At 41.2% G+C, this 557,522-nt stretch overlaps 12 protein-coding genes and 1 long non-coding RNA gene across 42 annotated transcripts in view; 8 read left to right on the top strand and 5 right to left on the bottom strand.

The window, feature by feature from the left end:
- Positions 1-79,465, bottom strand: part of kank4 (KN motif and ankyrin repeat domains 4) — a 90,935-nt gene extending 11,470 nt beyond the window's left edge. Inside the window, exons 1-8 of one of the 2 annotated variants that reach the window (XM_061034392.1) lie at positions 78,725-79,465; positions 15,707-15,779; positions 11,518-15,147; positions 7,197-7,290; positions 3,279-3,563; positions 1,845-1,929; positions 603-822; positions 288-430 (exon numbers count right to left, since the gene is read on the bottom strand). In XM_061034392.1, the coding sequence (XP_060890375.1) occupies positions 288-430; positions 603-822; positions 1,845-1,929; positions 3,279-3,563; positions 7,197-7,290; positions 11,518-15,147; positions 15,707-15,725 (4,476 nt within the window). In that variant the 5' untranslated portion in view covers positions 15,726-15,779; positions 78,725-79,465. Of the gene's footprint in view, positions 1-287; positions 431-602; positions 823-1,844; positions 1,930-3,278; positions 3,564-7,196; positions 7,291-11,517; positions 15,148-15,706; positions 15,780-29,325; positions 29,520-78,724 lie in introns of those variants that run through there. The other variant, XM_061034390.1, reaches the window with a different exon arrangement.
- Positions 79,466-85,156: 5,691 nt separating this feature from the next.
- Positions 85,157-92,803, top strand: usp1 (ubiquitin specific peptidase 1). 3 transcript variants are annotated; one of them, XM_061034381.1, is made up of 9 exons: positions 85,157-85,293; positions 85,696-85,882; positions 87,597-87,741; positions 88,069-88,170; positions 88,389-88,555; positions 88,849-89,576; positions 89,899-90,057; positions 90,857-91,058; positions 91,269-92,803. In XM_061034381.1, the coding sequence occupies exons 1-9, from the start codon at positions 85,281-85,283 to the stop codon at positions 92,065-92,067; spliced, it is 2,502 nt and encodes an 833-aa protein (XP_060890364.1). In that variant the 5' UTR covers positions 85,157-85,280; the 3' UTR covers positions 92,068-92,803. The 3 variants fall into 3 exon arrangements, with proteins under 3 accessions (XP_060890364.1, XP_060890363.1, XP_060890365.1); XM_061034380.1 differs by having other exon boundaries at positions 88,386-88,555; XM_061034382.1 differs by having other exon boundaries at positions 85,161-85,293; positions 85,618-85,882; positions 88,386-88,555.
- Positions 92,804-93,521: 718 nt separating this feature from the next.
- On the bottom strand, positions 93,522-143,189 carry dock7 (dedicator of cytokinesis 7). Of its 21 annotated transcripts, XM_061034365.1 has the most exons (53): positions 143,032-143,189; positions 138,712-138,811; positions 136,652-136,827; positions 135,605-135,673; positions 135,324-135,453; positions 134,949-135,161; positions 134,578-134,663; positions 134,406-134,472; positions 133,793-133,942; positions 132,747-132,827; positions 132,330-132,492; positions 131,659-131,801; positions 131,422-131,515; positions 131,039-131,201; positions 120,518-120,635; positions 120,261-120,331; positions 118,479-118,617; positions 118,237-118,338; positions 117,873-117,959; positions 116,878-117,109; positions 115,687-115,851; positions 115,464-115,484; positions 114,940-115,109; positions 113,826-113,918; positions 112,199-112,288; positions 110,902-110,997; positions 110,624-110,764; positions 110,254-110,367; positions 109,961-110,128; positions 109,582-109,721; positions 109,075-109,244; positions 108,505-108,683; positions 108,188-108,370; positions 106,869-107,028; positions 106,449-106,545; positions 105,586-105,603; positions 104,084-104,180; positions 103,831-103,965; positions 103,581-103,733; positions 102,833-102,991; positions 102,607-102,707; positions 102,310-102,502; positions 102,075-102,218; positions 101,247-101,378; positions 100,168-100,182; positions 96,958-97,083; positions 96,752-96,841; positions 96,388-96,624; positions 95,819-95,962; positions 95,622-95,728; positions 95,376-95,543; positions 95,247-95,266; positions 93,522-94,360 (listed from the first exon to the last, which is right to left on the bottom strand). In XM_061034365.1, the coding sequence occupies exons 1-52, from the start codon at positions 143,067-143,069 to the stop codon at positions 95,251-95,253; spliced, it is 6,444 nt and encodes a 2,147-aa protein (XP_060890348.1). In that variant the 5' UTR covers positions 143,070-143,189; the 3' UTR covers positions 93,522-94,360; positions 95,247-95,250. The 21 variants fall into 21 exon arrangements, with proteins under 21 accessions (XP_060890348.1, XP_060890340.1, XP_060890347.1 ...); XM_061034357.1 differs by lacking the exon at positions 95,247-95,266 and having other exon boundaries at positions 143,032-143,188; XM_061034364.1 differs by lacking the exon at positions 95,247-95,266 and having other exon boundaries at positions 106,869-107,004; positions 143,032-143,188.
- angptl3 (angiopoietin-like 3) lies at positions 125,408-129,500 on the top strand. Its single transcript, XM_061034356.1, has 7 exons — positions 125,408-126,070; positions 126,236-126,346; positions 126,538-126,649; positions 126,776-126,889; positions 127,195-127,290; positions 127,886-128,158; positions 128,248-129,500. Exons 1-7 carry the CDS (start codon positions 125,540-125,542, stop codon positions 128,430-128,432), a joined length of 1,422 nt encoding a protein of 473 aa, XP_060890339.1. The 5' UTR covers positions 125,408-125,539; the 3' UTR covers positions 128,433-129,500.
- Positions 143,190-145,390: 2,201 nt separating the features above from the next.
- Positions 145,391-156,617, top strand: atg4c (autophagy related 4C, cysteine peptidase). 2 transcript variants are annotated; one of them, XM_061034354.1, is made up of 10 exons: positions 145,393-145,785; positions 146,271-146,354; positions 146,763-146,993; positions 150,194-150,521; positions 151,475-151,545; positions 152,944-153,113; positions 153,281-153,359; positions 154,146-154,222; positions 154,709-154,828; positions 155,313-156,617. In XM_061034354.1, the coding sequence occupies exons 1-10, from the start codon at positions 145,710-145,712 to the stop codon at positions 155,478-155,480; spliced, it is 1,404 nt and encodes a 467-aa protein (XP_060890337.1). In that variant the 5' UTR covers positions 145,393-145,709; the 3' UTR covers positions 155,481-156,617. The 2 variants fall into 2 exon arrangements, with proteins under 2 accessions (XP_060890338.1, XP_060890337.1); XM_061034355.1 differs by lacking the exon at positions 146,271-146,354 and having other exon boundaries at positions 145,391-145,785.
- An 89,682-nt stretch (positions 156,618-246,299) lies between these two features.
- pgm1 (phosphoglucomutase 1) lies at positions 246,300-385,855 on the top strand. Of its 2 annotated transcripts, XM_061034353.1 has the most exons (12): positions 246,300-246,314; positions 376,156-376,434; positions 378,807-378,969; positions 379,376-379,519; positions 379,812-379,937; positions 380,087-380,277; positions 381,915-382,069; positions 382,203-382,318; positions 382,412-382,547; positions 382,938-383,121; positions 383,450-383,584; positions 385,423-385,855. In XM_061034353.1, exons 2-12 carry the CDS (start codon positions 376,189-376,191, stop codon positions 385,510-385,512), a joined length of 1,686 nt encoding a protein of 561 aa, XP_060890336.1. In that variant the 5' UTR covers positions 246,300-246,314; positions 376,156-376,188; the 3' UTR covers positions 385,513-385,855. The 2 variants fall into 2 exon arrangements, with proteins under 2 accessions (XP_060890336.1, XP_060890334.1); XM_061034351.1 differs by lacking the exon at positions 246,300-246,314 and having other exon boundaries at positions 376,125-376,434.
- LOC132969673 (uncharacterized) lies at positions 300,748-304,729 on the bottom strand. The gene is made up of 2 exons (XR_009671757.1): positions 304,449-304,729; positions 300,748-302,275 (listed from the first exon to the last, which is right to left on the bottom strand). It is a non-coding gene; the product is annotated as an uncharacterized LOC132969673 (long non-coding RNA).
- On the top strand, positions 307,121-309,265 carry foxd3 (forkhead box D3). Its single transcript, XM_061034350.1, has one exon. The coding sequence runs from the start codon at positions 307,629-307,631 to the stop codon at positions 308,814-308,816; it is 1,188 nt and encodes a 395-aa protein (XP_060890333.1). The 5' UTR covers positions 307,121-307,628; the 3' UTR covers positions 308,817-309,265.
- Positions 317,133-345,488, top strand: alg6 (ALG6 alpha-1,3-glucosyltransferase). Its single transcript, XM_061034349.1, has 14 exons — positions 317,133-317,312; positions 317,557-317,641; positions 318,818-318,907; positions 319,134-319,222; positions 319,477-319,559; positions 320,593-320,657; positions 321,139-321,324; positions 324,171-324,306; positions 329,974-330,059; positions 331,758-331,842; positions 332,385-332,455; positions 333,634-333,702; positions 339,428-339,620; positions 344,246-345,488. The coding sequence occupies exons 1-14, from the start codon at positions 317,231-317,233 to the stop codon at positions 344,441-344,443; spliced, it is 1,518 nt and encodes a 505-aa protein (XP_060890332.1). The 5' UTR covers positions 317,133-317,230; the 3' UTR covers positions 344,444-345,488.
- Positions 358,197-373,150, top strand: efcab7 (EF-hand calcium binding domain 7). The gene is made up of 13 exons (XM_061034348.1): positions 358,197-358,529; positions 359,852-360,063; positions 360,401-360,487; positions 360,842-361,067; positions 363,595-363,716; positions 367,635-367,776; positions 368,723-368,832; positions 368,935-369,098; positions 369,931-370,064; positions 370,181-370,329; positions 371,075-371,284; positions 371,918-372,025; positions 372,578-373,150. The coding sequence occupies exons 1-13, from the start codon at positions 358,400-358,402 to the stop codon at positions 372,656-372,658; spliced, it is 1,875 nt and encodes a 624-aa protein (XP_060890331.1). The 5' UTR covers positions 358,197-358,399; the 3' UTR covers positions 372,659-373,150.
- An 8,723-nt stretch (positions 385,856-394,578) lies between the features above and the next one.
- Positions 394,579-537,068, top strand: ror1 (receptor tyrosine kinase-like orphan receptor 1). Its single transcript, XM_061034347.1, has 12 exons — positions 394,579-395,053; positions 492,634-492,693; positions 500,080-500,367; positions 500,629-500,662; positions 522,030-522,157; positions 524,301-524,618; positions 525,716-525,961; positions 526,182-526,396; positions 529,563-529,742; positions 530,622-530,849; positions 531,016-531,380; positions 532,984-537,068. The coding sequence occupies exons 1-12, from the start codon at positions 394,948-394,950 to the stop codon at positions 533,681-533,683; spliced, it is 2,868 nt and encodes a 955-aa protein (XP_060890330.1). The 5' UTR covers positions 394,579-394,947; the 3' UTR covers positions 533,684-537,068.
- Positions 536,902-550,090, bottom strand: hps3 (HPS3 biogenesis of lysosomal organelles complex 2 subunit 1). 5 transcript variants are annotated; one of them, XM_061034342.1, is made up of 25 exons: positions 549,970-550,090; positions 547,750-547,928; positions 547,577-547,648; positions 546,785-546,878; positions 546,552-546,625; positions 546,213-546,425; positions 545,747-545,816; positions 545,391-545,479; positions 544,873-544,981; positions 544,419-544,572; positions 544,247-544,329; positions 543,705-543,879; positions 543,427-543,508; positions 542,925-543,082; positions 542,642-542,743; positions 541,026-541,134; positions 540,079-540,335; positions 539,816-539,993; positions 539,505-539,738; positions 538,967-539,164; positions 538,655-538,858; positions 538,267-538,371; positions 537,743-537,949; positions 537,436-537,523; positions 536,902-537,272 (listed from the first exon to the last, which is right to left on the bottom strand). In XM_061034342.1, the coding sequence occupies exons 2-25, from the start codon at positions 547,798-547,800 to the stop codon at positions 537,145-537,147; spliced, it is 3,234 nt and encodes a 1,077-aa protein (XP_060890325.1). In that variant the 5' UTR covers positions 547,801-547,928; positions 549,970-550,090; the 3' UTR covers positions 536,902-537,144. The 5 variants fall into 5 exon arrangements, with proteins under 5 accessions (XP_060890325.1, XP_060890328.1, XP_060890327.1 ...); XM_061034345.1 differs by having other exon boundaries at positions 539,816-539,987; XM_061034344.1 differs by having other exon boundaries at positions 545,747-545,813.
- Positions 550,091-551,419: 1,329 nt separating this feature from the next.
- On the bottom strand, positions 551,420-554,350 carry dnajc19 (DnaJ (Hsp40) homolog, subfamily C, member 19). Its single transcript, XM_061034341.1, has 6 exons — positions 554,211-554,350; positions 553,862-553,913; positions 553,073-553,146; positions 552,892-552,971; positions 552,030-552,100; positions 551,420-551,550 (listed from the first exon to the last, which is right to left on the bottom strand). Exons 1-6 carry the CDS (start codon positions 554,211-554,213, stop codon positions 551,480-551,482), a joined length of 351 nt encoding a protein of 116 aa, XP_060890324.1. The 5' UTR covers positions 554,214-554,350; the 3' UTR covers positions 551,420-551,479.
- Between the last annotated feature and the right edge of the window lie 3,172 nt (positions 554,351-557,522).

Genomic DNA, 557,522 nt, shown 5'->3' with positions numbered 1-557,522 from the left:
AGGCTACATCCTCTTCTTTTCTTCAGTCGTGTAACTTTCTATTTGTACATTATGTTTGGATTGGACTATAGATGGCTGTCAAGAATAAATAGCTGATGTCATGAAATAAACTGACCCACTTGTAAAACATCTCTACCATGCCCTAATTTCCCTAGAGAAACTACAGTATATAAAATATGCCTGATAACGTCCTTCACAACAACACGTATGCATCATTATACAACACATCAAATCATTCAGTAAATTCAGTGAAATTTACTCTGAGTTTCAGTGTATTTGTAAATTACCTGTCTGGAGCATGCATTGATGTCACCCAGTTTCAACAGCTGCTGTACCACCTCCAGATCATCGGGGCTCTCAGCGGCCGTCAGAGCAGCGAGCATCACCGGAGTGTAGCCTGCCTTGTTCACATTATCGGTTTCACATAGTCCTGAACAAACAAACAAACACAATGTTCTACTGAGCCAAGGACAGCGTTTGTGCAATTCATGCAGGGATATCTGCCTCCTTTACTTAGCCACCTTCCTTAGTTACAACTTGTGTTCAATATTTATGCACGTCCTCTCCTGCGTTCTGTGCTGTTGCGTGTGTTTGATTCTCACCGGTGTCGAGCAGAAGTTTGACCACGGGGAAGTTTGAGTGTGAAACGCTGTAGTGGAGGGCCATATTCCCATTGCCGTCCGTCAAGTTAACCACATACGGCAGGAGAGTAGGTGTGGTCAAGCCCACTTGACGCAGGTATAATCTGACTGTATCCGCCTGCGAGTCTTTCTGGCTGGAGACCTTGAACCACTCCTGGTAGAGCACCACTAAAACCTGACGCTACAGAGAGAGAAAGGAGAGGAGAGGAGGGTATAAATAAGCGAGGCAGCCATGGGCGGAATTTTTTTATTGTCCCCTGAACTTCGTTTTTTACAGTTTGGCCTGTTTAGCAGCTTGCATTTTCAGCCTGATGAATGGCACTGTGATCCACGTTATTGTACTTATGGAAGTCGAAGGGCTCCAACATAACATCGACAACAACTCTTGAGCTTAATCCTGAAACAAAACATGTTGTCATTTTTGTTTCAAACTATGAATTTATAAAGTGAATAAAGGGCATCGTTCTGCCACTAGAAGGTACTGAATACACAAGACTGTAGATGACACAGCATGGTGGGCTGATTGACAGTAAACAATATTAAAAGGATGGATCAGATTTTTCAAAAGAAGGTTGTTTCAGGTTCTTATTTACAGTCTGTATGTACAGTCTGCTGAACATATAGGAATAGAGTCATTGTATGGTTAAGAAATAAGAGCCCCAAAACAAAGGGCTGTCTGACAGTAAGGTCAAGAAACCAAATTTTCCCAACGGCATACAATGATTTATTTTCAATTGACTTTAAATATTTCTTTCTGGCTCTGCAATAGCTTAGCGGTTAGGTTGCGCGCCCCTTGTACACAGGTTGTAGTCCTCATCGCAGCGGCCATGGGTTGATATCTGACTTCGTCCCTTTGCTGCATGTCATCCCCCCTCTACTCTCTCCTCCCAACATTTCCTGTCTCTCTTCAGCCGTCCTATCTAATAAAGGCCCTACATTTTTTTTTTTTTTTTTTTTAAAAAGATGTTTTCCTTCGACCGTCCATTGCTGTACCATAGCTTCTGTGCCTGTACCTTTGCGTGCTTCTATAAACAGGTACTACTGCAGTTGAAACATTGACTATTGATAGGTTCCTTACACAAAGCCCACTTTAAAGAATCTGAACTACTTAACCTTTTGCACTCAAATCCTCTTTGATAAATTACAAGAAACCATTTTTTGACAGCTGTGAAGAGTTGAAACGACATCAAAAGAAATTCTTACCATTTCCTTGTCTGGGGATGAAACCTCTTCCATGCGGTCTTTGACATAAACACAGGCGTCTAAGAAACCTTTGTCAACTTTCTCCCTGGAAAGAAAGAACACATCACGCAGTAAGAAGCAGACCCAATTCTGGATATCTTTTTTCGTTTGAGCCAAGAATATCTGAACAGAAAAGAGAGTATCTGGGAAGTAAGGAATATCCAAATTGAACCCAGAACACTTCACATCTGCTCTTTTCAACGTTTTCTTTGCTGCTTTGTTCGAGTTTTATCGTGCAAAATAGCATGAAGTCCGCCTCACATATGGTCAAGAGACGGCTACTTTACTTCTTGTTTAAGTTTTGTCTGGGGTGAAAAACAAAAGATAAAAGATGCCTGGCGGGCCTCTGCAGAATACACACGCATCAGTCAGCGGTCTGACACATTGATGGCACATGCAAACCTCGATGGTAACAGTTTACCCTGATTCACTGCCCAATAATATTCACAGAGCGCTCATCTATCATGCATAGTCATACTGCAGCCCTCCAGCAGCAATAAGTCTGAGTGGATCACACTGTACTCCAGACATAACACACAAAACATGTACAAGCACACACACACACACACACACACAGGGATGATCAGGCAGGTGCTGAGTGATGGGTTAATATGAGTCCTGCCTCCTCTAAGAGAGACCCATCCTCTGTCTGGGCCCCCGGAGCCCCAGAGCTCCGTCCACACAGGTGACACAGAAATGTGATCGGTCAGTGACACTGATGACACCGCTGCCTCTTTTTTTTTTGCTTTTTGTCCCAAACATCGAACACTTCAGGGGATCGAAATGCATCCATGTGTTTGTCTGAGACCTCGAATAGATTGAGAGCAGCTTACACTGAGGTGTGTAGAAGCAAGCTGTGTGTGAAGCTCTCGCTGTACATTAAAGTATGTGTGTGTGGAAACAAACGTGCTTTAAGTGCTTGTGTATGTGACAGAGGCTTACAGGGTTTGACCGCCGCTCGGAGTCTGTGCAAGGTATTAAGAGGTGAGCAAGGTTGTACAAAAGTGTACGCAGGTATGAGTGGGGTTTAATTTGATGTGTGTGTGTGTGTGTGTGTGTGTGTGTGTGTAAGGCCCACTGTATATTAAAGTGTCATTCAGCACCTGTCTAAGAAAGAATGCAGGCTCAAGCCGATCACAAAACAAAGACCCCACTTGTGCTTTCTTGACATCACAAGAAGCCCGGTTCACATTCTTCTTTTCTCTTTATAAATTGAGCTAAAGGACTAAAGTCAAAAACATTTCAATACCGATTATACAATTTCTTATCGGGGATCCAGGTTTGTCATTGGACCTGTTTTGTTATATAGACTTTAGATCTTGAGGAGCACTGGGTTTGGGTTTGCAGTAGAAATCTAAAGATTATTAATAGATGAAGCTTCACTGTCTCTCTCACCTCTCGGCTGGGTCATCCAGGAGCTCCTGGCTCACATCTGGATCCAGCAGGCCTCTTTCACTCTCTTTCTCCACAGCCGCCGCCGTCGCAGCACCTCCTCCCACGGCTGCGACCTCTGCACCCGTCTGCTGGGTCTCTGCTCCCTCCTCAGGCTTCTCCGCCTGCTGAGGCTCCGTCTCCTTTTCCTTCTTTTCCTCGGGCTCTGAGCTGTCTTCCTCCTCCACCTCCACCTCCACCTTTGACTTCTCATCTCCACTGGACTCTTCGCTGGATGTCGTCTCATAGCTGGAGGAGGACACAAACGAGGAGACATGTGCAAAAATGGGGGGCGCTGTTAGCCTAGTTGTTAATGCCTGGCCCCATGCACGGAGGTTATAGTCCTCCAAGCGGGCAGCCCAGGTTTGAATCCAAGCTGTGGCTCCTTTCCCACACGTCATTCCTCACTCTCTCTTTCCCTGATTTCTGACTCTATCCACTGTCCTGTCTCTACAATAAAGGCATAAAAAAAAACAAAATAAACCTTAAAAAAATAAAACAGACATCTACAGCATTTTAAATAAATAGTTAATGCATTCCCAAGCATGTCTCCAAAGGACCAATACAGCTTAATCACATACTGTATCAACATAAATGCCAAGTATTAATCCTTAATATGATTTGATTTACGATGATTATTGAAGTAAAAATGTATTTTACACTTAAAAGAATGAAGATAGCTGGCACTAAATGTTGCTATATGTATTTCTGTTAAGGTCAAAAAGTTAAAAACCAAGATTGAGTCAACATAGTCTAACTTTCATTTAACTGCATTTAACTTGCAGAGGACTGCATAACTTTCTTGTACAATCAAACATGCAGGTGCATAGAATAGTTCAGGGAGGTTTGGATGACAGATAAAAATGAGAACGAGATCAATCAAAGACTGAAAACCTGAAATTATTCGACAAAACAGAAGTTGACAAAGATTCTCTTTGGTGACATAATCTGAACTATCTCGATGTCTTGAATCACTACACATGATACTACATGTTATATTGTGATAATATCACATTATCATCCCCACCCCTTGTGATGAATGACGAAAGGTGACAGACTTAAGTTAAAAGTACAAAAAGAAACGATTTCCCATCTCTAAAGGAGTCCTTGAAATGAAACAGCACAGGCAACATTTGGTCACTGATCAATGTAACCTGTTTCTTCCCTAAAAGTAAGCAAACAGAAAATCATACAAAACACAGAAGAAGCCACATCAGTGAAACACCAGCAGCTCAAAACTGACGTGAAAGCAGTAAAGTCAACATAGGCCAATGATTCATAAACACCAGCAGGTCATTCCTCTTTAGACCTGAAAACGATTTTTGTCTGATAGGAACCCTGGCCCATACATCCAAAACATCCAAAACATCCAAAACATCCAAAACATCCAAAACATCCAAAACATCCTTCACATAGTTCCACAACCACATAAAAATCCATAGGTGTGTTTGCATACTCCCATATGGCGCCTTGGATAAAAGCCAACCTTGTTCAGTGAGGAAAGGCTGAAGGTATATTTAGAGCTGTGGAGGTGTGTGTGTGTGTGTGTGTGTGTGTGTGTGTGTGTGTGTGTGTGTTTGTGATCATTGGGGTGTATAATGAAGGAACCTCTGTGAGGCCAATGCTCAGATAAAGCTCGTATTGAATGCCACCGATTCATGCTTATTCGTAGACACACATACTGAGACACCACACCACGAGAGGCATTCAGGGGCCACAGCATTCCCCGGATTCCAGAGGAGCTCAAGGGAGACCAAAGATAGGTTAGAGCATCCACAAAGAGAAGAAGAACAAACAGCAGCCCACTTCCTGGTGTGGGCAGATGCCTGAAGATAGCCAGAGAAAATATTGTCCCACATGTTTGTCTCGATGGAATCGTTATTATTGATTTATCGTTTCAGGGTTTTACTAAAAAAAAAAAAAGAAAATCCAGAAAAACAAACGAGATGTTGTCCTTTGTTTACAACGTATTAAATGAATGCCTTAAACTCTTTTGTGTTTGAAGGAGAGATGCTTATAATACCACTGATAATTCATCGTTTTGGTCAGGGGGAATGGCTGTCAGGCTTTGTTTTTGGATCATTCAAAAAAAAAAGGGAGGAAGGAATAGACCTCGCCTCAGCTCTGACAAAACATAGTAGAGTTAAAGGGTCAAAAAACAGTAAGGCTCAGGAATGTAAGAACAGGAACATATCTCCCTATAGGAACTCACGTTTCCTTGTTATGTAGGAGGTAAAGCCCCCGAAGTATTGTGGAGATGAACGGGTAATATTAGAAGGATTTCATGGGTGGTAAAACAAAAAATGTCATTGACTGATGAGAGGCCAACGTTTCAAACATTACTCATTTCTCATTTGATATGCATTTTGGTTATCTTTTGGGATTTCACACATAACATGACTGAGCACGCTTTAGGAGATCATAGATAGCTTTGAGAGCTGATTGCTGTCAAGTCGTGTGTGCACATCGAGGGTAATTACTATGTTTATGTGAAAGTGTGTGGAGCTACACTACTACAAAAAATGACAAAGCTGTTCAATGTCGACACGTACCGATCTGGAGGACGAACGTCTGCGTGCATTCGCTTCCCATCTGGAGGAATAATCTGCTCCTGACAAGGGTTAACAATTTTTATTCGGGGACTACAGTTTTGTTGTTGCTTTTACAAATGAGCGAAGGTTTAGGATTCCTCGTGTAGTACTTATGTTTAGAGGTAGGGCTTTTCTATTCTTAGGTTGATAGATAACTCTATTTCCAAAATCGACTTTGTGACACAAAGCAAAACAGTTTGTTTGAAAAGCAGTAGGATGTAGTTTCCACTTATTTTACTTATCTCCTTGCTGTTTTTTTAACCATGACAAAAATAAGTTCCCAGGGTCAATATTAGAGAAAAAAAACGAATACATAAATAAGTGGATGATTCAAAAAGCGATCACAATCTTTCCTTTTCTCTAAACCTTTTCAAAATGTTTCTTTTGGTTCGGTTTCTTTTAACAGAATCGTGTTTGTGAGGGTTGGCATACAGGGGATTTGTTGCAGTGAAATGTAACAAACACCTGTATGGCTGTGTGTGTGTGTGTGTGTGTGTGTGTGGCTGTGTGTGTGTGTGTGTGTGTGTTTGTTTGTACACAGGTGATTCATGTAATAAGTGTAACATCAGACATATTAGGGGACCAGTCTCCAAGATCTCCCTACCTTAAGAAGCACTTTTGTTCTTTCCAAACACAACCATCTGCTAACTTAAAATTAATTAGCTCCGACAAGCACGACGATACACACACACACACGCACACACACACACACACACACGCACGCACACACACACACAAACTGCTCCCAGTAGTAAATGCTGGCATAAGCACACTTGCACAAAGCACTGAAGTATCATCAATACTGACGAAATATGCACACACATCACATCCTGCTGCCGCACATATTCATATACGCACACACATTCACACCCTCTGTAGCAGCGCGCCGGGGTCAAATTCAGGGCAGTGTGTCTTCCAGCGAGCCCGAGATGACTAACAGCTTGAGGCAGATGTGTGAGACACAGCTGGACTGGAGTTCACAGTCGCTGCGGTCAAACTGGGATGAACAATGCGAGAGCTGCATCAGTCAGTGTGAAACGAGTTATAGTGTTTACGGCGTCATTAACAAACGCAGACAGCTAAGATAATAAGACGATGATACTGGTGTGACGCTGTGAGCCTCAAACATTATCCCCCCTTCCAGTACATCTCATTGCTAATTGATTTCTTTAGGTACTTGTGTTGGATTTACGAGGAGGGGGGATATTACTGCACACCAATGCACTGCAGACATGCATTCAAAATGATTTATCATGTAGAAATAGGACGCTGATTAAAAAAGAGATCTTACCCTCCGTTCACCCCGACAAACTTCAAGTTTTTCTTGGCTCCCTTGTTCCCCTGCTTGTCAGCGACACCGTTTTTCTTCATAATAGATTTGAGTCCTGGAGAAAAAGGGGAGCGAGAAGGGGAGAGATGGGGGGGATGACACAGTTAGGATGGGAAAATCTCACTTGACCTTTGTAGAGTGTGTTGTTTTTTTTGTGTGGATACATTTAGCCAGAAGTTTTATGTTCTGTGTTAATGCTCACATGTTCCTATATCTAAACATAAGAGCACTTAAGATCTGTCAATCCACTTGTTATGAGTTTACACAAACACTGACTTCAAAACTGCTTTCTTTAGGTTAGGGAGCCATGAGTGAGGAACACTGAGCTTTTAGAGCACTAGTCAGTTCCAGATGCATGATTTGACACTTCATGCAGCCTTATTGTACTTGCTGTCTTTGAGTGAACAACTACAATGAGAATCTTAGAAGAAATATGCCCCAGGAATCACTGAAGCCTTCCATGTGCATGAAAACTACATAAAAACATATGTGGTCTTTGCATTTCCCAAATTCACTGTAAACCAAAATGAACACCATGAAGTTATTTTGGACCACATGTTCAAGCTCCAGGAGCGCCCCAAAGACTATTTTGTAACAAAGCTTGTGAGACTTTTGGAAAAGTACGTCTTCCCTGATACATCAAGTACAAAACATAATAATGGACACAACATAAAGGAATAAAGTTTTTGTATTTTATTTCATGAAAAGCAAACAGAACGTTTGGAAAACAAGCCACTGAGGTTTTGGTGCTGTGAGATGGGCAGAGCATGTGAACCAAACAGAAGGTCTTGCCTAAACAGACTCAGCCTAATTGTCTACAGTTGCTGGCAGCCAGTTGAAATCACCAGAAGTCCCCAGAGAAATCACCAAATTAAAAACAGGAAACAACACTGATATAACGTCCCCCAGTATAAAAGAAGTAGACAAAGCCAAATCTGACCTCACCGAGTAGTCCTCTGTTTAAAAACCTCGAGTGTGCATTTTAGAAAACAACATGTTTATCTTTTGGATTTAGAATTGACCATGTTTTGATCACAGGGTTGTGTATGCATTGCTACATTTGTTAACCTCAGACAGCCCTGCTCTAAAGATATATCCTGATTTATTATCGATTCAACGCTTAAATGAGCCATAAATTTTTTTTTTTAATGACAAGCTTGACAAGTAAAGAAGACTTGAAAATAAAAACTGAGAGGATAAACAAATTAGGAAAATGTTTACTGAGGTAATAAATCAACTGGGGAAACGGTTATTCTCTCATAGAGAACAGTGACCACCTAATTTGTTGCTGGCTCTGGTTCGGGAATGAAATCTCCCCATCCAAATCCTCCATTGACATTTTAGAAAATCCTACAATGGAGAGATTGAAGCCTGTAACCGAGTCAACCAGCGACCCTCTTTAGACGCGACTATAAAACATTTGATGTGGTGCAAAAAAAATGGATTGGAAAACTGAGAAAAAGGCAAAGGTATACACAAGGCTGTACATACTTTTTTTGAGGAGTTAGTGAGACCACAGATCATAATGGTTTGCACACGTTGGCTGTATTCCCTTGTGCAAGTGTAAACAGTATGTCTGTCTGCTTGTTCATGTGTGTGATTGCATGTGGACATTTTTTAGCGCAGTTGATATCGAAGAGCTTCTGGACGCAATTACAAGCAAGTACAGCTCATCAAATAATGTCCAATCCCTGTGTTGGCAGCATACAATTAAGCTTAGGGCCCCATATGTGTACTTAATACAAAGGCAACTATAAAACAAATGTGCATGAACAGTGCCAAGAAAATGACCTGTCTTAACAGTAGTGTCTGACAATTAAGTGTCCCTAGACGACCATCTGATCATGTAGGACAATAAAGAACTCAAAATCTGTTCTAATTGAATTGATCCACTGATGTAATTACTTCTACCTTAGCATTAGGACCACCCAGAGGTTTTCCATGGCGATACACACAGGTCAGGATTAAAGGCCTTGATGACAATATACAACCTTGACATTGTCAGGCCTTCTTATGTATATAACTGCCCTATAATTGATTCTGCATGGGGTTCTTTTGCTGACTCCCCTTGGCTCTAGGCCCAGCATTGCTGTCTTAGTTGTGCCTGACAGCAGACATGGTGCAGAGGCTCTGTAATGTTTTATGCAAGGACATGATGTGGCTTTGAGCCAAAAAACACGGGCAGAAAAGATCTCTGCGACCACCAAGCTTTGAGATCTCGTACCTCTCAGGAGATGGCAACGTGGAAAAAAGGGGAGGTTTAGAACGTATTCGGCATTTTAATAGAGCCTCTTGCTATCGTCTAATAAATAAAACAGAGTGTCTCTTACATGGTGAGGGAAGTTTGAATTACACCGCTGAGATATTTCACTCATCCTTGAAATTCTCTGAGGCTCAAGTTGATTCTCTGATGAATGGGATGAGAGAGAGTTTTTTAAAGTTGCACAGCTAAAAACGCCGGAGAAATTTGAGGTTAAAGGAGTCAGGGGCGTAAAAAAAGCAGAAACTAAACCTACAGACCCGAGAGAACACGTATATCTTGTCGCAGACAGACGTATAAAACACTTCAAATCAGTGCGTAATCCTGAACACTGAACTTCAAATGAACTCTGCAAATAAAATGTGTGTGATAGCGGAGCAGCGATTCTGTACTTCAGCTCCTGGGCCAGAAACAGAAGAGCTAGACATCAAGGGAGGGAAGCAAGGCATCGTCTGTTTGATGTCTGTTAGCGTGAGTGTACGAGGGTCTTTGCTTGGGTTACTGATTACTGTAGGTTTGTGCTTTTAGGTTTATCCCTGTGTGAGTGTGTGTGTGTGTTTCACTATGCTGTGTGAATAAAGATTACCATTATCTTTCAGGTCCTTTTAACAATGTTTAGTAACTAGTGTTTGTTTCAGGTTGTGTATGACTACCAGAAGTTATTGAAGTGCAGTATTTCATAGCATGGAGTAGTATTAAATATGCACATTTCCATCCAAATCTGTTGACCTTACCTTTTGTTACAGTGATTTAAAGTAGAATAAATAAAGAGGAGAGCTTCTGATTTTAGTTTATTCATTTGCAAAAGCTGTTTATGTGTTATAAACTATGGAGGAACCAGCTCTGAAACACTATCCACATTCAGATTGTGCCGATTGAGTAGTCATTTCCTCCGCAAATTAGCAAAGCTTCAGGAGACGATGCCACAGCAGGGAAGTCTGACAGAAATAAAAATAGGGAAATAGACCTGACAGGGATAACATCATCATTAATTAGAAGGAGAGAGGTTGACATTTCCCTTTCAACTAGACCACTGACAGTAATTTGGGGGTTTGTATTAGGTAGACTGAATTCTAAATCCCTCTTAGTCATTAGACTTCAGGAAAACGTTCCTTGAGGAGTAAGAGGTGATGTGTTTCACAAGAAAGAAACAAATCCTTTTTCTTTTTTTCTTTTTTTTTTAACTTTCTACTTAAACTGCAGCGTCAAACTGACATCTAGTCGTGAAGACAGAGGTCCATGTTGTTGTGTTTCGCTGCATCATGTCCTTCTGACAAACATCAATTTAAAAAAAACTTTAAGTTGGGATAAAAATGAGAGTAATAATAATAAGCTTTGCAATTAGCATTGAAACCTTTCGTCTCCAGAAGAAGACACGAGGGAGCTCGGAATCAGAAGAAATATTCTAAAAAGCAGTCAAGCCATATGCCCTTCAAACTAACCCTCACCTCACGCTAATCCGCCATTACACACAAAGATCCTTGTGTTGATATGGTACTACTGACAGAATCCTAAACCGACTGCACATCAGTAGAGTAGAGCACTTTTAAATAATGGATTTGCACTAGTAGTAGAGTAGAATCTCTGGGGCAGAGCAGCTTGCTGTAGAAACATCACTTTTTTGTAAAAATTGATAGTAACAGTGAGTGCCTGGCATCAACTGAAAAGTATGCTGGTGTGCGTCTGCTTTGAACAACTTCAAACAAAGCTCTATAAAAGTGACACCACATATATCTATCAAACCATTCTGGTGATGGTCGGCGTGCTTCTGTCGGCTTTCTTGATCAACGTAGAGAAGTAATAGAAAGTAACATTAATCACAAGACTACTGATGTACAGATGTACAGAAAGGACATAGAGTTAGAGTGTCATGGGTATTATAGTAAATAGGATACTTTCAATGAATATTAGGAGTATGAGTTAAGATCTCTAAGTCTCGGTCACAAATTGTTTAGAAGGTAACAGATGCACACATTTGTGTACGGTATAAACCACAGGGTCCTAAATGAACCACATGCCTACCTTGTTCTTGCTGTTTGCTGGCAGCAGAGGCTTTCTGGCCCGGTGAATAGAAGGCAGAGAGGACACTGAGTGAGCTGACCAGCTGACTTTGAATAGAGCTCATTTTGGAAGGACCAGGCTTCCCTGCTGGTTTCCCTGTTGATGCCGCAGGGGCCGCTTTCCCTGCAGGCTTGGCTGTTGCTCCTTTCCCCGCCTCTGCTCTTTTCCCTGCCGTCTGTTTCTGTGCGATGGGGCTCTCCTGCTGGCCGGCCGTCTGTTGAGTCGCAGAGCTGCTCCCCAGCTGCGCCCATTGCTCCCCCAGGAGGCCCGTTAACCGGGTTACGACTTGGCCCAAAGCCGCGGGCGATGTCGGCGACTCGCTGGAACCTCTGCGGGGCGCGTCGGCAGAGTCTTTACGCGCAGCCTGGGCTTCACTTGAACCGCGCCGCTGGGCTGTTTCACCCGAGCCTCTGCGGGCTTGCTGCGCATCGACAGAGTTCTTGCGCGAGGCTTGGGCTTCACTTGAACCACGGCGCAGGACCGTGTCACTGGAACCTCTGCGGGGTGCCTGGGACTCGCCAGAGTTTCGACGTGAGGCTTTAACCTCTCCTGAACCGCGGCGCTGTGCTGTTTCACTGGAGCCTCTGCGTAGAACTTGTGTCTCGCTGGCGGCTTTGCTCGGGGTTTGCGCCTCACTGGAACTTCTACGAGAACCCTGAGACTTAGGTTGGGCGTCACTTGATGCTTGGCGAATCGGGTGGGTCTGGGCGTCTCCCGATACACGACAAGGAGGTTGTGACACACTTGATCCCTTCTGCAGGGATTTAAGCTCTTTGGAGTCTCGTCGAGTTGCAGTGGTTTGAGGTTGGGACTGTGTTTGGATTGATTTCGGACGAATTTGGACTTCACTGGAGCCTTGCGACGGACTCTTAGTCTCAGCCTGAGGTTGTGATGGAGATAGTTTCTCCCCGGGGGGCGTCTTTGCTACGGTTTGCTCTTCGACCTGAGACAAAGACGGGGCTTGTTTCACCTGTGGATCGGAGACCTGTGTTGGGGATGGAGCCTCCTGCTCAGTTGGACCCTGCACCTGGGGCTGTGGTTTCGTCTGGGACTGAGAAATCTGGGCTTCACTGGAGCCCCTACGAGGCCGCACAGGGGCTGCCTGAGGTTGAGGAGGTAGGGGCTGAATCTGCTCCTCTGAGGACTTTCTGCCCCGCTGTGGTCGCACAGGAGCTGCTGCCTTTTCTCCTTCCACAACCACCCTGTCAGTGACCGCCGTTTCTTTGATGACAGCATGCACAATCTCAGCATCTACTAATTGTTTCTTTTCTACTGACACTAGAGCTATCTGTGGTGTTTCTACAGTATCTTTTGCTCCCATCCTCAGGGCTATAACTTCTATTCCTTCTGAGTCATTTGCAACCATAACCTTTTCAATCTTTGATTCTGTACTTTCTTCTGTTGCAACAGACTGACGGGCATGGCCTTTATCCTGGCCTGCATCATCTGGAACTACAGTTTGGTCAACTTTGCTTTCTATAACTGCAACTGAACTTTCCGCGACAACTTGTACTTCCAAACTTTCCTTTTCTCCTCTGTCGCTTTGAATCACCTCCAAAGCTTCTGTATCTTCCACTCTGTCACTGACCGCAGTGCCTTCGTCTTCCAGCCTTTCATTGCCTGCATTTTCGCTCACTTCACTCTCCGCTTCTGCACCTGTGCCTGGATTGTTATGCGGACGTCTGTCAGTCTCTGTTCCGGTCTGCTGGTCCGTCCTCTGCGCTACCTCTGTCTCTGTCACCCTGTCCACAGTGTCCACTCTCTCTGTCTCCGTCCCTCGGTCTACGCTGCTGGCCCTTGGTCTATAGGGATGGTCTGTCATTGTCTCTCCTTCTGTCTCTGTGACTTGGTTTACTCTTTCTGCTACGGGAGTCTCAGTCATCTGATCCTGGGTGGGGATCCTCTCAGTTACTGTGCCCCGTTCTATGCTGTTGGCTCTCGGTCTTGGGGGACTCAAAACAGTTAATTCAGCCTCGACCTCTGTTACCTGCTCTTGAGTCTGAATTGCAATAGTCTCTGTTCCTTGATCTGTACTTCCTGTCCTGAGCCTTGGTACAATCACTTCAATACAGATTCTATCTGTATCCGTCCCTTGATCTACTCTACCCAGTGATTCTGTCTCTGTCTCTTGGTTGGCAACATCCACTTTCTCTGTCACCGTCCCTGCATCGATACTCTCTCTTCTAGGTCTGTTTTCTAAATCCGGAGTACAGATCTCCACCCTCATTCCTTCACTCAGTTGTATAATCCTTTCCTCTTTCACTTTGTTTTCCTCTAGTTGTTGTTTTAAACGACTATTAGTTCTCTCCAGTTCTTGGCTAGCCTGACTTAGCTTAGCCTCAAGTATCATTAGCTTCTCCTCCAGGTTTTGTGTACTCTCTGAGTCCTGAGCTGCATTACTGTCTTGAATACCGCTCGTCTCTGCGTCTTTTATAGCTACTGTAAGCGATTTTAATTCCTGTCCTGCAGTGTCCTGTGATAGCTTCTGCACGGCATGATTCAGTGGACGCTCTGTTGTCTCTTTTAGTTTGTCTGACTTGTCTGAAGGCTGGGTTTGTTTCTCAGATTCTTGCTCTGACAAGGGACTCCTAACAGGCTCCTGATATGTCCTCTCTTTGTGTAACGCTTCACCTTTTCCTGACACACCTTGATTTACATTCCCTGTCACTGAGGTTTCTAAACCTCCAGTTGGCCGAGTCGTCAGAACTAAGTTGAGGCCTTCTGAAGGCCTGTGTACTTGTGGCTTAGTGTGTGTCCTAGAATCAGAACTTGGTAATATTGTGGATGACGATGTGGAAACCTGGGCTCGGGCCTGGGCTTGGAGCTGGAGCAGAAGCTTCTCCCTCTCCTCCCTCAGAGAGCAGATCTGAGCCTTCAGTTCTGGGATGGTTTTGACCTGCTCTTCCAGCTCTCTGACTCGCTTCAGTGCCACAGTGATCTGCTGGTGAAGCCCTGTCCGGTCCTGGGGAACACACCTTCTTTCTGTAATGTCAGGTGAAGCGCGGAACACGTTCTCAGATGAGCCACCCTCAGGTGTCCCCACTATACGGTCGGGACTGCTGGAATCGGACCCTTTCCGCTGCTGTAGGGTAATCGGCATGCTCGATGCTCGTAGAAGGTTTGGTCGGTTTTGTATGCCCACATTTTTCTCTTCAATATCCCGACCCCCACCTCCTACCTCTTCTCTTGGCTTAGCTGGAACATAGCCACTTCCTTGACTGGGTGACACTCTGCTGCTCTGGCCCGAAGTCCCCCCTTCACTAGCCCTGAAGTCAAAGATCTGTTGGACTTCTGTCACACGTGATTTAGGCCTGGGCCCCAAGGTGGATGTCCCAGACCATGCTGTGTCCTTTGGGACAGGCCGGACCCCATGCCCAGGAAGGCTAAAATTTCTGGGCAGAGTGCTGAATTTGGGTGGGCCTTTAATCCTGCGCTGAATGTGCACTCTCTTGATGGTATTCCCTTTCTCAATATCGTCAACATACTTGAGGAAGTCAAGATCCAGGTGGAAGCCATAGGGAGTTTCCACTGAGTAGGGCAGCTGCTTCCTCTGAACCCCACTCTCACTGGCCTTGGTCTGAAAGCCGTTGGCTGAAAGGAATTAACAGGAAACCAGTCAATTAATAAATGCATCACCTAGTATTACAAATAAACACATGAATAATTAATACATTTAAAAACTAAACTTCGTAAACATTTGCAGGCTCCGTTTTCTCTTTCAAGATGAGCGTAGCCAGATTGCTGATTATCATCAGAAATCCCTTTTCACCCACTTGTACAGAGAGGCTGTATGTGCTCCACACATGGCGCTTCATTATGTAAAACCATATCACTCACTGGGAAGTAATTATCATGCAGTGTCTCTGCCAAAACAATCCAATCAGCATGAAAAATGCTGCTCATACTGTGTCAACTTATGAGACAGGCGCGGTTATCACCTGAAGGAAATCAATTGTTGTTGCTTTTGGCCACATGCAGGAAGAGAGGGTTACATTTAAAACTCTGTATGTCTGATACTGTACTGGAGAAATTAAAAATGACTTTATATGACTCAGAAATGTTCCAACTGAACGAAGGAAATCTGATTCTTTGTATAACAAACTGGAGGATAGGGGGTTGTTGGTTTAAACGCAGACTTATTGCCACTCACCACTTTTCTTGTCCATCATAGGAAGCGGAGTTCTCAGTCATCGACTTTGTTTGCTACAGTGGGAGCTGGCAGCCTGTATAAAACAGAAATGAAAGAGCCGCGTGAGAAAACTGAAATATTAACCATCATGTCTGCTCAACAGAACTGTTTTCGACATTCTGCTATGTCGAGACTTTGCAGGAGATTGACGGATCTGTGAAATCACATGAAAGAAGGGGGAAAAAAACAGCCTCTGGTCCCTGTGAGTAAGAAATAGTGCAGCTTGAGATATAAAATGCTTGTTCTCTGAGCCTAGTACAACAGTATAAATATAAGCCTCCCTGAGATAAGATATTCAATCAGTTGGGTAAAGCGTGTAAAGTGCGATATAGTGTCGGCAAAGGTACCTGGAAAATTGCTTATAATTATGCTAACATATTTCAAATCTGTCCCAAGCAATTCTAAATAGTAATTTGAACAGTTTTCAAATCAAACCAAACATGATGTGCAGGAACTTATTAAAGGCAAATGGTAATGGGGAATGGAATTGAGCTTGTAAAGTGATTTTCTAGTCGTCTGACAACTCAAAGGGCTTTTACACTGCAGGTCACACCTACACATTCACACACTGATGACAGAGGCTGCTGTGTAAAGTGACCATCAGCTAACTAATCCCATTCATAAACATTAATACGCCGTCGAGGAAGCTGTGGGAGCAATTCAGGGTTAAGTTTCTTGCCCAAGGAAACATCGGACATGCTTGCTGCAGAAGCTGGGGATCGAACCCCCCAACCTACCGAGACACAATCAACTCTACCAGTAGAGCCACAGCCACCCCTCTAGGCACAACACAACACAGCACATCATTTAAAGCAAATAGTCAAGTATACAAAGGGAGGTGTTGTCCTTATTGTATTGCTGAGATGGGAAAAGGCATTTCGTTTTATGGCAAATATAACCTGAAGGTCAATATGTAGTTAATTATTGTGCAGGCTCAGCTTCTCCACCGAGGACAGAAAATTAAGTTAAGTAACTTCAAGCAACACCAAAAGCAAAAGCACAATGAGAGGAAAGGCGGTGCCATTTCGTCCATTAGCTTAATTACTTTTGTCCAGCTGAGCCAAACCTTAAGAAGCCGTTTAGAGTCAACACAACCCCGGACAGCACCTTCCATTTGGTACCACTTCATCATTTGTTCCAGTTGTTGAAGCCAAGAAACAAGAGCCACTTTTCCATTTGTTTTACAGTAAGCCAACTAAAGACTAAAGGTAAGTGGGATGGAAAACAATTCAGCAAAACTTTTAAAGGCTTATATAAAGCTTCCTAATAAAAACGTCCAATAATAAAAACCCAGGCTGGTCGCAAAGGTTTGAGCGAGCTGCACCCTTCAAATCCACATTCAATGAACACTTCAGCCCTTGCAGCCAAATATCAACTTTAAAGCAATATGACAAATAAGCAGACATTTTCATGCAATTTCCATGCAAATGTGTGTCACTGGAGAACATCTGCAATGTAGAAGACACAGCACGCAAGGGCCTGAAGCTCTGAATAATAAGAATTGGAGTTCAACCTCCCACATGTGATGCCATTTCAGAGGTCTTATTTAGCATTTTTGTTATTTGGTGATCTACCAAAGCAGATGCAGTGTATGTATTGGAACAAATATCAAAGATGGATGGGGGGGGGGGAGATATTTTTATACTATGCCTAAATATTCAGGAAGACGAGGTGGATTATTAAACAGAATCCATTTTGATTATGCAAGACCACCCTTTGAATCTGAGTCCGTCGGGATATTTTCTCTGTGATTGTTAAATGTTGTTTTAGTGATTTTTAAATCTCTATTTTGATGTCTCTCTTTCCCTTTGTCATGACACTTTTGATGTCTTATGTGAAGAACTTTGAATTGCCTTGTTGCTGAAATGTGCTGTATAAATAAACTTGCCGTAATTGCCTCATAAATGCACTCACATAATGTATGTTATTATGTCTCCAGGCCACAAGTCTCAAATGATATTATGTTTTAATGCAGTCTCAGTAAAGCTACCTGCAGTCCTTCAAGATCAAAGTATTCCAGTGCACCCCAGGATTGCTCAGATAGACTATAAAGTTGAATGCATATAAAACAATGGAGCATGCGTTTTTTCGCCTAGTGGCTTCCTCGGGTTCGCTCTCCACTTGATTAGCGTCAGCTGTGGGTTTACAAGTGAACTCAACCCGAGGAAGCCTCTCTGTGTAACGAGTTGTTTGCTCCAATGTTTTATATGCATTCAACTTGAAAGTCTATCTGAACAATCCCTGGTGTGTGCTGGATTCTTCTGATCTTGAAAAGCTGTCTGTTCCTGCTCTAGCTGCACCCCGCATGAGTAGCACAGTTGTGCACCCATCTCCTCAAAAGTTACCTGCTAGTCTATTTCATGTTTGCATGGTGATCCCTCTCTCATATGCCATTTTTCCTGTTTGATACCATTTTTACACTCAAAGAAGACAAAGGTCTCGTGGGAATAAGGAAGTCTCCAAGGAGGCAGTTTTTTCCCATTTGAAATGTCTGCTTTGAAGTTTCAAAGAATTGCATCTTCCTTTAAGAAGTTTGTAACACGGATATATAAAAGGCCAACACATTGCAAATCTCAACAAACCACACTAACCCTTTTTTCAGTAGAAATGTACTCAATATTAAAGTTTCTAATCAAAATTTCAACCTTCCTTGCACAGGCTGAATTTCTGAAAGTCACCATCAGTGAATTGGATGTGAAACTTCTGTAAACTGATTATAGTAAAATTGTTATAGCAAAATGGATGTGTGTGTGCTTTTACAAAAACAGTGCTTATATAGTTTTGAGTGTGTGTATACAGTTGTCCACAGGATAATCTGTGTGTGTGCGGTGCTGAGTGGCGACATATTGCAAGGCAAGCATTACATGAGCTGGCATTGTAATCAATCAAAAATGACAGCCAGGCCACACGGGGACGTAAAAACAGGCATTGTGACAAGCTGTGTTTGCCTGCTGTACTGTCTTCATAGATTGAGCCTCAATAATGAAAGGATCGGTGACCGGGAGCATTGTTGTCTCTGTTCCAGACGGACAGATATAAATACACACAAAAACAGCAAAAAGAGATAGGGACACACACACACACCCTGCTACTGACTGACAGCCTCTGCACATGATCTGACACCTCTGTGCGTGCTACCATGGCAACCACTCTTCAAATCCACTGCTTCTGCACATCCCGGGAGTGAGGAGAGCACAGGCATTTTCCTGACTCCTCCCTGACGCTATGCGCGACTACGAACGGCTCGCTGTCCTTAAGGCCTAATTAGACGATTGGGGAGCAGAAGGATGCCGCCTGTAATTGGGAAGAACAGGCGGGCAGGCAACAAAACCCTCCCTAATTAGATCATTACTGAAATGGAGAGAAGCTGGAGAAAGTGGAGACGAGGTGGAAACGTAAGGGGTCAAAAACAGGAGGGGACGATCGATGAAAAGTGGATGTAGGGTACGAGACAATATGAGGGGAAGGAAGTTTAAGTTTAGCAGTGGAAATAAATGAAATTACAGAGAGGGGCAGGAGTGACAGAAAAGATACCGCGTAAATAAGTTTCAGTGAAGCAATCAGTGACTTTGCAGAACTACTCTGAAATTCCCTCATGAGAAAGAGACGACCTGACCTTCCCCACAGTGCACTTGTAAGGATTTTTCTTTTTACATTTTCTCTTTTAATTAAAGACGCTCTTAATCCTCGCGCTGCTAACGAGGGCCCCACAGTAATAAAAAAAGAATCATGTTGAACTCTGCGAGCTTCGGCACAGTAATATCAACGATTAGCATAAATAATGAGTCTACAAACATTATTGCAGCTTGAAAACTTGTAGATTTTCTAGGTGGGGTAATGGATTAAATTGGTAGCCCTTGATGATACTGTCGATGCAGGATCCACGCTGGATTACAGTAATAACAACTATGAGCCCACAGCTCAATATAGCTACGCTAATCCAGCTTGATATAATTTGCTACAGGCTGCACAAGGCTAAAAGGAAGTCACGGCTCTGTGACCAAAACCATGTTTGCTTGTTGTCAGCTCTAATTTAGTCACTCTCTTTGTTTCTGTTTGTTTATGTGTGCGAGCTTAATTTGCTTGCAGTGCGGAGGTTTCCACGATGCCTGCTTTGAGTCACTGTGTTTGAACAGGAAACCAACTCCATGTCTCACACGTGCACATAAGCCTTTAAAGGACACACAGCTGTCTGTCAACACCAGTGCAATAAGCGTGGCAGCTGGGCAGGAGGCGACGACATCAGTAATGCGGAGCACGGAAGACTAAATAATGGAGGTACGTTAAATAAGCTTGTGCTGACAGGCGGGTGGTTACATATGTCATCAGGAGGAAAAACCTCGACTTAAGGAGCAGAGTTCTTTTCTGTTTTGGAGCAACCGTGCTTTACTCTGTATGGTGACATCTCAAAAAACACATACAGGGGGCTGGTGGTGCAGTGGTTAGTGCGCGCGCCCCATGCATGGAGGCTATAGTCCTCCAAGCGGGCGGCTTAGGTTCGAATCCCACCTGTGGCTCCCTTCCCCCACTCTGTCTCCCTTATTTTCCGACTCTATCCACTGTCCTATCTCTCTATTCAAGTCACAAAAAGCCCAAAAATAAATCTTCAAAAAAAAAAAAACCTGCTATTTTAAACCTTAAAAAGCATCTTCAGAAGCGACATGAAGCAGCAGTAGCTCAGTCGGTAGGGACCTAACTTGGGAACCGGAGTGTTGGTGGTTCAAGTTCCACTTCAGAACAAATGTGGAAATTGGGACTGGTTGCTGGAAAGGTGTCATTTCACTCCCCAGGTGCCCTTGAGTAAGCCACTGAACCCCCAATCGGTGGATATCTCCATAAATGCGTGTCCATAGGGTCTTATTTTTTATGGGCCTCTGGGTGTGTGTAGCAAGTTTGAATACTGACTGATTGAAAACATTAGTGAATAAGTGAAATTTATAGTCTTTCTTCTTCACTAGGGGAACAGCCTGTTCCCACCTCAAAGTTTCCAAATATGGCAGCTTTATCAGCAGCCAAACACCGGGCACTGTGGGTAACCCTCCAGTGTCATTTTTGGACGGGGAATGTTTTTTGATTTGCATGTGAGTCAAACTGTCAATATATACATTTTGATTTGACAATTTTAGATAGATTTGCCTCTTAAGTAAGTCAGGTATTTCACCTTAGTTTCATTATGTACATAGGTTATGTTGGAGAAGGTGCATTAGTGTTTTAATGTATTTAAATGTCATCATGATCATTGACTATAAGATGGACAGCACAGCAGCTCCCTGAAAGTGAAGCCGAAACACTTGGAGCTCCCCCAACTGATTGGCTGCAGTATAGGTTTTAAATCCATATTAAGGGACGGGACGGGACGGGACGGGGGGCAAATTATTAATTTAAAATTTAACTTCAAATTCTTTCCCCCTTAAACCAGCTTTGTGTCGTGACAGTGTTCACCATGCTTTTTTTTTTTCAAGTACTCTTTTTTTCCAAAGTTTTTTTCATGAGCTATTTGAGGCTTTAAAAAAATGTGTAAAGTGTCATGATTGAATAAAGCTCCTGTGGTGCTGTGTACTACCAGAGGGATCTTTGTTTGGAGAGAGAAAGGGTTCCAAAAACAGAAAGTAGTGATGCAAAAATTAAGGTAACGGTGATCGCTTCACTTTTCTAATTTCAACCCATTCAGAGGATCACACGTACACACAATGAGAACAGAGATGTACAGAAAAATGACTGCCGAGCAAACATACCAAGATGGAGGAAAAAAACATTAATTGAATGTCATGGGTCACTACATTGGAGTGCCTGTGTAGCAGAGATCGAATTAGTCTGTTAATATGACACAGAGCAGGCTTAGATAGGAGGCAGGCCGACAGGAAATACGATTGGAGAGTGCGAGCAGGGGACAGGAGGTGGGCGAGAGAAAGTGGGTGGAGAAAGTGAAAAGGTCTCAGAGATGGGAGTGGCAGCTGTACACACTCATATCTCAGATATGCAGAGAAGCTTTGCCGTTATTTCCCCCCTCCCCTCTCTTCAAGCCCTCCTTCTGTCACTTTCTGTCTTTTACTCGAGCTCATGAAAAGAAAAGAAAAAAACGCTCGAAAAGGATTAGCATTTCTTGCACACACACACACTAGAGTACCGAGCTGTGCTCCGGCTGCAGCTGCAACTCTAACCGTGAATCTTCATTGGCTATGTGAAAGCAGGAGAGGATGCAAAACAGGCAGGACAGCAACAATAACAAAGATCCTAAGTCCTTATCACAGCCCAGACATGGGACCAGCTATCTCTGTTTACCGCTCTACCATGAGAATGAGGGCAGGACTGTCCAGCTTAATATGCCAACCCTCAGCCTGCTGCGATAGGCGCAACCACTTTCAAGCAGGAGCACAGGTGCAGACAAGCACAGGGACGGATAAATAAACCTGCTTACGACTGAATTCTGCAGTCAAATGTCTACTGCTGCAGAATCTTGAAGAAATGTCAACAACCTTTGCAACCCAAACAGGTGTCTAATTGTAAAACATTCAAACATGTAAAGCCATTTGAAGACGTGTTAAAAATGGAAAGTTACAGATTTAAAAGAAAATCCAGCACTTTAAAATCAACTTCAAACATTGCATCACCTATACAGTACGTTGATTTGTTTGGTTGCCTCAGCAGGAAAATGTATTCAATCAGATTGCAGGATTTAAAAGCTTTCTCTAAGCGGGCTTACCTCACTCGAATAAGAAGAAGTAAGCCAATCTGGACCACAACAGATGTTGTAGCTGTGAAGAAATAAACCGCTACCTTGACCCTGCTACAGTCCAATGGATGATTTTATGATGTTACAGTAATTGGATTTGCTATTTTGTTATTTGGGTCATTTGGTGAAAATGTGACTGCAGTGAAATGGGGGGAAAAGATGATTTATGGGTAATTTAAACCAATCAGCACAACAATTTGGATGCCACACTTTGATACTTTTTAATACCACATGTATTAAAATGATACAATCTGTTATTTTAATGATCCCTAGTACTGAAAAATACCAAAGCTTTATTATTTTTTTTTTTTACAGACCTTCAAAGGCAAAGTAGTCAAAAATGTAGTCAAAAGCTGCTGCGAGAGAAAGAGAGAGCACTGCACAAATACATTGGCAACATTTCAGTACTGAATGTGTTTATGCAATAAGGACAGTGTGCGAGAATTGCTTGCAATGTTTGTTGACCAAAAACAGTAAATGACCAGTTATTGGTTGCCAAGGACTTTTTTTTTTGCCGTGGTTTTGTAACATGTGCTGATGTTGTTTGAGTTTTACTGAAGTTTAAAAGTCTGGCAACGGGACAACCTTCCACAACTCAAAGATCTGTCAGTTTCATGCATTTAAAATGAGACATTGTGACTGTGGGAAGTGGAAATAACACAATATTATCAGTACAGATTCATGAATGATTCATAAAATGCCTAGTTTGTCAATTCAGTACTGCTGCATGATTACTCAGTCTTGTGTCACCAATTAACTTTCATGGCTTATGTTAGCTAAAGTCGGCAAACCTTGGTGGCTGAGTTGTTTTGCATACTTTAATTAAAAAATGCCAAACAAAGGTAGTATAACACAATGCAGTCGTACTTCCGCCATTATTTAACATAAGCCTTGCCTTAAAAAAATAATGCAAATGACATTATATTACAAGTGTTGTGAGTACATTTCTGTTTGTTATCTGTGTCTCATTACAGAGATATTCCCTGTGGTGCAAGTGTGATTGAGGGAGCAGCTGATGCTAGAATTAGTTCAGTCAAGTGAGTTGCAGGTCTGCATGACACTTCTGCATAATCACTCATCACTCCAGCAGCTCCGAGATGCTCCAAAGCGGCGAGCCGAGAAAATTGGGGGACATTCACGACAAGGCCCACTGGGAACTGGAACGTTTCTGATAGCCGATCGAATAAAGGCTGCTGGAAGAGTGAGAGTAGGAGACATTTATCTGAGTCTGTGCGTGCTCTGCAGGAACCGATCAATCCCTCTGCTCTATCAGAGCTATTTGAGAACCGTCTGGTCTATCCAACTCCGGTCTAAGATTATCCCTGTCTATGAATAGTACGTCTCAAAAATACTGTTCTACCAACGACACGTCTACTGGACTGCTTTTAATCTTCCTCACTTCACTTCAGTCTGGTAGAATATAGATCACGCTGGCTCCTTTTTCACTCCTAATCCAGTATGATCTAGACTCGTCCAGTATGACAATGTCAGTATTCACAAGGGAGGGGGGGGGACGGATTGTTCCCTCTGTGCTAAACAACATCTGGCTCTCAAACCCAGAGAGAAAGAGAGAGAGGGAACTGCTGCCTGCTGGCTTCATTAAACAGAGGCAAAATCAGTCTAAAGCGCTGAAGTGAGGAAACTACTGTTTAATTATTGCCCAGAACAAGCAGCCTTTTTCTCTGTCGGAAACTACAATTGAAGATTACGGGTTGCACTGGATACTTTATAAAGAGCTGAACTCTGAGAGAGGAGTGAATTTTAATGTAACTTTAATGAGCAGATGTTGTCTTAAAAAGGACAAAAGAGAAAATCTGGACAAAAAGAGGCTTAGAAGCTCGTTACCTCCAGTTTTTTTTGGCTGGTTATCAGTTTGTTGTAAAGCCCCCAAAAGAGACACACAAAAAAAAAACAGACCATCTGTTTCATTAAAAAAAATTTATCACTGTTTAGCTTCAGCTTACTTTAAACTATACATTCTGTTTTTGACTGCTAAATGGAATTTCTGTCCAAGCTCAGAGCAAACAATAGAGACTCATGCTTGTGAAAAAAAACACACACACACACAAAGAAACCAAAAAGGCACAAAGGATGGATTTAAAGTCCCTTCTTCCATTGTTCAGCTGTGAGTTTCCTTTGCCTCCGCATGAGGAAATTAGTTGTAAGAAGATCAAACTCCACAGAGACGAAGGACTCCGCTAACATTCAGAAAGAAGAGTTGAACAGGATGCACATGGACGGTGACCTCCAGCGTGTCTTTCGGTGGCTCAGCTTGGAAAGATCTGCTCATGCAGCGGCCAAATATTAGTGTTGTGTCTGGAAGAAAAATGGAGTGTGTCATCCTTGTATGCCTGATTCTCCAATTTCCTGTGTTTTTGGAGGAGGAAGTTCAGGAACACCCATAACTTCCAGGAGTTTTTCTGATGACACTTTAAGACTAATAACATTTCACAGTATTCAAAGGGAATGCCAATTTTTATTTGACCTCATGTTCAGGGTGGGACGCTCAAATGCTTTTATAATGTCCTACCGTTGTCGTCCACATATGTAGACAATCTAAGCGGTGACCTCCAGAATTAAAAAATGAAGCCAAATGCGGAAGTGAAAAACTCTGCAGTTCCTCGGGTGTCCACTTGAGCCCGGCTGCAAAAGCCAAGGCATCCCCACTTGGTCCTTTATAAAAATGACTATACTTAGAGCAGGAATGAGCATGTTTACAGCCTGGTTCAATAACAGTTCTGGTTTCAATAGATAGATTGTGTAGAGGTATAGAGGCTGTACTCCTACAAGCGGGTGGCCCAGGTTCAAATCCGACCTGTGGCTCCTTTCCCGCATGTCGTTCCACACTCTCTCAACCTGATTTCTGACTCTACCCCACTGTCCTGTTTCTAGAATAAAGGCAGAAAAAGCCCAAAAATAAACCTTTGAAAAAAAAGAAATGAAAAAAAGAAAGGTACGTCGTTGACGACAAGAGTCTGTTGCCTTCAGGGAACTAATTAGCTAAATGCTTCCATTTAATGACATATGTGAGTTGTTTCCTCTCACACTGCCACAGAAACACTAAATAATGTGAACATTATTATGATTACTGAAGCCAAAAAATAATACTTAAGTTACTTTAAAGAGCCCATATTCTGCCCTTTTTGGGGTTCGTATATTTAATCTATGTTCCTACTTTTGTACGTTCACAATAGCTAAAGTTCTAAAAAAGTGTCTGTTTTCATGTACTGCTCCTCCTTGCTCCCTCTCCGCTCTGAGTCCGTCAGCTGCACTCTGTTGAGCCCCCACTGTTAGACCCCACGTGGGCCAAGTCTGCTCTGATTGGTCTACCGATCCGCTCTGTCGTTATTGGTCAGTTGCTCAGCACGCGTCTCGGAAATTTCATCATGAGCTGCAGGGCTTGCCACAACGAGCCAATGGACTTAGATCAGTGACCTCACACTGACAATGACGTCACACTGGCAACATTTTTTCGAGGGGGTCTAGAACCGAGCGTTACATGCAGCTAATGCTACAGCTAACAGGAGGACGTAGGAGAAGCCGCGTTTCTGCGGACTTTGAATTTTTGCAAATAGATGTGCCTAAACATGCACAGGACACATGGAAAACACACTAAAGAGCATATAAAACCAGAAAAAGCACAATATGGGACCTTTAAATAAGCACTGAATCAGAAAGTAACTCAGTTATTAAAGTAACTACTGTACAGTATCTGTAGCTATTTTTCAGTAACTTGCCCATCACTGGTAAGTTCATTTATTGGTTGATGCATCGGGTGTGTTAACCAAACATTTTACACTTAAGTCATAAGACCTCCGTACCCAGTGACAGCATCATGATAGAGATGTTTCAGCATGTCTTAACTAACTTTGAGACCATTTCAATTCGACTGTTTTGGAGAGTGTTTTGGTTTGTAGAAAAAGCTGTTGGATGGCTGTCAAAAAAAAAAAACCGATGCAATTTGAACTCTATCTGCATTACTGTGAAGAGACCACAACCTAACCAACCCTGTCCTGCTGCTGTTTCGTCTGTGAGAGGACAGATAAACCCTTTCACCGTGCCCTCCCCGAAACTGTTCTGTTATCAGTCTATTGCTCGATCTTTTCATCCCTCCGCACACAGCGTGAAAGCGTCTTCCTTTTACAGTCTCCTCTCCTCACATCCTGTAGTGGTACTCCAGCACGAGGAACAGCTGCCTGCTTTCATTAGCGATAAAGGAAGTGACACGCCATCTATTATTCATTGGACCACACAGTCAAGCTCCTTCTAGCATGAGCTTTGTTAGCATCCTGGCTACTTCCGCTCATGGAAGTTAATGAGGACGAGCAAGCAACTGCCACCGCTAATTAGCACGCGGGCTATCTTACTAGTCCTGTGTCAACGGTAGCAGATGTTACAAGGCGTTGCAAAGGATGGTGGGGAGAGATAAAAAATGAGCAGGGACAGTTGGAGATGGGAGGAAGAGTACGGTAAGGGCAGGAGCGTGGAGGGATAGGAAAGAATGTAGGTCACTGAAAGTGGAAAAAGCAGCCTTTTCCGCTCGCATGTCGTCAAAAACAGCAGCCTGGTCATCGGCCATACTCTTCATCAAACGCAGCGCCACGACCCCCAAACACAAATCACTTCAGCTGTACTCATATGTCACCTCAGCTGTATGATAACACCTCACATTATCATACTGAATGTAAAAACACAAACAAGGCAACAGGAAGACAGCAACCATGGCGTCACTTTTCAGACCATTCAACTCCACTGAACATGTTTACTGGTTCGTCGTCTTGCTTGATCGTAGCTCGTAGCTCGTTCCCATGGAGCGTCTCTGCGTCTGTCTTCCTGTTCTTGTCCTGTTTAGGGCAGGGTGAGTGGTTCCAAGTAACCGTGGCAGTGGTCATCTGAGATGAGCTTTCTCTGCCATCCTGCGGTAGATGTGGAATATCGCCTGCGGCTGTGAACACCGGCTGGAGCGTGATAAGAGACACGGGGGAAGCAGGGACGCATTTGATTGATACTCTCCATCCGGACCTCACGGCAGTGATAGGTCGGAGTTCATACAGGATTACAGCAGCTAGAGATGAAAAGCTCTTTATTTAGTCCTTTTTCACGCCATACGATTTACTGATTGCTGTCGGGTTGTAAAGACCGTTTAATGGAATATTACAAAATAGTGCCCAGAAGTTTCAAAATACAAGCCTTCATTTGTTGACTTACATTAGTCAGCCAATTTGACACCGGCAACCATGATTATTTCTCTTACCTAACCAAGTCGTTTTCTGGTTAAATATAACCGAAACTGCCACCGTTTCACAGCACTAACCACTTCTTTATGATCGTCGCGCATCCAAAAGAAAACTTGTTTTGCAACAGATTTGTGTTGGAAATCCAATCAGATAATAAGATAGCTTGACTGCTACTATTTAAAGAGTCTAACTAGGCATTGCATATGTATCATCACTAACTTGACCTCATTGCCCTGCATGTGCAAAACTGACACAAGACTGGTGCCTAGATCGTGATATTTAGAAATTAGGGCCACTAACCAAGCTGCCAAGCTGTCATATTTGACAATTTTGGACTAGAACGTGTTTGAAAAAAGAAAGAGAAAGTGAAATCAGAGATGGCAGGAATGATAGAAAAAAGAAAAAAGGAAGGAGAGATAGATCAGGGGCAGGTGTGTTGTACCTTGCTGCAGAGATGTAGATTAGTTACACTTGCTCACAGTGCCATGTCACATTACATCCCCATCCACTCGCTCTGATAGGTAAAAACAACTCACACACACAAACCCCATACAGCAACATACAGAAAACATGTACAATATAAGCACGTTTTAGTTCAGTAACATGGATTATAAATACATCTCTCCTTCCCCCTGCTCATCATTTAACACTTTCCACTCACACAGCCGATCTGAAGGGAACACAGACACACTCACATGCGATCACAAAATCCAACCACAGTCCAACAAACATGGTATTTGTGAATGCAATCATGCATAAACATGCATGTGATCACACATAATTCCCCCCACAAAGTCACACGTATCCTGGTTATAAAGAGCCCGCCTGGCACCAACAGAGTGTGAAGACAAGACAGGCGGGCGATGGCAGTGCGGCTCGGTCTGCAGAGCAGGCGCAACGACTCCGGGAGAAGAAAAAAAAATCAACACTTATGAATTCACACTCTATTGATTTGAACATGATGACAGCCCTGCAGCTCGGCTTCCGCTTGCACACACACACACACAGAAAAACACACACATGCACAAATCGGACATGTGGCAAGTACATTCAAATACTGCCTGTAGGAAAATAAAACAGCTGGCTAATTTCCACATTGAGTGGCTCAATACTCATTTCAGTGTGTTGCATGTGTGTCTATGTGTGTGATGGGTTGAATGCATGCGTGTGTGACTCCTGATTGTCGGCAAGCTCACTTATTCTCCCTCATTATTTCAGCTGTGTGAGGAGTGTAACATTCTGGTGGAGGGGGGGGGGGGCTCACACACAAATTCATCCGAACACATAAACACACTTTTTCTGTCTGTTGTTCACACATTTTCTCACACATCCCAGGGAAGAAAAAAAAACATGTGACCCATGTTCTACCCGGCAAGAAATAGAGCAGGAAAAGGAGTGAGAAAAGAGAAGGTGGGGTGCAGCAGAGTGAAGAGGAGAAGATGGAGCAATTTGAGGTAAACAAAATGAGATTGTGAAAGATGAAAACATGGGAATAAAAGAGAGCAAATTGTTCACAGTTGCAGAAATGAAAAAAAAAACAATAAGCAAACAGAAACAGGAGGATGAGTCAGAAAAAAAAAGGTGAATTCTCATAGCTGGTTGCCTCTCACCTTCCATGCAGCTCCTTTCACCTCCTGTCCTTCCTGTTTCTGTTTCTGTGAGTGCTGCAGACCCTGTCTCTCTTCTAACCTCAGCACAGAAATGACAGAGAGCGAGAGAAAAAAAAGGAGGGAGGAAGGGTGGGAAAGGGGTGGAGGTGTTGGCAGAGGTGGTCCTGATGGGTGGAGGAAGCAGAAGAGAAGAAGAAACACCCTTAAAACTTGAATGCTGAACACAAAGGCATCTTCAAACACTGCCGCTCTGCATGTGATGATAGTGTCACAACTTTAAATATATTTCGATGTTGGCAGGACTTCACAGTACCAAAGATTCTCATCTTCAAAAGGATACCATGCCAAAAAAGTCTTGACTTATTTTAACAGCCTGCTTGTGCTGGTAGAAAAAAAGCCACCGAACATTAACCACCCTATTTAAATACCATTAATTAGAAGGATTTCCCTCAAAAATGACGCGGAAAGCAGGAAGAAGCATGAATTTCAAACTCATGGAAAACATTTGTTAACTTCCTGCAGGTTAGGGTGGAAGTGTAGGTGTAAACCTTTGTTCATAACTCTTTACACTACTCTCTGTAATAAAGCTCGACCACCACTGCTCTCTCTCTTTTTCTTTTCCTTTAGTATTTTGGATTTGACTCTGACTCCAGAAGATCTGTTTTTTTTTTTTCAAGGTTAGGTACTTTTCAGTACTAATAAATGTCTGATTGCTATTTCTACAAACTAGTCCGTATAAAACATGGACGTTGTCTCAGTGATCACGCCCATTGGTTTCTTAAGAGGCATTATGAAGCCCAACGATGTGAACAGCCATATTGGAAATGTCACTCCACCTGACTTTTGATCAATGTAGTAGAAACCGGCAAAGAGGCGGGCCTTGAGCCTCCTGGCAAACAGCTACAATGTGCCCACCTGTCAGTCAATTTAACCACGGCCCCTAATTATGCGAATCAATGACTGACTCCATGGGACACTCGAGGAACTGCAGTTCGGTACTGGACTCATTTTTTAACACCCGAGGTTTCTCTTGCTTGAAACACTGAAATGAAAGAATCTAAATATTGATATTTTTCACAAACTTATACAAGAACTCTATCTGCATTATTACAAATGATTGATATAACTCACAACACATACTTTCCTTAAGATAGTTTTCCTTAAGGTGCAAATGATCATGAGCAAAACGTGAGGAAAGACACTAATGTGTTTCGTTTGTGTTGATGTTAACTTTTCATGTAGCTCTGTGTTCGTTCATGCATTAACTGCTGTGTGCATGCATGTGTGTTTGTGTGCTAAAAGAGTGTTTGAGTTTCCTGCCTGCGGGCACAAGACCTCCCCTAAAGTGAACTTCTAAGCACCAGGCTGATTATTACTACAGGACTTGAAGCCAACCCATGCTGTGCTGCCATGGGGCCACATGAGGCCTTCTTTGACCAGGTCCAAACTGGATCAAAAATGCTTTTTTAGAGACATCAGACTGAGGCTTTCCTCAGGGATCATCTCTGGGAAATTTAACGAGTAACCCACGTAGATAGTTCTATCCTTCTCAATAACAGAAAGCAGTCTAATGAGTAAACCTTGGCTAGTCTGGCTGGCTCTGTAGTGTAAATGAGGTAAATAATTAACTGCCTTTAAATAGGCTAACTGCCCGGGCTAATGGCTCCTATCTCTTATCTCACTCCTGCACCAATCCCTCAGACCACCAAGGCTAAATTCCCCTCTTAGCGAGCGTGTGGAAAACATTTCAAGAGCAAACATTCAGCCTCACACAGCTCAGCCTGCAGAGTCTGTAAAATACAGCCTCCACATGACGTGCCATGTGAGTGCACAGATATACAGAGTGCATGAAATATTCATATAGATATATGTGGCAGAGCTGTAGCAGTGCCAGGGCTCTAAATCAAACAAGTCCCCATGATTACTTGAGACCAAAGGGTTCACACTCATTACGGGGGAAAATAAAGTTGACAACTCACATTGCTCAAAGCCCGACTGATAATTTACACTTTAATTGTTTCATAAATCACTTTGTTTGTAATGAATAAATAAGTTATAAAGATGCAGAACATGTGAGGAGGTTTGTGAGTGCGATTATAAAAACTGTTCTGCCATCCACAGGAAGCCATGAAAACATACAGCACGGCACACAGAATATGGAAACGTTGCTTTGTACAGTATGTGGATAAATGAAACAGCTGAATCCAATACACATTATTATTCTGACAATTGTGACGAATATGGCCTCTCTGATATTATCTAGAAGCATACTAAATGGACTCTCATTAAGAGCTGCCACAAGTTATCAAATCAGGGAAATCACTGATTCCTCGATCATGAGAAAACTATTTTAAATCCCTCTAAGTCTTTACAGTCATTTTCAAGCAGAAAGTTTACAATTTGCAGGTTTCAGCTTCTTGAATGTAAAGATCATTCATGAAATTAAATGAAGGATTTCTTTTTTTTTTTGACAGTTGATTCGACAGAAGAAGCGATTTGAAGAGTTCACTTTTGGTTCTGGGATACTGTCGTAGGCTTTTATCACAGACGAAGGGTGCATTCACCCCTACGCCGTTCGGTCCGTTTGAAAAGGAACTCTGGTGTCGGATAGTTTGTTTGGCTCGGTTGTTATTGTGGGGCACATATCACGGAAAGTATCGTGGGTTTCCCTGCAATACCCGACCCTAGTCGACAGTTTAATCAATAGAAAAAAATATTAAATTAAAAACACTTGTTGCAGCAATACTTGCACCAAAAGTGCTGAAGGTCAGACATAGCGTTTTGTATCTGTTTATGCTAAGTTAAGGCTTTGATAGACAAATCTTAGGACGTTCATGGTTTGTATTTCAAAGCTGATAAAAGAAGAATCAAATGTATTTCCTCAGAGTGTTGACTCACAAGGAGAATCTTTGTCAAACACAAACTCAGACGATCTTCTGTGGTTAATTCCTAGCCTCCCCTCACCCTATATGTCCAACACACTGCATAAAATCAGCTCCCATCCTTTCATCTAGAGCAGCGGACTGAAAGAGGGTGTAATTCGGCCTCGAGGGTTAAGCTTCCCATGTTGCCGATCACATGAACCGTCTCCTGTCAGGAGGGATCAGATCCCACCTCGGGACCCTTAGGTCTTCTAGAGTCTCACTCCTCTCTCGTCTTTTCTCTTTGTGTCGAGGGTAGACATCGCTGTCCATCTCGCTTCTTCTGCTCTTCGAAGAAATTCAAATCCGATGTGATAATGGTGTGTGCTCTGAGACAAACTAGGGCTGGGACCGAGGCTGTCCCTTTAATTTCAGTGTATCCCTCGTAGCGTCTTTTTTTGGGAACAAAATAAAATGGCAGATTGGGCCGAGTGAATGCAGGGTATTAAGTCTGATCTTCTCAATACTGTTGAAGGGATTCCCATGCCCACATGACCCTGAGGCCCATATCAAAGCTTCTACGGGAGTATCCCAAGGCAATGCCAAAACCAGGCAGTAAGGCATCCAATTATTTTGCCTTATCTTCAACTAACAACAGAAGAGAAAAAGCGTGTAGAGCTTTCTAAACTGTTATCTTGAAGGCCAGGTGAAACACACTCAACGAGCTCTATAGCAGCGTACAGGTGGCAGGAGGACTGATTAAAAAGAGGATTCAGCTTCACAGGAAGAAGGAGACTTTGCCTCGAGTTTTATGCCAACCTTTTAGACCAAGGTCTGTGAGGGAAGCTAAAGGGGCAGGGCGCCTTGTGGCTGGGCTTGTTGTTCTCATTAGACCAGGTCAGCTCGGCCTGAAGAAAAACACAACGTTCTGTCACAAAAGTTCTTCCAAAAACAACAACAACAACAACAGAAATACCCTGAATCTGTGTGCAACGATGGAAGAACCATGCCCCGCTCTGAGTTGTATCACTCCAAAGGTGTACGTGCATGTAATGTAAACAAGTTTCAACTAGTAAACAGACAAATAACTACCACACAACTCTGACCTTGAAGATCTTTACGCTCCACGACTGAAATAGAACTATAGTAGGGCTTTCACACTTGCAGAAATCTCCTGACATTTTCCGCTCAGACTTCCCCCCCCGGAGCCAGACCCCTAGTATTTTTTCCGCAGCAAGTCCGAGTGGGCTGATGTGAGAACGCCGCAGGATATTCTCTGGAGAATTCACCTCGAGCCAATGGGAGGAGGAGGTACGTTTCTATACTGTTCCTGCTGCACGGTGCATAGAGTGTCTGCACGCGACCACTACGATCTCCATGCATGTAATTAAACGGCTGCATTATGTTTCCTGTTCTCCAGTATGTTGTTCTCCGCTCTTTAGCTGATGTTGTCATTCCGTTAGACGACACATAGCATTGATATAAAGGCAAATATTCTCATTATAGCGTCTTATAGCGGACTCTGTTACTTCGACCGCTACTACTGTGTTGTTTTTTTACTTCATGTCTTACCTCAGGAGAACCCCCCCACCCGCCCCCCCTCCTGTTTGACAGGGATAGTCTCCCACTGTGAGGAGCATATGTGAACAGCCAGGTCGGGAGAATCTCTGGAGTTGTCCTCTTGAGAAGTAATCTAGATATTTTCAGGAGTGTACAGTATATGTGAAAACAGCTGAATTCTTGCAGGCAAACATTCCTGCGTAGGACACAAGTGATAAAATGTACTGTTGCATATCAGCACAGTGTCCCTGCTCCAGCGCGGTTGAACACACACAGTTAAAATGTTAAAATAACAACAGGCGTTATTATGCAGAGTCTGGCACCCCAGGAGTTTTCAGATGTGTGTGTGAATGTGTCTGGCTGTGTGTAAGTGTGAATGCCTAAAAGTGTTTTAACTGCACAGCTCATAAACATACAGCTCAGCACAACAGCTTGGAGTCATACACAGAGTGTTTTTATTATAACTGTGGGAGTTACAAAAACACGCCTCATGGAAGTTTGCAATGCCAAATCTTTTGATTTCACATGCACATTGTTTGAATGATCGCAGTTTAGGGAATAGCAATTAATCACGATGTCCGTTATGCACTCCTGCTTCTCATATGAACTGCCTGCTATGATTGCAAAGATAGTTTTTTTTTAAGCTGTTGTTGTAGTTCTGGTCAAGTGGTGGCTAGAGAGTGGTGCCAAGTCTGTTAACCGTGCATCTACAAGTATGGGTGTGCATGAGTTTGAGTGGGATTAGGTGCAAAAAAAAAACAGAAACTGCTTTTAGTAGCAAAGCTTACTGTTCTTGGATAACAGCATATTCAACGACTTGAAGCCTTCTGTAAGAAAAATAAACCTTCTCAATATATTGTTCTCGCCTAACTGTGAAACAAATTTCCCCTCGGGGACAATAAAGTTGAAAGTTGAATGCCAGAAAAACCCAATTTCAAAAATGAATGAAAAGTGTCTGATGTCAAATGGGTACAAAAAAAACCTCTCGTCGAATACCTTAAAAGGGTGCTTCGATTTGCCGAATCGCGGGGTTGTGTGTTCACATTGAATACAGTAAGTGGGATCTTTCCAGGAAAAATCAGGGGAGTTTTTGTTTTAGAAACTCAAGAAACACGTGCAGTCTGATAAGGAAATCAGGAATCCAATAATAACTCAAAGTCCGGGTCATTTCTTAGTAAACTGTCTCTATGAAATACCAGTAAAATGTAATCATTCATAATCAAAGCCAACCTTTGCTTGGAGATATAAACTGTAACATTTCAGTTTTAATCCTTTCTGGCAATACATCAATGCTTTTCAGCTGCCATTCTTTTCATATTTTTACAGTACATCCCATTCTTCAAGCAAAACTCTGTAAATACTCTGAGTGGAGATTTCTTTCCAAGACTCACAATATTTTGCAAATATGTCGGCTCACCGCATCCGTCAAACTGATTCAGATTTATCCTGGAATATTTCTCCAGTGTTTAAAAAGTATGTTGTGTGTGTATGCATTATTAAAGCCATGCATCATTGTTGGATACACACACACACACACACACAAGTCTCAACTCATCTCTTCTTGGATGCAGAAAAAACTCCATCTGAAGACCATATATAGCCCGGTCTAACCTTGCACCAAAGACAGAGAAATCATTGGCCATCACATGTAACAAAAAGAACGTGAGCTCCATTTTTGCTTTGATTTCATTGATCGTTTTTTTTATTCCTTTGGGGAGGATGTATATATCCACGCATGGGTGTCAACTTGTAGCAAATGTTGCCTTCATATTCTCCTCTGATGAATATTAAACCGGTCATCAACCCTGAAACACATCCTCTTTTGGGTCAAATCTTCAGTTTTGTGTGGAGGCTTGTCAACAGGCAAGGCAGGCAACTGCTTGGGGCCCCAGACCAGTAGGGGGCCCAACCGAGGACTGACACACTTTAAACCATATGTAGCTCAGAATGCCCAAACAATGACAGTAGAAAACCTCCCTAAGGGGGCCCCATCTGACAGTACTTAATGTTTTCCGCAGCTAAGGGTTCCAATATTCCTGTGAAGACTTAAATGTGTCACTTAAAGTTGCCGTTGGTGTCTGATTATCCTATAACATAAAGGCGATAAATTCTAGTTGGAGGGGCCTCCAGTGAATTTTGCTTATTGCCCAAACAAACTATAGAATCCTCACTGTAAGACGGATATGCAGTGACACAGCATGGCACTATCATGTGCAGCTTATGGAAATTAAAATCTCTAAGAAAACAGTCAAGAAAGAAATAAAGAACACCTTTGTTGCAAGATTAGAAACTCTCATGCCATTATGACATTTATATAGAATACTAAAAAGCTGCATGTATGGTACGTTATATATATATGTTTGTGTGTGTGTGTGTGTGTGTGTGTGTGTGTGTGTGTGTGTGTGTGTGTGTGTGTGTGTGTGTGTGTGTGTGTGTGTGACATCCTGAGGAAGGCCAGTCACTGATAAGACCTTGAGGCAAGGAAAAGTCTGTTTATACGTTATGAAACGGACGCCCACTGAACTGACCACAGCACACACCTCACTGCTCAAGTGGAAACGAGCTGAACTGTGGTGAGCGCTCGATGTGCAAATGTGTGTGAGTAACGAAGAGATGAGGAGGAAGGGAGAGAGAGCCAAACAGTCTACAACAGTAAACAAAGTGGACAGCTGATTGAAATCTATACCATACAGCCTTTTTTCTTGTATGTTTGCTAAATTCTAAGAGCATACAAAACCAATTTGTGCTGCATTGCATTGTCTGTCTTTAGTCAAGCATTTCTAAACATTCAGCTCTTTGTCTTCATGTATGTAGGAATATGCAAACAAGGGGAGCGCCCCCCCCGCCCCCCTTTCTTGGTTTGCAAGTAAAGCAGCTCGGACAAACAAAAAGAAAACAGAAGGTATAGACTGAATCGAGACAGAGATGCACCATTCCACTTTCAGCCACGTTCCTCATCCTGACTTGCTGCTTCTGCATTCTGACTTTTCCAGATGCTTCCCTTTGTGCTTCACTCCTTCCTATTTCTCTGGTTTGCCCTGTCATTTCAGATTCTCCTCGGAGTCACAGTCAAGACATTGCAACCCGAAAAAAACCACGACACTGTGTCTTTCGTTGACACAGAGTGGCTTGTTTTGAGGGGAAAGCATCTGTACTGTGGCTTATGCAGTGTGCAGAAGAACAGCTTTTGCTGCTACTGCAAAATGTAAATAGTAGCTAAGCTTAAACTGTTGCATTTTACATCTAGGCACTTGAAGAATTTAGCTTTTTGGATCTAATTTGCAGCTCTAAATTCACTGCAGACTTATCTGTAAGTTAGCATTATAGCTTATTCTTACTTCCATTCTTTTTTTTAACTTTTTCATTTGGGTCAATAAACCATAAAACAACTAAATCAATATGTATTCGTTGTCCATTCAGTGCACTGGGTGTCGATTAAAATGTGCTTCAGCTGTCAGGAATGTAATCTCGGGTATACTTGCGTTTGCACGTCTCAATCAGGTGTGAAACTATGTATTCGATTCCCGAGCACTACATGATCAGGTTTCATTGATTTTTGAGGAGGCACACTCGGCAGCGGCCCTTGGCAGCAGTGGAACTCCAGCATTCGCATCTTATTGACCGTCTCACTTCCTAAATGAGATTTGCTTTTATTTATCACCAATATGTCACTCCGACTATCTTATCTCAATAGCAAGTCTTTTTTTTAAGGTTGTGATCTGGTTTGGAGGACTGAGATGAACTGCAGAGGGGAATAAAAAAAGAGAGAATGCACAGGCCTGAGAAGAAATAATTTGAGGACAGGCAGAGATAGAGGAACTGAAACAAACACAGGGAGAGTTTTATCATTAAGTGTGGGGGAAGCATGGCTGAGCAATAACCTGATTGTGGCTTTGGTCTGCTCTCTCCCACAGACAGGCTCTTCCTGCAGGGCTGAACTCTGCTGACCTGTGGGGGCATGCAACTCCACAGACTACAGGCCGGCCTCTAATATCACTACTAATCACTGCAGCCAAACAAACCGCAGCTAGAAATCACCGAGGGAGTAGAGAAAAGTAGAGAGATGCTTTTATTACTCTGTTATTGTATCTATGTTTTACTGTGTTTGTAGCACAGAGTGTCTCATATTTCTCTCTTTGTTGCTTTATCTTGCTGTGTTTATTCCTGCCCATGAATCAACTCTGAAGCCTGTGAAGCTTTAACAATGACCGGAGCAGGCGGCCAATGTGTCTCAGCCTACAGACTATAAGGTGACAGTTGCAATGTATGCATGTAAACCCATGCTATGATATACACAGCTATGCGTGTAAACATGTGCTATGATATACACAGCTATGCGTGTAAACATGTGCTATGATATACACAGCTATGCATGTAAACATGTGCTATGATATACACAGCTATGCGTGTAAACATGTGCTATGATATACACAGCTATGCATGTAAACACGTGCTATGATATACACAGCTATGCATGTAAACACGTGCTATGATATACACAGCTATGTCTGTGAACAGGTGCTATGATATACACAGCTATGCATGTAAACCCATGCTATGATATACACAGCTATGCTTGTAAACACATGCTATGATATACACAGCTATGCGTGTAAACACATGCTATGATATACACAGCTATGCTTGTAAACACATGCTATGATATACACAGCTATGCATGTAAACATGTGTATACGATATACACAGCTATGCGTGTAAACATGTGTATATGATATACACAGCTATGCGTGTGAACACATGTATATGATATACACAGCTATGCGTGTGAACACATGTATATGATATACACAGCTATGCTTGTAAACACATGTTATGATATACAGGCATCAATGGGAAGCAGTGGCTGTAGTAGACATCTAAACAGTCTTGCTACAGACTTAATTCGAACATGACATTTCTATACTTCAGAACACAAAGAAAACAAAGCTATAATGACCAATTAAAGCAACTATTATGTAGGAATTCAGTTTGGTACGCTTCATCGCCCACTGAAGGTCTCTAAATGTAACCGCACTGTCGTAAAGCCCACATAGTGATGTGAAACCTCTTAACGATCCTACAAAATGTTCCTTAGACACCTATTCAAGCACACCCCAAGGACGTTGAATGCTGTTCTTGAACCGACTACATGCACAAATAAGATCTCTTTCGAAATCTTCCATTCTGCAGTTTCAGAACGTGTTGAAATTCCCACAAAAAAAAATCAATAAAACTAACGTACTACTGTTGAAATAAGACAGGCGTTCATGACAAATCGCAATCTGTTTAGCGTTAGAAACACTCATCCAGCTTTTGGGATTGATTGACGCAGCATATCCATGTTGAATTCACTGGTACATAAGGGGTATACTTGGCATTGGCCAATACTCAAGTGTAGGTTTTTGGAATTGATATAAGAAAGGCAATGGTGGAATTTGGACAACTCTTACCAAAAGAAGGCTGAATATAAAAGCAGATTTTGTTTCTATATTTAAATCATCACGTCTTGATATGCACAGAAAAAGAGTTTTTGGAAAGGTAGGGAATCAATCTTATAACATGGTTCACAAAAGTGGTTGGCAGCAGTGTTTAAGCCTAAAGCCTCAAACTATAGGAATAAACCGCAAATTTTAGAAATAAGGAAATTCGACGATGGATAAAAATGGAAGAATGACACACAAAAAATCCCCAAAAAAGGTGGCAAATCCAAAGCTGCTGCATTATGGATTGTTGTAGAGGATAGATGTTATTTCTGCTTTGGCATTTTTCAGCCTGTCGCACCTCCTACGGTGCCTTTTGTACCGCATTGGGAGGATAAAGAAGTTCCACAAACAAAGTTAGGCTCAGTTTGGTCATGTTTCCTTCTGATTGTCTTTACATTTTTCCAGCTATCACCTTCAGGTCCGTGTGAGCTCACTTTGTGCCACACTGTGAGGAGAGAGAGGAGAGCAGCATTGACCAGGAGGCTGCCTCGCCTCTCTCACCACAGACAATTTGTTGAGTCTGACGGGAAGCTACACGGGGTCGAGACCTTGTCTGAAGAATTCCCAGGAATCTCTCCTTACGTAAGTGGAACGGGAGGAGTGAGTGATGCATTGTGGGTCAGAGGTGTTTTGATGCTAAAGGGGTTACAAACATATGGTTTGTCTTCATGCTCTTAAGAGGAATATATTTTATTCTACAAGATTTGACAAAGTCGACAACAAAATGTTGAGGGTGGAAACGCCCCACGGGAATCCAGTCTGAGCCTTAATCAGTGAGTAAAGAGGCTTAAAGATGATGAGGACAAACATTATTCCATACTAACATAATACTCATCTCACAGCCTGCAATACTCTGACTCGAGACCACTGTTCACACAAAGCAGAGCCTTTCTTTATCTGCCCTGAGGGAGTCCTTTCTCTGAGTGTAATGTCTTTCTGAGTTAAATAAGGAAAACTGCAAAGATAGCATGGACATAAATCTTTACAATTCAAACAAAAAGCTTCCAATTCAAATAAAAAGCTGCAGCCACATGTTGGGAATGGCTTTGGGGATTTGCATAATTGATGATAACAATAGAAATAATTTCTTTGGGTAAATAAACTGTCTTTTGTGGGAATTTGTGCTTGGTCTGGATCCAGTTATGTGTAAACAAAGATTGTGGACTCAGGCGCTTCACTCCTACTCAGAGGAGAGGAGAGGGAAAATAGAGAGGAGAGATTTCCAGGAACAGGAGACAAAAATCAGAGCAAAGAAAAAAGCGATGTAGAAAAAAAGGAGGCAACGTGTGGTGACTCAGCTGGCTGGGCTCCTACCATGTACTTGGAGATCAAGGGTTCAAGTCTGGCTCTCAGCCCCTTTTTCTTGTGTCACACCCGCTCTCTTATCTCTCCTGACACTCTCCATGGTTCCCTATCTTAAAAAGCCGGCGTGTCAAACTAATCTGGGAGATGTAGTAGAACCAAAGGGAAGAGGTTTATTTATTGGCATAGTAGGGCAACAGCTTCCTACAGCTACGAAGAAGTCAGAACATTTCATGTTCTTCAGCCTCTTCCTCTCTCCACCTGTATTTCTTGCTCTCCTTACTTCGGTTATCTGTCTCGCCACATAAGGGAGCACACTAAATACAGCCAAGCGCCGCAGGCAGAAGGACGCCACTAAGAACATCGGTGGAACACACCGGACAGTCGAGATGAACAATGTCTGCTGGCTTCAGCGTGATAAACGTCGTGACAGAAGATGCTGATTGGCAGTTCTTTATGTGTGGGGATTTTCCAGTGGTGAAAAAAGAGAAAGGGATGAGACTAATGAAAAGAAAGAAAGGTGGACAATAGGAGAATCCAGGAATGTCAAAAAGCTGAAATATAGAGAGAAAAAAAGGACCACCAAAGGCTGTCCTTTGAGGGATTGGAGGCGACCAATATGGAGTTTAATTTGAGAACTTATTACCAATGCTGCGGCACTTCTCCATGTTAACGTGTCCATAAAGTTAGAGAGTTTTAAAGAAAGGTGTGTGATTGTCTCATGACATAGACTGTGTAAAGAATGGACAGTACGAGAGCAGGAGACAAGTGAAGCCGTAAGGTTTCCAGCTTTCCCTGACGACCGGTTGCAGTATAGGTTATAAACCCCGCCTCCTCCATGTTAGCAGATGGGATATGAGGTAAACTTTCAAATTAAAAATACGCGCCAAATACATTTTTTGTCAAACGTAATTTCTGTCATCAGAGTGATTTCATATCATGCTGATTTTTATGTACAAGTGTTAACACTTCTGAAAACTTTAGTGATTCTATGTATGAAAAAAAGAGTTGACGTAACATGTGACATCATGACAGAAAGTTTTATTGACAAATGCTCCTGCAGCAGTCCAAACTGGATTACAAGATTATAGGAGAAATGTAGAGAGAACCCCATTCTCATTTAGTCCTTACAAAAGGAGTATCATCAAATCTTCAAAAGTAATAGCTGAACGGACAATAATGGGAATTCATACGAAATCGGCCACTGTAATACATCACAACACTGTTCAACAAGTGGATACAAAGTGAATAAAAACGCAATTTTACTCATTAATACACACTCGCAGTTAGAAAGATGTCACTTCAATTGTTTCTTATAATGGACATAAGAAAAGAGAGAAAATACATTTACCTCAGCCTCTAACTTTTTGGACCATTGTCACAGAATTTTTGAATTTCTGACGGCAACAATTTCTTTAAATTAGCAAGAGAACTAATGTGGTTTAAATAACTAACAGGCACTATGACTTAGAATCAGTTAGGCTAATTTAGAAGAATCCATACACCGTTTGAATTTGGTTCCACGTGTTAACTAACCCCTACTTACACCAAATGTAGCACACCAAAAGAAGCTATTAAAGGATAGTTGTATGGTCATACAAAGCCCCATTTATGATGCAAGTTCAGGGGGCGGGAATTTAGACCCTTGTCACGTCTTGCCTTCAATGTAAAGGTCACAGAGGCGTGTGATAGTGGGACCAAGTCGTCCCACCGCTGTGCTGGCATCAGAGGTAGAAAGACACATGTCACACTGTCGAGACGGGATCACGATTAAAAGGCGGAGCCGGCACTGAGGAACAGCACTCTGTGTGTATGTGCATGTCCAAAGTGTGTGAGTATCTGGAGCTCACACACTGTTTGTTACACACTGAGCCTCTGGTTCTACATCAACGTCATAACTTAATGTGAAATTCACACATTAGGCACCGATATAAAAATACAAAGACATGACGACAGCAGAGCTCCGTTACAGAGCTGTTGCAGTCTTGAACAGGCTTAAGACTCAAAGGAGGGTTATACACACATCATGTAGGTGCAGTGTGTGGGCTTGTATTCTTTATATTACAAGACGTCCTATGGAATTAATCCTCTTTGGGATGAAGCATGAACACAGGATAACAGAATAGCATTTTTTTTTTTTTTTTTTTCCCGTTTTGCCATTCTGCTAAAAATGCAGCGAGAGCGCACATCACCACTATAGCCGAGCTCTAGAAGTCTGTACAGCACCACAACAGGTTGCCACTTTCTAATGTGGTCATGCCTTTACTGATATGGGAGAGCAAGATGATGGGAAACACGAGTGGGCAGACAATTAGGACACTTTGAGCGAAGAGAGGAGGAGAATCGTGGGAACATCACAAGGAGCTAGAAGAGGAGTGAAAGTGAAGAGAGGCCATAAAACCTCGTACTAAAACTCAACAGGAAGAAGGCAAGATGGGAATGAGGTGATGCTGATTATTACACATGCTTTTAGAACACAGCCTGGGCTCATTTTGACCAAAGGGTTTTGAATTGTCGTCCCCTGATACTGCCAGCAGAGATAAATCAGTAGCCGGAGTGTCATTTTTAAAAAAAAAAAAAATTTCGGAGATGATTCCAACGAGGTTTGCGAACACGATTTGTCTTTGTTTATTTTTAAAGCGGGTGCTGCTTTCCAGGGCTTTTTTTTGTTTTTCTGATCACGTCCCTGAAATCCCTGTAATTAACCAGTTTTTTTAAAGTGCTTTTGATCTTGCGCTGTAAGCATTTTGAGAGGGGGTCCTGTTGTGCGGTCGCTCAAGCCCTGCTGCAAAATGTAGCTACTTGATGTTCATGTTGACAGCGCTGTAGTTTGCTTTTTTTTTTTTTTTGCCCCAGAGACACTGGGGAGCTGCTGAACACCCATCTGTCTGTCTGTCAGCTGCAGAGTGTTAGTGGGTGGATACGGTTTTCTCACACCAGACGCAAACACGTACATGAGACACACAAATAGCACATGGAACTTATAATTACAGCAGCTTAAGGGCATGGAGAGTGTGCACCGATGAGAGAAACACACGTGTGTTCACAGATGTTCATGATCTAGGACATGCTGAACAGCGATGACATAATTTGCAGCCTCCCTATCGTCTCCTTTCACTGAAGCTGAATCCCAAAATCTCATCGACCCCAAATTTATCAAAAGAGTATGTCTTCTGTGTGGGTACCTGCTTCTTTATAGCTAAACCCCCCCCCCCCCCCCCCCCTTCAACTCGCCCCATTCTGTCTCTCACCGTCTGACAGAAGCCATCCATCACAGCAGGAACCACGGGGTGAGCGGGGGAATAAGTATAAGTAATTCCTACTGGAGAAGAAACCAAAGGCTTTATCCATTTTAAAAGACCCACAGTAGAAGAAAGGTATCGAGAAGGTGTCTAGACACCTCCCAGCACTCCCAGTTTTTCTGCTGTCAAGGCAAATATCTCACAGCAGCCAGAAGTGTTTGAGACGGGGATTTGACGTTTGTGTGGCCATGACAATGCTTGCGCTATCTCTGCCATGGAGGCTTGATATGCATACAAAAACTACAAGGTTCAAAGATAAATATGATTCTCATCCATAGTGGGTATAAGAAATGGACAACAAGACATACTAGGTTGCGAACTCCTTATTGAAGCTTTGAATTTGACGTTTCAGTCCTCAACATAGTTTTGTATATAGTCGTGCAGGAAAAAGGAAAAACGGTCTGCACACTGTTCAGCTCCCAATGGGCACATTTATTTAATCAAGGCAATGCTTCGGTCTACAAGATCTTCCACGGCTGTAGATTGAAATGTTGCCCTGTTTCAATAGATGGGCCCATTGGGAGCCGAACAGTGTGCAGACCTTTTTTCCTTTTTTCTGCAGTTAGTACATTTCTTCTTCAGCACCTGGATGTGCACACACTACAGTAGTTTCCTCTTTTTAATGTAATGTAGAAGTGAGCATATTTGGGCGACAGGTTGGGTAAACGTTGTTACATTTCTGAGTTGATACGCCGTCGCCATGGAGAAAGTACACCCTCTTCTATCAGCAAATGTACTCCAAATGAGCCTGGGATGAGATTCTAAATGGGAAACATGGTATTATTTACGAAAACAACATCATGCAGTATTCAAGGAGCCCAAAGATAAGTGGTTGGAAACCCTAAACTCATCATGAAAATATTTACTTAGGTCAGAATTCAGGTGGTAGGGCTTCATTTCCAATCTGGTTTCAGATTGTAATCAGTGGAGTCGCCCCCTTCTGGCCATGCAGATTTAAGGCACTCAGGCATTGGTTCCACTTATGAAACCAGAGGTTATCTCAACTCCTTTTTTAAGGTTTTTGGTTGTTGCAATATGCCACAGTATATATTGTATCTTACACCATCATGTATCTTATGTCTTGTGATAGATGGCCGTACATGTATATGATTCCATATTTGTATTACATGGAAATGATTGCTGTGGGGATATTGAGATATGAAGCAATGAGGCCCATTGGGTTGTGGCCTGCTGGTTTCAGATTTATGGATTGCTCACAATGTAACTTATCACAGAAACAGAAAGTCATGGGCAGTTCAACTTAAACATAAAATAGGTTGGTATTGGTATCAGTTATCGGTTTCTGTAAAGGCTGCTGATCCTCTCAGTCTTACAATAACAAATGGTACATATGACTTTAAATGAAGCAGGCTAGAAAAAGCAAATAGATATTTAACGACAAACGACAAACATCATTTTGAAGTCCTTAATTATTCTTTGACATGACAGTTATATTTCCCTCCCCGAGGCAGATGTATTGTCCCAATTTACTCATCCGTAAACCACCATTTTTTAGCAGGGGGAATAAATAACCCAAGCCAAACCTGAAAACACAGACTATATTCATCATCTGAAAGCCATCCCTAGAAAACAAGGTTATTTGTGGATTTTGGCGTATCACCATCCAGACTGCACAGAGTAGCTTAATTTGTGCTTTCATTTTGAGCCAATTTATTTTCTGTTGCTGACACCTTTTCTAAATCAGTTCCTAATATTTCAAATAAAGCAGTGTCTATCTAAATCGAGTTTGCTTTCCGTACTGCCAGATTTGGAGACATTCATGTGCTGACTAAATCTGGGCCTGAACATTGTCTGTCATATTAAGTCAATTAAGGAGAATAGATGCGTCTCTCTGGGATTTCTTTTAGAAATCGTAAACAGATATCAGACAGGCAATATGTTTTTAGCTTGACATCCAGGTTAGTATTTGATGTAGGTGTAAACAAAACCTCCCTTCAACTTCACACGTGTTCCTCGCTAATGAGCAACAAAAGCTGTTTTAGTCCAGACTCCTTGCCAACTCTGCACCGCCCGGCTGCGGCTTTGAAGTACTACTTCTCCTCACCTCGTTAACCCGCTCCCACTTTTTTAATCAGCGGCCCGCTTCTGCTTTGCTGTAAGCCAAATCGAATATCTGGAAATAAAACATCTCAGTGTGTGTCATGTAGCGTGAAATGTGATAATGTCTGTAGGAGAGCTGGGGTTTTTTTTGGGTTTTTTTTTCAGGGCAAAATTGATTTTCCACTCGGTTGCGGCTGTGTCGTAATCCATCACTTTTGCATCTTGCTGAAGTGCGACGAGCAACGTGTTGGTCAGAGGGTCGTCGCTGCATTACCGAGGTATAGCATTACACGCACCTTGTAGTTTCTGATGTGGGACATTAAGCTTTAGGCGTGCGTAGGAAACTACTCGTATATCCCTCGTAAGTTGTTGTATAAAAGGATGTATTCTGTCATATGCTGATGCAATACCTCAATGCAGGTGATTCAGACTAAGGGTGATGACGGATGTGTAAAATGATTCTGTCATTATTGATGAAAGCCCAGGAGGGAGGCAGGTGTTTGTGAGAGCCAGGAACAATAACTATTAAACTCTGGGCTTCTGCCTGAAAGATTTGAAAGAACACAGACGGATCCGTTTTAGGATGGTTGAAGAAGTTATCAAAAAAAAAATTACAGAACTCAAAGAAATGTTTTTTCTTTCAACCCAAGAATTATATGTGGGTGAAGAATTTTGAGAATTTTATCTACTTATTAATCCCTGAGGGAAACTCTGGTTTTAAACTCTGTTATCGAGGGACATGCTTCTCACACACATGCACAAACAGGACCTTGTGGACGTGCATTAGTGGAGAGATGTCAGAGTGAGGCTGCTACACACTGCGACGCAGGGAGCGCACCAGGGCGGTTGGGAGTGCGGCGCCTAGCTCAGGGGCACCTCGGAAGTGTCTAGGAAGTGGCCTGGCACCTCTCCAGCTACCAGACCAATTTTCCACATCATGGTCCGTATCGGGACTTGATCTGGCGACCCTCCAGTTCCCGACCCGAGTCCCTACGGACTGAGCTGCTGCCGCCCCACTTTCCCACACTTGGTGTACTCACGTGTGAGACAAAAGTCAAAAGTTGCTAACTCAACTAACTCACTCACTAAATAAGTAAAGGAAGCCGAGGAGAGCAAACCTGCCCCAGGAGCTTGTGGTGAATTATTATCCCTGTACCACTGAGAGTGTGCTCACATGCGGTGTGGCAGCTTGGCTCTCCAGAGAACGATTTTTTTTTTTTTTTAAAACTGCAGAGAAAAATCATCGGGACACAACTACCTAACATGATCACCACATACACACAGCATCTCGAGTGACCAATCACACCCAGCTCATCACCTGTTTGAACTCTTGCCCTCAGGCAGAAGATACAGGTCCATCAGAGCAAAAAGCACCGGAATGAAGAACTGGTTTTCCCCCCCCAAGCAATCAGACATCTTAACACTTAACAACCCACCCCCAGCCATCACCCTTCTACCCTTTCCTGCCCCCACCACCACCATATTTAAAAAAAAAGAAAATGCATAGACATACAACAGACAACTGAACTGATCTGATCATACTTTGCACTTACTGTAAGTACAGCATAGTACAGTAGCAGAGAGAACTCCCATGATTCCCCTCCAGCCTCAACGCCACCTTCTGTTATTGTTTTGACTGAGAGCCCCCCTGGCGGTGGAATCTGCATACTGTGCCTTTGATTGAAGCAATTTTTCAAGCAGTGAAAGGAAATTGTTTTAAAATGCCATCATGATGAGGGATGGGTGAACTTTGACAACTGCGACTGGAACAGCAGATGGGACTGAAGTGAAAAGTTAAATCACTCACACTTCAGTCGTGTGCTAACACTGACATATGACACAAGAGTTGTCATCTCTGTAAAACAAAACTAGAGCAGCGAATGAGGAGCGCTAAGCAGATGGTGAGTCTAATTCTGAACTTACTTCAGAGTTTTTAAAGACAGAATAAATGGCACTTAAGAAATGAATAAATTTGTAACTTCTGTTTTGTCTGTATCATACTGCTTTTAACTCATTGAAACGACTCTTAAGTAAAGGATTTCAAAAAAGGACAAAGAAAAAGGCTGAACAGAACTATATTATCAATTATTTTTAGCGGGGTCAACAGCATTGCATATTTATAAACTATTCTGCATCCTTACTGCCAGTCATCTCTGTCACTATTCTTTCACTTCCTTAGCGCCCTTGGATTCACCTTCATCCTGCTTATAAAGCGGTGGAGTTTGTTGACCTCACATTTTCCAGCCTTGCTCTGGGTCTCAGCCCGAGCAGAGGTCTCATCCATCAGGATAAATGAACACACCTGTCTGCAGGGCCTTTAAATGGGTCACACTCCGGGGGGGGGGGGGGGGATGCGAGGATGTGCTTGTGAGCTAATTTCTGCTAAAGAATGAATGAGTCAAAAAAAATTTTTTTAAAAAGACGAAAAAGCACGTTCACATTTTTCTTTTGTGGCACTGGTCAACAGCAGAGGCTGTATAAATAATAGACGTAACATGGGCTTGTGGACATTTTTTAAAGCAAGAGGGTGGTGCTTGAAAGTAGCTTCCAGTTGGCAAATGACAAGCTAACAAGATCACCTAGACCGACACCAAACAACCCAGAAACGTACATGAATGACTCATCATTACAGCTGCCATCTTCTCTGCAAGACAAGCCAACAGACCTCCAGACTTCCCTTGCCCAGGTTTACACACGTAAACGTATTCAATGAACAAATAAGACATGTGGTGAGTGCGAACTATGATATCTGCTGATTAGAGCTCGAGTCTTTATGACCATCCAATCCATTATCTTCCGCTAAACCGAGGGAAAGATCGCGGTGGCAGCTGGCTGAGCAAGTTGCCTCAGACATCCCTCTCCCCAGCGACGTTTTCTAGCCCCTCCTGGGGGATCCCAAGGCGTTCCCAGGCCAGAAGGGATACATAATCCCTCCACGGCTTTCAGGGTCTACCCTGGGGTCTCCTCCCATGTTGGACATGCCTGGAAGACCTCCAAAAGGCAGGCGACCAGAAGGCGTCCAAATCAGATGCCCGAACATCCTCAACTGGCCCCTTTCGATTCTGTTTCTTTCTTTTTTTTAACAGGCTGTACACATTTTTTACTCTGCTATAAAATTGAGCCAAATGAGGATTGACTCACTGTTATTGACAGTCTCTAGTGGCCATTCAAGGCACTGCAATTTTGGCCCTTGTTGTGTCCTGTGTTGGCTTTATTTCTCAGCCCTGAGGTTGCTGCTTGTTCAACAGACACACACCGCACCACAAACACACACACACACACACACACACACACACACACACACACACACACACACACACACACACACACACACACACACACAAAAGACATGAAAAATCTCTTCTGATCCAAAGCTCGCAGGCTCTCTCAACTCACTTACACTGCCGTCCAATACAATAGCATCTTGTCCGTGTCTGGATGTCTCCCTCTGTGCCTCGTGGTCCTTCTCTCTTTGATTTTTTTTTTTTATCATGACTCCTTTTCTCCTCTGCCGTCCTGTTTAAAGTCACTGCCTTTCTCTCTGCTCGCATCACCCACTAAATCCAATAATTGTTGTTTTACTCCTGACTAATTTGATCGCAACAGAGGCTTGCCGCATTACAAATGAAACACGGTGCAGTTCAGCCACTGAGAGGTCCAATTTATTTGTGTCCAGTCCAACTAAGCTTCTGGCCAATTTACCTCCTGCTCACAGCAACAAGAAGAGATGTGGAAAGTATTGATCAGGGCTCTCTTAACACAAGCAAATGAGACAGCTGGTGGAGGTTCACTCGAGCTGAACTACAGTATTAGCATCAAGAAGTTTAGAAGATGTTTGAAGTGCCCTTGAAAAAAATGTCTTCTGCTGTGTTTGTTTGGTGTAAACACGGAAGCTACAAAAGTGGAAAGCGGCTTTTAACGAGCTAAACAAAGCGCCGGAGTTTGTTTGGCTCGATGTATCATTATTAAGTGCATTAATCTGAGCTTAATGCTAATTTAAGGTTCCGTAGAGGTCACAACAGTTCGGCATTAATTCCCCTTAAAACCCATCCGTGATCCCTGAGAAGATCACGCGTGAATTCCACTTTTTTAATGGAGATGAAGACCCGCGTCATTAATTCCAAGGACGGCTTTGATTCTGCTGTAAACCAAAGAGAAAGACACACTGATAGCCGGACTGAGAGAGGAAGGAGGGAGTATTCCCTGAGCAGGGGGGGAGATATCAAGTGAAATCCGTCTTCCACTCCTCTCCTTGCCGCCTCCCGTTCCTTCCTTCAAGGAGAAATAGGAGAGAGAGAGAGAGAGAGAGAGAGAAAAGGAACGGGTTGACAAGGTCACTTTCCGTCTCTCGTGCTCTCCACACACAATCCCCAAACAACGTATAAATGTTTATTCTCAGAGGACGCGTGAAAATATCTTTTCCGCTGATGATGGGAGTCCTGCTTAATTATTCACTGCAGCGGTCTTGTGACTCATCTCTGGGCAGTGGAGGATAGATACCCCATGAGGAAACTCAGGAAGAGCAACGTGGAGCATTTTAAACATCAGTCATGTCAGTATCAAATCAAACGAGACGCCTCAGATAACGAGAGTGAGAGACACGCTGTCTTGATTTATGCCGGGTGACATGTTTGACATCATTAAGATAGAAATGAGGACACTTTCTTGTGTCAGTGTGCAGCATGGTTTTGAGTTGTGTATTTATTCTTACATTGTGTTATGCATTCAATCAGCAGGAAACATCCTCTTTCTCATGTGTAGCCCCTGGCATGTGATTCCAGATGAGTGTTGTATAATGCACTCAGAATAATGACCCAGTTGTCTTTAGTTCAGCTTTACGTTTGTATTGGTTTCTGATGTCTTCATGACGTTATTATTTCAGCCCTGCTAAGAACAGAACCAGCTCTAAATTGATTTACCCTCAGATGGGAAGCTCTGTTTCCGGTTCCAGAACAGCTGATTCAACTGGGGTCAGCTCTGATTATAGGTTCACTGCGCGCACCACAACGATAAAGAGCCAACATTAATGGAGCCCTGATAACTACGATTCACCATGGCAACCGGTGACAAAAAAGAGATCCTCGTACTTTAACGCTCTCGAAATATACATCTTCATGCGGACATACGGCGAATGTGAACAGCTTTTAGTAAGGAAAAAAAAGTAACACTGCTGCAGCAGGAAAAGGAGAGAGAGGTGCAGGAAAAAACAGCTGCTCGCGTCAGCGCGTAATGAAGTCTATTCATTTAATATTCGACCACAGTTATGATAACCTATTGCTAATCAAACCTGGTGGAATGGTTTTAAACCTAAAATATATTTTCACTAAAATGCAATCCAGCTTAAAACAGGTCAAAATGAAATATAATAACAAATTAAGCTCATGGTGGTATTTTAATCATATTTGACATGATAAACAAAGTCAAGCCTATAGGCCTGAACTACATTCAGGGTCTTTTTGAATGTGCATTAGCAATATCCCCAACATAATGGTTTCACACACATATATCCTCTCACTTTTATCCGGTTTAGTTTACTACAGTTTGTCTCCTGAAGTTCTGCTTGTTCCCTGCGGAGTAATGTAGCACCCTCATCTCGAAGCTCCTCGACTAAAAGACGTGGCGGTGTTCGACAAAATAGCTCGTTTTACAGGCTATAAAAGTCGACCTAACACGACGCGGACTGAATGAAGGAATGAGGAAATGAAATGTCGTTTTTCTGGCTCCGAAAGAGGGCGGAGACAGGGGTAAACTCGGGGTTCGTTGAAGAAAACCTGCTCCCGACCAGGTTAGGTTCAAACACTCAGTTGCCATAGTAACTGACTCAGAGCTAAAGTTGCCCTCCCTCTCTGGCACGCCCTTGAGTTACCCCTCTTTCTGAAACCGAAAACCCAGTTTCCCTCAATTCAGGGTTAACAGACTCAGTGTTTGCACTCAACCTGATTACTGAAACGGGCCTCTGTTTGCACACACAACACACATGAATCACCGCCCACTTATTGGATCATCCCATCACAGTGCAAGGTTGAAAAGTCATGCATGCAAAGCTGGTGGCAGATGATGAATGTAAGAACATGTGCACACTTTCCGATCCATTGCAAATCTATTTGTGTGTTTTTTTTTTTTAGAACATATTAATAATGATGAAATAGCTTACGCTGCTGCTGCTGCTGCGGCAGCTTAACGACTTTAATAAATCTCAAAGTGTTCCTCTCACCCTAATTCTTTCTGCGTCTGAGGGAAAAGACAAGAGAGGCCCGACACACACCCGCCCCGCCTCCCTCACCTCAGCCGCACACACACATTCAAGATCAGCCAGTCTCAAACACACAGAGGCAGGGGAGATAGAGAACAGACAGACGGGGAGAAAAGACAGCTCCTCCCGCAACGTTTTGTTTCCAAAGCTTCCCAAATTACCAGCTCCTTGAAATAGTTTTGCACTGCTCTCTGGTGAGATGAAATGGGTGTATTCAGGTTCAAAGTGGGAAAGAATGAAAAGTGATGCCGACACACACACACACACACACACACACACACACACACACACACACACACACACACACACACACACACACACACACACACACACACACACACACACACACACACAGTCTTTGTGTCTCTGTCACAAACACACACATTTTGTTACACTGAGCAAAAAACAATTGCACAAATACACACAGGCTAAAATAGCTTTCTGCTTTGTCACCGTGAGATTTGTCAGATTATTTTGTACTATCATGTGAAACTAAATCACTTCTATGAACACAGTATAATAATAAATCATCTTACGTCTGCAGAATCATAAGAGGGAATCCTGCAATGCTGGCTGTAACAAAACAAAGCAGGAGGTCCTTTGATGCAGCTTCCTGAAAGGATGTTTTGAAGCCTGGAGTTAGATGTGTCGCCAATTGTCATCCTCTCAGTTGTTTGGAGACAAAAATGTACATATGGGTATAGATGAGTTTGAATATATAAACCCAGTATGTCCAAGATGTTTTAACAGACATTTTCCCTTCACTTTCACTTCAGCTGCAGTTTGAGGTTCCCCATGAAGCCTCGTAGCACGTCGGGGCCAGCAGGGTAACTGCAGCTTCTGCTTTGGCTTCTAAATTTCGCTCCGGGTTAGAATAAAAAAGAGCACTAAGAGGGGGTTTTGTAAGACTCTGTTGAAGAATGCTGCAGTCACATTGGGACACGGGCACTGGGTCAGTCAACTGCACATTCATGCACACGACGGGTAGAAAATCGAAATGGGAAGAAAATGGTACGGTATGGCCTGGAGGGAGCTCATTTAAAAACACAGACTTTGTTTGGGCAGCAGAGAGGAGTCTAAAACAAGAGGCTGACCGGCTGAGTAGAGGCAGACACAACGCTTTGAGGCAGTTCAGATGACTGTATGAAAAAAAACAAAAAGATGTAGGAGTTATGTAAGGAGGAACATTTCATGGTTTGCTATCTTTGCATTGACTTCAACAAAGAGCTAAAAAAGACACATTGCTGGATGAATAACAAAAGAGGGGAACAGGTTCATGATGCAGCTGTGATAATCAAAACTCAAAATGAAGATTCTACTTGTGCAAAGAGAGGGCAGTTTTTCTAAATATGAATTTCAGAGTCCTGGCAGCCAAGGAGAAAACTGGAGAAGTCATATTTCTTTCCAAGAAGAGGCAGTTGGTGAACGTACTAAAAAGGGAAAAAAAAAAAAGAACTGGCCATGTCCATGAAAACTTGGCTGTGTTGCGGCATCTCTCTGTACTGGCTCAGAGCGTTTTGTTCATGCAAATGCCTCCTGATTTAAATGTCATTTGCTCAAAGATCTAAACTATTCAAATGAGCAAAAAAAAAAAATCCCTGAGTATAATTCTTGCATGAATTTGACAGGACTTCCAGTTTCCCACAAGTGCAGGAGAAAATGTGAAAGTTGGTTAAGAGAAATTTGTAGAAAACTTGTGGAGTTTCCTGATGTCAGGATAGATTTTGCAGAACATGTATGTTTTTGTCTACAATGTCGACCGCTCAAGATACAAAGTGGGTGCTGCCACAGCCACCACAATGGATTACTGCTATGTTAATGGGCAGTTTATTTTGTTACTTGGGTCTGTATTCATACTTACAGATTGTATGTAATTGTTTTTGGGCTATTTGAAACCTAAAGCCATTTTGGACAAAGTCATGGATACATGGGAAAATAATTGCAATATTTGATTATACATTGCTATCAGGTGTTAATAAAGAACATATAGAATATTGAGGGTCACCAAGACATACTAATGGCTGCCATGGCGTAGTTAGCAACACAAGTTAGCTTAACCTACATGTTTTTGCCGATCCAAGTGAACGACAACATCAGCAATCGATCACTGTATAATCTGGTGTTTAAAATGCACATTGAATTTTTATAATCTAATATACCAGTATAAAATGCTGACACACGCGCTGTCACTACCACTACTGCAGACGCCACCATCACACATTGCATGCGATCTGACACGATTGAAAATGTGCCCCGATGCATTGTGCATCGCAAGCTGTGCTGGGAGACATAGCAACACTGACCAGGATGGCATAGCGCAACTTTTCAACATCTTTTCTGCATCATTAGATCATAGTCATGCATTTAAAGAAAACGTTGGTATGTTGGTCAGTCAAAAAACCTCGTGGAGAGCTGGACTGATTGAAAAGACTAATCAATAAAAGTCAATGAGTGATCAGGGGAGGTGGGCAACGTGACTCATAAGCTGTGGGTGTGTACTTCACAACTTTCCCCCGTAGGTTGAGAGCTCCTAGTAGGAGTGCAAACTTCACAAAGTGAAAACAGATGGTACTAAAAGAGCTACACACCTTCATAGAAACTGCCCGTTGTGGACTTTGCTGAACACAGTGGAAAGTCACATGCAGGAAGACAGTTTCAACCTTTTTTTCTCCCGGGGAGACCCCAACACGGACTGCGTTTTATACACCGGTGCGACTTATTCCGACTTAAATATTATAGACGGGTAACTTGTTGACATTCTCCTCTGAGAGTCGTTGCCCCTGTAAACACACTAAATGTGGTCAGAAGTCTCCTAAATCATACAGGCCAACTAATAACTCCTCAGAAAAATGAGTTAAGATGAAACATTTTACTGATGGAGAAAGTCAAAAGAGCGCAAAAAAACTAAACGGAAGAAATTTAGAAAGACGGGTGGCGACGGAGGCGTTGAGGGAGGAAATTAGTACTGAAGTGGAAAATGAGATGATTAGGTACTATATGTAAAATAATCTTGTTACGTTTAAAAAGATGAAAAACTAAGTGGAGTTAAGAACTTATATTCCAAGTTAAGGGGAGTGTTTTGTGTCAATTCTTTCCACTTTAAGTGAATAATGGCCATAGCAGTTTATGGTGCTTACACTTGAAGATAGAGAAAGAGAGCTTTACTTATTTCCTCGTTCAGTACTCTCCTGCTGAGATGTAACCACAGGAGAGTATTTCTGATGGTTTTCTGTTTGTGAGAGAGCGTACTCTAAGGTCATGAACATATGCTACATGGAAGAGGAACCACAAACAGGAAACTGGCAGAACGATGGATTCTGGGAGCCGGTCACCTCAGTGGGATTCCCCTGCTCTTCAAAGGATCGTAACTGTCTGTGTGTCTCTACCTCTGTGAAATAAAGACATGTTTGTTTCCTGCCTGTTTTATTTTAGCTCCTGGACGGAGTGCAAATGAGCCCCGTCTCTGCTTCATGCATCGGCTCTCTTTTGTTAGCCGTCTGCTCCTCTCTCTGTGAAAACTGTGGCCAAAAACACTGAGACAACTTCATGCTGTTTATCTCTCGCTCCCGTTTGCTGCTGGACTTCTGACCAAGGGGGAGACATGGATTGGCTGTCAACCTGCCAGAGTTGTAAAAGCCACTTTGAACTTACAGCTTTGTAAGCTCGTAAAAAAAAATAAAAAAAATAAGGGGGGGCTTTCACAGAGCCGAGTGCTTCTTCTGGACCTTCACACTTCGTCAAGACGAAGAGAAATAAGTGAAGGAGACAGATGAGTCGGCAAAGACTGAATCTCCAAACAAGAGGGTCTCCAATAAAAAGTTGATAAATGAATAAAAGGATGAAATATCCCCCGTTTCCATTTGAGACAGAAATAGCAAATACCAGCTCACAGTGTGACGACATCAATCAACTTTTAATCAAGCTGCACAGCGAGGAATTAATTGATTATTCATTGAGCTTATAAAATGTCCATCACTGATAAGTGTCTATTACGGCTCCTGATAGCCCAGAGTGAGGTTTTCCAATTATTTTGTTCAACCGTAAATAAAATGGTATTGCATTTGCAGCAGTATGAAATGATGAGAAGTGAGCAAATCTTAAAGATTGAGGAGAAAATGTTAAACATTATGGACATAAAACTTTTCTTCCTGTTTAAATTCTCAATAGATCTCTCTAGTTCTGTGTTTATCTTTAAATAATTCAAATCTTTCTTTTCAATTGCTTACTCACTCAGTATACCAACAGTAACATAAATGGGCTTTGACAAGAGTTTATTCATCTGCGCAGCACTTCCACAGCATCTCTGGCTCCAGTGTTTGTTGCCAGATATGAGCTCAAGTGTCTCAAATTAGGGGGAGCATCCTTCAAAGGACCACAGCTCAGTCTGAACTCTGAAATCAGACATTCTTGTCTACGGAGGATTCCCAGTTATGCCTTACCAACTGTCCCGCCCCCTCCTTGTAGCTAAGTCACCCAGCAACCTCGGCAGCTGCAACAGAACTAGCTAACATAATATAACGTAACACAACGACTAACTAACATAAATAATGTCAGGTAGCTTAAACATTTTGAAGATAATAATGTTGATGTTTTTCTTGATATTTTTTGTTTTTCAGTACTGTTGGTATTTATTCAATTGAGTTGAAACCAGTAACTACATTTACTCTGCCCCTCAAGAGTCCAACATCTCGTTAATTTTGTTGCACAATCTCCGGATATGATTGGCCCCAAAGGATACACCTGACGGATCCTTTAGGGATTGGACCAAACATGGTTACGGCAATATACCGTAATCCTGAATCGTGTTATACAATGATTAAATTGCTGGTTCCAAATATTGCTAGTTTCATTTATAAATGGCTCTTTAAACAGATTTAACTTCCAACTTGCCTCACCGGGTCGCTACTCCATGATTCCTCACAGTGGCGCTTCTGACACGCATGAGGGTAACGTGAACTGAATTGGCCAAAGACAGTGTTGTGTCTAGACAGTAGAAGGGCAGAGCAATGCGAAACATCAATGGATCTATCCATCCTGCAGTTCATCCATCCATATCCCATCACGCTGTCAGGTGTCGAGTCGATTGTAAGCACGGGATGAGACGGATTAGCATACCGCTAGAACCTGCGCTGTATATTTATTAGAATATCACCTTGAGGGAGGTGCCCTTCATATCAAACTATCCGCTTCCTTTTCATGATGCCGATGTGAGAAGCCCATCTGTTATTTACATTCTGCCACACACTGTGACTGCGTGAGTCAAAAAAAAGTTTAATCCGCTCGCCTCTACATCCAAAGCTCTGAGTAACGTTTTCACCACTGTCAGGAGGTGGAGAGAGCAGATGGCGAAAGACATACAGTGCAGATGGTTTAAGATGAACTCTGTCGATGTGTGAGGCCTGAGTGTCTGAACGAGGGACAAAGAGAGAGACGTCAAATGATGCAGAGGAGTAGACAAGAGAACAAATCTGAAAGCACATTATGTGGTAACTAGTACAAATATGCAAGAGACTAACCTCAGCCAGATAGAAAAAAAAAAGATTCAAAGGTCAACTAAAGCCTCATGAGCGTACTTTGTTTCCCTGTGTTTGTAAAAATAATAACATATGGGTACATTATGTCACCAGTACACACGCTGATAAGGCTCCATATGCCACCATGAAAAACACGGTCAAAAGAAGGGCTTTTTTCTCCTTCATGGACGGCGAGATAAGCAGCAGAATTGGGGTCAACCACATATCTGCCGCTTCACTTCGACATATACCAGCAAGCACCATCCATATCTCTGCTCTGTATTATTCCAGAAATTGATTTCCTTTCCTGTCTCTGCCAGGATAAGATGTCACCACTTGAGTTGCTATTATGAAATCTTTGAGCGAAAAAAGAAAGAGAGAAATGTACAGTTTGTGTAGGTGAGATAAAAGCATAGATAAGGGGTGGTAACTACGTGACTAATTCTTTAAAAATGACCTTGAATGTTTGTTGTTTTATCTGCTTTCTTCTACTAATTGCCGGTATGTAAGACTGCTCTTTTGTCTTTGCTCTTCTCTCCCTTCCCACTGTGACACAAGTTTGTCTGTTGCATGTTTCAACTTTTTACATCCTGCTGTAAAAGCCAGAACAAACAAACAGTGGATAGATTCAGAACAGACTGATGCCTTCAGTTATAGGTCGATTACTATGTTCCCAAACCTAAACCCAAACCACAGTCACCTCAAAACACCAACATAAACACATTTTAATCTCCCTCAGACCATGACGAATGCATTGTAGCTGAATTTATCCAGGCCTTGCTGGACGTGCTGTATGAATCTAAAATAAATAGCATTCTTTCTCTTTTAGGCTCTGGGCTATCACACAGAGACTCTGCAGAGCTCAGAGCTTTTTTTTTTCGCCCTCATGATAAAGCCTGAGTAACCACTGATAGGTGACCTCACTTCCTTGCAGTGGGTGCCCCCAATGCACAGTGTTCCCATGAATCACATGTCTGGCAACAAGGCATGGAAAGTTTGACACAATTCTGTGTGTTCAAGGGGGTTAACCATGGACTGTAAAAAAAAAAAAAAAAAAAGAAAGAAGTGGACTTAGCCACTGTTTCAACTTTCCTCTTCAATCGGTTGGGAAATGCCCTTTTGAAGCCGTGAGTGTGGCGACATGGCTGTCCTCGTTTTTTGGCTTTTGGGGCCAAAAGTGACCAACTTTGAAAAAATCTAGGGTGGCCATGCATTGTTACATCTTTATCTCCCGTAGCAACGCTTTGAAGCCTACCCTGCTTAATCGTCTAATTTATTCTTAATGGACTCATTCTTTATGAAATGAACATCATGCTGCAATGAAAAAGACTTGAAAACGCCCCCTGCTGGCCATTCAAAGAAAGCAGGTTTAAGTAAATTCCTCATGAGCTTCATCTTTGACACCAGAGGCTACTGTATATACAATCCTAAAATCCAAAGACACATCCACTTCTAATTTATCATGTTAATAAATATGTCATGCCAAGGTTGCACGTTTTTTTTCTGGCCCAAAATATGATCCAACATGTATGATTATAATAAACCATTGCATTGTACAATTTAATTTCACGGATTAGCAGGTTACTAAGGTTGTCAGGTTTGGTCATGATTTTGATAATGCATGTTTTAAAACGATACCATTTCTGTAACTCTTAACTTTGATAGTATTTTATAGTTATTATATCGACAAGACATTTTCCAATGTAGGGTCCCCTAGGAGTTCTGTTTCTTTTGTCATGGTATCAAACATGCGTTGATATTGCTTTTTTTCACAAGTATACGAGAAAGTTGTTTCATGACGATGTTACTGAACTAGCAAAGCTGAGTTTGAAAACATCTCTCGGGCAACAAAAATTGTAGCGAAGCCAGGAAGTGTATTGTTCTACTAGCGAGGTGTAAGCTCCACACTCTTAAACCTTCCTAATGCATCTTGGATGAACGACAGATGAGCTGACACTGGAGTGTTCATTTTCCATCTTCGCCATGTCTTCTCAGTTCCTCTTGACCTTTTTCTAAGAGGCACCAGTCAAGTGAAGACAAAATAAGAAACAAAATGAGAGACAAGGATGAAGGGAGGACAAAGAGCGTGACTGAAGATGGCTGTTTTTGTTTAGGTTTGCACAACTGACATGTGGGGGCCGCTGTATGAGGGTCCTGGCCACACATGTCACATCAGGAGGCATGATTATCCTCCAGGATTACACTTTAATCAATCTAAAGCACTAGTCCCTGTCTGCCACTGTGTTAATCCCATCAAAGGAGGGCTCTTTCTGCCTGTCAGCTTATCCTCTTCCCCATTCACCGCCATGTTAAACAAGCCACAAAGCTGTATGTCAAGAGTCGTCCGGGCTTCGGCGTGAGGCGTCGGGGCCCTCGCTTAGCAGCGCTGGAGCCAATCCACCAACAATTCATTCAATTTCAAGATGCTGCAGAGAGGATTTTCTCATTGACGACGCAAATTAATAGTGGCAGTGCGTTTTGATTTCAACAGTAATGTGGAGAAAAGTAGCATTAACGTATTTCACCATTATGCGTAGCTGCTGTACTGATAAACTTTGTACATTCAATTCATAAAATGGAGATTTAAGAACAGAAAATATGTATTTTTGGTATTCTTAAAACCTTTAGAATGACTTACTTAAACCCCGGATTTCTTTATGAAGGAAAGTTCATGCACAACTGCCCTCCATCGCTCTCGGTCCCCAATTAAACCTTTCACCAAAACAAAAACAAAAACACATCCTGATGTTTTAGATTTGTTTGTTTGTTTGTGTGCACACAAACATGACTGTGTATTCATGCCCTTCTAACATCTGGTAATATGCATGCAGTCACCTACCCATCCACAAACACACAGTCATGCTTTCTTGGTAACAGACTTATTCTGGTCATTCAAAAATATTAACACACAAACTTAACTCCTGAAATGCTCACACAGCTTTTATATTTACCAATAAAATCCTCCAACAGCTTATGAATTCTCCCATTTTCAGAATTTCCGCAGAGAGTGGAACATGTACGTTTCTCAAAAACACAACGCAGGAAGAAACACTCTAAACAATGTGCGTCTGGTGCAGTAAACACATTCACACACATGCTTGGTATGACGAGCACTGCTAGCGCTGGATTGTTGTGCGTCAGTGATGAAATCTCCACTCCGGCGTCTTTCATCCCCTCTCTCACGGCCCTCGCTCACACACAGCTCTCGTGAATGAATGGAAAGAAAGAGAAAGAGAAAATATTTGAAAAGAGACAGAGAAAGAGAGAGAGAGAGAGAAAGGAAAGGGAGAAGTCACTGGGGGACAGAGGTGTGTGAAAGGGAAGACACATACGTAGCTTGAGCATGAGCATTCAGGGTAAAAATAACCTGAGAGCCGGGGAGAGATTTTTTTTTTTTCTGCAGACCTCTCTCCATCCATCTGTGCTTGCCTGAGTGTGTGTGTGTGTTTATGAACTGTATGTGTGTGCGTGCATGGTATTAAAGCTCAGAGGGAGGATGAAGGAGAGAATCGTGTTTTTTTTCCAGCATCGATAAAGAGGACGGATGAAACAAGTACATACACTGACGACTATAATACAGAAGATATAGGCAGAAAAATAAATCTCCTTAAGGCGCAGGTTGTCTAGAGATCCGACACGTTTCATGATAAACACACAAAACACCACACATCTGCCTGATCCTGCTGACAAATTGGGTTGTTACTCAGGCTAGTTATTGCTCTCTATATTTAACCACAGTTGGCACAGGCGTCCTAACTGGTTTATGACAAATCTGGGGCTCTGGATTTCAGCCAAATTGCTGCATTTCATAAAGCACTTGAAATCGGCTTAGTCAGCGGCGAACAATGCACAGCAGTGGCATCGTGACACAGAAAAACAAAGCGTCAGTGGGTCACTATTGGTTTGTTTTTGTGCCATGATGAAGGCTGGCAGAGCATGTGCTGGCTTTAGCTATCTACTGTGGGACAGCGTGACCACACAGCAGGAGCATAGTGTGATGTTCTCAGGCCCGGTGGCGCTCGCAGGCATTATTTTTAACCGTTTTGTTCAGTTCTGTCCCGACAGGTGGGGCCTGTATTGTTCGCACGCTGACATTTTTGATTAATTGTGGCGCTGCAAAGATGCACAACGGTTAATTTTTTCCAATTTGAGAGGGTTTTGAGAGTTTCCGTTTATTGACACATTGAACCATGGTCTGAAACCATTCGCCCAAATATGTATGTGACTGGACGTGCATGATATTTGGACAATCTACGTGTGTTTAAACTGGTCAATGTAACGATGAGGACGTCAATAATCACAAATTAACTCTGCAAATGAGAGATCCAATGTCTTCCTACTTTTCTATGTGCTTTGTTTTTTTACTCTCCTGAATCCAAAACAATTCAAAACGGTAGAAGTGAAGGTTTTTTTCCAGACACACTATCGTATTTAATCAATTTTCCTTTCTCAGGTATCATGCAAGCTGATCGAGAAATAGCCAGCATACTGAACTGAATGCAACCAAGATTAGCCTGCAGCTAGTTTGGGTTTCATTTGACTGGACAAAGAGTTTGAAAGCTTTGCCCATGTATCCAGGCAAACAATCTAATAGGTCAAATGCTCCCATGGTGAGCGTGACCGTCATGTTTCATTAAGCCAATTAAACCTTAAGATAGTTATTTGATCATAAGTGTGATGGATCACGGAGCAAACACGCAGAGACGTGAATACAGATAGCATCGTGCACTGAGCAGTAACTGTCATTATGAAGCACAACTACAAAGTCCACGGTCATGCTAACGGCTCTGTGAGGCCGTACTGCAGAGCTTTGAGCTAACTTATAATGTCAGCATGCTAATGGAATCACAATAAAATGCTCCCATGCTGACGTTTAGCAGCTTTAACGCTAAGCATCATAATGCAGGGTATTAGCATGCCAACATTTGACTTAATATAAATTTACAAATAAACACAACTGGGGTCGTGGACTAGCTGTTAATTCAGAGGTTATTTGGTGTTATGGATATTTTGAATGACTCTGACTTTGCAGACGCTAAACGCAGAATAAAACATGATCTATTGTAATGGATTCATTTAAATTGTGATGTGGTTGTCGAGAAAAAAGTAGTAAGATCACCCCGAACAAAAAAGCACATTTGTGAATCTCATGGTGGCACCAAAAGACAAGTTAGTGACTCAGAAAAGTGATAAGGATTCATCCTCTGGGGAACCTGATTATTTGTATTAATGCAATATCGATAATTTACAAAAACTTCATGAGGTACCAACCAACATTGCATTCTTGGATGGGCCCCCAAGTGAAGCCAAAATAACCAATTTAATGAGTAAAAATTGAAACAAAAGAAATACCTACAGGATGTATGGACACAGACATACAGCAGACTACGGCAACACAAAAGGTACAAAAGTAATAACAGCTATTGCATTTCATTGCATGCAGTTCTTTGATTCGGTATAAATAAGTTACAGCACACCTGCGTCTCCATTGTAGTTCATTATTGAACATTCCTCTGGGGCTGCAATCAAACTACTTTAGGAACCAGTTATTGATCGTATATTGGTCTCTACATTCTGCACGCTCCTCTTTTCTGTGGTGTTTCTTATGTATGCATAGAGCTCTGTAACTGCAGGATGTCAGCTCACAACTAACCTGAAACATTTATTAGACCTGATGGTTAAAATAATTCACACTGACAGCTGCCCAAGCAGGCTAATTTGAACAGGAAAAGCTTTCCTTGTCCGTTGTAAATGTGCGGTTCTTCCAGAGATTGCAGCGGGGAGAAAAAAGTAATTTGCTCTGAGGCCTGTTGAGCTCAGACGAGAGTTTCATTTGGACACTAATGTTGCTGAGGAAATATGACTTGCCGTGCAAGGAAATCTATTCCAAAGAGTGAGTTTACTGATGCTACTGAAACCCTATTTTAAGATGCCAAATTTATGCAGATCCTGCTCGCTCACTGGCTCCCACCCTCACTGCTTTTTCTTCCCCTTTCTATCTTGGATCTTACTCTCTTCCTCCTTTCAGTCCTCCAACCCTTTGCATCTTATTTGTTGGATGTAAAAAAAGAAGAGCTGCCTCAGAGTTTCAGGAACCCACTGCTGACTGATAGAAATGCCTGATTTGGAGGCTGACATGCAGGCAGAAAGATGGATAGTGAGGGAAAACATGGCCTCTTGAATGCTTTGCTGACATTCTCTCTCACCTTTTCCAAGTCATTTATTCCTTTAATGTCTCTCTAGCAAGCCTCAATACAGCTGACATGGGAAAGGTGAACTGTGTCCCCCTCCTCCCATCTTCCCTCCCTCGTTCAGTCCCTCTCTATCCTTCAAGCACATCCCTTCTTGTTTCTTCTTCCTCATCCTCTACACCTATTCCTCGGCTGCTGCACAGAGTAAACACTCTGCAGGATCAAATGTGTCCAGCAAAATGCAGGAGGATGAAAGGCATGTAGCACTGATTCAAAACCAGGGGCTATCTGTTATCTGATTGGCCGACAAGGAGAGCTGTCTGTGGGTTTTAGTAACCGGGGAGAACAGGGAGATAATGATACCATGTCAGCAACTTCTGGAGCTGCAGGGGCCAAGTGAAAGAAAGGAGTGGATCCTGTGGCTATTGGTGTAGAAGTAAACAGTTCGACCGATTAATCAGCCAGCCAATAATATCGGCCGATATAAACATGTCCAGTGACTATCGGCATCGGCTAATTTTAGCGCGGATATGTGCTCGATTTTACTAGATTTATTCACCAGTCAAATAGCTTTTCATTTGAGTGTCATTGTATATTTTCTATATTCTCTGTCACCAGCAGAGGGCGCTATATGGATTACGACAAGCAACATCACCCTCATGTGAAGTTACTTTCCAGTTGAGGGCGATCTTGTCTTCTTTATGAATCTTTTCCACAAGTGTTTGACAACTGCATCTGAGGGATCAACGCAATAAAATGTGTATATCACAATCTATCTATCTCTACAAATCGAACATAGGTCTAAGTAAGATATCGGCCAATATATCGGTATCTGATATTTTTTCTCTCCTGAAAATCGATATCGGACTCCCATATCGGTAACATTAGTCAAATGTAAAAGATAGTCAAATAAAAAAGCGAAGTTATAAGGTTTAAGGGGCTGTCATGGATTTAAGACTCAGGCTTTTATCAGAAGATTGACTGAGGGATGTAGAAGAAATACAGTACAAACAAAGCTAAGCTAAGAGTCCTTCAGCAGCATTTTGTCAAAGAAACTGACAATATGTTCCCTTACAATAAGATTTATGTACAGAGTGACTACTTCAGACTTAAGAGGATTTGAGCAGAGGTGCTGCTGAATTACTTATGTTTACTGGTTGTTGGCACACAGATTTATTTAAAATTGCAGTCATTTCAACTAGAGATCTTTGAGTGTACCAGTCATGGTGCCTTTTTTTGCCACATTAAAACCCTGTTTCTTAAAAAGTTGGGACAATGTGTGAAATGTACAAGAGTCTGGGTGCTAAACTGGCCCGCCTGCAGAACTGACTTGACGACCAATTGAACGTGTTGGGGGCATTATGAATCACAACAGGAAACCCTGAACTGTTGGACAGCTGACATCCTAAATCAAGCAAGAATAACGTTCCCCTTTCAAAATGGCAGAAACTGGTCTCCACTGTTTCCAGTTACAAAGTGTTGAAATAGAAGTGACGCAACACAGTGGTCTATAAAGATCAGTGTGTCCCGACAGTTTTGAAACCGGTTGCTGAAATCAAATTTCAACGTTTGATTTGATGTCTCTGTGCTATTTTCAATTAAATATGCGGTGTCAATGCTTTATAAAATCCTCACATTCTGTTTGAATTTGCATTTTACACAACGTACCAGCTCTTTCTGGAGATGGGATTTCATTTCGGGAATTTTCATTTCATATGAATAATGTCTTCAAACACAGGGCCCTGATCGACAATCAGAAGAGGTCTCTCTGATGATACAATCCAGCTGATTGGAGCAGTTCGTGGTGGGTGTGCTGGTTCAAGTGCTGCAATCTAGTCTGATTGTGTCACAGTGACACCTGCGCTCCCCCCCTCTCTCTCTCTCCCTTCACTCAGGCCCCTGAATCTCACAGCCTGTCGTTGAAGTAGTTCTTCAAAGGATGCTTTTTGGTTTTCGAGAATACTAAGGGCTGTAAAAGACGCAATGGACTCCACAGTTCTTAAAGTCCCTGCTGGAAGGAGACAGCCTTTAGATGTCCTTTTGATGTAATAATTCCTGAAGTGCACACTTAAAAGGCAGCAGCTTCCAAAAATGATGACACAGCTTTATTTTTGACTCATTGTCTTATTTTCCAAATGTTGTTAATAGTGTCAGGTTTCTTTTCATTTGGAGCTGTATCATTGCCTGCCTCTTACCTATTACCTGCCAGCTGTGTGTGTGTTGGCTGCCAAAGCCTGCTCCGTTTGTTTACCTGATCCCGCCTGCCTGTCACAAATTAAAGTATTGGCCTGCATAAGCTGCTGTTTGACTAACAAACGGATCCTATTACCCATCGTCACTAAATCCCAGCTTTTGAGCAAATATGACGCTGCATTGATCTGAAAGCAAAAGAAAATTAATTATAGTCTGGGTGAAAAAAAACAACCTGTTTTTAAGAGAGTGAATCTTTGTACACTTGCACAGTTTAGAGCCAGGGAATTTTTCAGAATGAAGCACAAACGCCACAGCTGCCTTTCGTATTTCCATCATGAAACCATTATTTTTAGTGTTTCTCGCATCATAAACTAAACGTGACAACGCAGAAAAGATCAGGTTTAGCACTACCTTTCGATGCACAAGAGTTAGAATGATACTGAATCCTCCGCTGTAGAAAAATGAAGCCCCAGAGAAAGTGCAATAAACAACAGTTTTTTGAGTGTCTTTTTGAGGCCCGATGCAAAAATCCTCACAAGTCCCATTAACACCCATTCAAAAATGTCCATTTTAACAGCAGAAATAAACATGTTTACGGCCTGGTTCAAAAAGCGGTTTCAGTCTGAACAGCTCGTGTCTTTATGGGTAAACACTGTGTGGGAGCTGATTTGATAATAGCTCATTAGTTTTGATTCTTTTAAGGCTTATGCATAAAGTTATGTTTAATTAAAGGTGTGGCAGATCTGACTGACAGGTGGGTTCATTGTCGCTGTTTGCTAGGAGGCTTAAGGCCCGCCTCACCTCCACCTCTTTGGCTTTTGCTAGGTTGACTAAAAGTTACACTGAGAAAGCATTTGGTTACCTCCACTGTGGGTTTCAAATCTTGGCTCCAGAAACCAGTGGGTGGCATCATGAGACTATGTCCATGTTTCATACAGTCTATGTAAACAACCTCATAATCTGTCTGGGTGTTTAGTCATAAAATAGGATTCAAAGATAAACAGTCTTATAAAGTCTAGTCTAGATTATCATGGTTTCACAGTCTATGATGCACTTTATGAATTATTGTACCTAAAAGATATAAAACAAAATACATTATTCAGTTGCCAAAACGCATTTTCAAAACATTTTCAGGGCTCCGTATTGTTCATACAAAACTAATTAATTTGATGAAGAAGTGAATATATTATGATTTTTTTTTTTTTGCTTTACCAATTTATTTAAAATCATCCCGAACTTTTAGCAATATAATGCAAATAAATATTTTTATTGATGTGTAAGGAAATGCTTTTGATTTTTTGCCAGATTTGCTTGTTGGGCTTTTTTTCTTTGGTACAGTGTGACGTAAACTTGTCTGGCAGTCGTACTTTTGTTGGACCCACTAAATGAAATATATCTCAGAACACAATGGGAACAGTAATGTCCACATTTGTCACGCATGAAGCAGTAGAGAACAGAAGTGTGTGTCTGGGCCCTGGTGGGAAAACGAGTGTTTTAGCAGCTCCAACAAGACGCTGTGAGAAACAGAAAAGCACAAACACGCATTCACAGGTGGAGCAGCAGACAGGGTTCAGGGCTCATTAAATGCCGGTTAGGCAGCAGCTCCACTGAGGCCAAACACTCCGAGAGTCACACAAGAGACCAACACACACACACTCACACACACACACACACACATTGAGACACGCACACACATCTGAAAGCTCATAACCTGAAAACTCCCAAGCACACATGTGTGTGTGTGTGTGTGTGTGTGTGTGTGTGTGTGTGTGTGTGTGTGTACCAACACTGCATACTTGCACTCTAACACACACATGCACTTACACAGTCATGTGCAGCGGTGAGGCATTCATCTGTTGATCTACATTCCTGAGCTTCATGCAACCCATTAGTGCCAGCTATCTCACCACTATTTCACATGAAAGATGGGAAGAACATCAAACAGGCTTTGCCAGTACACACACACATGCACACACACACACACACACACACACACACACACACACACACACACACACACACACACATACACGCACACCAACCAAACACAATTTTACACTGAAAATATCTTGACTCTGCCCGGTCCCTGTTTCAACTCTCCTTTTCTTGGTCTCTTCTTTGCTTCTTCCACCTTGAATATGTGCACGTCAACCCTCCAAAAAGCAGAGAAGAGAAAACTACCTTTGAAGAAACATGTAGAGTGTGTATCTGTGAGAGCGAGCGGGAGATGAGAGAAGAGATAGAGCGCACCAGAAAACTGATTTTCTCTTTTGCTTTCAGATGGGACTCATGCAACTTTTATGAGAAAAAAATGTGTTTGTCATTGGATAGAGGAAGCGTGAGTTGAGATTGAGAAGGATGTTTGGGAGGTTTTGGAGTTTTTACTCTGCGCTCACGGTGCACAGAGGCCAACTCACAAGAACCACAAGAGGACATTATACTAAAAACGAAGTCAAGACACTGAAAACAACTAAAAATCTGCACAAGAGGAACACTATCCAACCACAAAAAAAACTTTAAATGAATGGTGTCAGAGCCTTTATTCTAGACAGAAAAAGAGAAATTCTACAATTTGAGCAGCTGAGTCAGGTGGCAAAAGATTCATTCACAGAAACACACTCATTGTCATCTCTGCCACTGCTGCTGTCTGTCTTCCTGCAGACAGGAGGTATTATTCTGCTTTTGCAATTTGGCTGTGAAGTGGAGGAGTTCTGCTTTTGGTCAAACAGCTTTTTAACCAACACACCTAAGACATATGTTTTAAGACATCTTTGACATCGGCCTATTGAATGCCAATGAATGCAGCTTTTAAGACGCTCTCATTGGCCTGTCATTTACCAAAAGTAGTCACAGGAATCAATATAGAATAAGGTAATACAAGAGACAACTTAATCATGCTTTGCAGTGAGTAAAAGTAACACACGCTTTCACCAGGAGCCGAAGATGTGTTTGAATGTTTGAGGTTGCATTTTAGGACAGAAGAATGTTCGGCCTTGGAGAACCTGAAAATACCACAGCAAAGTCCAGAAATACAACTTACATGATGAAGGATCATGGAAATTGTTCTGTGTTTATTTTAAGGTTGATCGACAAATCTTAAGATTTTGTTTTCAGTCCTTTATATCTCTATGACTCTGTTACTTTTGCTCATTTTGTGAAAGAGTCTGAACCTTTCAACCATTTGACAAAATTTGAGTATTTAAGTATAAAAAATTATAGCAGCATCCTTTTCATCCTTTTGGTTGAAGATCCAAAAAAGAAACCTATTTATGACACCAACCAGAATTTTGCAAACCCCTGATTTGTTTTGATATAACAGTTAGATCTCTCAGAGTTGCCACTATTGTCCCAGTTCTCTGAACTGTCGCATAGCTGTGGTTAACCCACAGTGGTTCGTCCTCACTTGCGCTGTCAGCGAGAGCAGTTAAGAGGCAATGAAATAGAGGACCACAGTCACTACAGAATCTGTTTGGATCTATGTGGTTTTTTTTTTAATTCAGTCGGCAAACTCACGTGGAACAGACTTATTGTGTGGAAGCAGCAGAGTACGCACTGTGCTGAAGTAAAGGACTAAGCTTTGGCCTTGTCATCATCAGCCTTAAGCATACATTAAGTTCAGCTCATGAAACTCTACGGCAATTCTTCTACTCAGTCCCTGCAGGTGGAGGACTACAACTGGGCTGTAGTCCTTGAAGCAGGGAGGCCCGGGTTCAAATCCGGGCCTGTGGCTCCTTTCCTGCACGTCATTCTCCACTCTCCCCCTCTCTCTCGCCGACTCTAGTCACTGTCCTATCTCTACGATAAAGGCTTGGCAGAAAAAAATAGATGCATGACCAAGTGAAGAATTAGTGTTTCTCTGACAGTCCATGGTCGGACTTTGAGAGCTGTCGATAACATTAACCTTTTAGCTAACTAAAATCTTTATTCCACTTTACAGATCTAGTTAAAAACCACAGAGAGGGCATCTCTATCACAAAGTCGTATAGTTGGCTTGAATGATTTAATATCCGGCTAAGAGACTTTTTTTTTTATCTCAAAGGTAAAACACAAGACAGATGTTGGCAGGGAAAGAGTTAAGAAGAAGAAGAAGAAGAAGAAGAAGAAGAAGGAGGAGAAGAAGAAAAACAACACACCAAGACCTTACGAGAACAACAATCCACTGTATCCACAATTTATATATTTATACCCACATGAGCATCCAAATTATTCAAATATGCACTCAGAAAGCCTAAGGCTATCTTCAGATCACACAGCAGCCTCCCACACACACATACACACACACACACACACACACACATAAACACACATTCAATAAGTCCGCACTTTTTTCACAGGGAGCGGTCACTTCCAATAACACTAAGGCAGGAAGTTTCTCCCTCCTTCAGCCAGCCAATTGAAACGCGGCATTTGACCGCGCAGGTTCCATTTAGGAAGTCACATGTTCCCCCTCTCGCTCTGCGCTCGTCGCTCCTCTCACGACAGCCTCTGTTTTTTCCTGCCTGTCAATGCCAGGAACCCATTTAAGGAGCAGTGGTGGGGATACGACTCAGGGGAACAATGTGGGGATGGACCCGGCCATTGTTCCTCAGCGCTGAGCGGCAGTGCAAGATCTTGTGTTAGATTCTATACCTGAAAACCTGTCCGTATAAATCAAAGCTCTTCTCTGTAGACACTGGGAACTGCATCCTGAACCAAACCCTTTAAGGGCCATATCAACATGTAACCGCACTGACTGCAAAGCACAAATACTGTGTGTCAGGTACTGAAAACAAAGTGGATAAGGAGAAAGTCTGGATGTATATTTATGCTATCACACAATACATTATATACTTGATTAGGCAATTTAATTGGACCAGTGTACCATCACTGGGGGAGCATTGATTTTTTTTCAGAAGTATGTCTGACTCCGCTGAGGTAGTTCTCAATAAGCCCTTTTCAGCTAGCTACTAATGGACCTTCTTCCTGTTGACTTAAAATGTCACATATAAGACAATCGTCAAACAAGTAAGCAATGGACAAACTGTTTTCTTCCCCATCTGTATACATCCAAAAATGCATTTCTGCTGTAGCCAACGCCATGTTGATACCTTCATCTTGTCTTCCTCCCGGCGTTCTTCTCCACATTTATGGTGTTCGACTTTGGGGCAAAGCTCCGGCAACGGGGATTTTTGAACACACAGAACCTCCTGGTCTGGTTGTTCACACATTAAACCTCACAGTGAGAGACCATCTCCCTGTTGGACGAGTCTCCTGAGGCGAGACATGACGTACAAAGAAGGATGCGGAAGTGGCAGACGAAGCAACAGTCCGTCATACAACGCTACCATGACAATATTTGACTATTTTTTAATCAATATTATGTGTTGTTCAACAGAATCACAACGTCAACAAAAGAGCGGAGAAAAACAGAAAATGTAACGCAGCCATTTAATTACCAGCGAGATCGTGCATACAGCCTATGGTTGTGCACCAATCGCAGGGTATAAACATCTCTACTCCCTCCCTCTCGCTCAAGGTGAATTCTGCTGATCATATCCTGCTGCAATCTCATCAGCTCACTCTGACTTCCTGCAGCAGAAAAAATACCAGGGGTCTAGCAGGAGAAACTCCAAATAAAGTCTGAGTGAAAAATGTTGCTGCTTGCGTCCACACATACAACTCACACAGAGGACTTTTCAAGAGTTTTGTGCAAACGTGAACAAGGCTTTTGAAAGAAAGTGACAACCCTTTTGGTGTCCTCCACCCAAACAGAGTCCAAAGAACAAGGGAAGGGAGTGTATTGTTCCTTTGAACTCCATAGTTCCTCTCAGGGATGAACTACAACCCACCTCAGTGACCCCCTGTCCTGCAACTCACCCACTCACGCATACATCATGGAAACTCCTCTAAAAACAAAACACTGTTCTTCAACTTGATAACAATGCAAAAATATGCACAGCATAACCCACTGTGTTTCAAAGACTGGATGTAGAGTTTGTTGCAAGATGTTGTTTATCTCTGAGGTGATGGATGGTTGTCAAGTAACTTTTTTGAAAAAGATCTCAGCGTTATTGTTCTGATCTAAGGTGTCAGTCAACCTGCTGTTTACCAGCCTGATTTTACAAACAAGGAGCAACCTCAAAGGGGCTGAAATTTGAAGACTTAATGCCAAAATCTGCAGTTCCAAAAATGGCCACACGAGGCTGTCAGTCCACCTCAGGTTTAGATTAAAATGCCAGAATATAACATGTATACTACACATTTAGCTGATTTTTTTTTTAGTGTTGAGCTGCATGTGTGCTTGGCAGATTATTTTCTGCCAGCCAGCTAGTATAACTTCTGTGTGCAAAGACGTGCAGGGGTGGTGGTGGCATTCATATTACTCGACTGGTGTGTGACTGGCTTGATTACCATGTACAAAGTGAAGCTGCTTCATGTTCTTTTCCTCTTTTCCGTATAAATACTGTGACTAAGTTCAATCACATGTAGCACTGATATAAAGTGTCAGACTCCTTTTTATGTCATGTTCTGCCTCCTGAGACACCCCCCCCCCCCCCCCCCCCCCCACCCCCCCTCCCATCTGACAGGGAAAAACTGTCCACTGTGAGGGTGCATGTGTGAACATTCAAGTGGGGAAGATTTCCGGTGCCGCCTCAGGAGTGAATGCATGAAAATGGCTTTAGTTATATTGAAACTTCCAGACGTGCATAATTAATGGCTTGGCTGCTTGGAGTGACAGGTGGGCGCCATCAGCTGTCTGCGAGGCATCACCTCAGCTAATTGGAGTCACCGAACGTAACCTTTGGGCTGTGTTTGACATGCCGATGCCTTGGGAGAGAATTTTTTTTTTTTTTTTTTTGACAATTAATAAGGCTTAGCTCATTAACTTGCTGATTAGCCTGCTACAGAATTAGCCTCAAGCATAGACTATAAAAATGACAACGCTCTTTGTTCAAATATGGTCACTTTTGGCCTCCCAAAAAATGCGACATGGTGAAGGCCTTGATGCTTAATTCCTCACAACAACAAAAAAAATACTTGAATAAACCAGTGGGTGATGTTACATACATGGCTTCATCCTCTTTTTGTACTGTCTGTTTTAAAGTCAAGATAAATGCTCTGTTGGGCTGTATGTTCTGCTTTGAAGCTTTGTGATCCAGCACTTGAGGAGGTTTTGATGATCAGTAGAATATTTTTCATCAAAGCCGAAACACAACTTAACCTGCTTGACGTCAGACATCACAGGCCATCAAGACGAGTAGGTTTCCACTTTAAAGATACTGTAGGTAAAGAGAGGAACAGCCCATTGTAGGCAGCTACTTTCCTCTCCTCAAAGCAGAAATGTGCAGTGTAAGGATGACACCAATAATAATCAGTTCAGCTAACTAGACTCACAGGAAATTAGTCTTAACCTACACAGTAGATGTTAAGTTACACCGAGGGCAGAGAAGGTCAGTTGTAGTCTCTTGTGTTAACTGCTCATTTAAATGACACAATGAAACCAATGATTACACACAGGTATGAAAGTCTGCAGAGAGTCTGTGCTTTGTTCAGATCTAAACCAGCTGACATTCCTTTTAAACACAAAATGTGCTTTCAGGGCAGATAAAAGAAATCTGCCTACCTTGGCATCGACTTCAGTTTCTGCTGGCTTCTCTCCAACAATGGGCTGGATCAACATCAGCCACAACAAACTCATGAATTGTCAGCGGCCAAAGTGCTGATGTCTACAAACTCTTGATTTGCTAAGAGGTAAATAAAGCCTCAGCCTTTGTTCTCATACTGTATATTTTATTTGGACCTTTCAGCTTAGTCTTTAAACCTTCAGTGTCCTTTTCTGTGGAACGTGTCAATCACTAAAAAGAAAACGAACACTGACTGAAATAATGTTTTGTGAATGTTTCCACTGGTCGAGGTGTGAAGTAACAAACACATACACTTTGTTCCTGTACTTAAAACTTTGTGTTTGTTTTTTCGTACTTGATAGGTTGCCAGCCTTGTGTGTTGTGTTCGTTATGGACTTATCTTCTCTTAAGTAGCGCTTTCATGTTTATCTGCTTAAGACTTATTTCTTTATTTCTTCTGAATACTTTAATTATCCCCCCTATCTGTACTTTCACCCCTCACATTTCCAAAACCGGCTTGTTATTATATTTTTCATGCATTTAAGGAATTATTTTAAATTGGCATCCTGGCACACAGCCGTATCAACATCGCTCCGATTAAAGCCTGAATGGACTTTTCTTTAGAACACATCAATCCTTGGCACATTGGTTTGTGCATGCCAAGCACAAAAGACATTATACAATTATGACAATGTAATTAACTTTCAAGATGAAACAGATAAGATAGGCGTCTCTGCAACGTACATGAGCAGAAAAAAAACACTTTTAATGACACAGATGAAGGTGAACCAGCTGTAATTGCAGATTAGGAAGGAAATTTCCCATCTGACTGATTTGCAAATTGGAGCAGAGTTGAGTACTTTTATCAAGCTCAATAGTCTCCAAAATATGACCGAAACTTCAACTAGCTGTTAGAAAATGTACCTTCAGAGTTCTACTTTATACTTTAATACTGCGCTTACATTTCAGAGCGTGAACTTCTTCACTCATCCATACTTCTACTTTAGTACAGATCTGTTTAATACCGCCCTACTACCCGAACATCTTCAGAAATTCAGACCCACTTTATTGTGAACTTCTGCAAACTCCTACAGTTTTTTTTTATTTCAAAGTGTTGTCTTGTGTGGGAAGCTGTGGTAAGCAGGACAGATGTGCTGCAGGCACAGGCTGTACACAAACCCCGGGCCTCGGTGTGAACTCACCCTTCTGCTGACACTGATAGGAGAGACACACCTCCAGCTTCACGACGGCAACATGATGAGAAGGCAGAGAGCTGTGAACGCATGGCACAGCTGAGGAATTACTGTGTCAACAGAGAATGAGATTAGTAGTGCTATCCCTGGGCGTTCGCCTAGCTGGTGTGTGCGTGTGTGTGTGTGTGTGTGTGTGTGTGTGTGTGTGTGTGCATGCTGACTCCAGGCTCTCATGTATCAGTGTGTGTTCGCAGTGAGGGTTTTTTGGCGTCTTTGACTGACACAGACAGCGAGTTAAGGGAGTCCCCCTCCCGCCTACAGCACAGCTAAGAAGCCCTAAAGCTCCTTAGCCCGGGCTCTGCCACTTGTACGATAAAAAAGAGAATATTTTTCATGTTAACTAAAAAACACCGTGGAGATAAAACAATAAAAAAAACATTGCGTCGCCCTGCACGGCTCCATCTCACGCAGACATGCACTAAAGAGTCCCTGAAAGCTCACACCTCACAGGCTCTTTCTTTATCTGGCTTTGTTTTGACTTTGTAGTGGATTATTTGGCTCTGCGAGAAACTGAACACCTTTATCCCTTAAAGCAATCAACTTAGCGCACACTTTGTGCACAAACACACTCCGGCTGTGTGGGCCCAACACCGGCACTTACAGGTTCAGAGGAGCCTGAGGAGGAGTCAGCGGACGTGAAAAAAAGTCTGGAGAACACGAACCACATGGGAGCACCGGGCGCTCGGCCAGTCGAGATGGAGCACAGACTGGCAACGACTGGCACCGGCCAACTTCACACACACACACACACACACACACACACATATACATACACACACCAGGCACATAACTGCCCATCTCAGCTAACACTCGGTGGGAAAACAAACCTGCAGCAAAACTGCTCCAGACACACACACATCACAAGGGATCGTGTCATGTGCCATGTGGTTTGTGCGCTGTGTTGTTGCTCAGCCATCTTTAGAATTTTTTTTTTTTTTTTTTTTTTTTAAACTGTTCATCGTGACCATCAGTCAAACTCAGAAACCACGACAAGAGAAAAAAAAAAGCGAGGATGCAAAATGTGTGTCAAAAATATATCATTTTTAAATGTTCAGAGTGAAGCTATGGGTTCTGCATGAGAGCAGCCATCCAAAGATGCTCACTGGAGTGGCTGCAGATTCTGGGTGGGCCCGGTGTGTGTGTGTGTGTGTGTGTGTGTTTGTGTGTGTCTGCCTCTGTGCTTCAATACACTTTCCATCAGATTAAACTGCTAAGCCTTTCCTATACAGTTCTACCTAAGGCTTGGTCCCTAATGGTCTGGTTTCCACTGCAGCACCAAACTGAGCCACTTTACTATTCATGACTTTAAAGGCCCTTTTATATACGGCCGGTACGAGGCGGGACAGTTGTGCTGTTACCCTCCGTTGCCGCTCTGTATAAAAGGCATGGAGACAGAATGGCGGTATTAACAGATGTGAATCGACGTATGTGGAAATATGGCATTAGTGAGGACTAGACAGCCCCGTCTGAATGTGTGTGTGTGTGTGTGTGTGTGTGTGTGTGTGTGTCGCTAGTGATGTTTCTTTTCATGTCCCGCCTCTATTCTTCCCTAATGAAGGCATGCTTAATACATTTCATAGACTGTAGAAAACATGGACGTATAGCATCAGTAATGTCACCCATCGGTTTCTGAAGTGGTATTTTGGTGGACACCATGTTGGAAATGCTATTTTCCACCCAACTTGTGATCATTCTAGACTTCACAGGAAGAGAGTGTATGAACAACCAGGTCAACTCAACGAAGCAGGTGTTTGGTGATAGAAGAACAAAAAGGATGCAGGCAGTGATATGTCAACCGACTTTCAGGGTCATGCTTCCAATAATAGATTTGAAAGGCATGAAATGCAAACATGGCCCATTCTCGCTTATCCTAAGATATTAACATGAAATAAAAGACTCTGAGGTCTTGTATGAGTTTAGAGATTTCTAGGACACAGTGAGGGTTACATAACTGGGTGCAGGTAACCTTTTAAATGTATGTGTGTGTGTGTGTGTGTGTGTGTGTGTGTGTGTGTGTGTGTGTGTGTGGAGCGGAGGGAAAAAAAAGAAGAAGGTTGTTTTGCTAAGATTTCCTGAAAAGTTGACATTTCACAGACACACTGTTTAACAAGATGCGGTACTTTTTGTTAATCACTCACCATGACACCGTTACAGCGAGCGCCACCAGCGTGTGAGCTGGTGTGACTCACCTCTCAGCACCTCTGAGGAAATCACACTGACACACACGTAAACACACACACACACACACACACAGCAGGGGACTGTAATAATGTGGGTCAGTTATATCTCGGAGGACAGTGAGAGTGTGTGTATGTGTGTGTGTGTATGTGTGAACAACAACGTGACCTTTAACCTCAGCATGGATGGTGAGTTCTTAATGCGAATGCAGGATAAATACGCACACACCTCGTGCACACACACACACACACACACACACACACACACACACACACACACACACACACACACACACACACACACACAAACACACAAAATGACACGGTGTAAACATGCCCCCTGTAACAAGAACTCTTTGCCTTTTTAATGTTGTGTGGCTGCGGTTAGCCAACCAACCATGGCCAATGCTCTGTGGCAGGCAAGCAGAGCAGTGACCAAGTCTTAACCGAGAATAAACGCAGGGACAGGGAGGGTGTGCACTAAAGAGAGAGAGAGAGAGCGAGAGAGGAAGGAGGAAAGAAGAGGGAACGCAAGGGAGGCTAAGATGCAGCAGTGAGTGAATGCATGCATATCGCTCAGAAGCAACCATGCATTCACTGCATACATGACCTCTCTAAACAACAAGCCATCGCATGACATTTCTTCATCCACCGTCCAGCACTTTCTGCAGTATGTGTTCATTGCAGCTGTATGCACGAAAACAACTGTTTTCAGACAGCTGTGAGGAGAGGTGAGGATTTTAACTGAAACCTGGCACACGTAAAGATTTGCTCAAGAGAAGGGATCAACAGTTAAGAGACTTTCAAAACAAAAAAAGCAGGGAGAAATGTGAGGATTAAGAGAGAGAGAGAGAGAGATTCACTTTGTCAGTATGTGTTTTTTTTTACGCGTGTGCGTGAAGATGAAAGTGCGCGCCTCGCTTGCGGCATCTGATTACAAAACAGATGCAGGACGATCCCAAAGCTCAGGGCAAAAGCAAAACATCAGCATACAGAGAGAGAGAGAGAGAGAGAGAGAGAGAGAGAGAGAGGAATGAATGAAGCTGGAGTCATAATGTCAGCATGGCTGCAATGTTTATATTATAAAGGGCTGCAACTTTTGTTTATTGGCATTATGGATTTATGTTCCTATCATTTTCACACTTATATATTTTGACATTTTTTAAATATCATAAAGTCTGAAAATGCTCATCACAATCTCCTAGACATCGTCAATTTAATTTATTTCTCCAGCCAGCCACTTAACAAGCAGAGACTTCTTTTCACAGTTTTAAAACGACAAAGAAAAGCAGCACATCTTCACTTTTAAGACGACGCAGCCTGCAGATGATTTAATTTTATGCTTGAAAAACGACTGAAACAATTCATCGATAATTCATCAAAGTAGTTCTAATTCATTAAAGTACTTGAATTCACACAATTAGAGCTCTAAAAAAAAAGGGAAGGTGGGCTGGTTTGGAAATGTACCATTTCAATTCTGAATAATGTCCCAACAACTGTGGATATAAAAAGATAGGGGAAGAGAGCGCAGAATAAAAGTAGAAGAGGAGAGGGTGAACTACATAAACAGCTGACAAAGAAAGAATAAGGGCATGACAGTAAAATAGACATTGAAAAAGTGCAGGCCATATCTATCCTCGTCTTACCTCTGCAGCTGCGTGTGTTATCCTTTGGGACAAAAAGACGTATTGAGAAGAGAAAACTTCAGCAGCACTGCCACAGATCCACACTTTCAGCTCTTTCTAAAATAATACATAAATCACGATCTTTGAGGACGGTAGTCAGTCTACCTGCGTGGGTCTGTGTAAATGTATCCTGGATGGTGCTGAATAGCGGCGAGTGAAAGGAGAGTACTACGCTAGAGGGCAGAGACAGAGCTGGCTGAAACAGGAGAGAGCAGACTGAGTAGGATGGAGGAGCGGCTGCTTCCTAACATCAGAGCGGCTGGGCTGGAAACACCCACCACCTCCTCAGCATGCAGCGAAAAGGAGACGCTCAGATGCTCCAGAGTGAGAGAGAGAGAGAGAGAGAGAGAGAGGGGGAGAGAGAGAGAGAGAGAGAGGGAGAGAGGGAGAGAGAGGGCGAGAGAGAGGGAGAGAGGGAGAGAGAGAGAGAGAGAGGGAGAGAGAGAGAGGGAGAGAGAGAGAGGAAGAGAGGGAGAGAGAGGGAGAGAGAGAGAGAGAGGAAGAGAGGGAGAGGGAGAGAGAGAGAGGAAGAGAGAGAGAGAGAGAGAGAGAGAGAGAGAGAGAGGGAGATGATTCCTACATGCAACCTGGAATCTGATCTCATATGATATATGCACATATGCATGCAGTGTTATGCACACATGCACAGACTCATGAAGGATCTCATTAACCCGCTTCTACAGACACACACACACACACACACACACACATTGGGACCCACACACACACACACACACACACACACACACACACACTGGGACCCACACACACACACACACACACACACACATTGGGACCCACACACACACACTGGGACCCACACACACACACACACACACACACACACACACACACACACACACACACACACACACACACACATGTGTCGAGACTGAACAGAGCCTGTATGAGATGTCTACTGGGGCTTTCAGTGAAAATAAATAAACTAGCTCATGAGAGAGCAAAGCAAAAGCAGCCCTTAATGAGCTGAATTTAACGCTCACTAAATCTTATTAAAGTCGAGGCAGAGAGCTCAAAAAGAGTTTATTAATCCTGTGTTTTTAAACTTATAGTACGGTCTTGAGGTGTAGTGAGAGGTCACAGGATTTTTCTACTTTAGCCTCTTAAAGTCCACCAAAAAAACCTTCAACCAAAACAACCTGAGGTATAAAAATCATCCAAACCGAGGCCTTTCTTGGACGCTCATATGAAGACACTTCTTTTGTTGATCAGTTATTTAAAGTTAAGTAAGTAAAAATGTCAAGTGTGTCAAATGGGGCTAGCTCTCTCTTAAATGTGGCATTAATTGTTGGTCCAAACAATCAAGGGAAACGATGATGTCTTGTCGATAGGGAAGACTGGTACCACTAATCTAATATCTGTTTATAAAGCAAACAGACGCAGCCAGCAGCAGCCGCCTGCTAGCCTAGCCTAGCCTAGCACAAAGACCAGAACAACAGTTTGCCTCCATGGATCAATCAAACATAACACAGTCCTGAAACAAGCGTATAAAGAATAAAGCGTATTTAAGTTTCTACTTTGGCTTTAACAATGTGAGTTAGTCTATGTCCTGGATTTGCTGACCCAAAGTAAAATGCTAGGCTACTATCTAAGAATGCGCCGGTCCTAACCAAGCACTAGGCTCGTCCATCACCATGTGTTGCATCATGGGTCATGTACATAATGCCCTGAACTGCAATTTGTTATTTAAACACTTTGTTTGTAATAAAGAAAAATCTTACAAGACATAACTCTGTTCATTAGCGAGCTTTGCAGATGTTAGCGGGCCGATTATGTTAAAGGGGTCATATTATGCTTTTTCTGGTTTTATATGCTCTTTAGTGTGTTTTCCAAGTGTTCTGTGCATGTTTAGGCACATCTATTTGCAAAAATCCAAAGTCCGCGGAAACGCTGCTTCTCCTACGTCCTCATGTTAGCTGTAGCATTAGCTGTATGTAACGCTCGGTTCTAGCCCCCCTCGATAAAAATTTGCCAGTGTGACGTCTTGTCAGTGTGAGATCACTGCTCTAAGCCCATTGGCTCGTTGTGGCAAGCCCAGCAGCTCATGTTGCACGCCCGTTAACTTCTGTAGCACGCCCACGATATGCCGTAGCCTGCGGTAGCACAGTAGTGCTAAGGTGCTAATGTTTATGCTCCCCGGCACCTCGGAGCCAAAGTGGCTGCATTCCCAATATGGTAAAAGGGGCGTGACATTTCCGAGAACCGTGCTGAGCGACTGACCAATTACGGAAGAGCCGACGGGCCGACCAATCAGATCAGACTTGGCACACGTGGGGGCTCTGAACGTGGGCACTTCAGAGCCTTAGAGAGAGAGTCAGAAGCGAGCCGGTGCATGGAGCGGCAGTACATGAAAACAGACACTTTTTTTAAACTTTAGCTGTTGTGAACATACTTTAGTCGGTACATAGATTAAATATACGAACCCCAAAAAGGGAATAATATGACCTCTTTAAGTTAACTGTTGCTGGTAGCGGTAATTGCCGGTGCTATGTCTGATATTTTCCTTTACTTACACGCAGTAAATAACTTATAGTGAAAAGAAAGCAATTTGCAGACCCAAAAATGTATTGCTTGTGAACGTGTACACTATTACTAGCGTCATTAGTATCCTAGGATAAACAAACCTTCTCAAGCGTACAGAGGTTTGTTGTTGAGAGGTAAACTGAAGTCGACTTCAGGACATGCCTCTCATTCTTGGAGTGCACCTTTGCCTGTCGCTCAACATGCTTTCATTTTTCCCTTCAGTGTCCCCTCCTCAGAGGCAGGAGGGATGGAGAGGGTGTGTGTGTGTGTGTGTGTGTGTGTGTGGGGGGGGGGGGGGGTACTTTGCGTCATGGGTCAAGGCTTCGAGCTGCCACACCACCAACCTCTGCTGCTCCGTGTCCTCCTGGGACAATGCCTGCCTTGATAAAGACCAATTCCAGTGCTCAGTGTATGGAGAATGACCCTCATCATTACTACAGCGGGTTAGGGGTTAAATTCTTGTGATATCAGGCAGTAGGTGGCGACATATGGGATGATGAAAACATCTGGGGATCATTCTTGGTCAGTGTTTGTGTCTTCTTTTTTTTCTCAAGTTAATATTTCCACCAACATCTGATTTCTAAAACATGACCCGCCTCGGAGTCTTTAAAATCTGGTTGCATTTAGTGTGTCATGAAATGTCTAATAAAAAAAAAACAAAGACTTGTGTGGATTTAACAGAGTAGTATGTAGCTCAGGTCATGGATGAAAGGATCTGCCATGTGAGTGAGAGAGAGAGAGAGAGAAAAAAATCCTCCCCTTGAGAAAATGATGTTATCAGGAGGTGATGACGGAGGTGAAACACAGTAATCCCCTTTTACAGTAGTCTACATCTCCTGGCTATGCTTTGGATTGGGATGTGAGAGAGAGAGAGAGAGAGAGAGAGAGAGAGAGAGAAAAAAGCACCTCCCCACCAGTCCTCCTTGTTAAATCTGGATAAATCAACTGCTGGTTATTACATCTCTAATGAAATCTATTCCATCACGGCAATTATGATTGAAGATAATCGCAGCCAGATTCAAACAGTGCTGGTTCAGTCGTTTAGTTAGGACATGTACAGTTAGAGGCAACTCAGAGCTGGAGACTGCAAAGATATAGGCAACACAGCCAGTAAGATAGTGATGGGATAAACATGCTGTAGCTGCATCACAACCACAGCTGGGGGAGGGGGGGGGGGGGGGGGGGGGGGCTTCAGACCCACAGGGAGTCATGTACCTCCAAACTACTCCCATCCATTACTGAATCCTTACTGCAACATCACTTGATCCCCAAGCCAGAGAATAAGTGGATTCTGGAAGCAGTAGGTGATGCTCATCGATACATCTTTGGTGCTGAGCAAGCAGCCACTCTGCAGCAGCAGAGGTTCGTCCTGCATACACACACACACACACACACACACACACACACACACACACACACACACACACACACACACACACACTGTATTGACAAATGCCTACACTAACTGCATGCATGGAGGAAACGTCACACCTGTCAATTCTTATTTTTTTACGCTGCATTCAGTTACTACCATCCTCCCTGGGTGGTTAAAAAAAAAAAAAAAAAGGCACGTCAGCAACAACACTCTGCAGCCCTTTTTTTACAAAAATCAACACACTACAACTGGTCCCACCAATAAGACGCAACACAGATTAAACACGTTACAATCACGGGAAACATTTCAAGACGATTTTGTGTCACCTGATCAAACAGAAACCAGAAATATCTTAAATAGTATCTTACCGTGCAGATCGCGGAGGAGAAGCCTCTGCTGACTGTCAGATGAGGAGATGCTCCAGTGGACGTACGGATGATGCTGGACAGCTCAACCTTCATTTTCACGGACAATGCCGCCCCCTGTTGATCAACGGTGGATACTACTGGTAGCGACCTTTTTAACCAGTTTACTGTGACGAGGTTTCGTGTGTTTATAATAATAATAAATTAAATAAAACAACAAATAAAACGGTCACAATTAAGTTGATTGAACGACATAAATGCAGCTAAACACATCTTAAGGCTATGTATTTTTTTTAGGAAGAGTTTTGCAAAAAGGAATATTTTAAAGTCAGACGAAATACAACCACACATCACTTCCTGTGATCTAAATTCATAAAAATAAAAGGCTAAAACTGAAAAGGTCGCTTAGTTAATATACTAAAAGAACATACAGTAGTTATATTTTGAGGCACTTCAAATGTTCAAGTGTATTCCTATTGTCCAGAACTTCATTGACAATACATTATACATTAGGCCTACATTTATTTGACAACATTAGTATTACAGCTATTCTAAATTAAGTGAAAGTCTATATTCTTATTTTGAGATATTTTGGGGATACATTTGAATATTAGATTATGTTCGGGGTATTTTGATTATTATTGTTTACATTCATATGAGTTATTTCCATTCGTTTATTTTGCTACTTGGGGCATAAGGGTGGAGTCTGCACATGGATGTGTCTATATAGTCAGGTAGCCAGGTGAGACTCTGGTAGGGCACCTAATGGGTTAATGGTTTTTTACCATGAAGCCAGGACGCAATGGCAGGATGACAGGGCAAGAGAGACAGCAGCGTTTGTTGTTTGTTGCCTGCTTGATGTCTCTGGTTAAAATAAACCACCCTAAAACCTTCAAGCATCATCTGGACACTTATTCATATATTCTGCGTAAGATTCGCCCTCTAGGTGACTCAGTGGCTTTATTATGAGTTTGTGTTAAGTTTATAATTTGTTTGGAATTTTTGTTATTTATAGACTATAGATATCACCACTACAATTAGTTACCCCTAGGATTTAGGTTTATGATTAAAAAATGATCTCAATGTAAAAAAAAAAAAAATGAGACATAGTCATTATGTTGTTATCGTTTTTTCTTCAGAATGAGTATTTTTTGGTTTTGTAGTCCTATGTGAATGAACAGAACTTCTGTCCTTGTTTTAAGCTTGACACAAGCCTTCAATAAAGTGATCATTGTGGCATTGAGCAGGTTAAAATAACAGCGTGTGTTGTAAACTCAGATCCAATCTTAACATTGATTGATTGATTACATTTACTTCAGACATATCAAATAAAATCAAACATATCAAAAATACAAAACAAAATGAAAAGCACGAAAATACAATAAACAAAAAAAACAATGTTCAAATTATTTAAAAAGCAAATTACATATATTCAATTGATATGCTTGAAAAGGAGTATAAAACTTATTTAATCCTACCCCTTTTCCACAGCTCAATAATTGATATTTATTAAATTAACTTCCTGTGTTCCTTATAATCTCTCTATATATACAATCTATCTATATACAATTTGCTATACTATATTTATGATACTATATTTGATATTTACAATCCAATGATTTTCCATACACAACTTGATATACTATGATTTTTTTATACTTAGACATAGACTTGTTATGAACAAAGTTATCTATATTTTGAATTACCACAAACTCCATATGAATTACTGCGATATGGTCAAAATATCAGATAAACAATGACAATAATTATCTGTATTTTAATTCATGTTTAGCACAAAATCAGCCTATCTTACTTTGAAGTAGGAATCTTTAGTTTACGGTTGTTAGTTTGACGCCGTTTGCTAATGGACTACAAAAATGGCCTTCAGGACTCGGCCAGAGGGGTCCTGAATAACATAGGTGACTTAATCTTAGCCTGATATTCGGAACGTATTACTTTTGTAGTTGATGCTTTTAAAGACGTCGACGCACTTTTGTAATTTTTGCGTGGATGTTTGAAATATGTTTTGACGTCAGGAGGTGCTAATATTGTGACATTCTTCGCTGAATATTTCGACGTGGTGCTTGTTGTTTCCCCGGCGGTGTAACAGTCGGAAGGTCTTCCAACAGGAAAAAGCGCCAACTTCTGCTGCTGCACCGTGCGAACCGTGCGGATACTCCTAAATGACTCTAGGGCGGGATATCCTGTGAAATACATCAAACTTAAACGTGTGATGACTTCTTTAGGTAAGACTTAACAAAGCTGTGAACATTTGGAGGGTTTATTTTCGGTTAGTGAAGTGTTAGGAAGCGGCGCACTGTCTGGTTTCTCCTCCCACTTCTTCACCGTTTTGACCCACTTTTCTCAATGTTGTCGGTTTAAAGCTGAACAAAAAGCAGTTTTAATGTCGATATTAACACCAAATGCCTACTCGACACTTCTAAAATTTACCTATTCGTGTTGCATTGTAACGCCTGTGTTGTTTTAAACTTAACTGCGTAGTTACTTTCATTCTCGTTGAACTCTTGATGGCGCCGCTGAAACGCAGCTGTCTTCTCCTCCCTCACCAGCGGGGGGCGCTGTTGTTGTTGTTGTTGCTGCATCTTAGCAGAAAAGAAAACCCACCCACCCACCTCCACCTTCCTTAGGGTACCTAAATAAGAAGATGCCAGGCCTGCAGGGTGAACATGTTGTGGCGGCCCACGGCAGCCCCGTCAGGAAGAGTCGACTGTCTCTGAAGTGTCTGCAGAAGAAAGAAACTAAACGGGCTCTGGATTTCTCTGAACCTCCAGCGGAAGATCCCAAAACGGAGGAACCAGAGGAGGCTGAGGCCAGGTGAGTCCAGCTGCCAGGGTCAGGTTCATTTGGGGGTCAAAACACAGCTTTAGAGCCCTTTTATTTATTGAAGAGTGGTGTGGTTGGCTTGTTTGTTTTGGGTCGTTCAGTCACACAACAATCTGCAAAAAAAATCTCACACATGCATCCTTATGTTCTTCAATAATCTTGATATTTCATTTCATATTTGAGTTATTTGCTCATTTCAGTGTATGGTTTCAACTTAATAATAATTTCTCATAATCCTGAAACACTGTTCATGAGCAAACAGGAGCAGGAAGAAGAAAACTTATAATACCTGACCCCCCTTTTTCCTAATAACACAAGATACTGTTTAACAGAATAACATTGCTAACCTGTTGTTTTCTCTTTCTTTCACAAAACAAACAAAAAATCAGATCAACAACAATTAGTTAGATTAACTCAATACATTCATAATTTCCCAGAACCTTTTCTTTATACATTTTCTGCAAATACTGTCTCAATTCTCAATTCCCCCCAGTTAACTTCATCATTCATTTTGTACTGTATATACCACCTGTTTTTGTTTTTGTTTTTATTTTTATTTATCTTATCTATTCTGTTTAATGTGTATTTTTGAGCTTTCTTGTCTGTGCTGCTGTAACGCCCAAATTTCCCCTCTCGGGCTTAATAAAGTATTATCCTAAATTGAATGATAGTCGAGCAGCATTTTAAATGATTATCGAGAGAATTCCCATAATTTAACTCCATTTACTGAAATACACATTTGTTTTAATGCAGAGTGTGCAAATGGACTTTTAAGATTAAATATCAGAATATAGGAAGAATACTCACATGTGTAATGATACATTCACGTAAGCAAGGACAATTAAATCTTGCTCATGAGCATGACAAGGCGTGTTAATCCTTACAAGAGACCACCCAAGCCTTTCTTTTGAACACATAATCCGACTCTAGCTTTATGTTTGAAGAATTCTGGAGTAAAAGAGGTATAAAAAAAAAACTTAAAAGCCAAGTGAAGTTGTAGTACAAGGGAATTTAGTTTTTTAGACATTTTTGATCAGAAACAGCTTTGAACATGAAAACTGTAATTGTTAAGAAGAATAACAGCTCAACCTAAAGTGGAAACAAACTGGGAGGATATAATCTAATAATGTAGCTGTTTAAAAAAAAAAACCTCAGCTTATAAAAATATATTTATTTTGAGAAACATGTGAATAATAGTCTTGTTCATGAGTCAGATTTCATTTTTATCAGGGATGCATCACATCGGTATCAGCCGATATTGGGCAAAGACTGCAACATTAGCCGATGTTTATTTGTTTTGCTAAATCAATTTAACGCTGGCATCTGGTACACCTACCTGCTAATTCAGAGAAGAGGGTTTTTCTAGGGCAGAAGAAGTCACCTTCTGTCAGTCACAAACTGACTGTTTTCATGGTCACACACGAGAGAAAAATGTTGGCATTGTGGGAGTCTGGCACCAAAAGAAGTCATGAAACAAACATTGGTATCAGAATTGGCTAAAAGGTTATTTCAAAAATCGATATCAGGCCAGATTTTTCCCCAATTGGTGAATCTGAGGAGTTTGTTTTATTTGTAATGTTCAACAGAGGACGGTGACTAGTACCCTGTTAATAAACTATTAATGATAAATCATCTTAACTATACGCTCGTGATGATGATGATGAGGTTCATTATTTGACACCATGTTTTCCTTTCTGCTGTTCAGCACCTGTGATCAGGTAGTCCCTGCTCCTCCCCCGTGTCCTAACTCACCCGGCCTCCTCCTGCCCTGCGACAAGAGAGAGAACCTGGTGCCCTTTGTTGGGCTCAACAACCTGGGCAACACCTGCTATTTGAACAGCGTCTTACAGGTGGGCCATGAATCGAGAAGAAACGCGTACACTGAATAATAATCTTTGATGACACCTCTGTAATCAGAGGCTCTGCTTGTGTTTGGATAATAAATAGTTTTCTCCTGTAGAGGAAACAGCACATTATAAAAGTTAGAGCAACTCTTTGTGTAGATTATTGATGTGACAGTAAAGCTTCCTTGTGTGCAGTATTTAAGTCCTACTTAAGATACTGTGCAGTGCATCGACAGGCCATGTGAACACAGAGAAAGCATTTTGAGCTCCTGTTCAGTTTGTTGCCTTTTGCAGATGTCGATGGTAAAATGTGATGTCATAATGCTCCTGTAGGTGCTGTATTACTGCCCAGGTCTCAGGGAAGGCATAAAGAAACTGTACGACCTGTCCAAAAGGAAAGAGAAACTAAAGCAAGAGTCTGATAAAAGTGAAGAGGTGGGTGAAATACAGATCAGATTACATGTTGACGACAGCGTCAAAAACACATTTCAGTCATCAACACTTATTAAAGGTCATACATAAGAGGGGTCCTGTTATTGTATTTAGACCTCCAAAGCAGATATACTACTTTCATGTTTAAGTAAACTGTTTTTTTTTTTTTTTAAATGATGTTTGTTTTTTGTATTTTATCTTTGCAAACATCTTGTCAGCAGGCTGAAGTCGCTGCCGAAGATTCACCAGCTCAGATCGAGCTCCTCGGGAGCTTCAACAGTCTGATAGCATCAGTGGAGCAGCTGCAGTCCAGCTTCCTGCTCAACCCCGAGAGCTTCAACGAGGGAGAACTGGCCACGCCGCCTCGTAAAATACTCCACACACTCAGGTAGTGACACGGCTACTTTGAGTCACAGATGAAGTCAAATAGGTTAGAGAGAAAAGAACAAAGCAAGGTGTGGTCCTAATCCTGTTCTTAAACCACAACATGTTGTTATCCTTCCTGTCTTAGTTTGTTTTGAAACACAGAATGTCTCAAGACGGAATAGAAGAAGATTAGATTGAACTCGTCAAATCCAATCGATGTGTAAAGTTTTAACAACAGAGAAATCATCTAAAGAATAGCGGCATGTTTACAAGCTGAAACAAGAAGTGAACTCATGGAGGCTCTGTGTGTTTCAGGCAGTTGAACCCTATGTACGAAGGCTATCTTCAGCATGACGCCCAGGAGGTGCTGCAGTGCATGCTGGGATACATCCACGAGGCTTGTGACACCATCCGAAAGGAGCAGAAGTTGGAGAGCGAGGTTGAAGATGTGACCGAGGTGAAAGCGGACGGCCTCAGCTCCGAATCCAAAACTGGCCAGGAGGAGGACGGCCAAGTCGGCGGCAAGAGGAAGAGCGACACCGAGGTGGGGAACGCCAAAAAGAAACCGAAATCAGTCAAGTCAAAGAAGTGTGACGCGGAGGGAGCTGGCGTGAGTAGAGACGCGCCGCTCAGACGCTCCAAAAGGAAGTCCTCCAGTGACATCACGCCCGACAGCAACCAAGACAAGAAGAAGGAGGAGGAGGAGGAGACGAAGGATGAAGGGGTAACGAAACCTAACGGGGAGGAGGAGGAGGAGGCCGGAGGGAGTGACGGCGAGGGGAAAGGGGGAAAGAACTCTAAAGAGACGGAGGGCAAAAGAAAGAAGAAGGCTAAGCTCAGCTGGCTGAGGCCGTCCGGGAAACAGCCGAGCATTTTCTCCAAGTTCCGCAGCGTGGGGAAGATCAGCTCCATGAGCGCCAAGTGTCAAATCAAAGCAGAGCAGGAGGACGAGACCGCCGACGACCGGGGTCAGAACGAGAAGAGCAGTGAGGAGAGATCGACAGGAAACACGGCTGACGACAAGAAGACAGTAAAACATGGAGGTAATTTGTTTTTAAGGCGAAAAGCGTGGACTCAGTTAGAAATAGTTTGAGGTGCTCTAAAGCTTGGGATACATGCAATTAATTAAATTGCCATGTAAGCTGTTTTTTCTATATAAATCTAGTCATGTTATTAGTTTTCTGTAATCTGTAAAGACCTTTTAAAGGCCTTCAGATGCTCGTGTATATATAGTAGTGTTTGTCTTCTTTTAAAAACATTTGAAGGGAGAGTCAAAGAATAAGAAATTAAAATGTGGCAGTACTTGAAATGTGACGTCAGAAATGAAACTTGAAGGATACCTCTCTTTGTTTTTGTCGTGTTCAGATGGTCTGGACCTGATGGAGCGCTTGTTCCAGGGTCAGCTGGTCCTGAGGACTCGCTGTCTGGAGTGCGAGAGCTTCACGGAGAGGAGAGAAGACTTCCAGGACATCAGCGTCCCCGTGCTCGACGACCAGCCGAGCAGTCCAGAAGACCTCTCGAAAGGTGAGGAGGACGACGGCGACTCATTGAATAATCTAGATCCAACAAGAGCTCCATCCTCTTCACATGGAAACGTCACTTTAATAAGCTTCTCTTATTTTAATAACTGTAATGATGCCAGACTAAACCTGTTGCCATAAACTACATTCAGAGTCAAACAACAAAGAAGGAATCATTCCAGGATTTAGAAAATGTAACAAAACTTCTAGAGAAAGAAAAAATACTGCGTTGTGATTGGCCCAGCTGTTAACCAGTGGTTCTAATGTTAAAGTGCCAATTCATAACAAATGTTATCTGGAGACACTTAATAAAAAGGAGGTAAAAGACCGTCCTCATCGCTATATTACAAAGACCCGACATTAATCCAACGGCTCACAATGCCTTTGTTGCGTTCCTTGATGTGCGGTGGGTCGGGGGTCTCCCTCACAACAACATGACGACTTCAGTAAGTGAGTTGGAAGAGGGTTTGTTTTTCTACTGAGACATTTCTAGATCTTTTGTATGAAACCAGAACAGGGCGTTAGTGACAAGAAGAAGAAGAAGAATCTAAAATAAAAAAAACTGTTTTGACACCTGGAAGGACTTTGAAATGACCGGGGCTAACAGGCTCCAGAGTGAAATGTAGAACAGTCAAGATAACTAACAAAACTGCTCTAGAAACACACATACAAGTTGTTGTTGTTTTTAAATCAAAGTGTTATCAGTCAATCTGTATTCTTCAGATTAAAACTGCCAGACAAAAATGTCAAGCATGTCAAAGGTAACGTCACCAACTCAAGAAGTGCTCTTCTGTGTCCCTCAGTCTCTCCTGATCCCAAACCAGAGCTGAAGACTCTGAAGTGGGCCATCGGCCAGTTTGCCTCTGTGGAGCGCATCGTGGGAGAGGACAAATACTTCTGTGAGACGTGTCATCATTACACGGAGGCCGAGAGAAGTCTGCTGTTTGATAAAACTCCTGAAGTCATCACCATTCACCTGAAACGATTCTCCGCCAGCAGCTTAGAGTGAGTAGAAGAAATGTCCACACTACACTTTTACCGTCCTGTTTCCTGTCTTCTTACAGCTTTAGAAAAATACATTTGATTAACGACTCCCCCTCCTAAAAAACAGAGTGTCGATAAAATTGTTATTTAATGTAAAATAATCGTTTACCATTTATTTTACTCACAGAGATATCCCAATAAATAACACTTCCTTTTTCCCTTTCCTCCCAGATTGGACCCGTATGCAGGTCTATGTAAAGTGAACACCCCCCTGCAGACCCCCCTGACACTGTCCCTGGAGGAGTGGTGCACGCGTCCATCATCCAAGAAGGGTCAGCGCTATCAGCTGTTTGCTGTTGTCATGCACAGCGGCGTCACCATCAGCAGCGGCCACTACACCGCCTACGTGCGCATGAGTGACCTGAAAGACGTGAAGCTGTGGCTGCAGGACGGAAAAGAAACGGAGGAGAGAGAGGAGGAGCAGCAGAAGGAGAACAAAGAGGGAACACGGGCGAAGGAGGAAGTGCTGGACTACGACGATGGAGAGGTGTCGTTCAGCCTGAACGGAAGGGGACAGAGGGGCGCCAGTTTGGCTAAGGGCAAAACGGGAGGCAAAAAGGTCTCAGAGGGCGGGGTCGGACTCTTGGGGGGTCAGAGGAGCGTGTCCAGTTACGATCTTGGGAACAGCAGCAGCAAACACACAGAGAAAGCAGGCAGTAGTGGGGCAACAGAGGGATCCAAACGGAGGAAGAACATCAACAGCACTGAAGCGGGACTTAAAAAAGAGTCAGAGGCTGCCGGAGGACGAGAGGAAGCAACGACAACCTCCGGCGGTGGAGCGGAGGCCAGCCAGCAGCAGGCTGTGAACAACCTCCTGGAGTACGAGGGCAAGTGGATGCTGTTTGATGACTCTGAGGTGCGTTTGTTCGAGGAGGAGGAGTTCCTGCAAGCGTGCTCTCCTGAGACGTGCTCCTCGTCGACGCCGTACCTGCTGTTCTACAGGAGGATGCCTGAACCTGTGAACACATGAGCCACTGCTGACTCAAGGGGGGGTTCTGCCAGTAGCCAGTTTGGCACCCACACACAGACCAATGTATTATGCAAAACTACTAATGGTGCCAAAAAGACTGCTGCTGCCATGTTAGCACCTGTTGATACCTTCTTATGAACTGAGCTCCTACTTCAGGATTCACCTCAAGAGATGTCCTCGAGCCAGTGTAGGCTCTTTTTTTCTGTTAGCATCGACATTCCTTGGACGCTGGTTTTGAATCTTTTTTCTGTCACTGTCTCTTTAACATATCTTGTTTTTCATGTTTGCTTAGTGAACTCAGTTTGTATGGATCCATTTTTTTTTTTACTAACTGAAAAAAGCACTTTTGGACTTAAAATTTATGAAAACGCAAATGTTGGACAATGTATTATTTTTTTTTTTTCTTTTAGCCGAAGTCTTTTTCTATAATCATTAAATTCAAATTTACATAAAAAGCCAAAGTCAACTGGGATCCAAAAATCTTTCCATTTTGCAAAACATTGAAGAATATGCTTTTGTGAGAATTAAGTTCATTTTTTCCCCCACTACCCACTACAAGCTTCTGCTGACACGCAAACATTAAGTCCACATTTTATGCAGGTAAAAACCTCGTGCCGGACACACACTGGCATGTTTTTGCATGAAACACACTGAGGAAGCAGAGCGGGATTTTGTGGCACAACTTCACAGACTATCAAGGTGTACAAAGAGTAAAAGGCTTGAAGAGGTCAAAACGCTCCAGTAACTCTTGTGGCCTTCGACCCTGATGAACGGCCACAAGCCGAAACGCGTCAGATTAATTTGTTGATGAAGTTGAACTTCATGCTGAAAGAGTTGCTGAAGCGTTTTGACATCTACATGAAACACACTGAAATGTGAAATATGAAACCAGTACCAAGTTCATATGTAAATTATGTTGGTAATGTTGATGGAACGTTTCAGCAGAAAAGTTTCTCCCTCAGGCCGGACATCACACTCTTTAAAAGCCACGTCAGTAATGTCCTTGTAATCGTTCAGATGATTTTTACTTTAAATCAAATGTTACATTCGTTGGTGCTTGTTCAGCAACTTTTTGGGAGTTAACAAGACGTAACTTTGACATGTGAAAAACATACATCTGCCTGGGCCATTTAAAATATGCAGGGACGTTTAGATGGCTCATCTCAGGTTCTACAGCAAAGTGTTGAAGTGCGTTATATTCAGGTTTCACTTTTAGATCTGGGAAGTTTTTCATCCAAGTGCTGACTGATCTGGTTCAGTGTGACAACAGATCCAGTGAGAGTGTCGTCTGTTTTAACAGCTGTTCTATGATTAACGATGGCGGGTTCTTACTATAAGCAATAAAACTTTTTATCCTCACTTGTCCTCCCTGCTGATTCTTGACATGAAGCCGTCCCGCTCAAACACAACATGAAAACTACTTCAAGAAAAAAGCAAGACAATTCCCAACCACGGAACATTAAAATATTTATTTAGTAAAATATTTCAAATAAAACAAAACTACATAAAATAATAAAGGATGTTTAAAGTAGCGAGCTTTGAAACGTCCTTTAACTAAAAAGAATCAATAATAATAATATTAATAATAAAGCATCATGATAAATAATGGTACCATTTTTTGCACGTTTTCCTTTTTTTTTTTCAACGACATAATCTTCAAGTTGTAAAATGCATTGCTACACGGTAATAAAAAAAGTGCACACATGAAATTGAATACAGATTTTTGACACATTATTAAATAGACACCTTGACTTTTAAAACCGTACCTTTTTCTGCAGATATTTGTCAAAGTCTGGCTGGAAATAAAAAATAGAAGAAAACCTTTTTTTTGGCACCTTTTGAAAACAAACGGAGGGATGACGTCATTCTCTGAAATCAGCGGCTCGTTGGTTTGATTCACCCAGATTCTGATGGGTTCAGAAGTCGTGGCTAACATTAGTAGGAGATAATCATAGACCTTGTTTGACAAACAGCCAGCAAAGAAATGATAGTAAATGCCAAGGTATCTGTTTAACCTTTAAGATCCACTTGTTCGTCCCTCTCGCTGTGAAACAGTTTGTAAACTATTTAAGACACTGGAATGACGTACCAAGCTGTAACACTTTAAACCTTCCTTTTTGCACGCTCTCCGAAACACTGACCTCCTCTGAACACACTCCTATGTACACTCAAGAATAAATTAATATTGCAATTTTCTGAAACGTGTTTGTGCTAGTGTGTGCATGTGTGCGCGTGTGTGTGACTTCATCTTCAAATGTCAAGCTTGCGGAGACTCATTCTGCTGAAGGAATCTCTGGAAATAAGAGAGAAAAGATATTTTTAGTGACAAAAACAAAAAGATCATCGGTTTGAATTTCATCAACAAGAAAGTGTTTCTGGGGGGATTAAGTTAAGAAGTTCAACAGCTCTAAAAATGATGTCGACCGGCTTGTAGCCTTTCCATTTTATTTTACGGAATCTGAATTGTTTGATTAGAAGTCAATGAGTATTTTTATCCATATCTCTAAAACACAAAAGCCCTAAAGAACGTCGTACAGAATATGAAGTATTCTGCTGTAGGTCTTCACTCTTCATGAAGGTTGTTTTTGTCTTGAATATAATTCTTTTCACATTGTAAAGGTTCATATTTACTGTATTGCTGTGATTCTTCAATATTCCATTCAAATAACTCTAACCCCTAAATTCCACCAGATGTGTGTTAGGTCCGTCTGGAGCTGATGGGTTTTTACTTTCTTCAGTGTGTGCTTCCACTGGCTCCACTGTGCTGCATCAGATACGCGAGGCTTGAATATTTGCCAGATGCCGGAGCACGATTTACCACAGAAAGGACCGAGTGGGACGGGAAGTCAGACGCCGACGCAACATTAAAACACCCGGTTGATTTTCAGAATGAAACACTTTGTTTTGAAAGTTCAGATTTATGACCATATGTGTGTTTGTTGTTGTGTTTAATAGCACATACATCGTATTATCTGGCAGCCTGTGGGTGTTGACGGAGCCGAGCGGACAGGCCCTGCACACGCATCTGGTGGAAGTTATGGGTCATTTTTGGAATACACCACACCGTCATTATATTTCATATATTCAGTGACGAGTGAGAAATGTAAAAGAAGAATACAAACACAAAACACGGAGACACACAACAGCGTCACAAAATGCGGTCTGAAATCACAAACTACCTTGTCAAGCTGTCCGTTTGCTGCAGCAAAAAAAATAAAAAAATAAGACGGATTTTGTTGACATCCAAACCACATGATCGTACTCTCACACACACACAGACGCACAGACGGCGAGGTTTTCAGTCCTACCTGTGTGAGTTGACCTGCAGCACAGGTTTATAAAGCTGAGGAATCTTTCTGTTGATGAGGGGCTGCAGCGCCTCCTTCAGCCGGTGGTAATTCCTCTCCAGCTCCCTCTGGTACTCCTTCTGGTCCGGACCAATCAGGCTCTTGTTCTTACGCAGGGCATCTTCACACCTTTAGCAGAAAAAAAAAGAATCCATGAGATACCAGCATGCGGACTCTGATAGGTGAATGATCCTGCACAGAGCATACCTCTTTGTGAAGTCCTTGAAGCAGAGCCGTAGCTTATTGTGGTGTCTGTACAGTTTGGGGTCGCTTGGTATCTCAGACAGGAACACCTGAGCCACCTCCAAAGGACCCTGAGACAAACACCACATTTCATTTCACACCATTGCAAAGGAAAAGCGCACACCTTGTTATCACATGTACATGCTGACTTCTGTCTGTACCTGGTTGACAGTCGTGCCCACTGATCCCTGCAGCACCATCTGCAGCATCTTCGCGTCAGCCGGGTCCTGGTGGGTGGCAAAGGCCAGCTCCTGAGTCTTCTTCTGCATGTCTTCTATTGCAACCTCGATGGGCGTGGAGATAATCTGGAGAGTGGTGAACAGACAGGTTCATAACAGCAAGGTAAAAATAAGAGGTGATAGAAGTTTATTCATCCAGAAGGAAATGAGGATTGGTCCTATCAGTAAATCTGTTGAAAGAAAATGTTCTGCCTAATATTTTGATAATCCCAGAATCATTTTTTTTTAAGCAGATGTGTCAGATATTTGCTGGTTCCAGCTTCTCTTATAAAACGATTTCTTTTTGTCTTTGTTTGCTTGAAATTTTTCGACTTCTTTTGGCAAGAGAAACTATTTAAAGAATTCACTTTGTGTAAAAATGAGATGAGGAGTTTCACGACTTTGTAATGATTATCAAAGAGAGTCCTCGGTTACTGGATTATTTATTCAGATAAGTCTTTTAACACTAAATGAATGCAAGTCGGAAGCCCGTTTGTAAACGCTTCACTCACCTCCTCTTTGTGGATGATGTTGATGCGCGTCTTGATGTAAGGGAAGGCGTGGGACGTGGTGAGGATGGTTTTGCGTTTGTACTGCTCGTGCAGGTCCCCGTGTGCTCGCCCGTCCAGGGTGAAGGGAGTGCAGTAGACAAAACGACGCAGATTGTAGTTCTTGTCAAAGTAAGTGATGCGGTCCTTCATTTCGTACGTGTCAAAGTACGGCTCCACGTACGTGATCTGGATGAACGCCTGCAGAAAGACGGAGACTCCTGTTTTGTCTTTGGCTTCATTTTTTTTTTAAACATTTTTCTGTTAAATATGAACTCTGACACTTTTTTTCATCAATAAAGGAATTCACGCTCTCCCCAACACTTACCTTATTTGGGTCCAGTTTGCACTTGTCCACTGGGTTTGAGTCCTTAATGACTTCAACCTGCTCCTCTCCAAATCGCTCGCCGTAGAAACCCTGAGAAGAAAAACAGCAGAAAGTCGTTAATTATAGGAATAAACAAGACATAGAAGTGAGACACAGGTTACATCACGGTGTTACATTAAAGACACGCCTCACGAGGGCTTCATTACCTCTAGCCTGTGGGAGATTTCTGCCAGCTTGGTGATGGCTGGCTCTTTGTACACAAACTCCTGCTCGTCCAAGTCTCCAAACTTTGAACCGTAGATTCCCACTCTGAAGTACGTACCAAACATCCTCTTTCCATCCTGTGAGCAGAGCGGATTGAAAGTAAGACGTGAGGGAGACGAGGAATAAAATGTAGAGAAGACAACTGTGTTACATTTATTTCAACTTTACAGCAGTGAGAATAAAAACGGTTAGATTTCATAAAAAGCAAGTGTTCAAATACCAGACTGGGATAAGAGTGCAAACTCTTTAAGTCTTGTAATGGTGATCACTCTTTGTTCATGCTGTGATCTACTACTGTCAGGTTCACATTTGCGTATAATAACGAATGTCTGAGTGTGGGTTACTGGGGTGGAGAAACTGAGAAAATGTTTTTTCATACAGAAGAACTGACAGATACATATCCAACGCTGAGTTTCATCATCTGTACAGCAATCTGCTGTAACAATAAGTTATTCTGTTCACTGCTTTGCAGTCTACACACATGTAAAGAGGAGTGGTAGCAGCCAAAAGGATGTCAGCAAACCTCCAGATTACCAACCACAGTTTCAACAGATGGTAAACACAGTCCTTCAGTGATAAAGAGGTCATGGTAATAAGCACATGTAAAGCAGTTCCATCTATATCGTAAAGTACAGAGAGGACTGACGTGTTCATAACAGAGGACAAACGATCAACGAGAAACAACAACCTCTTCTAGAGATACTCCTTAAACCAGCCGGCACACTCTCCACATGTCATCAACAAGAATAAAAGATACTGATTCAATGATGTTATTCAGTAAATGAACATTCTCCGTCTGTGTTTAAAGATTAAAGCTACGGGGAAAGTTGCTTCAAAGCCGCCTCAGAAGGCGTGAACAGGCCCCAAGAGTCACGAGCAGAGAAAGAGGACAAAAGAAGCCTCGAGGAAAGAGTCCACAGAACTAAAGTGGACAAAACCACTTCACTGTATGAAACATGGTTGTAGTCTCAGTGACATCACTCATTGGATTCTGAAGATGAGTTTTGAACTGAATGATGGCGGTCACCATATTAGAAAAGCTGACTCTACCAGTCTTTTAGTTAATTTAGAAACATACAAAGTGGTAGAGCTGAGGTCGGACTTTATCCTCCTGGAAAACAGCTGCAATGAGCCCGCCTGTCAGGCAACCCGACCACATTCCTTATGATGAAAATGTATGAAGAATTCTTTAAAGCATCTGAGTTTTTATTTCTTTTGTAAAAAAATGTCATTTTAATTTTGGTACCTAATGGGAATTCTTTGGCTTCTGCAGCCAACCTCAAGTGGACACTTCAGGAACTGCAGGTTTTTTTTTCTAGAAATAACTTCCTCTACCCGACCATCCCGAGATATCTGAGGTAGTATGAGGCTATGTTCGGTCTGCAGGCAAACACACAATTCTTTCTGAACTCTGAAGTGTCTGCACTGTTATTTGCATTGATCAGAAGAGAATGGTGTCCAGACATGCGTTTCCAAAATCAGTGACATATAGGCCTGTATACAGGCTTTACTGCTGCCCTTTGAGATTCAATTACAATCATCTGTGGAAACCTGATACAGTCGATTTTCAAACCACCATGACATGTGACTTAGATCTAGTTTACTCATATTTTATTAGGTTTCTTTTACTGTCCCATCTTTCTAGATTCAGTCTTGATGTAATACAAAAGTGAAAACAACAGATTTAGACTCTCAGTCCGGCCTTAAGACTGAAATAATGACGATCAAATCCATGCCAATGCTTGGATTAACATCCAGTGAGCAATTCAAATGTAAAGTACACATTTAAGATCAGAAAGTGTTCATGAAGAAGTGTTGATGTGTGCATAACTTGAGGGAGGGAGAAGCTGAGGATAAAGTACATACATCAGACCTCTAGTATGACATCATTTAACAAGTCCACTTGGATAGCTGCCAGTTAAAAGCAAATGTTCAAATCCTACTGTAACTCACAATTCAAACAAAAACTTAAGGAGACATTAAAACGGCCCTGAAAACTAAGAAACTTACCACAAGACACAATTAAGTAAAGTGGGAAGGAAGGGTCGGCAACCAGGGAAATCAAAAAGGAGAAAACAGAACAAATTTAATGAGGATTGGATTCCTCCAGAGAACTTCAAAAACAAAACAAACAGCAAAACAATATCTCCATTAATTCAGAAGAAAACATGAAGTCATTGTGGGGGATCCCGACCATGCAATGGCAGACAGTCACAAAGAAAAAAAAAAAAGAAAGTGAGGAATCAGAGCTCCACCACCTCCAGAGGACCAACATGCACTCTCAGTGCATTTCCGAGAAGAAACACGGAGTGCTCAGTCCTTTTCATGCAACAAACCATGAGAACTCAGAGGTTAATACTGTTAACAAAAGAAAAGAATGAATGAAAAATTAAATCAGGGGTCGATTTAGTTTGAACTATTCAAAGAAAGGGTAAGAATAAGAACTGATCAAAATCAAAAGGGATAAATCAAGTAATCCTGAGATTACTGTGAGTTGAACCCTCTAGGTTAAAAACCTGACTGCCTCAGGAATTTGGTTCCAGCTTCGACCCAAAGCAAGTCTGCACCACCTTGAGTTTAAAAAGGCTCATTTAACGTAGTGTGGAAAGAATGGTCAATGGCTAGAGCGGAGAGGCTAACACGAAACCCTTTGCATAAAAAAAGTGCACTGAAATCGAGCCCTGTGGTTGAAGATGAGATGAGGCGATGTGTGACAGTAGACGTGTCAGTCAATGAGTGTGTTCTGACTGACACACCAGCAAGACAGACAGGAGATGAAGACGGGTAGGAAGTGCGGGTTGTGCAGGTGATGCATTCACTGAGACTTTGGTCATTAGTGTCACACACTGTGGCTCCCATGCACAGCCTGCCAACGCTGTCACGTTATAGAAAACAAGCTCCTCTCGCACATGAAGAGGAGGGAGGAGAGAGGGAGACAGTGAGGGTGTTGCTGCTTGTACAACACAGTGACCCCAGCAGGGGGGGCAGACAGTTGACATTGTCTGCAGATGTTAATGGATTGGATGTTTGGAACAAAGCAAAGAGAGCATCTGAATGCCCGCAGCTAGCAAATAAAAAGATGAGAGTATGTAAAACAGCACAAGAGATAAACAAATCAAGCAGGGCCAAGCAGGAACTGTTTAGCCACCTACCTCCCAGCCAGTACTCTGTGTGACAAGAGAATACAGGACAGGTGAACGACATCACACATACAGCCCTCCAAAACACACCCACGGTGTGTGGCAACTGCACACACAGTGATGTTACAGCAAGGACTCTTATCCAGGTTACTATCTTAAGCTGGAGAACAGAGCAACTGACCTCAGACACATAAAAAGACATGTCACTTATTCATGGACTGCATATAAGAAGTGCATGTAGCCTCTTATTTCACAAGTAAAGCATTGGATTAAGTGCCTTAAACATGTAATGTTTGTAATGGCCAGCAGGGGGCGGCTCCAATAGGTGCAACAATAAGTCTAACTCTTTTAAAGTCAGCTTGCACAAATTTCCCCCACGGGGGATCAATAAAGTTTATCTTTATCTTCCTTCTTTAATACCATCTATCAACATCTGGTCCCTTTGAGTAAAAAACTAAGTTGTTTCCATAGGGGGGTGACTAGATTCACTTCTTTTATAGAGTCCATGAAATGGTTTAAGGGTCATCTTTAGTCGCCACTAAAACATTCTGGCTTTGTAAGAGAAGTTGCTCTGACCAGCAGAAAACTGTAACCTTGCCCAAACTGTAACTTGACATCATCAATAGGAGTCACACAACTGGCCTTTAAGAAAAACCACAAACGGAGTCTATTCCCACATCTCATGCATCATCAGTTTCATACTTCACAGATAAAGTCAGGCATGCAATGTATCTGAAAAAGTCTAAATACATAAATACACAAATATTAAAACCAAGCAGAGCTGTGTCTTTGTGAAGGATATGCAACATGACTACATTTCCAGGATTTCCCCAGCTAACTATGTGGCTGTTACTGAGTCAAGACCATATAGAATATAAAGTTGTGTGGAGGAGGGGCTTGACCTAAGTTCTGTCCCTTTTTTTATTATAACATTCTGCAGCCAGACACGTACGCCCTTCATGCTGCAATGACATTTTAAACAATTCAATCTGACTCACATTGACATAAAAGTTCTTATTGATTTTTATTTTCTTCAGTCTCGATAGTAAGGGGAGAATGACGTGTGTGTGTGTGTGTGTGTTTGGGTTTACCTGATGTACAATTTTTCCAAAGGCTTCCTGTAGTTTACCATGAATGGTGGCTAGCTTCTTTGCGTCCCTGCTAGCTTCATGGATTGGGATCAGTACCTTGTACACTTCGTTCACAGCCTCATACATGCCCGCCTAGAGGGAAAAATGAGACAATCAGCTATCCTAAATCCTGACATCTTAATGTATAGCCCTCAGGAAATCAGGCCTGAAATAGTAAAAATGATTCTATATTCCAGATTGGAGTCTCATGAAGTATCTACTTATGTAAAGTTAGAAAACTGAGTTATTAACAAAACAGCTGTTAAGACCATTTTAAAGATTGTCGGGTAAGAAAACATTTTGATTGATCTCCCCTGCTCATTTAGTGAATGTGAAGTCTGCATAGAGCAGCCCTGAACAGTTTGAGTTATAATCAGAGAAGGAAGACGAACACCTGCTATCTATACATGATGACATATTACAATGGGTCACTACATGGGGAAGTTAGTTAATACTTTGCTGTCTATATCACAGGTGGCAATAAGCATAGATATACATTATCAGCTAAGATGACCTTTTAGTTCTCAAGTAAACACTGCAGAGTTATTACACTCTGCATCACATCTCATGAGTGTAACGACTATGCAGTCTTCAGTAGTGCAATATTAATTTAGAAGTAAAACTCTCTGCAGACGTTTAACATCTGCTGCTGAAAATAGACCATCGATTCATTCGTGAGCCGACAAAAAAAAAGTTGGCCCCCTTTTTCCAAAATCGCTAACATCATCATTGGCATTTTTGTCATCTTCCAGTCAGCTTATCGTCTATCTATCCATCTCCAGTGCTCACCATGGAAAAAGAGGCAGCAGCTTGCTCCAGGAGTCCCACGAGGCCGATCTCTGTGAAGTATTTCCCTGAGCAAATGCCTTCTTCATCAGGCGACACTACGTCATCCGATACTGCAGATTCCTCGAGCACGTTGGAGGAAATATTCTGGAGCAAGCATTCATACATACACATTAACAAATACAACCACACATTTTCTAACAATAAAAGACAGACGTGTGTCCACTCCTCTCTGTACCTGGAAAGTGACACAGCCCACAGGCAGGTACTTGCGGTCTTCCAGCATGCTCAGGTATTCTGCTACCAGTGCAGCGCTGTGTACTAGACACTGAGCGGCCTCAGCGTGGTTGTTCCTCTCTGAGTGTTTACCAGCCATATTCTGCAGCCACGTCAGCCGCAGGTCTGGTGACGTCTGGTAACCCTTGGCGATCCTGAAGATGGGAGCGCAAAACAGAGGAGACACGCATGAAAAAAAACAAAAACAACAACAAGATAAATGATGACGGCAGTACAGACACAAAGGATTAGTCTGTACCTGTACATGAGATCTATCAGCATCTCAGGGTCTTCCTGGTGCTCCTTCATCTTGACTGTGTCAGACAGGATCATGTGCAGGTTGAACACAAGGTCCTGGACCTAGCAAAAAATAAAGAGACCACACAGTGTACCACATAAGTAGAAATAATATGTTATCGGTCAGTCAACGGGCTTCTCACACTGTGATGGACAACAACTTAGCAATGTGATGGATAAATCAGTACCTGGTCTGGGAATGTGGTCTCCCTCAACTCCAGGTCTTCCTCCGCGTAGGTGAGGATGGTCTTCAGAGAGCGACGCAGAAACTCCTCGTTGAAATTTTGAGACGTTCCCACCAGCGAAGACAGAGACATGGTGACTTGCATCTTCACTCTTGCGAAGTTCTGTAAGAACCACCACAAACCGATGCAAAGTTAGACTGAAGAATACTTGAAAAGGTGACTGGTTTTACTCATGCCGGAGGGACTGGAGAGAAAGCAAACTTCGGATTTCTTCTCTAGCTTCAAATTAATTTACAAAAAAAACAATATGTGTGAAAGTCTGCCTATACTATTGCAAAGGAAATTAGGCATTAATCAGTTTTTTGTAAAGGCTGGAAAGTGGACTACACTGTTTGGTTATGTAATAAAGTTGGTAAACTAATGTAAAATAATACATTATAAAACCACTACAAGAATATAGTTGATATCAGGAAAACTAGCAATTAATAAGCTTCTCCTAATGACTGGTTAAATAAATTCTATAATAGAAGAGATTAGAGAGAGGCCTGCAAAATAAAAGGCTATACAAACTTATTTTCAATTATCTTTCAATTTAAGGTTATTTCTAGAGACATGTTTGGTACAGGGAATTTTATTTATTTTCATCACTTTAAAAAAGAGTCTCTAACATTTACTAACCCATCCTGCATGAACACATTTTACTACAGAGGGGAGTTTGTTTGTCAACCTTTAGTATTTCAGTTGTACTCACGTTGCCAATCTCAAAGTTTTGCCTCATGAGGAGGTAGAGGGAGGCGCTCGCATGGGCCCTGATGGTGCTGATGCTGCTGCTGCAGCTCCTCAACAATCGCAAACACAGGTCAGCACACTGCTCTGTCTCCTCCTCAAACAGCAGTTCAGGAAACTACAAATGCAGAGAGAAATGCACTCACAGTGACACAATGCAACAAAAGATATCAAGTCTAAAGGAAATTGTAAGGATGATTTTCCAAACCTCTTACCTTTGACACCAGCGCCCTCTGTGTGGCAAAACAATGCTGGAGGTAGAGGGCGCTCTGGTTACAGGCCATGCTATGAAGCAGCACCTTCAGCACCCCACCCAGGATGCTCTCCTTGGACTCAGTCACTGATACCGTCTGCAGAAACATGCAGTTGTTTTAGCAAATAGGGTTATGTTTACTCCGGTATCTTTAAAAAAAGCCGTGCATGTTTCACTCTGCAGTGGTAAATGCAGTATGAAGTTCACTTGCATACCTGCACAACGATCTCCAAAGTATCAAGAATAATTATGTTGGCCTCTGTTGCCAGGTTTCCATCGATAAGTGCTTCATGTTCAAGCTCTGCTCTGGTCCTATCATCAAGAAAAAATACAATAATTACAAAAATGACTTAAAATTGTGATGCTGATGACAAACTTTGGAAGATTGCAAAGACTTCCAGTCGCCACATGCAAGCCATTGGCCACAGTTCAGTACAAAGTAGGAGGAGAAAGAAATGCTTATAAAATAAAAAAAATAAAAGCTGAGTAGAATCTCAGCACATTTTCTTGTTTTCATAAGCTTCTATGGAATATGACACCTCGGTATATAGAAGCAAACAAAATCCGCACACCAAGGAGATCCTGTTTAAATGATTTATTGATAAGTGACATCTGGAGCCAATATGCTCTTCCTCAAACTTAAAACAACCAACAGTTTTGTTTGCTTCTTTATACCTATTCCTTTTTTTTTATCCAGCACCCACTTAGGGAGGTGTGTGTGTTTTGGGATTTTTCATTGTAAGAGAGAGAGAGAGAGAGATAGATAGATATACTTTATTGATCCCAAACTGGGAAATTGTGTACCATTGTAATTCAATACCTTCACAACAAAAACAGCACAAACTTTCAAAAATAGTTAGCATATCTATATTTATATTCACAATGTAAGATGTCTCTCAACCAGCAAGGCATAGACCTCAAATCCACAGAAACAATACATGCTGATAGTCAATACCCAAATCTTCCTTCACCAGAGGGTTAGCAGGTTTGAAGGCAGTGAGTGAGTAATTACATCTGTCTACTGGTGGGACACTATGACAAAATGTTGTACATCTACATAAAATTATACCTTTTATAACCTTTGATTATAAAATTATAATCATACCTAAAATTGTAACTTGTAGGCATGTTAAGCTTTATTAGGACCGCTTTTTGGTCCCTATTATATATACACTTATATTTGCTAATCTAACAGTCAAACAATCTATGCCGAACAAGAGCTATTTCTATAACAGTCTTGTTCTTTTACTGAAGCAGCAACCACAAAGACACACCAATCAGAACCCCAAAACAAGAAGCACACTGGTTAAGAAGCAAAACAGACCCAATGCAACCGTTATCAACCCTGAGACAGACATTGTTACCAGGACAGAGGGGCTGATGGGATTGGGGGGGGCGGGAGGAACCAGCATGAGGGGGTAATTGTTGGTGTATTTGTGTGCATGTGTGAGCTTAAGAAGTCAACATGGAGAGGAAATGAACCATAACATTGCTGAATAAGTGGCTAGATAAGTTAAGAACAACTGAATTAAGTAGCAGATTGAGCAACAGTAAAAGCTAACCTAATCAGGAGAAAATTCAGCAAAAACTAACGTGTCCATTTCTATCCATATTTACTGTCTTAACTGCTCACACACACCTGAATACACTATGAACGAGGAACTAAAGCAGCAGGGAAATTCAAGTGAACACACAGCAAATGTGGACCATACAATACCTGACGGCTTTGTGACTCCTACATCAACACACAGCAACGTGAGAAAACAAACGGAAATTAACAGAAAAACAAAGGCTGGAGCTGAATTGACCAATGAACAGGAAAGAAAATGAAATTTCAAATGAAATCAAGCATAGCTTTGTATGTTTTGTCACCATCTGAATAAAGTGACATAAGATACAAAACTGTTTTAAAGAGTGCATGCAACATAGACGTGAAGTTTCAGGGCAAACATGGGAACGATGAGAACTGAATGGGGTTTGGCCGAGTTTGTGATAGTTCATCATTACTGAAAGGATCAAGCATAGTTGCTGATTATCTGTTTAAAATATGATATTTATACTTTTTTTTTTGCTCACACAGTCATAGCTGTATATAATAAATTAAATAAACTTTCAGATTTAAAAAGTGAAGCCAACACGGTTGAGACTTAAACCTGCATTCTTTAAACGACCAGCAGGGAGAGAGTCCTCTTGTTGGTTTATGACCTCAGGAAACATTTCCCTAAAGACCTTTTTTGTCTATATAATACGTTTCAAGTCTGAATACAGCTTGTTATTCATTTTGTAAATTAAGAACCTAAAAGTAAAACAGTAAAGCATTGTTGTGGCAACCTGTGATTGACAGCTACTTCTACAGTTGTCTTCCTTGTCATTTCAGTATGTTAATTATTGAACAACAAATGATGACTTCTACTTATAACAATGAACAACACGTTGAGATGATGACTGCAATGGGGACGGACATTTTCCTTCACATTGACTGATTACAATGAATGATCTGTGTGTGAGCATCTTTTGGCGTTTTCTATATCATGATGTGAGAGTTTAAGAAGTGAATTCAATGTTTTTAAAAAAACGTACTTGTCCATCTTTTCACTGTTTTGCCTCCAGTGGGTCATGTCCTTCCTCCATCGCAGGTTCTCCTGACTGCCAAAAGCGCTGCCAGATGGACTCCGCTCTAAATTGTGATGAAAGGATTATTTACTTTTTAAATTGGTGGTGAAAGAGGTAGTGTGTACACAGTGAAAACGTGACCTGACTCTGGCCGACTGGCTGACTCTGATCTGCATTATTGTCAAAGGGTCCAGCTCTCTGTGTGCACTCTGTTTGTACATGTGTGGAGTGTGGATGCTGGCGTCAGTCATTCATGTGTTCTGTACTTCACACTTGGAGTTTGACTTTTTAAAGCCTTCCATGGCATCGATTTGTAGTTTTTACCATTGAGTGTTTTACAACGATTTGTTGTCGTGCGTGTCAATGTGCCAAACCACGTTTTCCTACCTAGCTGTCCGCGGCTGCGTCGCACCATTTCCTGTCTGGCTCCGATGCTGCCCAGTATGGCCTCCTCCAGCTTGGCCTTCATGTCTTTGGACTTCTTAAAGGTCAGGCTGTTCATTCGCTCAAACGCCTTCTTCCCCTGCATGGTGAACACAACATGGGCCTTGTATCCATGATGGAGAGGGTGAGCAGACAGACAGGAGAGGAAAGCAAGGAAGTTATTTGAAGCACAGCACTCAGCAAGCAAAGCAGGTTAGTAGTGCAAGGGATATGTGCAAGGACTGAAAAAGCAAACAGATTGCACAGCAGAAAGAGCTTTAAATACACAGCAAGAAATAGATAATTGTCGCATAGAAAGTAGCAAGTTGTCTGCCTTATTTTTATCACCAAATTCAGCAAACGAAGCGAAGGGGCAGCAGTGTAAGGTTGTCACAAATACCAGAATTTGAAACTTCAATACGATACTAGTAAAAATCAAACAGACTGAACCAGCCAGCTGCTGCTCCTCTCAAACAGACTGCAGCTGAAGGACGGATGTGTGGAGCGACTTCTAGTTTAGAAAGCTGACAGCGTTGCCTTTGAATGACCAACAACGTGCTTATCACCTCGTTTAACACAAAATACCAAAGAGCAAACGACCAAACGGTGGATTTCAAAGCAACAATCTCTAACTCTGTCTGTTTCTGTGTGGTAGAATCTGAATTAAAAAAAACTGACTCTGCTCCCACTTAGAGCTCGAATTCAATTTGAGCCCCTTCTTTGTAAATATTGTTCAAACTTTGGCAGTATTGCTTCCTTTTGCTATACCGCAGCAACATAAACAAAAGTCCTAGACTCCCAATATTTGGTATTTATTCTGTTTTTAATGAACAAAAAAGCAGACAAACTCCTGCACACTGTCTAAATCGCATCGGCAACGTTTCAGTAGCAAAACACAGCCAATGTATTTGTGCATAAGAGAAGAGTTCTCTCTGTTCGGCTCACAGAAGCTTTTGGTTTAAATATAACTGAGGATTTGAAGTTTTTATAAAGCTTTGGTACTTTTGATCATTAAAATGAATGGTGATATCAAATATGATCAAAGTATAAAACATTGTGACAACTTTACTCCAGTGAAACATGGGTTAAGAATGAAAGAGGAAAAAGCACAACTTATTGTCTACCAAAGATTTAGAACATTTAGATACAATTTGAACAATGTCAACTTGCTTCTTATTTTTATTACTCTCTGGTAACATTTGTAGTTCCCTGCATATGATGGCCGTTATCGATAATAATCTTTCTGTCTCTTTAGTTAGTGGTGTATTTGCTGTGGATGTTACCTTGTACTCAAAGCAGGAGACACAGAGGTAGAGGAGATCCAGCAGGCGGTTAAGCTGTGACACAGACAGATCTGTGAACCACTTCTGTAACACCAGCTCGTCTGCGTTCTTCAGCACCCACAGCAGACAGATGAGCAGACTACGACTTGACTCGGCCGAGAAGCTACCGTGCTGACGACTCGCCTGGAGAGATTAATGAGGAGGGAAAAAATAACAGCAGGAAAATAATAAATAAAAAAACTACACTGATTGCAAGAAACAACAGCCTCATATTAGTTCAGACTATTGAACTATAACTATCACAAACACCAGCTCACCTGCGAGTTGAGCAAGAAGCTGCTTGGTCGGGACATTGGGGAAGACGTGGAAGTGCCTGCTATTGCCATGGCGACAGTCTGACTGATCAAGCTGTTACCGTCGCCCTCTGCCTCTTCTCCACTGCTGCCAACCGCTGCCCCCTGGGGACCGCCTGGCCGACCCCACTGGTTATGGGACTCTGGTACGCAAACACAGAGACACTATAAAATTCACCTACTAATGGGACTTAGTGGGATAAGGGTAAATAATGTAATCTAAAACATTAAGTTCAATTCTTGTGGGGACACTATAATGAGAAAAAGTGTTTGTTGTAGAGGTAATCAAGACCAATGTTATTCATTTCTAATTTTTTAACATGAGCTTGAGGGAGAGTTGGTAGGCAACATGACTTGCCTACCAACCTGCAATAATTTACTTAGCTCCAGTTATTTGCCACATTATGTCTCGACCTGCCTCATAATGCAAGAGACAAATTGCACAAGTGTCGAGTGCCATCATCAGTTAGTGCCATCATGCAGCTAGCCTCATTCACGACAGATTTAATTTGTGGGAAATCTGATTAGATGTACCTGTGAAATCATGGAGATGTGGTAGTGACTCCATGACGATGCCGATAAGAGGAAGGTAAAGCATGGCGACTCTGGCCTTAACCTCAGGATCAGCGTAGCGCGGGTCAGAGTCATGGCTGGACAGGAGGTTATGGACCACACTCACAACTTTCTTATGTAGGCCGAACATCCTACAGTAAGAAAGAGAACAATTAGAAATGAACAAAGAGATGCTTTATCAAAGTGTGAAAAGCCATGAGGACACATACCAACCGAGTTCTATGCTTTTACAGAAATATATTTTCCAACAGATACAGAGCCTCTAGACTGAACATATGGCTTTCTGACTGAATATATCGCTTTCTTTTCATTACAACACTTTAGAGTTAAACACAGACAATATGACACTCGTACATATAGAACACATGCACTGCCTTGTCATTAACATCCCTAACATCCCTAGATGCCTGGAACTGAACCACAAGTTGTTGTTTTTTATAGGTAAGATTGCATCCAAAGCATACTAACCCCTCATTTTCTGGGTCCAGTATTACAGACAGTTCGGACAGAACCAGTCCAGCCAGAAAGTGTTGCTCTCTGAAAGGGACGGACAGCTCAAACATGTTGGCTATCTTTTGGTCCTGGACATGTGTGGAGAACCCAGAGCTCTGTGGATGAGAGAGAAACAGGACATTTAAATAAATAAGACTATTAATACCGTACCTTATTGATTTTCCTATAAATGAGGCAGAGTAATTTCATGAGGGTTTTATCTTTATCTATATGGTAAGTTAAAGAGGAAACTTTTGATCCAACAAAACTATCACAAAGTGCTTTCATTAGACTTTCTTATGCCCGCTTCTAATTATGTATGCTGGTGTTCTAATCTATCCACTTTTTATCTGACCTGTGAAGTTGCTGAAGATACAGAGGGGGAGGGGGAGGCAGGAGGGGTGAGCAGACTGCAGGGCAGGTTGAGGGTAACGTAGTGTTCGTGGCTGCAAACGATTCTCAAGAAATCAAGCCTCAGAGACTCCAGGGTCGGGTTCTGCAGAGCGTAAAGCTTTGTGGACACCTGAAGACAGAAACCAGTACACATTCATTTGTTTTAAGAAAAGGCTCAGAGTGTGTCAATATGTGATGTAATTAAAAAAAGTTTGAGTTATGCATGAATATGTTCTTAATAAAAAAGGCACTTACCTGTTTCCAGTAAGCCCTGATAAGGGTGAAGACAAAACCTCGGTCCATGACTGACAGCAAATCGTTGAGAAAGAAGGCCAGACTAGTGTTTAGTCTCTCCACCAACTCTAGGTCCTGTTTGGATCAGAAACACATTCTTTAAGACGTTTAGAAAAATGATGTTACAGGACACCCTTGGCAGTCTCAAATATTTACTGCCACTTTACAAAAGTGTAGGCAAAACTGGCATTTACAGTACAATCTTTAAAATCATTTTGTTAATAAACAATTTGTAAATTTAATATATATTTTTCTGAATTCCCTTGAATGGACTTTTTTTTCTTAGATGCCCCTCTACCACTTCCACACACCTCACATGGCCACTACTTACCTTCTGGAAGCGAGACACAATATCACCAGCGATGGTGCTGACCAAGGCTGTGATGTCATCCATGAAGCGTTCTGGGAAACGGTTCTTCCTGGGTGACTCCAAACGATCAGTGAAGTACAGGTGGTGGATAATGCTCTTCACCTGTGGTTAAGAGGTTTGGATGGAACATGAGATATTGTCATGGGACAAGTACCGCAGAGTAAATAATGTTTTTGACTGTATAGTAAAATATATGAATCAAAGAAGTTTTAATTGTAAAAAAATAGTTTGTCTCCTACCATGAGTTCAAAGAAAAACCAGGCTTGTTGTAGAGCGCCCTCCCTGACACTTCCACTGCTTACCACCCACTGGAGGGCCAGCTCCTCGTGGAAGAGCTGAGTAGATCAGGAAAGTACACAGATGAAGACAAAAAAAGAGGAAAGGGAGGGACAAAGTAGGAGAGGCAACAAGGACAAACAGAAAGAATGTGAGGCACCAGAAGAAGCATCAGTGTCCATCTTAAACATTTAAACCTTCCCTGGGTCTACACGCTGTGAACAGACTACGTAAATATAGTTTTAACTGGAAACCAAAGCATATATTTATTCAACTGGATTGTGACATGAAATAAAAGAGAAGCGAAAAGAAAACACGGTTCAGTTGAGCGCTCGGGTCTCTACACTGAAATTAAGTCTAACTTTTTATTTCCTAAACATCTTACCAACAACACTTTGACATACATTACATGTTGAAGAAAAAAAACATATAGCATGATTGAGATTTGTGTGCAGCAACATTTGGCTCTTAATGAGGTAATGACAATTTACCAGTATTATCATGCAAAAGATGTCATCATTAAACTTCCTGATAATGGGACTAATGGTTACATTTTTGGTGATTTTTTTGTTCAATTATTATGATCATTTAATCCTGTTTGTGTATTTTATGTAAAACCAACATCCAACACAGTCCGGCTAACTCTTGTCATGAGTCTGGCAAGCCTCCCTTAATAGTGCTGAATATACAAGATAAAGATTTAGAGTGAAACTAATTGTGATGGCTAAACAATACAAATTACATATTTGTTAATCTCCTGAGATTGTATTTGTGTCTTTAAAAGAAGCATTAATCCTGCTTCTTGAAAATAACATTGACAACTGATTATTAACAATCCAACAAAACTTAACATTGTTGTTTAAAGCTCTGTGGGGAGATAATCTAGTAAAGATACCTTTTTTCATTCTTCAAATTTACATTTAACATAAAGTATCTCTTTATAAAAGTAAAAGTAAACTGACTTGAATGTCGCTCTACACTAAAGACATAAATAAACAAAAAACATGCACTCAATATTTGAGTAAATAGTGCAAAATGAAAGGAGACTTCCCAGACAACAACATTCATGTCACATGTAAATCACTGTGACACATTCAGGAAAACAGGCAGATCAAAGACATTCAGCATTCAACAAGACTCCACAGCCACCAAGTACAACATCAACCAGTCGAGAGGCACACATCCACAGACAAGACAGGTGAGGAGGCGAGTACAGAGCGGGGCGGGGGTTGGCTCCTCCCCCAGTGCAAGTGGCTCTACCTTTTTTGTGGGCAACCGTCCTGTTAAAGTTTGCAAGAAACTGGCGCTCTCAGTGTGCGAAGACATGCGATTGCCACAGCGCTCCATGGCCTATGGGTGGAATGAATGGAACGGTGACAACAAGGTTAGTGGAGGAGCAACGGGAGAAAGGGGGTTGCACCTTTTTCCACAGCACACAGGGAAAATGTGTCTGCTGGGTCTACCACATACATGCACACTTTACAGCTCAGTGATCTGTTGCACACACTTATAACACATGGAAACACAAATAAACAACTAGACACAGGATAGGGCCACAACACTTAAAAATGAACATGGAATCTAAAACAGTCATCTGTGGTTTGATTCCCTTGACGGAGGGGAGCAAAATGGCTAGAGCTCAAGGAAAGAAATTCTTTGAGTTAATGATTCTGAATCCCTCCAGGTGAACTGAATACTTCATAGGTGTAAAATGTAATCAGGAAATAACATTTTTAGTTCTAAAAGAGTTACCAATAAAAGGCAGAGTATGCCTATCATGTTGATCAATTGTTAGTGGATATTGGCACTATTTATTCAATGTTTTAATCTTATTTTGTGTACAATAAGCAAGCAGAAGTGATATAATTTCAGTTTCTTGACATTAATAATAACAGATGTGTAAATGAGAAACAAATATAAACAAAACAAACATGTCTCCATGTCATAAAAACTGAAAATGAGTACAAAAAAAGGACACAACGTCACATGAAGATAGAAAAATAAAGGTGACAGACATACACACACTCACACTCACAGTGATACCATGCTTCAGTGACAAAGTGATTGCTATGTAGGGTTAGTACAGAGTCAGGCAGGGATTCTAGTTGAGAGTGGAGACTATGAGGTTAATGCAGAAAGAGAGAGAGAGTAGCGATAGAAGAAAGAATTTATGAAATGAAAATGAATTCAAAAAGAGTCTAGTCTGAGGATTTCTAACACTACCCTTTTTCTCTTCTACTCCAACAATCCTTACAGTGTGCCTTGGTTTTGGGTTTAGCCACAACAGACCACTATAAACCCAAAACAACAGGCAGAACGACACGGAGAGAAAGAGGAGGCCAACTATGTTCCAGAAATTACAGATAAAAAGAGGGACTGAAATGTGCCGATTAAGTCTACGTGTTGAATCATGCAAGCACCGAGAAAAAGAGAGGTGTTAGATGTGATAAGTGGAAGGGATGACACTTCAGACTCTAGAGTGAGACAGAGGGTCATGGAGGCGGCTGTGACTCCCATGTAAGGGATCATGGGAGGCTTGTGATTTAAAGTTTACCAGAATACTGTAATATTTTGAAGTTTTGGACTTTATGTCTTCAGGGTAGGAATCTCTCTAGTTTGAAAAAAAAACTCAGCAAAAAGTGTTGTAAAAAGTCTGGAAGTAGCTTTATGATTATCTGGATCTATAAATGAAAAATGTGATCATGACTTCAGGACAAAAAAAACTCTCTTATAATACTCATTAGGGAGAAAATGCCCTTCTTAAGGACTTCTGGCAAAGTACAAAAATAAACCAAAACTCCAAATATCCCAGTATCCCTTCAAGGTGAAAAGAGTGAGCTGTTTTAGCAGTGAGGCAAAGTGAAGGACGGGGCATTCATAAAACCACCTGCATGGTTTCTGGAGCAGACCCAGGGCTGGATCCCCAGGGGGCACTCTTACAGCCCATGGTGTGCACCCACGAGTTGGAGCGGTCTAAGCCCTAGGTGTGCCAAGGTCAAAGGACACAAGGCAGGCAGGAAGCAAGGGAGTGAGCGAGCAGCACGGGGGGAGGGAAGGAGGAGGGAAGGAATAATGACAGGTTAAAGAGGTTCAGTGGTCAGGACTGCTGGAAGATGCCAAAGGACCAAAACAAAGGTTAAGTTGTCAGTAAATTAAAAAATCCAAATCATCACCACAGAGGAGCAAAGCACTTAGGTTCTCTCTCTCCCCTTTAGTCTCTGTGTAAGAAACAACCCCCCCCCTCACTCAGAGACAAGAGAAGAAAGGTTTAGTTAAATATAAGAGGCAAAGAGAACATTCATTAAACAAAGGGCTGCATTCACTCACTGCTCAGGTTAAATTAAAAAAGTGGGGAATCATTCAAGGCAAATACATAACACGAAAATAAATAAAATAAAAGATACTCAGAAAACCAGAAGAGACTTAGGCTGTTAATAACGCCTTTAAAAGATGTATGACTATTCAAATAATGTGCTAAAGTATCATCCTGCCATCATCTGCTTTGCTGATGTGACTGTTAACCAGATGTCTCTCTGATGCCTTTCACAACCTGCAAACACTGTGCATTGTGAGGGCGTGCATATGTTTGTGTGGGTGTCAGGTTGCTTTTACACAGGTTACAGAGATAAGATGTCCAGTCTTGTGTTTACGCATTTGCCATACAGTTTGCATGCTGATAAAATAGTCCCCACGGGACACTGAGCACATGGGGGGACCTGCCTATTGTGTGCGTTTAGAGCTATGGATTCAGTTCAATCACCTTACATAAGTGTGTCTCAAATACATCACAGATCAGTCAAGAGCTGCAGCTGTGTTCAACATTTGACTTTACTGACTGTCACTTCTATTTCTGTCTATTGTCCGCATGAGAACCACGTGTAATATTTTGGGTTTGAGCACCTTTTTTTTCTGCCCTAACAGAAAACAAACTGATATCTATCTGAGACTAAAGAAGTCACGGGCTGATGTAAAAATTGAAAGATATTAATTCAAAGCTTTACCTTGCTGCCAATGATGGCGCGGACCTCATCGTCAGGAGAGGTGGGAGTACCAGAGATGTCAGGGTTACTGTTGCTAAGGCTACGGGAGCGATTGAGGTTGAGGCTCGCTGGGCGAACAGCTGAACGAGCCATAGTGGCATAGTGAACCGAACCTCCCAACCCTCCCGGGCCTGGGAAAACAAAGAAAGGAAAGTGGGAGAAAGGTATATGATTGGCTATCTGCTTCTAGGAAGACAATGAAGGTCCACTGACATGATGGTTGCATGTTTACTCTGCGCCCAATGCCCACATGTACATTTGTAATAACCCCACTTCAGACCAAAGAGCCAATGAACCAAGACACGATTCTACAACTTCAATTTGGCAAACATAAAGGGTAATACAGTGTTAAGTACATTTATTCCACGACGATCATAAAAACAAACTTGACGGGAAAATGAGTGGAAAGAAGCATGAAGCATGATATTGTCATTTTGGAGGGAACAACAATTGCTCGCAATGTTAAGATCCACAGTTGTTTGTACCTGTTATGGATGAGTTGGGGTCTGTGTTGAGCAGGCAGAAGAAAAAATAGATGCAGGGAGGGAAAAAAGCAAAAGATAAAAAGAAATAGAAGAGGAAAAATTATGGCCAGTAGGTTTGACAATAGAAACCCAGTGAAGATGAAGGTGGGTTGAATGAAGGTAACTTAAAAGGGAGAAAACAGAAAAGAAGACACAGAATATTTAATATTAACATTCAACATACCTGGGGAAGGCGAGTTGGGGTCTGCGCTGGGCAAGCGGAAGACGTAGTGGATGTAAGATGACAGCAGGCCGTTGCGGCCATGCATGTCTTGGCTGGTGTCCAAGTACTTATGAAGACGGTTCACTATGGATGCCATGACCTCGAAGGATGCCTGGCCCAGGTTGACTAAACACACAAACCCACCAACACACATTGACATGTTTCAATGCAGACATGGAATAAGACATTATTGATTTAAGACATTGTACATTCTACATATTGTGTAGTTGGGTAACGGCTGACCAGCAAAAATATATATATGTACTGTATATATATATTTATACAATTACTGCTGAATTTGAATAATTAGAAGTCTGTTTATGTGAGTGGTTCTCAACATTTTTCTGTCATGTCCCCGCTTGGAGGAATAAACTGTTAGTGACCCCACTGGAAAAAAATGGTAACCAATAAGACCAAGCTAAAATGTATCAAAATGCCATCCAGATTGTTAACACTCATTTCGGTATTAAGCATGTGTGTTCAATAGCATTTATTTACCCTTTCTACATCAACGAATCATATCTACTTCAAATACTTTCATGAAAGTGTAGTAAAGATATTATATTCCAGTTGATTTTTTAACTTAATGAACACAGCAGAGTGGCAACATTTAAATCTTCTTCACATATTTCTCTGAAGACTTGAGGAGATGTTTCAACTTCAACAAATAGGACAGTAAGAGGTGAGGATCTAACCACCGACCTCTTTATCAGTGGACAGCTCGCTCTATCTCCTGAGTCACATCCATCTCCTATAACAAGTGTCCAGCAGCATCTCAGCATTAGTTTGTACACTATTTTATTTGTCTTTGTGCTGATCCTTGCCATTTTTCAGTTTTAGAACATTTATACACACGAATGAAAGATACTATTTCAAACATCAAAAACTGATGTAGGAGGGAAACTCTGAATGGAAACAGTTGCAGTGGTGACAAACCAGAGTTTGAAAATACATACACAGCAAAGGCGGCCAAGTTACTATGACCTCATTTTATTTATTCAATTTTTTTTCATTATCTGTTCCAGCTACATTCTACAGCTTGAGGTGATAAAATGTATGCCTTACTATACTAGAGAGATTAACACCTCCAAGCTGGAGGTTAATCAATATGTGATCTATGGCTTATCAGGTTAGTGCAATAAAATATCTTACCAATCTGCCCGGCAATGACTGGCGGCCGCACAACGAGCAACACCAGCTTGTCAAGCAGAAGGTGAAGAAATCGAACCACTGGCTCCAGCTGGGAAGAGTTTAACGCCGCAATGCTGGACTTGAGCTCGGCCTCCAGGTTGTTCTCCATGATGCGCATATCACCTATCCTGACTGGGAACATGTGCTCGTCCAGGGCGTGAACCAAGGCGAAGAACTTATCCAGATACTGGTCCTGGATAGGGAGAGAGGGGATAATGTAAGATATGTGTTGACATAAGATACACAAGATGAGGAAAACAGGACAAGAAAAAAGGAGAGAGGGATGATCAAGATGGGTGCAGAGAAAAGAGGACAGCAAGAAAAATTGAATTAGCCTAACCCTAAAGGAAAAAAAATCACAACAGTGTTAAAGGTAGAGAAAGTTAAAGTAGAAAAAGCTAGAAGGTAGTCATCAAAAAAGTAAGCTTGGATCTACTCGTCTTAAGTTGGCTCACCAAGTGGAATCCACAAAAACGAAGGCTACTACAAGAACACACCAGAACCCAGCAAGTCTAATCTGCGCCAGGAGCAGTGATTTATGAGCACATTAGTCCCAGTTAGGCTCCTAGGGACCACAGTCAAGCCCTCTACACCCCAACCGACACAGAGATGGAGTAGACTCCAGTAAATTACTGGTGAGGCGAGGTTCACCCACTAATGAACTGATGCTAGGGAGGGTGTACAGTCTAAACCTGAAAACAGCCCGTTTGTCTTCACTGTAACTGATTTTTTAAAGTGTAACCTGTGTTCATGTATAAAAAGGATTCGACAGAAATTGATATAACAACAAAATAGAAAAGCAGGATACAGAGTAAATTGTGCAGCTACATTTTCCCTTCGCTCAGATATAGAGCAATGACATCATCCGTAAAGAGGAGACAGAGTAGGAGGAGGAGAGGTGGTGAAGTTGAATCCCCAAAAGACAGTGAGTAATATGATATACACATTACTGTTACCTGTGTGTGGATGGCTGAAACAGTCACCACTTCCACATTAAATACTCCTCGGTGGTTGTCAACCCACTTCATCCCTGGGAGAGGAACCTAAAGAGACAAACACCCATTTTTTTTAAATCATTTGAATAAAGAACATTTTACAAAGGGTACCAAAAAAAAGCCTGAGTGGACAGCTGAGATTCAACATCATCAAAGGGTGCTCTGAAGTCACTGAAAGACAGTAATAAAAGTCTAAACATTATTGCAACAACATCTGCAAAAATAGAATTTCTTCCCCCTTTCAGTATATGTAACTACATTCATGCTTTTCTTTTTTTTTTTATCATTTAAGTAGTTGATTCATTATTTACAAAATGCATCTTACATCTGGTGAGAGAACGGAGTAGGATTGTGGAGGTTTTTCCAGAGACACAGGCAGACAGAAGTGTCCTGTCCGCAGACGTCCATTCTGCAGCATGGGGATCCACTACAGACAATGAAGACAAGAACAAATCAAGATTCAATTCTGTGTGTTGTTCACACCTATCCCTGCCTGAACCTCCCAACAGAATGAGCGCAAATAACTGTTAGCCTCAACCATCGGATGATCACATGACTGTTTCATACCGTGTATCCCACAGGGGTCTCCAGCGGTGTGTTCTGCTTCTGCTGACAGCTGACGTGGTAAAAGGTGAAGAGAATGTGGTGGTGGTCCGACAGGGATGCAGGCAGCTTGATCTTGACCTCATCATGAAAGTCGGGGGATCTGTTGGAAACAAATCGTAACCGTAAAATACAACTACTCAATAGGTGACAGAATACGCAGGACAACAGATTAGTGTCCTCTCTAAGTAGATACAAATATTTGCTAAGGCTGACATCTCAAGGGCAATACACCTCAACTGTATAGCCTTAATTATATATTCACTATTGATCTCCTGTTGCATGACCAAACTATAAAACCAAAACAAGTTGTAACTCCAGACACTAATGAGTTACAGTTCCATTTTTACCTATGAGAGGTTATTTTTTGTATCGAGGGCCGCAAAGGGTATGACCGCTTTTCTTTCCTGACTTCAGTGGTCAATGCCATCTCAATACTGCTGTGCACATTTTAAAAGACTCATTTATGGAAACTAATATGAATAGTTTTACCTCCTCATGCTGTACGATTCCAGCCAAACAGACTTACACACTAGCTAGCTATAGACTTGGACACAAGAAGCACATTTCCATCACTGTTGTACTATTTATATACAGCATACTTTTCTGCCTGGGTCCATTTATAACTTTGGGACTTGGTCTACAGACGTAGCAGAACCTCATTGTGAAAAAAAAAGTTGTCTAATAGGAAATTACGTAACACATCGTAAATTACTTTGGCTGAATTCTTTAAGTCCCCCAGGAGGAAACTTTATCTGCAGGCCAATGCTCAAAAACAAATAAGTCCCAACTACAGCAGGCCCACCAACAAAAACACCAGGATCACTTTAATGGTGGAAATGAGGAAAAGTGATGAAAAGGGGCCAGCAGTGCCCTCATTTCTCACGGGAACAAATGTTGGACCAGAAAGAAAAACCTCTAGGGTGAAAAGTCCTAGAAGCAACTTTATTTCCAAAAGCAACTACAAGTACAAGGTGAAAGATTTTCCAGATTTCAAAACATTTTTCATGAAATAATTGTTTTCCCTTTCAACTTTCCCTTGTCAGAAGTTTTCCTTTATGTGAGTTTTTTTGAAGAAAAATATTACAGCAATTCTGAGTACAATTCAGACTGTAAAACGTCCATTACTTATAATCATTTCTATTGGTTGGATTAATTCTAGATGCACGACTGTCCTCGACAGAGGTACATCATTCAGGTCGATCATATTAGCCCTGAAAGTTTGACCCCTGGGTGACAAATGACAAACCTCTATATGTCGTAAAGAAAGCCCTAATAGTGGTAATAAAATAAAATATTAGAGACCCCTTAGCTCTTATGTACAGCGGGAAAAAACGTGTACCAAGGGCAGCACCTCACACGGTCCAGAAGGTTGATTCAACCTGTTCTTTAATGGATGCCATCAAAAGAGCTAATGGAAGTGTAAGAGTAAGAGATGTTGCGCTGATGTTAAATGAAAAGGTGAAGATAAGTGGATTTAATTTTAAACTGAGCGAAGTATTTCAAAGTTCCAAAGCTCACAGGTAACGTGATTGCCATCAGAGGTCGTGACATAAATCAGGTTCTAATGATTATAACAGCAGGGATTCATCTTATATTGAAACGCAGGTAACGGTCAAACAATAAAGGATATTTAGAATGGGAGAGTTTTACCAGTGATAAATCACTATCCCTGTCACACATTTCTTACAGTGCTCAGTAAAGAAAATTCCAACCAAAAGATGTCATGAAGACAAAATAACTCACCTGTTATGGTACACCACAGAAGTATAGGCTTCTTTGTAGAAATCAGCACAGCTGGACTTCCCAAATATCACCTGTAGGATGAATAAAACGTTACCCTGAGCAGATTTGGTAGCATTCAAACTGCTGATAACAGCAACTACACCCAACCCCTGTTTTCACTTTTTTCGTTTTATGATAGAGTCATCAGTTGTCAACATAACAACATCAATACACATATTTCTAAAGTGTATTATAGTGTGACACATTTCATGGCATACCGGCATTGCATTGTTTGGATCCTCTCCATTCATGAATTGCACTTTGACTGTGATGTTGCGGGCGGAGCCTTGTCGGTTAGCGAAGTTTAGACTCTGAGGGTTCACATACAGCAGATTCCTAGCAGACGGACACAAGCAGAGAAAAACAGGACACATCATGAGTTATGTTATTTAAATAACTCACACAAACATTAGATCACAAAGAAAAAAAACTTTGCAAACAAAGAATGACATTTTTAAATAGTATGTAAATGATATAATGGACAGTAGCCATAAGAATATTTGTCTCCCAGAAATAACCTTTTATACTGTATGCTACGTCACTCCCAAAGCATGTAGGATATGTTGAATATATAACCCTACATGTTGAACTTTTCAGACTTTAAAAATGCAATGCTCACATATAATGACTTCCGTTAATTAACAGATATCCACATCCATGTTTTGACCTTGTGTTATAAGCTAATATACTTAAGAATGAATAAAAAGGTTAAGTCATGTCAGAGATTGTTCATCTCTTTTTGTTGTATACTGTATTAAAGAAAGTCAAGATAACCTTAACCCGTGACCTCATGCTCTGACATAAACTCAGCGTCTTTGAAAGTGCATGTCCCGTTTTCCTGGCACAGTTACATAAGATTCAACAAACTGATAAATATAAGAGGCCAAGGCCAGAACAGTAGGTACCATCCACCAAAACCACCAAACTAAAGGGGACAGGGCTTTAGCTGTTAGAGTCCCCCCGCAGACTTTGGAACAGCCTGCCAGAAGAGATCAGGCTTGAACTAGAGTCCCTCGATCTACTTCTCTACTTAAGACATTCTTTTACAAAAAGCTTTTACTTTTTATTTTTAATATTTTATTCTATAATCTGCTTTTGTTGTCTGTTGTGATGCACTTTGTTACTTGTATAGCAAAGTGGTACACAAGTAAAGTATTATTATAGTAAATTTGGGTGCAAAACTTGAAAGTAGTACCCTTCAAATTTCAGAAAGAATGGCATCTGTCTATGAATAAAATTGATCAATTACGTTGTTAAGTTAAGTTAGGATAGTTGATGAATGAGGAGGAAGTGAGAGGTTGTTGACATGATGCAAAGGTGGTAACATTTAAGAAAACAATTCTGCATGAGCGAATACAATTTAAAAACCTGTCTCCGAGGTGACGCACAAACTCAACAGCACTTGAGGCTGAGCAGTGGTCATCAAGATTAACCATGACGTTAACTAGCCATTATACATAATAGATAACTTTCTCTTTGAATTCATTTTAATGTTGCCTTTTATTGATTCTGCCCAATGACTAGAAAGCTACAATCTGCTAAGTACTGGTAGTTTTCTTTTAATAACAAACTAAAAGTTGTGGTAAAATGTTGCATCTGTGATCATTATCTTCAGTCAAACTAATAGTGTTAGTTCTGTGCTGTTAAAATACTGGTCAATAGACCATTGGGAGGGGGGAGGGGGGGGGGGGGGGCGCTCACAGGAGGAAGGGCAAAATTAAACCAGGATCAGCTGACAAACCGCAATGACGTAGTCAAGCCTGTGGGGGACGGCCCCATTGAGACCACAGCTGGAATCACAACGGACAAAGAAGCGTGGGAATGTCTCGTCTTGTATTGACTAGAATTTCACTCATTTTCTTATTCTGCTACCCGCCATCTATTATGTTCTAACAGTTTTATTGGCAGCTTTAAAGTGGGAGAGTTGATTATGAACTGAAATAGACCTAAGGATGACTTCACCGTCAAAAAGCTGAAATACCCATATAAGCACAAAGGTATTCACATTGATTGGTCAGTTCTTCTCTTCAAATTTATCTTAGGTTAATAAGTACACAGGGATACCCTGAAAGTAAACTCTGCACTGTAGGTGTCCCAATAGACTCCTAACTGAAATAACAGCTGGATACCTTCCTCATTCTAGTCAAGAGACCACATAAGGGGACACAGTCATTGTTTACTGAGTCTAAACATAGATCAGCATAATCTTTGTCATAGGCCAGGTGAAAGACAAAAGCATTTTCTAGTAATTTGGGTAATGCAGCGAAGGAAAGGCAAATAAGAAACAAGACTGACTGTCAGAAGGACAACCATAGTCAGTGAATCTGAAGGGACGAAAGGCATTAAAAACGAAGTTTACTCACTTTATGTAGTTGTTAGAATAAAAAATATTCAAATGAATCTAACATACTGTAAATTAAAACATTGCTCACATTTTAACAAATGTCAAGACATCTTGTAGCATGGCCCATCCTGCCCAAATTGTGTGGCAAGTTCTTTATAGTTCTGATTGATCCTTTAATTTATCCTGTACAGTCATGACTGCCACATTACAGTGATCTAGCAGTACTGGATTATGTTCTGTAGGCATCGGACATTAATCATTAATTAATAAGCAATGCTGTCTCAAGTTCATTGAAATGTGCACATTTTACTTTGAAGCAATATAATTAGTTTTTTCTTTGAATAAACCAGAAACTATATAATGAATAATTCTGCATAATTCCAGTAAAACTTTGAGATGCAGTTGAAATGGGTAAAGTTTGCCATGAAAACAGGATGCATTGCACAGCTTTTTTGCGGCGATGCATCCTGGTTAGCTTTTAATTTTTTTGTCAATGCAGCACTCTGTGGTACTTATTGCTTTAATTGCCTCCATTAAACATGGCAAAAATTCACATTAGCATTGGGAGCTGGTTGGTGGTATGCACAACATCGAACCATGAAACAAAGGACTGACTCACAACAAATCATCAGAGCAATCCTCCAAACTAGGTTCAACAACTGAAAAAACTAATGTATTGACTTTTGCTTGAAAGGTCCCGCATAAAACACCTCAGGAATTACAGGTAGAATGCATGACTGTAATTGGTGTGGTGACCGATACAGCAGTATGGGAATTCAAAACTTGCGTTCAATAGGAATTTACCTGGATAACATTTTACAAAAGGACAGCAGCATAAGAAAGTGAGCAATATTTTTTGATTTGAGTTCAATGGGTAGTTCAATAGGTGGTTGAGTGTTTGTTATTTAATATGATGCACAAAGGCTCACAACACCATGGCTCCCAAAGATATACTTATTTATTTGCTACAGAACAAAATGTTTCAAGCACCTGATGAAGAGCCCGGTCTGGCTCGAAACGTTGTGTTCTTGAATGCAAATAGCAAATTGATAAGTATATCTTCGGGAGCCAATGTGTTGAGTCTTTGTGCATCATGTCAACTGATTCTTTACGACCCAGCGCCTTACTAAGTGATTTGCATGTGTTTGTTATTTGTCCAGTGAAGATAAAAGCTCTTATTTTAAATCAGGCAGAAAGATGCTCGCTTCACTGCGGAAAGAACAGCAGCTCATGTTAGGTTCAAAACCCTTTACCCTCTTGCTCTTACCGCTGTGCTGGCATGAAGGATACTGAATATCAGCTTTATGCTGGTTAAGCAAATTCCTGGAACATTCACTCCATCAGTGGTCATTTTTTTTTATTTTCTATAGGAACATTTCTTTCTGCTCTTTTCATATGGATAAGCCTGCAGTTTGTCATTACTGTGTGCTGAGGTAATCCGTCCCTATAACCGCAAATTACTGGACAAAGCTCATTAAAATGACTGTATGGTATTTTCACCCTACTGTAATAGGGTACTAAAATGTTTCCATTTTAAACCAAGGGTAACTTAAGGGCCAAATATCCACAACACTCTCTACAACTCTTCGATGTGCATCTTACATAATGATGTTCAAATCTCTGCTTTCGCCATACAGAGTGACCAGATAGCTGACAAATGAACATAAATGTTAAGGGCAATAACAAACGCTGAAATAAAAGCTTCCAAATAGAACATTTTCAAAGTAAACATACCTGGACAAGAAGCAATTCTTAGCTCTGATTAGCCAAAGTAGTAGTGACTGCAAGACGTAGCAATCATTCAGTTTGGAAGGCTTTCTTGACACCCTGACAGAACAAGTTCACTTTTGAGATTGAGAACCACAAAGCATCTGGTGCCAGAAGAATAAATATTTATACTGCAATTAAATACTACACCGAGTCATTTCACTGATTAGTTCCTCACTCGCTGGCTGAAAGTGGACATATTTCACCAACATTGCAAGTCTCCCTAAAACAACTTACTAAGAAATTGCCATAAAGATTGTTTTTTTACGATAGGACTCGGTGCACAGAACTGATCCCTTAAAAGCTGCAAGCTAATCAGTAAACTGTATATTCTCCATTTCATGTCCCCTGGCATAGAAAAATATCACACATGGCATTATAAAGTTGATAAAAAAATGACAAGTCTGAGCAATAAAACCAAGATGATGAGTACACACTGCCCAAACTCTCTCAACATCTTAACATCATTCATGCCCAGAAGCTCAACCCTGGCACAGATGACAGGCTCACTCCCCTCCCCATGCAAAAAAAAAAAGGAAGGAAGGAGGGAGAGAGAGCTGGGTGCTAGGCTGATTCAGCAGGGCGCTAAATCAAACCCCAGAGCATTAATTACACACAGCATTATCAATCAGAGCAAAGTGTGTGCAGGGTTATCAGGTTTGAGATTGATCAGACTGACGATCCATCAAAAGCCTGTGATGGCCATTGTTGGCTTTCTGCTGATCAGCTAAAGCTATGCACTACAGATGGGGAACAGGGGTGTGGTATGGAGAGGGGATTGGGGTTAAACGGGCAGTACAGAAGAGGGGGGGTTGTATATGTCATTTGCTCACTGCTGTGATTTGTTTGTTTAGGAGAGGGAGGGCTCGAGAGGGATTTGGGAGGAGGTAGGGTGCAGAGCTAAAACATAGTAGGGTTTAATGATCAGCTAATCCCCCCTCCTCTACCGAGAGGGCAGTATATAACACAGGGCGGCCACTGCTCTCACATCATTTAACCAGCAAGAAAGTCTAGGTTCGAGGCATAGAAAAGGAAACCAGTGTTGAGTAAAGCACAGAGTAGAGGAAAGCAAGACAGTAAAACTCTGTATGAGAAAATCTTTTAGAATCCAGGGCTGGACAAGAAAGTCATGATGAAGAAGTGTTTTCTGTTGCTGCTGTTAGCTACGGCCATTGCTTCTATCCCTCTGGAAACCTCAGGTAGAGCAGAGTACACCACCCTTTCCATCCGGGGCTTTACCACAGAACCAAGCCCAACCGAAGCAAAGTCTCGCTTTGCCATGCTGGATGATGTCCGTCTACTTGCAAATGGCCTCCTTCAGCTAGGCCAGAGTTTACGGGAGTTCGTCCACAAGACCAAAGCCCAAATCAACGACATCTTCCAAAAGTTGAACATTTTCGACCGCTCTTTTTACCAGCTCTCGGTGGTCACGTCAGAGATAAAGGAGGAAGAGGAGGAGCTGAAGAAGACCACCAATTTCTTGAAGACCAACAATGAGGAGATCAGGAACCTGTCGCTGGAAATTAACTCCAAGATCAACAACATCGTGCAGGAGCGTATGCAGCTGCAGAGCAAAGTGGGGAGTCTGGAGGAGCGGCTGCAGGGACTGTCGCAGAGTTTGGTCCCTGCTGACCAGCTTGGTGAGATGGTTACCCTCAAGGTAAGGAGCTAAAAGGCACTGAAACAATTCAGTGTTTCCTTTATATGTTTGGATCAGTTATTGTAATATAAATGACCTTTTACAGAGGAGAAGAGTAAGCAAATTAAACTGCACCAAAAGGACTTCAATTTACTTAAACTGTTTTTTATGATCACATTTTTTTAGGAGGTGATTGAAGCACAAGAAAAAACGATCACCAGCCTGTTGAATGCTGTGAGGGAGCAGCATGATCAGCTTGACCACCAGAAAACTAAGATTAAAAATCTAGAGGAAAAGGTAAACAATACATCACAACATGTTTTCCCTACAGGCAGAATATCTGTTATTTGTTATAATCTATTGAGGCAGTTTTAACTCTCCATGAAAATCCTTTTTTTTAATAGGAATATGATATGCCTTATTGAAGGGAAACCACTTCATAGGATAACATAACTGACCATAGTTGATTCATGTGCACTCTCTTGCAGCTAAACTTTGACAGCTTTCAAGATACAGTCGATAAGCCAATGAATTCGGAGCTGGCAGCTTCTGATATGTTTGAATATCTGACGGGAAACTCAACCGGTCTGGACACCAATGGTAAAACTCTTTCAAATGTATTATGTTAGTTAAAATGTTGGTGTGATAAATGTTCTTAAAAATAAATGTAGAGATAAGAAGTTTAAGGGGGAAGTGGCTGCCTTAACCTTAATCATTGTGTTTCAGACCTCCCAAGAGACTGCAGTGACCTGTTTAACAAAGGCGAGGCAAACAGTGGAATCTACGTTATCAAGCCAAACCAAACTGAGCCATTCAACGTCTACTGCGAAATGGGCTCAGGTGGGTCAGACTGAAACTAACTGAGTTCAAATTAAGAATAAACTACTGTATCCATCCCTGTACTGTGTATTCAGAGGAGCTGACATGTATTAATTTAAGCCTTGGTATTTACGACCATTTCATTAGGTCAGGATGAAATAAAAAGGAATCAAGCTAGTTAGCCACTAGAACAGGTTATCCGAAGGGCAGACACTCATGGGGACTTCCCATTCACATTATCCATGACAAGGAGGCTTCCTGATACTTGTGTAAACATTTGAGCACATTGTTCAGTAACTTCCATATATTTCTAATCCATTCAACAGATGAAGGTTCAACTGTCATCCAACGCAGGGTCGGTGGTTCAGTTGACTTTGACCAGACATGGGATGAGTATGAGAAAGGCTTTGGAGATCTGGAAAGTGAGTTTTTGACTTGGCATTCAATTAATAATATGCTGTTTTATGCCACTTTCGAAACCCTTTTGAACTGTTTCTTGTTGCAATTAATTAATGAGTGTACTTTTCAGCGAAACTTCAGAGATTTAAGTTTGCAGGAGAGTTATTTTCAAGTACTTCCTGCATGCATGGTCATAGGAAATAGTTGTTTTTACACCACTGCCTTGAACTGACAAAGAGACTTCCTGTATTGACCGAGTATTCAACATGTTTTGGCAGTTTACCCAGAAGCCCTCGCTGGCAGAAGCTCTTAAGTGCAGTCATGCCACATTCAAAAGTAATGACTCCTGCAGGCATCAAGTCACTACAATATGCACAATTACTAACCCAGTAATTGTTTCTTTACAGTTTTCTTAAGCAATCTACCACAGGCAAGAAAGTGTATTTAGACGAATGGCTGCTCTGGTTCAATATGGATGTCTCTAACTATATTGGAAACAAAGCAGAAACTAACATTATTATGCCAAAAAGGCACAGCCTGGGAATATACTATATGTTTGAAATGTCTGAAGAACGTATGTATCTCAACGTGATAAAAACGGACTGATGTGTTTTGCAGAGGACTACTGGTTGGGCTTGAAGAAGATCCACAGCTTGACACAGCAGGGAGTTTACATCCTGCGTATTGATGTGGAGGACTGGAAGGAGGAGAAGCACTGGGCTGACTACCGCTTCTCACTGGAGGGTTCTTCCAAGGACTATGTAATCCATGTCAGCCACTTCTCTGGTGACCTATCCGATGCCATGGCCAACAGCACCGGCATGCGATTCTCCACAAAAGACAGAAATAATCACAACAACAGAAACTCCAACTGTGCTCGCAATTACACAGGTAAACAGATTTACAGGCTGATTTGGTAAAATTGTAGAGCCCAACTAATGTTTATATAATGTATGTCTCTTGTCTTGTTCCATTTCCAGGTGGTTGGTGGTTCAATGCCTGTGGAGAAACCAACCTTAATGGAAAGTATATGTGGTTGAGGGCCAAAGGGCGTTCTATGAGACGAAAAGGTATTTACTGGAAGCCGGGCACAGGGCCCTCGTATTCCCTCAAGGCGACCAAGATCACCATAAGACCAGCCGCTACTGCTGAGAGCTTCAACTAAAACCAGAGTGAAGACCAAAACTGTTCCCATTGTAACAAACATGCTCAGCAAAAAAAGTTCCAAAGAAGGTGACAGTGAATGAACACAGTCATGATTTATGTATATGACAAAAAATTCTAAGTTATTTGCTGCATTAGGCCGATTGCTTACGACGCCAGTTTTGTCAGAGACTGGCGCTGACCGAGCGAAAAACAGGCGAAAAAAATGTCACAAGTCGGAAAATGCTGAACATGCAATGATGCAACATTGCCAACGTCACTAAGGTCGTTAACCTATTGGGTCTGATCCAGTGGGGACGGTAGAATTGTCATTATGCAACATCTGCTATCACTTGCAAAATGGACTTATTGATCCCCATCAGCAAACTGATTCAGTGCTGGCTGCAAAATGCCACTGTGCTACAGGAGAGAGAAAGAACACTAACAGGATAGATTAGGAAGCAAATGGAGATGACTTATGTTGAAATGTTTTCATTGAACTTTAATGTATTCTACTGCATCCATGTCTACTAAGCTATTTAAAAATGCATATTATATTTGTGATGTAAAGCTGTTGCATGTTTCCTTGGAGCTCCAGACATTCCCACATGATAAGTCTTACATAAGGCATGCATTATATAAGTCAGGCATACTACATCTCCAACATCTCAAGAAGTGCTCAAACTTGTTTTATCTCCCCTTTACACAACTTCAACCTCGGTTACATGGAAACTAATCTTTAATGCAGGAGCAATTTCATCAGACTAACACGGTACAAAATATTGGAGAAAAATAGCTTTTGCAGCGCACTGATGAGGTTTTTGTCTTTTTTTTGGGTCTGTTTCCTTTTTTTACTCTGTAAAGTATTTAAACCATATTCATGCTACTTTATGCTCTGTGCTGATTATGTTAGGAAAACCATTTCTATGTCTGTCCTTTGTTAATGAGTCATATTGACTCTCGTCCATCACGACAACTTTATTGTCAATGTGCCACATACCAACATGTTCCCCTGACAAGTAGTTTTATGTGCTCTAACAAATCATTTATTTATGATGACGAATTAAAGTTACTGATCAATCTTCCATGACTCAGCTTTTTATAGTGTTTTTATACAATTATGTATTCAACCAAATACAAAAGTATACAAATAATAGAAGAAAAGAACAAAAACCATGAAATGGAATTGATACATTATGATTCTTACACTCAATCGATTAAGAGAATAATGTAATTAAAGACACAAAATGTAGATTCCGCCGCCAGGGGGATCTCAATCAATACTACAATAACAAAAGATGACGTCGAGGCTAGCGGGGAATCATGGGAGTTCTCTCAGCTACCACACCCCCCCAATATTTTATCAAGGCAGCTATACAGCAACAGAACAGCAGCTTTCAGTAGCTTCCTTGTGTAGCGGTCTTTTGCGTTACACTAGGTGTTTCCACGGCAACGATAAACATTCTGTCTGTCCTGGCGGCCACAGGTGCCGTTACAACTATAACATTACGGTTTTCTCTGGCTTTGATAACTGTTGGAAATATTTGAGGAAATTTAAGTACTCAACTAATAAATATATCAACATGGTTTTAGTCAATTTTTAATGAAGTAAGATATTTAAATGTAAACATTGTCATAAATTATACATTTTGTACGTTTAATTAGGCTATGTAATTAATGAATTAAAATAATCAGATATATCGATAATATGTGAAGGATTGCGTTACAGATATATTTACTTCATAACTGTTTCTAGTTGGTTATATTATATCTAGCTTCCACATTTAAATTTTGTTTTTCATGTTATTACGAGTTTATTCACAATTTACTTCTGACCTGATCAAGTTCCTCCCTTTTGCGATACAAAAAAAATGATTCAGCATGATTAAAATTGTACGTTGGACAGCATTAATACTTACTGAAAACTTAAAATTACTGCCAAATAATGTAAGCTCACTGTAAGTAAATCCACAATTACACCATGTCATATTTCTGTAGTCTTCACATGTACAGTTAGGTCTGTGGTAGTTACTTTCCACCTCATGCTCTCCAACTTAAGGCTTACAGCTTGCAAATATCTTTTTTAAGAAAAAAGGGGACATATATTATCTTGTAACCCTAAAAAAACCTTCTTTAAGTAAAACAATGATGCAATGTGGTGATTTCCACCAGCCAGTTCTGCTGGTTCTCTCTGGTGGATCACATACCGGTAGGTTTAGAAATTGTTTTTTTTTGTTAATTTAAAATAGCAAGCCTCCTGGTTATCTGCAGACAAACAAGGTCTGCTGTATCGAGGCCACAGAAACTGACTGCTAATAACACATTTCTACAAGTAACCTTGACCAAAATAGCCCTTTTCAGGTTTCAGCTGAACATTAACCAGCACAATGTCAGGATAACTGGGCATGGCTTGAGTGATGAAACCATGATAAAGCTTGGATTCGGGGTTTCTTTCGGTCAACTACCGAAAGTCAATTCTGAAACGCAATATTCACCTATTGGTTACCAGTTCACCTATTGAGAGGCTATTTGGAAAGAGTGTTTTATTGAATAAATAATTCAATATACTCTTCAGACAGAACTGACTGAACCTAAGGAGAAGAAAGCCACACTTTGTTTTTCCTTTACCTGTATGTGGTGTTTGGCACGTAGACATCCCTGGCAGGGAATTCAAGGATCTCCCTGGTTGGACGTACTCTGCTGTCTGGGTACGGTTTAACCTGCAGGAGGTCAGGGGTCAAGCAATAGTGGGGGTTCTCTGGAGCTGGAGAAATGTCCAACTTCAACTGGGCTGTGGTGACAGTCAAGAAGAACAGAATGGGAAAGGAGTGAGTGTGTGCTCAGGGACGTAAAGAAATAGAAATAGTGATTTGTATATTTGTAAAAAACTGAAAATAATATTACAATTTTTTAAAGTATTTCAGGAATCATGGTGCAAATACGAAATGAGCATCAGGTCTCAACTGCCATCGGGAATAAAAAAAAAAAACTCTCAATAAATGTCTTTTTACCTGTGATGGGTCTGAGTCTCCTCAGCACTGAAGAAGGTCTTCTCATATCAGCTAGGAACTTAAACAAATCCTCATCACTCAGCCTGTCTCCTTCCTAAAACACAAATGTAGAGCATACGAAAATGTAATTAAAAACTACAAAGAGAGAGCAGTGATAAAGCAGACGACATATTCCTCAGTAAATTGTGTGAATCCCAAAAGATACGTTCACTTTTTAGTTCATGTGGTTGTAGAGACCTGTTTAAAGAAGTTGGTGATGGTAAGTGTTGCAGGTCTAAAGCCTGTAAGACTGCATGACTCGTCTCCACTGGTGGTCCTCTCCAGTGAACGCCTTCCCATGATGCTTGAGTTTCTCCGTTCTGACCATGAGCCCTTTCTCTCTGCACATAGGCAAAAATAAATCAATACAAATATTCATCTCCAATTTTGTTCATAGGCAGCATTTTTTTGCTATAACTGGTTTGAGATTCATTCATAATCTTTATTTTATCTGTCGATTGTGAAAATACAAACATTTCTCTGATCTGCCTAGCAACAAAAAAGGCAGCTGCAAACTCAGCATCAAAGGTTACTTTGAAAGGTTAAAGGTTATTCAAACACCGAAGGTCAAACTCAAAATAACACACAAGAATCAATACGGCTGGATTCTTTGCCTTTCTTAATATTTGTTTGAGAGTCGCTTATAGATAAAGATATGTGGTTATGTTTTGACATGCCCATGAGCCTCATGCGTGACTGGGGAATGTATGCTTCAGTCTTTGTCCTCTGATAAACTACATGTGAGTAGGTAGAGGCATAAACACATCAGGCAGTTTCTCGGTGCCTGAGTACTGTCTGTTAATGACTCCATGCACATTGTATCTTTATAGTCACAAAGCAAGGGGCTGTGTTGAAAGGAAATGGCAAACCTGAAAGGCTCATCTCCAGCTCAGTATCTCTTTCAAGACTTCCTGCGCTGTTCACAATGTTCATCAGGTGAATGGCGGTCCAAGCAAAGGGCATGCGATATCGACCAAGACGTTGGCAGAACTGCTCTGACCCGCTGCGAAGTTTCTCCAACTTCTCTTTGTTCTGTAACACAAACAGAAAGTTACACCAGTTAGCGTTTTCAAGAAGAAAAACACTTTATTAACTTATTTACATACTACGGCTGTGCAACATTTAAGGGATAAAAACTGTAGAATTGTCAAGAAAAAAGTTCTAGAATTAAAAGGTGAAGATTTGGCTTATATATTAAAAGAAATATACTGATCACCCTACATGTTAATGTTTATGTATTGTTGAATAACACCTGAGACAAGCCATGAAACCTTATTTGGTCATACCTTGGCAGCATCTGACTCTTTGAAGACCATGTATGGCTCAGCACACTCTCCAATGTCACCTTGCTGCAGTACCTTCTCCAGCTGAGGACAAAGCACACGCTCAGTTAACACACTCACATACAGGGTAAAGAAACATACAGATCTCAAACTGTCTGTAAAACACAAGCCTATGATGTGAAATGATGGAATTGGACAACAAAAAGACCCCAGAGAGGATTTAACCATTCTCCATTCTTCTGAAACCATGTTCAAAAGTACAACATAAATCTGAGCTATATAAATAAAGCTGAGATGAGCTAACATTCAATGTTTTTTGTTTCTTGTTGGGATGGAGAGTCCATCCCTAGCTGCTACAGAGAGTATTCTGTTATATGTTCAAAGCCAATTCATCTTTATTTATACAGCACCAACTCATAACAAATGTTATCTCAAGACACTTTAAAGAACAGCAGGTAATAGACCTTACTCAATGTTATATTAAACCCAACATTAATACAGCATGAGCATTAAACAAAATTTAGTAAAGTTACAGTGTCGAGGAAAAGCTTCCGTTAAGAGGCAGAAAGCTCGAGCAGAACCAGACTCATGTTGAACAGCCATCTGCCGATACTGTGTTGGGCTTGGACAGTGAGATAGAGGGGAGATGCAGGAAGCAGCAGAAGAATAGGGACCAACAGAGCAGCACACTGCCTACTATTCTTAGGCTAGAACGTTTCTTTAAATCTTTTTATATTGTCTTTGAGGGTAAAACCTGCACAAGTCTTGAAGTAGACAATGATGTGTCAAAACGTGTCAAAGGCGAATCCAGGAGTTTATTACTTGTACAAGAAAAAAGGCTTTGAGGATCCATGAAATAATTAGAAAAGAGTTCCCAACTGAACAAGACTAGTTCACAACAAGTCTTCAAAAAGGTTTTTTCCGCCCAGATAAGGTTTTGAATCATCACCAGGAATTAACATTTTGGGTAATATAGCATTAATACTCATTTATCAGTTAGCGAATTAAGTAACAACAATAAAAGACAAATGATATCATAACTGTCTGACCTTGATGACAAGGAAGACGTCCTGGGAGGGGTAGGTGATGGAGAATATGGCAGAGCGGGCCAGCGTGGAGATGGCCGCTGTCTGAATGTGCGGACGCAGCATCCCCTTCGTCTGCTCGGAGTTCAGGTCGAAGAAAAAGGTCTCTGAAATCTGAAGGGAACATCAAGACAGAAATAGAGGTGTTCATACCATTAAAGTGAAATGTACTAAAATGGCTTCACCATATATCTTTAAGAATTCAAAAATAGCCATTGAGTGATTATGGATTTTACTTCAACCTGATGCTTAGGGTGTTAATTTGATAAATGACCCACTAGATTAATAACGGAGCTGCAGTGCAGAGCAATGTTACTGTGTAAATGAGACAGATTCTAATCAAGGCAACTACTACCCTCTAGTGTTGGTCAGCTAAAGGGGAAAGAACTTGGTGTGAATGGTCCTCTTCCAATAGATACATAGTCCCAGTGATTTACCAGCATTCCTACAAGCATAACAGGTCCACAACATCAAATTTTATCGTCCACTCATCAAATTCGTTTTGGCCTCCGAACAATTTTAATGGTTTGCAGAAGTGACCCAACAACTCAGGGCTGAGGAAAGCATAACAGCTTACCTTTTTCTTTTCCTTGACATCGTATAAGGCCAAACTAGCAAATATGGGTTCAATTTCGATCTCGAACCTTCAAGGGGAAAGGGAAAAAAAGGAGAGGGTCAGCAGAATGCAGCAGTAAAACAAAAGAGCTAAAAGGCTTTTTTTTTTCTGAAAAAGGCTGCCCACCACTTACTTCAAGGACAAGCACTTGACGAGTAGCCTCTGGCCAAAGTGTTCTTTCGGTACTTCAGGTACACAGTGGCGCTCAATGGGCTCCTCCTGCACAGTCACAGAGAAGTTCATGCAAATATTTGGTCAAACTCAAAAAGAGAGGGGAATTATTGTGTGGCACTGCTGCGTTAAAAATAATTATCTAAACGTATTCATTGAAGACAAAATACTGACATCCTTGGACTGATCTGAAACACAAAAGCTGAGCTCACTGGCTTCCTTAGACTTATACTAACACATTTTATTACTAAATAATACAAAATGTCAGGTGAATGTTTTATGATGTCTTGCAGAAAATAAAGGTTCTGGCACGGTGAAGAGAGTAAACTCTACCTCGTCAAGGGCAGGGTGCAAAGCAAAGAGTTCTCTGTGGCGGTTGGCCTTGCGCAGCTCTTCGTTGTGTCTGTCAATCTCCTCATTTGGGGCGCGGTCGAGGAGGTGAGGGAGGAGCGCATCGGGGAGGGAGTTCTTCAAGTCAAAGATGCTGCAGGCCCAGCTGCCACGTGGGGTGTCATCTATAGACATCGACCGTCGCTTCAGGTCATCCTACAAGTCAAAATCCACAAAATACATTTGTTTCACACAAACAGTGCAGCATTTTTGTTAGCTCTCGTATAAAAATATATGCAGAAATGTATATTTGGACATTTAAAAAAAGGACTAACCAATTATTATTATTTTTTTTTTTACTAATGAAGGATTTAGTACCTGGTCATCCTGGTAGCTGCTGTTCTCTGGCATCTCATCTGCCTCAAACACTTGTTTGGGCAGGCCTTTCTGACGTTCCTTCTGCTTGTCCAGAGTGTTGGGGTTAAAGCCTGTACCAAGCTTGTGGTATCTATGAGAGCAAACAGTTATGAAGGACACTTTTATGAACTAAATACTAATGCACAACATGTGTCTATTGTCTAATCGTTTACAGATATATTTATTATTCTAAAGAGTTAACAAATGAGCTGATACAAACGTGAAGAATTCCAAACACTTACTTTCTGTTGACGATGGCCCAGTCTTCAGTGTAGGATCTGACACAGTCTCTAACATGAGCATCAGTGTCCCTGCAGACAGAAAAGCCCCATCAATCAAACAAGCTTTATTCATATCGCAAGAGTCAGGCTTAAAAATGAATTTGTCTCAGTGAATAAAGATGACAGGCTACTAGACTGATGTCTTTTCACTTTTCTGGCACATCACACAGTGAAGCGTCTGGTCAGAAATACCAATGATCAGAGCTAGAGAGTTATAACACTAAGCCCAGAGGTCTATGATGTTTACATATGTCGTAAAGCTTTAATTATGATCATTAAAAACAGGAATAATAAAGTATTACAACACGCCACATTAAGATTCTGCTTTATCTCATAAAGAAGTGAAATGACTAATTGAAACAACTTTGCCTTTTTTTTAAGTCAATAGAACCTTCAAAGCAAAAAGGGAATTACAGTTTGATATAATAAGCACAGATATCTTTATAAAATCCCCTGTGCTCAGTATCTAGTACAATGCAGCAAGTAAGATAAAAGTATAGTTTGCAGAGCCTGATAGGGTACTGATGATAGAGCTGGAAAATTGTCAATCAAACCAATTTCTAAAAATAGAAGTGCTTGTGCACTCATTTGAAAATTCCATTTCAATGTACAATTTGGAAAAGTACCGTCAATTTCATATATCTATATCTATTTTATCTATTTTTCCCCTTGTGATAACGATATTTTTCATATATTTTCTTAATATATCTCTATACTGAAAGTTTCCTTGGTTTGTTAAAAAGTTAATTTATAATGCTCTTATTTCAAATAATGTGAGTACATGTGATGATTTGGTAAAAGAGGATTGGAAAGAAGAATATATGGAAAGAACCCTTCAAAAAGCTTTAATCCAGGTTTCATGACTGATACACTTTATAAACACTTGTAAGGTGCTCCTGGTCCGGCACAAAACTCAAAACGTTCTAATGAGAAAAATCAATCACAGAAATTATGGAGTGTGACTGTACACAACTCTCCACCAGATTCAACCAGTATTTCAAATCTTACCCTTCTTCTGGGACTGCTTGTGCCACTGTGCGACACTCCCTGGGTGTGTAGATGACCTCAATATCATCAGGAGGAAACTCAATCAGATCTCTCAGGGGGCCTGACTCAACGATGGGAGGGTGAGTGATGAGGTACTCCTCAAAATCCACCGGCTCCACCGCCTCTGTGAGGGGAACCTGTTGGGCGATGTGAGGAATGGGAGAAGTTAATTACTAATTATTAATTTAATCGAAGCCTACATCAAATGTAATTTCTTAAGTCTAAATAAACATCTTGAGATTGTCTCCGTTTTTGGCAAAAGCTATTGGGGACAGATTCCCCCAGCAAGAGTAGTGGCTTGTCAGTCACTCTGCAAATGTGCAACACAAATACACCAACAGGTCCGAAATATGAGGTCACATCTGTTATTTCCGTGGAGAAAGCCGTTATCTGTTATTCCAAACAAGGAAATCAGTTCTAAGAAAGCTTCATCTGTGATTTGGGCTAACGCCTTAAATTTCCCTGAAGATGGTAGCCATAACCAGATTAGCAAGTGTGCTACTTCAAGCTTTGACTAATGGTTTTACGGGTCTTAAGACTGCTCCCATAATGATAAACCCAGGGGGAATATTTTGTTTCAGTAGCTTCAGTTTGTGAGTGAGTGTGGATGTGTGCCTTTTTCTCTGTCTTACCCTCCTGAGGATTTTGAACACAAATACCTTTCACAGTTTAATTAAAAGCCAGCTGTAGTCTCATTAAGTAGAGTAGAGGGGGGATATTTGCTGTTGTTCTGGCTCAGGGCTGGTGATGGACTATTCACACTATCCCTTTAACAAACATACTGTGTGGCTTCATACAATTGAAACCCTTGAGTAAATGCAGTAGATACAACTTGCAACTTATCCCATCTCTCCCCCTATCCCTTTCCAAGCCCGGCGCAGTCTAGGCCTGTGAAGGCTGTTTCGTCATGAGCCGGGGATCTGGCCGAAGATTTCTGCCTTTTAATAAGGCAGTTTTTTTCTCACCACTGTAACTTTTGCTGCTTTGTTAAAGTGCTCATGATGGATAGGCCGGGTCTTTGTAATACAGCATTAAGTAAGGTCTTTTACCTGCTGTTTGTAAAGTGTCTCGAGATAACACTTGTTATGAGTTGACGGTATACAAATAAAGATTGATTGATTGATTGACTTGATTAAACTTGTGGTCTGCAGGACATTTAATGGTTATCCATCCTGGTATTTAAAAAAACATAGGCAGCCTTTCAAATAAACACAAACTCAACAAACAACAACTAAACACAAACTTGCTTTAACATTGGTCAAGGCTTGTAAGACAAAAAGAAAAAGTACAGATGATACTAAGTCTGATACTGTGGCCGGAGCATTAAGTACGAGCTGCTGTGGATAGCTTGAATACACTAGCTTCAAATCTGTGATCGGCCACCTGCTTTGAGCATCATGCCGGTATATCTGATGGCAGCAGCGTTGTCTGTAGCCTGTACAATTTTACATGCAGGAGACACAAGACTCTGCAAGCACAGTGGTTCTCTGACTACTGATGGTGACCTCAGACAGACTTTAGTTGTAGATTAGTCAATGAAACAAGGAAAATGGGAGCCAAAACAAACAGATTAAAGTGCTTCAAGTCACTTGAATTACTTTACAAGTCCTGAGATTTGACTATTGAGCATGTACACATCACAATTGTGACGGTAAGACGATACATTTTCAGCCCTGGTTGAGATTTGATTCATCACTCGAGGGGCAGAAGACATTCTGTATAAATTTGCAATGTCCAACATTCAAGCTGTTGAAGTGACTGAGCTATTCTTATTCTGCCCCCAAAAAACACACCCATCTCAGTTGACAAGGTGCAAAGCCAGAGTCTGTTGTGCTGAAGATGATGTAAGAGCAGTTTAATGCTTAATGAGGATATGAAAAGAATCCTGCTTTCTGCAGTAAAATCCATGAAACCAAAAGTAAGGCTCATTGAGTTGAGTTGAGTTGAGCTGGACCTTGCATTGGAAATAAGTCTCATGATGATGATGTTCTGGTCTCTCAACGATCCTTGAGACTACTCACTGTGTTAGTTGTTGTGGTCCCTGCATTGATGTTCTTGAAGAGTTGTGGTGAGCCCCCATACTGGCCTGCTATCTGCTTCCTGACCTCTGCTGCCACAGTCCTGCAGAGAGAAGTGGAGGGAGGAAGAAGGAGAGTAAGCACAGTCCACTCCAAATGTAAACGTCCAACCACAAACTAGACTGAGTTAGCTTATAACTTGGGCTACGAAGAGAGAAAGTAGCAAAACAATGTTATAACAATATCTGTACACAATGACAGAATCACAGTATAATACCCAGTACTGAATACATTTAGCCGTGATACTTTAAATTCAATACCAAAGGCAATATTCTACAACAAGTCTATATTGCATAATTGAAGAATAAAATGACCATGACAAGGGCCAACAAAATCTCAGATTGAAAACAGCAACACTGATGCGACTGTCTCCAAAGTTTTAAAGCTAAAATATACAGCAATTACAGTTTAACAAATTATCTTCTTAACTTCATGACTAGCAGCAAACATGTACTAAGAACTAGCCAGTAATAATAACTGATTAACAGTATGATATTCAGATTTTTTACTGTGATAATGAAACAAAAAAGACCAATAAACTGCAACACCTTTTCCAGTTTGAATGATTGATGATGGTGTCATGCGTAAACTATATGTGCAGCTCAAAACAGGCTTATACGACACCAATATTATTACACAGAAACCAAAAGTATTAACAATAATAATACTAACAAAACCAATCATCCTGACGTTTCTTCCAGGCTTTAGAGACAAACGTGGCGAGCTCATAAACACTGAAATTAAACAACTGTTCAATCATCAGTGCTCCAAAACATTTCAGATTTCTGAGCGTACATTTCACTAATCAAAGGTGTTCTTAACTCATCATAAAAAGAAAATAGAGATTCATTCTCCACTTCTCCTAAATCACACAGTTCACACCGTCTGTATTCCTCTGGGATGATTTCAAATCTGTCGACTTTCAGAGCTAGAGGAAGGATTCCTGTTCTCGGCAACTAAACATATCTGACTTCTTAGTATTGACCTGTTTTTCCTGGAGATAATAAGGGACAGCAATGTTTGAAAACAGTGGCTTATAGTCTGTATGTACTGCATGTATTGATGGATATGTAATGTATTGTTGGATATTTGCTTTGCCCTGAGCTGTCACAGTAACCAACACTGAAGCTAACACCTCCTGACATTTAAGGATTTTCTCTTTAGGTCTCTGCTCATAGCCCTACGTTGTCGTCTCAGACACCATCATTTATGGCAGCTAGACAAAAAGGAAAGAAATAAAAACCTGTGGATCCCAATGGTCAGCACTAATCTTCTTAACTGCTCCCATTCCCATACACACACATACACAGCTCCTTTAAATCAGATCAACCACCAACACAACTCACAGACCCTTTTCCTTGAACAAAACAACAACGCAGCAAGTTGCCCAAAGTTACACACACACACACATAACAAATTAGAACCAAGGACGAAAGCTAGATAGTAAAAAAAGACTCAAGGTTACATCACACAGGTTACAAAGGGCCAACAATAATGTTTTTACACAACACTTTCCTTCATAACCAAACGGCTTTGTAGTTCTGCTCTAAACCAATATCACGTAGAAAAAAAAACACTTTAAAAGTGATTTTAAACTTTTGGACATGATTACAGTAATAATCAAGGATTAGGAGGGACAGAGTCAGCGAGATCCCAGAACCACAAACCTCTAAATGAATTCTGGTTTCCCCAAAGCCACTAAAGCGCTGAGTTCATCATCGCTGTTACATCACATACACAACTGTACACAAACAAAACAAAAAGGATCCTTAAGCCTGGGGCCAGGTTGCAAAATAGAGAAGGGTTTAAGGATGTAATACTAAGCAGGAAGGCAAAATGAAAGTTGCACGGTCCAACTTGCCAGGTTAAAATAACATGATATTGTACTGTGTTGTGGGGATCCAGCGGCCTTGGCAGAGCAGTGTTGTCACTACTGGAGAAAGGCAGACGCACTGAACCAACAAACACATTCCTCAGTCCTCCTTACTCCCTCTAATCCAACCTATACTTTGCACTGGTCACCGCACAGAGGAAGAACTCTATTAAACAAACATGTTTCGTTTCCATCTCGTCATGATTGTAACACCTCAAAACAATTATACAAGCTTGTGGGAATTGGGTACCAAATATAAGAAAACTGTTTTACTGGAGCATGAAATGTACCCTTCTGGGCAAAGCCACCGGCAATTTTAGTCACTCAACGTGCGACACGAGCAAACTCCTTTTTCTAACAGTCAGAATGCTTAAACAGACGCACTACTGGGGCCTTTTTTGGTGCTAAATGTTTGGCACGATCTTTGTTAATGTCTACTAGAACAACAACAAAGAAGAACGAGAAAAACCTCTAAATATTTATGAAAGTTTCAGCGATATGCCAACTCCCCAAATCTACTTAGTGGACACAATATTAGAGAAGGTAGAAGGTAGTCTAGCCATAAATGTCTTTCCTAAAGTTATAGTGTTTATTTTCTGTTTAAACAGCGTCTAAATGTTCTTGCCTCATCTGAATCTTGAATTGTAGTTTTTCATATTGATATTATAGATGGCAATAGTAATCTCTAAATGATCTAGGGGTAGCCGAAAACTAGCTGGGGCTTCATTATTGTCCAGATTAAATGACAACATGGCCGATGTATTTAGCAGCTCTGTCTGATAGGACAAATGTTTACATGATGGGTGTGTACTTGTTCTTATCCTCTAAATTTTAGGCAGTCTTTTGTGATGTGTTTAATTGAAACGTATCACAGAGATGCTCATGTCTGTCAATGTTTATGTTTCAGCACTTGGGATGTGGTTTCGGTTAATGCTTTCACATGGACACACAGTCCTCCAGCATTTACACGTACAAGCTTGTATTTAGCAGCTTCTAAACCAGATTAACCTCTGCCAATGAAAGGCGTCTGATCCAACCGTCACAACAGGGTCCTAAGTCTCTGACTAGACTCTTCTCCTCTGTCGCCCCCCGGTGGTGGAATCAACTTCCAAACTCCATGTGATCTGCAGAGCCCCTCTGCACCTTTAAGAAAAAGCTAAAGACCCAGCTCTTTCATGAACACCTACTAACTTAATGATGATGGTCTCTATATTATTGATGATGATGATGATGGTTGTCACGATGGTTTTTGTTTGATAACGACGACTTATAAGATGGTTTCTATACTGATTAGAGCTCTCAAGAACTGCCGTCAATGTTGTGCTTTGCCTCTGGTCACTTCCTGTCAGCACCTGTGTGTCCAATCGGACTCAAAGCTGATCGTTTGCTCTTACTGACATTGTTCCCTTTTTTTTTTCTAGATCCTTGCTTGTGTTGTTCTTACTCTCTGATGTACGTCGCTTTGGATAAAAGCGTCTGCTAAGTGAATTGTAGAATTAACAGACAGAAAAAATGGACATAAGCAAGGTTCTTTTGTAACAGTCTTATTTTTTGATAGAAAATGCAAACCAAAGTGACAGCATAGCAGACAGTCCTATTTAACAAACAACAAACAGGTTAATTATAATATCTGTAAAATGAGGATGTTGAATCTTATTTCATACATGTATAAGAGAATATTCAACCAACCAATATTATTGTTTTTGAAAATTACAATAATTGCTATAAAGGCTTGACTGTCAATTAAGTGACCAGCAATCAATTAGAGATGGTTTAAGTTGTGGCAAACAGCAACAGTCCATCCCAACAATGTCTATCTATTTATGTTGTGTTTAAATGGTTCATCGCCTGGGATGATGGTATTTGACAGCTTGCACAAAGCCCTTTGTTAAAGAGATTACTTTGATCCGTCTGAGGGGCGTAAAGGAGATTACAACGTCGCTGTTTGATAGCTGTAGTGGAAGGCTTTTATTTCCAGTCTTGCTGCACTATAATTATCTCTCTATCTTTAAAAAATAACTCTGCAAAGTTGAGTCTCATCTCTACCAGGGGGGGATGTTAGCAGCCTCTGGTTAGCTACTGAGGGGCTAACTCTCCTAAATTAATGCTTATTCTTAAACAGTGCCGATAAATACAGGAACATAAAGGCTGTTTTCGCTTAGGACGCTTTTATAAATTAACATCTAGCTTCTTATTTTTTGTATTCAGTGTGAGAAATAGATAAGCAGCTAGGAGTGTCGCTGTCTGGCTGGGTGGGTCTGAGCATCTTTTATGGCTAACAAGCGGTTAGCATGTAGCAGCCAGGCCGTAAAGAGCCTGTAAAGAGCGACCACCCCCCCTCCTCCGTGTGTCCTTCTACAAGCTCGTTTTAAGGCATTCAGAATCTTTACCTGCTGATTTTTTGGGCGAAAGCGCGGCGTTCAGCCATGGCAGTGGCCGCTGGTGTGCTTTAACGGGATTCCCAGGCAGGCAGGCAGGCTGCAGGCGAGACTCCGCTTTCCACTCACTTCGCTGCGGCCACAGGGAAAACGGGGAAAACGGGAGAATGGAATCATTACCGTAACGATGGTAATGGTGCGCAACAGAACACACCCAATAAAAACAGACCCTGTGTGCTGTACAAAGTGGAACCAAAACTGAGTCCAAGAGACAGCAGGGCAGCGTACACTAAAGGTAATCATCTGTTATAATGTAATTTATCAGAATTAATTAATGTTGAAATCATTCTGGAGCAGGGACAATTGTTATTACCCGTATATTATGTAGAAACTGGGCACCATGTATTTTTTTTTTAGCAGAAGACAACACTCCCATACACCAATTTAGATGTTTATACATTTTGATTTTAAATGCACACAACCGTATCTGGAGGTATGTATTGTTTTAAAACACATTTTATTATTATTATTATTATTATTCTCATCTATTATTATGGAATAACTATGCAAATGTAAGAGTCGATTATGTCAAATCTATGTTAGGCTGTTTCAGTACATTTTGTTTGTAGTCATTTGTTTTTCTGTTCTGATCCTTTTATTCAAGTTTTGAACACTTCCTTACAATTTAATAACAGTTTCGTGGATAATCTGTTGCTTTTGTGCAGTGGGAAAAATAGGGAAAACGGGAGAATGGAATCATTACCGTAACAATTGTAATGGTGCGCAACAGAACACACCCAATAAAAAACAGACCCTGTGTGCTGTACAAAGTGGAACCAAAACTGAGTCCAAGAGACAGCAGGGTAGTATAAACTAAAGATAATCATCTGTGATAATGTAATTTATATTTATTTATTATGTTGAAATCATTCTGGAGCAGGGACAATATTCCTTTCAACATTGTTATTACCCGTAAATTATGTAGAAACTGGGCACCATGAAGACAACACTCCCATACACCAATTTAGATGTTTATACATTTTGATTTAAACCCGAAGATTTTAAATGCACACAACCGTATCGTTTTAAAACACATTTTATTAACACAAATCTGAATTTCTAGACTTTTATTTTTTTCCATTTTCAGAACTGGAATAACTATGCAAAACTATGCAAAAGACAACACTCCTTATACACCAATTTAGATGTTTATACATTTTGATTTTAAATGGACACAACCAAAACGAGGTATGTATCGTTTTAAAACACATTTTATTAACACAAATCTGAATTTCTAGACTTTTTCCATTTTCAGAACTGGAATAACTATGCAAATGTAAAGGTGGATTATGTCAAATCTATGTTAGGCTGTTTCAGTACATTGTGTTTGTCGTCATTTGTTTTTCTGTTCTGATCATTTTATTCAAGTTTTGAACACTTCCTTACAATTTAATAACAGTTTCGTGGATAATCTGTTGCTTTTGTGCAGTGGGAAAAATTGATTTTTCATGGTGGTTATAGAAGTAATTCCCCCCCCAAATTTTTTTTTTTACAAAATACTGCTGTATTATTGAATTAATGTTGAATTAAGTGCAATTTAATGACTTTTAAGGGTTGCCACTGAGACCAGCATCTAATTTTCAAGAGAAGAACTATACAAAGTTAATATTAGATATAGGCATAAATAAAACAAAAGCATCCCACATTTTACACGAGCCTGTCATTACACATTTTGAAAATATGTTAGACAATACATGTGGTGACTAATAAAGTGCTACATTGCAAATAATAATAAATAATCTCTGTGTGGTTACAATATGACAAAAAAAGGTATCTCCTTTATATTTTAGAGCGTGTTTATCTTTTATATAGTGTGTTTATAGATTATATATATTCTTGTACTCTATATCTATAACTGTTCTTCTATCTATTATTCTACACACACTAATTCTTATATTTGTACTGTTCAGTGCATACCTGCAAATAGCAACAAACATCTTATCTTTTCAATTATATGTATGATTGTTATTTAATTGGTTAAATTCTGACACATTTTAAACTTGTTTGATAAGGCGACTTATAGAAAAGAGGAACATGTTAAAAGTAAAATAAATTGAAACACACCTAAAGGAGCAGTAATTTACAGGTGAAAATGAATCATACGTGATGATTTTTTACTTTTCGTCCTGCTTCAATACAACAGAATGCGCTTGTTCTGTGACAGAATAAACCAAAAAACAAGCGCACTTTCTATGCCAGATATGGTAAATACTCGACAAAACAGTCTAAACACCGCCCGCCTGAGCTGCTTTTCATATTAAAAACGAGCCTCCGGAGAGACGTGGCCCCTCCCCCCTACTCCCGTCGGACTCACCGCGAGATCACATGACTTCACTTCTCCTTCTTCAGTGTAAACATTGGCAGTCACAGCACAGTGTTATGTTACACTTGCTTCGTTTAACTCTTTTTATTACACAATGTGCGGGTTTGTTTTTTTGCACGGAGCTAAAGAGCGACGGTGAGCGGGGAACATAACAGGTAACGACGCCCGTATTGCATTCTGTGTGTTTTTTTATGTAGCATTTTTTTTTTTAGTGACCCTGCTGACGGTGTTAAGTATGGTCTTGTGTGTTGTTTACTATGCGCTCCAGAAGCTGTGTGGGAATGGGTTACATCCCTTACCGGCCTAAATGGAGAATAAAGGGAGCGACGAGGTGGAAAAAATGAAGACAAAGTTCTTGTCAGCGTGGCACAATGTGAAGTACAGTAAGTAACATGCCCGAGGCTCATACTCACACACACACACACCACATCAGCCAATTAAGCTTTTGGCATGTGGTGCACTGTTTCTGATGCTTTAACATATTCATGCTGTGCTCCTATTTTCTTGACTTAATGTGATTTACTACTTAATTTACATTGGTATTTGCACATCTGCACAACAATAATAATAAAAAAAAAAACTGGCATCATAACTCATCTCAGTGAGACATCAACCATATGCTGTTGAGTCAGCCCTTAAAATAGGTCTTTGTCCACCCTGAATTGTAGTTTATCAGGTCACTCAGGATGAAGTTTCTCCCATGTTTGTTGTTTACTTCTAAACAACACAATGGCTATTTCCTGCGCTTTGTGTTACAGGAACTGAACACTGTTAAAATGGGATCATGAAGCTGACCCAGACTTGTTGGAGGTTTGTTTCTTTTCAGCCATCGACCGTGAAATATCGTCTTTTTGTTGTGTCTCTTCAGGTTGGGCTCTGAAATCAAAGACCTCGTTCAGTCGGAATTCCCCGGTGTTTCTTCTTGGAAAGTGTTACCACTTTAAGGTGGAAGGTACCGTTTAGTTATTCGCTTTTCTTTTCTTCACCTTCATTTATCCCGGTTTGTCCGATTAAGAAAATCTAGAAATCTAAATTCAAGAGGGGAAAGTTAAGGATGTGTTTGTGGCTTGTTCCAAGAAGTTGGCAAAGCTTTTTTCCCCCCGATTCTGCGAAAACTCTAGGAATAACAAATCACACAATCTCCAGAGAACGAAGGTTGATATTTCAATCCTTCAAAATTCAGAGTAAGGATAAGTAGATGGGAATCTTGCCCGGAATGGCTTTGTTAAGAAAACACATACAGTTTATTAAAAATACTAACTGGCTGCATTACCTGCAACCAGCAATACATGCAGATACAAAGGCTAGACATAGGTGAGAAAAATGTGAATGGGCGTATCATGCCACGTGTTCTCCTCAGATGACGACAGTCCCACAGAAGCCTGCTATGAAACTACAGAAGAGGATTCTATCATGGGGAACGTTGAGGATTTCCGCAAAGATTTTACATCCCGTGTGTGGCTCACCTACAGGGAGGAGTTCCCCACGCTGCCCGGCTCCACCCTGACCTCCGACTGCGGCTGGGGCTGCATGCTGAGAGCCGGGCAGATGATGCTGGCTCAGGCTCTCGTGCTGCACTTCCTCGGTCGAGGTAAGAGGAATAGTTGGAGTTACATTTAGACTCTGAGAGATAGAAGTGTAGACAGACAGAGTTTCTCAGTTCAGAGTTCTAGTCGTTTTCTCCAAATGAGCGGTAAGGAACCCTAAAAAGATAAAACTGGATGCTGATAAGATTTTCAAAGTGATTGAAATGCCGAAACTATGCCCACAGCTTTTTCCCTTTTTTAGATAAAGAAGTTGTGACACACTGAATTTTCCCCTCAGGAACTTTCCTAGGGACTGGAGGGCAGGTAGTCTTACTTAAAGTTAGATATTGATTCATTAAAACAACGGTAAGACAGACAGAAACATCGATTTAATGTTTTAGCAGCAAGTGAGAGAGTTTATAGGAGTTGTAAAAGTTGTTAATTGCCACGTTTGTTGTTTTAAATTAAAGATATGGTTAATGTAATGAAGTACGGGTAGGCAGTCATCGTGGGCCAGCCTGTTCAAACTACACTGTAACTTTCTAAAAAATTCATAAACATCCATTACCTATACCGCTTATCCTTTCGGGGGTTGTGGGAGGGGCTGGAGCCGACCCCAGCTGTCATTGGGCGAGAGGCGGGGTCACCAGTCAATCACAGGGCTGACATTCAGAGACAGACAACCAGCCACACTCACATTCACAAATGGGCACCCAACAAGCATGTCTTTGGACTGTGGGAGGAAGTACCCGAAAAGAGAACCCACACGCATGCACTGTGAGAATTCTGCAAACTCCGCACAGAGAGGCTCCTGTCTGACGGGGATTTGAACCAGGAACCCTCCTTGCTAACCGCTGCGCCACAATGCAGTCCTAATTCGAACAGTGCTCTGTGAAAATAGTGGCAATTAATTTCATCATTTTACAGTCGTAAGCTAAGTATTTAAAGCTGGAGACAGTGCATTAGATGAGATAGTTATGCAGCTGTGATACTTTTGTTATTATTGAATATGTTTTGCTCAAAATGAACAGAAATGGCGAAACCTCTGTAAATCCGACTTGGTTGCCCTTCCTTCATAGGTCGCTTACATAACAGTCTAGAAAAGCATTTAAACCCCTAAAATGTAGCTCCTGGGACTAAAAGAACTTGGCTACAGTTCAGCATGAGCTTGTAGACTTTACAGGCTTTTGTAAAAGTATGAACAGGTTCATATTTGATTTCCATCGTGTGTATCAGTGGCTTTGTCTGACTGCTGATGCTGCAGACCATTTAAAAAAGATCTCCTAAAATTAACTCTGCAGTTACAGGATGTTCATTTTTGGAACTGCTGTTTGTGATAATAAAAAGTGGTTTCATCAGCAATATTTAACGGGACTCAACACCCGAGGGACCATTTGAACATCAGGTAAAGTAAAGGTTTGATGGGGTCAGGTGATGTCGGAATCCACTGCAACTGAGTCACGACAGATTTCTCATTCCCCACCTTTAGAAAGTTAAATTTAGTTGATGCAAGGAGTTTGATCAAATGAGCGAATTCCCCATTTCTTGGTCAGGTCTATTGTCTGTGAAGTGCCCGAGTCTTTATGGCTCTACAATAATGAGAAGAGTGCCGGTTTAATGCAGCCATTTAGAAAACAATATTTAAAACGTGTTCTTCTGTCAAATCTAAAAGATGTCACTGATGAAATATTTCTATAAAATGCCTAATGGTCACTAAAGGATATTTATTGATCAATTTCACTCTGATTCACTTCATATCAAGGTCATTTTGTTAATGGCCTACACTCCAATCTGGCTGGTTTTATAGCTGGGCCACTCCCTCACTCTCTGCCTGCAGCTCCCACCCTGTTTGTAAGGCTAAGGCGCGTTAAAGTGAAATATTGGGACACTCAGACTTATAATTGAACGCACTGACACTTATTCTGTTAATGAAGTGCACATGGTCCAAAAAATCCTGAATTTCACAAGTTCTGAAAGACGTTGTGTTGTCAGTGCCGACGCTCTTAAAGGAACTTGATGAAGTGAATGATGAGCTTCAAAGAGCTTCATAGTTCTCCGCTCAAATATGTGCCTTAAGTCACACTCTATTACTGCTATCGGGTTTAAAAAGCTGTAGGCTTTTCTTGCACTAGAAGTATGATGATGTAGGAATTGTTTATTTTTTTTATTCTGTGTTGTCATGTCACTTTTGGTTTCCTATTTCTTTCATTTCATTTCAATAGTTTTCCTTTAATCTCTCCTCCACAAGTAACGAGCTTAGTTCTTAAGAGTGTGTCTTCTTGGCTTCTTTTTCTAAGTCGTTTTAAGAGATTGAGCACGGGGCTGCACAGAGGTTAGCTTTGTCGCCTCACAGCCAGGAGGTTCCTGGTTCGATTCCCCTGTCAGACCGTGTGGAGTTTGCATGTTCTCCCCGTGCATTTTTTGAGTTCTTCCCGGGCACTCCGGCTTCCTCCCGCAGTCCAAAGACATGCTCGTTGGGTTAATTAGAGACTCTACATTACCAGTAGGTGTGAATGTGAGTGTGGCTGGTTGTCAGTCTCTGAATGTCAGCCCTGTGATTGACTGGTGAACAGACCAGGGTGTACCCCGCCTCTCTTCCATGCTTCCCTGAGACCCCGAACGGGAAAAATCTGTATAGATGGATGGATGGAGATTGAGCACGTTTCTAATGAGTTGTGTTAGTATCAGGAAATTAATCGATTTTCAGTTTCAATTACATTTTTTTTCCCCACAATCATGAAAAGAAGATAAACGAGATTGAACAACTTTTTGTGCTGCAGGCTGTGACGCGCTCGTTTGTTGTTACATTAGGAACACAAGAGAACATCACCTCTACCTCAAAAAGATAGTGGATGTTTTTAATATACATTATTATTTTTTATAGATTTACATTTTTTAACTTACTTATTTTAATTTATTGCTTGTTTGTCAAAGTGTTCAGAGAGTTATAGTTTGATAAATCCATGTGATGTAGATGTGCAAAATAATGGTGACAATAATATTTGCATTAATTGAGCAGCCCTTGTTAGTATTCAGGATTACATTATCATGTCAGACTTGAATTGACTAACCTTTGGTTGTATTTATTGGGGATTTCTTAATTGATCCCCTAGCTTAATTATTCCCATATTTTGCCAAGCAGTGCACAAAAAGCACGAGACATGTTGTTGTTTGTGTATCCTCAGGTTGTTTTAAATGGTGTTTTATGGTCTCTGATGTTGACTGGAGCTGCAATGTTTCGTGCATGATTTACTCCTCTATGCAGACTGGACCTGGTCGGACGCTCTGACACTCCAACCTTTAGACACAGAAACCTGGACTGCCACCAAAGCCAAGCGTCTGGTGTCCTCTCTGCAAGGCCCCAACAGGCCCTCCCATCAAGGAGCACCACATCTGCACCAAGCCCAGGTGCCGGGATCTGCAGAGGAGGCGGATGAACATTTGAAGGAGATGTATCACCGCACTCTGGTATCCTGGTTTGGGGACAGCCCCTCAGCTCAGTTAGGCCTCCACCGGCTGGTCCGCCTGGGTCTGGCGATGGGGAAACAGGCAGGGGACTGGTATGGTCCCGCTGTGGTGGCACACATCCTCAAGTAAGTCCTACAAGTTAAGAGTAAATCAAACTTCGAACCTTGTATGTTAATTACATTAATAAGAATGTTTTTTGTTCTTGTTAAATGATTTAAAATGAGTTTAAAGGAAGAATGTGCGACTTTTTGACCCAGTAGATGTCACCCTTGAGCACCCGGCATGAAACCAAAACAAACTGCTGTTTACCGATACCTCTGCTTCAGCAGCACACCTCCAACCCCCCCCTCTCCTCTCATAAAAGGCATAAAAGGAGTTATCAATTAGAACCCACCATAATGAAGCACAATTAAGAGAGGCAAGAGGCGGACAAAACTAACTTCAGGTTTGGTTGTTAAAACAGTAAAAAAAATATTATGTATGGAAGTTTCCTGTCATGAACGAGCGTTTCTCTAACACTCCCTTACAGACACGAGACACGAGGAGGTCTGAGTCCAGCCGCAGCTAATGTTAACTTAGCTTCTATCTAGCCGCTGAGCTAGGTTAGCACTCCTTTAGTTCACTGATTCAGGTCGAACAGCAACGACAGCAATCGTGTCACATTATATTACACTATAGGGTTAGTGTTACAGCCTACAGCGACTTGATAACACACCGTACATTATATGGAAATGTAATGTTTTATCACAAGGTATCAGCCAACGCTCGTCGTCTTATGAAATGTTGGCATCAGGACAAAAAAACTGTATCAGACCATCTATTCCAGTGATATGTGTTTCCATGGCAATGTGATTATTTGAGACGATAGACAGGATTTCCAGCATCCCCCTCATTCAAGTGTGCACATGAAATGTCTTTGAACAATTAAATATGTAACTAGATGTTGAATCACTATAAACAGTGTGTTTAGTTTAAAGGTGACATACTGTATACAGCCCTGCTGCCTCTGTAGCATACTTTCTGCCCGTACACTTGAAAGCACTAACTCTCTTTACTCCTTCCTCTGTTTCTCTCTTAGGAAAGCTGTCGAGGAGGCGATGGACCCTGGCTTGGCGGGTATAACTGCTTACGTCTCCCAGGACTGCACAGGTATGAAAGATGAGCCTGTTGTTGATAAAACAGGATCTTGGGCACGTCGCCCAAACTGACCTTTTCTTTTTTTCCCACCATGGTTCTGCTGCTGGGAGACTCCTGAGCTGACAGGGACACTCTGTGTCTGTTCACCCAACAAACACATCCTCTATAAAAACCCATAACAGCCCACTCCAAACTTTTCCTAAACCACATAACTTGGTGTTTGAGACGTTTGTCTGAGAGAAAAAGCAGCTTTGAGAGCCACAGTGTCTCTCGCCGGTTTGTTGTGTGTTTCAAATAAAAGAGCCAGTGAGAAAAGTAAAAAAATCAAACTAACTCTGACTATTGCATCTAAAGAAATGAACGGCTTGAGGTCATAAATGATTTGTTTTAGTCATTAATCGTTTCATGTTTCTGAAAATGTAACAACTTGCTGCTTTTGTGTTTTATTTTCTCAGAAGAAAGTCTTTTGGTCTTGAACGTTTGGTTGTATTATTTAGATATACGGCCTCAGACAAGAAGAAATGGTGACTCTTCATGAGATATGAGATACACTGATTAAAAGATCGGTGTTAAAGTTAGACAGATACACTCATGATGCAAATAATTACTACTTTCAACCAAATAGAATTAACATGAAGTGAAATAATGGTTAATTCAAACAATATCTTTAATCAATACGAGGAACAGATTGACTCAGAAAAAGATTCAAGATTATTTGTATTCGTCCCACAAGGTGAGGAATTTGTCCTGAGTTCCTCAACCACGCTACAGCCAAAGAAAACATTCAACAACATTCACATTAAACATAAAACACTGAAAGATGAATATCATCAGGCTCTTAAAATACCAGCGCCAAAGTGCAGATAAATCACAGTCCGAGTGCATTTCCCGCCTTATTTGACACTATTTTTAAACATTTTACAGACAGAGGGATGAATGATTTTTCAAACCTGTTGAAAACATTAATCCACTAAATAAAACAAAAGCATATAGATAATGTGTTTCTGTTGTTTTCTGAAGATTTGTGAAATATTTCAAGATGAAGTTTCATTTAGGATTCAAGAAACAAACGTGAACTGACATGCGTATATTTAAATAGAATGCAATATCTTTGTTGTTATTGCACCGGGTAAAACTAAGTGGAGTCGGACTGTTTGCAGTTAGTCAAGTCTTCTTTATTTAAGAAACAATCAGAGTGCTTTACAAAGTAAAACGATGCAACAAGAAAACAACAATACACAATTCATCATAAAAAAAGAAAGCGTTTATCGTTTAAATGCGAAAACAACAAAGACACAGGACTGAAAGTCTGCAGCACAAAAAAAAGGGCTGATTGACATCTAAACAGGGCAAACGTGGATACAGACAGATTGACCCATGTCTGACCTCTGAAGTATTGATCCTCCACAGTGTACAGTGCTGATGTCGTCGATAGCCACAGGGCACCGGGAGCAGGGCAGACCTCCGCTTCCCCGCAGAGCGAGCGGCCCGCGCCTTCATCCAGCCGAGCCGTCGTCATCCTCATCCCCGTGCGGCTGGGAGGGGAGAAGACCAACCCTGACTATTTCAACTTCACTAAAGTGAGCGGCGCTTTGATTGACCTTTTGGTGTTTGATAACAATGTTGTACATGTACACTTTCATACATGGAAACAGGAAGTAGTCACTGTCGGGAAATAAATATCTGTTTTTCCTAAATATAGTACATGAGAAATTCAAGTGTCTTCTTTGTATTTTTCTGCTTTCAGAGCATACTGAGTCTAGAGGACTGCATTGGCATCATCGGAGGAAAGCCCAAACAGGCCTGCTACTTTGTGGGATTTCAAGGTTAGTGTTAGCTTTATGCAAAACAGAGAAAGACACAGAGAGAGAGAGAGAGAGAGAATAGTAGATTGTTTTGCATAATGTACCCTTCTTATGAGGAGAGACAAAGTAAGTTAATGTATTCCTGTTTGCGTGAGGAAAACGGAGAGGAGTGGAGATGGAGGCAAGTGAAGCAGGGCTTACTTTATTCTCTCTGACCCATCAAAGCCTCGCCCATTTATCACAAGTAAACCTCCCAAGTTGTGAGCAGTAATTGATTTCCATAGGAGGCATGTATTAAATTTCATCCTGGCCCCAAAGTGAGCCACTCTTCATCACCTTCAGGAGCCAGGAGGAACCTTCAGTTGTACATCTTGGCAGTCAATATTTACGCATTTACATTTTTGCCAATTTGAAATACAGTGGTGGATGATGTCTAAATGACAAGCAATACATTCTCCCTGCCAGCGCGCAGCTCCACTCGGCATTTATCATATGTAAATGCTCCAATATAATTGCGTGTTTGTAAAAGTAATTCCCACACACAAAAATTAAACGACAGCCTCGTTTTTTTTTTCTTGGGCATGTAGAGAATGTGCGTGAACAAACGCATCTGATTATGCAGAATTTAATCCACCCTGGTGGATATTAAAAAGCAACAACCTTCTGGGAGGCATATTTGACGCACACAAGCCTAACAATAGGCCGAGCGGGTGACTTTGAGCTACTCTGCATAGAAATTGGAGGGAAGTGCGTTTTTGTAATAATCTGATGTTTTTGAAGAACTTGTCTTTTGTTTTGTCCTTGCAGATGACAGCTTGATTTACATGGACCCTCATTACTGTCAGTCTTTTGTGGATGTCAGCACCAGCGATTTCCCTCTCCAGGTAATGTGAAATTACACAGGCGAGCTGACTGGGTGCCCCAGTAATGTGAATTTAATAGTTTCTGTTAGTACTTAAGGGTATGAATCTTAGAGTAGCCCTCGGCCCAATTACAGAGTCTCTATCTGCTGATTTATTTGCTGTTCAGATGTGTGGAGCTGCCACATTAGAGAAATACGGCAAATACTGGATCAGGTGAATATTTCAGGACCCATACATAAAAAAACAGCACCCAGCTCTGTGTAGCAACTTTGTTTTATGCTTTTGCATGCAGTGGTATACAATGTGACAACACACAAGAGGTGTAAATTTATGCTGTGACAGCAGATAAATAGGATTTCATTCATCAAATGTTGCAGAATACATCTCACTCGCGTTTGACACTGCCATGGAGGGTGTATGTACGGACGCCCTGCAGGTGTTGCACGTCATCTGAGCCTTCAGCTTGATTAATATTTGCTCATGTATTCTGTCTCTTTTTGTCTGAAGTCATATCACTGCCCCTCACCAAAGAAGATGCCTTTCAGCAAGATGGACCCAAGCTGCACCATCGGTTTCTACTCCAGGAGTGTTCAGGACTTTGAGAGAATCAAGCAAGAGCTGTCCAAGGTACAAAAAAATAAATAATAAAAAAGTAATGCTTTCATAAAATACTCTTTAAAAATGAGTGCAATGCTGCCAACATTTCACTTTAATTATTTTATGAAGCTATATTAGTTCAGTTTTGTGCCCTGAAAATGTGAAGTCAATATGATACAAGTCGACCACTAGGTGGCAGCATTTAGCCATGAATGTCTCAAACCAGTCAACATGTTGGGTAGATGTTTTAGGAAGAAAGAGTCTTTCCTTCAACCTTTCCATTTGATGCTAAGAAGACTCTCAAGAAATTATATTAAAAGTAATGTACTAGAATTTATCTAATTTAAGTCATTCTTAATGAATTCGTTTTTTTGTAATATAGGAGAGCACATATGAGATGGAAGAAGAAGGCCCTCATTAGACGATGAGATGAAATTCAGAGCAGACTGTTCTGAACACACAGTCTTGTGTGAAGCTTGCACTCCTCTTTAACGCCGTTCTGTTTCTGCTCCAGGTGCTGCAGCCGTCAGCCAAGGAGAAATACCCGGCGTTCACTTTCGTACAAGGTCACGGCAAAGATTACGACCTGTCGGCTGGCCTGACCCCAGAGAAGAGAGAGTGGCCCTTCATCCGTGACCCGCGGAGGACGGTGACCACTGCGGGGGACTTTGTGCTGCTTTGACAGCACTGTTCAGAACTACTACTGACAGGAAACTTCTTCTAATGAATCAAACCGCTCCGCACCCCCAAACCTTGAGTCTGAGCCTGTTGTGACACTGAAGGTTATCCAACTTTTCCTTCTTTCAAAAAAAAAAAAAACAAAAAAAAAAAAACAGTAACATCCCTGAAAACTTTTCCTGTTGCCCCGCACTTTTTGCCAAAACTTTTTAGACTTAAGTTGACGAGCAACGCCGGCTTCCTGAACACTTTGTCAGGAAACCTTGGGACACGAAGACACATTTCATTTTACAACATTACTGTTATTTAATATGTTTTGAAGACGACTGTTCGTAGCGACTGTAATCACACACCAGATTTTGTCATCTGATTATTTTTGCACCTTAACTCTGTCGTAGCACTTTCAAACTGATTTTCCACTCGCAACAATGACTCTCGTTGAGAAGAAGAAACTAAAATAAGTGTTTCTCCGCTTTGAGGTCTACACCTACAGTTCATCACAGTTTTACGCTTAGTGTTCAGCTAAGAGCAGTATTGTAAAAGCGTAACTGGTAATTATTAAAGGCCAATCACTTTTTTTTTTAAAGATTGAGCTCATCGGAACTTCTCATTTCATCAAACAACATCAGTTCTTCATTGGTCATGTTAAGACCTCGATAAGAGAAGCACACGAAGTCACCAGCTTTCAGTTTAGTATTGCCATGGTTTCTTTTTAATCCACCACATTGAACTCTTCTCTTCGTCTATGCAATAATATGAGTGTTGGGTGACAATGTGTTTGATTGCCATACTGTGTTTTTCAAGTGGCGTACATTTTTGCATCATTGTGAAAAGTGACTGGTGGTGAAAGAAGATGTAGCCATGTGCAACATCTCACTAAGCAATATCTCTTTAAAAATGATCCTTTACAATTAAAAAAAACAACATAGATTCCTTCAGATTCAGGGAATTAAAATAGACTGTAGAGCTTCTTTTTTTTTTCAGAGTAGCAAATAAGTGAGTCATGCTAACCTTGTAAAGATATATTTATTTTTAACTGTGCTCTGCGATCCTTCATAACAACACACAGATTAACACAAACATGTACTGTAGAATCATTTTTTTTAACACTGCCAGAATAAATTCAAAAACTTTGACTCTTGAGGAATAAAAAAAAAAAAATGTTTGTTTCATTTCCCCCTGCCAGATACAAACCTCAGCGGTGTGTTGAATTGTATTCAATCCTTTTTCTCTCCCAGTCAATTGTTGTAGATTAAAACTAATCGTACGTGCTAACCATCTCTACAGCCCATTAACCAGGGACCGGAAAATATGTGACCCAGTGACACTGGCGGCAATTGTGTTCTTCCGTGGAGGAAAAGAAAATATCCTTGTGTGCAGAGCTCTGTTACCATGGATAATCTGTGTGTTGCCCCCTTAGTTTGAGCTATGCCCGACTGTTTTCCCGTACAATACAAATTCTTGTATTATGATGAGCCTCGCTTTTTAAAGGAGGGAACTGTCCCTTCAGTGAGCGATCCGGGGCAAGGGTGAGGGAGAAGAATCCCTCGTCTGTTGTCTTCTGCACCATGGAGAAGCAAAGAAAAAACACATAAAGGCATCATTTAGATCCCCCCCGTCTGATCTGTGAGCTCGTCCATGTCTCTTTTTCTCTGCTAGCAGACGGCCCGACAGGCTATGTGGACAGAGCGGGAACATCAAGTATGCATAAAAGAGCAGCGAGCATTCTCCAAGTTTGGAAGGACAAGATGGGATATTTGGGGATTTTTGTCTGACACATGAAAGAGCATTTGTGCTGGGGGGCACGCAGAGCTCTGAGGGTCGACTGTGTTCTCCATGTATTTACAGGGGATGTATGAATATTTGATTAATGAGTCACAGGCTCAGGGGAAAGGCAATAAGTGTGTGGTGGCTTTACAAAGCTAGCCGATCTCAAGCAGACACACACACACACACACAGATACATACACTGTGCCAACGTGTTTAACACAGCTGCCCGAAGTGTCGTCGACCTTGCAGATTCCTAAAAAACAAATCTGCAGTCGAGCAAATTCCTCACAAAGAGGGGGTCCACGAGAATCACTCCTCTGTTCCACTGATACAGTAATGGATGGATGGGTAGAGAGCGTGTTTCGGAGCATTTAAAGTCTCAGAGACACCGAATAAAGATTGTATTTTGGGGGCGATCTCCACAAGCGTTGCATGCAGCCATAAGAAGGTTTTTTTTTTTTTTAAAGCGATTGTGGAAGGTTGTCTTAAAATATCTTTAAATCACACCTGTGTCTTTAAGTCATAGAAGATCTAGTCCTTCAGCCCCTGCTTAAACAAGAACAGCATCGGTAGTGTGTCCGTAAACCAAGAGGTAACTGAAGAGCGACTGGGTTTATCTTCATACCACGATTAGCTTTAAAACAAGTTCTCCGATTTTAAGTTTGAGAAACGACAGAAATAGCTGAGGATCTCCTCCAGCCAGGTTCAGACCATGACGGATGACCCTGACGACATCCAGGAGAATTCAGATCGAACAAAGCGGGGCAGACACCAGGAGGAAATGTTGAATGCGCAATCTGTGCAGATGTTAAGGAGCTTAAAAAAAGTGAAGTGTCTGAGCGTTTCCATTCACAGGAAGTGTGTAAATTTATATGGATGAGTGTGTAGTTTACACATGAACGTCTTGTCTGTAAGTCATCCTAAATCTTAGGTGTCACTCTCCCTCCCTGTCTTCACACCAGGTGCAGGGGTGCTAGATTTATACCCAAGCAGCCCCTGCCCACCCTTGTGGAATGCCATGCATCTTCAAACAGGTACTTCACTTTGAAATCTCATCTCGGCGTGATATCTCTAGGCGGCTAAATATATCCGGCTCCCGGGTCCCGCAGCCGTCAGAGCGTAAATACCGCCTGAGCTGCATCAGACTGTTCTGCACTCAGAGTCTAAAGTCTGTCCATGCAACTGTCCACTTGTCTCCACCCGTCTCCTTCTACGAACTCCCCCCCCCCCCCCCATATACACCATCTATCCCGTTCACAGGAGCTCCTCCTGCAGAAGTGCTGAGGCACTGCATGCCTCACACATCTCTTCTGGGCTGAAGCCAAATACATGTCATGATGCTGTGATTAATCAGCAGCACACAGGACAGCAGCTTTAAGGAGGCTCCGCCATATGAACATGACCTTCTGTACATATCAGGTCAACAACTCTCAACTTCTCCCCCCCCCCCCCCCAGACATACCCCCCAGGTATTAAAACACAATTACTCCCAGGTAAGAATCACAAGAGTAGTGATGAATCAGTAACAAATGAGTCGGCGATATTAACGCCCCCTGTGACGTCTCTCCTTGAGTATAAATGACACGGAGGGGTAAGGGGGCGGGGCAAAGTGATCCCACCTCTGGAGGTAGTGGCAGAGGCGTTATAGGGACGAGATGGGATCGGAGGAGCCAGCGAGGGAGGTTCAGCGGCTGTGTGTATGTCTGAGTGTGTGTGTGTGTGTGTGTGTATGTGAAGCTCCTGCTGTTTCTCTACACGTTGGGCTTCCACAACGCTGTAACGCATTGTGACCTCACAGACTGGGACAACAATATCACGTCGCCGTTGCTGCATCGCTATGAATGTCCAAAGACATAATGACGGAGGAGAACTGTTGAGGGATCTCACTCTGAAAAAGAGCTAAAGTTACGGTCAAAACACGCTGGCCAAACAAGTTAAAACTACCTACATAAAACATCCTTCTGGGATCATACCCATCCCAAAAAAACAAAGTCACATTAAGTGATATTTGAATGTTCGGATCATCTACAAGAAACTAAACAAACTGCAGCAGTAGGCAAGATGGGAATCAGGCAAGATGGGAAGATTTCTTAGCCTCATTATCACTAAAATAACAAAGGACACACTACAGACATTACACATCTGTGTGTACATTTCGTCCTCGCTTTACTTAAAAAATATATTCTACTTCTAGAACTTCTACTGGTTTGCTTTGGTCTTTTTTCTCTTCCTCCTGAGGGGGTCTCAGCTCGATGGAGGCCCAAAGCAAAGCTCCTACCCGTGTTGGCTAACCCCGTCCGGCTGTGACAACAAGAAGGGACCCGGAGTTAACATTTAGATAAGGGGGTGTGTGTGTGTGCGCGCCGCTTTTTCCATTTCCATTCCTGTTGACAGGGAATCTTAGGAGCACCATCACAGGTTGTGTTTGTGCACGTGCATTGTAGTTTGTGTGTGTTTGTTGGCGCCACAGGGCACTCCTGTGTTTCCTGCATCTCAAGGGTGATGCGGAGGAACGCCGAAAATTCCTCATTCTGCTGTCCTCTGAGGCATGGCCGGCCCTCTGTCAGCTTTTACTAACCAGATGCATCCGAAACACGCAACCCAGGCTGAAGGCAGGGGATATTGCCTGCTGTGTAACTGTCGACTTGTTTCTCATTGCCGGTGTTGAGCAGAGCGTGGGTGCATGTGCGTGCGTTTGTGTGTGTGTGTGTGTGTGTGTGTGTGTGTGTGTGTGTGTGTGTGAGAATGGAAGGGTGTGGAGGTTAGAGAGGGTGTCAGCCTGTCTGTCAGTGTTTAAATGGTTGTGGCAGGACATGCTCTGAGCGTAGGAGTGTGTATCATCCACCACACACACCACCAGTAGACTGAGAATAATGACCACTTTTGTTTGCTGTTGATTAACCAACTGTTATCACGATTAATCTACACGCTAAAGTGTCAGAAATTGTGAAAAAGCTCATCGTGATAACCAAAAAAAACCAAATGGTGGCTTTGGTGTTTGGTGTTTTTTTTGCAAGGCACTGAACCCCAACTTTCTCTTGCCAGTGGCTTGTGAATGTTTTTGAATTGGATATGTTAGTATTGACTTAGTATCACCCTCAAAGTCCAGCTCGTTTGACCAGTGCGAGCGCTCCGATCCACACGTCCTTGGCCCCCGGCACGCTTGGAAGAGGTGTACTTCGGCAACGGTACAGTTCTTGCACAAGCATGAGCCCGAAACGTGGAACGCCTTCCAGTATCAAGAAATCCCGGAGTGTTCCGGCTGTATCTGACTACAATGACTCAATATGAGCCACACAGTCAGTAAAGAAGCTGTGTTGGTCCTCTAATGTGTGGACGCACAACTGGAGCACACACGTGATAAGACAGATACCTCAAGGGAAGCCATGTGAGTTTTTTTTCTCTGGGGATTTTTCTCTTTTTGGTGTGTGCATATGTCCGTGTATGTGTGCTTGAAAGATCTCCCCCATCCTGTAGATTTGTGTCCGTGTGCAATACTTTGCAATCTCATCTCCATCTAAAATTCCTGCAGGCCCTGTGCACCATTATCACGCAGTTGCAATAAAACCCACAGTAATTAAAGGGGATCTGGCTGTAATTGCCTCAGTGAATCAACTTAATCAGCACCTGTGCTCACAGTCGACCTAATGGTGCAATCTAACCTTTTAATACCCCAGAAATTAGAATTGTAAAAAATTATACACCTGATAATCATTCTGTATTTTGAAACTCTTGAGTGGACAATGAGTGGACCATTGTCCAAGGCAAATATTAAAGATCTGCTGAGTGAGCATATGAGAGAGAGAGAGCGAGTGTCAGAGTGAAGAGGAGAGAAAGAGAGGCAGAGAAAGAATGAAGACGGGCTGACATGATACCACTAAGTGTTCATATTGTAATTTAAATGATTCATTCTTTGTGTTGAAGTTTATTTTTCTGTCATACAGTATGCTGCTGTTAATGTGTGCTCATGATCCTTTAAAAAACGCAAAAGAAATCAATTTAATTAAATGACAAAAGAAGAAAGACTCCGCTGATTGTTAATGAAAATAATCGAACCCGTCTTCAACTCTTATTTTTATGCTGAAAGTTGATGTTGAAAATTGGCCTAAACTTTTTTTTTGCATGCTCACACCAACCTTCAGAAACGCGAAATTACACACTGCAATCTGTTTCACAATCAGTAAACTTGCCCTGCAGCCAAAAAGTGACTTAAAGCTTTGCTTTCATGCAGAGTTTAGGGAGCTTTTACACGCAAATTTCAACTGAGACCGATTGCAATCCTCCTTGACACAGCTGGTATTTAAAAGAATGCGGAAAATCGGAGGGCCAAATGGAAAGGCAAGATCACATAAAGTGTGAAGAAACACATTTGATGATCAAATCTTCTCTTGTATAAACTGCTACACCAAACAAGAAGGCACTACTTCAGCTCAGTTTTGAAACAAGACTGGACAGTGAGAAACATTCAGGTTCACGTTGACTTTCTGATTGGAGCGTATGGGGCGTCACAGACTTCAATGTTAGCACAAACACTCAACCGCAGAAAAATATGCAGGAATACTTTTCACCGTTAACGACAATTTAACTTTTACAACTTTTTGACATTCTGACTTGTCTCACAGAAAGATAGGAACAGGTTGGGTTAATGTTATTGGTTGTTGTTCTGGTAATGCCATTAAAAAGGTCAATTATGGTCTCTTACTTTCAGCAACTCTTGAGAATTGTTGGTTTAAATCACAGACTATAAAATAATACTAACTTTATTTGTATCGCACTTTTAAAAAACAAGGGTTAACAAAGTGCTTTGAGACATGCAGAAGCGTACATAACAACAAAGCATGAGGACCCAAACAAGAACAAAACACCACGACAACAAAGCAACTTACTGATGAGACACCCAACCAATGATGGCGTGGCGTCAATAGGCTGCAGTCTAAGCAACAACCTAAGAGGACCTGCAGTAGTCTCTAGGTTATAGGTAGTTGCAATGGAGTGAGGAGTGGGAGTGTCTTTCTGAAAGTGTCTGTGGTTTAACGGAGCACACATGCAGGCTAATTTGTCGTTATGTCAGAATTAGATATTAAAGTTTGTGAAAAAAAGCTGTTCTTCTACAACAACAACAACAACAACAACAACACCACCGGCAGACTTCAATGCAAACAGTATTCACTGTTAAACAATACAATAACAAGCTCCAGAAGAAACACAGCTAACGACACAGCTAAAATCATGAATAAATTAGTACGGCCATTACTCACGCACTGCTGGGCCCACTGCCTCATTGAAATATAGGTCTTTTCAACACATATACCTAATATAGTAAAAAAGAACATTTAAAATGATTCAGTGGCCCGTGTGAACGCATTAATTTTCAGTACTAAAAATATATTTTTAAGCAGGTCTCGGGCCCTACTTCTTTTCTTGTGTGGAGTGCATAATGGATTCCTATGTAATCCATTACGGCTGCTGAGGGAGCCAGAGATGAAGAGTCTCCAGCAGCAGCCACCCGGGGTTGTTCTTCTTTAAATGAAGTTTTAATAAAGAACGACGGAGAGGCTGTACAAGGTCAATTATCAGACTTTTACCCATCCTCTGCTGCTCCTCTCAGATCCCCGTGCTTAGTTAACCATAATAGCTGTCAGTCATCAGCCCGCTGATCTACACGTAAAAACGTCAAGACGCCCAGACGAAGGCTGAAGCGATCCATCCAGCACCTCTGTCAGTGTACGTTTACTGTTGACTATTTTTCGTCCTGACTGGCACATAAGGTCGCCTCTGTCACGGACAGGCAAATCAGGAGAGCCGACGGTGGTCGACGTTCATTTGTCAGCGCCCCTGGTTGAGGAGGATATCTCTTTATGCATCAAGAATACGTTAAAAATCAGCAGGGGGGGGGGGGGGGGGGGGGTGGAGATATTAATTTTGTCTGTCTGTGTGCTCGTTCAGCGTTGAAAGTTGAAAAAAGCCCCCCCCCCCCCTCAACCCGTCTCAAAGAGTGAGGTGGATTTAATGTACAGGGTGCTTATGAATACACTTATGTATTCATTTGAGCAATAAACGCCGGGCTGGGTCCCACACAGAAAAACAAACTGCCTAGCTTCCGGCAGCCATTTTAATTAAATGCCATGGATTGTCAAATTTATCGATTCCCCCGCCCCCCCCCCTTTCCCCTGATACAGGCCTGAAGGATGTCCTGTGCCATTTCCATATCTTTAGCGGCTTCTCCTGCTAATGTGAGGTGAGGGATGGAAGGAGATGGAGGTCTGCTTGGCTAAATTGGGTCTGCTGGCTCTCACGGCGTGGAGCTGAGAGAGAGAGAGAGAGAGGGGGGGGCGGGGGGTGGGGGGTGTAAATGGATGTAGATAGGCTAAAGGGGGGGTTGTTCATGTCCTGAAGCGATAGCCTCACCCTCGCTCTCTCTCTCTCTCTCTCTCAGAGCAGATCTGTGTACAGATGGGCGTCTGACAGGCCTACAGCTGTTCTCCTAATTGTTCATTAAGTGTTCTATTGATTCCCTTATTCCGAGTACATGTGTCTTTCAGCCGCCGCTCACCACGTGAAGTGGCAGACACACATGCCACACACACTCACACCTACACACATCCCGGGCTGAGAGGTGCCGGCTGATGCTGAGAATGCGAGCTGCCACTTCTAATCCAGGCCCCCTTTCTTCTCTCCGCAGGGTCCGGCAGAGCAACGGAGGCGGGAGCGGCGCCCGACGCACTAGGCTTTTATTTTCCAAACTTTTAGCATCAATCAATTAAAGTGCTGGCAGCAGCATGGAAAATGTTTAATTCCTTGTTAAGCGGCAGCAGCTTCAGATTGCACCTGGCTGATAACGGGGGCTCGTGTGAGTCTATCAGATCCTGATACTCTTGCCTGATTACTCGGGGAGAGTGCGAGCTTTATTTAGGCAGGAACACGGTGAAGATCGAGGGGCAGAGAAAAGAGAAGAGGAACAGGGTAGAGAAGAGGAGACGAGGGAAGAAAAGAGGGGGCTTGGAGAAGGATGAGACTGAAGAAATGCTTCTTATCAGCTCCAATTAACTTCTGCCTCGGTTTATGGTGATCAAGTGGAGCAGCTCTCACCCTGATCCACATTTCATCCGCAAGCAGAGTTGATAGAAATCATGCAAAGGCCTGTGCTCTGGAATAAAACCTATTATTTGTATTAAATAGACCCAAATTAAAATTCCCATATGGAATAGTAGCCCACTTTCAACTAAGTCATCCATGTCTCTTCTACTTTGTGAGCCCGAGGTAAATAAAGAACTGAATTTGAAGTAGGAAAATGAAAGAAACTTGACCTTATAGCTACAAAGTTTCTCTGTGTGCTGGATAAAAAAGCTGGAGCATGCAGAGCACGTACAGAGCAAGGCAATCTGTTTCAGCGCACTTATGAATTTACAGAAAATGCAGCAAATAGAAAAGGTAGTATTATATGGACTGGTCAGCGCTAAAGAAAGAAAAATCACCAGACAAACTGTAACCATTCCTCTTTTTTTCCCCCTCCTTTGTTCTAAGCCTCACAATTTGGCTTTCAAATTGGACTTAGCGCTTCAGTGAGTCAAGTCATATACTCCCAGGCCGGGTGGTCGTCTCCATTTCTTGGGCGAGGAAATTCTGTCGGCACCTCCCGCGCTGAGTGGAGTGATAATGTTCTCTGTAAAACACAATCAGTCACCTCCCTCCTTGCCTTTGTATAAGCCTCGAGGACCCCCAATCAATACTGGCTGGCTGGGTGACTTATCATCGTGGACCGGCCGCAGAGCTGAGCTGAGCTGAGCTGAGCTGAGGCGAGCGGGGCGGCAGACGGTGGGCTGCATCCTGATGCAGACGTGAGGTGAGGCCTGTTGGTGACCTGCCTGCCAGCGTGTGAACGATTTGTTATGAGTCAACATGGAGGAAGATGGGGAAACATCTCCTGCAGAGGGCATTCACACCGCTGAATCAGTGGTCTAAGCCGCATTACGAGCAGATTTCAAACTCCTTTTGTTCTAGGTTTTTATTTGATTTTCTTGAATGCTTTTGGTGTTTGATGATTGCTATAGGATGTGTAAGAAATTATTGATTTTGTGTCCATGTCTTATTCATGACTGTGGAAACAATTATTAATTATTATTGAAGAAGTAGAAAACATTTTACTGGGAAAACTGACACTAGACTCATGACACATTCACACACATTATTCAAGACACAGACTTTTAAAGCAGCTAAAATAATCGTGTAGTTGAGAAGTGCATCACTGTTACAAGCCCGTTAAGTGCCTTATTTACGTTTTTTTTGTGTAGAAAATAAACTGTGTTGCAGTGACTTCCTTGCGTCGACCTGATTTCACCTTCACCGCTGCTTTTAAATGAATTTAGATAAATCAGAATCAGAAATATTGTAATAATCCCAGGGGGAAACTCTTCCACTACAGTTGCTCTTGAACAGAATATAGAAGTAGTAAATATAGAAGTGTATATAGAATAAAATAGATATAATAGGATAAGTAATAAGTATCAAATGAGAGTATCCAAAGTATAATAAGGTATGTAAAATATGTGAACAATATTTACAAATGTAAATATGTGAAGATATTTTACAGTGTATGTATAAGGCTCAACTCGAGATGGGACCGATCTGATCTCATATCGGATATCAGACTGACGGCCTCAATCCACGTCACTGATCAAGAAAGGTGGTTGGGCACTTTAAACACTCTCGGCTCGCTCAGACTCCCTTTTGAAGACGTTCAGACTGAACTGTAAAAAGTGTCCACAAGTCGTCTCCATGACGACGATCAGACCAGATTGGAACTGCTCCTTCTATAAGATCAAAAAATACAATTCTTACACTTCAGTTTGCAGTGCAATGCCGGGTTTACTACAGCTTTGTGTAGCCTTACTCATGCTACCAACAACAACAATAGCACTATTAGTTGCGATAATAAAAATCTAGGATTCAGTGTCGGTATCGGAATCGGATCGGGACTGAAAAAATATGAATCAGTGCATCTCTAAACATAATCATTATTTTTGTCACCTTTTTTTAACACTTAAATTAACATATAACCAGAATTAAAAGTCAAGTTGTACATTGTGATACATTTACGAGGTAAACATGATAAATGGCTGAAGAAGCTCAGACCTGAATTCCAATCCAATCCAATCCACTTTATTTATATAGCACAAGTTTAAACAAACACAAGGTTTCCAAAGTGCTGCACAAGAGAGTAAAATAGAGATAACAAATAAATAAAAATATATAAAAATATGCATGTGTACACATAAAACAAATACAGTCACATAAAACACATAAAATCAACACTCTACGTGGGGGTAAAAGCCAAAGAAAAGAAGTAGGTTTTAAGAAGAGTTTTAAAACGAGATAGAGAAGAGGCCTGCCTAAATTAACCCTTTAATCAACCAAAACTCCAAATGGAAATCACAGGATGTGCTCCATGGGCCGGTTAATCACACAGAAAGTTATTTTCTCTAAGGTTATGAGGTTTGTGATCATGAACAGCCCCTTTGTAAAAATCTTTTCAAAGTCAAATATTTCACTGACTTCTTGAGTGCCTCTTCACTTTAATCTGGCCACAATCTGAACTTAAAAAAAACAAACTTCTTCCTGAAGGCCACACGGGGTTGATGCGTGCTCCTGAACAAGTTGACTCCTGGCCTTGCTTGCATCTGCAGTTTTGTGACAATAGCTTCAAGGCCTTTATTTAACACAAGCACTGTTGTTTGTTTGATGGCCAAGGAAGGGCCAAACGCTGAATTACAGCGAGTGTGTAAACCCAAAACTCAGCTCTGTGCGTAAAAAGTCTCAAGTTGAGAACTGGTTTATTTCACTCCCAAAACACTTTAACGGTTCATGTCATTAAACTTCATTCATTTTTGTCATGTAACATTCTGATGTTTGAATGATAGCCGTACCCATCATTTCATCCCGAACGTGCTCGCATGTGCCAGATAACCAGATGTCAAAAGACTGTGTGTGAAAGACACTCACACACTTCACTGAAAAGAAAAAGTTAATAGGCCAGCTCTAAATATGCATCTGAAGTCATTAGAGCTGTCGAGCATGCAAAAAGCATGTTGGAATCAATGATCTGAAAATGTCTGCCTACCCCTTTTGTCTTTAACTCACTCTGTGTTGTGATGTTAACCGTATAAAATATTATTTCATCCATAATCTTTGCTGCAATCAGGATTTTAGGCCACCCTAATAAAAGCCGATTTGTCTAAGCTTTTTCCAAAAAAACCCAGCAGAATCTGAACATATTTTTTTTTGTAAGTGTTCACTTCCAGTAACTCTTTGTGTAAAGACGTTTTTTCAGCCAGATGTTGAGAAGAAAAACACCACAGGACAATAATAGCCGATAGAAAGAGTTAAAACAACCAGAGAAGTTTCCCCTCCGAGGCTGAATACACTTTGAGGCTAAAGATGGCCGACTGTTTACTAACATTTCAGTTCCTGTGCACCCGGTACTACAATGCTGAGAAAGGGGGTTGGAAAGCTGCTGTTTGGAATTGTCTTTAACTTTGATGATGTACGCAGCCCGAGCAGGCTTGTTAATGGCCTCTAATTGGCTTAGTGAAGAGAACATGTTGACATTTGCAATGTGTTCACAGTCCAGAGAGTCGCTTTAGCCATTATGCTAATTCAACCATTATATATCTGGGGGTATTAATGGGACTGACACAAGTGATGTTACAGGTAAAGGGCTGTGAAATGGTCTGTAAACAGAGGGAATTGATTCCAAGGCTGAGGCGATTGTCACCAGCCGGCGTTGAGCTGAACAGCTATACCTTCCTCCTCCTCCTTTAGCCTCCCTTCACTCCTCCTCCCCCTCCTCCTCCTCCTCCTCCCACCCTCGTCCAGCCTGTCAAATAGTCTCCGACAGCGATCAGCAGAGGCTGTCAGGGGCCATCAAAAAGGTACCCAAACACAAAGGGAAATGCCGTCTGCTTACAAAAATGAGACTAGATCAGGATCAATACAGTTTACCCCCCCTTGCCCAACAGCAGAGCACATCCATCCAGAGACACCATCACACAGGAGCATCAGAATCAGCTGCATTATAAGGCCTGTCTCTCTGCGGCTGCAGCCAGCTCCCTGTCATACACACACGCTGGGCTTATTTTACAAAAAACATTGCTTTTGAAAGACTGGGATGCAACTCAAACCTGATTCAAAGATGTGCAGTGAGTTCGGATGGACATCTTTGACTAAGAAATTCTAATATTCTATAAAAACAGATGTCAGGATTTTGAATAAATGTTCACCTGTCATCTGCCAAATGCAAGGTAAATGTTTGCTATGGTAGGTCAAATGTTCAGGTTTCCCATACAACAAACTAAACCAAATGATTGTTTTACATTAAATTCAGAGGAGGGGACAAAGAAACAAAAACAAAACAGTGTACCACAGAAATGTTCATCATACCACAGTGACAGGTGAGATACTCAGGATGCATTTTATAATATATTAATGACTGATTGCATAGTTATTGAACACAGAATTATGTTTGATGAGCTTTCTGATGATTGATGTACAACAGTAAAAAATAAAATTACTAGTAGAAGAGAATAAGAAACATTTCAAACCTCTATGTAAACAGTAACTCTAATACAGTAGTCTTATTCAAACATTTGTTCCCTATGTTGTTACAGTTAGTTGAAAGGGCTGCAACTTGAGATTTTTTACTTCATTGATCTAACAGATTATGGTGATTAAAGAAGAATTCTGAGGTTGTCTAATAATTTATGTAAAAAAAACTCAGATATTTTTCATGGTGTATTTTTTTAAACACATGTGGCATGCTCTCACAAAGATCAAACATGATTGTGACTTTACAGTGAACCGGAAAAGCTGAGAATGGACAAAAATGATATAATGTTGTCCAGAGTTTTTTTTTTTTTTTTAAAGCTGTAACTGGGTTAATATTGAGGTTGTGCTCTCAAGTTCAACATTTCTTTCCATTTTGATTCGTCCCACACACGACAATACTCGCAGTCTTTCACAAAAAGAAGGAAAATATTCACAATTATCTCACAATCCATGACCGGAAAAAAGCAGGGAGAAGCCAAAAAAAAAAAAAAAAAAAAGTGAACAAGAGAGGGTCTTTCAATAAATCACCTAGCAACTAATACCACAGCAACATATAATTCACTTCCCCACTGATATGACTCTATTCACCACTTCAAAGTCCAAACATGGTGAAAAACATCATACAAATTAAAAGGGCAAAGCAAAACAAATTAAATCATCTAAAATGCTTGTTTTCTGACTACAGATGGTCAAAAGGCAAAATATATTCAATATAAAGTCACAGAGAAGCAGCCGTTTCTCTAACGTGAATTGCTGGAAATAAGGATATTAATTGTTAAAAATACTTTATAACCTTTTTGTTTGTTATTATTAAACTTAAACATCACTAGACAGTACAAAAAGACACATATACACAAACATAAATACATACATTTAATTTCAGTAAATATATTTAACACAATGTAAAGAAACTCAAAAAACAACAACAGAATAAATCACATGATATTATTATATGGATAACAGGATCATCATGCCTCTGCATCCAAGGTTTTTCACAGCATCAGAATCTAAAATGTTTTTGTATTTGTATTTTTTCCTATCAATAATTTTCACTTGAAGTTAATAAGATTGGTTTAAGAACCATTCTTAATTTATAATTAATTAAGTGAATCAATGTTCAACGTTTTTAATTACTGACCTGATTTTGCAACTACAAAAAGAATAATAAAAATGTAATCACAGATCCAAACTTTAAAAGGTGTGATGACATTTAGCAACTGTAATGACTCATGTGATATCGGTGCTGTAATTTTCATGAACTGAAATGTGCTCATATATTATTAAACGATGAAAATCCTGTGGCCAAATTAAAAACATTGTTTTATGCCTTGTAAATACCCGGCTCGTCGTATCATCACTGAGGCAGCCTTACAGCTATCTTGTAACAACAGGGGGAGATGACCATCGCCTTTCATGTTCATTTAACTGTGGATGTGTTCACGGAGCAGAGAGCAGCCTATAAAACTGGGCCCTGCACTGCCACACAGTAATTGAATTACTCTACCAGGCAGCCTTGTATTCATTTACTGGTATGAGATCTGTGATTAAAAAGTAAAACGGGATATTTTTGATCCGATCTTTTTAGTCACGTGCACCATGAAAGGTCCTACAGAGTTTATCTCTTTTAAAATAATGATTTCCAAAAGCTGAGTGTGGTTATATCCGTCAATCTAGGTGTCTCAGTTAACTATCAAATAACAGCCTGCTAACCAGATCTGTCAAAAACCCAAGCCTGATAATTGCATACCTCTGCAAGAAGGAGGCGCTGCATAATAAATCTGCTGTATTCACCCAGAGAAAATTCAGCTTTTACACTTTTCTTTTTTTTTTCTTGATAGGGTTTGACTACGAAGCCCAGGCTAATAAAAGATTGGCCTGTCATAATGAATCAAGAGGACCAGTGTCAGGTAGGTAGTGTGAGTCTATCCTCTCACATATCCATCTCTGGAACAAGCCCCACTGTGTCTACATGGCTGCAGAAAAAGAGACCAGTCGACACCCTATTTGGCTCTCTCCACTGAAATTAACTTTAGGCCCAGGAGAGAAAGAGAGACAGTGTTTGGAGCAGCATGGCTTCATTTTCTCCCGCAGTGAGCAGCGGGGCCCCAGAGGGACACCAAGACGGATTTGCATGCCACTCGCTATTCTCCGCTACCTGCTGCAAATTTATTATTGTGGCAAGTCAGCTTCCCCAACAGCAACTTGGAGGACTTTTCAAACCTAAATGGTATCTGCGGGCGGTCAGGAGACGCATAGAAATCACACACCCTGTTTCTCTCTCACACACGCACACACACACACACACATACGCACACCGGCATATAAAGAGGAGGGGGAAAAGCTGCATCAAAAAGTAATCATGGAGATCAGAATATAGCTGTCAACAGAAAGTGATGCCTCTGATGAAGTGTTCGACTGTTTCGGAAACAAAGAAACGGTTATCAACTTTTCACCTAAAGTTTGTTGGCTCTGATAAAATCTCACTGTGGCTCGGGAGGCTATAGACATGTAACATACAGAGTGTTGATGTTGTGTTTCAACTCAATAGTTTGTCATCTATCGGTTCTAATTCCTGCCATTTTTTTTAGTCTTCATATCAGCCAATCAAACAGTCAGAATGAAGATTTTCACTACAGACGTAATGAAACCTTTGCCGCTTAATGCAAAAGAAGTATAGTAACGTAAAAAAAAATTAAAAGCAGAAAATATTCAAATTGTCAAAAATGCAAGAAGAGAACATTAATTATTTCATAAATTGGCTGACTATCACGAAAATAGCTGATTAACAGTTGGTGGATCGACCAAGTGGCAACCTCCAGTCAAGAAAAATGAAGTGCAAAATCCTGCAGTTCGTCGAGTGTCCACTTGAGGCTGGCTGCAGGAACACCAGAAGTCAAAAAAGCCATTTTTACAGCATAAATAAACATGTTTACAGCCTGGTACAAAACACAAAATAGGTCTGATTAGTTATTGTCATCATGGACACACACTGTACGAGGGTTTAATTTTTTTACACAGCTCTGTTTTGATTTTGAAAACGATACGTGTTATCCATTTTTAGGCGCTTAGCTGACATGATTGACAGGTGGGCGCAATGTAGCGGTTTGTCAAGAGGCTTAAAACCCGCCTCAGCTCCAGCTCTCAGCCTGTCGTTAAGTTGACTGAAAATTAGGTTGAGACAGGATTTCCAGGATGGCGGCTGCTGCCGACGAGCCTCTGGAGCCCCCTGCAGGAACAGATGGGCGCCGCACTCAGGCTTCGTCCATTAATATTTACAGTCAATGGGATCGACTTATTTAATCTCTTACAGTCGCTGTAAATTTTGAATGTTTAGGGTTCAGCAGATTATTTGCTAAATTGCAAGTAGCTCCATACCTTTGATTAATTTGACTGATCTAATTTTAGCTGGTCATTGCAGTTGGTAAAACGCTAAACAAATGTCAGATTTCTTTCAATTTCAGCTCAATGTTGGGGAAAAAAAACTGAAAAGTTGCACTGGAAAAAAGATGGTTTCACAACGAACTCTTTAGTAAAAGTTTTCAAGGTTAAGGTACTCCCGTTCAAGCTTCTTTAAAAGTACAGGCCACGACTGGACCAAAAGATTCCCTGGCTGCACATAATATCTGACATGTGGCAGTCAATCACTGCAGACCTGCACTGAGATATGCTCAAGGTCAAATACCTGTCAGAAGGTCATGAAGGAGTGGGATGGAGGCATACAGTTCAGTCAGGGTCAGAGATAGCCATTACCTTTCCTTTGTCCCCTACAAACGAGTATCATTCCCCTGATTATCTATTATCATGTTATCGGACGTAAATTTAACAAGCTGTTGAGAGTGCTGGAAAATCAATACCTTTTAAATGCTGTTTATGTGTGATTAACGGTTAATATCCTCACAAATTATTTAATATAATAAGGTCATTTGTCTTTCACATGAGCCCGGTACCCTGCAAAGAATAATAGAATAATAAATGAGGACACTAGTGAAGAGGAGATTTCTGATGCTTTCCCCGGCTCCGTTTTATTACCCATATCCTCTTTACAGCTACAAAGCTGCACTATGGTTATTTTATGCAAGTCATAAAATTAGGCTGAGATGGAATTAGCAGACTCGGGGCTCTTTATAGGTCAAGCCGGTAGTTTATGAGCCCACGACTCCCTGGCACTATTGTCAGGAGGCTAGTTAGAGGGGTCTTTAAGCATGATTTAATATGTCCATGCCTTGGAAAATAGTTAAATAGCTAATTAAATGGAGGAGTTAATTTACATATTAATTGACCTTCCAGTAATATTTATATTGATACCTACATGAGGAGCCCTTGTCTTCATTGCCTTTCATCATAGTTAGTCTGAGCAAATATGGTGTAACTTTTTTTGTTTAAACTCAAGTTTCTTTTTATCGTCGCTGGAGAGCGGCTGTGTATTCCCCGGCATGTCAGGCACAGCTGGCTGGGCTTTTGTGTGCCAGGACTCCTTTTGTTGTGGGATAATGGAGGAAGCACCATAAACAGTGATGGGAAGTGGCCTGGGGGGGGGCTTTGCGGTTTGGGTGGCTGGGGCAGTCGGAGTGTGTGTAGAGGAAGGTGGGGGGGGGGGGGAGGGGGCTTGGGGAGGTGGAGGACAGTGTCTGTGTCAAAGCTGCTCTTAATTATATCTCTAATCACCAATCAGCTTGCCAACTAAACAGCACCCGAGGGCCCGACATTAGCCCAACCTGTGCAGAATTAGCACAACATTTCACCTGCAAAGCTTTCCAACTTACACACACACACACACACACACACACACACACTCTGCTTGGCCGAGTCGCCTCCTCGGAGAGAGCATGACATAAATCTGTTTGTTTGTTACCCTCCACGCCACACCATAATGCTCCATGAGAGATTTGTGCCACATTCTCTATGATAATAATCTATCGCGCTAATGCGACCCCTGCATGTCGCATTGTCATGTTGATGTCCGCGTGGCCATCGAGGGGTAATGATGACACGGATCAACGATGATAGATTGGAAGCACATTGTTTGCTTTCGACAGGGGGGCGCGTACGTTCTGCGCGCCGTGTTGTTAGCATGGTAAGTGTGTTTTACAGCCTATTATCCGGTTGATCATTTGTCACTAGCTTGTCTTCTCGCTTGTCTCCCACATTCTTTTTGGATAATGGCCCCCTTCGAACGGATCTGCATACGAGGCCTGGATTCAACAATAGAAGTCCTGAAAGGGTCTTTTCAGGCCGTGTAAACTAGAAATGTGGCAACAACAAATATCCAACAGGACGGTTTCTGGGATGACTCGGCGCAGATAGAGGGATGCGTTCCTGCAATACGCCATGTTCGTGCGGTGGCCGCTTTCCTGACCTCGTGCTTGCGGGGGGGAAAACTCACTAACGTTTGGCAACAGCTGACGTTAGCATGCAGTCACTTGATAGCTAACATTGTTACTAATATCACAACACCGTACTCATTTCTTGCCAAGTGATGTTAGCTAGAAATTGGTTGACGCTAATGTCAGCTGTTGTTAAACATAGCTTCTCAAGTATTTTGGTTTACATTTAACATCCATTGTATTGTGTTGAGGCAGTAGGAGGATGATATTATTTTCACAACATGTCAAAACAACTTATTTGATGAGCAAATGTTCAACAACAATGAGCAGTATAGCATTAACAACAGCTAGCATACCTTCATGTTAGCTATAAGAAGAATCATGGTATGGTATTAGGCTCATTTTTAGCAAAGGAATCTGTTGAAAACTATTGTTAGCTAGTGTCTAAAACAGTCGCTAATTGATTATTAAATGTGTTGTTTAACATTCAGATACTGGTGAACTCCCTCTGAATTGTCGTTATCCATTAGCCTATCAACTGAAAACAATGCAATGACAACTATTTGTCAGATTTCCTGCATTTGTATGATATTCAAGCCTGAAACGCAGCAGTGCAACATTATCCTGTTGATAAAATGATTTGAGCTTCCCATGATAGTGACGTCAGAAGATAAAAGGTCGTCACGTAATCAGGGTGAATAGTCAAAGCGTGGACTTATTTCTAGGTGCTCTTCAACTCTATCTTTCTCTTCTTATATTTCACATATGCTATGCTATGCTATTAACCTCATTAATTACACTCTTGTTATCCAGCGTTCAATCATATCACTTAAGCTGTGAGAAAATCCTCCTGTGCACGGTATCTATCTTCCATTATCTCGTCTCCTCATGGTTTCCTCTCCTGCTGCTTTTTACAATATGGCTGCCAGCCTGAATCCCCCCCCCCCGATCTAGCCACAGGCCGGCAGCTGCCCAGCAGACCCGCAACCGCCATCAGCAACACCTCAGGGCCATCGTGTCATCACTCACAGGGGCTAAGTAGCCTGTCAGAGGGCGCTGCTGGCTGCAAATTGAATATTGTTATTGTCATTTCATATTTCTCACCAACGCATCGTGCACGTTGTTAACATGTTGATGTGAGAGGGAACAGCTGGTAAATTTTTTTTTTTTTTTTTACAGACTATCATTTGAGTTGTTTTGTTTTCATATCATATTTTCCGTTTTTTTTAAAAAATATGATTTTTACTTATTTAAAAACAGATGTAATATCACAACTTCATTGAATGATTGGTTGAATACGTGATCAGTTATTGCGAAGTAATTGGCACCTCTTGATAAAAGGTTGCCAGTTGTTCAAGGAAAAATACCAAAAATGCCTTCATCCACCTTTTCAAACTGGAGGAATTGGATATTTTCTTCCACTGATTTGACCAGACACTAAATATTGAAAGGTTTTGGACTACTGATGATACATTTCGAGTAGTAATCTAGGACTCTGGGGGGTAAAAAAAAAAATGTCTGTCTCTGTATTCTGACCTTCTCTTATACCAAACAATCACTGGGTCACTCGTGTATAACAAAAATGTTATTAATAATTGTGATTTTCTGCTTATTTAATGATAAAAACCAAAGGCATAATTCTAACGGTATTTGCAGGCAGAGGAGTAAACTGACTAACAGCTGGTCACCTATAATTCCTCTCCCGCTCTGTGTCGTTTGTGTGCCGATTAGCGTCTAAGTGTCCCTGTCCACAGGACTCTTTCCAGTCTCTGCAGTAGATATCACCTCAGACGCTGGCTGAAAGCTATTCGGTTGCTAACAGTTGGACGCAGAGTCCAAAAGGCAGAGAGCGGCACAGAGAGAAGCCTGGGAGACGTCAGCTGTGCAGTAACAATAATCTAGCCTGGCCTCTCCGCCCCATCCTGAGCCTCAGCCAGTGTCCAACATTTTCGAACTGAATAAGTCTATAAAATGGACACCTGCCACCAGACCCCGCATGCATCACTAGTGCCAGAGTGGCGAGCACAATCGCCCAGCAGTCACGGGTACTTGCCTGCTGATATATCAGATGTGATCCCTGGGAAGGGGTTCAGTGCCCCAGCCAAATGTTAAAGTTATTTGTTCTTGTCATTAAACTAAACTTTATTGTGACCCTCTCTCGCTGTTATTGAACTGGCAGCGATTCTCCCGGATTGGACTTTATCATTGAGACTGTCTATGAATCTCTGGGGCTTTGGCATTGCACTTCACTGAGCTATAACTCCTTGTTGCCCCTTACAGTCCAGAGGGCCGGAGTGTGATGAAGAAGAAGAGTCAAGGGAGCATTTGACACTTTTTTTTAAAATTCTGAATAACAGTTATTAATAAACACAGAAATGAATGTGTTCAGAAACACTTTACAAAGGTTCAGAGAGACAAGATTTTTTTCTTTTCAGTGTGGTAGTTTGATGTCATACACACCTACTTCATGAGACAGTTGGATGTGCAATCAACCCTTTAAAACACAAGTCTTTTATTTACATTCATACAAATGCTTTATTTCCTTGTTAATTGTTTAGCACCAATACACCAAGTCAAATTCCTTGTATGTTTAAATGTACTTGCCAATGAAACCCGATTCTGATTCTGATTCTGATGATCTTCCCCTCACTTTTCCTCTACACCCTGGCTTTGAAACCAGATGCATTCTCAACCTCAAAACTTTCACTTGCTTCCGTCATGTCAGTCGGCATTTCTTCTTCAGCTTATGTCAAACAAGAGACGCCAAAAACAGATAGCAACCCTTGCTGGTAAAAAAACGGGTACTATGATATATAATTTGGCAAATTGATTTAAATAGTTCATATTTGTATCCATTTTTTTTTTGTATATTGTGATGTATCGTTGTATTCCTACCTGCTATTGCAGTGAACTGGTTTACCTGCAGACCGATAGTTCTTATTTACCTGGCTTTTTTTCACAGATGGTACGATGACCAATGAAAAGAAGGGACAAGAGAATTGTACACATGCATGTAAAGGACGGTGTTAGCTAAAAGATGACACACTTCACTTTGTCCACAGGAGCCCACTTAAAGACATAATATGTGGATTTTTCCACCATCGGGCTCTCAATAAATACGACACTAACAAAAGATGATGTCGAGGTCAGCGGGGAATCATGGGAGTTCTCTCTGCTAAATAAATATTTGAGGAAATGTATGTACTCAAATAAATATATAACATGGTTTTAGTCCACTTTTTTTTATTAATTTAGATATTTTAATGTAAACATTGTCATAGAATTCTACATGTTGTACGTTTAATTAAGCAAACAGTAAGAGATTCTACCAGGTGCTTTTATTAAAAATGTAGCATGAACAGAAGAGACAAGAACAAAGTATTGATTCTTAGGTTAACACTTTTGGTATTTACATTTGGTAAAATATAACAAATAATCATCTTCTGTAAGGCTTTACTTCGAATTCAAACTAAATATTAAGATGAGTTTTGAAACATTTTGAAACATTTAAACATACATTTATTTACACTAGTTTAGTATGTGACAGTTGTCTTAACCAATTCATCTCTTATTTTTATGTTTGCCTCCACTGCCTTTAAAACTGATAATTGAGTTTTGATTGCATGTTTGCATCAAATGCTTCTGTGAGAGTTTTGTGAAGGTATAATGTTGTTTGCTTAAAAAAAAGAAGAAGACATTTTTCAGTTTAATTCTTGCTAGAAATTCTGTCCTCTGCACACAGACAGCTATGATCCATCCCATTAATCAGTAAGCACACAAAGAGCCATTATTATTCTTTTTATTATGGAACTTTACATCAAAGTTTTGGTTTTACCATTTAAAGCTGATGGTGAGAAATGGAAAGTACAGCTCCTCTTACAGTGGTAATGAAAAGGGTTGTGATCCATGGCTGTTTGCTTTGCCTCACTGTGCTTTATTGTCAACGATAATTGCATCCCTCACTAGCTTTACACCGTTTCTCTGAATGTTTCATTACTTTCCACCTTCCACCTTCCCTGACCCCACATCTGCTGCTTAGAGAAGACATTCAAACAGATATTAGAAAGAAATATCTCGCCAAAAAGTGTTTGTGGATCATTAAGAGGCTGCAACTGTTACAAAAACATTAGCATTGGTGAGGTAACGCTGCAGACAAAAGGTGGCTCTTTTTACAGCCTGTGTATTTTCCAAAGGTTCTTGAAAGAGACAATGCGGTCATAGAAAATATAAACTGCAGATAAACGACGTGACATAAAACTGCAGCCCATGTCCTGTCAAGCTCGGGCGGCTTCCGAGCTCAAACTGCCTTAATTTTCACCTCCTGTGAATTGTGCTAACATCCTCTTTCTCCTCTGGCATGAAGAAGGGGATATTTTGCTGAGCTTTAATGAGATAGTGTTATGCCTGGGTTATGCCATTTCACATCTGCGTACATAAATGTGTTGAGCATGACACTATCCATTGCAGCACGAGGAGTCTCTAGGTCTTATGTTGGCTTTCTTTGAAATCTGTTAAAAAATGCAGCTTGATGGGAGAAAATATAAAGAGGCTTAAAGAGACGTTTTACTCCTCTGCGGCTCGGGTATTTCTGGCCCGGTAACCTTGAAAACTACCAACTCGTCTCCTATATTCCTTTTTTCCCAATGAGGTAAAAAGGGCAAGTTTTCGCTCTTTAAGATGGCGGTACATAACCTGTCCATGGAACATAAACGTGTCTGCTGGTTAGGGAAGATGGATGGAGGCCCACATGCCTGCCTTAATAAAAAGGTCTTTAAACCCTCGTCCAGATCTTCTTCCCAAGGAAGCATGATATTAAAGACAGGCAGGGAGCTGGGCTTGGTAAACGTAATGGATCGGCAGGAAAGTTTAAAAGCACCAAGGGGGTAGGCCATTATGCAAAACAGGACTCGCACAAGTAATCTGCGCCCTGTCTCTCAGCTGCCAAAGACAAAGAACACATGCAGAGGCCCTGATTGCTTCTTAAGAAGCTCCCCGCGCCGCCATGATGGATTCTGGTATTTTGACTGTTAATATGTTTGAATGAAAATTATTTATACATTTCTGTGAGGTTGAGCGCCTCTCCCTGTGATTACTGCCTCTGAAAATGAGAGCGGAGGAGCAGGAAATCTCCATGTCACAGAGGCCTGATGTATACTCAGATTATGGGCTGATTGCAGCTCAGATGAGCACTGCATAGAATCGTTTGCCCGCATCTATGACAACTCCCAGTGTCTGACAAGGCCTCTTAGTTTTTCTGGTTATTGATGCATTCTGCATAAATGCAATCCATTAATAGTGTCTGATGCCTGAGCATAGGTATGGGGGGGAAGGCAGCGAGTTGTATGTGTGCGAGTGGAAGCTGGGTATTTAATACACTCAATCGCAGGGAGGCAAGCAGCAGGGAGAGCATCCTGAATGTGTTTCATCCAACGCCGTACTGAGCAGCTGATCACAAGTGAATCATGTTGGAGGGAAATACGATGTGTGATGATGACACCCGGGTCGACATCTATCAGACTCGCTGTGTTCGTCCAATGGGGACAATTAGGAGAGCAGGATGTGGAGGAGAGAAGCCTCAACGACAAGAAGGATAGTAAATACGAGGACATGACATTGAAGGTCTTTGAATGTGGGAGGTGTGTGAGAAAGTCACATAGATTTAAAGTTGTCCTGCTGTACATTCCCAGTCAGCTTTGTTATAATGTTAGTAGGAACATTTAAAAAGGTAATTAGTAAGTATTAAGAAACTTCAAATATATATATTTTTTGTTGTTTTACACTTTTTACATTCAGAAGGAAATGTATCTTAAAATTCAGCATATTTGTTATTTATCTTTTATTTTTGCAAATTAGAGTTTCATTAACATTAACAAGTGTTTTATTTTATCTTAGTAAGCAGTATAGTTTGAGGTACTCCACTTTATATGCGAACATTACATCAGCAATAAAAAACCCAATAATGCAATATTAGTTTATATAATGTTTAGAGGTGGGAAAAAAACGATTTATGTAAAAATCAAGATTCTTATCTTGTGAGATTTTAAATAGATTCATAACTTCTAAAAATTGATTTTTTTTTTTGGACTAATCAGTATCCCTGCTAAGTGCTAAGGCTAGCTCTTTAACTCGGTAGAATACCAAATGGAGCAGCAAGAAATTCAGCCAGTCTCACAGATGACGTACTAATTCAAAAATAGACTTTGAATCATGAATCCAGAATCGTTTTGAATCGAAAATAGATTCTGAATCGAATCGTGACCCCAAGAATTGAAATTGAATCGTGAGACACCCAAAGATTCCCTATTACTGTTACAGATAAGCCATTCTCTAGATCAGCAGTTCCCAACTGCTATAACCTCACGACCAAGCACCTTCATGAAAAATCTGGATCCCACAACTCTGATATTTTTTTAACCATTCAGCGTTATTGAATAAAAAAGTGTACAGTTTGGACCTCAAATTGAACAAACAAATGCGTTATAGACTTTTTGACTATTTTTTTTCATATCACACGTTTGTTTTTTTCAAGATTTATTTTTGATCCTTTCAGACCTCCATTGTAGAGATAGGTCAGTGGATAGAGCCTGAAGTCAGGAACATCAGAACATTTGAAAAAATGAAACACCTACGCATACACACAAATCTGTGAGTCGGAGAGTTCAAAGAGGGCGCAGCAGAGACACATCGCTAATCCTGTAGCTCGTCTGATCAGCTGATACAGATCGAGATATGAGCAGAAATCCCTCAGAAAGATTAACGTAGCAACTGCTTTAATACCAAGAAACTTACATTTGTGTAAACCTTTACACTTTTGTGTTTATGTACATTTTAAACTTGTAAACAGAAGCATGATTGCAAAATATTTCACAGCAATTTTTCATTTTTGTTTAGTCGTGAGAGGTTGACATTTTAAGGATGAAAGATAATCATCCAACAGTACCAAGGACTTCAACGGGGGCCTCCTGTATCCGCCTCCAAGCTCCAATACATAAAAATGATTGATAGATCCACATACAGAACAACAACCCCCTGAGAACAATTACTACAGCTTTGGTAATTCCGCAATCATGCCGTTTGATCATGGCACACCGCACTCCTTCATCCTGCTCCGGACCATATTCAAGAGAAACTTTTGGCTCCTTGGTTGAAGGAAGACGAATGAAAATATTTCAGCAGCCAACTTTTTAAGCCAATGAAAACCTCACAGTGGAGCAGTGGCACTTTGCAGTAAAATGGAATAAGCATTATAGGGAGAAACAAATTCCAGCCCCCAACACACACTGATGCAAGCACACATTCAGTCAGCGCCCCAGGCATGGGTTCAGTCGTCCCCGTCTCTGTCTCTCTCTCTTTTGGGGCCTGATTTGAATATGAGCCTTGTTTTATGGAGGAAGGTAATTGGAAGTCGGTGATTTACTGCAGTGTATACACGGACTGCATCCAACAAAATATCTGGAAGCAGGGAATAATCGCTTTGCAGCCTGCTGCTGCATTTATCTGGACACAGGTATATTTTAACCACCGGGTGTTGACAGTGTTGACTATTAGCCGGCAAATAAATTATTCAGCACGTACAAGAGGGGAAAAAATGGGAAAAATCTCCTTTCTGCTGCTACAACAGGACAAAGCAGTGTGCAGCGGCGGAACAAGAGAGGCAGTCATTTTTTCTTCAATTACAAAAGGCAAATATTTATTATTTATAAGTACTTGCCTTGTATGGGCTTAAATGTTATTTATGAACCTGTTGCATAGTGATTTCCAATGTAACTCATTATTTTTAGCTGGAGGGTGTTGTAAAGGAGCAAGGATATATTTAATGACACTCTGCTAGTCGGTGCAATTACACTGTAATCATTATGTAAAATGTCCTATTAATTAAACCAATTTCTGCTAGGGGAACATTCTTTTCTGCAGGGCCTGCGCCTCATCCTTCAGCCGCCTTGCTGCCTCCTGTTTTTCACCAGACTCCCATTCTGTTGTGACTTCACTGCATACATATTTATAAAAGAGATTTTCATTATCCCCGAGATTTGGAGCCACTTTCAGATTAAAAAATAAAATGCGCCACAGAGGTTTGAAAGGCATTTAGAGTTCTTTCTTGTCATTAAATGTTTCAGCCTTTAGATCACTTCTTCTTGCACATTTATAAGTTGAGAATCTGCACTGAAACCCATTTTGGCTCCTATTTTATACTGATTGAAATAACATGGGATGCTCAGTAACTGCTGTTTCTCTCAACCTGTCACATGTGGCAGCTTGCCTGTGGACTTCAGCTGAAAAATGATACGGATCAAGGTACTCGACTCTAGCATTGGTTTGACACAGGCTGGGCTCTGCTAAAAGAAGCTATAATAAAAAGGAAATAATCGATTATATGTAGTAATGATAAAAAATAAGCAATACCTAGTCGTTTTTGTTTTCATACAGTTTAGCTTGCAGACAAATGCCTGACATTGTATGACTTTTAGATGTGCAAACATCATTAACATGAGGTTAAAGGGGACACAGTAGCAGTATTTGATGTAAGAAAAAGACCCCAGATTGGGTGTAAATAACTACTAACATATGTGGGTACGTAATGTAAAGTACGGTAAGGACGTGCATGGTTAGCCGCCTAAGAGATTGAATGACCTTGCTGGTTTTCACCAGAATTACTAGTCAGCTGAACTAATTGCTAATTACATTTTAATTAATTCATGCCCGCAATGCTAGTCAAATGTTAGCCAAGTAAAAGATTACATGCCATAACCCTTGCTTGTCTGCACCTGAATGTTGAAATTTTCATTTAATTCATGCCCGCAATAAAACGGTAAAACGTTGTGTGTAAGCTGTAATGCAGCCGCCTTCCATTAGCTCCAGTTAAAGACGACTGTCGTGCTGCCATACTGCTCCACTACCAAGATGTAAACCAGCACCGTTAGACAAAAGGCGTCTCGTAGTGCAAAGCAGTATTGGCAGTATTTTCATCTGGAAAACGGAGATAAAGTTGTACGCAGGCTATGTCAGGTTAAAATTGGAGGTGCTAGCACTGCTAACGTTAGCCACACTCAGCAAACCAATTTGACATTGTTTACCTGCTGACGCTGTGATCTCGTGTTTTGCCGTGTCAAATAAAACGCGCTTAATTTCGCTTCTTTACTGAGCAGTCCATTTACTTTAGGCCAGTCAACTCATCTGAATTTAAATTTGTGTTTCATGGACCTTGAAATCACCTAACTAACACTACTGTATATGTCTGTACCTTAACCCTACCTGACTCGTAAAGAAGTCAACAACATAAAAGCAGTCAACACTACTCTTTGTTTTAAACAAGAATCAAAGCATTGTAACCGATTATTTTTAAAACCTGATTGCCGTCCCGAGCAAACCTTTAAAATGATTATCTCACACTATTTGCCTTCAACGCCACATTATAACAATCTTCAAGAAAACAGCATCAGGTTGAAATATAAAAGGAGCCTACAGTGTCTTTCTTAGAGACTTTGAGCCACTGACCAAGCTGCTGTGTTCGACTGTTTAGGAGAAAGAGCTAGTTTGTATAAGAGCATGTGGAATGACATAATAACATGCATTAGTAATCAAGTTCAGCTAATTCAGAGGATAATGAATTCCGGCAATGATGGAAGGTGAAGTTAAAATAATTTCAGATCCAAGTCGCAGTGTGTTTAACGCATATATAGCTATTCATTTAAAAGTTTTAGTGCTTTGTAATGCAAGAGACTAACACAGAATTCCAAATTTGTCTCCCTTTAAGAAAATGTTGGTGCTAGCAATCATGGCGGGACAGAGTAGTTGACCTCCCCCCTGGCTCTCTATCTGCTGCTCTGGCAGTCCTTATGTTACCGTCGTGACCAGGGGTCATTGGCACTTCCAATGCTCTTCAGACACAATCTGTTTTCTTTACTTCTTGGCACAAAGGAAACGATTAAGAAAACAATTCAATAGAGAGCCAGAACACACACGCACATCTACATTGCAAATGGAGGCGCCGGGATGTTTGCTATTCAGAAAGCGTCGGGTGGGATAGGCCCTCATTGTGGGAGTGCTTATCTAAGAGGTCCACTCCTGAATACAATAGTCAACCATACTGCTGCTGAGGGGATTAGGCTGTTTATTAGGCTATAGTGCAAACATTAAAGTCATTGAAATTCAGTAGATCTTAATGGAGAATCCAACAAGTTGTGCAAACATCCATTCATTTACTTATTAGAGAAGCTGCATTATTAGATATTGCATAAATTATACTTTCTTTAAATTGAATAAAATACAATGCAAGAACAGACATTAAGCAGTAATTCATCCAAAGCCCCAATTTTTAATCATAATAACCTCGTCAGACAAAACACAACTACAGAATTACCAGCAGAAAACTTACATGTGTTTGGGTTTGTTTTTCTTAAATGAAACTTAAATTCAGCATGGCTGTTGGTGTTTTCCCATTGCATTGTGTTTCAAGTGTTTTAGAAAATTCATAACTACATCATGTAAAGATTTGAGAGTCCACATCTCTGTGGGTCTCTAGAAGATCGAACAGGTGGCAACATCTCCAATCATAATTGTTGTTCTGTTTTTTTTCCCCAGACAGCTTGCCACGTGTCGTCTAAAAAAAGTTGCTACTGAAGACTATCTCAGCGCGTCGGGCAATGTTCGGAAACAGACAACGCTACACGCACAATGCTTCGGCTCTAATCAGGAGTGAGGTCTAAAGCTTCTTGCAAGAGCGTGACTAAAGGGCTGACACCCTGAGCTGCTTACATAGAAGAGTTTTTAAAGTCAAGACACCTGCTGCTAAAGATGATGGATGGACGGTGATGATGACGGAAAGAAGTATGGACACTGTAACACTGAGGGTGGAAAATGAAGAGAGGATGACCATAAAGGCAGAGTTGTGACAAAGTGACCTGATTCGCAGCAGTTGAGCCATGTAGAGCTTGGCAGATATGAAACTGTCCTGGTTTAATAATCAGCACAAAAAAGGCGATGTTAGTAATTATTCTGTTCTGTTTCAGATTCAAAGTTGAAGATCCTGTGAACATTTCGGTATAGAGATTAACTAGCAAGATAATACCATAGAATAGCTTTATATTCTGTTACATGCACTAATAACTGCAGTGGTGTCAGACTGGCTGTAGGCGGGTATGTTACTGGCTACATTTTCATTTCTGCATGCAAGTTAACAAGTCAAAGCTCACTGACTGCTGATGTCAGCAGCACGTCTGAAGCGCCCAAAATCTGAAGAATATGAGGCAGTCCTATTTTTACTGCGAGTTCCCCAAAGTTTGTGGCCAGAAACGACAGCAGGGCAATATGTGGAGAACCAATTTGAGAAAATGACCATTACACAGTGCTATTTATTCGATATCACTCAGATTCACGCCATGATCCCGATCTCAACCCATCAATCATCTCTCCCTGCTTGTATGGATTTCCAGAATTGAACACTATTTTGTTTATTCCCGAGCCGAACGCCCCTTGACGCTTATACTGACGTTACTTCTCTGCAATCACTAGACGAGACCTAACCGATCCTAGATCAGATCACGGGCCCATCATGCACCGATCACGTCCATCAAGAGACATCCAATCACAGCCCCCTATCACATGCGTCAGATATACATACAGCATCAAAAGCGCTGAAATAAGTTTTGTTCATGGATGGGGTTGTTTGGATTATTTGTGGCGCACAAAGTGTGGACCAGGAACAAAAGAAAGAACCGGAACAAAGGAAAAGACTTTGCGGCTAAAATAAGCAATAAGAAGCAACAAAGACGAGGGTTAAGCTGGTCAGCGGCGGATCAATGAAAGCCTTCTGCACGTTATGCCATTGTGACTTTTCAAAAGGCCACAGAGGTGAACTCATCCTAACACGGCATGCTGCTAAAGAGATGCACAAGAAGGCCAAAAGGTGCAAGCATTGTCTGTGCATTTATAGTAACAAAGGACTTCTTGTATCTGTCAAGGGCAGTCAGAAATATTTATAGATAAAGAGAATTTAGTGAGTCATTGCATTTTAAATCCGTTGTATTGCTATTTTTATGGAAGAAGCAGAGCAGGATTTCTGGCACAACTTCACCAACTAACAAGGTGTTCAAATAGTGAAAGGCTTGAAGAGGCACCTGAGTCCAGCAAAACTTGTAGTATGAAGATCAACTTTATTAATAAATTAGACCAACGCGTTTCGGCTTGTGGCCTTCATCAGGGTCAGGGTAACCCTAAAGAATTGCTATTTTTATTGTTAGGCTCCAACCTTTATTTATCTTATAATTTATTTTAATGCTTATGAGAGTGGTTCTTAACGTGGAGACAGAATGTGAACCTTGTTTTGATGGTTTCATTTATTTTCTGTAATAAATATATTCTCAGATGGAGGTCTATTTTAAGAATTAATGGATTTTAAACTTGTTCACTTCTTGACTTGTTTTTCTTTTGTTGGCAATGTTTGGCTCACCTTGTTGCCTTGTCTCGAGGTTAGCGATGCCTCATCCAAAGGGCACAAGGGCTTGATGAGGATTAAGCTGTAAATGATATGTTACAGCATTTGCAAATATAAGTATCTATGTATGTGTATCATACATTTTGTTATTCAGTGTGTTGCTTATTAAAAGTCTCACAATATGCAACGTGGACTAGAAAAGTAGAAAACAATCAAATGTGCAGCTTTACATAAATGCTGGAAGCTCGCCCTCTTATTGATATTATCTGCAGCTCTATCTCGAATTCAAAAAACAGCCGCACACACATACAGACACACATTCAAATTTTTTTTCAATCTGCAAACCATCAGCATGTTAACATTATTATCACACATACGGCGATGGCACCATGATTCTTATCAGAGGTAAGAATTACAATATTTATACTGCGTGCTTTATTTGTGGCTGGCAGACGGATGGCGGTGTTGCGTTTTAATCCATTACACCGCGGCGGGGTGTCAAATTAGGCCGCTTCATTAATACACTATCCACAAGCGGTGAAGAGAGAATGAAAGCAGAGGAGAAAAACTGAGAAGAAGAAGAAGGAGGAGGAGGAGGAGGAGGAGGGAGCAACTGTACATCAGGGAGAGATTATTATTATTCTGTCTCTCTCTGAAGATGAGAGCAAATTATAAGAACATACACCTTCTTCATCTGTTTGGATAAGTGGGGGGTCGGCGTCTGATGGATGACTGTGTTTACAAATGAGGGTGACAATGTTAAGCTGAGGAGCAGTACATACATTTCCCACCAACAAGGCTCCGGCTGGTCACACACACACACACACACACACACACACACACACACACACCCACGAACACGCACACACATACAAAGAAGAGGCAGACTGATGATGAGAGTCCCTCGGCTACCGGATTAGGCAATCTCCCCGACCGGCAGCAGATTGATAGAGTCACCGCTCGCAGACGCAATTGCAATGGGGAGGAATAAAGTTTGGCCTGCTGGTATCATCTGTGCTTACTGCCTGCTTGGTATGAATCTGTGAGGAAGGATGACCTGCGAGTGAGACCAGGCGCAGGACGTTTACCTGTTTCCTTTTTATCCAAACAGCTTGGACTGTCCGCTAACGTCACATCACCGTCCTGTCTGCCAGAGAACAAGCAAATAACATTATCATTATTAAATGTATTAAAAAGATGCACTCATATTATAATGATGGTTCTCCACAACTAATTGTTTTCTTAGTTATTAAGTCAAGAAACATCTTTCAGAATTCGTATTTTGACAATTGCCTCATTGTTAAAATAATCTTTTGGAATCTTTTGTGGTAAACAAGTCAAGATATTTGGGAATGATATGTTGATATTTTGGAATAAATGGTTATGTGTTTCAATCACAGTGGACTGCAATGACTTCATATCTTTGTTATCGTCTCGTGTTGTGTTTTTTCATTGTACAGTACTTGCTGATGAAGTCACTATTTCAACCATTAGTTTCATTATTATTTTTTTCATAAAATGCCAAACAGACCCAGATCCAGCTTCTCAGATGTGAGACATGCTGCTTTTCTTTGTTTTACATGACATTAAACCTAAGAATGTTTCGACTGTCAGCTGGACTAAACAGGTTCATTTAAGACTATCACCTTTGACCCCAGGGGAAGAGTCCATTTTTACATTTGTATGACATGTTATATGCTTAAGAAAATATTAACAATGTAAACAAGCTTTAGTTGCCACTAAAGCCACCTTCCACTTTCATTCTTTTTTTTTGTATGTAAAGCTTCATAGTTTTATTCTATAGTAAATAGTTTGTATTTGCCGTCACATCTGGAGGTAGCATGACAAGGACCCAGAGGAAAAGATTGTACCATGAATAATATAGTTAAATAACAGAAGCTGATCAATAACATGTAATAAAATCAATTTTACTAGTTAAGTCCATCATTTGAAGAACAAAAATGATTAAAAAAAAGACGTCGGCTTCCTGTTGTGCCCCTCTGCATTATAATGTGGGAATAACCTTTACATAGTAAGAAGTTAAAGATAGATTAACCCTGTTTACTAAGTCATAAAATCACGTCCATTTCCTGTCGAGTTTTTGGGATTTGTCTGGAGTTACCCGTAAAAAAAAAGTCAACTTTTAAGTGTTTCCGTTCTTCATGAACACTTTTTGACACGCGGCTGGACAAATAGTGCAGATAGTTTCATCAACAGCCAGACTGAAGCGAATGAATGGACCGAGTCAGTCAAGAGCAATCGCTGGCTGAGAGAGGTTAAATGTCTGCATTAGAATGCGTTCTCCCCCCCCCCCCCCCCCACCCCCACCCCCTCGAGCATGTTAAAGAGCCCTTCTTTTAGGATCCCCCCCATAATTCCACAGGGCCTCGCGCGTGTCATCTTTCTCCTGGGTGTCACAGGAAATAGACTGATGAATCACTTCCTGGTGTCACTGCCGTGGACTGGTGACAATCAGCGAAATGATAGTGTCTGTCTGCCTACACATATCTGTAATTGATAGCCCAAACCCCAAACACTCGCCTCTCTCCACTAGCTATGATGGAACATTGGATTGAAATCACTCCGGATGAGGTGGGGTCTGGGCCATTTGTTATTTACTTCCCGCTCGCTTCCAAGCAGCCCCCACCACCACCACCACCCTCCCCCAAACCCCCTTAACAACACCACCCTCCCTTCAACCCCCACCACCGCCCCCGCCCCCCCCCGCTCGTCGCCCCTGCCGCCAGAGTTTTTGCCACAAGAACACATTATGGTAATCAGACAGTATGTGTGTATAGGAATCAATCAACGGAAAAGCCCATCCTAAGAGTTATGACACAGAGAAGTCAGTTTGTAACTTTTGATTAATGATTGGATCTCCCCTGTTTTTTTCTGGATGGATGTAGGACCAGTAGGTTCAACATGGATGGTGTTTTCTCCGGGTTTAGGTGGAGGAAGGTTTATGTTTTAGGGACGTAGGAGTTGCACCCAAAATGGCAAACGAGGGTAACTCATCATTAGTGATCGATGGCGCCTCAGATAACCTCTTATCAGCATTAACGCCACCTTGGCACAGCCTCTTTCCTTCTCGCTCCCCTTTACCTGCCATCCCTGTGCCGTTCTGATTTATAAAGTTGTTACGGCAATTCACTCTAATGTTATTTCCTGCCACATAAATACATATATCTCAGGCAGCCATTATAAGGCCTGTAATGGAGGAGCATCAGGGCTGCTCCGGGGATCCTGTGAGGATGTTTGGCAGGATGTTATTGGTTGAGCCGGAGGAGAAACTCACATTAGCATTAATCCGCGAGGCGCAAGATAAAAGACTACGGGGACTGTTTTATTTTCAACAGACAGGATTGTCTTTCAACCCTTTGCAATTTTCTTTTGCAAAACTGACGCTTCTTGGGCTCGTTTTGAATATGTCTTTGACCCGTTCAGTGCTAAAGCTAAATGCATTTCTGGAGTTTTACAGCGGCGCAATGCATTTGTTCGGTGTTTTTGGACACTTTTTGTTTGTAGATGGTGGCGAGATGAACAATAAGGGAAAGGGACACAAAATGATTTCCAACTGAAGTATCTATCTGAACACAAAGGGGTTCTTGCAAATGCATGGTAAGCACCTTGAACATCTGTGCAGCAGTTAAAGATACAACAGCAGAGACTGATTTTGAAACAACAAGACGGCACTGTCATTTTCTTACCATTTTAATTATTTACTCTCTGTTTAGAATAAATGATAATCTCAATTTGTTAAGCACCATTAATACAAGAAATCTACATCAAGCTGTTCCACATTGATGAAAATAGGAAAATGTTTCATAGAAGATAATACTCCATGCTCCAAGTTAAAACTGTGCCTACAGCCCGCGCTGTTCAAGCATCAGTGTCTCGTTTTTACATTGCAGTATGAGCAAACTCAGAAAGAACAATTACCCATCAGCCTTTTGGAACTTCTGCGGATATTTAGGTTTGCAAATCCAAGGTGCAAATTGTTTGTGGAATCTCCATTATGCCCTTTTCTAATGTTGTCATTAGCAATCAGCTCAGTGGGAAAACAGGACAGCGGGAGGTGGAGGGAAATCATTTGAACCCTCGGCCTCGCCATGGATCCCCCGCCACCGAGGGGGGTCAGGGGTGCTGGCCAGGGTGACAGCTCAGGTCAATACTCGGGAGGAGCTGGTGGAGGATTGTGCGGCGGGGAGGGAAGTGCGGGTTGGCCCCAGAGATCAGCCAGCTTTAAGGTGAAGTCTGCAGAATATTGAGACGACGAGGTGTGGGAGCGTGCTGGAAATGAGGGGGGGGGGGGGGGGGGGGGGGGGGGGGGTGATAGTTGCTGACGGTGCCAGCTCGAGCCGGGAGTTCACACACACACACACACACTCGTACGAGCTAATGACAGGCGGCGAGGAGGTATCGAAAGGTGTGACGGCCATGTCAGGGAGTGTCCTCTGCTGCCAACATGCTCCCACCCCTTTACGCCACTCAGAGGGCATGGCACACCACACAAGACTGACACCTGAAGTATTGAGTTATCGATACGGTGTCTCTTCGCGACGGCGTGTGTGTGACAGCGTGTGTGCGTCATCGTGCGAATGAGAGAGTTATTGATACCTCTGCAACATTACACCAGGGTGGGAATGTTTATGTGTGTCTATGGCTTTTTGTTTTTTTGCATGTGAGGTGTCACTGTATGTGTGATGGAGTTATTGATATTGGACTCAAACTACTTATCGATTGCTCGAAACACAACACCTGCATGCAAGTCAGGTAACGCCGCACGCTTCAGAAACACCACTGATTGGTTTCCCTGCAGAATCCAAAGTTTTCAGCAAAGACATCCAAGGACTCTAAAGGATACACGTTCCGGAAAATCCTCAATCAGGTGATATTATGGCCTGATTTGATATGTCTCTGATGACATTGAGGTGATAACATTTGCACGTGGGCGAAGAGAAATGGAGGGGGAAAAAAAAGCAAAAAGAAAAATAGGTGCCAGTGGGTAATAGAAAAATCCAGAGGTATGATGTCAGGTATGGATGTGAGATATACAGACATTTTTTCTGCCAGCCCTATTTCAGCCAGACAGTAGGGGGCTATTTGGAATGGAGGAAAGTAATAACCTCCATTTGTTCCCCCTTGTCCCTCGGCTTATGAAAAACGCCTTTACAACTTGCTTTGCCTTAACTGGGTTTTCTGGGAGATTTCGAAGTTTGGCAACTTGTCACTTGGATTGGAGCAGGTGGAAATATGATGTTCGGGTCATGGCTTTCCTCTGCTAGTTCAATATGTTGCTGTGTGATTGAGGCTGGCTTGGCGAAGGGGATCTGGGCTATTAATAAAGCCCAGGGTGGGCTCCGGGCCAGCACATACTGCACTGCTGTTGCAGGAGAAAGAAGCATGTAACTTTTTTTTTCAGTAAATAAAGCCCTTCATTTGGTTAAAAGTTTAATATTCCTGATGAATTTTCAGCACATATAAGACCTGGTCTTTCATCTTTTTGCAACAAGAGCACCAGTGTCTCTGCTGAGAGTTATTCCACATTCTGGTCCGGCGCTCCCCAAGCCCCCAGAGATCTCGGCCAGCCCCCGACTCCCCCTGTCTCCATCACTATCAATTGTCTTTGAACAGCTCCGATCATCACCTCAATTATCCGTTGTCCTGCCCACCTGATGGGTTTTTTTGCCAACTATAACTTCTCTGTGGATGGACAGGGAATAATGACAGCTGAGGCCTGAGCTCTGGTAGCGATGTGGAATACAAAGAGGGCGCCGCAGAGATGTAGATGTGGCTGTAAAATCAAGCTTGTCCACTGCCACAAACGTTGACGCAAACAGACTTAGAAAGGACACACACAAACATTGGAAAACACACGTGGAGTCTTGTGGCTACATACACACTCGCACAGAGATCCCCAGATGTTGATGCAACACAGACACACACACACACACACACACACACACACACACACACACACACACAAACACAAACCCCTCTCCCAGCTCCCGCTGTAGGAAAGCCATTTACTGACCGAGCGCTTAGGTGTCAGACTCCAAAGTGAATCTAAGAACGTGCTTGATGTGTTCTCTCTCTCTCTCTCTCTCTCTCTCTTTCTGTCTCTCTCGCTCTCTACGAGGCCGAGAGAGAAACTCATTTACCCTGCAAATCCAAATACACGAGCAGAGTGGGAAAATGTATTCATACCACAGGTGATCTTATTACGGGAGCGGTAAACTGAGCAATGAGAACATCATCCACTGCAAATGACACCCAAACACATATCGATGAAGGGAAGAAAAAAAAAAATCATCTGCATAATCGGAGAAAAGCAGTCGGATGGCATCGTCTGGGAAATGGAATGAATCACAAAGTTCAGTGCCAGAGCATCGTCCTATTTATGCGCGATGGTGATTCGATTCAAAGTCAGCGAGGAATCTCCATGTTGTTAGAGAGTGGGAAATAAGCGTGCCATAGGTGGTGTAGCTATTAGGCAAGCAAAATAGAGGGCGGTAATAATAAAGTGCTGCATACCAATAGAGTTAACATGAAACTGTGTACAAAAGAAGCCACTCCAGTTGACACATAATAAGTACCTAAAAACACATCCAGCAATGATAACTCTAATATATAATACTAGTTTTCTAATGACACACTTTGTATCAAGCAGGTAATAAAAACTACACGTGGAGTCATGATTGACTTTGTCGTCACTACAAACTATACTAGACGTTTACAACAACTAACTCCACCTGACCACGATCGATACTTAAACTAAGACCAATACTCTAACAGGTTCACATTTCACTGGAGCAAAGAAAAATGATTTGTAAGAGGATTACTTCACCAAAACAATCAAAAGAAATAAGAAGTAAATACATTTCTACACTTCGTTATTTAAAGGAAATGATGGCAGTGATCGGATGATGTTTGGACTTTTGATTAAAACAAACAAGCACTAACTTTTTTTTTAAGAAATTGTGAAAGCTGCATTTTTTCATGTCATGAGTTGTATAGCTGCCATAATAACTTACCTGAAAGATTTCTTCTAAACTAGACTATATAAATGCAAAAAAAAAACTTCTAGGGCCCGTGTCCACTGATGCCTTTTTTTTGTGCTGGCAGCGCACATTTTCAATACAAAACCAATGCAGTTCAGCGTCCTCAGTGTCAGCTGTTTTATTTCTCCGCTGCGCTCACAGCTCTCAGCTCTCCCTCATCAAACCAATCAAAATCAAGAAGGGTGCGGGACTGCTAATATCAGCTTAGTCAACAACAATTATTGAGGAGGACAAACTAACTTTTTGAAGGAACAATTTCCAGGTCCAGAACCGCAGCTAATGAAAGGACAGGATTCATGTTTAACACCTAGCAGTCATTACCTAGGGAAGTGGAGGTAACTTAACCTAACATTAAGAAGCGCTCTGAAACTGAGGTGGTGAGCGCTGCCTCAAAATAAACGTTTTTCCTGGACACAAGCCCCTAATCTTAAAACAAATGAAACCAGAAGGACGGTAAAGTAAGGCTTGAAAACAGCTGAAAATCTATCTATAATAAAGAGACGATCACAGCTTCTGCACCTCTGTGTTATAAAACAGCTACAAACACACTTTATTTATGGATTTACATTTGAACTCAAGTGCTTGTTAAAAATCCAAATCTTAATTTACAAGAATAAGTGACATCTGAAAAGTTGGATTCATTGTTGCACTCAGATTTAAGTGGGCACATTAAATGCACATTTATAAGTTATATCATTTTATTATCAGTGATTTTTCACCGCATAGACGACTTTTTAAATAAACTAGTTATGTGAAATATAACATGAGTGGAGCGCGATGACACACCTACCCCACCGTAAACATGGCTGTCATTTTAACACCAACAGGAAATACTCATTTGGAATCACAAACAGTTGGCTTACGAAGGGAAATTATTATTCTGCATTGTTTCAGGGCCATCCAGCCAGATAGCCGAGCTATTAGCATTTTCCTCTTTGTTCCCATCTATAAACATTTTTGTTGTCCTGAAGGGTCATCTCTGTATTCTTCCATCTCTCCCTTCCTTCGTAATGAATGAGTGTAATTACCAGGCCTGATTGGTTGGAAGGTCATTGGGAATCCTGTAATTTTTCACTTATGTTAAGCTTGTGTTTGTGATGAATGTATCCAACCTTTCTGCATCCCTCCTTAGATTACTTTGGGCATAGAAATGCATTCACAAATTAAGCTGTTCATTGAACACTGCTGCCGGTCGGCCATGAGTACGTTTGTACAGATAAACAAATGGAAAGAGGTGGTGTGGTGGTTTTTAATGCCTGGTCTATTACAGACAGGGAATACTTTATTTTTGTCCCATTTTTCTTCTTCTTGAATAATATTTCACATGTTGGATACTTTACTCAAAGCATTGTAAATAATTTTACCATCTGGTGTTGAGTCTCACAGCAGCTATGTAGCTGTTTCGCCCCCCTGTACCATGATCTTTTCGACACATTTTGTTGATGGAACAAATGATTTTGTCAATCTTTGACTGCAGCAGTCAAGTGATGGCTGTGATGTATTTCTTAAGCGGGCGGCTAATCCTGCAGGGCTTCCATTAAGTGTTACCTTCATAGATTTAGGAGCAAATTGGATGATTTGAGCAAAAGTTGTGTACATGAAAATGAAATTAAAGTATTTTGTAATTTTTCATTCAGCAACCATTTAGAATGGCAGGCAGCTGTGGCTCAGTGGTAGAGTCGGTTGTCTCTTAACTGGGAGGTTGGGGGTTCGATCCCCAGCTCCTGCAGCTACATGTCCGAAGTGTCACTAGGAAAGACACTTAACACCAAGTTGCTTCGTTGGCGACGTATGACTGGATTAGTCTCTTCCAATGGTGACTTCACATAGCAACATCTACCATCAGTGTGTGAATGTGTAGGTGTGACCTGCAGTGTTAAAGCGCTTTGAGTAGCCAGAAGACTAGAAAAACGCTCTACAAGCTCAAGTCCATTTACCATTTTATCATGAAATGAATATGCAGTATTCAGTGCTTCTGTTCCCTTTGATTCTTTCTCAGAGACTCAAACGTAGTGTTCACGGTCGCACAATGCAGAATGTCATGTTAAAGTTGGGGTTTAAACTGGGTTTTCTGATAGTTATGAAGGTTTTTATCATTCTGATTTTTTTGGATGCTTAATGAGATTCAACTTTGATTTTGTAAATCTTATTTTACCAATTTGAGCCGAATCTTCAGAGACTTTGACATTTGTTTGTTTATCTTTTTATGAGATGCCGCCCATTATAAAATCCTTTTATTCGTTCATCTCCAACAAAAATGCAATTTCCCCTCTTTATCTTCTCCTCTGTTCTCTTTTAGTCGCTCGTTAAACTTTCCTCGTTGGATCTTCACGTCTTTCCCCTCAAAGCTCCCACCACCACCTCCGTCGTTCTTGGTCCATCTTCCAATCTTGCAAACTTTTCTCTCCCTCTCTTTGGGACCTATAATCTGAGTGTTTGGTTGAGCTTTTTTTTCTTTCTTTCTGTCGGTTGAATTAGTGGCCTGTCAGAGATGGTTCTGCTGCAGGGCGCTGGCAGATGCCCCACTCACTCCACGGCCTATCAGCCTCACACTCAGCTGTCCATGAAGGAGGGATGGAAGGACGGAGGGATCATTGGACAGAGTGGGAGTGAGAGAGATCAGGCTTCAGAGGATCAACGAATGGAGAGATGTATAAATAGAGAGGAGAGAGGGATGGGTTCTTGAAGGGAAGAGGGAATGGAGAGATTTGGGTGAAGAATGAAGGGATGGAGAGGAGGAGTGTATCCGTTTAGGGGCCCTGTGGCCAAAAGCCAAAGAGTTAGTAACTCGATGTGCACAGAGGCTATACTCCCCTCGTCTTCCTCTTTCACTTTTACTTGTTTCTTTCTCTCCTCCTGTTTCTCTTACAATTGCCTTTCTTGTGGAGTCCTGGTCTTCTTTCTCTCTCTCCCTCTCTCTCTTTTCATTCTCTCTTTTCTCCCACAATCAGTCGGCTGACAGGCGGACCGGGGCCATGATGGACGATGCCCTCTTCGAGTCCGACAACATTTTCTCTCAGTCCCCGAAGCAAGATCGGGCAGCATCAGAGGTAGGCCGGCGCTGGCCTCTTTCACTGTTTGTGAGGTCCAATTGCTGTGTTCAGTCACCCCTCTCACGACCCCCATATCAGCCGCGCTGGGCTTGTGCAAACTGGAGCTGACCACACGGCCCTGTCTCCTCAAAATCTGCACACCGGCCATGCCACAACATTTAACCACGTTTCAACTCTGTGACTTTTCTCTCTTTCTCTTTGTCACGAGGAGGAAAATAGAAATATGAGTTCATAAACAGAAGAGAAACTGTTCGTATTAGGACATCCAGACGTGTTGGAAAATAAGATTCACCCCTCAGTTTGAAGATTCATTCACAAGAAATGATTAGAATAATTCTATATTGACAATAAAATAACTTGATTATTGATTAAAGAACAACTAAATGATGCCTTGCTTAATTAAATATGTAAAAGGTTTTGTCAAATTGGAGAACAATCTTTGCAAAACAAAAATATTTTCTGACTGCACGGACTCTAGCAGCATGAAACAAAAAAACGGCCACAACTTAATTCAGTCTCATTAATTTGATAATGCTTAATCAATGAGCCCTGCTGTGTTAAAAGGTCTAGTTCAAACATTGATTACTGTCTTTCAATTCCTCCTCAACAATAAGACGGGGAAGGCAACTTATCATTATTGGCCTGACGATGCTTTAATTTGCGCTTCCCAAGATGCTTTCATGGTGAAAGAGATTAGTCATATTAGAGCAGAAGTAAAGAGTTTTCACCTCCGCACGTACACACACACACGTTGTTGGTCCACCCCTGGCCATTCTCCCACCACCTCTTTAGACCCCCACTCCCTCCATCCCCCAGCCTTAATCCAATTTGTTCAGTCCCCCTGTCTTCAGCGGGCACAAAATTAAAGGCCTGCTCCCACAAAAACACCTCACATTTCCAAGGTATTGGCTGCACTGCAAGACTAGAAACTTCATTTATTCTGGCTAACTTCTCAATTATCTTCCCAGTAGTGGAGACGTGTAAAAAGTAGAAAAATCAATAGGATTCCATTCCCCTTGTATTGGAAAGGGGGAAATTAATGAGATAGGACACTCTCTTAATCAGAAATAAATGTTTTAATTCAGATAATGACATAGTTTTCCCTTGCAGAAGGATGACAAATGCCGAGGTGCTGCGAGACCCTCCAAGAAGCCGTTTCAATTTTATTGTAAATATAAAAGGTATTGATCTGCGAGATGTACAAACCCTATTGCTTACAAAAGCCATTCAGGGGGACTGGGAAAACTATTAAGCGGCGGGTCAGAAATCAATAAACAACACTAAGAGGTGGCTGTGCCTGCCCTCTCTGGCAGCTCTCTGGAAAGCCAAATGGCAGAGTTAGTGACAGGCGGCTGGGTGGCGGAGCGATGTTAAGGATGATAGGGTCAGCTGGTTAATGTGGCGAGGGCCCTGACAGGTCGGCAGCCCACCTCAGAGCTGGAGGCCTGACAAGCTGCCATTTAAACAGACACTGACTCATCAGCCTGTCGCTACAGTTAGTGTTTCACCGCGGTGGCTCCTCGGCTGACAGGAGCCATTCTGCTGTTCGGCTCTTTCTTTCTCCTTTGCTTTCTTTTTGCTCCTTTTATCTTTATCTCTTCCTCTTTTTTTTTTTTTTTTTTTAACAACCTGTTTATTTCTTTCTCTCTATCATGCTCTTCTTTGGTCTCCTAGGTGTTCCTCTTTTACCCATAGTGCTTTGCATTCACTTCAGATTAGGCGGGCAGCAGTAGTTACATATGCATGTCTGGTGTCGGAATAAACCGGTGAGATAGAGAAAGCTGTTTGCATTTGGATTGCTTTGGCTTGAATGCATAAGTTTGGCGCGCTGATAGCCGACAACGTTGTCCTGCTAGAGCACATAAACTTTAAGTTTGACTCACGGTTCTTGTCATGTTTTTACTCATTTCTCCAATTCTCATATTTCCTGTTTTTCTCTTCCCCCCGTAGAGTGTAGGCAAAATGACAAAATCAAAACAGATCTGCGAAAAGGATCCATTCTGAAGGTGGCTGTGACAGAACATAGGCAGCTCCTCCTTTATGTTTTCTGTGGTCTTTTACAAATATTTCTCTGCAGTATCTGTATTAGATGTTTTAAACATAAAGAGGTTGTTTTATAGATCAAGACGATGACAGGACGATTTTGACGTTTTGTAAAATGGAATTGCCTCTTTCTTTTTTTAATACTTCCTACCAAAGCCTGTGACAGATGTTTTTCCATACACTGGATATATCCAGCAGCATCTGCCATATGGATTCTGATAGACGGATAAGTAAAGGTTGTATCAGTGTCTGGTTAAGGAGAGGTTATGGTGGGTCTGAGGGATGGATTGGTGTTGATTTAAGAGCAGGAAAGGGAAAAAGTTGGGTTGTCTGAGCAGTAATTATGGAGAAAAGCAGGCGACTTACCAGCCAGTCAGGTCAGATGACTTAACCTCAGATCTATGCACTCCATTGGACTGTCGGAGGGTCAGGGCCCTCTGGCAACTCTCACATCCTAGGCCTTCAGTGGAATCAGAGTCAGGTGACGGCATGCCGTCAGTACAGGCACCATCTTTCCATTCCCTGTGTTTTAGACAAGGAAAATAAAAGAGAATGACGGGACGGGTGAGACGCGGAGCCAGATGTGCATCGCAGTAATGTTTGAATCCAAATCGCCTTGGGAACATGTGATGTGCTTGCTGCTGTTGAGCCACTGGGACGCCACGGAAAAGCCATCTTAACAAACATTGTAAATTGATAAATCATTGAAAGACGCACAGGGACTGTATCTGCTGGGAGATGCTAAGCAGGCTTACAGGGGATCAGTCTGTGAGTATTGCCATCTTCAGCAGGGAACATCCGCTACGTCCGCCAGCCGGATGGATAAATAAATCGAGGCGTATGCGTCTGTATACAAATGAGTGAGCCTGTAAAAGAGAGACATTCAGGCGGCTGGAAGTCCGGATTGAAAAAGGGGGGAAAGAGGGATGAGAGGGGATGTCAGAGAAAATCCCACGCCATCTCCCCCGGCGTTGGGACGAGGATGATGAGATTTAGGAAGGGTCAACGGCACCTATCAGTAGGTGAAGTGTTTAGTGGGAGTGTTTCTCCACCCCCCTCCTTCCAGGGTGTCATCCCGTGTCACTCTCATCTTCCCAGCCTGATGATGAGGGGGCCGGGGGGGCGGGGGGGGGGGGCCGAGGTGCCTGGCTCCCTCTTCGGGTTTTGGGTCATTTGACCCCGCTGTGTAATTCCTGCCTAATGCCCCCCTCGCGCGAACAAAGCCTGCATCCGTGGCACACTCAGACCCCACTTGACCTCCGCAACCCAACACAATGCAATTGGCCGTGTCATTATATCAGGCCCGCTCTGCCCCATCTCTCCCTACATGCAACGCGGGACTGTATAAATTGATTTCAGGCTGCTGGTGGAGCACCTTTGCATCCCTTCCAGCCGGCGTGGGGAAAATGAGAAAAAAAATGACAAGGCAGGAAAGGTCATCTGATATCTTAGATGATATCCAGGGAAAAATGGCTCCAAACAGTCAGGGAAAAAATATTTATCTACAGCTCCATCTGAATTTCCATTTAACACCAGCAGCAGCATCTCTGTCCGAAGCAAAATGGTGTTTATCTGTGGCGGCTTTCCCCAACTGGTATTAAAGACCAATGCAAAAAGAGCCGAAATATATACGGAATACATTTACCAAAAATGAATTATCCATTTGTTTGAATTGCAATTTAAATTACTGCAGCCAGTATTATGACAGCATTATGTATTGTGATTTTTTTTAAATTCCAAAATCAGAACATTGACTTTTACATAGCTAGTGCACTATTCATTCGGTTAAATATCTCTATTTATGAAGTTTTTTCTTTTATAATATAATTAAATTTGATTCCAGCAGTGAAAACTTTTAACACAAGGGTGCTCGCTTTCCTTTTTGTTTTATGGCAGAACAAACTGCTCATTTTTCACGGCTCTGATGTATATGGTGACCGTGACTAGTCCATAACTCAGACTAAAGAACACAGGCACTTTCCCCACTTTGTTGTCTCACCAAAGAGAAGACCTTGCGCGGCGTGGCACAGCGCAGCGTGCGGCTAGGGGGAGAGACAATTTATGATCCGGTGACACCGGCAGAGGGGGTGATTTATAGTTTAATTTGCTGTGGTAATGGACAGAGGATAATAACATGTAAAATATTAATCAATGTGTAGCAACAGCAGACATCATTTGCTAAGCTTGTTATCCGCTGCTCTGCCCCTGACAGTGAACAATTAAACTGACACGAGGAAAACAAGGCGTCGAACAGGCATACATGGGGCCAAGCCCAAGGGGCAGAGGGGGGGGGGGGGTTCAAAGTCTGGGTTAGGACCCAGAGGGAGGACATGGAAACAGTGTATGTTGGTTAGATTAGTGGTAACAGTTGACAACTGTTTGGCATATGCTTCTCTAAAAGCCTTGTGTGAAATAATAAAAAGGATCATCTAATTTAAATAAAAAAAATATTTTTAAATAAAAATAAAATTGAATTGAAAACAAATAATTACTGAATTTTTAATGTTAAGGCCAAATGCTAACTAAATGGTTCACGTGTAGAGCGGGTGACAATTTGAGGGCATGTAAATTTATAAAAAAAAAAGAGAAAATATTAAATATAATATTTATTTATTTTTAAAGGAAAAAGTAAATTTCCAGCAAAAAAAATGTTTCCTTCACAAGCAGGTGAGAAAACAAATCGTCTAAAGGACCGCTAAGGGAACAAACAGGCCATCTAAAATCATGTCCACCCTGTTGACCTTTTGTTTCCTGCGCCCAAGACACATAAGACACGTGCACACACACACACACACACACACACACACACACGCACAGCTGACAAATGAGCTCTTGGAGGCGCAGGGCCCGGTGTAGCAGTGTATTTTGAGTGATGTCTACATAATTAACGTGCAGTGGTTTAGCCTCAGTGATGAAGTGTGTGTATGATTAGGGCTGTTACGGGGATTCATCTAACCTTGTTGGAGCACTGGTGAGATAGTAATATCCCCTCGCTGCTATGGTCGGATGGGGCTGTGTGATGGATTATAATTTTCGCTTTCTGCTGCAACATTAGAAGGAGCGCTGGCGTGCAAAAAAAAAAACCACACACACATTGTTAGACAACAAAACACATGAAATAATCTGTATATTTAGATGTGTGATGCAGCACCGCTAGTTTCGAGTCGACTAAATGCATGGGAACAATTAAAAAGCTTCACAACATAATTACATAGACATCTTAAAAATGTCTTTCACATGAAGAGTTAATATTTGGGAAACAATTATACTTTATAAACCTGAAGGCCAAATATCATAAATTACAAGATTTATTTTCAGATCCAACTACAATTAATATTTTGGATTTTATTTGTTTTTGCAAAAGACGAGGAAACCATTCTGTTCATAATTCAGAAAATGAAATTTAGTTTACATTTTCATTTAGAAGTTACAGCTACAGTACTTCTTATGTTCAGAATTCACATTTAATTTAAGGCAGCAAGCAAGTCTACACTTCTTTATCTTTTCTTCTTCTCTCTGCTCCCAGGTGTTTCTGCCCCCCCCCCCCCCCCCCCTTTCCTCCCCTCCCCTCAGTGAAAGCTACCTGTATATGTGTGTGTGTGTGTGAGGTTGGGGTTGGGGGTGGAAGGCAGTCTTTGGTCTTGGATGTATGTAAGGTCATTGTGGGAGATGAGCCCTGGACCACAGGAGAGACTTAACAAGAGACCCCTCTCAAAAATTCAATTACAGCCTTAAAAGAAATTAATAAATCCCTTTTCTTCTGTTGCTAGGAACAAAAATTTGTCAACCTGTCCATTTTTCCCGCATCTCCCCCTGACCCTGGTCAATTACATTGCTTGTAAATAGTTTTTATACATGTTCAAATAATTGCTCATCCTAATGTGCAGTGATCTGTATTCGTCATGCTCCGTGGCACCGAGCCCATCACTCGACTCCGCCACCCGGAGCCATTTTGCTGCCGTGGCTGTAAGTGAAATTGAAATTGAAGTTATAATTGATATCGGGGCCCATCACCATAATGGGTTCATCATAGCGCCATCTAAAATATTAATTTTCTAATTATGGATAAATGATCAGACAAGCTGAGCCGGCGCTGGCTGTGGAGCCCCTGGGAGCTGGAGCGATGCGGATGGGAGGACAGGGCCTTGTAAAGCCCACAAATCTTCTCTAATCCTCTCCCGCACGGCGCCCCGGCTCCATTCCCCCCATAATGGATAAATAATAGTTAAGAATCAGGCTGTTAAGCTCAATTTTCTCTCCCGCGCTCTCTCTTTCTTCCTCTCCCTTTTTATGTTTGTATGGGCTGCCAGTGCATTGTTGAGTGCATTGAGTGATCCTTCTTTTTTTTTTTTTTTTTTCCACATTTGCTCTCGCTGCCTTCTGTCTTTGCAAAAGCCTCCATCCTTTAACCAAATTCTAGCACACACACAGGGCAGCTGTGTCAGAGGGGGGCCCTGCAACACAATTTAATTGCAATCACTTACCAAACCAATGAGGCTACTTAACAATACATCTATTTGCACAGTACAAACCCATGATTGTCCTGCACACAAAGACATGCTTTAAAGATATTCAACACAATGATTAAATGCAATTACATGGAAGATTGGAATATTCCACACTTATTTTCAAAATTCAATTTAATCATATACCCACAAAATTCCCATATTTATTCACAAATGCCGACTGGCTCGTTAAAATTAACCTTTTCACTTGGCAGGTAGCAGGCAAGGGAAATGTCCCTTTTATGTGGTTATTTAGGAAGGACGGCGCACACACGTCCAGGAATTAAACATGCTTTGGCAGAACGTAAATTTCCGTTTTATGTGGCAATACTTTCTGCTAATTGTTTCCCTGCACCCTGATCCCATAATTAGGCCTTTACTGATTACCTAATTACCCAGCAGCAGAAGGGCAGGTTGACGGCAACATTTCAGCCATCGTTCAAAGGCTCATTATCCCTCTGAAAGTCACTCTCTCTATCTCTGCTCTTCCTACACCCCTCCCCTCTCTTCCCCCCCTATCTCCTCTCCTTTCCTCCTCGTCTCCTTGCATCACCTGCTCTCCCCTCCTCAGTGCCGCTGAGGGGAGCAGGGAGGAGGTATAGTATGTGGACCACGACGCTCTGCCACCCCTCTGCATTTGTCAAGCTGTCCGTTACGATGGCAAGTTTGCCACATTGCAACTGCCCCTCTGACAGCCAAGTTTATATTGCAATGGGGAAACCGCACGTTGAGGGGAGCCGGGCAGGGCGGCGAGAGAAGAAGGAGGGAGGACGACGCAGGGGTAACAGACAAAAAAAAAAAAAGGGGGGGGATTGGGGGGTTGGTGAGAGAGAGAGAGAGCTAAAGGGAAAATGAAAGAGGTAATTTATAGGTGGTGGGTTTGATTTGCTCTGGCGCTCTTGTCTCACGGCAAGATATATGTCATGAAGAGGATGGAGGACGGAGCGGTGAGGGGGGAGGATCTTGCTCAGGCTCTCCCACCGCCTCAGGCCCTTCCTGGGCTTGCTCAGGTGCACGGAGCCTTTCTCATTTCACTGCACAGTGGGGCCTCCAGACATGGCACTGCTATGAGCCCCGGGGACACCCCCTACCTTGCTGTTCTCCCATCTTCCCTTCAATCCGTTCCTCTGTTTTACTCAGTCTCTATCTCACCCTTTTTCTATAACACCTCTCTACCTTTCACCCCTCCTCTCTCTCTCTCTCTCTCTCTCTTCCTTGTGGGCATCCCTTCCCAGCAGGACGGGCCAGCAGACTAGGCACCGTGCACTTTTGTGTCGCCACAGCCATTTGACTCAATGCGGGACAACATGGTTAATCACTAATCCAATTTTGGGGGTCCTGTGTGTCAGCAGGGTAGGCTCTGTGCTCTTGTCACACTTCATTAGGGGCCATTACAGGCCATTTTCTTTTTTTGTCTGCGGGTTAATGTTCTCAGTGACACACTGAACACCTAAAGGGCAGATGGAGAGGGGGGGGCAGTAGAGGGAGCTAGAGAGATGTTAGGGGCAAGGATTTACCATCTTCTAAAAAAAAAAAAAAGAGAACCTTTCAGTGAAGCTACAAAACATATTTGGATTTTAATCAGTTTTGTCTTTGCCTCTGTTATCCAACTTTCTAAGCCCAGCCGGTCACTGCAGATGGCTGTACACTCGTGGATCTAGTCCTGCTCAGGTTTTTTGCCCGGTAAAGGGAAGTTTTTTCTTGCCAATGTTGCCGAGAGTTTGCTTATGGTTGATTACAGCTGGGTCTTTGTAAATTATTTTTCAAAGAATACACTCATAACCGATCTTGAAACGTGTCATGAGAAAACTTTAGAAGTGATTTAGTGCTTTGTAAATAAAAACTTTATTGAATAACTTCAGGTTTGTTCACTAGCGCTAAAACTTTGCAGCTGGAGTTTTGAACGTTTAGAGCTGTAGCAATCTGTAATAATCAATTGAAAGGAAATTCATGATAGTCAATCGATTTGGTAATAATGTCAAATGATGCTGGTTCCAGCTTCTTAAATGTAAACATTTTATTTTTATTGTAAATGTTAAATATTCAAACTTTGACCCTGTTTTTTGACAAAAAAAATAAATAAATTGTAGACATTTTGGGCAAAGGGGAAACTGTTATGATCTCTTGCACAAGCTGCTGACATTTCCAACTTTAAATTGATAACCGGTAGTTGTATAAATAGGAGCATGTTTTAACAGCTTGGGTATTAAACAAAACCAATGAGTGTCTACAAGTTATAACATCCTTTTTTTTTTTTTTCTTAAACCTGTTTCACAACTTAAACTATTTGTGTATTGTGCAGAGAATGCCTCCTTCTTCCTCCGTCTCTGTCTCCCCCCCATGTTGTGCGACCAGGCCGATGATCAGATGGGTATCCCGGAGCTGGCGGAGCATCTGCTGTGACTATATCACAGAGTCTAATTGGCATGAAAAGAGCCACACAGAGCGCTAGCTTGCAAGCAGGCCGTCCTATTATCCCCGCGGACATCTCATTTAGGGGGACTCATGCAGGGAAGCCGAGCTCCGACTTGCATGGTTTAGCATCTTTGACAGGAACATGTCCTCCTGAATGCTGCTTTAGTGACGCTTGTTCAGAGAGCAGTGGGGCGTGCAGAGAGAGGAGGATATATATTTACAATGACACACTCACAAAGGGCCTTTTTGTTTATGAGGACTCTCCTCCTATGTGCCTTGTTCATTATGTTGAAATTAAATTAAAGGGGGTTTACAGTCAAAATGGGCTTATTCTCACAGATGAATAAATGTAAATGTGACACGTTGTTTTAAATCAGTGTACTGTGTAAAAAAGTCAAACACAAATTAAATGTATTACGAAAAGAATTCATACAAAATAGACATTATCAGACATCTTAATGTGTTGTGAACTAGTGAAGTCTTTATTGCCACTGAAAAGATTTGTTTCTTTTACAAACTAGGCAAAAGACAAAATTCTGAATATTTCACGTGGACATTGGTAAAGGTCATTAAGCTCGGCGTGTGAAGGAGGTCAAATTGTATTCATTGATCATTTTAGATACAGAGTGTGTTAAAACAATACAATCTGTTATTTTCATGATCCATAGAATTTAAAAGTACTGAGGCTTTTAAAAAACAATCTACCGACCTTCAGTCATATTTTGAAAACAAAGCTGCCTGAAGAGACGATAAGTGATACCAGAGATGGGACATTTCCACGCAGGTTTATATCCTATTTTTGGGGACAACGTAAGACACTGTCCTAAACACTTTCCAATGTCTTTGTGCATTTCAAACAGTGTGCAGGAGTCTGCTTAAAATCTTTGGTAATTAATGACAAAAAAAGGATCCAATATTTGGTGTCTTGGACTTCTAGTTTTTGGCGCAGTGGTATCAAAACAGGTATCATTTGATTTTTAAATTGCATCGCGTCAAATTTAACATTCTGATTTTGTTACAACCCTAAAACTAAGTGTTGATGAAGTTGAAATGTAGTTTGGCATATGGAGGATAATATAAAGCCGGATAATTGAGCGCTCCGTGGCTGAGGAAGCCGGCTGTAGGTGTGGAGAAAACATCCATCTCATGGTGTGGGATCAATAGGGGGCAGTGGGGCTGCTGAACAATCGATCCATTTTAGACTATGCTATTAGCTCAATGTACAATTCAATACAGTTTGGTGGAAAACTGGAATTTCACATATTTGCGAATTTTGAACAGATTACATTTTAAATAATTTATATCAGATTTTTCAAATTCAAGGTTTTGTAATTCTATTGTTTGTCTTTAGTCAGTTTACCTGCACAATATGTCTACCTTCACACAGATATGAGGGTAGGTACGATACTCGCTCCGACTTCCTGTACCTGCAGGCTCTTTGTCCTCCTGGCCTGTCTTGCCGGCTGACTTTCCCGTCTTTCTTCTGTCCATGTCTACCTGCCTGAGCCTTCCATTCTATAACACACTACCTCATTATCGCGTGTAAATAAAGACGAATGGACGGCGATATTCCTGCAAATTTGTTTCCCATTACACCCGGGTCAGTGGTAATTGTGGCTGGCGCCCAACTCCCCTGAGTGTGCATACAGTTACATTCAAATTACAGTTAATAAACAGGGGCCTAACAAATTGTCCTGTGTCGTCCCTCCATCCTCTACCAATGGCGGGGGGGGGGGGTTGACATTTGTTCTCGATGGTCAGATACAGTAGCAGCAGTGAGAGGGAGAGTGAACTAGAAAGACTATCAGGCTAATACCCCGCTTCATTCTCTTTCTATCGCTCTATTACCCCAGAGAGGACCACAGGGTCTACTTATCCTATCCAGGCCTTGGGCATTAGACTATTTTTGCATCGACTGTGATATGATAAATGTGAGAACTTGCAATATGTGTGCTATATGCAGAATAATTCAGCATTCCACTGACGCTTACAGTGCTGCGATTATTTTGATGCATATGTGAGGCGATGTGCTGTACGGTGAGGCACCAAATGAGAGGAGGTGTAAATGTGACTGTGTGCTGCTTGTTCTGTGTGTGTTTTTTCTCTCTGTGCTGACAGGCAGCTGCTCTTAAGGACCTTTAAGTGCCTCCTTATTGCTGCCATTACATGAGTGCTCTAAACCCGGAAATATATCACACTGTTAAAACGTGGCAGGCTCCACTGTAGGATACAGTCGTCTGAAGGTGAAGCCTCAACAGTTCTCTGACTCTCCCGGAGCGTTGTGTTTTAAAAAACTTATTCCTGCCTTCCACAATTTAAAAACGAGAGATCATTTTCTTGAGGCCACAGGAGTGGTGCACACGCTTCAGGGTGTTACCATTTATTATCACTTATCATTGTTGTTTACAATGTTTGAGACGTGCACTATGGGTAATGGGTAATGTGTGTAGTAGTATGTGATGCTATGCTACTCCGCTTGCACTTTTTTTGTATTTTTTCAAAAGTGTGTGAAGGAGAGCTTTATGATTGCAGACTTCAAGTCCAAGACAAACCTTCCGTATCATGTCCTGTCATTTTATTAAAAGCGTTTCAGGATATATCGTCGCGCATGGACAGTGGTCAAACAGCAGGACGTCCACTGCCAATCATGCTGCTACTTTTTTTGTTGTTTGAGGCAATTCTTATAAACATGTAAAGTTAAATTTTATACAACATCCATCTTGTTGCACAGCCGATCGTCATCGTCCAATAAAGGTGAAATAAAAGTTACATAAAGAAGTGTTTGCTTGTCTGAAGGGAAAAACAGGATTCATTCCTAAAAAGACATTCAAAGTTTAAGATTTAAAAAAAATAAAAAATAAAATGGTTTATCAACTTGTCATCTTTATGATAGTTTCTTAAATATGTTACAGGACAGGAAAGGGTTAAGAGATCTCTGTCCGTTTTTGTATGCCCCCTGTGAGCTCCTGTGATCCATTAGAGAGGCTGAGGATGAATGAATGAGCGCTGCAGCCGGAGAGAGCGCCGCAATAGTTTCTTCAGTTCCCACCTTATTGATTTCTGCAGGATATATAGAACCCTGGGCGCAGAGGTAGAAGAGGGAGGACCACACCAATATTAAGTCGTTTTCCCATCTTTTCCAAAAATCTTTAATCAAAGTTTAAGTGAAATACTAACATGCCACTTGACGTGACCTTTTAGCCCCGTTATGAATCACCTGTTTTCGAGCTGAGCCGGGGCGGCCGAGAGCCGTTACGGATATTTCCTGATCACAAATCGCTGCACGGAAAAAAGAACAAGTTCAGCTGGCGGAGTTAAATGGCCACCAAAGGGCTTGTTTGCTGTTGACCTTTGACAAATGCCAGACAACAAATCTATGTTTAAAGCACTCGCACTGGATTCCTTTATGGCGCTAAGTGACTCCTGGGAAGGACGACGCCTTGAAAAGTGACTCCAGCTAGAGCACAGAAAGCTCTGCTGCACCAAAACAAAGGAAGATACAATGCACAAATATGGCTCTATGAGAGGTGATATACTGCAGGATGGGGGATTCAAGTCTACAGCGACGAGGCAAACAGGGCGATTTGTGAGCAGACGAGTGCCTGCCGCGTAGTGACAAATATGAAATCAATATAGTGACCTTAATTTGCCCATAGCATAACTGTGATGTAGCACACGGTGTTTCGATTAAAAGAGGTATAAAAAGATGGTGTCTGTGTGCTGCGAGGGCAGAGAGGCCATGCCCTTTTGAACCCTGGCGCTCACAGAGAGCGTGGCAGCCGTAAAAAGGAACAACCAGCCCTGTTTGGTCATTGAATAGGCTCCTTATGGCTCATGGGTAATAATGTCACGCCTCAAGACGTTTTTTAAAAAGAGGCAGCGAATGATAGCTACCAATGTGTTCCGCAACACTGGCAACATTATGGCAGCAGAGGAGAAAATATAATAGCTTGAATATGCTATGAATAACAAACCTGTCAATACTCACCTCTAGAAGAATCGCTGATCAGACACAGTTCATGTAAAGTGTACGTGGGAGAGCCAGAATTTATGATATGTGTCCCTATATCCCCGAGTGTGTGCATTTTTGTGTGTTGGTGTGTGGACGTTTGAATTTCATGACTGCTGGCTTGCACACTTTCGGGACATTACACAATTAAAAACGTCTTCAGTTCCAGTCTTTATGAAATATGTTGGTCTATATGGCATCTTCTTCCTCTGTCTATTTATGTATGTATACATTTATGCCCTACTTAGCTTATAGTGCTGATTTCCATCAGATTTACTTGATTTGAATTGTGCTTGACGTCGTTTATATTGAACGCAGTTGGGACATCGTCAGACAAAAACAAAAAGTGAAGACGGGTGCGGTACACACACTTAAAAGAAGATGTGCTTTAACTTCATTCTGTGCTGTGTTTGTGTACATAATCATATTTTTAATTGACTTTAACATGTTATCGTTACCTCCATTTAAGTTACTCATGTTCTGTGATATAGCTTTTATCTGACCACATGTTGTATTATCATATCGTTGTATATGTATTCTAATGTATCCTCATATGGTGTCATGTGGTTTTATGTCATTGAATGTTGTACATTTGAACTCTTGTTTGTTTAATCGAAGGCCCGACCAAGGACAAGAGTCAGAAATTAGCAATAGCTTCAAACTCTCTGTGCAGCACATCAGTTTAATGCTTACTATTGAAACTATGTTAAATTGCATTGTCCCTATTTCATAAATACATTCAAATCAATTCTTCAGTGTTGTGTATTGTATTGATGTGAGGCTTTTTGCAGAACTCTGTTTAGAAAGGCACAAATCAACGTATTCACCAGACTTTTTGCTCTTGACAGAAAACCCCCTAGGTATCAGAATTTAGAGAAGCTTTGCAAGCCAAAGATTTCACAGCTAAATGCTGGAAATAACGACTTTTATAGTTTGTTTCGGTGTTTATAGTTTAGTACATTTTTGGCTTTTCAAAAAGCAACACAGTGTAGCCCAGGGAAAAGATTAACGCGTTTACTGTTGTCCACTTATGATGTCAACACTTTAGTTTTCAATGTTTGTATGTCATTTTCAATTGGGTAAATTTTATTTGCGATAGTAAATATTCTTACTTTGTTATTTTTTACTGTATTTTATTTTAACTTTGTTTAATCTCTTAAGGTGAGGTTTTGAGATAAGCCCTTCATGGGTTTCTACCTCACCTGCACATGTGTTTTATTTTTTTATTATTTTTTATTTTCTGTTTGATTCTTCTTTCAAAAAAAATGTGCAAATAAACTAAACTAAACTGAACTACTTTAACACACTGTCATTCTTCAATTTTTCAGGAAATGTAATGAAGCCAACACAACCAAACATGTGTCCGTTCTGAACTGTTCAAAGACAAAATGGTTTAAAACAAGGCAAGAGGACTGTTTATAACTATATCACTTTGTTTTATAAAGATTATAAAAATCAGTCAAGTTGCTCTAATCTAATTTTTTGATGAATGTTTGGATTCTTAGATACATGGGTTAAATGACCTGAGCTGGATTCACTAGTGTCGGTAGCTATAAGTGTTTGTTTGTTTGAGGGTGTATCAGGGAGAGTGATTTCATAATTACAGGGTTACACTGTTTTGACGTGATTCTTTCACTCGTATAAACAAACAATAAAATCATTCTAAGAGTATTATCACTTGAATGGAGGGAAAAAAAGAAAGCCACACTTTAAAAACAGGCCCTGGGCTCCTAATGTGAGACTGAAGGAGGAATTTAAAACTCAAGATATTCTGTAATTGAGTAACGCACATCACTCACAGCCTCGTTTGAGCCCAGCTCATCACAGAGCCTGTAAATGAGTCCGTCTTGTTTAGCTCTGCCCCTGGGCTGTTAGCAGCTGAGGGCAGAATGGTCCACACAATGGAGCCATTCGGTTCGAGCTTAGCCCTTAAAACAACATGCCACTCAATGATCCCAATGATCCTCCTGGAAAACAATGCCGGGACACATCAGTCAGGCCTGTGTGGGAGGGAGGCTGGCGGGGGGGGGGGGGGGGGGGGGGGGGGGGGAACAATGATGCCCCCGTGGAGCCGTCCCGTTGGGGAAGACGTTCCCAACGGGACGGCTCTTTTCACAGCCTGACCTGGAAGAGAGCTGCATGGTGAGGGAGCAGGGGGTAAAACTGAGGGGGATTAACTGCAAAATGATCCATCTCAATAAATTCTTCTAACCTGGGGTGGATGCCAGGATCTCAACACTCAAACATGAATACAGGAAAGGAGAATATATCTGTTATTTTGAGATTATTTGCAATTATTAGTAACAATTATTCTTTTTAAATGACATTTATATTTGCATATCTCTTCTCAGAAACAGAAAACTGAGTGTCTGAGCTACTTGATTAGAAACAAATGAATGCATGATATAGAGCTAGTTTTTTTTTTTTTACACATATGACTTGTTGCATCAAACTAAACTATCCCATTGCTATGTGGTGTTCTTGGAGGGATAAAGTATGTTAAGATGTAGAGTGAGGTTTTGGGCTGCGATGAAATTCAGGAGGATAGGGATAAAGCAGAGGCCCCCTGGGTCATAAATACCATAAAGCCTCCAGCATATTACCCAGTGCCAGGCCAATCTCTGTTCATTACCGCTCCACGCTACTCAGCACTTCATTTAAAACTCACATTCCTCTAATTAACACACACTGCTGGGTACAGATGAGCCAGTACAGAGCCCTGTCTGTCTGTGCCTTAGCTTTTACTACTCACTCAATTATGCATCAGTTATCACCTTTTCTTTTTTTGTGTTTCTTCTGTCCTGGCCTTTCATTTCCTGCCTTTTGGCCTTCATTTCATAATATGTTACTTAGAATAAAGGAGCTGAGTAACCTTGAACATAAAGCTTTAAAAAAAAATAAACTCATACCTGTTTCTCCAAGTACACTGATTTGATTAATGATGCATACTACACTATATGTAGGAGCAGATTCTCATAATGAAAGGTGGTGGTTTGTGTAAAGGATCTCACAGGGTAACTGAAGGTTACCTACTCTACATAAGGTAGGAACCTTAGTGACTGGTCAGGTGTTCTACCTGGAAGGAGAAACTGCATGAGAAACATAGACTGTAAATATCACGATGAGAAACAAGCGGGTGTTTTTTTTGGTATGGAAGTGTGGAGCCAATGAATGTAAAATAAACAAAGGGCATGTTTGACTTTCATTCATCTGACAAGGTAACGTTTAGCGTGTCGATCAGATAATCCAGGTGCAGCACCTCAGTGAGTTTAAAGCGTCTGCTTAGCCTCTACACTATTTGATAAGAACAGACCTTCTGTAATCATTTTAACCAAACGCTGTCACAGGTGAACGACAGATGTCAAAATAGCACAAATACGTTCACAACGTTTCGGTACAAAACTTTTTGTGCAGTAATTTAGACCGTGTGCAGGAAATTGCCAGCATTGTTGGTAACTCAAAACCAAAAGTTACCCCATATTGAGTGCCTATAGGACTTGTATTTTTGTTACTGTGTTATCGAAACAAGTATCTCATCGTTTGATTTTTACTAGAGTCATATCAAAAGTTTTCAAAGCTGGCGTCATGACAACCCCGGAATAAACACAACTTCACTACAGGCTCAGCCTTTCTTTCGCTCTCATGAAAGCTGTAGAGGGAAAGAAGGAAACATGGGCGCATCAGAATCTGAAGAAACAGTTTGTCCAACAAATTGGAAGCAGTAAATATTTGCTCGTTTATTACATCAACCAATTACACTGCAACAGAATTAGCTAAAGGCAAACATTTAAAGAAAGAGAGGCACATCGTTTTTTTTTTGTTTTTTTTTAAACACAAGCTAACGTTCGACTGACTGAGGTTGTTTTTCATCGTAAATGAAACCCACCGACTGACACACGGTGATCTACATGATGGATGCGCCAGGCAGAAATGAAAGTTAGATAGTTTTTATAATGTCCTCTGTGTTCCTAAGATCCAGGAACATCCAGCCATTCATCTGAGCTCACATTGGTTTCACGACACATCGCCGGCTGTTATTAAAGGAGTCTTCTGTGCAGCTTAAAGTAAATGATTCTGCTGCTATCACAGGCGCTTATGTGGATGAGATGATGCGTCTACTGATAGGTTTGTAATGGACTTTTCCTGTTCATTAACTGAGTTATAGCGGCAGGATTTTACGCTTTGCGGTTCTAAATTGAACAATGCATCTCCAGTGTTTAAAGTAATATTAATATTTTCAAAATCAATGTTAGTAAAATTTTATGTACACAGTTGTATTTGTTGATGGCCAGCCGCGGCAAATAAAGATAAGATTTATGAAGGCGAGGGTCTCCTCTCGCTATACTATTATCACAAGTGAAACGCGGACCATAAAAAACTTTAATTAAAATTTTAATTAACACCGGTAATCAATAGGGTGTAACATAACATCTCACATATTCTCAGTGGCATGGAGGAAAATGTAATCAAACAAATACAGAGGGACCAAATATGATGATTTTATAGGCTAATAAGCTGAAGGTAAGTGTGGCAGGACGAGTGGGACATGTCACACGCTTTCTCTCTTTTTCCCTCTGTGATGTTTGGTAATGTGCTGCAGGCTTTAATGCATTATTTGATCTAACTACTGAGGCTTTAAACAACCATATTTCATCTACCTTGTCTTTAATATCATTTCAAAACTGCACGGATTAAAACGTGAGAATCTGAATAAAAACGCCTTTCATCAGTCGTAATACAGAATATGTCAGAGGGTTTCGGTCACTCAGAAACTTTTTATACCTGAATGCCAAACAAAATCTGAGGGCTCATGTTTAACTCTTTGCTTTGGAAAAGACATGTTCAGTCCTTCGGTAAGACAAATGTCCCTCCTACCTTATTCCCAAATAATCAGTCTTTTGATCTAATCTGTGGCTGGTTTAAGCCCCTTCAAAGCGTTTCACAAACTGGCAAGAAGAAGAAGAAGACATAAGTTCTGAATCCCTGAGGTGACTGTTTTCAAACATTTTTGTTTGTGCATACTTGATTATGAGGATTTAATTCACTGAGCAGGCTGTGAGCCATGCATTCAAACTGAAGAGTCGTGTAAACCAAAGAATCCTTTCACAGTTTTTTACTGACCAACCCTGAAGCCAAAAACCTCCCACAAGAGTGTAGGTCACCATCTCTTTGTACCATCATTGACAATTCGTGCTAATTATTTTTTATTTATTTAACCAGGTTGGTCCCATTGAGATTAAGAACCTCTTTGGGAGATCTGGCCAAGACAGTCAGCAAAAGGAGACAAATTCCACTTTACAAAACAAATCAAATTTGCATGAAAAGAGAAGCATGTATGAGTCAAATCTGGGAGTCAGTATTTCAAGCAGTCAAGCTAAACACATCAACATCTTACAGAATCTTCTTCCAGGTCTTTTTGTTTTAGATTTCAAAACATGTAAGGACACCAGCTCCTTCAGTTTCAAGTCATTCTGCAACAGATTTCAGGCTTAGAGTGCAGAATACCCAAAAGCCCTTTTCCTAATTTCTTTCTGAGCGTTTGGGGCAGAGAGCCAATGTATGTGTCTACTGTTTAAAGAACGACCAATCACATCAACAAGCACACAAAGCAAGAGCTTTGAACTATTATGGTCTGTATGCCTGAACTAGCGTTGACTAAAGGTTGGTTGATGCATCTCCGCACCCAAAGCAAAAAACATCAATCAACAGGGCAAAGTGCAACACGGAGACAAGTTTCTAATAATTGGGCAAAGTGTGATGTCAAAGGTAGACAGAAAAATAAGATAGCGCACAACAAAATAAAGCTTGAGATGCAAACAAAATAATAAACCAGTGTATTATTGTGCTGAGATACTTCATAGTGAATTTAAAACATGTAATATCAGATTAGGTTTCATGTTCAGATGTTTATTTCACATCATAATGACACCATGTCCATTGAGAGAGGAGAACATTATTCCATTGGAAGCAGATGAACTTTGGGCTACATCTTCTGTTTCGGGTTGAAAAGGAGCTTAACCTCAATGCAAATTTTAAAGAAAGTACAAAGCAAGCGAATGAACAAAAACAGAGTCGAAGAGGTGAAGAGTATTAGGGTGATAGTCCCAGAAAATTGTCTGCCACTCTCATCCTTTCTTTCAACCATTTCTCTCTCTCTCTTCTAGTTTTCCAGAGGTAATCTGCACCTCCAGCCAGACGCAGGCGCACACCTCATCCAAACAATAAATAAACTGGAGTGGCCACAGAATGGGAATAGCATGAAAGGCAATAAAGAAAATTTCAATCATGCACCATGGGCATTTTCATGTTACTATGGAGGGAAAGTACACATATCAATCCTTGGGTCATTGTAACGGTGAAAGAGAGAGGCTCAGACGGATCGTTCATGAAGCAATTTGTGGTAAAGAAAAAAAAAAAACGTATTACATAAAGAAAATCTCTCTTTAAATTGTGATAACACAATCATCTGCCCAGTCTGCTTTCTCGTGCAATTGAGCCACATCTGGAGAGATTTTTTTTTTACTTAACGTTAGCAAAGCCAAATTTTAGTAACATCTTAACAAACTAAGGACACACATTTTAAATGCCTGTAAATCCTTTTTTAGCTTCTTCATTTATCACAATAAATGAAAAGATCAAACAATTTACTGAGTAAAATGAACAGTCAATATTATACTAAATGACCTCGGCTGAATAATTAAATCAAATTATTGGTTAAGTCATAATGTTAACACATCTATTTGTGGGTATTTACAATGCAGATTGAATTTCTCATATTCAGTGATGCATAACGTATTTAAACACTGGAATCGTACGTTCATTTTTCATTGCACAATTTTTTCCTTGTTAGAACATAAATCTAGAGAATTGAGCTTTCTCTCTGAGCACTAAATAATGTGATTATTGATCTCTGTGTAAATTCTCCTCTTGCTCTAATCCGTCCTCACGCAGGTCAGAGGTCAGGCTCAGCTCGCAGCACCCTCTGTGTCCGTGTCCACATGACACATCGGCAAAAAGAAGCTGTTCTAACCTGATTCATTGATGCTACAATAAAGTCACCTATTGTTGCCCTGCAGCAGAGTACTGAGACACTGCCAACATGGTACTTGCATAACCTTTGTATTTCCAATTTGACCATTTGACCTTTTTGTCTTATGAGCGGATGTAGTTGACATTACACAGCTTTTAAGGACAACACATTTTCAGCCTCTTGTAATATTGCAAAATGATGCACATCCAGGATTTTTAGACCATTACATATTTTGCATCCCTGCTCGTTATACCAAAAGTTGCCAAGAGAAGGGGGGCGGAGCCTTCACTCATCAGGCTATTATCCTCCTCAGACACCCTCCCTACTTTTAAACAATGCTCAAAGCTTTCCCTTTTTCAATAGAGATTTAAGTAAAGGCTGGATCAGGCTTTGATTTGAACCAGCCACGCAAGATATGCTGCTATAGGCTCTGACTGCCGGGGCAGGGTGCAAATTTGGCACCCCTCACTAACCAAATGTGTAAAACAAAATCTAACGTAGTGAATATAATAAGTGAGGTCAGCCCCCAAAAGTACAAAACATATTCCAAGTGTACGACCATATTTACTCCTATTGACCCTCATTGTCTGTATGCATTACATTACTCTGCTGTGGAAGCACGAGAGGAACATTACGCCTCTGTTACTATCTCCAATGGGGGATGAGGGGCATAACAAGTCTGCGCCACTATTCCGCATTTGTGCATGTCACTGCACAGGTGGCTTCAGTATCCCAACTTTAAATGGCAGTGTGTAAGACCCATGCTCTCTTTCCGTCGACTCCTCTAAACCCAAATTCTTGTCCAGTGAATCTGGTTCTGCTATCTGAATCTTAAAAATAAGTAACAATACAACTGTCACCAAATGCATTCCCAATGGTTGATAATTGATTAATCTCTGTAAATAATATTACAGTGTGCTTAAGACCTGCTCTAAATACAGTCAGGAGAAACACTTTGTTGAGATTTTGCGCTGTAGAAATATAATCATATATTTTGATTTGATTGATTCCTGTGTCTGAACATAACATGCATTACCCTGGGAATCCACCCGAACAACTAACCCTAAGTCAAATTCAACCTTAACGTACACATTCAATGTATGTTTAGCTTTTTTTTATTTATAAATAACCGACGCGGCTCATTTATCCAGATCTGTAGCTCCTGCGTCAGACACTTTCAGGCTACTCGCATCTCTGTAGAATTCTGTAACCTTTAGCCTTTTCTCCAGCTGTGTTGTCTCAGTGTGTGCAGGTGAAGGTATGCGAGTGTCAGGATCTAGCTTTGACAGTGCAGAGGTGTGTGTGTGTGTGTGTGTGTGTGTGTGCTCTCTAGAACTTAGAGTAACCCAGCGATGACAAATAGTTTCCCTCTCTCTTCCTCTCATCACTGCCCTGTACCCTAACTGAGAATTTCATCTGCAAACAGCTCGATTTGACAGGCAAATGTTTGCTCAGCTTCAAAAAAAGGGTGTTCAGGCTGAATATTTTTAAGTAAATGTTTGTGCAGTTGTTTCTACTTTCTCTGTTTTATTTCTCTCTGGGACCATTTCTCCTTCCTCTTTCTTTGTCTTTTCTCTGGAAATAAAAGAAGAAAAAAAAACGAATTGAAAACTATTCCCTCTCAGGTAATTGTATTGTCGTAATGAAATGGGAGAGTTTTGTCTATGGCAAGGGGAGTTGGTATCTTCTCTGTGTTGATGCACAAATACAGCACAGATGGTGTAACTCTTAGTGGAAAAACTGGCTCGCTCCTTCTCCGTCCCCGGTGTCAAAAATGCTGGCTGGCTTTCCAATGAGCAGATTTTTTACTGCTCACATCTAATAAATATTTAGGATTAACTCAATGAAACGATGCAAACACAAATGAAATGTATTTAATGGGCATCCTGTCCATTGGAGGAGTTTCAATAGGGCACCATTGAGGTGTGAAATGGCTACAACAGGCAATATAACACTCACACGGTCTCTCTCTCTCTCTCTTTGTGTCTCCTTGTCTCTCGCCCGCACACTCTCATGCTCACACACACACACACACACGAGAAAAAAAAGCACGTAATATTTTCTGTCAGCAAGATTGTGCATACCCCCCAACCTTCAAATAATTTACTGCCATGTTTCTACAGAGTGTTTGGCACAAAAGTGTCACTAAATCTCAGCCCTCAAAGTCAAACGTCAGGTAAACCACAGAGAAATAATGTTTATTTTCTCTCAGCCCTGGCCCTGTTCTTAACCATGCTGTCAGTGCACCAGGAGCTCGTATATCTCACAAATTCCCCCATGATCTGTACAAGTAGCCTTTGAAAAGTGACTGAGGACAAACTAAAGCTGGTTCTTTATTACTTGTAAGTCCTGAAACAGTGACATACACCTTTTTCATACTCTGAAAAAGTATTGCAACTCTGAACGCAGCATAAATAGCTGTCGGATTAACTGAACTAATCAAATGATGCAGGCAAGGTGCTTATATCCAGCTGGGCAGAATAGCTCAGTCGCTTCCAGGCGTTTCATCACCTTCAGTTGACAGCAGCATAGAAATCAAATGTGTAGTTTTTTTTTTTTTTTTTTACTATTCTGGTAAATATTACTCCTACTTTTAATAATACTCGTTTTTTGTGTTTTTTATAGGGATCTTGTAATGTGCACTATATCAATCTTTATTTGTATAGCGCCGATTCATAACAAATGTTAACTCAAGGCACTTTCATCCACCCAGCAGTCAGATTACCAGCGGGTCTTTCAACAGCAGGAATGAAAGAATGCTTAATTATTTATAGTCAGAAGAGAGTTTTCTTGTTCAAGTACATTTATATAGTGAGGTTTCTCATTGTTACATTACAACAGAACCAAACATGAATCCATCATGAGCACTAAGCAACATTTAGCAAAGTTACAGTTACTAAATATATGTTGTTTGTGGTTAACACTGGTACGAGCGTTTGCATGGAGCATGGATGTACACGTGTGTGTAATGTGTATATGTTTGAGGCACATTAACAACACTACCCCCCCCCCCCCCCGCCCTCCGCTTGAGGACACACCAAACTATTTGCCTGCTCTCTAAATGATTATGTCTGCCTGTGCTTAACCCCTTCAACCCTATTCAACACTTTAATAGAATTTCTCAACCCATCCTACCTTCTCAATTCCCACCACCATAACCCAAATAGCCTTTTTCCCTCAGAACCCCTATTCTATAAATGCATTCACATAAACATTGCACACAGCGAAGGAGAGCTTAACAGTAGCAGGGGGGGGGGGGGGGGGGGGGGGGGATGAAAGCGAGGGTCGGATAAAAATAAGCAGGTGGATGGAGGCAGCTTCCCACCATCACACTGCTGTCATACATACTTTGTTTCCTCTCCTAAAGATTCACAATGGGATATTCTCTAATAACAAATCATTTCTTTCAAAGTATGCTTTTTAATCTGGCCATGCTTGACAGGCCCCATCCTTTCCGCTGAAGCCGAAGACCACTTAGAGGCCAGGCCAATAAGGCCCAGCAGCCCCGTGGTCTGACTGGGGTGATTTGTCAGCCCCCCCCCCCCCCCCACCCCCACCCCCCAGCGTTCCTGTGGTGGTCATACCGATGGATTTATCCCAAGGTAAATGGAGATAGCCCTCACCGGCCGTGGTGCCGGCACTCTGATTACAGCCTCTTTCTACAAGTTGCATTGATAGATGTTGCTTGTGTTTATCTATTTACAATGCCACTAAATCTGTGAATACAATGTAAAATGGGCAGAAGGGGGTACGGCTCTTGGGGCTGAGTGAGAGAGGGAGCGAGTCCTGCATGGTTTGATTTATGCCACCCTATGCATAGCAATAGAGAGACAGTGCAGATGAAGGGTCTGAGATGAAACAGCTCGGCGGGGCGGAGGTTATGGTTTTGCATTGGGGTCGGAAGGGTGCTACGATGAATCTCATGCATTTCTCACACTGGGTGCTGTCCACCATGCCATAAGAATAACAAACACGCAGCAGAAGGGATGAGGGGAGCGTTTCAGGCACACAGGGGAAAACAGAATGTACTTTCCTGACAACAATGTGGAGCCAATCGGAGATGCACAGTGGTGAGCATTTATCCCGGCACTCCCACATCTATGGTGAAGAGTAATTCCATCCAGGGACAATCACAGGGACAGCTCTGGTTCAGACAGCCTCTTCCATCTCATTCCCATCCAGCCAACCTAAACCAGCTATGCTCCACAGTCATGAAGAGAACACAGACCTGGTTACCAGCTTGACCCGTTGGATGCATTTCTGGCTTTGTCGTTCCAAAACCAACAATAATTAACCTGAATAATAAACATGTAGGGATACCTACCTGAGTTGTATCCACATATCACAAAAGAAAATTGGCAAAAACATGAAAATTCAGCTCTCAAGATTCAGCAGAGTCCTCACAGTCATCAAGATGAATGCTTTGAACTCCAATTTATTTCTGTGCAAGGTTCTGTTTCGAGGAACATTTCTCTCAAACTAAACTTTTCTTCTTGCTCTCTGTAAGGAGGCGAAGCAATAACTCGTCCGATATCCAACATCTTAATGGTAAAGTTGTTCCTTTTAAATCTTTTAAGGGAAAGGGTGGTGATAACAGTTGTACCTAGATAGGAATGAAAACATCTTTAAACTAACATGATCCTGGATTCAAAAGTCACCAGTCGAATTTAGTGAGGTCGGATTCTTGTTTGATTCAAATCTAGCATGAAACAAGAATCGGACCTCAAAGTCATCAATTCTGGCATCATCGTCAGTAATTATAGATTATTAGACAGCTGATATCCCGCCAGTCGAAGGGAGCGCCATCAAGTTGGATCTTCACCATCTGAACGGCTATAAGAAAAGGCGCCAAACTTGTTTCTATCCACAGTACAGTATCCCTTGCCATTCACGCCCACACACCCCAACAACCCCCCCTCCTGCCCCAACCTCTTGGAAAGCTTATGTATGGTGCGCTCATTGTTTCCTCAGCCTATTGAGGTAAAGATAACTGTGGGTTGTGAGAGCGCTGAGTGATTATACATCAGTAAAATCAAAGGGGGTATACATCACTGCCACAGGGACACACCCACTGGAATGAATTGGGTCAAATGAGAGCAGTGCATCGGGCAGGGCGCATTGACAGTTACTAATGCACATCCCATGGCCACTAACAGGAGTGTACAAATTGCCAGAGGTTGGTAAACTTTGCCTGTTAAGGACCGGGGGGCAGCTGATGCTTGTAGGAAGCTTTGCGGCAGTGGTATAGGTAGGTAACTAAATCAACACTTCAGCGGCGCAGCAGGATCACAGGGCTGGACTTCATTTCACCAAAGCAGAGGGGAGTGTTTTTCCATAAGTATCGACCTCACCTGTGAGAGGATGTGCAACAGAGAATAGAGAACATGGAAGCAGGGTGAAGACTAAATGGGAAGTAGACTTCATCATCGAAAGGAGGCAGAGTTTGCAATGTCAGTTTCAATTCTACTACTACTCAAATAAAACCAAAACAACTGCATGCCCTGGTGGATCATTTTTACTGCAGAGTTCTATGAGTTAATTAAGAAATCAGGGTAAAGCTAAAATCAGTACGCTATCAGTGCACACCAAATTCTGGCTCTTTTTTATTTTATTTTATTTTTTTACATTTATCAGTTTGTGCAGAGTCCCTGTTAGACAGACAAGTGGAGGGAGAAAAAGGAATGTTTCACCCTGCTCTCTGATCCTGCCACACCACTGAGTTTGTCCTCCCTCAGACCTGTTATTTTATCACACTGCAACACCAGAGAACACAGACATGCCCAGACTGCAGAGGCACCTCAGGAACATAGGGTCCTCCAAGTGTTTGACTTCATGTCTTTTTAAAGGTAAGGATGTGTGATGCTCTTCCAAGGCATATGAACACAGCAACGGTAGAAAAAGCAACAAGGGTCTATGAAATAAAAAAAAATGTGCATGCCAAGATGTGTGTGTGCAACAATGTCAAAGGTTGAGGTCCAACCTGTGTCAGTGCTCTGGCATATGTATGCAGAGAAGAGTCTACATGTACAATTGAGTGGATACAGCCTAAAGACAGTTACTCTGAGTCACACCTGTCTGCTGCAGTTTGCACTGAGGCGAGGGGAAGCACAACAGGCATGCAGTGTCTGTACACGCCTGTGCACCTGGAGAAAAGGACCTGATGGCTGCACATGCACAGAACAACAACACATAGAAACCCTCAATACTACGCCGCTGCTCTCTCACATGTTAAACGTTAATATCACCCTATGATTGTCCTAAATGCTGGTAAACGCACAGTAACAATCCGATGTCTCCACCTTTTCTCTTTTGGTAGTTGCATGTCATAAATACGTCGAAATAATGTCATTTAATATGAAAAAGATGGATTCTCGTTTGTGTGTCAATACACCTTTGCCGCACAAAATATAGTCGTACTCCACTCTAATGATGTTCCCCGATTCTAATGTTCACACAGCTGGTTGTACGTGACAGCGCTGACTGTCAAGTTAAAGAAGAAAGTGCTCCTTCTGTTCAGTCTAACTCTACGTTCAGATATGTACCAGTGTAGTGTGACTTGGCCTGTGGGTTGGCAGTGGACTGACACTCTGAAGCCTTGTGTGTGTGTGTGTGTATGTATGTGTGTGTGTCTATGTGTGTATAAGCTGTGACCTCGGATGTGTACAACACCTGTGTCCACTGAGCAGCAGATGTATTAAAGACCTGCAGCTGCAGAAAACCATCTCACTCTCTCACTGTGTCACACAACAAAGATCCACAGACACACATGTGCACGCGTAATCATGACACAGATTTTAAACACACATGAGCAAACGTGAGACACGTCAATGCAAAAATGCATGCACATAAACAAAGACTGTTATTACACGTCACACCACAAAACCTCAGTGAACATCCCCTCTTTAAACGCACACTCCCAGTCCATGGTGTCGTCTACTCACCCACATACAGAAAAACACAAGTACACACATATTTTGTCTCTCTGCAGGATTATGACATGTTATTAATTGCCGCCATTACCGGCGACAGCTTGCCCGAGAACTGGGCCCTTCTCTGGGGGCGTGAGGCCTGGTGTCGCAGCATACAAAAAAGTGAGAGAGAGAGAGAAAAAGAGAGAGAGAGAGAGAGAGAGAGAGAGAGGGAAAAGGGCACATTGAAAGAGTGAGTGAATGATGCAGGAAAGAAAAGAGGACATGGCAAGGAAGACAGAGAGAGAGAGAGAGAGAGAGAGAGACAGGAAAGGTGTAATGCGTCACACAGCGCGATGCAACACTCTGCCCAAAAGGGATTGTGGGATTGTGAATAATTTATCAGAAAACATTTTTCTTGGTCCTTTCCACAGACTCACAAATCCTCCCCGAGCTCTCTTTAGGCTGGGCTGGAGATAATGTACTTTGTGAGTGTGTGTGTGTGTGTGTGTGTGTGTGTGTGTGTGTGTGTGTGTCTGGGACATATACTGCTTACTTCTGGCTCACTCTTAAATACAGAGGACATCCGCGAAGGTACACAGATGTAAACACATGAACGCAAACATGAAGGCTGCACCATAATAGTGAACTGTCAATGAACAAAGTCTAAATCAGTCAGATTCATCGGTCAGGTAAAAACCACAAGATTGCAGACAGAAGAGGAATGTTTCCACGGCAACAGTAGTCCAGCTTGTTCTTGTTGCCAAAACATAATTGAATAGTGGATCACAAAAGATCACAGAGCCATATTGTACTCACAATTCATGAAAGCGAAGCAGATGGTAATTTATGAACAAAGATATCATCAAATTACTTAAATCTTGAATCTAAATCAGTGACACAGAAATCTCTGAACCTCGTCACATGTTCACTGGCCCGCCTAGATCTCATCCACGTTCACGTGTAGCGAGAGAGACAGAGCGCGCGAGAGAGAGAGAGAGAGAGAAATTGATTGGAGGGAGTTTGAAGGAGAATTCGATCGTCAACAGCGTCCTGGCATCAACTCCCCCGGCCCATTCATCTGTAGCAGCAGAACAAAACAGTTGCGTGAACTGTCACACCCAACTCTACTGTTAATTTAAGGTAATTAGCGAGCGAGTGATTCCCAATACATCATGGTGCAACTGGCAGACTCCACAATATTTCACAGCCAATCTGTTACCTTTGCAGCCCCGCCTCCTCCTCCAGCCCCCCCCCCCCCCCCCGCCACCATTACAGACACATTACCTACCCGCGCAAACACACTTATCTCTGCTGACAAACACACAAACAGACACATCTGAGGATGCACTGACATTATCATACAAGGTGTAAAAGGTGTATGATAAGAAAAATGAATGTCTTTTGGAGTAAATCAGCTGTCATACTTTTGTTTTCAGGCCATGTTCTATCAATCCTGACTAATCTACACTGTTTACACCTAATTTTAATAAAGCAAAGATGTTATGTTTTGGGGAGGGGAAAGGGTCGGGGGGGGACTAAATTGAAGGGAAAACAATAAATAGATTATTTGAACATATAAAGTAGTGGCTAAGGGTTCAGATTGAATTAATAGCTACACCTGTTTTAGATTAATTCGGCGCCCAGTGTTCTGCAGATATTTAAAAATCACAAAAATATTTAGGAATCACTCTGAACTTTAGAAGTGCAGAGGCATCATTTATCTCTTTAACACACAAACAATATACATGCTCATGTTCTTATATTGTATTTTATGTCTAAGGCTTTGTGCAGGTACAAGGCAATACATCTTATGTTACAGAATACAACGATTTCTCATACACACAGTTTGCAATCACCGATGACTTTCTTTTCAAACTCTGATGTATTATCCGGAGGACAAGCAACCAAATGAAAGGCGCTTTTACTTTGAATATGATTTCTCTGGTTTTGAACGCTATTGAAAACATTTGGGATAATGTGATCACACTTCTCAACAAATATATAACGTAAAAAAAATCAAAACGCAGAAATGTCACATATCATCCCTTGAAAGAACTGATGCTCTAAACCTTTATAAAAGCCTCTCCACATGACTCCCAAGAATCCTGAATAACAATTCAGACACATGACCGAAAATGTTCAAATGTCGACAAGCTTTTGTTACACAGTGTACATTTACAAACACCTTACAAAATAATCTAGATAGCAAGCAGCTTTGGTCACGCCACGTGAGGCAATGCGTTCTCTCCAATCAAGCACATTCAAAATGACTGACTCTTAATTCAAACACAAAGTGGAGAGAGCAACACTCAGTATTAATGAGACGATGGTGCAACTAGAGACACAAGCTAGCAATATAAGCTAGTTCTGCTGCTCAGTTACAAAAACAGCAAAAAAGGAGAACATTCGACGGTAAACACGATTCCAGGTGCACGACCACAACAAGACTAAAAAGAGACAGAAAAGTCAGCACACAAATGTGCTTTTAGTTTCCTTTATCCGGGTAAGAATACAGCAACACAACCAAGGAAACTAAAAGGACATTTGTGTGCTGACTTTTCTGCTACTAAGTTAGCCATGGTAGCTCCCTCCCCTGGTTTAGTGCTCATAAAGAGAAAAGAATGTAACGTATTGAGAAACACAGGAGAGAAAACACAGATGTGAGAAGAAGACAACATTTGAGGGGGGGGGGGGGGGGGGGGCGAACCAGCAGAAAAGGTGATAAAATAACAAGTCCTTGCTCCAAGGCATCCCGTTCATTTCTGACTAAACAAACACATGTCACATGTGTACTAAACATACCACTCTGTGGCCTCAAAGCCTTTTAACTCGCTGAGTTCAAAGCCGCTGATGTAGCGCTACGGCACTTTAGCTTCGGTTTTCATGTCTGCCAGTGTTTGTTTTCTCAGTCCATGCAGTTGTTAATTTGTGTTTGAGTGAGTCTGTAAGTTTGCACACAATCGCAAATACTGTACAGAAAAGAGTGTTAAAAACGTCCCAACATCTGGGCTATGTTTGCTCATATGCTTTGGCGATGTGGAAGCGGTTTAAACACAAGATGTGATCACTGTTCTTCAGCCAGTTTCTTCAAAGTCAAAGTCCACTTCATTCTTCAGTTTTGCTGTACGTACAGGACATTTACAAATCGTTTCTCTACAACCCACGGGGCAAGCAATTTCTTCTTCTTATCGTAGCTGCACAATAGATCATCAAAAAATGTTTAATTCTCCATAAATAAGAACACCTCACTGATTATTATTTTGACAGAATATATGCAATCATGTTGATTGTGTGACAATGAGAAAAATAATTGTCATTATGAATTTATCAGTCGATTATTTTCAAGATTGTTCAATAAATCAAGTCTCTAAAATGGCAAAAGTTACTAAAAAAAACTGATAAATCATAAATTCCAACAGCTGAAAGTGAAGCTACATCTTTAAAGCTGTAAGTACTCACAATTAAGAACATGGACCTCGAAAACATTTGTCTTCCTTGAAAAATTGCTGTACACCTTTGACAAAGAAAAAAGTTAGGAATAAATGTGTTTCATTAATTTACTGATTAATTAATTCATCATAAATCATAACTCTCTGATGTTTTCAGGATGATAGTGAGTATAATGTGTGAAGAAAGAAAAAGACAAAAGGTTCTTTGTAAATACTTATGTGGTGTTTTCATGATGCCCGTCTTAAGACTTAAAGTAAGAGGAGAGAAAAGAAAAATCACAAGTGAGCCTCGATGTTTTATCTCAAACTGTTCCCATTTGAAACACTAATTGAGCTAAATAAGACGTGTAAATGCCCGAGCAGTTGTGCAGTGCAGCAGTGGCACAGCTCCAGAGTCATCAAGTTAATAGTTATATTATGTCCAGCATGCTAAAGAATGGCAGCACATTAGCTCTGTGTTCAACAATTGATAGAAGAGCCATTATGGAACCAGTAGCTTCATGTAGCCGTAGCCACGAGGGAGGCCCTTTAGCTTTTATATTTTTAAATACCGCGTGCATGGCCGTGCTCAGTTTCAGACGGTAAGTGAACCAGCAGGCCTCTGTCTCAGACGGAGCAGCTGGGGAGGTGTGAGACTACTTTAGCTCGCTGCACCACATCAATCTCTCGGAGGCTCTGTGAGAGGTTCACACGTTCGTACGGCGACACGTGCATGTATCACACTTGCACTCCTACATACACCTGCCACGTTCTATAAATGGTACTATGTTGTTATAATGGAACGGATAATAGTTTAAGTTGTACCATCACATTGGAAATGAGGTACAGTGGCACTGCGGACGGTGCAAGTCATGAGTCTTTATACTGGCGACCACACAGACACCGTGCCATGGTGCTGATAAGACACAACATGGCACACTAAGGCATCAATCAATCGATCTTTATTTGTGTAGCGCCAATTCTACATAGGTATATGCCTTCCTACTCATCTGTATCATTACACATCTATTTCTGAGAACACTGCTTGTAGTATGAAGATCAATTTGATGAACTGTATTAGACCGACGTGTTTAAGCTTGTGGCCTCCATCAGGGTCATCCATGGCCACAAGCCGAAACGCCTCGGGCTAATAAAGGTAATAAAATGTGTCTTCATACTACAATATTAGGAGATGTCTAGAGATGGGACCGATCCGATCTAATATCGGTATCGCTGTCAGATATTGATGTCATTTATGCATCAAACGGTTCCGATCAACAACACAGGTCAAGAAAGAGGGGTGGGCACTTTAAATATTGTCTCACTCTGAAGACATTCAGAAAGAGCTTTAAGAAGTGTCCCCAGATAGTCTCCATGACGACGTTCAGACTTCTATATGATCAAAAGAACAGTTCTTACACTTCAGTTTAAAACTTTTAATTAGCCGCTGCTTCCTGTTTACTACAGCTGTGTGTAGCTGCCTCACACATAATACCAACAACAACAATAACACTATTAGTTATGGTGATAAAAATATCAGTATTGGTATCGTTAAATCTATATCAGAATCAGATCAGAGCCGAAAACCATAGTTGAATCTTTACAACTGTTGGTGTCTTTTAGCTGTTTAGTTTGGGCGTTTATAATCAGTTTTTCAGTGATGGGTGTTTCATGCTACCAGAGGGAAACACATTTATTTCCTCAGCTTTTTTTACTTGTTTTTGTCTGTTTGTCAGCGTTGCTTTACTGTCATCGTGCTGCAGTGTGAAGCCCTCGACGTCTCGCTTGTGTCTTTCTGTTTGTTTCTGTATTTGCATGTAATCAACTCGACCTTATTCTCTGGTCTTCAAACACAAACAGAGAGAAAACCGTGCACACTCACTCTTCCTTGGATAGTGGTTCATGTTTCCACTGAGCATGATGGTACTGTCACAATGGTGGCACAAGAGTCAGACAGGAGCCTGTAGTCCACTTGTCAAAGCTCCTGAAACAGTCAGTGTGCTCATTCAAAATGATCCATTTAAACATTAAACAGTAAACTGTTAATAGCTGGCTTTGCTCTTAATATAGTCAACTCATTTTTTGTTTTTTTTCTTACAAATGTTGAATATGAGGTGAAATTACTGAAAACACAGGAATAAGAGAAGTAGTCGCAGGCTGTGGCTCCACCAGTCAGATCCATTTTGCTTATGTCTTGACTGCGAATGACAGCAGCAGTGCATTATGTTGCCGCCTGCCGTAAGGGTCTTTTGGCTTCAATTTTATACAATGGAAGTAAATGGAAACATGTCGTCCATGTTTATAAACAGTCAGTGGTAACTGCAATCAAACTGGATACTTCAAAGTACGTGTATTACAAATAGTATTCCAAAGGCTTGACTCATTTTGGCAAAACGTAAACAGCTGTTGTCAACTTTGCGGCCAAAGTTTGGTGATGAAGCCATACTGTGAACGAGGGACAGAGGCCATGAAGACCAGCAGAGCAGATCTGCCTGAGTGCCCCGCACTGTCACCACCAGCACCTTGGAGCATTCAGGGTATTCGGAGAATGGGAGATGATTGCATTCAGAGGTTTTTATCAACATTGTCTCAGTGGAAGTGAGACAATGAGAGCCTCAGAAACGAGAGAATGAAAAGAGAGATTGGAACGGTCGCTGGGGTCTGTAACAATCTTCATCTGATTTGTTTTTCCTCCTCGCTGCCTCTTCTATCTTTCTCATTGAACCCTTTCTGTCTGAGGGAAAATGTGAGCAGACTCAGATCATCAGGTTCCTAGGCAACATCAGCCATGTGCAGGATCGTAATATTGGATTATGGGTGCCGTTTTGGTGTGGCTTCTTCCTATCCCTTCTTCTTTTCTTCCCGATTGTCTACCCTTTCTTTCTCTTTTTTTTTTATCCCTTTCTTCTCCTCCCTCATCTGTTTGGCTGCACGGTAGAGCTTTCTGTGCCTGGAAGATGTGCAGCGCTTCCAGCCAGCAGCAGGCGTGAGCATTTATCAAAGCCGTGCTCCGTAATGACCACTCAGCAGTGGGGAAATTGAGCTGACCCCGAGGCCAAGCTGTTAGAGGGGACTGGTGGGAAGGCCAGCGGGGTCAGGCCATCCTTGTCCCACCCACTTAGTGGGCATTTAGCGCTGAACCATTAGTTTACTGTTTGGAGGCCTCACAGCTATCCCTTGTACAGTACACACACATACAAACATGCACACATACACACTGGTTCTCGCACACAGTGTGAACAACAGCACCTCGGCCTAATCTCCAGCACTTCAATGTTTACCTGACACAAGTTGTAAAAGGAAAAGAGTCAAAGAAACCGAAGGGGTAAACTTTGTTGGCTGCTAGTAAATGCTTCGACTCGGCACTATCAGGAACTATTTCTCTGTTGTTGTACTGAAAACAGGTCAAGACAATATGGGCAAAGAAAAAGTAGCTTAATTTTCCCTTTTCTTTTGAGGATTTTACATTAAATCCAAGTGGAAATGGGAGAAAACATTGAATACAGGGCTGAGATTTAAAATTCGGCTATATTTTTTCTACGTAGGAACAGATTTGCATTGTGTTGATGGTTGAATGAAAACTCTTCATTCACACCACCACACCGATTTTCTTCCCCACTATCCAGAAGCGATGTCTAATCAGTTAAATCTTGTAGAAAAAAGTAATTGACACCTCAAAACATAAACTTTGTAAATTTAGTATGTAACATGAAGAATTTTGCAATAAATATAAATAAAAAAATGTTTTCCCGTGATGTTTAAAGAAAAGTTCAACCGTCTGTCGTACCTCATCTGACCTTTGTTGCTCTATTCCCAGACAATATGGAGACATTTCATTTACCAGAGCTTGTTAATTTCAGAGAGCTGCATTGAGACAGATCACTGGCTCTAGTTAGCATTATTTAACTAAGCTATGTCTTGAGGCATTTGCTGACAACAGTCCAGTGGGCCGCCGCGGGGCGAAAATGGCAGGGGAGCCTCACACACAGACGATCAATATGGACGCAGATGGGAAGAGAGGTGGGGGCCGAAAGGGAAAAAAAGAGCTGGAATAGTCATTTTCGCTTGAGAGGCGCTCCCTTGAAAGCCATGAAATAAAAACCTGAACTTTAAAATTGATAAGGATTGATTTCGCTGACAAGGGATCATAACATACACCCCTTTGGAGACTGGCGGCGTGAGGGCTTACAGATGCCTGACGCATAAAGGAGAATGGGGAGGACGTAAATCTGACTACAGCACAGCAATTAGCCTTTTAGTGTGGAGAAGATATGGAGAATCTTTACTGTTTCATCAAATGGCATTAGGCACGCTGTGGGCCTGGAGGTTTCTGCAGGAAGATAAATGTTAGAATAAACTTGTTTGGACAGATGGATTGGATGGAATTCTTCACAAAGTTCACTATTTTCCCTCACAGATCCATATAGATCACTAGCGGACAGTTAGTTCATTATGTGTCCTCTATTAAATGTCACGCAGTGTTTGAGCAATAAGTACGGAGACGCGCTCACCCTAAATGACTTTTTACACAATGTTTTTGAAGACAAAGTGTGCTGTCAGATACGTTTTGAATAAGTTGATCTCAGTGTTTACTGAAAGAAGCTGGGAAATAACGGCATCTTTGGAGGAAAGAGCAGCGACACAGATGCTTTTTTGACACTACTTAAATGATACAACTACAATGCTCATAGTGGTAATTCTGAGAGTTTCTTGTTTTTTCTTTATAAATTTCAATAATTGATTAAAAAAAATTGAAGACAGAAAAGACCTGTAATGGTAGTAGAGGTGATAAAATAGCTACAGGAAGAGTAATACAAATAAAGACAAAAAAAACTCATGATGTAATGACTATTGAAAAAACGCTTCTAAATCAACAATCGCAGAACCTGCAGACTCCTGATCAAATTAAATCTATTATTTTCTTCGACTCTACACTCATTCATTCTTAAATTGGAACGATGGATAATAATAATTTATTTAAAGAAAAACCTGGCCATCCAAAAATGCCCAAAACCGTCTATCTGACTGTCAAAGAATGAGGAGAAAAAGACTTCAGTTAAGTAAAGAAACTGATTTAAAAAAACAACATATCTTGTTGTATTGGTTTTGCTTGTCATCGTGGTTTTATGTAACTTTGTTTACCTGTTTACCACCAACCTGCCAGGGGACTACAGGTGGAAATGAGTGTACAATCTGGCATATTTACATGTTTATGTTCATTAATGTGCACTGTCCCTATTTTAAATACATAAATAAAAATGTATTGAAGTGAGCAAAAACATGCTGTAAGAATTATGTGAAGCAACAAAGTAGACTCAAATCCTCAGGTTCCTATAGCAACATCGGCCATGTGCAGGATCGTGCAGTAACATTGGATCGTGGGTGCACATTTTTGTGTGGGTTCATCCTATTCCTTCTTCTTTCCTTCCTGATTGTCTACCTTTTCTTCTCCTTTCTCTCTTTTTTTTTTTTTTTACCCCATTTCACTACAAAGTAATTTTCTCCTGGCGGGCGCCCTCTCACAAGTACGAGTACGTTCACGGGCGTAGTTTCCCCCTCCTAGTTTTTGTTCAGCGCTAAGCTAGTTTTAGCTTTGGGACTGTGTAAAACTGTTGCTAGGAAACAGTGATGTGCATCTTCAAAAAGGGGAACTAAACCCTTAAATAATAAACTGACTGAAATGCACACGGTCAGTGTCTGCTAAAGGCAGAAATACTGATTTTAATTAAGCAACAATGTCATCACATCTACATATTTCAGAAGATATAGGGTCCTGGATTTACATGGGTTTTAATCCAACAGAGTTATTACATTGCAACAACTAAAAGACGGTTCAATGACGGCCTTGGTTTTTTCCAGTGTTAATTCATTTCATGCCATTTTAATGACTATTCATTTGCAAAACCCTCCTAATCATGTTATGAATCAGAAAACAACACTGCTTTTAATCGCGCCATCGTGTAGCTCTTAAAAAACAAATACTCAGGCCCCAGAATGTAAATGGATTCATATTCAAATGAGCAGTGTGCAGCAGAGAACATGATTAGGTTCAAGGAGAAAGAACTTGGTGCTAATTCCTGCTCACATGAGTGATTGGGAGGAATGAACAGGGAGGTCCTGATCAAAGCTAACATTGTAAGCTAACATTGTACTGTATGCTGGTGAGCAGATGGTGGGCCATAAATCCTCAGCCGGGCTCTGACACATATTAGCATTCAGTTAGCAGCCCACAGCTTGCCAGCCATTTAGGTAATATCTCCATCAGATCACTTTGGAAATGGTGATGGAGTGAGTTGGGGGGATTTTAATGGTTTCCACGACTGTATTGTGCTTAGTTAGACGGAGCTCTGGCTGTGCTGTGAAGTGTTGCTGTTCGCAGCGGTGGGAGTCTACAAGTGTTGACAAATACGCTCATCCCTGCCCATTTCACTGCATAAAGCTTTCACTGGCACCAGCGACTTGTTTACGAACATCATTTACTTTAAATGAAAACACATTTGGATCAGTTCTCCACATCATGGATCAGCTAAAGTGTTTACATCCTGGGAAATGCTCATTTAAAACACATTCAGATACTCTCATGTTTTATATTTGAGTTGTGAGTTACCTAAATGGGCCCACACAATCATCTTGGTCAGATATGAACAGAATGCATAGTGTGTTCAACTTTACTATATTTCTGTTAGAGGTATAATCTGTTGCATTTTGTTATAAAAAGGTTTAATAAACTGCAAAGCAAAAAAGAACGTTACATTAAAATACCAAAATTAAACCTATGTTATCCTTTTTTGTTGTTGTTGAGTACTCACATTAGCTAGCCGCTGGGACAGACTTGACGTGTTTACGGTTGCCATGGAAACACCAGATGTTACATCAAAGAAGGCTGCATAAGGAAAGCGTGAGCTGCTACTGAAAGCTGCCGTACCGTTGCTGTATGTGCTGCTGTGATAAAAAAAAATGTTTTAAAGTGAATTATATTTGGAAACGTCGTCTGTCAAGCTGTTCTCTTTCTCAGGTCGGTTTCGTCCGTTCGTCTCAGAGTTCAAACTCAGAGTTTGTTTTCATCCGGGGAGGGGGAAGAGAGAACTTCCAAGATTCCCCACCAGCGTCGACATCATCTTTTTGTTATTGTTTTGATTGAGAGTCCCCTGGCGGCAGAATTTACATACTTTGCGTTTAATATGCCATGATGCCTTAAAAGGATGTTCCTATGTATCTTTGCTCTTATTGGAACAATTTTGGAATTCATATTTTTATCACATCACAACCCATTTCTCAGCTTTTGTCTTTATGGGATGCACACATCTGTAGATGTTTCATATTTTATACAGATGGTTTGTTTTATATTTCTTCCTCTTGTCCTATATATTGTGTTTACTGTATTTCAAATTGCACCTATGATCGACAAAATAATTGACTACATATTTCTCCCTTACATCTCATATTTTCATGCTTGAATCTTGTGCTTCTATTTTATATACGACCAACCATCATGCCCAAATTTCCCCTGGGTATGATCAAGTATTTCTGATGAGATTTTTTTTGGGGGGGAAATTAAAACTTGGTCAGTGACACAACATCTTAGAAAGAGTTCTGTTAGGAATCGTTTCACCTAGATGTGTAATGCTAACAATGTTTGCTTCAAGCACCACACGCACAAGATTTATTCTTAATGAGTTGGTCGCCATTTCAAATCATCAGCGCCTCCTCTAATAAAATGAAAGCCGATATTTACATCTGTCACTGCGTCAGTCAGTCAACTTGAGACTAGAAATTCAAACATCTCAAACCACCTCAGCTACAGGCTGCATTAAGACTGTTATTGTATTTATATGTTCCTGATTTAATACAGACTCTTCATTAGGTAGAAAGAGGAGCGTGCATTATTATTTAAATCAGCTGTTGCATACAAGAGGAGCGGATGTTACGGGACAAGTGGTCAGACACTTAACTCCTGACAGAACAAGCGGTTTCTTCATTTCCACTAAAAGATGTACATGTGATATATTCAATGCTACCCCGTGTATTGAAACATTTATGGATTTTTTTTTTTTACATTTATGGATTTTATTTAGGTTAGTATGCTTGTTGGGATAGATCTGTGTTTGTTTTCTGTTAGAATCTTTTAGTGAGAGTAACTGAGGCTATGAAAAGCATGATATGATATGATATGATATGATATGATACGATATGATATGATATGATATGTCCAATAAATAAATTAGGGTTTTCGAATATTGCAGCCTGTAAAAGCCATACTTTCTGACAGATTACTTTACCAGAAACTTTACTTTAAGCCTAGAAAATCCTCCCTGTTTGATCTTCCATTCACATATTTCTCACTTTAAGAATGACTTAAGAGTAAAATATTTTCCTGCTACTTTTACAATCATCTATGAAAATAAATTGTTGTCCTTAGCTGAAAACATTTTTCTGTTTTTTTCTCATTTAGATGTCAAATTACTCGGATACCGCCGGTGTCATAACCCTTCTTTTGATTTATGGCGACAGATCTCTCCTTTAGTTTATTCTTGGTTTATGAGTTTGGCATTTAAACTTTGGAATCTGGTGTAGAAACTGATGAAACATATTCAAACTGTTCATCAATGATCTCTGCGCGTGTTTAAAAGTTAAAAATATTACAAGATTAAGAGTGTGTGTGTGTGTGTGTGTGTGTGTGTGTGTGTGTGTGTGTGCAGTTTATATGTTTGCATACATTGCGACACACAGAGAAGTAATGCTGTAAACTCACTAAGTGACACTTTACACACTGACAGACTGAGTGAATGAGTCTGCTGCTGCACGGATTGGGTTGCAGTCTGTGGGCTGAGAGTGAAAGGGCAGCAGTGAGAAAGAGCGAGACAGACAGAGAGTGCAAACTGAGTGTGTGTGTGCTGAGTGTGTGTGTGTGTGTGTGTGTGTGTGTGTGCGTGTGTGAGGGGGGGTTAATTGTGGTTCAACTGCGACGAACAGCTGAGAGAGCTCATATATGGCATAGAAGAACAAGCATGGTGACAGGAGACTTGACAACACAACCTGTTTTATGGTGACAAGTGTGTGTTTGACAGTGTGTGTGTGTGTGAGGTGAACTAGTGTGTGTAGTTGAGAGAGAGAGAGTGGGGGGGGGGGGGAGAGAGAAAGTGTGAGAAAGAAAGAGTGAAGAGTGTGCTAAAGAAAGGCAGGTGAGCAGTGCAGTGCCCACCCAACATGTTCACACGCCTCCTTTAAGAATAGCAAAGAGTCTTGGTAAGCGATTTCTCCAGCGGGGTGCTGATGGGGAGGATTCTTTGACTTTGTGAGTGTGTGTTTGTGTGTTTGTGTGTGTGTGTGTGTGTGTGTGTGTGTGTGTGTGTGTGTTAGAGAAACTTAACAGAAGAAAAGCAAAAGGAGAAGACTGTCTATCCTTCACCTGTCACCTAAAGCACCAACAGGAAAGGATCTAAGAAAGATCACACACTGTTTTCTGTTACCGATGAGGCTTAGCGCGGACGACAGCAGTCAAGGTGCGGTAAACTTTACACCAGGTTGCAAAATAAGTATTCGCCCGCTTTGTGTGTGGCTGCAGCTGTGTGTGTGTGTGTGTGTGTGTGTGTGTTTTCTGGATGCGTAAGCACAGGGTTCAAATCATCAAAGCAGCTCCTCTCAGCTCAGTTTTCAGAGAGCAGCTAAAGGTTAGACTTATGTGTTGCTACTTACAGTAACACACATAGACTGCTTTACACCGTATCATTACCACTACAGATCTCAGCCGTCAATCACGCCCGTCCAGTGAGATGAAGTGGGTCATTACAAAAAGAGGAACACACCATTTGAGCAGCCGTTTAGATAAGTGTGGCTAAACCACGAGTGTATTATGAATATCTCAGATGTAATTATTTTATTTTATTTTTTTATTATTCAAGACAGCAGGAAGACTGCCGTTATCTCGTTTTCTTTTTTATAGCGCAGTACTCGTCATTGCACCAAAATACAGAGAAGAAGTGTGTAAAAAACGTGTGTAAACCTGCTTTGCAGAAATGACGACGTTGCATTTTGACAGAATTTCATTTTATATTCTGACAGGATTTTACTTCTCACCGGTTTAATTTAAGCATACGTCTGTTTTTGATGCCTTTAATCATCTCTATTCTCTCAAAATGATCTTCTAACTGGATAAAAGAAAATTGTAAAAAAAAAAAAAAAATCATATGTGTATCCAAAGTCAACATTTGTGGTTCCCAGCCTTTTGAAGGTGAACAATTTGTTTCAGTTCTTTGTCTTATATGAATATTTTGGGGGATTTTTAATTATTGAGCCACCAAAACCAGAGTTTGGAAGTGTCACTGTAGGCCAGGGGAAACGTAAGAGCTGCTTTTTACCATTTAAAAACAATGAGACTAACATTTAATTCAGACAATATGTGGCAGATCATTTAAAATAACATCACAATGAAACTTGAACAGATTTGTCAGCACACCTAGAACATATAATATTATCCGTGCTCACAGGGAGAATGAAGTTGTAAATACTTGACCACACAGTTTGACGGAATGAGCTGAAACCCTGAAACCCACGGCCGTGAATAACAGCTTGTCGTCTTGTCATGCGTGCTTTGACTGGAAATAGCCCTGTGACCCATCATGGGGTCGCCGGCCATAGTTTAGGAAACGCTGACTGTCAGTGACTTTAAGACCCTTTTAGCTCTCGTTCATTCATGAAGCGGCAGGCGTCAAGAGTGAAAAGTGAAAAGTGAAAGGTTAAAGCTGCTTCTGAAGTCCTGTGTGTTCTCAATGACCAGACGTCACAAACACATTAAAGGATCTTTATTGTGTGTTAACCACATCGACATTAATACGGGGAAAGTTCTCTCTACCACAGATGATTTGCTTTTAGCCCTGTAAGCGTATGTAATTTCTGTATTGATTGGGCTCTAATGTAATATTAGTATGTATTTATTTGGGCCTTGCACAAGCTCAGCTGGAATAAAGCAATTGTAAAAAGAAAGGAAATTGATTTGATAGTCATTTTCTAGAGGTTGCAAAAGAACACACGTTCTTTAATCGACTCAAAGGACAGAGTCTCTGGAAAAAGAAATAGTACTGATCCAACTTTTTTCCTAAAGTAAAAAGTGAAGAGTGCAGAATCCTAAATGTCCTGTTGACATTTTTATTTTTAAATGAAGGACATTTCTACACGCTGTTTCAAAGCAATGATAACTGAACCATGAAGTCATATTTGGAAGACTTAGCTGAAATGCTTTTTACTTTCTGTAAATAAAAAAAATATTCACTGAAAATGAGTTTTGACATCAATGTGCAGATCACTTTAGAGGAGAATGCTTTGGTGCTCTAAACCCGTTGAAGCCTGATCGATACTTCTGCTTTGAATTTGCGGCCGTTGCAAACGCTGTAGGTTCACGTAGCCCTGTACCTGCAGAGGAGCCGACACACACAGCCTGACGTTCAGCTCCACAAAAATGTAACTTCACATTGAAAAGAGGCAAGCCCCGTGATTTGACTGATGGGTGAGCATCGCATTTCCTGCTTTTACAACACTTTCTTTTTATGTTTGGTGCATCTTTTATTGTATTCCTCATATAAGCTCTGTAGCTCCTGATTTGCACCGGTGGAGATACAAGCTGTATTGTTTTCCCAACTATTTAGGATCATGTTTTAGGGAAGGTGGTGTGCAGTGATACAAAAAATAATTCTAACACACGTACAATAAACCAAACCTAAATACACTTTTTTTTTGTAAATAAGGAGTAGAAAGTACAGATATTTGTGTAGAAATGTCGAGAGTTATGGTCATAAATTTGCATGACTTGACTTTTGATCTGCTATTTGAGCTGTTCAAGCATAACTAAAATTCTTACATTTTTTTAGGTTAAATATAAAGTCACAAAGCCAGAGCCTACTCCCACCCTGTGAGAAGTCAAATCAAATGTCATACGAAATAATTAAACTGATCAGGTTCATTTCTGATATCTTAAGTGCTTTCCCCTTTTTTTTTTTACTCTCACTCGTCCATCAGAACTATTTGGGAACTTGTTGTTCATCAAATAGTTTACACTGACTCGTCATTTGGACAGATAGAGTGACAGCAAGATGTGCAGCAACTGCCCGGGCTGAATTCAAACCGACATCGCTGTGGTATGCGTCTCAGCATGCTGAGCCACCAGGACGCCAGATCTGGTCTTTGAAGCCATAGCGAGTTCCCTGAGGCCAACAGCAGCAGTAGCCTGGGGGGTATCAAATGTGTTCGAGCTGCCCCACTAATAAGATAAGTGGGCTAATGCTAGCATAGAGGTTTGCCACTCATCTCAATCTGTCGTGTTTAACAGTCTCACAGGAATAGCTCTCAAATTTAAATGCTGGACGGCTGTTGATGGAGTGGAGAAGTGAAGTGTGTGTGTGTGTGTGTGTGTGTGTTTAGGTATGTAATGGTGTGGAGGGAGCATTGGTGAAGCAATGTAAGACGCTGGCGAAGTCTTATGGAACATCAGTTGACACTAGAAAAATACAGCTGCCAATAAATCTCCAACAACAGCCACGGACTCGAGTTTCGCTCTGTGATTTATCGAAGTTGTTCCTTTTAGACTTGCCATTTGGGAGCCAGGAACTCTGTAGGTCATTTGTACAACTTACTTTTCAACTTTAATCCTGAATGCCCAGCAAAAAATGTAACGAGAAGGAAACGGAGAAAAGCAGCTCTATGACATTTATTTGTTCTCAGTTTTTTTTTTTTTCCATTTTTTATTTCCTCTCCTCAAGTGTAAGAAATATTCAAAGATCCAGATTAAACATTTTTATTTGAGCACTGATGCACCAAACAGTTGCTCTCGAAATGTCAAGTGTCTGTTTGAAAACTGGGCTTAATTAGAGTATGTGTGTTTTAAGGTGAAAGCTATTACTCTCATTCAGTCAGTATTGATCTGCACCACAAGCACTGATCAGCTCTGCACAATGTTTATTAGACTGAGGCGGGCTTGTTGAGACGTAATGCCTATTTTCGTTTGAGGAGCATGATGATTTGATTCTTTGTTTTCGTTTACTACTGCACAAAGATGTAGTAGTAACTGTTTGAATCTGGACAAAGGGCATTGTCACATATGACTTTTATATTACGTAGAGCTATTAAAAGTGTTTTTTTGGGGGGGGGGGCGGGGTTAAACACAGAATGAAGCTCATTCGCCTTCAGAACTGTTTACTGAGCTGCTGCTCACACCTTCAATAATTGTTTCTAAGAGCTCAAGGCTTTTGGGTTAAAATTCCTTCAGTGTTCATTGTTTTTGACACATAATAATAAATCTGTAGTAATAAACAAAGCAGTATCAAATTAGAAACCAGCGTCTCTGAAAACGCTCTCCTTCGGATGAAGATTTGACAGTGAGGGGGCCGCGAACTAGCTGCTGATAACGTCCAAAAAATGTGCAAAATATTACGATTCTTTTGAACAATGTCCTCATCTTTGGAGGATAACTAGAGCTCACTTTCACGATCATTTCTGTGCTCCTCCTTCTTCTCGCTCTTATTTCTCTATTACAGTGGACGATGATGCTGTTTCATCAGCAGCTTTTCAGTGGGAAGTGAAAGTGTGCGCGCAAAAATACTGCAGATTAAGAGTCTTCGGTCACCATCACCGCTGGGTTTGATCGATCCACAGAATTAAAATGTAAATAGTTTTATCTCAATTCAGGCTTATTTAATCACGATACACATATGAGGCTAATTTATTGTCAGGGCTGTTGTTGCATTTCAGGAATTTCCCCCACAAAGACTTTTCAAGATTTAAAATAGATTTGAAACTCAATTAAAATACCTTAAATGCCAAACATGAATTCCTATATTTTTTTAAAAAAAAGCAATTAGCAAATATAACAACTTAAATGAAATAAATTGTACATTATTTCAATTGTTTTACAGGTCTGACACCCTGAACATGGTTCGCCTTCATTGCCCACATTTTGGCACCAAACTACATGTCAATGCATCATTAGTCTAATTATATTCATGCTGCTCCATTACATCACTCAACACACGGACATCTTTAGAAGCACACAGCAGGTGTTTGGAATAAATTTATAAAGGTGATAACAACAAATTAAATACAGACCATTCTGGACCTGCCTTTGATTACAAATATTTAGCTATAAAGAATTCTGAAAAGCATATAGCTATAGAAATAATCTTTTAGAACAGTTTATTCCCGTTCTTAATGTCAACCATTGTTAAGCATGGTGTGATTGGAGCATTGACATGAGTCAAATCTGTAAGAACATTTCAAATATTAGGCTAACTCCATAAGTACCTGAATTAAAAATCAATCATCCATCCCGGGGTAAGAGGGACAAATTTGTGAGTTGCCTGGTGTTATCTTTCTTCATCACATGTTTTTCCTCTCTGCCATTGAATTCCGGCATAAATCACTGAACTGGCCTTTAGAGGACATTGAATTTGATCTTAGCTTTCCCCACCCGAGTTTGTTTGCTAATGGCCGTGTGGACACTGCACACTCTTAACACATTCGAATCACCCCCCCCCCCCCCCCCCCCCCCCCCCCCCCCCCCCCCCCCCCATTGCCCCCTCGCCTCCCGTCTCTGCAATGAGACAACCTGGAAACCACCGTCAACGACCGAGGAAGCTGGCACTCCATAGTAAGCACCTCGATTACAAATGTTATCAATCCCGGGGTAAGAGGGAGCTTAGCACTTGTGGCTGTTTTTCTCATCAGCAGTGGTGGGATAGGGGCTCGCCGATGGGTAGAAGAGAGACAGGGACAGCAGTTTGTGTGTTCCTTAGTAAGCGTACGTGTCTATCCTCTAAAACTCGACTCCCCCCGCCCACCCTCCCTTAAATATCCTGTCGCCTTCGGTGTTTCTTTCTTGCTGTTCTTCAGTATCTTGACTCCTTGCCCTCCGCCAAACCTTAAGAACCCAATCGTCTCAAATTCAGCCCACTGAAATAATTAAGGGGTTGCATGCCGCCAAAAATAAGGGTGTGTGTATTTCTGAAGTGGGGAGGGGACATGTGTTTGGAGTCTCGGGATGCCAGGATGCCTCCGGCTGGGTTCAACTTGTTAGGAAAACTGGGTATTGCCTTACACTTCCGTTGACATGACTGCAGTATCGATGGTGGTGGAGGAGGGTGTGTTGGGTGTCAGCCACCCCTTGGCTGACCCCCCCCAAGGATGTGCATGTTTACCGAGGTGTTCTCACAAACATTTGCCCAGCGCAGCGCGACCGACAGGCCCCATGGGCATGAAGAGGTGTTTACAGTTATCTTGCACTTTGTACGTCACCACGGGCACCAAGTACACATGATGCACTTTGAGGCAGTATATTCATTATGGCAACGATTCAAACTAATGAAGTGTTCACTTTCACTCATCACAGGGCTCAAATAGAAAACATGTCCGTCAAAGACTCGGAACGTTTAAACGTGTTGTTTTAGCTCCCAACGAGATGATGAAACAGGAGCCCCAAAACGGTGTAGAGTCATGTCAGTTTAAGACAACATTTTAAAACTTCAGAGGTCACCAAAGTCATTAGAGACAATCATCGTCTACCCTCTGTCACGGCTTTTCTAAAGTAAATAATACAGTACATAGGGCTGCTCCCTAATACTCGACAAATAGAATTCCAACTCAGAAAGAGTTTGAATCTTTGCACTTTTGTTAAAGAGCTGAGCAATGAATAAGCTATAGCTATAGTTGTGAGCTTTACAAACTTGGTCTCCAAATGACCACAAACCTCAAAACTAATAAGGGCAGCAGACACCTGGCAGTGTGACATAGAGCACCATGAACCCCCCCCCCCCCCCCCCCCGTCCGTTTGCTGCTCCGATGCTCTCTGCTCAGGTTACTGTCGGAGAAGTCAGCTAAACTACTTTAGAACCAGAAGCTGGTACAACCTCCTCTTAAGCCGCCGACTGTCAGACAATACGTCCCAAGCATGTTCTTTCATTGACTGTGTGGGAATCTAAAGTTGTACGCTCACAGGCGGGAGCTAAAGCCATTAAACCTGAGTCTTGCTAGAGAAACACAAGGCTGAATTGAACTGTTGCCTACATGAATAATGGGGGCTGGATTCTTTTTCACCAAGTGTTGTTGTCTCTCTAAAAAAAGATTGTGGGATATATTTGGTTTGATCATAGTGTGGTGAAATATGATCACAGTTTCTCAAATATACTCAATCGAATCACTGCACCTTCTACATCTAGTATTTATTTTTTATTTTGCTATTCCATGAGCTTTAATTTCATGGAGTTAATGCACAAAACAGGTATTCAACACAGTCCACTCTAAGACCGTAATGCATTTATTTACAAAAAAGTAAGAGCATATTAAACAAATGTGAACTGCACAAGAAATAGAAGGATGCAAAAATTAAAGAAATTATTTAATAATGGTTAATTCTTAGTTGTGTAGTCTTAGTTCTTAGTATGTCAGCAGGCACATTGTACAAGCATTTCAGTAAAAGCACAGAATGAGGTTGCAGTCCAACATAAAAACGTGCATTGCAACATAAAAAGAGCCTTAACCTGACACAGACATACAAGCAAAAACACAAAGACAGACATTATGAAACATGCTACACATAAAGCAGTATTCATTTTCACTGCCAGGGATGAACAGGGAACACAGACATATTGCACCCACAGACACATAGATGCGCACACACACACACACACACACACACACACATGCACACAATTCATAAGCATGCAGACTGGGGAGCAGGCGTCCTTTTGTTGGAGGGAGAATGGGGAGTGTGAAGGACGTGACGAGGGAGATAAGTGTCCTCCAGGGCCCTGAGGTTACCCTAATGGTGTCATACATCACCCCTCACAAAGCCATGCAGAGCAAAGTTGTCAATGCATGAATGCTGCACTATTACTATCGGCCATTTTAATCATGGCACCTGTCACTGCGCTAATCAACACCATAACTTCACACTGGAAATCACTCAGAAAAACTCTCCTGTGCTGCTGTGTACCAGGAACTGTACACAACGCCGGCAGTAAGTTATGCAGCGCGGTCTGTGGGCTGCTGTGCTGAGGGGATGTGACTTTGTAGTGCATCATTGCCCTTGTTTAATGGCGGCTTGGCTTATCCTAAGCAGTTGTTGTGACAATGCTAAATGCCGCTTTTATGAACGTGCTAAAAGGGATTTCCCCTACTGTCAACACCCCCCTCCCCCACCTGAAAACACACACAAACGAGCCTGTCCAGTGTGGCCCGATCGAGAGCACACACACCAAAAAAAAAAAGTCTGTCTTTGTCTCTGCATGATCTGAATCTTAAAATGTATGAATAAATTCTAAAACAGCGTAGTGGACCTCATCTTTTCCCATTCCTAATATAAGTGTGTTCATGAAATATCACTCTCGAGAAGTGGCCTTTTCCAATTTGTTTCCCCACATAGTTAAACATTTATCCTCTATGCTAGCTCGTCAGCAACCTCACATCTGCTTGCTTGATAGCTTTTAAGTCAATGGACTTTTAGAGGGCAAGGTAACCATCTACTTATTTGTTTTGTTTCCTACTTTATTTGTATCAGGGACAGTTTACAATATTAGTCTCAAGAAGAGAAGAGATGCTTTGTACCAGATTTAGCGAACAAGCTAATTTCCGTCTGTTGTCCCTGGGCTGGTGACGACAGCCATGTGCTTACTTTCAATTGTTTGTGTAATATCAAAGAAGAGGCTAACAATCCACTTTTAATCAATGACAAAAAACATAAATATGAATGGAAATCATAAAATACTAATTTCAAGGTCATAAAAAAGCATTGTAAGAGTATTGATTTCCAAAACCAATGGACAATATGTCTATACTTATTACAAATGACCTAAAAAGAGTTTTAATGAAACGTCATTATTTAGCCCATTTCCAGTAAGAAGAACTGAATAGTTTCAGACAAAGAGTGTACTGAGCATCGGTGAGCAATGGGGAGCTGCATTCAGGAAAACTGCCACGCTCATACACAAATCAAGAAGCTAAATGCTTACACGTGCTAAGACAACAAACGAATCACGCAAACTCTGAAGGTTAATCCAATCTAAAATATTTCTTGCAGTGGTTTTGCACTTTAGCAAGCAAGTTCCCAAGCTGTTGAAATTGTTGTCAAAAATGGAAAGTGTTGTCCATCATGATTGATGTTCTGGCATCATGTCAGCCCCCCCCCCCCCCCTCTGTGTATCTTCTTTCAGACTCAAACTCTCTGTAGATCCAGCTCCCCAAAATAAGACGGATCCGTTGCTTGAGACCGAGCAAAGTAAGAGTTATGGGGGCAGCTGGAGAAGGGCTGGTAAAATATGGAGGATTTCTAACTATAAAGATACTGATATCTCAATGTGAGTGATGGAAACATTCACGGTGTTGGTTTCAGGACACCCTGTTTGGGTAGCACTAGAGTGACACTGGGTCAGGTTACAAACTATTAGCATTCCTCTGGATCGAGACTGTAAGACTGCGGCAGGTTTTGCCCTTCTACACAGAAGAAGACGAAGTGAAAAGATGCCGATGGAAGTATGGAAGAAGGAGTGCGAGCAGCTTGAGAGAAATATGGAAAATATTTTGTAGAAGCAGAAACTTGTATTTTGTGCTGATTAGCATGTGCCACGTTTAAACAACCACAAAGTGTTAACGTTTTAGATTTTAAGTGTTGCACAACCTCATCCAAAATGTAGATATTTATAAATAATAACAGAACATGATGGACCGAAATCATAATTGATAATTTCATATCTTTCTTGGAGTATCTCTTTATTTAGGCTTGATGGAAAATTACATTTAAAGAGTCAATGAATTCAACATTGTAACTGTTTTTGGTGGGGGTTTTCCTTTCCTTGTGGATTTGTACGTGCCTTATCTGACGTCAGGGAACAATCAGAAGGTCTTAAGTTAACATCACAGGAGGACAGTAGATTCCAGCATGTGCTATTTTAGTTGGAAATGTGGGAGTTAAAAGAGGAACAATAAAGGAAATTGTCACGGTTGAAAGCAAGCAAAACACAGTATGGCACTCGGTTCTTATTTTTCACGTTTTCCCCTTAAAGTGGTAGAAAAAGCAATCCTGGGCTGAAGTTGAGTCGGTTGTGAGGAGCCATGTTTGAAAACGACTGTTGAGTGGTGCTTCTCGTGCCACATTGTGTCATTATCAAACCTGTTTTAACTAATGAGATACATTATCGTTAATCACCTACTCATTAGGAGCGACAAGCTGAAGAGAGACTCGGCAATGACACACACACACACACACACACACACACTGATACACGCTTACATATGACATCCTCTGAGCTCTGTGGCTCCGGGGAATTTTGAGGAATTCTTGGACTTCTTGGAGTAGAAACACAAGCCAGAAAACTTGACAATACTCTCTAAAAAATACACGTCTAACCTTTATCCACAGCTCTAAGGCAAGCTTATGTGGTCTCTCTCCCCCAGCGAGAGGCACCATACCCCGGGTTAAGCATTCAGAGATTCTGGTTAATGATGCCCAAGCCTCCCTTTCCTCCCTTGATGCCATTAGATCCTCATTTTAAAGGAGAGTGATGGGCCAGGCTCGCAGGGTTATCTGGCCTATCTTTTAATCATAAATGAGACCCCTCCCTCTTCTCCCCCCCCTACTTTACCTACCTTCCGCCTCTCCCTCTGTGGGTTGGGGAAAGTGCTGTCTCAGCATTCTCCTCTCTCTCTCCCCCGCCCCCCCTTCCATCCTGTTACTGTCTTTATGCTTTTCCAGACCATCGCTGATCAGGGGCATCAGTTCCACCGGGGTGACTCCTTCGCCGTCACTTACGAGCTTCAGAGTCCTCTTCTGTCCAAGAGAACGGGGGAGATGGAGGGAGAATGAGGGAGGGCTTTGGAGGGGAAGTAGAGAGGTAAAAATAGGGTCATGCCAAAGACAGGAGGCTCCTCAAAAGTCTTACTTTGAACTTCATTCGCACGAGTTAAGGCATGCAGTAGATGGTGGATGGACATCCTCTGTGCTATACAAAGGATGAACAAACAAATCAAATATTGATAATGAAATGTTACCGTCATGATGCTGTAATATAAGCACATGTTTGATAAAATAAGATTGTCTCTTTTTATGAGATTATCTATATTAATGTGAAATCCCTACAAACTGCAGGTCTTTCATTAATTTCCAATATGAAGAGGAAAAGGTGAAATGCACTTGATATCCTTAGTTTAGAAAAAGTGACAGCATACGGTTATAAATATCAGCTTCTACTTTTAAAGGTCGCACGTGTTTCCTCCTTTTTGAGAGACCTTTGTCACATTTGGTTGTAAATCGTGCGTAGGGGAAGGATAAAAATGTAATTATTTGTAACTTTCTCGTCTCTGACATCGCTGGTTTTGATTGCTGGTTTTCTAACTTGGCCTCTTCTTGAACATCCTGTTCTCATCCATTATTAATCCATCACAACACGGCGATAGACCGGAAGACCCCATTGCTAAGAACCCTGTAAAACTCCTGAAACATTATCTTTAAACAATGGTGCTGCGATAAAAACACTCTGTCTTAGCAGCCATTACCGCTACAGTAGAATATCTCACATAAATACATTTACACTCTCCTCGTACACATATACATTGACGCACCAATTCTCCTTTTTGTAGACTGTCAAGTTTATGTACAAGGCTTTGAAAAAGTTGTCTTCATTCTTGTAAAGTTTCGGAGGAGTTGGTTAAAAAGGCAAAAAGGAGATGCTCACCTGCCAGCCTGGGCTGTGATTTCAACTCCTTATTACCTCAAACACACACATTACACACATTACACACATCATCATCACCTCAGTGCCCCCCTTGCCTTCAGTCATTGTCTACGGCTGCAGTCCTGCAGGGGGTAAACGTCAAACTCTCCAAATTGGATGAAACATTATGGGAAATATTATGAGGCAGCCTGCTGCTGTGATGGCTGGGGGCTTCTGGTTAATTGAGTTGTTGCCCGCGCTGCATACTGAACAGGACCAGAGGATGGCACACAAATCTGGGGTGGGACAGTGGCCCTTTTTTTTTTTTTTTTTTCAGAAGACGGTTTATCTTTATTGGTTATCATGCAGACGAGACAAAGCCAGAAGGTAAGAGGAAGGAGAGGTACTTTTTGCTGACTTTCCATCAAATGTAACTCTTTAATATATCAATCACTCCGTTTACAGGCAAATACCGAACATCTGCAACATGAGTGTTATTTTTATCTTGACTATTTTGAATCTAAAGAGGAGAAATTGCGCAATTTTATCCCTTAAGCATTGACATATTACAATGACACCAAGTTCAAAGTCCCTAGACAACTTCAGAGTCATCCCTCCGGCAGTGAGGCTGAAACTTTCTCCACCAGAGTCACTGAATAATTTGGCCTCTTTAAGCCTGACACACAGAAATCTTTTATCCACAATGTTAGTCGGAAAAAGGAAGACAGAGCTGAAATTTTAAAGAGATGAGAGGGGGAAAAAAGCCAAGTGAAGTACTTTTGATCATCGCTGCGACAAGGCTGAGAAGTAACATTTAGTCATTAATGTCTAAGTGGATATATATCCCAGGATTTATATATTAGCATTAAGAGAAGCCTATTAGTAACGTGGCCCATCCTCATTCGGGGTCACTGCCAATGAGTAATAATCTTATGCAAATATATTCTGCAGGGGAATTTTCTGATGATTACTATATGCAGATTCGGCCCAGTCTCTTCCACTGGGCCTGAAATGAGCAGAAACGGGAGCTATCCATACATTGTTCATGATTAGAAAAAAAAAAAGATTTGAAAAAAGCTGAACTATATATCACGTTTTACATTATTAAGAAAACATAGTTTCAGTTATATTACTGGTCATAAATTCTTTCAGAGGAGAACTATACGTCTGCTTTGTGGTGTGTATGAGTGACAACTGCAATACTTTTAAAACGGAAACTTCCTGATCCCGTTGTTGGTCAAGCATCAACTAGAATTTGTCCACACTTTTCGCAGTTTTGGAAATCTGGAAATAGATGTGAAATAAACTGAAATGTTTTATTCTATTACATAAAAAAAAAATAAAATCTATTTAACTGTCGGCTAGGACTGGGTACTGTGTTTTGGTATAAGTGAAAATACAAAGCCTGAGTTAAACTAAATCTTTTACAAGATATACAACATCTAATAATTTCTTAATCTTCTTGTAATCCTGAAAAGGCTGTCACACTCGCACCAGCTTCATTAAATACTCATACTGTAGATGTAAATGTGTAATTAAGTGTTTAACGTTCATAAAGATGGTGCTGATAACTTACCAGTGTTCACCGAAATGACCCCGTCTTCTTTCGTAGCTGTGTTCACAAGACTCCTCACAGACTGTGTGGAAGAAGTGTGAGTTTCTAGGCGGCTACTTCATCAACATTTCTCGGTGGGTCAGTGTCCTTCATTGCAGAGCACATCAATTCAGAGGGGACATCGATCACAGCCGCCGCCCGTCACATTGACCAGCTCATTAGCTGGACTTAATATACGCCCAGGGAGCTCTGAGGCCTGCGTGTCAGTCTTGCACTCTGCGGGAAGTTGGCTTTGAGGTGGACACGTTCAGGATACAACTCGTCCATGCTGCTGCAATAAAGAGATAGAGAATAATGTAAAACAAGCATTTGAGATTTAGAATGAAGGAGTGAAACGAATTTGATTCATCAGATTCACTGCATGTATGTGTGTGTCGTGCAAAGCTGCAACACAGTAGTACAACATTACAACAGCGTGAGATCAGAAAAAAAGCAGGATGCCATGTGGATGTGTTAAACGAGGGACGAAGTCTGTCATGTAGCGAGGCAGAACGTGTGTTAGATGGTTGTAAAGCATAACTTATCATGATGATAATGTACAGAGCCCGTTTTTTTCTATCGCAAGCCTCATGCTACTGGAAAACAAATTGTCATTGTTTTTTGTAATATTAAGTTGAGCCAAGGCTATGTCCTGTTATTAACCTTATAAGCCACCTCTTCCTTAGTAATCTAGTTAACAAACTCTGAATCTACCAGACCGATAAGATTATCAACCACAACAATTTTAACTCCATAATCTTAAAAAATACAGTAGTTGCCAGGCAAAAGTTAAACAGCAATACTTGTGAAATTGGCAAACAGTTGCTCCAATTCTCAGATAAAACAAAAGCAACGCAAATTAAACTATACATTAAGTAATCATCATTATAACCCGAAAAAGAGAAAAGTAAAAAAAATAAACAAATCTTCTTCACTCAAGACTTCTTCACTCAAATTTCCCCTCTGAGGATCAATAAAAGGTTTTCTTATCTTCACTTTATTGTTCAGGAAATAAGGTTTTATGTAAATTAAGTGGTTTTAAATTTGGGCCCAAAGTGACAAAAATGCATTAGAAAGGAAAAGTAACGTCCACAATGTGTAGAGCTTTTTTTTTATGGCAAAGAGGATCGGACAGAAACGTGAGAGAAACTGACAGTTCAAAAAAAGCCTCTAAATAGAGAGAAAACTATTTTCATTCTAACTATAAACAGTGTTTATCATTGTAATGGCCTCAGAATGTTGTTTGTGTATCATGGCCTTCTCAGTGAAAACAATGCTTCGTCCCACTCGTGTAAACATCCACTCCAGAGCAAACCAGAGCGCCCCAGCTGACTGCTCGCCTTGTCGAACCCGGCCTACTCACAGCTGAGGGCCACATTGTGCCCATTGTCTGACTTAATGGTGGCTCAGAGAGGAGAAAAGGGGGGAACTTGTGTAAACAAGCTACAGCTTTAGCATCTCAATGTCACCGCATGGGTGTCTGATGCGAGGCGATGCTTTTTGCCTGTTGCCGTGATGTATTCCTGCCTGGGCAAACTTTGGACACAATCCTGCCTATTCATAATTGAAGAGCCTCTCAACTTCTTCTGAAAATGCCATAAATAAATGGAGACGTTTCAAGCTAAAGAGCTACATAGTTAGTCAGACAAAGTTTTCTTTGAACCTTCAATTTTTTTTAATTGGCGCATCACCAAACGCAAAACAGAGCATCGCAAAGTGTATTGACCTCTGAGTGAGTTGTTTGCCTGGCTGGAGGCTACCACATGGTAGGGTATTTAAAGTGCCGCTTTCCGAGGGAGGTTTAGCATCTCTATAGTTCCCATTTTGCCGCCTTTTATTCCTCTGATTTGTATCTGCTGGGTTGCTGTCATGTTGTGTTTCGTATTGAGCAGAACAGGGACACGGATAACACATTTGCTGCAACTAAATAGGATCGTTACACTTGAGCGCTGTTGGCGATTTTCTAGGTTTAATCACAGACACCCTGACAACTACAAAGTGAGTGTGAACACATAAATATATACACGCTCTTGACCTCCGTGTGTCCTCTGTATTTACCTTTTCAGACAGTCAAATTTTAAGAGGCAAACGGTTCTCCTGTCTCCAATGATTACTGGCTAAAGACATTCCTTTATTAGTGTCTAGTTTTGTAATGCTGCCAAATAACACTTTATTGCCCTTTAATTAAATATTAATGGTAGTGTCATTACATCTTCATTCATAATTAAAGAGCCACCAACGACTGATAGTGCATATTAATGTAATTAAACAGCAGAACAGTGTGTGTTTTTGTCAGATCGAGGTTCTTGTGCAGTTCTCTGGTGTTGGTTGAATTCATTTAAAAAGTAAGAAAGCAGGGTTTTGGTTCATAATGCATGAATGAATGATCAGATCTTCAGATACTACACACGTTTTTTTTTTTTTTTACAGGATATTTATAAAGCCGTAGTCTGCATACATTACTTTACCTCATTTTCATTCCAATTCATTAAAGTGATACTGTCTACTTTTTAAGTCGTAAGTGATATGGATGAAAACTTATGCACAATATTTCACCTTTGACCCCCACCAAACATCCTCTCCCCCCCAAAACCACCAACTCATCAAGGCCCCATTATGGACTGCAGGGGGACTGGTGAGTTAAGACCCCCCACTGCAGCTGTATATTACAGAACCTGCCCACCTCCCCCGTCACCCCGACTTCATGACTCCCTAAGACGTGCTAGGTAGTCGCAATGCAGGATAACAAGGCACCTTTTGTTATTAATCTGGTAAACAGGAAGTGTCTGCCCGGGAAGCTAACATGATGACAGACACCAACAACAGCAGAAGCAGCGGCGGCCATCTTTGAATCCCCTTTGGCGATATGACTCTTGACCCAGCCTCAGAGAAGGTCAGGCAAAACTTATCTCTCAATGAATAAACTGCTGCCCCTTTTAAAGTCAGCATGTTAATGATTGCCTGCAGCTCATGCCCTGGCATTCTCAAACAAAGCGGTACATGGATTGGTTTTAATTTTAATGGCAAAAAGCTCTGGCAGGTAAATGATATAAGCTATTTAGTGTATTAGGACACACATTCCTAACTCTCAAGTTGACAAATACTGAAGCTGAGTCAGTGATTCAACACGTCAAATTATGTCTGTAAACCTCTAGTGCCATTCTTGTTTTGTTTTTTGATTGTTTTGAACAAACACTGGAATTTTATCCAGGACACAGGAGATCAATAAACGTTAAACTTGTGTACTAGGGATGCACTGACGCATCAGTTAAGCATGAGTATCGGCCGATATTGGCACTGTTGACAGACGTCAGCCCATCAGCAAATAATGTGCAAGCTATATTTAAAAAAATGTTATGGGTTTTTGTTGCATTTTGAAAGAGTGGGTAGCACATCTTGTCAAATTTTGAAGCTAAGGGCCTGACAAAGGTGTTTGGTGAGTTGGGAATTTTTTGTTGAATCCAGCTTGTATGCCTTTATTTGGAGTTCTAGACAAAAGGTGAGCTCGTTTAAAAAAAAAATATCCAGGAAATGTCACAAAAACATTTACAACAGAAATGTACGTTAATCATCGAATGGACAGTCCACACTTGTTTCAAAGCGAAACTAATAAGTTGACTAGCATCATAAAATCTGTAATAAAGTGTCTGGTAAAGAAGACAGACTGTTCGGGGATTGAATTGAATTGATTTTTTTAAAATTCTGAATATGTAACAAAAGACAAAAGGTGAACATACTGAGAGACAGAAAAGTTGTACAAACAGTCGGAAGTATAATCAGACACTAAGCTAATTTTGATTAATGACTAATTACTTTTGAAGAAGTAAAAACGTATGAAATCCGACCCCCTCGCCATTAACACTTAACCATCTATTCAGCATCTACTATGCAGAGAATCTCCCCAACCAACGACCATCAAGCCAGCCTGCTGCCTTATTAATTTGGAGGATGCAACATCTTCATGTAAACCAAGGGAGGAAAGCCGAGGCGATGAGCGAGTGTTTTCCACACAGTAATGAAAGTCAAATTCGCACAAGTGCTTGGAAGCACTACACAAGCTGCAGCCATTAAAAGTCAATCGGGGTGTCTGCAGCATAAACAAATAGCTATGATTATTCCAACCTGCCATCCTCCGACAGCATTAAAACATCCTTCAATTAGGCAGGGCTGCAGCAAACTCAGACCCAAACAAAGCTCTCTCTCCTCCTCTCTGTCACGTATCATTACTCCCACCCTGCCGCTCCCGCTCCCTCTTTCTCAGCACACCTTTCACTCATCATGATGTGTCAACTGTTTGCAGGAGAGGCAGCGAAGATGGCAAGCTCTTTGACCCGCACCGAGACGGCAACTGTGCACACAACACACAGCATCTATTGTTTGCAGGCTGGATCAATCAGAGAACACCTTGGGGCCTTCTCTTCTGAACTTTGGCCACACAGCTGGATGAGTATGGATGGACACGGAGGGTCAAGAGACAAGACTGTCAAGAAAACAGATGAGGAACTTTTTCCTTGCCTTACTCTATGTTGCACTCGTGTCACACTGGTATACCTTTTTTTTTTTTATCCCAACCAAACTCTAAGTTTAGTTCCTCCTGTCGAGAGTGATCCAATCATATTTTTCTTAATGCATGTGTTCTTCATTTCACTAAGCGAGAAGACTCTTCTGTCTCACAGGTAGTGCAATCAACTGGAGCCATTCAACCAATGAATAGAAGTCTGTTTGTTTAGACGATTACATTGTATCTATATTTAACCTGTAGTGCAACATTGAAAATATGCTCGTTTACCCCATTAACCCCGGGCTTTTTAAGATCTGTGTGAGGGACCTTACAGTTTTCTGTAAGGTGTAAAAGGAAGCAGAGCAAGCCTTATCTACAAGTCATCAAATACAGCAGCTTGGAAGGTGGCCTAACTAGTCAAAATATGACAATGTAGGTGTCCCTCCTACGCCGTTCAACACTTTGTCCACTTGTTTATTGCTCTATTGCGACTTTGAAGTCAGGTAACCCAAGAAAAACTGCTGTAACGTCTGCTTGAGGTGATGGAGAGTAATGGATGTGTCATTCTATTTGTACAGTTCACGAGTGAACTGAATAATCTGAATTATTTTTTATGGGACATTTTAGCAGCATTAACTCCGTTAATGATTTTTAAATGGTCAAAAGTCATTAAAATGTGAAATTTAAACTTAAGGTTACCAGACTAGAGCGGTACCAAGACTGTCATATTTTGAAGATTAAGGCCACAAATAATTCTACAATATTTTACAAAAGGGATGCAGGAAGTTATTTTGATCTCAATCGGATTGAGCGGGGTTACGGTCAGGATCACCACATCTGGATCAGATCGGGAGCCTTTATGCTGATGATACAGTTCAATTCAAATGAAGATCACTTGGCTGGATATATTTTTATAATCTGACATTGCAGTAGCAGCACTTCATCTTGATGAGTACAAATGTTGAGTTCAAGTAACTTGATCTCTGTTATTTTGCTGAACATCAACAACATTGTTACACTTTGTCGGGTCATGAATTTGCAAACTGCAGCTCTAAGGCCTCAAGACGTACAAACATCAAAGCATCTAAGTATTGAAATTTGTCTCTGTGACTCTCCCTTACCACTTTGAGTGAATCGCCTCTCTCTGTTTTTTTTTGTACTGATCAAATCTTAAACTTATTAGATTGTTTAAGCTGATTCATATACTTTGTAGAACATGTGACCTGCCCTCAGGGACACAAGCCTGACTATAAACCAGGCCTATGTTTCCATCATCACCAGGACAAGGCCTGCACTAATCCAATATATTATCATTATGAAACTGTTCAACCCATGTGGTTGAATTTAACAACATTCTCTAATGAAATATATGTGGTATTTTCTCAAGAAATAAGTCTGTTTAAAGGGAAATCACATTTAAAGTGCCATAAACAGCACACTGAAGCTCGAGAGGTTTGTGATCCTATGTAATTTCCGCCGAAAGAGGAGCCATTGTGCTATTTCCAGGTAGCTTTTATCTGGTGCCAGTCAGTCAGGAGGAAAACTAGCAAGCTCTCCTGCTACAGGGGGATTTCAAATGAAGCATGCTGATTTCCAAATAAGACAATTTGCCAGAAGCACAAATCTTCTCAAATAAAGATTGCATTCATAGTTATCATAAAAAGCCACTGTTGTTATAACATCTGTAACATCCTCCCGATGAAACCGTGTGTGCTCAAATCTTGTCTTGCTACCACAGCAGGGGAAGGATCATAATTTACTCATAGACCTGAGGGATTATGCAACGGCTGAAGAGGCTACTGTTTTCTGGATTACATAAAGACACTTGAGAATTTGTTGGTGCATTTGTAACATTTCGATAACGAGGTGTCATGTGTGGATTTTAATTGCCTTTGATTTTTTGAAATCACATTGAAATGTTGGCCATAAAATGTGGTGGACTTTCATCACATGTTTGAGGCATGGTCTATGCATTACACATGACTGTAATCTACCTGCAAAGAGAGTTGAAAAAGCACAGGTTGTGAACTGGAAATAAAATAGATAGTTTTGCTAAACACAACTGCAGGTAAAAACTGAAAAGAAGTACTCTGGATCCTTTTTTGGTAAGTTTTAATTGCCCTTTCATAATTCAACGGGGTGCATCATTGGTCAGTCATGTGATTATTGATAATTGATCAGTCACGTGAGTGAAATGTTTTGCTGCTCAAGTGATCCTCAAATTATAGAAAAGAACGTCCTATCCAGATCTTAAATAAAATGGATGGGAATGATGTTAGAATAAATATCATTTGAACAAATTTGAGCTCGAATAAGTGATAGAGGTGAGAACTTTAAGAGGTCATGGGACCACATCCTCACTCATGGTCTTGTTTGGACACTGTGAGGATCTGGTTGAATTGTTGTTACTAAATGTTTGTTGATTTCAGTTGTTCTGGATGTGCCAATGTACCATGAGCCTTTGAATGCCTTGTAACTCCGAGTAATGATTCCGTCTTTATCTTTGAATACAACAAAAACATTTGCTCATGGATAGCAAACTATTGATTCAGTTTCCACATGACTAACCTAATTTGCAGGACGTGTATTTTTCAAGGAAATCAGGCAGCAGAAACAGTCACATCCTCGATCTACATTAATTTACCTGCAATGCATCAAACACTGAAAACACTTTGTCAAAGCAGAGGAATTCATATTGTCCAAAACTCAATAATAAGTCAGCTGAATGAAGCCAGAAGTATCTGAGGACATCCAATAAAAGGCACGCGCTTCTCATCTGGAAGGAGTCTGTCAGCAGAGAGGTCATTTTGATATAGTGTATGTATTTTGTGTTCACACTCCAGTGTCCCCCCCCCCCCCCCCCCCCCCCCCCCCCCCCGAAGGTATTTTAAGATTTCTTTTTGGGCTTTTTGGGCCTTTATTGTAGGGATATGATAGTGGATAGAGTCGGAAAACAGGGAAAGAAGTCATTTAAGGATACCTTTCTGATAGATAAGGACAGCTGTCATTAAAAGTAACACATGAACACCAAGATTCCTTCAAGTGTTTGTGTCGTCGTGCCGCCATGTCGGCATGTCGGCTTGTCCCCCCCCCCAACGCTGTAAACCTAGGGGAAACACTGCACTCTAAAACACTCTAAAAAAAAAAAAGGCCAGTACGAAGCAATTTGTGAAGTCACAGTAGATATATACCAGACAACACAAAAACTTCATTTCACACTTAAAGTAGAAATCAACTTAATCCTGAGTGTGTTTACATTAAGGCTCATGTTTTCTGAATTATCTTTTCTTTTCTTTTTTAAAGCAGCCAAACGGTGTGTGTTTTTTGCCAAATGTGTATTTGGGACTAATGTGACTCATCTGTGCACTAAGAGATGCGCTTCCAGCCCAGCCGAGGCTCATGACAGTCGTTGTATCTGCTAAGAAACAGCTGAGCCTTTGTTGGCAGATTAACACTGCTGCCTAAATGCCTTATTTAAACAGTCCTTTGGAAAACGAATCACCAAGGTGCAAAGGAGCTATACATTAATTTGCAACTTGGGCTCCGTGCCAGAGAGGTTTGACAGAGTAACTAAACATTTCACAGTGGATGAGTGCGCTAAATGCATTGTGACAGCCACAGTGGTGTGTTTTGTTTCTAACAGAACACAGTGCACACAGAGGAAAACAGGCACACACAAACACTCTATATCATGACACATGGGCAAAGACACCTGTAACACACAGACAGACACACACACACACACCTGTGCACACACTCCTCTTACACTCTCTTTTCCTTTGTCGGTGGGGAAATTACAGACAAGACATTGAAAAATGTTGGGTGCTCAGAGTAATTTCAGATTAAGCTAATGGAATTTGAGATAAGATTGTTGCAGAACATCATGGGAAAACATATCTATTATGGAGACATATTAGCAGTTACGTTTGTCTGAGCTTTGTCATTGCGTTTGTTTCTTCTTTTTTTTTTAATCTTTTTTTTAATCTTCTCGTTGATCAACTTAGTTTCATTTATTGGCTTTACTGCCAGGAAAGTTTCGTTGGTTCATTTTTGTCCAAAGCAGTTTGATTAATTTTTGTACAAAAAACAACAACCTCATCATTATTGTAGGATTGGATGACTGCACACTCCATTTAGATATTTGGTATATGAATACCAAGGAAAAAGAAGAAAGAAGTCATGTGAATGTGCATGTGTGTGTATTTCCTGCATGTATGTCCAAAGGCTGTGTCAAGAAATATGTTTAATGTATGTGTCCTATAGCATGTGTAGTGCAGTATGTACAGTTATTTAGCTACCTAGGTATTCTCAAACACACCCAGTTTAACTTGTTTGAACGGCTTTCCTGTGTACTAGTTGAAGTAGACTCACTGCGTGTTTAATAACAAAAACCTGACGGTCACAGTATTTCAAAGGTCACACTCTCGGCAGGTTTTCAACTTTTACATATCTCTGCATTCCTTGAGCAGAATTGATTTTTTTTATAACTCAATAAACTTGTTTTGAGGTAACAGGGCCTTTATGGTAATTGAATAACTAAACAGGATGCTTCAGTGCTGCTACAACAATCTCCACCCAGCCGGGGGCAAGAGGCTCATTTTGATTGGCAGCGAGGGTACTCCCTATCTATTAGAGCATTCAAGAAAAAAACGTGGAAACGGAAAGTTTCTGGCCTACAAGCAGAAAGTATCAACACAGAGGGGACAGTGTTGTAAAGAGGAGCAGTACAGGAAGCTGAAATTTGCACTTCTGGCTCCCATGACCTTGACCTCTCCTCAGGTCAGAAACTTCTCACGTCGCAGCTGCAGTGAATAAACGTGAAAACTCTGAGGAGATGAGAGCACATGCGGATATTTTCAGGTCGAAGTTTGTGATCATATCTGCTGCCTGTGTTGCAGTACATGGTGTGTCGACTTTACCTTCACGTTTTTTCTACGTTGGATCAGAGCTGGGCAGAAACAAACTATAAACACTACTTGCACTTGTACTACTAGGATTTCTGAAAACGTTTCCCCCCTTCGTTTTAACATGTATATTTGTCGTTTTAACTACTAAATTTTTTTTAAGACGGGCTCATTACTTTAGCTGTAATGCATTTGGGGGCACTTCAATTTATTTATTTTTTACATGAGCTGCCTTCACAAAAAGTAGCAGAACAATCCTTTATCTAAATTCCACTGGAGCAGAGTTGATGCTCATTATTTACACAATATTTTTGTTTTTACTTTACTTAAAGTTACAGCTCTTTAGTTTAATTCATCTCCTCTAAACGTGATGTGAAGCTCATTTTGCTTTGTACAGAAACAGCCTTTAACAATGTTCCTAGGCCGGCTGCTTTTACACTATTTATATATTTATATTACTATTAGTACATTTCAGAGCAGTTGCATCTTCACTCTTACTTTAGTAATGAGGTTTAATCAGAATTTGAATTTTACCTGTCTTATTTTTTCACAAGTATCTGTATTTCTACTTGGGTAAAGTTAAAACGTGATGTTATAGCCAACTTAGTGAAGGTGCATTTCAAACTATAGGGAAGTATTTTTGGGGAAAAACCCTGGAAATGGTTTTCTGAGAAGAAGTCTGACCTCAATCCTGTCCAATGCCTTTAGGAGGAACCAGAAATCCGACAATAAGTCTGGCCTTGTCTCCACACAGCATCGGGAAACCTCACTGATGCTCTTGTGACTGACTTGAGGTAAATCCCTGTAGCCTGGTTCCAAGATGTGGTGAAAATCCTGAAACAGAAGAAGAGGGAATCATGAATCACATGAAGATGTTGTCAGAAATGAATTTGAGCTAAATGGACACATTAACCTTCTTAAGTTCTGTTATTATAGTGAGGATACAAATGATACAATATTAATGTCTGCTTTTTTTTCTGGTAATCCCCTGTGACTTTAAACAATTGACCCTCACATTTGGCTCTAAATGCATCTTAAAACTCATGACTATGAGAAACAAAACTGCAATGTTCTTTAAACAACCTTAAGGCGAAGTGATAACTTTTTAATTTATAACAAACTTTCAAACAGAACTCATTCTTTCAGTTTGTATGTGTGCTGTTTATATCAGAAAACAGCACCAAAAGTGCACACACAGACAAGGCCTGATTAACACATTAGGTGGGCTCAACATTTGCAATAACTCTGCTAATCTATGCAAACTTTCTTTAGCCTTGTTGCAATGTTGAATGCCTGACCGGCCGTGCAAAGGCGTATGGTAAAATATACTCTGTAAAATTCGGACAAAGGCCGACTTCTCTTCCGGCCCAACAAAGAATTCCAAGTTTCGCCATCCTGCCCAGCTGCCTAGAATAGACAACACAGCCTCTTTTGTCGGAGTGAGTCAATCTGTGTGGGTGTGAATGCATTAGCCCCTCACAACAGAATTATGCCCCTGGACGCCCCCGCTTTGCTTTCAAATATTCTGTGATAGGTTCCCGCGGTCATGTTTAGATCACTTCCGGACGATGCTTCGCCTTAAGAGAAGAAGAATGGTGACCATTGAGATGCTGAATAATTATACTTGGACCTGTGAGATGGGGAACACATAACCCTCAGAGGGCAGCATGACAAACATGTTTTTCGGGGCCTAGTGACAAAGACCATGTTTTGATGTGACTGAGCATCTTCCCTGAATTGAGTCATGCAACGGGGGTTATCGCTGCGGTGCGTGGGCCGTCAGTCGCTCTGTTTGTCCATCTCTGCACTTTGCTTTTCACTGTCTGACTAATGGATTTATGAGAGTGTGCCTGTGCGTGAGCGTGTATATGTATGTGTGGGAGTTAATTCTTGCATGCATATGCTCATGTGTGGCAGTATAGAGCATGTATCTGTGTGTAGTGTGTGTGTGTGTGTGTGTGTGTGTGTGTGTGTGTGTGTGTCTGTCTGTCACTGCAGCCTGGGGAAAGGAATGGACCACAGCAGCAGACGAGCACTCACACAGAAGCAGATCTCTCTGAAGTCATCGTTTCCAACAGCTAGCAGACCACTGGTCATTATCACGCACATGCAGCATCTGTGCAAATGTGAGTTCTCATGAAGGTCCATTGAGTACCGAACACAATTAATCTGTTCAGAACAGCCAGCAGGGCCTAACGATCTGTTCTTTTGGGCAGCACAGCCCACAATCTCTTAGAATTATGGTCATTAAATCTGTATTAAGTGGGCTTTTAAAAAAAAAAATATAAATACAGTTAAAGTGAAATTCTGATATTTGTCCATCATAACATTCTGCTCATTGTTTCTTCCAGATATGTACTCACTCCCTCTGCTCTAGAGACCTGGGTAATGATGTTCCGATACTATACTTACAATATAGGCTTGACTATTGGCCGCTCAGTACATTAAAGGATACACAAGTTAAAAAAGTAAGTTAAAAACAGACTGTGCTAATGTTAGCAGCAGCTCTGCTCATGATGTCCTCTGTCTGCTGCAGAGCGTCATAGAAAAGCCCGTTTGTACTTCAAATTGAAATCAATACAGCTTTAAAAATTGGATATTTTGAAACACTGATCGCTGACATTTTGTTGGCTTTGAATGCTATTGCAGCATCGATAATCACCAAACATTGTTTTTTTTTTTTTTTTGGCTACATGATAATTTACCTGAAATACGTTCTATTCTAAGATGTTCCTCATATTAATATTTCAGATATGGAAAACAAAAACAAATCACTTCCTTCATTTTAATGCATTGGTTTAGTTCTGTTCAAAAGTTGATTTTTTTGTACATCATCTAATCACCTAAAACTGCTTTTCTTAGACTTCAGTCCAGTTGAGGTTTCTTTTAGGACGGCATCATGTGATTATTTTCATTTTTGATTAATCTGCATCAACAAAATGTTTTGTTTCTGAAGTGTCATTCAAACATTCTTGGAAGTCTTAAAATTGCTTCTTTTTTTTTTTACAACTAATAACCATGACCTTTATTCTTTTACATAAATGACAGAGTTAAGCAGCCAATCCTTCTATCATTAAAGCTTGAATCAGAAATTAATTTGTGCTTAACGTAAGACTAAAACGATAAATCAATAATTGAAATAGTTGCTGGAAAATTTCAATTGCTTTTTCTTTAGCTTTAGTTTTACCTAAATTTGTTTTACATAAGTCCATAATCCATTTGAATGTTTGTTTCAGTTACAATAAGGGCCTTTACATGGTTTTCTTTAAAATGTTCATTTACAAAATAACCATTTTCACTGTTATGCACTCACTCCTTCTTTTCCCTGTTGAAATATTCTCTCTTACTGTATCTGAATCAAATTCAAAAGAGAATCATTAATGGCCCTCGATGAAAAGTGAATATATCTTCAAACCACACCCTCCCCCGTTCTCTCTAACACACACAAACATATAAACACACTCATGAATACGCTCACATTTCACATGCATACGTCGCACATGCACAGCTTGGCCCATTAGCGGTGACATGTGACGTTTCGATGTGGCAAATGAAGCTCAACAATTGATGTCAGAGCCTTACAAATTAAACAAATGGGGGGACCGCCATGGTGTATTAGGCACCCCAAACCCCCTGATGAACACAGGCGAGGCACACGCCAGCAGGACAACATTGTCTCGCTCCCCTCTCCTCCCCTACACGAGGCCTACACGAGAATGAGGAAACTGCCAAACACATACACAAACACACTACAGTGAGTCAATGAGCAAAATTAAACCAACCGGGAATTGATTGCCAATTGAGTCCTTTGACAAGCAAATAAACAGCACCGATTCTGGGGATCAATATGATTGATATGTCATTTGGTCTTTGATGCTCACTGTAGTGTATGTATACAGACTGTGAAAGCCGAGTAGGTCAAAGCATGGATGTCAATGAGTGAGTATTGCTGGCAGGTGCAGTCCTCATCAAGCATTATTTTGATAGGCATCAAACTGTCAGACTTTGTGAAACTCACTGATATTTGTATTTTATTTTTTTAAATCACCACAAAAAGCTTTAGAAAAATCAGTAATTGTTGGATAATGATGCCCTAGACCAACTAATCCACTTAGGCAGTTTGAAATCCAACAAAAATAAACTAAGAATAAAATATAAAATATATACTTGTATTTCATAGACAGAAACATAATATGTGAAAGTGGACCTCTAGCAATCCAAACACACACAAGTGAGCATTTACAACGCAACAAATGAAGTGCTAATAGTATATAACATGTTTTTGAATCTATTATAAATGACTGATAAATTCACATTTTCTCAATATTTTTGCCTTTGTTTCGGAAAGGAAAGTAAAGAGAGTCGGGTATGACAAGGGTTGAACTTGAACACGGGACGGCCATGAGGATGTGCTCAACCCGCTGAACTGAACTGCAGCTGATTTAATGTCACAGTAACATGTCTACACCTGACTGTGACGACGAAAGTAACCTGCTTAATGAAACCATTCCAACAAAGATCCCCTAGTTTTGTCATATTTCAATTGTTTTTCAGAAAGCTACTGCTGTATAATATCTAACGTCAATTTGACTATGAAGACCTGCAAGTACAAAGAAACAATATGGACCACCTAAAGCGTCTTCATTTGAAGTGTAGAGCTTTTGTTTTTGACCAGGTGGGAGTGAGAACATTTTCTGGTTAGTGATTGGTTTGTGTTTTCAAAAACTACTTTTTTAAGGGTCTTTGCTCATCTGATGTTTTTGAGTCTTTTTTTTTTTTAAACTTTCTCTTTGTTTCTTGCTTGACGCTGAGTATGTGTATGTGTGTTTTTTTTTACCTCGTGCATGTGTGTGTGTGTGTGTGTCTGAGCATTTGTTAATCCATATGCAAACACATTGTCGTATCGACAGACCTTCTGAGGGGTGTAACGTCCGGGGAGCAGAGGAGAGGAGCGGGGATGAGTCACGATTGGGATTTCTACGTTTCACAGCACCTGCACACACTATATGCCAGACACAATCACATCAAATCAAATTCAATACACACACACACACACACACACACACACACACACACACACACACGTACAAACAAAATACAAAAGTGGTAGCAATGTTAGTTGTGCACCAAGAACTACAAAAAGACCACAAATAGATATAAGACACAACACACACCTGTCAAATACACAAAGTGGTTACTGAAACAAATAGGCACACAATACATGACAATCTTTGCTCCCCCACACAATCAGACGGGTACACAGGTGTGGCAGGTCCATTTTGTTTTCACTAACCCCCATAGCCCTTTTCACAATCCACAGCAAATAGAGCTGGTGTTACAGGGCAGATATAGGTGTACAATTTCTTGTTTGGCTTTGTGAAAACATGGCGTAATGGCAGCGAGAAATTGCGTTGGGAATAAATGCATCACCTCTGTTTTGGGAGGGATGCCTCATCATAAGCCATCAGGCTGTATACGTGTTTATGTGAGCCTGTGAGTGTGTGTGTGTGTGTGTGTGTCTGTGTATGTGTGTGGAGAGGAGAGGAGAGGAGGAGAGGAGAGAGATGGAATATCTAAAAGGGGTTAAGTGCCAGGGTTACCCATCCAAGGAGCATTAAATGAAGGCTCTCACTTTGATGGACACCGGCACCGGGATCCCTGATGTCCCAAAATATTAGGTTTCTCTTCTAATAATGTTGGAAATATTGCCTACTGTCATGATTAATCTGGCTGGCTGCTGGGCCTGATTGCAGGTGACGCGGTCACAGCACAGTGCCTGTGTTAGTTTCCACACACCGTCAGCTTCGCTCCACACAGAGCTGCAGCCAGGAGCAGGGCCGATAGCAGCCATCGCAGCTGCTGCTAATGCAATGTGACAGCAGAGAAGGAAACCTTTATTTTAATTCAAACAACAAAAGCCAAACAGCCAAACTTCTCTACATGCCAAACATTTTCCCTCCAACACGATCAGTTTTTTTTTTTTTTCTCCGTATTTTCTCATCAAAAGTTATAGCGTCCCTGGCAGAATGATCGGTTATCTCTCCCGCTGACGGTTCACAAAGCTTTAACAACATCTAATTCTGACCAAGTAATTTGATTGGACAAGACAGATTCCATTAGCACTGATACAAAGAACATCGGCACTGGTACTTTTGATTATATGTATCACTCTGCCTCCAGTCTCCTGAATAGAGTTAATCAACACAACATAAGCATTACAGCAAAAACTCCTTGTAGCAAACTGTGTCCTGCAAAAACAGAAATATTTGCTCCACTACCATTTGAACTATGACTTGAAGACAAACTCTGTTAGTAGTGTGTGTGGTAAATGCAGTCTTTTATTCGGATATGATAGTCATCTAAGATCAATATACTAGTGGTTAATTTACAACCGCTGTTAACCTGCAGACACATGCTCTGCAGGTGTAAGCAAACAGAGAGAGAAAGAGACGTGAATGACATGATTTTTCTATACAAGAGTTGTGTCGGCACTGGCACATACAGGAAAGAGAACGGGGTGGGACAGAAAAATGCTGTGTGTATTAAGAGAGGAGAGGTGCGTCTGTGTGGATATGGCCATTCTGTGTGGGAACGCCGAAATGTGGTCGTTGTCTCTGGTTCCAGAAGTAAAATTTCCCCCATTCAAATCCTCCACTGACATTTCACAAAAAAAAAACACCCAATATCAAGAAATAGGAGCTTGGGACACAAGACAACCAGCTCCCCCAATAATTGTGACTATAATACATTTGATTTGGCACAAAAACTGCATTGAAAAACAGAAAAAAAAAGAGGCAAAGGTGCAAGACCGTGAATGTGTTTTCAAGGAACTACCCATCCCACAACCCTTTTGGGTAGTATTCTTCTTAAATGTAACGTTTGTTTTTGTTTAGTGTTTATACTACCAATACACGTGTTGTAATGTCTTGTCGTTTCTGTTGTGTGTTTAATATATGACATTCACTGCGGCCTAGCAAGTTCATTAGTGCATTTTGTGTTGGCTAACAAGCTAGCCTGCTCGCAGAGGGGAGGGAAACATTGCCATGGTAACAGCGAGCTCAACCAATCCGAGGCATCACTGCGACACTTGCAGTTCTCTGCAAATAAACCAAAAACTAGGTTGATATCATACTGTAACCGAACTTTCTGGGTTTTTATCGGACTTGATAAGAACATAATAAATGGCGCAATACGAACTCCTGTCTCATACAGGAGCATGTTTCACACACAGGTTAGCTCGTGGGTTAAGTCTACCTTGGATGGTTATGACATTACGGCTCAATAATCAGTTCCGCTAAGGAGAACATGAATGGGATTTTACTTCTGAAACCACACTGTTAACCACTACAGCTCCCTCTGTCATGATTTGGTTTTGTATTTTGTATATTTGAGTTTCCCGTTTGATCCCAGTGTTGCTCGTGTGATAATGTTTCCTAGTGTTGATGGTTTCCTAGTTTTGTCTTCAGTGTTTCCCGTGTGTTTTTGTTATCAATGTTTCATAGTTTCGGCTTTAGTGTAACTTCGTACCCTAGTGTTTCTTTATGTTCTCGTGTGCTTTAGTTACATTCTTGAGTTCTTCAGTGTTTCATGATTAGTACTTCTCCTCAGTGTTTCTTGTATTTTATTCCTGCCTCTGTGTGTTTCCCACTGCGATTGTCCTCACCTGTGTCTTGTTAGTCTCACCTGTGTCTGATTACCCCATGTCTATTTAGTCTCAGTGTTTCTTCCCCCCTTTGTGTCAGTTCATTGTTGTGTCGTATGTGAGTCTGTGTTGTAAGTCGGTGTTGAATGTTGCATGTCAGTCTTCCTTGTTATTTCCTCCTTGCTCTCTGTGGGGTTTTTTTTACCCCTTGGTGGTTTTTTCAGTTGAATATTTTTGGTTTTCTGCAATTGGGTCCACCTCTGAAGTTTTTCCAACACTGTGAAAATCCTTAACAGGCAGTTAACACACTGTGACTGTCAACACTTTGAAGAACCAAAAATGAATTTTAGCCGTTCTTAAATATCCCAACAAAATCTAATAGTATTCAACCTTGCTTTGGTAAATTGAGCTACAAGCAGGCACTCATCCTGAAGTATTTAATAAGTAGATAAAGACATCATAAAGTCACAAAATAGTTATTAAAAAAAAAACCGAACCTGAATACTTACAGACCTTGTGCTCTTATCTAGCTGGTGCTTCACAAATGTAAGGTACGTCATTTGTCGTTTTATAATTCATTCCTGTCGTTAACCGTGCTTCTCCTTTTCTCCACAGTAACCCTTCAAAATAAAAGCACCAGCCTGTATCGTATAATGTCACTAACGGGTACATGTTCAAACAGGCCAATACTTTTTTTTTTTTTTTTTTTTTTTATGAAAACAAATGGACACTTACAACAGATTTTTTTAGGGTCATTTATAAAAGTCTTCATCTTATTTTTGATCCTTTGTGCCCACCAATGTGTGAGTCGGTCCTTGCTAGAACAGTATCTGGCAAAGGAAGAGAGAAAGACAGACGCAGAGTGGAGGTATTTGCAGATGTGGAGGAAGGCACAAAAACATTTGTCATATCAAAGGCTCGAATTATTGCACAAAGTAGGGTCAGTTTCACATGCCACTTAGAGGTCCCATTGTACTGATGCTGAACAAGACCCCCTTTATGTGACAAGCTTGAAAAACAACGTTGGCCTTCCTCATAATCAAATCTGTAGATCCCAACAGGCCAACAGGCCCTGCCACTTGGAATTCTTTGCATTGGCCATGGTCAGGACGTGCCGTTTGGCCCCAACAATGGTAACATTGATTTTAGCGCCATGAGAATTTTGGTTGAGCTGTAAAAACTGGGACCGGGGGGGGGGACACACACCGATCTTTGCCTTTCCCAGGAGGGTGCGTGTGGAGCCGCGGGGGGAAGGTGAGTCACTCGGAGGCTCCAGGGCTCTGACCCGTTGGACCCCTGGCCTAATTCAATCAGTCCAAGCATCATTAGCCTACCATTATAAGACATTATCTCCCAGGCTGAGTAGGACAGTTATCCCATGCCAGCGTTAAAAAGAAAATAGCAACACACTTCCTGTCCTCATTTTGCTTCCTTTAGCACGTCTGTGCACCACAATTGAAGACTGATTGTCTCGCCACAATCGGGCCTTGTACACGTGTTTTGGGGAACTGATGGTACATTGATGTCTTGTTGCTATGGGGCTGGGGCTAAGGCCATGGCATTAAGGCATGACCTTCCTGTTTAGCTGCATAGTAACTTACTCAGTTGATACAAATTACCCCGCTTTTTTCGATCTACCAGTTTAGCCACCGCTATCTGAGCAGGGGTCAAACAGCTCTTTCATGTGGGGCGGCTTTTGAAGTGGCTGCAGAATTACTGTGAGACTTTAGCACCCAGCATCTTGATGCAGGGGGAGGGAATGTGAAGAGAGCAGAGGCCTGAACAATGGGCCCCCCTTAGAAAAGCCTCTAAATCTCGGTGGCTAACTTCAAAAGAGCCCCCGGTGTCAAAGCCAGTGTTGTGGCTGGAGCTGGACACGCCGTTTTCCCTGGATATAAATGTTTTATTAGAGGGTACACCTCCTCAGGCTGTCCCTGTCACTGTCAGAGGTGGGAGGAGGAACAAGGGGACACTGTGCGCCCCTGAGAGCGACATCAAACATAATGGGCTTTGCATGCATGCACACAGCCAACAAAAAGTTATTCATCAAATTGTATCACATGTTGAATTTTGTTTTTTTTACAGCCTTGCTCCTAGTCATAATACCCTTCAGAGGTACTTTTCCTTTTAATAAAGTTTTCTCTATAAATGTTGCTTTTTATTTTCCTATCGTACAAATAATTGTTTTTGGTCGATTTTCCATCAGCTAGAAAGAGATTGCCATGGGCCTCATGGTGTAAAAGACAACAATACAGACTTTTCACAAGTCTTTAAAGTACTTGCACTTGTTTAGAGTTACTTAGAGCTCCTTTTTAAATTAAAGGAGTTATCCTTAAACAAATAAATTACATTTTTAATGAGATAAGGAAACGGGAAATATGCATTTCACAAGCTTTGGGTTAATGAAAAAATATTGTTTTTCAAATCTGTGTCTGATGAGAACTGCCTAAAACGATAATTGCAATCAAATGGTAATCAATTTTATTTAGTGGAGATTTACCCTGTGACAGAAAACACCATACAATTAAACAAAAACAGAGCCAAAAATACTGCCAGCAAATAAAGAAGGCAGATATAACACAATTGTCAAGTGAAACAATCAAATGATAATCAAAAAATAATAAAGGAAAGTTTGGATGAATTACTTCAATTAGAATAAAACCACTACTCCGTGAACACCAGTGTTAAAGGGATGTTTGAAAGGTGTTGTTACACACTTAACTTCTCAGCTGTAATGACGAGCCACATGCTAGCTACAATGATTTGGGTATGTCATGTGCGGCATCACATTGCCAGACAAATATCACAATTTGCTAAAAGTATACATAATTCATCACCAATCAGTCTTGCCTCCCCGTGCAGACTCCTGTGTTATCTCACAGAAGATAGATGTGGGAGCGGAGCCCTTTGAGATCCAGATGGTACATTCCCAACAATAAGGTTTGGGCTTCCTTTGGAAAATGATCCTCTTCCTGTGTGCGACACTCATGTATCATCGTCAGCCGGTAATGAGATGACGCTCCCGAATGAAAATCTGAAAAAAAGAAAGAAAGAGAGAAAACACTTCTGCTTCCAGTATTTCTTAATCTTGCTTCAAATTATGTAAGTAAACGTTTCGTCTTTCATAGCCTCTGAATCATGCGACAAACCACATGCACATTAATGCAATATTTTCCTAATAAGGCTGGCAATGTGATGAACACTGTGTCATCGATGCTCGCTCATTCTCCATGGTTGCACCGCTCACTTATGAATTTGTTTCCAGGAAAAGCTTGAGCGCAAAAATTATCTTTGTAAACCATGTGCCGTTTATCAAAACATTAATTCTCTCTGCACAAATGTAATGGGAGCTGGGAGAAGAATGTGAATCTTTTGAAGATGACTTTTATTAGCTTTTATCCCATTAAAAGCTGTTTTTCTGCCTGTTTGATGCATTATTTGTTGACCCTGCCGTCCTTTTTTGCCAAAGCTTTGATAATGTTAATCAAAACCTTGCTCGGCCTCTCTCTTGCACCGTATTGTTACTTTTATCAAATTATATCACATGATGATGAAGCCCTTTCAAAATCCGCACTACATCCGCGTCTATTGGCAGCTACAGTGAAATATGGCAGCTCTTCTTCTCTGAAAGACTATTTGGAAATTTCAAATCTTCCTCTCTTTTCAGGAGGCCTTTTGTGACCCCCATTACACATTCTAGACTTAACGTCAAAGAGCGAGGAAGAGATTTAATTTGTTGACGATTGCCACCGATCTCCCTTTAAACGGCTTTTAATTGATAACGGCAAGGGAGAGCGGTGAACTTTAAATAGACATTCTAATTATCGGCTTTAAGAAGCAGGGGCTTTTTGGGAAATGTTATGGCATTTGGAATGGGATTAATGGGCGAGCGAGGCGCTGGCCACCCCGCAGCTAAATGACATTAAAGAGGGAGATGAGTGGTGCTGCTGAAGGGAGCAAACCCACTAGTCACAGGAGCCAGGGCGCCCACTGCCTTGGGCACATACACCGTGGGGTAACGTGAGGGGGAGGAGGAGGGAAGTGTGGGGGGGGGGGGTATTACATTATCCAGCTCTCCTAGACTTCACCCTTATAGACACTCTGATACAGTACGGCCATACTTCACCAATGCAGCACTCTTACAGAGATGGGTAAAACCCCTTTATGAATACTTGAAAAAGTGTAGCAAGTGGTAGTCTGTAACCAGTGTTGGGAAAGCTACTTTAAAGCGTAGTTTTTAAGCAAGTTGACGGCTGAGTAGAGAATGGAGGAATGCACTTGTCTGGATAACTTAAGGTACTTAAAAGTGGAGTTTCACTTAAAGGGTTAAACTGTGAGGAGATATTTATTGCAACAAGAAGAACACTTTTTTTCACATGTTGCTTTATTCCCTCAATGATCTATGTGTTTTGTACATTTTTTTGTCAAAAAGTCAACACTTTTTGTACACAATGCTTAAATTATTTTGTTATATTTCTCATTTTATTCCAGTTTATATCTTTATAACTACATTTCTTACTTATGTATTTGGGAAAAGAGCAACTCCAACTTCCAGATTTAACCCCCTGTGATTAATAGAGTTTTATATTGGCACATCATTTATTCAAATTTGTTTTAAAAATGACATATAGTTCTCCTCAATATCGTCTCCAATAATACATTTTGTTGAATGACTGAATCCTCTGCGTTCTATTCTCCGTACATGTCAGTCAGTGCTAGTTTAATCTTAAATTGAACTAGCTCTAATGCACCCTTTGTTGACCCAACATTAAGTCTTAAAATTCACCTGGTTTTCTTCTCTACATTTCTGGTCATGCCCGACTTCAGCTACAGTTTGTATCTCTGAAACCTTTCACCTACAAATTGAGCTTTTGACTGATTTTTTGGAATTTTTGATTTGGATTTAAACTCAACACTGGGGTTTTTACTTCTTTGATGGCTCGTCTGGTAATCTCACATAACTAAAAGGAGTCTGTCCCATAATTTGATCAGGCCATGATGGTATGAAACTAGGCAAAATTCATTATGTTCCTTGAGGTGCTTAAATGTCCTCAATGTGCCTCCTTTGTACCCTTTTTTGTTATTTTAGTACATCTGTTTTGCCAGAAGGATGTGTTCTGATATGGTCGGGAACTGTCCCTTCTTTAATGCACCATGAATAAAAACAGAATGGTTCATTATGAGCAGAGGTTTGTACCTTACGTCTTTTTTTACTTTTCCTCCTTAACTGGAGGCCACAGTGGAAATTGTTGGTTTTATGTTTAAGACACGGTGGATGAACTAAAACCTTAGACCATTTTGTTATTTGAAACCAAATGACGTCACAATGGTAAGTTTTCAGCTAGTTATATGAGTGTTGCCCATCATCAACGCTTCAAGAGCTCCAAATTGTGGCCTTATGAGTTCCGGTGATATTTTTTGTTGATGTTTTTTGTCTCATGAAAGAGTACTCCAAGCCTGTGAGAACAACATGTTTTGGATTTGTTTTCCAATTGAGAAATCACATATTTCCTGCCCCTATCAGTCTAGGACAACATTGTTTGTGTATACAATCCCAGTTTGTAAGAAATACCATGACTAATCATCTCTAATGATGACGAAGTTCAGGCATCCTATTAAAAAGAAACCAATGTAATGTCAGAGGAAGCTTCATTGCTCCTATATTGTTCTATACATGGGGCAATGGCTTTGTTTAAGTTTAAGTATATTATAATGGTCCAATTTTAATATAGTTATTCTTACTGATATGTTGCATGATGGAAAACAATGGCTGAATTGTGTTGTATTAAGCTGTTGAAACTCCTGCTTAAGCATATTATCTGAAAATCTTTGTCTGCGCAATTCTATATCCTGTTGTGATCTAAATTTCCCATTATATGTAGTTGCATTTTGATATTTTATTCTTTAATGTATTTGCTGTTTCATATTAATTCTAACTGATGCAGTACGGACGTTATCGGCGATGTATCAAACCTGGCGCAGACTGTAAAGTGGTACCTAATCACTCAGACTAGTTAAGGTCTACACACCTAAAGCACGTTAATAAGCCTGACTAATTCAGCCTGCCTGGCCCTCTGTGGGTCTCCGTGGTCTTGCTGGGTGTTCCAGACAGAGACCCCAGTCCCCTGTGGTCCCAGACTAGAGGCCCGGGGTCTGTAGAGGCTGCAGGCCGACTGGTAGCTGTGATGGATCAGCTGAGGGCCGGCTGTAGGGGATCGATCAGGGCCTGAGGGGAAATGAAGTGGCATGATGGTTGGATGGACAGTAAGCCACGAAGGAAGACTCAGGTGAGATGTAATCGTGTGTATGTAAACCTGCACAAGTCAAACATGCATCATAAACAAATGTCATGCCCTGGTTACAGAGTAACTTCCATCAGTGTTTTACTCTCTTACTTTTTTCACGTTTCTGTGTCGTTTTGTCCCTCTCTCTCCCTCTCTCTCTCTCACCCTCTATCCCTCTCTCCCTCTATCCCTCTCTCCCTCTATCCCTCTCTCTATTCTAAATCATTTTATAGCGATATGTTCTCAATCCATACAGCCACATAGAGCATCTTAGACAGTGGCCCTGAGCTTCAAAATAAGACACTGCAGTCACCATTGTAGAAGTCTAGGGTAGGGCTCAGTGGTCAAATTAGTTGTGATAAATATGCAACGTTTGGTTGGACTCAAACAGTAGAAGTAAAATCCATTTAGACGTTCACAGGGAGGTTTTTAGATGTGCAACAATGAGTCAAGTTAAAATTGCAAAACGATTGAAGTAAAAATGATTTTATACACAAAGGCACACACAACAGTCTTATCTCTCATCCTCTGAAACAGATCTAGCAGGGAGTGTTCATAAAGACTTAAACTGTGTGTGTGTGTGTGTGTGTGTGTGTGTGTGTGTGTGTGTGTGTGTGTGTGTGTGTGTGTGTGTGTGTGTGTGTGTGTGTGTGTGTGTGTGTGTGAAGGGCCAGACTTGGCCTGTGGACCTCACTTTGGTTGGCCCCCGGGCAAGAGGATGAGACCTGGGGAGAGTTGAGATGAGGCTGTCACACTTCCCATAGATCAGTCATTATCACTAATCCAGTCACAGCACTGGGATCAGCACCAGGCCCATTCATCTAGAACCGTCATTAAAGAGCTAAATGAGAGCTGCCTCTGCTAATGAGGTAATGAGAATTTCTGTGCGGGTGTGTGTGTGTGTGAGCTTGTGTGTGTGTAAGGATGTGAGAGAGAGGAAGATAGAGAGAGAAAGATGGGACAGTCATAGAGAAGCATGCAAGGACAGAACACATTTAAAATCATAAAAAAAAAGATAAGCTGATGCTTAAAAAACAGATCATTCTCACTCCCAAATGGTCCAAAACAGCAGCTTGGGTCAGTACTCTTGAAAACTTGCCGAACTTGTCAGGGTGAGCTGCATGTGTGAACGCAAACAGCTGGGATTTCTAAACCCCCGAGAAGTGGGGGTGAGACCATGTGTGAACACAGCAGGTACTATTCAAAAAAATGAAAAAGGCAGTGAGCAGGCAGGGTGATAAGACATATATCATCTGACAGATGCATGACCACAGCGATCGTTACAAAACGTAGCTGAAGCCGTGCCATACCGGCGTGTTCGTATTCCAATCATTCATCGACACTCTGAGAACGTCCGATTGCACGTAGCACTGATAATAAAAGCAAAAACTTTTACCCGAGTGTCAGACTGTGTTGCTTCACTCGCCATCTTGCATTTCGGCGGCGTCCTTTTCATGTTTAGTGCTGCCTCCCAAGATCAACCACCCCCATCTGACGGCTTTGGGGGACATTTGTGTTAAAGCAACGTTGGAAACTATCAGAGTTTTTGAGAAGTTTTCAGAAGTGCATGTGTGAAAACAGCTCATGATGACAACTTTTGAAGGGTTGGCTTCTTACCAAGTAACAAAATATGACTATTTTTCAAGTCAAGGGTGAAAATGTGTTTCATAAACGGAGTCAAAAGGCAGACGAAATGACCTTCTGGGCCTGCAGCCCTTCCGTCACACTTTCTCTCTCTCTCTCTCTCTCTCTCTCTCTCTCACCAGCCTAACCCAGTTCTGTTTACTGCTCTCCCTCACCAAATGTAAACGAAAGCCGGAGTTGTGCTTGTTTGCAATGGCTCTTTAATTCAGTGCAGCCTCACATGAATGTCTGCAGCTGTTTTCTTCTGTTAATTACGATACCACCAGGGGTAAACACTGTTGTCCTCTAACTCGTACTTTTGTCCAAAACAAAGCGCTGCTCAGGCCCTGTGAAGTGGGGGGGATGCCGTGCTTTGCCGTGTGACATAAATCAATTATTTATGCCCGTGAAGCTTCAAAATATTTATCTTGCCTCATGTTATAAAAGGCTTAGGCCTCAGAAAACAAATAGGTGGTCATATCAAAGGCACGCGGGTGTAAACAGCGGAGTGGAAAGACAACGTGACCACATTGAGGGTGGTGGTGAAGTTTGGGTGAGAGAAGTTTGGGGAAACTCAGTCATTGATTGGAAAACAAACATCAAACAGAGTTCACTTTCTGGCTTTTCCGTCACACAATCTGATCTACTGATCATATTTCATTATTTATTTTTTTATTTTTTACTGTGATTGACTTTGTGATTGGATAACACAAAAAACAAAAATTAAAGGTTTGCAAGATGTGGTCGCCAAAAATATGAGCAGGAATGTTTGAAGACAGATGTGGCCACATTCACACCAAGATGCCATATGGGTCAACTATGTAAATAGGGATATTATACTGTAAACATCCAGTTATGGAACACACACACACACACACACACACACACACACACATAAATCAAACAGTTTGCAAGCAAGAGTAAGATTCAGAGCAAAGTGGATTCAAATCGTTTTTTTATGGAAATGGATATGTTTCTCCAGAATTCATCTGGGTCTGTAAATATGTCTGATCCAACCTTTACAAGAAGGCCCTAAAAGTCTCGAGCGATCGGCTCTTCTCCTCTGTCGCCAGGTTGTTGAACAAACTAGCAAACTCCATTTGATCTCAAATGACATCACAGTTGCTACTTTATAATAATTATTAACACTGTCTGTGATTACAACCCACCGGCACACACCAACATATTCAAGCTTTCAAATGTGAAATGGATATACAAATAAAATGATTTATCAAAAGATTATAAACACTTGTCCCTTTCATAAAAATAATGGGGTACAATTCACTGCAGATTTTACACCTCAACCCTTGAGGCATTGTCTACTTTTTCATATTTATGACGCAAGTATACCAGAACTATAACAGTGTTTTCTGTGTCTCAAAATTAAGAAACCCTTTCAGACTTAATTCGTATTTCACATTCATTACCTAACATTAACAAATCAAAGCATCCTCTGTTTTCTTTTCTGTTTTAAGTTTTTTTTTCTTCTGCCTTTATCGTAGATATAGGACAGTGGATAGAGTCAGAAATCAGGGAGAGAGAGAGTGGGGGGAATGACTTGCAGGAAAGGAGCCACAGGTCTAAAGGACTTCTTAGCATGTCGTACATGATGCACCTGGGAATAAGAAATGAGCTGCCTCAGGGCGTGTGTGTGTGCTGGTGCGAGTGTTTGTTGGATAAGAGAAGAGTAAACAGAAAACAGTAGGAGCCTGTTGGGAGGGTAATCATAATGATTTTCTTTCAGTATTCAAAAACATATAAAACAGGGACGGCATAATGACTTCCTCTGTCTCTCTCCATGAACTTAATGGTCAGAGTTTTATTAACACATGGGCAGAAACAAACAAATATTCAAGACAACAGACGACTGCACTACAAGAAAACCTGCTTGAAATGTCCTGAGCAGGTCACCAGCTAAGCTCAGTTGATGAAGCTAAACCTCAGTCCTTACCTCATCACACCAGGAATATATGTGAATATATACACCAGGATTTCACTAAGCATTACTAGTCTTAAATAGGAAGATTAAATATGGAAGATTGAATGTAAATGTGCAAAAACAGAGTAGTAGATGGACAGTATTGACTTAAGTTAAAGTGCATCAACATAAGTTAAAGTGCATAATAATAAGATGCTCTCACGATATCAACACCATCTAATGCTTTTTTTTCATCCAAGTTCATTGCAAACCAAAGATCTGTCGCAACTTTAAAGCGTCTCATTCAAATCAACAAGGTTTTGTTTTATAACTCTTCAAAAAGAAAGTGTCTGCGTACTTCCTGACCTAAAGCCGTGCTGACAGTGGGTCTTAATACCTCCATTGCAAAGTTGTTCACAAACTGTTTTTGTTTCAACTTGTCCAAGTGAAGCTCACCTCAAGTTATTGCTAAACAAAAAGACAACTCTCATTGCCGACATCACGACATGCATTTTCTCATCCGGAGTCTTTTTTTTTGTTGTTGTTGTATTTTCTCAATACATAGAGCACGGCAGGATGTTGTATTTATCCTTACATCTGGTGTCCTATGAGATCATGTCAGTTGGTGAAGGCTCACTTTTGCACACATGATAATCGAAATGGAGCGTCATCATTTTTTTAAAGATTGTTGTGTGTTCATTTTGAAGATTAGAGAGACAAAGCTTTAAACCTGTACTCTGAGGCTTAAGAAAGCTGAAAACACTTAGCATAACTCAGCCTTCAACAACATCCCCTCACCTGCGTTCCGTCATCTCACACACGAGTCTAAACTGGACGTGAGCTCGCGCCTCATCACCATGCTAAGTGTTTACAAATTGTTTTGTTGTTGGGGGTTGGTTGTTGGTTCTCCCGTAGCCGTGGCTGTTGATCTCTGCGTGACACGGCGCCCTTATGGTGTTGCACATGGCCCTCCATTAATAAACAAATGAAGCGCTCACCCTGGAGGTCAGCCGAGCTCAGCTGGCCCATTTGCCGCGCCGATCGCATCGGCTCACGGGGATCCAAAATGGCCACCCGCCGCGTCTGCCTGTCAGACGGCTGCTAACCTTGTCTTTGGTGATGGGCAGGAGAGGAGGAGGGGTGGGGACATACAAAGGTGTGGGGTTGGTGGGGTGGGGGTTAGAGTTGCCCTCCCTTCCCTGATTAGTGTGAGTGACAAAGTGGAGCAGAGAGTCCACTCAGGCCTTCATAATAAATCTATCAGGGAGTAATAGAATTCCATCAATCCTCGCTCTTCAGTCCCCTTGCCCTCCCTCCTGCTCTCCACCCCTCGGGGGGTCACCAAGTCGGGGTGTGTGTCTGTGTGGGGATGGTGGGAATGTGGGGAAGGAGGGGGGGGGGGTCCAATCCTCTGGGATTGTACAACTGTTATTATTCAATTACGCTCCCTTTTCTTCTCAGTTAAAAGACCATGATATCATTATCACTTAATGAATATATATAATTGGATCTTGGCTGCCGCTTCCCCCTGGTCTGATGAATACCACTCACTATTCATTCGACCCCGGCTCATCCTCCTAATCCACCCCGCATCCATTACAGCCGGCCGTGGAGATGATGGGGACGATGATGCTGTCAATAAAAGGGGATTTGAAATAATCTGTGTTCCTTCAACGTTTAGTTAAAAAGAAAAAACACAACTTGAGACTTTTAGGACAAGTTGACCTGCTAAGTTTGAAATCTGGAACAATCCAAGTGTTAAAAAAGAGAGACGCACAAATCACATTACAGTTCAATCAATAAAGCTCAGACTGAATCCGGGGCGTATTTGCGCTCCTGGCGTCGCCAAACTAATTCCAACTTAATGAACGATGATTCTATTGCTGAAACAATACCTGCATTCTACACGCAATTATCGCAATTTCCGCGTTTTGTTTAATAACCCCGCAACAATTTACAGTGCAATCGTTTGCGCTAAAACTCGTTAAATCCACTGATAGTTATCTGGATTTCATCTACTTCTCCGTGATGACCGCACATGGAGGAACTGTTTAAGAGAATCCGGCTCCCATTAGTGGAAAAACAAATGGAGGATGGCGAGGTTTCATGCGATGGCTTCCACCATCAGAGGCTGTAACAATTTAAATGTCTTTCCTAGATGGCGCGAGTGTGGACAAACACCCAGAGGACAGAAAGAAGAAGAAGAAGGTGGAAAACCTTGACAGTCATGGCCATCAATACGCTTTCAATCTGCCATGGAAACAATGAGAGAGAGAGAGGGATGAAGACGGTGATGAGCGACACTAAAAACATTGATTTAGCATTTGTCCACTTCATTTGAAGTGAGACAAGAGGGTGACGGAGGAGGGGGGGTTCTTTGAAGCCTCCTCCCATTCAGATGTCGCCCTCTTGTTGGAACGCAAAAGCAAGCGTCCCTCCCTTTCACATTGTTGAGAGTAAATGTTGCATGGCAGGGGGGTGGGGGGGTAAATCAGACACGGAGAGCGTTTGTGAGGCGGGTGGGAGCGTGTGCATGTGGGGTATAAAGGAGGCCCGCACGCTCGCGGATGCATACGGGGCGTACACCATCATCAATCCTGCTTAAAGAGGACAGTGTTGGCAAAGTGGCAGCGCCCCAATCCAGCTGCTCCCCCCACCGAGACCCTTCACACACCCTCCCGCGTCACCCACCCCCCCCCCCCCCCCCCCCCCCCCCGCCCTCCACTCAACTCGGCCTTCTCCACCTTCGCTCACAAGCCCCAAAACCCAGAACCCCACTCTCACTCTGTCACCCCACCCCTGCCATACATCACTCCAAATTAAATTTACATTAGGCCCTCCTCTATCAAAGAAAGCCCAAAGAGAGGCAGAGAGGGAATGAGATGGAGGGGCTGACATCATTACCCGGCAGCAGAGCACATGACCGTCATCTATTAAACCCCTTTTATACACATGTCTCAGGATTTTACCAAAGTTCATGCATACCTAAGTGCAAGTTTGTGTTAAAAATTAAAAGCTCTGTTAGGAGGAAAAAGGAGTTTCTGAACTGTTGACTTTGAGAGGGGCTTTATTACCCCCAACCATAGATGTCGGGCATCGCCGTAGACAGCCCCGTCCCTTCCTCTCTCCACTCAGTTTTTTTTTTTTTCTTTCTCCCACCTCTGGCTCACGCTGCCGCTTCCTTTATCATTACCATGTGCACGGTCAAAGGCATGGATTTTAAACAGAATATTAAAAGTTAGCAGAAATACAAAAATCAAATGTTGACTAAAGATTTACTCCAACAATTACCAAGAGATATCTGTTGGCTTTTCTTACTATATATTTATTTTATTGTAAAAGGCCGTCACCTGTGTGGTTAAAGATGACAAAGAGGAAGATGCGAATTGAAAACAAGCTGCATTAACATTGTAAGTTAGAGATGTGATCTCTTCTAAGCTACTTTACACGTGCTGTGTGCATTGGGCTACCGTTAGCTGCAGCTAGAAATCGTTTGCTAGCTAGCAGTCGTGTTGCGCTGCATCCAAAGAAATTGTGTTGTGCTGTGTGTACCTTAGGTTTGATCATTTGTGTTGAAACAAAATGATTGTTGTTCTATTTTACATTTAATAAATGGCAACTCAAATCTATGTCTGGGATACTTGAATCAGGTTATCCTGTGGTAATGTAACATCAGTGTCCAGGCCTGTACAGGTATTGGACACTGCCTTAACTACCGAACAGATGAAGTTTTAATAATTATCTGATAATTATGCAAGCAGTTTTAATTTAACATATCCCGACACCCTGAAGGAATTGTTTGCACTTTTTTCTTCATGGCATGTTGATAAGAAGAGGTTTGCCGTGTAAATTCATCAAAACGTTTAATATTCTCCCCTTTTTATGGACACTTTTTGGTCACTTTACTTCATTAAAGCCAGTCCTTGTTGTCATGTGTTGCCTTGTTCTGTAATTAGTTTGTGTGTCAATGCTCCTTTATACATGGCTGTGTTGAAAACTGAATTCTGACAGTCCTTAGTTTCTGAATTACAGATTGTCAAATTCTAATTCAAATAAAAAAAAAACGTTATTTGTTCCCAGGGGGAAAGTCAAAGGCACACAGAGAGGTAGCATAACAACAGTGCAAGGTAGTCTAAAAAAAATGTAAACTAAAAATATAAAAGCAGACCTGCATGTTCAAATATTGAAAATAATTTCCAAGTCAACATTTTGTTTCATGTAGTTGATTTCTTAAGCGAGTAGCTGCACAAAAAAGGAGGTATAATGTACAGCAAGCACGTGTACTCTTTAATATTGCGATGCATAGTTATATCTCGTCAAAGCATCAATGTGTTTGTCGTGCTGCTCTGAATTGTCGTGTGGTGTAATGTGCGTTAATGTGTGGCGTTGCATATTCAAGTTGCGTTATCTCGTCGTGTCCGCTGTGCTCAGATTGTGTTGTACTCTGTCAGGTTGCATTAATCTGCAGCATGTCGTGTTGTGCTCTCTGCTCTCACTCTCCATCAGTGATGTATTAGGACAGAGCGTTACCTCCCCTCACCGTTGGGGATATATTTGCATTGGAGCGTCTGAAAGCAGCTGGAGTGAACCAGCTCAGTAAAGGCACCTGAGTGCTGAGCGCTTACTCTTTAATTGCTTCATTATCGTCTCTGCTAATCCCTCTCCAATTTCGACACTCTCATTTTCCACACTAATTTGTCCCGGTCCCTCTCCGGCTCTCTCCTCTCACAGTCCGCAGCGCTATGGCACCTATTTGCTTTCCAAGGCAATGATAACAATTAATGCAGCAGTCGGCGGCGCTTGTTTCATATAAACCTGTTTTAGCCGACTAAACAAGGGGCTGCTGATAAACAGACTCCGGAGCCAAGGCGCAGAGCTTCACAGCACCATTTGTCTCTCTAATTATGCTTTAATTACAACTGTGTATGCTAATACACTAAACATTTGCATAGAACATTCGCACAACTTTCTGCTTTCTCTTTAGGAGTGCTGCACGAGGACGGGAGATCAATAGCTGCGGTGCTTATTGAAAGAGGCCTGCACTGTGTTAAATTACATGTGGGGATTGTTTAGAATTAAAAACCAAGCCACAGTGCTCTCCTACAAACAGTTTACTTTATATTGTTAGGTAACAGCAAACAACGTCTGAGTGATTATAGATTAGGGAACGATTCATTTCTTAATTGCAAAACGCTGAAATACATTTTCACTAAAGTGATCCTACTGACATGAATATTTATAAAGGCTTTAGATAAAAGTACATGTTGGTGTTTCTTCATCATAACTGGAGTGTGCTAACATCCTTCTGCAGCAGGATGATGTCATACCCCATCCTTAACCCATTAATGACTATAGGCAAGGCAAGTTTATTTACATAGCACATTTCAACAACGAGGAAATTCAAAGTGCTTCACACGACATCGAAAGCATCATGACAGAGGAAAGAAAAATATATATTAAAATAGAAAATGTAAAAATCACAACAAAAAAAAACCATTCACAATCACAGAGAAGAACCATTCGGACATTCCTTGGCATTTTGACTACCTCCTTCATATCCCAGATTTGAAAGACTTTGAAGGACTTTGAAGGAGATTTTCCCTGAATCCTCAAAACGTCTTGACAGGATGTGTATTTTTACGGCTGTACGCAAAACCTCCAACTGTCGGATAATTATAACAACAGTTATCACAGTGTAGACTACAGAGACTACAATTCTACAATTCACTTAGCGGAACATCAGAGAGTAAGTACAACACAAGCAAGGATCTAGAAAAGAGGAAACAATGGCAGTAAGAGCAGGTCTGATTGGACACACAGGTGCTGACAGGAAGTGACCAGAGCCAAAGCACCACATTGATACTGTCACAAAAAGTGGCTAATCATGACAAAAATAATTAGTTACACATATGTATTCTTTAAATTATAAGTAGCTTTCAATCTTTAAATTAAAAGTGTATAGAACACACTGTAGGTTTTGAGATTAAGTTAAATGACCTTAACACACTATATAGCTGTTAAACATCGAGCCTTTTCACACACTTCTGTTACCACCTTATGTCTAACTAAAGGAGTAACCTAAGACGATTGTTTGTTAACACTTTAAGAACTTCATTTACCTAGAAATCCTGATGACCATGACTTTCTCCACAATGTCTTGAAAATAGCCGATCTCGTTTCGCTTGAAGCCTTTGGCTCGATCTTAAAAGACAAAAAAGCGCGAGACCGTTGGACAGTGCTTGTGTTTCTGAACTGTAATCTGTGATGATCAAGATCCTGCACTTTATCTGTAAATCAATTTGAACATTGTAATTGAGGTTTTCTCTTTACTTATTGTTTGTAAACGGTGAGAGAGATATTGATCTCAATGGGTTAAATAAAAAAAAATTAAAAAATGATTTCAGTAGATCCATAAAGTGAAAAAACAAAAAACAAGTTTATATTTTACTTTTTCGGTTTTTTTCATATAAACATTCCTGTACCTTATGATAACTACTCTCCACTTCATACTTTTCTGTATTACATCCCTGACTACTCTGCCCCGCTCTTCACTCCGACGAGGCGCTCAGCCACACACCTAACTTAACTACATGTCATCGAGTCATTAACATACAAATGACCTGCAGTTATGCTGCGATCGGGGCCCTCAAATGCCACCAAATGCTAAAGAAGCACCATTCACAGATAAGTGACCCAGTAAGTAATTCCTCACCGCGCCATTTTGGCTAAAATGAAGGCGTTTAATTGGCCATTAGGAGATAGGTCTGTGACACATAAGGTTAGTAGTAGAGGTGACGATGATAGTGGTGGTGGAGAGAAACACTCATTTATTCACTCACAGTGCTGGTAAATAGGACACAAAGCCCACTCTTTTATAATTGGGGGGATGATCCGTCTCTACAGGATGACGTCATAGCCACTGAATGAGTCAGTACACCCTCAAAACAGAGTCACGGGATCGTTTCTGTCAATGGTTCTGGGGGGAAAACACTGTCCATACATCAGAGCTGCGTTGCTCACAACTTACAGGAAATATGTGATGATTTCATTTTTTAAGAAAAAGTGACTTTTTGATCATTTAAGGCTATTTCTGTCACATTAAATAAAGTATTGTCTACATCTCGGAATAAGGCTCATCTCCACGCCATTATCTTTCCTTTTTTTAAATGTTTATTTCTGGGGGCTTTTTATAGCTTTATTTCGAGATAGGACAGTGGATAGAGTAAGAAATCGGGGAGAGCGAGAGAGTGAGGAATGACATGCGGGAAAGGAGCCTCAGGTCGGATTTGAACCTCGGAGGACCATAGCCTCCGTTGTACATGGGGCAAGGGAATAGGCTACCGGCCTAGCCTTTATTTACTGATTAAACAACCTTGGCGCAGGTCTGTTTGTTAGGTGCTCTGGAACTTTCCATCATTTCACACAGGCTTCATCAGCAGTTTCTCACTCACTCTGGAAATAAAGATTTTTTAGATTTTTGAAATGAAAGAGGTTGAAATAAGGATTGTATTATCGTCTTCTAAGACATTACACAAATATGATCATCTGCAATTCAAATAATACCGTAAAAACTGAGCAGAGATCTCCTGAAGAACTCAGACACAGAGCTGAAAGGTTAACTAATGTTTCAGTAATCAAGCATTACTAAATAATTTCAATTTCACAATTTGTAAAATGATGTGGTCAAATTGTATGTTTTCTAACTTTATAATGCAAATGTATCAAAAAAGTATATGTATATATGTATATATGTATGTATATGTATTATATATTATGTGCGTGTGTGTGTGTGTGAAAAACATTTGTAATGTTGTATCAAATTCAAATTCAAAAATCGTTATTTCTGCCCGGGGGGCAATTCAAACGATTAGTATGATGCATGTCATAACAGTAAATAAGACATGAGACGTATATGCATCACATCGCTCGAAGAAGTGTCAAAATACTTAGCGCATTGCGCTCGTGTGTGTTGTGCATTGTTCTTACTTTTACTATTTTTAACTTTTTTTTTAACTGTATCATATGAACTTCTTGTTTTATTCTTGCTTTCTCTTGTTGTTACACCCGAGCCCTCTTTTCATTTCTTCTCTCTTCTCTATTGTTGTCTGTACCTCGGCACCATTAGAAATAAGGGTTCTCCCTCAATGTGTTTTTTTTTTCCAGAGGATGTAAATAAAATAAATGATGATGATGATGCTGATGAAGTGTCACATTTCACAGCTGATCAATTCCTTCAATTCATGTGTAAAGTCATAAAATCTAGATAAGAGGGAGGACAGAAGTCTGATTTAAGGATTAAAGATCTTTTGAGGAAAAGAAAGATGTTTTATTGGTAACAGACATATTTATATATATAGCATATATATAACAACGCACATTGAAATGTTTTTGATTACAGCCAAGGAAATACATTAAAACATATATATTTTAAATAGTATGACATAACTTTAAAGAATATGAAAATGTAAATGTGTATTGTAAAACAATCATTTGAAGATTATTATTATTAACAAATGTATGGTAAAAACTACCCAAATGTGTTGTGCACAGCCCTGATAGTTCTGCAAGTAGCGCACTTAATTGTGCAATAGTTTTAAATTAGACTTCTGGATCTTCCTGTGGGAAAAAGGATGTGGCACGCTTAGTGACAAGATGATCAAAAGTCGTACAACTATAGCAAAGGTGATCCTTAAAAAACGTAGCAGTGGAATATGTATTTGAGTGAAATCATCGGCCAACAAACTAATGAACTGCATTGCTTAAGTTACTACATCCAATCAAAAATCATCTCTGTTTTGTCTGGGTTAAGTTTGAGGAAGTTGAAAGACATGTTTCCTCTTAAATAGCGGTTAAGCAGTTCCGTTGCACTGATGCTCTAAGACAGCGGGCGGCCTCCTCCACAAAGTCTTCTTTTATATTTTTGTCAACAGTTCCTCACACACTAAAAACATGATGGGACATTTTGTGTGGCAGCTGGATCAATATGTATTCGGTGACCTAACCCCTCCGACGATCCGAGCAGAAAAATCTAACAGATATGAAGTATTTCATCTGGACCGAGCTGTAACCTTTGACCCTGAGGGCAGCTGAGGCCTCTTCTCTTCAGAGGACTCAGAGCTGCACAGCAGAAAAACACTGACTGGAGGTTGTTGCACATTTGTAACAATGTTATGTGCTTTCCACTTTTTTCTTTGCCTTCTCCACTATCAGAAACACATCTCTTAGGTCTCTTAGTACAGACAAAGGCACAAAGCTGCAAGCATTTTCTACTAGCTTTAAGCAGATATCAGCACATATCATTAATGATTTAAACATGATCATTAAAACTGACAAGCCGTTTTTTTACAAATGCACTCGTGAAAAATCTGCTGCGTTCACACATCGACTCACCTCGACTTCTTGTGGTAATTTCACCAGGGGGGTAAACTGGGGGAACATTTGGCTGTTTGTGTTCACACATGCAGCAGCCCCTGAAAATGTTCACAAGTTTTAAATCATGAAGGTGAGGATCTTTGTAGTGATGTATATTTTATTTTATCGCTCTGTTGCTTATTCAGATTTTGTTGCATTTTCTCCACTTCTTGTTCAATCGTTTCACTGTATATTGTTTTTTTTTGCTCTTCAAATTCTAATGCTTTGTTCTGCTTTGTCATGTTATATCGGGCAAAAAAAACCCTGCAATTAACTCTAGTGAGGCTTGCTTGCTTTCTTTGAAACCAACTATAGTTGAACAACCCTAAACTACTTCAACTATTATTTAGGTAAAACCTTAAGAATTCAAATATTAATTTTATTTTACCCACGGAAGACTTAAAGCCGGCTGTTCAAACATTCAGCAGACAAGCAGACATCAAGGGAGAATTGTTCCTTAAGTGCATTTATCTACAGCAGAGCAGCAAACACATTAAAGTCTTTCTACTTTCTGCTATATACCTCTGGTCTGTCATCGAAAAATTGAGATAGCAACTCTGAGGAGGACAACACAGAATCAACAGTGAAACCAGGACAAATAATATTTCTCCCGCACATCATCTATCTGACAGAAGGCGGCCAGAGGAAAAAGGATAAAAGGAAGAGAAAATAGGACAAATCTTTTCCTGCACGCCAATCTTTCATTCGCTCTGCGCTCATCCATCCTGAGTTCACCTCTTAATTTGGTCCTGCCACGGCCGGGGCAACAGAGACCTTCAGCCATCGAAAACAAATGATCGGACCAAGAAGGGGCAACAACTCAACGGCCGGCAGTGTAACGAAACACTCAGCCGCCTGGATTTACTTTGTAGGACAGGTTTGGGTCTCAAACATTTGAAAAGGAAACTATTAAACGAACAAAGACGAGACTGTTCTGGGTAGTTTTGTATTCCAACAAAAGAATAATCCAACGATTTAACTCCAAATCTTTGAGTGACATTTCTCATTCCCTCCATTCTCAGACAGAATATGTAGTTTACGGTGATAACGGTGGAATATTACCCAATCGAAACTCTTCATGAACAAGTCTGAGATTAATGACAGAGGTAGAAAAAAGGCAGCTTGGGATTTCTAGCCAAAGTCTGTCAATGTTTCTGGTGAAAATGACACCTACAGCTGGCTGATTACACAAACAGTAGCTAGCTAGTTCACTTGGCTATTGAAAACATCCACTGTGTCCATACTTGTAGTCTATCCTACTTGCACTCGCTAGTATTAAATCATAGTACACCGATTATAATAATAAAATGCAGCGTACCATGAACACCCAAGTCGTGTACACGTAACAGAAATGCTGTCTTGGCTACAAAACCTAAGCGGCGGACTTAGTGTCGGCACAGATGGTTTCATAACTTTTTACCTTGCTTGAAAGGTAGAGCACATAAAGAGTAAAAGTACCAAGCAATTTGCCTTTACAGTGTTGAGATAGGTTTAGTGTGTTGAAGTCATAGACGGTATAAACATAGGACAACAATCGATCTTATCTCGTATGAAGATGAAGTCAAAATACCCCCTTTGAGGGCCGCTAAACTTTTTAACACATTTGTCGCCGATTCTTGTGTCGGTTTCCGAAGCAGACACTCAGGGTAATGGCGATTGAGTGACTCTTGTGTTAGAATGTGTTACATTTGGGCTCTACTCTGCTAATCTGGTGCACACAGCGCAGCGCACACTTTCGTCATTTTATACCTTTATATAGCATCAAATAACTACTCAGACGCTAGCAGCTTCTCAGACAAAAAAAAGATCATAACTATCGCAACAAAAAAGGGTTAAGGAAAATGTACTTAAGTGTTTTTTGATTGTACAGTTTGACCCATCTGTTAACATGGAGTAGGCAGGGTTATGAACTGCAGACAGTCAGCAGAGGGATCTGTTATTGTTTTGGCTTCACTTGAGGCGAGGTGTTGCGCTGTTCGTTCTTTATACAGTCTAACAGCCATGCAAGTTTTTAAAACAACACCTTGTTGAAATTCTATTAAAGTAAAAAGAGGCTACATACACCGAGTACTCAATGGAAGCGATGCATTTAGATATAGATATAACATTTAGATATAATATTTACATTTATATTTTACATTTAGATATATTATTAAATATTTCTTCAACACTCAAACTTTGCAATTATTTATGTTTAAAACGAGCTAAATGTGAAGAATATTAACTAAATATTGAAAATATATATATATATATAACAACGTTTTTACAATCGGCACCCCATATGACAGTGACCGTCTTTGATTGGTGTCTCAGTGTGTCCGCCCAGCTTGCTTTAAAGAAGAACTTCTTCAAAGGGACTGAGGCTAAAGCTATAGCTCCCAGGCAGAAAGTCATCTATCTCCAGCTCTATAAAGTCAACAGCTGCCTATTTGTCCTACATTCAACAGTGTAATACACAACATCATACAGAATCCTGTTTGGCTGTTTAACTTGAAAACCCGGGACGAGCAAGACAGAGATGAATGACTCACATTTGTAAACAACATTTGTGTTCATGTTCGATGGTGAATGTTAAAGCCATTAAAATTTATGATAAAAACTGAAAAAGAATGATTTAATTGCGGTAAACCCCACAGACACAGACTGACCAAAAGACGCCTGGAAGAGAACAGACATGCCCTGGTAAGAGCCTCGGATCATTTACAGTAAGTTCTGTGTATTGTGGTGAAGTGCAGGACGGCCACATGGTGACACTTGTGACTCTATCGATGTCAGCCTAATTTTACAGTGAAACCAGAAGCCACGTGTCATCCTCATGTGAGAGCTGAGTAACGGGCTTAGAATACACTGGGGAGATGATACCACACACAGACACAGGCTCTAAATAAAGGGAAACGAAAACACAGACACTTGTTAAGGTGTTAGGAGAGAAACCGAACCACATTTATGTAGATTTTCCAGTAAAAAATAGTGCCCAACACCGAAACACACGCGTACTGATTGATATTTCTCCTGGGGATTACAGTGACATGGAGGGTGACATACAGCAGACGGACACGAGCCCAGGGTGAACTTTGTGACACTGAGGATCAACGGACAGATGCCAACTCAATGGACCATGTCAATGTGACCAGCATGAGGGCATATGAGTCCCCAGTGGACTTCTTCTTTAGGTGATATAATGTGTTTTGACATAAGGTGGCAGAAACATAGGCTACTACTAATGCTCCATACGGGGAATCTATAGTAAAACTACTCATTTGGCCAAAACAGTGACATTAGATGGTCTGTGTAATAAAGTGTGTTTCTTTTTACTTGTACATCAAGGGATGACCTAACCAAATGGACTCTGCAGACATTGGCTCTGACGTCACGATGAATGGTTGAAAATCTCAAATATTGATTTGATTTGTATTGTTGGATTGCTGTGCTCCATTTATTCTTCATTTTTCCGCCTTGGCGTTGATTGTCACCTGAAAAGACCATGCATAGTAAACATATAGAGAGTCCCTCTGCACCTTTAAGAAAAAGCTAAAGACCCAGCTCTTTCATGAATACCTACTAACTTAATGATGATGGTCTCCATATTATTGATGATGATGATGATGATGGTTGTGACGATGGTTTATGTTTGATAACGACGACTTATAAGATGGTTTCTATACTGATTAGAGCTCTCAAGAACTGCCCTCAATGTTGTGCTTTGCCTCTGGTCACTTCCTGTCAGCACCTGTGTGTCCAATCAGACTCAAAGCTGATCGTTTGCTCTTACTGACATTGTTTCCCTTTTTTCTAGATCCTTGCTTGTGTTGTACTTACTCTCTGATGTACGTCGCTTTGGATAAAAGCGTCTGCTAAGTGAAATGTAGAATTGTAGAATATAGAGGGACAGTAGACCACTCATTAGGTACAACAGCTTTTCATCAAATTCATAGCTAACATTTAGGTTCGCTAAATGCTTACATTAGCTGTTCCTATTCATTTGGTGAATTAGGTGGTTTAAGGCTAATGTTAGTTGTTGTGTGACAAGCTAATTATCACGTATGTTGTTTTACCTTTGTGAAAAACCTGCTAGCAATATCACTGTCAACATGTTAGCTCAACAATGTTAGAATTCAGCTCAAAGCAAAACTGTGTCTCATATCAGCATCAAAGGGGTTTTTTGGCTTGTAAACACAAAAGGTCAATTTTTCCATGGTCTTTTAAAATAAGATTAAGATTTACTTTATTGATCCCGCAAGGGGAAATTCTGTTTTATGGAACACACACATGACCTCTCTCCTTTCAGCGTCATCTGTAATTTAGAATACATCCAATTTCTATTTTGGTCCAAAACAAGCTAACAGCAAAGAACAAAAAGTTGTTCTTTGAAAGCTTAGTATTTTTGCAGCCATTAACAGCTGTTATTTAATGTAGCCAAGTTTAGCCTGAGTCACTATAATGACATTTACTTTACTGCTTTACCAGTGATAAATGAGTTTGGTCTTAAATTCAGTGCATTATTGTAAAAGGCCAGTGATGCGCAAACACAACTCTCTGCCCATCATGTGAGAGGATGATGGTCAGCCACAGACGCTCACCTCTCTGATGTTTAAATTACTGCAGCAAAGATAATTAGATTGTATTAAGGATTGTGTTTGTACTACAGCGGCAGCATAAAGAGATAGGCTTTTTCTGTCAGATGACTTTGGTTTCAGACAAATACAATTTAAGGTTACTGGAAACGTCTTTGAAATAAATCTAATGTTTACAGAGCGATTAATGGGCTAAATTGAGAGGAATCTGGGGACAATAACTGAGGGTCATGGAAGTCTGTGCACACTGAGTCTACTGTAAACTCTGCCGTAAAGATTTGTGTAGCAGGGCTGTGCCATATAGGTCAGCACCGAGTTACAGAACACTTTCTGTGATAAAAGGAACAGCTTTCAACTCTGGCTTTGACCTTTTTGAACTTGCAGGACTAACCGATTATCTGAGCACTGATTTTTTTTTTAAGGAAAAAAATCAACTTCAGCGAGCTGCAATGCAACTTAAAAAAACAACAAATAGGCAAAATTAAAGGAAGAAAACAACTTCTACAGTTTGATGAAACAGAAACAGCATTATAGAAAGTGTCTGAAATAACGGACAGCAGGAAACATGAATTAATTGAACATAAATTAACAAAACAGAGTTTTAAAAGCACAGCTTAGGGTCGCTGGTAGTCTGGAGGTTAGTGTGCTCGTCCAAACCCGTGCACAGAGGCTAAAGTCCTCTAAAGCGGGTGGTCCAGGTTCAAATCCAACCTGTGGCTTTTGTCACGTTTTCCCTCTCTCTCTCTCCCTGATTTCTGACTCTATCCACTGTCCTGTCTCTCCAATAAAGGCACAAAACATAAATCTTGGGAAAAAAAGCACAGCTGAAGGGAAAAACTAAACTTCAGACACACTCAGGGATTTGAACATGTATTATTACGAAAGCACTTTGAAAAAGCTTACTTTCAGATCGATGAAAATCAACAGGAAAGGTCATTTTCCCAAATAGTTTTCTTGTGTCCAATTTTAGTTGCATCAGAGTTTGACTATGAATGTGCGTTAGTAGCACTCCTGCTGGGTCTGATTATATTAAAACTTGAAATTTTGCATGATGTGATGCACTTTAAAAAAACTCAATGAATTATCTTGTTTGCATATGGAGGTGTTCTGTAATCAATTTGAAAAATGCCTCTGTTATTATGGTGGTGCATGAGAAAAAGGCTGTAATATCTAAATAATCAAATCATTGCATTTTTCATTTATTTCTTTTCTTTTGCAGCTCAAAGTGGCAGTAGCCTATGCTAAATGTTGTTTCATTGCATATTTTGTAGATTTATTTCAAATCTATTTCCGTTTGTCATGAACAAAATTTGATTTGAAAATCTTCCAATAATCCATATGCTCAAGAATAAAATAGACAGTTTTCCTGAATGGGAAAAGTCCACATGTAGGAGCATCTTGTGTTTTCTCCCCCCGAGCTTTTTCAGATTTATGTAAACAACGCGGTGTGCATTAATGAGCATTTAGATTAGGGGGTCATTGTTGAAACTTGAGCGATAAGAGGACAGGCTTTGCAGAAGGTTTCAAATAAAAAGACAACCGATCTTGATGGAATCCATTGTTTGTCTTACAAGTGTATCCTTTCAAAGTTTCCTTTTTGCCACGTTTGAATGAAGTTTATAATTTTTACATTATGACGTCCAAAACTCTTTTCATTACACAAGTAATTACAAAACAAGTAGCACAACATAAACCAAGTGCATGGTTGTGAAATGCTTAGCTAAACCATGCTGTGCTGATGCAGAGATGAAGTAACAGATATGAAATAAGACGCGTATTCATAACTCAAATGAGCAAACAAGAGATAAGCTCATGCACTGTTCAAATACACAACTGATGAATTTTCCACATCAGCACATCAGCTTTTTCAGCTTGTCGGTTTTTTCATTGTCAATTGTTTGCTGTGGATAGAGAGCTCTCTTAGCTCCCCTCTCTTTCTATTCAGTTGACATTCCTGATGGGGAAAATCCAGAATTCCTAATGAAGAGCAAAGCATTACATATGCAGGGAGAAATTTCAGATGGCTTGCAGCTACAGTCTCACAGTGTTGCCCGCTGCAGGAATCTGCACCAACAAATCCGGAGCCAAAAGAGCGCGAAACAGAAATGACACAAGCTGCAAAACTTGAAATGTATGTAACTTCCTCAATATTATCCTTGACTGGCCTGCTTTGTTTCAAATGTGTGTCCAAACCATGTACACAGATGAATGACCCAGCAAAGGAATTCCTGCTGCAGCTCAATGAAATGGCTTATGCAGGGCAAATTTAATATGTGGTTTTGTCGAGACAATACCGGGGTTTGAGCAGATCTCCTATGCCCTGAGGCCGGGTGATAAAGAAGAGCAACACAGAGGAGAAGGGGGCCTTTGTGTGTGTCCAAAAGTTTGAAGGTCCCTTGCAGCAAAACCTGACGCAGGCAGACATGTCTCTATGAAGGGTAATTATTACGTAAATATGATAAATACCCAACTTACTCAAGCTACACGAGGAGAGCACATTAACGATCAACTTTGCATAACTGATGCTGCAACTTAGTTCCACTCCAAATTTGAAAATTGTTGGAAAATTGCCTGCTGCAATGCATGAGAGGTGGATAGATGTCGTAAGTCAATAAGTTCGTTGTCAACCAGAGAGAGATGTGCAAGACAAGTACGCAGGATACGGTTGGTACTAATTTCAGACTACATATTTGCTCACGCATGTCGTCATTACATTTCAGGCCTGTGAAATCTGAATTAAAGGGATTATTTGCACGTTATTAACCTCATCTGTATGTATTTGAGAAATGTATTTAATCTGAGCAGCACAAATAGTTGTGGTAGATGTTTAGTCTGCATTCACACTGCAAGCCTTAATGCTCGATTCAGATTTTTTGATCAGATCAGATTTATTTGTTTGGATGTTTAAATGTGACTTGTATCAGACTCCTGTGGGAATCCAAATATGAAAGTGGCCGAAATCTGATTTGAAAAGATCAGAATCCACGTGACTCGTGCTGTTCACACTGAAAATCATATCTGAGTCATGAGGAGAAAAAATAAATCAGATTCAGGTCACCTTTGGCTGCAGTGGGAACACTGCCTTAGTGTCCCTTTGCTGCAGCTTGTTGCTACTGCAATATTACAGACTGTAAACAAGAAGTGACGTCACTAATCAGTTTGTGGACTACCTTTAGTTCTGCAGGAAAGAAAAAGAAAAAAATGAGATAATCATTACGACCGTTAATTAATAGAAGTGTACAAACAGCGGTACATCATACAAAGTCTACATGTAAACATAAATCATTTGGACATTTTTCACAGAGGTTATGCATCAACCGAAAAGTTGGATCATTTTCCCGATCATTTTTCCAGATGTTTTTGTGCCACCAGTTGAGTGCCCCCCTGCTGGCCATTATTAAGAATGCAATTTAAGGCAATTTGCTTCAATTCCAAATCAAGAGTCTTTATCCACAACTTCCATTACAAGCTTGAATACTGCATATGCTAGAAAGAAAAAAAGCAGCAGAGTGAGGCAGAGGCTGGTGTGCTTGCAATGCATCCTGGTTAATGTAAGCACTGAACTCATTATTCTCTTTAAATAATACTTTATTGCAGAATGAATTGCTTGAATTGGCAATCAAAACTGAAAGACATCCACGTCGAATCTGGCAAACAAATCACTTTTGCAATCGGTTTTGTGATAATGACATGGCATTAAAAGATATTCCACAGTTTGCAGATGAGTCAAATTACTGTGTTTGAGAAGCACAAAGCCTTTCCTTTTCATGATATTAAAATCTGTTGTTTTGAAAAATGTGTAAAGGTCACTTTATGGGAGAAGAATATAGTGAGACAAACACAAAATGCTGTTAGGTTTGAGTAGGAATAGTCACAGGCATTTACAGTAGGTGCCCTATAGGCCTCCAGTTTTAATCACAAAGTCTCCGCTTTCTCAGCTGATTTTATGCCACATTATTTCAGAAGACATAAAAAGTACTTGCATCATGAATATGCTGCTATTACGAATAGCATAAATATCATGGTGTTTAGGTCCCAACCATCTGTTGTCTCTTAAGACAACCTCTAAGTCAAGTTTGTTACCCAGAATGCATCACCAAGCCCCTCAAAGTGAACACTGCTCAGTCGATCTGATTGCATTTTAGCACATTACGCTCTTTTGTAAACATTTGATAACATTCAAAGAAGGTGTAAGGTTGCTCCAAACCACATTAGCTCCACTAACAGGAGTCATCTGACAGGAATACCTCTAATTTCTAGTGTAGATTGTTTTCATGAAGAATCCTAACATGATAATTGAATTTGCTGTTCTGAGCTGCTTTTTCTCAAGTCCAGTCACATGGCCCCATTAGCCGTTTAGCGTCCCACTTTGCTTCTTCAGTTCTGACATTAGGCCAAGAAGAAACCAGCCAAATAACTATTAACCGCAGCGCTTTGATGATTTGGTCATATGTTTGAATGATGTTGTTTGTTTTATTCTGCACAAGTTCCTTCAGATAAGAAACGGGTTATTTACAGCCAGGCTTATGAACCAGATGTTTTTGTTGCTGCTTTGCTTTTTCAGGTCAAGTTGATCAATTTAAAACAAAGCACAAATGTGGATTAAAAAAAAAGGTATGTTAGTGAGGAACGGAAACAGCTAACAAAAAGGCATACAACAGCAGCTTTGCATTACTAACAAAAAAAGGTGTAGTTGATAAATGACTCAGTTGGTAGAGTCGGTTGTCTCTCAACCAGCAGGGTGAGGGTTCGATCCCCAGCCTGCAGCCACTTGTCAATGTGTCCTCGACCAAGCCACTTAAACCCAAGTTGCTCCAGCTGTTTCTTCAATGGTTTTGTAAATGTGTATGAATGGGATTAGTTACCTCTGATGGTCACTTTAGCAGCTTCTACTATCAGTGTGTGAATGTGAAGGTGTGACCTGCGGTGTGAAAAATGCTTTGAGTAGTCAGAAGACTAGAGAAGTGTATGCAAGCTTTAAGTCCATTTACCAACAGCTAGGTTTCAGAATGTCATTGTAATAATAACCTCTTCAGGATATCTTTTATAATGTGCAACATTACACCAAAAACCAAAAGGCCCCTTTAACACAAAAAGAGTCCGGTGGTTAATTGTTGGGGTAAAAAAAAAAAGTAGGTGATTGTCCATTGGATGTAAAGGCAGTGAATTTCCATCATATTAAAAATAGTCTTTGTGACACAAACCTGTGCAGACTTTTTTTTTTTTATCTAGGCCTACTTTTTTATCACCTCCTCCTTTTTTTTTTTTTTTAAATGAAAGTCACACCAAAATAAAACATTATAAAGTTATGCTCCCTGATACAAATGAGTTGAAAGACTTGAGAAAGGGAAAACTGAAACCTCTGGGGTGGAAACAAAAAGGAAGCCAAAACTGCAGTTCCTTGAGCGACCACTTGAGGTTAGCAACCACATTAAGTGAGTCAATCCACATCAAGATCCATATTAAAATGTCTAACTTTACATGCTGGCTTATTTCTTTGTTCTTTATTCATTTCAAGTGCTTAGTAGGATTTTATATAATTATCCCCATTTCAAATATAAGAAGGCATAGAGTTATGAATATTAAGGGGTGTGGATGATTTAAGTGAGCTTCTAGCTGTCAGCTAGGTGTTGTTTCAGCTAATTTAGACACTGAGCTTTACCTTTTGTCCGTGTTTTTGCTGTTTTCAACCCAAAGAGATGTGCGTAAACAAAGCTGATAGTTTTCTTCACCCAGTTTTTAAAGTTCTCTTGTGGTCTAATAAACTCTGGTTATCCACCACAACAACATATTTATTTTCTGTGGGGAACATGATGGATAAATTAATTAGCCTCTGGCACAACTTGGTGTTTGCCAGTCCCTCGCCGCTCTTCTGTGACACCCTGTGATCAAACATGGGTTACGTGGGTGACGCCACTGGGGCATTTTCCATTACATATAATCAGGGATGGTTTTACTTGTTAGAGTGTTAATGGAGAAAACATGTCAAACATGATGGTTCAAAGACGACCAACTTTACTGTTTGTCTAGAAGTCACAGACTCAGCTCCTTCTACTAAATCATTCACTGTTACATTTTCACATTGTGTCACCTTTTGCACGTTAGATCAATCAATTAGTTTGAATTTGAAGATGCTCACCAACACGTCAATGTACCGACCAATCAGGTATAAAACGGGACTATGGATCAAAATGCTAATGGCCAACAGGCTCTTCTGTTTCACAACGTCTAACAGTCAGATCAGCACGCCTGAGGCTGACAAACAGCAGTATCACTAATTCATATTATAGCTTGATGATATTTGCAACCAAGAAAGGGTGCATAATCAGTGAGAAAAAGCTTCATCCATGTTGAAGGTCAAAAACACAGCATGTCTTCTTTCCTACACATCAGGGGAGTTGGACATGTTATACAACGGCGCACTACAGATACACACACACAACATGCCTTGAACATGCCAGATGAAATCGAACTATGAGATGTTTAACCAGCTAAAAACTGAAGTCCGATCTAAATGAACTACCGTCTGCAGAACTGCACGCCTCTGGATGTGTGTGCAGTGTGCCAATGTTGAGTTGACCAAGTGACCAGCAGAACGATATTCAATGTGATTCTGCCAAAATTTGACCCCCTTATTGCTTGCTGAGTATCCTTAACAAACTCCTCGTGTATCATGGACTATAAAAGAGTGGTTGGTTTGTGAACTGTTGTTATGAAGCGTTGTGTTTGGTATTTTACCCATTACAGTCTTGTTTCTTTTGGAACCAGAAGTGACCATATTTGGAGAGCAGGTTGGATTTGTATTGTTGTGTGTCTTGTCTTGGTTGGCAGGTCTTCATGGTGCTGACTTCTCTCCGTCTCAGAGAGCCATGCTTGACTTATTGTTGATTCAATCAACATGCGTATAGTAAAGAAGGCGTGATTCTAGCAACTGAGACTAGCTGTATAGGAAAACATTTTCAGAGGTATGAAACTAAAAGGTAAATGGACTTGAGCTTGTAGTCTTCTGACTACTCAAAGCGCTTTTACACTGCAGGTCACACCTACACATTCTCACACTGATGGCAGAGGTTGCCATGTAGTGAGACCATCAGAAGTAACTAATCCCATTCATACGCATTGATACGCATTCATACACTGCTGACGAAGCAGCTGGAGTAATTCAGGGTTAAGTGTCTTGCCCAAGGACACATTGGACATGTTGCTGCAGGAGCTATGGAACCCTCCCTTCTGGTTTGGAGTTGACGACTACCAACTGAGCCACAGCTGCCACAGGGAAAACAGTTCCTTTCTGAACTGGTTTCATACAATCTGACATCTTCTGACGTTCTTTAGAGTCGCCCCCTGCTGGCCAAATGCAGGTTTAAGTTACTTCTGATTAAGTCACTATGAACACATTTAAGTGCATAACCTGTTTGTAGTTGAGAGGATTCTCTGTGTCACAAATGTTCTGGTTTTCCGAGAAAGATTGTCCATTAGTGTTTCAAGGCGTATCGGCTATTTGCATGGAAACAGTCTGTTGGGAGAGTGAAAGAGCAATACCTGATCTCATCACTGATCAGCATGTCATACGGTGACAATAAAAGCTTTTATAAATCTATTTATCTCCATGCAGGTGTGGCGAACAATCCAACTTCAAGCCTCAAATCTCAGTGGACTGTAAACCATGTTAGTCTATCTTATCGCTAACCGCTGGCTACATGAGAAGCCCCAAAGAGTTGGCTGCAGCAACCGGAGGTTAAAATGTTGTCAGATGTTAGCCAATGTGTCCTGAAGTTTCTTCTACATTTACTTCTTTGAATCTAGAGAAGAAGTCAACTTCTTCTAAACCATTTTTGGATAAGATTTGAGGATTTAATCTCCAACTAAACCGGCGATTTAAAGACAGAAAATGGATAATAGGCAGGCGTGACATGAAGCAGGCAGAAGAGGCTTCACACAGATGCACATTTCATATTTAGTCTAACACATTCAGAGGTATAAAAAGGCCTCAGATTACCATTTCAATTTGCCAAGGCACAACAGAGAGGCTGATGGTACATTTTGACACTGATTCACATGCAAAGAGCGGATGGATTTTATTTTAACATTGTGAAACACTCCGGGCATTGTGGTCACTGTGAAACATATTCACAACAACCCGCCCCCGTCACTTTTCATTCCAGCTCTGAGTCACCCTGACTTTAGACATCCAAGCAACAAGAACCCCCCCCCCTCCTCCTCCTCCTCCTCCTCCTCCTCCACATTTCCTCTGACAACAGTCTCTGCTTATGATCTGACTGCTGGACAATCACACAGTCCTCAGAGCCTGATATGCGACGTGTTGGTGAAATCCCCCCATTGTGCGGCGGCATGTTGGACCGAGCCGGGTGTCCTCACAGTCTATTCAAAGGCTCTTCCTGCGGCGCTGTGGCAGAGTCCCACTGCCTCTGGAGCCACTCATTATTACATGCGAGAGGGGACTTGTGATCTTTTTAATTATTCTGCACTTCATTTCTATCCCACCATTCAAAACGCAACATGAGAATTGATTGCCTCAAAGATCCATCTTTATAATCTCCCCCCAGGCCCATAAATTATCCAACATTTTGGGGGCACGGTTGGACGAGGCGTGCAGGCACAAGCAGATCCCTTTCAGAGCGGAGCCACATCCCCGCAAGACCCTGAATGGGGCTGCTCTTTTGCGCGCCGAAAAATGGGAGGGAAAAAAAAAGTACACTTGTTATCTTGTGAACCCTCAAACATGTAAGATAGGAATCTCTTGAATGTCAGCGACAGAAATGGAATTAACAAGAGATCTTTTTATTGTCACAGAAGGTCATTAGGCTGCCAATCGGGGTAATTATGGAAATGATCTCCCCGGCTCTTTGGAATGTTTTCCTGCTTCCATAAGGACTTGAAAGTGTTCAATCAGCCTCTCTCGTGGGAAAGTTCAGCCATAACTGCAAGTGTACCAGCAAAATCAAATTAAGCAAAGAGATTTCATTAGTATTTATAGCCCCGAGGCATTTGTAAAAGTATGGAGCAGCGGAGTAATGTGGGACTGTGGAGGGGTGAATTATTGCTTAATGACAAAGGCCATACCTAGAAGACATACACATGGATAATGAATAGGAGGCATTGATTGCATCTTTAAAGAGGATTCTGGAGGGATTGTAAAATATTGATGCTTGTGTGGCTGACTCTGGACTCCCAGTGTGGGTGTGAGGGTGCTAACTTTGTTTGGGTGCTGACACGGTTTTATGTATTCACTTTATTAACTGGACATGGACCAGAAGGAAGCTCAAAGTAAACACAGCATACAAGCAAAATAGCCCCGATTATACCCGCTGGGTTTTTTTTACTGTATGTCAGAGCTATCGTTTTCTATATCTGTCACTTATTATAACCAAAGTAGGATGTGATTCATCTGCAGGAATCGACAGTAACATACCGTATTTACTCGAGTATTTTATCTCAATGCAAATTTTAAGAACATGTTTGAAGTACGATGCATTTTCATAGGTGATTCTCCAATATATATCCATAAATAGAGCTAAAATGTTAAGTAGGCTAATCAAATGGTCACACACATTTATTTCATAATACCAAGGTAACGTTTTGTTGCTTTTCCAGGTCTTAAATGACAGTCATTATTGAAATGTTTGATTCTTGGACTTTGTAGTAAAAAAAAAAAAAAGAAAAGCAATCTGAAGGTTACACTTGATCACTTTGATGAACATTTCTCACAGTTATCTTAATCTTTCCAAACTGAACCATTCATTGATGACTTACGTTACTAACAAGCAGATCAATATACATTTAAGCCATTCTTTTTTTCTTGTCTTTTTTTTTGCCTTTATTGGATAGGACAGCTGAAGAGAGAGACAGGAAATGTCGGTAAGAAAGAGTATAGGGGATGACATGCAGCAAAGGGCCAGGGTTGGATTCTAACCCACAGCGGCTGCCACAAGGACTATAACATCTGTACATAGGACACATGACATAACCATTAGGCCATCGACGCTCCCCATGTAAGCCTTTCTTTATATTTCTTTTGATGCAGCAGTAAAATGATGCATGCACCCACCGTTTTACAGTAACACACATCGAGTCATTTTAGTTTTGCTTCTTTAAGTTTCCTGCAGAACCTTCGAAATGCACGACCCTCACCTGAGGAGAAGTGTTTCTTGTTTTGTATTCCAATGGTGGTTAAAGTGAAGGCTTTGGATATCTCCTCTGTTATAAATGAACAGGTGTAGGACAAAGAATGCTCATTTATCTATACATTTAGGTGACAGTGTTTTTGTTCTGCTTAGGTGTAGAGACCTACTGGAATGAGAGTGTATATTTATTAGACTTTGTAGTTGTAATGAGAGCATTTTGTGCCCAGTGTGTGATCAACATTATCCCTTTTTATTCCACTAACAGTAATGTAAAAATATAAACACAACAACAGGAATAAAAAAAATCACTCATCTATGTTGAGAAGGTCTGCTTTATTGAGAAGACTTTGGGTCCACTTTTACTCTGGGATTAGAAGAATTAGGTCTATTGCTAAACTTTCCACACACAAAAAAATCTATTAAAATGTGTTACATCGTCAACATTTAAATTTAGAAGAGGCCAAATCCACACATCTATGTATATTTCCTTTGTGTAATAAAGCACAGGCATTGTCTGCTGTGAGACTCGGGCCAAAATGAAGTCAGATATCCATGTGCAGTAAATTGTAACACCTGATTTGAATCATTGGGTCTCTTCAGTTCACTTAACCTCACAGTAATTGACAATTTAAAGGTGCAGCGCTTAATTTCAAGAGACAGCACAGCGACTTTGATCAGGATGTGGGATATGCATTTGAACGCTGGAATAACAAACAAGGATGCTCTTTATAAAGCGTGAATGAAGCTGGGTGTTAAATGAGGAATATTGTGGCTTTAAGATGCATCAAATAATTTGCCTTAAGGAAACATAAACATACACTTCAAGTCAGTCCATTTCTAATGCTTCTTCTTCTCCTCCTCCTCCTCCTCCTCCTCCTCCCTCTTCTTCTCCTGCTATTCCTGTAATTGGGTTCGAGAGGAGGTAAAGTGTCTTTGTGCAGAACTTGACAGATTATGTGAAGGAATATTATTATGGGCTGGGCAGGCGGGATGTAGGAGGTAATTTGGTGTGATGTTACATATATGTATGCATCAATAGGCAGGAGGATATTGAGTTCAGGGGTCACACTGAATGAGAGTTCTCCTTTAAATGTGGAAAAAATGCTTCACATGCAAATATTAAGTACGGTCATAGCTGGGTTTTTAAGCTGGACACTTCTTTTTCTGTTGAGTTTTTATGTGTGCACAAATTATATTTTACATTATCTTGAGCATTGGTTCAATAATTGTTTCATTCAACCATCAAACCATCCGAGAATCAATTCTTTGACAACAACTTCTGTTATTTTTTTCCAAGAAATATCTTCCTAGGGATTAAATATGTTGCAATAAATGTGTTTTTTAAAATATATATTTCCTCTGTTAGATGCATGTGCATTTGTGACAGGACTTTGCAGAAGCTTTCAACTTCATTTGTTTGATTTTTCAACAGATTTAAAAAAAAAAAAAAAAAAACCTCTTTAAGTGACTTTTCTTAAATTGTTGTTGCACTTCATTTATTAAGCACCAAATACCACAACCGTTTAACACCCTATGGGCTGTATTAGCACATTGTTTACTGTGGTTTTACACAGACAATGATGTGGTGCAAAGCCAGGCTGCATGTGTTTTGACACCGTGTTAAATACCCGCTACAGGCCCCAATTTGCACCGTTTACAGCCTGGATCTCTGCAGCCAGCACACCGCGCTGATATACATGATGTGCAACTTTTCAGGCTCAATCTGAATGACAAAAAGCTTACAAACTGGGTGACATTGCACGTACTTAACAAGTACACATTGACATGGTAATCCGGCTGCATTTAGCAGGAGGTGTCACTTTCCCACCAGAGGCCGGCCGGCCGACCGAGAGAGAGAGAGAGAGAGAGAGAGAGGAGGCTCCCCCCGGGGGCTTCTGATGACGGACAGCCGGGAGGAGAGCGCGGAGGACGGCTGAAGAGAGTGAGAAGAGCCGCTAGATTATTCTCTCAGAAAGTTTACAGAATAAAACCGAAACAATTGCATATTGAGTTATTATAATATGACAAGTTATATGGCTACTTCCTAAATTTACTGCAAGTGATTCAAACATTTTGTTTATTTACGTGTTTAAATGTTTTACCTTTAATGTCATTTGAAACGAATTAATATTCAATGGCTCAATTTAAAGAGTAAAATTAATCAAAAGGGACAACGAATGGGAGCTTTTGAGACCCGAACGCCCACGTGTGATTTGCTCACTGGCCTGCATTCATTGGCCTCCATACACATCTGAATCATTCATGACACATTTTGACAAGATTTTGAGCTGAAATGTTAACAAGGATAATATCAAGGCTAATGACATAACAACATATAGGCTTACAATGATGATAGTCCTATCACTTCATTGGCATTGCAACAGACGCCTTTAAAGCTTGCAAACATTGACAGGCTGCAGGATAATTTACTTACTGGCTGCTTAAACACTGATTTAATCGTCGAAAGTCCGTTACACCACTATCCAGCAAGAAATGTAAAACAAATGTATGTTTTAATTGAATTGTATTGTAGCCTAATAACACTGCGGCTTCTGCAGAACTGCAACACCTGAGGACAAAATAGGCAACATGAAGAAGAGGCGTTAATTGGAAGCCCATCATGATATCAGATAGCCATTCAAGAAATATGGACGAAACGAAAAGCGAGATGAAGTTGCACACACGGGGAGTCCTTCTGCGTCACCTGCTGTAACTGTGTATAGGCCTGGATGTGCCGTCCAATGTCACACACACACACACACACACACACACACACACACACACACACACACACACACACACACACACACACACACACACACACGCGCACACACACACACGCGCACACACATTAACACACGCACACATCCTTCTGCTGTGTGGAGTAAAGATCTGCTCGGTACTGATCCTGCAGGATGGTGGAGGTTAGTAATGGCCTCAATCCCAATGTTTGACACAAACTCGCAGGGTAACAGGGTGGATTCTGGGAGAAGAGCTGAAAATGGTGAATTGTAAAATACAGCAAGAGAAAAAAAAATCAAATGAAATTAAAATATTTCAATTATGTATTTTTTGTGGTGACACAAAAACGTGCTTTGTCGAGCTTAGCTTTTGCAGTCGTGGTTGTTGTTTTTTTTCCCCCTCGTTTTATTAAATGAGACAAACTGATAATTGGCTACATGGTGTAAAAATAATGAACATAAAGGTCGTTGTTACAGACGCGCTGACAGTGCCATGGATTTATCACAACGCTTTTGCTGGCTGCTCGACCAAACTGCTCTCCAGAGTGTTTAAATGTTGTTTCAAAAACAGATGATTTGGAGTCAACATAGCTGGTTAGTTTGGATTCTTCTAGGCCTACATGTTTGTAAAGCAGCGTGATTGATTTTCATGAACAACCCAGCAGAAAAAATATCTGACAGACATTTGGTCATTGACAGTATTTAACTTTTCTGTCTTATTTTTCTTATTTATTTGTATAAGTGAAGCTTTAATACACACTGGAGAAAAACGAAATCTGCATATTCAACCTTTCAATGCCAAACCTTCTCAAGGCAGTGATATTAACTTATAGGCTACCCATGAATAAAAAACGGCTTAAGTGTTATATGTAATCCTTAAAAGGCTTGAACATGCACCCTGTGTCAAGTTCTGTTTGAAAGTAGGCTGATGTTATTTTTTTTGTAACACGTAAAGCAAAGAAATAAATAACAAAAAAAAAAAAAAACCTCAGTTGATTCAGATTCTCTCAAATCTTTGTAGCATCTTCTTTAAGATATTTAGGATTATGTGCTTTAAAAAAGATATGGAACAGTTTTCTTATGAGTTAATAAAATATTTTATAAATATTTAAGCATATGGGTGTGAAAAAAAATATCTCTGCAGGACCTTAAAATGCTCTTAATCTTTGTAAGTTTGTCCCTTATTGCTCCCAACCCTCCAATATTTGGTCAAATAATCTTCAGAAGTCTTTAAAAAAGTCTTTGTTAAATTCCGAGAATAATGAGGAAACATCCCTTCAGATAAGTCACACACAGAGGAACAATATTGACACGTTATTTGTTTTTCTCAGCTATAAAATACATTTAAAAAAATCTCTGTGTCACCTTCGTTCACTCAGACTGATCCTCCTCCACCCTGCTGAAGTGTCTCTGAGCAAACCACATGCCTTCCTCTGCAGGTACACCCTGACCTTTGGCACCTGCTGAGACAGAGGAGACCTACAGAAGAAGTCACCGGAGCGTCACATTATTATGATCACAGTTATTTGTTGTGTGACCTTGCTGATGATCACTTGTGCTGACTGTTTCCTCTCCATCACCTGCGCTGCTGCTGCTGCTGCTGCTGCTCGTGCTTCTGCTGTCTCTTCTTGTGTCTGCCCCCCCTCCCCCCTTCCCACCTTCCCACCTTAATGGTTTCATGCAGGAGCGAGTTGGCTTATTATACTAAAAGGTTTTGTCGCGCTAAGCCGTGCATGTGTGCTTAAAACGTACATTTCATTAACAAACTGCGGAGGAATAAAAGCGGATTTATGAGGCTTCAAAAGATCACAGGAAGGACGCGTTTCAAATCCCCCTCTCGGTGCTGTTTCAGGCGGGTTATATCAGCAGTTACACCGCCTTTCACACAACACTGCGACTCTGGGATTTTTTAAAAAGGAAAGGAGGGTGGCTGCACCTGTCTCCATACTGCACACAGGGGGAGAGAGACTAGAGAGAGAGAGAGAGAGAGAGAGAGAGAGAGAGGGTAGTAAAGACAGTGACTCTTTGACCTTGTGGTTCCTTAAAAATGCCAAAAATGGCCAAAACCAAACCAACCAGAGGGCCTCACAAAGCTCTTTTTTATTAAACTGTAATAAAACCATACCATGGTCCAGTTTGAAATGCACAAAAAAATAAAAAATGAAGATTTGGCTCCATAACAAACCTTTTTCTATAGAGGGAAGAACCATTTATTATTTATAAGGTCAGTGATATCAAAAAGAGCTGTGTTGCTTTGAAGAAAAAGAATGTGAAAAATATTAAGACATCCTCCTTGACATGATAAGATTCCGATTGGAATCAAAACATAAATCATGTGAACACATTAGTTCATTTCTCTGATATAAGGATTGGGGGGGAAAAAAAGAGAAACTCTATAAAAGTGAAGTTCAAATCTGATTTCTTCGCTCTCCACGATCAACAGGATATAAGTTGCTGTAGCTTCTGGTTTCATCTGCTAATTGGCGAGCCTGCAGATCACACAGGTCACCGAGAGATTAACACGAAGAGGCAAGGGAGGCAGGTCCGATCAGAAGCCATGTTCCCCTCCTTTGACCCGCACTGCGCATTATGAACTGTAGCGTCTGATTAATCCCGCTTTCATCCCGGGGAGCAGAGGTGTCAAGAGGAGGCGCACGGAGCCAGCACCTCTGACACAGCGCGCTGTAAAGAGCCATTTAAAAGGATCAAATTAAACCCCGAAATGACAAGATACAATACATACAAAAAATAAAAATGATTTGATTTAAATGCAAAACAGACTGCTGATGCATCAATGAAAATGCACTCAGTTTTGAGATACTGTCCGTTACACTCTTGTTATCAAATGGTAAGCCTACTTGTTTTTAATTAAGGCTAAAGGTGCGGGTGGAAATGATCCAAATATGCAGCAATAATTATTAAAGTAAATTAAACTTCATGAGTTGATATTACTGTATGAGGTACAGACTGAGAGATGATCGTGAATTCCTCTTATTTCCTTTAGTAACTCATTCGTATGTTTTAATTTATTTAAATAAAGATTCGCTACAAATAATTGACTGCTGTTGATTTTGGATAATTATATTAACCTGCCAAAAGACTTCCGATAAAAAATCGATTAAACGTTAGAGCACAACTAAATAAATGTAATTTAAACTAATTTGTTGTTTATTACTTGCACATTTTCGCAAAGTGAAAATGCAGTTTTCTCTCCTTGTTTTCTTCCCAAATGTTCTCACACACTACGCAGGAAACCTTTTCTGAATCCGAGCCCAGCCTTCCCCGCTCACCTTCATGCTTGTGAATAAATGCTCTCTTTGCATTCCCCCGCTGCCCACATTTCCTACTTTTTTTTCAAATGTAAAAACATGCAATGATCGGGGTCGTTAGCACCTCTTCAAACTCTTAAGGAATTTCTTTATTCTTTCTCCATTCATTGTCACCGGAGCTGCTGCTGCCGCTGCCGCTGCTGCTTCTTTAATATTCTTCCCACCTTCAGCTAATCCTGCGGGAATAAATACACTTGAATTCATGGTTTGCATTCGCAGCTTTTGGATTCACGCTAATGGCTTTTAAAACTGGAAATATCAAATGTGCAAAAATCTTTTAACGCACAGGAAAAAAAACATTATTTACGCATACTCTTGAATATGTTTTGAATTAAGAAAATCCATTAATGCACGATTAAAAAAAAACACACACATTTAAAGACAAGAAAGACAAATCAGTGAACTTATCTGTCGTCGTTTTCATTCTTCAGCTCTCCACAGAGTTTAGTTAAAGGTTTGGGTTGATTTTACGCAGCAACGTTAATGCGCATCAGATCTTTCAATCACAGGCCAATTTTCTCTACCCCCCCTCACCCCCCCTCCTCTTCCTCCTCCCTCTGCCATCGTTAAATGGTCTATGACGGACGAACACAGAAATCAGCGGAAAGCAGCATTGCTGATGTCCCATTGTTGACAAATCCATGAAACAACTCCAGTTTGCATGGTTTAACAGAGAGGAGAGGAAAGAGGGGAGACGAGGGAGGGAGGATAGGAGAGGGGGCGTGTGTCGTCACCGCACCACGTGGTCTGCACTGATAGTATATCTTATACTGGGAAAAGTAATCTATCAGACAGTCCTTTTAAAAGCTCCGGCCTTTAAAAGCAGCATGTGTCACCTCGACTTGGCTCTCCAAATATCACTCCGGTAGGAAATACGCGCACAGAGAAGAGACACCGGAGCGCGAAAACACATCTCCAAACAACTCCGAGGCTGCTTTTCCACCCGGGCCTGCTCACTAACAGAGTGGAGAAATATTTCCAGAAGTTGAACTTTCCTTTTCACTGCCTGGCTTTGCTGTCGGTTTCACCGCTTTTAGATTTTTGGAGACATTTGATCTCTTGACAGGAGCGAGCAAAAAGTCCAAGCGCACTCGGCTTGTGTGTGTGTGTGTGTGTGTGTGTGTGTGTGTGCGCGCACTGAGCCATCACACCCGGCTGATTTTGGCTCCAGTAGACTTTCATTTTTTTTTTCTAAAGAGAGTGAGGAAGCCGTGAGATGACCCTGTCTGGAGGCAGCGAAAGAGCCAGCGACATGTCCGGCCAAACTGTGCTCACGGCGGAGGACGTGGACATCGACGTGGTGGGCGAAGGAGACGAGGAGCTCATGGAGAGGGGGGACAGCGACTGCGACAGCCCGGTAGGCATCCTGCACGACCTGCGAGGGGAGCCGGGCGACGAGGATGATGTGGATGATGAGATCGAGGTGGAGGAGAAGGAGGAGATGGGTTCCGGCGGAGGGAGTCCGTGCTGCGAGAGCTCCGGGGAGGGGGAGACTGGCACCGGGAAGGGAGAGGGTCACGAGCAGAGCGGAGCGCCGGGAAGTGGGCTCCAGAAGACTAAAAGCAGCCTGGTGAAGCCACCTTACTCCTACATCGCCCTTATCACCATGTCCATTCTGCAGAGCCCACAGAAGAAGCTCACCCTCAGCGGGATCTGCGAGTTCATCAGCAACCGCTTCCCTTACTACCGGGAAAAGTTCCCGGCGTGGCAAAACTCCATCCGCCACAACTTGTCCCTCAACGACTGCTTCGTGAAAATCCCCCGGGAGCCCGGCAACCCCGGCAAGGGCAACTACTGGACCCTTGACCCAGCTTCAGAGGACATGTTCGACAACGGCAGCTTCCTCAGGAGGAGAAAACGGTTCAAGAGGGTTCAGCCTGACATGCTGAGGGACCAGACGGCGCTCATGATGCAGAGTTTCGGCGCGTACAGCCTCGGGGGCCCCTACGGGAGGCACTACGGGATTCACCCGGCGTACACTCATCCGGCGGCTTTGCAGTACCCGTACATCCCCCCCGTGGGCCACATGCTGCCCCCGGGCGTCCCTCTTCTCCCCTCGGCGGAGCTGAACAGAAAGGCGTTCAACTCCCAGCTCAGCCCGAGTCTCCAGCTGCAGCTCAACAGCCTGAGCACGGCGTCCATGATCAAATCCGAGCCCTCGAACAGACCCTCGTTCAGTATAGAGAACATCATCGGGGTCTCCAGCGCGTCTTCCTCGCCGGGCGCGGCGTTCCTGCGGCCTCCGGTGACGGTTCAGTCTGCCCTGCTGAGCGCGCAGTCCCTCTCCCTGTCCCGGACCTCCGCCGCTATCGCGCCCATCCTCAGCGTGCCGTCAAGTCTTCTCTCTGGACATGTTTTACCCTCAGCGACGGCGGCCGCGGTGTCCAAATGGCCTTCACAATGACTTTAAAGGCGAGCAAATGAACTCTTATTTTTCTATAAAGACATTATCAAAACGGGAAGTGTAAAGAGCACAAATCAATAAGAAACACTGGACTCTGTAGCCATGTAAAGACTGCTGAAACACAGAGCAAAAAAAGAAAAAGGAGATATTTCTGTACAGGTAATATTTGTAAATATTTGTAAAAAAAAAAAAAAAAAAAAAGATTTTACCTGTGTGACTTTTACCTGTCTTTTTTTTCTTTTGTTCCTGTTTGTGATTTTCTTTTTTTTATTGGAAGCTGAACTGGACTCAGTTTTTTGCTTCCTTTTCATATAAGACACAGAAAGCTCTGAAAAAATAGTCTGTTTATAATTAAAAAAAAGAAGTAAAATATATGTAATTCTATGTAGCTATATTGTGTTGTACCCTGAATTTATTTGTAAATAAATCTGAGAAATAACTAAAATCAGTTTTCATGACTAACTTTTTCAAATTGCTTGACAACAACATCACTAAATAAGAAACGTTTTGTAATTTTGCTTGTGTTTTTTTTAATAAATAGGATCTCCAACGCTTAAAAAGGTTCACAAGGGAATACATTTTTTGATATGAAGACATCATAAAAACCTTTTTTTTTTTTTTTAGAAAGCAATCACGTGAAAGAAAAGTTGCCCTGAGCAATTTTGAACATTATGTGTGTTGAAATGACAGAATCATTTTAAGGTGTTATTGATTATTAATCTCAGACAATCCTTACGATGGTAATATCGTATTTATCTTACATTTGTTTCAGAATATTTGATGTTTATATTTTTATATATAGGCCTAGCCTATGTTTTACCAATTTCAGAGAAAAACTGTAATAATATTTCTGCTGCTTTTAATTTATAGGCTATTGATCCATTTAAAGTCTATCCAGTTTTAGATTTAGCCCATCTTCTATAAATGCCAATAAACTTAATTTAAAGATCTTAAAGAATCTAAAAGATAAATAATTGTTTTCTGTATAGGAATAAACGTACATTTTAATTCTAATATTTTCCTAAAAACAAGAAACGGAGAAAAAAAGACAGAACATAAATAATGATTTTCTTAAATAGCCTATATAAATTAAAAAAGTGGGGGTAATTTTTAAGAGAGGAAGTCATATCCTGTCATTAATTGCAGACATTTTTATTCACGTCATTTCTTCACTTAAATAAATCTAAAATAAAGTCTAAAGCTAATCCAGGTGAACTAAACGATTACTGATGGATAAATAACGAATAACTCTAACTGTGTGTTTTTAGACTCTATTTACGGTTGTTCTCCTGATAATAATCTCTGAGTGGAGGTCACACTTTGGACTCTTTTAATCCTCCATTACATCAGCGCTGCTCGGCTCCTTTTACACGCAGCACATTCTGCGGCTCCGCTACTATAAAGGTAACAGTTTCGCAGTTGTGTCTGGATAATCACTTTTACACAAACAGCAAATGGTGCTCGCGCTGCTGAGAGCGTGTGTGTGTGTGTGTGTGTGTGTGCGCGTGTGCTATATTTATCTGATCCCCATGAGAAAGGAGCCCCCCCTCTCTCTCTCTCTCTCTGCTTCACTTCATCTCAGACACCGAAGAAGGTGCTGATGATGCAAAAGACTTCTCCAATGTCACCCTGGCATTTCATTCATTATTATTATTACTGTGATATTATTTTATTACCCAGTTATTTTCATTGTTTTTAAAATTACAAACACAATCATGGAGTATATAGAATTCAACTATTGGCTTTTGTCTCGTTGATAAATATATTCTAAACCATCCAAAATCAAAACACTAAATTACCTACATGGAAATAAAAAATCGAAATAAGGACGTTTTAGGTTCTGTAATTGCTCATTTGCAATTTCTTTAATAATAATTGGACTTTTCTTTTATGAAATAGAAAGGAGGTGTTAAATGTGTACACTCTCACCCCTTCATGAGGTTTTGAAAGAGACGTTCAGGTACCACCAGAGCTCTCGTTCAGGTTACACTCAGACAGTGGCTTGTATTTTACAACAAGGTTAAGCGTTTATTTTCTTATTCTCTTAGTAAATATAGGACGATATAGTGAAATGTCTCTCGTTTTGTGTATTTTGAAACATAAATTCCTCGAGAGAAAGAAGTCAAACCATCATAGGTCTAACTTGCAGGTTCATTTAATTATTTTCCTCTTTTTTTCCCCACTCTGAGAGACATGTGTGGGTATACAGATCCAGCTTCAGCTTTTACGAAACGAAAAACCTGTCGTGCATAATGTGCCAAAGGTTCAGAGTAAAAATAAAAACACTGATATAGTGTAGGTGTGATGACTCTGTGTGTGTGTGTGTGTGTGTGTGTGTGTGTGTGTGTGTGTGTGTGTGTGTGTGTGTGTGTGTGTGAAGCTGCAGCGGTGATGCTTCTGCAGGCTGACAACACACACCTCGGAGCAGACAGACCGCTAGGGGGCGTTCACTGACACCTCGGAAGAAATCAAAGAAATATTTAGGAAGTAATAACAAGCTAGAATACTGGAGGATAAAAACTGCATCTACCTACACATAGCCTATGTGTTTCTTTTGTCTTAAAATGTGTTCAAAGAAATCATAATAATGTATGATTGCATAGTCTAATCTAAGAAGGAAACAGGCTAGACGAATCTAGTTAGATAATTGATTATTTTATCCAATATATTTACTGTATAATGATAAGAGTCAAGGTTAATACTTTGCCTTATAATTACCACAAACACAGCTTCATACAGGCTACCGTTTACTTGGGTTTGTGCAGTGTTTCAGGGTCACTCATTGGACAATTGTCTTTCTTTCTGAGGTAATCTTTTTAAAATGTGGATTTACTTTAGGGTTTCAGATGATGAGAAAGGACAGCATTGAAAGGTAGAAGACCTAACGTGACCGTAACGACGTGAACAAAAACGTAAGGCCAAACAAAAAATAGTAGCCTAGCGAAATATTTAATATTCAAATCCGGCTGTGAGATACGCTAGAATGAAATATTAAAAGAGATAGGCTATTTCATTTACCCTTAAAGGATTTAAGGTAGAGTAGGTCTAATTTGTTTCCCTTCCAAAACAATGAGATGACATCATTGCTCGTAGTTATTCGGTGTTTTTTAAATCAAATTAGGTAATTGTCTTAAACAAAATAAAATGTTTACGTGCGTTTCTGCTCATTACGTAGCCAACAACACAATGTGCCGATTGGACGAGTTTCCCTCGCGCGCCTACACTCACTCACTCTAATCCTCGCGCCCTCGATAATGACCTATGCAGCTGCACGTGCCTGTGCGCACAGGTGGAGAGAAGTCTGGACGGAGGTTCCCACAGCCCCGACAGCCAGTCTATATCAGTCTCCATATTGTGTGTGTGTGTGCGTGTGTGTGTGTGTGTGTGTGTGTGTGTGTGTGTGTGTGTGTGTGTGTGTGTGTGTGTGTGTGTGTGTGTGTGTGTGTGTGCGCGTGGGTGGGCAGTGAACTCATGAGCTCATTGAGTAAATTAACAAACACTTAATTAATACAACAGTTTATTTGGATAAGAGTATTTGAACATGTGATATTAATGAGGATTTTTACATGTTGGTGTTTTGATTAAAGATTTGAGAGATTGGAAAAGTCAAGTTTGATATGTTCTTTAATCCAGGCTCATTGCATATTATGTTTGCACATTTCGATATGTTGGACAAGGTTAAGTCATGACAGTGTTTCCAGTCATCTAAAGCTGTTTTCACATATGCACTCCTGACACTATCTAGATCATTTCAGGAGGACTGCTCCTGATAGTCATGGAGTTGCGTAGCGTTACAATAATTATGACCACCAGTAAGGGTCATCATCATCATCATCCCGTGGTGTAGCGCACATTGCTAATGTGATTTTGAGAATGTCAGTCTCTTCAAGGTATCATAGAAAGTCAACGTTTCTACAAGACCAAGCACGCGTGGTTACAATGACAGATACTGTTTTTAATAAGTGTGATTACTGTGGAGCCCTCAGTTTATCAGTAGGAAAAAACAAAAAAGTCCAGGTTGATGAGAAGTATCCAAAAGTTGCCCTTTTTCATTAATCTGCGAATGAGTCATTCTTAAGTGTTGGGGAACACCTAACCCGACTGGAAACAGGAGGTAAGAGTCAGCATTTCGTGATGTACTTTCTTTAACTGATCAATTAAATAATTATGAACACTTGGAGCAAATTACAGCAGCTCTCAAATGCTTATTTTATCTAACTAATGTACTTTAATTTGACTTAATAGTTGACACAGTATACCATAATTAGACTTACGTTATGTTTATCTATTTTGCAATGTGTATTAGTAGCATGAGCTCTGAAGTAGAGGGTGTACTCCTTTGGATGTGACGTTGTGAGGATATTTTTCAGTTTATGAATGATCCCTGTTAGACCTTTGAATATCTCCCATTGTCCAAACACTAAAACCATCAGCTTCATCGAACGTAAATACTGAGCTGAACGCTTTAGCCGTCGTGGATGTGTTTTCAAAATCAAAGCGCTTCATGAGTCATTGAGTCAACATTAACATGAAGCGTCAATGGTACACCCTTTAACATTTAGGGTTTGTCTTTGTAGTTCCACTGTCTACATGTCTAAGTGGACAGTTAAAAGTGTTTGGTAAATGTGGTGCTGGATAGTGGAGTGGTTTTGGATGGAGGCTATAGTCCTCATTGCAGCGGCCGTGGGTTCAAATCTTACCTCGCCCCTTTTGCTGTATCATCCCCCCCCCCCCCCCCCCGCTCTCTCTCCTCCCAACATGTCCTGCCTCTCTTCAGCTGTCCCATCCAATAAAGGCAGAGCAGCACAGAGGTGTTTTGTATCTCTTTAGGGGAATAAAACGCCTGTTGTTGCAGAGTCACACGTCCAGACTTTACATTTCAAGGGGACATCATTTGAAGATTGCTGAACCAGATTGTACATAGAGAAGGAGTCCATATATGAACTTAACCCGAACTGCCGGTACATATTAAAATATCTGATTGAACATAAATAACTGATAACAAGAAAAGGAAGGAATGTATAGCTTTGGCACGTCCATCAGACAGAGTCTACTGAATCAGAATCTCACTCGATTTTGACACCTAGTATTTCTGGAATAAGGAGAAAAGAGTGTTTTTTTTTCTCAGAAAGAATAGAAGGGACTGTTAACACGATGTGAATACTGCCGGCTTTTCCTCACGCTTAATTAACGATACAGTTCAGAGTATCTATACAATGAAGAAGGAAAAGCACTACTGCTATGTAGAAGTGTGTTTCTTTTAGGGACTGATGACGGGAGACTTTTGTGTCTTTTTGTTGAGTCAGTTAATATCAGACAGGATTACATGATGACCCTTTATCTGTTTTTAAATAAGAACCAGATGGGTCTCACTTTCAGCAGCTATATTTAAAGTTAAGCATGGTCAGACTATTATACAATACTCCTGTCAATAAGACACTTTACCAAATATAAATACAATTCTAAATACATGTGAAATGGTCTTTAATATGTCTATGCTTATTTAAGGTTTTCATACCAAACATAAAGTCAACTTTGGATGTTTTGGAACAATTTAAGATATATATTTGCACAAATACACATCATTGTTGCACTCATTGTTAAATTGGTCTGAATTTTAAAAGAAGCCTGCGTGTTACAAAAGTAAGAACCGGCTTTTATTGCTGAGCTCATGCCGCTGTAACTTTTGCTAAATGTTGTTGCTAAGTGCTACGCTCATGACGGATTAATGCCAGGTCTTTGTGAAAGGGAAAATATTATGAAAAATCCTCTTGTACAGTGTTTTTGAACATATATTTGGGTGACCTGAGTGTCTACCGACCCACAAAATGTGAAATAAACCCATCCAGTCCTTTGTTTGTGGTCTGCATAAGTCTTACAATGCTGAGAAAAATGCTCCGTTTCAAAATTGCTCTCCTTGTGATGTCAAAGTGGGACCTCTGTTAAAAAAATCCCCTCTCCTCCCCTTATATCTCCACCCATGGACGCCACCCCCAGCCTGTGCAAAAGTCCACCATTTTTATTCTCACCACAGAGGAGGGATGTCTGCCAGGAAAACTCAGGGGGGCTCATTTCATTTAAAGAGACACACACATCAAAACGGAGCGTTCTGAGAGAGCTGGTTTATACAGGGTCACAAACCTCCTCTGGTGCTTGATTCATGTTATATTTTGACCAAAGCAGAGCACAGATGTTTCATTTAGACCACAGGGGGACTGTTTGAAAAGCTGGAAAAGGGGTATAATATGTCCTCTTTAAATAGCAATGAGTATGGTCTTTTTACCTGCTTTTTGTAAAGTGTCTCGAGACAACACTTGTTATGAATCGGCGCTGTACAAATAAATATTGATTGATTGATTTATCTTTTGAGTATTCTGGGGGGAATTTATGTTGAATACATCTTTGAGTTTGAACCTTTCAATCTGTGTGGCTTCCCTAAATGTTTTAAGTCTCCGTGTTTTGAGCCTTGGTGTAAAGATTTTGAGTAAGGAGGTCATAACATAAAAGAAGAGGGGTGTCCCATAACTACTTCTATATTTTCAGAACTCATGAATAAAATAACACACAGCAATCAAAGGAGAAGACAGCGAATATGTTTTTTTTTTTAAGAAAAGAGAAGGTTTGAATTACATGTCTTTATACGTTTTCTTTTATTAAGAGTCCAAACTTGGATCAAAACAGCCGATAAGATCGGGTCTGACTTACAGCGAACTTGACTGTGTACATGATGGACTACTATGACATTGGCGAGCAAGGCCTATAGGCCTCCATAATAACTAGGTCATCCTCCACCACAAGCTATAGCCTTCTCCTGGGTGGAGATCACAGACAGTAAATGTAGGTACAGCAGTTACTGAATATTTAAAAAGGCATAGAGATGAAGCAATAAATGACAAAGTAAAGCTGGCGTGGCCGGGCATTAATAACTAATGGCCACCAGTGAGTTATCGGCCGCCGCCGTTGTAATGAAAGTGTCATTGCAAATCAGCAGTTGTCCGTGGTTATTATTATTTATGCATAATTGATGCCACAACCACAAGGAACGTGTCTCAGCCGGCAAATCCCAACACCTTGGGAACAAAGACGGCGTCAACAGAAGAAAAGGTCACGGAGGAGAAGATGCCCCTGGGCGGAGATTTACATTGTGAGGAGAAAGGGAAGGGGAGGCCTGCACTGTACAACACAAATCTGTGTACAAAAGGTCTCCACGAACCAGTTACACTGGACACTACACTGGAGACAACTGGTCCTATACTGGTTTACACATGCAGTTAGATGTTGCTATATGTCCTGGTAGGTTGCATTAAATGTTTAAAATCACATGACTTACAGGTTTTCAAGACATGCTACCGTATTTTAATCTCTCAAAACATATTGAAATAAACATCAGGAATTAATTAAAAGATATCAAAGTGTTTCTGAGCTAACTTTCTGAACATTTTCGCTCATGTGTTCTTTAATTGACCGCAGTATCTCAAGGCTGTATTTGTTGTTCATTCATTTATTTAAAAACTTAAAGTAGCAGGCAGTATTTCATGTAACTCTGTATTTTTTTTTATCTAGTTATCAGAAAAAGACAAGTTAAGAAACCACAATAAACTTCTGTTATCCCAACAGTAAAAATGAAATATTCCTACTTCTTTAGACACCAGCCTTTTAGCCAATCCAAAATCTCATGTTTATTTGCTAGTTAAAATGGCATGCAGAATATGGCAGGCTTATGACCCTGATCTGATAGTTAAATAATTTATTAGCAGTGGTTAGAAATGGGGTAATATGTGGTCGATTAATCATGTTTGGTCATTGTTCCACAATAAGTATCATGTTATCAGCCTTCTTAGTTTAAAAAAAATATTATTTTCTGCTGGAGAAAAAACTGGAAAAACTCTTCTTCATGTTCTTACCACTAAATTCAACCAGAAATATTTTTTTTAAAGATAGGAGTGAACAAACAGGGCCTTTAATAACTTTCAATATCCATCTATCTGTCATGAACCTTTTTTAAACATATGTTGCGTTCAACAAATTGGGAAAATATAACTTCGTTATATTAAGTGTTAAACAATAAACAAAAACAACGACTTAACTCACAGTCTATGTAACTATATTTTAAAGTCTTCACATAAAACGCTGTCTCTCTCTTCAATATTGACTGTTAAAATAATGTAATTTAATAATGTTTGCCTATATACGCCGTAATCATTTCGTGAAATGAAAAAGCCGTCTTTCTCTAGGTGTCATTGAACGCCTCTTACTTTCAGAACGTCTACGTCCGCGTGCAGGGCCCAATGAAAACGCGCAACGCAGTCTTGATGGGTGATGACGTATACAGGAAATACAAACAGGCTTCAAAAAGTGATCCACATTTTTAGCCTTCATTTCTCCCACCTGAGCTTATTTTAGTCGTCTGAATCATGCAAACGTGGAGTCTCGTGTCGATCTGTGTGTTGCTCGGAGTTGTTACGAGATGGGGCGTTTCGTTGAATTCATATTCAGGTAGGAAGTGTGTTTACATGCGGCATCATGCAGAGATAAAACCACTGTCATGTTTTCTCTGCACTAATGCATCTCTCCATTATGGCTTAATGTGTATTTAAAGCTATATTAAAATGTTGAGGTTGCCTGTTGTAGCATCCTGGCTGGATGAAGTTGTGTGTAATGTCTCACTGTCATTCATTCATCGCTTCATTCATGAGGTTTCCCATTCACCAGACTAACAGCTGAGATATTTTTCCTCCAGGGGCGGGGAAACCTCCCATGTTTGGCGACTACGAAGCTCAAAGGCATTGGCAAGAAGTGACCTACAACCTCCCTCCGCAGGAATGGTCAGTCTGAAGCTTCATTTGTTTACTCAGTGGAGCAACTGTGAGAAACCAGTGAGAAGAGAAAACACTTTTATGTGCATGTATGGATTCAGTGAATTAATCAAGTTATATCAGGGCTGCAGCTAGAGATGCACTGATCCACTATTTTACAGTTCTGATCTGTTTCCAATACATGTGGACCAATAGACAATATTTATTTTTTTATCATAATTAATATTGTTATTAATGTATTATGTTTAAGGCTACACAAGGCTGTAGTAAACCCAACATTGAATTTCTCATTAAAACAGCAAAAAATGAAAAATAATATATAAGAAATGTAATCTGAACTTTGTGCTGGCTTCACATGCAGACAGGAAGCAACAACAACAGTCAGGTTTTTCATTAAATCTTTCAAACTGAAGTGTAAGAAATTGTACTTTTGATCACATAGAAGGAGCTGTTCCATCTCGTCTGAACGTCGCCATTGGAGACGATTTGCGAGCACTTCTTACAGTTCAGCCTGAACGAGACTGAACGAGCCGACAGTGATTTAAGTGCCCGACCGTCTTTCAGGAGGGGTTACGTGGATCGTTACATTAGATCAGATCTGTCCCACCTCCAGCTGCGGCTGCTGATTATATCAGTAATCAAGTGTTCTAACAATCAGAAAATAAATACTGTCCGCAGCCCTCTGTTCTTCACAGAAACACATGACAGAAATAATCAGTGGTATTTATTGGTAAGTCTAAAAATCAAACTAAGACCCTGAACTGAGGTTAAAAAGATTATTATTTCTGATTGGGTTTGCTGAGATGTGTAGGTGTGTGTGTGTGTGTGTGTGTGTGTGTGTGTGTGTGTACATAGAGATATAAATACAATTTACAAATCCATTGACTTTTCTTTTTTTTTCTTCTCTAAACTTCATTTTTGTAATGAATATTGTGTATGTGCGTTCTTAAGAGGGATTCAGTTGTATCATTGTCTGTTCTGTTTTGTTTCTCTTCACTGCAAAACCTTAAATCAACGAATCACACGCAAATAATTACTGGGTGATTTGGATAGCAGTATTTCAGTACATCAATTATTTAATTGTGAATAATTGTCCTTGGAGCGGTAGCTGCACTGCTGTTTTCACGAGTATTAATCTGACACTTCTAAATCTTCAGAGTGCATGTGCCACTTTCTCTCCTCCAGGTACTTCAACACCACTGACAATGACCTGCTCTACTGGGGTCTGGACTATCCTCCTCTGACGGCCTACCACAGCCTGATCTGTGCTTACGTGTGAGTATACTATCTATATATGTACACACAGAGACAGAATAGAGACTGCTGCTATTTACTTTTTGTGTTCTGTTTTCATTAAGCACCCTGTGTTTCGGCTTTTCAAAAGCACGTCCCCATGCCAGTCATAAAATGTTTGTTTTTTTCCCGCGATAAAACCCCCTTTATAAAAACAAACTTCTCTTTTTATTCATATTAAATATTATTATCTATATTTTCCCCGCAGAGCCAAGATGATTAACCCTGAATGGGTGGAGCTGCACACATCCAGAGGTTACGAAAGTCCAGCGCACAAGTTGTTCATGAGGGCTACAGGTACAGTAACACCTGGAAGAGACAGGTTCAACCTCAACCTTAGGATAAGATTTCTTTATTTATTCACTAACTCTAATGACTGTGCAATGACGGCACAGAGATCAGTGTACCTGCTGAGATTGTGTGTTTTTTTTTTGTGTTGGCGTTATAAGAGCTACTGTAATCGTGCAGTGCTGTGAAAATAACCCTACACCGAGTAGTGTGAACATGTTGTTAACGACATTACATCTGCTAGTATTTCTTGTGTGTTTCAGTTCTGGTGGCTGATTTGTTGATTTTCTTCCCGGCTGTGGTTGTTTACTGTTTTTACCTGACTGATGGATCCTCTAAAAGAAAGGTAACACGCTTACTGAGACATTGAAAAGTTCTACCTTATGAAGCGATTGAGCGCCACTCTGCTTTGTAATAACTGCGTTTCAGGGAGTATACATTTAAACATACAGTTTATAAAGGTTATGATAAGATCAGCTATTGATCTTTGTTAAGAGGGCACCTCATGAGGTATACAAGTAATAACTGTGGACCATTATAAAGAATAAAAAAAAGCCTTTTATTCATTAACATCTCCCTTTAAAGTCTGCAAAGTTTATTTAAGTTATTAAAAATCACGTCCCCTTATTTTGATAACACCTGACATACAACCAGTGAACTTTTTCAGTTTTCTGTTTAAAGGGGACATATGGTATTATGAAAATTCCACTTTTACAGTGTTTCTGAACATACATTTGGGTAACCTGGGTGTCTACCGACCCACAAAATGTGAAATGAAAATGCTCCATTTCAAATGTGCTCTCCTTATGATGTCACAATGGGATTCTGGTAAAAGAATACCCCCCACCTGTGTTGTCTCCGGCAGCCACGATTTACCTCAGGGGGGAACACACACCAGAACGGAGCGTTCTGAGAGAGCTGGTTTCTACAGGGTCACAAACCTCCTCTGGTTCTTGATCCATGTTATACTTAGACCAAAGCACAGCACTGATGTTTCATTTAGACCACAGGGGGACTGTTTGAAAAGTTTGAAAAGGGGGATTATATGTCCTCTTTAAAACACAAACAACAAAGATATTTACCTCCATGAGACAATCTGTTATTTTTACTCGTTTGTCAGTGCAGGAAGAGGCAAAAAACTCAAAGCGCTTATTGAAAGCCTCCGCCTTAATGATTTTTGAAATACAGTATAACAAAATCAAAGAAAGTCATCATTAACATACAGGAAACAAGACTTATGCATGCACATGTTATGCTAATAATTAATAATGCATGCAAACCAAAAGCAGAAAATGTGAGAATATGATTTTTTTTTAACACCTGTATGTACAGTAAGTGGTTTACTCACCGACATCTTCTAAATACTCCTTTTTCCACAGGTTTCCACTGTGCTCCTCTTCCTTCTTTACCCGGGGCTAATCCTCATTGACTACGGCCATTTCCAGTATCCTTTAAGCACAAGTGCATCCCTGCTGTTTGTTCTCTATTATATCATTTTCATGCTAAATGTTGTGCTTCGATAACTTGCCTCGTATTGAAAGCCCCATGCCGACTCACACCAGGCGGATGGTACCATGAAGGAAACATTTGAAGCACTTGAAGATGAACTGAGTGAAATAGTGAAGTTTCATAATCCTTGAAACGTTCAAACTGTGATTCTATATGTGTGTAGTTGCTAACCACTGAACAAATTATATTTTGAGGGCATTGGTAAACCAAACATCGGATGTGGAAACACTTTGTAGCCTAACAGCAGCATCATGTGACTTTTTAGACTTCCTAACAGACTCATAAACTGAGCCCTAAACTAACCCTGGATCAGCTGCTGTTTTTGTCACACATCAGAACATTGAGTTGTTTGTCACCGTTAAGTGAAAAAGGCATGACCGTGTCAAAGAGCACAACATTGATCTTAACCATGTCAGGTACAACGCAGTGAGTCTGGGGTTTGCCCTGTGGGGTGTTCTGGCTCTGGGTCTGGGCTGGGATGCATTTGGCTCCTTGGCCTTCTGTCTGGCTCTCAACTACAAACAGATGGAGCTGTACCACGCTCTGCCCTTCTTCTGCTACCTGCTCGGAAAGAGTGTCAAACTGGGCCTGACGGGCCGAGGGTGAGTTGGTTTAGTCTTCGTCCAGTGGAACGTAATCCTTTTAAAACCAAAGAATTGTTTCTTTTTTTTTTTGTAATTCAACTTTTTATTTTAACTTAACATTCAACAAACAAAACAGACAGCATTGTTGCTGTACAATAGTATGCCCCATAACATAACAACTGAGTACATAATTGGAACCAAAATAACAATTCAGTAACCACAGTATACACAGTATATCTTTATCATTACAATGCACCAATGGTACTACATGTGTAAGCAAAAAAGTGTCCCCATAACCTCTGGAAGTTCTCACCTTTTATTATTGATTCTGGCTAACACTTGTTCATAAGACACAGTTTCTGACATAAGTTCCATCCATTGCTTAAACTGTGGGGGGGGGGCGTACTTTTCCATAATCTAAGGATCAATCGTGCGGCCATTACGACCCCAACGTTTATCACAACAAGTTCATATTTCGATACTTTGGTCAATTCAGTTTGATCCCCTAACAGGCAAATCCTTGGGGATTTAGGTATTGTCATACCCAACCCCTTACCTGTGTGTTCCATGACTTTGTCCCAAAATGGGTTTACAAGTTTGCATTCCCAGAGTGCATGTAAAAATGTTCCTGGTTCTTTCTGACACTTCCAACATAAATTATTGGCCAGTATGCCCATCCTATGGAGTTTAGAAGGAGTAAAATAAAACCTATGTATTATTTTATATTGAGTAAATTTCCCCCTAGCCTCCTTTATATACCTCCCCGTATTTGATAGGATTTTTGACCAGTCCTCCTCGCTTAATTCACATTCTAAGTCTTTCCGCCAAATCATTCTCAAACAAAATCTTTTTGTAACCCATTAACAAAGAATTGTTTCTTTAGATTTTGGGAAATTGAATGAAGTAATGAAGTTGTCCTTTTTATTTTTGATCCTGTATTCTGCAATAAATTTCAGAGTGGCAGAAACTGGATGTTTAATTAGGGATGCACTGATTTTGAAAATCAGCGCTGACACAGTAATGCAGATGATTTAATAACAATTTATCAGATAGATGATTCCTATGTTTTTTTCATTACTTCATTGTATTTATTCGTGTCTCTTTTTCAAATGAGCGTTGCCGTTTGATGTTTTTTAATTGTTGTTAGAACTCCCTCCTCTTACACACTGCGTGTCAGAGATGCTGTAAGACCCAACATGTAAACCCATCAGAGTGTGTCCAACAGGTGACTTCTCCTGTCCAATGAGAAACCTCGGAGGTATACTAGCTTGCCAGCATTAAATTGATGTGACACAACAGATACGCATCGGACACTGACATCATGCACCCATGACATTTGACGATGGGGCGATGTCCTTCAACAGGGCCAGTGTCAGCCAATACCGATGTGCAGCTGTAAAATAAATATTCTTAAGTTATTTTTTGGGTTAGGGTTTTTGCATTTATAGGAAGAGAGACAGGAAATGTTGGGAGGATGAGAAGGGGTATGACATGCAACGAAGGGCCGAGGTTGGATTTGAACCCCAAGCCGCTGTGGCGAAGGATTATAGCCTCTGTACGTTGGGCGTGTGATGAAACCGCCAGGCCATCCTGCCGCCCAAGCTGTAAAGTCTTGCCACAATGTGACGGATGTCGGGAACGAAAGAAGACAGTTCAAATGTGATTTAGTGAATTTTCATATTTACTACATCTTAGCTCAGTTTGGGGCGGCAGTAGCTCAGTCTGTAGGGACTTGGGTTGGGAAGCGGAGGGTCGCCGGTTCAAGTCCCGGCGTGGACCAAATATGGAAGTTGGTCTGGTAGCTGGAGAGGTGCCAGATCGCTTCCTGAGAGCTGCCGAGGTACCAAACCCCTTCCCCACCGCCAGCTCAGGAGCGCCTGCCGGGGGCGTCTTCGTCACTCTGACATCTCTCCATTAGTGCATGTCCATATTCTGTTTGTACATGTGTGTGTGTGTTGCATGACTCACAGAGTGTAAAAACAGAATTTCCCCATGCGGGATCAGTAAATCTTAAATATTAAAAAAAAAAAAAGACTGTGGAAACCTCCCAGTGTACTTTCTGGAAATTAGATGATCTCGCAATAAAGCATGTGAAGGCAAAACGGAGAGGATTAATTTATTTTTTTATATCCGTGAACTTCTGTGAAGTCCCGAAGAAATTGGCCGCGTCTTGTTTTGGCCGTGTCATTTATTTTGTCACTCTGCGGTGAAAGTGTCAGCTGTGCGCTCAGAGGAGATCTATGTAACGTCAGTGTATAAGCGAGCCGTGTCCTCAGGAGAGCCGCAGAATGACTGAGGTAATCAGATTGGATGCTGTTACTGGTGGGTCCAGTGTCTGTTTATCTAGTAACAATGTACCAAGGGCATTTAGTAGCAAATGGGGAGCTGGATTATAAGTGGGGGGTTGGAGGGGGGAGGCAGGAGGGGGGGGGATATGTCCAGATGACACTCTCGCCATGCCCAAACTCCCCAGCTATGCTGTGCGTGCAACTTAACCAGCAGCTTCACAGTTACAGCTGACAAGATAGGCTGACCTACACCGAAGACTTTCAGCTGATGCATGGGCTTTCACTGCATTCCTCAAGACGAGGGTCAAACCCCAAATTTAGGACATGCAAGACAGTATGCACTAATTGTTTGAGGAGTAAAAGGAGACAAACTGAAGCTTATTTTTATAAAACGGTAAAAAAAAAAAAAAAATCCCCACAAAAAAAGTCTGTTTGAATTCAAAGATGTCAAACTGTAAAATGTGGAAGTCCAGTGAGGGTGGATACTTAATGCAGGACACTAAATGTGTTCCTCCTGCTCTCTGAGGTGACTCTCTTTTCCTCTTGTGTGTGTGTGTGTGACCCCCGCTCATGTAGGTTCCTCACGCTGGCGAGAATCGCTTCGTCGGTGTTGGTGACCTTTGCCCTCTGCTGGCTGCCCTTCCTGTCCGACCCCGGCCAGGCCTCGCAGGTGGTCAGGAGGATCTTTCCCGTGGCTCGCGGTCTCTACGAGGTACAGTAGAGTGTGTCTCGAGAGACGATTTAGCCGGAAAAGTGCAGCCGCACCGATAAGCTTCATGTTGCCTCGGAGCTGCAGTCTGATCAAGAAAACATTTGTAGTCTTTGTCACGCAGGGGTCTAAGAATAGCAGCTCCCAATATATCATTAAGATAATATCTCCTGACAAACACGCTGTTCGTCCGCTATGGCCTGCAGAAACGACATATTTCACAGAAACCCTCGAGGTGCTGCAGATGTTAATTCTCCTCTGCAACTTCACAGAAATGTATGTATGGCTGTGACTTTAATTATAGTAATCAAATGTCCTGAAATTACAAACACCATACGCAGTGAAATTGAAAATGTTTGGCATTTTGATTCAATAAGCCTCCGGGATTATTTTGATGTCTTACATGATAAAAATGTATGTTTCTCATGTAAAGGAACAGCGATACTGTTGTGATCTGCCGGATGTGAGTCTGTGGCTGCTCTTCAGGCGTAGACATCCTCAGGATGTCTGCAATCTAAATATAGAGTATAGAGTAAGAGTTAGGGGTTATCGAAAAATGATTAGATTGAGAGAAAAGACGCTGAGTTTTGCATGTTTGTTTTTTTTTCTTCTGTCTATCTGACTTTTCTTTATCTTTTCCTTACTGCTACGTCTTTAAGAATAGGTGCGTTTCCTCTCTTTCCTTAAGTTTACAATAAGTTTAACTTTGGTCATTTATCGGGTTTGGGATATGCTTCCCACACATTGATGGTTCCCAACCTTTAAAGAAGCTAAGCACCTAGCAGCAACAAGCTAAAGTAACGATAGCTTACTGCTGCTCAGTTCATTCATCCCCTCTTGACTTCTGTTACTGCTAAAGAACATTTGAGAAACACTGACTTGACTAAACATGAAATGGTTACATTTCACTGGTTACATCCTTTAATTTAAGATAAATAAATAAACAGCCGAAACATGTTTGACCGTCGACACTAGCTGATGACTTTGGTTGATGTAGCACCTTTTGCTAGCAGCGCGCAGTGTGTGTGTGTTTATTCATCGACTGATTTTTTTTCATTGTTTTCACGTTCAAAGAAATGTATCATTTACAGATGTAACATGATACAGACAAAAGAGAAGATGGTTTAGTTTAACAGTTGTTCATATGATTGAAAAAGGAAAGAGAGAAAAAAAAGGGGCTAATGGAGAAGTGAGTGGCAGAAAAGAGGTTTTTTATTGGTTTATTATTATTGACCTGAAATTGGTTTGTCATTTCTTTGCAGCTCAAAGACAGTATACTAGGTAGTCCAGATGTGATTTATGTTATTTCAGTGTAGGCCACTCTTCTTCAGAAGAATAAACAAGTAGTTATCCATTATATAAATGGCCGACAGCCTAAAAACGTTCTGTGGCACACTGAAAATAACTTTACTATAACTTTACGTGTTTGGCCTGTAGCTTCCTCAGGTTCGCACCAGAAGTTTTTATCCATTATTGGCATCAGAACAACTGAAATTTCACACCACTGTGTCGTATCTTTACATTGAGTAGTTTATCTTTAATTTGCTCATATTATTATCTGCATGTGGAGTAATGTTCGGCATTAAACGTTCACAAAGAGATATCCTTAATTCACCTTTTTTTTTAAAAATAAATATAACTTCTGTTGGCACATGATGTTGTTGAGAGGAACGACACAGCGAGGGAACTCTTTAAGGTTTTAATCCTGTTAAAGCGAGAGTGATATTTTTAGCTTTCTTAGGGATGACTTTATTTTGTTTCTTGGTTTGGTATTTTTGTTTTTGCCTATTTTTAGTTTCTTGCCTGCAGAAATGAATGTTCACTATCTTTTAGGAAGTTAGAGGTTTCTCAGAAGCCATTGATGGGTTTAAATAATATGATTTGGAGCTCGTGGTTGTGGCGGATGCTTTTTTTTTTGTTATTCATAAACAAGCCGTGTGGCCTCTTCCTCCCACTGCACACGGATCCCCTGCAGGATCAGAATAAAATGGTGAAAGGTCAGGAGATCAGTTCCAGTCGGTGTTTGGTGTGTACAGTAACAGGATAGAGATAAATCCAACTAATTTATGACCTGGCTGTTTTCAGCACTTCATAGCACAGCCGTGTTCTGCCCGTATGGACTGATGAGTCGGGCCGACGCTACGCTTACAGGCGTATCAGAGCACATGCAACAACTGCTGCCTGCTACGGAAAGCACATGAGTATGTTAGCAATGTTGGGGAAGCTTGTTGGAAAGACATTAACCTTTTGAAGAAGTCAAAATACAGCAAAGCGATACACAAAGAGATCAATAAAGCTGCTAAATAAAAAAATACTGTGATAAAAGATGACAAATATTCCCTTTGTTTTGCATCCTAATGATTGCACTCTTCCTTTAATGCTCTCGCCTGAACCCTTTTATTAAGATTTCAGCCGCTCCTTCTTCCTCCCATGTCTTTGTGTAGGGGTCTGACAAGCTCTCTGTCTGAGTGTCTCATGTAGGCTTTCTATGGAGGTCTTTATTTGCCTCCAAAGGCTGGCATTTCTAAAGTTTATGCTAGAAAATAAGAACGGAAGTAGGAAAAAAAGAAGAATTTTCAGAATTATTTTGTGCAAATGAATGAAGCAATAAAAGGGTCGGTACCCAAAGTTTGTTAAATTAAAATCAATGACTTTAGAAAGTGTCGGACTCCTCCAAACAGGACCTTTTTGTCTGGATAAAATGTGGATAAAAATGAAGGAAGCTTGTCTCTTAGTATTTCAGATACAGCTAAGGAACATACGGCATTCAGGGGAGGGGGAAAAGACCAAGAACACATTTTAAAATATGAAAAAATATAATGTAAAAAAAGGCAAATGCCACAAAAGAGCCACTCACTGAGTTTATTGCTAGAAGTTGCCCCCTTGTTTACAGTTCATACATGATCAATTACAACATTACATTACCAATACTCCAATATTTATGGTTAACAGTGAGGAATATCTGTCTCTCACACGCACCTGCTGGACTCTAGGGTTCAGGTTGCGGTTAAACATGGTCAGGGATTCTTGATTAACGGGGGAAGCTGCAAAAACGAAATAAAGCAAATACTCTGAATAATGAGAATAATGCAGCAGGGCTGAAGATAAAGGGTGAACAGTTACAGAGCTGAAGCAGTGCTAAGACAAAATGATGTTGTTATTTTTCTCTCATATTGCTCTAAAGTTGAAAAGGTATCAACTTAATAGAAGAAAGTAAAATAAAAAAAGGTGGACTGAAAACCGGGTTCACTGTGTGGACAGTTTCATCGCACACATACACACCTAGGCTCCAACCGATGTGGGATTTTTGGGGCCGATATCGATATTGGGGAGAGAAAAAAATCAGATACTGATATATTGGCCAATATATTTCTTAGATCTATGTTCGATCTGTAGAGATAGATCGATATACTCATAATGCAGTTATCAAACACTTGTGGAAAGATGTACAGTATAACGTAGAATAGCTGTTCTCTCAACTAGAAAATAACAGGTCATGTATGTGCGTCACTGCTCGACAGTCTGGAGGGTGATAATGCTTGTTGTAATCCATATAGCGCCCTCTGCTGGTGACAGACAGAAAAAGAACTGCTCGTGTAATACAACGACACTCAAATGAAATGCTATTTTACTGATGAATAAATCTATTGATATCGGTGCATTATCGGCTTAATATCGGTCGGGCTGTAATACACACATATGAAGCTGCGGTCAGTCAGACGTTACACACGAGAGCAATAGAGACAGGAATATGATATTCATTTCAAAATAAAGCGCTCGTTTAAAGTGAGAGAGTACTTCAAAGTCTTCAGTTCTAGGTGTTGAAAGCTGTCAGAGGTAGAGTAACTGTGTGTGTTTCTGTGACTGACAGCTCCAAGGGAAAGCTTTGCAGCTCCCATGTCTGAAACCCTGTACCCCCCCCCACCCGAGGTGGCACCCGGCACAAGGTGTCACGGATGTGAGAAGTAATTGAAAATTCTACCAGGGGGAGCAGATGGCAGCACGCGCTGCGGCAGTAGTTGTTCATCCTGAATGATGCAAACATAATACACAGGGTGTGAGAGACACTATACTCCCCTGTGACGACAGCACGAGAGGCTGCCGGGGGGGGGGGGCAACTCGTCCTGAACTAATTGTGAAATTGTGCACGTAAGCAGAAGCTTTGGACAAGGGGACAGGGGTGAGAAGGGGGTCCAGGGGTAGGGGTGGGGGGGGGGAGAGGAGGATGGCGGGTGTTCTGGTGGTCGTGGCAGCCTCTGGGCGGGAGCAGTTGTAAGTTTACCCACCGAGCTGCATTCTGGCGTCTCACGTTGCTGCCTGCTCACAAAAATGGCACCAAATGCTTCTCCCTGTGAAATTCCATGCTAGCCTTTAGGTGAAGAAGTGCACCCCCCCCTCCCCCTCCCCATACCTCCCTTGAATTCATGTGTTGCCTTCAGGAACATTCCCGCAGCAGTTATTCGAAGCAGAGAGGAAAGAGAGGCAGAAACGGGCTGAGACGCCACAACAGTGGCCGGTCAAGTGAGTGCTGACTTGACTGCCATTAAGATCCACACAGCTGTGCAGAGAGCAGCTGTAGACCAGAGACGAGAGAGAGAGAGAGAGAGAGAGAGAGAGAGAGGAGGAGGAGGACAGAAATAGTCTTTCTAGACAGGGCCACACACTGAATCCATTCACAGCGTAATAATAACGCTGATTTAGGCCCTCTCTGTCTGTGGCTTGTGATATCACAGTGCACGGTCGAGCCTCTGTATCATCTGATCCCTGCACAACTGCTTAAGCACTTAAATCATCTGAATCTCACAGCAACGCCCTCCTCAGCTCTGATAAACCACAAGCACTTTAAAGCCAGTATTAAGGTCCTAACATTTCTTCCACGTCATTCACAAAGCTCAAAGACCTGTTGTTGTTGTTGTTGTTTTTTCACAGGATATTCACAAGACCAATATTCACATGATGCAGTCAAACAGCTGAGAGGAAGTAAAGAAATTATTATTATTAAGAGGATATGGAAATTGCAAAAATGCCACATTTCTCTGCCACTGTTTTCACCCTTAGCGAGACAAATCAAGTGATTTAAATGTATTTCTTAGACTTTGGGAAATTGTGAATTTCTGTATTTTTTAATTTTTTATTCTCCAAGTAAAAGGAGTGAATCAGTAAATTGCGAAAAAAAGCTTCAAAATGATAAACATTGTTTATATGTCAGTACTTTATTTGAGCTAAATAGTTTGTAAATAAATGTGTTTATTGCTTAAATTGCCATTCAAATCTGATTCTATGGAGAATTCTGAAACATGTTGACCTGACATTCCCAGCAGAGCTCTGTGGTTGGTCTCTAACTGCTGGTGATGCAGAAACTCCTCTGGTTTCACACATGACCTTGTGTCCCCAAGTTTACGAATGCGCCTCATGCTTTTTCTGACGGCAGAAAGTGAATTTATGTCGGAGGGTTACCGACGTACAAAATGTCCCGGTGGAATGCGGCAGGGAATTTGTATTTCACTTTCAGTGAGGAAGTAATGACCTATAGCAATTTACTGTCACTTTGAACCAGAAATAAGAGCGTCTTTCTTTTTATTTGTTGGTTTCTAAACTGTGCTTCTGCTTTCATGTGGCCTAAATATCTCATTATTCAAGTGCTGTGTGTGTGTGTGTGTGTGTAAACAGGATAAGGTGGCCAACACATGGTGCAGCTTGAACATCCTGATAAAGATCAGATCCATTTTGTCCAGTGACACTCAGATCTGCCTCAGGTAATCCCTCTCTCTCTAACAAGCTTTCACTATTTACTCCTTATCTTTCATCCCCCCCCTCTCTCTCTCTCTTTCTGTTTTATCGTTCTGTGTTTTTCTTTCCTCTTCTTTGATTTAGTCAACCACTTTTCTGCTCCTCTGAGAAGTACGTTGAATCAAATTGAATTTGTCTTAAAGGTACAAGTTTGATTTGACGATTTGAGGTTTTACTTGAAAAATCCCTGCGAAGACACTGAAGATCCAATATTAGAAGATTTGGCAATTCATTTTCTTAACCAAATTATTTATTGATAATAAATGAGATACTTTATTTCGAACCAAAAATTAAAATCAGATAAAAAAAAAGTTTCCGAAAAGGAGTGGGAAGAAGTAAAACGTATATATCCCTACTTCTTTGTCACATTTCTTCTTTTAGTATATTATTCCACAAATGCTCACAATTATTTACAACTAATAAACAAACATATCCTCGGTTTGTTTTCCATCTAAAATAAATAAATAAACCCCTGTGTGTTTACAATCCAAATATCCACCCAGTGTTACAAAATATAAAGTATTACCCCTAAAATATTACAATCATTGATTCTGATTTCATCCCATCCAATAAAGCAGCTTAAAGAAACAAAGAGTCAAACGAGGACACAGTAAAAATTGAGCAGTGGGCCAAGGACTAACTATCTGCCCACTTCTCTTTGGAGCATCCCTGGAAGTTCATTGATCAGTTCCAATGACCAGAAACCCCACAACCAGTCGATTCACCGGCTGTGTCATGGTGGACACTGCTTAAATAACCCGGCATGCTAAATTTAGGAGTCCTGTGTTTGCAGCATGGACACGTTTCTGCTAGTCTGTTAAGTCCGGGGATCAACTGGGACTTCTTTGACCGTAGTGCATTTGGACAAATGAAAAAGGCACTTGTGTTTTTTGGCGCAGTGGGTGGATTGCTAAACGTGCTGGTGTGGGTGTACTGTTTGCGTTTAATGAATCAGCTGTGAGAAGTTATCCTGACCATGAAACCCTGCCCGACACATGCGTTACAACCCCCCCTCTCTCTCTCTCTCCCCCCCCCCACACACACATTTTATCAAGACATATTTATTTACTGGTTATTCTCTTGATCGATGTCTTTGTGTGGAACTACAGACATATTTCTGCCCTCACACCCTGAACTAAATCGCTGCCTGACCTCTCAGCACATTCACACTGACAAATAGTTTCTCTCTTCCGGGGGCCTCCACCCCCGAGCAGGTGACAATTGAAGGGTTAAAATAATGCCTGCTCACCCTAAGAAAGGGGGGGGGGGGGGTTGTTTTTGTTTAAGTTCCTACATAGCATGGGAACATCCACAGGCAGATGGTTTTATGTTATTGATCCTCAGCATTTCACATTCAAATCAGATCATCAAATCAGTGCCAACAGCTGAATCCTGCTTTGTTGTTTCTGTATTTTTTTCATTGTCCTGTCAAACTTTGCGGACTGCTCCTCAGTGTTCACATGAAGCGGTGTCATTCCTGGAATTATGTGCAAATGCAATCATTCACATCGCCTACCAAATTGATTTAACACTCAAAATGAGTTCTCCTCGCTGCAGTGACTCTACTCTCCCACGGTGGATTTTCTTTGTGCATGTACTGTATGTGTTTTTACAGCGCAGATGTGTGATGATCTGACTCGTAAGTATTTTTTTTTTTTTTTCAGTGCTGCCTGCACACTCCTTGCAGTCCTACCGTCCTGTGTCAGACTTCTGACAAAGCCAACCTTCTGGCAGTTTAAACTGGCCTTGGTAAGTGAGCAGATATTCCTCCCCTTAGAGAGATGAAGCCTGTTTATTCACCAATCCGTTTTTGGTATCAAATATCAGTCATTTAAAAACTTGACACAGTTAAGAACATTTTGCATTCCAATGTTTTGTCTGAAATACCAAATCAATCAAATATAGAATATATGTAATATTGTGTTTATAGATAATTTATTTCCCTCAATGTATTCATTCCAGAGCATGCTGTTCAGCATTATCATTCAGAAACATGTTTACTTATTTATCATAATACACTTTATCTAAAGACGCCTTTCAAAACACTCAAGGTCACCTGACAAAGCAGAGATAAAAAAAACTACAAATTGGTAACGGTAAAAAAGGTGCAAAGGTAAAGCGGAGCGAGGTTATGGATGGCCTTAAAGGTGAGGAGCAGAATCTTTGAAGTCGATGCGATATTTAACCGGCAGCCAATGACGCTGCTGTAGGACAGGTGGTGATGTGATTGACGGAGGGCGTTCCGGAGATGATGCGAGCAGCAGAGTTCTAATCTCAATGTCACTTTTCAGGTCAATTCATCTCTGGCCTTTTTCCTCTTCTCCTATCAAGTCCATGAGAAGTCCATCCTCTTGGTTGCCTTGTGAGTACAGATTTAATTCCAGTAATGTCCCACTGGATGATTGATCAAATGTAACAGCAGCACAATACATATCTGAAATATCCAATGGTAAAGATTGACTTAAACCTTGATTTATGTACAGCAGAGTGAGTTTAGAAGAACGTGTGCACTCTGTAAAAGTAACACCATTCTCCTACTCTTCTCACCAAGTTAAAAAGGAGAAATCTATCCAAGTACCATTTTGCTTACTGAGAATTTGCTTGCACCCCTGACATCATATTCTCAGCTGCACAAGCAGAAAAAAAGAGCTTTCTACTGACAAGATTTAAACCCAGTGTGTGTCTTGCTGGTCATATTTAACAGGGTGGAAAAAAAAGTATTTCTACAAATGCATGCATGTCAGAGTCATTACCATTAACGTCCATATGTTTAAAGCTGTGATGGCTGAGAGAGAAGTCGACCATAGATTTGACAGCGAGGGATTTGGTTCCTAGATCTGGGCTCATCTATTAATCTAGATTAGGGTAGATTGTTGCTTTATTAACTATTGAGTTCTATCTCCCACCTGTCCCCCTGAATCAATCAGTAATGCATGTCCAGGGATTAGGAAAGAATGGCAGGCGGCAGCTCGGGGCGTTGTTTGCGCAGGATCAATTATTGGGCTGTAACAGGATCGCCAAAGAGCACTGGCTGTAATTATGGGCTCAGGGAGCGGCGGAAAGTGCCCACCTCGGAGCACAGTGTACGACTAGCACCGGCTAGCGATGACGCAGGAAACCAGGTTCAATGAACAACAGGCTTTCACTGCACACACACGCACACACACACACACACACACACACACACACACACACACACACACACACACATGTTTATGCACTATAACATCGTGATTTCTACACGTGGACTTCTTGGCAAATGATCAAAGGTCCAAATCTTCAAAATTGTAAACTCAATTCCCAGTAAAAGTTGGACTTTTACTCGCAATTATAAAAAAAAAAACATTTGGTACAACAAACACTTGACTGTCTTGTGAGGGAGTGTTAATAATGGATTCATGTGGTTGTCCTTTTCAATTACAATAAACACATGACATAATTACCCCACCCAACATGTCCTCACTCCCTGTTAAACAGTGAAATTATATTTAATGGTACTAATTGTAGTTTGTGTTTAACAGTGAGTCTGATATGTTCTAGGCCTGCCCTCCTCCTGCTGAACGACCTCCCCTTGATGGTGATTTGGCTCCTGCTGGCCTCGACTTTCAGGTAAGACCTTGGATCAGTAACTAAACAAAGGTCATAGGTGGCCTCTGTTTCTTTACAAAACAGAGTTGGAAATGATTTTGGATAAATGTGCGGATTATATTATTGACCAGAGGAAACTAAGCAAAAAAAAAGTACAACTTGCACATCTGTCTAAATATTAAAACGATTGTTTGCAGCTGGTTAGCTTAGCATTGAAACTGCATGTGAGGTCATTTCTCGCCCTATTTCTTTTCTTTTTAAAGAAAAGTTGGAATTCTTTGCAGAGAAACATGTTTGTTTTTTAACCCAGAGCTAATGAGAGGATAATACGACTCTCATGACGCAATCTGTGAAGTACATACTAACAGCTTGTTAGCTTAGCATTACAACTGGAAACTGTGAGAGCTAGCTAGGCTCATTCCAGATGTTAAAGACATCCACCTATCAGATTTAAGCTCCATTTTTGATCTATATAAAAAAGTAAGAGTGTTAACAATATGTAATGGGTTGCACAAGATATTTTTTAATATATAAGTAAAGCAAAAGTACTCAATCAGTTCATTGGAAATGAAGGGTTTTCTTTCATACTTAAGCCTGGCGTACACTGTACGGTTGTAGAACAGTCCTGGTGGAATGTCGACTCACACTGTACGACTGAATCGTTTACGACGCACGACCAAAGCTCATGATTTATGTGCTCACGCTGCATGACCCGATTGTCGGACATGACCTGAGAGCTCACACTGTACAAGTTAAATCGGGACGGTGCATTCATAATTTTCAAAAGAAAACTCCCACAGACGGGGGATTTCAGATGTCTCATAGGCACGGCTCAACTGGGCTACACACACACCGTCAAAAACATGCTCCCTCTCTCTCTCTCTCTCTCTCTCTCTCTCTCTCTCACTCACTCACTCACTCACTCACTCACTCACTCACTCTCTCTCACTCACTCACTCAAATCATGTGTGCACACAATCTGCATCACCAATAATAAACACAAGCTATAGCAGCTAAATCATATATTCCCTGTCACCTGGAGGTTCCGCAGATATTTCTGCCATAGTTTCTTTTATGATGCGAGAGGGAAGACAGATTGAAAAGACATGCCTGCTGTTGCCACGGTGATTTCAGACGCTGCCTGTCAGTTTGTGCAGCGATAATCACGGGTGGGGAAAGTCCTGGAGTCGGGCAGTCGGCTTGTGGTTCCGCTCACACTGTGCGATCGTATGACCAAACATGTCAGAAATTCATCCGACTGATCGGGAGCAGCTGCCTGGATGGTAAGCAGTAGACACACCTCAGTGTACACTGCATGACTGATGATGTGCGATTGGGCTGAAAGTCGCCCGACTTCAAAATGAGTCGTACGACTCAAAAATCGTGTCTAAATCAGCCAGAAATGCTTTTTGAGACTGCAACAAAAAAAAGCTGAGCTGCTTTTTTTTTCTGTGTTTACAGATATAATTTTTTATCAAACAAATATAGACTGGCTTTTCTTTTAAATAAACACAAGATACATGTGCACTAAGAAAAGGAAAAAGGGCTCAGTGAAGAAACCCCTTGTCCCAATTATGGTCCAATACGGATTTGAATTGCCCCCCGGGGACAAATCAAGTTTTTTGAATTGAATTGAATTGGATAAATGATGTAACCTGGCCCTTAAGTTGTCACCGCAACCAAAACAGCATTGCCACAATCAACAGACCCCAGGCTTTGTAGATTCATATTAGCCAGGTAGTAACAACGCCGATACTATCTACCCTACCACATGGCCCCTATTGGCCCCAACAACTCAACCATGTAGTCTGATATATGCAGCAAGAGCCAGGACATCTCCAGTCTTGTCAAGTGGGAACCTTCCACCACCGGTATTTTGACCAATTAGTCCTGTGACACCTCAGAAGGGCTGGACAATGTCCTCCGGTATCCCTGAGCCACCTCCCTCTGTGCCAGCTCTTACTGCCCATACATACTCACACGGTGTTGACTTGATGATTTAGACAGTTACCACCATAGTAAAGAACTGTTCTCTGTACGCACAGTAGGTAGAGTGAAACTAGTCAAGAAGTAACTTATCAGGCTTTTAACAAATTTAGTGTGGGATAAAATTCTACAAATTGTTAATTTGGAGCCCACATGAGACAGAAGACCTGTTCCATGTAATTAGAAAAAGGGATTTTGGAAGTTTTGCCTTACTTTGACTGGTATATCCCAGTGTTGGGACTCATTGGCAATCCCCTGACCTCTGGGGTTGACGGACAACTTTTTGGGGGTAGCCAGGGATTAGCCATAGAGAATTTCATACAGGTATATCCCTATGCTAGCCAGCTTAGACAATGAAAGCTACACAGACAGACATTTTAGAGACACTTAGCTTACTTTATAGATTTTTGCTGCTGTTACGGTGCATTGTGTCATGTACCATTAATTCTACCAATGTCTTGTGGCTGAAGTGTTGCTTTAAGAAAGAAACACACCTGGTGCCTGTCCTGGTTGTAAAATTGGCATGACTCCAATATCAATAGTTTGAATCCATAATTTTTTGCCATGTAAACCCTTGTCTTTTCCTCCCATTCAGTGAGCTTGTTCCAGAACAAGAAACGCTTAATAACCATCCCTGAAGCTAAATGAGTCTATGACACGGGTTGAGCTGAGGACCATGAATGGAAAAGACAAGTAGTGCTTGCAAATGCGCTGTCTAACTTTCACCAGCTGTTGTTAAATTCTTCCGGCAGCACTAATTGTTGTGCGTGTGGTTTAGTATAAGGATATCTGGGGATTACATGGCATAGTCTGCGTGCCTGCTGTCTAAGTGTGCGTTGTGTAGGGACAGGAGGTCATTCTGTAGCTGACTCTCAGTACAGTCTATCATGAACTCTAACATTATCTACATCCTCTAGGCTGCCATTTGAAAAAAAAAAAAATACATCTTTTGTTTGCATAATTGGCCTAATGGATGCTCAACCATTGCAATTTCAAGAGGACAGAATGCAGTCAGTATTTTTTAACAGACGAAGTATGTATTTCAAATTGTTCACCATTTATCTGCTGAATGGAGCTTTTCTGTCAGAATAAAAACGAGAATGAGGGTTTTGTTGTCAGTGCACAGGTTTTTACAAGCCAGGGTGATGTGCGACTTACTATGAGTCAACTGTTGTTCTTGTCCATGCCCCCTCAGCTAAACTAAGATAAGCTTGGCATGAATGTCAGAGCAAACTCTCCCTCTGGGATGGTCTGCGTGTGCAGGCCTGTTGGATAAGAAGCTATGTGGTTTACTGTTGCCCTTTTCTCAACAAACATGATACTGAACTTAATGATGTAATGTTGGATATACATTTAAAAATATCACCCTCGTCATCATGCTTTGTATATTTTCCGTCGAACAAGTGCACCATAGCTAGACTTTGCACGTAAAGGGCTTCATCCGTTTGCAGTTCTCGCTCACTCTGTTTAGAGACATTGTATGTAGACTTGTTTGGGGTTATTAAATTAAATTAAATTATTTTTTTTACAAATAAACACATCAGACAAATTGCCTGAAATATAAACCGTAAAGCATGGACTGCAAATGAAACGCTGTCGTTGTAAAAGCTCCTAAAACCTGCAGGGGGAAATTCTTCTGGTTGCAAAGAAAGTTATGATTCAAGACAGAAAACTGAGTCTACTTCCCACTTGAATTATTACCCCAGGAAATATTTTCCTCATTAGTTTCTTATGCTAAATGTTAAATGGATGGTAGATGGACTTACTTTCTAGCCTTCTCAATACTCAAAGCGCTTTTACACCGCATGTCACGCCTAAACATTGAAGCCCATTCACACACTGATGGCAGATGCCGCTATGTAAAGTGACCATCAGAAGTACCATATCCCATTCGTACACAATCATACGCAGCCGACGTAGCAGCAGGAGCAACTTGGGGTTAAGTGTCTTGCAAAGGGACACATTGGACATGTGGCTGCAGGAGCTGGGGTTCAAATACATCACCGACCTTCCTGCTGAGAGACGACCGCCCCGTTATCTGGCTACTTTCAAGTTTTCTCCAAAGCTGCATGATGCTATTGTCCTAAATCATATTATACTTAGAATGTATCAATCAATCACATTTATTTATTAAGCACATGCTGTACATGAAACAAGAGAGCAATACAGAAGGCAAAACTCACACATAAATGTTTGCCTACACACATGCACACAGAATACTAACAATATAATTAGAGAGAGAGAGAGAGAGAGAGAATACTTGGCCTAATGGAGTCAAAGGCCTCCTTAACAAGACGAGTAGGAACTATGTCATGCGGGCAGATTTCATTTTAAAAACAGATTCTTTAAGTGAGGCTAGGGAGATGGGCTCAAACCAGTTCAACTGGGCAGAGCGAATAAGAGAGACAGAAACATCCATCGTTGGTACTTGAATGCTGTTTCGAATGCTTCTAACTTTACCAGTGAAGAACTTCAAGAAGTCGTCACATTTACTTAACGGCACACCTTGGGTGATTCTGGTAGACGGACAGATGAGAGAATTTATGGTACTAAAGAGGACCTTAGGGTTATGGTAGTTCTTTGAAATAAAGTCAGAGAAATGTTTTGCTCTTGCTGCCTTAACTGCTTGCTGGTACCTTAACAGCTGGTCCTTTAAGATATCATAGGAAATCTGGAGCTTACAACCAGTTGTCAAAACTAAATCAAGTGTGTGCCCAAGTTTATGGGTGGGACCAGTTACATGCTGTGTGAAATTAAAAGATTCAATTAAATTAAGAAATTCACCAACCAGTGGTTTGGAAGGACAGCACACGTGGATATTAAAATCACCAAGAATCAGCACGCTGTCATATTTCGACATTATCTTAGACAAGAGGTCTGCAAATTGAGGAATAAAGTTGTTATCAGGTTTAGGAAGGCGATATATCAAGATAATTAACAAAGGGTGTGCCGTCCGATACTTTAAGAACCTGTACTTCAAAGCTGGAGAAACGACCCAGCGGTAGGCAGGTGCAGTTAAAGGTGTTTCCAAAAAACGACTGCAAGACCCCCGCCCCGTCCGGAGGGTCTTGGCATGTTAAAGAAGGCGCAGTCGGGAGGAGACAGTTCAGTGAGTGGACTAACCTCATCAGAGTTCATCCAGGTTTCTGTTACCAGCAGGAAGTCTAATCCTTGGGAGGTGAAGAAGTCGTTGAGGATGAAAGTCTTATTTGACAGTGATCTTGCGTTGAACAGGGCCAGTTTTACCGGGGTGGCAGATCTGTTATCCACTGACTGTACCCAGGGCAGTGAGCGGAGATTACTAAACATTCGGTGAGGGATTGTGTTTTTGGGTCACGGTGAAGCCTTTTGTGAGATTCTCACCGGTATGGTGGAACTGCGTGAACCTTGATCGAGATCGACAGAGGCGTGAGCTGGAGATGCGGAGCTGCGAAGAGAGGAACAGGGTCCTAGCGAGCGTCATTCTCTAATATTTTTGTAGATATATATTAGCCTTAATCCAGGGATTGGCCACCTTTTGATAAACAAGGTATTACCACAGTGTTGTGTCAACTAGGGAAGAGGCGTGATGATGCATATCTGACCTGTCAACCAGTTATAGTCACAACTGCTCCCAAAAGAACAAAATGCCAATGACTTTAATGCTAATCTCAAACTCAAGGCTTCTAAACTGAATTCACAAACATCCAAGAGGTTTTATCCACTACTTCTATACGAGCTGTAAATTAACCCCTGTTCTCGTCCTTATCCCTCTGCACAGCATGCTGCCTCTGTTACTAAAGGACTGCCTGCTGCTGCCCTATGCGGTGACATCACTGGCCTTCCTCTTCTTCAGCATCTATCTACTGTCTGCACTGGAGCACTGTTCAGAGGAAGAACTGAGACTGGGAGCCTACCACAAGCTGCTGTTCTTCCTACCCAGACTGGACCTGGCTGGTATTGTAAGATGGAAGGTTAGTGAGGGCAGGAACTTCAAGCCTGTGTTTAATTTCCTCTGGCAGATGGTTCAAACATTTTCCACCCAGCCTGTCTCAGCTTCTAGGTTGGATCATAGGGACCTTTTGAGAAATTGATTATATGAACTGGAAGGTTCCAGACCATTCTGAATTTGCGAATGGGGCTGTGACGTTGTATCGTTACAATATGAAGCATTGATCTTGCCATTTGGAGGTCAAAGGCTGTGACACAACTTGAGTTGTTCTTGTACAGCTAGATTATGAAACGCCTCGATAACTGCACAAAGGGCCTAGGAGATGTACGTAAACGAATGTACCACAAACCAATTCCTTGCGTCGGCGTGGAAACAGTAGCCTCAGCAGAAAGTTTAACTGTTCGGCCAAGGGATTATTATGTGTGTCATCAGCTGGGCCTGTTTAAGAGAGCAAAGAAAATCTGATTTTTGCTTTATGATTACGTGACGACTGCAAACAAAAGCAGTGTGTCTGCAATACTTGACACAGCCCGTAAATCCCTTCAATAGCCCTATTCAGATTGCCCTTTGAAGGCGCAATATGTTTGCCCCTGTGGTGTTTGGCCTTCATTATGAACGTCACAGAGGCAGACAAAGTGGTCCCACCTCTCTCCTGCCATCAGGGATGCTAACAGAGGCGTTGCAGCGGGGAGACAGGATCTACAAGGCCAGCTGAGTGTGTGTTTCTATACACACTGAGCTTCCGCAACGCCTTAACGCAATGTGAAATCACAGGCTTGGACCCCAATATTTGGCCGTTGCAGAATCAATTTGAATGTACAAAGACGTAATGATGGCGGCGAATCGGTTGGACACGGTTATGGAATCACACCCTAGTGAAACAACAATATGTACACAATGCCAGGCTTTGGTTTTGAGAAGCACTCCTGTTGATATGCTGGTTAGCAGAATAGCCTATAATTCTTAACCAATAATATGCATATTTTTCACACACTAGAAGATGATTGGTACTTTGGTCTAATTATTACACAAGCTCAGGTAAATGGAATCCGTATCTGAAAGGGAATAATGGTCTCAGACATCTGATTAAAACCAGGCTTCATTTAGTTTGTTTTTTAGTTAAGATGGGTTACATTCCATTTAGTATATAGTCCATTTCTTCCAGACCTTCATACAGTATATTGGTCACATTTTAAACTTAAAGAGAAGGTCGGTCTCTGCATGCAGTGTATTTCGATGACTATTGCTATCCAATCATCCTTTAATGGCGGGTTTACCTGCAGCCACTTCCGTGTGATGGCTTTCTTAGTAGCAACCAGAAGGACTTATAGTAATATTTATCGTGTGACATGAGATTGTCCGGGATTTTGCCCAGGTATAGTATGATAAAAGAGCAGTCCACGTTTATTCGTTTGACACTCTTCTTTTCTTAACTTTTTTGTTGAACTATTTTGAGAATGCATTTGTGTATTTATACACGCTGCCAACTCAATAAAAAGTTGTTCACAAAAAAAAGGAACAAAAACTTCAAACCTTCTGATTCTACAAACAATACAACACAATACACTTTTGTTTTGTCTTGGATTTCAAATGCTACACACTTTCAGATGCCTCATCAGTAGAATCAATACATAAAAACAAACACAGCTTTAAGATTAGAGTCACAGGCTTGCAGAGTGCATTTTTTTTTTTTAGTTGGCTTTTTGTGCCTTTTATATGAGAGACAGGACTGTGGATAGAGTCAGAAATGGGGGAGAGAGGAGTGTGGAATGACATGCAGGAAAGAAGCCACAGGTCGGATTTGAACCTGGGCCACCTGCTTGGAAGACCACAGCTTCCACACATGGGGCACGCGCACTAACCACTGCGCCACCAGCGCCCCATTGCAGAGTGCATTTTGATTCCATATAATTACATATTTCCTGTAAAGACAGATCACAAGCAAGGACTTTTTTTTTAGCCGCGTCAGCTATGTAATAGTGTGACATCATAGCAGCCCAACACAGTGTAGCCCGCTATTAATTAAGTTAAACGTTGAAGAAGAACAGGGACACAGTAAACGAGGGCCCCTTTGGGTCGGATCGGTACCCTTGACCCCCCAACAGAAGGGTACCAAAAAAGTAGGACGGTACGGATCCCTTATTTTGGTCACATTCCCAACTTTTGACGGTGGAAACACCAATAAATTGGTACCGTAATGAACTGAACCGGGCCGCTTGGTGGAAATGGGGCTTTATACGACTTCCACTCTGCCATCTCAAGTCAACTTCTAAACTTAACCACAGTGACAATGCATAAAAACTCAAGATTTATTGGAAGCAACGTTAGTAAACCGGGTTGAGACCCCTACAATAAGGTGCGAGGGACTGGGGAACCAAACTGTCCATGGAGGTGGTTAAAACATTTAACGCTGGCAGAGTAATAGGCTAATTTTATTTAAGTAATTTATTGTAATAAATGCCAGAAGCAGAACATAATTAATCTCTTGAACTACTTTATTTTTTAGATATTTTCACAGTAATGGGTAAAATATTAAGTGATTTTTCATTTTTATATGATTTTGAAAGGAATCTCACGACCCCCTCTCAATGTCTTGCGACCCCCACTTTGGGAACCACTGATATACAGCATATGAAAATAGTAGTATTTCTGTCGTTGATTGAGATACTGGCACATTTTACCAAAGATATATATATATAGCACTTTGAGATTTTTTTTGTAAAGTGCGTTATAAATTAAATGTATTATTATTATTACCAAATATACATGTGTTAAAAAAACTAAATGATTTCACAGGAACTTTAAAGCATGCTCTCTTTGTGCTTCTAATAATGCATTTAGTCAATGAACAGTAATCAAAGAAGTGATACTGCTTCTTGATAGCGTTAGAAGTGCATGTCTGCTTTTGTGTATGGGGGAACGGAGGATGTGTAGCTGATGTATTTGTAATAAGAAGGGTGCTGATTTCAGGACCCCAGGGTGGCCCGGACTTTGAAAGTGGCACTAGACCTAAATTGCAACCGTGTGAGAAGATATACCCAACTGTATAAATAAAGATCATGTGCCGCTGTAAGCTGTGTAAGCTGTCCGGGGATGAAAGCCGCTGCCAGGCAAAGAATTATTTATCACTTATTTAAGTTTCCACAGCGTCTGAAGTGGCTGCACCGCCGGCCCCTTAGCGACAGGGGCACTGCTAGGGTGTCAGAGATTAAGAGAAGGTGTCTTTTTATAGCATGTGTCATTAACACAGGTTTGCCTACATATATTTATTTACACAAGCAGCATAAATAGCAGGCCCTGATGATGGCGATAAGGTTTCATGGGTTTGGGGGTGGCGAGGCGTGTGTGGGTACGAGGTGTTTCCTCCATCTTACTCGCTGACTTTTCTCTGGGTCATAAAGCCCAGCTAGACGTGAAAGATCTCACTGCCACTTGTGTTTGCGACTCTGTTACAAAGCAAAAAAAGTCGCTATGGAGGCCTGGATTCAAACAGGCCATTCAGTGTTACACTACGAGCCTCCATCTCTCCTTTATAGCATCTCTGTAACGATCAATATAATGTGAGACAACAAACGGTTAACACCTGTGGTTTGAGAGCTTCTTCAAATCATACATTGGTTTGATCTTATAGTTACACTGCAAATGAATTGACAAGCTAACAGTTTGTTCTCAGCCTGACGTGCCAAGGCTTGTTATTATTTTCTAAGTAGAATGTTCTGCTTTGGATGATCAGTTCTGTAATCATCAGAGATACATAAAGTTGGAGTTTCCACAATTTGAAAATATCATCAAATCAAGTCTACAAAAGAGGCAATATTTGCAAAATGCTGCCTCTTAAGCTTAACAAATAAAATGTTGCTAAATATTTTCAGGTTCAGGTTACTTTATTTGTACCCGTAGGTAAGTTTGGTTGCAGCGTTGCAAAGCGAGAGTCACTTAATACAACACAGAGAATACATAAAACATACAAAGTGCAAATGTTTGTCCCTCAAGGTGATTGCCACCATCTTTTAAACTATAAAAAAAAATAATTTGTAACAATGTTTTTTCTGTTAGAAATATTCCCTCTCCAAGCCCAAGCTCTGAAAGAAAAAAAAAATAAACACCATGATGCCATCAGTGAGCAGGGTTGTGATTAAGAAAGCCTAAGTCACAAATTTGATATCACTTTTCAGAAACAGATTTTCCCAACGGATCTTGATGCCTGTTCAAAAAAAAAACAAAAAAAAAACTTTTCCCTGCTAAGAACGACAAGTTACATAAAACAGCCCAACGAAGGGCTGAAAGAACAGGGGCGATGTGGGAGCGACGGCTGTTTCGTTGGTGATCAACTAGCAGCCGCATTTTGGACTAACTGTAAACAGATTGGAGGTGACTGACTGAGGCATGTGCAGAGAGAATTACAGGAAAATAGTGAAATGTGTTTAAAATCTTAAGAGAAAGTTAACCAGTGGACTTTGGGTAAAGATCCAAAAACTACAAGATGCTTGGTCTGTTCTTCTGCATAGTTCTTAAGTAGAACCCACCAATAAGCTACTTTGGTTCTGCTTACTTGCAGCAGTTCTGTATAAATTCAACATCCAATCGGGTCTTGTGTCTCGTTTGAAATAACTACCTTACCCTCTGTTTTGTCTGTCTGTGTTGCAGTTCTACATCAGCGTAGCAGTCATGGTCGGTCTGAGCTTCGTGACTGTAGCGATGGTTCCTCCGCCACATCTACCCGACCTGTTTCCTGTGCTGGTCTCTCTTGCCTCATTTTCACACTTCTTTGGGACATTTTTGTATTTCAACATCGTCCAGTTCAGTGAGCCGCCCAGCAGAAAGACCCAGAAGAAGACCAATTAAATGGAGCCAAAGTTAAGTGATACTGACTGGAAGGTTTTACACCACTGGGAATGTCTGAAGGTTGTCACTTCCACCTGGATCACCATAGGCTGCAATGATGAGTCCACATGTCAGGAAAAATGATAAGCAACTAAATTACTCGTTAAAGAACATTTTCAAGTAAAAAAAAAACACACCAACTTGACGGTACCAGGTTCTTAAATATGGGCGTTTTCTGCTTTATCTCTCCCTGCATTACATCAGGTCAATAGCTTTTGTTCTTGGACGTTGAATTAGACAAAAAAAAAAAGCTGAGATTTGATACAATTAAAGTTTTCTCTCTTTTTGTTACTTAAATAACTGTAAATGGAAAAATTGCTAAAGAGCAACTCAGAGGGGATGTGACATCAAATTAAAGGAAAGGATGGTAGTTATTCTCCAGTTTGGACCAAATTGATTCTTGAAATCACTCATGTTACTAAAATTCAATTAAAAGCTCTAAATTTACCACTGTCCCATAACCACATGACTTCCTTCATGTCAAACATTCCTCTTTACTGCAATTATAGTTTTGCTGGTCCCAATGATTCTCCACTCTTCAGACTACACAGATTCTGGCATATTTCACAGGGACAAATCAGCAGAGTGCTGCCTTCTCATTTGACTTTAGACACAGTCCTCTCGGTGCCTGTAAGCTCAGGCGCCAGGTGGTGCCAACAATAAAACGATCACCTGCTGTAATGTTCAGTTGATGTTAAGAGCACGGGGGACATGAGTAGATGAAACGTTTTTGTTAACTTTGAAAGTCGTAGTTTGAAGGTGGTGCTGGAGTCAAAGAAACTGTAAGGTGTTCCTGTTATTTTGTCTGTCCTCTGTACCTCTTTCAGGGTTTTTTAATTAAACGCCTCCCTGATGGGACTGGACCCAGGTCCAGCAGCAACGGTTTATCATCATCTGTCCATGTGAACTTTTTGTAAAGGTTTTCTAAGGTATCTTTTTTTATCCATTGTTGAAGTCATTTTGTACAAACTTGTGAAAATAAATAAAAAAATCCCAATGACCTAAAGTGAACGTGGTTTTAATGCGACATTGTAAAATGATTAGACTTTGAGCAGCTTCACATAAACTGTCTACATTTACCAAGTATCCTCACTAAATCAGCCCTAACAGTCTGCCATGGACAGAGCCAATAATTGGACAGAAATTATATCTTTCAAAGCTTTTACTCAACATCATTAAATATTCATTACCAGTCCTAGATACTACAAGGGTCCTGCTCAAAAGACCTGTTCATTTAAAACAAAACCAGTGACGGGACAGGCCTTAAAAAGAGATGATGGAAGGTGACATATCAGAACATAACGCCATAAAAGTTGAAATACCACAGAAAAATGGTGCAAGCTATTTCTTTCTCCAATCTCCGAGCGAGTTAATGACGGGCATAAAAAAATCCATTACAACTATAAATGTTATCAGGTCAGCGAGGGTTGCCTGTGCATCTGAGGCTCCAGGCCGGTAGCCAATAATGGGCCACAGGGACAAATAGGAGCCTGAGATCTGAGTTAACTGTTACTACAATGGGGGGTGAACACGAGGGGGCAATTAGAGGCGGCGTGAAAGACGCTGGTTTGCCCTTCTGTTTCACATGTTTATGTAAAGTCGGGTCAATTCAGAAAGATAGTATGAAGACCGAAATGTGGAGTTGGAAAGCAAATTAATTGATTACAGTTCGTTAATCAAAAAAGATTAGTTGAATATTGTTTTGCATGACATTTTCAGTAATTTGACGAGTCCATTGGGTGAGAAAGAAAATCGAATGGTTTGCAATTTCCTTTTCCATCGAGGGCAGGCATGCAAATAAGCTAAAGGCTGAAAATGCTTCATAATCGATCAATAATTTAGAGAGATGCACAGATTGGGAAAATCAGGGCCGATGCCAATACAGATGTTTGAAATAACAACTTAGCTTTTAATGTTTGTCGAATGACTTCGCTTGGTGTCAGACTCCCACAATGCCACCAACATCTCTCGTGTTTGACGATGAAAACAAGTCAAGAGTTTGTCCAGCAGGTGACTTCATCTGCCCAATAGAAAACTGTTCTAGATGTCGGTGTTAAATTGATTTGGTACAACAAATAAACATCCGGCTACTGACGTCGCTTCATGCCACACTATTTGCAGATGTGCCGATGTCCGTCAACGGAGTCAATATGGGCCATACAGATGTTGAACCGATCTGTATCTTGCTTTTACTCATTACATGTGAGGATTTTCTTTTTATATCTCTTTGATTTAAAAAATAAGATAAAAATTGTGATGTCAAAATTGGGCAAATTTGGTGATTTCCTCTTGGGAATCAAGAATCAGACATTCATTTTAGCAACTTGAGGTGAATGTTATCAACATATTATTAGTCAATTCATAGAAACCTATCAATTACAAACAGTTAATAGGCTAGGATATGATGTCATACTCCTGCTGTATCTACACTGCTCTGTTTGAAGATATATGCTAATATCTATGTCGTCTCTTTAAGCGTTTTCAGACTGATAATGGAGTATCCAGTTCATGAGAGAGGAGTTTTTTTTAAGGAGCTAAATGCCAGAAGTGAGCCTTGTTTGTTTTTAATCCACAGTGAACAAAAGGCTCCTGTCTGACTTGTTATCCACAATAAATATCCCTGCTTTTTGTGGCTCTAAATCTTACACTTCAGGGGGCGCTGGTGGCCGACCGGTTAGTTCACGCACCCCATGTACAGAGGCTACCGTCCATAAAGTGGGCGGCCAGGGTTCAAATCTCCTTTTCTGCATGTCTTCTCCCTCTCTCTCTCTCTGATATCTGATAGCTATCTCTCTCATAAAGGCATAAAAAAAAGCCTCTGTTATGAAAGATAGAAAGAATATTCCCAAGGGGTCCAAGATGGCTGAGACAGGTTATTTCCAGAAATAAGAAAATGAGCCAGCAGATTTAGATCCTGTGGAGAAAAACATCAGTATGAGATTATCCGATGGCTCCGCGGCGGTAAGGGGGCATTAAAAGCACCCCGGGTCCTTCTTTCAAACTCTTAAGGGGCCAGTATCAAAACATTAGTTTTGTTTATGGGCGCGCTGGCTTTGTCCTTCATGTGGCCTCTAAGGGTGATAAAGTGAGAGTTACACGATCCACCTTAGGCAGAAATAGGAAATGTTGCTGTGAACACCAGCTGTTGCGTAGGTCGACTCGGGCAGTGAGAGGCCTCGGCCTTCCCAGGCGCTGCCAAATAAAGAGACTACTGTGTTGTGTGAGACAGTCATCCCCCCCCCACCCCCAACCTTTACTTTTCATAAGGTGTTAAACTGCACTGGTGGGGAGGATTGCATAGTTTTAGGGGATGAGGGTTGCCATCTGAAAGAACATTATTTGTACAGCGTTGCAGCATTGTGGTTAATGTAGAATCAACATTTGTCAGGTGCCAGGCAGAGGCTCGGGCTGCGGGAAGACAGGGTTCTGACATGTCAGAGGATTCGCTCCCGCAGTTTCAGACACTTCTCCTGCAAATGAATGACGGCTTGTGAGACATCTCAGCCTCACCGCTGACAGCGCGGCTTCCGCATTCATCTCCTGCCTGATCTCGGCGGGATCATACGCACAAGAGGTGAAGTGCAATTCCATTAGCTGTCAACAGCAGAGACGCCTCGCTAACAAAAAACCAGGGGAATATTGAGAGAGGAAAACATGATTGTAACCCCACTGGCACCCGCTGATATTACACACAGCACAGTCACTGTCAAGTTTCAACGTTCACAGAGAAAAGAGGTATCAGGAGGGGATTTTTTTTTTTTTTTTAATAAACAAAAACAATCCTGTTCAAAAACCAACATTTTTCTGTCATTTCATATTCAAAATTGTTATCGTGTCTCAGTCCATGATGCACATGAGGGACCTGATCTCAAATCCCTGAAAAAGAAATGATAAACCTTTAAGTTACTCATGATCTGTGTCCGTCGGGTAATTAGACTGTGTAGTCTGTGACTTCAGAGAACTTATGACAAAAGGCAGGCAAGCACAGATAACTTTCACTAATTGCCCACATCGAGGTTACTGTCTTTTTTGCCTGTCATGTGCTTATTTGACTTCCGGTTTTCTTGGAGCCAGCCTCAAGCGGACACTTGACGAACCGCAGGATTTTGCGCTTCCGCATTGGCTTCATTTTTCAAGGCCGGAGGTTGCCGCTTGGTTGTGACTAACCCAAAATCTTCTCCTTTGATGATTCTTATAAATGATTAAACCCTCATGTATACATAACTTTAAAAAACTGATTGTTTCCTTTTTATATTAACATCGTAAAGACATGGGGCGCACGCTCTAACCACTGCGCCACCAGCGCCCCATGTATGGAGGTTCGAATCCAGCCTGTGGCTCCTTTCCTGCATGTCATTCCCCACTCTCTCTCTCTCCCTGATTTCCAACTCTATCCACTCTCCATTAAAAGGCACAAAAAGCCCAAAAATAAATTATAAAAAAACATTATAAAGACACAATTAAGTGTATTTTCTACACCCTGAAATGAAATGCACTCGCTCATCAAAACACATTTAGCTTCAGCCCTCTGCTAGATTTGGTTTAAACATCTACTTTTTTTATTCTCAATGTGTGAATATAAAAAAAAAAAAACAACAACACACACATGGGTGTACTTTCTGCACCCTGAGATGAAATGCAATGACATTCAGAAATCATGTCTTAAAGGAATGCATACTCTGCAACCTGCGTTGTCGATCGAAGGCCACCGTCCTCACTTGGACCAAAACAGCCTAATATACAACTCCCCCCTTTAATTACAAGCGTGTGTTCAATCAGGAGGCATAAAACTCCCGGTGGGTAGGTGGCATCTGTCCGTGAGGGCCTGCTAGGATTGATGTGGCAGTAGTGTGAGCGCTGCCTGGGTGGACCGGCGACACAGCCCCATCACTTTTATGACATCTTAAGGAATCTTCTTTTTAATACAGCCCATTACTGCTGACATACAAATCTTCACCAACGTGGGCCCCATCTATGGCCTGATCAATTTTTACTCTGCTGAGGCATCCCCTTTCCCCTCATTTTGTCATCTCAAAATTCACATTATATGGGATTTTCTTATGGGGAAAAAGTGCAATAAAAATACGTTAGCACCCCGAAGATGTGCACAAGTCAGTGCTTGGCTCTTACTAAAAATGCTTTGTGGAAAATAAAATTTGTTTCTGTAGTAAGCAGAACTGTTTAAATGTTATTTATTTTTATGTTCCTAAGAAAATATATTGTGAGGTGCAGCATTGATTTAGAACATAACCACGTCTGGATACGGGTCTGAGGGGCTGAATTTATGAATCCTTTGCACAACTCCTTTAATTGAATTTTCCAAATCTCTCACCACACACAAATAATCAATACCCACTGCTGAGGGAAACTTGCCTCAGAATTATTAGAGCCTCTCTTTTTCAATTTTGTAGTCATCAGCACATACAGACGCTGCGGGTAATGCCGTGACTATACCCAGAGGATTTATGCCCGCCCCAAGCCTGATTTGCTCAACGAGAGTGACTTCTTTAGAATGCTTACTGAAACTTTTGTTAACCTTAAAAGGACGCTCGTAAGGGCTTCTTAACGCTGCACTCACACTTTGAGGAAAGCAGTAGTTTCAACTATCACAGCGCAAGGCGGGAAAGGAGATGACAGGGCAGGGAACAAGGCAGAGAGGGGAAGGAAGAGTGGCAAGGGAAGAAGTCGTAGGGGGAGAATTTGGGGATACCAGGATCTGCTGTCAGCGTATAAATGTCCTTGAGGATTTACTGTGGAGGGTGGAGGTGATTGGGGAGAGGGCTGGTAGAGTAAGGGAGACTCTATCTGCAGTCTAATGCAGAAAATAAGCTGGAATACAAAATCTGCAGTTTTTAAAGTGTGAATATGCACTGAAAGTAAAGAGCACCCCTTACAAGATAAATACACTTATGGGTGTTCCTGCTATACTGCCTAGGCAGGTCTGGTATGACCAGAGGTGTCTTATAGCTCATTTGATTTGAATACTATATTATACTACCTTTACTTTACATTTGATCATCCCTCATTAGTCTATCATGAATAGTTTGTGTATTTGCCACCAGGGTTCCAATAATAAATATTGATATACACATTTTTATTTAACCTTTATTTATCCAGGAATATTCGGACCAGACTCAGAACACAATTTAAATGGTCATTAATGCCAATGGCCGACCAAATCATTGAACAGTTAGCCCATTGATAATGCTATTTTAAAGTCTGCTAGATATCCAAATTTACTTTCAAGTCCTAGTACAAGGCGCACAGGTCACGTTGAAGTGTTACCGACTGAACTGACGGTCATCACTCGAGCAGAGAGTGTCGAGGCAGCCAACAGGAGCTTCTCTGCCGCATGCTGTCCGGCCTTGAGCTTCATCATTCTCTTTAGTACTTAAAGAGTTCTGTGGTCATTTTGAGTCCCAGAATGTGAAGTTAACAGCCCGTCAAATCATGTCCGTTTTCATATGCCATATTGACCGAGTATGAGAAAAGCCTAGCTACAATGAGCAGAAGATTCTTTTATGGTTCAACAAACATCAGTAATTATCATTATCAAATTATGTTTTGGTAACTTTAAATTAGGGTCACAATGTTCACCATTAACTAGCTGCTTATTAGCATGCTAATTAGTAGCATACTGGCTGCTTATTAGTCATTATTGAGCCCTTATTTGCCCTCAATACCTTCATACTTACTGCTTATTGAGAGTAAGTGGACAGTTGTTGTACATGAATATGCTTAGCTTAGTACGGCCCTTATAAGGTAGAAGTGAGTAAAGGATATTAAGATCCTAACTTCATCAATAAGCAGTAATTGGAGGGTATTGAGGGCCAGTATGCTACTAATTAGCATGCTAATCAGCAGCTAGTTAATGGTGAATACTGTGACCTTGATTTAAAGTTACCTATGTTTTTTTCGACAGCAGATTTTAACATTCGCAGTTAAACATCAATACAGTTCAACTCAATACTGTAGATTAGTGAATGTGCACGATATGATAACGGTGAACTTTCATACTGTGGAATACCGTCAAACCGGCAAATTGGGTTCCAGCGTCACGCTGCGATATCAGTTTACCCCTGCAAAACTGTTTGCTAGTCATGAGCGACTATCTTCTGCCCCCTCATACAAAAGGTTCCTGAGTGAAGAGTCTTTTTTTTAAAACACAAAAATAAATGTTTGACTTGCGGTCTTCATTTGAAGGTACTCAAGCAGGTCATGAGATGTTCTCAAAATTGATCACGTCTTTTACATCAGCATTCAATTCAGCTTGATTTGCATTTTTTTTTAATACTTTGAATGCAAACACATTTCTAATCTGCAGCTCAGGTGATGAAGGTCTTTACCTGGTCACTTGAATTCATGTTATTACGATGCCCCAAGGGGGGGGGGGGGGGGGGGGATTGTGGGAACACATAACAGGCAGTGAGCTAAGTCAACGAACTGATGAGTCATTGTGGTGTGTAATGAGGGTAAGGCAATATCATTGATATTTTGACTCTGGATCTATGGAGTATTGAAACCACCAAGTGGAGAACAGTTAGTCACAATGATTCATGAATCAATCTCTTCTGTGCACCCTAAGAAAACATCTGACGTGGCAGGAAATGTTAGATCTACATTCAAAGTTTATAATGTGGTTCTTGTAAAATATTGCTTATTTTTCTTTTTTTTAAATGTTCTGAAGTAACAGACTTTCTTACATAATCTTCTTCATTAGCATATAAATTATACGGACAAATCTCAGATAAGTGGCACTTCTTGATAATTCTCCTCAGCGTCTTTCAAAGAGTATCTCTCACCCCTCTCCTCCGCGTATTCAGCACATGCGCCCACCGCCTAAAGGCCACAGCAGCATATCTAAACAAACATTTTACACTAGAGCAGAATCATGCTGAAAGATACCATCAGCATCATCTGTCTGGATTTCATGCTCCCAGCAGATATAGGGCAGAACTCTTCAGCGGCTTTGAATAACAGTTTGTTTACTTAAAATGTGTGTCTCAATACACATAGAGGGCCGATTCTCTCCCACAGCTATCTGCCTTGACATTGTGAAGTCTGTTGTTGTAAGGAGGCTTATGCAAAACTGATACATTTCACAGATCCACCATGTGACAAAAATGTGACATTCCTGCGGCGTGGATCCACAATGCATCATGTATGTTCGGCCTCGCTCACTGGAACTAATTAAAATAATTTCTAACAGCCTTATCGGAAAACAAGCTCCCCTCCTGACAATAGCCCTTATTAACTTGAAACAAGAAACCATTGTGTGATTGGATCACAAGAATGGCTCTGCTGCAGGCGCAATATGTGCCTAAAATAATCAAATTAATTCTTTCTCTGGGATATCCACTCATTGGCTTGTTTGTGTAACCATAACAAAATGTTGTTTTTCCTCCAAAGGTCGCCCTGCACACGATGGTCAACCAAAACAAGCACCCATTGATGCTTTGAAAGTTTCACAACAGAGAGGATGAAGGAAGGAGCAAATGGAATAGTGGCCAAGCAGTGGAAAGGGGGATGTCCTGTGGGGATGAAACGGCATCGTGACTGCATTTGTTTTCCTGCTTATGTTGAAATCAGTCAAACTGTTTCCACAAAACGTTTTGTCGGAGACCCTTTGACGGAGAAGAGATAATTCCCTTTTTATGAAGGATGTCATATGAAAATAATTAACAAATACAGCCTTATAGAAGCAACAAGGAGGGATACTCTCTTTGCAACAAGCACTTTTTATTTTTTATTAATGTCACTGTTTTTTATATTATTATTGTTTGTGTTTTTTCCATTTATCACTTGATTACCTCCTCTCCTTTACTCTGACTTTTTAGGCTGCTGTAATTCCCTAGACAGGATCAATAAAGTTGAACTTATCTTAAAATATTGAGCGGACAGGGGCGTCGGTGGCCTGGTGGAAGGTGCGCGTGCCCCATGTGCGGACATCCCGGGTTTGGTTCTGACCTGTGGCTCCTTTTCCTGCATGTCATTCAGCAAACTCTATCTCCCCCTTGTTTCTGACTATCCACTGTCCTCTCTCTCTCTCTCTTTTTTTTTTTTTTTTTAAATAAAAAAACGTATAAAAAAACAAAACAAAATAAACTTTTTAAAAATATATTAAGTGGACACTATGAAAACAGTCAAGTTATTCAATAAACTCAAATTATACCTTTTGGGGGAATCTGTGTTGACTAAATACGCTTCAAATTTGCAAAGTCTTACATCTTAAATAAATCTTAAATAAATAGTAATAAGTAATAAATTTTGAACCCACATCTCGACTTAGCCGCAGCCATAAAACCTCTCTTTAATCAATGTGCTAAAATAAAACCCCTGTTGTGTGAATTTGCTGTGTTTGTCTTGATTGCATGAAAGCATATCAGCACATGATTATCACACAATGAAAGCTTGTTTACACTGACACTGTTGTAGGTCTGTTGAATTTATCACCAGGTACTTAACCTTGACTGTGATGAATGACTCCCACTTTGGGTGCTTAAAAGGCACGCAGCAATAAAAAAAAAGGGAAACAAAAAGAAATGCCATCCAAAAATGTGTGCTTTCCTCTTTGATGCCACAAATGACATGCGGCATATCCTACATTTTTTTAAATGCATTTTAAAACTAATTTGGTCAGCAGAAATATGCAGAAAATCCCATTACTTTCTAAGAAAGTCATGATTCATCCATGTGTTTGTAGGTTTGTGTGTTTACTTAGCTTCCTGTGTCTTCTCAGGTTTAGTCCTCAGGTCAGAAGAAGATCAATGTGAAGGAACGTCCTTGTTCACTGCTGCCATCTACTGACTTAATAGAATACAGAATCAAGGAAATACAATAAAAAGCACACACACAAAAACAGCAATGCACAGAAGAGAAAAAAAAGTGGGAATCGGAAGATGAGAGTTCACTGTGTTTGTAATGAATGAGCAGCCCTAATCTGAAAGGGAAAGCCATGTCAGAAGTGAGTATTCAGTTTGAAATAAAACCCGTCATCTCTCCATCTCAGGCTTTGATGGAGACGGAGACATTTCCGCCTTTTAGCAAAGATTTAACACCGAAGAAAAAGTCTTTCCTCCAGCTCTCTCCTGGTCCTGATGGATGCAGCCGCTGGGTGTTCCAGCCTGGATCACAAACGGGTCTCGTCTGGGCAAACCAAGAGAGAGAATGATGTCATAAAGGTCCCATATAATATCTTCAGGAGTCATCAGATTCTGATTCTGACAGTGTTCTCTGTTGGATAAATGATATATTGTTGCATTAATTACCCCTAAAGGACCACACATTACTACTTATAAACACTAGTTATTTTGAATTCAGTCACAGAACGGTGAATTAAAAGCTTGAATACGACCAGAGAGATTCAATTTAAATGAAAAGCAGATAACTGAGAGGGATGGTACGTATATAAAAGATACAATTCAATACTTGTATAATGACTTCGACTATTCATGAATATCCTGAATGTGCTACTTTTATATCAAATCTATGATCAGATAAACGGTCTCTGAGGTATTGATAATCCAACATGCCCAGAAAAAAGTTTTGTTGTTGTGAACTTTGGTTTTCGTCTCCCTTTGTCTGATTCCATTGACCCCCTTCAATAACCAGTACATACATTTAGACTATTATAGTAGAATAAAACAATGCTGTGCCCCCAAACGACCCCGATACGACACAACCAAGTGAGTGTTATGAATGTAATGTAAACGGAGCTCATGTAACGAATCAGTGACGGCACTATAAAATTAAAAAACTAATGCTTATCTTGATGGATGGAGCAGTCACTAAATGTCTGCCTTGACTAAGGAAATGGTTCTTGTCTTAAGTGACTCTTATACAACTATTTTTAGTGCTATGTAAATCACTGATAATTTGGCCAGTGATGGATCTCAGTCATTCCACGTCTCCTGTCATTAAATTCTGATATGTCATTATGACCATCAGGAAAGTGTGGCAATTGAAATATAGCAACTCGTAAAACTGGGAGTTCTCTGGAACAGCTCTACTTCGGCTCTTTCTGTATTTATGGTGAAAAATAAATTTTGCGGCCTTCACTATAAATCATTTATGAAAACAGTTGTTTGAAATATGGGGAATACAACAGCTTTGAGAAAAGAGCTTACTTTCCAACCTTGTTTGAGGGACCTCTTCTCCATGGGTTGTGTGACTTCTTAGTCTTTTATGTTGTCAAGGGGCAATATTAGGACTTAATATACTGATTGTTTTCATGATTCATCCATTGGCCTTTAAATGTCAAAATATGAAGAAATCAGCTCACCCAAGTTTCTCAGAGTGCAGAGTGTTCGAGGTGCTCTTTTGTCAAGGTCTAATCCTTTGACTAACTCAGGGGGGGGGGGGTTCCCAAACTTTTTGGGGTCCCTGGAGGTGGTTAAGGCTAAAAACGTAGCTCAAAATCACCCAGCGCTCTGAGAGGACTATCTAATCCCTGGTAACGCAAAAAGAACACAAAGGAATACAACAGACATCATAAATGTATTTTTTTATAGTCATTTATTGTAAGAAAGGCTTGAAGCAGAATACAAGTCATTTGTGGACATACAGCGTAATGTACACACAGGTGTGTTCATCTTTACAGTAAGTATCGTCACACATCATTTTCATTTCACTCAATGAAATGGTTTTATTTGAAATTGAACTGCTTTTTTGTATCTATTTTTTCAATAATGGGTAGAAGATATGATTTTAAAATGTTGCCTTTTTGGAAGGCACCTAGCAAGGCCCCCAGGGGGACCCGACCTCCACTTTGGAAACACTGGTCTAAGGGATAATATAAATGAAGAAGAAAACCAGCAAATCCTTATATTTCATATTCTGGACAAAGTTAAGGTAGTATTCATATATCAAAGCTCAATCTGAAGTACCCTGTAGCTGTATTTATAAGTTATTGTTACAATGTGGGCAGACTGTGGGTAGTATTATATTCTACACAAGGATTAAACATATGATGAAAGTTTAAAAATAATCTCAACAATATTCACACGTTACATTTCTGAACACTTCCAGGAAGTGGAGCTTGTGGTTTTAGGTCATTCATCCAGCAGCTGCTTGTTCACTTCTGCTGCGGTCTTGAATGTGGAATGAGAGGCCAACCACACTCACAATATTATGGCGGCCCTTTTTTTTTTTCTTTTCATTTCATTTGAAACAGAGAAGGTCACAGAAACAAACACGTTGTTCTGGTGTTTTTTTTTTTCAGAAATCCCCTGCCCACAGTCCCACATGAACTGTTCTGATCTATCAGTATTAAAAGAGTTCAGTTATTCCACAACCAGATAATCAATTTTATGTCCAAGGGAACTGTTGACATTTTAAATCACCAGCCCATTTCTTTAACCTTTAAGGCTCAGATTTGTTGAGACACGTTGTTCACCCTGTTAGCAAAGTTCAGTTTCAATAAATTGCTTTAGTTGCTTTAAGAAGAAACCTATGACCATTAAACTTATCTAAGCCATACTTGATTATTTTAATCTTCACTTTCACTTAAAACAGTCACTGACAGTAACAGCAGCCAATAAGTTACAATACCAAAAGCAAAAGGAAGGATATGTTTAAACATGCAGCAGGAACACAACTTCTTATCCTGTGCCTTTTAAATATTATTGGATTAACTCTGAATGCATTTCTAATTTAGTTTTCAGAAGAGTTAAAACATAATAATATCCTTTTTTTATGTGGTTATATTTATGTGACATCACAGGCTGAAAAAAATATGAAGACGGACGCAACAACAACAACAACAACAACAACAACAACAACAACAACAACAACAACAACAACAATCTCTCTGACCACAAAACCAGAGAGTAAAACTCACTTTTCAGTTCTTATCATAACATAAAATTTAACAAACCACCTGCTAGTCCAACACGGTACCAACACAAACCAGCAGAAGGTGTGATTGTACTACAGGTAAATAATAATAATAATAATAACAATAATAATAATAATAATAATAATAATACATTTAATTTGTAACGCACTTTACATTTTTGCAAAAAAGTCTCAAAGTGCTACAGGAAAAAAAATAAAAATAGAAATAAAAACAAAACAAAAAGCAACTAACGAAACTAAAAGCACAAGCAGAAGGCTAATATATAATAATAATATTATAATAATAATAATAATAATAATAATAATAATATAATAATAATAATATAATAATAATAATAATAATATAATAATAATAATAATAATAATATAATAATAATAATAATAATAATAATAATAATAATGATATATTCATGCCACTTAGAAAGATTTATATAAAACCCAAATATTCCAAAGTAAGTTTATGTTAAGCTATTATTAGTTTGTAGACATTTACACTGTGTAACGAATACGACAAATAAAAACAGTAAAGTGAAACAATACTTACGGCATTAAGGGGTGTTTGTTTGTCACTCACATTTTGAAACTGGCGCCTTTGTTACACCCATTCAGCTCGTGTAAAACATGGTTAATCCAACTTATAGTTCCGGATGTCCACTCTATCTGAAAACGACAAAAAAAAATCACGAAAAACAGTTTGAATTAAAGAAACAAAACACAAGTCGTATAATTTAAACATAATACAACATGTAATATTTAATTATGGCATTTATTAGCTTTAAACACAAACAAGAAAGGTTATCGGTTGTTTCTTCCGTGTTCGTTTTTGGTGAACACCCATATTTTTTTTGTTTACCTAGCAACAGGCAGCAGATAGCAACGGGGTGTGACAAACGACACGGCTGGCGTAAATATGATTAAGTGAATACATATTTGATGCTATTTTTATGAGAACAAAAGTGTTTAAAGTAGAATTAACGTAGTTTTGCAAACGGTAGCTGCCGTATCGGGTTGTAGTCTGGTTTGACACCTGGAAAGTGTTAGCTTACGATAAACCTTTTCAAGATGTCTTTTCAAGATTCAGCTCATCCCTCTGATGAAGAGGAGGCTTTCTACACGCAGTGCAGAGCCGCATACCTGGCTGTGTTCAGGTCTAGTTTGACTCATATCGCTTCAAAACAGCAATTATGTCGTGGTAAGCTAACATAACACTCCTGACTACTTAGAAAGCAATTTATTTACTTAACTACTAAATATCTGATATCTAAATATCTGCCTACCATTCATCTGATATCTAAATATCTGAGTACCATTCATCTGATAACCTAAATAATCTCTCTGCTCTCTACTCTTTCGCTCTTTCTTTCTTTCTCTCTCTCTTTCTTTCTTTCTCTCTTTCTCTCTTTCTTTCTTTCTTTCTCTCTTTCTTTCTTTCTTTCTCTCTTTCTCTCTTTCTTTCTTTCTTTCTCTCTTTCTTTCTTTCTCTCTTTCTCTCTTTCTTTCTTTCTTTCTCTCTTTCTTTCTTTCTTTCTTTCTCTCTTTCTTTCTTTCTCTCTCTCTTTCTTTCTTTCTCTCTTTCTCTCTTTCTTTCTTTCTTTCTCTCTTTCTTTCTCTCTCTTTCTTTCTCTCTTTCTTTCTTTCTTTCTCTCTTTCTCTCTTTCTCTCTTTCTCTCTCTTTCTTTCTTTCTTTCTTTCTTCCTCTCTCTCTTTCTTTCTCTCTCTGTCTCTTTCTTTCTTTCTCTCTTTCTCTTTCTTCCTCTCTCTCTTTCTTTCTCTCTCTGTCTCTTTCTTTCTTTCTCTCTTTCTCTTTCTTTCTCTCTTTCTTTCTTTCTCTCTCTCTCTCTTTCTTTCTTTCTTTCTTTCTCTCTCTCTCTCTTTCTTTCTCTCTTTCTCTCTTTCTTTCTCTCTCTCTTTCTTTCATTCTTTCTTTCTTTCATTCTTTCTCTCTTTCTTTCTTTCTCTCTTTCTTTCTTAATTTCTTTCTTTCTCTCTTTCTTTCTCTCTCTCGATCAAACAGGGTTAAACATCTTACACTGATTCCAAATATTTCAAAATATGATTCCAAATATGTAAAAGCCTTAAATCAGAATTATGAACACACACACAGGCTGAAAATATACACACATGCACAAACAGGATCCTATGGACATGCACTAATGTAGAGATGTCAGGGTGACAGGGCGGCCCACAGCGGGTGCTCCTGAGCTGGTGGTGGGGAGGGGGTTTGGTGCCTTGCTCAAGGATGCCTCGGCAGTGCTCAGGAAGTGATCTGGCACCTCTCCAGAGCCGGACTTGAACCGGCGACCCTCCGGTTCCCAACCCAGGTCCCTACAGACTGAGCTACTGCCGCGCCAAATGTCTCTTTAATGACCTTGATTTTATTAATGTTCTGTATTTAACTGTGTACAGAACTTTGAATTACTGTGGTAATACAAGTGGTACAGAAGTTACAAGACAAATAGACTGTATTTCACAACAAACTGTTAGATTATAATCTTACCTGCTCGTCTTCTTCAGCTCTCCAGCAGGCCGGCAGAAATCCATCCCATGTAACTCTGAATAAATACTGGACCCCGAGGACATCCAAACTCAACTTTGATGACTTCTGTGAGATCCTTAGGTGTGAGAGGAAGACGGAGGAAACGGAGCTGATGAAAGCCTTCAAAAAGATGGATGTGAGCGGTGATGGCTACATCTCACACAAAGAACTTGAGACGGCTCTTACCACTGTGAGTCACCTGGTTTTTTTGTACTGGACAAAGCTACACAAATCAGTGTGGATAAATGTGTAAATTATGGCCATCTTTGAAAACATTTTAGAGAGAACTTGAGGGTTGTTGCGCCATAGGAACATCAATTATATTGGCCGCTGCTGATGTCAAAATTAAATGTGACAATGCTTTAGACAATGTTCACACAAAGAAAGTCGTTATATATTCAGACAATGTAATTCCATTGACCACGTAAACCATTTTAAAAGAGTGGACGTAGCCAACACAATGTCAGCCAATTTTGAAATAACTCCAGCATATATATTTTTGTTTGTTTTTTTGTTGAATCTTCCAGAGTGGAGAGAATATGACCCCTGAAGAGGTGAACGCCATTTTCTCATTAGCTGACATCAACAAAGACGGCAAACTGGACTATGCAGAAGTGAGTTTAGTTTCACTTTGTGTCAGTATGAAGTGAATTATTTTACTTCAGAACCCATTGCGCCCGTATAAAGTGTATTTTCATTGGATGTGTCTTATCTTTGCTTGTTAGTTATCAAAATATTTCATGGTATGGATTAGCTGAACCTCAGAAAAGGGGGCTCTTACACCACAGTTAGGAATGAATACACTTTTCCTATGTCTTGTTAATTCCTAACTTTTGTTTGTTAAGTTGAACTGAATTCCCATAAAACACAGAAGAATGGAAAACACAAGAAGAAGAAATTGTTTTTGTTTTTTTTACTGTCATCCTGATGCATCATCCTCCTTAACACTGGTCTACTGTTGCTGTCAGTTCTGCAGATTGCTTGTGTCTACAGTAGAGCAGTGTCAGACAGCTGCTTTGGAGAGGCTTGAGACTAACGCCAAGCTGAAGAGACAGAACTTTGGCAGTCAGTCATACAGCCCTCCGAAGAGCTCCGTGTCATCAGCAGCGACATCAGGATCAGCAGCAGCGGCAGTGACCCTCCCTCAGCCACCAGAAACTCCCAGAGCCGACTCAGACACAACACTCAAGAAAGGTACAACATGTGCTGTGACAACGTAGGGAGTAGTAAACAATAAAGGTTTGTTTTTGTGTTTCATACCGTTCAAAACACTTTCACATAAATCAGAGAACGAACACATATTTCTGATCACTTAAATGTCCTGACAAGATGTCCTAAATGTCAAATTAAATTATAATCTCAGAAATCTGAATGATATGCCCACAGATCGGATCAACATTTAGAGTTATTCTTAGAGACCGCATGTTGAAAACATTTGTGGAGAAGAATTTATTTTTTTCCATGAAAATGCCAAAGCTGCCTTCATGTGATGTCTGAATAACAGGAAAGATTAGTTCCTGATTAGGAACATTCACATGTACTATGCAGAACTACAACTGGGAACGTGTGTAGAAATTAGGCTTAACAACCCGACATCATGTTACTCAGAAAAACAGTGTCGAAGGGTAAATGTTGATTTGATGTTACTTTTTACGATCATTTCTTGTATTGCATATTGATTATTTGCACTAAATGTCATTTTTAAATCGTGTTAGGTTGCATCTGTCAGTTGTTGTCCAGTTAGATGGATCCAGTTAGCATCAGTCAGTAAGAAAATGTTCGATAACTGGACAGGTAAAGGGATCTTCAATTAGGCAGAGTACTGGTGCAGCAACAAGTCCGGGACAAAATCACATAAAGCCAAAAACAATTACCAACATGTTGCCTGAAGTCTGAATACGGGAGCATCAGAGGAGCATGTTAATGCACCATCACATCTCCCTGGTCTATGACTCCTGAGCATGAATGCAATTTGCACGGCAGAATTTACAAGTTCATAGTTTCACACTTGTACACACGGCTTGCCCCAGTACGCCTCACCGATTAGTTATGATGAATAAATAATAGCTCTGTTATTGATCGATTTTTCACTCCCCCTCTGACAAATCACCTCATTAGGACAGGCCATACATCATCATAGGCAAACAACTAGGGCAGCCTGTTTGCAGGGAGGAGACTGTAAATCGTTTTGATTTGGCCAATCAGTTCTGCCATTATGAGATTGACAAAAGCTCCATCCACACTGAAAAAAAAAACACTGCCGTATAACCGTGGATATGAAGTTTGCGGTCCTGCCAAAAAACACATTTTTAAAGCTTAAACAAACACAGACTGATAGCCAGTCCAGCTTCACCTGTCCGCAATAAAACATATTGATCCGTACAGTTATCTTTCTGCTCAGCCAGTTGAAGGTGGGTGTAAAAAAAAAAAAAAAAAACTGAGATTTTTCACTTTAAAATCAAGAAAAAGAAGAAGGAAGGTCCTGGATGAGCAAGGTGGGGACAGGTCCGCAGTGAGAAGATAGATGGGGTTGATTTAAGTGGTCAGTCCATGTTCATGTTATTGATTCAGAGGATTCCTCCACTTCTCACTGGGGAGATGATGAGGGATTACGCAGTGGTTGAGGGGAGGGCCCAGTCGGCCACCACTGCAAAAACAAATGAGCTCCCACACAGTTGTCGGGATTATCACATTATTGTGCCTCTCCAACGTATTGATTTATAAACACTGCACTTTAACAAAGCTATGACACGGGATGCAGCGTGATCGCACACCGTGAATGGGTTCTTCTTGGCCCTAAAAAACATGTTTGACTTCTCATTTGGTCCTACATTTCTAAGAATAATTTATTACTACCAATAAAATAAGGCTATAACTGTATTGGACACGAGAAGTTTTGGTGAATTCTCTTCAAAAAAACAAAATGAGATACAGATTTACAAATGTTTCATGTCAAGTGTGCGTGGCTAAGCAATTAGAAAAATTGATGATTGCTCATGGATAATAAGTCTATTTAGCTGTCTGATTTGTGCAGTTTTCCAGCCCCAGGAAACCACTAATGTCAAAACAACACCCCCTTTTTATTTAAACTCCAAATAAAAAAAAGCTTCTTTTCAGTGCTTCTTTGTCCTCAACCACACAGCAGCTCCACCTCTGGCATCTAGATTATATTACTGCCATGGATACAAATCAGATCCCTCATGAAAACGTGACAGTTGAACTATTTATTCTTCTGCTGCGGTAATTTGCTAGGAAGCCTCCAACAATTCTTCCAAAGCTCAATTTCCTGCGCTTGGAAACAATCAGACGCTCTCATTAGTGAATTGATATTTTCTGCCTTCAATTAGTGTTCAAGGAAAAGAAGTGGTGCCAGATAATGGGTCTGAGAGGATGCCTTCATGTCATTTGTGATTAATTAGAAGGGGGTTGATCCTGAGCTCACGTGTCCCCAGAACCCAAAGTAGTCGTGTCCACGTGAACTTTGAGACGGACTTCTGAGAAGACAGATGACTTTGTTAATGATGTTGTGCGCCTCATCTCTCTCTTTCAAAGTGTGTTTACTGTTTGAAAGAGGGGAGGGTTGAACTTCATTTGTCAGAGCTTTCCTTTTGCTCTTGCAGCAATGTTGTGACTTGATTCATTTCTAATGGTTTTGGATGTTTTGTGTGTGCGAGTGTTCGCCGTTATTCATTCCCGTTTTTTATTTTCGTTTTGTCTGAAGACAGCCGATCGTCATCTCGTCCTTCTTCGGCTCGCAGCAGACGGTCGTCCCTGTCCAATCCGACCACGCTGACAACCAGCAGCACTAAGGCTGGCAAAGTCCAAGAGCCCTCAGGCTTACAGGTAACCTCGTGTGGAGTCATAATGACTTCAGAGCTGCAGTAAATGATCATTTTATAGCGCTGAATCAGCCTATTATCTTTTCAATTATTTGAAATTGAATGCAATGCCCATCAAAGGCTCCCAGAAATGTCCATCAATACTCTTAATCACAAATATATTCCATTTACAGTGAGATAAAACAGAAAATCCCGACATGTGGAAAGCTTGAGCCAGATCATGTTTTGGTTTTTTCTTCAACAAGAAACTCTGAAGTTTAGTTGTTCATAGTTCTCTGAATGAGTTTATAAAATAACGATAACATTGTTGAAGTTTGAGTAATTTCTTAATCAAAATGTTGAAATGTATTTATTGTTATCACAGGATGCGATGAAGCGGGGGGGGGGGGGGGGGGGGGGTTTGTCTCTTGGGCAAATTTCAAAATCTACATTACGCTTTTTAGCTATGTTATTTCTTAATTCACAATATTTCACTCTATTTAGTTCTAGACCAAATTTAAGTGCTTACTCAGAAACTGCTTCAATGTTCTCATGCTGCTTTTTGCCGCCCTCTCTGCAGAGTTTCTCAGTAAAATCAGGGATGATCGTCTCGATTTTCTACCAGTTCATTGATTGCAAACGGCCTCATTCTCTCAGACAGATAAGAGTTTGAAAGATAATTTATGAATGGGTTTACAACATTACTTTGGAAACCATCTATACCACCATATCTTCATTTTAGAGACACTCCTTTCTTCATCTTCTTAGAAGCAGCAGCCCACCCAGAAATGATGATTGAATTGCTGCCACTTGTACAGAGCGACAAAGAAGAACAGTGCGCTGCAAGTTTAGAATGAAATCAAAACTAGAAAAATGTCAGCATGCATTGTTTCATCGATATACATTTAAGGGCTGTTTGTGTTTATAAATTAAAATCTAAGATAACTAAAAAGGTTTTTTTCTTTTTAAATGGTTAGAAATCTGTGTATCTTCAACAGCCTTTAGCAAACGGAGATCATCAGGAGGAGGAGCTGCTGCTAGCTAGTTAGCATAGCTTGTTTCTACCCGCTGAGCTTGTTTAAGAGCAGGATTCCTTTTTGTGCTGAGCCAGATCGTCCAACAATGCTAATGAGACTTCCAAACATGGTTAGAGGAATAGCCTGTATCTGCTTCAAAGTATTAATAATGTGCTTTTTTAATCACTCAAATATGGAAGGATTTCTCATTATCAGCTTTTACTTACGTATTTTAACTTCCTCGTGCAAAACAGGAAAATAACAACAGCTGAGTTATAAAAACTGCTCAATCCAGTCTGTTCCTGTGTGTTTATTTGTATTTAACGAAATCTAATGACTCTTAACTAAGGTAAATATTGCTATTTGGATAACATATCAATGACATTAGTTCAAGTATATGCATAGTTTCCTTGAACCTGAAAGATTAACTGCTGGAAGTCTCAGTGTGTGGGCTCCAGTCAGAGACTTCCTGTAGACCAGGCTTCGAGTCTCCCTGTTAGCCAGTGTTCCTGATGGCCAAATTCAGCCCAGGGTGGATAGTTATAGGCCGTATCGATTCCACGCTCTTTGTTTTCACTCTTTTTGGCTTAACCTCGGCTGGTTTTCTTTTCAGCAAGAAAATAAATAAATAAAAACAACAGCCTCCCGCTCCGTCTCGTGGGACCCGAGCAGTGGGTTGAGATTGGAAAGGGACGAGAAATCATCGAGGTAACAGAATGTGTGTCCAGAGATTACCTCTGAGGGGAAGTTCTGCCCTCTGTACTGGCTGCAGGCGGATCATTTGGAGGTGGAGGGCAGTTTGTGTTTCTGCAGCCGTGTGAATTCTGCAGATATGTCTGCAAGAATACAAACAGAACGTGTAAGGAATAGTCCGTGTTAGGGAGGTAACGATACACCCAACTAGCAATTTGATACCCATCTATGATGCTGATATTCATGAATTCTCTCACAATATTGATTTTCTAATTTTTGTTTTGGAAAGAGATTGTGGTCAATTTATGAAGCTGTTTCTTCGATTTCAATTCTCTGAAAAAAAGCAAGATTTATATATTTTCATATGACATTTTACAATACAGCAGAAATCAAGTGTATCCTCTGTAAATGTCTCTCTGAGTCATGACTGTCTACAATGAGTGAGAAGCGTGTCCAGCTGTGTTGTTGTCAGAGTCATGTTTACATCATGTACACAAGGACGGGACGGCCCTGCGTATAAAAGCTGTTTCAGTCAAGGACTCGAGAAAAGAAGAATAACATAGCCAAATAAGACAAAATAAATCTGTATCTGATCAGCATGTGTTCCTGGCATTGAAGCAGAAAGCTTTTAGAAGACACTGTAAGGACCCATCTTAAAATATTTTTAGAAGTCTGGTCCTGATGACGGGCTCTACCTCGTTTAGCATCAGCCCTTAAAAATGCATGAAGTGACCTCTGTGGCTCTTGCACAAGTGTAGGTGAGTTTTTTTGTTTTTGTTTTAATCTACTTCCCAGCCTTTGTTATCAATAATTAGATGTTTATGTTGTTTTTATGTCTGCTGGTAACGAAATAGAGTATCCCAATATATCTTTTTTATGCTATTGATTTGAATTGTCCCTCATTTGTATGAATGTTTATTTGCATCGCGAGGTGTCGTCACAGCCTTATTCTGTATTTAAGGGTTTTATTTTTACAATTGTAATAAGAACCATAGGAAAAGGTGAAGGTCAGTCATTAATGTGTGTGTGTGTGTGTGTGTGTGTGTGTGTGTGTGTGTGTGATTGTGTTGGTGGCGGTCGAGCCTCTGCGTCGCAGTAAATCAGACCCGTGGTCAGAGCCGGTGACAGCAGCTGTATTAGTCTGCAGGCTGACCCTCTCTCTGCGGGGGCATTAATTCTGATGTCTTTAAGCAGAGGGCCAGTGCCCATGGCAATTTCCCTCATTTAATATTGTCTGGACAAACCACTGAAGTGTTATGGTTTGATCTTTTATGCCTCTCACACAGCCCAAGATAAATACTTAGAGAAAATGGCTTTTCTCAAAAGGAGTGACATGCTCCGTCTTTATGGCACTTTCTTTGTTTAACTTGCTGATTTATTTGTCCACTAAAAAGATATATAGCCTATTCCAGACCTGCTGGGCCCTCCGCGTCCTCTTACTGTGTGTCCACACCAACTGTGTTTTCATTTTATGTGTCTCCGGTGAGCGGAAGGAAAACTTCCTTGTTTTGATGTTCCTGTTCAATTTCCAATTATTACCTCATTTCAGCTGTGCTGCCAGACGGAGGAACAACAGGATTTCAAAATGAGAGAAATATTAGGATTCATAAATATCTCCAAAGTAGCCTCTTGATAGTTTTGAATGACCGCTGGCCCAAGATTGAAAAGGCTGTATTTATCAAAGTTAAATGGACTCCAATTTGCCACATCAGGTCCTAGGAGAGCTCTACTTCACCAAAAACATTGTGTAGCACTGCTGCCCTCCTGTGGATCAGCACAAGTACTACAAGTGTTCACAAGCAATCACATAAATAATCAAGAATATGCCCCTTGAAGGTTGGAGCGGTAATTATCACAACGACGGTTTCTGTTAATCAAGTGAGCAACCGTCCTCTTATGATTGACTGCTTAATTCACTTTTTTATGCCTAAATATACTTCTCCTGTCACACGACCAATCCCTCTTTAAACAGGAAGTGCAAATTAGGTTTGGTTTGTGTTGAACGAATGAATGCATTTTGTTGTCGAGCAGCAGAGTTGTTTGTTAGTGTCGGGATCTAAACCGAAACGAAACATAACAAAATGTAACAGGACACATTTCAAAGCACTTCAAATAGCAAACGAGTGATAAAGTTTGAGTGTCATCACTCTTCTGCTTTATGAGCCACACTCACTTAGTTTATGTGAATGTTGTGCGACTGTTGTTTAGTTAAAAAATGTGATTTTCTTTTCCAGGAGTGGCATCAGAGTTCAGTGAAGGGCTGTTTCTTCGTGGAGGATGATGGGAGTATCAGCTCTCTGCAGTACCAGCTCCACATCCCGCAGACCACCAACGTCTACCTGACCATCCAACCACTCAGCCTCAGCCACAGGCCTGGTACTCCCACTCTTTTATATTTCACATAAGCAAAACATCATCACAATGTACCTTAAAGATTATTGTATTTTGCTTGCTCATATGATGACGGAAGTCAGAAATGATGGTTGAAGAAGATTGTGCTTGAACAGTTATCTCAAGGGTTCTGGGTTCTGGATTCGGACTTTGGATTACCATAATTTAACTAATAGAAGTCCACTCCTGACATTTCTTTCTGGACGGCTTCCTTAACTGACTTTTGTTGCAAAATACTTTGACTTTCTTTAGACTCTGCTCTGTGTTTTTCATGGTGAATACCTTGTTTTGAATTACCACAAATTGCAGGCAAACTCCTGCTCACTATCTACTCTGCACAAATATGTTAACAATGTTTCTGTACCAACATGCTGCCAACATATTAATGCAAAGAAGACAGTACTCTCTCTCTCTCTCTCTCTCTCTCTCTCTCTCTCTCTCTCTCGTTTGTGACAGCTTTTAGTTTATAAAATGACTGAAGATATAACTTTTTTTTTAAAGCTTTGTTACTTTATAATTCTGTGGACCATTAGAAAAACGGAGATTATATCGTTTTAAAACACGTGGTATCGAAGAGTAACCAGGTATTGAAAATATTGACAACCTCAGCGTCCATGCATGCAGAAGATGTAAACTCGCTCTCATATATCGTTTGTGCTTTTGTAAATACAAAGATACAATTTAAAAACAGCTTGCGCAGCTTTGTTTTTCCATAGATGTATTTTCATTTAGCCAAGTTTGAATAAAATCTTTGTACTATTTATGATATCTAAGTTTTTGTGTTTGACATTTTAAATCCATTCATACATTTATTTTCTTTGGCTTATTTGTGGTCAGGTCACAGTGACAGCAGGCCTTAGTTCAGTGTTCTCCAGCTCCTGTAAAATGTTATGTTAAATACTAAAGCCTGACATCTTGTGTTATTCTGCAGACAAGCCCTCTCCGTGGATGACAGTGGACACGGCCCTGTTCGTCATGTCAGCTGGTGAAACCAAAGAGGATTCAACTTTAGTGTGCTTCACTGAGTCCAAAGACAGAGAGGTGGGTTTGATGTAACATTACATTCAGTGTGGATTTCTTATCAGTCCACATGACGCTGAGTTTGAGAGTTCTGTTTCACTTCGCTTTTTTTTTATTCTCCAGAAATATATTTGGAGAGGAGAGTTGAATGCCGGGACTTATTACCTGCTCCCCTTCACTAGTGGCTGCAAACTGAAGAAAAGAACTACAAAGAACCTCTCGAATAAACCCGTGGAGCTCATCTGCAGGACGGATACTGGGGAACTAGATCTCACCAGGGAGCTCAGGTTGGTGTGTGTGTTTGTGTGTGTGTGCTTGTGATTGTGAGTGGGTGTGTTTATGTGTGAAGTAGCATTAAAACACACTCAAAAGCAAGTGTTTATTTAATGTCACCAACTTGCTGGCTAATATAATAGACCAAGTCTGGTCTGTGATTTATTTATGTGGACCCAGTTTTGAAGAGTAGGACATTTTTTATAGCTCTGTTACAATGCCAGCCATTGAGTGGATGATTGAATGAATACATGATTGATGGATGAATGAAATTGAGCTTTTCTGGTGGAGCCGTCATCACAATTCTCCCACTGAGCCCTTCCACTTGACCTCTCTGTTGAGTGTTCTACTTCCTGTTTCTTTAGTCTATGGAGGTTAAGTTGTCAGCTAACCCGCCGAACAGTCCCCCAAAATAGATTTTTTTAATTCAGAGGCAGACTAACAGGGTGCAAGACAGAACATGGTGCAGGAAAAGAAGCCATTGTCTTCACAACAGTTGGACACATTTTTTAAAATGAGTTGGAAATGATTTGTTTCATGTCGATGAAAAGAGAGATGTAACTTGATCTTTAGCATCACAAGCATTAAAAAAAAGATAAATGCTATTCATTCATAATGTAAATGGAACTTTGTGCATGTGCTGATCTAAAACAGAGAGACATGTTCTGTGTATTAGATATGAAAAATAGGACTTTAAACATGGTGCCCCATTTCCATGTTAAAGATTTGAACTCCTGACCCTCTGATTGGCCACTAACCAGTCAGCATCATTTTAAAATGTGAGGCTTCAGCAGCTTTATAATCCAGTGTGTGACATTGTCCTGTGTTTCCCTCTTTGTGCCACAGGGAGGTGCTGTCTGACATCTTTGAAGTGATTGACACGGATGGAAACTGTTTGCTCAGTCTGGAGGAGTACAATTTCTTCGAGATAAGGACCAGTGGAGAGAAATGTGACAAAGATGCCTGGGCTGTCTGCAAAGGTGATCACACTCACCGTTGTGCTGATACACACAATGTTTGTTTTTGTAACCCTGATGTAAAATATAATTTAAGAGAGAGGTGTATGGCTCTTATTAGTTGTTGTTTTGGTGTTCAGAGAACTTTGATATGATAAAGAACCAGCTGACACGGCAGGGCTTCCTGGAACTGAACCTGATGGAGGCCACGGAGAAAGACGGAGACCCTGCAGACCTGTGGGTCACCCTGGAGGCCATGGGCTACAACCGAATGTTGGAGCTAGAAGAGGTACTTAAACACTTTCACTTTTACTCTTCTCTCACCTGAATTCTTCTTCGCGTCACCAGCCATGCCTTGTCTTGATTTCTTTAAAAAAAATAATATTAAAAAAACTCAGAAAAGCTGTGAAACTGAAATCCATTTTTTTGGGATAAAGTCGTCTGAATGTGTATCTGAATCTAACCAGTGTTGGATTTTTAAGGCTGAAGCCATTACCAATTTTCATGAAGAAAATAAAGATCAGTCGTTGATATGGTGGCTGATGTAGGACATTTTTTAACCAAAATGAAAATAACCCTTTTTTTTTAATTTAAGTTGTACCAAAATATTGTTTGCTAAGGTAGTCTGAAGGCTGCTTTCTAAAACACATAAATATTTAACAAAATTACACATTTCCAACACATTCTTGTGTAGGTTGGTGTCCACTCAGCTGTGATGCTCTAATGCTCTGAGTGTTTTAAACTATGGAGCTAGAATACACTCTGCTTAACAAGAAACTATTTCTAAATCACCCTGATTGTTGTTTTCTGCTTTAAGCGGCCTGTTTTAAAAAGATTTACATCAGCACATGTTGGAAAGCTTAAACGCCAATATAATATATCAGCGATAGAGCCATATCTTCCAGATGATATCTACTGAGCTCTTTATTGGTCGATTCTAATGCAACTGTGTGTAAATGTTTTGATTCTGATACCAACACTTACAGCCTTGAACCATACGCCTAATTTAAGTTCTCTTCTTCCCTCTATGTCAGGCGTGTCCGTTCCAGATAGACGTACACTGTGAAGGCACTCAGCCCGCCATCCAGCCGCTCAGTTTGGACTCGGGGCCCAAGCTTCTGAACCAGGCCCTCCAGAAGTCCATCACAGCCAGGATCGGGGCCAAAGCACTGAGGGGCCAAGACAACGTCTTCATCTACACCTGCAGAGGAGAACACAGGGTCTCCTCCCTCATAGCCAACAAGGTTTAAACATTACTGTGTTGTTGGACTGATTATCTGACTGACTGAGGATATCCTAAACTCAAAACAGGGACTTAGTTCTGCAAAAAAAAAGTTGTGAGTGTTCCTGGTTCAGTGTGTTTTGAATTGATATTCAGCAATGGTGTTCACTCTCATAGCAACAGGAAGAACTCAACAAGTATGTCCTGGTGCTGCAAAGGACAAAGGAACGGGGGAAATTCACAATAGTGTGAAGCTTCATGAGACTGTTGAATTGATTGTTTTTTTATTTTTTATTCTTATGTACCTTTTGCTTCACAAGTCAACTATAATGCTATAATCGGGTTTTAAGGTTCATGATTGATGTGTAGTAGTGTCTTGTTTACATATCCATTAACCAAAGAGCTTAAAGTGACTCCGAAACAGTTTGGTACACACGATGCTGTTTGTATGCTTAATGGCACAATTTGATCTGTTAATTCATATTTTTTCATTCATAATATTGAATTAGAACAAATAATAATAGGCAGAGTTTTCACTTTTTATCAACAGGATTTGTTTGTTTATTTTCTTGGTTTGTTCGTTGAGCTTTTGCGCACAGTTTCTGCTCAGTCTTCCAAAGTTTATTGTGACCTGTGGAAACCGTTTGTGTTGCAGAACAACCAGAAAGTGACCGTCCATGTGAACAACGAGCAGAGCAGGAACTGCTGCAGCAGCAGAGGCATGAGTGTGTTTGCTGTGGAGGTTCCAGCCAGGACTAAGATGGTACGAGGTCTCCCTATGATTAATTAAGAGTATTTGCCTCTGAGATGTATTAATTAAGTTACACAAACACGCTGCATACAACAGAAATACTGTAAAACTTCTATTAATAGCCTAGGCTTTTATTTACTTTGCCTAATTTATTTTCAGGCATCCATTAGACTGTAATTATTTCAAACAAAACTCGTTCACAGCAAAGATGTGGAAGACTATAAAACTGTAAATTTACACCAGAAAGAATATTTCTCTCTGAACAAAGTTAGGATATTGATAAACTAATTCAATCACTAATTTGATTTTGCTTTGATAGACAGCCCGTCTCAGGCTTTATAAACACTAAGTGCACAATTGAGATCTGCCTTAATTTGTCAAAATGTGCAGCAACACCAGGCTAATTAAAGGGACAAGGCCTTAAATTGTGATGAGCTTTTATTTGGAGTTTTACGGTAACTGAATTTGTACTTCAGAACAGTACTTGAGCATACCAGAATACACTTCTTTTTTACATTTCCCCTCTGGTTTGGATGTCGATAAGGTGTGTGTTTTGTTCTTTAGGTGTGCCAACATGTTCTTCCCATCAACGATAAACAGGATTGGACGTACAACTGCATGGAGAGCATATTACCCTGCACGTAAGAGTAACATCAACGACGGGCTTTAAAAAGGATTCAAGATGAACAGCAATAGTTCTAAGTCCATTTGGAGTGTAAAAAATAGTTGCAACTGTTGGACTCAGTTATTTTTACAGGACATTTTTACAGTGACAGACGCTCATTCAAAGCTAACATATTAGTTTATTAAAGCTTCATTTGTCAGACTGTAACACCTGGAGATTAAACCCTCTGCCCCAGGCTCAGATGAAAGAAGTAGAGAATGGTATGAAGTACATCTGATATTTGTTGTTGCTGCTTTTGTGCCTTTGTAAATGTGACACGTCAAAATTCCTTCAACAAAAAACAATAAAATGTATTCATATTTATCCTGTTACTGAAGGCTATTGTCACTGTTAATGCCTGGACAGTACGTTTAACAGTCTACTCGTATGTCTAAAACTGTGCGATGTTCAACCAAATTAAATAGCTTAATACTTCTGTCATTCATTTGAATAAAGTTTCTTTTAACATGTTTCCTGTAAGTTTAAGCATCTTACATGGTTTGGATCCTTCACTGGAAAGTCACCACAGTAGATTTCTAACCGTTTGGATCATGGGGCACCAAGACGACTTTCAGCCCTCCTCAGAACAAAGCCAATTTTCTGGCTTAAAATCTTTGTGCTTGTGAATGTGTTGTTTTTTTTTATTATTACTCTCCTGCTGGTTGGTACATGTAGGCAGATCTCAATAAAGCTGTTTAAATGCTGTTTAAAAATAGATATTTGCTACATTGACATCTCAAGAAATATTTATTTTCTCATCTAATCTTAGCCTGTTTTAACAAGAACACCTTTCAACTGTTAAATGACTTAATTAATGCTCTCTTTATGTTGAAATAAAACATTTTTGTATCTTGTTTTTTCTTACTTACGGCCTTTTTCAGCCTGCATGAAATCAGAATCAGATTTATTGGACAGGTGCTCACACATGCAAGGAACAGGCCATACTCTCAATGAACTATAGAAGTATATAATTAAATATGAAACTCTAAACAAACAAATAAAAAAACTAAATCATCTCTGTCCCTGTGCAGTTACTGGTCACCACTCTCCGTACTGTTAATACAGTCGGTTTCTCGGGGGATTTTGTTCTGGCGGTGAAATGCATTCCTTTGCATTGCACTCAGGTCTAAACTTTATTTGCCCTTGGCCTTTCCAGGCGAGACCTGCTATTTATATCCCTCAGACCATTATTTGCCCTTTGACTTTCTCTGCTGAAACAGTAGAGCCCGCTCAGTAAAGGTCACATGGCATGTGAGATGTATTTACTGTCCTGAGCTCCTGTGCGCTCTTCCTTTCCAAAATCAGAGTTTTAGTAACACTTAACTACTCAGGGCAAGTCCCACCTCCAGGGCTGTATTCTAAAAGATGTATACAATAGGTTTTCAAAGAAAGATTCAATGTGTCTATGTAAAACTAATTATCCACTGACTTTGGTTTAAAAAATTGAAATACATGTTTGATAAAATGAAAATACTGCAGCATCATAGTCAGTAAATGTAGATTTAACTCGTGCTATGTGGTAAACTGACAGTATTTTCAGTGCGGATTTCAGTGCATATTTAATGCAATTTCTGAAGGTTTATTTTGGGGCTTTTGATGCCTTTCTTCAGAGATGGGACAGTGGATAGATTTAGAAATCAGGGAGAGAGAGAGAGAGTGGGGAATGTTATTCATGAAAGGAGCCACAGGTGGGATTGAGGACTATGGCCTCTGGAAATGGGGCAAGCGCATGCCACTAGGCTACCGGCGAGCCTCATATTTAAGTATGAATGGGATTAGTTACTTCTGATGGCCACTTTACATAGCAGCCTCTACCATCAGTGTGTGAATTGGTAGATGTCACATGCAGTGTAAAGGCGTTTTGAGTTGTCAGAAGACTAGAAAAGCGCTACACAAGCATTTGAATGGTATTGAATTAAATGCATGAAAATGTGGCACTACACTTAACTATATATTTACTTTCTGAAGAGTAACCTCCTCACATAAACCTGCCCCGTACTTCCCTGATGGCAGGGCTGACGTTAAACTTTGTTCTGCTTAAGATGAACAAACATGCTGTGATGTAACAGGCAAACAGCCGAGACCTGAAGTGGAAGATTTCACAATGTTCACCTTGCAAAATCAAACCCTTTCACTTGAGTCATGTCGTTTTGAAATATAGTTTTCTTTTAATGTTTTTCAGGTTGACTTTGTGATGTATGAATTGCAGACTATTTACTGATATGAGAATGTATTTACTCTCCAATCAGATTGTCTTGTTGGTGTCCAAAAGTTTGAACCAGCCTTGCAGTCATTGACCTCTTTGTGTCATGGACTTGACCTCAAAGGTTCTAAAGTCTGTTCAGACATGAATAAATGTGAAGCGGGATATCTTTCAGAACTTCTGGCACACTTTGTTTCAGTTTGAACACTTAGCACCTTGGCACCCATTTAAGTATTCTAACATTTCATTATTCAGTATTCTTATAGTCACCATTTCAACAGAATAGTGAACTGAATAATGCAACACATAATCACAATGAGCAGTCAGTTCAAGAAAAATGAACCAAACAGACACTAGGGTTACCCACTTCAAGAACACTCAGACATTTTTTAAAGATTTATTTTGGGGCTTTTTTTATGACTTTATTTGAGAGAAAGGACAGTGGACAGGTTTGGACATCTGGGAGAGAGAGAGAGTGCGAAAGGAGCCTTAGATCGGATTTGAACCTGGGCTGCACACTTCGAGGAATAAAGCCTCTGAACATGTGGTGCACAAAAACTACCCGCTAGTCCACTGGCGCGCCAAACAGCTTCTTACAGTTCGGGAAAGTTCACAACAATCAATTTAATAAAGATGGTGTGGAGTTGCTGGTGATCAGGTTGTAAGTATTTTAAAATTCACAGATACGGCCCTACGCAACTTCAGCTTACCATTCTACTAAATAATTCAGTCATTTGGTCACATGGGCGGTTTTCGGCAGGGGCCAACTAACACTGACCTTGGTCCCCCCCTGTGGCCACCCCTCCAAAATAATAATAACACGCTGGAATTTGACTCAACAACCGGACTCACAATCTAGTATTAAATACTGTTACTAAAACAAATATAAATCATGATATTTTATGCTGTTGTATTTTATGATGTGCGCTATTATTTGGCATAATATATATATTTTTTAAAGCGATCATCTTTGTCTATTTTTCACCTGGGTTTAATGTTCCCCTCTGACAAAACAAGTGGCCCCCAGTTTGGCCCCCTCAGTGAAAGCGGTCTAGAACCGCCACTGTAAATTGGTCATTCATTCACCAAACTTTTCATAAGAAACAGCAAAACACCGTTCAATCCCTCATGTTGTTGATAGTGAAAGAGTCCTGCATGGCCCTTTAAACCGAGGAGGCGGGGCTATGAGGGGGGCGTGGCCCGGCGTGTACGTGCTCTCTGCTTTGACACTGCAGTCGCCTTGCTTGCTGCAGACTGCGGATCACACACAGGGTTGTGACCATTAGGTGCTCACTTGGGTGTCGAAAAATGGTGAAAATAACAACAGTGAAGACCAAGCCGTACACGGACCAGAAGCCGGGGACGAGCGGTCTGAGAAAGAGGGTGACGGTGTTTCAACAGAACCAGCACTATGCGGAAAACTTCATCCAGAGCACCCTGTCTGTCATCGAGCCTGCAGAGCGCCAGGCTGCCACCGTGGTGGTGGGAGGAGACGGCAGGTTCTTCATGAAAGACGCCATTCAGCTCATCGTCCAGATTGCTGCTGCCAACGGGGTCAGTTTGAAAGGCAAAAGGTGGTTTCTGTGTCCCCCCCCTTATTGAGTCTCCAAGGCTAGCTAGGTTAGGTAGCTAACGCTGCATTCACGTACCACTCGGATGCTCGGAGTTTCAAACTTCTCAAGTTGCTCTTTAACTTTACGTTGATTTAGAAAACGATGCAGACGACAGAATACATCAGTTATATTTTAAATAGGTGTCTCCATGTGGACAAATGACAGATACATTGTACCACATTTAAATAAACAAACAAGCCAAAGTGTAATTTGCCATACGTCAATCAATATAACGTTTTTAACCGTCAAGGTAACTATTACTTTTTGTTTATGTTTTGGGTTACATGACGTCAATTCTGACAACTCGACAACCCTGTTAAAATAACTCTCCCCCACTTTTGGAGTTGTTAATCCAACCCGAGGGAACCTTCCTGGTGAACTTTCAGAATTGGAAGCTCATCTTTCCGATTTTTTCTGACATCACGTAAACGCATGATTAGATATGAGAATCTCCACCTCTGAATTATATCAGCAAAGGAAATTCAATGAAGTTGAAGATTAAAAGTCATGCTTTCAAAGGGTTTCTTCAGCCCCAAAAGGAGAGGTCCAGTAAATTATGATGCATGCAGATAATAGACTCGTCACCACATGTTTAAAAATATAATCACCCAGGTTAAACTGCACTGTCTGCGGTGATATTTTGGATGCTGTGCTCGGAGTCTAAATGGGTAACAAACCTTTGACATTTAACGCTACATGCAACGACAACTTCTGTGCTTCCTCCTGAGAGATTCTTCATCCGGATAACAAGAAGACTTCACTTGCACAATCATACAAAACAGGTTCTCGATAGTAGCTGTAAAAGGAAGCACTGCAGACTATTAGTTTGTGTTGTTTCATAATAAACTGTGCACTGGTGAGATGCCACTCTCTCTCTCTGTGATGCTGCTGCTGCTGCTGCAATGATTTGGGGACACGCAGGGGGGCGTGACGTGCTACGTGTAGCCGGTCACGTTGCATATGTGAGAAATGAATGAACAGTACATAGAGTACCATTGCGTTTTATTTCATCTCCAAAACATATTACTATCATATGTTTTTTTTTATATCTTAAACGGCTGTACCTTCTTATCGTTATGTTGTTCAACGTTTCCTTCCGTTTCTCCAAAAGTGGTTGATGTTATGAAATAAAGCGAAGTGAAGACACCGTGTGCACGGACGGCAGCACTTCTGTTTAGATGTTTACTCAACACAAACAGCTGCATGTTTAAAGTGGAGATCCTGGACTAAGGTGTGTTGAAGACGATAAGAAGAGAAGTAGTAAACACATCATGTAGGGGGGCGGGGCAATCAGAACTAAATAAACATAAATAAGTGATATTGATTTGATGAGGATCCAACATGTTTTGATGATTGAGAGTTTTGCTGGATGGAATAAGTGTTTTGTCTGCCAATTTTTTTAACTTTAGAATTAGTCATTTACAAAACAGGGGTTCCCAAACTTTTCATCCCGCGACCCCCAAAATAATGATACGAGAGACCGGGGGGGGACCCCTTCTGTCCCTGGAAGTGGTTAAAGCATAACGGTGCACACAGCAGCACGCACTAATGGGCCTATCCAAACACTGAATTTAGAACAACAATAAAACAATAAAGCAGCCTTCAACTAATTGAACAACAGTTTTGTTTGTCATTTCACACTAATAAAGTAAAATATGTAATTTCAAGTCATTTCCAGTTTGCATTTGTTTTTGGAAGGCAACTCGCGACCCCCCCACCCCCCCTCCCCTCCCTCCCAGTGTCTCGCGACCCCCACTTTGGGAACCACTGATTTACAACATTGGTTCCCAACCTGGAGTCCGGGCCTCCGCTGCGATACTGAAGGGTTGAACAGGAGAACGTGTTAATATTTACATTTTAGCTTGCACTTTACGGCAGCCATGTTTACTGTGATGTTTTGTGCATTGTTCTCTAGTCGTCGTGACTCATGACAACAAACGGGAGTGAACTCAAACCAGAGAGTGGTATAAAAATTCAGCTTGCTCTCTTCATATGTGCACCATTTGGTCGTTCTCGGACAATCTCCAGCTAGATTTCCAGTCACCCCCATCCTCCATGCCTCTCGAGTGCTTTCTGCGCCTGCATCTCATATTAGAACATCCAACATTATGTTAATGTGGGATGTCCTTGTTGTGGTCGATTCTCATTTGTTGGCGCAGTTTCCTGGCTGGGATTTCTCTGTGTCTCTGTCAATGTCCGACCAGCCTCATCCCCCTGGAAGCTTCTTTTCTCACTCACCCTCGGCAGCCCCCCCCTTATAACTCGTCTATATGTGTATGTGATTAATAATCTGTGGGTCCTTGTGTATTGCAGATTGGTAATCTGGTGATTGGTCAGGATGGCATCATGTCCACCCCAGCCGTCTCCTGTGTGATCCGCAAGATAAAGGCGGTGGGGGGCATCATCCTCACAGCCAGCCACAACCCCGGAGGCCCCAACGGAGACTTTGGCATTAAGTACAACATCTCCAGCGGAGGTGAGGGGAGACGGCTTTCACACATCAACTATGTTTCATAGTAATCTGATGAGATTATTTGGATTGTTATTATTTTGGATTAGATCTTGAAAATGAGTTTTTGCAAAGAAAAGAAAGACTCCAAAATTAGATTAGGTCAAGTAATCCAGATTTGGGTTTTGATCTGGATTAAAGCCTCAGTATGAGTTGCTTTAACCACTGGTAATCCAGTTTTGGTCATTCCCAAATGTCTACAAAAAAAAGTGCAACCTAAAATCTGATCCTGGATAGCAAAAGTTAGATTTCAAAATCTGGATTATTCTGCCCTCTAGTGGCTGTTTCTGTCACATCGACATCTGTAATTACAACTCATCACATCTGTCCGTTAAATATATAATGTCTCACCAGCCTTCTTGTGCGTCTCCAGGACCTGCTCCAGAGGGCATCACAAACAAAATATATGAAGTCAGCAAAGGCCTGCAGGAGTATCACATCTGCCCGGAGCTGAAGGTCGATCTCTCCAAAATCGGAAAACAGACCTTTGAGGTGGAGACTTTCAAACCTTTCACAGGTAAAGTAATGCCACGGAGAGGAGAGAGTCCTGATCCCACCAGAAAGAGACTCTATGTATGATTCATTTTCTTGTTTGTCAGGGTGGAAAAATAAATACAAGTGACCTGCAACGTGGTGGTAAATGTTAGTCTGTCTTGTCTGATGAGATAATGATTGTACACAGTCTGCGACTTGGGAAATCTGTCAAACATCCTTACTGTGTTGTGAAAGTGAATCTATCTGGCCAATGTCTTTATCTTTATATCTGCTGCTTCATGATTTGACCTGTCTTTTTTTTTTCTTTGTCTCAGTGGAGATCGTGGACTCTGTGGAGGCCTACGCTGAGATGCTGAGGGGCATCTTTGACTTTGCTGCGCTGAAGGAGCTTCTCTCCGGAGCCAACCACATCAACGTGCGCCTGGACGCCATGCACGGAGGTAGGAAACAGAACGGCACAAGATTTCAAAGACCAATAAATACAGAGGGTGGAAACTAGGTCCCTCCTTTTAAAATAAAATAGACGATTGCTCAATATTTTACATTTAAATATAAAACACTTTTTAAAGGCGGGGGTCTCTCTTTCCAGTGGTCGGTCCCTATGTGAAGAAGATCGTCTGTGAAGAACTCGGTTCTCCTGCAAACTCTGCCGTCAACTGTGTCCCCAAGGAGGACTTCGGAGGACACCACCCTGACCCCAATCTGACGTACGCCGCCGATCTGGTCAACGCCATGAAAGGAGGAGAGTACGACTTCGGAGCTGCTTTTGACGGTGATGGTGTAAGTCAAGTTTGATTTTGTTTTTCTTCTGGGAAACGATTTAATCCTTTAAAAACCAAACACATGAGGAGCGCTAGCCGTTATGTTGTGCGCCCCACGTACAGTGGCTGAAGTCCTCGTAGCAGGGGCTCTGGGTTCGAATCCGACCTCGGCCCTTTGTTTCAGCCCACCTCTATCCTCCCAACATTTTCTGCCTCTCTCCAGCTGTCCTTTCCAACAGAAATCCCACGTTATTTTTCACATGCTCCTTTTTGAATTAATCTAAAATAAAAACTCGGATAGCTGCAGCCTTTAGGTTTTCTCTTTTCTCCAAAAACTTTACTTCTTCTTTGTCTGCACATTTTGTTTTCTTTGATTACATCACCGAAAATAACTGAAAAATGCCCAAAGGAGATTTTTTTTTCACATTTTCCTTTTTTCAAAGTGATCTGAAATATCTACTTCAGCAGCTAGAAGATGAATAATTTTTGCGATAGAAAGCTAAGGCGTTCGTCTTCTGTGTCATCATGCACATTTCCTGATGACATCATCATGTACATTTCCTGATGACATCATCACGATACATCAGATTGGTTGTAAAACACCGAAATAGGCGGACGGCAGAGCTCAGCTGCAATCTGGCCCGGGTGAGAAGTGAGAGTATTTGAACTGGACTCAAATCTATGATGTCAGCTCTCATAAAATGAATCTAATAAACTCTTTTTTTTTTTTATTAAGTCTTAAATTTAAAGCTCCACTAATTGACCAGTTTAACAAACCAACCTGGGTTCCCGGGACGTGACTAAAATAAAGTCGTTTAGACTTTATTACATTATTTAATGAGAACAGTGAATGTTTTAAATTAGCTGAGTTACTCTAGTTTTCCTCCCAAACATATTTCTCACATCTTGCGTCAGAAAAAAAAGCTTCATTTTGATTTATAACGGGGTCGGTTATATGATGAGAAAATGTGCTGTCATCAGTTCACCATAGTTCTTTTAAAATAGAGATTCACACAGATTCACCTCAGAATCAATCAATCATTATTTCTATAGCGCCAATTCACAACAAGTGTTATCTCGAGTTGCTTTACAAAAGAGCAGGTTAAAGACCTTACTCATTGTTTAGAAAAATGGGACAGGGGGAGATGGGATATGACGCAGGAAGGATTTCTCCTTTCTATTCCTCTCGTTCCTGTCGTCCACACTTCCTCGCTGCTGAGGTGGAGGTCGGAGCAGGCCGTGCATGAATGAGGACGGTGGTGGTTGTGGACGTCGGGTATTAGTAGTGAAAGTACCAAATCAAGTTTATGTATAAAGCACTTTAAACACAACACAGTTGATTTAAAGTGCTTTACAACAAACACAAAACAAGAAGAACAAAAGAAGCGAACAGAAAAAGAAGAGGAGAGAAAATGAGGAGTGATGAAAGGATATAAAATATGAGTTATCATGTTTAAATTAATAATAGTAATAACAGTAATCTTTATATTAATAAAGACTTCATAAGAGGAAGCTGTGCTGGTTTAGTTTTGGTACATCTGTAGTCAACTTTCTTGTCACCAATTCAAAACTATGAACTCCCTAAGAGGAAAGTATTCAACATTTCCTGTGTGCTGTCCCTGTTTTGTGACCCTCGTTGTGTCCCGGTCTCTTCAGGACCGGAACATGGTGCTGGGTAAACAGGGCTTTTTCGTGAACCCCTCAGACTCTGTGGCTGTCATCGCTGCAAACATCACCAGCATCCCTTATTTCCAGAAGACTGGTGTGAAGGGACTGGCCCGCAGTATGCCCACCAGTGGAGCTCTGGACAAGTAAAAAAAAAAAAAAAAACACACGACAAATGAACATTTTTCCTTTTCCTGGTAGATAAAGATTTTTTTTTTTTTTACTTATGTGGTTAATTGTGTGTGTGTGTGTGTGTGTGTGTGTGTAAATCTCTTCCAGTGTGGCTAAAGCTCTTCAGATGCAGCTGTACGAGACTCCGACCGGTTGGAAGTTCTTCGGTAATCTGATGGATGCGGGCAAACTGTCACTGTGTGGAGAGGAGAGCTTCGGCACAGGTGAGTGAATGTCACACTGAAACAGAGGCGAGCAGTGCCTCTTTATAAGCTCTGACACTCATCCCCTCTTCTCCACTTCTGCCGACACACCAGGTTCAGATCATATCCGCGAGAAGGACGGTTTGTGGGCGGTGCTTGCGTGGTTGTCGATCTTAGCCACCAGGAAACAGAGCGTGGAAGAGATCATGAAGGACCACTGGCAGAAGTTCGGCAGGAACTTCTTCACAAGGTCACAAATCATTCCATTACTTTTATTTTGAAATGTGTGTCTGAGTCTTTCAGGTATTTTGATTTGTATCTGTTGGTCCCAGGACTTTTTTTTCTTGAATGAAACAATCGTAGAAACAGCTGTTGGGTTGTTTCTGTTGTTTGTTCAAGTTGTACTCTGGCACCGTCTGGTGGTGAATTAGAGAACTGCAGCATGCTGAGGCCTCTTTTTGAACGGCTGTGTTAAAACCCTTTTGTTAAGTCTTGTGATTTTTTTGTGAAGAAATAAGGAAAATCTTTACAAAGATTCACAAATTTAAATTGAACGTAAAGCAATTATCTTTAACCCTCCATCGTATCTTCTGCCAGTTTGACTCCAGATTTGACTTCACTGTCTTAACTCCACATCCAGGTACGACTACGAGGAGGTGGACTCCGACGCTGCCAACAAGATGATCAAGGATCTGGAGACGGCCATGTTCGACCCATCCTTCGTAGGGAAGAAGTTCTCCTCGGGGGATAAGACGTACGAGGTGGCTGTCGCTGATAACTTCGCCTACACAGACCCTGTGGATGGAAGTGTGTCCAAAAACCAGGTGAGAGTCTGCAAGGAAGAGCCCACCAGGATTTCATTCTGTTTTTCGATCAGATTTTCCAGCTCTGCTTTTACATGTAGTTCATTCACTTGACTTGCAAACCTTTTAAGCTTTTAAGTTTTAAAGATCCTCAAAGATAAAACAAACAGCAGAAATAAAAATGTGAGCACTGGTGGATTTATCTGAAGGTTTTATAAGAAAGAGAAAATATATTTTTGTCCTTAAAATGAATGAATCCAGTTCACAGAATGTGTAATCCCTCCACACATGTCCTGCTGCATGTACGTTTATTTATCCTAATCTCTCTGCATCTCTCTCTCTCTCTCAGGGTTTGAGGATCATCTTCTCCGATGGTTCTAGGATTATTTTCCGTCTCAGCGGTACGGGCAGCGCGGGGGCAACAGTCAGGCTCTACATAGACAGCTACGAGAAGGACCCCCAGAAGATTTACCAGGACCCACAGGTCAGGACCGTAAGGAGTCAATCTAAGACAGCCAGGTTTAGTGAGAGAGACATGGAAGTCATCAGATAGGAAAATAAACGCACTACGTTTTCTTTAGGACATTTGCACGTATGAACAATCTCAGAAAAGGGACAGAAAACTAAAGATTTTAATATCGTCTGACACCTCGTGGAGGTCAAACGTTTAAAGGTCACACGGGCCACAGAATGATCCGTCACCTGCAGCAAGGCGAGATCTCGCAGGGTGGAGCTTGTGTTCAACATGTGAGGAGATTGGAGATGTTTGGCAAAGTCTTGAGTTATAGCAGCTTATCGGGGCCAGTATGACAGAGGGAAGTAGAGCTCAGGGGGGAACTAAAGAGTGTGAGTTCCAACAGGACACTTCATAAAGTCGTGCTGGACGGGTGCAGACAGGGAGGTGATGTCGAACGAGAAAGTGAGACAAGATCTTTAAAAAAAAAAAAAAAAAGAGTGAATTAAAGTTCTGATTCAGCCTGTTTTCTTCTTCAGTGGTGACGCTCAATGAATGAACAGATAAGCAGAAACACATTGCTTCACGCTCCTAACTTGACAGATATATGACTGCTGGGTTAATGGTTCAGTTGGCTGGATTTAGGTTGGTTTGATTTACACACAGAGAGCGCTCACTTTAGATTTGTAGCCAGGATTTGAGGAAAGAGGAAGCCTTCCCGGCAGATATTTCATGTCATATGTGTGAAATATGGTCACTTTTTTTTTTATACAATCTTGTACTGTAATCTATAAAAATTGAGAAAAACTCACAAAAAAATGATAGAATTCTTAAAGATCTCATGTTGGGCTCAGGGAGTTGACGTTTGTGTCAAACTCAGACTGGTTCCAGCTGAAACTAAATACATGTCAGTCCACACTCTTTGTCATAGATTTGACATTTTGTTGCTGAAGTCAAACCCTGTTACATGGTTGAATCGAAGACTTCAGGAGGACGCTGAGGTGGAAGAGGCTAAGCTTGTCCAGCAGCAGCTTTGGTGTAGCAGGATGGGCTTCGATCAGTTTGTGAGTGAAAATGAGAAAACAACAGTTTAATCAGGAGGCATTTTAGTCGGTTCACTTGATTTGCTTTCTTGTCAAGAGTTACACAAGATCGATACCACTCTCAGGCCTGTATGGTTCATTTGAAGCTACCATAAGTAGCCATTTAGCTTAGCATGAAGCATAAACGTCTCTGAATGGGGTAAAAAGTCTTCTTTAAGATAACAAAATCTTTCTTTCAGCACTTCAAAAAGCTCAAACAAAGGAACATGTTTTGATTGATATTATCTGAACAAACTAATGAAGTGTAAAGGTGAATTAACTTCATGCTGTGGTTTGAAACGGTTCCTTAACAGATTTGAGTATTTTAGCAATGTCTGCATCCATTGAATGATTATTGTGCCAGGCCGACAAATTGTTTCAGATTCAGATTTTTTATTGTCCCACAAGGGGAAATTTCCGTTGCAACAGGAGCACACAAGAAGACAAGAAACACAAGGACAACATCACCATAAAACATAAACCAAAACAAATTTAAAAAAATCAGACAACACAGCAAAATATAAAAACCAAATAAAAACAGCGCAATAAAATCAGTCAAGAGCCCGTACCAGAATGGAAATTCAAGTTATTAAAGTGCAAAGTGGAGGTGTGCAAATGTGCAATTCAAGTGCAAGTTTTACAGTTATGTTCAATTCTGGACAAACATGATGATGCACAGAACTTAAATAACTATCTCTGACAGTTCTCTGTCTTTGTGCTGATCCAAGTGTAACACCTGTAGGCTTGATCGGCACATGAAGTCCTAAGTCGTGTCTTTGAATGCAGGTGATGCTGGCCCCTCTGGTGGACATCGCCCTGAAGGTCTCCCAGCTCCACGAGAGGACTGGACGCTCAGGTCCCACCGTGATCACATGATCCCTCTGCCACACTGCCTCCGCACCCCCCCCCCCCCCCCCCCCCCCCGCAGTCCTCAGCAACAGGATACCTCCACTCTCTCTCTGGGGGTGAAGCTGCCCTTGAATTCTGTCTTGGCTTCAGTTCCTGGCCGTTTCGACAAAAAACTGAAACCCAACATGGAGGCAGACTACAAGAAACACATCTCTATTAGAGGTTAACCACTGCCATTATCTAGTGTTAAAGTATGAGAACACTGTTTCCCTGTCACATGTTCAAACAAATATGTAGCTTTTTATGCAGTAGCAACAAGTTTGTCTCAGAAGTCTCATATTTTATTCATGTGTTTAAAGGAAAACAAAAATGCAAAATCAGTGTTCGGACTGGAGCGCTTGAACAGAATGTGCCTCGTGTAGTTTCTGTATCCATGTTCAACTATATCTTATTGTCCAGGTCTGTTTCTGAAACATATCATTAAATGGAGAAACAGCGAAACTGGCCATAGGTCAGCAATTTGGGGGCAACCTCACCCCCCCTAACTTTCCCTTATCTGACCTGGTGCCTTCCCCTTCCGTCTGTTATCTACAACCACCAAAGTAGCCTCTAAAGCTGAACCATGAACCGACACATCCAGCGTTAATAAAATAACCCTACATAAAAGAAATCCTGTGGTCTTGTTTTAATTCATTTATATGAGATGGTATGTGTTTAAGCATATACAAACGCATGAATTTGCAACGTGATTATACATGCTTGCATTGAAAAAAAATTCCCTGCTGCTCGGCTTAGTGTCTGGCATGGTGGAAATTGCTGTTGCAGACGTTGATTTTTAGATGAGTGAGACACTAAAAGCAAAAGTGTATACGGCGGTAGGGAAATTACTCTAGATAAATGCCTGTCATGCAACAAGTGAGCCAAGTCGTCGGAAGCGTCTCCAGCAGATTGAAGTCCGCCTCGCTCCAAAAAGACATTCCTGAGGCGAGCAGAGAAGCACAAACCGATGCCTCCTCTGGCAAGTCTTCTTGTGTAATGAGATATTCACTGTAATCCTGATTAATGATGAGAGTAATAAAGTGTCTGCGGGTCAACGGATCCCACAAGTGATACCGAAAGACAAACAGGACAGAGCTGAAATATTGTCTTTGAACTGTTGAGTTTTCTCCAGAGAAATGGGTGAAGGATGTTTGAATCGGTTTAGAGAAACTTTAGGTCCTTGGAGTTGAGTCAACGTGTTCCTCACACTACAAACCATATTTGGCAGTACATTGGTTACAATTAAGTTAATAGGAGTGAGGCTGAAATATTTGATGCACAGCAAAAGGAAAATTGGTCCTAATCACCTCCATCGTCTTTCATCTGTGACATGTTTTCACCCAATTTCTGTCAAATAACCCCCAAAACACATGGTTTCTAATCAGGAACTAATTAACATTTCAATTAGAATTTTCATGCAGTTATTTGAAGCTAAGTAACTAATATTTAACCTTTTGTGTTATCTTACTGAAACAAGCTCTTAGTCAACAGGTAGCCACAAAAAACTAAACATGAGGGAAATTTGAAAGAAGGTAATAAATAGTGAAAAGGTGACTCGTTTTATGTTCCACAGACCGAAAAGACAAGTTATCTAACAATGCATAAGACTGAAGTAATGTTCACAAAACTAAATGACAGATAATCAAATACACATCCGGGACAAACAAGAAGCTTCGATGTACAGGAGGAGAAAACACTAAATGCATCTGAGCGAAAGAATCAAAGAATCGCACCAATCTCACCAAAACTCTCTACTGTTCACATGATTTACTATCTATTAGTTTAAGATATGCATGTAGCCAGCTGTTCTAATTCATTTAAAAATCCAGGGAAGTTTTCTTATCTTACATTTGTGAATATGCAGTAAAAGAATGCAGTTGTAATTTGGGTCGACGGGTAATGTTTGCATTCACACACTTAGCTAGCGTTACTTTTAGCTAGCTAACAATACGGTTGATGTTTCTCTTATTGTACCATGTAATGCTCTATAACGGTAATGTCCGCGTTTGGCCACTTCCTAGCTAACAAATGCTATATCAAGACTTTTACAAAAAGCAGGTAAAAGACCGTACTCATTGTTATGTTACAAAGACCCGACGTTAATCCATCATGAGCACTTAGCAACATTTAGCAAAAGATCCAGTGGCAAGAAAAAACTGTTTTAAGAGGCAGAAATATTTGGCAAAACCAGACTCATAATAACAGCCATCTGACCAAATGGGACTTCACATATGTTGCTTTTACACATAGCTTAATGTCCCTCAGGATTTTCCCAATCCATTGTCTCAGTGGCTAATCTTGGAAGCAATGAAACGATTAACAACTTGTGAGAAATCCTTCATATGGCTTACTCAGTTTACAACCTGAAACAGAAAGCAGAGAGTCTTTGCTGAAGACACATTTCAAGTGTCCTACTCGATCAGGAGGGGAATCTAAATGAACGTAATCTTTTTATCTGTGTTTACACTATAAATCTCTCAAAGCCTATTTTTAGTCTTCAAAGGGACAGTCTGTGGCATGGGATGTATAATTGCCCCCAAACAGTTCCTCTATACTCCCTAAGGAGTCACAATAACAGGTTGGAGACTTTCATGTTGCATTGTTCAGACACTGTCAAGCTGACATGGTGCGCCACATAATGTGTTCCTCTTGTTCTGCTCCTAATGGCTTACAGGCCGTATTTGAATTGGCTGTCATTACATCAGGTAATCACAATAAGGCTTACATTAAGCTGGCCTGGTCTGCAGCTATTAGATGTCCAAATGGCTTTCTCTGGAGCTGGCGTGGCGCCTTGTGTTTTTTAAAGTGGCCTGTTCATTGCTCCACTGCAACATGATGTAGGACAAAGGCATCATTCTCAAAGTGCGGAGAATGAGGACGGCCTTGGCTGTGCAGTTCATGTTAACTCCTGTGGTTCTTGCGGTTCTTTATTTAAGACCAATTTCTTCTCTAACACACAATTTTATGTCAAGTGTTACACTGTTTGAGTAAAGGAAAGGGAATCTTCCATATAAGACCCGACTATGTTAAATAACTTTTGTTTTCCCAGTCTTCCTGTTACAAAACTATCCGATGCTTTTTGACTGCCAGGCTGTGTTTCTGGTCTGCAGATGTTACTAACTGAGGGAATCCACATAACTGTTATTATTCTCCACTTCTTGATTGATCAACAGGTGAAAAGACCGTCGATATTGAAAATCAGAAGGTATAGCCTGGTTGCCTTCACATTAAGGCAAGGCAAGGCAAGTTTATTTATGTCGCACATTTCAACAACAAGGCAATTCAAAGTGCTTCACACAAGACAAAAGCATCATGACAGAGGAAAAAAAAAAGAAACATTAAAATAAAATAGAAAATTAAAAAATCACTGAAATTATTAAATCTGAAAATATGTTCAAATAAAAAAATGAAATTAATTTAAATAAAAATAAAAATGAAAAATAAAAGTAAAGAAATTAAAAGAGTTAAAAAATAATAATTACAGTGCAGAGTAAAAGTTTAAAATCTTATCAAAGCTTAACTCATCATGTTCACTTCTTAGTTATAGTCGAAGAAGGTACAGTTGCAAACTTTTTAGTATTTGTCTCGTATGTGTAAATTTATTACCCTGTTACTTAACCTGCAACCTACCCAGAAGAGCACATGTCACTCCGCTGTTCATCTCCCGACACTGGCTCCCAGTTACTGCACCAATCAAATTTAAAACTCTGCTGCTCACTTACAAAACAGCGACAAAAACGGCTCCTCCTTACCTAAACTCCTAAAATAATCCAGGTCTACACTCCCTCCACCCCCACTACGCTCTGCCAATGGAAGGCGCCAGGTCCAACCTTCACAACAGGGTCCTAAGACGCTAACTAGACTTTTCTTCTCTGTCGCCCCCCGGTGGTGGAATGAACCTCCAAACTCCATTTGATCTACAGAGTCCCTTTGCACCTTTAAGAAAAAGCTAAAGACCCAGCTCTTTCAGGAATACCTACAACCTCTGATGATGATGACGATGGTTTTGATATCATTGATGATGATATGATGGTTATGACGATTGCTACAATCTGCTCTTTGTAAACTTGAACAGTGTTAAGCCAAAGCTAGAAAATAAGGAACTCAAACCAGTATGTCTTTCTATAACAAGATCAGCTGAAGCTCCACTCCACTGTGGATGTGAACAAGCTCTGACAGGGTGTGTGAGGTTAACAAAGTTTAGATGTAGAGGCTCCACATGAGTCATCACACTCTTAACACTCTCCATTTTTCTGGATCTGCGGGGCCAAAGTGTTGAGGATGATGTGTGAGGCCATAAAAAAAACTGTTCAGTAACGGTCGGGATTAGATGACTTGGAACACATCTGACCGCACATTTGAACCGAGCAGTGTGGAGCAGAGGCTGGCTTGTGTCCACAGGCCGCTTTGAATCCCCTCATCCATTTTTCTTCTGGCTTTTAGTCAATAAGAAGACATATAGGCCAGGAAACACCACACTTCTATGGCTCATTGTCCACACAAGTGTTTGCTTGATGTAGGACTTGAGCTGAAACAGAAACTGGAAATGAAGATTTTATACAATACCAGAAACACTCCACATATTAGCATCTTTTGTTTAATATACCCAGGCAACACTGTTATGAATGTGTCCTCCTTCAGCCTGATTTAACACGAGATCAGGCGATTTGTTTCTGAACAAAAAAAGCGGATCTCTCGTCTCGTTATTTCCACATGCGCTGCACTAGATATACAAACAAAATACTGAAAATGTTGAACACAATCAACCTCATTAATGAACTGTGTGTTATATGTGTTCAACTGCAAGCAATTACTGTTCTTCTGCCTGAAACTTCACTTATTTGGAGGCCCTGTGGACAAAAACAGAATAATAATAAATGACCTGTGATCAGTGTATACATTAACCAATTGTTTGGCATTTTCTAATAAACCTTGAGTTGGAAGCCTTTGCATTTTTCAATCAACCAATACAAAATTGAGTTTAAACAAAAAATGTTTAAACTCAATTTTGTATTGGTTGATTTTTTGGCAATAACAGAAGTAGGACACTTCCTACTCACATAGCAACCGTTTTCTTTTCTAATTTTTTTTTAGAATACAGATACACATGTTTTTGCTTTTGGGAATACCATACTTACTGTAAATACATTTTTTTTTAAATTCAATAGAAAAGGAAAGATGTCATGATTCACATTATGTTTCTGTTGTCAGTCATTTGTCTTTTTAATATAGTCTGTAGAAGTTTGTCACATTGAGTAAAATAAGTCTACCTATACCCTCTTGTTAAAAATGTTTTTTTTTTATTATATAGGCACTTCACAAGGCAAACATTTTTATGTGATGTCATGCTCAGTGTGTTGTTATAGACTGTAAATATTAATGGACGAAGCCTGAATGATGTCACCCATCTGTTACTGAAGGGGGCTTTTGAGTTACATCGATGGCGCTCACCATGCTGAAAATGCTGTTTCACCCTAACTTTGCAAACGTCACAGATGACTTTTGTTAACCACAGACCTTATTTCAGGCGTCTAACCACAAAACCCGTTCAAAATTCCCATTGACTTTTAGACGATAGACCCCATGGCGCTGAAATGCTAACTTACGTCCGGGTTTTAGGACTCATTCCTGTGGCGCCCTATAGGCATTTGAAAAGAAGGCCAATAAGAATGCAACATGTAGCACAGGGTAAAAGTTTAATTTTCAGGGTTTTGAGATCGAGCTGATTAAGTTTGGATGTTTAAAAAAATGCACAGGCCAATACTGTCTGTCAGTCATTTAAGGATTTCTAAAGCAGTTATCCACTGATTGAAAAACGCTAGCCTATTTTCAAATGCAAGGGAAATCAGTCCAGAGCACATGTCATTAGTATCATTTGAGGATGTGAAGGGAAAGAGAAAGTTCTGGAGGAACATAAAAATACTGAAAATATGTGGCCCAACTTTTTGAAAGGCCATCATCACCCCTCATCCTTTCATTTCCTTTTATTGATTCCGACATCATTGCCAGCGTAGCAACAAAGGGCCTCCCTGTCCGTGTGCCGTGGCCGCAGGAGAAAGCCTCGGGGATCTGCTCTTCAAAGAGACCTTCAGAACCCTAATCCGCTCCACCACGAAAGTTAGATGACGCTCACCACGGATGGTTGCAATTTTAATAATCATATCCTACTTAAGGCAAAATGAAGTCGATAGACATCAAGGAGGACAAAATAGGCCAATGTCAGAAATGATCTCGCTACTTGATCATTCCAGTGGTGAGGTCTTTCCCTCTGAATCCCCCCCCCCCCCCCCTTCCCTCCATTCCTCATAACAGAAAAAAAACACTGAAACACAGCTGAGGGTTAAATTCATTTGGCTGCTTTGACAACACATTTAAAAAGGCGCCTGAGTAAGAAGCACAGCTGATATGTGATGTACATCACCTCACACGTTTAAGTGTAATCAGACATGCCCAATTTCATTTACTCTGACAGTTACTTGGAGTACTTTGTGTGGTTTTGCTCCCCATGTGTGATATCTGGAGCCCAGACTTATCTGAAAAGTTTTGCAAAATCATACTCATGCAATCTCTGAAATCTATAATGTTGGTCTGCTCAGATATTCTAAAGAAATAGGCACTCAAATGATTTACATTTCAGGACGTTTTTAGTATGTTTAATTATCAGAACTTCTGGCATTAAATAATAAACTACAGTGAGCCTGAATCATCATTAGCTAATGATCTTCAGACTATGTTTATATGTTGACTTGCAGCTCTGGTTTTGATCAGAGCTTTGGCAGCTTTCACAACCTTCTGCTTTGTATCCCTGCACCCGCATAACCCCGGTATTTTTTAATTTAACCTAAATAACTTGGAACAGGGACACAACAGAGAGGTGTTGACATACAGTGTACAGTAATATGGGAACTTTTGAACCATGAAGAACACAGGCGCATTTTGGTCAAAATACTGACGTTTTAGACAATTTATTAATAAACTGTATATAAAAGGTGGACGTAGCCTCTTGGTTTGAGAAGTGAAGCCAATAGGAAGGGGCCTTACACCTGCATTGTTTCTAATGGCCAGCAGGAGGAGACTCCACACTTGTGTTATGAACCTTACTAAACTTACCTTGAGACTATGGAGGCACTAAGCGGACATTCATCCTTTACATTCACCATTTTTCTCCATGATAACGAATACTTTCTGTTTGTTCTGACAAGATCTAGACCTATTTATCTTGCAGTTTTCGAGATAACAACTCTGATTGTTTTCAATGATAATGAGTTACTTCCAGTTATCTTCCCAAACATGATTGTTGTCCTGTCAAAACAAAGCTTGTTTCCAATTATAATTCCAGGCTGCCATTGCTTACACTAACAAGGCGCGTTACGCTTATTTCCATTTTTGTTTCGCACTTCTGCAACTCTGGGCCTACACAAGACAAACAACCAGAAATTATCAGTGCAAAACAGAGTCAATAATATTTAAGACTGCATGTCCGCATAGGGCTTCCATATATAACCACCACTTTCATTTATTTTTAATGCGGCATGATTTTAAGTCATTACAATGTCAAACTGCCAACCAGGACAGATATGTAAACCAATGTGTATCCAACCTGTCGTCCAGATTTGGCAACTCCTGGTTCTAAAAAAACAGGGCTGCAAGGGCCAAAACTCGAGGTTACAAACAGTCTATGGCTTAATCCCCCAAACACACACTCACACACGCCCTTATCTAATCTCAGAGTACACAGGAAGCTCGATTGTTTTAACTCTAAGTTCTGGTTAGCAACATCTACACAGGGATGACTGAGTATGAAGAAAAAGGAGCGGAAGGGACGAAAGGTTTTGATTAGGAGTCCTTGATCCACGTCCTGGGCCTGACGAGGTGCAGGGATAATACCAGAGGTGAAGCCCGCTACAGCTCCTCTCAGATCTTCAATCAAAACTAATCCAGTCTAAAGCATTATTCATACATGCTATTCCTGCGCTGTGTAACAGTTAAATCAAAACATACCTCAGAGAGGATGATATTTCCCTCTAATGAGCAGGTCCAGGTCACAATATGGGGGAACCGGAGATGCTAAATTGCTACCATTCTTCTCCTGTCGGTATAAGGCTGTAAAAGTGCTCCGTGTGGTGCAGACACACACATGCAGAGGCAAAGTGTGTGTCAAAAATCCAGAAGTGAGTTGAGTAAAATGAAACAAGGTGTGGAGTTATAGAGGAGGAGGTGAGTTGGGTTGATAATGCTTCATGGCTCTGGAGTTAATAATTGTGTTAATGTGTGTTTGTAGCAAGAATTAAGCATGTCTGCAAGTGTGAAATCTGATTATCTTCTCTTAACACTTAATCTGTCTGCCTTATCTTTTAAATGTAATTCACTTTACTGAAGCGAGTCATCACAGACAGGGGAGGGTCTATTTATTTGAAAAGTAGAAGTTTGAATTCCCTTTGCATCCAGAAATAAAACATTAAATCAAGTACACTGACAGCAGGCCTGTATATCTTTCTATTGCACAAGTGAACAGTGGATCTTGATTTAAAAAGTGAAGTCTCTTAAACCTGCATTCTTGCTAATGGCCAGCAGGGGGGTGACTCCACTTTAAAAAAGGAAGAATAATAGCAGGAAACCAGTTGAGAAAATGACTCTTCCTTTCAGTTATCACTTGGTAAACATTATCCAAATGACTTGACATGACATGACATGATCTCCATATGCAACAGCCATAGACATCCCCCATTGGTTTCTGAAACGGACTTTTGAAGCCCATGGATGGCAGTCAACATGTTGGAAACACTGACTTGACCCATACTACCAACTGGAACTGAGTCTATAGCTTTAAGACTCCTGACAAACATACAGGACGCCTAACTTTCAGTCAGATTAAAATCCATTCTTGACTACTTATTAGCTGTTTGAAGCTTTGGTTATAACGCACATGTTTGTACAGCTCAATTTTCCTTTATTTTTGTCAGCACTCCACATGTTAGGATTTATCTGCACATTTTTATTTACTCTCAATCCAAACCTCATTTTAAAACGCCTCTCTTTACATTACACCTTGGCAGTTCCTTTGATGACCACAGGGTGGCGACACTTGGCTAATCAGAGCCATGTGGCTCCTGTGGGCTGAAGTCTCTCCGGTGAAGTTTGTAGGAAGGATTGCGCTCAGTTGGAGAAAGAGACAGAGAGGGGGAAAGTGAGCTGGGCTGCAGCGAGGAGGAAAGAGACAGAGAGCAGGGAGAGACACCTTTCTTCCAGACTGTCACGTTTTTTTTTTTTTGTTTGAGGGATTTTGGTGCATTTTGGAAGAAAGATAAGCGGAAACAAGGCAAGGCAATTTTGAGGCATTATATTTGGAGGGGGCTCCGAAATTACATTGCGAGTGAAGTGGATGTGAAGAGCGAGCAGAAAGTTTGACACAGAACCGGAGGAATGTATCCGACTTGGGCAGCGGCGAGCCTGCGTCTCTGGAGATGTCCAGCCTGCGCGCTCTGGATCGCCCTGCTCCTCCAAAGTGTGCTGGACCTGAGCGCGTCTGGTGAGTGTCAATACCTTTTTCCCTGGATAGTCATTCCCTTGTTTCTTCCCCATGCTGCTCTTTGCTCACACACACACTGCGGTTCATCCCAAAAACACGCGTGGATTCAGCGATGCAATCTGTCAGCCTTGACGAAAAGTTTAAGTACTTTAAATGACTTTTTTTTGGTGATTTTTGTCGCACTTACATGACCATTCAAGTCATTCATTGTCATTTTTTGGGGGGGGGGGGGGGTGCAGCTTTTAAGATCACGCCACTTAAAATCACCCCATTAATGTCAACAAACTGTTGTCCCAGATCTGTTTGGCATCATTCAGCCTCTCCTCTCATGTAAATGATAGTTGGTTTTCAGATTAAGGTCCCATTGTGATCCTGAAGCCTCTGCACGGGGGGAAATACTTGACTCCATTGGCAGACAATAGAAGGACTCTTAACTAAATCAGCTGGAGAGCCATTGTGCCACAAACCAACCAACCCCTTTTTTTTTTTTAACCCAGGGTGAGAGATGCTTAACGTCTCAATCTGAAGGCAAATAGTCGTTAAAAGGAGTTTAGAAAGACAGTAAGAGATAGTTTGAGGGGTGTAAAATGAGGACAACTTTTTTGGAAAAATGGATCTGTCTGTCTGTGGTCTGTTTGAAACAATGCTGCAATTAGTCTTAACTGCCTTTTACAAAACAAAACCTGAAATATATCACCGGTTTATTTCTCTGTGGTTGAAAGTTGAGACTTTGTTTTCTGCCCTTAACAAAAAAAAAAGTCTTTGCAACTCAACTACAATGTATTTCCACTGAAGCTGAGTGTGCGGTATCTCAAAGAAACAAGACTGATGGTGTTTGTAACTGGATTTTGGGCTGACTCATATAAGTGATTGAATTCAGTTTGAATTAAATTTGAATTGTTTATGCAGCAGCTGGTTGAAAGGCAGTCTCCTTATTGCTCCTTTTAGTGTACAGAAAGTTTGAAACAGCCCCCCTCTCCCTCATGAGAAGTGATGAATTATCTCCGGATGGTTCTTGAGGGTTTGTTTGGATTATCTCTGTCCTCCTTAGATGCTTTTGGCTGATATTTACAACGGCGATGTACAGTATATTCTGCGTTAAGTGTTACACTGCCTGCCATGGAATCCCCTCGTCTCTATTACTTTTAACCACTTTTTACTGCGTGCACGGGGGAAATTGCTAGAAATGTAAGCTGTAACTTCTAATAAAGTTTCACGATTCAATATGCAGTAGAGGAGAACCAAGCCTCACCTCCCCCTTTCTCTCGTCAATTTACAAGTTTAGAAGAAAAATCTGCCTTGAAAATTACATTTCATATGCTAATAATGTTATACACGAAGCAAAACTAATTCACTTTAGCACTCCTGCTCCCCACCGCAAACAAGAAAATCATCTGTTCAACTTAAAGAGCTGCTCTGTGTAAGGACTTTTTATTCATATCCAAGTGATAGCAGCTTTACTGGTGTGGTCAAGAAGATTACAGCCATTAAGATGCTTGAAATTTGACCTCTTGTTCACCTCAAATGAAGAAGCCACAGGATATTTTCGTCGATGATACCAGTGACTTGAATCCTAATGGTCAAGAGACGGGACAATAATGTGGTTTAACTATAATTTAATGCGAAGACACGAGTGTGGGACAGTGCGGTTCAGTGGTCAGAGGATGAAATATATATCTGTACTGTGAAAACAGAGCAAGCATGACAAAGAAGAAACCCAAAGGAGGGGATGTTAGTCTTTAAAGGGCTTCTGTCTGCTTTACTGGTCAGTGTCTAGTCAGAGGTCAAAGGTCAGAGGTCTGTCGCCGTGGTTTAAATGCCAGAATTTCCAGGATTCCCCCCCCCCCCTGCCTCAATAAGGGACTGTTCTCGACATAACAGGCTTTTCAAAAGATGCATCAGCCTACCGTGATAAACTTTCTGCATGCATTCTTGAATGTGTTTTAAAGACTTTTAAGTTGTTCCGTTACTGACAATAAAAATGCCCGATACAGCCTGAAATGGGTTATCAGCATGTACGTTAAACATTACACTGATCTATTATTATTTATCAGCGCTGCAACCTTAAAATAGACTTCTTTTTCTACTCCAAAACAGTATCTTCCATAACGTTATGTAACGTTAGCCAAAGCTAGCAAGATTTTAGCATAACTTTTTTTTAATTTCACATATTAAAGCCTTATTTATTTATTTTTTATATTCCAAATTAAAGATGCCACAATATCATCTAAAGATAACACAATTTAAATCTGTTTCATGTTAAAAAAAATTTGGGTTTTTCTGATGCTCATTTGGCAAAAACACAGGACATCAAGATCCGTTAGCAGAGCTGCTGCTTCTGCTAGCTTAGTTTGTTTACAGTTTTTAGGTTAGGATTTGTTAAGTAGCCGTGAGCCGGGCCATCTAACGATCATCAAATCCATCCAGGTTAACCGAAACCTCAAACGGCAAGAACTGTGATTCATTTTTAAATCAATATTTAGCTTTAACCATATGCTCTTAAAAAATATTTAGACCTAATAAATTGGAACAACTTTTCAAAATGTAGCCTGTTGTCATAAATATATGTGTTCACATCAAGGCAGGGAATGACATAATGGCTTTGTACTTCTGATTACGCTTAGGCGTTACAGACACTACTACCAACAGATTAGGTGCTTATCTAAACAAAGACAGGATCGTGTACAGGACAGGGTATTTTTCTCACAGGTAATCCTTCACTTCCAAAACACAACTGACCTTCTCTGGAGGCCTTTAAATGTATTTGTGTCCAATTTGTAAAAAAAACCTTGAGGCGACATGAAGGTTGACATGGCTTGGTACGTTGTATTCTTAAAGTAGTGATCCATATGTGGATTTATTTCAAATCATACTTCAAATTGAACCCAGGTTTTGCAGCATGAAAACCAGATTTCTGCTAAACATCACATTGCAAGAGTGAAGTGACGCTTTAGATTTCAGAATATTTGGACAGAACCTGGTAGGACATTTGGCTGCTCAAAATGAAGCTATGAATATTTTTAGTTTTTTCTTTCAGTTAAGTCTCATATTGATCTCCAAAATCAAGAATAATCTTTTACTTGTCAAACTCGCGCCTGCTGTCGGGACATTTTAAAATGACCAGCTGACTACTTTCTTCGTGTTGAAAGGGCAGATCTCTCTATTTGCACTGCTTTATTTAATGTGATGTTTTTAAGGGGGGGTAATAAGTTTAAGTTATTGTTAGCGATAGCTCACAGCGAAGTAAAGCCTTCTACAGAACACCTGAAAAATAAAGATAATTAAATTGAGACTGCTTTATTTGATGGTTATACTGTACCCAGTCTGTTTATTGGTAAAAGGCTTACTCGGCAAATAAATAATACAGCTCTAGGTTAAACTAGTCAACCATAAATAGTGGAGATATTCATAACTCAAAAGATGCTAAGTAGCCTACAATCAAACATGCTAGCAGCAGCTCAGCATGCAGACCCCTCACGTACGACAAAGGAAAGATCGTCAGAGAAACTGCTTTCAGATTTCGAACTCTCTTCTTCACTCTTGATTAATGGCTGTCTTTTAGCGGGCAGCCCTTGATTAGTTACCCTCCACCCATTTTTCAGCCTTTGCCCTTTAGCTCCAAAGTCATAATTTGTTACTTCCCCTTGAAAATAAACGTTGTTTAAAAGTTTTCTGACATTATAAACCATGTAGTGTTTCTAAACGGAGGACATTCACCCCTGAACTGTTTAGAGTTTCATTTAGCCTTTTAATAACACTCGGGTAGACTATAAATCAAGTTGGGTGGAACTGCCTCGGTGCACTTTTCAACAGGACACTCTGCTGACACTAAAGTCACTTCAACAAGTCTGGAAAAAGACACTCAGTCCTGCATGGCTACGAGTGTGTAGAAGCTTTTTCTTCTCTCCCCTCGACTGAGATATCTATCTGTAGGTTGTATTTATTAAGACTCACATTAAGGGAGCTGTTTCAAGGAGGCGAAAGAGACGTCAAAGTTTATGGTTGAAAAGTCTTTATACATCCTTGTAAAATTTGCAAATCCACCACTCCCTCTTTTCATCATCGCTATAATTTCTCCTTTATGTGTGTGCGTGATTCAGTTTTTTATACTTAATCCAGATGCTCTGGAAAATGTTGGCCTCTACAGCGGCCTTAGTGCTACGTCTCTTTCAGATAGATCACTTCGCTGTGTTTAAAACTCAACTCCCACTCAGCACGGTGGACGCAACACTAACTACAGGCCCTGTGCATCCCTTAAAGCGTTCTGCAGACATAGAAGAATGTGGCAGGAACTCTTATGTGTGAAACAGATGTATGCTCTTTTTTTCTGGGAACATAGATGGGGTTGATTTTCGTATTTTTTGACTCAGGTTTGAGCGTGTGAAATGTTAAAAAAAAAAAAAAAAAAGAGTCATGAATGTTAATTTCATCAGCACGTAGCCATAAATCACATGCTCCGACTCTGTTTTATGTCCCTGATTTAAAACGTCGGTGTGTAAACCACGCCGTGCACTCGCAATTACCCACTTCCCTCTTGTTATGATGAAGCACATGTGTTAGCCGGGGCTTACTGCTGCCATAGGGCGAACTGTTTGGAGAATATTGTGTGCTAATTGTTTAACTGATGTATGGCTAGCAGGCAATTTGTTTTAAGTCATATAAAAGTATCAGGGTATCAAATAACTGAAGAGCAGTGTTTTTATTAGTTTCTTTAGCAAGTTCATGACTTTATTTGTGATTAAGAGTGGGGGTACAAAAGGGGCTGCAGGAGAAAATCTCATCTTGAAGTTTAAGAATGCACTTTTATTATCCTGGTATTTGGACTTACATGTATAGTTTAAGTATCCACGTAAAATTTGAAGTAATTCTGTATCAGCTTTTTGTGTTAAATTTGGTCATGTGATAAAAATAGTCGTAAACATGCAAACCACCACCTCTCTTCCCTTTAATAAGTAATATTCTTTTTTATTTGAGGTGCTGTAGTTTCTAATAAAACAATGCATGTTTTTTCTTTGAAAAAAAAGTGACACTGATAAGTTCTGCTGCTTCAGCTACTAACGCTAAACGAGCAAAAGAGAAGCCAAAAGCAGGAAGCGCCCTCTGCTGGTTAAAAAATGGCTTTGCATTACGTATTTTTGTCATATCGATTCAAATTGTCCATATATTTTTAATTGTGTGAAAAGTTATTGTTACATCCCTTGTCGTTAATCAAAAAGAGCTGCTTAACAGAATATAGAGTACCCAAGAAAATACTGTGTGCTTATTGTTTAACTGTTGTTTAGCTCTCTGTACATTTGTTTTAAAGATATATTATCAAGATTTAAGCCCAGTGCTTTTATTTTCATTGGAGTGGTTTGAAATGAGAGTGTCAAGATACTTTTTAACCATTTTCTACCTTATTTTACTTCTTGCATTTGCTGTTTTTCAAAAGGGGCTGTATAACAAATTGACAAAATGGAGTGCACAAACAACTGTGTGCTTAACTGAGATACAGCTAGTTGGGGGGTATAAAGTATCAGGATATCAAAAAACTAAAGCCCAGTGCATCTTTTTCAGATACTGTTCACAAGTTGTCATCACTTAGTTGTTGTGGTTGGTCTTTCCTACCTCAGTGATCACTACAGATAGGAAGTTTCCTTATGATGCCAGTAAAAGGCACGGTTGTTTTCCATTGAGTTGCTGCCGGGAATGTCCTGATAATATGTCGTCAATGCTTGGTTGACAGAGGAATTTTGGAAGCAGAGCCCTATTTCGGTTTCCCCTACTCCTTCTCCTGCCTCTGCCAAGTCAGGAGAAAAAAAAAGGCTTTCCATGAAATGTATGGAGTGTAAATTTCCTGCATTTGCGTAATATTGGCAGAAAAATGCTCCTATTTCCACAAACCGGGCTCTGTGGAGCGTGCTTGTTTTTTATGCGGTCGCAGTCCCTCAGAGAGAGGCAGCGTTTAATCAAAGGCTAAACTCGGTTCACTCAGATCCGCGCTGGAGACGTTTGATGAAGTTTCTGCCACTAGAAGCTGAAGCCGAGCGTGAAAACCCTTTTCCTGCAATTTTGTGTCTGCGCAGGAGGTCAGCCTGTTAAAAAGGAATCCTCCGCAGGGTTCAGGGCAGCCTGGAACTAACAAAAGAAATGAAAAAAAAACCCCGTGTAAAGAGGTTAAACTTCAATTATTTTAACCGAGGTGGAGTCTGGAGTACGCATAGGAACACTTTTCATCAATGTAGCTCTCATTTCTGTGTGTGATATATTCATTTAGTCAAATTATATTTGCCCCTTTCCATCCATTGACCTGTTCTGTGTTTCCCGCTGCAAATTAAAAAAAAAACCTTCTGTACTTTCTATTCAACACTCTCTCTGTTGATTTCTTTCGACTGCTGTCTGGAAGACAAATTACTCCCTCCACATAAAAAAAATGTCTCTGCTGTACTTTATACAAACACCATACAATGAGTCCTTTGCTGCAGTTGTAAGGCAAGCTTGTAAGTGTGAGAGTGTGCTGATGACAAAGTGACACTTTAATGAGTCTAATGGAATAAGCCACACATACTACATATCAATTTCCCATATGGACTTGGCAAGGTTTATACTGAGGACCGCAGGGAATAGCGCGGGCTTAAAGAGCTCTAAATTTCATTGGGACCACTCCTTATTACACTTTTATCAAATTACTCCCTCACTATAGCATCCTCCGTGGTCAGTGAGAGATCATGCTACAGTTCCTTTAATAGGGCGTAGGATAAAACACGGCTTTTCAATTCCTCTATATGTGTCAGAGTAAATCTTTTTAAACCCTGTTTGCGTTGCATTAAGGACCTCAGAGCCCCCCCCCCCCACCAGACGGCAGATCTCTGCACCCACAATTAGCTCTTTGTACAACGCCACACGTCTCCCGAGGTACCAAACCCCTCAAACTTTATGGGCTTCTGCGGCCTAAAATATCGGGGTTACGTTCCAAAATGTGTGTGTGTGTGTCTTATCAGTCAATGGAGAGATTTTTCACTTAATCAGATTTATTCTTGAATGGTGGTTTGTTGGCAACTTCCTGTCCATGTAACTAAGTTCTCAGCGTCAACAAAGTATTCAGGGGGAAGTGGCGTTATTAGCAATCAGACAGGCTCCACCTTCTCTGCGGGATCATATATTTTTAAGTGACTAAAAAAAAGATGTAGTTTCATGCCGCTGCCTTCACTATCTTAATGATTTCTCTTTTTAGATTTTTGTTTCGCTTTTTATGCCTCTGTTGAAGAGACAGGACAGTGGACAGAGTCGGACATCGGGGACAGAGAGAGTTGGGAGTGACATGCGGGAAAGGAGGTCCGATTTGAAACGGGGCTTTCCGGCTTTGAGGACAACAGGCTCTGGACACGGGTTTTGCCAAATAACCACAAGACCACCTTCGCCCGCGTCTTAATGGCTTTACTGTCCTTTAAAGTTTAGAAACCTCAGCGGTCATCATCTGACAAGCGTCTGTTTTCTTTGTTACCTGGGCAACAAGTCCCGCCCCATCTAGTGTCTGATTGGCAAACCTGAAGTAGCGGCATCAGCTTGCTGAACATCACAGGCTAAGGACTCAGACTTGGACGTGGACTGAGGTGGTGGTGGTGAATCGACTCAGACACTGTGCTGATTTTACTTTAGTGACTCGGATTCAAGCACTGGGGACTCAGACTTAAGGTTTGGTGACTCCAATGGTGTGAGCTATGATTTTGGAGAAGAATAAACAGACACTTTTTGGGGCTTATAAATTGTTTTTTATTGTTGGACCTGACTGGCATGCTAATACCTCATGTACCTTTATTTATTCTTAATCAGATGCCTTCCTGGTTCTGGTAGAGATATCGTGACAACTCTACATTTTCTACATACAAGTTAAATCTTTTATTTCAGAACATAATCAAGCCATAAAATCCTATCATCAGTAGAACTCGCAGATGTTTTTTCTGCCTCCAAGAGGATCAGAGAACCCCTCAGTCACACACCACGGTCTGTCAGACATGAAAACTTCTCGGCGCTCCACTTATCTGGCTGGCACAAGACAAATGTTGGAACTTGCCCCGTTTTTATTTTTGCTATGCGTCTTACTTTCTTGGCTGTATTCTGCCTCTCACTCTCCTATCTCTCTCTCTCTCTCTCTCTCTCTCTCTCTCTCTCACACACACACTCTCCATCTCTTTCTGTCTGTTCATTTTGGCCGTGGAGAGTCTCCTCCACTTGGCCCTTCTTGCCTGACTTCCTGACATGCTGCTCTTGGCCGCTCTGTGTGTGTTTACTCAACAATAACTGAGAGCCGGGTGGCTCCACACCAACCCTAGTTTGTAACCACTCATACAAGCCTCTTAGTAACTGATTTTCAGGATTTAGCGTCTATGATTTGAAAAGAGACATCCTTATTTGATGTCGGAGGATGCCGAAACTCTGGCTCATTCGTTCCAGATATTGGATGATTATGGGGAGGATGTTTAATCAGAATTTGGCTTTCTCGATATCCGCCTATATGTCTTTTATGTTTGCTCTCTCGCCCACGTGGTGCTGTGGTTTCCATTGGACCATCAGCTCCACTGAGGAAAGTGTATACACTTATCACTCTGCAGTTATTAATAGAACATCATCACATTTATGTTTTTCACAGTTGTGCGTTTCCAAAATGATTCTTGGCAGCTGCGTCATTTGAATCTTTCTTTTTCTTTTGTTTCCGGCTTTCTTTCTTTTTTTTCTGCGTCCAACACGCTGATGTAATGTGAATAACACATTTTCTCTCCTGTAGCGCTGTAGAAAGCGGAAAAGAAGCTTTGAGTACAAACTCCTCTCTGCTCGCGAAATTATTTAACCAAAGATGTTTGGACTGCAGGAAATTACATTTCACGGTGCTTTGGATGATTTGTGTTCATTTTAAATCAACTGAAACCCTTTGAATGTGTTTTTTTTTTTTGTATATTAAAATCTGACTGATGCAGGATTTTTGGGACCAATTTCAAAAGCGATTATAGAAGGAAAATAGCAGATTAGCAGAACATTGGCTGGTGTATGAAATTGTTTAGCTGTAATGAAAACAAGTGTTTATCTCTCTTAATTGTGCCACAATTTTGCACATATACGACTTTGAAATGATACCTCATAGACAACTTTTTTACCTCAATACCTTATTTTGCATATACATACAATTCTGTTGTTGTGCTACATTGACAATTCACTCGAAATGGTACAAACACTCCTGAAAAAGTAATAGATTAGCAGATAAAATCGAAGTGTTTTCCATTACCAAAATGTAATGGCCTTTAAAACATAGTGCATGGTTGTCTCTGTTCATTGTAAGAAAGGAGACATTCAGTAATCACTGACTGTCCATAAAGAAAATATTTCATTTGACAACACATAACACACCTTTTAGTGACGATTTCACTTCATTTAAAAAATGAGCACCTTTTATTTTGTAGTCGTGTATATAGTGTTGGATTGGCTTGTCTGGGCTTAGAGCTGATTGTTGGTTCCTTGTATGTTTCTGTATCCTACATGGAGGACTGTGTTACGCGGCCTTTTGTCCTTCATTGCTTTGTAATTACAATCAGTAGCTAGAGAGACCATAATCCTAGTCCAGCCTGAAGTTTAGGAACTCTGTCTTTTTAAGATTAGTTCCTGCGAGTGGGTTTTAGTTTAGCTTCTCTAGCTGGCAGTCCGACGAGTCTGCTGTGGCCAACAAATACATTTGTTTATCTGCTAAAATAAGACAGAACAGGTTGTAATCATCAAAGCCGTCTGCGTTTTCTGAGCCGAGAGGTTTCACAAACAGAACTATTTTGATATAAGGCCGTTTCCTTTTTTAGCAAATCACAAGTAGATTTTCCAAGTATACACCATGCCGCTGCACAAATAGACTGTTTGATTCATCAACGGTCCAGCTTCGTAACATCTTAACCATCGTGCAGGTTTTTCAGCCTATAAAGAAGAGGCAGTTAGAAGTCAGCTGTGAGTGGTATAACAGATTAGGAATTCAACGTTGGTCCAAAGTATTAAAAAGAAGCTTTCGCCCCTTTTCTCTTTGTCCCTTTTCCCACCAGAGCAATTCAGTTACTGCAGGTACCGACTGTATCGTGCGGTTTCTTTTTTTCTGCTCCACTGAGAAAGTTTGATTGCCTCTTTTAGTGCGTCTCAACTCTAAGAGGTTCTTAGGTCACTTATTGAAGGATCTGTTGTCTTTCCGTTCTTTCTGTCTGCGTTTATCTTTAAGTGTTTCATTGGCGAATTTGATCTCTCCACGTTTCTTCAAATATCCCATCAGCCAAAGAAAAGTCCGTTTTTACCAAAGGAGAAGATTGCTGTAGTTTGACCATTTATAGGCACTGACATCATAAATACAAACATACCATGATACCAATCATTTTTACATCTGGAAAAGTGGGTAGCTTTGTTTAAATGCTAAATAGTGCAAATGTAGATGTATCCCTTGAAGTGCTTCCAAACAGTGTATTTATACGGATCAGAAGTGTGTACATGGCTTTGGTTTGTTAGTTCAACTGAATGCTTTATCACATTGTTGTTAAAGCAAACCCCCCCCCCCCCCCCCCTTTAACCAGCAGCGAGTGTTTGCTCAACCACTTCACACACAAAAGACTGAAGAGGGGAGGCCGTGGAGTGGAGGCTCAGCACTGTTGTCCAGGAGATCTCCAACTCTCACATCAGCCAGAGAAGTGCTTACAGTTCCTGAACATGATGCTAATGACAGCGTGTGATTTTGGGAGTGGATACAATTCAATGACTGGACGCGATTCAAACTGGCAAATGTGACAAATATACGCGGACATAGCCTCAATGAAGAGAAACGTTATCATAGTGAGGGGAAAAGGCCACGCTGATAAAGCTCGTTCCAAAACGAGGATGAGCCTTTGGTTGGCTTTCGCCCACCGACGCAGAGTTCGCACGCTTTTTTGTTGGACAGACGGGTACCAAACACAACGCGTTTAGCATGTGCTAGCGTAGCGGTAGCCTGCAGTGTAGGTACGGGCAGTAAGGGCACACGCTTAGCCCTGCAGTGGGCGTGCACTTCTGGTGGCGATGAGCCCAGTTTGAATGTTGTGTTTACAAGAAGCAACAAATATTTCTTATGACTCTTCTTTTAAAATGCTGTTACATATTTGAGGGATCTAATGAATTTGAAGAGACTCAAATAAGTCACGCTTTTTCAAAATTGCACGAAAATAAGTCAGATTTGTGTTTGAGAACAATTTGATCTTTTCCCCCAGTAGAATAGTTCATTGAGTTGTGTCACATTTGAGCTTAGGTTGTTGAGATTCTTGTGCTCTAAAGGATTTGAAAATACTCAGACACACATACTGGCAACCTAATTTTTATTGCAGGGTTCAGAGGGCTCCACCGACTAAAGGAACAAGTCAGCGTGGACACAACTTGTCTTAATATGCCAGCAGCATTCCCTAAAAACAGTTTTTATTGGCATGTCCAGCAGGGTCATAAACCATGACAATAATGTTCAGGGACCAAACCCAGAAACTGCAAATTCAAGCCATGACTTAGCACGGATAGAAAAAGCACAAAAGACCATAAGAAATTGGACTTAAATGGAAAATCCCTTTCTATCCATTCTAATCCTGTGTTGACCACACTGACCGAGGAATCTGGAGTTAAAGGGCTCACTGGCTGTAATTCTGAAGCACCGTGAGTTAAGTGCCCGTCTGCTGAACCACTGCTGGCCACTCGTCGGCCTAATTCTGCACCGAGAGGGAAACATTGCCCTTGTGTGGCATTAAAAGCCCCATAATGGTCACATAAATCAAAGTTTAAAATAAAAATCAATAAGCAGCAGAGTCCTCTGGTGAACACTTGAATAACTTGCTGCCATTTGCATTTCCCCAAGTCCCAATTTAAGAGCAGAAAAGAGCCCACTTTTATTGTTCCAGAACCTAAATATGGGAATATGAGAGTCTGCAGATTATGTTATTTTTGATTAATTCTGCATTGGCATACCCTCCAAGTTTTCTTCACAGTCTTCGGGAAAAGCTGGTAGCGCATACCAACACCGTCACTCGCGGCCTCTTAAATCCATTTTGGCTTGATGGCTCGACCGTACGGCCGCCTGGTTTGAGACAAAGTTATTGACTCCGGTGCAAATCTCCAGATTGTGGGTCTGTTTTAAATGGAAACGAGAGAGTTGAAAGATTAGGACAGGTTGAAGGACACAGTCAGTCGTTTATGTGCTATGGACTGTCCAGATGTGTCAACCAGAGGCTCGTAGAGTCACTGTTTGAAGTCTGAGCAGCTGATGGGTAAATCATAAATCATCATGAAAGTCATCGAGGAGGAATCTGTCATTGTGTTTCTGTGACAAAATACATCAAGGTCTTAACTGAGGCAAAAGTGAAAAAAGTAAATGAAATGTACTCGCAGTCCAAAAGTAAAAGGAGCTCTCTGGAGGAGATTTCTAACAGCTGTTTCTGTGCAAAGCTAACTGAACCTTTCGTCATATTTGGAAGACCATTTAAACTTCCAATCATTTAAAATACAAGAACAATATACAGAACATAGATATGATTAACTCTGCACAAACATCCAAATCAGATGGATGGAGTATGCCTTGCTTCTTTGAGTCCGCTCCAACAACGTCTGCATTGTTGGCTGCTTCACTTTCTACAAGTTCACAAACAACACAGAGACGAGACGTATCCTTCCTGTGCTCAAGTGTCCCTCTCGCATCTATTTTTCGTCTTGTTGTGCCTTTCACATCGTTTTTATCCCGTCAGAAATGTTGTGCGTTTTATACGTAAAAGATTGAAAATGCTAAGGAGCTCCTGCTTAGTGTAACTATCCCAGCTGTCACTAGTTCCCCTCAAATGCATTTCAGCTAAATCAGTGTGGCTTTTCTAAAATGTTACGGACTAGAGAGGACTGATATTTGTGTTCAAATGTTGGAGTTGTACCGATACAAGTATGAAATGCTCAAATGTACAGCCTTAAATGCAGGAATGTAAAATGCTTTTTAATGTACTGATCTCTGTAAAGTTCAGGGTGTAAAAGTGGAAAAAAAGTTCTGAGAAAGATGAAGGCTCAAGTAAAATTCTGCTACCTAAAAAAAAAAAAACGTTCCTTCTGTACGGTAAAAAAGTATTTGTGTTTCTGTAACTTTAAAAACCTCTGATGACTGCTCAGTGCCCCTCAGACCTTTTGTAGAGTTTCTTCCTTTTCTGGGGCAAACAGAAAAAAAAGATGACGGTGAGTGTTGAGGGGGAAATTGAGTTTTCCCCTTAAAGCAGCCCCCTCTCTGTTTTTTTTTTCCTCCATATTTCCACTTTGAGCAGTTATTTAATTTCCCGGATAGATGTTTATCAAAGCTGACACTGACTTGGACCCAGCCCGGGTTTAAGTTTACCTACGAGTGCGGTTGTGTCCTGCATGCCAACGGTCCTCTCACACCTCTCTCTCGTTTCCTTGTCTCTCTTCATATCTGTCTCTGACTTTCCCCCCCCTCCCCCTCCCCTTTCTCTTGAGGAGCATAGATTTCAGCAGGGCAGGAAATGAAACTGCATTGCCCTGCGACTCCCAGCAGGAGAGGGGGACCCTGGGAGGGGAAGAGGAAGAGGTTCACGGAGTTAATACTAGAAATTTCAAGAAAGGGATGAAAAGATTGATGGTGGGGATGTGAGTGATGACTGGGATGGACCTGGTTCAGCTGAGAGAGAACGATATTGAGATGTTGAATTATTTTCACAGAGGTGTTTGACTGACAGCAGGCTTAAATTAACTCCCAGCAAGTCGCATCAATCAAAACGTGGAAACTCTGGACAAAACTCTGGACAAAACTCTGGAAAGAAAACTAGATGAAATAAACAGCAAGTGAGCTCCAGTGAAGAAATTCCCTGTTTATATCCCTTTTGAAGTATAATTCACATAAAACAAAACAGTTTGAACCCATCAGTGACAATATATCATCTTTGACAATAAGCATTTGGTAAATCAGGTTTCACAGTAGAAAGACAGATTTTAAAACTATTTCCACTGCAGGAAATTTCCCATAGGATAGGGTCAGGATTTTTGGTGTAATGCCTCCTACAGTCTGCGATTTTTTTTTTCCAGAAGTTTATTGCAAGCCACACTGTGAGATGTAATAATGTTAAGTGAATCGCAGGCTGCGAGGCGAGTCAACATGCAGCATCATTAGCTTCAACCTGATCCAGCTGAGGTTGCCTTGCTGGACAGCAGAATGTGAACTCTGGCCGTAGTGGCGTTCATGTGCGTGAATCCACTTTATATGAGTTAAGCACCTTTCGACAGGTCTGGCGCCTGTGTGGCCGCGCTGATCGGTGCGTTATTTCATGCGGCATTTCTATTGGTTGGGAAGTTGACGTAGATCGTAGAAGCATTGGGACATTGGGAGATGATCGTCCTAAATTTCGGACACTGTTAGATATTTGTTGCAGGCAATCTTTGGCCGCTAGACCTTGAGATCGGTCATCTTTGATCCTGTTTTGCAGAGTCATTGATATTGCCTCGATGGATCATCTTTCGCCTGGGACAATCGTACTGTTTGTTCCAGGCATAAGTCAGTGCATTTCTTCCAGGGTCCAACTAATGTCTTAGAAACTTTGTTTTTCTTTGTTTGTACCTCCCAGATGGTACCTTTTGTTGGGATTATACTTCCCAAAAATATAGGGATTTTGGGGTGAACCTTGCAGCGCTGACTGGTGGAGTATTGGTCTAGCTTTTAATCATTGCAGCAGACTAATTGGCCTTATCTAAACAGGTCATAGACCTCAGTGGAAACACATAAAACAATGGGTTGGAGGAACCTTTTGGTCAATTGAAAAAGAGCCTTAAGGGTCTGAAAGTACAGGGTACTTTTGACTGGGTCAAACACAAAGTCAACAATGAGTTTAACCCACACCATGATGTTTATCCGAAACTTAACCCAATAGTTAGTTTGTCCTAACCTGGCGAAACAATCCGCTTCATGTCAACATGCGCTGGACAGACGCCAACTTAGGGTTCAGTAGATCCCACCAAAAGTAAGCCGTGAAAGAGCGTCTGTATTAAAGACCAAGGGCTCGTTCGAAAACGATTAATCTGAACAGTATTTTCATTGAGTCGATAACATGTCCAAAACATTTAGAAAAGTGTACATCACAATTCCAGGAGCCCAAAAGTGGCGCCTAAAAATGTCCAAGAAACTGTCGGAGTGGTTTTAAAAGCCAAAGAAAAGACGCAGTTCTCCACATTTAAGAAGCTGGAATAAGAAACGTCTTGATTGGATAATCACAGAAACAAGTAATTGACTATCATAATAGTTGAAAATAGTTTTCTTTGGATAGATCGGGGTGATTAATCATTCCAGCTGTAGATAAAAATGGGTCAACATTTATAGGTGTTAAATATCGAACTGTTCACTGTCTGATGAGGAATTGAGTAAGGGGGGCTCTTACTGAAAAAGGATCAGTGGCCCCGCTATCTTTGACGACTCCTGACCTTCATCCCTCTATCAGAAGTCAATGATCTTCTCCTCAGAGGGGTCTGAATAAGAGGCTTAGGCCCGCGTGATCCCGCTGCCTGTTTGTTTAACCTCAGCGTGGTCGCTTCAGCCGTGCAAAGCTCTGCCCGCCAAAAAACTCTTTACATCCGAGCCCGCCCGCCCGCTCTCTGTCTCTGTTTCATTTTCACGCTGTAGCAGCTGCAAACGTATAGGTGCAAGAGCGTCTGATGTTTAGAACTGTTCAACTTTTTTTATACTTGAATATAATGTTGACTGTGAAAAGTAAAAAAAAATGTCACATCAGCAATTTTCAGGATTCAATTTGGAAATGTTGAGCAACACATTCAGGCCACTTTATTTTGCAACAGAACACATTCCCAGCATTTCTCTGCCCCACTATTCTCTCCAATGCAACATAAACCTGTTTGTGTCATTGCACCAATAATTGCACTAAAGGGGAGGGATGGCAGAGCTTCAGCGCGTTTCCAGACGTTTCGCCACAGCTCAACTGCCCTTGAATAGAATATTTATTGAGCTTTTCATTGAGATGAACAACTGTTTATACCGCTGCATGCATTGTGTAATGATGTTTTGCAACAAGGCAGAGGCCCGTCCCTGTACATGTATACAGCCTGCAGGGTTCTGCTGCACTTCAATTGGGTTAAAATGAAGAAACAGTCCCTCTCTGCTATGAGCGTTGTGGCTTATTATTCCTGCCTCGCTCTGCTGGAGCGCTGATTTGAAGTGAGCCGCTGCTGATGATACGGAGCGCGACACATGGTGGTGGCTGTGATTCATGATAGTTTGAGAATAGTTTAAACAGTCAGAACAAAGTTTCCCCCGGCTGGTGCCGCTCAACAGTTTGGACGAGTTTCTGCTCACAGCAGGGACTTTGTGTGTAGCGTAAACGTGACCTCTTCCTCATTGTACACTTTCTCCGACTTTTCCTTTGTTTGTCTTCATCTCACTCTTCTCCTAAGTCCACTTATGCTTTGAAACTTCTCCAAAAAAATCTGTTATAAAAAAGGGTTTGTATATCCCCAGTGATTCTGGTCATATCCTGAAGCTTGTTCTGTTCTTGTCTCTCTTTTATTGCTTCTACTTCTCCAGTTGTATTTGTGTGTGTGTTTGACCCTCTGTCCCCATCTGCCCTCTTTTTGCAGCCCAGGCTTTAGATTTGATTTAACTGCAGCCAACTGGCTAACTTGACCTCTGCTCATGATGTTCCCGAGCAGACTTTGATTTTTATCTTCTTTAATTTTGGTGTGTGAAAAAAAAAAAAGTGTGCCTCTCTCAATTTGTTAGCTCCCAGATTTTAAACAAACTTCTTCCATTAATGACCATGAAAAACAGCAAATTATAAACAAGTTGAAACAAGTTCTCTGTCGTTTTTAGTAGCCCAACAGAACAGTTATTTTTATTGTCTACTGATTTGTCAGTGCGTTTAGTGATTCATTGATTAGCTCTGTATCAATAATGTATCAGGAAATCTGAGTTCCAAAGTTGAGCCCGTCCGATTAATAGGCCAGCTGATAATATTGGATTGGATTGATTGAAAAAACTGTAATGTTCATGTTACTTTCTTTGTTTAAAAAAATATGATTTAATTGCTGACAACCACGGCAGCTCAAGTTTGGAGAAGTGTTTTGGATTCTGATCAGACGAACACTGTAACATCTAGATGTGTATTCTTTTCTGTGTGCCTCCTCGACTGGTTTCATTTGTTGTGGTTTGCATTGTTTGGTTAGAAAAGAAAATTGTGGAAAAATTGCACAGCTTGTCTCCACAATGAGTGGAAAACATGGAAATGGAAAACGTGGCAGGAAAAATACAGTTTGAATGTTTGTGGACGCTGTCAGATTTGGTAATTAAGAAGTGAATGAAAGTGACGCTGCGTAAGGAGGGGAAATACAAACATCCTGTTTATCACACAAAACTGGTTATCTTCAATTTCCAGAAATAACCTCCTAAGGATCTGATTATTTGATGCGTTTTGACGAGGGTTTCCTCTTCCTCTACTGAACATGAACATTTAAACACAGAACTCACATATGGCTTTGTGTTAGGAACTGCCTCTGTGTCCCGTGAGGTTATGTAAGGGAAGGACAATTTTCCCGCCCACTGCCCCTCCATGTTTGATTGGCACAAATAACCCATTGCTAATGAGTGTGCTGTAAGCTTGTTAAATGCGTTTAGGAAGTGGCACAAGCACTCGCTGAATGAGTTACATCACTCTGTGGTTTACACGAGGTAGCGGCAGTGACAGCCTTTCATGTTTACGCCTGCTGTACGGTAATAAACCGTAAAGAAGAACAGTAGTTAGGACGGGCTCAGACAATAGAAGGGAAGCGTTTTTACTGCCGGTTACACAGCAGATAGCTGCCTGCATGTTTGCCCTCGGTCTGTGCTTACACAGTAATGCAGCCAGAGTGGGATTGGTGGTATGCATTTGAAATGTGCACGCCCCATGTCCCAGTGTTGGTGGTCTTGGAAAGCAACCAAGATCGCCCGGCTGGTTCTGTAATGTGAAAGCAATTAGCAGCCAGCGGTTTTTACACAGTTTTTACTCTTGAGATGTGTGCAGGAACAAAGGGAAATGTAGGTCAGCGGTAAGCCATAGGTGCACGCTTTGGCCTTCACTTCTCTACCTTTTGTTTGTTACCATGTGTGGTCATTTCAAAGTGGTCAAATGCTGGTGAATCCAGTTTTTCCTGAACACAACATGAGGTTGAAAGTAACAGATAAACATATAATTTGTTGTTTTATCCGTTTCCTCAGCATTTCCTTTCCGACTTTTATATTTAACCCCCGTACATTTAAACACAAACATCCGTACTTTTCACTTCTAACATAAACAAAGCAGGCCTGCTGCTGAAGCGTGACGTAGGGGAATTATCGATCATGTATTTTGTACCATTTGTGCACAACCTTATTAAAATCAGGACCAGTTTCTACATAAATTGAGGAAACAAAAGCACATGGAAAAAGTTTAAATGATAATTTTGGAAAAGTCTTGGGTGCATGTCATGACGCACCACAGACGAAAAACTGCAGAACGATTTGAAACACATAAACATGAACTTAGATAGCGGAAGAGGGGAGCAAAGTTAATGTTCATTATTGTACAGTTTATGTTTTTCTGTATTCAGGATGACGTTAGAACGGTTAAACTTCAATAATCTTGAATGTGATGTTCAGTCGGCTTTGCACACAAAACAGATTTTACTTGAGTAAAAAAAAAAATCAGTATTTTTGCATCATCTGACTACAGCAACATGACTTTGTGTCTCTTTCAAATTCCAATAGCTAAATAGTAATTGATCATAGGTGTGTTTTTCTAGTATTTTCAACATGCAGGAAAATTATTTTTTTGCGTCTTTGAAGGGTCCATGGTGAAATTCCTGACATAAATGGGTTTATAGTGAGTTTAAACCCAGATTTATTCAGCTCCCTGCAGACCCCTTTGATGTCTTCACCCTCCGTTTACTTCACCTGACATTCATTTTAATGAGACGGACATTCCCCCAGATACAAATCTGCCTCTGACTTTTGGAGTACAGAAAACTCTGTACCACACACATAAATTCACATTCAGTGCGTTGCCCCTGTGTGGGAGTTTTTGTGTTGTGTGTGTGTGTGTGTGTGTGTGTGTGTGTGTGTTTACAGTGTGTGAGCAGGGTGCGTGCCCTCTGTCACATCTGGCAGCTTGTGGTTTTTTTTCATGAACTGCTAAATGAGGGGAAAAATACTCCCAGCTGCCTTCAGGAAAAGCTCACCTGGTGCAGAGCCGTCTGGGTTCCTTGTTTTCCCTCCTGCACACTTTCTGTTTGCTCCAGAAACTCTCCCTGTTTCACATTGTTCTCCACCAAACATGCAAATCATCTACACAACAACACACACAGAAACACTTTTGTCTTCAAGCAGCCTATTATGTTTTCAATTATCTCTGAGTCTCTTACATTTCCAACCAGAACATTGAGGCTTTATTTAAAACCTGGCTGGGCATGCAAAACCATGAAAACATGCAAATGTGACCTGGCTTGAATAAACTCTGAAAAGCCGCTTAAAACCCAAATCCCCTGTAGCCTTCTTACGATGCGATTTAGAGTTTGTATACATAACAATAAGTATCTTAAAATGTTAAAAAAGAAGTATAATCCATAACCGAATATGGTCATTGTAGTTATTTAAACGTACCTGATAAATGGGATGGTGTGTGGTGACTTTGAGGTATTTTAATAAGAGATTATGCAACACAGGAACAAGTGACATATCAGCGATTCTGTTCTCTACGACAAAGCTTTTTCAGTTCAGAGACCAATGAAAAAATACATATTTAAAGTTTGCTTCCTTCTGGTTTTGTCTCAGACAACTTAAAAACATATTTGAAGCTGTACTACATTGTTTGTCACAAGAGGCTTTAACATGAGCAGCCAGATGTGAATCAAAGCTTGATCTGCCGTGCCCCCATGCACAGTCTTGAATAATGGTCCTGACAGAAAAATTAGCTGTTCTTTGTAGTATTTTTTTTATACTAATTACAATTTTTTCACTCATATGTTTGTGTATGCTTAATGAGACCCTCATCTTTAATATCATAAATGCATTTTCACTCTCCAAAACTAAATTCCCACGGGTTTTTGGAAAGATATTGTCCTAGTGTAACCTCAGCATTCAGATTAAGACAAAACAAGAAGTAGAGTTTGGCCGAGCTACATGCAAAGAGGGAGCAGCCTCTTCACATGGTAAAGTCATTTTCACCTCGGCCGCTGTGGGAAAAGGCAGCAACCCCCCCAGCCCTCACCTCAAACCTCCAGCCGGCATATTTCTGCTATCTGAAGAGAGCAGAGCTGGGAGGTATATCAGCCTTGAGAGTTGAAAAGCAGCTTTTGTCTCCAGCGACCCTGAGAGACCCCCGCCTGCCAGCTCTATCAGCGAATCATAAACTATACCGGCACAACTAGAAACGCAGGAGTCCACAACGAGAGGAAGAAGGACGAGGGGAAGAAAGGGGAGGGGAAGAAACGACAAGATGAAAAGCCTGGAATTCAAAGCAAACAAAGCCGAATATTTTTCCAGCTATGGATCACACGCCGACAGTCACTTAAATCACTTACTACATTGTATAGTGAAGATGACCTTGACTTACTTGTAAGCTTGTCATGGCTTTAGATGCATGTACAGTACACTGGACAGGAACAGGGGGGTTTGAAATATGAGGCATGAAGGCTGTTTTAACTCCCTTGTTACGTTAAATTGAACATTTCAATCGAGTGTGTCTGCACACTGACTGAGGTTAGATGCACAAGTGTCTCTGGCTGAATTCTCACACAAGGTGCTCAGATATGTTATCAGTTTTCTGTCTTCAGCCAGGAATGAACCATTAAGCGCTGACATTCAGAAAGGGGAGTCTACATCAGCAGCTATCTGCACCCTTCACTCTCCCTGCCATCTAACCTGAAAACAATCTCATTGGCAGCAAAAACTGTTCTCCTCTGTTCTCTTTGTTAAATCAACATATTTTTTTAATGTTTCATATGCAGCATGCTTTCATGGTTTCCCATCTTCAGAAGAAAAACTGTCTTGGTCAGCGAGTAATTTTTGGCACCGCGTGAATGAAATCAAGGCTTCAAAACTGAGATTTAGAAAGAGTACTAACACTCTAAACCTGCTATGTCAGGCTTTGCAGGTTTCACACCAGACCTGGATTAACAGGAAGCAGTGCTTGCAGCTGATGCACCACAGCTCTTACAAGGCGGGTCCTACAAATAGTGACTATATGCAGATTAATATAGAGTTTATTAAGTCCACTCCATACTGAACCTGTTGCTTATTATCAAACCCAGTTAAGACACCAGGAATGTAAAACACTCTTCCTGTGAAATTTGAAATATTGAAGGTTACAATTATGTTTGCGTGATACCAGAAAATGGGAAAATTCCGATTGCTTACATTTTGCCGTATAGCTTTGACTGTACATGATAATTTCCCCTGAATCTGTCCTTTTATTTTCAGCTCTAAAACATCAGGTGATTGCAAGTGGCAGCAGTCCTAGTTATGCTATAAAAGCTATTGTTTTTGAAAAGGTGGATTTTTGGGTTGCTAATAAATTGTGATATCACATTGGTGCAATAATTGGTGTATTCACCAATACCTGAAACAGTATTTGAGTAGTATTGGAGAATTTCTGAGTGTGGCATCGTATGAGAAATTGTAAAGATAGCCCGTCTTGTCACAAAGTTGTTTTTTTGGGCTATTTGGGCCTTTATTGGATAGAGCCGGAAATCAGAGAGAGAGAGAGAGAGAGAGAGAGAGAGAGAGAGAGAGAGAGAGAGAGAGAGAGAGAGAGAGAGAGAGAGAGAGAGAGAGAGAGAGAGAGAGAGAGAGAGAGAGAGAGAGAGAGAGAGAGAGAGAGAGAGAGAGAGAGAGAGAGAGAGAGAGAGAGAGAGAGAGAGAGAGAGAGAGAGAGAGAGAGAGAGAGAGAGAGAGAGAGAGAGAGAGAGAGAGAGAGAGGAACCACACTCGGGGAAAGGAGCCAGATGAGGTGTTTTGCCTTTGCCCTGCCTTTCAGATGTTTAAACTGACTCATCTACAAGTGGAATAAATCACAAGTCACCAGGGTCGTGTAGGCTACCGGAGTGATTAGGAAAGCCCCTGCTTCACCACAGAGCCTGAACTCAAACGCTTGTCTTGGTGAACACCCACACCCTTCAAGTTTCCTCAAACAAGACGTGGAGTTTGTGCCGTCCCTCAGAGAGCTCTTCATTAACTGAGCCCGCACTCGGACATCCCTTGCGGAGAGGAGAAAATGAAAAGAAAATGTCCCAACTGGGATCTATAAAGTAGTCCATGCAAATCGCTACACTTCCTCAAAGTCTGACTCGGCCTAGTCCCTTCAGTGCCGTCGGACCAGCGAGCTCTCAGTCAGCCTTGTAGAAGCAGAGTCTTTGGAGAGGAAATCGTATAACTGCTTTCACTAACACCTCAGTAAAAGTGTTTAACTCAGTTACAGGACAAATCAAATAAAGCCTATCCTTAAGTTAACCTCTGTATGTTTTCCACATGTTTGTATCTGATTCCATTGACATAACCAAAGCCGTGATTCATTTGTCTGTATTCATGTTTAAAAAGAGCTTTGACCCGAGTTTCACCTGCTTTGGAAAATACCGTGGAATTCAATTAACCTGCCTCTGTTTGGCTAACAATAATAAAGCTTGGCGGAAAGCTATTTCAGGAGGAGTCAGGAGTCAAAAGGCCGAGAAACACAAGCAGCCATTGTGTCATTAAAAACAAAAATGATTACCCGTCACCAATCGCTGCCTTAAATGTCTGTTTGCGCGGTTTATCCTGTTTGGTGAACCTGTCTCTAATGAGCTGTCAGATGACCACTTTGAACTTCTTTGCTCTCATTCTGACCCGGCATCTTTGTTTCAAGCAATTCTACTACAATTCTACAATTCACTTAGCAGACGCTTTTATCCAAAGCGACGGACATCAGAAGCAGTTCTTTCAAAATCCTTAATCCAATGTTTGCTGAAATAGCAGCAACTTGTACCGTTTGGTGAATTGGCGTTTTTATAAGTTTCACAAGTTCTGACATGTTAAGTAGTTAGGTGGCCAATGTGTGTGGTGAAACTGGCTTGTCTTTGTATAACCTGCAAACAGTTTTAGTTTGTGATGTTAGAGGCATCAAACGTATTGGTTGAATTTAGTGAAGAGTTCATGGTACGTACCTTCAAAGTTTTGCCTTCAATGACTGTTGCATAACTATTGGAGGCTAAACCTTCAGATGGTACTGTAATGGTTGTGTTTCCTGCTCTATCTGTCGTTTTTATTCAGGAGTGGAAAGACAAGGCGGGAGGCCATCAGAGGGTTAAAATGGGGCAAACGGTCCAGGGGGGCAGCAGGTGGAGAAAAAAGAAAATGTGGTCAGAAGGGAGAAATAGTAATCGGTAATTATTTATTAATCGTATTCTCACCCCACTGTGTCGATGTGCTGCTGGCGACTGTCGAACACCAGTGGACGAGGCAGTAAGGGTCTAAGAGGGAACTGAAGAGGTGAAGCAAATAATGAAAGAAGGAGAACGAGCAAACAAGAGAGGGAAAGAGACACGGGAGGGTAAGTGTGGAGGCGAGGGGGCAAGTCTTTTTGAGGCATTGAAGAAGGGGTGAAAAGAGGGAAAGGGGGGGGGGGTTAATGCCTGTGGTGGGTCTGAATAGGGGGACCCCATGTCCTCTTTAATGTCAAATGAATAACTCATGACCTAACACAGGCTTTTAATTGGTATAACCACCAGTTAGATGGAGTGTTTTGTGGGTTGTACCGTGTGAATATTTAGAAAATTAACACAACATCTCAAAATGTTAAGTTTACACTGATGACAAGCAGCAGGCTAATTTATGAATGTGAGTCAATGCAGGTGTTTTATCTGTGATAATATCAGGCAGGATGTATGAGTTTTTGTATTGTTACAAAATGAAATTGAAGGATTGAAAACAAAGTTTGGCTTCATTGCTTACGTATGATGTTTTAAAGAAGCATGAATATGTCTTTTTACGTTAAGATTTTTGACCCATACAACAGAACAAGCTGCCTCATTAATACAGATGTGAACCCTCTTACGTATTTAGCAGAAAAACATCAATATCAGAAGCACATCAAAATTTGGTTTTGCATCCGTTTTAGCTCAAATGTTATTTTTCAAACATCACTGACAAACTGACTTTCCTTTAAAGCAATTTGTTTTCTTTTACTATTTGCCTTTTTTTGCCAGATAAATCCCACTCGGCTGTTCCCGGTTCATTCCCATTGTGAGAAATGTGGTAATTTATTGATGTAATAAGGATAAAGGTTCTTAAGGCTGCAAGTCAGAAATCAGTGTTGGTTCTCATTTGGATCTGTATTCTGAGCAGTTCTTTTCCCATTAAATGTCATTTGATTCAGCATTTTTTTTACCAACAGCACTGCTTGCTGGAGCTTTAAGAAAAGCTTTGCTCTTTGCACGGCTGGATAGTGAGGCCCCACCTCAGGCTATACAGCCCTCCTATATTTGGGGAAAAAAGAAGACCCTGCGAGCCTGTGAGCTGGTCGGGATACTCAGTCCATGAAAGACAGAACAGGAGGAGGGCGACGGGAGGTGGAGAGGAGACGGCTGAAAGAGGCAGCTCATGCAGAAAGACAGGCAGAGGGGTTAAGTGGAGGCAGGTGTTCCATGACAAACCTTACAACCCCCCACCTCTCCTTCACTCCAGTTCCCTCCGCCAAAGCTGCTCCGCTGAGACTCCAGCGAACTTGCAAAAGAACAGACACTTGTTAGTCATTTCCCTCTTTCTCTGTTACCTTCTTTTGTCAGCCTTTATCCCAACCACCTTATCCGTCTGATCCAATCTCTCCCTCTCCAAATTGCACCCTTTTCCCTTTGATCCCAGTTTTTCTTTCCAGCGTCTCCCCCTGTGCGCTTTCTCTTTTCGCTGCCTGGACCACCTGGCTTTGTGGTCTGAAAAATCGTATAAAACTCCTGTTGCTTTAAGCAGATGGACAGCTTTCCCACTGCTCCACTCTGCCTGACCCAGCTGGCAAATTAATTTAGATTGGATTGATGTGAAAAAAGAAAAGAAAAAAGAAAGGCGCTCTCTTATCGTGTTCCAGAGGCTGTTAAAGTCTAAACCCAGGAGTGGAGCAGAATAGTTCAGAAATCCCGTTTTGATTGCTGGAAAAAATGGGGAGCGACTGATTGATGTCATTTTTGTAATTTTGTTGAATGAAATCAAATCGGTCTGTGATTGAACATTTAACTAACTATAAAGTTAGCATCTTTTCCAGTGGATTTTCTGTCTGGCACGCCACCATCACATTTGATGTGATTTAGATGCTCTGCGTTTTATAATATCAACTAACTACATGTGACAGAAATATGGCAGAGTACTGATTAGATTTTTGTATCGTAAGGCGGAACGATGTGTGCTTTTTTTTTTTAACTTTTGAAATATTTAACTGCTCCGAACTGTTTCGATATTTTGTCCCACTCTTACAAATGAGTAATAAAAGTAAGTCAGTCTAAGAATGAGAATGAAATACTTGAAGTTTTATTGCGTGGAGTGTAGACATCTGTAATCGCTGATTCATCACTTGCCCGCTCTAAGAATGTGTGTGTTGTTACAGTAAAGTTAACTTGGACTGATGAGTCAAAGGGATTGTTAATAGCAGACACCTTAGCTTTCATTTGACCCCTCAGCTTGACGTTTGAGTCACAGAGCCTCTTTTGTGTTTCTGATGTGTGTGAAAAGTCAGGATAACTGGAGTGCTTGGAAGTTGTTGTGACTGACGAGTGTGTGTCCTGAAAACAAAAAGCGTCTGAGAAAACGGAGAGGATCGCGTCGTAGTCTCTGAGAAACACTTTGCTGTAGTCCCTCAGGGAGCGGTTCTTGTTGAGACTCAGCAGTCAGCACGAGTGAAACATCTGGAGTGAAGACGTGCGGCTGTTTTTTTTTGGGGTCTGAATCACCACTTAGGATCACACACACACACACACACACACACACACACACACACACACAGAGATTACCCACAACCCACTTCTGGTTCACTTTCACTGACAGCTTCTTGTCGTTAAATTAAGGAAAGTAAAAGTCCTTTTTTTAAAGGTGTGGTCACAGTGAAAATATATGATCCTCATCATTTTTCTTATCTTGATCAATATGAGATTCATCACAATATATGATGATTCAATCACTGCTGTCAGTTTCAAAAGTATTGTCTTTTTTGGCCAAGATACATTTTCCCATAAGTGTAAGTCACGTATCATATAATCATTTTGTGTCCTATCCCATTCTCTGGTATCACTCATTATATCACATTTCTTATTGTTAATTCATTTTTTTGACAAAAATGAAATAAAAACTTTTTTATACATGATGACATATAGGTATTAATTACATGCAGATTTTTATTCCTTCATTAAACCCAATATTTGATTGAGAATCGATATAAGGATGTTTAATTCAAAGATGGAGATTTGTAGCTTGTCTAGTGGGCTGAATACAAAATTTGGATATATTGACAGTTTAATTAACATGCACTAAATTGTCTTCTCACACCTTTTAGTGAATTAAAAGTAAGACTACGGACCCAAGAAGTCTAGTTCAGTCACTGACTCTCTGGATGTCCAGGGAGCTGTCACTAAAGTCCATATCATTGACTTTACGTTGCCCTTTTTTTTTCCACGTTTCTAACGAGAGTTGGCTTTCAACATCCCTTATGTGTCTCACATCTGTTCCACACTTTTCTCTTCAATGAGGAAGACATCTGCTTTCTTCACCTGCAGCTGAAACAATGCCTTGCCGTGCGAACAGGACTTTTACTTTCAAGCAAATAACTGCAGACAAACCTGCTGTTGTTGCTTTTTCTGCAAAGTGATGATTTGATTTATCCAAATTGAGTAAATAGTCCAAAGTGATATACATTTTGAGGAAATACCTCTCCTACTTGTTGTGTTTTTGTTGCACATTTTCTCTTCAGTGTGTCTCTGTATAAGCTCTCCTCTTCTCTACGGTAAGGCACATGCATAACTACTGCAACACTGACAAATCTTACAAAGCTTACACTGAGTAAAGCACTTGTGCAGTCGTCGAGCAGCCGGGGTTGCAAGAGGCTCCAGTCCCCTCCAGCACGGACTCGCATGGATAAGAGGAACCCAGAATAGTAACAACCACAACAGTTTACTACCCGGCTCCTGATTAAAGACTCGAGAAGAATGCAAAGTTTCCCTCCAGTCAGCAAGCTGGCATCTATTGTTACTGTGGTACAAAATGAATTTCAGGTGACGTTGTCAAGCCTCTTCCACTACGTTGTTCTACGTAACAATTGTCAGCTGATATTGATCACAGCTCCCAATCCTAACCGGAGATAAGACTTGTATTTTTATACATCACAAACTTTCTGTAACATAATATATTTGTATTCAGTCGAGCTTTTTTACGTGCAGTCTGTTCCGTCTGCTCTTTCACCGTCTCTCTACTTAGACTCAAATCAGACGTTGATAACAAGGTCACCACTTCATGTCTGCCCCGCTACCTTAACTGGTGTTCCTGTGTGATAAAGAGGCAGACCTTATCTATACGTTATCAGCCACAGGAAGAGGGGCAGCGTGCCAGACATCAGGACTTAAAAAGGGTGGGAGGGGTAGGGACACTTATTTTAAAGAAATTTTTTTTAAGTCAACAATAAATTAGTCATATTTAGTTTTTTGCCTTTAAAATCGTTCTCTCCAGGACTTACGGAATTTGTTGTTTTCTTGATACAACTTAAGTCTCTTTACATTTCTTGTGGCAAGCTAACACTTCCTACTTCCAGGTTGATATCTGTTTTGTTGCACTTGATCAAAACTTATCATCTACTTCTGAGCAGGTTATGTACCGTTGTTCAGTCCAAGTCAATTCCCCAAAATCCCCAAAAAACCAATGTTTGGCCAAGAGCGAGAGTGTGTTGAACTGTATGCATCAAAATAGAATACATATGTGATCTGAGATTTTAGTTGTTGCAGCAATGAATTCACTTGTGCGCAGAGCTGTTCATGACTCCAATTAGAAAAGCACCAACTGTTCCAACTCACTACTCTCATTTCAACTCAACTTTAGATGCATAACTTTGCAAGATGAAGGATTGTTGTTAGCTAATGAGCAAAACTCTTCATCGGGGAATTGTGATATATGAAACAATGGTTTTAAACTGGGTTTTGTTCTGCCAGCCTGCCATAGTGACGTTTCTGTTTTTTTATTTGTGCACAATGCTGCAGATAAAAAAAAAAAAAATTGGAACTGGCAAAATGAAATGCATACCAGGCCTTCTTGCTGGATGATTTGAAACGGGACTTTCAGGGAAGAAGGTCTTACTTAACTTTTCTAATGTTTTGCATCGGTTACATTAAAAGATAAATCAAAGTTAATTCTTATGGGGTTAGGGTTAGGGGTAGGGTTAGCTTACAGTATGACAATGAATGCCTCTTCACATTATACTTGTATCTAAGTTATTTGACAACAAGAATGGGAAGTGAGTCTCAGATATTTCAAGTTATACAGTTTCCAAAGTTCTGTCCAACTTTTCCTTCAAAATGTGTGATATTGAGCCGACTGACAGGAAGTGACAAAACCCAGAATAGATGACTGTGTGTGGGGAAATCTTAGGGGTGTGTGATCCCGTAGTATGTTATTCCAGCAGAGTTAAAGATTTCATACTCGGGCATGTGTAAATGCTCACATACATGAGTCTGTTTTATTTCTGTGTACTTCTCTGTAAATTTGACACTGCGGTCTTGTGGCTCAGCGAGTAAGTCAGTACAATAATGTTACACGAGGCGGGGGAATTGTGAGAGTGAGACGGAGAGGGAGAGCCAAGTCAAAAGAAGTAGACATGAGCACCAGGGGTGATTGTGATACAGAGTTGGAGGCGGAGAAAGGGAGCAGGCGGGCAGGAGGTTACTTGGATTTCTCCGGTCAGCTCCAGAAATGACTTTTCCATGACTCCAGGTATGTGATCCCGGCTGAGCCTGGGGATATCCTCTGTTTATGCTCAGGCAAAGACCCGCAGATTAGGCGGCCTGGTATTCACCTGATTAAAATGACCTTCTTGTGTAAACTAAGCTGGCGGGCTGAGAGCAGTGCTCACATATACAGGACCTTTTGGGACCTTCTCGCTGTATGAACAATCCCGTCTGTGTAATTAACACACGCACACACAGTTACACGCTCTCTCACATTAGCACATACACGCTGAGGACGGTGTGTTCGTATTGCTGCAAAGCCAAATCACCATGGAGATTAAGAAGTACAGGCTTATGGAAGAATTCGTTGTTCTAATAAAACTATTATCCACTGAGGCATTAAACATAGAGGGCAGGTGTACCTTTATCTACAACAACAGTGCACCAGGACTTAACCTTTTACACCTTTTTGTGTTTTCTACATACTCTGTATAAATAATGGAGAAAGCAGCTGAGACTTCACAGTAGTTAATTGACTGCTGTTTGCATTTTGGTCAATGCCATATTGTTTTCTTTTTAAGCTAAAAGTGACCATATTTGGAGAAGAAGAAGAGTTTAGAGAGGAGTTGGAAAACCCCAAGTTATCAAACCTGTAAGGTCTGTATTTTTGGCTGATTTAGTTGTTGGCGGGTTAGTTAGTTAACGGCTGTGTTTCCCACAAAACGAGATTCTGTTTGTGTTGCTAGCTAACTACTGTTTTTAATGTATTAGACTTAGGAAGCTAAGGGAGCTGAATCTCCAGTTTGAGGGCAGGTGATATGATGACAACAAAAAACTAGCTGCTAAAAATAATGGATCTCCTCTTCACTCTGGCCCGCTGTTTTCTCTGCAAGGAAACTCCACAACAATCTGGACTCGTATGCATTGTTAGCCGCAAATGAACCAATGTCTTACAAACACTAAACAAGCTAAGAAGTCACATATGTTAAACGCAAACACAGATTCCTTCTACTTAGTACTAACATACAAGTATAACAAATATTCAGACTTCTTGGACGGCCTGGACGTGCTAGAAATCGTACAGTCGGCCATTATATTTGTATGATATAAAAATATTCTCCAAAAACTTCCTACAACAGAAATGTGGCTCTAAGGTTTAGTTAATTGTTTCAGACACACGAGCAGAAAGTCAGCAAAGCTCACCAGAGACTATAACCCTAATTAGGTATAATTTAAAAAGATGACTTGTATGAAAAGTCATCGACATACAGGTGTCATGAAAACAAAATCTTAAGATGCAGAAACCACTTTTGTAGCATGCTTTGAACAAGTTCAATTATTCTGTAAAGTTTGGCATTTGTATATGAAGCTTAATGGGGATTGACTCACTATTGGTGCTAGCCTCTAGTGGCCAGTCTAGAAACTGCAGTTTTAGGCGCACTCATTTCTGCTAGTGTGTACATATGTGTGTGTGGTTGGTTGTGTGTGTGCACAGTTGTTCAGGCCAGGTGAAAGGATTATGCAGAGATAAGCCCGAGGCCAGTGCGCTCGTTTGTTTAGGATTCTTCATCATTCATGTGTCTCCTTGTCATCGCCGCTTGATCTCATGTTCCCTTTTGTGTTCCTGATTTTCTGACATTCCCATAATTCTTCAGTACTTACTCCGTGTTGTCCTCTTTATGTCTGTTTTATGAGCTGAGGTCAAATAGCGTGAATACACAGATTTTGACCTCGATTAGAATAAAACACTTAAACCAGCTATCTGCCTGATTTTCAGCACATGTGCTTTTCAGGTTTGTGTGTGTGTGTGTTTACATTCTGGCTGCTTCCCAAGGCTGGTATATCACGGCTGACAGCTGTCATATTGTTATAATGCAGGCTCTTCTTTGAGAGCAGCTGGTTTTTATACCTGTTGTCTCCTTATCCTCTTAGCTGCTGTAAATCCATGCTGCTTTAAAGCTCGCTGATGTTCATAGCATGATTGTGTGTGGAAACAATCATTGACCTAAAAACCTTTTGTTTAAATTCATCCACATTGCACAGATGTATTTCAACGACACTAATCGAATTCGCTATGAATCTTTGCTGGTGTTATCAGAAGAGGTCACATCAGTCTACAATTAGGGTGTAAGTGAAGTAATCATGACTTCTGCTTGCAGTAGCACGATCTTTCAAAAAAAATCCTCTGGACAATAACTGTAATTCTGCATGTGAATAACCAGATGCCTTTGATAAACATTCAGTTACATATCTGCCTGTGACTAACAAAAGGCCTTAAACATTACACGCTTTGGCTGAATCAGTCGAGCCTTCTGCCAGGAGAAAAAAGAAAACACTTGACCATCAGATGTGCGGCCAAATCTGCAGAGAGGTTTACGTGCTAGATGGAAATATGCAGCTCATTGAGAGCTTTTAGCACTTATTGAAAATTAAAGTTTTTCCAAACGTAGTCAGGGAATACTTTGTGGATCATAAAACAGGCTCAGCACTGAGATGCTTTAATGATCTTCTTGCGTAAAAAAGTTCAATCCAAGTTAATAGACTTTTACGTTTGATTGGCATTAGCCTTTTTATTTTTATGCTGTGATCTTTATCTTTTCAAGTTTTTTTTTTTCCCCACTTATATTGATTATGCATCCTCATTTATCAAATCGGAATCATTCAAGTTGTCAACATTTTCAATGCTTTGATACCACATGTTTTAAAACGATGCAATCTCCATTATTTTAATGGTCGATAGTATCAAACAGTACTGAAGCTTTTATAAACAAGTTTTTCATAAAACAGGTGCATTGGAGAGGAATCGTCCAAAACAAAGCAGAATCCTGAACACTGTCTGAATGGTACAAGTTCTATTTTAACCTTTTTTGCAAGCAGGAGTTTGCTTGCAATCCAATGTTGGGTGCCTAAGACTTCTATTTTTGTTTCCATTATATACATCTATAAAAAAACAGGTATCATCATTTAACCTTCACTAGAATCGTCTCAAAGTTTACCATTCTGTTGTCGTGACAACCCTGAAGTATATTTTAGAATGAATAAAAACTGAAAAACTATCTTGTAAAAAGCTTTTAAAAAAGCCTTTACCTCCCCTGAACTAAACCGATGTCTTTACATCCTGGGTTGAGAGAGTTTAAGAGGTACATGTAGTCTAAACTTGGAGTCCAGGTTCAACACAAACTCTAAAATTGGAGTAATGGGATTAGCACATGGCTGCAACAATATGCCGGCCCTCCCTGATGGGCACAGCGGCGTATGGTACAGCTCCCCGACCACTTCTGACTGTGTATCGGTTATCTTTCCCCGTACGGAACCTCACAACAGGTAGTCTGCTGTGCAATACTGACTCCAGATCAAAGTCGCTGCAAGGGCACCTCCCCCCCCCCCCCGACCCCGACGTCTGAATGGAACAGGGCTGCAACTCTATAGGCATGACCTTTTCTGTGGATATTTAGAGGTTTGCTGTAGAGCTCCCGACCCCTTTGACCCACAATCCACAAGTTTCCTGAACCTCCTTTTAAATAAATGAACCCTTTAATACTTGAATTTTAATCGTTAAAAAAAATGTTTTCAGTTGAGAGGGGAAAAGAGAGCAAAAAAAAACAACCTGTTGCCAGTTCCTTGAACAGTTGGATTTCTTGGTTGGACCTCGGGGCTGCAGAGGACACTGGGAGGAGTGGGAATGTCAAGACAAAGACTACCAGTAGAGAAGGAATGCCGGCGTCCTGCTGAGCTAATCCTAGCTGGAAGAAAGGGGAAAATGTGGAAAGCGAGGGGAGAGAGGGAGGAGACGATGGGATGGCAAAGGAAGGTCCCAGGGTTTGGGTGAGAAATGGAAAAGAGTTGCTTGAGAAGAAAAAAAAATCCTCTTCCCATTCATCCGCTTCTCTGTAACTTTCACCTGCTTTCTCTCTGTGGCTCGTTTTGACGCTGGTGGTCCAACTGGTCTCTGTATAGTTATGGAGGCATTTGGAGTTAATGAGACAGCTGTACCATTTGTGAGGTGAAGATCAGCTTTTCTTAGCCTGCATGGCCCAGCGCTCCCTTGTCTTTTGAGTCCTGAGGGGAGCGAGTAATGCCATTTTCACCCTCAAGGGCCATTTATTTTGAAACAAATACCTACCTCAGCCTGTTTTGTTTGTGACTGGATGGAGGATTCTAGATTACCTCAGACCTTTTCACTGAATCAAGTCGGATTCCCCGCACAAATTGGGCAGATTACGCCGAGAATCTTTTATTATCTCTTTGTATGTCCCCCTGCAAGTCGTTGCATGCTTGCATTTATTCATTGCACATGGGCACATCGGGGTTTTTATGAATCTGCGTGTGAGTCGTTATGTTTTCAATCCAAGCATGAGAAGACGCAGAACAGAGTCTGACCCCGTGGATTTGAAGCAGATCTTCAAAGCCTCTGTATGAATGCAGCATCGGATTGAACCCTCAGATAGGAACCAGACCACTTGGTGCTGAGGGAACATGGACTCCCCCAGACTAAGAATGACTACGAAACATATTTTTTATTAGATCAACATGTGAAAAAAGGTATTGGCCTCAGTTTCACACCAGAAATAGGATGATGTTGTTTAAAAAAAACAACAACATTTAGACTATTTATCTGCACACTTTGACATGATTGCAATGCATCCATTCAGCTACTTTGAAATCTGTTTTTGTTATTTGTCTTTCCTCAAACAGCTGCTCCCATTGATTTGACAAAACTGAGTCTAATGCAGGTAAACACAACAGTGATAATCGAAATGAAAAAAACTGTTGTTTCGTTGGACGGCCTGGGGTTCCAATTCCACCTGAGGATCCTTTCCCGCATGTTGTTCCTAACTCTCTCTCTCTCTCTCTCCCTGATTTCTGACTCCATCCACTGTCCTATCTCTCCATCTATTAAAAACAAAACTGTTATATTGAGTTATTTTCAGATCCAGTTTTTAGTCCAGTTCAAACAATAGCCATCCAAATACATTCAAAAGTTGGCTACCGATGTTCATGAGATGTGGACATCAATCATAGATTTGTGGACAAGAAAAAATGTATATCGGCTGACGCCCCCCTTGGTTTTAATAGCCAGGGGTAAACATGTGGGAAACAAAATGTCTGCAGAGGAGAAACAGTTAGCAAACACTTTGTTATTCAGTAATGCTAGCTATCGTGATTAGCAAGTAGAATCACTGTCATTCACTGTAACTGAATTAGGATGCTAAGTTGGCTACAGCTAAACAAGCTTTAGACCATCAGCAGAAAAACAAGACATCTCTAAGGTCTTCATGATACTGTGACGAATCAGAACATTACCATGCCCATAAAGTTAGAAATTTGTAATGGTCTTTTTGACAGTAAACTGGACCATTATGTTTTTTTTAAAGATTTATTTTTGGGCTGTTTGTGCCTTTATTTAGAGGTAGGACAGTGGATAGAGTCAGAAATTGGAGAGAGAGAGAGAGAGAGTGGGCAATGACATGCGGGAAAGGACTACAGCCTCCATACATGGGGCACGCTTACTTACCACTGTGGTACCGGCGCACCAATGGGACCATTATTAAGATTTTTTAATTAATAGGCTATTATTTGACTGGCAATATTTGACAGATGGCGATCTTACGATGCATCCACCCAGTCGTTGGAGAAGCCAGCATGTTGCCTCGCTGGCTGAATCCCAACCATTTCCTGACCGGCTTCCTGCTTCAAGCCCCCCCCCCCCGGTTCTGTCCTGTCTGGTCAAAGCTTGAAGCAATTACAAGCCGCTCAGGGGAAATCACCCCCCTCCTGCTATATGTGCTCTGGCTCATTTTTCACAACACCGCCAGCTCCTTTAAAGTGTTGACAGAGACATTAAACACGAAGGCCTCTGTCACTGACCAGAGCTTTTTCGGGCGAAATTGTGAGTTTCAGATGAGCTGAAAGAAATCAAGAAGATTCTTTAGAGGAGGCATCTTTCAACGTCTTCATTTGGGGGGAAAGTCATTTAAACAGTTGCTTTTGGCCAGTATTTGTACACATTTAAACATGTTTGTTTCTCTAATTTTGACATGTAGTATTTGTATAAGCTGTCAGCAGGACTTTGGGCATACTTTCTTCTTGCCGTTCAATTTACCACACAGCGTCTTTCCAGCTAAGAATACTCTGCAACCAAAAGAGACACAACTATCCGCTGATTTATTCCTCTCTTTAGACTCCAAGTCGAGAAGTTAAAAAGTATCAACTGAGAGGAGAACGTAAGAAAAGTGATTCATGGACAGTCGAATGTTTGTTGTGGTGACTGCTCCAGACGGATTTCCACAGCGGATGGAAACCGAAGACAGGATTTTTATGATCCCGCCACTTTTCACTCCTCGCAGAACAGAGGTCAGCATTTCCTTGTCTCTGCTTTTCTTCCTTCTCTTTATTGCTTGCCTTGTTGGATTTCTGCCTTTCGTGGGATTTCTTTCTCTGCTTTCTAGCATATTGAATTTGTCTTCCGGGAATCCAAAAAGACGGAATGATTTAAAGTCCTTTCTCTGCCGCAGTTAAGAAAGTAAATGTATCATTACTTTAATAAAGGTGCACTCTGGAGTTTTGGAAGAGAAATGTGAAAGTTGGAGAAATTTACAGATTCTGTGGTACATGTTCATAACTCTATACACAAACTGTTCTCAGAGGAAAACTTGGTCCCTGGAACACAATTTGAAGATAAGGCTGCAACAGTGAAACTGTAACTCTCCTGTTAGCTTTTAAGCTCTAAACAGGGTCCGGGGACCCATCGTTTCCTTTGAATAAAGTTTGTGTATTCAGTTCAGAAAATATAGCAAAGAATTGTTTCACTTCTCCAACTTTCAAATTTCACGACCAAATCTCCATAGTGCACCTTTAATGTTTTGTTTTTTTCGCAGTTACAGTTGGACACCATGAGTATCAAGTTGTTGGCTTTTTCTAGGATTTCTAGAGTTGATCTGGTATCATTTTAGTATACTGCTCACCTTGATTTGATTGTGTTTTTATTGCATGGCTCAGTATACCCAAAACAAGACGAACACGTACAAACAGAGGGTTAGCTAGCAAACTCCTGAGGATTCTTAAAAACAGAAAAACACAATTTTGAAAAAGTGATTTAATTTGTGTTTTTACTGATTTAATTTTACTTACTTAAAAATGTGAAATTGAAACACTATATGCTGTCGTTATGCTAGCTGTGTTACTCTCTGCTAGCATTGCACTGTTCTAAATTACCATCATCATGTTGCAATAAAATCTCTGCCACTCTTACACACGGGCTGCTGGTGCCAGCCATAAAATATGTCATTGCAACACAGGCTATAGTTTAAAGCTTAAATGAGAAGCAGTGGACTTTAGGGGGCTCATATATTGTATTTCTCTTTCGTGGTTCGGCGGTAATGCATTACTGTTCGTAGCCTATTGGTGTCATTTCTGATACAAGTGTTGATAAAGTAGCAACCCTAAACTGCATTCCCAAAGTATGAACACAACAGGAGAAGAGAAAGGAAGGCGGGGGGGGGGGGGGGGGGGGGGGTGGTTGTTGGCTGAGAAAGACTGGTGAGACATGGATTTCATTAGAGGTCCCTGTGTGAACGGTTCTCCTCCAGGAGAGAGGGCATTGTTCTGTTCTCTGCCCCCAGCTCAGAGCTCCTGCCGTGGGCAAGACTTGTTAGAGAGACAGCCTCCTGTAGGGGAGGCTGGACAAGGGTTATCAAAGGACAAAGAACCTTTTGGTGTGCTGACAGGCGGACAGGTCGGACGCCTCGCTGTGTGAGTGTGTGTGTGTGTGTAAGTGAGGGAGGGGGTTTCTGCAGTGGGGTGGTGTGTGTGTGTGTGTGTGTGTGTGTCTACAGGAACCCTCTCTTGCGTGTTTTTACGAGTTTGCTCACAGTAGTCGGGTCAGTGTAAAGTGAAGAAAGTTGATGGATTACAGGCTGATCAGCTCCCAGAGGACACACATCCTTGGTGCGCGTGTGTCGCACAGAGCTGACATGTGATGATGGTGACAGTAATGTACTAGCAGACTTTTGTTTATTCCACCAGCAGCCTGAATAAGCCGACTAATCCACAAAGCAGCAACAATAACTTTAATTCTCACATCTGCAGGCATGTTTATTAAAGGATTTCATTCTGTACACAGTTGCCTCATTTTTTTTTTCTCCCCCTTTCCAGAGAATACGTACGAGCATCTGTAACCTGTCATTTCATTTTAATGTTTGGTAACAACAGATGATCAGAGCTCCCGACATGGGCCCGCGGCCTCGTGCCTACTACTGAATCACAGCGGTGCTGACATCCAGTGCAACATCTGTCCCTATCGAGTCATGTTGCTTTTATTCAAGAAGCAATTAGAAGTAAATCATATTTATCAACAACTGGTTTCTTGCTTCACAAACTCAAATATTTCCAACATTGACTAAAACTGGACTGTTGCCAGGCAACCCAAACATTCCACTGGGCTCTATCTTCTTTGTTTGTCTCCATGGTTACCACACACAAGACACTTTGTTTTGCGCACATATCTGTATCTTTTACATTTATCCTGCAGCTACAGTATATTGAAAAAGCTTTAATTAACACTGGATTACTGCATTACAGCAAACAGGACTTAACACTGTTCACTGTACACCCGAGCTCTCTATCAGCACTCATGGAGCCCCTCCTGTCCAATCAGATTGCTTGATCTGAACTTAACGTTGAGTAATACTTTATGCATATTTTTTTTCCAAGCATAACGATTACGTAGAACAATCTCAGTTTGATATCCTATAGGTCAAGCACTGCTGCTTTGACCATGGGTCAGGTTTGGGTCGAATCTGAGATTAAACTTGTGTCCCTGTAGAAAATATCAACTGAAGAACCATTGAGGAGTAGTGTACAGTATCCTTATCATCACCTCTCATCTCTCTGCCATCCAGCGGGGGTTTGGAGGAGCTTGGCTTGTCATATAAAGGCTTCAGTCTTGTGAGATTTCTTATTAAAAGCCAACAGGGAGCATTCCTCACTAACAGGCGTCTCTTTCTATCCACCTACTTGCTCGTCATTTTGCAGCCTCCCCTTTCATTTTATTTTGTCTTCATTTGACTTTATTGGCCTTTACTGTGCTTTTTTTGAAAGCTAAGATGACATCTATTATCGTACCTGCAAGAAATTAGACTGAGGGGTGCCGGATAGTCTAATGGTTATGTTGTACGCCCCATGCACAGCGGCTATATAGTCCTGGCTGCGGTGGCCGTTGGTTTCGATTCCGACCTCGGCTCTTTGCTGCACGTCATCCCCCACTCTCTCCCTCCATCATTCCCTGTCTCTCTGCAGCTGTCCTATCAAGGCAAAAAAAGCGTTTTCTCCTCGTCTTTTCTGCCCCACTTCTGTAAAAGTAAATTTTTCCTGACCTCGCCAGGAAGTGACCTGACTTAAAGTAATCTCATTTGTTTTTAATCTCATTTGTTTTTAATCTCATTTGTTTTTAATTACACTGCAGCTACATTTTTAATTTATTTGTGGGTTAAGCAAACATTGAGAACATTTTTCCAGTGTGTGTGTTTGTGTGTGCTGCTCATTTTAAGTGAGTGCTTGCTTCCTGCTGCTGTGTGCTTCCAAATCCATAATCGAGTAAACGTTTGTGTGTTTTATGGTGCATTTGGAATACAGGGAGCATAGCCAGTCAAATTAATGGCAGAAAATGTCCCAAAGTTTGCCTCACAGAAAAACATGAAATGAAGAATCCATTTAGAAATCTGATGATGTTGAATGAAGGGCGATAGTAATATGTGGATAGATAGATAAACACAAGCTGAATCACTGACATACAACAGTCAACAGATGCATGATTTTCCTGCGTACAGCCAGAGCTCGCTTAAGTGCCAGTGTACGGTGCTACGACGCCAAAATCTTGTCACTCACCAAGAGAATCAACACTTATACGCATTAATATGTTTTTACAGGATTTACTTTTGTTGCAGTCAAAACACTTTGTCTCCAGCATGAGGATTTTGAATTTCCCCACTGGGGATCAATAAAGGATTATCTTATCCGATCTTATCTTAAAATAGTTTGTTCTTAATGCATTTCAGTGTCAAACTCTGTTTCATAAATTGGAAGTTGCTTGAACTGAGGGTAAGATTGTGACTTGTAAAATGATCCTTGCCTTTCCCTTTTTCATTATAAAACACAAGGGATTTCTAATTAAATATTTGCATTAAATAAGAGTATCATTAATGGGATTGTGTACTATAATCATGGGTCAACTCACAATATGTCAGGCACATGTGCTTTAATCCTCAAAGCCTTCGTTTGCTCGGGGGTGTTTATTAAAACCTCCGTGCTTCCAGCGGCGGCAGCCTTCAGCTCTTTGCATCTTGATGGATTTGGTATGTTATTGGGGGAGACATGGGGTGTTACACCCCTACCCCTCCTGCCACCAAATGTGTGTGTGTATGTGTGTGTGTCTGTTTGTATGACTATTGAAGGACACGAATTCTCTGTGCCATATGTCGTGCTTAATGCTGTGAAAATGGTGCCATTGCATGCCCGTCTAGAAAGTTCCAGCAGCTTTTGACGAACTTTGATGCACTCATTTTCCCAAAGGATTTTCCAAGCTACTTGTGGTGAACACAAATTTTTCGACATCTCCATCATGTCTCTCTTGTTGTGTCTATACTTCATTGTTAAATCCCTCACAATGAAACCTTTAGTTTCATGAGCAAAATTCACCATGTTCATATGGAAACCATTGACCATGACGTAGGCTAATGCTCATTTTTGACAGCTTAACTCCTGGTATAATTTCAGGGCTGGTTCCAGTTACAAACAGAGAGAATATGAACTGATTTGTATTTCACTGCAAAATATTTGACAGCATATGTAACAACAATTAAGTAACAACACAAGTACTGAAGTAAATGCTAGCTAGCCTACTGTTAGCTAGCTTACATTATTGTTTGTTTGGAGTTGTTCTTATTTGCAGAGGCTACTCTCCAACTGAAATGTTTGAATGCTAATGTTAACATGTCTTACACTAGAAAATGACTTACTTGTAAAAATGATTTATATTAAATTAAGCTTCATAAACCATTTTCATTTCTAAGGACAATGAATAATGAAATCTAAAATGACACAGGGTAGTTGGCTGTTTTACAGTTAAAGAAACAGGTTTGACATTTGAACAATAAATGACAGCTAACATTCAGCTCGTCTAGCTGCTTGCCAACCTTACTTTTAGCTAGCTAACATTACAGAAAGCTAGGAATTTATGGTGTATTTCTAGTGACGTTTAACACTATCAAACTGTGAAGCAGCTGAACGCTAATGTTAGCCTATTGTCTTATGCTAGCTAACGACTTATAAATAAAAGTCTTTGTACATTGAAATGGGCCCGATGTCCCTCGAACAGTTCAATGTGTGATATATATTTTCATGTTGATCAATCGGAAAGCGAGAAAATGTAAAAACCTGGGCAGATATTTGACATTATGTGGTGGATACAGTTAATTTCTCAAAGCCACCACATAACAGGTTTTTCCTCTTTGTCTTCTTGTTCCTCCACATTTTTCATTCTCCAGGTTTTTCTTCATCTGTAACACATTATTGGATCACTGTTTAGAAGAGACTAATTATGTATGCGTGATTAAAGCCTTACCCTGAAGCTAATAACTGATTAATGAAGATAACATTGTGGAATAAATATCCTAAAAATGCTGACTCATTGGTGCTCTGAGATTTTATTTAAATTCTTATGAAATCGCCTGCAGGTCCTTTTCTGTCTTTTCCCTTTTAGTTTAATTTTTCTCTGTTTTTGGCTTAATGTGGGCATGTAGGTAAATCTGATGCCTGGTTGATTTGCGATAAATCTTAGGGCTTCTATGTTTACAAGCACCGTGGTCTCTGTTTGTCCTCTTCGACGGCTTTTTCCAGAAGTGACATGAAAAAAAAATCAAAGCCGGCCACATGTGTATTTGGAGGTTGCGGGTTTGGTTAAGAGTGTATGTTTGCAGATGTTTAGCTTCGAGGGTGAACGCCTGTCGAGATGTGTCCTGAACTTAAAGACGACGTTAAAGCTACCCTCCAGTGCATGTTTCCCCATCCCAGAGGAAATATAGAAGCATGTAACATGTTTACCATGAAGTAACATCCGTGTAGTTTGAGAATAAATGAGATTTTTATTAACAAGGCAAATAAATAAGCCTCTTGTGACGGCTGTAATATCATATGATTTCCCTCGAGGGACAAACTTTTTGGGAGTGACGCTTTTCCCTGAGAGAATGACTCAAAAAAGACCACCCATAGTCTTTTAATAAATACACACTCTGTCCTTCTCACAAGGAACCAAGACACACACACACACACACACACACACACACACACACACACCTCCACTGTGGCATTGATTTAGACAAGCATACACACTGTGATAATGGAGTTGGTGTCCCGTGTGCACACACAGACACATGCTTAATGTCTGTTCACACATACACGATATGAGCGACTCAAACACACCATCATAATCAAACATACACTCTCATATAAACATGTTGTTGCTTAAATGTCAATCAGCTGACTGCTCGGCTCAAACACTTGACAAAGCACCAAGCGGCTGCAACACGACTGTATATGTTTAGTGGTTTGCATTGTTTTTTTTTTTTTATAGCTGCAAAGCGTTCAACCATCACTAAAATTTCTTTTAAATGTCAAAAAGAATTGGCTTGTTTTGGTTCAGGGTGCGGTGATTGGCTGGTCACATCAACAACATTGCATCACAACATGGACAAAAACAAGGAAAAGCTTCATGAAGCAATGATGCCGAGTGTGTTTGTGTTCAATGTGTCACATCATCAAGGTTACTTTCTTTTTACTGGTGTTTCTGAAAAAATAATTTAAGTGACAAACATTTTCATAGTTTTTATATTTGTTTCAGTAAAAAGCTAAACGTTCATTCACCTCAGCTTTGGGCAAAATGTTTTACTTGGTTTATTTCGCTGATATGCTGATTTTGTTTTTTCATGGTTAAATGTGAAAGAAAAATGCCACCAGTGTGGGAGTCTTTGACCGTCTCTGGGAAAGCTCCGGGGTTGTATGACAGGAGGGTCTACTTTAATACATCAGATCTCATAGCTCAGTTAGAAAAAGACACAAATAATTACAAAGGAGTAATGAAAAAAATATCAGCAATTTTTAATTAAAAGATTGGTATCGGAGCCTCTTTAGTTTTTATTGCTGTTTTGATTCACTTAAATGTAACAGAGGCTTCCAGCTATAAAGTAGAGGACTTGGAGTTTTGTAACATTTTTATCTCTTTTTACACACATGGACCAAAATCACCTTGAACCTTTGACACCATTTCAACGAAAGTCGCCAAATGATCCACAACAGATTCCAGTGGAGGGTAAAAAAAACAACACGCAGTTAAAATGTGAGTTAAGTAGTGAAAGACGACTTCTTCTTCTGCAGCTCTTCACACCTCATCAATACTCTGACATACTTCATATACATTCATTCATTAGCTGTAGACATCCTTCTTGTTGTGTTTTATTTTCTTTGTGTTGCTTTGACTGTAGTCTTTAGAGATTGGACTCTCTTGCAGTTCAAGTGGAGCTGTCATACCCCGGTGAGGGCCAAACAAACACAATACAGCAACATGTGGACTGCACATGAATGTCAAGTCATAATACCTTTATTATGTTTCTTCTATCCTTCAAATCTCCTGCTTTCTTTCTGTCTCCTGCTCGCCCACTCGCCCTCTTCTTCCTCTTTGTTCCTGGGCCCTTTTGAGGGTGTTTTTCAAAACAGGCGTTATTGACATTGAAACCCTAATCAAATGCAGGCATCTGTGGCTAACTGAAACCATGAAAGGAGGAGGGGGGGGGGGAGAGAAAACAGCGAGGGGCTTGGCTTAAGCTTTAAAAGGCATAAAACGATTCATAATACAAGCAGGGTCAAGTGTATCCAAAATCTGTCACTGTTTTCAATCGAAGAGGCGTCATATTTGTGTTTTAGAGGGAAGTTATTCTCTCTCATGAAGAACAATTGTTTGGAGAAAATCAATGAATCTACTTTAGAAGAGAAAGGGTTGTCGAAAACGTTCACAATGCAGAATCTTTGAGTAATGGTCAGGTGTTTTACAGAAAGTTCAACGTTCTTGCTTCTTTCTTTTAAACCAAAATGAAGTCATTGACTGCATGCTGTGGTTTGAATTCCTGGCCTTTATATTTTTTTTCTTCCTTAAATGATTTAACCCTTTTTGGGAATGTGTTCAGAGCCCTGGAGTGAGTCCATTTTTAGCAGTATTCAACATGTTGCACTAGCATCATACAGTACACTGCATTTTTACAATTATGTCAAGCTTTTGGCCTTTTCTTTAAAGAAGACATATTATCCCTCTTTTCCAGCTTTTCAAACAGTCCCCCTGTGGTCTAAATGAAACATCTGTGCTGTGCTTTGGTCAAAATATATCATGAATCAAGCACCAGAGGAGGTTTGTGACCCCGTATAAACCAGCTCTCTCAGAACGCTCCGTTTTGGTGTGTGTGTGTCTCTTTAAATTCAGTGACTGAAATTCAGACTTTGTGCTGTAAACTTTAGGGTCAGAATCTGACCTAGTTACGGTGATTACAGCCATTAAAAAAATAGCTATAGAAAAAAGTCAAATAGCGGCATCAGTGTTAAATTGAGTCTCTTTCATCACCAGTTAAAAACTCTTCCCAGAGATTTCAAGCTCCTTCTCTGTCCTCTCCGAGTCCTCTTGCAGACGCCTACTTTCAGCTGGAGTCAGCGGGCGCACTTTGATTTATGAGTTGGTGAGATGGAGAGAGACACGCCCGGACCGAAACATACTTGGAAGTCTGTGTTTTCATAAACAAACTGCATCGTGTAATGCGTGTCTTCTCATCCTCTGTTATTCCTACTGTTCTGTCGTCTGAGTGCGAAATGATGAGACGTTACAGCCCAGCTTCAGACCGAAAAACACTGAACAGTGTGTGTTTAGCCTGAGCGCTGACACTGTGAAGACGACATTTCAGACAGGGAGGTAGACGCACAGCACTGTAGCTTCAATCTGAGCGCTCTCTGTTTGGATTCGCATCGTCTCACAGTTTATTGACATTGCTGTGCATGTGTGTTCTGCTGCACATACACAGACGCACACACTGCTGTTTTTGTTGGACCCCGGAGTCTGAGACCTGCAGTGTGTCACCACAGAGAGAGAGAGAGAGACCAGGTGCATTGTATCCCTGTGTGTTTTTGCAGGAGAGAGTGAGAGAGATAGGCTTGTGTTTCTATTAGTGTCTGTGTGATTTTTCATATTCCCAGTCCTGTCTGAATCAGAGAGCACACTGAGGTCTCACATGCAGAACAATAATTCTTTAACTGAAACTGGCCAGAGCTGCAGACAATAAAAGGTGCATTAATTTAACATCACACTTTCCTGCTTTGTATCTCTCTCTGGTTAGACGGCATGCAGTCTAGCAACACACACAGTGAGATACAGAAAAGTACACTGTGCAGGGGAAAGGCTGCAGGACATTGGACAAAAGGTTCAAACTGAAAACATTTTTTTGCAAGAGTTTGAAAAACAGAAACAGTAAAATGTTGGAAATCAACCAATAAAAAATGGCAAAAAGTTTGATAAGACAAAATAATGCCAGTGATAAAGCTATGGTTAGAACCATGATAAGAGATGGGAGGGTGAATGTGATGAAGTTCAAAAGATTTAAAATCAGCGTAGGTAGCATGCACACTCAAGGAGAGCCTCAACCTTTACAGGAGAACGCACATAAACCACACATGACCACATTTACAAGCCACTTCAAAGTGGTCCAAATTCTCCCTCAATTAGACGTTGCACTTTTCTTTCTTTTTACTAGTCTTACAGGCAGTTTCTTTACTTCCCCTTTGGCTAAGATTTACTCCCAGCATGGAGGACGTCATTGCAACGCTCCATCGTGGAAGTTAAAGTATGTTTTAGAAACCACACGTTACACAAATTCCACATGAATACACTCCCAATCTGTGATTTAAAAAAACACACACACATACACACCCTCCAGTCCAAAAATGCACGTTTCCTCTGCAGGATTCGGTAAAGGATTGTAATGAGTGTGTGTGTGTGTGAGTGTGTTGTAGCTCCACTGTGAGCTAAATGACAGGGTGGCTGAGCAGGCTGACAGCAGAGAGTTTGATTGATGGGATGTTAATGAGAGGAGATCAGAGCTAACTCAGGGCACCAAGCATTCCGTACCAAACGCACATGAGATCAGAGCTCCTGGAAACCACAGAACAACTATCACAGTTCTGCATAACATGATAGAAAGGGACAGTAAATGAAGCAAACATTGAAGGCAGACTTCATTAATTGAAGTATTTGTTGAGGCTGTAATCCAGTCTTTAAAAGGGCCAGACCGATTTGGGATTTTTGGGGCCGATACTGAAATGGATACTGGGGAGAGAACAAATCTGATACCGATATGTGCCGATATCTTTCTAAGATCGATGTTCGATCTATAGATATAGATAGATTTAGATAAACACATGTATTGCTTTGATCCCTCAAATGCAGTTATCAAACACACAACTAGAAGTAACTGCGCACGTATGTGTGTCACCGCTTGACGCTCCGGAGAGTGATCATTTAAAGCAGATTAATCGGTCGGGCTCTACTTTTAAGATGGGCTCAGACTACAAGAGTTTTAGACCCAATGCGCTTCATCAAATATTCTGAAGAGAAATATGGTTTGTGACTTTTGGTTGGTAAAGATATGTGGCCCAAGATTATCTTGTATGTGAGGAGTTTGTACATCCAATTCTTAACCTCGCGAAGGACTTGTGAGCCATCGAGGCCATCCCAATCGTATCAAACTTTTTCGACAGGAATTCAAATCTAGATAACACCAGTCCTTTTCATACTCTCTATTCGGAATCTACATAAAAGTAGATAGGTATAAGAAATGTTCTGGTTTCCTTTTGTAGTCTGAGTAGTATCCTTACCTGTGTTTTACCTGCTTTGACTGCATGCAGGAAAATGAATCACAGTCTGATACCTTAAGGCAACCCTGGAACCCATCTGGAGTAATGTAACAACGATAAACTTTGATTAATGTCTTTCAACAGGTAATCTGAATTCAAGAGCAACCACCAATTCACTCTTAGACGTAACTTTCAACACCAGCTGGCCTCTAAAGGTGGTAGTGGCTCTGTTACCAATGGCAACCCAAAAAGTTGTCCATTGCTCTGAGATTGGTAGTTTCCAAGCTAAACCATGATTAGAATCTGAATTACTTTATTGATCCCGGGGAGACAATTGGTAATAGCCAATATGAGAGAAGAAGGGCAGTGGGTGAAGCCACAGACTGTGACTATGCAGCGTTAATTATCTGGCCCTATTTTACGCTAATGTTAGCATGTTACCGTTGACAGAAAACAAACAGGTGACATTTCCACAGCAGCTGAGTGGACCTTATTTTCAGATCTTGTTGCCTGTTCATGTTAAAGATTTTTTTTTTTTTAAATATATTTGGAGTTCCACCTCTATATTTGATGCAACCAATTTCTTAAATCTTAGGATTTTAAAATTCCTGTAGTCTGACGCTTGCCTAGGACAGTTTATGCCAAAGTGCTTGCAGTAATATATTGCAAAATAACATTATTTATACATTCAACCTGTATCCATTGACTACTCAAAACAAGTCGAACTTTAAGTATCCTCTTGGCTTCTCTGAGAAGCTTGTATTTGGACACCCGTCCATGTTGAGAGCGGTTGAGTCAGAGCATGTACAATGTTTCCTGTTTTTAAGATGACACGTCTCATTATAGACCGTTAAAAGGAATTTATAGTTCACATAAAAACTAAATTATTGGGCTCTCTGGACGCTGCTGCAGCTACAAATCCTGACTCTGTCCAACCTCTGGAATATTCTTGATGTTCAGTTTCCTTTGTCAAGTGATGTGGTTAATACCGTGGTCACTCTGTCTGTATAGTTCTTCTTTTGAAATGCCTTTAGAAAGGGGATTGTATTAAGTGTTGCTTCTATGGGTTGGAGAGCCACACTTGGCTGTAGGCCTACCTGCTCTGGGTCCCTCTCCGCACATGACATGAACAGAAATATGCTTTCATGGTGCTGGACTCAACGTTACATACTTTAAGTGTCTCCTCTTTAGTCTCAGGCCGAAAGAGTGTAACACAGCCCACGTATGAAAGAATAAAAACTGTGCTTGAGCATGATGAGAAACTGGCTGAGACTCAACAGGACCACATGTTGAAAGGACTGCTTACTTTTTCTCACTGTTTCATCGGAAAATAAATTAAATCTTAGCAGATGTGTATTTGTTTCCAGTCAAAAATATGATTTGGCTTTCATATCTTGCAATCAAATGTTTCACTTGACTTTTCCGGTGAATTCAGCTTATAATGAGTGAAGTGAGATATTGTGTTTCAGAAATAATACAAATACACTTGCTAAGATGTGACTTTTACAGTGCATATGTGTAAGAACCGATCTCTTCAGCTGTCCTAACCCATAAAGGAAAAAATGGCCCACATATTACATTTTGAAAAAGGGCTCTGAAATGGTAAAGGCTTCCTCTTTCCTTCGGGTGAAAAAAAAAAGGCCTATAGTGTGATTTTTAAAGATGGAAACTAAATATGGAAATTCAGGTTTTGTTCTTTGTCATTTTATCACAATGAAACCATAGGCTATAGGTAGACTTTTAATCCTATGAGTTGCCACCACATTGCTCCAAAATACTGAACCCTAGTTCTGTATTTTTTAGGATTTACTCTTTAATTTCCAGGAAAAAGATCTGATTCTAATTTTCTATTTCTTTTCTCTTCTTTTTTTTTTTACCATCGCCCATGTCTCTTATTAACCAAAGTGGCTCAGTTCACCCTTTTCTTTTACTTTCCAGTCCCCCATAAATGGCAGAAAAACTTTTGGCGTCAGTTTCTGGAACCGTTGTGTTGTATGAAATCGTAAAAAAAAAAAACAGAAAAGTCGCGATCAGCTTTGTGTTTTTTTCATATGTGCAGTGGAAATATTACTGTTCCAAAATAGAGTCCTAATGGTCTTAATAAGTTCCATATCTCTCTCTTTTTTGTTTTTTATGGTGGTTGCTCTGCGCGGCTCAGATGTTAACCAGAGAACAGGAGAGGTCTGTGGGAGTTGGAGGACGGTCGTCTGTGTGTTTTCATGGAGTTTGAGGCGACCGTGTTGACAGGAGGTGTCATCTGTCCTCCCGCCCTCCGGGGGCCTCCTGACTGTTGGTCACAAACGTGTTCGCTGTTCAACAGAAGCGCCATAAAAGAACGCACAGACTCGATCTGTCAGCAGAAACATCCATTAAAACACAATCTGTACTGTCGGAGTGCAGCGGAAATCCTGCATGTCGGAAAAATCTAGGATTTGAATTCAGGAATGGGTTTGGGTAGAAGGAAGAGAGAAGTGTTCAGAGTGAGAGTTTAAACGTCATTTTCAAAAGAGGTCACAAACACACGACTGGAGGCACAGATCAAATCTAAAGACTTGGTTAGAACAATTTCTGGGACGCTGGTTTCACTCGGTAGTAGAGCAGGCGCCCTGATGTACTGAAGCTATAGTCCTCTTCACACTGGTCGCAGGTTCCACTCCTGATCCTGGTCCTGGTCCTGGTGCTGTACTGTGCACGTCATCCCACTCTCTCTTTCTCTCCCCACATTTCCGGTCTCTCTGTAGCTGTCCTATTCAAATAAAGGCAGACGCCCCCAAAAACCATCCTAAAAAATAAAATTATGCATCACCAATGGCCAAGTGGTTAGTTCCCTCGAATCATGTACAGAGGCGGTGGTCCTCCAAGCGGCCCGGGTTCAAATCTGACCTGTGGCCTCTCAGTCCCCACTCTCTCTCTCTCACTCTCCCTGATTTCTGACCGTATCCACTATCCTGTTTTAAAAAAAAAACATTTTTTACAAACTTTATGAGAGGACAGGACGTTGGATAGAGTTGGATGACATGCGGTGAATAGCTGCTACTTTGGGGGCTAAACCCTTTGTACATAGGACACACAATTTAACCACTGAGCTGAATTGTTTCCCCCCCATAAAAAAAACAAACAAACAAACATCAGAATTGATCTATAAAACATTTAGGACTGAGGTGGGACAAGGGCTGGATAACTGGAAAAATATTACAAAGAGTAGCAGCCCATGTGGTTCTTGAGTTTTGTGTCTCTATAATATGCATATATTATGTTTGATAAATGTGTTTGATAGTTGACTTTATTTTCTGCTAAATTGCCGATTAAAACATAGAAAGTAAAGCATTTAGATGAAATCCAGTTCTAGTCTAATCTAGTTTAAAGTGTGAGACATCAGCCATGATGACACAGATGTAGAGTGGCATGTTACCTGCCCCGCTGACACCTCCTGTGATGGATTCAGTGAACGAGACAAACTTGCATTGACAGACAGCTAAAGTAGGGGCAAGGCAAACGCAGGATATTTGTCTTCTCATTTTGTGGCCTGGACCTTGTGTTTGCATGTCATTACTGAGCCACCGCTCCACAAAGTGTTCATTCATGCCGGCTGTGCCTCTCCTCGCGCTGCACTGTTACTCCTCCGCACCTTCACCTTCCTTTAAAGTTGCACCCCCCGAAAAAAAAACACCAAGCCCAAAGGCAATTAGCTCTTTAACATTTCCACTTGTTTTCCAACCATTATGACAATTTCCTGACTTAAATCACGGGAGACAAGGCGATAAAACGGAAGTTTTAGACACGCACAAATCCTGCAAAAACATCTTGTTTTATTTTGTTCATGCCGATAAATGAAAATAATAAGTTTCTTTATTTAATATGATCCGTTATGTTGATATGTTCATTATTTACTTGTTTGGAAACACGTTAAAAATTTGATAAAAAAGAAAAATGCAGGGGGCAAGTAAGGATGAAAAATAAATGTAAATTATAATAGTAATAAAAGTATTAAAATAAAATATTTTTGTAATTAAGAAGGACAGTCAGGACGAACACCTTCACTTTCAGGGAAAGTCAAGGGATTTATTATTCACGGCTTCAAATCCACTAATATATAGAGCAATGGTTCTCAACTGGTGGGCCCGTCCCCAAAAGTGGATCGTGGTGTCCTTTTCGGTGGGTCATGAATGTGCGCCCGGGAAAAAAAATGGTGCCAAAATGTCAACATATAAACATGTTTGTTTTGTTCTGTTCCTTTGTTCTGTCACACGTTTTGTATGTTGAGGTTCAAACTGCAGTATTTTCCATTCAGTACATCTGATTGGTTGAGAAATATCAGAAATGTTGGTTGTTGTTCATGAGGCAGGACCAGCTGAGAACTATACTTGTATAAATCATCAAAATTTGATATGCTTTGATGCTTTTTGACACCATCTGTTTTACTACAATGTAGTGTCTTAGTGTTTTTAAGACCAATCGTATGAAGAGCACCAAAGCTTTTAAAAAAACATAATATCTATGTATTTTTAACCAAAAGCTGCCATGAGAGAAAGAGAGAGAGAAAGAGAGAGAGAGCAGACTGGCAAATACATTTCTCAAGTCGTTATGGCGTCTCAGAAAGATGTGAAAGCTACATTTACGTCTCTTATGACAGTTAGAGGAGGAGACACTGTCTTAATTACACAAATATGTTGGCAACAGATCCAATCCAAAACTGTGCAATTAAGACTGTGGAGGAGTTTGCCTGTCATTCTTTTAAAAATTAAAAAAAACGAGAAATGACCCAGTACGGGTTAAATCAGACTCGTATAGTTGTTGCCATGGTATTGAAACAGGTATTGATATCGTTTGTTATTTGTATTAATCTCTCCCAGAGCCTTACTGGTTTTATTTTATTTAGTTTTGCTCTGTTTTCAGGGTGTATACGTTTTAAAAAATTAGAAAAGGAAAATATAGAAGAGATGTTAAAATGATGTGGATATCCTGTCTCAGTAAAAAGAGAAATTAAAAGAAAAATATGTTAATCTGAGAAGGTTAAGGGTAGAAGAAGCTGCCTGTGGACAAGACAGATTTCTTTATATGTGCTCCTACAAAGCCCACCATTCATTAATGTATACCTCCTCTTCTACGCTCTTCACATCTCTTTCTGCCGCCTAGTTTGTGTCCTTCGTTGACTCCCGTTTCCTCGTCTCCTCCTCTGGGTTGACGTGGATGTGACAGCTGTCATTAATGAGTCTAAATCTGGCCGCGGGGCTCGGCCGGCTCAGCTGGCAGCGGAGAGTAAAAGTAAGAGGATCTAGTTAGCATGTCAGGTTCAAAGTGCTGAAAACAGGCTCACAAATGTGAAACTCGACCCACTTGATGCAAATGCGAAAAAAGGCTTAACACTCACACACATGCATATCGAGTGGTTGGGCGCGTATGTGTTGAGTTTGTTGGTGAAAAGTGTGTGAAACGTGTGTGTGTGTGTGTGTGTGTGTGTGCGTGCGTGCTCATGCTTGCGTGCTGACTTGCGTGATGTGTGACCCACATTCCTCTCTGCTTGGCTCATTCACACGCGTTGCCATTTAGCAGCGTTAGCATGCTTCAGCACTTTACGATGCACACCAGTCAAAGGAGCATCTGAAGCTGAAGCTATATGAGTGTATTAACATACCAGAGGGTCATTATGTGTTGGCCATCTGCTGCCATGATCGTGTGGCATGTTCTCAGAGTAACCACCCACTGAAACACTCTCAGGGGAGGGAGGGGGGAGGCGGTCGGTGGGGGGTTTGAATATGAGAATAAAGAGTTAGAAGTCATACCAAACACCTGATGTATTTCATTCACATTTCTGTGTCTGAATGCTACCAGCCACAGAGCGTCTGCTTTCTGTCAGAGGTAATGAGGCAGGTGAGCCCCGAGGAGAGAGAAATATGGGAATGAGTAGCTCGGTTGTTCATCATGACGTCAGCGTGTGAGTGAGGCCTCTGCGTGGTGAGTGATGAGAGGAGGAAGAAAGCAAAGAGAAAACTTTGCATTCAAACTTTTTTTTTTTGAGATTCATAGCTCATTTATAGAAGAAGAAGAAGATGTACTTTCTTAATTTGTCACTGTTTTTGCAAAAATGTTACACACATACACACATATGTGGACAAACACAATCCTATGGTCATGCATTACAGAGTGAGGGGCTGCACATTGGAAAGAGGGGGTGGTGGTGATGGAGGCTTCAGCTCGGGGGAAGAAGCTGTCTGGGTTTTAATGGTGTGGTACCTCTTTGGAGATGGTATGGGTACAAACAGACCGTGTCCTGGGTGTGTTGGGTCCTCGCTGATGTTGGAGGCTCTTTGTAGGCGACCAGTATACACAATATCCAGGTCCGGTAGCACAGCTCCCATAATCCTCTGTTCTGTTCTTACAATACAGGCAAAGCCAATTCAGGGTTATGTGTGTGGGGGGGGGGGGGGCTGATCCCAGCTGTTACCAGGTGAGACACCTGGACTGGGGACTGGTGAACATTCACGGGCCATTTAGAACCACCAGTGAACCTAACATGCATGTCTTTGGACTGTGGGAGTGTCCAGAGAGAACCCACACATCCACATGGAGAACATGCACACACTAACCCAGGAAAGCCAGGTGCCTCTCGGGGATTCGAACCAGGTACCTTCTTGCTGCATGGCGACAGTGCCAACCACTGCACCACCATTCAGCCCTGTGGTGGACGTGGTGATCTGACCTAACTTCATCCTGTTTCAACATGGATTGAGGCAGACTGCAAAACACGTCTCCAGAGAGTGAGAAGATGCTAATTCAACATGTCCCCTGAATTTAAACGTTGTCAAGCCAAAACAGAAATTGGTGGAAAATAATAATTGACAGATTTAGTTCAAGGACCACACATTGGTTTCTTCACTTGAGGGTATTTTTCTTTAGCTATGTTTGAAAGAAAATGATTGCTTTGCAACAGTTTAAAAGCTGAACAAGATTCACGCATGCACACACACACCAAACGACAAGTCCTCAAATGAATCAGGACGAGGAGCAGTGTGTAGCTTTATTGCTTGTATTTGTATCGAGTTGCATCAATATCTTAGTATTAAAACAGTCAGTAACAGATTTGTTCACAGGTCAGTGAAACTCTGGGAAAATATGACTCTGTCAGTCTCTCTCTCTCTCTCTCTCTCTCTCTCTCTCTCTCTCTCTCTCTCTCTCTCTCTCTCTCTCTCTCTCTCTCTCTCTCTCTCTCGGGTCACAATCAATTAAAGTTCTCAACAAACCGACCTGATCTCATGTCAGCCAATTAGAGAGCCTCGTGCATACACAGCTGCACTCTGGGAACATTCCTCGGGCAGGTGGCACGAAGACGTCATTGTACCGAACGAGTGTGTCGAGCCGGCCGTGGACGGGTGGGAGTCACTGTGAGCCTTAGATGGGTCTCTGTGTTTAGAAAGGATTGGTAAATGTCCACAGTGTCTCACCCCAAATCACTCCCTTTTCTCCCCACGCCTTTTCTGTGTGTGCACTATTGCCAACGAGCTTCTATGCAGCTCTGTTAGACTGCAATGTGTCAAACACAACAGGCTGAAATAACCACACAGGACATGTGAGGCTGTTTGGGTAAAGCTGCAAAGCGAGGTTTTCTTTTCGGTTTTAAGTGCTCACGTTTTTCAAATTAAACTTTCATATCATCCCAAACCAAAACCTTAGATAGTCGGAAAGGTGCGCATAACTCTTACTGCCCCTTAAAACCTGATATTTTTAACTCATCGGATGTGAACACCCTGAGTTATCTCACATATTGTCAGAAATATCTGCACTTTTCTTAGGCTGCATTAATATACAGAGCAATGTAGCAACAGCACGTCAGGATTTAATCGAAACAAAGCGAGACTCAAAATGACCCTTTGACCAAGTTTAGTTGTTCAACAGTTTCTCCAAACCCATATTTTTGAAACACAAGCTCCTTTAAGGGGCTTTAATAAATCGTAAATCTATACTAAAGATGTGAGAACTTGTAATATTGGCACAGTGGGATGTAATAACTGTGAAGCTGCAGACGGCAGAGACAATGGAAAGAAGCCCAGGTGGATTATTCAGCCATATTCAAAGGAAGACGTCTGGAAAAACAGGCAGTAATAGAGGGATGAAGAGAAAAAAAACTGGAGATAAATGAAGTGTAGGAGAGTTAATCCATACACACACACACACACACACACGTAAATTATATGCAGCGTCATCCTGGAACGATCCCTGACAGGCCAACAGCTCTGAGTCAGGCTCTCCTCGCCTCCTCTGGCATCTTTTTACCCGCTTATCTCGACGTGATGTCAAATCAACATTCATCATCACAAACTTAAGACAGCGCCGGGGCCCGAAACGCAGCCCCACACATCATCTGCAGGGCGGAGGCAGTGGAGGGAGCGGGGAGGGGGATTATGGGTAATCAGAGCGGGCCTCAAGACAGAGACGGAGGATGAGCGGGGAAAGGAATGCAGGAGGGCAGCGAGAGAGGGAGGGATGAAAGGAGGAAAAGAGGGAGAAAGGCCTGTCAGTGGATAATGGAGGAGCGGCATTTATCAGTCTGAGGATCTACATGTGGGGAGGGGAGGGCAGGAGGAGAGATTTAGTGAGAGCGGGAGGGCACCTTGTATGATGGGTGAGCGAACAAGGCAATACAGAGGTCAGGGGTCAAACCAGTGACGTTTTTTTTCTGAACTTAAACACGCCAAAGAAAACTGTTGACCATCCCGATACGAGGAAAATGTGCAATGTGGGATTAGGTTTTTTTTTTGGTCAACATTGTGATAAAGATAGGAAGTGCAACAATGAGTACACATCAGCTGTAACTTAGTGGTTCTCAACTGGTGGTTCAGGACCCTAAAGTGGGTCGCGAAGCTGCTTTCAGTGGGTCATGAATGTGTGCCGGGGGAAAAAAAACATCCTTGAGAACCTTTTTAAACATGCTTTTTCTGTTCTGTCTCATGATTTGTACCGTCTCGGGTACAAACTTCACATTCTTTTCATGAATGTTTTTTTGGTTTCATAACTCTTTTGAACAAAAAAAAAAAATCAACATTTGGGAACATGATTTCGGTATTTGGAATAACTGAATCACAATTTTCCCTGTTTCCGGACATTTTAAAGACCGCTTCAATAATAGGGAATGAAATCAAAAATGAATAATGTCACTAGCTACAGCCCAGCCCACAATTTCTATTATGTAAATTTTTAGTATGCTTTTGCTTTTCTCTCCAACTTGCATCCATATTTACAAATAAGTTAGCAGGTTGATGAATTTCCCACAAATGAGAAATGGCAGGACGTGTAAATAATTGGCATATTAGTACACAAGATGAGTCCAAGGTGACTCTTTCCAGGCCCACCTGCAGGTATTCGATCTAAATGAGCATAAAGGAAACAGTAATGTGGCTCGTGGCCCTGCAGAGCTGCAGTAATGATTGCAGATGAGAACAGTGAGAGACGGAGAGAGAGAGAGAGAGAGAGCAGTGGGAGCAGAGGGACAGAAACATGATGGATGCAGTGGTTAGAGAAAGAGAGAGACATTGCAGTAATGTGGATGAGTGCGAGAGCGAGCGAGCGAGCGAGCGGGGGAGAGGGGAGTGAGGGATGCTGAGTGTATCAGGGTGTGTTTTCCCAGACCTCCGCTGTCCCCTCTGTTTGACCCCGTTTTATGACTCTTTTACAGCCCTGCATACTGTAGCCGTCCAGATTCTCCTCCCCAGGGCTCCCCCCCCCCCCCCCCCCCCGACAACCCCGCTGAAAAACCTTGAGGCGGGGTCGGCCGGCCTTTTACCCTGTGCTTACCAACAACCCCACCCCCGCCCCAAATACTAACCCCCCTTTAATTCACTCCAGATCTGATAGGAACTCCTTTAACTGCATTATTTCCTCACGCACTCATTCATCAAGGCTGGGCCAACAAACGTCCACTGAAGCAGGTGTTTCTCACATTCAAAGCACTCATTACAGTAAATAATTCTGCGGAAACATCTCTAATTAAGAACACATTATAGTTAGACGCTTCGATGCACTACATTACATCCTCATTCGTTATTAAAGATGTTTTTGGCAACGGGAATTGCAGGGGTGGACAGACCAATAACTCAAATATACTCTTAACTTTAGTTATCAAGATGAATGGTGTTTTTACTTGACTAAATTAATTAAAGAGCTGCAGTAACGCCGCAGAAATAAATCACACGATCCTCTTATAAAGGAGATGCTATATTAAATTATATTTCTAGGCATTAGGGCCGGGAGTCTTTGGGTGTCTCACAATTCGATTTAGATTCTTGGGGTCGCCATTCGAGACTTATTTGAGTGTCTGTTTTCGATTCAAAATGATTCTGGATTCCTGATTCAAAGTCTAGTTTTGAATTAGTCCATACGTCAGGATCTACTCCAGTCATCTGTCCATACTGGCTGAATTTCTTGCTGCTCCGTTCGGCATTGTATTGAGTTTTGAAAGTTGAAAATCTATTTTAATCTCAGAAGATTAGAATCTCGATTTTTACAAAAATTGTTTTTTTTCCCCACCTCTACTAGGCGTTAGTATAGAAATAAGTCAGACTTTGTTAAACATGCACAGATAAGTGGAGCTACCATTAGAGCTCAACAAGGCAATTTGATAGGAATACTGCCTTTTCCCATTATACATGCACAGAGAGAGAATCCATTTATTGCAGGTGTAGATATTTTTTTGTATGTTTTCTTTGGTATTCTTGTGGAACAACTCCCTTATTTCTGCCATAAGCCACATTACTGTATCCCCCCCCCCCCCCCCCCCCCCCCCCCAGCCTCACCTCTGCTTTTACTCACTCACTAACTGAAGAGAATTGATGAGCTTTTACCTTCACTGAAAACTCCTCAGCTCACATTTTAGAGCGAGCGGACCTGAACCTGGCACTGTGGACGTATGCTCATTCCTCTCAGAGTTTTCTTTCAAACATCTTTAAGCTCATATACTGATAAATTAAATGCTCGAAGCTTAATTTGATCCAACACAGACCCGCATACGGCACAGGTCTGTGTGTGTGTGTGTGTGTGTGTGTGTGTGTGTGTGTGTGTGTCAGACTTAGAAAAGGCTCCACTCATATTTATCCCGGCCATTTTTCAAAACTGTACGCTCAATTCCCAATGTTCCACTCTTAACTTATAGCTCTCTCATTTTGGCCTCGGGGAGACTGCTGTGGTCACTGATCCAGGAACAGTCGCACGCCCAGGGGAGGATTACTAAAGCTCAGCGGCTGAAGTGTAGCCTAAAACTCACCAATTGAAGCTCATACAGTTTAAAACCAGCTCCAGATACAGTAAAAAAAAAAAAAAAAATCTGTTTTCAGCGTACAGTAAAAAGAAAAAGCAGCACAGAATAACCTGCGCTGCTGATTCTGTGTTTAATTTCCCCTCGCAGGTCTGTTACTTCTCCCCGGTGACCTTCATTGTGCGCAGTCAGGTCGCTCTGCTCTCAGGTTTAACAAGGTGAAAAGTGAAGTGGAGGAAAACGATTCTGTTTTTTTTTTTTTTTCCTCTCGCATGTAGTAAATAACGCTAACAAGGGGACGCCATCCTCTTATCCTGTCTTAAATCACAGCGCAGGCCGTGTGAGGAGACCCTCAGTCCTGCGCTGCGTGCAGAGTTTAACCTCCGCAAACAGGAACTCTGGGAACGAAGAGACGAATAAATACAACTCAGCGGGGAGTTCAGTCAGAGCAAACCAAACCGGCGAGGGGAGGAGAGCTTTAAAAAATGTCAAATTAGTTTGCCGAGTGTGGCTAACGTTAGCACAGCTAGCACCACCACCTCCAGAACAGTTGGCCATGTCATTTAACTGAACATATTCATGAATGAAGATCACATTCACGTTATGATAGTTGTAAGAATGGGACACTAAAAGGGTACTTCATCAAGTAAAACATGTTATCTCAAGACAAGCTCTCCCCCACTGGCTCCGTTTTTTTGGAGAGTGAGCGCAGCCAAGAGCAGCTGAACAGTCATTGTTCATCTAAAAGTTGAGCTAGAAACCACAACAAACAAATTCGTTCAAAATGTAACTCTCTGCTCCTCTAGCTCTTCCAGCCGCAGGTTAGGTAAAAGCTTTTCTGCATTGTTGCGTCCTCCTCTCGGCCCTGTGAAAATCCTCGGCTCTAAGCTGATGCCCCCGAGGCGACTCTCGGCCGACACAAGAGAGCAAGAAGTCTTTGACAATTTGTCTCCCCGAACCCCGGCTAACCTGCAGCAGACTTCACAGAGCGGCATTGGGACCCCCCTTCTCTCCCCCCCTCTGGCCATCTCACCTCCCCTCTTCTCCGTCTCCAGGTCGCTGCCTCTTGCAGGGGGGCTTCCTAAGGTTGTGAAGTGCTGAATCTGTGAGACCTGACAAAGAGAAACATACTGGGGGAAAAAACGGCTTCCAGTCCTGAGGCTAGAGGGCTGACTGACATGACACAGATAAAGAACAAATAGATTGGGAGCGATGTGGGATGCAGAGGGGTCAACTGAAAGGTGACAAAGGTTCAGAAGGTAAAAGCCTTTGTTGTAGTGTGAGAACGTGGAGTTTAAAGGACGACGCATGGGTTGTGCTGCTAAATTAACCCTGTGAACTGTTCATAGACTCATGTAGCTTTAAAAAGAGGGTTGCTACTTTCTGAGAACTTGCAGGTTTCAGGCATCGCTCTGAGCTCTGGTAAACAATGATGAGCAGTTTTATTTGTTTTCCACCTCTTTTAAATTCAAGTTTACTAAACCTTTGACACAAAATACAGTAATGTACCAAACCAGCTTCTCTGTTAGAACAGGCGGTACACACATTATACAGTACATGAGATTTTTTTTTGTTATTCATTTTAAGTAAAAGGAGCAGCAAACTTAAACGATCAGAAAACGAGTGAATCAGAATTCTTTGGTTAAAAGTCCAGAGCTCAGGCCTCTTCTGGACAAAAGTCTTTAAGCCTTTCAGCACCTGATGTTTGCTCACTACCACGGTACCACAGTTTTGGAAACACTGTCGCTACCAACACATTTAAAATTAAAAGACGCATAATCTTATATTTCAGAGTAAGTGACATTTCATCATCAGACTGTGTAAGATACATCTATCTTATATCTATCCCCCTTTCCAACCCCAGCACAGTTTCAGCAGGCGGCTGTTCATCATGAGTCTGATTCTGCTCGAGGTTTCTGCATTTAAAGATACAGTATGTGGATCCCGCGGCCAGGGGGCTTTCAATTAATACTACGGGGAATCTGCTACCCCCCCCACCCCCCTAGCCAGGAACCTTCTCACTTGGGGCAACAGCGCTAACCACTGCACCACCAAACGTCCCTTCAGTTCTTGGTCATTTACATTCAAAAAATAATGTAAAGTCAATGCAATGAAATTCATTTTATCCCTCGAACCGATAAGAGTAATGAAATAAATACATTTTAAAAGTTGACATTTGCTTCTTCTCTACGTCCTTAGTTTGTTTGAGGTAACTTCGCCTGTTTTCCTCATCATCCCTGAATGCATGCGTGTCAGAAAAAGAGACAAGAGTGAGCTGTCTTGAAGATGCATCTGAGTGTAATAGCTTTTTCAGTGCAGCAGCGATATCCCCAGGTGTACCAGACTCCAAAAAAAAAAAAAAAACCACTTAATCAGCTTACAGTCACAAGTGATTTAAAGTGAGTGTTTGTGCAGCTGCACGACTTGGATTTTACTTTTTTTTTACAGTGCAGAGTGAGTGTGAACGGGTTTTACAGTGTGAGAGAGAGAGCAGGACTGTGAAGGTGAGCAGGACTAATTTACTCTCAGAGGGGGATAGAAGCACACACACCTTCACATACACACACACACACACCTTCACACACACACCTTCACACACACACACACCTGCACACACTGTAAGGACATACACTAAGCACACGGTGACAAATGAGCATTATTGCTTGCATGTGGACTCTGATGCACATACACACACTCACACACCTCCACTCCTCCTCCATCCCTCACTCCATCTCGGTGTCCGTCACCACCTGAGGATTATACAGCGGGATACCTTACACCGCAGTTGCAAAAAAAGTTGCCTGGAAAAGCTTTACCCTAAGCAAAAAAACACAATCATTCATCTCTGTGCTCCCTCGTCGCTCCCTCACTCTTTCTTTTCCACCTGCTCCCCCCCCCCACCCCACCCCCACCCCCTCTCAGGTTTACTCTACAGCGTCGCACACAGAGTAAACTTTATCCGCTTGTTTTGTGCTCACCTATTCAGTTACACGGGGCATTTAGGGAGTTTGACGTTTAGATTAATGTAGTCTCACTGTGCCGATTATTCCAGTGTCAGGCTGTGGTTTAGTGATAATGGAGGGCGTAGAACTCAAAAGAAGATAAATTAGGGATCACTTGTAAGAGAATAAAACACTTTCTTAAAAGGGGAAACATTTGTTTATTTTCTCATTTTAAAGCATCAGGAAACTCGAGTACTCGCATTACAGTACCTTATCAAAGAATACTCTGAGTGCTTTATTTTACTGTAAATAAATACGTCAGACACGGACCTATAGGTAATCAGCTATATTTCCTGCAGTGTTTCACTCATCAGTGCTATGTATCTGTAGCACAGCGGTCTTCAAATCCCATTTCTGAATTACAGGGACAAAGGACTCTGTGGTGAGGGGCTGTCGACGAGTCTGTTCTGCACTATTCTGCTGCTCTTTCCTCGTGCATCTTTTCCACACTCGTAGATGTTTTTCTCTCAGATGGTATCGTGTTCTCCAGCTGGACTAATGCCATCAGTTAGCAGAAGATAAGATAATCCTTTATTTATCCCACAACGGGGAAATTTACATTGTTACAGCAGCAACGAGCAAAGACTGCAAACAAAAAGTGAACACAGTACAATTTAAATAAAAAAAGAAAAATTAAGAATGTACAAAAAAATAGATTAGATTAAAAAAAATTAAAAAAAATAGATCAGCTGAGCTGTCCGAAGCCTTCTCCTTTCACAAAACTTAACAGCAGCATGTCTCAAGTCACCATTCTGGTTATTAGCAGGTTAACCTTCTCCACTCTGGTGTCATCACAGCAACTGTGTGTGCTAACAGGGTGATGTGAAGTGAGACTGCCTGTTGTTTGTCTGACTTCTCCTCGTGCTTTAAGCTCAAATACTGAAGTTTGTCTGTAATATGCAAGTTTAACGCCACATATTCTGCTCTGCATGTTATCACCGGCTTTTGTTTTGTTTTGTTTTGGTTACGTGCTCTCGCCCTCTTAAAAAGTTACAGAGCTATTTAAGTTACCTTATTGCCCTAAAGCAAACGGGAAACGTTTCCTTCACTCACGAAACATCTGCATCGTGTAAAAATCTCATGGTGCTCGTCGCCCGAAGCGTCTCACGAGCTTCAGTTTCCTCATGTTCGGTTATGAGCGCTGTGACATGGACTTCACCTCCCTCTCGCTGAGATCTGTCTATTTCAAATGTGCTGCAGTGTCAGGTGGGGGTGGGGGATAAGGGGGGTGGGGGGGGGGGGGGGGGGTATATATTGCCTGCATAATCAGTGAAATCAGTTTGAGAGCAGGTGTGTGTGTGTGTGTTTGTGTTTTTGTGAGAAATCATATCCGACCCCGAGGTGCCATCTGAGACGTGAAACAGACAAGTCCCAGCATATAACCTTCTCTGGCTTTTACATAAACATGAAAACACACACATCACACACACACACATACACACACACTTTCTCCACATTTTAGTCCTTTAGTAGACAAGTTTGTAGACAGACTGACGGTTTACATTGACATAGAATGAGAGATGTATAAAGTATGTATGGATACATTTTTTAATTTGCCTCATTTTGCCACATTCTTCAAAACGAAAGTTCAGTTTCAGTGGTACTAAACAAGATTCCCCGTCTAGTCTCTTAAGGATCCATCTTCATTCTCTCCAGTTTTGGCTCTATCTTTTACTCTCTCCGCTCTCCTCTCCTCTCCTCACACACATGGACACAGATACACACACACACGCACACAAACAGGAATCCCAGGTATGTTGTGTCCATGCAGGTCAGAGAAGAAGAGCTCTGTGTGTGTGAGATTGAAGCTGTCCTGCTGCTCTGGGCTGTGATATGATGAGCAGATAACAGAACTCTGAGATGAAAGCTCTGTGAAGTCTTTATCTCTGCTGCTCGTTCTGAGGCTTTGTTCCTCCTCCCGTCTCCAGCAGAGTGGACAAAACTGTTGTGTCATGACTTTGACATAAATGCCAGGACTTTCTTTTTTTTCTTTCATTGTAGAGAGTCTTCCTTTTTGTTTGGACCCGTCAACCCTCATTTAAATGAGTCAGTTTTGCAGTTATGGCAATATTAAACTTTCACCAACATCTATGTTGTCCATTTATTCTTGATACCTGTTATATGAAAATCAGACGAATGCAAAATAAGACAAATAAAAAGTCACCCCTCATGCATTAAGGCTGAAGTAATAAGCCCATTTTTATGATGTACAGACAGTTTGAAGATTTATTATTAAATGCTCGGGGTCAAATCAGAAAATTGTCAGAAAATAAAACATTATGTAAAGCACAGAAATATGTAAAACCCTTACAGACATTTGTGTTGTTTTACTTCTCTGTCCACCTTTAGTCACAGCTTATTATAAGTTGTAAACATAGGGGCCAAAAGGTCTTTAAAGTGAAAGGATTGACCTCTTTCTTAAACCCATGACCCAGACCGAAGCTCTGTCACGATTGATTGTCCAGGACTTATAAGGAAACTTTCCCACACAAAATGTGAACCATGGACACATTCATTCGAGTGAATTCATAACTGAAGGTTGTACTTGTAAAGACCTATCACAAATACCCAGAGAAGATTTAAATGATGGGGGAAAAATACATTTTCTTTCCATTAGGGCAACCCCAACGCCCTCCTGATTTTCTTCATGACTTACCCTTGTCCCTCTGTGGCTTCTGCTCCCTTTCTTTCCCAACTCTTCTCTCCCCTCTTCTCTTACCCACATCCTCCTGCTTTTCCTCAAACCCTCTCAGGTTGGCCAGTAAGAGATCCGGCAATGATTAACCTTTAATTAACCAAACATCATTGCTGCGTTCACATGCTCTCAGGGCTTGTTTTTCTGCCTGCTTGCAACCAGATGCTTGTTGACTGAAGCCAGCAACAGAAAATAGGCCTCATTACCCCATCTGCTCCCTAAAACGTTGTCCAGGCAAATGATGCTGCTGTTTCCTTTTAGCTAGTTTAAGGTCGCTGGAAACTGGTAATGTAATTGTGTTGACGTGGTTATTTGGCGTCCATCAGGGCATGTAAGTGGGCTCATTTTGTGTACTGCTAAAGTGACTGAATTAAACGTTTGGAATCTGATTTTTCACCATATATGTTCTGAGGTAAGATTTGGGTTTTCCAGATGAGGGAATTCCTCCTAAAGAATTCTGGCTCATTGTACCGTGGCAATATTCAATATGAGGATATTACTTTTTGGTTAACAGAGTGCAGGTCAACTTTCCTCTGCTAGATGAAGTTATTGTGAATATTAGAACAAAAATGGAGAATAATTGTGTTGGTCTTTTTTGTGTCTTGTTTTGAAGCTGAGGTTTAGGAGACAGAAGTGACAATATTTTAACGACAGGCTGGTTTTATACACTTTCCCTTGTCGACAGGTTTGCCACTTGTCACTCACCAATAGCCACACTCTAGAGCACACCCTGCTTTATTGTCTATTTCATTCTAAATGCGTCTGTCATTTTTAAAATGAACATCAACCTGCGTTGCACAAGTCATGTTGAATTGAGAGATGATTAGGGGATAATACAATGATCTAACGTCTTTCTGCAGCCAGTGATGTTGCCCCCTGCTGGCCAATAGAAAAGATGTGTTTAAAGGTAAAATATGCAACATTTGAAACAGTAATATAGAAGATATCATGTCTTTTCTACAGCGGTGTGCTGAGGGACAGTGGAGGTAAGCTTTGTGTTGGTCTGATTGACTGGTGCTAAAGTACGACTTCTACTGGAAATCTTCTCTAAAAGTTGCATATACCTTTCAGATACTTCCACTCTTTGAAACTACGAGGCTACGCCCACTTTACTGGTAGACAAAATAGTGTCCAAGGTTAAAGAGAAAGGATATACTTTATTATTTTTTTATTTATTTTTATTACTATTTATTATTTATACTGCTGTTGGAAAGTGTCTCAAACTGTATGCAGATGATGCCCTGATAATACTCACTAAAACTTCCACGCAGACATGCCTGACCCTGTGTATTGACATGAAAGGTCTGACCTCTTGCTTCGTCCAACCTTTTCATCTGATCTGTCACCTTAAAGTCCCTCGAGACAGGTCAATAGTTGCATATGTGATCTTCATAGATAACTTTGCTCACAATGATACTGCAGATAAGACCTCCTTTGTGTCGTTTGTCGAGGTACTTTGTCTCCTTATCCTTCCACTTTTAACCTTCTATTTGCTTTTTCTTTTCTTTTTCTTTTTCAACCCCTCGGGCATCTCCCCAAATCTGTCCAATTTCTCTTGGTGTGCGTTTTGCCGTTTAGCTCTCTCCGCTCAAGCCAGATGTTTCACCTGAATGTCTTTGAATGAACTCCTCTCTGTTTCAACCTGAGAATCATTCATTCATTCACGGTCCACTGAGAAGAGGAGGGGAAATGAGAGGAAAGGAAGAGATGGATGGTACCCTGTGGTGTGGCAAGCCAGAGCAAACAACATGTATCATGTCTGTTTGGATTAGGCCTTTAACCCATGTCATATGATAACCTCAGACTTCCAGCTGTTCAGTCTTGTCAAACAAAACAGGGTTTGATGTTGAAGAGATATTTGGCATTTTTTAAGTTAATTACTGTTAAAGTGTAGAAGCAATTTAAAAGATAAAATCATTAGGGGAGACACAAAGACAGCACATTTTAGACATCCAGTTAGAACAGAACCAAGTGAAGCCAATATAGATGTCTCACCAATTGGGTACAGGATTGCGTTACTATGTATATGTACCATCTCTTTGCTCTCCAAAACAACTGTTTACCTGCATACAGCCAATTTCGTTGGAATGCTTGTGGACATACAAACAAAAACCAGAACATACCTTTCATAATCCCAAACTGCGCCTACAGATTTAGCATTTTTGAAGAATCTATGAATAGAGATCGACTGATCCCCAATCTGGATGCAATATAAGAAAGTTGCAGGGCAGTTCAGCAAGATGGTAAACTCACATGGCGTGAAATGACACACCTACCACACACATGTTGCATACATTATGCCATCTAATCGAGGCCATGCTGTGTGATGTAGACATTAAGCCTGTACGTAAACCTATAGACTTCTGGTCCTCCCATCATCGTTACTGTTCCATCACCATTTTTTTTCCATAACAAAAAAGATTGACTGTGGTATTCTTAATGAGGTGCACATATATATATACTACTTCCTCTTGACCTTTAATATCAGTGTATAAGTGCACAAAGAGGGACATCAGAGCCTTATAGTTCTCTTGTAATAAACCCGAAATCACACCAACACCCTCGTCTCTGTCCTTGCCCATCTGTCCGAGGTTGACCTATAAGGGGTGACCTTTTGCTTCGCTTGATGCATGGATGCACTTGGCTGTTTTATTAGACGGTATCAGTGTCACAATCTCACGCAAACAGCCCCGCGAGCAGCTATTGAATGTCCGGTTCCATGAGGATTCTGGACCTGGTTGTGTGCTCGCTCTTTTAGTCAACTCCAGCTTGACTTTATTATGAGGAGCAGTATCCACGCTGCCATCAATGGGCCCTTTGTATTTTTTTTATGTGTGTGTTCGGTGTGTATGCACGAGTGTGTGTGATATAATGAAACACTGTCATCTACACTGCCGTATGTTTGTGACCCTGGAGATACACAGTCTCTTATTTGGCTGAGTTAATGACATATAATATAAGAATGATTGATGTTGCAGTGCTGTAGGTGAACACTGAGGACTTGTGTAATTCTGAGTATTTTGATGCTGTGTGTATGTGTGAAATTGAGAGTTGGCATAGTCGCTAGATGTGAAATGCTAATCACAGACTTGTTGCCTGTTTCTTTCACTAAACAAACATTTCATTTGATTCAGAGCCAATTCAACTCAGAGGCTGTTGACTCTGACATGCAGGGTAGAGGTCTTCCCAGTCCACCTGCACCCTTAACTTCAAGTTCCCGTTTTAGATTGGCCAATAGGTGTAGGCTGGAACCCTTTCTATCATTAGAGGTCCAGGATCTGTTTATAACTATGTGATATACCCATGTGGATCCAAGAAGTCCTGAATTAACCACAGAAGTTATATTAAATTCAGGTTGTTGGATGTATGCCCTATCCAGAGGTACTGGTATTGGTTCACAGTAAGATGGATCAGAACAGTATGTTTTCTCCAGCGTGATAACCCTTTTTTTTGTAGTTACAGCATTTTTGGTAGCCTACCAATTGTAACTGGAACCAGCTTGGCTTTGTCATATGCTGGTCATCGCCAACATTAAATAACCGTAGAATTTGTTTAAAGCTGGACACAGACTTCTTGGAAAGACTTGTAGTTCAATTAACTACACGGCATTTTGTGCTTGATATGTGCATGAAAGCAACTATTTAAGGTACGTAAGATCATAGATAAAACTTGCAGGTAAAGTTCAGTGATTGATGAATGTCTTGTGTCACCTTTTAAACATCTATTGGCTGCCAACTGCCCTAAAACAGAGCACAAGCACACCGCTAATGAAGTTTAACTTTAAGCCCTAATACAATATAAATGGGCGAGTTTAACTAAAGGTAATTCTAGACAGAGTTGTCAGGAAATGAGCTCTAGGGATCAAAAATTTTTAATGTCCAGGCTGTAAATGTGTTCAATTCTGCTGTTAAGTTAGGCCATTTAACATGGAGCCAATTGGGGATCGACTCACTTTTGTGGCCAGCCTCAAGTGGTCATTCGAAGGATTGCAGATTTTTGGCACTGATATTTCAATTTTATTTTAATATTGTTTGTGGTAATTTTTCAACCTTGAAGTTTTTGCTTGGTTTGGCTCCATAATATGAACCATGAGGATCTCTACTCCAGGGTTCAGGTCTCGTCCACCACTGCAAAGATTTGGGATTTATTCCTTATTATGTTGCTTGAACCAATCAGATTTTTTCTTATTACCAATAAAGTCTGCCTTTTATATTATTTATCCGTGCTTGAGAAATGAAACTTGTAATTGATAGGCAGAGCAATCAACAAAGGAAAATAGCTACTTTTAAGTTTTGTAAAGTATTTGAATGCCTCTCTCGTTAGTATTTAAAGCAGACAAGGGGCACATCTGTTGGAGACAAAAGTGCAGAGACGGTAGAACAAGTTGTTCTGGGACACCGCGTGACACTTTAGACTGGTTGGCTTGGAATCTGATGATTCATAAGCTGGACATCGGTTCAACTTAATTGCATTTGACTTGACGTCACAAAAAGTGAGTTTGTAATCTTTGGGCTGCATTCAACATGGACTCCAGCCCTGCTGTCACCAATCTGTGTGTGTGTGTGTGCTGGTAAAGGAGGACTATTGTGTTTTTGCCATAATGAATTAGACTCTATCTCCCAGATGTGGGACATCGTCTTGTTTTTGGTCATTCCTCCTGCTCGAGAAGACACAAAATCCCCTGATGGACTATTAATAAGGGGCCGCTTTGCCAAGAAAAAGATTAGAGAAGGGAAAACAGACAGATAATAAATGGGTGTGTAATTTCAGTTACATTTGAACCCCGTATGATTATGTGTGCAATGCAGATCAGGGACAAGTAGGGTGGAGATGACAGAGACTTCATTTGAAGGCAGCTGGATTCTGAGCGATTAGTAGAGAGGAGGTTGTAAAACAAGCAGGAATGTTGCTCCTGGGTCCTGAGAGGTTTTCATCAGAGTGGGAGGTTTAGTGACACTGGTTCCCCTAAGGTCGGGAATAAACTGTACAAATGTATAAAAGGCACGGTGGAATGCCATTTCACACTGTACCAGTGAATCGTTAAAGACGCACGACCAATGCTTACTTACATGCTCACACTGTAGAGTCCGATTGTCAAGCAACCACAGCCTGATTGCGGACAAAGTACGAGATAAATCGGGACGGAGCATTGACGATTGTCAATCAAGTTTCCTTCCTGTTTGGAGCTACTTGGAGTACTCGCTAAGTACAGACAAGATATTGGGAGACTAAAGACGCTTGGAGACGCAGTCTGCCCTGTAGTTTGCAAAGTGAGATGAGCAGAGATAGTGGAGATAAAAGAAGAATTCAGAGATTTCTCCTCTGCTTCACTTATCAACATTAAGCAGCAGGGAGAGGTTAGGCTGTAAATAACTTACTGATTGGTTTCTGTCCGTCAGGTTTCTGGAGATGTGTGGACATTGTTGGATAAGATGGAGCTTTAAATGGAGATCTTAGATTATTAGATTACGTCAAAGACATTTATCAGGTTTCATCATGCAAGAGTTGAGGTTTCATGACAAATATTTTTTGAGGTACTGTGTCATCCTGGTGGTAGAGGGGTTTCTGCACACTGACAACACACTAAGGTCATGGAGATGTCCGAAATTAACTCATATAGGAAAAGGTTATTATCCCATTAATCATAGCTGGCCTGCCTCACTGCATACTTTAGAAAGTCTGTGTTCGTCATTGACTTTGGACTGGAGCCTTTTAAGTATAAGCCTGCCAACTCCATGAAACTTGAAGATATTTAATAACAATTTAAAAAACGGAAAATGGACATTAACATCACCCAAAGCTATTTGCAACAATAACCTAGACCATTAAATAAAAATAGCAACAAAAACATTCAGCCGCTGCATGCAGACCCTGAAAAGCAGACAGACGGCAGAGGTTTGCCAAATTAGCCACATGCCAGCCAGAAACAACTGCCCTGAGGCGAAGGAGAGAGAGAGGGAGAGAGAGAGAGAGAGAGAGAGAGAGAGAGAGAGAGAGAGAGAGAGAGAGAGAGAGAGAGAGAGAGAGAGAGAGAGAGAGAGAGAGAGAGAGAGAGAGAGAGAGAGAGAGAGAGAGAGAGAGAGAGAGAGAGAGAGAGAGAGAGAGAGAGAGAGAGAGAGAGAGAGCAGAGGGCGGAGGTAAAGTGAACTTTCCAGCTGTTGCCGTATCATGTTTGACATCAGTGTCTTGTCCTCCACCCACAAAAGAGCCTTCAGGTTGACACACACTACCAGCAGACACGCATACAAAGAGATTTTAACGCCTCGAGGCAGTTTTTCTAAAGTAGCTTTTATCTCGTGTACATGATAATGTAGTCAAAACAAAAGCTGTTGAAACACTTCAACACCATTTTCTGTTGTTTCGTACACCTTTCCTCCTTAAACACACAGACACGCTCCACATCAATCCGTAATGTTCCTCCCTAATAGCCTGAAATTACAGGTTAGTCTGGAGAAAGCTGCGTCTGCTTTAAAAAAAAATAATATCAAAACACTAAGAGCCTGACTCAGATGGAATATTTGAGGCCAACAGACATCAGATTAGAGGGGAAACATTTAGTGTTTACCAATCTCAGAACCTATCCACAATCATTGACTATCATTGTCTGGCACGCGTTGCCAGAGGCATATATCATTGTCAATTTCTCTGTAAGCAGTGTAGCCAGAGGTTAGCTTTAAAACGATTTCCAGCCAAGACTTAATATTTCCCAATTTCTTGGACCGTAACGTCCCCCTCGGAGTAGCGCCTGTTCATCTGTTTCCCCTGAGTCTCAGTTCAGCAGTAGCTAATAAGTTACACGGGGCTTTCACTCTGGCTCACTTCAGCTGTAGACAAAGAAATATTTAGATTTGCTTGCAATTAACAGTTCTTAAGTTTGCCAAAGCAACAATAAGGACACACCAGACAACATATGTGTGATAGGCTATATCGGGCCTATTATATCAGTGAAACAATAAAATCTGTTTTCACCAAAAAGAGAACCTCCTACAGAATTTAGCAGAATACAAAATTGTGCATTGACAAGCAACTGACTGCTGAGCTGTGTTGCTTAATGTGTAGTAGACAATGCTGAGAGTATAGCACACTTGGAAATTATTGCATAGTCTGCAGCAACTACTACTTGTAACCATTAGCGTTGATTCCTTTATTGCATGTTTTGCAAACAAATCTTTATGAAGCTGATATTCTAAATGTTAGACCTGATAACAGTATGCTGTATCTATAGCCCCGTTTTCCACCAAGCGGTCCGGTTTAGTTCTGTTCAGTACGGTACCATTTATTGGTGTTTCCACCGTCAAAAGTTGGGAATTGTACCAAAATAAGGGATCCGTACCATCCTACTTTTTTGGTACCCTTCTGTTGGGGTGCCAAGGGTACCGATCCGACCGTTAAGGGTCCCTTCTGTTTACTGTGTTACTTAATCAATAGTGGACTACACTGTGTTGGGCTGCTGTGATGTCACACTGTTACATAGCTGTCTCCATCTGGCTTACACGCCGCTTTCCAAATAAGGGTGCAGTTGGCTGTGGAAACTCAAGTAAGATCAGGGTTTACAGTTCTGAACTGTACTAAACTGTACTGAACCAAACCGGACTACTTGATGGAAACGGGGCTTAAAATATCGGCATAATATATCGGCCAAACGATGGATCTGTCAGGCTGTACTTAACCCACAAGAGAACCACTTACTTGGCACACTTCTGAATACAAATGCTCTTCTCTTTTTGTACCTAAAACACTCCCGCAAACACATCCAGTGACACGGCCAAACCCCATTAGCTCACACACACCTTTCCTAAAAATACCACACAACTTGCCTACCCCACACACAGATTAACTTACCTTGACACGCCTCCACACACACACACACACACACACACACATGCAGCTACAAGCATCTGCACACTCAGCTCTCAGATGCCTGCTTGTTGTGAAAGCGTGTCTCGATTGTAGATTACCGCAGGTTCATGTAGAGCATTAAGAGGCGGATTAAAAGTTCAGGTGTGACTTTTTTTTTTTTTTTTTTACACTTCTTTATGTGTTCTTAACTCGAGCTCGGTTGTTGACGTGTTGTCGCCCAACACCTTTTCTGCAGAGGTGTTAAAAACCACTCGTGCTTTAACACGACTTTCGATTGTTCCTGCCCCACCTGTGAGCACATTACGGCCTGTGCAGGGTCGTGTGCTGCTGCAGTGTGATGTGGACGCCCGGGGGGGGGGCTTTTGCTCCTGCCACGTTTACTCACCCGCTTCCCCGCTCCGCCGCAGCAGCTTGTAAAAGTCACGGCGTGTGTGAAAATTAAAGACATGCATGCTGCTTTTATGAGCTTTCTTTGACATTTCCCCTTCTTTCTGCACTTTCCTCTCTCTTAGTCCCTCTCCTTTACTTTCTTACTGCGTCTCTCCCACTGTGAGAGTGAAAAATACTCTGTGACACATAGTTGGGTTTGCTTCGGTGCTTGCAATCGCTCGATCCTTGTCTCTCTCTTCTTTGACTTTTTTCCCTCCTTCCCATCCTTCCCTCCCGCCCTCTGGTCTCCGCAGACATGGTTTACAGTCTGGAGACTTCTCTGTCTCAATTCTCTGATCCCATTTTCAACGGGCCATTAAACCAAGATGATTCACTCGACAGAACACAACCAGGAGTACGACTGACCTTTTTCGACAAGCTGCTTTCAGTGACGGGTAAAGCCCTCGTCAAAGCACTAAACAAAGTTGGATTTTACTCCAGAGATTGAGATAGAGAGAGCCAGCGTGTTGATCGGCCAGGAAAATAAAGTCATAAATACGGATATACAATCGCCCTCAGATGGCACAAGCTGTCAACCACCATTCATAAATCAGCGCAGGAATGACCAGCCGTCCTCAGTTATTCCTGCTTATTATTTGCAGTTATTCCAGGGCACGGCATTTCCGAAGGGCCTCCCGGGATAATGACAATGTTAGTAACATGCATAAACCCTGCAATCTGATCTGGCTCCACGGTGCCCGGCTTTGCCAGGCTGTATGTCACTGCAGACGGATGGAGGGCGATGCCAAATCTGTTGGACAGCAGCCTCAAAGACTCTTCTTTCCACGAGCTACGAGACTCGGACTGACGGTTCTGCCTCTGCTTTTTATAGCTGTTCTAGCGGTGTGACACATATTCAATCATTAGTCGTGCTCAGCAGGGGCTCGAGTTTAAAAATACCTCCATTCCAGGGGAATCGGAGCAGATTTGTGTGGAGTTTAACGTGCATAACATGGCTGCTTCAGCTAAGTGCTATGTCATATGAAGTTAATATTAACCTATTAATATAACTGCTGATGTGACAACAGGAAGTGCTTGGTGTAACATACTTTAAACAATCAATTAGACCTTCTCTGTATGGCACCTTGTCGGACAAGTGAATCCAACACAAAGTGCTTCTCATTTGAACAGTTCATGTAAAAATCACTTTGTTGTTATTAACATGGACGCAATGTTTAAATAAAACTAATCAATCAGGAACTGAGGCGAGGCTATAAGCAGAGAGCAGAGACAGGGTGGGTCAGAATGTATGAGTCTAAGTTGGTATATATATATATTCACATATGTACAGATGAAAACAACTCCTCAGTCTGAACTGACATTAAACAGACCGACAAATATAAACACAGACAACGATGTTAAAAAGAATATATTGATACTTCACTCAGGACAAAAAAAAAAACATATCAACTAAACAGCAAGAAAAATAAAGTCTTACTGAGAATGGAAAAATGTGAAAACGACAAAAAAAAAACAAAGTGAGTACTTTTTAAAATATACAAATGTGCGCAGAAATACACACGTTTTGCTAAAATCAACAACCTTGGGGTTTCTAAGAAGATAATACAATTTAAAGGAATAAGTAAATACTAGAGAGTAAGAAAAAAGTCTCAAATTTACTCAAATAATTAAGCCAGCTCAAAAAATAAATACAATAAATACAAAACACAGTAAAACAGTTACAAACAGAGGTTGATCATTTAAACACACATATTTACAAATTGAAGCCAATCAAAAGTTGGACTTTAAGGTGAAATGAAATAAAGACTCAAATGGGGAAAAATGAATTTAAATTTCAACCCTTGATTTAAAGGTTCTTAATTATTTGAATGTCTAATTTATCATTGACGTGAAAGAGGCAGTCGTCTCCTGAAATGTAAGCCCCCAAAAATGTTTTAAGTACACCGTTATATGTTTAGATTTTAAACTTTATTTTGAAATCTTTAGTTAGTTAAATATGCTCTTTGGATGGGGTGTGTTGACGTCAAAGAAGTACAAGAACACTCATAGAAAGCTGGCCGTTTTACAGCGACATGTCACCAGTAGGAATATTTGCAAATTATGATAAGAATGAATGAGAATAGATTTTTAGAGAATAGAAAAAAGTGCCTTTGAGTTTTCTTTGTTGAGTCATAGTCAGTAGTTAAGCGCTGCTGCTTGATTGGTTTGACTTTAAGTTCCGATATGACCGCTTCAGTTGCCGCAGAAAGTGTTACATAGCCATGATATAAACCTGACTGTGACTTTTTGCTGCTGGAGGAAGTGGGGCTGTTGTCAGCCTGTAAAAGTTTAGGAGAGCTCTCTTTATGGGTCTGCTCTGAGATCTGAGACTGTCCCTGTTGGACGCTGCAGTCTGAGCTCGCTGCTGTCACACCTCTCAACATGAGGCAAAATGGAAAATATTCAAGCCGGGAACAACTTTATGATGTTTATACTCGCATTTAGAAGTCGCTATGGTGTTTGGTCAGATATGACAAAAGACATACGCTTACACAAACCGAGAAAAAAAAAAGAAGAAGTTTACAGTATGAATTCAAATCTGTCTGCCAGCAGCCCCAGAAAATATCCAGGGCACCATCAGAGGGGGTAGAAAGGTCCATTAACAGCCCACAATATGCTCCACAGGCTCTGACTATGGTGTTTGGACTATTTTTACAGCCTAACTACCTGTGTTTGCCCGCCACAAATCCATATTACCCAACTTCACATAGGGAGCTGAGGCGTTTTTTAGGGCCCTGTAACATCTGGCAGCGGCAAAGATACATAAATAGTGAGATCAGAACTCAGCTTTTTAATGGCCCAGGTCTTCTAGTGTTACTGGACGAAGAGTTATGAGTGGGTGAATGATTGGGTGTAGATTACCACAGAGCCCTCATTACCTGTAACTGTAGTTTCTACTGTTCACTTTACATTCAGGAAGAGGCTTCACTTTTCCTACCTATATACTGTATATATCTATATATAGAGACATATATATCTCAAATGATGTACTTTCTTCAACTGATCCAGATCCTTTATTTTTTTTTCAATCAGTCGAAAAAGAGAATAATAAAGGTCATATTATTATATGTTTTATATAGACTTGTCTGCATGGTGGTGCAGTGGTTAGCGCTATTGCCTCACACAAGGTTCCTGGTTCAAATCCCCATCAGACGGAGCCTTTCAGTCGAGGTCGCCTGTTCTACTCTGTTAAGAACTCTGTGACTCTACATTTCCAGTGGTGTAAATGTGAGTGTGTCTGGTTGTCTGTCCATATTGCATATGTCAGACTGGCGACCGGTCCAATTTGGATTACCAGCAAAATAGTATATATAATTTGATACACATGTTACATGGACAATGGAAGCCATTTTTTAAATAATAAGGAACTATGGGTCTGTAAAGGTGGCAATTTTCATTGGGTTTCAGTAGCTGCTGAGGGTCATGTGGTAGGTCATGTAGCTTATCAGTAGAGCGTCAGCATTGGGGCAGAAGGAGGGATTCCCTCCCTGAGCACTTTTCCTTTCGGCAGGACACAATCACCTTGTGTTTATGTCAAATGTTTCAACAATAAAACACACATCATAATCAAATAAAGCGTTTCTTGAGGCGTGTGTAAAGCACAGATGCCTGAACAATTGGCCATTACTGTTTCAGAATCAAAAAGACTGAACAGTGGAGGACTCGCTGGTGTTTAATGTAGACTGTCAAAACAAAGGGTCAGCAGGACAAAGCTGACTACTTTCTAATAACACTGCATAAGCCCCTCAAAGGCAAGTTTGCTTTATGAGCCACACCTTGATGGGGGTTAATGGTGCGAGTCCAACATTGTTAGTGTTATGGCGGGGCTTCTCAGTGATGGTCAGCGGCATGTAGTGTGGTCTCCCCCGGGTTGGTGCGTTGGTATTTTTCTGGGTTTCAGAGGTTCTGAAGTGGCTAACATTGCAGGCATAGTTTTCCCACTGGGGACTCAAGAGGGAAGACTAAAACAAACATGAGGCTTAAGAACATCAGGGCTAACAAGGAATGCGGTGCCAATCCACAAGGCCTCATGAAAATCCCTTTATCGCATGAAATGAGCATGTCAGATTTCCCTATTGGGGTCAGCGAAGACAAGTCCCAACTGGGAGATGAAGCAGTAGACGAGTCATTTTATTATCCATCCAGAAATACTGGGAACGTCAGGATGTAATGGTACTAATCTAATATTTAACTGTGACTTGGCTCAAGTTAAGGATCTCCTAACAGTAGAATTGGTCTCAAGTCTTTAGCTGCTTGAGAAATGTTTCTGATAGTGTTAAAAAAATAAATAAAACAAGGGTCGGTTTGCAAGTACTTATTTGGCTTGTATTGCTGAGCATAAACATTCAGTCCAAAATGAAATAAAAGCTGCAGCACAAACTGAATCGTCCAAGGGTTGTTTTCCGAGACGCAGGATTAGCGTTGTGCTGCATTGCCAAAGGAACAACACAGAGCTGGATTTGGGAGCACAGATAACCATCAAAGATAATGAAAAGTAATAAAGTCTGTGTGTGCAATGGAAAGCTCGGGCTGAATGTTTGAGATATTTTATGTGTTCGCGTGTGTGTGTGTGTGTGGAGGAGATGAAATTCATTTCTGAGCCTCAGCTGTTGTGTTTAGTCTTTTATATTTCCAAGAACTGACAACCACGGCGCGTTAATGTTGGGTTTTTGAAATAAATTACATCTTTGCTTCACTAGAACTTCAGGTAAAAAGGCGGTTTCTACAGTTTGCAAGTGAAATATCTCAAAAATGAAAGAATATTAGTTTAAAAAGGAGGTTTCATCCGTATCCAAGTCTTAAAGCGGACACACAAAGTAAGTGATAAGGCAAAGGGGGTTTTGAGTAGGGGGGTTGTGATGCCGGAGATTTATTTCAATGTGGTTCGAGTGAAATTCAGAGTGTCAATACCTGATACCACGGCAACTTGAACAAGTCCTAGACACCCGATGTTGAGTAATTTCTTGTTTTCAATCAGCAAAAAAAGCATGTAAGCGCTGCACATCGTCTAAATGCACAAATATCTTTGCATTCGTGTGTTTTCGGATCAAACCGTTCTGGGAACTTTTTGAAGAGTTCCTTGAGAACTACACACCATGGGGACTTTTTCTCTGTCTGCATTTACACCGCCATGGTACCTACTCTGAAGCAGGAGCTAAAAATGTTCTTCTAAACTGGGTAGAAGGAACTAAAATAGTTCAGAGGTGCAGAATAAAAAAAAAAAAAAAGGAGGAGGGTTCCAATAGTTCCTAGAACCATGAAGAAGTTCCTGCTTCCCGAAAACACCTATTGTTTCAGGACATTGCTAACGTATTGTGGAATTTAGAAAGTGCTCTCTTTCTTTTACTTTTTTGGTTAAAAATATGTTTTTTGAAGCTTCAGTACATTTTGATCCTCAAAATAGCAATGATTGAATCGTTTTAAACAAGTGGTTTCAAAAAGTATTGAAGTCTCAAAAATGTTGAAAACCTTTGGAGAATCCTGTAAAACAATATAGCATTAACTCATATTAACGGCAATGCTTCAACCTCATTTTAAAGGGCAGATAAATGTTTTTTTCTGTCATTTTTTTTACCAATTCACAGGCTGCAGCAGTAGATCCTTGTTTGCAAATTCACAGAAAATCTCTGCTACAGTTTTCTGTGAGGAAATGAGCGAAACACTTCGGTTGAAGAACAGATCCGCACAGATCTTTGTGCAACAACAGCAGAGGCAGATTTACTTCAGCAGAAAAACACACAAAATAAACATTACACTTCAAGTCCAAATAATTTAATTCAGAAGTGGCATGACTCACTTCATCACTTTGTCCCTGCGAAGGAAAACATCCAAAAAAACAGGAAACTTGGCTTTGGTCGCGCACATTTTGAAGTAAATTTGTTGAAAGATGTTGTGTTACCATGAAACAAAACAGCGCACACTCGCCACAACATAATCAGATCTTATATATGTGATGAAATAAAGTCTGAAAAAACAACATTGTTAGAGTGACAACATTCCTGGTATTCTCTGCTTATTATTTTTTGCAGTGTTATCCTTGGGATGGATGTGAGTGGAGAGCGGCCAAGTGGGGGAAATAAAAGCAGGAGTTTTGTGTTGTGGAAGGAAAAGGAGGGATGAGATCTCCCGGGGTGAACTGGATTTATATTCTGGTGTGTTTAACCCCTGCACGGGGATTGTTATCAGGTTTAATGCACAGAGGTTTATTATTTAAGGGAACGCATGGTGGAGAGTTGGGTTTCAGGTTCATGCAACATGTTGATTATCCTAAAAGGGGCAGTGGTGTAAGCTCGGAGACTGACCCCTAAAAGTCAACCAAATGTCCGTTTAAAGCGATCTCACCAGCTGCTCTTAAGCTACTGTTGGGACGTTAAATAATGTCAATCTGACCTCCTTTCCTCCTCATTTTACCCTCTTTTTCTCCCACTATTGTCTCCCTGCACAATCCTTTCCTTGTTTAGACCTTTTTTGTCGTCTGTTCTCGCTGTCTTGCTTGTCTTCTCAGTCTTCTCAGTCTTCCCAAACTGTTGGAAAGCTTCAAAGACTCAGACGGCCATCAAAGGCTCCGGCCCCTTGTGGCCTCCTCCTCCTCCTCCTTCTCCTCCTGTCATCCCCGTGTTCCCCCGTCCTCTCTTTTTGTCTCCTCTCTTCCAGCTTTGTTGTTCCTTCCCTCATGTGCAAGTGATTAAACGACAGGGCAGAAGGAAAACACAAGTTTTGTTTTCTAGGCAGCGGGCACGCTCGGAATTCCAGATGATTTACGGCGGCGAGGATCCCTCAGATCCCGACGGGTTAAACAGGCCTCAGGAGAACCGTCCTGCTATCTGCTTACACCATTTGGCCTTTGTTTTCTCTCTTTAAAACTTTCATCCTGTTTCCTTTCATCTTCTCTGTAGTTTTTTTATTGTCCTGTTTCTCGTAGGGCTACGATTTTGTAGCCGTGACGTTAGCCAATAGACGTAAATGACAGTAATTGAATTTTAGTGGAAAAATAAAATGTTTGAGCTCCAGAGACGAGAAATAATATCATAAAAACATGTTAAACACTTATTATTGGCCTCTACAAGCCAAATCATGTAGCTAGCCACCTGCTACAACAGCTAGGCTAATTGTTAAAACAGTAATGGCTTTGATGTGTCATAAAAAAAAACAATCAAAGTGACTGAACATTTCTTAAAACGTAGTATGACATCATCGCTTCCCCTGCGTTGGTAAACTGAAGTTTGGAGACTTTTGTTTTTTTTAGGCAGATTCAGTTAGCTTAGGCCTGGCTAGTAGCCTACTGTAGCTGATAACTAGCTAGCTAGCTAAATGATGGACATCCTGGTATATCTTTGCACAACACTCACTTTGACTTTCTCAGGACAGCTGTCAAAAAAACATGGACCTTTTCAACACAATTTTACAAGAACCTGACTTGACCTGGACACAGTCTGCTGACTACTGTAGCTTAAAACTGAAGGAAAATGAGCGCTTCACTGTGTTTACATAGCACACCCTTCTACTTCTCTGCAACTTCCCACCGTAAAAAAAACAAGCCAGACCAAGTCACATGAATGCATTAAACAGGGTACAAAACGACATGCTACAAGATAATGACGCCAACTTTGGGCCCAATTTTCCTCTTCCAACAAAAGATGATTTTTTGAACGGTCTCAAGGTTTTCTTGATAGATTTTTCCTGCGGTGTGTAAAACAAGATGTTCCTCCTCCCCAGGCTGCTTGAAAGAACAGAAAACAAAACATTTTCATTATCCTATATCATGTTGAGTGGAGGGGGAACCCCGAGGCAGCCGAGCACACACACTCTGTGGATTGCCACTTGAACGGCTACGATAGCCAAAGCAAGCTAACTGAAGAAGAAAGTACAACAACCACAGCAATTCAATTTTTACTCATCTCTGGCTCCTGCTGTGTATGTACATCCCACAACTTCATCCATACATTTAACCTGTTTCTCTACAATGTAGACCCTCATCTACCACCAACTCTTCCTGCCTGTCGTCCATAGTGTTGGTTTATTCTCATGTGACATGACAGAATTTGGGAGATTTCCAGTTTTGAGAGTCAGAACTCTGATCGTTTGGTTGGACGGTATCTTTCCCTTTGTGGTGTGCTGTTTGGTTCATACTGTTGCTCTCCACACACTACAGGGGAAAAACAGGATCTATCATTATTTGATGTCATGTCTGTGGCTTCCTGTTTCAACATCTCTTAAGATTTTAAAAATCTTTGTGTGGGTCAGGTTTTAGCAACAACAGCCCATTTGAATGTTTTTACATTAACATTACATAAAGGCCCAAATAATGCACAGAAAATCAACAAGGTGCGGCCTTTAGATGCATTTTATGTTGTTTGCTGGGACTATTCTGGGACTTATTATAAAAACATGGCAGACTTAAGACTCTCAACTAAAAGTTTGGATGGCTGTTTTTTGGGGGGCAAACCTTTCTCTTTCTCCTCCTCTTATCTCCTCTTTAGTTTTTTCTTCTTCTCTACTTACTGCTCCCAATCTTCTATCATCTCCTCTCGTCTTCTCTCATGTCCTTTTTTTTTTTTTTTGCATCTCGTCTCGTCTTCTCTCGTCGTCAGAGACGATGACACAAAGCTCTATTCATACTCATGAGTGAGCGCTCATTTTCTCTCCCTCTGCCCAGCTGTCTTGCCTCACGGTCACTCTGGTTCTAATGAAGGGTCAGGTAGTCACGGATGGTACAGTTGCTGCTATTGTGCCTTCATGGTTGACGGTTATGTCCTCTGTTTTGTCATCTGCTCTGAAAGCAAAAACAGAGCACCAAAAGGGTTTCTGTATGTAGTGCCTTGTCCTTGTAGTGACCTTGATTATTATTAGATTGTCAGTCCAGATGGACAGCTCTGGGGTCGATGTTGGGGCCTCATGGGGCCCATCAACTAAATGAAGAAGAGTTGAACGCTCAAATGTGACAAGGGTAGTATTACTACAAGAATATAAGTGATAAATGAAATGTTTCATTCTATGTAAAAAACATTATTTCATGTATTTAGTTGTGCAGAAAAAAGACAAATACATGACTATTGACGGATACAGAAATTGAACCAGGGTTTTAAATCACATACTTACATATTTCTTGTATTATAGCATGTACTTCTGCAGCCCTAAAGAAGACTGTACATTGATTATAATATGTTAACAATAAGTACTTACTGTGTTGTGCTGTGTATACATTTATGAACTGTGTGAGTTTTGGTTTTCTTGAAGACACAAAAACACAATTTCTTGACTTGCTGCACGGACTGCTGCGGGTTTGAATTGTCAGAAAAGGCTGCAGGCCTGCACACAGCTAAACGTGTCATCCATTAGACACGCAAGACGTTTTGAAAAACTACATTTATTATAAATACTTAGCTCGACAAATGGAGGCAAATTGTGCACTATATCACCAGCCCAGATGTCACTTCCACTCGGCTTTGTCTGTGCAATAGAAAGCCCTCAGATTTGTGGAATGTACCACCTTTAGAAAATCATGAATTAGTTTAAAATATGAAGATTGCACTGATTCAAGGAGGTCTTTGTAGGAAATAGAGATATACTTTGGCACAGACCTCGACATGCACCGACAGCCCCACTAACTGAACCCCCTGGCATGCCACATCCACAGGAGAGTTCTCTCTGGAACAATCGCAGGAGGTGAAGTGTGGATCACGGAGTCGCCCCGTGTGATGAGTGGAGAGTATTGAAAGAATGTAAGAGGGCCTGAGCTACAATCACTCTGCAGTCAGACAAGAGAAGGAGGGGGGAAAACTCTGAGCCAGATTAAAATAAGAGGGGCTGAAAACACAGCGTGGTGTGTATTTATGTGAGCATGCATGTGTTTATGTTCTAGTGGAGGGAAGAAATGTGTGTGTGACGGAACTCGTGTGTTTGTTTCTATATTTGCAACTGCTTGTTTCACAGTCATTTCACTGCGTTATATGGTTTCTTAGAGCTTGTTGAGTAGCTGTGTGTGACCGCACAGGCATGCAAACAACATTGAGACACTGTGCGCTCTAACTATCTGTGTCAATTTGCAGCTGGATTGGCTGCAAGGGAACAGTTCTCAGACTTCACTGCAGATGTGTTAGTTTAACATGTTGCAATTATATTGTGATGAAATGGTTTATTTGGGGTTCTTTTGCAGATATGATTGAATACACTGACAGATTTCTCTCTGTTTGTAATTGCTTACTTTTAACATTATATGTTACACAAAAATATACATATTTAGCCTGCTTTTTCTCCTAAGTTATCAAATATAGCAGATTGATCAGTGGTCCCACAAATCAATTTATGACGCTTTATGCATCCTTTGGGTGTCATTTCTGTATAATACCCTTTTGCTATTTATTGATGAGGTGGTGAAGTCAGGAGATGTTGTACAAATAGCCACGGAAGTCAACTTTGCATAGCGGTCAGGCCAATGGATGGCTCAAACAAACATGAGACTTAAATGCACAAGAGCAGGGTTTGATTCCTGAAAACTAATAATTTTAATGTTCCCACGCCTTGAAGTAGTCAACCGTATTGCATCGTTCAACACCTTGTGTATAAAAAAGAGAGACTTCTGTTGTCAAGGTTGATTAAATATAACGCCTTGTGTTTTTAAATGGCATGTATTTGTAGTTTGTGGGTCCAATAAGCAAAAGAAAAGACTCACAGAGAAGAACCAGGGGGCTTCAGTTCTTACAGTCTTTTTTTTAAAGGTTTGATTTGATCTGTAAGGTTCTGACATTTAATTCAGAATGTTTTGAGAAGTCATCACATTGGGTTGAAGAAGTGATAGTTTGATTTGGCTTTGCTCTCCCGGTGCTCACAGACCTGACTGCCAATCCAAAGGGAATGAAAAGTTGTTTCCCGTTGATGTTTCGTCTCTTGTTACTCTGCAGCTTTATTTAATACGAGCGAGCTGCCAATGAAGGATTTCATTTTAAAAAACACTTTATCGGAGTGACACGCCCACCATTACAGAACACTCGATGACAATAATTATCTTTAAACATCTTCATTAAGGCAGAGAAAATACACATACAAGCTACCACAGCCTTTAATTACAGCAAAAGTATTGAACATGACTTCATACTGTCTTTGTCTTTAGAAAAATAAAAGTTTGTAGTATTTTATGTTTCTCACTGGTAACATGACATAATCAGGATTTGTGAAGTTGTGTTTCTTTAGTGAGTTCCTTTTCCCCCAAAATCTTTCTTGTGGTTTGCGGCTACACATCTCAAACATGACCTCCCAAATGATTTGTCGGTACCAGAGTCACGTCTGTAAAATGTTTCTGTTGGGTCTTAAATCCAAAGCAAGTCTTGGGGCTGAAAAAAAAAGTTAAACTGACTCACAGCAGAAACGGCAAAAGAGCTGAGTGTGATATTCAACATGCTGCCGTCAGAGGAACCACTCGGTAATACAGCATTTAGTTTCCCATTATGAGAGACTTATGGAGACCTTGTATATATCAAAATGTGTTGAGGCACTTCATCAATGTTTGAATGCCGCTCTGTACTAAGTGATGACAGGTGCACATTAAGAAATAGTTGATAGGCACAGCTGGGCTGCAGGTTTGTGTAAAGTTGCACGATGACTTTCCTCCACTTTGTAGTTCAAACTCAAATGTTTTGGTGTTTTGTGGTGGTTAAGGTCGATTAACTGTGTTGTCTTTTAGATGCAGATTTTCTCATATGCAGTGTAAACCTGAGCTACTTTTCCTAAAAAAATTTTTTTTTTTGGATTCTGCATCATTTTTTGATTCTTCGTTTCCTCCCACCTGGCTGTCACATTTTCTGACGTTGAAAGAAAGCGAACATACTGTACCATCTCCGTGCAGAATAAAACACTTTGTGAGACAGGACTGCACCGGCCTCCTTTAAAAAAAAAAAAAAAAAAAAAAAGAATCTGCGACTGACCGGGTGTGTTTGAGTCTGGTGATTGTCAGCAGTGGCTGCTCAGTTCAAAGGCTTCAGTCCTATATAATAATAGGCAGACAAGACGGAGCGAACAGATCCCCCATCTACCAGATGTGGAGTCTGACATGCTCCAGTGTCTGTGCTGTCCGTCTGCAGCCTGCAGCTACACACTCTGACATGACGGCTGAATGCGTACACACATAGGCATGAAAAAGTGGAATTTAAAGGAAATCTCTACTGTATCAAAGAAAGCTCAGCTCTTCATTGCTTTGCTCATCTGTCTCTACTCCTGTGTCATTCCTGTGCCCTAAATGGCTTCCCACAACACGAGTTTACGGCTCTCATCAAACAGCTAAGAAACCTGTGAAGTCTCTCCGAAGTGTGTGCGTCATTAGACTTGAGAGATTTGACTGTAGCCTATCATCAAAGACTTGGATAGAAAAGTAGAAATTCCTTCATCTTTGTCATAAACTTCCGATAAATAGCTCCGTGCTCTCACGAGTTATGCCGCCGCTTTGATCCAAACTGTTTTTTTTTTTTGTGTCCATATTTGTCACTGTGGATCCCAAACGATTGGACGTTCGGTAGCATAGCAGCCCATTCCTCAAAACTCGGCTTTTTCGGGGCCTTTTGAAGAGGAGGGAAAGATTGTTTGTGTTAGCTTGAACCAGACCTTATCCCGTCTAGGATTCTATGTTTAGAGAAGGGCCCAGGACACCGTAACAAGTATACACACTGTTACATTATATACACTGACAGGAGAGAGAAAAACTGATTCATGCACAGCCTATTAAGTGAAAAATATTTGTTCTGATACTGATTCCAGCATCAATCAAAGGGCTGTGTCGCTAGCTTAAAAGCTGTCAGGATATGTCACTCAATAAACTGATTTGGTACGCTGCCATATCAGCCTCTTAACAATTCAACATTCTTCTTATATTTCAAAACAGTCGCCTACTGAGCATTGTGGATTCTTCTAACAGCTAGCTTACTGTTTTAGAGCTGCAAAGAAAAATACTCAAAACAAAATATTAGCAAACATTATTAATACATTTTAGGGCTGGTCATTTGAATTTGAAGATAATTTAGACAAAACCAAAAAATAAAGTACTGGCATCTTAAAAACTTTGGGGTTCTGGTGGCGCAGTGGTTAGTGCGCACGCCACATGTATGGAGGCTTTAGTCAACCAAGCGGGCGGCCCGGGTTTGAATCCGACCTGTGGCTCCCTTCCCCGCACATCATTCCCCGCTCTTCTTCCCTGATTTCCGACTCTATCCGCTGTCCTGTTCTAGGTAGAAAAAAAAACAATCTATCAGGAAGGAGATATTTTCTTTGAGGGTGTTTCTTCTTCGCCAGAAAGAGAGGAACAATCTCCAGGTGGAAAAGAGAAAAAAGACACAACACTACTTATGAAGCATCACATTAACATCAGAGCTTGATGACATTACTGTAAACACTTTCCATATGCTTTCACCGTCCCCCTCGTCCATGTCCTTCTTCTCTCCTCTGCGCCTGTCCTTCCCCATCTATGTGATTTCCTTTCTTCCTTCGTCTTCTCCCTCTCTGTCTCTCCTCTCGTCCCTCCTGCCTCTGTGTTGTTTTATTAAGGAATGCTGCACACTGAGGGGAGCATTTGATCTTGCTGCTGCTTTGACCTTAAGATTGAGGGAGGAGGAGGAAGAAGAAGAGGAGGTGGACGAGGACAAGCAGGGGGGGGGTTTAAGGCTGCATGTGTCCCCAATTACACCACTGAGATGGCAGAGTAATTCACTGCGACTGGTGGACGGGAAAGAGACGCCTAATCAAGGCCAGAGTATCCCAACCTGCTGCCAATTCTAACACATACACAGACACTGCAGATGGAAATGACACACACACACAGGCTGGCTCATGACAAGAGCCATCACACAGCTCACCGCATTTAAAAGCTAATATTGCACACATTTATGTTGGCCCTCCCTCTCCCTTTAACGTTGCTGCACAGCAGTCTCATAAAACTCTCCACTAAATGAAATACACGTCACAGCTATTAGATGCAAACCAGCTAATGCAGCAATTGTTAGACTGCTTTGTTAAATCAGGGAATCCTTACTACTTCTATTTCTGTACAGCGAGATGTTGCTGTGCATGTAGTTCTAAATACAAGATCTGGAGGAACACAGTCATCATATGAATCGACTGAGAAAGCTCCGGTCCATTTAAGGTCAGGCTGTTTTACTTTTTCAAGACAAAGCTAAATATTGAAGGCAAAAAGAGGAGATTTAAAAGACAAAGATCACAATAGTGAACAGAGAGCTTGGATTAGAATGCAGATAAAATAACCTTCAAACAGGACATCGACTATGGCACTGTCCTATGACTGCTTAATGGAAAGGAAAATGTCGCTTGACTTTGCTGAGTGCTGTGTTGCAAACATGTACACATGTATTCAAAAACATAAATTATGTCAAAAGTAGTTATAAAAACGGGCGCCAGATGGCCCAGCGTTATGTCACAGGTCCCATGTACAGAGTCTGTAGCAGCAGCGGCCGTGGGTTTAGGATCCGACCTCGGCCCTTTGCTCCATGTCATCCCCCACTCTCTCTCCTCCAAATGTTTCCTGTCTCTCTTCAGCTTTACTGTCAAATAAAGGCAAAATTGGCCAAAAAAGTAGTCGTAAAAAAATGCTGTAGGTCACATTTAATACCACTGTTTTGCCACATAATGACATTTCTTGGTAGCGTTGTGTATCTGGAAAAATACAGCTGTGTGGCATACCAAAGACCAGAAGAGAAACTGGCATTTGTCTGGAAAAAAAAAAAGAGTGAAACAGTCTCTGTTTCAAAGTTCTGGCATCGTGTTGAGAAGTCGGGAGCAGAAATAACATATGAAGGTGTGCAGCAGGGCCTGGGCTCTTGCACTCGGAGAGATCCTTACAGATTCAATCTCTGCAACCTGGCAGATTTTTTGAGCCGGAAATGAGGTAATACAATAGAGAGCTTTGTGCCCGTAATACTCCGTTTTCCGCCTTTTTTTTCCCCTTCTTCTCCGTGCCGCCATCTGCCTATCCTCCTTTCCATCGTCTGGGGTGGAGGTGGAGGTGGATCAGCCATGAAGGGTGTGTTTGAGAGAGAGCAGGGTTTACGGGAGGTGAAGTGAGACTGTGTTTGGAGAAGCGGACTGGGATGCTTTGCAAGGTGTGCTTAGTCAGCCCCCGCAGCCGTCATCTGGAGAACCAAGATGGAAATTACAACAAGGTTTGGAAACGTGAGAAGAGCTGTGATCATCTTTGTCTGTCTCTGCGGCTATTTTGGTCTTATTCGTTTATTCATCCCGCTTGAAAAACATCCAGGCTCTCTCAGATTCCCTCTTTGAAGTTCTCAGTGTTAAAAAATGACGACTTTGTGTGGAACTGTTTTTAAAATCTGGAGAACTTTTATGTTAAATAGAAAGTGTGTAGATATAAATTGAGATCAGTCAATGAGCGTTGTCTGAGACTTCAATGTACAAGACAAACTTTAACTTCACAGGGTTGGTCATTTTCTCCAAATACACTTTTTAACATTTTGGTTGAAATTGTCTTTCGGTCATTACAGACATACAGACATTAATAACTCATGTGCTCTGAAAAAAGGAACAAAGAAAATCTGTCATCTGTAGCTGGTGTAAGCCTGTAAAAACTTCGACCAATGTCTGCCACGAGGTACCAATCAGATGAACCAATCAGACGCCTCCCTGTCTCCCTGCTCGCTCTCTACCTTTAGCGTGCACTAGCCCACAATCAAAGCGCGTCACCGGTGACGGAGTTTATACTGTGGGTTTGTTGTCGGCCGTTGTGAGTAATATAATAGTCAAGTTTTTTTTTAACATGTATTATGATAAAGTTTAGTGTTTATACTTACCGTTGAATGAGAGGCTTTTGAGGGAGCACAGAGGGGAGGGGGGTGGGTGCAGACGGAGCACTGAGGGAATGCTACTTTCAAAATCATGCTTGTTTTCGATAATTACCAACCCTGCCTTTAAGCATGAGTATTTAAACTTCAGGGTTTGTTAAACATCTGCAAAGCATGTACATTTAAAGAGAAAGGAGAATTGGTAACACCATTTTTTTCTGTATTTCTGTTTATACTTTCTAGACGTGTATATTTTTAAATCTTTTTTTTCCACTGTTATTTCTCTCCCTCAAATTGGCTCACCTGATGTCTTCCTCCGTTGCTCTGTTTTCCATCGTTCATCTCCTCCTCCTCCTCCTCCTCCTCTGCAGCTTTTCAGGACTCGGTTTTCTTCACACGTTGTTCTTTTGCTCCTCGCTCGCTGATGCTTCCAGACACACACACTTTAAACATCTTCCAGTCTGTTTCCATCCGGCACGTTTCCCACAACGTCAAGTTTACTTTTTATCATCTCAACAGTTTTTTTTCATCGCTTACATCTGCTTGACATTTTCCCCCCTCTCCTTTTCTCTTTTGTTCCTCTCCTTTTTATATTGGTGCTCTTTCTCTTTTTTTTTTTGTTTCACTGAAGAAGATCCAAAGCAGGTGTCTTTCTCATCGTCCTGACATTTACAGACGAGTTAAAGGAGAATCCCCCTTAAAAATAATAAAAATAAACACCCATATTGTAGTGTAGTGTACATACTGTATATGCAAAGACAGAAGATTTGAATAGATGCAGAATCTCTTTGGACAAATACGGCCCGTTAAGGAAGCTTTTTGAGCTTCTGAATCCCTGAAATCGTCCCTCACACTCTTCAAAACACTTCTCTATGCCTTTGTTGCAACTTAATCATGTTAAATGAACTATTCAAGAGTGAGTAAATAAGTAAAACTTTATTTATATAGCACGTTTAAAACATTCAGTATGACAGGCAGGACGAAGAAGAGGGCTCGTCTGTACAGGTGAGCTTTTTAGATGCTTCTTGAATCTGGCCGATGATTGGGCAGATTTGATGGAATCGCGAGAGTTCATTTCAGAGGGCGGGGGCTAAAACAACAAAAATCACGATCACTGTGGGATGAAAAGAAGGCCAAGATTAGATGATGCGAGGGGACGAAGGGGTGTAATATGGAAAGAGGAAGTCAGAGCTGGAGGGGAGGTCCCGCAGGGCTTCGTACCTGGGTATACCGGATTGTGTAGTTGATTCGGAATTTTATTGTAAGGCAAGATCGGGGAGATGTGGGGACGACGGCCGGTTTGTGTGAATAATTGAAACCTAAACAATGCAAGAAATTGTAGATATCCTATTTATGAATGATTTTGATTTGTGTTAATCAGAGTCAGAAATACTTCATTGATACCTCGGTAGAAAATAGCCATATAGAGAAATAATCGAAATAGCTATACCTCACAGTTCTTTGAGGATGGTTGTATTGAAGCATCTTAGATTTTAGGTCAGCAAGTGATACCTGCTTTTTCTTGTAAGCGCTAAAGTTAAGAGTGATTGCTTCAAAAACAAATTTTTGCTATCAAATCAACATTTCTTCACATCTAGTTCTTGCTCAATGTGATATTTTACAAAGTTAATCCTGAATGAGCGCATATTATTTCTTGGAAGAAATCCATCAACTTGTCAAATGCAATTATTGGCCAGTCTGTTTTTTTTTTTGTGGTAGTGGATGTGGAAAACACTCCAGCCAGATTTCTCTGCCTCTAAGTGTTTTGGACGTCGGCGGTGTTGGTTTGTCTCGGTCTTCCCTTTGGGGACTACAAAGGTCCCACTTCTCCTTCCTTCCTTCCTTCCTTCCTTCCTTCCTTCCTTCCTCTCTTATCTCTTCTTTTTCACTCTTCTTTGCGTCTGTCTTCCTCATTAGCTGTCTACATTTTTTCTCTCTAAACAAGTTCAGGAATGCTGCTGCTTATTTTCCTAACCTGGGATGAGGAGAGGGTTCCCACAGAGCATCGGAGTGATTGACAAGGAAGCGTGCGGGGAAAGTCTCCGCGGTTCTCTATTGGCAGCCCTGACTCGGCCTCCAACATAGAGCTGGAAGAACCAAAGAATAAGAATAACAAAGGACGTTTTTACTGGAATGAAAAGTTCTTGTGCTTCCTGAGTTTCTCTCTCTATTCCATCTGTCTTGATCACTTGTCTCCTCGTCCACTTCATGCTCTGTGCTTGTCTTCATTTCATTCCCCCCCCCCCTCACCCAGTCTAACTTTTGCTGTGGCGCTGAATCAGATTTTTGTGTGTGTGGCTGGGTCTGTCATCCACCAGCGTCAATCATTCAGAGCTGACTAAGAGTAATGAGTTGATGGAGACAGGATTTCTCACGCCCAGTTTCCCAGAGGCGTCCCAAAATTATTTGGGACTAATTATTTGGGATTATTATTTTAATATTTTTATTATACAGAAGACGGTTGTTGTCCCGTTCTTCACGTACAACTTTAAAAATAACAAATGGAGTGAACAAGAAAAAATCAGAAAAGCGCTTCGCTTTCACACCCATACAGGCAGATTTGTATAGAACTACCTATTTGATGTGTGTGCAGCCTTGACATGTGGGGTGATGACATTTACACCCAACGACCAGTGAGCAACTGGTGTGATCAATGTCCATGTCATGAAGCTTCTTCGTACTCTTCTCTGCTCTCCAGTATGTTCTTGACACATTTGTTGTACTGTGAATTAGGGCTGGGCGATATATCGAGTTTTTAAGATATATCGATATATTTTCAAACAAGTTAGGGTCAAGACAATATAATAATAATATGTTATAGAGTCCTCCTCTCTCTTTTTCTTTTATTGTATTTAAAGAACATTTTTATTTTGTAATATTACTTTTTAAATTCACAAACAGGTAGTTTATTTTTCATGTGTTTTCACTGTTAATAAAAGACATATCGAGTATCGCCATTCAGCTAAACAATATCATAATCTGAGTTTTGGTCCATATCTCCCAGCCCTACCGTGAATACATCCAGTCATACGCAGCATTGATCATTGCAGTGTCAGACCTCAGGTCAGATGGAGGAAAGTCTCCCATGGTTAGGTGCACGTTTGAAAAGGCAAGTCAGGAAGATTTCAGGGGGCAGCCTGACATTTTTTAGATAAATTTACTCGTGCATGTTTGAAAAAGGTTTATGTCATTCTCTGGGAAACGTTGATGTGCATTTAAATTCATTGTTTCTTTTGAGTCAAATCAACTGAGACTTCAGCTTGATGAAAGACCGGCCTGCAGCGTTCTAGATAATAACGCTGTTGTCTTCTAAATGACACTATCACAGTGCTTGACGTGTCATTTAAGTCAGAATCTGTAGCTTTAAATGTCTCCGTCCTTCATTCACATATCTGTCCTAAACACTCCCATTGTTTTAAAAACCGGCTTGTCAACACTTTTTAAGTCACCAAACATCCCACAGACAAACGGCGATCCAGCCTCGGGAGTGAGGAAATACCAGCAGACCCGAAAGAAAAGTTTTTGGAATGGCTCCCGGCTCCACCGTAGTCACATGATGTCTTAATCCGAGTCACGTTTAAAACCCAGCAGCATTACCCTGACGTTCCCAGATTCCATCATGCCGGGGGCCTCTCCTTTTAAATTTGTCATCCTTGAGGAATCCGGGAATGCCGACAGTGAGCTTAGGAGTGTGTGCGAGTCCCTGACTGCACCTGAGCACATATACACACACACACACACACACACAGGCAATATGGCATGCGTCCTATTCGCAGTATTCACACTGTTGGCACACACGATACACTATTTTCGGGAAAGTCACGCACCAAAGGCCGAGGGAGATGACTATATTCATGACCCACACACAGACAGACAGCCTGACTGACTTTAACTTAGAGGTCTTAAATCTTACACCCGACCCGTGGTACAAACAAGACATCAACACAGACGTAATGTTAACGTGCACCAGGTTCACTTTTGCTTGTGCACAGAAAGCTGAAGTAGCATGCTCTGCAGTTCAGCGACACACTTACACACAGGTGTGATGACTCCATTCACATTCCACAGAGATGAACCGGCAGACGGCTACCTCTGCAGATTACGTCAAGGTCTCAGGGCTCAGACGATCTGCTTTGGAAGAGATCGGGTTTTCCAGAAAGCTGAGTGCTTGCACACACATGCTCACACACACACACACACACACACACACACTAGGACTGGACCTGTCAGGTGAAAACAGATGAGCTGCACAGTAGGTGGTAACATGCTTGTGCACATTCCTCACTAGGCTGCTTACAGCGCTGGTAACGCGAGCCAAGGGGAGCCTCGCCCCAGAGAGGGCTAACCTGGTCTCATACAGCAGCGTGGTTTCAATGCTGAGCCTCGCACAGACAGCAGGGTTTTACTTAAGAGGCCAAACGTAAAATAAAAAAAAGGGGGTTCATAGTTATCTGTCTGTGGATGAGGATGCAATGCATGGTGATATCCCATTGAATCGTTGACAGGATGTTCTTAAACCAAATGGAATCCTGAGACCTGTGAAGATGTCATGTTATACAATTTGAAAATCTGGAAAAACAGTCGTAACCCACAAAATAACAACAGCTTCTACCCTGAGAGTGACGTCAGAAGAGAACAATTGCCATATCAATACGACAACCACAATAAACTGACATATTACGGTGGATCGTTGTTGTTTTGTTTTTTTACTTCAAAAAGGCCTTCCCTCTTCCTCCATTGTCCCCGTGTGTTACACAATGAGCTTAAGTTTCATACAATATTTAATTGACAATTTGTGTTGATGCCAAATTCTAGTTCCACATGCAACACGGCTTTCCAAAGTACGTAGAGGAGGTTGCATCAAATGTCCTTTCATGCTCATCTTTTACTAACATGTTAGAGCAAATATGGTGTTGTAATTTGAGTTCTTTCCTTCTCTTCTTGTCTATTGTTCTGATCCAAAAAAGGGCCTTGTTGTGAGGCGGCCTCCTGTCATCCACCCTGCTCACGTCTCTTTCCCCCTCTCAGCTTCTCTCTCTCTCTCTCTCTCTCTCACTCGCCCCTCTTCTGTGGTCTTATAAGGTTACAGAGCAGAACTTTCTGAGACGCTGCAGGACTGTGTGAGTGTTTGTTAGTGAGTCCTGTGTTCTTTGGTCCATGATGTCCTCCTCAGGTGAACACTTAGTCCCTGAACTGGGGCCTGCTTTTATTCCCCCTTTATGCTCCAGTTGAGCCTGAGAACAAACACCTTAACACACACACACACACACACACACACACACTAGCAGGTGCACTGCAGATTCGAGACATTGCCGTGTCGATATTTTGTATTCAGGATTTTCTTCTGACTTTTTAATCAACTTAATAAAAGCTTATGAAACATTTCTCACCCCTGCAGACTTTGTTGCAGCAGTGTTGTTGTGTTGGCAGATCTCAGCCGGTTTTTTTTGGCAGCTACAGAGTTATCCTACGTTGTTTGTGATTAACATCCAAATGGTAATAAACTGGGATTCCTGTGACTACAAAATGTTTTCAATTATTTCCAGTCTTATCCAGTCCTGTAGCTGGACACCAGTCCCTGGTCTCTGTGATGTCCATGTATGTCCAGTGTAACACTTATTTGCATGCACCTCAATGACAGTGAATAAACTCCTCAAACCTGGACTCTGGGACAGCAGCCCACTTCTTAAAAAGCTATTTTTACGAGCGCCTTTACTCCAAGTTTATTAGGAAGTTTTTCTTTTCTTCCTCTCCCCCCTCCTCTCTCTCTCTCTCTTCATGTTTATTCTTCACTCTCACATTTTCCAAATCCTCTTCCCTCCATTTTTTTCTCCTACTCTGCTTTTCTTCTTTTGGTCACTCCCTCAACCTTCACCATTCTTCCCCTCTCTCTCAACATTTTCTAAAATCTCTATCTTTTTGCCAACTGGCTGTAGCTTTTCCTTCATTTCCCAATCCTTAACCTAATTTAGCAAATAATTGATTTAGGGTACTTGAGCCCAATGTAGTGCTTCGTTTGGTTGTGGACTCAGGCCACAGTAGGATATCAACTCCCTTAACTATTCATATTATCTTTAAGTTCTTGGTCAGCTATAACAGAGAATCACATTCATGTTTTTAGGCCTACCTGAGGAAATTAGAAATAGTTTTGAATGGAAAAACTAAAGCTGGAATGAAAAGATTAGAGAAATACTTTCAGGAGAAACGTGTCATTAAAAAAAAAAAAAAACGACAAAACGAAAAGTGTATGGAGGATGTCTGGTGCTTCTCAGAGGGACTGGTTTAGCAACGGGAGAAATTTAGTTTAATTTGACACAGGACTGCAGGATCTGGGAAGTGAACCCCTGGTCTTTCAAACGAGAGATGACCGACTCTACCACTGATCCACAGCAGCCCAGTCTGTCAAGTCTCCTGGCAGTCTAAGCCTACAGCGACATAACTGGGTATTGGTCCAAGCCTGAGCCAGCCCTAACTATCAGTGTTATCAAAAAGGAAGGTTGAAAGCCTGTTCTTAGAAGTGGAGAGGGTGTCTGCCCTCAGGACCTAACTAGATCATTTGAGAGAAGAGGGGCCTGACAATTGATGGCTCTACCTCCCGTACTACTTTTGAAGACCCTGAATACCAAAAGTTAGTCTACATACTGCAAGTGCAATGTTCTAGAGGGAATAATAGGGAAGCAAGATCTCTAACCTTGCCTTACAAAGAGATATGTAGGTAATAATAATCAGAGAATGTCATTTGGGAGAAAAATGACATAATCACAGAGTTCTTGTGACTTCTGATGAAGCAGCATTTAGTAAAAGCTGGAGAGTCGTGGAAGACTTGTTAAGGTAATCCCCCGCAGAGCTTATTGGTTTTGGTTGTTGGAAAAATGGTTTCCTCCTGTCTCAAAGCCAGACAAATCTGTACAGTTTGTACATTCAAAGGTCTGATCCCAGGCAATCGATGGATGGAAAGAGAGAACTGTTGAATAACTGGATTCCTGAATGTTCCTCTTAACAACATATCTATCTTTCACCTCTTTAAGACAGAAATCTTACAGAGCTGTATTGATAGAATGGTTGGGTTTGCTGTTTTTCCAGATAACCCCCAGAGTTAGGTCAGTTTTCCAGCTAATAGGGGAGAGAGAGGACCTTGGGAGAGGCCCTAATAACAGAGCGGGAGAGCTCATACATCATCCTCACTCACCACACCAACCAGCCTGGCTCCAACACAGCCACTAGACCATAAAACAGCATATTAGTTGCTATGCATAACCACTCAAATTGAACATTTCTGATTTGGCAAAGCTTTCCCCTGAAAGGCTTCCGCTTTTCCACTTTCTTGTCTGTACGTCGGGCCTCTCTCTTATTCCCATGCCTTGAAGTTTCAGGGTCTGCTCTCATTCCCATACGCTGCTGTCATAGTTAAATCGCACCAAATTCTCAGAGCTTTATAGGGGTTAAGCGTGCGTCCCTGTGTGATTTTTATCATCAGAAGCCAAACACAGCTGGGCGAGGATCAGAGGCTGCTCTCGTTTCTCACTGTCTGTGTGGAAACTTGATGTCTGGACTTCTCAGAGGCGACTTCGTGTAAAACATTTACTGTATGTTTTGCCCCAAGGACGCCAATTGACTTGCACTTGGTTGAAAATGAGAGATGTCAGAAAAATGTCAGCTCCATGAAATGTGTAACACCACCCTAGATGTGAATGTGCTCCTAAAATTACTTTTGTCTAACATATTTTTTTATGATAATGTACATGGCCATATCAAAATGACCATTTGAATTTGAACACACAGCTGACCTGTTATGGAAAAACGACGAGGATGTGCTACTGTACTTTAAGCACCATGACAGTTGAGATAATCATCTTTTAATGAAAAAATTGGCTTAGATGGTATCAGAGCAACAGTATAGTTCTTGGAAGTGGCCGTTGTAAAATAGAAAAGATGGAAATGGTGAACAACTAGTGTTAAGGCACCAAAAAACTGCTCGGGAAAGGGGAAGGTCAAAGAGGCCAATGATGGCTCATGATTGGGGAAAAAATATACCGCAGCCTCGTGTTGAATTCAATTTATTTTCAGTGATTCATACCATCAGACCAACATCTTTAATATATGCATGCTTAGTTAACATATGAGAATCCGGATCGTGATCAAATCAGAGCTGGAACCAAAACGGCTCGAACCTTTGATTGAACCTGACACAGGCGATGTAAAGCCGTCTATTTTAAGGCCCCTATTAACAAATGGGCGTAATGCAATTGCTTCCCTCTGTTCCTGGGAAACTTTAGAAAGCTAATCTCAAAATTACTCGGCAGTTCATCCCAGATATTCCACATGATTGTCTCTGTTAAAGAGAGCTAACAGATGTGACCTAAATAGAGGAGAACGTGGAAGAGAGAGAGAGTAGAAGTAGAAATAAGTCTTGCTTGACAACTGTAGTCCTTGCAATAAAAGCTAAAAGCTAATCGCTAATTTGTCACTAAATCAACCGAAAGAATTTTCCTAGCATCAATTTTCATACTCTGTTCGTGGTTTTAAGCAGAAATGTTGTAATGTTAGCCGTTTCCATCGTCGTACGTTCTACGATTTGCGGCTTTTCATTCTCATTTGTGACTGTACATTTAAAATATTTCAAGTTTGGACGGAAGGGTCGCCAAAAGACGCAGTATCTTTGTGCTCATGCAAGTTGTGATGAGCTTCCTTATAAAATCAATGAGATTTTATTGACAAATGATTAGCAGATTATTGTCACATTGATTGGTAGAAAACTGATTTAAAGACTGTGATTTATAGCCTTATGAAATCACAAGAGTCACTGTTTAATCCTGCAATGATACCTCACCTCAAAGAGCGTCTAACTGGGGTTTCACACTATCTAACTGGGACCTGGGCCCGGATCTGAGGACGCTTGACCCAAAGTTGTAGAGGTGGTCTCGGGCACGATTCATGTGTACTCAAGTACTGTCCACGGGGAGTTTACGGCTCCTTGTGTTCGCGCAGCACAGGGCCCGTTTCGTCCTCTGAGCTGCACGGTAGATGTTGAGGTAGGACGAGGGTCGTCATTGTGCATCTGAGAAATAACAAAAACATCCACAGTTAGCAGGATGGGTTCAGTCTGTGAGTGGTTGCCATGGTTACTTCTTCAGCTTTCTGCTTTTTGGTGGATTTGCAAAACAACTATGTGCATACTACCACCTGCTGTGTTGGACTTTGTACATAAGCAAGTGTCATGGAGGACGGAAGGATATATTACTAATGTGAACGCAGACCAGTGGGGGAGAGGGGGGGGGGGGTGCAATCATGCTCAGGCACGGTACAAAACAATCGTGTCTAATGTGAAAACGCCCCAAGGATACTGACATTTCTCCTCAAACTTCTGCAGCTCTGTGTCATTATTATAAACTTCCTTATCATACACCTCTCCTTTTTTAGGGTTAGGGTTAGGTTCCCCTCCTCCACCCCCTTCCCCTGTATTCTCATGTCCAGCCCCCCCCTCTATTAAACTCTCACCTGGCTGCACTCAGATAGCTCTGTGTTAGTGAAGCTAGTGAGCTGCAACTTCCCCCCTCTCCTCTGTCCTTTGTGAACCAAAAAAGAGCTCCGTGTTTCTTCGAGCCCATCCACCCAGAACGCTGAGAGAACCTGGACTCACCTTGGGGCCAAAACATGCTCCACAAAAGGTCACTTTTTTTGGCTCCTATAACACATCTCAGAAGACCCGAAATCCACTGCGTTTGAGCCCTGCTACAAATTTGCAACAATCTTGACCACGGCTCATAAAAGTACGAGCCTGTTCTTTTTGAGCTTCCAGACGCCCTCGCTAACAGGTGCAGAGGCCCAAAGCTGTGTTAATGAGCACAGCACAAAGTCATTACCGCCCTGACACAGCGCGTGTGAAACAGCACATTAACACCCAATTAGTGTGACCCGGTGTGAGGCGCCTGGTCCTGTTTGACTGCACACTCTCTCTCTCTCTCTCTCACTGTCACCCTGCACGCAAGGTTGTGTGTTCGTGCATGGTTGTGTCAGTGTGTCTTTGCATGCGTTTGTGAATGTAAGATGCATGCCTGAAGTTGGCAGGCAGCCATCAAGTCATTCATCATGCTAAACTATCCCAGCCTGCACTGATATACACGCGCACACACATTGCATCGGCCTGTAAAGCAGAGCTGCGGTTGTAAGCGTGGGATAGTGTTCGTCAGTCGTCCGGGAATCAGCGGAGATGAAACTGTTTCAGCCTCCGTCCTTGTCATTCCTTGCATGTTGAAGTCCAGCGCAGGCCTTTTTCGTTTGTCAGGAATCAACTTCTGACCTGCGGCGGCGCACACTGAAGCCCATTTTTTTTCTGCCTCTTCTCTCTTGTAATGAAAAGCAGAGGGAAGGCTCTGTCGTCGGCTGCTAATAATGCAGCATTAGGGTCCAAATGCCTCGCTGATAGGCTTCCTGTTGTACATTGGAAACTTTGATATAGTCTTGCTGATGTGCAATGCCCACACCTGTGTCGTGTATTTAAGTTGGGAAACTCTAAAAGCAATGTTTTTTGTGGGTGTTTTAGTTGTTAAGCTACGACAGAGTGTATTGGGGTTTCATTGTTCATGAAAAATGAATGAGATGATGAAAAGTGTGAAGTCTTAACGAATCAGAAACATGCTAACAGTCTTCTCCATTTCCTCCATTTACAGGGTCTGAGTTTCCCCAAGACCCCAATGTGATCGCTACTTCATGGAACACCTCTAACGACGGTAACCACACACACATACACACACACAAACACATGAAGCAAGGCTCTCTTCTAACTCATCCCTAACGAACTAAACACATCCGCTTAAAGTAATAAATGAAGATATGTTCACAGGGCATTTAACACATGGTGTGTTTTACTCTTACCCCACATGTGATGTCTGAAATTACATTAAATCCTCTGTAAAACTCAACTTCAGCAACCCAGACAACGCCCATTGTCCCTGCATCAGCTGCTATTGAGGATAATTGATGGAAGGAATTACACATTGATCCACTCAACATGTGGGGATACAACCTGCAGGTGCACTGCTTTTCTCTTAATTTCCACTGACCTACTTTGAGTTCTCTGAAAAGCAGACGCGTCAAAGTGCCGTCGGTGAATCTTCTCAAACTTTAGCTCATTATGTTCATCAGAGTATTTTTCAGCCGCACTTCTATGGCGACAGGTTTATTTCCTCAACTCGCTCAGTTTGCTCCTCTTCGGCCGGACGCACCATTCCATTCAGGGGAGATATAGGAAGAATAAATAGACATTTCTGATGTTCGTTGTGCAGATGATTTCAATTGAGAATGTAAGAAATAGTTTTGTGTCGTTAATCTGTGACTTCTCTTTGAATACGATGAGCTTATCAGCAAAAAATGACTCATTTTCACTCGTCTTTCACCAATCCAAACCTATGGATTAGAAATTGTGACAAACAGCAGAGATTATGTTTTTGCCTGCATACTTCTGGTGTTTTTACTCATTGGCTTGCAGATCAGGGGCCCATTTTCTTAGATAGATAGATAGATAGATAGATAGATAGATACTTCATTAATCCCGAGGGAAATTCAAAGCATCCAGTAGCAGGTTACAAAGACGTACATGACATGAAACATTTGTTAAAAATTAAACCACAAAACCGACGTCCCCCTCCCATACATATATATTAACCTGAAAAAAAGATTTAAAGAATACCTCTAGATGAATCAAACTTAAACTGTGCAATTAAAAAAAAGATTTATAGAAGAAATGTACATAACCCGTGCAGGGATAAAAATATATGTGACATTTAAACAGGAACCTATAAACAGTTGAGGAAAAAATCTGTAATTAGACCTGAATATAAAAAATGAAAAAGTGTATTGCAAACTCTATAATAAGCCTAATAATTTGAATGTATTCCCTTTCACCTAATTCCATAGATCTGAGATGCTAGTTGTGGTTCCCACAAAAAAACAAAATAACAAGATTGCGACAGCCTTGGGGCGCCGATAGCCTAGCGGTTACTTTGCGTACCCCGTGTACAGGTGCTATAGTCCTTGTTGCAGCAGCCAATGGATTCAAATCCAAACTCGTCCCAAACTCTCTCCTTCGAACATTTCCTGTCTCTCAGGCCTTCAGCTGTCCTAACCAATAAAGCCCCCCCCCCCCCCCCCCCCCCCCTGTGTATTTTTATTAACACCGTTTTCCCAGAGTTATCGGTCATATCTCGCCCCCCCCCCCCCCCCCACTTTCCTAAATTCCTCAGTTTCCTTTTTCTCAGTTTCCCTGGAACTCGGAAAGCCGGCATCTGCCTAATCCCCCACGAAGATCCCCAGCTTTTGGAATACACTCTGAGCATGAGACTTTATTGAACTTGACCTTTATTTTTGCTCTCTCTCTTTTTAATGTCGTTTTTTTTTTTTTTTTTTTAGCTCATCTCTTGCAAAGTCCAAGCTCCCACAACATCCGTCCAAAAGCAAAAAAAAAAAAAAAACGACTTTGTTTAACGCACATGTGAGATGGAGGACAGTCGTCGTTTCTTTACATGATTGAGCAGGTTAGTCAGGATTCTGGTGACCGATTAGGGACTGCGACGATAGAAACCGTTGAACTATTCCTCAACAACCTGACACGTAAAGACCTACAAGTGCTGCATTTGTGTGTGTCAGTTTGAGCTCAGCTCCCGTGACTTAACATCTGTTTCTTATCTGATGGATGGAGGGTGATTGCAGCACTTGTTTTGTCTGCAGGCGGAGGGATGGTTTTGATTGACCGGGCAGACAGCATTCAGGTAGCGTGGCTCTATCAGTGTGCATCAGTAGCAGGAAGTTATCGCGCTGAAAGAGACTCATTATTCAGCTGGAATCAGGGGGGGGGGGGGTGATGATAGTTTACTGAACTTCTTTCACCTGGACGCTCTGGACTTTCTTTGTTCCATTTCATGTTTCTTGCTTCCTCTTCTTCCTCTCCCCTCGCTCTGTCTCTCTGCCGGAGAGTGACCCAACTTTTAATGAAATTCACCTTCAGGCGTAGCTGGCAGTGCTACAGTCTGCAGCTTCTCAGTGTGTCCTCAGAGTTTGTTTAGTTAGCTGTGCAAGCCGCTCAGGGTTTCTGAGCCTGTTTCTCACTGGGCGCATCCTGCACAGCTATAGCAGGGCTCTCCTCCTGCGCCTGTTTTTTTCAGCGTAGACTTAAATTCACATATAGAAGAAAACAAAAAAAGGTGCTGTGTTACGGAATCACGTTCAGTTTGTGTGTGTTGCGGCCGTGTGGGAGTGTGCGTGTTGACGTTAGTGTGTCTGCGCTGTGGATGTTTGATTGTACAAAAAAAAAACCCACTGTGAGAAAATGCAGGCTGATGACAGGGCACCGTTTAGTCGCCCGCCACATTAAAAGGGACGGTCGGCGGCGATGGTTTTGAGTTTCACTGTCCTCTGGGTGCCAAATACCACGACACTGACCACGAGACGATCCCAAACAGAGCGGCTTTTGTGACACACACACGTTGGCAGGACATCTTTTCTCCTTGTCGCCTTCTCTTCTCATCATCTCCTCCTTTCTTCTTCTCCCCGCTGACTTCTCGTCTTTCCTTCTTCTGCCTCATTGTCAGTTATTGCAGCAGCTAATGAAGTGTGCGGCGACGAGCTCCACAAAACGTCTCGTTTCCCGTCAACTCGAGTAATGAAATAGTGATAAAGTGACCTCTGACAAACAACACTTCAGTCAGAGGGGTGGGTTCTCAATGCGATATAAAAAGCAGCTTCAGTTTTTTTTACATGACGCAGTCGGGCTCATTAAGGCGGTGATGTGTAACTTCCACACATCACTCATAACAGTCTATAAGCACTGATTCCCTGCAGACTCTTCACGACTGTGTTAAAAAAAAAAAAGTACCATCTGTTGTAATGCATCAAGTTGAAGTATTGTTTTTACCAAGTCGCACTAGTAGCCCTCTTTGTTCATGGACAGTTGCACACACCTGCACTACCAGGTAACGTTTGAGCTAGATGTTTCCTCCATCTCTCTTTTGGACCTGTTGAGTCTACTTCTGCTCAAGTTTTTCCTCTGTGTCCGTCAGACTATCCTCTTGTATCAAAAGTAAACAGCGTGTAATATTCGCTGTAAAAACTGCTCAGTTTGGAGTTTGGTTATATTTTTGTCTCTTTTGAGGCTGCAGACCCAAACAGCTGCTCCCAACACTGAAGTAGTGCTCCAACAAAGTGGCTTGCTAGCTGAAAAGTAATAAACTGTGACTTTTTTTTTTCAATATAGCGCACATTTACTGCAACGTGTTTTGGCTCGGTTTTTCTTCATTTTACGAAATTTCATGGCGCTAACAACCCATGTATGCATAGCTGTATAGCTCCTGTGTCAGTACTCCAACCAGTCTCTCCTTGAAGGGGCAAACGCTGACCGACATCTCCTGTGGCTAATCAATCAATCAATCAATCAATCATTATTTGTATAGCGCCAATTCATAACAAGTGTCATCTCGAGACGCTCTATAAAAGAGCTTGTGGGATAGTATGCTCTCCTGTTGTCCACACTTCCTTGCCTTGGAGGTTGGAGCAGGCCGGGCATGAATGGGGACGCCGTTGGTTGTAAACTTTTTGCTATCTATCTATGCAGCAATAACCACTGAAAGAATATTCAACTCAGACCTCTGTGTCCTCTGAGTCTTTAACTTGATTATTCCGGTAACCAGTGCTGTAATGATTTGTGCACAAGTGACAGCCAGGTCTAACTCTGATATGATTATAAAGCTAGAAGCAGGCCCTAAGAGACGGGTTTATTGCATCCTGTGTGTGTGTGTGTGTGTGTGTGTGTGTGTGTGGCAGAGGCTGAATGAAAGAAAATATTGACTGTTGCAGTTTCTGGGTCTTCAATTTATGTCACTCGGTTCTTTTCATAACTTGTTTACTCGTCGGTGGTGCTTTATGTTCCTCTTCAGTCTGTCCAGTCTGATTTTGGTAATGACTTTAAATGTCACAAGACAAACATGAGAGTCCTGAGATGAAAGACAAGACTCTTCTGTTTCAGACATCAGGCCACTTTTTTATAGCACTGTCCCAGTCTTCTGACTACCCCAAAAAAAAAAAATCTCTTACACCGCAGGTCACACCTACTCAGTCACACCCATTCACACACTGATGGCAGAGGCTGCTGTGTGAAGGGACCATAAGTAAGTAAAGTGTCTTGCCCAAGGACGCATCGGACATGTACCTGCAGGAGCTGGTGGTTGAACCCCCGACCTTCTGGTTGAGAGACGACCAGCTCTACCAACTGAGCCCTAATACAGCCCTTATACCAGTAGTTCTCAACTGGACCCACCGCAAACTCCTACACGGAAACTCGCGACCCAAATGTCTGATATTTTTCAACCAATCAGATTCATTTAATGAAAAATTGTGCAGCATCGACTGCATAAGGTACAAAACGTGACACAATAAAGGTACAGAACAAACAAACATGCTTAAAACGACCCACTGAAATGGCTTCCGTGACCCACATTTAGGTCCCAACCCACCAGTTGAGAACCACTGCCCTATACAACAGGTGTCTACTTTAAGTCAGGGGGAAGTCAGGAATTGTTACGGGGGCTCACACTATTTGATCTCTCTTTAGTTTTTATGTAAAAACATTTTTTTTCCCTTTTCTTGTTTTGGATATTTTCTGGTACAACCGTGAATAAAAGTAGACTCATGAGACCTTCCTCAAAGCCTCTCGAGTCTGCCTCCTACTCGATGATAACCCCCCCCCACACACACACACACACACACACACACACACACACACACACACACACACCTGGGTAAGATATGTTTATGTCTGAATTTGTAGCACATACATGTGTAAGGAGTGGAGGAGTGAGTACACAGTGGAGAGTGACATTAATAGCAAAGTGTATGTACAGTATGACGATGATGATGGTGGGGGGGGAGTCTTCTTATAATGTCACACACTTGTTAGTAACATGGCTGTGTTAAGCCCGGGGTTGTAGGGAGTATAATGTTTGTGTGTTTTGTGCAGTGGAAGCTTGAGTACACACGAGGCATGCCAAGATAAATGTGCCCACACGTCATTTTACAATCCTCATGACAATATACGGAGACTGACCTGCTCATAAATCAGACTATTAGAGATGCTTTTAAAAATCAAATCGAACACGATGACACACATTCTGCACCGGAGAAGTAGAGATGTAATATTAGAGCTGTAACTGTTTAACTGTTTTTCCAGCGTGCAACAAAATAAACAGCCTCAGTCATTGAAGAATACCTCCAGGAATTTAGAGGAAGTTTGGCAGAGGGGTTGATGCGCTTTTAACCAGGCCTGACATAAACTGCAAAAACGGTTCACTGTGTTAAGATGCTATAATCATCATCATTTATCATCATTTATGAATCTATTATCTTTTCAGAACAGTCAGATTAAAGCTGTATAATCAAGTTTTGGACCCAAAACAAATCCATTTTTTTTGCTTTTTTTTTTTTTTGAACCTTTTGTTTACTCCGATCTGTTTTCCTGGGCTGACTTAACTCCTACTGTCTGCGGCCCTGAGTGGACTAACCCGCCTGACAGGCTCAATTCAGGCCGGACAACCTTATAATGTAATGATCACATACATTGCATTACAATTTACAGGAGCAAATGTGCCGTCCCCACCAACACACCCGAGGAACCTACGAGACCTGAGAGCTCAGGAGCTCCTGGGGAAAAATGTGGTTAGTAACTAAGATTTACAGATAGTGACATGCAATAGTATGATGAGAGAGAGAGAGAGAGAGAGGAGAGGGGGGGGGGGGGGGAGAGAGGAGCTCAAGGTGCCAGTTCCTCCTCTAGTCTAAGCCTATAGCAGCTTAACTAGGAGCTTGTCTACACCTGCGAAAAAGGAAAGTTTTAAGTCTATTCTTAAAAAGTGTGTAAGAGTGTGTCTGCCTCCCGGACCCTGCCTGGTAGATGATTTAAAAAAAAAAACACCCTCCTGCATCAGTGACATGTTGACATATTGCACGGCCCCTTGGCACATCCTACATGACCTGTTATTCACAATATGAATGGACGTGTTTGTAGCGGTTCAGCCTGGTCTGAGGGACCCAGAGAAGCTGAAACTCAGGTCGGATCAGACACTATTTTCTGTCTAACAACACACTGTTCATAGAGTGTTTGGAGAGATGACACATAAACGTGATCTTGTCTGACGTGGGGAAGCCCTCACTAATGTTCTTGCATGTCATAGTAGATATTGTAACGTCTGGGTGTCCCTGCATACGTGAGTGTTTGCCTCTATTTTTACACCCCAGCCTCTCTATTCACTCACATCTCAGTCTGCCTGAGATTCCCCCTGTATGTGTTTTTTTTTCCTTTCTTTGTTTGTTTTGGCCGCTTCGTGAAACCGAGAGCATTTCTGCATACCTAAGATCGGTTTTTGGGGGTTGAGGGAACTTTCCAGAGGGTTTTTTTTTTTTTTCTTCCTGCCTTTAACACCGATGTTTTTCCAGCACATTAAGCTCTTAGGTGGCCCTCCGGATTGTTTTCTTCTTGACCACCTTGAGGCAAAACGCGGTCCTGGAGATAAACACGCAGAAATGTTTCTCTTTGTCTTTTCCACCTCCCTCTTAAACCCCACTGTTGTCACACAGCGGGATCGGATTTGCTCGGATTCACTCCTTAACAATGTTTTTCTTTTTCTTTTCTGTCGCTTTCGCCCACAACAAAAGGTGATATTGCCTAACAGGCGGATACACAAGCCAGCAAGGGGAAACCCTCTGGCTCCTGCAGCCATGATGAAAAGTCAAATTAGGTGTCGCCACAGTGGCAGCCGCAAAATAACTTGTTGAACCAGACTTTGAATATGTGAGCCTGAAAACATTGAGTTGTTTGACCGCTATTTTGTTTCCATACAGAAGCATGTTTTTCTCTTTAAATCTGCCTCTGATGGAGCACAGTAATCTTTGATTTATGTTTTGGCCTTGTGTCATAAAAAGCTCTCCACCTCCTTTTGTCTTTTCTCTCTCAATCATTCAGACGTTTCCTCTCACTTGGAGGTCTTTTTTTTTTTTAAACCCCTTTTTCTCCTTTTTTCACGTCATCTTTCCCTTTTACTGTAATTCACCTAAGACTCCCTTCTGCCTTCCAGGGTCCTTCATCCGTCTGGAAGCTCTCATGAACAACATCACCACCTCCCTGGGCCACACAGCTGAGCTTTTCTGCCGCGTGTCCGGCAACCCGCTTCCCACAGTGCGCTGGCTGAAAAACGACGCTCCGGTGGTGCAGGAGCCGCGGCGGGTCTCGTACCGATCCACGCCTTACGGATCACGCCTCCGCATCCGCAACCTAGACACCACCGACACGGGATACTTCCAGTGCGTGGCCACCAACAGCCAGGGAACCGTGTCGACGACAGGGGTGCTGTTTGTCAAATTTGGTAAGAAGAGTTACGGTAAAGTGTATAAAAAAACCTACTGGCATGCAGATGTTGCAATAAAAAGGGCTTTGTGAAAAGTATTCACTATCACAATTACATTTCTTACTATTCATCCTTTCCTGTAAGAGATCTGGCTCCTTTTAGCAACACTCATCTCAGCTGATTCTTGCTTGTGTATCTGGCAGCTTCTGCAGAGGAAAATCTGGGAGCAATATTGTTTATCCTGTTGTAAAAAGAAAATCCCCTTGTCTTCTTTTCCAGATCCACTCCCTACACCTCTGCCAGGACGACCAACGTGAGTTTCTCATCCTCTGTTTCCTTTTATTTTTTTTTTTATTTTTTTTGTCTGTTAGAATACGTAAGTATGCAACACCGCAGCGTCACATTGCATACATTATTGTTGCTTTAGATTTGCAGCAAAGGTTTGAGAGTCCTCCAGAGCTCTTGCATGCTCACACCGTGGGGAGATTTTGTTGTGATGTGTTCAGCGCACAGGTCGAGATTGTGCAAATGAATTGAAGGGGCCACACAAACAAAGGAAGGTAGATAGGTTATTTTGAATTTGCTAACTACTGATGATCATTTGTGCATGGGTCCATGATAAAGGCAAATTTCACAATAGAGAAAATAAATGGTAGTTAAAACATTCATTTTGACTGGATTGTCAGCTTCGACAAAGCTTTTTAATTGGTCGAAAAATTAGCACATGCATATGAGTGCAGGATGAGTCATACATTTGATCCATTTAGCAGGGAGAGAAAACACAGTTATTTTAATGTAAAGATACTCAGATAATGCTTTGTTGAAATATATTTGGCAGAAAATGGCAACTAAATTAACATTTACTTAAGGACCGCTGGATTAAAACTGGAAAATGTTGTTGTTCATTAATTTCATTGAGAGGGGACTTTAATCTAGCTAACGACACAGCTAGCTAACATTAGCCTATATGTTTAGGTAATGTTATGTCAAGCTAGCTAAAATTTTGATTAGTTAGCTAAAATTATGGTATTCATACCTTTTCTACAATATGTTGTTCCACTATCAGACAGTTTTAGCCCAGAATAGTTGAATGCTAATGTTAGCTTTTTGTCTTACAGTAGCTTATTCATTATAAATTATGTTGTCTCGAATACGGGCTACCTCTCTGAGATTTTGCTATCCATATCATTTGCTGTGCACATGAAATGGAGAAGGGTTGAAATTATATTCATTTTCAGTTTCTCTGCGTTCAGCTGATTTTCTAAACACATCAACAATGACACAGCGTGACATCAGCGTTTTAGCTTCCCACCCTTTAGCATGACAGCTGATGGAAATGGCCACTGTGCTAATATGTTAGTAGTCAATGTTTTAACTTGTGTTGCTTAAGCCCACTCAAATTTTATGTCATTGTTGAGGTAAAATTGAAGGACTTCACTGAATTTTCTATCACTAAGACTGTATGATATGTGTCTACTAGTAAGTAAGTAAGCCTAGAGTGGACAATCTGAGGTCTCCCTATTATATTTTCACCTCCAACGTGCAGTTTAGAAAAGTGACCCACTTCTGTCTCTGTGGTTTCTGTTACATATAAAACCTCTTATAGTCGCCCAATTAGCTGCCAGCTGTCTGAATGTGCAACTGCAGGCATGATCTCTGAACATGGACCTGCACATGAAGGTATAAAATATAAAACCAAATGATTTAAAATGTCTGAAAAAGTATCAAAGAATCACTCCACCAAAACATTATCATGTTCCTGGCACAGGCAGATCAGAATTTATTCAGGGTCTGGCGTTCGTCCTTGTCTTTGTTTTAATGTCTCTGCAGTGTTATTGGATAAAACTCTTGACGAAAGTTTCTCAGTTTGTTTGATTCTCGTCGGATCAAAGGAGTTAAGTTGGATGATTTTTCCCAAATGACATTATGGCGAGGCTCACTGCCATGTTCCATGCTGCGTACTCTGAGGATCAAAACTGCTGGCACCGAGCGGATATCAGACACTTACTAAATCCACCCGCACACTGAGACGGCTGCATGCACAGTCGTACACACATCTATGAGCTTTGTACGCGTACACTTTTCTAAACATCTGTTTCTGCCGTTCCTTTGTTTACATGTTTATGATTTTCCTGCACGACCAAACTGCAGTTGGTTTTATAGATGAGACAGTTGGCTCACAAAATCAAATCAAATACGGGTTTCCAAACACAGCAATGTCAAAATACTGGAAGTAAACCTAACGCGGAAAAATAAACTTAGATTAAAAATAGGATGATGTGATTTTCGCTAAACTTCGTGTTGATTTAGGAGATTATCTGGATGACAGCCGACTGGCAGGATCCTAATCCAATTTCTCACATCAGAGGAACTACTTTAAATCTCAAAGATTCAAACCCGTAGTCTTTTAGTTGTTTAGTTTCTCTTTGTAGCTCTTTTTGGCTTTTAGAAGATGTTTTCTGTCTTTTTTTAAGTTGATTTGTATCTTTCGGTTGTTTTGTATGTCCTGGGGTCGTTTTTATTGTCGAGTCGTCTCTTGTTTTCAAAGTTTTTTTTGTCATTAAGGTCACATGTTATGCAAAATACAATTTACCACGTTTTTATAACATTAATATGTGTCCCTAGTCTGTCTACAAACCAACTAAATTTTGAGAAAAGTCCTTCCTTCCCGTCTTTTGCCAGCTCCATTTTTGTGCTCAAAGAGGCTGTTACCTTCATGACATCACAAAGGGCAGTAACCCCTCCCCCAGGTGGGTGACATAACCACAGCTAGGTGTTTGTTCTGCCCTTCTTAACCTAAACAATCAGGCCTGGAGCCAGAAAGCCCGAGCCACCCCAGCCCTTCCAGAGAGGGGGCGTGGTCAGACACAGCTCATTTACATTTAAAGCTATAGACACAGAAACAGCCTGTTCTGATCAGGGCTGAAATAGAGGGGTTTATAGGCATAATCAAATACAGGATCAGAGTGGATTTATAACAAGAAACTTCACAGACGTGTTTTTGGAGAGCTCTAAGACTTATTGAAACTTGTTGAAAAGGAGTAAAATATGTGACCTTTAAATGTTTAATTATTTCTCCTTTTTTGTTGTTTGGTCTGTCTGTAGGTGTTTTACGTCTTTTGTCCCTTTTGTCGTTTATTTGCTTGGCTTGGTGGTAGTTTTGTGCGTAGTTGTGTTGTCTCTTAAGATGTTTTCTTTGTGCCTTTTGGTCTTTCTGTTGTTTTTTTTAATCTTTTAAAAGTTATTTTGGTCCATATTTGTCTGTGTCTCTTTTTTGTCTGTAGTTATTTTTTTGTCTTTTGGTTTCTTTTGCGTTTCTTTACAGTTATTATATTTACATTAGTCTGTGTATTTCTTTTTTTATCCCCTTTACAAATGCATTGTGTTTGACTGAAGTTATTTGGTGTTTTGTGACTCCTTTGTGCAGTTGTTTGGTGTCTCTTTGAAGCAGTCTCGTGCTGACGGTATTGTCTAGTGTCTCTTGATAATTCTTTAGTCACTTTTATGATTAGTTTTTAAGTTGTCTTTGTAGTCCTTTGTAATTTTTGTAGTTTCTTTATGTTATGTCGCTTTTGTCTCTTGATGGGTTTTTTTCGTGCCTTTGTGGTTTCTATGTGTCGCACAGTTTGACATCTTATTAAGCGGCTCTGGATTAGGAGCCCCCCTGACCTCTTTGGCCTGTTTCCATTTGACTCATTTGGTATTTTTAGCCATTGGTACAGCTTGAACATGCTGTACATTACGGTATACTTGCACATGCCTCTGAATTAAGTCCTGGTTGTGTTTTCCTTCTGCCAACTTGAGGAGGAAAGTGTTGCAGTCAACCAGCAGCGGCATGCAATCTTGAGTCACATTACAGTCATTACAGACCTCATTTAAATAGACAGGGGCCTCCTTTGAGAGCGCTGGAGCTGCGGTAGTGGTGGGCTGATCATCGCTGCTACTCATCATTAGTGCCACGTACTGCTTATTAGCTGTAAAGTCAGGTGGCAGGCCGTCAAGAAGACAGGGTCACCTAATGATGACACGTGATGACCCGCAGCCGCTTACCTCACGCTGCAGCTGTTCAAATGTCAAAACATCAGTTGCTAGACTCAAAGACATCTGGTCCAGAGGCTTGTCAGCTCAGGAGAACTTTATTAATTTGCATGCTCCATTACTTCTTCTTCTTCTTCTTTTTTTTTTTAAACCTTCAATCCTCTCTCTATTTAGCGGAGAGCGTTACTGACTTCTGGAGGAAAATTTCTCGCCACCCACCTTGTTGAACCTGAACACAACATGAGCCTCATGTCCTCAGGGTTGTCTTTGTCTCGGTCTGTGCTCTGATTTCCTCTACATTTGGCTAAAGTATACACTCTGTGGTGTGTGGGATATACAGTGTGTGTGTGTGTGATATACCCTCAGAGGTGGGTTTTAGAGAGTAGCAGCAGAAAAACTAAAAACGGACAGAAGATTTCCACATTTCAGGCAGGTTGTGTTCAGTGTTGTTGCCTGACACACCAGGATTTAAACTACAGCACATCAGAAACACAGGCAGAGGAGACAGGAGGTGTGAGGCATAACATGTTCCTTGTAAGTATTCTGAGCTGTTTTTAAAACTTTTAGAGAACTTCCATTTTTTAACCTTTATGTTATTCTGAAGTCCCATTGAGATGAAAAATCTTAAATAAAAGAGACACCTAGACAAGGCCAAAGTCAAAGAGTCAAATCAAAAGACATCACATATGCACTCCTGAAAATATAGGACTGCTCCAGATATTCCCCTGGCCTGACTGTTCACATATGCACCGGAGACTTTCCCTGTCAGACGGGAGGGGAGGCCCAAAGACCTGACGTGAAAACGCGCACGGAGCAACAGAGTCTTATATACGTATATATATATATATATTAACAACTTACTGACAAACAGAAAACATAATGCAGCCTTTAAACAAAAGAAAACAAAAGTGCATCTCCATTTCTTTGAAACAACGGCATTGACTGTATCATCTAACGTTTTGCAGGAAAGCGAGATAGCACTTCCAAAAATGTTGAGTCTTACAGTGGTCCAAATTGAAGCGTTATTTTCCTCCTTTTATCATCCATAAAATAGAAAAAAAAATCAGAGTGGGTTTCCTCTACACTGCGCCAATGCTCCTCCTCTTCATTTTCCCTTCATATGCCCCCTCCCTTCCTTTCCTCCTCTCCTCTGAGATGTTTTAATAGCGCCAGAACAAACATGGGTTGAGGGGAAAAAGTCTCGCCTGCCAAAATTAGACCCCCAACTTTCTCTGTCTCCCTCTGTGCACTGCCACACTTCTTCATATGCAGTAAAAAAAAATTTTTTTTTTTTAAAAAGCTACGAAGTAGACGGCGGGAGAGCGGAGGGAGTGAAAGAAAAACAGTGTAAGCGGGATAGGAGTGGGAGGACGGCACCATTAACACTCAGGGTCGCATGTTGTTCTTTGATTCCCGGGGTCTGCGGGGTCATCGGCGTTCAGGTGTGATTAGCTGCGTGGAGCCGACGGGAGGTTTAGCTCTGAGCTCAGATCAGAGGCACTTAATAACTCTGAACTGAGGCCTGCATGGCAAACTGCTGACACTCTCAGAGGAGGAAAAACGGTCTGTGGCGCAATCACGCACTCTCTGCTTCGTCTTTCTTATATGTTTTTTTTTTCTCCTTGTTTGATTTTAACAATTAAAATAATCGGTATGATTAACTGGATCTTCATACACAAAAGGATTGTAGAACCGTACATGGTAAATGATAAAAATGGACTTTAGCTTTTACTTTGCTTTTCTAGTCTTCTGGCTACTCAAAGCGCTTTTACACCACAGATCACACCTACACATTCACACCCTGATGGTAGAGGCTGCTATGTAAATTAACTACTCCCATTCATACACATGCTCGCGCTGCCTTGGGGTTAAGTGTCTTGCACAAGGACACATCGGACTGTTACTGCAGCAGCCGGGGATAGAACCGCGGCCAAATGAGCCACTGCCGCCCGGGACTTGTTAGCTATTTTGTCTTTGCTTCAGCCACTTCAAGAAGAACATTTTTTTTAAAACAAGGTGGAAAACTAAAGTCATTGGTAATTAATAATTAGATTATAAGATACATTTATTTCCTGAAAAATGTGTCATGATTTGATTATATAGCGTTTGAAGCAGTTTGAAGGTTTACACGGGACACATCATCTACATGGTGTCAAAAGATTCTCATTTTCAAACAGCTACAATCAAAATTGTCATTAAAATAATGGCTCAGTTGACCTCTTATCAGATGTCAAAGTACAGCTGAAAGTGACTATGCTAATCCCATATAACTTTTTCATCACTGCACAGAGCTTTAGGCTCTTTCAGATCTTTGTTTTGGTGTTACGGGTGATAACAAATTCATTTTTTGAACCGGGCTGAAAACATTTTTATGTCTGCTGACAAAATGGACATTTTAACATGAGTGAGTGTGTGTGGGACTCAAGTGGACACTGAAGGAAGTGCAGTTTTTTACACGTGCTGCTGGCCTTAATGTACATTCATCTGGTAGCTGGAGATACAACTATAGATGAATGTTAATGTTGCTGCATGTCTGCTTAATGTGCACTGTCATCAAAGGTGTTGTGCTTGTTCATTCTCCTCCTAATTAATTTGTGTGTGTGTAGGTTTAAATTCTGGATTTCTTCTAGTTTGATTTCTAAAACACATCTGTTTCTCTATTTATGAAAGTGTTGACTTCCTGGATATAGAAGTTATTTTTTTAAATCTGACACGAGCAATAAACAGGCTTTCTGCAACACTGCCGCTGATCTCAGAGGCCGTCTGTGTTTATAATCGCACGGGCTTTCTCCCTGTTTGAAAAGATTAATAACACTACACCCTGCCTGTCAAGGCTGTTTAAATTTCTCAAGACTTTCCCCACCACTTTTCTCTCAACACTGGCACAAAAAAAAAAAGCCATTACAAAAATAGCTCGCTCCCCCCCCCTCTTCCCTCCACCCTGCCTCTCTGCTCTCTTTTAAAGCCACTCTGTGCTGCAGAAGAAAGAGGACAGGTTTAACAAAGACCAGATTTCTCTCAGTGCTGTTTTTTTTCTGGCTTCTTTTTTTTTTTTATCTATAATTTGACCTTTCTGCCCCGAGCTTATCTGCAAACTTCCTGTCATTTTCTGCAATACTGTGTCCTTTTTAAAAAAAATGTGTCGAGAGATACTTTCCTGCTCTTCATTGTTTTCCTCTAAACATAAAAAAAGCTCTTAAAACTTAAATCTTATTTCATATATGGATCTTTGCTAAGAATCACTCCAACCATCCTACTACCCTGAATGAGCCCCTTGGAGTCATACCTTTGTCTTCATGTTAGGACTACGGATTAAATTTAGATTTCATGCTAATTGCGGCATATTTAAATGGATGCTACACATGCTATGGATTGCTGACAAATAATGTGCACTGTCCTAATTCAATAAAAACAAATAAAAAACACTCACATTACTGGGGACAGGAGTGAGTTGGATTCTTCTTTTGGGACTTGGACTTGAACACAGGGAACTTGTGTTGGTTATTCAAGAGGCTTTAACTAAACATTACAAACACAAATACAGTGTAACTTTTCCTGCAACCTCATTGTGTGTAAACATATCCTACATGTCCCTCTGTGTGCACTGCAAGGAAACACCAACACAGAGGATGACTGTATAATTAGCCAGCCGTCAACACATCAGATTTTATTGATCTCGGAGTTGACATGACGAGGACAGAACTGCAATCCAATCACACAGCCAAAGCTTCAAAGAGTTAAAGAACTAGAGGAGTGCTTTTGACTCTGAATGGTCCTGACTGAAACGTTGTGTGTCCCTCTCGTAGCGCTGCACGAGCTGACTGACAAATTGGTTTACGGAAGTAGCTTCCAGAATGTGTAATGACTTGAAGTTGTCAGACTAAGTTGATGTTGAAGCTTGCTCGGGCTTGCTCCAAAACAGTGTTTGGCTCTGAAATACGACTGTACAGTAATCATAATAGATTTATGGACAGCCTGAAACGTCTTTTCTCTTCTTCTTCATCAGCCGCTGAGATAGATTCATACTTGGCAATGTCTGTGTGATCAGTATTTAATTTAATATACATCAGGTAATTACACATTGTGTGCCCTCTGGGTCTCAGAGGAGGATGAGGGGAGGCCGCCGCCGAGTGGTTCTTATCTCGCAAACATCAGCAAAGCATTCAGAATCCACATCAATTCAGTAACAACGTGTCAAAACATTTACTCTAGCTGCAGTTATTTGGAATAATTAATTAACAGATCAGTTACAAATATTTTGCTTTAAGCTATATCTTGCACCACTCTCTCGATCTCGACCGACAGGCAAAGGAACGAGCTGACTAATCGTCTACCTGACATTCAACATTCAACATTCGACATTCTAATATTCTAATTCTCATTTGAGAAGCAGGATAAAAGTGTCACATTTCTCCTGCTATGAGGTGCATGTGTGAACAATTAGGCCTACCTGAGGAAGATTTCAGGGGCAGCCTGAATGAAGTTCAGATACAAATAGCTTCTTCATCCTCATTTGAGCAACAATTTAATTTCTTTTTTCATTCATTTAGATGAACATTTGGTGTCATGTTTGATAACGAGGCACGCTTTAGCCAGAGAGATCGGCTGGTTTACACTCAGATCTCCCATTTGAAACCAAGTCTACCTCTCAGCCCGCCCTCAGAAAACAGAGCGTGCGGTTTTTTTCCCCCCTCACAATAGGCTCTTAACTCAGACTGTGGACCCCGTGTGTGCTGCATTGAGAAACTCTGGATTTCGGTTTCACTTCTCCTCACCTCAGTGCCAGTGTCAACACGGCTGTGGTTCTCAGACGCTGGCCAGGATTGATGAGGATTTGCTCCACACCGCAAGCATCGCACCCTTTTCAGACTGAGGGGATGACAGGACCTCTTAGTTCCTGGACGCACAGACCCCTTTGACACTTTCTGATACACTTCAGCTCTCCACGTCTGACTAACACAGGGGTGTTCTGCTAAACCTCTTTCAATTAGGGAGAGTGGGTTAACAAAATATGGATTTGGAACTCTTTGAGACGCTGTTCAGAGCTCTGCTAGGGTTCTCAAATAGCTGAAGGCGTTTTCCCACTGCAGGAACTTCTTCATAGTTCTAGGAACTGTTGGAACCCTGCTCCTTTTTTATTCATTCTGCACCGCAGGAACTATGAACTATTTTAGTTACTAAGAAGCCCATTAAGAGAAACCTTTTTAGCTCCTGCTTAAAAGTACCATGTAGGTATCATGGCTGTGCAAATGCAGACAGAAAAAAAGTTCCCAGGGAACTACCTGACCTAGGGGATAGTACCTCTTCACAAAGTCCCAAGAACTTTTTGGTCCGGAAACACCTTTTGTAATCTGCCAAACATTAAAAATGGATAAAAGGTCTTCTGTAAAGTGTTTAAATGTATATGTTTTTTTTTAGAAATGTGTATTTAAAAAGAGGCTGTCGTCTTTTAAGCAGAGGGCTCATGTCAAGTGGCAGTAGCTCAGTCTGTAGGGACTTGGGTTGAGAACCAGTCTGGGAAGTGGTCTGGTAGCTGGAGAGGTGCAAGATCACTTCCTGAGCACTGCTGAGGTGCCCTTGAACAAGGCACCAAACCCCCCCGACCACAACTAGTTCACACACACAGAGCTTTGCTTTCTTCCCTTTCTCTTTTGGTTAATCGACCACCGCTGCTTTCTCCTTTGCAGCTTTGGTCTCGGAGCCGGTCTACGAGCTGAACAGCGACACCTACAGGCGCGGGGGTCATAGGTCGTTGAGGTTCCAGAAATTTTAGGGAAATAAAGGACATTTTTTTGATTTCCTTTTGATTTATCGATGCTAGGGGGCGGGAAATAGATAAAGTATCATGAAAAAATGTTTCATTGTGTTTAGCTACACTGCTGCACAAGGAAAAACAAAACAAGCCTACGGAGGCTTTTCTCACCTCTTCTAAGCATGTCTGGATCAAGACTGTGACTTCTTTTTTCTTTTTTTCCCCCCTCCTGTCTCTGAATGTTTTTCCCCACACGCAGTCACACAAAATTTGCACACTACATAAAACTCCGAGTCAGAGAAGTGCACACACAGTCACTCTTTACAAACCCTATCTCTCACACGTGTTGAGCTAAGCCCTCGGCGGGCCTTTAATTGCCGTCTTGTTGTGGATTCTTTTTAGCGTGGTGCTGATTGATTGGGGATCAGCGCCCTAATATGGCTCACCTGGGACAGAACCTTTGACACGGCCTGGTCCCAGGGCGCTGACACGGTTTGAAACCAAAGATCCCAGCGCAGCCCCCTCCCACAAAGCCTGGATGCCTCTGTGCTGAATGCTGCCCAGGTCAGGGGGGGCTTCACACACATATTCAGACACACACACACACATGAACACACATGTCGGGGGGGGGGGGGGGGGGGGGTGGCATGATGTGCAGCCAACTTTAACCATTAGAGTCATTTACATTATTAGGCGTCCGTAAAGGCACAAGTCTGTCTCAGCGCTCGTAACCACACACAGCGAGTTTCATACGACACTCTTTATGAACGCGGCTTTCACACTCAGCTTAGACAGGGCCCACTTCCTGTTTCCTGTTTCCCAGAATCCCCTGTGTCTGTCTGTTAGGTGATTCTGGTTGGCAGGTCTGGTCAAGGTCAGGTCTGGCAAAGTGTGTGTGTGTGTGTGTGTGTGTGTGTGTGTGTGTGTGTGTGTGTGTGTGTGTGTGTGTGTGTGTGTGTGTGTGTGTGTGTGTGTGTGTGTGTGTGTGTGTGTGTGTGTGTGTGTGTGTGTGTGTGTGTGTGTGTGTGTGTGTGTGTGTGTGTGTGTGTGTGTGTGTGAGTCATGGTTCTCCCTGAGGGGGTTAAAATGCCTAAAAAGAGTTTGGGGGGGTGTCTCTGAACTTTGCCCTTAACCTCCTATGAACACACACACACACACACACACACACACACACACACACACACACACATGCACTTCTACATGAAAAAAAAGCACACCTAAATACTGAAAAGTAGACAGAAAGTGTTCTCTCTTCGACCTCAGTGTTTGTATTAGAGTGTGTAAGAGAAACACAGCGACCTGGAGTCTCTCTCTGCACAAGTAGAGCTTTTGTTTGCACTTTGGACGCATATCTTGCAGCCTCGGCCAGATGATATTTACCAATTTGTGGTGATTAGTTGGATCAATGCTGTTTTGAAGTCGAGAGTGTAGCCGAAACGCATCAATCGGTTTTGTATTTATTAGTCCTGGCGCCGAACAAATCAAATCAAATGACCGGAGGACATTATGGGTCGGAATAAAGCACAAAAAAAGAGTCAGAGCTTCAAACTGAGCTTCTAAGGAAAACATTTAAATGTCAAGTTCAGACACTAGAGATCTGGTCAAATGAGGACCGATGAGGTTCCTTCTCATCACAAGCCTCCTCTAAAAAAAAACCAAAAAAAAAAACTCTTAAACAAGTCCTCTCCGGATTCACACAGGAACAAACTTCACCCTAACAAATTCAATTTGTTATGTCTATATGCAGACAACCATGTACTCTACTTACAATGGTGCTAGTGTCAAAAGGATCATCAGCTATATAGCTTGTCATTTCCCCCTTTGAGGAATCTAATAATGTCAATTTAATGAAGCCAAAGCGGCCTGAAAGAAGGCCCGAGAGTCAACTGTGGTGCACGAGGCGAGCTTTTTCTGAGGCTGCTTGACGACACAAGGAGAAACGTGTTACTAGTTGCCTGCTGTCACTCATATTTTCAACTAATGGATATGCATTTTTTTTTTTTTTTTAAGATACAATCAATTTGCAGAAGGGTACAGATGTGAGTGGAACCTGAGTGGGTCCCTTTAAGACCCTCGGGCTCTTGTAGCCAGTCATCCAGTTTAAGATCAACCAGGGGATGGATCAGCTAAGGGGAGGTGGAGATTCACCTTTCTTTTAATCCTCTATTATTTTACCTTGGTTTGCCTTTAATTATCTACCACCTCTTCAGCTCTGAACGTTCTGAATGTTGCGCTCTGATGTGGGTTTCATGTGAGGGCAGAAAAGGCACCAAGGAAGAAGAATAAGACCAACCAGTGTGCAAGTCATCGGCGAGTCATCGTCAAGTCATGCAGCTGCGATTTGATATAATGGATGTATTCATGGCTGCAGAGAGTTCACTTAGGATTTGATTTATTATTGACTTGTAACAAAGTCTGATACTTTCTTCGGATGATTGCTTGTTACCATACAAGTCGTACTTTCATCATGGCATGTTTAACAGCTCTGTTTGGCTGTGTGGAGGTATTATGTTGGATTTCCTTTAAACCACACGTAAGCCTTTTTCTGTTTGTTTCTGTTTCCCACCGACACCTCTGACAGCAGCGTGTGTACAGAGGGATTATTTAAGAGCCGCACAGTGCGACAGTGTTTACCTCCCCCCCCCCACAATACAGGCCCTTTTATTGAGTCCTTATCGCTCTCATCGAGGATTACTCCACTTTCCTCAGGAGCCCGCGCTCCTGTTCAGACGTGTGCGTTCCTGTTCCTCGAGCGTCGTCAGTCGCCAGTCAGCCAAAACATGTGTCCTCCTGTCTTCTTTAAGTGTCTGCCTTTGTGTGTTCAGATCGGGATCTGTGATCTAGGCAATGAGCTGTCGTAAATCATGCAGGAAAAGTGTGTGTGTGCGTGGGTGTATATGTGTGTGTGTGGAGAGGGGTTGAGGGGTTACATGTTGTCTAAATCACAGAAGTAATTTAGCTCTCGGCCATCTCTCCTTTTTCTTTGCTTTTTCCTGTTATTATTGTTTCCACGCGGATGTTTCAAGGCAGCCTGGAGTCAATTCAAGGAGGGAAAACGAAAGACAGGATTTTTTTACTGCAGAGAAAATAAAAAACAGGCATCAAGTTTATAATGCTCTGAACGCTCCTATAAATAGATCGTACACCTGAACATGTAGTGATTTGGACGTTCTTGACTGACTGAACAATACAAGTCGTTTATGAGTTACCTGTATCACCTTGACCTTTACTTTATCATGAGTATATTAATCAACCAGCTAAAAGTTCTCATGGCTAAAATAACGGACAACCTCTACGGATGATGAATAGAAGATTTTAAAAACATAAATGTAAAGTCCAAATAAATATTATTCACAATCTGAACTTATTAGACATAGAACAATACATTTATAAGGTCAGACTTTATATGACTTAGTACAGTGTGTTTTTTTAAGTGAGGGAGCCAGTCCCCCCCGAAGGGTCGCTAGGAGCCGCTAAGGGGGTTGTGGAAACTTGGAGGTAAGAAGGGGGGGTATGGATATAAACCATACAGATCAACTTATAACGTTATTTGTGACAATGACATTTTAATATGTTTTTTTTTGTTAATAATCACTGAATATCAGCATCTATGTATTCACTTTCTATACTCATCTCTCTGAAACTATGACACACTAAAAGACATTTTTGAATTTCATGAATAAATTAAATGAGAATTAAAAAAACAAAACATTTACTGTTACTATGGAAATGTAGAATGAATTGAAGACGTTTTGGAATAGGGGGGAGGGGACCCCCCAGAGACTACATGATATATGTGGGTTCCTGCTGGTCTACATCATGGCCACTTTGAGAGTTTGGGAACCCCTGACTAGAATTAACATTTTTATTATTGTCTTACATCAATTAGCTCGTCTTTTTTTTTCCTTTTCATTTCTGTCTTTCTAAAAATGCTTTGTCTCTACTTGTGCGTTAAATGTTTGAAACGATATGAAATACTATGGCTGTAAAATGTAAACTGGATTTTAGATGAATCAGTTCTTCTTGGTTTCTTTTCTTTTGTGTTTTGTTTAGTGAATAGAGTCGCAGATCGACTGATACTTTGTACTTTGACATTGTAAAATGAATAATTATCCTGAAAAGGGACGAGACAAATAAATACTTAAAAGGGAGAACAAAAATAGATGAAGGTTTCATGATAACTCTGTTTTTATTTAAAAGCGTTCAGACGTCGTACCCAAAGCTCCAAGCTGTCATGAGACATCTCCCCGTATTTCACATCGTCTTTCTTCCTATGCTTCACTTTTTCTGTCCCTTTCTCTCATACTCTTTTTCATCTTTTAATTTTCCCATTTCTTGAAGTCTGTCTTTGTCATTTGTTTTCAGGGATCTCTGCAGCCCATAGGTCACTGATTAGTCAAACAAAGCTGCCCCCTTTCCCGCTCTACTAATGGATTCTACTGTCTAACCTCTGCGCTCCATTTGTTTGTATGTCTCTGTCCAAACACCACCGCGTTTATGTTTGGTTTTAGGACAACCATTAGTCTCCTGTCCTGCTAATTGACAGGCTGATTGACACCCTTACTCCCCCAAACCCCCCTCTCCCCTCACCCCCTCATCTGGACCCCTGACACCCTGCAGCCCTTAAGGGAAGTGATGTCACCGGTCGGGGAGCGCTGTGAGGAGTGATGGGATTGATGTAGGCTCTTTTCATGCATGTCGAATCATCATGTATGTGTTAACCCTTTAATTAAAGGTCTTAAGCACAGTGACACTCGTAGCCTGTGTGGGCAGAGCCTTATAAATACTTTAGTTGAGTTCAGACGTGCACATTTACCTCCAGCTCTGAGAGTTTTTCTGTTGGACTATTTCGATAAGATCAGCACGCAGGTTTAACTCAGTGAAAAAGCTAAAAAATAAATACATGTTAACTCTATTTATAATCAAGAGTATTTCCACAATCTGTAGTTTCAGTAAGGCCTAAAATAACATTTGCCTGTTGTGTCTTCTCTGGGAAAATTCCTCAAACTCATTCGAAGTGATGCATATTCATTTCCTGGCAGAAGAAAGAATAACTTCTTTGAAATAAATACAATTTACTCTTTATTAAGGTGCGATAACCACCCAGCCTCTAGCCCTGGTAAAAAAAAAACTCTTTGGATGTTATGCTACCTACATGTAGACTTTAGTATGGGTCCATAGCAGGTACTGTTGGCAGTGGTGTTTCCGGGGGGGGTTTGAACCCCTGAATAGTCGGCCACCCCAGTCGAAAAAAAACATTGGACACACCTCTGACTGTAGCCTGTTCTATAAACCTTACAGACATGAGATATGACTCATATCCTTGCTGTGGAGACTGGCTCAATACATTAAAGGAATCCTAACATAAAGAATTAGATGAGCTCCATTAAATAAGCTTAGCTAACAGACCCTCTTGATGGTGTTTGCAGAATTATCTAGGGGAGGAAAAGAACATCTATACCATTACATTGCATTGTAATGTATGTCCTGTTCTAACTTACCTAACTTTAACCCCCTAAATGCTGCATATTTACCTCAATAATAACTGTCGTGCTGAACGGTGGTGCAGTGGTTGGGGCTGTTGTCTGACAGCGCTGAGGTTTCTGGTTCGGATCTCACTTGGACAGGTGCCTCTCTGTGTGGAGTTTGGTGGTTGGGTTCTCTCCGGGTGTTCCGGCTTCCTCCCATAGTCCAAAGACATGCTCCTTATGTTAATTGGTGACTCTATTTTTTTTTTTTGTGATCAAATATTTGTTGGATATTTTTCAATATGGGTAGGCAGGAAACAATTACATTAGTTCCATTGTGCAGAACAAGGCATACATTGTGAAACTACAGCACCTGCCTCCATTTTGGCTCCCTGTCAGTGAAAATCACCAAACCCAGCAGCCATAATGTGAACTACAATTCAACTAATAGGCACAGGATTTTATTTATATATATATTTATTTATTTGATAGGACAGTGGATAGAGTAGGGAATCAGGAGAAAAAGAGAGAGAGAGTGGGGAATGACATGCGGGGAGTTGAACCGTGCTGCCCACTTTGAGGACTTGACCCTCTGCAGCTGGGGCGTGACCTAACCACTAGGCCATCTGTGCCCCGCAGTTAATATTTTCCATAAGCTGATACTGTTCTATCATGCCTGCCACATGAATTACTTCTTTAAAGTTATTGTTGCCAACGTTTCCCCACTAATATCCTGTGTTTGTGATTTGCTGAGTATGATATCTTGTGGTACCTTTTAGAACTGTAAACAAGAAGATTAATGCTGAACAGATTTGAGTTCTCTCATCTGCTCTTCTATCGTCTGTGTCAGAAATACTTTGAGAAGAGGAGCGGTCTCTTGAGGACAGCGACCTCCTTGATTGTTCATTGTGTACTCTCTCTCTCTCTCCTCCACTCTGTCCATCCGCTCCTCTCCAGAACCACAACGTGTCTTAGATTAGTAGCTGGACACTTTCCCTTTAATACAACCCCACACCCCACGCACACACACACACACACACACACACACACACACACACACACACACACACACACACACACACACACAAACATGTTCATGATTAATCTCTGAAAAGGCAAATTGGACTCATTGAGCTCCAGAGCATATTTATAAAAGTCGAGTATCTATCGGATGCATTTCTTTCAGGTCAGCTCATTAACTTCCTGGATTTATGGATTTACAGCCAATCAAACACATTTCACCAAAATAACTGAACGCACGCCATGAGATTTAGTCACAAAGTCATTCATTCAGAAGACTCTGTAGACTTGTATGATTTATTCCATCGCAGCACAAAATCCTGCCTGGATTTTGTTAATATTAGTTTATTGTTGCCAGGTTTATTTTCTCCTCTTTATAAATGTTGTCTTCTCTCTCCTGAGTTAATTTAAAAAGACTAAATTAGGAAGACTGGAGTGGAAAATGTAACATTTAAGTTTTTAGATTGAACTTTTTCCACTCCTGCGCTCGCGCACATCACTTTCTGCACATGTGCACAGTGTTTGTTTTTTTTTAAATGTGCAGAGAACAGTCATGAACCATCAGAGTGTATTGCAGTGCTGCACAGTAAACAGCTGAGAGAGCCAGTGTCACTCTGCTCGCACCGCCCAGCTGTGGAAGTATTTCTGCACAAAGATGTGAATCAGGATCGGTCGTGAAAGAGCAGCATGGCTCACCCCTTCATAAATAAAGAGGTTGGATGACATTTGATTGGTCAGTGAACTGCTGTCCCCGTACTTCCTTGAAGTCTTTTGGTGAGTCTCTCCGTTGTGCGTAGATCTGGATTATAGATCTGGACTCAGAGGGAAAGACTTCTCCTTGTAATTAACCGTAATAAAACATTACAAGGCGAGCCCGTGGCGTTGGTGTGTAAAATAAAAGGCCTGAACGGTCTCAACTGTTCACACAAATAGAAACCACACTTGGCTCTCGTGGCCTGGGACAGCACTCACACACACACAGAGAAACAAACGGACACACACCAACAACACACAACAACACAACAGTTGTGTCATTTCTGCTGCTCTGGACAGGATGCAGACACTTCATTATTCCGTTCATACTTCAGTCTCAGTATGCCAAAACAATAATACAGAAACAGTGAGGAGACGATCTGGGCTGAACTAGTCCCGTTAAGGCCGCTCAGACCGGGCAGAGTTGTAATTTGACTGCGGGGATCCTGCTCTCCCTTCTCATTTACTTGTCTGTGTTACTTTGTGTGTTGTGTGTGTGTGTGTGTGTGTGTGTGTGTGTGTGTGTGTGTGTGTGTGTGTGTGTGTGTGTGTGTGTGTGTGTGTGTGCGTGAAGAAGTGTGTGTGTCCAAAATCCTTTGTGATGCACAACCAAACAAACCTCTCAGCTGCCTCGATACATTCCAGCCTTCAATTGGTATTGTGTGTGTGTGTGTGTGTGTGTGTGTGTGTGTGTGTGTGTGTGTGTGTGTGTGTGTGTGTGTGTGTGTGTGTGTGTGTGTGTGTGTGTGTGTGTGTGTGTGTGTGTGTGTAGTTGTCTTTCAGTTATGACTTTCATTGGGCTTCGTACATATTTTCACGTGTTTTGTATTTGTAAAATTTGTATTTTTTTTGGGGGGGGGGGGCAGGAAACAAAATAGGTATAATAAGATAAACTACATGTCATGTAATAATATCTGTATTTTCATACTTCAGCCTTGTGTTTGTTCGACCGTGTCGTCCCTGTGTAAAGCACATTGAGTTGAAACGTGCCACAGAAATGAGGCTTCACTGCACGTTTCTGTACTATTTAAGAATACAGCGATATTAACACTTTAATATATGTATGACCGGTGAAGGGGCTGACAGTTTTTCCAAATAACTTGAGTGGGCCATTGGTGTGTCCAGAGGGGAAACCATCACCCTTGAAATCTGATTGGCCACCTCATCTTCATCGTGTGATTGGTTGTTTGCCTTCAGTCATGTGTAGAATAAATCTTAGAACACATGTTGTATCTCTGTGGTGTACCCTTAGGAATATAACCTCTTCATGATGCTTCAGTGTAAATAGTTCCAATACATGAGGTTTGTGTCACCCCTGCAGAGACGTCAGTGCCCCAGTTAGGCCCCCCCCAATCCAAACGGCCCCGACACGCCCCTGGTGTAATGATGGGAATTAAGACTCTCTAGTGATCATGATCATTTGGCTCTGCTCGGTTATAGGCCAACTCTTCATTTTGAATCATTTTGTCTTTTATTAAATCATAAAAATGCAGCATTGTTTTGTCCTATGATTGATATGTGTGCATGCATTTCACTGAAATCATTCATTGCTATTGTACTAAAACCTATAATTCAGAATAAGACTATTTAACGTGGTGTTTGGTATGAAATATTAATGTTATACCACCGGGCACTAGATGTGCCTGTTGCTGAGCGGTGTGGAGAATAGTTCATCATTTTTCTTTGTGTCATGAATCAAATAATGAACAAAATAGGAATAAAAGGAAAACAGCTCTCAAAGGGAGACGTCGTTTAGGAGACGGCATGTTCACGATCGACACATCACTACATCATGGAGTTGACAACTTTGCAAAGATGTGTGTATTAACCTTCTAATGATTTGTATGGCAAGCACATCGTCAATATTTGAACAGAGCAGTGAGGACTACTTTTAATTTAAGTAAGTACTTCTTCTGATTTCTTCCTCAGGATCCTTTTCTGTTTTTCAACTTTTTTTCCTGTGAAGTTTTCTGTAGTTTGCAAATCTTACCATCTCAATGTAGCTACCTCAAAACTCTGCGAGTCTGTGTTCCTTTTCATACTCTTCTGTAAATACATCCAGAAGAGTTTCAGCCCACTTAATCAACAATCCCTCATCTTCTCGCTCTGGCTTCTGAATCTTTCATTACAGCTTTATTACAGGCATCATTTTCACCTTCAGAGATGATCCTCTTTGCCAAAGGAAAATGTCTCATGTGGCAGTTTGTGGCTTGATGAAGGGGTGTTAAGCTCTCTGCAGGCACACCGCAACATGAACTCAGTATTAGCTGTGTCCACATTTTAGTAGAAAATCACATATTCCAAAGATACGATCAGCTTAAAACTGTATTAAGCTGTAAATGTAGCGTTACCATATCTCCATGGAATCAGGGGTATGCAGACCACTACCCTATAGTTCTGTGTGTGTGTGTGTGTGTGTGTGTGTGTGTGTGTGTGTGTGTGTGTGTGTGTGTGTGTGTGTGTGTGTGTGTGTGTGTGTGTGTGTGTGTGTGTGTGTGTGTGTGTGTGTGTGTGTGTGTGTGTGTGTGTGTGTGTGTGTGTGTGTGTGTGTGTGTGTCCACGTCTGGAAAGCCCATTTAGACCTGCACAGAGAGGGGTAGAGAGAGAGAGAGAGAGAGAGAGAGCGAGCTGACCTTGGCCTTTCAGTCACTTAACACTACTCAGAGAAACGAAACCTAATGACCTCGTTCTCACACCAAAACTCACACACACACTTAAAAAGCTGTGTTTGTGTGTGTGTGTGTGTGTGTGTATTTTTCATGTGCTTCTACTAACCTGTTCATACTCTCAACTAATGAAAGAGCTCGGTTTGTGGCTGTAATTTTCGAAATATGACGGTCTCGGTGCCGCTCTAGCATCAGTTTTGAACTGGACCTTCACAATAAAGCTTTCAAATTAGCAATCACAAATAAGCAATGTGTAGATTTGAATATATTATTGTGAAGTGTTTCATATGTAACCCTAACCCTAACCCTAAAACAAGTTGCAGTTTGGTTTTGTTTAGGCATCATAACATCTAGCTTCTGCATATCTGAGGCATGAAAACAGTTTAACAGCCTGTAGTTACAGTATGTTTGTTTTTTTTCAGTGCGTTGGTTTTCTGTGTGTGTGTGTGTGTGTGTGTGTGTGTGTGTGCGTGTGTGTGTGTGTGTGTGTGTGTGTGTGTGTGTGTGTGTGTGTGTGTGTGTGTGTGTGTGTGTGTGTGTGTGTGTGTGTGTGTGTGTGTGTGTGTGTGTGTGTGTGTGTGTGTGTGTGTGTGTGTGTGTGTGTGTGTGTGTGCGCGTGTGTGTGTGTGTGTGCGTGTGCGTGCGCATGTTTCACCAAGCACTCCCTCATATATGTTGTGGTTCTTCCTGGTCTTAAAGTCCCCATATGGCACGATTTAAAGCACATGGCACAGTGAGCTCACGCTGAGAGAAGGGCCGGCTGTAGTCAGCATGTGGTTTGTACGTGTGCACGTACGAGGAGTGTTTATACTGAACGAGAGAGGTAAGAGGTCAGGACTCAGAAAAGAAGACTTAATATAGAAAAACGCTGTGAAGGAAAAGGGACGACAAATTCAACAAAGGAAGTAAAAGCTGTGATCATCTCGCTCTCTCTCTCTCTCTCTCTCTCTCTCTCTCTGCATGTGTTTCAGATTATGTCTCATGATGACTTCTCTCTGCCATAAACAGGAATAAAGTCAAACAGCCAAACATTAATTCCTAATGCGGTTTTCATCTGTGCTGCGTAAAGGGATGTGTGTGTGTGTGTGTGTGTGTGTGTGTGTGTGTGTCTGTGTGTGTGTGCGTAGGCTTGTTTCAGATCTGTGACTTGAATTTGATTTATCTTTAAAACCTCATGGCTTCAGGCCAGCGTTAACACTTGAACTATCATAATTCTCACGCTGTTAGAAAGGCCTAACATGTTAATCATATCATTTAAATAATCAATACATCATTTAAGAAAAGCGGAGCTGTGATGTAAAGGAAAGTCATGCAACAGCCTCAAAAAACAATCGAAGTAAATATCCAGAGAAAATAAATGAATTTGAATGAAAGTGAACATTTATTCAATCATTGAGATCATAGATCAAATGTCCTGTTCCCATGGTTACGCTGCTTTCATTTCAACAGAGTGATTCCACCATACATTTAGTAAAAACACACTCAAAGGGGTTGGTGTTTATAGAGTTGAACTGAAGCGTTTCCCTCTATATAAGTGTCACTTCATAGTTTTGTGTTATATTCAAACGAACACTGACCTCTAGTGGAATTTAATTGTACTGCAGCGTTTTCATGCAACCTTTAACTGTGTCTGCAGAAGCTCTCGTCCTCTTTCATCTTTTGTTTAGTCGAGTATTTTAGAAGTTCTTATGTGGTCATTGTGTTGTGTTTTTCATATTTAATCTGTAATTTGGAGTAATATATTTTAATGTATATCAGAGATTATATTGTTGCAGTCTTGCACGGCTCTGTTTGAAACTTTCTGTCATGTTTTTGTTCCTTATTTTGTGTCTTCATTCCACACATGATTAGGCAATGTAAACCTATGTTGTTTCCAATATAAAGCCCCTTGGGACTGAGCTGAATTGGAATAACACACACAATGTGTCATCTCCGGACTGACTCGTATGAACCTCTTGTCTCCTGTGTCTCTGTGTGTTTCAGGGATGATTTTGATGAAGAGGGATTCTGTCAGCCGTACAGAGGCATCGCCTGCGCACGCTTCATCGGCAACCGCAGCATCTTTGTGGACTCGCTGCAGATGCAGGGCGAGATCGAGACGCAGATCACAGGTGAGAGACAAGGCCGGGGACGTTAATCTTAATTCTACTTCTACACCAGAAATAAGCACTCAAGTTTATCCTGCAGACTTTAGTTTTTGTTCATTACATGTTTTCCAGTTTCTGTTTCTAAAATGGTCATTTTCTGGCGGGGCATCTGTGTGGAGGCCAGCGTCCATTCAGGCAGGTGGACTGGGTTCGAGTTTTACAGGCATAAAAACCCAAAAGGAAATCTGAAAAAAAGGGCATTTTAACCTTATTATTATTTATTATACACACCTAGTGAAACATACATTTGATTTTTGCTATATAAGTAATCCTGTTTTTTTGCCGTCAACTGAAGTTCTGCTTTTATCCAAAAAGTCGACTCAGAATGTCTTTAACCCTGCTGCTATTTGTTTTATGGGCTACCAGGGCACACCCTCTGCATCCCCTCAAAGATTGAACACCCAGTGCAAAAGATCCCAATTAAGAATCTAAACACAGAGAATGTATTAGGCAGAGAAGACGAGGTCATTTCTAGAGTTCAGAGGAAGTTCAGCACAGTCACCACTCTGCATGAAGCCCAAACAGCCCACATGCTGGCTCATACCGTCCAACATCGTCTGTGTTGTTTTCTGCATGCAAATCTTCTCCAGGGTTACTTTAATGTGAATGTTACTGATTACACACGAGCAGAAGAGTTTGGAGGACAGAAGGTCATGAACCCCCGACTGTACTCTCAAACATCAAGGCGGAGTTCTAATGAAGATTTATGACACCACAGGATTGTACTGTAGGCTTCAGCAGGACTATAAAGCATCGATTAGATGTTCCTTTGGTAGCTATTTACTTTCTTAATTTAAAAATCACTTTCACTGATCTTCAGGCTCTTTTTCTTTTTATTCAAGCAGCATGTTCTGTTGGAACACAAGAACAACTGCCAGCTTCAGTTATACACTTTAAAAGAGCCTGTCTTCTGCATCTCCTGCAGAGCTGCTTCCCTGATAATCCCGACCACAGAAAAAAACACGTGTTTGTAATAACTCTGCAGCCACACTATGAATCACACATTTAAAGCTGCAGCAACCTCTGTCAGTTTCTCTTTTTGCCCTTAATTCACACTGTAAGATGAAATGAATAAACCTTTATCATTTCCCTCTTGAAGAATTCATCATTATCTTACATTTTAAAGTGGAAATATTTTCAAAAAGTGGGCAGGAAAGGGCGTTCTATCCTGCATTTAAGCTTTAAAACAATACACCAAACCGTGGCCGTTTTTCCCCCCGATGAACGCGCTCATCAGTTTATAAATGCAACAATGTTGTACTGCAGCTCTGGTCCAGATATGCAAATCATGTTAATGTAGGAATGAGACAAAAAGCTATATTTTCACCACGTCTTGATTTTTAAAAAAATTTAATTCATTAACCAAACAAAACAATTTAGTACAAACATAAACTGAGTTACTGCACAGCATGTTATTTGGGGGGAACGGGGGTCAGCCTTGCTTGCAGAGTGACCCTGTAACTGGTTTTGTGGGGTGTCCCCACTGTTCTCTCTCCCCACAGATTTTTTTTTTTTTTTTATATTTTAGTTTGGTATTTGATGCTGTTATTTTGCACAGTGGATAGAGTCAGAAATCGGGGAGGGAGCCCCAGATTAGAGTCGAACCAGAGCCACCAGCTAACCCCCGGCTACTGTCTCCCCCGTTGACACATTTCACACTGATTTTTTTTCTTTTTCTGAACATTTCTTTAGTTCATCTTTTTTTTTAAATGTGATTTGACTTGCAACTTAAATTCTTGCACTTCTTCGTTTTGTTTGTCCTGTTCGACTTGTCTTGTTGTCTTAATGTTTCTCGAACTGGCATAAAATATCTTCTACTTAAAAATCCAGGCAATGTTTCTTTTTTAATAAAAAGAAGAAGAATTAATTTAGAGACTAATGCAAGAAGAGGGGAAAACCAAAGTGACCAGAGGATTGCTTGTAAAGCTTCTTCCTGTTTTCATGAGTTTTGATGGATCATTAAGAGAATAAATGTAAGAATATATATCGAATATTTCATTGTAACTTCGTCTCTTATACGTTAAACTATGAGATGAATTATGCTAAACTGCTTCATGAAGAGAACTTGATGAATTGACTATTCCTCTGTTGCCTCTCTTCTTCTCAGCCGCCTTCACCATGATCGGCACATCCAACCACTTGTCCGATCGTTGCTCCCAGTTTGCCATCCCCTCTCTCTGCCACTTTGCCTTCCCGACCTGCGACCGCAGCACGGGGACCGACAAACCCAGGGACCTGTGTAAAGACGAGTGCGAGATCCTGGAGAACGACCTGTGCAAGACGGAGTACATCATCGCCCGCTCCAACCCCATCATCCTGAAGAGACTGAAGCTGCCTAACTGTGACGACCTGGCTGCCTACGACAGCCCCGAGGCTGCCAACTGCCTGAGGATCGGCATCCCCATGGCCGAGCCCATAAACAAGAGTAAGACCGGCTGATTGGATAGTTTCTGACTTCTGAAGGGTTGGTGATGTTAGCTTCTTTGGGAATCACCAGCATTTACGTCCCCTAATAGTTGAACTCATGCCCGCCTGTCTGCAGCAGTAGGGACGTCGTAGGCATCATGGATTAGACAGTGAAGTCACCGTCATACTGAAGTAGAAAGACGGCAACCAAACACTGTAAATACACACAGACAAAGCCTGAGTGGTGTCACCTTTTAGTTTCTGAAGGGCCCTCTGTCAAGCTTTCGTTCAACCTATCGCCAGGCAAAGAGCTGGAGCGGAGGCGGGGCTTTAAGCATCCTGACAAACGGCTACAACACGGCCACTTGCACTCTGATCTGTCACGCCACTAATTATGCATTATGCACTCTTATCTTTCATAAAAATCAAAACGGGGGAGTTCTAAAACAAATCACCCCCCTTTCCAGTGTGTGCAGATTAAAAGATCAACTATCAGACCAAAATTATTTTCTGTACCAGGCTGTAAATTATTTCTGCTGTCAAACGGACATTTCAATACGGGGTGTGTATGGGACTTATGGGTCTTTTGGAGCCGGTCTCAAGTGGACACTCAAGGAACTGCATTTTTTTTTTTTGCCCTTCCTTTTTTTCCTCTCAATTTTTCAACACTGGAGGTTGAGCTCGTCAGCAACAAAATATGCGTCTTTGTATGCGAATGTGCTGAGTGACGTCTTCTAATCACCCGTAGAGGAAGCAGACAGAACGCTCCACTGCTCTTCCACTCTGTTGTTGGAACATGTACAGTAGCTTGTTTAGATACGACTGCGAAAGATGAAAAAGCAATTCGATTCAGAAAGCAAAGACGCAACCACGAAGCTACTAAAAAATGTAGTTCAGATAGTGCAGCTAGTGCCCAACACTTGAAACAAATCATGCTTCTTACAAAAAGTTTTATAATTGTGCTGCTTTTACTTGAATTAGATTCATATTTTACAGAAGTATCTGTACTTCTGCCCAAGTACAAAAGTCTGTTTTATGCAGCAACCTGCACTAAAGGAGGAAATGTGAGTCGAACATGACGTGACGCCACGACCTCACGACCTTCTTCTCCCTCAGATCACAAGTGCTTCAACAACAGCGGCGCGGACTACAGGGGGACCGTCAGCAAGACGAAGTCGGGGCGCCAGTGTCAGCCGTGGAACTCTCAGTACCCTCACAGCCACACGTACCTCGCCGTCCGCTACCCCGAGCTCAACGGGGGACACTCGTACTGCCGTAACCCTGGCAACAAGCACGAGGCGCCCTGGTGCTTCACGCTGGACGAGGGGGTCCGCATGGAGCTCTGTGACATCCCCGTCTGTGGTGAGAGACCCCAATGTGTCGGAGTTGATGATCAGGAGGTTTTCATTTCGACTTTGAAACAATCTACCTGAAATCCAAAATCTTTTTTAAACACTTTTAATCCAAAGAAAAATGAATCCTTAAATGTTTTAGGTCTAATTTGCTTCTTTATTATCACTTTATATTACTCTGTCATGTAATAACCTACAGTATATATAAACCATATATTTCCTTCCTACAGACCACAAAGAAAGGTCCAGTGGCAGCAACATGGAGATCCTGTACATCCTGGTCCCCAGCGTGGCCATCCCGTTGGCCATCGCTTTGCTCTTCTTCTTCATCTGCGTTTGCCGCAACAACCAGAAGTCTGCGCGGCCTCCTGCGCCCCGTCAGCCCAAACCAGTGAGGGGGCAAAACGTGGAGATGTCCATGCTGGCTACTGCGTACAAACCCAAGGTTAGAGCCGCACCCTTTAACAGACCATGGACACGGTGACTGGAGGAGACGCCACGTCTGCACCGCCTCACAGAGAAACTCACAGACGACGGAATCCATTATTTACCATCTCTCCTCGTTCCTCTTTAATAACTATAACCAAATAAGGTGTTTGTCCGGCTCCGTCGCTACCCGTCAGGCTTTTTTTGTTGAATAGGCGTCGGCAGTCGGTTAGAGGAATCTCTCTGATTGGCTGTTCAGAGGTTTCCTTTATCTCCATTTTTCCACTTAAAGACCAAGGGATTACAACGCCAGCAGCATTTCCAACTTTGTATCAGACATTATTCTCCATTAGTAGACCACCTATAATACGAGTGGTGAGCGACAGCGGTGTGAAAATGGTCTTCTGGTATCATAACAACGGACTACCGCCGCCTGCTGGCATGGAGAGTTATTTCCTCTCGTGCATGTGCAGAACGTACATGTTGGTTGGCCGTCTGCTGCAGTCTTTGAGGTGTGTTCTAGTGCAACTTTTTAGCCAAGACGTGACTCTAGTTCTCTGTCAGGGCCTTTAACGTGGAGGAAGATGAAAAAGATGATGACTCAGATGAAGAGGTTGCTCCTGTGGTTGAACCAGAGTGACGCTCTGTGAGACGCTGCAGCATGCTGGAGTTACAGACTGTAGTGTGTGTATGAGTGTGTGTGTGTGTGTTTCAGTGTGTGTGTGTGTGTGTGTGTTTCTGTGTATGTGTGGGACGACCCGTTTCAGATCTCTTATCATCAGAGCTCGGCAGCTCCAGGAATGTTTGATCTTCAGATCTTTTCCCCTCTCTTGTTTATTTCTCTCCGTCTCACCGTCTCTCTCTTTTTTCCACATCTCTCCTCCTCTCACTTCATCCGTCTCTTCTTTGTTTCTCCTCTTCTGTCTCTCCCTCCTTTTTTTTTTTTTTTTTTTTTTTTTCCCTGTACCTCTTTGGTCCTCCTCTCTCCTTTCACTGAACCCTCTTTGTAATGCTGATCATCAAGCCGTCACTCTGCCAGCCAGCCCAACACATAAGCTCACTGTATCGTATTTCTCTCAGGGTCGCACACTCACTCATATCCCCGTCTGTTTATCTTTTTCCACATTATTCTGTTGCTGGTGGGTTATCTAGACAGCCTGTCTGCAAAGTGGAGCTCATTCTCAAGGTAATGTGTATAATATTACCATCAACAGCTCTGGAAAGAACCCGCAAAATGTCAATGAAGCGTCAGAAGCCATTAATATCGGGGGGTTTAGGAGCAAATGTTTCCCTGATGTAAAAAAGAGTAAGTCTCTCCTCGCTGTGTTTGCATGACGACCTTGAATCTGCAAAGAGTTGAGAACACAGGAGATCAAAGAACGTTTTACGAGCGACAACCGTGCAATTTAGCAATTTTACAGCAAATTTAAAAAGGGACTTTGTGCATACATACATCAGACCAAATAATCATCCATTGTGAGATTAAAAAAAAAAAGCCTGAAGCTTAAGCAGAAGTTCATGCTGCTCAAAGTGAGCTCTGTTAGGTAAGATCAAGTGCTACACCACTTTATGGATGTGGATTTAAAAGACATATGGAGATCTTACACATTCTATCTTGTACATTTTCCTTCTAAAAGCAGATGTATGTTTGAAGATAACAGAATAGGAAAATGGAATCACCAGATGTTTGTGATATTTCATTTTCTCTTGTCTAAAATACTGATAGATAACCTGAGAAGATCAAGTGAGGGTACAGATTTAAAGTGAGGAAAAGGCATGTTTTTTTTCTGATTTTGCTAGTGTTAACATAGTAAGTATGTACGCCAGTCCATTGGCCTAGCTTTTCTTAGATACAAGTAGGTGGCTCAATGGTATAAGGCTCGAGAATGAAAGAACAATTTATGTGGATAAGATTGAAATGAAAGGGATAAAAGTTAGAGATAAAAACCCAACAATGTTAAATTAAACATTGAACCATTAAACGTAAACTTTAGTTTGATTACAGAAATAGCTCTAATTATAAACTCCAAAGATCTTTTCATGTTATCATTCATATTGTCTGCATCTTTGACCAACACAAACAGATTTCTGTTATTACAGAGTTCGTTCTCTCCTTTGCCAGCACATGCATCCTTGGCTTATAATTATCCTCGCTGCAGGGTCAAACAGAGGTCATCGCCTGTGACAACCCATTTAGACACACTTAAAGACACACACACACACACACACACACACACACACACTCACTGCGGTGAGCAGAGGATCTGAGGGTTTGGGTGTGAGGAGGAAAGACGGGGGGTGAAACAAACCCATAACTAAAAACATCTGTGTCTTTCATAACATCAGCAACCCATCCCCCCCCCAACACACACACACACACACACACACACACACACACACACACACACACACACACACACAGTGCCCCCCTCAGAGATCTTACAGGCCTGTGTGTCTCCTTTCTGCTCACCAAGGAATTTCATTATTCATCGTAGAGTTCCTGGAATCTGAAAACCACTGCCAACCTCTGATCACCTTTTATCTTCAAGTATAGCTTCACACACACACACACACACACACACACTCAGAAAGCACACTCACGCCTACTTTTACTGTGACTCTCTTTAACACACACACACAGAGACAGACTCTCTCTCTTTTCCTGAGATCACCTGGACAGCTCTAACATGAGAGTTCACCTGGAGTGTCTCGCCTCCCCTCACAAAGATTCAAGCTTTCTCTTTCTTATTTCTGCATCTGAGTCTTCATTTTTTCTGAAGGGACTTATTTGTCAGTCGTCCTTAAAGCTGCTAACCTGTCAGTAAATCGACATTTTCTAGCTGTGAATGCGTTGCCAGATTTCACAGGGTTTCCCACGTAGCTCTCCAAAAACTTGAAGGGAAAGTGATGTAATGGATTGAGCCTTGTTATGAAAACTGTCAACTCAGACGGCTGTAATTGTTTTGTTTTTTTTGAACGCCTCTATCACACATTCTGTGTTTTTTTAGGCTGTTTGCCCGCATTGAATCAGTGTAAACGTCATGTCAACAGTATCTCTTTCCCAAACAAGAATAATGGTGGCGACAGAAAAACCCCCACTATGGCTGAACAAAGACGATAAGGATCTCATATCTCTTGTCAGAATATTTCTAACCCTCTCATCTCACTTTTTTTTCTCTCTGCAGAGTAAAGCCAAAGAGCTCCCCCTGTCGGCCGTGCGCTTCATGGAGGAGCTCGGCGAGTGCTCTCTGGGGAAGATCTACAAGGGTCACCTGTACCTGCCGGGAATGGAGCAGGCGCAGCTGGTGGCCATAAAGACCCTGAAGGATGTCACAAGTGCCCAATACTGGAGCGACTTCCAGCAGGTACAAAAAGAGACTCTGAAGCTCGAGGTTTACTTCAACTCTTTTTAAACAAGTTAACCCGTCAAGATCCCCACAGGGCCTGTCACTTTTAAATCCTCCCCAGTGAATAAAACGAGGATCATTAAGCCAAAGATTGGTCTCACATACTTTAAAGGCTTTAAAGCCGATACGATTTTTCACACTTAAATGTAATATAAATCAAGTTTATCCTCTGAAAATAACTCTGTGAGTAATAACTGTCTACAATGGGTGTAACACCCGAGTCCCACTGTCTGTGATGTTTTCCGAGTCCTATCTTCAGTTTGTTTACATCGCCTGGACAGCAGGCAGACTCCTCCCCTCGCGTATAAAAGTTGTTTAATTGAGGGACTAGAGAAAAGAAGAATAACATACTGTACTCACTGCTTAACTGTGTTTCTAGATCACGCTCATTTCGGGTAAATTTACATGCAGAGTGAAGATACGAGCATAATAAAGATCGCTAGCATTAGCATGCTAACACAACAATGCACCGCAAGTTGTTTTGGTTTCATGCTGGTGCTCAAGGGCGACATCTGCTGGATGAAGAAAATCGCATATAAAGCCTTTAAGTTGTTGTTAATACTGAGGCAGGAAAATGCAACATAATGTTGTAAAGCTTTTTTTAAAGGGTTTCCACTAAAAATGTTCATTTCAATGTAGTCAGTGTCCACAAGTTTATCCTGTGACATTTTTATAGAAAGAGTAAAGTATCTACTTTAGATACATGCCACCCATCTGGACACACCCCTGACAACACCTGAACTTAAAACTTAAAGTAACTACCAGGATTCTTGCCTTTAATTATTTTTCTTGGATATTTAATGGTTTTTTTTGTTTTTTTGGGGGTTTCCATCTCAGGAGGCGGCAGTGCTGACGGAGCTGCAGCACCCTAACGTTGTGTGCCTGCTGGGCGTGGTGACTCAGGAGCAGCCCGTCTGTATGCTCTTTGACTTTCTGCCTCAGGGCGACCTCCACGAGTTCCTCATCATGCGCTCGCCTCACTCGGACGTCGGCTGCAGCAGCGATGAAGACGGCACGGTGAAATCCAGCCTGGACCATGGCGACTTCCTGCACATGTCCATACAGGTGGGACAGGAAACCGGTTCAAGTCGTTGTCTTTTTGGAAATGTAGCTTTGTATTAAGAATAAAAAGAGCATGGTTTCATTAGTAACTCTATACAAACTCAAATTTCCAAAAATCTGTCTCCTAATGATTGTTTGTGGGTTTTTTTGTCTGACTCGTCAATCTCAGGTGACTGCAGGGATGGAGTACCTGGCCAGCCACTTTTATACCCACAAAGACCTGGCGGCTCGGAACATTCTGGTAGGTGAACATCTCCACGTAAAGATCTCGGACCTGGGTCTCTCCAGAGAGATCTACTCGTCGGACTACTTCTGCCTCCAGCCCAAAACGCTGCTGCCCATCCGCTGGATGCCCCCCGAGGCCATCACCTACGGCAAGTTCACCACGGACTCGGACATCTGGTCGTTTGGAGTCGTGCTGTGGGAGATCTTCAGCTACGGTCTGCAGCCGTACTACGGCTTCTCCAACCAGGAAGTGATGGAGATGGTGAGGAAGAGGCAGCTGCTGCCCTGCCCTGAGGACTGCCCGCCAAGGTATGCGCAACTTTTATTCTGCTAGTCAGCGTAAGGTTTGGAGGAAAGTGTTTGGGAATTGATTTAGTACATTATCGGGAAAACTTCCATCTCATGTCAGCTTGTCTTAAAAAGCTCAGGATGCGGGGCGATGGCAGCGTATCCATGTACCGAGCTCCAAGCGGGCAGCCCTGGTCCTGATCCGACCGGGGCCTCCTTTCCCAAATGTTGTTCCCTCCTCTCTCTCTCTCTCTGCCTGATTTCCAACTCTACCCAGTGTCCTGTATCTACAATAAAGGCAGAAGACACCCAAAAATAAATCTTAAAAAAAAAAAAAAAAAAGCCCAGAATGCTTCACCTTCTTCTGAAATGTAAACAACAAACACATCATGTGGAAACCAGTAAGGCAACACAATTTAACATTTAATTTTCTATTTACAGACCCTCTCTTTGTGTGTCAAACACCCATCTGGTAGTTTTTCTAATTCATTCAAAAACATCTTTAATTAACTGAAAATCATTTGGTTTTGAGCTTATTTACGGTGAATTTGAACTTCAGGTATTCCTTTCACTTTCCGTGTCCATGTGTATTTAAGATGGCGACTCATAAACAACACCTCCAAGTCTCAGGAAGAGCGTGTTTGCTCCAAAACGTCACTTAATAAATCCTTCAAACGGGAGCTCCTTGGTGTGCAGGGTCTTGTTTTGCTTTCCTTACTTCTTCGTGTTTTTTGGATCCAGCGCAAATCGTTTTCACAGATTCACATTCAGTCGCCATATCCAAACTCTATAAAGGTACAGTATGTGGAAAACATTCAGACATTTAAGCATTACAATGAATATTCAATCATCAGAGTATGATACCTGATATAGGTCATTAAAAAGAATGAAAAGGTCTGATCTGTGTTATTTATGTTGGTGTAATGTGTAGCTACATTCATTTAAACTTTTGAAATGCACAGCAAGTTTTATATGGTTGCATTTATTTCAGGAAAATACAAGAAACCCTAGAATATACATCACAGTGTCGGGAAGGAAATGGTTTGTTTCATGTTAAATCATTTCTTCTGAATAAAATCTTACATGAATAAACACCACAAAACACGCATGAATACAAATGTCCCTGCATATGCTTCACCTGTACTTGTTGAGGCTTTTACCTTTTTTTCTCCTAAAGTTGAATAAATTAAACATTTGTCAGGGGCAAAAATATAAAACACGGGGAACCACTGACTTACAGTAATCTTTAACGTAAAGTAAATTCTCAACGTATTGTTTTTAAGTTCATTGTTTTTGTTTGAATTCTGAATCTTAAAGGTAAACTCCTGCACACTAACTAACATGCAAACAAACATTTATTGGCAACCTTCCTGTGCTAGACCTTTATCTATATGTGAAAGGCTTTTCAGTGAGGTGCATCAGATACATTTTCATTGGGTTTTGTAAATTGTAACAATGAAGACAACAAGTCCCATAATGCAACGCTACTTCTTGTTATCACATTACATTTTTCTTAACTGTTTTGATTGAAGGACCATCAGTGGCAGAGAATCTGATTTTACATTAGAAAGGCTTTAAATTAAATTCTGATGACTGATTCATCACTTACTTTGTCGTCTCTCAGGTTTTATGGTTTGATGACTGAATGCTGGCAGGAGGGACCAGCACGTCGGCCGCGCTTCAAGGACATCCACGCCCGCCTGCGAGCCTGGGAGGGGATGTCATCCCACGCCAGCTCCAGCACGCCCTCTGGTGGCGGAGGCAACGCGACCACCCAGACCACCTCGCTCAGCGCCAGCCCGGTCAGCAACCTCAGCAACCCTCGCTACGCCGCTGCCGCCGCAGCTGCTGGGTACCTCTACCCGGCCCAGGCTATGACCTCTCCAGGCCAGATGGCCACCATTCAGGGCTGGACGCCCATGGCTGTGCCCCAGACGCACCAACGCTTCATCCCCGTCAACGGATACCCCATCCCGCCAGGTTACGCAGCTTTTCCAGCCCACTTCCCTCCTCCTGTCCCACCAACCAGGGTCATCCAGCACCACCTGCCTCCTCCCAAAAGCCGCTCGCCTAGCAGTGCCAGCGGCTCCACCAGCACGGGTCACGTCAGCGGCGTTCCCTCCACCACGGGCTCCAACCATGACGCCAACACGCCGCTGCTCTCCCATTGCATCATGCCGGGGAGCGGCGGGGGGCCGGTTCAGATGTATGGACACATACATCAGAAAGCGATGGGACAGCTGGACCACCAAACATCGGCGCTCCTAGCTGCTGATGCTGACGTACGGATGTACAACGACTCGGTCATCACAGCAGATCTGTAGATAGAGAGACTCACACTTTCTGCACGGGGACCCAAAAAAAGAGAAGTTTAGCCTCTCACTCAGGGACCCGGTGTGACAATTCAAACAGAAACTGGCCTGTACGCACATTCACGTGTGCAACGAACACTGCCGCAGCCACACACACACACACACACACGTCCACACAGCTGTGAGACGTTTTACTGCCTTTTTGTTTAAAGCAAGTGTACTTAACTACCATGGTTTGGAAATGTTGTGCGATTATTTTAACCTCTGTGTAAATACGGTACATAGGTCCTGAATGAATGACATACGAAGATATATATTCAAAAGAACTGTTTTATTTGAAACAACGTTTTTAAAGGTGACAAAGTAGCAAAAGTCCATCCAGTGTCCTAAACATGACAGATACAAAATAAGACAAAAAAAAGTTCCTGTGTCAACGGACTGTTTCATGCAGGATGTGAAGGAAACACTGACATTCATCTTACGACCTGTAGGGGGCCTCTCATTAGCGGTGTGACTTGCTTATTTCTGGACACATAAATACAAATGTGCGGTGCAATGTGTCTGGACGAGAGAAGAAAGTACATTTAATCGATGAAAAAATGGGAACAGCAGTCTCAACAAACTAGAGGATCAGCAGTAACAAACACACCAGTTACATGAAGCTTTACAGCCGACATGCCGCATTCTTTTAGGGTATCATGATGTCACAGCTATGTGAAACTGGCAGAAACTCAAACTGAAGAGCCGCATGTGATGAGGTACACTGATCTGGTGGAGTGCGTCTTCAGTTTCACACAGAATCTCCTCCGAAGTGACACCTGAATGTTTTTTGTGTGCGGCCTCGGCATTTCTCTTCTGCAGCATGGACACAAGCCTCCACGTTGAAGAACGAGGAAGCCGGGAGTTCTTCTGATTGGACGATAAACACTTCCTTCATTTTCGTTTTTTTTTTTCCTCTCCTTCACATCTGATGCTTTGTCATTTTCCCCTCTTTCATACCTTTCAAGCAGTCATGCATCTAAGGGCACACTCACACTGCGCAATCCGTACAGCGCCCAATCACGCTCCACCCTCAAAGTCATGATCACATAAAGCCATGCATGTGTTGTATTGCGATGTTATGTAGGCTAAAAGAGGTAAGCGTGCTCGGGCCCGGTTAGTCCTGGAGCGGTGTGAGTGCAGGCCAGCGGGGGAATGGGAAGCGGGGACAATCATGCTTCTGCAAAGTACGAGACAATTGGGCCTATTGTGAGTGCACCCTAACATAAAAAGCTGGCTTCAGAAGTATCTACTCAACACGATCAGATGGCAGCCTCCACAGCAGCTGGACCGGTCTGTTCTCAGGGCGAACACTTAGTTTACCTAAGAGGACATGGGCCAATTTACTGTCAGCGAATGTATCTCAAATTTCACCCTTTTTTAATCACAATTTGGACACGTTTATTTTAACAGGAGAGGTTTTCAGTATTTCCATTTTGAGGGAACTTTAAAGAAGTTTTTATTCACATCTTTATATCATCTTTTTTTTCCCGAATCTGTACTGTGCAAAAAGAAAAACAAGCCTTCAAGAGACGGCGGCATGAAAACAGTCAGAGCAGGGAGAATAATGAAACGTTAAAGGTAGCCTTGGTACGAGAACAAACACTGATGAATAAAATGTTTAAATGTGCTTTAATTTATGCCCACTCCGTCTGAAAAGAAGAAACAAACGGGGCAGACAGTGTCAGTGTTTGCAGAGAGGTTTATATTTGTTGAGCTTTTTTGTTTCTTCATCAGTAAAGTGTTTTTTTTCTAAAGTGTCAATGAACACCCTGACACCAACTTTTAATGACAAGAGCTGAAAGAGAACAAAACGAATCTGTCCATGTGTTCTTGTTTGTCTCTAAAATCACAGCTCTGTTTAAAATCTGACATGTTCAGTAATCATCATTTAGATGCATTCACTCACGTTTCCATTTTTCAAACGGTACAAAGACGTTAGTGTTTTTGGGAAAAGATTTTGTCCTGATTTCCCAAACGATGCCTCGGTTATAATGATGGTTAATCAGAAGCAACAGAGCCTGTGATATAAACACAGATTATTATGGTCGAGGAATGTTTCTCCGTCACTGTGTAGAAGACAATCATTGGTTGTAAAAGAGTCCCTGACTGTTTGCATGTATTGCACTCTGCTGTTTTATTTACATTGATCATGGCGATGAGCTGTATTTGCTAAACAATCACACATTTAGCACGACACAGCTTTGTGTTAGCAGTGAAGCACAGTACGAATAGCTCTTTTCCTATCGTGTATCCATGTTTACACCTACAATTTCGACAGCAATTTGCAATATCTGCAAAGCTCTTACTAGTTTCTAACCAATGTTGCCTTACATGAAGAGGAGTCATCACCCTGCAGTCTTCCACAGAGTGAAGCATAAACACTAGTATCCTATCAGTACTCGATATCTGCAATAACAGAGTCCAAGTGATAATGACCATGTCCTACACAGAATTCACAACAACATCTTTATTTACAGAGGCATATTAAGGATCCTACAACTTCAAACACTTTAATTCAGCTCCTCAAAGATCCTAGAAATGCATTGAAATATTTTAATCCTAGAGTTATGGCTGTATTCTGTAACATCTGCATCGATACATGTGTTTGCAAGGAGCACATGATGATAAAGTGCCATATCCATTTTTTGAGCACAGCCCTAATTGAAACCATAATAAGTCAAAAGATGATGTTTGTGGGGCGCTTGTAGCCTAGTGGTTAGTGCAGGCGCCCCATTTACAGAGGTCATAGTCCTCCAAGCGGGCGGCCCTGGCTCGAATCCGACATGTGGCTCCTGTCCCGCATGTCCTTCCCTCTCTCTCTCGCGCCCCGATTTCTGACTCTCCTCTCTGAAAAAAGGTTTAAAAAGCCCCAAAAAACGTTAATTATATTAAAAAAAGGCTGAGTGTCTGCAGCTGGCAAACTGAAGGGAGAGCTTTGTTCCTCATGGTTTATCATTTTGATTTCTTTTGTCTCATCGTTCCTCTGAAGCACATCGAACTACCCTAGCGTCTTCACTCTCCAGCATGAAAAGGATTTCTGTGTACTAATCCAGCAGTGCAACAAAAACCACTTCTACACAAGACTGTGAACCTGAATCAAGTCTCGGTATTTTATGTGCCTGGCTATGAAAAAAAAAAAACAACTGTTGTGCCTTTTTAGTTTCATGAAAGATCCATTTTTACTAAAAGAAAATACAAATGTTTATTTCAGTAAGAGTGTAACCATAACAGAAGGTTTACATGCTTATCCTTTTGACCGGCAGAGGCCTTGACTTTGTACTTTCTCTGGACATTTTTTGCACAGATGTATGTTTTGTATTGCAAAATCATGAATTAAATAATGTTGTTTGGTTAACCGTGCACTTCACATGGTCATCAATGTTTGAGCGTGCAGTGTGTGTGTGTGTGTGTGTGGATGAATAGTCCGCGTGTCAGGCCAGCAGGTGCCTCTGGCTGCATGTCAACAGGTGAGGCAGGAAGTAAGAGGCGGTACCGTCATCAGGTATCAGCTCCAGGAACTCTGCAGGGCTCATCTCCATGGCAACCACAACCAGCGTCTCTGTTGGCATGAAAATAATCCATATTAGCTGTCATTCAGGTTTAAGGTTTGACTCTAATGAAGACGCCCTCAAGTGATTCGTGAGCTCCAGTCCTTTCTTTGGATTGTGCCTGAGAGAAGGAGTCTATTGTATAATATATTGAAACAAATAAAATGCCTCTACCTTTGAGAGCAGCCAATAGGATGCTGTTGTCTGCAGAAGCTCTAGTCCTGTTACAAAGCTCCGGGAGCAGCTTCTGCCACCACAACACCTTCAGACAGACGACAAGAAGGACATGGTAAAGATACTTCAGGGGGGGACACTCAAGTGTATTCTTCAAAATATACTGAAACTAGATGGATTGATTAGATAGGTAGATATATTTTATATTGACCCCAAACTGGGAATTTACAGAGTTAATGTGCAATAACAGAAATAAATGAGTAAAAAGTTAAAGATTAGCAGTCTAAAGGTGTTGCTCAGTACATACCATATTCTTGTCTTGCAACTGGTGGTTGGCGTATGCTATGATGGCCTGAGGACATCGGTCCAGCAGCTTTTCAATGCTGCTGCCGTACTGCACCCTTCTGGTGGCACAGAGGAGGTGCAGGCTGAAGCCCCACAGGGTTTCCTCGGACAGACGCTCCAACAGTGGAACGACCGAGCCGACAGAGAGAGACGGACCGCACAGGAGAGACTGCAGACATGACAGAGATACAGGAGGGGGTTTAAAATCAGAGACACTATGGAACTTTTAACAGATTAAATGTATTATTATGACTTAAATAAAATTGACAAATTGTTACAAAATGACATGTAAACCAGGACAGATATATAACCACTATCCACTCTTTCGTCCAAATATTGTTCCCCCTTGAAACAAGACTGCAATGGCCAATCTGAAGGCTTCAAATTGGTAGTCCTTACAGTAGCTACGTCCACTTTCCTACTTTTCTGTTGCATCGTTCAGTATGTCCCCTGAGTTGGGACATAGCTGCAGTCATCATAAATTACCTGCAGTTTGTGCAGCGCCTCCTGGTGTTGGAAGCTGGTAGTGTGAACTGGACTGAGCACAGTGAGCCACGGATACAGAGCGCCATAATGAGAGCACGAGTTGATCTGAAACACACACATACACACACACACACACACACACACACACACATGCTGATTAGCTTTTGAGAGTTACGTGTAGATGAATGCATTTTTATGGCATTATATACATTCATTATAAAACTATTTTCTGCACTTTTTTTTTTTCTAAAAGATGACATTTTACATAAAAATCTGTTTTGCCTGTCAGGTTTTTAACAAATATTTTAACACCTTGAAACAAAACACCAACTTCTTCTTCTACTATAACTAATAATCTACAAGTGTAATGTGCTGTGATGTAATGTACCAGATCATCAGCGCTCTTCAGCGGCTTTTGTCTAGAGAGATTGTGTGCAGGGTCTGGGTGAGCTTCCGAGTGCGTGTTAGTCAGCCGGTCGATGTACACAGACGCCACTCTGAACAGAAGCTCCTGGATGACAGCGTCCTGTGAGGAGGCCATGAGCATCGCCTCCCAGAAATCCACCTCTAAGCTGTTCTCACAGCCCAGCTCCTACACACACACACACACACACGTACATGTTACTCTTTTTCTGAATTACGTGATGTGGAATCTATAAAAAATTTAAAAAAGACACTTAACAATTGTTGACATATAAACCTTGAATATGTGATCCGCCTGTTCCAGCTGAACTTTGTTGTTTTCATGAAGAGCCACCATAGCAGCCACCAGCAGCCCTGGGTTGGACTTTGCCAGCTGGCGAGTCAAAGCTGTGACTCGGATGGGTGTGTGCTGACCCCCGACCCCGCCGTGAACCAACATCCTTGGCTCCTCGATGAAGCTGTACACCAGCAGCATCTGAACACACAGACACAGTTCTACATCTCAGGACTTCTCCAGACTCATTGATTGATGCCCTTGACTACCCCTCTACAAACTAAATGTAAATTATGTTAGTGTTAATTATTACAATTATTTATTAATCCTGCATATTATGATTGCAAATATATTGTCACTGGGATTAAGCAATGAAGTCTCAAAATGTACAATGTGCCAAACCTTGTAAACTGTTTGATTTAATGTGAAAAAAAACGAACATCTGGATTTTTGTAACATTATATTTTTAAGTTATTGAAAACATCCAAAAATAATCCTGCCTTTGTGTGTTCATCTAATACAAATGTATTCCCCTTCTAACCTCTGCGTGTCTTTCCATCAGCTGCGTGTACTGCGGCAGGTCGTCCATGAGCAGCATCATGGTTGCCATGGTGATGGTGAGTGGGACCGACACGCCGGCTGTGTCCTCCAGGTTTTGTAAGATGCGCAGCGTCCGGGCCGGACTGATGTTTGTCATGGGCGGGCTTGCACATACGCTGACGAGTTCCGAGGGCTCTGATTGGCTGAAAATGTCCACGACATCATCAGCTGCTTCCTACAAAAAGAGAGTCCTTTGACTGGTCTTGATTTTTATTCATCCTATTCAGAAGATGTTGTGAAGTTTGTACACACCTGACTGAGGCTCTGCTCGGTTTCCTCTAACAGGTAATGCTTCAGGTAAAACAGGAAGCCGGGACCGTACGAGTGAGGGCTGCGGAGGAATGGGCGGTTCCTAGCGATGACCTCCGTGACTGGCAGACCTGCCATCCTGTAGTACGGCAGAGCCAGGTGACAATCCTTCTGACTGCCCCTTACAAAGAAGACAATCTTACATAAGTACTGAGGAAAGTCAATTTTTCAACTCAAAATGATTCACCAGCAATGGTCGGTTTCACCTGCTGAAACAGTCTCCCAGCTGAGCACAGTTCTGCCTCAGAGCCTCCTCCAGCTCTCCAGTGTCCGCCTGTGCCGCCGTCCGTCTCTCCGCCGGTCCGTCTCTCTGCAGGGACACCACCAGGTAGTCCTCGCTGTCCTGCAGCTGCTCTGAGTTTTGGAGTAGAGCGGCGCGGAGGAGGAGGTGAGCTTCACTGAGGAGGTGACGGAGGCTTTGTGCCTGTGGGTTTGACTCTGCATACCTCTGGCTGTATTCAACCTGACACACAGACACACACTAACAGTTAAAGGTCACATATTATTCTCCTCTTCAACCACTTCAAATAAGTCTCAGAGCTCCTCAAAACATGTCTGTGAAGTTTCTTGTTCTAAATCCACTCTGATCCTGTATTTGATCATGTCTATAAACTCCTCTATTTCAGCCCTGCTCAGAACAGGCTGTTTCTGTGTCTGTAGCTTTAAATGCAAATGAGCTGTGTTTGACCACGGCTTTCTTGCACCATGCACTATTGTTTACAATGAGAGGGCAGAACAAACACCTACAGTAGCTGTGGGAGTGTGACCCACCTGGGGGAGGGGTTACTGCCCTTTGTGATGTCACAAAGGGAAAATCTTCAAACAGCCTGTTTGAGCACACATTTTCTGAAAAGTGGAGCAGGCAAAAGACGGAGAGGATGGACTTTTCTAATAATTTAGGGGGTTTAAAGACAGACTAGGGGCACATATTCATGTTAGGAAAATATGGTGAAGTGGATTTTGCACATGTGACCTTCAAACACTTAGTGTAGTTCATAACATAAAAACCACAATCAAGTATTTTCATATGCTTTGATAGTTTTTCCCCTTTTATACCTATGTTTTTATTCAGGTATCTCTCCTGTTCTGTAGGAATATTATCACCAAAAGCCCAACAACAGACAAATAGGTTAACCGAGCGTGTCTTCGTTACCATCTCTTGGTAAAGCGTGAGCGGGGACACGGTGTCGACCACGTAGATATTCCAACCATGTCCTGATGCGGTGATTCCTTTGGAAGAGGACAACGGCCACTTCCTGCTCCTGAGGTCAGAGGTTACACAAAGACACAAGAAAAGAAAGCAGAATTATTACAGAGATGAGCTGAATCCCAAAAATCTGATCTGATGATTCAGCAATTTTAAAACACTGCAGGGTAATAAATGAATATGTGAGCATGCATCAGGTCAGATCTGGAGTCTGTGATTCAGAATGAATGTATCTGATTTAAAGTTAGTAGAGAAAACTACGACTTGGCTGTCCATTCATGGAAAGTCAATCAGGGAAGTAAATCCTTCTCTGCCGTTCATTTCGTCTATGCCTTCATTTTGAATCAACGACAAACTACATAAAATGAGTCACTGCATCACTGTAGTATTTAAAGTTAAGAAAAAACAATAAACTGCTCTACTTTGACATGATCAAACAAACAGTTAGTAAACAGTTAGTGCACAGGTTAAAATAATACAAAGGTAACCTGGAGCTGAACGGTGCTCATGGGATGAACAAAGGATATTACGATTATGTGCGTGTGTGTGTGTATACATGTGTCCAAACAATACACTTTGAGACGTTAGGGATACCACACTGAGGTCCGACGCTGAGACGCTGAGATGCTGAAAAGCAATAATTACCTGTCTGCACAGTTAGTTACTTTAAAAACATGTGAATGTTTCAAGGGGAACTGAATCCTCCGATAAAACATCCTTCTTACTTTGGAAAAAAAAAAAAGAGAAAAGAAAAGAAAATAATGAAAGGCGTGTGTGTGAATGTTTTTGTTACAAGAAAGCAGGAACCTGTCAGGTCGAGGTTGGACTATAAAGTTAGAGAGTCAAATCCAAAATGTGATTAGTTGGTGAGCAAAACGTCACACACACACACACACACACACACACACACACACTAGGGGCAGTTAGGCAGGTTAGGGTTAGATCATGTTAAATCACTAAAACATGAACCGATCGATCACTAAATAAGCATAAATAATTGTATATTTCATGAACTGTCAAATAAATAAAAAGATTTGACTTCCTCTTCTCTTTTCACTATTCTTGTATTAATTTGAATTAACTTTTGATAGTTTAGCTTTAGCATAACTTGTGTTAGCATTCTTGCCAATAAAGCATCTTGAACTTGAGCTAATAATTTGACTTCCTCATCAAACAGTTAGCCTGAAGGAGATCTCTTGATTCAGGTTAAACTTTCTTTACTTCTTTATAAAGCAGCATTCATAAGAAAAGGGAAATGAGCTCCATACTCCAGTTGAAGAGAGTCCCCTCTTTAACTCTTTCATCTAGCAGTACGTTATGTTAGTTTGAACTGCTGAAAACACAAACAAGCTACCTCAGCCTCCGTATTTAACTCTGAAAGTGATGTAGAAGTGTTTCCATTAGAGCTCATCTAAAGATTTGGTTAAGGTCATCCTCTAATAAAAGCTTTTCGGGGGTTTACTGGTGACGTAGCTCGGGCTGGAAATGACAACAGACACTTAGAGGGAGGGGGGGGGGGGGGGGGGGTGGTCAGGGGGTTGGGGGGGGGGGGTTTGTCTTACAGGAAGGGGCGTGATAGAAGGCTCTCCAGAGCCGGCGTGGTTGCGGGATCGATTCCCACCGCCAGGAAAATACCAGTCAGCATGTTGTGTTCTTTCAACTCGCTACAACAACAACACACACACACACACAGTGAACAGGTTTATGAATGCAGGTAAGCCTGCTCACACACATCACCTGAGTTATAAAGGTTAGAGTAAAAAGGTGTAGGACCATTAGAGGTGTGTTTTTCACTTTGTGTTATATATGTGTGTGTGTGTGTGTGTGTATTTGGGTTGGACTTACAGGCCTCTGCGCTGTGTGTTGCGTTCCGTCTCCTCTGACGTCTCTGCGTCAGCGGTGGAGAGCAGGATGACATGGCGGCGGTAAACACACACCGAGCGCAGCCCGATGAACAGCTGCATCCTGAGCGCACACACCTCCAGGCTGAAAGGTGGGCAGGCCTTCAAAAACACACACAGACAATATCCTCTCAATGCAAAAACAGTAAAGTATACTGTAGTAAGAGGATCTTACTGTGCTCCATTTTCATAGGAATATAGATGTTTTATAGTTGAGACATTGTGCCAAAGAAAAGGGCCGACTGATGGCAATGTCGAGCAGTGAAAACATTAAAAACAAATCAACATGTTGATTTTTTTAGGTGGGACTCTTTAAAGTGGCTGAATTTGATTTGTACACACAGTAGCTCAACGTTCATGTCTATACATCTGCAGGCTTTTCTAAAACAGGGGTGTTGCAGACCATCATCTTCAATAGAGGATATTTAAATTGTAAGCATTCATACCTTCATGGTGGTATCGATGTAAGGGTCTTCAATTCGGGCTGCAACTGCAGCCAAGCGCACTGTGAAACACTGCAACGCATTTCTGCCAGAAAGACAAAGAAATACGATGATTTTTATTTTTTTGCGCCAAAGGAAATCTTCTAACAACAGCAGAAAACATGTTGAACCTTAAATCAGTTCATCCTATACAGCAGCTTATCAACTGTGTTTTTTTAAGAGCTGACATTTTCAGTTAACATGCAAAGTAGTATGTATCTCAAAGCCAACCGCAGACACACTTTGTGATGACGTGCAACAGGTGGTCAGTCAGCACCGCCTCCAGGACCTTCTCTGGATACTGATAGGCCGAGAGAAGCTCAACACCGCCCTTCAGGCTGTACAGGTAGCCGGCGGTGGGGAGGGAGAAGAAGCAGAAGACGCAGGCTGGTTCCTCCAGAGTCTCGGACTGGTTACCTGAAGAGAAGGATAAAACGCAGAGAGAAAGAAACCTTCACTCACCTGATCGAGTCACAAAAAACACAATTAATGAATTGCCAAATTTAGTATAAACATATAATAACTTCATTCATATTTGCAGGTTAGTCTCTGATGGAGTCTTTAACTTCACATTTTTGCTTTAAGAGAAGAAGTTCAGTTTGTCTTTGAGGCTAATTAGTCGTTTGTGCAAACTGATGATTTAAATGACATTTCTCCTATGTTCATCTTCTGAGCTAAAAAAACAACTTTTGCAGATTTTCTGGCTTTGTGCCCTTTACCACGAGTGTCTCCCTATGCGAGTCTTCTATCCGTCTCTGTATCTTGTACAGTTTGCAGTACTAACTTGTGAACAGTGGGTAGAGCTGTAGGGAGTGGAGGTGAGTCTCGTCCTCGCTGCAGCCCTGAAAGTACTCCGGACTGAAACGTCTGCGGGGCAGAAGGGACAATGGGTTAACCTTTCACATCAGTACAGCAGTCTCACTGTAAAGAGCAAAAGGTTGAAAACAGACACACACCTGAAGAGAACATATGTTAGTGTGTACTGTCCTCTGTCCTCCAGCCCGGTCTTTTCAATGCTCACAGGGATGTCACAGTCTTTAGCTCGTTCACCGAGCAACTCCTGGTGTATGGAAACGACCAGGAAGTCAGCCTGGTCTTCTGGAGGTTCTACTGCTCACACACCAAAACACACACACACACACAAACATTACTGAAGAGGTCAGAAGAACACATTAAAGCTTAATGACAGGAATTAAAATCATGCAAACAGGAAAAATTAAAAACATGTTTTAGTTCATTTTACAGATACAGAGCCTCCAACCTCCACGTATATATTTTGCAATCATTAAAAAATTGAGATTCAAAGCTTTCATTCAGAGGTCAAAACATTATGTCACTGATAGTAAATACATGATTTCCTTTTATTAATAAAATATTAAAGTTATGTGTGCAGCAGTGTGCATCCTTTACTTGATTCTGCAGATTCATCCAGCATTTGATTTTCTGAGGATGCATCCAGCTTCAGGACGAGAACCTCCAGCTCCGTCCGCACTGCCACATATCCAGCACACAGTGACACCTAGTGGGCAGAGGAGGTAACACAATCACAGAAGCTGCAGATTATTTTTGCAATAAGTTAAAAAAAAAAAAAATTTAATTTTGAATTTTTTATGATCAAAAACTATTTGGAATCTCTTTACATGAGTCTGACTTCCACATGACTGTTGATATTTCACTTGTTTAGACAACTGAAGTAGAAATTGTTCGCTGTTCACACAATGCACATATAAACCGGTTATTTTTGCATTTACTTATTTAGTAGTATTTTCATCAAGTCTTTGATAAAAATGTTAAACACCGTCAATTTGTACTATAATTTTTGTAGCGAAAATACCATCAAAAAGCAGTGTAAAAGTGGCTCAAGTATAAGAAATAACACGACAAAGTAAAAAGAATTTGTTACAAGGAAAAGTCCTGTCTGAATGTACCTGCTTCGGCTTGATTATTGGAAGATGCAGGATGACTGAGCGCTCAAAGTCCAGGATGGAAATGTTCTGGTTTGAACTTGAGGTCTGACCTGAGAGGAGGATGACGAGAGGATGGATCAGCTGGAGCAGGAAACCATGAAGGAGTCCCAGGAATACCTTCCTAAATTAACCACGGCTAATATATAGGAAGTCCTCTATATAGATATTGCATCGGTTGGACTTTAATTAGATGTAAGAATGCCTACATGTATTGTCCCTGACAAATAAACTGATAAATAAATACAGTTAACATTGACATTCGGGCACACACTGGTTTTTTACTTTTGCCTGAAAACATTTCCACATGTTTGAGTTACCTTGACTCTGACTGGAGCTCTGCTGAGTGTTAGGCCAGGTGCTCTGAACGATCTGCTGACTCTGACTCTGCTGTTCGTTTGTTTTTTTACAGAGAAAGAAAAAAAAAATGATGTCACTGCAACGTGTACAGTAGTGTAGTAAACAGAGTCATGGACATAAATCCTGACAAAACTTTATGATAGGCCTGATGGATGCAGCACAATTCCTATTCAAATCACTTTTACTTGACTTTGTGAAGTCAAGTAAAAGTCACAGCTTTCCCCTCCTTCACTAAAATTGTGCTTTTCTCACACAGTGGGGGGGGGGGGGGGGGGGGGGGAATTCCTGGGTGTGTGATGTCCCACTTCATCTACTTGTTGAAGGAATAACAGGAGTCATTTCTGAATAAAAAGGAAGGAAAAAGAATAAGAAGGTCTAACGAGGAGGAAAACTCCCACAGCAGTGGTTTGGTTTGGGTTTCTTTACCAGGCTCTGCTGGTTCTGCCTCCTCAAAGTGAACAGAACCAGAGTGTTCTCACAGCCGACCAGCAGGTCTCCTGTTACAGAGCAGCACGCCACAGCCACAGGACGCTCTGACAGAGGGATCTCAATGATCTCCATCTGCACCCCGCCCCGCACAGATGCCCCACGCAGCAGGTGTCCCAGCAAACGCACCCCGACACGGGCCTTCTCCTCTGCCTTTATTTTAAAAAAAAAAGAAGGAAAAAAAACAGATTTAAGAGACCAAAAGAGGGAAGACTACGGTGCAGACAAAGAACTTACTTTCTTTTTTTTTTTTTACAAACATGGCAAAGAAGTATGTACCTGGTAGCGCCAGTTGGTGTAGGCTCTCAGGTAGGTGGCGCTGTTCTTTTCTTCGATGGTCACCAGGTAATCTCCTGATTGTCAGCGAGGGAAGGACAAAGGAAGTGAGGACGTTCAGTTCTGTTCGTTCTGTGTTACTAATATCTCTCAGAGACATAAAAACTTACACTCTATTTGTGGATACGTGTTTAGATATTTTCAAAGGCTGGTGACAGAATAGAGGTTTTTTTTACCGATCTTGCTGTGTTGGATCTTCCTCACGGCGCCCATGGTGGCAAAGCGGCAGATGAGAGGGCAGCCCTCCTGCACCACGCTGTAGGCCTCCACCTTGGTTCAGTTCAACACGTCATAACACAACAAAGTCAGCGCCCCTGCAGAAATCTATAGCTTCTAAAAAGTTATACTCTTCATGTTAAAATGACATTATGTACTGGATTAATAGCAAAGACTATGACTGGTAGAAGTTGTCTAGGGTTTAAAGTTGACGAGCAGGGGGGAAAACCTTTGCCATGCATTTATCTTCTTTTGACTTTATTCGTGTCACAATGTCTTTACACGTCGGCCCAAACAACTGCAGCTGATTCAGAACGCTGCTGCTTTTTTTATTCTTTGTTTGAGTGATTTGTAAATGCCCCTTTTCACACATTTGTTTTTCCCTGCGTCATGATGCTTTTAATGTCTTGTGTGAAACAGCAAACATCTTCCTGTAGAGTTTATTAACAATTTCTTCTTCAATAAGGCATTTACACATTTTGTAATTATTGGTCCCAATTGAGTAAAGATACTCGATATATCAGAATATGTTCTAATGTGTGGCGACCTGTTTGACATGTTGCTACCACAGTGGCCTGTCAATCGGTTTAGAGACCATGTGCTACAATATGGGGTGACGGCTCACAAAGCAATGGGTGGAAGTTACAGTGGCTATGTCCACTTCCTAATACAGACCATGGTTATATTGTATTACAAATAAATAAGAAAAACAGGACAGCTATGGCTTAAAAAGTATGCATATTTCAGGTAACCTTGCATCCTCCAGTAGCGACGACAAACAGGGCTCCACCTCCACAGCAGACCAGTCCAGGCTCCTGCTCCACCTAAGACCCAGAACAGGAAGGTGGATTAGTTCAGACGTGATATAAATACAGATCACTGGTGACGATCGTATGAAAACAGCTTAGCTAATCGATCTTTTTACCTGTACTATCTGCTGCGAGGAGAAAGGATGGCAGTTGTAGACGTGCACCATTTTTACGTCCTGCTCTTGTCAGTCCGGAGTGGAAATGTGATCGACTGTTAACTGCCTGCCTCCTCTTCTCATGTCATCCAAGTATCAACTCCACCATTTGGTTGCTGAGGGTTCATTCAGTAGGACCCCTACCATCAATGGAAACAAGACACAAGACATTTAGTTACAATCTGACATCAGATCAAAGACTCTCAGAGCTGGATGGTTCAATCCAATCATGACATGGAGGATTAATCAGCTGTCGTAATAAGCACTAACACTTGGAGTACCACAAGGGTGCGTCCTCACACCTCTGTAGTTTGTACACCAATGACTGTATTAATCATCACGATCATTCTAAATTTCTTAAAATGATGATTTTGCTCTGATAGGTCTTTTAAACGACAATGAGACCAATTACAGAGCTGAGTGTGATGGACTTTCTGTATCTCTGTAGATGTACAGACATTAAGCTTGTTCCCTGGGCCTGACAGCGGTCACAGCTGTACTGACAGGGTTGGCTGTGACTATGACAACCAAGGTCACTTTGTGTCTCCCCTAATATCTGGCTTGTTTGGCAGACTTAGTGACTGCTCTTGGTTATCTGAAACATAACATTGTGTCAAATCCAAAGCTTTTAGGTAGAGTAGTAAGAGTAACATGCCCCTGACTTTAGCATCATCTTGAGGACAAATACCAAGCCTATGGGACGATCTGACAGAAATGGTTTGACTAGACACATGTGAGCTTTTAATGTAATTTCTCCTCTGGAGTCATACACTGTATAATCAACTTCAATTTAAGCAGTCTGAGTCTCCTGAATCTATCGTGTGTAAAGTCAAGTATCCAGTAGAAGAAAATGTTACTGATGTAGTGATAACTCATTGATTTTAAACAGAAACAAGACCAAATAAATGGTTATTGATTTGAGAAGATATTCATCTCTCTCCCCTGTGATAATGACCGACACAGCCATTGAAATATTGTATTGGAATATAAGTATTAGGGCACAAATATTGACGACAAAATTATGTAGAGCGCTAACATGAACGCAAGATTCTCAAAGGCTCAAAAGCGCCTCTAAAAGAACAGAAGTTTAAATGTTGACAGTACTATCTTGAAATTGTTGGCATCACATCTTTTGTGCCGCACAGCATTCAGCTGGTCAACAAGCTCTTACTATATGCACTTTACACTCTGCGCTTTATTGAACTTGCTACTTGAAATCCTTTCATGTAATCATGTGATGCTTAAATAATGTATTTGAATGATTTTCAAGATTCAATTTATTGTCACTTGCATAATATACTCTTAGCAACACACGGGAGAGAATAAATGCTGTCCTCAAATCAGACGTCCTCCTTCTAATTTGCTGTCCTGCATGGTTGTCGACGTCTTTTGTCAATTCTGTTTTCATGCTCTCAGTGTTAGACAAATACACCTAGAGGAAACAAAGTCTTAATTCATTCAAAGACTGGTGGATTTACAGTTTAGACACAAATACTTATGGAGTCATTGTTGATGGTAACCTTAGGAACAGCATAACTACCATATTAATCAAATATTGAATAGCCTAGATGTTGTAATTTCACATGTGAACCACCTTTTTATGAAATCATCCATAAGAAAAATGAGATGAGATGTTCAGACTGTAACATGAATTTCAAAAAGCCAGAATGATGGAGGTCAATTAAATTAACTTTTTTGTTACTTTCTAATAAAAAGGGCAGCCGAGATATTAGAAACAACCCATCTTTCCAAAAGGAGGATTACTTCTTTGGTTGATAACTGAGTTAGAAGACTTTCCCGTGGATAAATGCAACAAGAACTATCAGTATTTGTAATTTAAACTACCTGGTTTTGTTCATTTTCATCATGAAATCCTCCATTTTCTGTCATCACACCATACTTAAAAAAAACACTGAAAACTTAATTTACAGACTAATGTCTCTCCTCGACTGATTTAATCTTAATACAACATACTTTTAATGTTTTATTCAGCTGTTCATGCAGACGGTAATCCCCTGTGTTTTTATAATCGATGTCACATGCAGCAGTCTTGTGAGCAGAGGAGGGTGTAACAATCCCATTCAGATTCACATAATGTTCCTTTTAGTGTATCAAACTAAAGTTACACATCCGCTAAAGTTTGTCGAGTATTAACAGAAACAGAATTAACAATATACCTACTTTGCGGCGAGGTTTTTCGGTTTCTCCTCTCTTCCTACTTTCGCTTAAACTGCTGCAGGTTAGGTTATTGATTTCACGCTGTACAGCAGGAAGTGAACCGTCATCCACAACAACCAAAGACCCGCCCACTCTTCCTTTTCATTGGCTAACATTCCTGCTCGTATCGCGTTCGACGTTTTCATTGGTTATCGAGTTGTCATAATCTGAAGGGTGGATCCATCTGTTATTTTTGTTTAACCTGCATTGGATTGTAGTATCTCGTTGTTTTAATGACCGTGTGAACACTCAAGAAGTAATACTGAACAAAATGTGTTTTATTGTAGTCTTTAAATGTGGACTTGTAAAATTGAAACGTCAAAATATTCAAAGATAAATATCATACTTAAATATGATACTACACTCTAAGGTTGCAGGTATTCAAGGGTATCTGTCTGCCTTATTTGTAAAGTAAAATAAATTATACCAAAAAAAAAAAAAAACACATTTTGTGATTTAAGAGTGTGTTTAAGGATTACCCATGAAGTCACTGCATTTGTCCAGCTATAAATTGCACCACATGGTACAGTCTGTATCTCATCAATGACTGATAGGACCTATATGACAAAACGTTACCATGAGCCTCCACATGAAGCTCACATGTAAGTTTGTGGATCTACAAAAATAATATATTGCCATATAATAAAACTGAAAATCATTTTGAAACTTTAAATAACTGTTGTAATCTTTCCTGTAAAAATCATTGAACTTATTTTGCGTTACATATATATACTAATACATCTAAACATTAGTGATATTTGTTTGCAGGTTCTACCAATGCATCAAAGTAAACCATCACAATTTTCATCTGTCACTGTCACTCCTTACTGATTCCTTCTTTTCAAAATAGCAGAAGTATCCAACTTCTCTTTACCTAGCTGCTTTTATATTTAGTGTGTAACCTACTCTGAACTCAAATCCTTCTCAAAGGTACTGATACACAATGACAATTTACATTAAAATGCCACTTTTTGGCACACCGGATAGCCTGTAGTATTAATGTAAGCAGGCTATCATCCTCCAAGGGCGGCTCATGTCCCATCCCTGTTTCAAACTCAATACACTGTTCTATCAATAAAGGCACAAATGCTCCTAAGTAACGACTACACATTTAAAGGAAAAGTTCATAAGAATAATAGTGTTTTATTGCTTGATGTAATAATTTCTCCTGCCCACATAATGAAAGTTGCCGTTCCCCCCCACATTTTCAAAGTGTATAAAAGTCTTTCAATGCACACACGTGAATACAACATCTTAATCATTAATCTAAAGATCCTGTTTTATGAAAAATCCAACACAGTAAGACGTTCCCTTAAAAAGTCAAACATAATTATGAGAGGAACATTCCACAATTTGTACATAGTGATTTTATTTGAGAAGAATCAGATAGAAAAGTCACTCAAGTCAGTCAGTGCAACAGCGAGGATGAGATCAGTGTTCAATCAAATGTGTGTCATTATCAGCATCTTCACTTCTATTTCTTTGTCTGGCCGTCCATGAAATCCTTCGCTTCATTTATCTTGGCTGCTATGTAGGGAGATCCACCTGTGACACACACACACACACACACACACACACACACACACACACACACACACACACACACACACACACACACACACACACACACACACACACACACACACACACACACACACACACACACACACACACACACACACACACACACACACACACACACACACACACACACACACACACACACACACACACACACACACACACACACACACACACACACACACACACACACACACACACACACAGTGTTCATGGTGAAACGTTGGACAGTTTGGCTGACGACAGAGAAGTCTACCGTAGGATTTATCATTTTTTGATATCACGCTTCATTCATCACGTCCCCTTACAACAGACGAGGGTGGCCCTTACATTTAGTGCTGAACACGTTCCAAAGCAGATTTATGGACTGTATTGTAGATACAATCTCTACCAATAGCTTGAGCAAAAGCATGAAGAAATCTACACTTGAAACTCCCCTTTACCTCTGTCTGGATGGTTCAGGATCATCAGCTGTCTATGAGCTTCTCTGATCTTATTCTTGTTGGCTGTGGGGCTGAAAGACAGAACATTGTTTAAAAAAGGTTAAACAGTGTTGTTAATTATTTATCTCCTCTATTGGAGAGTAATACAGCAGACACTAAATCACACAGTACAGATGTAATCCTTCAGCCTTCATGTGGCCCTAGACCAGGGGTGTCCAAAGTGCGGCCCGAGGGCCATTTGCGGCCCTTGAGGGGATTTTTTGTGGCCCCCGTGACTTCAAATGAAGAATCAGAAGATTTTGGCCCGAGGCCTTGATTAAGATTGGCACATTATCTTATTTTTATTTTTCATGTTAACAAGGGCTGAACAATATTCCTAAAATAGGAAATGTTCAGTAACATGTATGTTGTTGTTTTTTTTAAAATCTACAGCTTTTACTATTTTCCAAATTTTTTTGTAAACTGAAAAAAAACATATGCAAAGTTTTTGCAAACAAGCGGACTGTTGTTTAACCATTTAATGACCTGAGCTAAATGCAGAAAGCTTTTCCACGTTACAGGCTTGATTCTGAGAAAAAAACAAATAAAATAGAACGAAGAAATCTAAATATTTGATTTCCTTTTATTAAAGGGTTTCTTTAGCGAGCCTTTTGATTCTGATCTACAAAGCCTTACTATTTTTTCAACTATATTTTAAAAAACAAAACCTGTGGCCCGCGAGCGATTCTAACACGACAATTTTGGCCCGCAAGAAAAAAAAGTTTGGACACCACTGCCCTAGACGTACAGTAACATGTAAGACGTTGACTTAACTGGGACTGGAAATAGTTACTTTTAAAAGTGGGAAAAAGTGTCCAAATACCTGACACCTAAAACCAGGGAAGCTTCTCTCTTGTTCATCTTTGGTTCAAATCCTCCTTTATAGTACCCTCCTCCAAAAGCCTGCAACAACAGAAACAGTAAACCAAACATCCTGATGTGTCCTCTCACTCATTTTAAGAAAAAAATAATTTACTTTAGGTAACGTAAGCATGATTTCTTACCGTCTTGGGGAAGCTCTGAAAGGCCTGTTTCATCTGAGGCTCCATCTGCCTCATTGCCTGCATGGCATAACGACCTAGAAGACAAGGGAGGGGGGAAGCATGCAGCAGATATCAGATTTCTGCATGATATGAAGAATAGTATTGCTAGGATATGATTGTGATAAGATACACAACAAGTTGAAATGATAATTTTAGCATCACAATTAAAATAGTCTGACAAAAGAAAAATCTCCAATCATAATAATTGACATTGGTAAAAGACTCATAGGCCAGGGTATCTCATGAGCACTGTAGTTACTTGTTCTCCAGCTTTTTCGTCACACTTTTCCCCCTTTCTAAAAATGAATTTGAACTCTCTGAACTTTGACAATAGCTTCACCTGACTGCATCACATGGGGGTGACAGAATGACCATTACACCCAGGCTTCGTTGATGTAAAGCACTTTGTGACCTGCCTGTGAAAAGTGCTATATAAATAAACTTTACTTATTTACTTACTTACTTCTCCGAAACAGAAAATGACATGTGACAATACTAATTTATTGACCACCCTTCATTAATACTATCAGACTTGGATTTTGTCTTTCAAGATTAGAGTGATCCAGCTTTTTGTCTTGTTAGGAAAACACACACTCTGCAAGTAAGTTATCCAATAGACTTCAGAAATTGTCACAACAAGAGTTGTACAAGAGGTACTTGTGTCAGGGTGATTGCTCACCACCACGTATGTTTTATTCTCTCCCACACTCTCAAGGTTAGTGACATGTTTATCACGTTGGAGTTACATACCTGCAAAGCCAGCTGCAGCCAGAGCCAGTCCCACTGCCACCATGGAACTGGCCTGAGAGAAAAAAAAAACACAGAGCAGCTACTCAAAAGCTGTGCAGCAATGTAAACAAAAGACACACGACTGAAGTTGTACTAATAACGACTCCGTAAACAGGTACCTGAAGCTACCTTAATCTCTGTAGAGACCTGTGGTGACGTCGTGGGCTATTATGTTTAAGCACTGCTAACATTAGCTTAGCCATTTAGCAGACACATTAATTATATTTTCGGGCAGATTCCTGACGATGCAATACATTGTTATGTTAATGTCAGAGGTAATAAATACAACAACAAAAAAAGGCCGACCTACCATGTTTATGTGTTACGTTCCGTAGCTGTACAATACTAGGACCATAACTTTTGACCTCTCATGTTTTCATAGCACACAGGCGTTCATGTGTGAGTGAGTGAGTGTGCGTGCCGGAAACGGGAAGAGAACTGTCGCAAAGCCTCAACATACGCTGGCTGGCTCCTCCTCCCCAGGTCAAACTGTCAAACGGATGCCTGGCTAAATAGATTACATGCACACACTAGGCTGCTACATTTAAATTATAATTGATAATTCACAACAATTAAATGTACACACTACATTAGTCTAGGAACAGTATTTGGAGTATTTGCCTACATTAGTAGCCTACCACAACATATCTTTAATTTGTAGTAAAAAAAACATTTTTTAATACCTAATGGAAAGTTTTTTCAACAATAAGTTTCCATTAAAACTGATTGTGGATTTGTATTAAGTAGTTCTTGTAGCCTTCCAGCAGATGGAGCTATTTTATAATTATATCATTCTGCTGAAAGACTATTTTTCTATACCTGTTTGCTAAAGAAGCTGTGGTTAAATATAACCAGCATTATTTGTTCTCTAACAGTAGAACAGGCTGCATGTCCTTGCTTTAACTATTCCCATCTCAGCTGTTTGTAATCCTACATGTGTATCTAGGCCTATTTTGTTGATGGATTAAAAAAAATAAATCAAATCACAGTTTTTAATTATGAATGGAGCTGCTTTTAAATCAGTGTCTGTACCCCTTACATTAAAGTACATATGAATCCCTTCATTCTTGAACAATTTATACTTAAATCATGAACACAAAGGAAAACAAAGGCGGCTGCATACATGTTATAACCTGTTCATGATTTTGTCTTTTTCAATAAAGGCTGCTTTTTGATTAAGCGAACACTGTTAATTGCCCTTGTTACGCTGTGCAATTTTAATGAACTCCTGCCAACCAATCAGAATATTTTAATCTTTATTGAGTGAGAGCCGAGGCTAAAGCAGGATACCATGCAGGGAGAGTAAAAATGACATGACACGTGCAAGGAGCCACGGGCAGGACTTGAACCTGGGCTGCCCACTTGGAGGACTAAAGCCTCCATACATGGGGCACGACCTAACCACTAGGCCGCTAACATCAAGGTAATAAAAAAATACACTGCAAAACGATCAGAGTTTCTTTGTTTTTGTTTGATATAAACTGAGAGGATTTACAAGAAATTAAGGGTGGCAAGGATCCATTCTCTGCTTCCAATGTGGGATGGATAAAAAGTAACCAGAATTCAAAAATCAAAACCTTTTGGAAAGATGAAGCTCCTCTTGGGTGTTTGAATGTAACTCAAAAACACTGTATCTTCTATAAAAAACAAACTCTTGAAAACTCTTGAATTGGCTGTTACAGTATCCCCATTATTTGTGACTGCAGTAACAACAGTTCTTCCTGGGGTCTGTGGTTGTTGTTATCAGCCAACTGCAGGAACTTTAATGAATAGATTTGGGTGTTTTTTGTGTGGGTGAAGAAGTTTTGAGGCTTTGTGGTGCTAGATTAGGTCATCTAAGTCCTATCAGGTTGTCTCTCTCTCACACCCACAGACAATCAGAGGACTGTAATCTTTCTCCATGCTGATCAATAAACCTGATAAGAACTCCATCCGTGCCAGCTGGCAGTGACTAATGCTGGGGCTGACTCCTAAAGGTCCACAGCGCTGCTGCGGGAAACAAAGGAAAAGTTTCTGCTGTTCATGGTGAATACGTTAGTGATTTTATATACAAGCTCTGCAACATTGACCTTTTCTTTGGAGCCTACTGTATAAATGGCTTTTACTTTAAAAACATAATTGTGACATTCATGCTAAACAGTAAAAGTAGGCTGCTTTGTATGATAGTAACTAGACCTATAATTCACCAATAATTTATTAAACTTGCACTAAATCAGTCTGAAGGGCCCCATTTTTGTTTCCAGACGAGTGAAAGGTTTTGATATTGCAAACATAGTCCTTGACATTGAGCTCCTAAAATGTCATTGGACAGATTAATTACAGCATTTCTTCAACCATCTTACTTACTTATTGCTTTATGTCTTAATTACATTCCTTATTTTCTTCATTTTTCTGTTAAATATCACAATTCCTCTACTGCTATATGTGTGCAAGAGCAACTCAAATGATTTTCTCCTGGGGATCATCTGTTTTTGATTCTGTTATACAGTACCTGATGAATCCTATAGAAGTGTAGGCCTAGATACAGATATCGTTTTTTATGGTCAACATCTGGGTCGGTTAGCTTTAGGTTAAGTTATATTCGTTGTGAAGATGCCTCATTCAAAACCTTTTTCATATTTACACATTAATATCAATAGATTCAATTGTTGTAAAAGTTTATATTCTAAGATGCACTGTTTGTGTACTAAATGGGCAAATTAATAGGCTAACTGCTGGTGTAGCTGTTACCGTCGGCTAACAATACTAGCTAACTGACAGAACTACCACTACATTGCTTATGTTCTAAGAAAAGCAAAAAAGGTAGTGTGGTAAATAATTTATCTAAATGCATTTCAGTTATGATTGTATTAACATTACATCCACAGAAAATACAATAGGCTATAATTCAAATATAATTATAATGCTAATTCTTTCTAATGCTAATTGCTAGCTCTTTTCCAGCATATTCATAAAATGTTGCACCTGACTGGATGCAAGTTGTTTTTTTAAGCCTTAACTTACATGCTGGTAAATCTTATGACACAACCTCATTTAGTAGGCCAACAGTAGGTGTTTTAAGCTGTTGGAAACATATTAAAAAAGGGGGAAGAACTTTAAGCTAACAGTGCTACATCAAACGGTTTAGCCTATCTTCACTGAGAGACGATCACAGGAAGTTCCATCTTGTTTGTATTTTTTTTATCTGCTCCTTCCCTTCATCTGTATCTCAGACACAAACAGCATCACATTACATACACAGATGGTAATTAGACAGAGAAAAGTTCTGATTGTTATCACCGTAGGCCGTCTGCTGTTCCCAATCTTTTTACCTATTTGACATTCACCTCCTAATCTGCTCAATCGCTGTGTTCCACCTCGATGAGCAGACTTTGAAAATTATTTGATTTGTCTGGGAAGGGGGGGGCAAGGTTGCAATGATGGCCGTGTCTTTTAATTTGAATTTATAGTATAGGCTACATGATATGAATGTTACAACCAAATTCAACGACGGTACACTAAGTATGGGACCTTTACAATCAGAGTAGCCTACAGCTAATCATTTTTTTCATTTCACTCTGGAAACAGCTCAGCAAGCAGCATTGTGTTCTCTCTAAAGGTACTCTGTCTGATTGCTGTTCTG

The sequence above is a fragment of the Labrus mixtus genome, chromosome 3, assembly GCF_963584025.1.
Source record: "Labrus mixtus chromosome 3, fLabMix1.1, whole genome shotgun sequence".
NCBI lineage: Eukaryota > Metazoa > Chordata > Actinopteri > Labriformes > Labridae > Labrus > Labrus mixtus.
This window is presented reverse-complemented; position numbering and strand designations above follow the sequence as displayed.

Excerpts from the sequence above, each read along its gene's own strand:
- usp1 (XM_061034380.1), top strand. Across the intron at positions 88,556-88,848 it reads AAAATACTCCACACACTCAG|GCAGTTGAACCCTATGTACG; the intron begins GTAGTGACACGG and ends TGTGTGTTTCAG. Across the intron at positions 91,059-91,268 it reads TTCTCCGCCAGCAGCTTAGA|ATTGGACCCGTATGCAGGTC; the intron begins GTGAGTAGAAGA and ends CTTTCCTCCCAG.
- angptl3 (XM_061034356.1), top strand. The coding sequence starts at position 125,540 with ATGATGAAGAAGTGTTTTCTGTTGCTGCTGTTAGCTACGGCCATTGCT. Across the intron at positions 126,071-126,235 it reads GTGAGATGGTTACCCTCAAG|GAGGTGATTGAAGCACAAGA; the intron begins GTAAGGAGCTAA and ends ACATTTTTTTAG. Across the intron at positions 126,347-126,537 it reads TTAAAAATCTAGAGGAAAAG|CTAAACTTTGACAGCTTTCA; the intron begins GTAAACAATACA and ends ACTCTCTTGCAG.
- dock7 (XM_061034357.1), bottom strand. The coding sequence starts at position 143,069 with ATGGCTGAACGCCGCGCTTTCGCCCAAAAAATCAGCAG. Across the intron at positions 117,110-117,872 it reads TTTCAGCCATCCACACACAG|GACCAGTATCTGGATAAGTT; the intron begins GTAACAGTAATG and ends CTCCCTATCCAG. Across the intron at positions 110,998-112,198 it reads GACGGTTGCCCACAAAAAAG|CTCTTCCACGAGGAGCTGGC; the intron begins GTAGAGCCACTT and ends TGATCTACTCAG.
- atg4c (XM_061034354.1), top strand. The coding sequence starts at position 145,710 with ATGGAGAATAAAGGGAGCGACGAGGTGGAAAAAATGAAGACAAAGTTC. Across the intron at positions 146,355-146,762 it reads TTACCACTTTAAGGTGGAAG|ATGACGACAGTCCCACAGAA; the intron begins GTACCGTTTAGT and ends TGTTCTCCTCAG. Across the intron at positions 151,546-152,943 it reads CGTCTCCCAGGACTGCACAG|TGTACAGTGCTGATGTCGTC; the intron begins GTATGAAAGATG and ends GATCCTCCACAG.
- foxd3 (XM_061034350.1), top strand. The coding sequence starts at position 307,629 with ATGACCCTGTCTGGAGGCAGCGAAAGAGCCAGCGACATGTCCGGCCAA.
- alg6 (XM_061034349.1), top strand. The coding sequence starts at position 317,231 with ATGCAAACGTGGAGTCTCGTGTCGATCTGTGTGTTGCTCGGAGTTGTT. Across the intron at positions 317,642-318,817 it reads AACCTCCCTCCGCAGGAATG|GTACTTCAACACCACTGACA; the intron begins GTCAGTCTGAAG and ends TCTCTCCTCCAG. Across the intron at positions 319,560-320,592 it reads ATGGATCCTCTAAAAGAAAG|GTTTCCACTGTGCTCCTCTT; the intron begins GTAACACGCTTA and ends CTTTTTCCACAG.
- efcab7 (XM_061034348.1), top strand. The coding sequence starts at position 358,400 with ATGTCTTTTCAAGATTCAGCTCATCCCTCTGATGAAGAGGAGGCTTTC. Across the intron at positions 360,064-360,400 it reads TTGAGACGGCTCTTACCACT|AGTGGAGAGAATATGACCCC; the intron begins GTGAGTCACCTG and ends TGAATCTTCCAG. Across the intron at positions 360,488-360,841 it reads GCAAACTGGACTATGCAGAA|TTCTGCAGATTGCTTGTGTC; the intron begins GTGAGTTTAGTT and ends TGTTGCTGTCAG.
- pgm1 (XM_061034353.1), top strand. The coding sequence starts at position 376,189 with ATGGTGAAAATAACAACAGTGAAGACCAAGCCGTACACGGACCAGAAG. Across the intron at positions 378,970-379,375 it reads GTACAACATCTCCAGCGGAG|GACCTGCTCCAGAGGGCATC; the intron begins GTGAGGGGAGAC and ends GTGCGTCTCCAG. Across the intron at positions 379,938-380,086 it reads CCTGGACGCCATGCACGGAG|TGGTCGGTCCCTATGTGAAG; the intron begins GTAGGAAACAGA and ends CTCTCTTTCCAG.
- ror1 (XM_061034347.1), top strand. The coding sequence starts at position 394,948 with ATGTATCCGACTTGGGCAGCGGCGAGCCTGCGTCTCTGGAGATGTCCA. Across the intron at positions 492,694-500,079 it reads ATGGAACACCTCTAACGACG|GGTCCTTCATCCGTCTGGAA; the intron begins GTAACCACACAC and ends TCTGCCTTCCAG. Across the intron at positions 522,158-524,300 it reads GATCGAGACGCAGATCACAG|CCGCCTTCACCATGATCGGC; the intron begins GTGAGAGACAAG and ends TCTTCTTCTCAG.
- hps3 (XM_061034342.1), bottom strand. The coding sequence starts at position 547,800 with ATGGTGCACGTCTACAACTGCCATCCTTTCTCCTCGCAGCAGATAGTA. Across the intron at positions 546,626-546,784 it reads GATCCAACACAGCAAGATCG|GAGATTACCTGGTGACCATC; the intron begins GTAAAAAAAACC and ends GCTGACAATCAG. Across the intron at positions 545,817-546,212 it reads GGCAGAACCAGCAGAGCCTG|CAGAGTCAGAGTCAGCAGAT; the intron begins GTAAAGAAACCC and ends ACAAACGAACAG.
- dnajc19 (XM_061034341.1), bottom strand. Across the intron at positions 552,972-553,072 it reads TTCAGAGCTTCCCCAAGACG|GCTTTTGGAGGAGGGTACTA; the intron begins GTAAGAAATCAT and ends CTGTTGTTGCAG. Across the intron at positions 551,551-552,029 it reads CCTGAACCATCCAGACAGAG|GTGGATCTCCCTACATAGCA; the intron begins GTAAAGGGGAGT and ends TGTGTGTCACAG.